A 546,697-nucleotide genomic window follows, 5' to 3' on the forward strand; every position below is an offset into this window, starting at 1 on the left:
CATGTTTTCAAACAATTACTATCCTCAATAAGGTGAGAATTGTAACAAGCTAGTTCTGTAAGTCATCATTACTCCCACCTTCACGAAGAAAAGCAAAACATTTACAACCTGATGATGAAAAGTATGCTTATCTGCTTAGAATGACATAGGAGCATTTTCAAACCAACATTTAACACGTCAGGTATACTGATCATTAGAACTGACACTTTCATGGTCTGCCAACAGGTGTAACAAAATAAACACAAAATATGTTTCAGGTATTAATTTACTAATGGCAGTATCATTCACAGTATGTGATGTGAATAAGTCACAAATCCTTTATAAGACTTAATCCTGTACCACTGGAAATGACATACAAATTTCATTATTTCTGTTAGATTGACAGAATTAAATTTTAAACAAGTTTTATTTTTTTTTACAGTGTAGTACAAAACCTAAAAGTAGCCTGTCAAACACGATAAAAAAATTCAATGACTTTTGTTTCAAAAGACTAGAAATATTTTGCACATGGCATGTACCATAAATCACTAGCAGCAGGAAGAATGCAGGTATGGCACAAATGGTGTCCACAGAATTTTTTCACAATGATTTCAATGAGGTGACAGTAAAAAGCCTCAAAAACATGATCTGATCACCAGCTGCTTTGTACATATTGAAGAGGAAACTTCTGGAGGACAAAGTTTTGTACAGAGAATATAATAATAACAGTAAATAATCATAATAATAGAGAGAACACACACTGTTTAATGAAATGCTAAAATTTGCACTAAATTTTGTGGGGAATGTTTTCTTTTTTGGGAGGGGGTAGGGACATGCACTCCAGAAATGCAAGGCAGATTTTTATTCTGTCGGCTAAGGACATAATGAAGGGAACAGAAGGATCTATTATTTAATTTTTGCAACTGGTAATTCAATAAACAAAAACCATATTGTTCGGACTGCCTGAGAACACTATCTCTGAATTTCTCATGCACACAATGTAATTGCACAAGACTGAGAGAAAACAAAAAATTCTCCACTTAAAATAAAATTACTTTCTCTTCATACAAAGAAAGCAAAAACTGTACAATGATGAACAACCTCACTCAGCATATAGTGTATAACATGAGAGGTGGAAACCCAAAAACAATTCAAAATTTAACTGTACAAAAAAATAAAAAAAATAAAAACTGATAACACTCTTCATATTAAAGGTTAAAAGTAACCTTAAAACTAGTTGTCCTTAAAACATGTATGTTACATTACTGGTGGTGACTCACTGTTGTTAAAGTAACAATAAAAATTTTCTACACACGTCAAAAAAACCAATGGTAACAGAATGGTGTAGAAGCCTATTCCTGATGAATAAAACATCCTTAATTCTGTACAGCAGCCCGTAAATGCAGTTCCAGCATATTACACGATTAAGAGGAACGAACGACTTTCGACAACAACTCTATTTCACTCAGGACTTCCTGCTTCCTCGCCACTTTGTCCAACTGGTCCTTTTCAAGTTGTTTGTCCTGCCCCTGGGAGATCTTCTCCTCGATAGCTTCGATCTCACGCAGCCTCTTCCTGAGGTTTTTCAACCTCTTGCCAGGATCTTTCATTGACGTGTCATTCTGCTGTGATGGTTCCCCCCCGCTTTTGGCTGTAGGACTATTCTGTGATGAATTCTTGGCAGTTTTAGCACTCTGAGATGGATTCTTACTACAAGAATTAGTCTGCGTCGTATTTTTAACTGGACTGTTGTTCTGTGTCACTTCTTTTCCTGGAGATAAGTGCATTTTCTCCATGCCTTCACTGACTTCATCTGTATTATCAGATTTCTTTTTTTTCTTTTTCTTCCTGGTAGATTTGGCTGCAACTAGAAAAAAAAGGAAGTGCTACAGTTATATTGCACAAAGAAAACTTGTAAGAGTAAAAAAAAAAAAAAAAAAACTGCAAACAGAATATCAAATAGGACAGAGAATGTAATAATACCCAAATTACACCATGATACAGGTGTAAGGAAAAAAGTAGATGCAAAGAAAACTGTTAAAGAAAACAGTATTAACAAGATAAATTTTGAAACTGCACACTGTTGTTAGGAGTGTGAGCAGGATTCGTGAATGCAATCTGTTCCACTCTCTAATTGTTTTATACAAATGAATACTTACCTATACTGTTTCCTTCACAATTAGTCCTAATATGTCAGTATAAACCAGAAATTTAACTCTCTTATAGTGCAATCCAATATGGTTCGCCTGTGTAGTATTTGTAAAGAACATGTGGCCAGAAATTTTCCCTCCTGTGCTGCAATGGTTCCCTGCCTAGTTCACCTGTCACGCCAATGGGACCACTTACCCACCTACAGTCACTGCACGAGTATCTAACAGCATATCATTGAAGCATTTATAATTAGTTCACTACTTCACTTAATACAGACCTCAACAACCTGCTCCACACTGTGGCATTAGTTTCAGTTGTAAATATTTGTCATGTATTATTGTTTTTCTGACATGTTCTACATCCTGGAGAACCTCCTCGCTAAGGATGAATTGGAATGAAAGTAAATCTAATCTAATCTAAACAATGGCATTAATGTGAATTCTCTTGTATCTTTGCAACTACTTTTCAATATTTGTCCATGAAACAGATATTTGTATGCTGAGCACACTGCATTTCTATCTCTTAGAGTAAAATTTATATTGTCGCCTGTGTTTTAAATCCAAATAAACTGATTTCACAAAACTGTGAACGTTAATTAAATAAAGTATTTTGTTCAGAATGAAATTTTCACTTGAAGCAGAGTGTATGCTGATATGAGGAAAGAAGGGGGTATGATGGGATGAAAATGGAGTTAGGGGAAGGAATGTAGCAGGATGGAAAGTAGGGGAATGGGCTGAGAACAATTGGTAGGTGGACAACGAAAAGTACTTAGATTTGTGACAGGTCTCCCGATTGGGAGACAGTCTGTGACTACGAAGCGGCCAATGTTGTACCTGGAAAGAGGCTCAAGTAAGATTTACTGAAAGCTTACTTGCTGGCTCATGTGACATTTGGCCAGTAGACAGTCGCGACAGCTGGCCTGACTGTCGCAGCTGGCACACAAAAGCACAATCTGTGGAAAATTGTTTGACGAAAGTATGCCTGTTTGGAGTGCAGATGTTAGTTGTAATCAATGGGAGCTTTTCAGCGTGAAGGCACAACTCCTTCCATTATGTAACAAAGGAGTTATGTTATCTGTCCTCCACTTTGGTGATGTCTGCTATAGAGAAAAGGCACTCTGTGATTAAGTTCCTAGCAAGTGCCTCCGTAGCACGGCTGAGCTTTCAGTGTGGCCCAGGCTGGTAGGCTGTAATTCCAGATCCTGATGGGAGACCTGACTGCCCAGCACCAGAGCTATAATATGAAAACATGTGGAGTTTCTTGCAGGTCACAGCCTACCTGTCAGGGTGCTGTTGCACAAACCATCATGCAATTTACAGCAAATGTCATTACTCCTGAAATGCTCTTTAGGAAATAAGCAATGTAGGAATTGTTGATGAGGTGGAAGAACAGAGTGTAGCCTATTAAGTTCTGTGCAGATGATGCAGTTGTTGTTCAGGGAGGTGACTTTGTTAGTAACTCTCAACAAAATGTTGGAAGACTCTCAGATCATCAGTGTTTGATGCAAAACACCTGCAGCTGACCCTCAATATAAATAAATGTGAAGTAACGTATGAAAACAGGTGAAAGAATCTGGCACCATACAGCTAAACAATCGGCATTTGGCAACTGGAATCAGTTACAACCTTCGAGTAACTACGAATAGTTTCTGTGTTGAGTAATATATGGTGGAATGACTGTATAAAACTAGCATCTGGTGAAGACAGATGCCAGACTGAGTTTTTTGGAAACATCATGTTTTTCTTGTGGTCTTCGGTTCAAAGAAAGGTCTGAGGCAGCCCTCCGCACTAGTCTATCCTGTGCAAGCCTCTTTGTCTCTGAGTAACTACTGCAACCTACATTCACTTGAGCCTGCTTATTGCAGTTAAGCCTATATCTCGTTCGCAATTTTTATTCTCCTCTTCTCATATTACCCTCCATTAACAAAGTGACAATTGTATATGACGGTAGTATCTGTTCCCGAAAGAACACATACCGTGGATGACCATGCAGCTTTGCTAGAAATGAAATGATAATTAAATAGACATCCTAGCTGCAAACAGGCGTTGATATACTTCACTGGGGACATGTTGAAAATGTGTGCCCCGACCGGGACTCGAACCCGGGATTCCTTCATTCCTCAGTATGTGTCCAATCAACCGATCATCTATGTAGGTGAATTTGTGCCATAAATTTCTTTTCTTCTCAATCTGATTCAGTACCATCTCATTAATAATTTGATCTGCCATTCCAATCTTCAGCATTCTCCTGTAGCACCACATTTCCAAAGTTTCTACCATTTTCTGTCTTACCTGCTAATCATTCATGTTTTACTTCCATTCAAGGCTACACTCCATACAAATACCTTCAAGAAAAGGTATCTTAACACATTTTTATTTGATATCAACAAATTTATCATATTCAGAAATGCTTTTCTTCCTGCTCCCAACATGCATTTTATATGCCCTCTATTTCAGCCACTGTCAGTTATTTTGCTGCCAAAATAGCAGAACTCTCATGCTACTATTAGTGATTCATTTCTGAATCTAATTGTCCTAGCATCCTCTGATTTAATTTCACTACTGCCCACTACCCTTGTTTTGCTTCTGTGGAAGCTCATCTTATAACCTCTTTATGAAGATAGTATCCAGTCTGTTCAACTGATCTTCCAAATGCTTTGCCATATATGACAGAATTTCAATGCCACAAGCGAAGTTTTTATTTCTTCACCTCGAATTTTATTTCTTTTTCAAACTTCTGAACAGTCATAAGGGAGAGTAATTTGCACACTATACAAATGGCATCCACAAACATTGTTCAAGCAGTGTGTGAGCATTGCACATCTGTTTCCGGCCCATATCAAACTTACATTAATGGATCAGACAAAACAGTTACAAAGAAGAGTTGGATGATTCATTACAGGTATGTACAGTCTGTAAGAGAAATCAAACTAAAGATATTGTGTGTTGCCGAGAGTATTTACTCACAAAAGTCTTATAGTCGGCATTCCAAAATGAGTTAAGAGACATGTTACTTCCTCCAACATGCATCTTACGTGATATTCACAATATTAAAAGATAGTCACAAACATGAAAGTCCTGAGACTGGTTTGATGCAGCTCTCCATGCTACTCTATCCTGTGCAAGCTGCTTCATCTCCCAGTACCTACTGCAACCTACATCCTTCTGAATCTGCTTAGTGTATTCATCTCTTGGTCTCCCTCTACGATTTTCACCCTCCACACTACCCTCCGCAGATAGTGTACCAGCTGTGAATGAAATAGAAAAGGAGGCATCATGATACTACAGGGAAACACCTATTTTACGTTTTCATGTGCTCCAAAGTTCAGAACCGCAAAATTGAGGAAAATTCTGAATCAAGAAAAATGTTACCCCCCCCCCCCCCAAAATAAGAGCAAAACCCTATTTAATTGGCATATATGGTTAAAAATCTTAATCCTCGTTAACAGATTGTATAAAATCTGTATAATTGGAGGAAATTAAATGTACAATACAATGTCTATACAATAATTTGTGCCCTAAGGAATTTCATCATTCCTTAAAAAAATCACATATGTGTAACAACAAGTAAAAACTTGGCAAAAAGTTGAAATTGATATCAGCGTACAAGGTAATTGAGATATTTTCCAACTTACTATGATCACACATTTTTGACATATCTTTCCTTTGTGTTCACAAAGAAAAAAGCACAAACTGGTGAACATGGTGAATTAAACTGAAAACCATGAAGTATGGTGAAAGGTGTCGGAATCTAATATGTGGTGAGATTGGTTCCTTCTTTTAGCCAATGGCACTTCAAGTGGATCGAGTAGAATTCGCACCACTTTTTGCAATGGTGATATCACTAGTCGGATTTTGACCATCAACGTTTGCGAGTGCTTGTCAATTACCAATGTGTGAACTGTGTGTATTTTGATTATTCATTTCCTTCTTAGGGTGTGACGTGTGCACAGTGTGCCGTTTCAAAGCAACAATGTACTGAAAGTACACTGGAGAGCCAAAGAAACTGGTACACCTGCCTAATATCGTGTAGGACTCCCACAACCATGCACAAATGTTGCAACATGACGTGGCATGGACTCGACTAATGTCTCAAGTAGTGCTGGAGGGAACTGACATCACGAATCCTGCAGGGCTGTCCATAAATCCAAAAGAGTATGAGGGAGTGGAGATTTCTTCTGAAATGCACGTTGCAAGGCATCCCAGATATGTGCAATAATGTTAATGTCTGGGGAGTTTGGTGGCCTGTGGAAGCGTTTAAACTCAGTAGTGCATTCCTGGAACCACTCTGTAGCAATTCTGGACGTGTGGGGCATTGCATTGTCCGACTAGAATCGCCCAAGTCTGTTGGAATGCACTATGGACATGAATGGGTGAAGGTGACCAGATAGGATTCTTATATATGTGTCACCTGTCAAGAGTCACACAGAGGCATCAGGGGTCCCATATCACCCTGCTGACATGCTGGGTCCATGGATTCACCTACATCTACATCTTCATCTACATCCATACTCCACAAGCCACCTGACAGTGTGTGGCGGAGGGTACCTTGAGTACCTCTATCGGTTCTCCCTTCTATTCCAGTCTCGTATTGTTCGTGGAAAGAAGGATTGACGGTATGCCTCTGTGTGGGCTCTAATCTCTCTGATTTTATCCTCATGGTCTCTTTGCGAGATATACGTAGGAGGGAGCAATATACTGCTTGACTCCTCGGTGAAGGTATGTTCTCGAAACTTCAACAAAAGCCCATACCGAGCTACTGAGCGTCTCTCCTGCAGAGTCTTCCACTGGAGTTTATCTGTCATCTCAGTAACGCTTTCGCGATTACTAAATGATCCTGTAATGAAGCGTGCTGCTCTCCGTTGGATCTTCTCTATCTCTTCTATCAACCCTACCTGGTACGGATCCCACACTGCTGAGCAGTAGTCAAGCAGTGGGCGAACAAGCGTACTGTAGCCTACTTCCTTTGTTTTCGGATTGCATTTGCTTAGGATTCTTCCAATGAATCTCAGTCTGGCATCTGCTTTACCGACAATCAACTTTATATGATCATTCCATTTTAAATCACTCCTAATGCGCACTCCCAGATAATTTATGGAATTAACTGCTTCCAGTTGCTGACCTGCTATACTGTAGCTAAATGATATGGGATCTTTCTTTCTGTGTATTCGCAGCACATTACACTTGTCTACATGGAGATTCAATTGCCATTCCCTGCACCATGTGTCAATTCGCTGCATATCCTCCTGCATTTCAGTAGAATTTTCCATTGTTACAACCTCTCGATATACCACAGCATCATCCGCAAAAAGCCTCAGTGAACTTCCAATGTCATCCACAAGGTCATTTATGTATATTGTTAATAGCAACAATCCTACGACACTCCCCTGGGGCACACCTGAAATCACTCTTACCTCGGAAGACTTCTCTCCATTGAGAATGATATGTGGTCGTCTCCATACATGTACATGTCCATCCGCTCGATACAATTTGAAACAAGACTCGTCTGACCAAGCAACATGTTTCCAGTCTCAACAGTCCAATGTCGGTGTTGATGGGCCCAGATGAGGTGTAAAGCTTTGTGTAGTGCAGTCATGAAGTGTGCATGAGTGGGCCTTTGGCTCTGAAAGCACATATTGATGATGTTTCATTAAATGGTTCATACATTGACACTTGATGATGACCCAGCTTTGAAATCTGCAGCAATTTGCAGAAGGGTTGCACTTCTGTCATGTTGAACACTACTCTCCAGTTGTAATTGGTCCCATTCTTGCAAGATCTTTTTCTGGCTGCAGTGATATCGGAGATTTGGTGTTCTACTGGATTCCTGATGTTCACAGTATACTTGTGCAATGGTCATATGGGAAAATCTCTACTTCTTCGCTACCTTGGAGATGCTGTCCATCATCGCTTGTGCGACGATTACAATACCACATTCAAACTCAGTTAAATCTTGATAGCCTACCATTGTAGCAGCAGTAACCTATTTAACAAGTGAGCCAGACACTTGTTGTCTTATAGAGGCATGCCAACTGCAGTGCTGTATTGTGCCTGTTTACATATCTCCGCATTTGAAAATGCATACCTATATCAGTTTCTTTGGCACTTAAGTGTACATTGCAAGTATGTCACACTTATCATAATGTCAATTAATAAAGCATCTACAATGTAAGACTTCACGAGATTTTATGATATCTTATCTACAATACAAAATTCAGATGAATAAGCTGTAACGTAATGGATAACATCATGGCTAACAAATACTAACAAAGAGATAGAGGGGCTGGCCAGTACTTACCTCAGCTCAGTACAGCCGATAGATACACATAAAACCGAACTGAAAATTTACATTCCTAGCTTTCAGAACTTTGTTCCCTCATCAGGGAGGAGAGAGGGGAAAAAAGGGAAGAAGGGAAAGTGGATTCAGTTACTCACAACCCAACCTCTGACAACCATGCCTCCATCCTTGCTACCCTCCCTGTTGCTTCATAACCTGGGTTGTGAGTAACTGAATCCACTTTCCCTTCTTCCCTTTTTTCCCCTCTCTCCTCCCTGATGAAGGAACAAAGTTCCAAAAGCTAGGAATGTAAATTTTCAGTTCGGTTTTATGTGTATCTATCGGCTGTACTGAGCTGAGGTAAGTACTGGCCAGCCCCTCTATCTCTTTGTTAGTATTTGTTTCACATCTTATATGAGATTTTCCATTAATCATTAACATCATGGCTAATTGAGTTAGAGCTGCTTGTCCACGATAAATGGACTACTGTTGCGGTGGCTGTTCGGAATGGCCATGCCCGTGCATTACGACTGCCGAGGGTAGAGGAGAGGTGTTTTGAGTCTTAACAGAAAACACTGGCGGCACTTGTGGAAGTATTGCCTGTTTAAGTAAAACTTTCGTCGGACTGGAAATCACCTAACTTGTTGACATATTAATGCTTGAGAGTTTGACCTATAACTTATGTATTATTTATATATCAAAACAATGAAAAATGAATGTACAGCTTACCACACTATGAATTGAAAGTTTCAAACTGATTTTTGGAATCTATTTGCACATTGCATTTATTAAACGCAGACAACAGTAATGTTTACAAACTGTAATAATTGTGCTTGAAAGAACTGTCAAAATGATGTTCACGAAAGATCACTGTCATCTGTGTTTATTTCAAGATCACCACCACCCCCTAAGGGCGTAGTAATGATGATAACTTCATCGATGGCCATTTCATTATTCCATCTCATGTTCAGTACTCTTGCTCCAGCTGCAGCTCTTTCTTGCAGTAAGCTTGCCAGTCCTGTGCAGCAACTGACAGGAAAGCAGTATTAAAAATATTCTGTTATCTTTCCTTCAACATGTCACCAGCACAACTGGTCTCCCTGAAACTGTGTTTCATTTTGGCCTATGCCACTTTTGTCGGAATCAGATCACAGTTGTAGGGTGGTAAATTCACTACATTGTGGCCTCTGCTCTCAGCGATCTTATACATGATGTACACTTTCATGGTTATTGTAGGTAACAGTTCAGCCTTCTTCATAGCATCAATGCAGTTTATTTGTCCATCTTGCAACTGCTTTAACATCATAAACCTGAAATCATATTTATTACACATTCTGTCAAACTTTCTGCTGTGGTATGGTGCCTGTGGTGTACGTACTGTAAGACCTTCGGTACACACACCATCAGATTATTTGACTTGTCGCTCTAACGAAGTAGGCGAGTGTCAGCAATATGTCCCGTGGTCTTAACGTGGCATGTTTATCTTCTGCTGTTAGGTAGGACGATAGAAATGCCACTTGCACGCTTAGAGTAGCAGATTGACGGTGACCAGCTTTAAACAGAACTTGATTAATTTTCACACACATTTATTAAAATAATAAAAAACATAGATATTACGTAACTTGATTCTGGATGCTGTTTACAATTGACAATTTGAAGTTCCTTTGGTCTTGGTACGTTAATCTTATTCTCACATATCTCTGATACTTGACAAAAGTGTCTATACATTTATCTTCATGGCTATGTACAGGAATATGGTAATCTTATTAGGCACAGACTGAAACTTGACTATAGACTGGTACAGACAAATGCAGACTAATGTAGACTTACTAATCGGAGGTCTGTACATTCGTTATAATACCTCGTGTGTTCAGGTATCACTGCGCGAGTGTGATCCGCGAGGAGAAAAGGTTCTACGTTAGCAGCAATCTCATTGGCTGCGTTACATATTAATACGCGGATCGGCGGAAGCAGAATTTGGTCTGTCTCTAAGACAGCGCCATCTTGTAGTGCGGAGACGGACGAGCGCTGCGCCTGTGCTGTTGTGCTTATAGCGGGGCGCGCTCTATTAGGAAAGTTGTGTACGCGCTGACTATGCGGAACTATGTACACAACATCGCCTTATACAAACAATCACAGATATGAGTGGAATATTATGAACGGCTGCATCTGCACCCTTTTCGTCAAATTCACGAAAATCACAAGCTAGAGGAAACAGTTTCTTGCATCAAACTTCCCGACAAATGAAACTGTGTGCCAGATCGGGTTCCCAGGTTTGTGTTGTTGCCCAGCACACTTCGCTGTGGTATGAAAATGCATTCTAGTTTCTTCCGTCATGCTGCAATTACTTGCGGAATATATTTTTTCGTGGGGGTTTTCTCAAACTTGCAGAAGCTGTGTGTGTTCGGTACCAGTGTGAAAGTATCTCTGTTGGAAAGGAGAAGGTACAAATACAGATGGGCTGAAACAAATGTACTATTGGAAACCCTAAACACACATAATTGGCATCATCAGTCAAGGAACTGTGAAAGGAGTTTATGTATCAATTTGTTTCACCAGAAGGCAAAGTACAAGGGCAGTACAGATGTCTCTGATTTTAGATGACTTTCTAATGTTACTGTAAACATATATGCTTTACACTTGTGATAAAAGTACTAGATACTGCTTGAAAAAAATTGAAGAGCAATTAAAAGCCAGTCTGTACGATATTGCAGTGCCTCTGTTGATCTGATTACAATGCTAAGTTCCTGTGGACGTACATGTATGCATGCCCAAAGGAACAGGCACTGTGCCAACCACAGCTGTTATGAAACACATCAAATGAATTCACAATTGCGAGTAAGGACTACCATCAGCTGTAGAATGGAATGATGACAATGAAAATTTGTGGTGGACGGGGACTAAAACCCAGATTTCCCGCTTACCATAAGTGGTCACCTTACCATTTATCTATCTGTGCTGGAAAGGAACTTTGCATCATAATCAGAATAACAGAGGTACTGCAATACTGTATTTATCTGCTGGTACGACGCAGGCAACTTTCAAGTACATCTGACATACATGGGAATACACATAATGGGTGTTCAAGTACAGGATGTAGATGAATTGATGATGACATATGGAAGTTTGCATCTGGCCGTGAGTTGTGCACGGGTTGCCAAATGGTAAGATAACCAGTTGCAGTAAGTGGTAAACCCGGGTTCGAGACCTGGTCCGGCACAAATTTTCACTGTTGCCATTCCAGTAACCGCTGATGGTAGTCCTTAATTCATTTGAAAATGCACACTCTTGGTTAGATACCGCCCCAAATTTTTGTTTCCTGTTATCGAACACTTGATTATACAATAAACAAAAGAGATGTTTGATATTTGCATACAACATCCTCACAGTTTTTAATCTAACTGAAGGCCTCAATTTTAGTCAACTAAATAGTGTTTCCCAGTAACATCAATATGTAATCCTCTAATATGTTTTTCTGTTTTTTTATTTTTGTGTTTTGCCATGATTTTTAGTCATTAATAATAATGCAATAACAGTGATGACTACTCTGATTTTTAAGAATAACTGCACTTCTGTAACAAATACCTGCTGTGAGTTTTGAAATAAACTTGCCCAGTGACTTGAAGAAGTAAATTTGAGTAAGTTTTCCTTCTAATATAAACACCTCAGCAACTGCTTACAGAAGTTATTTGCTAGTGGACTTGAACCTTTTGTAACACTTCACATCTAGAGGCAGCTTGACATTGGCAGCACTCTGAGACAAATGAATGCCTTTCAAGTAGTGCCAATTTCCTCCGCTTCTGATAGCACTAGCAAAATCGTCGTTATCATGGCCAAACAGCAGGTTCCCTCATGCATGCTAATAGATACATTTTTTCAACTTAGCACTGTTACCACATTTTGGAACTTTGTTATGATTGTAATACAATATGTTATGTAATATTTGATGTTATTAAACATAACAGTCTTATAAGAGAACAGAGGATTAAATACATATTTGCCTGTTTATTTGTAAATGTATGGTGATTTCCAAGTGTGTACGGTTAGGCAGGAACCTAAGAAGACAGCTTAAATTGCTTCAAGTGAAACAATGAGGAATAACATTCATATACTTCCTTGTCACAAATATTCGCACACTGCACAACCACTAACATAATGCCCTAAAGAGTTCTTGCTCCTGTCACCAACTCATCCATAAACATCAACTTGGCGCTACAGCAATCAACAAATCGATACCCTCATTCCTGGTCCCACAGTGCTACCTCATCATGATTGTTTAATTTCCTGCAAAACATTGTGTGAAATGTAGTCCACCCATCATCACTTCATGGTGAAGCCAGATGTTTTGTTGGCAATGCTGTTGTGTATTATGTCAGCATTTCCTCTCTCATGTCTCCCCTCTCTGCAATGGTCTAAAATATTCCCCTAACTCCCCCCCCCCCTCATGGTGTGACCCGTATGTCTTCTGTGCCACACATAACCCGTTCAGTCACATAAAATGCCAATAGGAAGAAAACGATGAAATCGAGCGAGACGACAAGTAAGAGCACAGACCTGAGTAAACCTTACTAGGAAGAAAAGAAAAATTAGGGAATTTTTAGCATTGATCTGAAGAGTTTTTCAGAGGGACTATGAATTTATGATGTAGAATCACGGAAAATGTGAACTCAGAGAATCTAAAATCAAAGTTCCTTGCAGTTGCTTCACTACAGCAGGGTTACCTATTTCTATGTCATCCATGTGGGAGTCTGTGCGACACTCAAATGATGCCACGTTTGTATGATCCTCCTGCATAAATGATTTCTTAAACATGAAATTTACAAGGGCTTCCTTCTACTGTCTTCTATTGCCACCCCAGACCGGTCGACAAGTGACTGGATACAAGCCTTCGACTTCCTTAGTGATTTTACGTATGACCACAATTTTCTCATGTTCGGCAAGACCTTTCACTAAGGTATTATGGTGGAAGTAGTTGTATGCTTTGTTCATTGTTCTTCTTATGGATGCACGGATTTCTAACTAACTTTTGCCTGTTGACATTTGTGTGTACTTTTTTAAACAGAGTCCAACAATCTCAGTTTCCTCATTATTTTCTAAACCTGATTGTTACACCATGGTGTGTCTTTTCCATCCTTAATCCATTTACCCACCACATACCAAGTTTTGGAATAGTAAACCTACTTCAGATCCAATAATGCAGCATTGTCAGTGTCACGAGCCCATTCACCAGCTCAGACATTTATACAAAATGTTTGTTCACGAGGAAAATTACACAAGGCAAACTGGATTAATTTTGTAGGCACAGTAAAGGAACACATGTACGACACCTACGCACCCATTCGTTAGATTATAAATGCTATACAGGGTGTTTGGAAATTCCTGTTCCTTTTAGGACTTGTAGAGAGGAACAAGTTCGTAACATTCTGAACAAGAATCCATGTCCGCAAATGTACTGTTTCGTTCTACAACAGTTTCCATTTATAAGTGTAACACATCCATGTCTGCTAAGGGAAAGAAAAAAGCCTCAGAGTTGCTCATCCTGGTGAGCAATAGGGTAGACAGGATGCTGAGAACTACATCATATGGTCACCTGATACCACTTAATGCCTGCCTTGCAAAGTTTTAAATTAAGAGACTCATATAGAGGCACAGGAAGATCTGCTGAATATCCAATGAAGAGTGACGTGTTTCTTCACGGGATTATTTAGTCAGTGTGAGAGTGTTTTGGAAATGATCAGCTGGTTGGTTGATTGGGGGGAGGGGGGATAAGGGACCAAATAATGAGTGTCACCAGTCCCTCAGTCCAAGAGTGGTGCATATGGAAGTAGAGATGTACACTGTGAATGTTTTCTGATCTAGTTAGTAAAAGTCAGAAGGCAAAAAATGCAATTGACATCTTTTGTATTATCAATAGTAAAAGCAAGATCAGGGAAAAACGTATGTCAGCAGGTGGGTGTCCCTGGGGCTCTGGATGCGACAGGAAAGCCACCCCCCTAACCCCCCCCTCCCCCCGAACCATTACAGTCAAGAGCACCGATACCCAGAAAAACCATTTCATGGAGAAAACTGAGAACCAGTTCAACCATCTGTGAATCATCACCCAATATTAGAGGCAGTCCTCATACTTAGCACGGAGCCAAATGGAGGGGTATTTCACCGAGATACCTGTAAGGCTTCACAACCACACTATGGGGATGGCTCATTGGACAAAAGGGAGCTATGGGTTAACCTAGTATGACCGATACAGACACAACACAGAACTTTGGGTTCCTTCCGGAAGAAGCAGAAGGAACAGACCCATGCTGCAATAGTCTCCTTGATTTTGTGGAGTTTGTTAGATGAGGCAGTACCCACCAGATGATATTTCCCAGGTCGGCAAAGTGAACAGGGAGTGAGTAAGTGCTCCTCTAGCCAAATGGTCAGCCAATTCATGCGCTGGGATATGCACGTGAGTTGGGACCCAGATACAAAGACAACTGAGCAGGCAGCATGACGAAGGTCACAAATAGCGGAGACCAAACGGTGGCAAGAATAGCTTTGGTCAGTAGCTTAGAGACTGCTCATTGAGTCAGTACATATTAAAACACAGTCAAGGGAGGCTTGTTTAATAAAATGGAGGGCTCTGTTAACAGCTGTCAGCTCTGCTATAAACACACCACATGTTCCCAGCAGTGAATGGCATTCCATACTGGAAGGAGACATAAAAGCATAACCTGCCTGATCCACGTTTTTAGAGCCATCAGTGTAAAAGATTGTAGCACCACGAAACTGTTGTAGAACTTGGCGTAACATGTGCAAAAAGATCATAGGGGCGATCGAGACTTTAGTACCTTGGCAGAGACCGGTCCTACTCTGTGGCCTGGGTACCATCCAATGAGGGAATGCATGAGAAAACCTGGGGTGCACAATCCAAGGAGGGGAGTTGGGGATCTTGGTAGAGGGAAGCGAGGCGCTTTCCATCTGGAAGTCCCACCCGAAGGTAGGTGTCAGGAAGGCATTCTGTGCGTAAAGATAATGGGGATGATTAGGGAACTGTCGAATGGTGATTGGATAGGAGACCAAGAGCTCATACAGTCGAATCTGAAGGGGGAAGATACCCACTTCAGCAAAGAGACTGTCTACAGGAGTGGTCTGAAAGGCACCAGTGGCCATACACACAATTTATTTACAGTCTCTGTGTGTCTACAGAGATGCTGTCAATAGCAGCACAACTAACTGCCACAAATCCTATAATAAATTGTATGAAGGAGATTAAGTTATATGAAATGACAAGGGACTTCAGTATAGCTGTATAATAGATATGTGCTGAACATATTAATTTAAATGTCCTCAGATTGAGCCCACTGTATCACAACTATTACAGTGAACTTCTCATCAACTCTCTTTCTATAGCAGAAATATCATAATGCTAATTGCTGCAAAAGTAGAGGATTTTTTTGTATTACCTATTAACATAATCAGCAATTCTGGTCTTCTCTTCGCTTCTCAGAGTAGTTCATGGTCTCTGAATAACTATAAATTGTAACAAATTTCTCATTCAATATGGGTAACACGAAAGGGAACAAAACTGCACAACCACGCTTAATAACTAGAAAATGAGAATCTTAGGTATACTGCCAAACATCACTGCTAACCGCCCAAGCACTCATATTGCAAGCACAAAACGCATGAGGTGCAGCAAACTGCTTGTTATTTCTAACCATTAGCAATCAATCACTGTGACTTGCTCACACATGAGCTATTGGTCACCCAAGGGAAGGATTGTGAGGGTGCCTTTACACACTTCAGTCTGTCAACATGCCTCATGGGGTCTTTTCAAACTAAGACTGAGCAGGTGCCCTGAGGAAAATGGAATAGTGATGTGTGGAGTCTGTTTGGAGACAAATGGGAGTCCATCCTGAACAAGGCAGAATGAAGTTGGCCACTATGCACCTATTATGGACAACAGTACAACCCCCCATCTCTGTGGGACATGGAGAATATGGGAGAACTAACACATGGAATGGTACCTCTATAAATGGCATCAGGTTCTCTTCACCAAAGAGTGCAGGATTTGTCTGATGCCCAATGGCACTTGTACAATGATATGGAGATGGCCGGGCACCAATTTGTGTCTCAGGTATACTGTTCCACAGGGCAAAAGGGAGTTGTAGCAGTCGTGTTTTGGGCCAGTAACATGAATGAACCTCAGATGCCTCCGCACCGCTATAGGTGGCTGTATAATATCGTTAACAGCATTGTTCAACATATTCCCAGCTCTATAGTTTTGGTGATGTCTTTCAAAACAATGATGCCTGAGCACTCTGTTCCCAATTTATGAAAACCTTCCTCCAGGAAGCAAGAATCCGCCTTATGGAATTGCCTGTGCTATCTGCTGACAAGAAACGTACTAAACAAGCTCAGAAACATTTGGAACTTGCAGAGGGTAGTTGCAGGACCCGTCCTCACACGTCAGATGATTTATGGAGGGACATCATCACACAATGGGTTGAGTCTGAGAAATAATGCCCAGAGCACCTCGTGGTCAGCATGCAAATCTGAGCATGTAACAATGATTTTGACTTCAGTGCTGTGCAAGGTTTTGCATACTGTTTTGTTTTTACTTTAAAGTAATTTTTTATGGAACTCTTATTACTTTCATTCTGTTTCCTTTGAATCTAACTTCTAACACATTTGCAGATATGCAAGCCATGCAAATTTCTTTAAGTAGTTTACAGCGTATGAGGTGCTACCCAAAATAGCCAAGAATTTCACTATACTAGTCAAACCAGAAGCAGCACAATAGTACACCACTAGACGTCTCAAGATACATGTCTTAGCTACTGCAGCACAAAGTTGCATCATCTTTGGTGCATACAGTTGTGAGTTGTTGTTGTTGGTTGTTGGTGTGTGTGTGTGTGTGTGTGTGGATAGTACAAAGGAGCGAAGGATACGCATCAAATTCTGTTTCAAGTTGAAACCCATCACATGCTGACAGAGGAATCTGATGAGAGTGCACTGAGTCAAGTAAGAACATTTCAATCATTCAGGCACTTTCATGAAGGCTGAGAATCTGTGGAAGACGACAAACTATGTGAAAGATGATGAAACTATTTAGTTGACTGTCAACATGCAAAACTCCGCAAATGATCATGAAAGTATATGATGTAATTCACGAAGACCGAAGGTAGACAAAGTTTGTAATAGACTTGGGCTGTTGTACCACAAGTATCAATGAATACTAGTAGATGAATTGAAAATGGGACAAACTGCAGTGAAGTCTGTCCCTCACCTTCTCAGCATCAATGAACATAGCCGCAGGTTTCAGACATGCACTGAGCTGCAAAGAAGAATTTGAGAGTGTCCAAAATTCTTATCCACGGTGTAACAGTGTATCTTGGGTCTGCAGTTATGACCCTGAAACAAAGCAGCGATCATCACAATGGGAAATTCCATCATTTCCGATGCCAAAAAAAGCTCAAAGTTCGCAGCAACATGAAGTCAATGCTGATTTTTTTTTTTTTTTTATGTTTGGGGAACAGTGCATAATGAGTTCGTTCCACCTGGTCAGACTTTCAATGGACAGTCTTACTGGGAGAGTTTCAGCTAACCGAGGGAAATGTTCAGTGCAAATGGCCACAGTTGTGGATAAAGAAAGGCTGGTTGGTACACCGTGGCAATGCACCCAAGTACACTTTGCTTACTGTGAAGGCATCACTGGCCAAAAACAACACTGTGATGGTCCTCCAGTCTCCCTACTTGCTAGATTTAGCTGCATGTGACTTGTACCTGTTCTCTAAGATGAAAATTGTGTTGAATGGGGCGCATTTTGACTTGACTGATGACATCCAAGTGAATTGCAACGGGTACTGAACACCCTTCACACTGCGGACTTCCAGAAGTGCTTCCAAAAATTGGAACAATGCTGAGACTGTTACAAACATGCCCGAGGTGACTATCTTGAAGCTGATGGAGAATTAGGATGTAAGTATAGTTTTCTGATTTTTACAATGAAATTCTCGTGTTTTGTGTAGGACGACATAATCTAAAAGTAATTTCCACAATAATCAGTGTGAGGAGATTGTCACTAGTTTAATTTGTTGTTCTTACGCTTAACAGGAACTGCCTGCAGAGACTGCTTCTATATGTTAAATAATTCTATCCATTTAATACCCCTAAATAAGGTTGCAGTGACAGAAAATGACAATGTCTAAGGCAGGAGTGATAATTTCTTGTAAAAGTATCAATCTCTTCAGTATAGAAACAGCTTTAGGCAAATTTTATATGAATCTCCAAAAGATATTATCTTGTCACAACTTTTTAAAGAGATTAATAGAAAGCTCATTGAACATATCACGGAAATTGCTGAAATATGCATGGTGACCACCTGTAAAGCCTAATGACATTTTGCAGTGTGGACCGCTATGAGCTGTGGAAGAAGAGGATCGGTAAGGTTCTGGAAGATACCAACAAGGATGTAGAGCCATGCCAACTCCAGTGACAGTGTACTGCACTAGGCTTCTCACATGAGCATCTATGGCAAGAAAAGATCGATGTGATCCCACAGATTCTCAGCTATGTATAAACTGGGGGAGTTTGGTGGTCAGGGGACTACAATAAACCCATCCTGCGCTCTTCGAAGCACGCATGTACACTGGGAGCTGTGTGACATGTGGCATTCTCCTGATGGTTGGTGCCATTGTGCTGAGAAAAAACGAACTGCATGTAGGAGTGGACATAGTTCCCAAAGAATAGATGCACGCTCAGGCTGACTTATAGTGCCTTCTAGAATGACGAGACAACCCAGGGAATGCCACGACAACATTGCCAGCCCATTAGGCTCCCTTCTCCGACCTGGTCCCTTCAGACGATTGTTGCATGATGTTTGCTTTCAGATATTTTGCAGCATAAAATGGGATTCATCTGTAAAGGCCACCTGTCACCACTCAGTTAACACCCAGTTGCAGTGTTGGCGTGCAAATTCCAGCCTCCTCCACCAGTGAGCAGCAGTTAACATGGAAGCACGAAGTAGGCACCCACTGCGGAGGCCCACTGCACTGTGTCTTTTCACCTATAAACATGCCCACACCTGTTATCTGTGCTCTAAGGTGCATCACAGTTGCCTTGGCACCAATTTTGCATAGTCCATTTTGTTGTGTACAGTTTACTTTAATCATGGCGGCATGCAAAGAGTTTTCTAACTTGGCTATTTGAGAAATGATTCCACACTTGGTCCAAAAGCCAATGATCACGCCCCTTTGGACATTAGGTCCCACATTACAACGACAACAACTGCACTGTTTTCTGTGCTGCTCTGAACTCCCCCCCCCCCCCCCCCCCCCCAACATACTTTTATACCCTCCAGTGGTAGTGCTGCCACCTGCCATCTGTGAGTGGTTACTGTTGGTTGATGTCAAACACATGCAGTGGTCGCATTAATGTGAGTGGACCACGTATATGCAAAAATTAAAAATAGGTAAACCTTTCTTGCATAAAGTGGAAATTCTCTCCAAATTTTCTTTGAAAGTACAGAAACTAAGAAGAGGTACAGTAACCAGAAGATTAGTATGAGAGATTTTAATCACATAACTGATTTGTAAAACTAATGGTATTATTTCATAAACAAAGGTTGAGAGAAAATTTCCTGTACAACAGTTACAAAAGCTGTGTTTAGAAATTGTGTAGAACATGACAGTTTGTAACAAAGCATAAATTCCTAGACAAGTCGAATGTTTGATACCACTCGTCTGCTTTGACCCATGACATAACTTTTGTGCTCCATCACAGTGACGTGGAGTATTTGAACTGTGCTGTGTTTGCAGAGGGCAAGTTGGAGTATGCAGAGGTGCCCTCCAGTGTGGAAGGTTTATGTTTCTAAATTAACTGTGTGCTGTTTCTGATACTAGACTCATCGAGTGCTGTTTGTGCAGTTGCAGCTGTAGCAATTCTGAAGTTAATTTCTGACAAAGTTGTTTGTGCACTGTTATACAGTTATTAAATTTAGTAACTTTCAGTGGTCTCTCATGCTGTTTCTGACGAAATAAAAGTTTACTACTCTTCTGGAAACATTCACCCAGCATGTTTTTTTTTACAGTTGTTTGTGCGTTGAAGTCATACAATAGCTTCCAGCTGACATTTCTTATTGTTTGTAGTGAAATATTTTGGTAAAACTTTCATTAATTGTGTTTAATTTTGTTGAGTGTTCCAGTGGTTGCTTGACTTTTTGATTTTAGATAAGAAATTGTGTGAAGTTTTTGTGGGACTGGTATTAGTTGTGGTTTAGTAGTATTAATAAAAGTAGTCGCTTTCTTAGTAGAGAGCGAAATTCAGTATCATTATTGTTAGTTCTTTAAATAGTTCTACTGTTGCAATTGAACTTAGGTAATGTGGACATTCAGTATTTTTTCAGTCACTGTTAAAATTCTACCACAAGTGAGAAGTGTGGGGTTTGTCATAGGCTTGCAAGTAATGGGCTATGGATCTGGAATTTGTTCAGAATATTTTCATTGGGGGGAATGTAGTGGGGAAGCCAGTGTGCATTCTAGTGAGATCCTTTCCTGGAAATGCAGAATTTGTAGCAGAAATAAGTTGACAGAGGAGCAGGAGTGTAAGACGTGTGCCCTTCAGGTGCCGTCACAAGACGCAAAGGAGGAACTAGGAGGATGAAGGGCACTGATGAAAGGGAACTTGTGGTTGGTAAGATGACAGCTAAGGAGGAGGAGATATTCAGGCAGTTGTACTTTGCATATGACCAATAGATTTGACCAACTGTCAGAGTTTAGTGGAGAGGAACCTCTTGTAGCTGTAGGTGCAGGAAACATGCAGCAGACCTCAGCAGTGAGGGGGCCTAAGTCAGCTGCAAATTCTAACAGACAGAAGAAGGTTCTGCTGCTAGGTAGGTCGCATGGTAGAGGTGTGGGCCAGTGGTTGCAGGAAGTGTTGAGTATCAGGTCACCAGCATTGTGATGTCTAGTGCAGGGTTGACTCAGGTGACTTAACATATGGGAGTTATGTAGTTGTGTGATGTAGGTGGTGACCTGGTAAAGATAGCAACTCAAACTGGTGGCACTAATGTGCACTTCACACAACTGTTTCAGCGTCATGATCGGCTTAACCTTAATGCTGCTATTAGGTGTGTTAACAAGGGGTTGGAGAAGGCAATGATGGTGGAGAGCCTGGGCTCACATTGCAGTGGTGGCAGCTGAGTGAGTCTATCAATAGATCATATTTCACTAGGTGTGGCCAGCACCTCAATAGGCATGGGCAGGTGAAGCTGGCAAAGCTTATAGGTATCCCCGCTTAAAAGAACAGATGAATCACGTTCAGAGGTGGTCAGGTATCGAAGTACTGAAAGAATTAGCATATTTCATCAAAATATAAGACATATTAGAGATCAAGTTAGTGAACTGCTTATAGACGTTGAGTCTGACATAACCGGTATATCAGAGCACCACTTAAATAATTTGACAATTCAGAGGCTTCCTTTACCAGGATACAGATTAGCTGGCTGTTTGTCAAGGAGTTCTTTGCAGATTGGGGGAGCGGCCATGTATGTAAAAAGCAGTATTTCATTTCAGTCCATAGACATAATGTGGCACTGCACTTAACAAGTATTTGAATGTTGTGCAGGGGCAGTTGAATTTAGTGAAACTAAACTTCTAATTGTTGTTGTTTGTAGGTCACCTAACTGACTTATGGCATTTCTGCTCAAGCTAAAGAGGGTTCTTGGATCACTTTGTAGGAAGTACCAAAAAACAGTTATATATGGTGACTTCAATATTAATTTTGTATGTGATTGTGCAAGAAAAAGGATGTTGGAAATCTCCTAAATTCATATGATCTGATGTAGACTGTTTTTTTTTTCAACCAATGTGCAGGGGGAATAGTCGCACAGCTATAGACAATATTTTTATTCATTCTTTATTAGTAGAGGAGCATTCTGATAGTAAAAGCGTGAATGGCTGTTCAGACCATGGATTTGGATAGTTTGGGGGAAGAGACCAAACAGCGAGGTCATCGGTCTCATCGGATTAGGAAAGGATGGGGAAGGACGTCGGCCGTGCCCTTTCAAAGGAACCATCCCAGCATTTGCCTGGAGTGATTTAGGGAAATCAGGATGGCCGGACGCGGGATTGAATCGTCGTCCACCCGAATGCGAGTCCAGTGTGCTACCACTGCGCCACCTCGCTCGGTGTTCAGACCATGATGCACAAATTTTAAAACTGACTGGTTTTAGTACTCAAACAAATGTTTTATATTATTGTAAACTATGTGGAAAAGCTAATACAACGGCAATAGAGAGTTTGTTTAAACCTTGTTAAGGAACAAGAGTGGCAGGAAAGTAAGTTCGTAGTAAAAATATTTCCAGTGAATGATATTTCTGTAACAAATATATGTACAGTATTTAACAATCACTTTGTGACCATTGATGATGCATTAAATAAAAACTTAGTTTCTACAGGGAATCATATAACTCTCTTGCAAAATGTCGTTCCGAGATAGATTGATGTCTGAAATACTACTCCATGATACTAACAGGGGGGAGGGGAGATTGAGTGCATAATTAAATCAGTGAAGACTAAGGACTCTCATGGATATGATGGACTGCCTAGCACAACATTAAAGTACTGTGCTGCACATGTTAGGCTTGTACGGAGACATATCTGTAAGTTTTAATTTAAGAATGGTCAGTTTCCTGAACATTTAAAGTACTCAGTAGTAAAGTCGCTTTATAAAAAGGGATAAAGTAGACAATTTTAGACCTATTTCTATGCCATCAGTGTTTGCAGAAGTTACTGAAAAGGCTGTATATGGAAGGATAATTGATCATTTTATTTCACATAATTTGCTATCAAATGTACAGTTTGGTTTTAGAAGTGGTTTAACAACCGAAAATGCTATATTCTATATCTACATGAGTACTCTGCTATTCATAATAAACTGCCTGGTAGAAGGTTCAATGAGCCACCTTCAAGCTATCTCTCTACCATTCCACTCTCACCTGACTGGTATACAATCTGGACCGGAGGCCTTGCCTTTATTAAGTGATTTTAGCTGCTTCGTTACACTGAGGATATCTACTTCTATGTTTCTCATCTTGGCAGTTGTTCTTGATTGGAATTCAGGAATATTTACTTTATCTTCTTTGGTGGAGGAGTTTCGGAAAACCATGTTTAATAACTCTGCCTTAGTGGCACTGTCATCAGTGACTTCACCGTTGTTATCGCGCAGTGAAGGTATTGACTGAGCCTTGCCACTGGTGTGCTTTATGTATGACCAGAATGTCTTTGGGTTTTCTGCCAGATTTTGAGACAGAATTTCGTTGTGGAAATTATTAAAAGCATCTCACATTCAAGCACGTGCTATATTTCGAACTTCTGCAAAACTTTGCCAATCTTGGGGATTTTGTGTTCTTTTTAAATTTGGCATGCTTTTTTTGTTGCTTCTGCAACAAAAATCTGACCTGTGTGTACCATGGGGGATCAGTACCATCACTTATTAATTTATGTGGTATATATTTCTCAATTGCTGTCCATATTATCTCTCTGAGAACATTCCCCAACTTTTCTACACTTACATGATCAGATCGGAAGGAGTGAAGACTGTCTCTTAAGAAGGCGTTAAGAGCATTTTTATCAGCTTTTTTAAAAAGATATACTATGCGTTTCTTTCTGATGGTTGTAGGCATTACGGTATTCAGCCTAGCAGCAACTGCCTTTTGTCACAATACTCACTACTTGTCCAGGATTATTTGTTGCTAAAAGGTCAAGTATGCTTTTGCAACCATTTTTCTTCGAGTGGGCTCATGAACCAATTGTTCAAAATAATTTTCTGAGAAAGCATTCAGTACAATTTCAGATGACATTTTATGCCTGCCGCTGGCTTTAAACGTATAATTTTTCCAGCACATCGAGGGTAGAATGAAGTCACCACCGACTATAATTGTATGAGCAGGGTACTTATTTAAAATGAGACTCAAGTTTTCTTTTAACTGTTCAGCAACTATACCTTCTGAGTCAGGGGTCAGTAAAACGATCCAATTAACACTTTAGTCTGATTGTCAGGTATAACCTCTACCCATACTATTTCACACGAACAATCTACTTCAATTTCGCTACAAGGCAAACTACCTCTGACAGCTATAAATACTCCACCACCAACTGTATTTAATGTACCCTTTCTGAACACTGTTAGATCGTTTGAAAAAAATTCGGCTGAATTTATTTCTGGCTTTAGCCAGTTCTGTGTACCTACAGCTGTGCTTTCTATAAGGGTTTGGAGCTCTGATTCTTTTCCAACACAGCTACGACAATTTACATGTACAATACCAATGATTTCTACAACTACCTTACTGTTTTTTTACCTGCCAACTTTTAGACGGACGTCCCTTCTGTGGTTCCCTGAGACCCTCTCTGTGAGATACCGGGTGGACTAAACAAAATGTTCCGAATGCTAGGCACATTTTTTGATTAAACTAAGGCATTTGATTGTGTTGATTACAAAATATTGCTCCAGAAGTTGGACCATTATGGAATACGGGGAGTAGCTCACAATTGGTTCACATCTTACTTTAACAACAGACAGCAAAAGGTCATTATCCACAGTGTTGAGAATGGCTATGATGTGTGGCCTGAGTGGGGCACAATCAAATGGGTGGGTCCCCAGGGATTAGTGATTGGGTAACTTCTGTTCCTTATTTACATAAATGATATGCCCCGTAGTATTAAAGGCGATTCTAAAATATTTTTGTTTGCGATGACACTAGTTGGTAGTGAAGGATGTTGTCTGCAACACTGGCACTGTTTCAAATAGTGCAGTTCAAAATGTAAGTTCATGGCCTGTAGAAAATAAAGTAACGCTACATCACAGTAAGACTCAGTTTTTACAGTTTCTAACACACAATTCGACAAAACCCAACGTTTTAATTTCACAAAATGGGCATATGATTAGTGAAACGGAACAGTTCACATTTCTAAGGGTTCAGATAGATAGTAAACCGACATGGAACCCCCACATTCAGGATCTCATTCAAAGACTTAATGATGCCATTTTTACTATTCCAACATTATCTGAAGTAAGTGATAGTTCATCACAAAAAGTAGTCTACTTTGCTTGTTATCATTCGCTTATGTTGTATGATATTTTGGTGTAACTCTTCCCATTCTCAAAGGATATTTTTCGCCCAGAGACAGGCAGTTCGGGCAATAAGGTGTGCAGTATACTGCTGCATCCATTTTCAAAAAGCTACTACAAGTATTCAAAAATCTTAGCAGTGATCCACACACTTTCAAATCAAAATTGAATTTTTCTCATGTGTCACTCCTATCCTGTCTAGGAGTTCCTTGAAAAATTTCGCCTAGTCCTGTGTTATAGTGCTGATTGGGTTTACATAAACTTATGGCTTTCTTTTTTTAGGGTTCATAAACATTTTACTTTATCTGTTATTACTTTTACGTTATAATTTCATGTACTGACACATTCCATGACCTTGGAGACTTGCTCCTCAATTTGGTCCTACGGAACTAGACATGTAAAATAAAAATAATATTGGAAGAGTTTGTGGTGGTTTGTTAGTGAGTTATTTTGATGCTGGTAGTTATGAACAACAGATTCAGTTTTGGGTTTGGAATTATTAGTGCAGTGAGTTGGGTAATGGTTGCAGATTCAATGTGATGGCGTATTAGCTACTGATGTGACAAAGTACGAGTCAGTCCCTGCATGTCACAAAGGGAGTGACATGTTGAGCATATTTAAATTCCTATAGTTATTTGGTTTAGTTGCTATGTATGTGAAATATTAAATCTGTGGAGGAAGTATGAGACTGACCAAAGGGCTAGGAACCAATACATGTGGCACTCTTGGCAGGACAACATATGGTGTTCTATCTGAGGAGTTCCTAGTTTAAGAACTCTAGGCTTGCTGTTTGAGAGGTTGTTTTGATGACATATTGTTTTGCAATTTCTGGATTTGTATGTAAGCTGAATTTGGTAAGTTTCCATATTTTACTTATTTTTTATTGTAGAATGTATGGTATGTGTGTTTACGTGCGTAACTGTGCACTTCTTGCATACTGAAACTGGTGTGTACAGGTCTTTGGTTGTGTTGTTAACTGCTGGCAATTAGCTTTCACTGTGAGTGGCAGATATTATGAACTTTATTTTACCTACATTAGTGAGGTTAGGTTGTCAATGTTAGTTATATGATGCAGTTTTGGTTTTGTGGTACTGTGGGCGGGTGGCAGTTGTGGATAATGCCTTTTGTTTGTTTTTGCAATTTTTTCCTATATGTATTGTCTTGCTTTGTGACTGTTTTGTATGATATGTCTTTCAGGTTGACATATATAACTCAACTGATGTTTTCATTACCACTTACAGTTTGTTAGCTTTCATTTTCCACCTTTTGCTTTTTGGAAACTGTTTTCTTGCTTACTGTGCTGTTGCAAATTGTATATTTTACTGTTCATGTGATTTAGCAGTTGTTATGTTAGATTTTAGTTTGACCGAAACCCCACTTTCCTGCAAGTGTCATGTTAGCTTAAATAGTTATTATTACGAATCTGTACAATCTGTATTGATGATCACATTTTTGCACCACGGAAACATTTGAGGTTACTTGACACCATCTTGAAATCATGTCTGTGTTGCATCTAAGTTCATGGTGGAGGGTACCCTGTGCCACTACCAGTCATTTCCTTTTCTGTTTCACTCGCAAACAGAGTGAGACAAAAATGACTATCTATATGCCTCTGTACGAGCCCAATCTCTCTTATCGCATCCTCGTAGTCCTTACACGAAATGTACATTGATAACAGTAGAATCACTTTGCAGTCAGCCCCAAATGCTGGTTCCCTATTTTTCTTAAGTAGTGAGTGCTCTTTGAAAAAAATGTCGCCTTTCCTCCAGTGAGTCCCATTTGAGTTCCTGAAGCATCTCCATAATACTTGCATGTTGTTCGGAACTAATGGTAACTACTCTAGCAGCCCGTTGCTGGGGGCAAGGAAGGAGTCTCCACGCGTGCACTATCTGAGATAAGAGACCGAGAATCATCTGTCAGATAATGCCGGCGTCCCCCGGAAACGTTGCAATAAAAGACAACGGCCAATCCTTCCAACATCGGAAAAGCAAAAAGAATGGGCTCTTCTCAGAGCCAACTCTGACAATGGCAAGCCTAAACGTAGAGGGTATCACCAAAAACAAACAACAAATCATATCACAACTTTGCTGCACGCACAAATGGGACATACTTTGTATACAAGAAACACACAAGAAAGAAGGGGCAATAAGACCAGAAGTAGAAGGAATGAAATTAGCCATAGAGAATCCACATCCTAAATATGGCAGCGCTGTCTTCACAAAACCTGAGATGGCCATAATATCAACTAACAGAACTACATACAATAACATAGAATTACTGACTGTTGAGTGTAGCACCTTCACTGTAACGTCAGTACACAAGCCGCCCGGAGAGAAGTTGCCGCCAAACTTCAACAACCAGAAAACACAGTTCATCTTAGGAGACTTCAACTGCCACAGCACATCATGGGGCTACAAACATACAGACGACAACGAACATAAATTAGAGCAGTGGGCGGAAATAAGTAACTTATTCCAGATCCCAAGCTACCATGCTCGTTCAGCAGCAAAATCTGGAAGCGCGAATACAACCCTGATATTTGTTTTGTAAGCGCAAACGTGGAAGACCGATGCTTAAAAACTGCATACGCACAACTTCCTAAAACACAACAACGACCTATCGGAATCCAAATATACGCTGCTTTGAGAACAACGAAAATACCATTCCACAGTCGCTTCAACTTTAAAAAAGCTAAATGGACAGAATATGCTGTGGAACTGGATGCAGAAATAAAAAATCTATACCCAATTCCAGAAAATTATCAAACTTTCGTAGAGACCCTCCAAAAGATTTCTCGAAGACACATAACCCGAGGCTGCAGAGAGCATTTCATCCCAGGTCTCTCTGACGAATCAAAGAACATCCTGAGGGAGTACGAAATGCTTTACGAACAGGACCCCTTTAGTGAAGAAGTAGTCCAATGTGGAGAAACACTAATGGAAATGATTAGTGAATCAAGACAAAGGAAATGGGTTGAAACTGGAAAGAATGGATATGACCCACAGTAGCAAAGTCGCTTGGAACTTAATAAAAAAATTTAATTGTGACTTCAGGACAGCTAAACAATGCTCTTCAGTAACACCCAATCAAATTGCCCATCAGCTCCTACTAAATGGAAAACCCAACAAGAAATGTCAGAAAATAAAAATCAGCAGAATTCAGAGTCAAGAGTCAAGCATGTTCGAAATACCATTTACCATGAAAGATCTTAATCATGGAATGAACTCAATGAAAAACGGGAAAGCAGTGGGAGTCGACGATATATGTGTGGAACAGATCAAACAGCTCGGACCTAGTGCCAAGCAATGGATCCTGCAGCTCTTTAATCATTGCTTAAAAACGTGGAAGATCCCAAAGATGTGGAGTAAATCAAAGGTAGTGGCGCTACTAAATCTGGGAAAGACGCAGGTAAACCGAAGAACTATCGCCCAATAACACTCCTGTGCCATATGTACAAACTGTACGAACGAATAATCCTAAACCGCATAGCAAATATCGCAGACCAAAAGCTCATTCCCCAACAGGCTGGATTCAGACCCGGGAAATCATGCACCAGTCAAATCCTAGCAGTCAAATCCTAGCAGTCAAATCCTAGCAGTCAAATCCTAGCACTCACATAACACATAGAGGAAGGGTTTGAAAACAAACAAATAACAGGTGTAGCATTGGTGGACTTAAGCTCTGCATATGACACCGTCAACCACAGAAAGCTCATGGAAAAACTGTACTGTAAATTTAAGGATCATCAGTTCACAAAAATCACTGAATCTCTGCTGCAAAACAGACAGTTCTATGTAATGCTGGACCAAAAAAAAAAAAAAAAAAGCCGATGGCGTCAACAAAAGAACGGTCTCGCCCAGGGCAGTGTGCTGGCCGCCCTACTATTTAACCTATACATCAATGATCAACCAACACCGGAACTTACTACCCATTTCTTGTATGCCGATGATCTGGCCATTACAGCGCAAGGAAATAGCTTCGAGGAAGTAGAAGGGAAATTAGAAAGCTCGCTGCTGGTAATGTCTGAATACTATAAAGAGAACTTCCTCAAACCAAATCCGTCTAAGACACATGTTAGCGCTTTCCACCTCCACACAAAACAGGCAAACAGGAAGCTGAAAGTCACCTGGAATGGCAACAAACTGGACCATATGGACAAACCAACATACCTTGGTGTCGTGCTGGATAGATCACTGACGTACAGATATCACTGTGGAAAAACCTGCCAAAAAGTTGCTGCCAGGAACAATATTTTAAGAAAACTGACAAATAGTAAATGGGGAGCTAGTCCGACTGTATTACGAACAACTGCTCAAGCACTTTGCTTATCCACATCAGAATATGCATGCTCTGTGTGGTTCCGATCCACACATGCCAAAAAAGGCACTACAGTACTTAATGAAACATGCAGGCTAACAACAGGATGCATGAAACCCACTCCACTTGGGAAAATATACAAAGCAGCTGGATTCTCATCTCCTGAATCCCGAAGAATTGCGCACGAACATACAGAAAAATTTAAACAGATTTTCGACGAGCGCCACCCGCTGCATGGTTCTTCATGTGGACGTAGCAGACTTCAATCCTGCAAGAGATTTCTCACTAGTGAATTGAACGAGCCTCCAAAGGACTACCCTACCTCACGAGAAATACCCAGCGGCAGTACATCAAGCTGGAAGATTTGGAGAACACTGAACCGCATCAGAGTAGGCTAGCACCAGTTAAAGCAAACCTAGTCAAATGGGGCTTCAAGGATGAAGGAGACAACAAATGCGACTGTGGTGAAGTTCAGGATATTGAACACCTTCTACAGTGTTCCATCCGCCCCACAAGGTGTACCCTTGATGAACTATGGCTTGAGAAGAGAGAAACATTGGACTTGGCCCGACATTGGGCTGAAAGGCTTTGAAACAAATCTCGGGACACGAAAAAGTAAAGTAAGTCTGAATTGCTTCAATGTCGTCCTTTAATCCAACTTTGTGCAGATCTCGAACACTGGAACAGTACTCAACAATGAGTTACACTAGTGTCCTATACAGATGAATCACCCTTTCCTAAAATTCTCCCAATAAATCGAAGTTGTCCACTCGTTTTCTCTACTACAATCCTTACATGCACATTCCATTTCATACTGCTTTATAATGTTATACCTAGATATTATGTGACTGAGTCAAGTGGCACACTACAAATACCACATTCAAACACTATGGATTTGTTTTCAGTACTCATCTGCATTAACTTAGAATTATTATTTTTTTTACATTTGGAGCTAACTGCCACTCATTACACCAAATAGAAATAATGCCAGAGTCATCCTCCTACTGTCACTCAATGATGACACCTGTCCATACTTCACAGCATCATCAGCAAACAGCCACAGACTGCTTCTTACTCTGTCCGTCAGATCACTTACGTACATAAAATATAACAGCAGTCCTGTCACACTTCCAAGGGAACTCCTGACGATACTCTTGTCATTGAGGACAACATACTAGGTTCCATTACGTAAGAAGACTTCAAGTTACTCATGTACCTGGGAACCTATTTTGTATGCTTGTACCTTCATTAACAGTCCACAGTGTGGCATTGTGTCAAATGCTGTACATAGGAGCCACCTGTTGCTCTGCATCCATGGTTTGCAGGTCCTGACGGGAGAAAAGGACACACTGAGTTTCGTGCGAGTGTTGCTTTTTAAAACAGTGTTGATTTGTGGGCAGAAGCCTTTCCCTCCCAAGGAAAGTCATTATATTTTAACCGGAAATATGTTCAAGGATTCTGCAGCAAACAGATATTAAATATACTGGTCTTTAATTATGTACTTACATTCTATCACTCTTTTTATACACTGGAATTACCTGCGCTGTTTTCCAGTCGCTTGAGACTTTGCGCCAGTTGAGAGATTTGCAATGAATGCAAGCTAGGTATGGGGCCAATACTTTAGAGTACTCTTTATACAACTAAAATAGGATTACATCAGGACTTGCTGACTAATTTGCTTTCAACCCCATCAGCTGTTTCTATACAACAGGAATGCTTATTTCTATATCCTCCATACAAGAGTGTGTGTGATGGTCAAATGATTGTATGTTTGTATGATTCTCCTGCGTGAACCATTTCTTCAATTCAAAAATATAAAATTTTGGTTTTACTTTTGTTATCTACACCACACTGGTCAACAAGTGACTGGATAGAAACCTTAGACCCACTTAATGATTTTACGAAGGACCGGAATATTCTCAGGTTCTTGCCATGATCTATTGGTAAGGTATGACAGTGGTAGTCGTAGTCAGCTTTGTGCATCGATCTTTTTACAGACTCAGGAATGTCTGTAAACTTTTGCCTGTCATCATTTGTGCATTCACATTTGAATTGAGAATACAAACACCCTTTGCTTCCTCAGCATTTTTCAAATGTTGTCATTAAACCACAGAGCATTTTTCCTGTCCTTAATTCACTTCCTCAGCACATACTTCTCCAATGTAGTCTGTTTAAACTTTGTTTACAATTTTTCTGCATCCACTGTACTGAAACAAAAATGATGTTAATTCATTATTCAAACTGTCAAACTGCTCTTTCTAGCAGAAATACTCTTGGCCTTTTTGGTTGTTTTATTAACTTTAGAACCCAAAATCACTGTGATGGCATCTTTGTCACCAATCTCCGCGTCTATAACAATGCCATTGATTAGGACAAACCTGTTTGTAGTTACGAAGTACAAAATATTTCACTGCCTGTGGGTTATCAAACTAGTTGCTGTGTTTATTTTTAGTTTGCCCCCACCCAAAAACCCCCGCTTGTCCCATTAGTTTCATTATATTTTTGGAGGAATACGTGTGTGAGGGTTTTCGATCTATTTTTGTGTTGTCATGTTTACGTAATGACGCCATAGTCGCGATATGGGAGTTGTCACGAATGGTCGTTTCTGTCATTGGTGACAACGCAGACGGGTAGAATCGGACGTTTCCGTTTAGCCCGACTTCCTGTCAATGACTAAAGCCATGACAGTGGAACTGGTTGGCTGATAAAAACATCCAACAATTAACTTGATTTCACCTAGACCTATTATAAGTGACCAAGTAACTTCACTGTCATACTCAAATTCGATCTCAGTAGAGAACGCCAGAAGTTTCCCAGGGGGGGCAGTAAATTCAGGAACAGATAAAAGAAATATGCTTTTCTTGCTGTTTCCAGTCATTCAACAAGCTTCTTATTAGTACCACATTGGGCAGGTCTAAAGAAAATACGTTCGTATGGGATATGTAAGCATGTTTGCAATCCATCAAAAATTCCCCAACAGGCAAGTCAAATTCTGGATGGAAAGTGATCTGTAGACATTAGAGCAAAACCTGGTGTGTCCCAGGGGACTAACAGCACTCCAGAAACAATCTTCCACCCCACAGAGGACTGCAGTGACTCAACCACCGCTAAGGGGCATGTTCTGAGAACAAATCTTTCATTCTATAGTGAAGTGTGTGCCACTTCTGAGCTTCCTGGCAAATGAAAAGTTTGGAAAGTCGAAGAGAGGTACCAGATGTAGTAAAGCTGTGAAGGCATGTTGCTAGGCACGCCTGGATAGCTCAGTAGGCACGATCAGGGAAGGTGGGGTTTCAGCTTTGAGGCCCAGTCCGACACAGTGTTTCAGTCTGCAAGGATGGTTAGTAGTACAGCTGGTGTTGTTCATGTTACATTTTAATGACTCAGCGGCAACCTCAGATTTTTTCCACAAGTGATGCACTTTATTGCGAATTCAATTCTGTAAAAATGGAAACTACATATAGTCACGTGTAGATCTGTAAAAGATATTAACCTGTTGCAGAGACTGACAATTAACCCTCAGTGAAAAGTTATGCTAGGCTCTGCACTCCATGACACATGTATATATGGTATTCTTTGGCTACAAGATTAGTGAGCCATAAGCAGAGTCAATAACGTCATACAAGTATCTAGGAGTAAAAATACACGGAGTTGTCAAATGGTATGAGAACATACATTTAGTTTTACGTAAAGTAAACGGAGACTAATAATGATTTGCAGAATACTGTATAAGTGTGTCTTTCTACAATAGCAACTGCATACAAAATACTTGTACAGTCCATACTCTAATCTACACATGTGTTTGAGACCCACATCAGATCAGACTAACGGGGGACATCAGAAAATCCAAAAGGTCATGTGATCGGTGACATGCTCGACTAGAAGAAATGTCAAAAATTTTTAACTGACAAGCACTAGAAGAAAGACACTACCTCTCTCTTATGGAGCTAGACGATAGGCCACTGTGTAATTGGAAGGTGACAATTTGGTAGTGAGTTGGTGAAATCAACAAATACGAATGCTAAATAAGGTGGCTGTAACAGAATGTTCTTTAGCATAGCATGATTTTATGTTCATGACATATTTAACTCACTTTTCCATATTTAATGCACTTTTTGACATAGAGACTAAATCTGCAAAGTAAATTCCAAAAACCTACATAAGAGGGCCTACTTAACTTCAACCGCCTTTCAGGACAGAAATAACAGCTTAACAGAAACTTTCAATAGCACTTCAAAAACTCATCTTTCAACCTAACCTAGACCTCAGACACTGCTACAGATCAGTATGCTAACACAAATAATACTCTGTACTTCGATCCACACTAAAGATTAGTCACTACAATGTGCACTTAAAAGAAAAGGTCAGTGTCTGTTCTCTTTCTGTCTGCCTGTGTCACATGCAAGAACACCATTATGCCACAGGGCAAAGCCAACATCTGGTACCAGCAGGTTCAGCTCACCCAAAATTAGAATATTTTACAGCGTTCCACATATCCAGAATTAGGCAAATAGCAACTTGTACAGAAGTGTAAATGCAGTCATTCTACCTATACTCCATCCATGAAGGAAACTAGAATGAACCTTCATATGTAGTATGACGAGGGGGAGGGGAGGGGGGCAGGAAATGTATCTCTCATAACACAGATGTAAATGTAATATTCAAATTCAATAACATCTTTGATGGACAAATTGTCCATATGTTTACAGGACTAACGAGAATCCACGACAGGTGAGGTGTTTAGCATATAATTTCTGATACGACAGTCTCCAAAAGCTACAAAAGAAATATCAAACAACGAAGTATGAAACATGGTAACACAAAAACGATGGTGAACTAAAACATTAAACATAAAAACAGCATGAAGAAGATAAATGAATACACGAAAGGTGAAAACAATAGAGATGCGGCTTATTCAGTGACCTGCATGGCAAGGAGCAACACAGCCAACATATTAAAGGAATCTGGGCAATTCTGTATATGTCGACAAGATTAAATACTTTTAAACTAAATTATATATACAAGAGTATTGCTGAAGGCTTAACTACATACAGTGTACCTGCAAATAAAAATGTCCATATATGAAATGAACATACCTTCACTAGGTTCCTCCACCATTATACCAGAAAAGGGTGACTTCTCAAAATTTTCCTTTTTGCCTTTGTGCGCATTGACAAATTCTTCTGACATGCCAACGGGATATTTGGGTTTTGATTTTGCGAACAACCGGCCCTTGCTCTCATATCTACAAACATTGTTTTTTTTGTATACATGTAAAAAAACAGGGTTGTACAACGATCGTACGTTTTTTCCATTAGTATGCTCATACGTTGTTATACATACATTGGAACTTCTTCCTGTGGTACATAGCCATCCCTCACTCTTCTCTGCTTTCTCCATGTGCCATCTGGCCTTTGGCTAGCGGCAATAAACGTCGCCCCTGAACATTTAAATAATATAAAACAATAAACGATAACATCATGAACGGGAATGAGATTTACTTATGCGTTATTTTCTCCATGACTTATTAAGTACGAAAATGTAAACACACACAACACAGCACTTATCCGGGTAACCTCACACACAAGCCCACAAGTAATTATTCGCTTATTCTTTCACTCAATCATTTACTATTTCAACGAAGTACACACATCTTTATCGTCGAATATATAAATCCACAACCAAAAATATTTCTCTCTACCTTGCTCATCTTTCACGTATGTTGGTGGACTCAGCGCCATTTAAAATGCTACCGCATCTGCAGAGCCATCTAGCAACCGACGCTTCAACTAATTTGTTGTATACTACATGACAAGTATCGACCGCAAACTGATTGCGCGAAAGTCGTTAACGAAGACATACACGCGTCAAAAACAGTTTTGCATCACATCGGTTCCGAGAGTTCCGGGACTTGTACAGCAAATTGGAATAGATATCAACATAAACATCATTTTCGACCTTTTTATTGCTTATGAAAATCAAACATTGCATGTTGTGCCACCATACAGCGAGACCCTCAGAGGAGGTGGACCAGATTGTTGTATACACCGGTACCTCTAATACCCAGTAGCACGTCCTCTTGCATTGATGCATGCCTGTATTCGTCGTGGCATACTGTGGCCACAACTTCGTCAAGGCACTGTTTGTCCAGATTGTCCCACTCCTCAACGACAATTCGGCGTAGATCCCTCGTCGTCCATAAACACCCCTTTTCAATCTACCCCAGGCATGTTCGATGAGGTTCATGTGTGGAGAACATGCTGGCCTTTCTAGTAGAGCGATGTCGTTATCCTAAAGGAAGTCATTCACAGGATGGGAACGATCAGGCGCGAAATGTCGTCCATGAAGACGAATGCCTCACCAATATGCAGCCGAGGTGGTTGCACCATCGGTCGGAGAATGGCATTCACGTATCGTACAGCCTTCGATGACCACCAGCGGCGTACGTCGGCCCCACATAATGCCACCTCTAAACAGCAGTGAACCTCAACCTTGTTGCACTCGCTGGACAGTGTGTCTAAGGCTGCACCTGTATTACATCCGGAAGTCGTCCGTTTCGATCCTGTCAGTCACCGGCTAACGCCGGAGTAAGGAACAAACACCAGGTGGCTAATGCACGTGCCTACATTGGACGGAGAAGCGCAGTACGGCGTCGTCCGGCACCGGACTGCCGGATTGGACGAACAAACATTTTTGTTTCCAGTCCGGCAGTGCAGTTCGGCGGTGCACCATGAACGGTATGATCGACAAGGAATTCCTAATTCATTTCGTGTTGAATGAGCCTCGCTTGTGAGATCAGCGGATTAAAGGCTGTCATAACTGGGATATAAGCGAGAACTGTGGGAATCTACTGGGGGCAACTATCAGTCAAAGGTAAATATCGAAATTCTGTTGTAAAAGTTTTGATGCTTGCTTTCAAATTACTAAATGTTACTACAAATCAGTAGTAATTTCAGTGATACACTTGCAACATATAATTTTTTATCAAACTATCAGAAATAAATAAGTTTTTAATAGCTAAAATACTACTCGATGCGTTCGTTTTGCCACGGAACGGCGCCAATTCCATTGAAGCATGACTTGAATTTGTCTCTGATAATTTGAGCCTGTTGTCACGGTCTGTTGAACGTTCTTGATGAACCACTTTGTTGACAGGGTGATGTACTTATGTCTTCTTCTAAATTTGCAGAGTTGAAGAAGTCACCACTTTCTCAGTCAGTAATTATGTTGTGCGGTAAGCAGATATATTTCACTATTCTCTTCACTTTGCCAGGTTCTGTTTCAATACATTTTCCCAGTAACCGCCACTTGGCAGTCAAGACACCGAAGGCACACTCCACACATCTTCTAACCCTCGATAGCCTGTAATTGAAAAGTTTTTCTTCGTGTGAGAGATGTCGTTTGGAATAAGGTTTCATGAGATAAGTTTTTAAAGGATATGTATCATCTCCAAGCAAGACAAACGACATATCTGTAGTAATTCCTTTGACAGGCAAAGGTTGCGGTGCATGACAGTTCTCCAAGATTGCAGACAAAGTAGAAGCGGAAAACGTTCCTCCATCATTCTCTTTTCCATAACCTCCAATAACTATAAAAATAAATTGGCAACGTTAGTCTGCCAGTGTCTGGCAAGTTCTAAAGAATTCTCCTGCAGATCTGTCTTCATTAAGACGATGCACCCAACTCCTTTTCCTACGTCTTTTAAGGCGAAACTTCTTGTCTAGCAACACCCAAACAAAAAAACAAAAAAAAAATCATCATCCAGATCACTCATGATAGCTTCTCAACAAATGCAACTGCTGACATACAGCGTGTAACTGAGTCCAGTGCGGAAACTCATGAATGACGACAGTACACTGGGCTGATGCTCAGCGTAATTTCTTCCATTGTTTATGTGAGGGCAGCTGGCCGCCAGCGTCCCACGTGCGTCAGTTGCGGGCCATTATCGGAACGGACCCAGTGTAGGCATTCACGTCGGACGACGCCAGGGCACGTTTATCGCCCTTCACTGGACAGGTTCGGATCAGACGACTTCCGGTTACAATGTAGGTGCAGCCTAAGGTGTCCAGCCTGAGTTGGTTGCCTCCAAACACGTCTCTGACGATTGTCCGGTTGAAGGCATATGCGACACTCATCGGTAAAGAGAACGTAAGGCCAATCATGAGCAGTCCATTCGGCATGTTGTTGGGCCCATCTGTACCGCGCTGCATGGTGTCGTGGTTACAAAGATGGACCTCGCCATGGATGTCGGGAGTGAAGTTGTGCATCATGCCAGCCTACTGCACACAGTTTAAGTCGTAACACGTCGTCTAGTGGCTGCACGAAAATCATTATTCAACATGGTGGCGTTGCTGTCAGGGTTCCTCCAAGCCATAATCCGTAGGTAGCGGTCATCCATTGCAGTAGTAGCCCTTGGGCGGACTGAGCGAGGCATGTCATCGACAGTTCCTGTCTCTCTGTATCTCCTCCATGTCTGAACAACATCACTTTGGTTCACTCCGCGGCGCATGGACACTTCCCTTGTTGAGAGCCCTTCTTGGCACAAGGTAACAATTCAGACACGATCGAACCGCGGCATTTACTGTCTAGGCATGACTGAACTACCGACAACACTAGTCGTGTACCTCCTTCCTGCTGGAATGACTGGAACTGATCGGCTGTCGGACCCCATCCATCTAACAGGCGCTGCTCATGCATGGTTGTTTACATCTCTGGGCGGGTTTAGTGACATCTCTGAACAGTTCAAAGGATCTTCAGGAGTTCTGGGAAATGGGGTGATGCAAAACTTTTTTGATGTTTGTAGTTTTATGGCCACTGAACTGTCATATATTTTAATAAGTGCTCTCAGATACAAAAGACAGAAATAATTCAGAAGTCTGCAAGATGCTTCAAAATACGCCAAGCACGCTGCGAAAAGCCATTTAAAAGTATCCAATTTTCTCCTAGAGCTACTTATTGACAGCAACACAAAAGGCCACCTATGTCATGTTTGTATGATAAAGGTTGTGCTGTTCATTTTCTGATTTCTCCAATGCAGATGCAGTGAAGTACACATCCTCAGAGAAGGGATCAGTTGCAAGATTAGTTGTGATGGATGTAGTGTTGGTACGTGGTAGTATATTTTTCTATAGCTGTGATAAATAACGTTTTCACATCTTTTTTGAAGCGCAATATAACGAAGTCCCTTGTTATGGTTATGTCGTTGCTTATACGTCTTTTGCATATTGTGATCTCCTTATGGACCATGTCTCTAAGTCTTAATCATGTACTGTAACGAGTGTAGTGGCTAAGCCAGTGTTGCATTGGACTCAACATTCAGGGGGAACAAGGTTCTAGTCTATTTAGTCATCCTGATCTAAGTATCGATTTTGCCCTAATTTGCCAAAGAAAATGTTTAGATGCTTTCATTAATAAGGCCATAGCCAGCACTATCCTCACCATATCATATCCCACTTTGTATATATATTACACAGAGATATATTTTTTGTGTAATGTATCTGAGATGTCCAAAACTATTGTGATGAATTAATTACACTATGTTCCTGTATTGATTTTATGGTTATGCTATTATTGTAAAGCATATTGTAACCTAGTTCTTAGCTACAATACGTTTTATGGTACTGTATCCATATTAATATCATAGTAATAAACAGAATTCATTTTATTGTTGTAATATTATTTTATCTTGGTGCTGTCTGTCCAGGCATGGGGTCTGAAAGACACAAAATTTGTAATAAATAGTAATAAATAAATTGGCAAAGTTCTAAGAATAAATAAATAAAATAATTTTATCTTTATAATGATCCAAAAACTTTATAGAGTCCATTTTTTATAAATTTGCTTCACTTTTGTTCATAGATTCAGCTTCACAGACTATTTCCTACGTGTTTGCCGTGTCTTTTGCTATCAACATGCTCAGGATGGAAGCACAGCCTGTTATCTCTCCTGTGGCGTCCATTTCAAAGTTTCCGAAGAATGGCCATAAACTCGCTAAAAGCCTCGTGCTTTCACAAATATGTTTTGAAACAGAGTCTGGACGTCTGGGCGTCAGTCCCCCTGTCCCACGGAAATTCACAGAACGTTCACAGTTCTTTTGTCAGCTTCCTCCCTAACATGGGCCCTTCATCTGCTTTTTTGGCGGTATACAATGTGCTGGCCAGTGCAGCGGCGAATTCTAGGCGCTAGTCTGTATACCTGGACGCGGCTGCCTCCTGTCCAGCGCCAACTGAATGTGTCTTCACAATGAGACGATCACACTCGTCCGTCTGGAAATGTTTCCAAACGTTCCGCACTAAATCGCGTTTTATTGGGTCCACCATCGCCGCAGCTTTTACTGCAGTCGTTTAAATCAGCACCCTATTCCTTTGAATGCAGGTAAAGCTTACCGTTATTCCTTCTCTAGAGCACGCAAACAAGACCATCAATTACTGCCTACCATTTCGTCATAATGTATGAAGTCAGATCGCAGCAAAGATCATATTCTGTAAGAACATGAAGCGGCGTAACACCGAATCAGAAGTGAGAGTGCCCTGCAATCTCTCACAACCTCCCTGTTCCTCTCAAATTTAGTCATGGGGAATGTCACACTTTAAAAGGTTAGTGTGACACAGATCAGACTAAATTGTGACACTTAAGTTGGGTCATTATCAAAGTCATAAACATAGATCAATCTTTGTACACCATAAATCCCAGCATAGTGTTATACCCCGTCTTAACCACATTCAATCAGGGGTCATCCATACCCTCTGTGTGCATGCCCACAAAATTAAACGAGGAAAAAAAATGTGGTGGGCGTACCGTGGGGTCATAGTCTTGAAGACCAAGATTTAAATAACAGTTACTAAACGGTTACAGGGCCATGCAGACATTTATCTACTACACATTCATCCTGAAATTGGGGCCAGAGGAGGTTATTCTCTAATCTGAACATAATACACATGGCTGCCTTCATTCCTTAACAGAACATTGATTAAATACACTCTCACATTTATGCAAAAAGAAATTATTATTAGGTTAAATTTTGCAAGTCTTCTGTCTAACTTATTACTCTAAAAATGTGTAAGACTGTCACTTAAATGAAAAGATATAAGTGACAACGCAACAAAACAACATATGATTGTCATAAAACAAGTGAATCTTTACACTAAACGCCAAAATACACTACTGGCCATTAAAAATGCTGCACCAAGAAGAAATGCAGATGATAAACGGGTATTCATTGGACAAATATATTGTACTAGAACTGACATGTGATTACATTTTCACGTAATTTGGGTGCATAGATCCTGAGAAATCAGTACCCATAACAACCACTTCTGGACGTAATAACGGCCTTGACACGCCTGGGCATTGAGTGAAACAGAGCTTGGGTGGGGTGTACAGGTACAGCTGCCCAAGCAGCTTCAACACGATACCACAGTTCATCAAGAATAGTGACTGGCGCATTGTGACGAGCCAGTTGCTGGGCCACCATTGACAAGACGTTTTCAGTTCTACATCTACATCTACATTGATACTCCGCAAGCCACCCAACGGTGTGTGGCGGAGGGCACCTTACGTGCCACTGTCATTACCTCCCTTTCCTGTTCCAGTCGCGTATGGTTCGCGGGAAGAACAACTGTCTGAAAGCCTCCGTGCGCGCTCTAATCTCTCTAATTTTACATTCGTGATCTCCTCGGGAAGTATAAGTAGGGGGAAGCAATATATTCGATACCTCATCCAGAAACGCATCCTCTCGAAACCTGGCGAGCAAGCTACACCGCGATGCAGAGCGCCTCTCTTGCAGAGTCTGCCACTTGAGTTTATTAAACATCTCCGTAACGCTATCACGGTTACCAAATAACCCAGTGACGAAACGCGCCGCTCTTCTTTGGATCTTCTCTATCTCCTCCGTCAGACCGATCTGGTACGGATCCCACACTGATGAGCAATACTCAAGTATAGGTCGAACGAGTGTTTTGTAAGCCACCTCCTTTGTTGATGGACTACATTTTCTAAGCACTCTCCCAATGAATCTCAACCTGGTACCCGCCTTACCAACAATTAGTTTTATATGATCATTCCACTTCAAATCGTTCCGTACGCATACTCCCAGATATTTTACTGAAGTAACTGCTACCAGTGTTTGTTCCGCTATCATATAATCATACAATAAAGGATCCTTCTTTCTATGTATTCGCAATACATTACATTTGTCTATGTTAAGGGTCAGTTGCCACTCCCTGCACCAAGTGCCTATCCGCTGCAGATCTTCCTGTATTTCGCTACAATTTTCTAATGCAGCAACTTCTCTGTATACTACAGCATCATCCGCGAAAAGCCGCATGGAACTTCCGACACTATCTACTAGGTCATTTATATATATTGTGAAAAGCAATGGTCCCATAACACTCCCCTGTGGCACGCCAGAGGTTACTTTAACGTCTGTAGACGTCTCTCCATTGATAACAACATGCTGTGTTCTGTTTGCCAAAAACTCCTCAATCCAGCCACACAGCTGGTCTGATATTCCGTAGGCTCTTACTTTGCTTATCAGGCGACAGTGCGGAACTGTATCGAACGCCTTCCGGAAGTCAAGAAAAATAGCATCTACCTGGGAGCCTGTATCTAATATTTTCTGGGTCTCATGAACAAATAAGGCGAGTTGGGTCTCACACGATCGCTGTTTCCGGAATCCATGTTGATTCCTACATAGTAGATTCTGGGTTTCCAGAAATGACATGATACGCGAGCAAAAAACATGTTCTAAAATTCTACAAGAGATCGACGTAAGAGATATAGGTCTATAGTTTTGCGCATCTGCTCGACGACCCTTCTTGAAGACTGGGACTATCTGTGCTCTTTTCCAATCATTTGGAACCCTCCGTTCCTCTAGAGACTTGCGGTACACGGCTGTTAGAAGGGGGGCAAGTTCTTTCGCGTACTCTGTGTAGAATCGAATTGGTATCCCGTCAGGTCCAGTGGACTTTCCTCTATTGAGTGATTCCAGTTGCTTTTCTATTCCTTGGACACTTATTTCGATGTCAGCCATTTTTTCGTTTGTGCGAGGATTTAGAGAAGGAACTGCAGTGCGGTCTTCCTCTGTGAAACAGCTTTGGAAAAAGGTGTTTAGTATTTCAGCTTTACGCGTGTCATCCTCTGTTTCAATGCCATCATCATCCCGTAGTGTCTGGATATGCTGTTTCGAGCCACTTACTGATTTAACGTAAGACCAGAACTTCCTAGGATTTTCTGTCAAGTCGGTACATAGAATTTTACTTTCGAATTCAATGAACGCTTCACGCATAGCCCTCCTTACGCTAACTTTGACATCGTTTAGCTTCTGTTTGTCTGAGAGGTTTTGGCTGCGTTTAAACTTGGAGTGAAGCTCTCTTTGCTTTCGCAGTAGTTTCCTAACTTTGTTGTTGTACCACGGTGGGTTTTTCCCGTCCCTCACAGTTTTACTCGGCACGTACCTGTCTAAAACGCATTTTACGATTGCCTTGAACTTTTTCCATAAACACTCAACATTGTCAGCGTCGGAACAGAAATTTTCGTTTTGATCTGTTAGGTAGTCTGAAATCTGCCTTCTATTACTCTTGCTAAACAGATAAACCTTCCTCCCTTTTTTTATATTCCTATTAACTTCCATATTCAGGGATGCTGCAACGGCCTTATGATCACTGATTCCCTGTTCTGTACATACAGATTCGAAAAGTTCGGGTCTGTTTGTTATCAGTAGGTCCAATATGTTATCTCCACGAGTCGGTTCTCTGTTTAATTGCTCGAGGTAATTTTCGGATAGTGCACTCAGTATAATGTCACTCGATGCTCTGTCCCTACCACCCGTGCTAAACATCTGAGTGTCCCAGTCTATATCTGGTAAATTGAAATCTCCACCTAAGACTATAACATGCTGAGAAAATTTATGTGAAATGTATTCCAAATTTTCTCTCAGTTGTTCTGCCACTAATGCTGCTGAGTCGGGAGGTCGGTAAAAGGAGCCAATTATTAACCTAGTTCGGTTGTTTAGTTGGTGAGAGATCTGGAGAATGTGCTGGCCAGGGCAGCAGTCGAACATTTTCTGTATTCAGAAAGGCCCGCACAGGACCTGCAACATGCGGTCGTGCATTATCCTGCTGAAATGTAGGGTTTCGCAGGGATCGAATGAAGGGTAGAGCTATGGGTTGTAACACATCTGAAATGTAATGTCCACTGTTCAAAGTGCTGTCAGTGCGAACGATAGGTGACTGAGACATGTAACCAATGGCACCCCATATCATCACCCCGAGTGATTCGCCAGTATGGCGATGATGAATACGTGCTTTCAATGTGCATTGACAGCGACGTCGCCAAACACGGATGCGACCATCATGATGCTGTAAGAAGAACCTGGATTCATCCGAAAAAATGACGTTTTGCCATTCGTGCGCCAGGTCCGTCGTTGAGTACACCATCGCAAGCACTCCTGTCCGTGATGCAGCGTCAAGGGTAACTGCAGCCATGGTCTCCGAGTTGATAGTCCATGCTGCTGCAAACGTCGTCGAACTGTTCGTGCAGATGGTTGTTGCCTTGCAAACGTTCCCATCTGTTGACTCAGGGATCGAAACGTGGCTGCACGATCCGTTACAGCCATGCGGATAAGATGCCTGTCATCTCGACTGCTAGTGAAATGAGGCCATTGGGATCCAGCACTGTGTTCCGTATCACCCTCCTGAACCCACCGATTCCATATTCTGCTAACAGTCATTGGATCTCGACCAACGCGAGCAGCAATGTCGCGATACGGTAAACCACAACCGCGATAGGCTACAATCCGACCTTTATCGAAGCCGGAAACGCGATGGTATGCATTTCTACTCCTTACAGGAGGCATCACAACAACGTTTCACCAGGCAACGCTGGTCAAATGCTGTTTGTGTATGAGAAATCGGTTGGAAACTTTCCTCATGTCAGCACGTTGTAGGTGTCGCCACCGGCGCCTACCTTGTGTGAATGCTCTGAAGAGCTAATCATTTGCATATCACAGCATCTTCTTCCTGTCGGTTAAATTTCACGTCTGGAGCATGTCATCTTCGTGGTGTAGCAATTTTAATGGCCAGTAGTGTAATACATGAGACCATTAAGAAAAATAAAACTTGATAATAAAACATAGAGAGTACATGTAATTGTGTAAGGTGAACACAGCAAGGCACACATCAGACACGTAAAAAAAGAAAAACACACATAAAGCAATAATCAGAAAATGCTTCCTACAGCTCCCTTCTCAAAGGTCCTCAGGAAGCCCAATTTTCTTTTTAAATTTACAATTGTCACACGAAAACACCGCACTACATACGTCAGGTAACAGGTTGGATGTGGCAGCTATGTGGGATGAGTTTGCCTAGGTAGGTTACAGTTTTTTCTTGGCATGTACAGGAAGCCCCGCTCTGTGGCAGGACCTTGTCTCTGGCAGCAATCATTGGCTTCTCGTTTACTGACCCTCTTGGATGACATGGCTGTCGGCAATGCATTGCCGCTGTCAAAGGCATTCATGGGAAGACACGTGTAGCATATGGACACAGGTTTGAAGTGATTCACCTCCCGCCGTCACTGCCGACCATGTCTCCAGACACATAATACCTCTATTCAGCAGTCCCCAAGTGCACCCCGCAGGCGCGGGCCTCGGACTTCCATTAAGGGGCAGGTCCCTCGGGATCCTGTAGTGGCAGTGGCAGTGGCAGTGAAGGTGCTTTGTTGTCGGCCACACCAACCCGCTGTTCACAGCTGGAAGCCCAAAGGGGCTCGCCCACTCTTGCCCTCATTCACGCAGCCATTGATGTCATGTCAACCAGCTGCCCTGCGGTCACTACATTGGCTGTCGCCTGCAGTGTGTCCTCTCCTTACAGGGCTGGCGTGTGGCCTTGACCATCTGGACTGAGTGGTGTCCCGTCTGTCCATCCGCTACATCCACTGCATTGTCAGCAACATCTCCCAAAACGTCTGACACGTCCCCATCAGCTCAGCAGCAAATAGTCTGCACAATCCTTATCAGGAGACTTAGTGCCATGTTTTTACAAATGTGTTTACAACATAAATAAAATGAATTATGATGAAAGATTATGCCAAGAATAAAACAGTTTACAATTCCTAAAATATAATCCTATTCTATAACATAAATAATTTGATATTATTTCAGCAATAATTTTAAATGATTAATTTTCTTTATAATCTTAAGTAGTGGTGAGGTGTTGTACTGTATGATAGTGTAGTGTTAATTTCCCACACCCTTACATGCAATCAAAATACTAAGCCGGCTTAGACTACACATTCACTTCAGTCATTCTCATTCCATCTAAGTCTACTACTTATTCATGCAGCCCAATTACTGTGAAAGATATGCAATTAATATAGTCCCATTTCGTTGTCACTAAGGTGGCACTAACGCTGGTGTATCGCGTGAATCTCGATGATTACCAACATCACCAATCTGCTCGCTGTCCTAAATAGGATTAAAGAAAAACGTGAAATGCTCTCCTTTTCTGGAACAGACACAAAATTTTCTCGGGTTGTTGTACAAATTTTCTTCACTCCAGTCCCTGAAACAAACAAAAAAGCACAAGGTATTAACACCAATTGACTACCAAGCTATGTATCTTCCGTCCTTCTCTTTCTCACTAATTGATGGTGTGCCTCGCTCATTCTACATCTACATCTACATCTACATTGATACTCCGCAAGCCACCCAACGGTGTGTGGCGGAGGGCACCTTACGTGCCACTGTCATTACCTCCCTTTCCTGTTCCAGTCGCGTATGGTTCGCGGGAAGAACGACTGTCTGAAAGCCTCCGTGCGCGCTCTAATCTCTCTAATTTTACATTCGTGATCTCCTCGGGAAGTATAAGTAGGGGGAAGCAATATATTCGATACCTCATCCAGAAACGCATCCTCTCGAAACCTGGCGAGCAAGCTACACCGCGATGCAGAGCGCCTCTCTTGCAGAGTCTGCCACTTGAGTTTATTAAACATCTCCGTAACGCTATCACGGTTACCAAATAACCCAGTGACGAAACGCGCCGCTCTTCTTTGGATCTTCTCTATCTCCTCCGTCAACCCGACCTGGTACGGATCCCACACTGATGAGCAATACTCAAGTATAGGTCGAACGAGTGTTTTGTAAGCCACCTCCTTTGTTGATGGACTACATTTTCTAAGCACTCTCCCAATGAATCTCAACCTGGTACCCGCCTTACCAACAATTAGTTTTATATGATCATTCCACTTCAAATCGTTCCGTACGCATACTCCCAGATATTTTACAGAAGTAACTGCTACCAGTGTTTGTTCCGCTATCATATAATCATACAATAAAGGATCCTTCTTTCTATGTATTCGCAATACATTACATTTGTCTATGTTAAGGGTCAGTTGCCACTCCCTGCACCAAGTGCCTATCCGCTGCAGATCTTCCTGTATTTCGCTACAATTTTCTAATGCAGCAACTTCTCTGTATACTACAGCATCATCCGCGAAAAGCCGCATGGAACTTCCGACACTATCTACATTCTGCAAAAACATACCAAAGTGACTTGCACATTCCATGCTCACGCCACATAGTACAAACTATCACCCAAGATCAACCACTCAGGTGCTCGCAAATTACTTGTGAACGCCCACACGAATATCATCACACAATAGTGCGGGAAAGCACATGTGAAAGCCACAAGCAAGTAACCACAGTGAACCACAACTGCGTTAGACACGATAGCTCATGTGTGTAACCCCACTCGAATCTATCTATATCCAAATCCCGCTCCAGCTACTGCTGGGTCTGGTTGCTGATGAGTCCTCTCCATTCGGCACGGTCCTCCCACCACTTTTCTTCCTCCACTTGCTGCCAGGTCACACCTCTCCTTTCTACAGATATTCTCACTCCCATTTTCCACCGTGTTCTTGGGCGCCCTCTAGGTCTTTTCCCATCCATCTTTAGTTCTTCCATAATTTTGGGGAGTCTCTGCCCATGCATCCTCTTAACATGCCCATACCATCTTAATCTCTTTCTTTCAATTTCTTCTCTCATACTTTCTTGTTTAAGGTCTTTTCTAATCTCTACATTCCTTACCCTGTCCATTCTTGTTTTTCCCTTAACTGCTCTGAGAAGTTTCATTTCCCCTGCTTGCAGTCTGCTCCAGTCCCTTTCTGTCATCGTCCATGTTTCTCCACCATAGGTGACAATAGGGATGTAATAATTCTTATACATAAGGAGTTTTGCTCTTTCTGAAACTTCATTATTCCAAATCAGGTGTTTTATTGTTTGGTAGAAATTCAGCTCTGAGATGACCAACCGTACATCTAAAAAACTTGCTATATGTTATGAAGAAATACTTGAGTTAAATTCTGACAATGCCAACTTTTACGGCTAGCAGTAATGGGAGAAGTTCCTATGCTAATTACAATGGTGAATCACAAGAAGATATGAATGTTATTTTTAAAATTATGATAGCTAAACAAACTTATGCTACAATGCTTATGTTTGGCTGTCATCGACCCTTAAACTATCTGTGGCTTGTTCAGGTCAGTGGCGCTGGTTAGCATTTCCTCGCGCCCCTCGACCTGGGTCGCCCACGAATCTCAATTTCCTCGATCTGAGCCCCATTTCCGTTTCCTCTGTTGTTCAATTGCGTCCATCTTCTGTTGTCATTGAAACTGGAGCCATGGCTTCGCCATCCATTGTTTTGTGGTCCATAGCCTTCATTCCTCCTTCCATTCCAGCCTCTGTTGCGTAGTACATAATTATTGCGGTTTCCATTCCAGTCTCTTCGATGTACAACTTTATTACTCCAGAGATTACCCGACCGTGAATGGTTTCCGTAAGGCGCTCCATTCCGCGCATTTCCGTTCCTATTATTGTAATGGTTATATTGTGGACGCGACATAGGGCCTGCGACGTATCTGTCACATTTTCCTCTGTATTTTCTGCTCTGAATGCGTGCTCTCGTAAAGTGTGTTACGAAAAGTACTGAGTTCCACTTCACACCTGCCAGCTAATACTTGTCGATATGCTGACGGAAGTTTGGTGTAACAATGACAAATAATTTCACCAGTAGAGCATGGTATGTCAAGATACTGGTTCTTGTCAATCATTGCATCAAGGAACTTAACTGGGCTTTTGTAGCCTGAACTCTCGAAATCTTTGCCAACAAACATCTCTTATTTATTACGCTCTTGCGTCTCCTTGGACCAGTAGATATTTAGGAAGCTGTCCTTGAACTCCTGGTAATTTCTACACGTTGCTGATATTCCGCGCATTTTCTCCACAACTGATTCTTGCGAGTGTCCGCAAATAAATTCCAGCTTGTATTTTAAAGGTCAATTTAGAGGTAAAGAACGTTCAAATTGTGATATCATTGTGGGATGAGTAAAATTACCCTCATCTCAGAAAATTTCGAATTTTCGGACTTGTAAGAAGTGTTGAAAATCAAATGTTGTTTCATCGACAACTTCAGTCCTTTGGAAAATATCTGACCTTTGGAGGTCCTCGTTCGACGTCTCCTCATTTGTGCTCCATCCTCGGCTTCGAGAAAATGCGACATTCATCTCATCATATCCTCTGCTTGCTGCTAATGGTATACAGTTGCCGTCCCGACTGAATTTGTTTCTGGTTCTGTTGGGTTCGCGCTTGGCCGCATTTGAATTTGTTTCCTTTGCGCCTCCTCCAATTTCTTCTCCATGCACGTGTTGATCGCTTCCTGTTGCGCTTTGGTCGAAAGGAGAGCCCGGACCTATTCAGTCTCGCTCACTGGAGTTGCAGTTGTTACCTCCGACCTAGTGGTGGTGGTTAGGTGGTGGTTAGTGTTTAACGTCCCGTCGACAACGAGGTCATTAGAGACGGAGCGCAAGCTCGGGTTAGGGAAGGATTGGGAAGGAAATCGGCCGTGCCCTTTCAAAGGAACCATCCCGGCATTTGCCTGAAACGATTTAGGGAAATCACGGAAAACCTAAATCAGGATGGCCGGAGACGGGATTGAACCGTCGTCCTCCCGAATGCGAGTCCAGTGTGCTAACCACTGCGCCACCTCGCTCGGTCCGACCTAGTCCCTAATTTGCGCAGCTCACATTCTAATTTGTCCATGGCCGCTGAGTCGTCATTTTGCCGCTTTTCCACGCATTCGACCTTCTTGCTCAAATTGATTACCGCCTCTCGTTCTTGCAATCCTATGCGTTTACTCATTTTCGATGCTTCAGCTGCTATTCGTCTGGCGTCTTCTTAGCATCATGTGCAATCTGTAAACCTTTCATTGCTTTGGTGTTTACTATCTTTATGTTTTCCTGGAGTTTATTTGCCCATGGCCTGAGTTCCTCTCGCAACTGTTTTTCCTGAGCACCAATATTTCCGATGTCCGCACTCGTCTCGTTATTATCTCGTACTAACTTATTATTTTTCTCCGCCATTCCTTCTAGTCTACTAATCTTTTCCTCCATACCTTTTAGTATATCTAGTTTCTTCTCCATTCCTATTAAAAATGCCACTAGATTGAAGTCTTCTTCGTTTTCCTCAGTATCGTGATCGACCGAACTCATACATCATTTCTGCATTGTAGTTTCCGCATTACTGCGTTCTGATATCGCCCTGTCTTCTCTGTCCGGATTTCTAATAAGCGCAGTGGCCGAGCGGTTCTAGGTGCTACAGTCTGGAGCCGCGCGACCGCTACGGTCGCAGGTTTGAATCCTGCCTCGGGCGTGGATGTGTGTGATGTCCTTAGGTTAGTTAGGTTTAAGTAGTTCTGAGTTCTAGGGGACTGATGACCACTGAAGTTAAGTCCCATAGTGCTCAGAGCCATTTGAAACATTTTTTTCTAATAAGCGCATCTGCCTCGATATGTTGTGGTTCACTCACATCTTCTATCACACGCGATCTGACACTGCCTGTCCCCTCAAGAAAAGCTATCTCGCTTTCGTCTCCCTGATTCCCTTTTGTGCGACCTCGTTGTTGCTAACACTGTTCAAAAGCAACGATTCCCTACTTCCAAACGGTGCCTCAGACGCTTCATTGCGTTCTTCCTCCATGACGTATGCTTTATTTTCCCGCTCCCAGTCTACTACTCTAGCCCTACTTCTCGTTATCATTCAATTCTCTATCAACAACAACGTAAATTATCCGTTAAAGACGTGGACAACGTATTATCTAACTCACACGATATACGCAGTATAATGCAATGACAGTAGTACACGAGATTCAAAATAAAAAACAACCAAATACCAAGCAAATACAATAGTAAACACCACAAAAATAACACGACAACGCCGTTAGCAACGACGGTAAATCGGTTGACAAATGACACAGAATTCGCTGACACAAATGCACTATAAATAAAACAAATAAACACAGTAACAACACAATCAGAGCATTAAGTATCTACATCATACTAATGAACCATATTTTTCTTAATAATGCGCGCCTGTTTAGCAAGTACGCAAACTAACAGCGTCACAGAAGTGCCAAGGTCCAAGATCCTGGCAGTGGTTCGCCAAATCCTGTGAGGAGACGCCAAATGAAAAGCTTCTACTTATGTTTCTAATCTAGACTGTAATAATAAAATGGGAAGGAACTGTTAAACAGAACTCAGGCAGAAGTTGTGATCTAAATCACAATAGATTTATTATTTCTTAACATTACAAGATAACAAAAACGGCGAAAGAAACATTACACAAACATTTTTTATTTAACAAACGCTTTCACTAACACGGGGTCTATGGTGTACAAAGTGATCACCTGGGGATCGACACACGACATTAACCAAAACACTAATCGGTTTATCTGACTTCATACACGTGAATCTGGGTTATGGCACAAAACTACGCCACCATCAAGCATCTATACTCTACTATTCAAAGAAGAAAAATATGGTTCGAAAGAACAGGGTGCTAAGAAATATATATTAGAGACCTACGCGGCAGCAGCGAATACTTTACCCTCCTGCTGGTCAAGGCGGCACACCACGATGTGTTCAGTGCCTGAAATCGTGGACGGTGGCAATGTGCTATTAATGGTGTGTTCCCGAAAAATGTAAGTACGTGGTGTCGCATTCGGTTAATTCGGAACACAGATACTTTCCTATGAGCCTCTGAAACCCCGGTGTATACCAGTATGCAGGTGGACATGTTTGCTTGTCTGCCAAACCAGTTTGATGACTCAGTGCCATGACTGTGCGTGACAGAATATGTCAAACGTTTAGACAGCCGACTAAAGACAAATACGTAAAACCACACTTCACTCGTTGTGAGTGCGATGATATAAGCAGTACCTCTGACGGCTCAGAAGGTGACTGGCACCGACTCTTAATTGGCACACTAGAAAAGGTCACCAGTCTCACCATTTAGGTAGAGACCTGCAGTTCTTTACTAGCAAAGCCAGTACAAGAGAGACTTCTCCCTTTCAGCTCGCTTCCTCCTCAGGTCGGTACCAAAAGCACAATTACATTTTAGACTCGCTCCACTTCCGCACAAGCCAATCACGAGCTGGAGCCCGGCATTCTTTGCTGGAACTGCGAGAAAAAGGAAAAAACATTCATCTTCGCAGCCTCTTTCCCACGCGTTTGCCATGTCTTATGCTAACAACATGCATAGGATGGAAGCACAGCTCTCCATAAACAGCTTGTTATCTCCATTTCAAAGTTTCCGAAGAACGGCCATGAACTTGCTAAAAGCCTCGTGATTTCACAATATGTTTTGAAACAGAGTCTGGACGTCTGGGCGCCAGTCCCACGGAAATTCGCAGAACGTTCACAGTTCTTTTGTCGGCTTCCTCCCTAACATGGGCCCATCCTCTGCTTTTTTTGGCCGTCTATCACGCGCTGGCCAGTGGAGCAGCGACTTCTTGGCGCTAGTCCGTATACCTCCCATTCGGTGCCAACTAAATGTCTTCTCAATGAGACGGCGAAACTCGACCGTCCGGAAATGTCTCCAAACGTTCCGCACAAGAAACGCCCTTTGCTGGGTCCACCATCGCCGCAGCTTTTACTGCAGTCGTTTAAATCGGCACCCTATTCCTTTGAATGCAGATAAAGCTTACTATAATTCCTTTCATAGAGCACGCAAACAAGATCATTAACTACTGATCACCATTTCATAATAATGTATGAAGTCAAGTCGCAGTAAAGATCATATTCTGTAAGAACATGAAGCGGCGTAACACCGAATCAGAAGTGAGAGTGCCCTGCAATCTTTCACATGTCCAGTCATCTTGACAATAGTGATTGTGATGAAAGTTAATTTATGCTGTACATACAACCAAATCACAGATGCACTGTCTCTGATAAAAAACATGGGTAATACAGTTAACTCACACAAAAGATAAATACACAATAAATTTTCATAAGATTGCAACTAAATTATGTAACTCTTATTCAGACCATATAATCCCAGTGCTCAACCACATATTCGATGAGTTATCATAGTGTGTATTTCCCAAAGACTAGGAGAAACTGAGAAATGATGTTGGTGAATTTCGTATGATACTAAAATCAAATCGGAATTGTCAAATTACTTCAGTATATTTATTTATTTTACTGAGCAGCTTTGGATGTACATGCAAGGATTAGCTCTAAGTAGATATTTGAATTGTCAGTTTCATAAAATAAAAATCACATACACTATTTAATTATCACAGGTGTATCATTTTTAAATACAGTAGCACCATACCTGATAACAGATTTTGCATCTACTGTACAATATATACATACACAGTTTAATTCTAACGTACTGTACATAAGTAGACACTTTGTGTGTATTGTCATACTGCCTATATAACTTTTAATTCTATTACACCACATGCCTATTTCCAGTTTCTTGCATGTAGCAAGATCTCACTGACTGAGGAGCAAGGAATTGCTACAAATACTAGTTTTATTTTTTGAATTTCTCATTCATGCTGTTGTTTGAATTATGAAGCTGTCAACAGCCGAACAGTTTTATTGCCGTACAAGCAGCGTTTCTTTCATGTGTAGCTGTGGTATGTTGAGGAAGACTTAGCTTTATACTGTTTCTGGTAGCATGACTAGATATGTCTTGAATTTTAAAGATTTTTTTTCTTATTTTCCCTTGCAAAAGACATATTTTGTATACATACGTATTGTAGAAGGTTAGAATTTTAAGATTTTTGAATAACAGCTTACAGCTGTCTGTTTGTCATGCATTTTCCATTATTCTGATTTGCTGTTTTTTGCAGTTCGAATATTTTAATTGTATCACTCAACCTACCATGCCATTAAAATACGAGAAATACACTATTTGCATAACAGCATCTCCTGTTTGTGGCTTAACATTGTGCGGAACAACTACAATGGAACTTAGTTTGCTAGTTATAGTGGCAAAGTGGTCTTTCAAGAGTAAACATTTATCTGCAATGAACTCTAAGAATTTTGTGTTTTGTACTAAATTATGTCCAGAGTCTGTAATTGTGAGGATTTCTCTACTTTTCTTTTGTTGTTGTTCCTGAACAATATTGCTTTAGTAGTCTGATTATTGAAAATTAGCCTTTCAGTTTAAAGTTACTGAGCCACAGACTAAAGTATCATTTTGCTTTTTGTTGTTGTGTCCTGTAAATATGTCAGTGGTATCATCTGCAGAAAGAATCATTTGACTCTCGGCTTTTAGAAGTAAATTGTTTATATATGACAGGAAAAACAAAGATCCTCATACTAAGAGTTGTTCCTCTAATTCCGTAGTGGTCAAGCTTATTAATTAAAATGTCATGTAGAAAGCTTCAGATAAATTATGAAGTATGCCAATAAGATTTAACCTGGATCTTATTCCACTGAGATTACATTTATACATTCAAATGCAGCAGAAACTGTCGATTTTTCTTTCTGGAACCCAAAGTATCCACCATTTATGATGCCATTTCGTTCAAATAAAATATAAATTTAAATATAAATTTATAAATATTTATTTATTATAAAATATTATAAATAAATAAATATCATAAAATTTATAAATTTATAAATATAAATTTAATATAGTTTTGTAAACAAAACCTGCCCTTTTTTTGCTGCACTGTGTTTTATTTCTCCCAGACGCATTTTATACTTTTCACTTTAAGGCCTCATTAGTGGGATCGAGAATGATATTGTTTTGTTTTGATATGTGCTACCTGTTGCCACATTATAGATCAGTTAATGTCTCGTTTTTTATCTAAATAACTGATTATTTACAGCTTTACGCATTTTTGTTTGGCATCTGCGTTTTCTCTCATCTAGTCACTGGCTGGAGGCTACACTACAGCTCTATTTACGAAACATAAACATATTTTTATGTTTCAAACTTTTTTTAACCTTTTCATCTTATTTACCCTTATTGTTGTGATGTGCTATTAGTCTTCTGTCACTAATTATAGATATTTGATCTAAAGCTTTGATTTCAAGACGTAACTGCTGTGAAACCACTGTCTGTCTCATCGTGTTTGGTTTTCTTATGTACATGTTGCCAATGTAACTGAGTATATGCTGAAAAGTAATGTCTATTCATTTCTGTCTTGTTTATGTTTATGTATATGTATGTGTGTGTCTGTGTGATACGTGTCTAGGGCAACAGCAATAGGGATGCTTAGCTGGTAACCAGTCTGATAGATGTCTCTGCAGTCAAGCTGCCGTGATCCTCCTAGGAATGCAGCAGCTGCAGCAAACCGGGATACATCGCTATCGCCTGCCACCGTAATGATGCATGATACCCACACTAACAAACCCAACCTTGCATGAACTATCGCAGCTAGTAAGCCACTACTGCTCTTACTACCCATCCCACTGTCGCAGAGGTTTCTTTCCGACGGCATGAGCCTTGGCACTTTTTTCCCTCTGCTCTTCAAATTGCTACCCTCATTCATGTTTCGTCCAATAACTATCACCTGATGGACCGTGTTAATGCATAGTCTTACCCAGATGCACATCACAGCCTAGCATCCTATGATCCACCTATTAGATAACTAACATTTTGACGGAGGTGGCAGTAGAACTTTTGGTTTGGTCACCACGTTAGTGCGGGCATGGAGGGGCCCCATCTCTATTATAATGCCATGATCCTCAGTGAGTCCAACATGCCCATTTATGACGTTTAGCTCGGGAGAAGCCAATTCAGGGCAACGGCCAGTCGAAGATTTATCGCGAACATGGCACTCTTTTTTATGACTTGTTACAATTAAATGTCAGGTAATGACATATTGGTGTTAAAAAGCCTACGGATCAGTGTTAACATAAAAATTGAAGTCTAACATTCTGTAATCGCAGCATAGCACAGTATAATGTGTGAAGCCTGTCAGAGGCAGAAAAAAGTACGTTGGAGCCTGACCATAAATAATTTGTATCATCAGTAAAGTGTTGTTCAAGTGATTTTATAGTGGAGAAAGGTGTTAGAGCAAGCTCACTAACGCATAAATGGTACCACACAAGTTGTTTTGTGAAATTAAAACTCTGATAGGATCTCTTGCGATTGTGGTCAACTGTGTAACGGTCTCCAAGTAGCAACGGAAATGTGCAGTGCCGGAATCGAACTAAATGTGTTACATGAGCTTTATTGTGATATAAATGCAGCTAGAAAATACGTAGAATTTCTGGAGAATTTAAAGCACGTATTGAGGAATCTTGAAAACAAAAACTGTGAATCAAAAGTGTTTACAGCAGGCCTAAGCCTCAAAAACTACAGAACAATTTCACCATTCTATACGGTGGAAAAGCAAACAAGGAAGACTTAAATGATACAGACTGTCATCTAACAGACTCTGCTGATATACGAAAATATAGCAATATCGTTGCGCCAAAAGGCAGTAATGGCAGAAATACATATCTTAGGAAATCCAAGTTAGTTGTTGACTCATACAGTCATGGTCACGATCTCGCAAAAATCTTGCAAAACGAACGCAATCTTAGAGCTACCAGCTATGTAAAACCTGGGGCCCCTATGCGCGAAGTTATAAGGAACATACAGTGTGATAACACTACACAAGAAAATCGGACTTTGATTATAATTGGTGGTGCAAACGATGTCTATTGCAATGAACTAAAAAGTGCCGTCCGTGACTTACGAAAAACCCTAGATACAGTGAAAAATGAAAGCGTACTAGTGACTGGAATACCACACAGATATGACCCAATCGAAACGTCATGTGTCAAACAGGAAATTATTAAGGCGAATAGGCAATTTCGCAAAATATGCCAAGCATACAGAAACACAAACTTCCTAGATGTGAAGTTCTTGGAAAGGAAACGCTTCACGAGACATGGTATGCATTTACATATTCATAAGAAGAAGTTCATAGGTTCTAGAATAAATGAGAGGGCTGAGATGATGTACACAAATAACAACATCATACCTATTATTGTATCAACTCTAAACGGAGAAGCCATCTCATCACAAATGATACCAACAACAAAAAGCAGCAAAACAAACACAACCAACAGCAGTTGCACAAAATGCAGAAGTACAAACAATAATTGGAGCAGAAATGCCAACAACAGCATCACCATCAACAGCAGCATCACAGACAACAGTAACAGCAGAAATCCCAGCAACAGCAGGATGAGCAGTACAAGCAATAATCAGAACAGAAATGCCAACAACGGGATCACTATCAACAGCAGCATCACAGACAACAGTAACAACAGAAATCCCAGAAATAGCAGGAGCAGCAGCAGACTGGAAACAACCATCCACAGGGCAGCAAGTAGATGGAAAAGGATACCTCCTTTCCATCTGAAGGATTTTTTAATTGCGGATATGACGAAAAAGAAGCCACCAAGATAAGTAACATTAAATGTCCAACAGTACTCCACCAAAATATTCAGTGTATAAAAAACAAAGTGCAACAGCTGGAAGTCGAGTTACAAATCTTAGACAGCACAGTTATCTGTATTATAGAACACTGATGTAAAGAAAGAGAAATCATATATATTAATTTACCTTCATATGTCCAAGCATGTTCTTATTGCAGAAATACAATGAAAGGTGGAGGATCATGCATTTATGTTAAGAATGGCATTGAATTTAAAGTCAGAAATGATATTATCATTCTAAGTGTAGACAAAGACTTTGAAGTGTCAGCAATAGAGATAGTTGCTATAAATATGTCCAAGAAACTAAGTATATTATGTGTATACCGTTCCCACAGTTGTAATTTAGTTGTATTGTTTTCAAAACTTATTTAAAGCCTAGAACTAGCATTGACGCTGAAACATAATATCCTTTTGTGTGGGGACTTTAACATAAATACAGCTAAAACAGATGACACCAGTAACACATTTATGAATATCCTACATAGTTTTGGCATTTCATCACTAGTCAACTGTGCAACAAGAATAACCACACATTCATCATCTACCATTGACCATGTAGCTACATATGTAGGCACAGAAAACTGTGACGTACTTGTCAAAAATCTGGGACTGTTTGGCCATCTATGTCAGATCATAAAAGTAAAAGCTTGTGTAAAAAAAATCAAAACTGCATGTATATAAAAGAGTCTACTCTCCATCAGCTTTTCAAGAGTTTTCCTTAAGTTAATCCATGAAAATTGGGAAGAAGTATATATAGAAACTAATGTGAATAGCAAATTCTGCAAATTTATGTCTCAGTTCAAATTAAAATTTGAAGAAACATACCCCAAGGCATTAATTCCTTTTGGATCACCCACCAACAATAAATGGATTACTACAGGAATTACAAAATGTGCTCAAACTTGTAAATACCTAAACTCCATTAAAAAGGACAATAGTGATCCAGTTTGTAGCACTACCACAAAAACTACAAAAGGATCTACAGGAAACTACTCAACACTGCAAAAAAAAAAAAAAAAAAAACAGCCGATGATAGCTTTATAAATTTAGCCAATAATAAAAGTAAAGCTACATGGGCTGTAGTGAAACAAGCAACAGAAACTGTGAAGCAGAGTGGTACAAACACACAAATCAAGAACAAGGAAAACTTAGAAAGTAACCTGAAAGAATTAGCAAATTATGTGAAAATCTACTTTAGCAGCATTGCAACGAAGCTTTAGAAAATTTTTCAAAAAAGTGCTGATCACCCAATACAGAAGCGTATGGCAAACTCAATGGTATTGCTTCCAACTACTGAGGAGGAAGTATGCAATGTTGTAAAGCAATTAACAAAAAACTCGGCAGGTTTAGATGAAATCCCAATGTGTATTCTGAAAAAATGCATAATTGGTATCAAAGCTCCACTAACAGAAATCATAAATGAATTCTTCAAAACTGGTTGATTCCCTGACTATCTGAAGCAGGCCAAAATTTTACCAGTTCACGAGAAAGGTGACACAGAAAACGTTGAGAACTGCAGACCAGTAGCCCTACTGTCATGCATTTCCAAAGCGATAGAAACAATAACGAAAAACAGGCTTATAAGCTAAGTAACTTCAACCTCCTCTGCAATGACCAGCATGGTTTCAGGTCTGGTAGAGGTACAGAATCTGCAACAGCACATTTTTGCAAAACCAGTTTTAGAAGCACTAGATGAGAACAGCCATGTAGCTGGCCTTTTCCTAGACCTGTCTAAGGCATTTGATACAGTTGACCACCAGAAGCTGTTGCATAAGTTAGAGGCACTAGGAGTAAGGGAAGTGGTTCTCAAATGGTTTCGTTCATATCTAGAAAACAGAGTACAGTCAGTAGAGATCGCACATGTCTCCAGAGGATTAAAGTACATTGAGAAACATGTATCTGATCCACAATATATAAATATTGGGATCCCTCAAGGAAGTGTACTGGGCCCAGTATTGTGTATATAAATGATTTCCCACAACATATCAGCCATAGAGAAAAGATATTGTTTGCTGATGACAGCAACCTAGTAATCACCAGTAAGACACCAGCACAAATGCTGGAAAATTCTACTGAAGTGCTGAGGGATGTTCACAGATGGTCTCAGGGAAACAAAGTAACTCTCAACATAAAGAAAACAAATACAATGTGCTTTAGAATGAACAGAAAACAGAGTCCCTTAAATTTAAAACTAGATAACATCTTCATAGATGATGTACCTACAACAAAATTCTTAGGGTTGCACATTGACAGCCAAATGAAGTGGAATGAAATGCTATGAAACTCTCGAAAAAGATATCCACAACATGTTATGTACTTAGAGTCCTTGTATCCAAATGCAGTAATGAATGTTTGAGAACTGTATATTTTAGTTATGTTCATTCAGTAATTAGTTATGGTATTATTTTCTTGGTAAACAGTGCTCAGAATTTACAAACAGTATTTCGAATGCAAAGGAAAGCAGTAAGAATTATAACGAAAAGCAGTAAGCTGGTCCACTGCAGAAAACTTTTCAAAATGTTAGAAATTCTAACTGTTCCTTGTGAACTTATATTCCAAACCATAGCGTACATCAAGAAAAACATAGAAAATTACAGCACAAATAGCAGTTTTCATAACTATAGAACAAGAACAAGACTCAAAACAGCTTCTTGTATGTATGTGTAAAACTGCATAATAAACTGCCACAGAAAATAAAAGAAACAGATAACATGTACCACTTTAGGGGAAATCTTAAACTGTTTTTGCAGGAACACTGCTTTTACGCTATAAGTGAACTCCTTTGTACAAAATGATTGTAAATAACTCTTGTTTCACAATATTTAACTATATGTAACGTTTTGATAAGGATTGTAAATAACTTATATTTAACTACATGTAACAGCAAACTGTATAAATATATGAATGTACACAAAGTGACAACATCCACACATTTTAAAATGTCCACGAATGGCTAAACAAATAAATAAAAGCCAGTCTGATTAAAAAAACAAGAGAATATGTTGTTTCAAGCGAGACAAGCAGGAAAGACGTTTATATTCTTCCTTGTCACAAATACTGGCTGTTTATTTGTGAATATATCGCCATTTCCAAGAGTGTATATATAAATAATATGCATGAAGACACTTCCTCAAACATGGCAACATGTGTTGACTATAGTACAAATGTAAACATTAATATTAAACTATAGTCAGTCTCTTATCACAACCTCTATTTAGGTTTCAAATTTTTGCCTTCACCAATTCTCAACCACAATATCACCTTCCAGCATAACCCAGAACTCAAGCTGTGCTGCACATCAGTCTTGTCACCACAACCAAGATTTCAGGTGGAGGGGTGGGGGGTAGGTGGTGTCAAATAGCAAATGTTTGCCCCTTTTCATTCCAACATGAAGATATCGGTTTTACAGATCAATTAGAACATCAGTTCATGAAAAAAAAGGATAGGCTCTTCAGGTTTCCGAAACCTGTCTTTTGTGTACAATATGCATACACAACACCAAATGAAAGCCATTGCTGAAAAGAATGTGTTAAAATGGAGTATGATGCATACACAATCAGTTGTCCCAATTTAAACAAATTTGTGCTGAAGGTTTTTTAAAGCCAATATGTCATTAAGTAACATTTAATTGAAACAAATGCAAAAAGAGTGACGTGGTTGTGATAAAACGTGGGTGTGCCATTGCCTTGAATTGGCATTTCCCAAGGTAAAGGCCAGAAATGGACGCCCTGGAGTTACAAAGGATCCTGATAGTGAGACCATAGAGACACGTATCAGATTGCTCTGTAGTCAAGCGTTCCCAGTTAGTGCTGTGTGTGTGTGTGTGTGTGTGTGTATGTGTGTGTGTGTGTGTGTGTGTGTGTGAGCAAGAGAGAGAGAGAGAGAGAGAGAGAGAGAGAGAGAGAGAGTATATATGAACGGATTTTTTCTTTTCTTTGGGCGTGGGCGAGTTGGTGGTTACTCAGTGCAAGCTGTAGAATGTGAAATATGAATGTAACAGCTGTCAGAGAATTGTTGAAAGTTTTGGTGTTTAGCTGATTTGAGTTTTGGTCTAAATTTTTTGTGGAGAGGTTCATGGACAAGTGAGAGAAAGTCGTTGAGTATTATTATTATTATTATTATTATTATTATTATCCTCTATTTTAGCTGTTAGTGCCAGCAGTGAGTTGTTTGGCATGTGTACTTGATCATTCAACAGGGTTTTCTTTTCTGCCTCAGTTTTCAATAAGTGGTTATTTTCCTGCTTGGTTAGAAGATATTATTTTATTGTTGATTATAGTTATTTTTATTTCATCATCTCTTGTGGTTGGTTTGTGATAATGTTCTCTTAGACGTTCTGCAAATGTGTAGTGGTTTGTCCCTTACTTCCACACTTTCATGTTTTCTTTGAAACTGATATCAAATGTTCTGCCTGTTCATTGTATGTATCTGCCACCGCAAGTGTTTCATGGTAAGGATATATACCTGCTTTCTGGTATATGTCTCCGTTTTTTGTCAGTTTTGAAATGTATTTTTCGATAGAACTGTTTGTTGTGTATTGTATGTTTATTCCCTGCCTTTGAAAACATTGGTGATTTTATGTGTGCATTAGTGTTTGTATGTCATTATATGCTATCTTGTGTTTTTGTTTACATTTTCTGATTATTCTGTGTAGTTGTTATGGTACTGTGTGTTTGTGATATTGCCAATGGTTTTATGGTTTCTACTTTTATTTTACTTTTAATTTAGTCATTTAGCTTTGTGACTATGTTACTATTGTAACGATTGTTTTGGGCTATCTGCATTACTATGTCAAGTTATACTTGGTAGTTTTCTTGCTTGAGTGACACTGTATTGAGTCTGTGGAGCGTGTGTTGAAATGCTACTTGCTTTTGTGAATGTGATTGGTTTGAGAAATGGGGAATGATAGTGTCAGTTGTTGTGGGTTTATGGTAAATTTCAAAAATATGCTTATTGTTGTGTTTTTTGATAGCTGTATCCACAAATATAATTCAGTTGTTCTGTTATTTTTTCCATTGTGAATTTTATATTTTTACCTACCTTATTGATCTTAGCATGTATTTTTTAAATTTTCGTTTGTAGTTCGTTGATTAAGCAAAGCATGTCATCCATATATACAAAAACAATACAGTATGTTACATTATTTTGCTGCTATTTTTGTGAAAATGGTCTGTTCAATGCTGCTCGTAAAAATATTTAGGGAGGCTCCCGACACTGGGGAGTCCATTGGTAATCAATTTTCTTATAAATATTATCCATTATCGAATTCGAACTAATTTTGTTCTGTTATAAGCTTTATTAATGCGAGTATTTCGTTAATCTGTTCATCAGGGAGTTGACTATGTGTTTTCAGGTTCTTATCTATGATTTCTATTGTTTCTGGTATTGGTATGTTGGAATGTGTGCTTTCTATATGAAATGAGAGTAGAGTTGCTGTGTCAGATTTTTTAATGTATTTTATTTGTTTATTAGCTGTTTAGTGTTTTTAATGGTTCTGTCTTCCTGTACTCTGAAATTTTGAGACAGTAATTTTAACATGTATCCAGTGAGCTTGTAAGTGGGGATTTTCTGAATCCAGTGTTGGCCTCAAGGGAGACTTAGTTTGTGGAGATGGCTTCAAGGACAGATGCAGTGGAATTAATCTGTGTCAGCTTCCTTATATGTGTGTAATCCTGTGTAAATTTTTCAGAGTGTTTTTTGCTTTTGTCTGGAATCTGTTTGTTGGGTCTGATTTTAATTTTGTAATGCTATTTTGTGGGATGAATTCCTTTTTTTCAATGTGTTGTTCTTTGTCTAGAAGCACTGCTGTGTTCCCATCATCTGCTTTTGAAATTATGATATTTTCCTGTTTAATTTTTTCCTGGTTTTTTTATGTGTTGCAGTTTGTTACTTGTGTTGCTGTGGTTTCTAATCGGTTCATATATTATGGTTGCTTTTTTTTCTAGTTCTTTAGTTAATCCAATGTCGACATTGTTGTTTTCTTTCCTATCTTCCCTTGTCAATACACTTTCTGCTTCTATAATTAGATTTTTCACATATTCTTCATCTATTTCTGAATTTACATTGTACTTTAATCCATTCTCTAACAATTCTCTTTCTGTACTGTGTGTCTGTAAGTTTCGCTAATCTTGAGTAGAATTTGTGTGTGAGTGTTTTCATTGATTGTGTGTAGAGTTATTCTGTTCTACACGAACTTGCAGCATCTTGAAGCTGAAGAATATGTCAGAAAGCTATTTTGTAATTTAAATAAATGCTTGTAGCTTGCATTGAGAAGTATCTGTTTATTTCTTGATGGTGACTATTTTTGGACACTTATGTCCATGTTCATACCATCTGTGCTGTAAGTATGACAATTACAGGCGATAGGCCATGTACAGAAACTGCCCCTGCAATGATCAAGGCAGTATAGCGTCACATGCTGTTTATGTTACTGGAGAGGCAGTTTCCATATATGGCCTACCGCTTGTATTTGTCGCACTTACAGTTTGCACAGTTTGAAAATGGACACAGGTTTCTGGAACTGGTCACCATCAAGAAATAAAAAGTAAATGCTTCTCAAAGCAGTTTATGACAAAGCTACAATCATTTGGCGTTTTCTGAGTTGACTAATCTTTCTTCTACGAACTGTTTCCTCTCTTTGTACAGCAGTTTCTGTGTGACTTTCAACTGTGTTAACCAGATGGGAGAAAATGGCCATATTCCAGAATCAGCTTTTCACTCTGCAGCGGGGTGTACACTGATATGAAACTTCCTAGCAGATTAAAAGTGTATGCCAGACCGATATGCGAACTTGCGACCATTGCCTTTCGCGAGCAAGTGCTCTACCATCTGAGCTACCCAAGCATGACTCACGACCTGTTCTCACAGCTTAAATTCTGCCAGTATACAGAGAGATTTAAATTCATATGTATCCTCAGTTCCATACAAAAACATTAACTATGTGACTCCTTTAAGCTACTTGTATTAGTTTTCAGGTTATTTACTAAAAACAAAATGTGAAATGAAAACACCCTTAGTCATAGTAGATTAAGTATTATTTGTATTTGTTGTAGAAAGCTCTACTTACATTACTCGATTACAATAATGCTATAATACAGCTGTGACAAATTTCAAGAATGTAATATAAATAACAACCACTAAGAGGAATCTTAAAGAGGCAGATCAGAGGTCATGTTCTACTCTCAGTTCCATTCTAAAAATTCTAGCCGCCAAAGGTTAAATGCAGTCGAGCTAAAACTTTTTCAGTGACTAAAGCCATATTAACTCCATTCATACAAAAATGAAGAAAATTTGAAATTGTTACATGCTAGAGATATTAATTAATATGTGCTTGGGAAATGGGCCATGTAGATGCTGCTACCTGTGTATAAGGTGGTTGATAGCAGATGTTTTGTTCGGTGGTCTGCTGAACCCATATATAAATACAGCCAGTGAGGCAGAGAGAAAGAGACACTTTGCACGAAGATATAAATTTATCTTCATCAGTCAAACGTCTACATATGCTGTGCTTGGATGACCGCCAGGCTACTACCAAAAGTGATTTTGATATAAGTAGGAAGAGAACTCTCAAGGGTTGTTCACCACACTGGATCACTTAGTTTTCATGGAAGTAACTGTTTGTGTGCTGCCCATAATGCTGACAAACCCGCATGGCAAGTGGTGAGATTATTTTCCACTTTTAAGGTGAGCAATTAATTTGATGATTAGAAGTGAGTGTGATAGACTGTTTTACTTGGAACTTACCGTAGAGGTCGTCTCTGAACTGATAATAGTGCTATTTCTGATAGGGACATTATTATTATCGTCAGGAATATTATTATGTTTATGCTTGTGAACTGACTATTTTAATCAGTTACAACTGAAAACTTTTATTTATAATCAGAGTTTCTGATGCCTCTGAGTAAATAGCAAGTAGGAATATTTTCTTCCAGTGAGTACGAGGCGTAATGTGCACTTGCAGACTGGAAACTGTGGTCAATATGTTCTCCATCGCTTTCTGAGTGACCGCATAAATAGTTTTCAGGCTCTTGTAAAGACTGATGGACTTCAGCCAGCGGAGAAATAGGCAATGGCGGAGCATTACTGGAGTTCATGGAGAGAGACATTTTTGAGTGGAGAGCATAAGGGAGCGATTCAGCACGCTTTATGTCGAATTCTGGAAGAAGGCACAACTGCCTGAGGTATAATGTGAATTTTGGACATATGGTTGTTGATTATGGGCAGTGAACGGCTGCTAGAAAGAATGAGATTTTCACTCTGCAACAGAGTGTGCACTGATATGAAACTTCCTGGTAGATTAAAACTGTGTGCCGGACCGAGACTCGAACTCAGCACCTTTGCCTTTTGCGGGCAAGTGCTCTACCAGCTGAGCTACCCAAGCACGACTCACGCCCCGTCCTCACAGCGTTAATTCTGCCGGTACCTCGTCTCCTACGTTCCAAACTTCACAGAAGCTCTCCTGCGAACGTTGCAGAATTAGCACTCCTGGAAGTAAGGAGGGTTAGTTCTGCAGGAGTGCTAGTTCTGAAAGGTTCGCAGGAGAGCTTCTGTGAAGTTTGGAACGTAGGAGACCAGGTACTGGCAGAACTAAAGCTGTGAGGACGGGGCGTGAACCGTGCTTGGGTAGCTCAGTTGGTAGAGCACTTTCCCGCAAAAGGCAAAGGTCCCGAGTTCGAGTCTCGGTCCGGTACACAGTTTTGAGGCTGCTAGAAAACTTCAACTTCTGAAGGGACTTAAGCTTTCACGGAAATTGCTCCAGGGCAGAAATTTAACTTTCCCATTTGCATTTTGGAATTGAGGCTAGACAGTATGAGTGTCTACTCGTCGTCTCCCATGTATTGATATGTAAATCATCAAACTAAATTCTGAATTATATCGAGATGATGAATATTTCATGTATTATGATCATGAAATGGACCTAGTTTTTTGTTAATCTTGGGTGACTATTTAGCTTGTGCATTCTGATGTCATTCTTGTAGTGAACTTATCATAACTTCGTTCCATTTTTATAAGGTTATCTTTCTTTCTGTATTATAGTTGGTAATCACTGAACCACTTTCCATTGATTGGAAATGGTTTACCTGAATGAACATTATTCAACATAGTTTCCTAGTGTTCTCTACATCAGTTTCAGGCGTTATAATATAACAATTTTTATTAATTATTCATTCATCTTTTATTTAATATTCTTGATTATTTTATTACTTCGCAGTTCCAGCCAGTACAGGGACTATTTAACCGCATTATCACAGCTGCAGGTTACGACTTGTAGCAAGTTAGCTGTTGGGATTGAAAGCAGATGTGTACAGCTCAACACTATGACTTCGACGTGGCATCCTTTTAAACACAGCCCTTAACAGCCCAGTTATGTAAGATACAAGTTGCCACAGGTAAAGTTACACCTATCTGAGTCCCCAATATGGCCGAAAACGCCATGAAGTTTGGACTGAGAATTGCAACAGTTGGGATCGAATAGTTTCATCCTGCATGCTTCTAGCCCATTCACACATAGATATAATAGTACTCAGGCTACATAAAAAAATAACACATCTTATAAGCATTGTTTGCAAATGCAAATCATTATTATTAAGACTCAATTAAAAACGGTTTCTAATAATAGACACATAGACTTGTTTAGATAAAAAAATGTGTACTTACATTCACATTCCTGTGAATCATTGATCATGAAAGCCACAGTTTCTTCATCAAAGAGCAATGATGGAATTATGATGATGATCATCATCATCATCACCTGACAAATGAGAGCATTTACTCCATCACCATTCGGGCTTTAAGACCAATGCTCCACATTGATGCAGTGGTAACCATTAACGATGAGCAAACTGAAGTAGACATGAGCCATTCAGCGTTGGTTAATTATAGCAAGTGCCAGAGTGTTTGTTGCAGCTTCTTGCTAGAATAATGCTGGTGATACAACTGCCACCTTGTGTATAGCCTTGTAATTAAAGTTGGTACAATGCTAAATAAGACACACACATACATATATAGATACAAATAAATATGTTTGTGTTCACATGACTAGTGATGTATGTGCTCATACTCTGGACATATCCATTAACTAACTCTTAAAGGAGAATGTGACTGCATGACATTAGTATATTCAAGAAGCCTGCTTAGCCCAAATGTCCTAAATATTCTGTAACCAACTATCTCAAAATTTGTAATGATTATGCCTCTGGAGAACTGTGATTTTGACAATAAAGAAGAAGAAGGGGATTGTATTAGTGCTTATTACAATTTTGAATGGCATAAATCCAGAAACATGCATAAAGTACTTTTAGACATTTGTAGGAAACTTACTGAAAGACATCATAGTGAAAATGTTATTGACTGGTCTATGTATCCTACAATGCTTTTACCTTTATATTTGATATTTCACACAAATATAACTGGCTTCATGAAGTGTTTTAGGGTGCTGCCCATTTTTCTATGCAAGTATGAATCCTACTAAAAATATTATGATGTGGATGCATGATGCCACATTTAAGACCCTCTTCCTATTAACCTGAACTTGAGGGTTATAAGAAGGAAGAGGAAACTAAAGAAAATGATTTTTTCCTCCATGCATTATTTTTCATTGAAAATAATAATATATGTAGTCATCACATCTTAGCAAACTGGTTGGAAACTATTTCTGTTAAGGAATCAAACACTTAACTCAATAAGCCAAAGTGGATATGCCTTCTTCTTTACCCATTGTTAACACTTGAATACTGATTGCATTGGAGGTGGCAGCAGGTGCATGAGCACTCACTCTTGATAAGTAGCAACAGTTTGTGTGCATTGCTTTCCAGAGCACTAGAAAGAATCTGACACATAGGATGGGGACAATGCAATTAAGAACAATTTTGCAATGAATATTTTGTTGTATTTACAAATGTTAGCAATATCATCATTGTGGTCTGCAATATTTAGATAATAATTGTCTTCTACACACCTTAAATTCGGTCTGTATAGCATTCAAACCTATAGATATAACAAGATACATAGGTATGCTGTCCATGAATTGAGCTTCTATGGACATTTGTACACTTCACACAGGGTGAATACACAATGTTTTAACTGCTTCGTATTTATACTATTCTCATGCAAATAGCACACAAAGTAATAGTACACACCACTGGCATAAGGATGTCAGTGACTCAGTCTGTCTGTAGCGATTATTAATGCACAATGTACACAGATCATTCAAACTCAAAATACTTGAATGTTTTATGTAAATGCATGTATACCCTGAAGTTAATTCAAGTACAAGTTCTCCATACATGTCGACCGTTGAAATCATCCTCCCAAACATAATGTTAATATGTATCTGAATAGGTCATACTCTATTGACATCCCCTGCTGTATTTACTTCTTCACGCTGCACAGATAGTTCTTTTGGCGCCACGAATAATGCCATGTAGACCGCTGAGTGCTAGGCCAACATTCACGCATCTGGACGCACTAGCAATCAAATTATACATATTGGTGAAAAGCGATATTCTATCGGCACTTACCGAGGCTCTGCGAGTTGATACAATTCTGCTGGCGGCTCCTGGGATAGCAGTACTAGGTTCGATGCATCGAGAGCAGCACCTGTGGATTGCTGCTACCTTGTTGCTGGTGGTGAAGGTAGTAGTATGTCGAACACCCTGTATCCTGCTCCTGCAGTTCTGCTTGTACTGCCTCAGGCACTGTAAAAAAATAACAAAAATAGAAAGATAAACAAATGTATTAATAAATGGATAATAACAATATTAATATTATTATTAATAAATGATGGACAAATACTCACTTTCAAACCTAGCAGTCTTCTTCATCCTTTTATTCTGGCCAGAGACAGTGGCTGGTCCTTGTTTAAGGTGCTTCATTGTGATCATTTTAGTATACCATTCGTATTTAGAATCAGAGGGAACTAGATTTTTACAATAAAATGGGAGGAGATGGGGAACATGATTCCTATTGGCTGAGAGCACATTGACTGAGAGGAGTGGGGTTTCAGGGCTACTGGCTGACAGCACCAATGATGTTGACATGCAACTGGACGAAAGCAAACTGAGGAGGAAGGGTAGAAGTGGGGATGGGGAGGGGATAGTGGAGGTCGATGACCCTGAAGATAACAAATGCCTCAGCTGTAGTTTGACACAGAAAATGCAGTTTCTGGAATGCTGACACCAGAAGAGCTAAATCTGCATTTTTTGAGGCAGAATGCCCAGTGTCCTTCAAGCGACAGCAACAACTTCATTAAATCAGTTTCTCTCACTTATTACGAAAATAAATATCCTTATTCAATTATGCAAATCAGTTCTGTGCTTCTAAGTCACAAACAATTACTTTCCTGTCTCTGGCTGCTAATATTCCATTACACATCAAAATAATGAAGTTATTTGGTTACAAAAGAGTTAAAACAATCACAAATGAAAAACTTATTTTTAATCATCACTCAGATACAGCAAAATTAAACAAGCATTGCATGTTGCGTTTCTGGTTAACGCATGGACACACACCATCTCAACCAGTACCATGCGTACCATATGTCTCTCATAAGATTTCTTCCATGCATGGCTCGACTGTACAGTCCTTTTTCTAGTAGACTGGAGTTGAAACCCTACGCCCCGCCTTCCCCCCCCCCCCCCCCCCTTCCCCCTGCCCCATCTCCTTTTGCTTTCCTGCTTGTACAGAGAAGGTTTAAGACTTAACAAACTGATTAGAGAGACAGAAATCGTAGATATTGAATGGCTACTGCTCCCTACATCCACACCTACATCTACATCTGCATCATTACTCTGCTATTCACAATTAAGTGCCTGGCAGAGGGTTCAATGAACCACCTTCAAGCTGTCTCTCTACCGTTCCACTATCGAATGGCGTGCGGGACAAACGAGCACTTAAATTTTTCTGTGAGAGCCGTGATTTCTCTTATTTTATGGTGATGATCATTTCCCCCTATGTAGGTGGGTGCCAACAGAATGTTTTTACAATTGGAGGAGAAAACAGGAGATTGAAATTTCATGAGAAACTCCTGTCACAACAAAAACGCCATTGTTTTAATGATTGCCAATCTAATTCGCATATCATGTCTGTGACACTGTCTCCCCTGATTCGCGATAATACAAAACGAGCTGCCCTTTTCTGTATTCTTTTGATGTCATCCATCAGTCCCACCTGATGTGGACCCCACACCGCTCAGCAATACTCCAGAACAGAGTAGACAAACATGATGTAAGCAGTCTCTTTAATAGACCTGTTGTACCTTTTAAGTGATCTGCCAATGAATCACAGCCCGTGCTTTGCTCTACCCACAACATTATCGATGTGATCGTTGCAATTTAGGTTCTTTGTAACTGTAAACCCTAAGCATTTAGTTGAATTTACAGCTTTCAGGTTTGTGTGACTTATCGCATAATCGAAATTTATCAGATTTCTTTTAGTGATCATGTGAATAACTTCACTCTTTCCTTCATTCAGAGTCAATTGCCAATTTTCACACCATACAGATATCTTATCTAAATGATTTTGCAATTCGTTTTGGTCATCTGATGACTTACAAGAGGGTAAATGACAGCAGCATCTGCAAACAATCAAAGAGGGCTACTCAGATTGACTCCTATGTCGTTATTGTAGATCAGGAACAATAGAGGGCCTATAACATTTTCTTGGGAAACGGTGGGTATTACTTCTGTATTACTCCATAACTTTCCCCATATTACTACGAAAAGTGACCTTTCTGACAGGAAATCACGAATCCAGTTGCACAACTTGTAACACTTATATCGATTAGGAGTAGTTTATTTTATGTAACTGTGTATCTGCAATTTGTGAAGTGTGTATTCTGTGATGTTTGAACTCCTTGATGTATGGCAAGAAAATAAGAGTTTTGTGATGTATATATGAAAAACGCAAAAGAATATGTTCAAATTTTAAATTATTATAATATGAATATGTTTATATAAAAGAATATGTTTGTTAAAAGCTGGTTCATGCTTGGGGCAATTGTATTTGTAACATGTAAACGCTGTAGGGAAGTCCCTCTGCAACGGATATGACATGGCAAACTCAGCGGTTCCTTTGTGTCAACGACACGCTGTATGTGACTAGCTGAGCATGGTAATCTTCGACAGTGTTAAGAGAGGTAGTTGGAAGCTGCATTATAAGGGATTTGCCTCGGATGTGGATCTGACTATTATTTGATATTCACGGCATAGTGGAATGGCTCTAATATGTTGAAAATCCGACGCCAAGAAGAGATTTTATACAGCATTCGTTCATCAAGAGCCTTGAGTACAGCAAGCTGCCATGTCACCTATCACAAAACTTCGCCACTGCTTCATAAAATTCATACATTCAGTTAAGTAATTTACATGGGCATGAACCAGTTAATTTGTGTCTTGTTTCATTAATAATCATGTTGTTGTTGTGGTCTTCAGTCCAGAGACTGGTTTGATGCAGCTCTCCATGCCACTCTATCCTGTGCAAGCTTCATCATCTCCCAGTACCTACTGGAAACTACATCCTTCTGAATCTGTTTAGTGTATTCATCTCTTGGTCTCCTTCTACTGCCCTTCAGTGCTAAATTTGTGATCCCTTGATACCACATAACATGTCCTACCAACCGGTCCCTTCTTCTTGTCAAGTTGTGCCACAAACTCCTCTTCTCCCCAATTCTATTCAATACCTCCTCATTAGTTATGTGATCTACCCAGCTAATCTTCAGCATTCTTCTACAGCACCACATTTCGAAAGCTTCTATTCTCTTCTTGTCCAAACTATTTATCGTCCATGTTTCACTTCCATACATGGCTACACTCCATACAAATACTTTCAGAAACGACTTCCTGACACTTAAATCTACACTCAATGTTAACAAATTTCTCTTCTTCAGAAACACTTTCCTTGCCATTGCCAGTCTACATTTTATATACTTTCTACTTCGACCATCATCAGTTATTTTGCTCCCCAAATAGCAAAATTCCTTTACTATTTTAAGTGACTCGTTTCCTAATCTAATTCCCTCAGCATCACCCGACTTAATTCGACTACATTCCATTACCCTCTTTTTGCTTTTGTTGATGTTCATCTTATATCCTCCTTTCAAGACACCATCCATTCCATTCAGCTGCTCTTCCAGGTCCTTTGCTGTCTCTGACAGAATTACAATGTCATTGGCGAACCTCAAAGTCTTTATTTCTTCTCCATGGATTTTAATACCTACTCCGAATTTTTATTTTGTTTCCCTTACTGCTTGCTCAATATACAGATTGAATAACATTGGGGATAGGCTACAACCCTGTCTCACTCCCTTCCCAACCACTGCTTCCCTTTCATGCCTCATGAGTGTTACAACTGCCATCTGGTTTCTGTACAAATTGTAAATAGCCTTTCGCTCCTTGTATTTTACCCCTGCACCTTCAGAATTTGAAGAGAGTATTCCAGTCAACATTGTCAAAAACTTTCTCTAACTCTACAAATGCTGGAAACGTAGGTTTGCCTTTCCTTAATCTTTCTTCTAAGATAAGTCGTAAGGTCAGTATTGCGTCACGTGTTCCAACATTTCTACGGAATTCAAACTGATCTTCCCTGAGGTCGGATTCTACCAGTTTTTCCATTCGTCTGTAACGAATTCTTGTTTGTATTTTGCAGCCATGGTTTATTAAACTGATAGTTCGGTAATTTTCACATCTGTCAACACCTGCTTTCTTTGGGATTGGAATTATTATATTCTCTTGAAGTCTGATGGTATTTCGCCTGTCTGATACATCTTGCTCACCAGATGGTAGAGTTTTGTCATGGCTGGCTCTCCCAAGACTATCAGTAGTTCTAATGGAATGTTGTCTACTCCTGGGGCCTTGTTTCGACTTAGGTCTTTCAGTGCTCTGTCAAACTCAACACGCAGTATCATATCTCCAATTTCATCTTCATCTACCTCCTCTTCCATTTCCATAATATTGTCCTTAAGAACATCGCCCTTGTATAGACCTACTATATACTCCTTCCACCATTCTGCTTGCTCTTCTTTGCTTAGAACTGTGTTTCCATCTGAGCTCTTGATATTCATACAAGTGGTTCTCTTTAATTTTCCTGTAGGCAGTATCTATCTTACCCCTAGTGATATACGCCTCTACATCCATTTGTCCTCCAGCCATCCCTGATTAGCCATTTTGCACTTCCTGTCGATAACATTTTTAGGACATTTGTATTCCTTTTTTTCCTGCTTCATTTACTTACTGCATTTTTGTATTTTCTCCTTTCATCAATTAAATTCAATATCTCTTCTGTTACCCTAGGATTTCTATTAGCCCTCATCTTTTTATCTACTTGATCCTCTACTGATTTCACTGTTTCATCTTTCAAAGCTACCCACTCTTCTTCTACTGTGTTTGTTTCTCTCATTCTTGTTAATCGTTCCCTAATGCTCTCCCTGAATCTCCATACCTCTGGTTCTTTCAATATATCCAGATCCCATCTCCCTAAATTCCCATATTTTTGCAGTTTCTTCAGTTTTAATCTACAGTTCATAGCCAATACATTGTGGTCAGAGTCCACATCTGCCCCTGGAAATATCTTTCAATTTAAAACCTTGTTCCTAAATCTCTGTCTTACCATTATATAATCTGCCACCTTCTAGTATATCCAGGCTTCTTCCATGTATACAACCTTCTTTCATGATTCTTGAACCAAGTGTTAGCTATGATTAAGTTATGTTCTGTGCAAAATTCTACCAGGCAGCTTCCTCTTTCATTCCTTACCCCCATTCCATATACACCTACTACGTTTCCTTCTCTTCCTTTTCCCACTATCGAATTCCAGTTACCCATAACTATTAAAGTTTCGTCTCCCTTCACTCTCTGAATAATTTCTTTTATCCCACCTTACATTTCATCTATCTCTTCGTCATCTGCGGAGCTACTTGGCATATAAACTTGTACTACTGTGGTAGCTGAGGGCTTCGTATCTATCTTGGCCTCAATAATGCGTTCAACATGCTGTTTGTAGTAGCTTACCCGCATTCCTACTTTTTTAAATTCATTATTAAACCCACTCCTGCATTACCCCTATTTGATTTTGTATTTATAACCCTGTATTCACCTGACCAGAAGTCTTGTTCCTCTTACTACAGAACTTCACTAATTCCCACTATATCTAACTTTAACCTATTCATTTCCCTTTTTAAATTTTCTAACCTACCTGCCTGATTAAGGGATCTGCCATTCCACACTCCGACCCGTAGAACGCCAGTTTTCTGTCTCCTGGTAACGACGTCCTCCTGAGTAGTCCCCGCCAAAGATCCGAATGGGGGACTATTTTAGCTCCAGAATATTTTACCCAAGAGGACGCCATCATCATTTAACCATACAGTAAAGCTGCATGCCCTCAGGGAAAATTACAGCTGTAGTTTCACCTTGTTTTCAGCCGTTCACAGTTCAGCACAGCAAGGCCGTTTTGGTTAGTGTTACAAGGCCATATCAGTCAATCATCCAGACTGTTGCCCCTGCAACTACTGAAAAGGCTGCTGCCCCTCTTCAGGAACCACACGTTTGTCTGGCCTCTCAACAGATACCCCTCCATTGTGGTTGCACCTAGGGTACGGCTGTCTGTATCTCTGAGGGTCGAAAGCCTCCCCACCAATGGCAAGGTCCATATAAAACCTAAATTGGTATCCAGAACCATATTTTCAATTCTGATCACGAACTTATGCAGGGTCTCTCCCCCTTGCTGCTTGCTTCCAGTACTTGGACACACACCACTATCAGAATTTAACACTCCCATCACTACACATGACATCATCCTCACACTCCACACTAAATGTAACGTTGCCCTGGCCGCATTACCTACCACAACCTCAAACACTGCCTTCCCTCCTTCCTTGCAGTCATTGCTGCCCTCTACAACATAATCCTACCCACCGGCTTCTACCCTGACCTGTGGGAAACCCCCCACATCCCGATGTTCCCCAAACCCAACAAGCCTCCATCTGAAGCCTCTTCCTATTGCCCTATATGTCTCAGCCTGGTGTTCACCAAGCTCTCAGAATCCATCCTTACCCAGTGCATCCGTCACCACCTCCACAAACACCACCTCCTCCCCATCACCCGATGTTGCTTCCAACGTTCCTTCTCTTCTGACAACCAACCCTCCAGTTTAACTCCTGTTGCTCCACCATTTTCGTATCTGTAGACCTCAAACAGGCATCCTAGTCTCCTGTTTAAACTCCAGACCTATGCCTTTCCCATCTACTTGATGACTGCCTCCTTCCTCTTCTGCCACTCCTTCTATGTTATCATCCACAACACCAATTCCAGCACCTCCTGCCCTCTGCAGGTGTGCCCCAGGGTTTTGTTCTCTCCCCTCTCCTCTCTATATAGCAGATATGCCTCAACCACCTCCAGTCCACCTCTTGCAGTATGCCAATGATACTGCCTTCCTTGCCCTTGCTCCTACCCCTCAACGGTCCCAACGCCATATCCAAAATCACCTTGACCTTTTTGCCACATGGTGTAACCAGTGACTCCTAAAAATCAATCCTTCCAAGACCCAGGCAATCAACATAGGTCATCCACTCGCTCCTTCTGGCTCCTTGATTTTTCCCTTACCATCTTCACTCATCCTGTACGCCTCTCCCCCACCCTCACCTGCCCTGGACTCACCATTGACCGACATCTTACCTGGATCCTTCATCCCCACTCTATCCAATCCAAAGCCCACAACCACCTTCATTTCCTTAAACTCCTCTCTGGCTGCACATGGGGGTTGAACCCCTCTACCATCCTCCACACCTACAATTCCTTGATCTGTCCCTTCCTCTGCTATGCCAGTCCCACCTGATCTCCACCCCCAAATTCTATAAGCTCCTCCAGATCCTCGAGTGCCATGCAGTCTGCCTCGCCTTCCATATATGCCTACCGTCCCCTACGTGGATCCTCTGTGACCTGATTCCTTTCTCCATCTGCTCCTTTCCCTCGAAATCTGAGTCCTCTACACCTCCTGTCAACTTGATCCCCCCACGCCCCATCTCTTGGTTGTTCCTTTCCTCTCCAACCCCCCACCTGCTGTCGCACCTTCACCATTGTGCCCCACTTATCCTCCACCTCTACACCCTTCATCTCCTTTCCCAAGGTAACTTCCATCAACTCCCCCTCCTGGATGATGCCCTCTCTCCCTCCATTTATCCTCCTATCAACTCTGATCCTCACCTCCCCCTCCCTACCTCTGCCCTTTTCCCAGGCTCCCTCTTCCCCTTCCTTCCATCCTGGTTTTCCCAACCTACTCTCTTTGACTCCTTTCTCTCCGCTTTTGCATTTCCCTCCTCTGCCTTCCTCACTCCTTCTCGCGTCTGCCTTGCCACCTACCCCCCTTTTATGTGTACTCTCCCTCCATTGGCTCTTCCCCCCTCTGCAAGCAGAAATCATACTGTCGCTAGGTGCGATTTTTTATCTCCTGCAAACAGAAATCTGTCGCCATGTTTTTAAATTGTCTGTCTACTATTGCAGCTGTCGACTTTATTTTTATATTTTAACTTCCTCAACTTTCCGCTATTTTACAGTTCTAAAAAGCTACAGTTTTTAGTGCCTGTTTTTATTTTTTTTATCTTATTATGTTTTTAACTATTGTGTAGGCTGAAGAGCGGCGTATTAAGCTGCTGCCAGCCCGCCCCCCCCCCCCTGGGGGGAATCGAAACTCAATAAAGGAAAGAAAATAGCCTTGGTCACACGAGTAACCAGGGTAGTAAAAGAGAGGCACTAGAACAGAAGACTAGAAAAGCCGTGACTTATGCACTTGTGTGATTAGCTTGCATGGAAATTGTATCTATCGAAGGACATTGATTATTTGCATGTCGCCAATTGATTGGCACCCACCTTGCACATACGCAAGTTAACTACTGTCAATTCAGTTACTGTAAAAAACTCCATTATTATGAATTGCTTATGTGTTGTCTAGCTATCCGAGAAAGCACCTTATAGGCACCCTGTAAGGCACGAGTGGGCAGGATTCCACAGGAGGAATCCTAAAGCAGTTTAGTTTGCCCACGAACGAGGCACATGAAATGATGTGCAGGGAGATTTCAAGTCCCGATGTGACACACAGACTTAGTTTCCCCGAATTTTAAAATCAGTGCACATTTCATAAACAAAACGAGATTGAAAATGATGAAGAATAACAGGAAGGAAAATAACGACTTGCTGAACACAAAAATTGGGAACGGCGAGATTGTAATGAAGAAATAAAAGAATTCTTCGATCTAGGAGGCAAAATGAAACACACTGGATAATACAAGGAAACCAGAATGAAATTTTCACTCTGCAGCGGAGTGTGCGCTGATATGAAACTTCCTGGCAGATTAAAACTGTGTGCCGCACCGAGAGTCGAACTCGGGACCTTTGCCTTTCGCTGGCAAGTGCTCTACCAACTGAGCTACCCAAGCACGACTCACGCCCCGTCCTCACAGCTTTACCGGTTCTCAGGAGAGCTTCTGGGGCGTGAGTCGTGATTGGGTAGCTCAGTTGGTAGAGCACTTGCCCGCGAAAGGCAAAGGTCCCGAGTTCGAGTCTCGGTCCGGCATACAGTTTTAATCTGCCAGAAAGTTTCATATCAGCGCACACTCCCTGCAGAGTGAAAATTTCATTCTGGAAACATCCCCTAAGCTGTGGCTAAGCCATGTCTCCACAATATCCTTTCTTTCAGGAGTGCTAGTTCTGCTTGGTTCGCAGGAGAGCTTCTGTTAAGTTTGGAAGGTAGGAGACGAGGTACTATCAGAAGTAAAGCTGTGAGGACGGGGCGTGAGTCGTGCTTGGGTTGCTCAGTTGGTAGAGCACTTGCCCGCGAAAGGCAAAGGTCCCGAGTTCGAGTCTCGGTCCGGCATACAGTTTTAATCTGCCAGAAAGTTTCATATCAGCGCACACTCCCTGCAGAGTGAAAATTTCATTCTGGAAACATCCCGTAGGCTGTGGCTAAGCCATGTCTTCACAATATCCTTTCTTTCAGGAGTGCTAGTTCTGCATGGTTCGCAGGAGAGCTTCTGTTATGTTTGGAAGGTAGGAGACGAGGTACTGGCAGAAGTAAAGCTGTGGGGACTGGGCGTGAGTCGTGCTTGGGTAGCTCAGTTGGTAGAGCACTTGCCCGCGAAAGGCAAAGGTCCCGAGTTCGAGTCTCGGTCCGGCACACAGTTTTAATCTGACAGGAAGTTTCATATCAGCGCACACTCCGCTGCAGAGTGAAAATTTCATTCTGGAAACATCCCGTAGGCTGTGGCTAAGCCGTGTCTCCACAATATCCTTTCTTTCAGGAGTGCTAGTTCTGCTTGGTTCGCAGGAGAGCTTCTGTTAAGTTTGGAAGGTAGGAGACGTGGTACTGGCAGAAGTAAAGCTGTGAGGACGGGGCGTGAGTCGTGCTTGAGTAGCTCAGTTGGTAGAGCACATGCCCGCGAAAGGCAAAGGTCCCGAGTTCGAGTCTCGGTCCGGCACACAGTTTTAATCTGACAGGAAATTTCAATGCAAGGAAGATTTCAGGAGTAGGATGGCACAGGGAAGAAAACTTTCTTCAATGAATGAGCTCTACTGGTATCTGATAATGGTATTGACACGAGGAACGAGTTTCTGAAAGCGAATACCTGAAGCACGGAACTACGTAAGACTGAAGCGTGAGAAGCGGAAATGTGGATGATGATGAGGAGGAAATGGAACCACTTGGCGTTATAGAGGAACGTTCTAAGCTTAGCGGGCAGGCCGAAGTAGGAAATAGAGAAGTACTAGAAGGGACAGACAAGGAGAGAAATCTCTGGAAGATCTTTACCAGAAAAAAGGGGTAGCTTAGTGGAGAATTTGCTAATCCATCTAGGAATTGTTAGGATGACGCTGGAGGAAGGAGTAGAATGGAAAATGGCATGGCAGACAACGGTTACAATACGAAAAAGGGATTGTTTGTCGCAGTAGTTATTTATCGTAGTAGTTAGATGTGACAAGATTAGCACGACAAGGTAAGAAAGTTTATACCACATGATATCATTCGAAAGACTAGTGATTTTAATAGCAGAAATGAAGATCGGAAGAAGAGGCAGCGTTTCTTCACTGAAGGCGAGAGCGTCATGGAGACGCTTATCCAGCTAAAGTGAGAGATGCTGCAAGAGAGACAGAGGACATCATGTTAACATCCGGGCAGCGTAGGTTGTAACAAGGGTCTGGCAACGAATTACTACCTTACACGAACAGGGGTTGTAGAAGAATATGGAAACTCCAAAAACACAACACATTTTCATGCTTAATACGATCTAGGAAACCCTTTGGTATTCATAACAGCTTCCAGTCGTCTCACAATGGTCACAGTGATGTTAAAGGGAATATTGTAGCACTTTTCCTGCAAAATATTGGCAAATTCAGGTAACAGTGATGGAGGTGAGTACCGATAACGCACCCGTCGCTACAAAGTAGGCTACAAAGATTCAATAATTTCCAGGTCTGATGAATGTGGTGCCCAGGAGAGATGCGACAGTCCACCCTTACACTCACAAAGCCTATTTCTGGACGATGCGAGCTCTGTGAACAAGAGTTCTGTAGTCTTCGAACAAAGCACCAACCTTGGGGAAGAAACAGTGTACCATGGGATGAACGTGAGCTGCCGAAATGGTCACAAATCCATTCACAGTATCGCGACGTTGCAGAGTTGGGTCACATGGAATATGACGATATGACAGCCCAAATGGTTACTGGGGGAGGGCGGGGGGAAGGGGGGCGCCATGTTTCAGTAATGGGACGTAAACACTGTCAGAAGTTGGAAACAGTGTGAAACAAGATTAATCCGACCAAATGTTTCTTCCATTGATCTATGGTCCACGTTTTATGGCTTCGGGCCATGTTTTCCTGTCACAGGCATTTACATCAGTGATAAGCGGTTTTGGAATTTCAGCTCGCCCACAACTACCTGGTTATGACCTCCCTTCATTTTGTTTTTGTGCTTTCAAGACCCGTGAGTGCGACATTCGGTTCTGCGCTGACTTTTGCAGCTGACCTCTTATATTTCATTACAACCTCTTCGATGATCTGTCGCGATCACTCAACATACACATTCGACTTTATTTATTTACCGTTTTCCTCAGACGCGGTATAATTCTTCGGCACTTTCACCCTTTAGGTGCCAAACACATCGGCTACCTTTCTTACGGAAGCATCCACTGTACGAGGACAACAATTTGCCCACGTTCGGGATTACTTAGCTGTGACGCAATGCTCTCACAACCACACGGAACACTGTTGTGGTCACGATAGATACTTGCAACGTACTGAGGATACTGTACAGGTTGCGAATCATGGTCAAATACAACAGCACAACGTGCAAGATTGGCTAGCATCTGCATTTATATTCAAGTGTGCAATTCTCCCTTGTTTCCATATTTTTTCTGGTCCCAGTACATCGCACGAAATTATGATGAAGGTGGAATCGGAGAAATTTGATGTATTACGTACGTGTGGTCTAAAGGTGATGCATTACGTTTAGTGGCGTCTGGATCATCAACGTCTGCGCGCCACCTGGTTCAGGTTGCCGCTGCGAACGTTCTGCTTTCTTCTCTGAGGCGGTCCTGCCTCTTTTCCTGGGTCAGTGGGAGGCATTAATCGTTTGCGTCTACTTCAACTCTACCCAGACGTTGAAAGTGCAGGTCACTACTTGTTAGATGACGACGATAAAAATGTCCTTGATTTTTCGCACTTGCTTAATGAACGATATTACACAGTTGTCTGCAATCCCCAAATGCAGAGAATTTTTCTCCAGTTTTCTTTTGTAGTGTCTCTCTTAACCCATCGGAGAGTTGGGGGTGTTACTGTAATGTGGAGTTGATCCACACCTTTTCCACTCTTAGTACCGGTTATCCTCTGGTCGCTCGAATCTTCTCCTCAAAAAATCTGTGTGTTGATAGTCCCACCGAGTGAGGCGACTTGCCGCTCCCTACTTCTCACTACGTCGGTTTCCTGCTACGCTCCATAGTATTACCAAACCAAACACACACACACACACACACACACACACACACACACACAAAAATCATTGGTGTACTTTGTACCTTTACTTCTCGTTCCCTACACTTTCCTTGGTTCCTGCGGGAGGGAACGGGGCGTGGTGGCCAGGCTTTGGCTTGCGAGCCCTGCCCAACGTTGCCCCCACTCCTCCCTTTGGGCACCAGGAAGGTTCCCTCGAAAAAAAAAAGTGTTTGTAACTGGTAATCAAAATGTTCTCGGTTCGGGATTCTTACCCTGTCGCCGCTTAAATTTTGTGTAAAAATCTTTAGCAATAGTGACCCAAGACTTCCGGCATAACAAGTCACCCTCTTACTACCAACAGCCTTTTCAAGGACGACGGAAGAGTGGACAAGGTTTAGAGCCCCCTCTTGCCCTTGGGGTGGGAAACTACACCTAAGGGGTGTAAGAATCAGACGATCAACACAATGAGGATGCAGAAAGCAATGGAAACCAATGAATTTAAGACACATTGTATGTATCTACAGGATACGATGAGCTCTCCATTGGCAAAAGATTCCGGACCAGTCCCCCATTAGGATCTTTTGGAGGGAACTTCTAAAGAAGAGGCAACCATGGGAAAAAGATTGAAGAACCAACGAAACGATAACGTTAGAATGTCTGAAGTCTGAACTTCGTAAGGAAGTTGGAAAACCAGAAGAGGGAAAAGCTAACGTCCGGTCTAGATTAGTGGGGCTAAGTGAATTGAAGCTGAAAGCAGACAGCGGTATAATGGGATTAGGATTCGTTATGAATAGGAAGGGAGGGCAGAGAGTGACTGACTGTGAACAGTCCAGTGGTGGGACTATTCTCATCAGAATCAACAGCAACCCAACACCGTCAACAATAGTTCACGTACATAAGCTGACGTCCCAAATGGAAGACGAAAAGTGTATGACCATAGTGAAAGGGTAATTAAGTACATAAAGGGATTCGAAAATGTAATAGTCATGGGGGAGTGGAACGCAGTTGTAGGAGAAGGAGTAGAAGAAAGGATTACGGGAGAGTATGGGCTTGGTAGTAGGAATGAGGGAGTAGAAAGACTAACTGAGTCCTGCAATAAATATCAGACGGTAATAGGGACTACTCTGTTCAAGAATCAGAAGAGGAGAAGGTATAGCTGGAAAAGGCTGTGAGGTAAAGGAAGATTTCAGTCAGATTATATCGTGGTCAGGCAGAGATTCCGATATCAGATATTGGATTGTAAGGCATACCCAGGAGCAGATATAGACTAAGATCACAATCTAGTAATGCTGAATAGTAGGCTAAACTTTAAGGGACTGGTAAGGAAAAATTAATGCACAAAGCAGTGGGACACAGAAGTACCAAAGACTGAAGAGACACACTTGAAGTTATCTGAGGTCATAGATACTGTGATAACCAATTGCTCAGCAGGCAATTCAGTTAAGTGCGAATGGACACCTCTAAAAAGGCCAATGACTCTAGTTAGAAAGAAAAAACATAGGTACAAGGAAGGTAACTGCAGAGAACCACAGGTAAAGTTGATCGACGAAAGAAGGAAGTACAAAAATGTCCCGGGAAATTCAGAAATACGGAACTACAGGTCACTTAGAAATGAAATAAACAGGGAGTGGAGGGAAGTAAGGCAAAATGACCATATAAAAATGTGGAAAAATCGAAAAAGGAATGATACTTCCAAGTTAGTGTACAGAAAAGTGAAAATAGGCTTAGTGAAATTAAATGGGAGGGCGGTAGCATTAAGAGTGCAATGGGAATTTCACTGTTAAACGCAAGGGAAGTTTGGATAGGTATAAAGAGCACATTACTCCATGGAGGGGGGGGGGGGAGGACTTAACTGACAAAGTGATAGAATAAGAAAGAGAAGTCGAGAGCAAAAAGATAGAGGAGCCAGTATTAGAATCAGAATGTAAGAGAGCTGTAGAAGACTTAAAATCGATTAAGATAGAAGGGATAAATAACCTTCCTCAGAATTTCAAAATAATTGGGGAAGTGGCAACAAAAAGATTATTCACTTTGGTGAGTATGAGACTGGCGATATGCCACCTGACTTTCGGAATAACATCATCCACAAATGCGAGTGCAGGCTTTCTCGGCGAATTTCATATATGAAGTCTTCACGGGTTGTCAGCCGAGTAGCATTGTCGTCTCGTAGCAACGTTTCGATGGAATGCGTCTCCATCGTCTTCAGGCGAAGTGTCGGGATATCGTCGGTCGCGGGCTTATATCTCTCCTGGACTGCTCTCCGCTTCCCACGGCCGGCCAATCACGCGCCCGCGGAATCGCCCGATGCGCCTGGATCGGCCGATGGCGATGGGGGGGGGGGGGGGGGGCGGGGGGCGTGCGTGGGGTTCGAGTCTCGGCGTCCGTCTCTGTCTTCTCCGTCCGCTGCCCTTGGTGGAACGGGACGTTCTTCTCTGATTTTCCTGATTGCAGGCTCCCAGGCTGTGCTGAGATGGTAGCCACTGTCGCGGTTGATTAGGTTGTCGTGTAATCGTATTTCTATGGACTCTTTGATTGCTGAGTCCCAAAATCCGTTTGTACTGCATATTTTCTTTGTGTCCTCGAAATCGAAGGTGTGCTTCTCGTTGATACTATGTTCCGCCACAGCAGATTTGTTGGTCTGACCCAAGCATACATGCCTAATGTGTTCACTGCAGCGCTGTGAGATACAACGCTGCGTCTGTCCTGTATACTGCATCCCACATTCGCATCCGATCTTGTACACATCTGGTGCCATCAGACCTAGTGGATCCTTGGTTGAACCGAGAAGGTCTTTGATTTTTCCTGCTGCGCGGAGAACGGTCTTCATTTTATGTTTTTTGAGAATTCTCGCGATCTTGGACGTCGGAGGACCCGTATATGGAAAGAACGCACAGCCCATATGATGACTTTTGAACACTATTAAGGGAAATACATTGTTTATTCTCTATCCAAATTTTTCATTTGCTAACTATGCCTATCCGTAGTTAGTGCCTTCAGTAGTTAGAATCTTTTATTTAGCTGGCAGTATTGGCGCTCGCTGTATTGCAGTAGTTCGAGTAACGAAGATTTTTGTGAGGTAAGTGTTTCATGAAAGGTACAGGTTATTGTTAGTCAGGGCCATTCTTTTGTAGGGATTATGGAAAGTCAGACTGCGTTGCGCTAAAAAATATCGTGTGTCAGTTTAGTGATGATCAGAATAAGTAAAGAGAAAACTGAGTATGCTGAGTTTTACTCAGCTGTTTCTATATCAAAGAATTTTTCCAGCACTGTCATTCATAATTCTTGTAAGGGGACGTTTCACAGTCACCTATACCGCAATAGGACGGCTACGCCAGCGTGGGTCTCTGATTACTTATTGAAATCTTACGTTATGTTCGTTCTGATACTTTTTATCATTTTCTGAATTTTATTACGAAATCTTTTTAGCTCTTTTAACCTGATTATGAGTACATTATTACTGTTATCTAAAATAACCCCCATGGCTTTTCAGCATCAATCGTCCGCAGCCATTACTTTTCAATAAATTAAAAGAAAGTCTTGTTTACCAATTTCAATGTGTTTCATTTTATTGCTGTAATAGTTTGTAACACACTTTACCTGCACAACAGTTGCTACTTAATTGTACGTATTTTGCATAACTGTAGATACATTTGTCAAATATGTGTGCAGTAGCAAACCCTGTCGTCTTTACACCGCAGATATGTTTTTCGTGTCATCTGTGAACAGCAAATCCGTTCACGTTATGTTTCTGCCGACACTGTGGCCTGGCCAGGACTTTAAGACGGCGCCAAACTAACTTTTCCCCTTTGGCTTAATCATTTCAGTATATTAGGCTTCTTCTGTTTCATGCAGGTATTGAAGCGAACAACTGCCAAGATGAAAAACATAAAAGTAGATACCCTCGGTGTAGCAAAGCAGCTTAAGTCACATAGTAAATGCAAGGTCTCCGGTCCAGATTGTATACCAGTCAGGTCACTTTCTGACAAGGGAACCTCCCCATCGCACACCCCTCAGATTTAGTTATAAGTTGGCACAGTGGATAGGCTTTGAAAAACTGAACACAGATCAATTGAGAAAACAGGAAGAAGTTGTGTGGAACTGTGAAAAAATAAGCAAAATATACAAACTGAGTAGTTCATGGTAAGATATGCAACATCAAGGACACTGCGAACGCAGGAGCGCCGTGGTCTCGTGGTAACATGAGCAGCTGCGGAACGAAAGGTCCTTAATTTAAATATTCCATCGAGTGAGAAGTTTAATTTTTTATTTTCAGTTTATGTGACAAACTCTTATGTTTTCATCACTTTTTTGGGAGTGATTATCACATCCACAAGAAAACCTAAATCGGGCAAGGTAGAAGAATCTTTTCACCCATTCGCCAAGTGTACAAGTTAGGTGGGTCGACAACATATTCCTGTCATGTGACGCACATGCCGTCACCAGTGTCGTATAGAATATATCAGATGTGTTTTCCTGTGGTGGAATCGGTTGACCTATGACCTTGCGATCAAATGTTTTCGGTTCCTATTGGAGAAGCACGTCCTTTCGTCTACTAATCGCACGGTTTTGCGATGCGGTCGCAAAACAAAGACACTAAACTTATTACAGTGAACAGAGACGTCAATGAACGAACGGACAGATAATAATAACTATCCAAAAATAAAGAAAGTAAAATTTTCACTCGAGGGAAGACTTGAACAAAGGACCTCTCATTCCGCAGCCGCTTACGCTACCACGGGACCACGGCGCCCATGAGCCCACATGGTCCATGATGTTGCCTATGTCACCCATTGACTTCTCAGTTTGTATATTTTGCTTATTTTTTCACAGTTCCACACAACTTCTTCCTGTTTTCTCAATTGATCTGTGTTCGGTTTATCAAGGCCTATCCACTGTGCCAACTTATAACTAAGTCTGAGGGGGGTGCGATGGGGAGGTTCCCTTGTGAGTATGCTGATAACAGCTCCATATTTAGCAATTATATGCAACCGCTCGGTCAAAGTAAGATACGTACCTAAAGACTGGAAAATTGCTCAAGTCACACCAATACCCAAAAGGGAAATAGGAGTAATCCGCTGAATTACAGGCCCATATCACTAACATCGATTTGCAGTGGGTTTTTGGAACTTCTACTGTTTTCGAACATATTGAATTCCCTGGAAGAAAACGATTTATTGACACACAGTCAACACGGTTTCAGAAAATATCGTTCTTGTGAAACACAACTAGCTCTTTATACTCATGAAGTAATGAGTGCTATCGACAGGCGATGTCAAATTGATTCCATAGTTTTAGATTTCCAGAAGGCTTTCGACACCGTTCCTCACAAACGTCTTCTAACCAAACTGCTTGCCTATGGAATATCGCCTCAGCTGTGCAACTGGATTCGTGATTTCCTGTCAGAAATGCTCAAGTAAATGTTCAAAACAAATGCTTGCCACACGGATTTGTAATTATCGCGGATGGCACACGAACAATCACTTTAGCGAAATCTAAGCGATTCAGGGCGCTGTACAGTCCTCGCGAGTTCTCTGTCAGTTACTGCGGAAAATATGCGTTTTGTCAGTGTCTGTCTCTGACGTCATCCGAGGCAGAGCGCAATCCAACGCTTAACAGGCGAGGATCTTACAGTGGCTGAGTGCGAAGTGAACCTACTTCCTGCCTCTCGGGCTGTATTTACATATGTGCCGCAGCGGACAGCCGAGGGAACATGTGTTGTTATTTGCCATACGTACACGGCAGCAGCCTCTGAACGACCGCTTTCTCAGACACATAATGGGTTGGGTTGTTTGGGGAAAGGAGGCCAGACAGCGAGGTCATCGGTCTCATCGGATTAGGGAAGGACGGGGAAGGAAGTCGGCCGTGCCCTTTCAAAGGAACCATCCCGGCATTTGCCTGGAGCGATTTAGGGAAATCACGGAAAACCTAAATAAGGATGGCAGGACGCGGGATTGAACCGTCGTCCTCCCGAATGCGAGTCCAGTGTTTAACCACTGCGCCACCTCGCTCGGTCAGACACATAATCTTTAATAACAAAAATTATGAATTAATTTAGAATCTTAATTTTTACCTGCATTCAGGTAAGTTGGTGGAAATCACAGAAAAAGTTTCTGCTTGCTTGATTAAAAACTTTGCCTTCTAGAATTTTTATAGTGGAACTAACGGTAGATGGTTACTTCTGAACTATAACTTTACTAGAAACTGTATTGGCTGTTATTAATACTACAATTCTAAAATTTGTCGTAGCTCTATTATTTGGTAGGTTTTATCATGTGCTGAACCAAAATTTTCTATCATTAAAATTACAAGTCCTTAACCTACTACAAATGGGTATATTTTAGTTACAAATTTGGCTTTCCTTAAATTACTCAGAAGCTATAAGAGGTAGCTTAACGTGGTCTCTTGGTTATTATTTTTAGGTTAGCCTGAAGCATCTTAGAAATCTTTACATTTTTAAGTCCAATATTTAGCGCCTTCAATTTTTCTTAAAAACGTGGATTTCGGTTGTAATTTTAATTCTTTTGTTTTGAAATTTGCACCACTTATTTTTGACTTTCATAGGTACATTCTGACCAAATTCTGCCTTTCTAGCTTTGTTATTTAGCGCCACTGGTTTTTTTCTTAAAACTTTTTTTTACGAAACCGATTGATTTATTTACTTTAACACTTGATATTTAAAACATTATTACAATAAAATATACGTTGACAAAGTGTGAATATAAAATTTTGACTTTTAATTTTATATTTAATTATGGTGTAATTAATACATGTGCGCTACACGCGGACGTGTTAAGGTGACGTGGGGCTACTATCACTGAACTGGGGTAGGTCATGGCACAATCGCTCGCCTCTGTATCTCACACACGATACAGCGCTTGTTTCGTTTCAGTAGATGTGGATGTCTCTATAAAGTCACTTCATTGTCTTTCAGGGTTGAGCTCCACTTATACGTCTTATAACAACATCGCTTATGTGTCGGCCCTACTATAAATTCAAACTATGAGAAAGATGATCAGTTGCGTGATATATCTGCCAACTATAGTGATATTTCTGTACTAAATTGCCACATCCGAACTGTATTTCCTATCTAAATTATTTTCCACGTTAGCTACATCGTTATTACGAATTTAATTTAATACGGTAAAGCAATCGTCATGTCTTTGTGTTGTCATATTATGTTCTTCCTTGTTCCATCCCTCTGGCCTCTGGTTGTCAGCAGCAGTGTCGATCTGTGTCATGGGCTCAAGGTAAGTTTTCTATGAATATTGCGGCAGTTTAGCTAATTTTCGCGTAACGCTAAGGAGAGCTTTTTTGGGTAAGACCTGCAAACTACGATCCGTCGCTTTATGCTGGAGGCTGCACAGGTAGATCGCACGTTGTCAGTACGCCGGTTTTCCTCTGGGAGAGTAGCGAGAAGCCTTAGTGCCCTGGAAATCGTCGGAGAGGTAACATACTGTTTTAGACGTTATTGTTGTAATTTTGTTTACATGAAAGTACAGCTTAACTGAATCCCTAATTCATTTCGTAGCAGGTTTCAGACATTATAGTCGAGTTTGGGATACTTCGGATATGTAGGAATTGAGAGTAATTTCGCAAGTTTTGAATCTGTATCAGTGTTTCTTTGTGCTCTAGAACTTTGCAGTTGAGGGACATAAGGCTACGTGGATCTGTGAGTGTGATGAGTTTCCTTAATAAATCGGGTATCTGGTCTGAACAGTGCATGTAGTTTCAACATTCTATAGTCATATTAAAAAAAGAGCAATTGCGTTTGTGGAAATCTGACAGATTTTTTGTCCACTGGGTGAATAGCCGTCACCGCGTGTTTGTTTGCGAGATCGTAATTTTAGTATTCCATATTCATCTACGAACCAGTTTTCCTTTCTTAAATAAATTCTCGTGCATTACAGTTTCATTTCGTGATCATTCCTTGTCGTGATTTTCGTATTTAGTAGGTATTTCTTTGTAGCAGAAAGCCACGTGGTTACTACTGACATACAGTGGGTCCCAACTTAGGAAGAAATTTTTCACAGGACGTAACTGGTTCTATTTGTTTCTTAATTGAAATTCTGCATAAATTTCGAAATAATTTTGTGTTACAATACGTGACGATCGAGACTAGTCTCTCCCTGACGCAATTTAGGTCTTGTTTCCTTGCTGATTTATTGAATAACTTAATTCTCCAGTCTGAATGTGTGCGCGTGTAATACCTTTCCCGTTGCACTCCCGGTATTCAAATGACCGTATTAGTCATATATCCATTTCTACGCATTTCATCAGTAATATTTCAGTTCTAACACTCCATAGTAGGTAGAGGTTTTTTTTGTTAATAACGCGGTTGGGGCAACCTATTAAATATCAGAAGCGTAAATATACACTACAACGCATTCCCGATGTTTTATAACTCACCCGGAATTATTCAGTTCTTATTGAGTCTTTTCTAACAGAGCTTAGATCACATGGGTATGATTGTTAGTGTATTTCAAGTGCGTTTTCCCAGAAACTGATTCTCCTCCAGAATTAATCAATACGTCATCAACGTATACCAAGATTTCATTATTTTTCCTGACTTGAGGTCTATTCACTGATCATATTGAAGCCAATGTCCAGTGTAATTAAGTGGTAGCTTCATTCAAGTGGCGGCGCAAGTTAAATTCACGTAATGTACCAAATTAAATTCACAAAACGATCTTCCACAGATAAGTCCAGCAACTGTTTTTCCAACAGATGAGTTACAGTATGTTACGTCACATGGTGAAGTTGGACGCCGTTCCAAAGATGTGGTAGCTGGCTTCTTTCCACTGCTACTGCCTGCTGCCACATCTTTGGAACGCCGTCCAACTTCACCATGGCAACCAGTGGTTCCAAATGGTTCACTAACAGGCCTTGAGAGGGCAACCCATGTACTGTCAAAACCAAGTTCATTTGTCCTACATGTTCAAATATTTTTAACGCTTCTTAATTGACAATAGCTGTTGAACAAGCTAAGTTTAGTGTGTGTTTATTTTCTTTTCTTGACAATGTTCTTTTAACTAAGAAATTTCACATTGTTATTCGACCTATATCGCATTGGTTCGTAATGATATCATTCCGTCGGATGTGGAAGGAGCCTCCATGATATATAGTAAGATGTGCACTGGTTTCTCCAGTAGTGATTTACCACCAGAAGGAGGTTCTTACTCATTGGTAATTCATCGTTTTATAGCTTAATAACTTTATGTATTTTCTTTAATGTATGTAGCCCTTTAATTAAAGCTTTGTATACGACTCATAGGTCTGAAGATGACCACAATAGTGGTCGAAAACTGTCACTATAATAAATAAATTGTGATCAAGATTCTTTTTGATAGTAAATATTTTGACAGAGTTGGTTGGGAGGGGCACCATGGTGTTGTTGTTGTTGTGGTCTTCAGTCCTGAGACTGGTTTGATGCAGCTCTCCATGCTACTCTATCCTGTGCAAGCTTCATCTCCCAGTACCTACTTCAACCTACATCCTTCTGAATCTGCTTAGTGTATTCATCTCTTGGTCTCCCTCTACGATTTTTACCCTCCATGCTGCCCTCCAATGCTAAATTTGTGATCCCTTGATGCCTCAAAACATGTCCTACCAACCGATCCCTTCTTCTAGTCAAGTTGTCCCAGAAACTTCTCTTCTCCCCAATCCTATTCAATACCTCCTCATTAGTCACGTGATCTACCCACCTTATCTTCAGCATTCTTCTGTAGCACCACATTTCAAAAGCTTCTATTCTCTTCTTGTCCAAACTAGTTATCGTCCATGTTTCACTTCCATACATGGCTACACTCCATACAAATACTTTCAGAAACGACTTCCTGACACTTAAATCTATACTCGATGTTAACAAATTTCTCTTCTTCAGAAAGGATTTCCTTGCCATTGCCAGTCTACATTTTATATCCTCTCTACTTCGACCATCATCAGTTATTTTACTCCCTAAATAGCAAAACTCCTTTACCACTTTAAGTGTCTCATTTCCTAATCTAATTCCCTCAGCATCACCCAATTTAATTTGACTACATTCCATTATCCTCGTTTTGCTTTTGTTGATGTTCATCTTATATCCTCCTTTCAAGACACTGTCCATTCCGTTCAACTGCTCTTCCAAGTCCTTTACTGTCTCTGACAGAATTACAATGTCATCGGCGAACCTCAAAGTTTTTACTTCTTCTCCATGAATTTTAATACCTACTTCGAATTTTTCTTTTGTTTCCTTTACTGCTTGCTCAATATACAGATTGAATAACATCGGGGAGAGGCTACAACCCTGTCTCACTCCCTTCACAACCACTGCTTCCCTTTCATGCCCCTCGACTCTTATAACTGCCATCTGATTTCTGTACAAATTGTAAATAGCCTTTCGCTCCCTGTATTTTATACCTGCCACCTTCAGAATTTGAAAGAGAGTATTCCAGTTAACATTGTCAAAAGCTTTCTCTAAGTCTACAAATGCTAGAAACGTAGGTTTGCCTTTTCTTAATCTTTCATCTAAGATAAGTCGTAAGGTTAGTATTGCCTCACGTGTTCCAACATTTCTACGGAATCCAAACTGATCTTCCCCGAGGTCCGCTTCTACCAGTTTTTCCATTCGTCTGTAAAGAATTCGCGTTAGTATTTTGCAGCTGTGACTTATTAAACTGATAGTTCGGTAATTTTCACATCTGTCAACACCTGCTTCTTTGGGATTGGAATTATTATATTCTTCTTGAAGTCTGAGGGTATTTCGCCTCTCTCATACATCTTGCTCACCAGATGGTAGAGTTTTGTCAGGACTGGCTCTCCGAAGGCCATCAGTAGTTCTAATGGAATGTTGTCTACTCCCGGGGCCTTGTTTCGACTCAGGTCTTTCAGTGCTCTGTCAAACTCTTCACGCAGTATCTTATCTCCCATTTCGTCTTCATCTACATCCTCTTCCATTTCCATAATATTGTCCTCAAGTACATCGCCCTTGTATTAACCCTCTATATACTCCTTCCACCTTTCTGCCTTCCCTTCTTTGGTTAGAACTGGGTTGCCATCTGAGCTCTTGATATTCATACAAGTGGTTCTCTTCTCTCCAAAGGTCTCTTTAATTTTCGTGTAGGCACTATCTATCTTACCCCTACTGAGACAAGCCTCTACATCCTTACATTTGTCCTCTAGCCATCCCTGCTTAGCCATTTTGCACTTCCTGTCGATCTCATTTTTGAGGCGTTTGTATTCCTTTTTGCCTGCTTCATTTACTGCATTTTTATATTTTCTCCTTTCATCAATTAAATTCAATATTTCTTCTGTTACCCAAGGATTTCTATTAGCTCTCGCCTTTTTACCTACTTGATCGTCTGCTGCCTTCACTACTTCATCTCTCAGAGCTACCCATTCTTCTTCTACTGTATTTCTTTCCCCCATTCCTGTCAATTGTTCCCTTATGCACTCCCTGAAACTCTGAACAACCTCTGGTTCATTCAGTTTATCCAGGTCCCATCTCCTTATATTCCCACCTTTTTGCAGTTTCTTCAGTTTTAATCTACAGTTCATAACCAATAGATTGTGGTCAGAGTCCACATCTGCCCCTGGAAATGTCTTACAATTTAAAACCTGGTTCCTAAATCTCTGTCTTACCAGTATATAATCTATCTGATACCTTTTAGTATCTCCAGGATTCTTCCAGGTATACAACCTTCTTTTAAGATTCTTGAACCAAGTGTTAGCTATGATTAAGTTATGCTCTGTGCAAAATTCTACAAGGCGGCTTCCTCTTTCATTTCTTCCCCCCAATCCATATTCACCTACTATGTTTCCTTCTCTCCCTTTTCCTACTGACGAATTCCAGTCACCCATGACTATTAAATTTTCGTCTCCCTTCACTACCTGAATAATTTCTTTTATCTCGTCATACATTTCATCTATTTCTTCATCATCTGCAGAGCTAGTTGGCATATAAACTTGTACTACTGTAGTAGGCATGGGCTTTGTGTCTATCTTGGCCACAATAATGCGTTCACTATGCTGTTTGTAGTAGCTAATCCGCACTCCTATTTTTTTATTCATTATTAAACCTACTCCTGCATTACCCCTATTTGATTTTGTATTTATAACCCTGTAATCACCTGACCAAAAGTCTTGTTCCTCCTGCCACCGAACCTCACTAATTCCCACTATATCTAACTTTAACCTATCCATTTCCCTTTTTAAATTTTCTAACCTACCTGCCCGATTAAGGGATCTGACATTCCACGCTCCGATCCGTAGAACGCCAGTTTTCTTTCTCCTGATAACGACGTCCTCTCGAGTAGTCCCCGCCCGGAGATCCGAATGGGGGACTATTTTACCTCCGGAATATTTTACCCAAGAGGACGCCATCATCATTTAATCATACAGTAAAGCTGCATGTCCATGGTATCTTGGATTATTGTAAGAGTCGTAGACAGACCCGGGCAACTTGAGCTGTGCTTCATGGGAGTGTGTTGCGACCCTTCCTTTTGGCGTTGAATGTTAATGATCATGCAGGCAATATTAATAGTCATCTTAGGCTTCTCACAGATGCTGCAGCTCTCTACAACGAAGTAGTGTCTGGAAAATGTTGCACAAATATTCAGCCAGATATTGGTAGATTTCAAAGCGGTGCAAGAACTGACAACTTCCTTTGAATGTTAAGAAGTCTGGAATTGTGCGCTTCACTTAACAACCAGAATGATGGTACCCTTTGAGTACAATATCAGTGAGTCAATGGGTTAGTTCATGCAAACACTTGGGTGTAACAGACTGTAGGAGCAAAAAATGGAACGATCGCGTAGGCGCAGTCCTAGATGAAGCAGGAGGTACTCTAGTCCTTAGAATACTAGGGAAATGAAATCTGTCCATAAAGGAAATTGCTTACTATGTCAAAAATCCGCCTCAGTTGCGAAATGTTACAGGTCTTTACCCAGGTTTCAGCTAGGGTAATCTAGCCTTCTTCAGAAGCATAAAATAAACTAAGAAATGCCAGAATAAGGCACGGTCAAACATATAAAGCTAAAGTATCGTGGTACCATGTCAAGCTACGTTACTTGGCTGAGGAACAGCCTCGCCCCCACTTCATGGAAAGCGGTCGGTTAGCCGCGGACGCTACGTTGGAATTGACTGTGGCCGGCGGATATGTACAGAGCAAGACGGCGGATCACGTGCATGCGCGCACGGAAGGTCAGAGGTGCCTGCCGTTGGCTGTCTTTGTTATGTACTGGGAAAATACCTATGATGTTAAACCGTAAATTTGTGAGAGAACAAGGCTCTAAGTAGACAGAATCCCGATGAGCGTTAACTGTAAACCGAGACCTTATTAACTGATGAGAAATTTACTTAGACGTTAACTTCAGCTTGTTAGATTAAAAACCACCTATGATCACCGCTTTGTTGCATGGTTCCGCATGATATCACGTGGGGGATGAACAAGGTTATATGTCCGTAACGCGAGAACTTCTCAGGGTTAGGAGAAGGTGGAAATAAAATAATTTCCATTATACATGGAGTAATACGCCAATATGTTAACGTTAAATTTGACTAACGTTGTTATGTTATGGCACTACATTACTACGCATTAATGATTGACTGGGTGTGTAAAGCTTAGGGCATAATTTATGACTTTATGCACAGTTGGTCAACTTTGTGTTTAGGAAACCTGTAATAACTTAACCAAATATACACTAACTATAAATATAATATGTATGACCGTCCGCTATATGTAGTCATAAGGGTGACGTGGAACAAAACTCTTAACGGGAAAGGATAATTATTAGTTAGTAGTGGGTTTAAGACGCCCTATGGATTTAAATAGGTTATGCCACCCTAATTTTTGGATACACACTCTAGTGTATCAGATGTTACCTGTTTAGGATATTGCCTGTAAGGCTATTAACTACTTAGGATAAGTATTACTGTGAGCGTGGTGGAATTCTCACACAGCCTACCAAGAAATAAGGAGCTAATATTTAGAGAGTGTCAGGACATACAACGCCACTGCCAACACACTTACATACTATTGACCAACAAAGGTAAAGCTAATAATATGAACATGAGCTGTATTCTTCCCTTTTGAACGGGAACATAAATTAAGGATATGATCTAATAGTGGGCAAAGTATAAGTGTCTCACGTAGGTTAATAGCATAAATCAGAACTAATAATTAAAGTAGGGTGAGACTGGGCGTACAATACCCCCGTCATCACACTTACGTACTATTCACCGACATAGGTCAAGCATTTACAAAATATAGTCTGCAAATTAACCTTTGACAGGAATAATCTCAAAGGTTACATTGTATGCAGCGTAACTAAGCGGGTAACGCTATAGTTTTCATTAAAAAAAAAAAAAAAAAAAAAGAATATCTTTAGAGCAACAAGGTCAAAGTTATCTGCTTACAAAACACTCGTGTGATCCATTCTTTAATATTACTGTGGTGCATGGGACCCGTATCAAATAAGACTACGAGGGCCGTTGAACGAATACAAAGAAAGGCACCACGAATGGTCACAGAATTGTTTGATAGATGACAGAGCGGCACCGACATGCTGAAGAAACTCGAGTAGCAGATGTTTGAAGACACACACAAGCGTTGGCTTCGGAGCCTACTTACAAAGTTTCAGGACGAAACTTTAAGTGATGAACATAGGAATATTCTACACTGAGGTGGCAAGAGTCATGGGGTACCAGCCAATGTTGTGTCCGAACTCCTTTTGCCCGGCATGATGCAGCAACTCGACATGGCATGGACTGTACTTCATCGGAAGTCCCCTGCAGGAATATTGAGCCATGCTGCCTCTATAGCCGGCCAAAATTGCGAAACTGTTGCCAGTACAGGAGTTTGTGCATGAACTGATCCGTCGATTATGTCCCATAAATGTTCGATGGGATTCGCGTCGGGCGATTTGGATGGCAAATTCATTCGCTCAAGTTCTCCAGAGTGTTCTTAAAGCAATCACGAACACTTGCGGCCTCGTTACATGGCGCATTGTCACCCATAAAAATTCCATCATTGTTTGGGGACAAGATTTCCATGAATGTCTGCAAATAGCCATGTACACTCGGTGATCGGTTCAGATGGACAAGAGGACGCAGTCCGTTCCATGTAAAGACAGTCCACAGCATTATGGAGCCAGCAACAGCTTGCACACTGCCTTGTTAACAGTTTGGGTCCATGACTTCGTGGGGTCTGTTCCACGCTCGAGCCCTACCATCTGCTGTTACCAACTGAGATCGGGACTCATCTGACCAGGATACGGTTTTCCGGTCGTCTAGGGTCCAACCGATACGGTTACGAGCCCAGGAGAGGCGCTGCAGGCGATGTCGTGCTGCTAGCAAAGGCACTCGAGTCGGTCGTCTGCTGCCATAGCCCATTAACGCCAAATTTCGTCGCACAGTCCTAAGGGATGCGTTCGTCGCACGTACCACATTGATTTCTGCCGTTATTTCACGCAGTATTGCTTGTCTGTTAGCACTGACAAGTCTAGGCAAACGCAGCTGCTCTCAGTCGTTAAGTGAAGGCCGTCGGCCACTACATTGTCCGTGGTGAGAAGCAATGCCAGAAATCTGGTATCCTTGGCACACTCTTGACACTAGGTACTTTGGAATATTGAAGACCCGACTATGAACTGAACAATCGAAGAGTGAATGGCATGTAATATTATGTAAAGTGAGTAACTGCAAAGTGCCCAACTCATGAAAACTGTGAACATAGAAAGCAGTATACACGGTGGTCCATTGATAGTGACTGGGCCAAATATCTCACAAAATAAGCATCAAACGAAAAAACTACAAAGAACGAAACTCGTCTAGCCTGAAGGGGGAACCAGATGGCGCTATGGTTGGCCCGCTAGATGGCGCTGCCATAGGCCAAAGGGATATCAATTGCTTTTAAAAAAATAAGAACCCCCATTTTTATTACATATTCGTGTAGTACGTAAAGAAATATTAATGTTTTAGTTGGACCACTTTTTTCGCTTTGTGATAGATGGCGCTGTAATAGTCACAACGTATAAGTACGTGGTATCACGTAACATTATGCCAGTGCGGACGGTATTTGCTTCGTGATACATTACCCGTGTTAAAATGGACCGTTTACCAATTGCGGAAAAGGTCGATATCGTGTTGATGTATGGCTATTGTGATCAAAATGCCCAACGGGCGTGTGCTATGTATGCTGCTCGGTATTCTGGACATCATCCAAGTGTCCGGACCGTTCGCAGGATAGTTACGTTATTGAAGGAAACAGGAAGTGTTCAGCTACATGTGAAACTTCAACCACGACCTGCAACAAATGATGATGCCCAAGTAGGTGTTTTAGTTGCTGTCGCGCCTAATCCGCACATCAGTAGCAGACAAATTGCGCGAGAATCGGGAATCTCATAAACGTCGGTGTTGAGAATGATACAACAACATCGATTGCACCCGTAACATATTTCTATGCACCAAGAATTGCATGGCGACGTCTGTGAACGTCGTGTACAGTTCTGCCACTGGACACAAGAGAAATTAGGAACGATGACAGATTTTTTGCACGCGTTCTATTTATCGACGAAGCGTCATTAACCAACAGCAGTAACGTAAACCGGCATAATATGCACTACTGAGCAACGGAAAATCCACGATGGCTTCCACAAGAGGAACATCAGCGACCTTGGCGGGTTAATGTATAGTGCGACATTATGGGAGGAAGGATAATTGGCCCCCATTTTATCAATGGCAATCTAAATTGTGCAATGTATGCTGATTTCCTACGTAATGTTCTACCGATATTGCTACAAGATGTTTCACTGCATGACAGAATGGCGATGTATTTCCAACATGATTGATGCCCGGCACATAGCTCGCGTGCGGTTGAAGCGATATTGAATACAATTTTTCATGACAGTTGGCTTGGTCGTCGAAGCACTATACAATGGCCAGCACGTTCATCGGATCTGACGTCGCCGGATTTCTTTCTGTGGGGAAAGTTAAAGGATATTTGCTATCGTGATCCACCGACAACGCCTGACAACATGCGTCAGCGCATTGTCAATGGATCTGCGAACATTACGGAAGGCGAACTACTCACTGTTGAGAGGAATGTCGTTACACGTATTACCAAATGCATTGAGGTTGACGGACATCATTTTGAGCATTTATTGCATTAATGTGGTATTTACAAGTAATCAAAATGTAACAGCATGCGTTCTCAGAAATGATAAGTTCACGAAGGTACATGTATCACATTGGAACAACCGAAATAAAACCGAAATAAAATGTTCAAACGTACCTACGTTGATTTAAAAAACCTACCTGTTACCAACTGTTCGTCTAAAATAGTGAGCCATATGTTTGTTACTATTACAGCGCCATCTATCACAGAGCGAAAAAAGTGGCCCAACTAAAACATTCATATTTCTTTACGTACTACACGAATATGTAATAAAAATGGGGTTTCCTATTTTAAAAAAACGCTGTTGATATCTGTTTGACCTGTGGCAGCGCCATCTAACGGGCCAGCGATAGCGCCATCTGGTTGCACCCTTCAAGCTAGACAAGTTTCGTTCTTTGTAGTTTTTTCGTTTGACGCTTATTTCGTGAGATATTTGGCCCGGTCACAATCAGTGGACCATCCTGTATAGTTTAGTTAATTAAGCTAGTGATAGTTGGTATTTATAGTTTAGAGAATAGTAGTATAAGTAGGATAGGTTAGTAAGAAATTGGAAGTCACGGACTTGAACCTTTTCCAAGACTCTCACTGCGCTCATGACCGGTGATGGGAGCCTCTTTCTCTTGTCCTTTCTTTCTTCTCCTCTCACTGCTGTACTACTTAGTTTCTGGTTTGTTTCATTGTTTTTCGTTCATTTGTAAAGTTTAAAAGAGTTGCAGAAAAAGAAAAGAAAAACAAAGTAACAAGATCTCGCCTCCAAGTGGCGGGACACGGGCAACGGCGTGAGTGGAGGCGGGAGCCGAGGTAGCACTACATACCGTAGCTACCTCGGACTCCGAGCCCAGTCACACATTCCCACCATGAAAAATTAGAGCGTGGGTCATTAAATAATTGGCAGCAAGTGAAAAAAAGTCGCTAACGATTTCCAAATAGGAATGTCACATGCGTCTAGTCCAACTACCATTCTGGGTGAAAAATGTGTTAGTTCCTGTCCTGAAGTCGTAATGACGTCGGGAACGTTTTCACATGAATGACCTGAGTACGAGTACAAATGACAGCTCCGTCAATGCACCGCCATTTTATGCCTTGTGTAAGAAATGGCTGTGAGCACTATGGGACTTAACATCTAAGGTCATCAGTCCCCTAGAACTTAGAACTACTTAAACCTAACTAACCTAAGGACATCACACAACACCCAGTCCCTTGTGTAAGAGATACTGCCACCATCTATATCGGTCCATATTGCTATGCCACGACTTTTGTAACCTCAGTGTACAACTCGCTACGTGTGGATCCTGTATAGACAGTGAAGGCAGTGTTGGACCAATTTCCACACGAATAGAGACGTTTAAGCAATCATCCTTCCGGCGTTCTATACGTTGTGGCAGAACCGGTTTATAGTATTTCGTGACTTTAATTACTTATAAATGATATTTCAGGTAGATAAAAAAATATAAAACCAGTTACCTATTGTCAGCGTAACAATTATCCCGGCTAATATTTGTCACTCTACTAAAGAAATCTCCACTTGACGTTGTGTGGTAATGTCTGTAAAATCGTGTGAGTGGCACTAAATTGCATATAATTTATCAGATGTTACAAAACTGTTACCTAAGATGGAAGCTCTTTTCTCTAGCAAAGGGAACATTTAGTCACAAAATAGTACCCGCGCACAACACTGACGTATGTCTATTAAAATATTTCATGTAAATCGTCCGAAATAATTAGGCTTCATACATTAGCAAATAAGAAATTGATATTACGTAACGTGCTGTGAGCACTGTATTTAAGGATTCAATCTGAGTTAAATTCTGTCTTTTAAAGTAGATTCGGGACCAACAGTGCACATTTACTTCCATTCATTTATATCTAACAACATTTATGTTTGTTAAAATTATCGATTCAAAACTGCCGCGAAGATATTTTTGCTAAGATGGCGGCAGAGAGACGATAGTCAATTTGTCTATTGTTATTCTCTATTTATTTTATATCAAGTTAAAATATTTAGATGAAAGTCTCTTGTTCTCTATTCTTTAGCATTAGCCGTGCGGGATTAGCCGAGCGGTCTCAAGCGCTACAGTCCTGGACTGTGCGGCTGATCCCGACGGAGGTTCGAGTCCTCCCTCGGGCATGGGTGTGTGTGTGTTAGGATAATTTAGCTTAAGTAGTGTGTAAGCTTAGGGACTGATGACCTTAGCAGTTAAGTCCCTTAAGAATTCACACGCGTTTGAACATTTGAACTTTAGCATTATAATTATGCTCAATCAAAATATTTCATATTTTTTATACCAGCCACTAGTATACTCCGCTGTAAGTTACTAGCGCTAATGGCTGCGCTCTTAATTACGGAGCAGAAAATTAACACTTACAAACATTAATTACATTGGATTACAATTGAAATAAATACAAATCCACGTGTAGACAATAGCGACTCTATTTTTCAAATAATAATTAAAAATATAGTTACAGATTTTCTCATTACAGACCACATGTCTCACGTCCGAATAGTTCATCCGTTAGCACAGGAAGCACAACTGAACAACAATTAACACGGACAACACAAAGCGATTAGAACTGTCGTTGTCCATGAATGTAGTTCTCTGATAGTAGCTTTAATTCACACATAAATTAAATTATTACAGAAATAATGAAATAATGATCGTCATTTTTACACGATACTGTCTTTTTATACATAGTATTCATAATACACTACTGGCTATTAAAATTGCTACACTACGAAGATGACGTGCAACAGACGCGAAATTTAACCGACAGGAAGAAGATGCAGTAATATGCAAATGATTAGCTTTTTAGAGCATTCACACAAGGTTGGCGCCGGTGGGGACACCTACAACGTGCTGACATGAGGAAAGTTTCCAACCGATTTCTCTTACACAAACAGCAGTTGACCGGCGTTGCCTGGTGAAACGTTGTGGTGATGCCTCTTGTAAGGAGAAGAAATGCGTACCATCACGTTTCCGATTTTGATAAAGGTCGGATTGTAGCCTATCGCGATTGCGGTTTATCGTACCGCGACATTGCTGCTCGCGTTGGTCGAGATCCAATGACTGTTAGCAGAATATGGAACCGGTGGGTTCAGGAGGGTAATACCGAACGCCGTGCTGGATCCCAACGGCCTCGTATCACTAGCAGTCGAGATGACAGGCATCTTAATTAAGCGCATGGCTGTAACGGATCGTGCAGACACGTCTCGATCCCCGAGTCAACAGATGGGGACGTTTGCAAGACAACAACCATCTGCACGAACAGTTTGACGACGTTTGCAGCAGCATGGACTATCAGCTCGGAGACCATGGCTGTGGTTACCCTTGACGCTGCATCACAGACATGAGCGCCTGCGATGGTGTACTCAACGACGAACCTGGGTGCACGAATGGCAAAACGTCATTTTTCCGGTTGAATCCAGGTTCTGTTTACAGCATCATGATGGTCGCATCCGTGTTTGGCGACGTCGCGGTGAACGCACATTGGAAGCGTGTATTCGTCGTCGCCATACTGGCGTATCACCCGGCGTGATGGTATGGGATGCCATTGGTTACACGTCTCGCTCACCTCTTGTTCGCATTGACGGCACTTTGAACAGTGGACGTTACTTTTCAGATGTGTTACGACCCGTGGCTCTACCCTTCATTCGATCCCTGCGAAACCCTACAGTTCAACAGGATAATACACGACCGTATGTTGCAGGACCTGTACGGGCCTTTCTGGATACAGAAAATGTTCGACTGCTGCCCTGGCCAGCATATTCTCCAGATCTCTGACCAATTGAAAACGTCTGCTCAATGGTGGTCGAGGAACTGGCTCGTCACAATACGGCAGTCATTATTCTTGATGAACTGTGGTATCGTGTTGAAGCTGCATGGGCAGCTGTACCATCCAAGCTCTGTTTGACTCAATGCCCAGGCGTTTCAAGGCCGTTATTACGGCCAGAGGTGATTGTTCTGGGTACTGATTTCTCAGGATCTAAGCACCCAAATTGCGTGAAAAGGTAATGACACGTCAGCTCTAGTATAATATATTTGACCAATGAATACCCGTTTATTATCTGCATTTCTTCTTGGTGTAGCAATTTTAATGGCCAGTAGTGTATTTGTTGAAGTTTGTACACTTAGTAACATCTCGTGGCTAGAACATGGTGTCGTGGATATTTCAACGTGAATGCAACGGGAAGAAGCCCTCGTAACTGGCACAGAGGGATGTCCCTTCTGCCTAGTGTTTGATGGTGGTTTGAAGAGCACGGATCCAGACGCATGTGTTAAATGCGTTGTCAGCGTCCCGGGTTCGATCCCCGCTCCGGCAGACGGCTCCAGTTATGCGGCGGCCAGCGGGGAGTGACGGGGCCGGGCGGCACCAACCCGTGACGTGGCGGAGATGTCACGGCGAGGTGAGGCGAGGCGAGGACCCACAGCACGCACGCCGCTCCACGCGTGATTTACACGCGTCACGAGCCGCCACACTGCGGCAGGCTGGCGGCAGTGGTGGGGGGCGGGGCTGGAGGCCCGGCGCATCCTGTGTCCCGCGTACCGTGGCGGGCGGCAGACGCGGTCAGAGTGGCTGAGCGAGTGCCCAGTTGGCCACCTCGGAGGCCGCAGCTCTTCGCTCACCTGTCAGCAGCGGACAGCCGACCCCGCGGTAAGCTCCCCCTGCCGCGCGCCTCTGCCTCGCGTTGCGGGAAGCCGCCAGCCGCGACCTCTATGTCCCTCCCTCCCTGAGACCGCTTCTGAACCCTGGCGCACGGCTTCGCAACTCCTGCGACAGGGACTTCCCGTCTGGGATGCGTGTGTCGTGTAAATCACTGTGCGCCACATTTTAACCCACCGCAATTTGTACAGTCACGAGAGGCCGAATCAGAGTGAAATGGCTATCTGCCCTGTATTTTGAATGGTGACCACACGAGTGTAGTGAAGCTTTTCAAATTCCTTACAGCGTCTGCGCTCGAGCCCGAGCTTCCAGGATGGAGACTTAAATGCTTTGCTGAGTGACCGGACCGCCCCTTTCCGGGTGGTTTATGAAGGTATGCTGTGCAACCAGTCGTTATTTGAGTTCGATACGATTTACTGTATCATTGTCTAGTTTCCGAGTCAGTGCAGGCTAACCGTCAGATGGAGGTGTTACAGGACTGTGTGCAGCTACACGTTAGGATTGTGCTACTGGCGAAAATAACGGAAATTTACCCGTAAGTGAACGAAATGTGTAAGAAACGAAAAGATCTGTAGGTTTTAGCAGACTTACGTTGGACTGCATCTTGATACCTACGACAAAACGTACATTTTACTGAGCCTGCGCGCGCGCGCACACGCACACACACACACACACACACACACACACACACACACACACTTTTAACGAAGAGTGATACAAAGAGCATGAGGATGTTAGATATTACATTTTGCTACATCGTGATCTTTGTTAAGAGATACATTACATTACAGAATAAAAGACTTACACGCAACGATAATGGCAAGTGAACATTGCAAGTTGTAGGTGCATTCATACCTTGGCAATGTACATGTAATGCGGATCAAAAAATTGCCGGTAAATAAACAGAATGAAATGTCTATCATTCCAGCGATTAGCAGCCCCGTATATCTACCGTACTACTTTCGTTTTTTCGACTTTTGTTTTCTTACTTTTTTGATGCAAGTTTTACAACTAGCGAAATACATGATGTTCATATTTCTTCCCCTGGTGTGCGTGTGTTCAAAAAATGGTTCAAATGGCTCAGAGCACTATGGGACTTAACCTCTGAGGTCATCAGTCCCCTAGAACTCAGAACTACTTAAACCTAGCTAACCTAAGGACATCACACACACCCATGCCCGAGGCAGGATTCAAACCTGCGACCGTAGCGTTCCAGACTGTAGCGCCTAGAACCGCTCTGCCACCCCAGCCGGTGGTGTGTGTGTGTGTGTGTGTGTGTGTGTGTGTGTGTGTGTGTGTGGTTTTATGGACTTTTTATACCTCAGTTGTTAATATTTTATTATTTTCCTACTTTTATTTACACTGCCTTCTTAAACCTGCCAGGGTAGCCGAGAGCACTAATGCGCTGCTTCCTGGACTCAGGTAGGCCTGCCGGTCCCAGATCGAATCCGCCCGGGGGATTAATGACGAGGGCCAGTATGCCAGCCAGCCTGGAAGTGGTTTTCAGGCGGTTTTCCACATCCTTCTAGGTGAATATCGGGCTGGTCCCCACGCTCCGTCTCAATTACACGACTCGCAGACATTTCAAAAACGTTCGCGCTATTCCATGGCTTACACTAGATGCAGACAGCTGGGATACACTAATTGCATCCTGGGGGGTTCGGGGTGGCGTCTGGCCACCCTCTAGAACTAACAATGCCAAACCCATAGTAACAAGGCCGACCCCGCATTGAAGTGGGACATTGGCCCCAAGGAAATGATGATTTACACTGCCTTCTTAAAACGCAAATGATAAATTTTGAATCCTGCCTAGTCATCGAATTTGGGGTGTCTAGGAAGCCTGCTTTCTCGGATCGCTAGACAACGTTCAAACAAATCGTATTAATGAGTTTTATTACGAAATGGAAGTGACAACACTTAACTTTGTGTTAAATAGATGTGTCGCCAGCAAAGAGCGACAGACAAAATAATAGAGTTTCGTCAGCATAACAATTCCAAGTTTGAGATACATAGAATATATGAGCAAAGTAACGAGCTTTGACGCTTCTGTTCAGATCGCTGGTCTTGAAGCTTCTCGTAGAACCGCGCCGTGGCTAGTCGGGCGCGGCGCTGATGTCTTCGCATAGAGGCCGCTGCTGTCACGTAGTCCTGGAGATGGGTCGGTCAGTGTGTAATTGGCTGTCGTCTTCTTCACAGCCCTCTCTGCTCTCTCGTTCCCAACTGGCATCCCAGCACGTGACTTTATGCCGTAACAATAAATACGTCCAGTGTCAGTAGAGAGATGTGAGGAATGAAGACCATAACTTAAATTTATTTCTTTTATATGGAACTCTAGAAAGTAGCAGATCTTCTTACAAATTTTATGAACAACGCCTTCTACCGTTTAGAAACGTCTATATATCGATATCTACTCTGATATTTCGATATACTCGTACACTGTTTTCTCGAATTGCATTTGCCGCAACTGCAGTTCTACTATTCCAGTACAAAGAAAACTCTGTGTAAGTGCAAAGCCTGCATTACATCGTCAAACACCTTTGACAAATTTTTATAAAATTTAGGCCTGTTTCTTAAGTTTCATAAAAGATATTGTGGACGTACCCAGTCATCAATGATCCCAGTACCCCGCCAAAGATTTTATGAAACATTTTTTTATAAAATATCACACGCAAAATTATTTTACACAGTACTACAGGCCTAGTAAGAGAAATATACTTCAGAACGTTTACTCTCAACAGACAACCAACGGAATTCTACCGTCTAACAGCACTGAAATCTCTACAGCAACAAAGACATCGGAGCTACGGCAAATGTTGTGAGACAAAATGATGCACACTTAATAGAAGTCCTAAAAAAGACGCCTTGGTGGCGAAACACGCCGGTCCATACTGAATATTAATGTAAAAACGCGACTAAGTGGAAAAGTGTGTACTGTATAGCATAAAAGGCCAGGACCGTGTCCTCTGTGCTCGTTGCATCCGGCAGCGAGAATACTGTACCTCGTGCTGCCCTGTTCCAGCGCGCTCTCCGGTATGGTGGTCAGTTTCTGCAAACTATACCTCTGGTTTGGTGCCAAAAGTTTTTCGCGGCGACTACCTTTTGTAAAATGTTACTGGAATTCTTGAAGTACCAAAATAGAATGAAAACGTGAATGGTTCAAATGGCTCTGAGCACTATGGGACTTAACATCTGAGGTCATCAGTCCCCTAGAACTCAGAACGACTTACACGTAACTAAGGATGTCACACACATCCATGCCCGAGGCAGGATTCGAACCTGCGACCATAGCAGTCGTGCGGTTCCGGAATGAAGCGCCTAGAACCGCTCGGCCACAGCGGCCGGCCGAAAACTTTAAGTTTCGACGATAATTCTTGTCATCCTCATGAGGAACAAGTGACTACTGTTGTGATGGCACACATCCTCTTGCGATGTTAGTGGAAACCCGTTGAGATGTAGACAGTTCTGCAAATTTCACTCTGGTAAATATTTTGGAAGACTCTCGCCTTGAGAAAACACTTTCTTGTTGTACTGAATTTTATTCACATACATTCGGTAGTGTTACCCCATCGTCAGTGGGTCTCGCTTTATTCTGCTTAACGGCACATTCTGCTGCCCACGTTGCTGTCTGCCATTTCTCTATACCTTGTATTTTAACACATTTTGTCATCTTTGATTATATCGTTAATGATAATGACATTCTCACTATCAAAACTCGAGGTGTCGTAAATATTAGAAGAGTACGTGTAGTGAATACAGTTTATAGAGTCGTGATAACCGGAAAAACACTTTCAGCCACAATGAAACTGCAGATGACAAGCTGTTTCAAGGTACCAGCTGTACAGAACAAGGCAGGCAGCAACACGGACAGCCAGATGTGCTGTTAAGAAGAAAAAAGTAAAGCCGCTGAGGATGGTGTAACGTCAGCGAAAAATGTACGTGCAAAAAGAAAATGAGTCTTCTCTAGGCGGGATCCTGGAAATACTGCATCAGCTGCTTTAACTGGTACAACGGCTATAACTTAGTGGTGCGTGGAAGCGAGCTCTTGAACCTCAAACACTACACGTATAGAAATTCGCCCAGTTGTCAATTACGTTCAGTGGGGCAGCACTAGAACCGCAGACATCGACAACTGCCTCTAGCAGCATGATGACAGAAAGTGGTTCCCGACAAAGACGATGGAGAGTATCGCCGAAAATTCAGGTTCCTATTCATCGGATGGCGAGAATATTCTGAATATTCTATACACACTGGTGGGTCAAAATATTACGACTGTTGTCCATTGTGAGGAAGCCGTCGAGGCACTGTGAGGGGAGTGAGTGAGGCAGGGCCGTTCCAGTTGCTGGCCGCTCTGCGGTGGAGCGGTGTGACTCCGTTCTCTAGCTTCAGCTCTCTTCGAGCGGGAGCGCGGAGCAGCACTTATACTATTCACTTGACAGTGGTATCCTAAAGGCGCTACGCGAAGCTAACTTGTTCTCCTCTTGTGGAAGATTGTGAGGTACGACTTCACAGCATTTGCAATTGGTTAGTCATAAGTAAATCAATACTCTGGAGAGCAATTGGGAATATGTGTTCTAAAGAAACCGTAAATGGGAACCACAACTGTAATGAAACAAGTTGTACATTTAATGAAGACGCTCAGTACAATAGTTTTAATGCCAAACAAAGTTTCGAATGCAAGAAAACATTGCCGGTAAATAAAGAAGGACAAAGTGAAAGTAAATACGTTCTAAATACGAAAGGAAATTGAATATGACTAACTGGAAGGCAAACCAAGGAAACTGAATAATAAAGAAAATATACGACATTAATCCACCTTAGATTTGCATTGCTGCTTTCTACATTTATTTACTTTCCTCTGCGTAAGAGCTTCAATACTGCGAATGACTGATGCAGTAAATCTCACTCTCAAAACGCATTTCAGATAGTAATCTGATATGTAGCATCTCAGTTGACTTTTAGTTTCATTTGAGAAAAGTACTACTCACAACTGTAAGCGAATCCGAGCAGAACATGCGTCTATGCTGCATGTCTACGAAGTTTCGAGTAACCCTTCTGTGACGACTGCTCGTTACAGTCTTTCTGCTCTGATATCTGTCTTTAGCTGGCCGTTGTGGCCGAGCTATTCTAGGCGCTTCTGTCTGGAACCGCGCGACCGCTACGGTCGCAGGTTCGAATCCTGCCTCGGGCATGGATGTGTGTGATGTCCTTAGGTTGGATAGGTTTAAGTAGTTCTAAGTTCTAGGGGACTCATGTCCTCAGATGTTAAGTCCCATAGTGCTCAGAGCCATTTGAACCACATCTGTCTTTCAGTTCTGCATCGCACTGAAGGTCTATGATTTTCATTCAGAAAGGTGGCTTACAGGATAATCGTCCACAGAGTATAGAGCAGCAAAAATTTCTAAATCTCTCTCCAAGCGCGAAATATCAGTAAATCTTGTTTCGAATTCAATGCACGGCTTCCTTGCAACACCTGTATGCTGCCCAAAATCAGTAGCAAAGCCAACGTTTGCTACTGCTGACAGTTTTCGACAGTAAGAGACGTTCTAATCTGCCCAGCTGCGTTTCGCAGAGCAACAGTTTCATCTTCAGTGCCTTCAGTTTGTCATAGAAATGGACGAAAAGATCCTTGCCTAGAAGTGACAAAGGGCTAAATCACAAATCAATCTACCATTCGACAGTCCAGGAACACTTTCTCTCTACATTTCCGCGAGTAACGAGCTCCAGAACTTTAGCACGACTGAGCCAGCGAACCTCACAGTGATATGGTAAATCTCCATATTCACAACCGAGCTGGCGCGCATCGCAAACACTCTAGCAGTGTCCAAGAACAGATTGGGGGCGCTGATGACCACGACGTTGAGCGCCCATAAGCCCCAACACACACAAGAACAGATTGCACTAGATTCTCATGTGCGGTCTCCTTTACAAATAAACCACCATTTCTTATAATTTTCCCAATAAACCGAAGTCGACCATTCGTCTTCCCTACCACAAACATCACATATACGTTCCATTTCACATCGCTTCATACTGTAACACCCAGATATTTAAACGACGTGACTTTATCAAGCAGGACACTACTAATTCTGTGTCCGAACATTGTGGGCTTATTTTTCCTACTCATCCACATAAACTTATCTTTTTCTACATTAGGAGCTGGCTGCCATTCATCACACCAACTAGAAATTTTGTCTAGGTCATGTTGTATCAATCTACAGTTACTTATCTTCGACATCTTCTTCTAAACCACAGCGAACAACCGCAGATTACTGCCAGGCTTATCTGCCAGATCATTTACGTATATAGAAAACAGCAACGGTCCTATCACACTTCCCTGGGGCACTCCTTATGTTACCCCTGTCTCCGATGGACACTCGCCGTTGAGGACAACATACTGTGTTCTATGACTTAAGAAGTTTTCGAGCCAGTCACATATCTGATAGCCTATTCCGTATGTACGTACCTTCGTTAACAATCTGCAGGGGGTACCGTGTCGAATGCTTTTAGAAATTCTAGAAATTTGGAATCTGTCAGTCGCTCTTCATCCATAGCTCACAGTATATTGTGAGGGTTTCGCACGAGCGATGCTTTCTAAAGCCGTGCTGATTCGTGAACACGAGTTTTTGGGTCCCTATGAAATTTTTTATATTCTAGCTCAGAATATGCTCTAGAATTCTGCATGAAACTGATGTTGTGGTTGGTTGATTTGGGGGACGAGACCAAAAGAGAGGTAATCGGTCCCATCGGATTAGGTAAGGACGGGGAAGGAAGTCGGCCGTGCTCTTTCAAAGGAACCATCCCGGCAGTTGCCTGAAGTGATTTAGCAAAATCACGGGAAAACCTAAATCAGGATGGCCGGACGCGGGGTTGAACCGTCGTCCTCCCGAATGCGACTCCAGTTGCTATCCACTGCGCCACCTCGCTCGGTCCGATTTTAAGGATATTGGTCTGTAATTTCGCGGCTCCGTTCTTTTATCCTTCTTATGTACAGGAGTCATCTGCGGTTTTTTCCAGTTGTTTGGCACTTTGCGCTGGTCGAGAGATTCGCGATAACTGAAATAAGGGGTCAATGACGTAGAGTATTCTATGGAAAACCGAACTGGGATTCCATGCGGACCTGAGAACTTATTTGTTTTCAGTTCTTTCAGTTGCTTCGCTACGCCAGGGAAGCTTATTACTACGTCATCCATACGTGACTCAGTGCGATGGTCAAGCGACGGTATGTTTGTACAATTCTCCTGCGTGAACGATTTATTAAACGTGGAATTTAAAACTTCGGCCTTCCTTTTGCTATCTTCTACCACAATACCAGACGGGTCAACGAATGACTGGATGGAAGCCTTAGAACCGCTTAGCGATTTTACATAGGACCAGAATTTTTTTGGGTTCTCCACCAGATCTTTAGCCAAAGTATGACGGTGGTAGGCGATGTATGCTTCGCGCATAGTTGTTTTCACACGAATCTCTACTATCTTTGCCTATCATCATTTGGGCCTCCTCTTTTGAACCGAGAGAGCATCAGCCGTTGCTTCCTCAGCATCTTACGAATTTCGTTATTAAACCACGGTGGTCTTTTCCGTCCTTAATCCACTTACTATGCACTCACTTTTCCAGAGCGCGATTTACAATCTGTTAAAACTTTGTGCATGATTCCTCTATGGACACCATTCTGAATCTGAGTGATTGCAGTTCATTGTATAACTGAGATGCTAACACCTGCTTGTCTGTTTCTTCTAGCAGGAACGCTCTCCTAGCCATCTCGAGTGATTTATTAACTTTCGCAACCATTGTCGCTATGATGTCGTGATCACTTGTCCCCATCTCTATACTGACGCCATCGATAAGGTTCAGCATGTTTGCAGCTACAAGATGTCATTGCGTGTGGGTTGCCGAACTAGCTGCTCAAGACAGTTTTGGTAAAACGTGTTCAGAAGTACTTCAGAAGATTGCCTATCTGTACCCCTGCAATGAATCCAAACACGTCTCAATCTGTACTCGGTAGGTTAAAGTCACCACCAACTAGTACTGCAAGATCTGGGTATTTATGTACAACTGACTACAGACTTGAATGACTCTATAACTGTTATAGCGGGGTTGGATTGTCGGTAAAAAATCTACTATTAACTTGGTTTCACTTAGACCTGCTATACACGGCCAGATAACTACACTATCACACTCAACTTCAACCTCAGTAGAGAAAATGTTTTTGTCGACTGCAGTGAACATTCCTCCTCCTACGGCGTGTCATCTGTCTTTCCGATAAACATTCCAAGAGTCATTAAATAGCTCAGAACCTTTTACTTCGGTTTTTAGACAGGTTTCAGTCCCAAGAATAATTTGAAGTTGAGAACGTTCCTAGGGGGCAGTAAATTTTGGACCTTCGTTACGAATAATTAAAAAATTTACTGATAAAATTTTATAGTCGAGCTGTCTTTACTTTGGGCGCGGTCTGATTTCCCTATATGCATATCGACTGGCGAGTGTTCATGAGAGAACTTCAAACTACCGCCTAGCCTAAAAAGCTCCCATATGCACTCCACAAGTACTCTGCCATCCGAATAGCTACATCCTTTGGGTACTGTACCCCTGACCTGTGAAGGGCAGTCCAAGAAAAATGCAGCCAAGACTGTCACAGACACGGCGAAGGCTTTTGTTGAGACCATCCACTCGGCTAAAAACGAAAGGATCCCCATCAACTCTAGGAACGAGGCTGCAGATTGAAAGTTCTGCTTGCTCCCCGCGTGCGAGGCCATTAGTCTTTACCCTCTCCGGCAGCCGCCTGTAAGAGCAGGATCGCCTCAGAACCCATGCGACAGGCGTTGTTGGCTCTGAGCACTATGGGACTTAACTTCTGTGGTCATCAGTCCGCTAGAACTTTGAATTACTTAAACCTAACTAACCTAAGGACATCACACACATCCATGCCCGAGGCAGGATTCGAACCTGCGACCGTAGCGGTCGCGCGGTTCCAGACTAAAGCGCCTAGAACCGCTCGGCCACCCGGTCGGCAGGCGTTGTTGGTGGCGACGTGACCCACAACTTGCAGACGACTTCACCCTGTACGCTCGATAGCCGCTGGCAAGGCCACCTCCACATCTCAGATGAGGCCCCCTGGCAGACCTAGAGAGCGCACGTTGGCTTTCTTTCCAGCCCTGAAGGGACTCCATAAGGCACCTAACATTGGAGCTCCCAGTAACTAGCAAACAGGTGCCCACGTGTTGGTGCTCGGACCATGCTGAAGGAGCGGCCATCTACTCACACAAAGGATGCATAGACGAGGCCAAACAGCGAGCCTCCGTATTGGCCCTCCGTATCGACCGACCCGAAAGTGTTGCCACCCGCCACTCACCCTGCGGCTCCACCGCGTTGGGTGCGCTAGAAGGTACCTTGGCAGTAGAGCCCTTGGGCGAAACAAGCGATACCTGAGGTGTCCCATGCGACGCTCCAGAATCTGACACCGCTACACCCTGATCGTATCCAAAAGCCCATTCAACTACTTGCGAATTGCGGCCGGCTCCTCCTGTGTCCACACACAGCAGGCACACATACTAACAAGGGAAACTAAAGATTGCTGAATGGCGAATTTATGATAAGATTAATTTAGGGTGAAGTGAAAGAAAAGAGTTAAGATAAAAAGATGTTGAGCCGAATGTCTTTGTAAATATAATACAATACAATATAATTTAGTAAACTTGCCAAGTGCTCTCAACGTGCCCACTTATTGCTCCACAATCGTAGTGCAGTAGTTTGAGGAGTGTGACAGCGAACTCGAGTTGGTACCATGGCCACCAGTGCCTCCCAACCTGAACCCACTGGAACACATGTGGGACATTATCGAGCACCATCTCCGAGCCCACAACCAAACGACCCGTAATATACAGGAACTGCGTAGTCTTTGCATGGGTATCTAGTGTAACGTACCTCAGAAAAGCTACCAGTGACTTGTCGAATCCATTGCCCGCAGAATCTCTGGTGTATCGCATTGCAAAGTTGGACCAACACGCAATTAAGTACGACGTCATAGTGTTCCGGTTCATCGGTTTTCGAGACAGTATGGATGCGTGTTGGCAAGGCTGCTGTCCATCTGGGCTGTCAAGTCGGCCGTGACCCAGACAACTCCTTCCCTCACACTGAGACAGGGTCCGCCATCTTGACTGTTTGATTGCTTTAAGCCGAAACTTTTTAACGATCGCGTTTTCGGATTTGAAACATGTCACTTGCACGTCCTCCTCGACCTCGCCTGTTTCTCGCTTCTTGGCTCGGCCACGGGGCGGGCGTCGTGCTGTGTCGGCATGCTGGGCAGCTGCCGTCGCTTCTCGTGATGCGGCCGCGCCGCCTGAGGCGCGCTTCTCTTGATTTGCTGGTGACTGCCGTCACCCTCGTTCGTTCGTTTACAAGTCTGTGTTTCAGTCGGCACAACGTTGTGGTAGCCAGAGCCAGCGTAACATTTCCATCACAGGTTTAGTTGTTACCGTCTAACGTTCTGAGCCGTATAGAGGCGCCGGTTAGATGATGGAGCTATAAACTTTGCCCTTGCGATGTTTCGCTACCTTCTTGTCGCACAGCACTGGTGATTAGTCGCCATTTCAGCCACTTTGCACCAGCTCGTACTTGACAGTCTGGAAACACCTCGTCGTCAGAAATTACGTGAGGGCCAAAGTGATAGCGGTGTGCCGTCTTCTGGGCGCTTTCCGTAACCTCTGCGTGTGGTAGGGGTGGACGTCTCCTGTGGAGAGCGAGATCAATGACTTTGCTGCGTCGTTGCATAAGGTGGTTAGTTTAGCAGCACCAGCTTTCTGCAGTTGTAGCTGGGTGCTTTCCTGTACGATACACACGTGCGATCTTTTGTGAAAGTGAAGCGAAAATTACAGTAATACTAAAATGTATCTTTACGGGCTGGTGGTCTTAAAATGGTTCAAATGGCTCTCAGCACTATGGGACTTAACATGTGAGGTCATCAGTCCCCTAAAACTTAGAACTACTTAAACCTAATTAACCCAAGGACATCACACACATCCATGCCCGAGGCAGGATTCGAACCTGCCACGGTAGAGGTCGCGTGGTTCTAGACTGAAGCGCCTAGAACCGCTCGGCCACAAGGGCTGGCTGGTGGTCTTATGATCGAGCAACTGGTGCATGTTGCGCCGAGTTTGTGGGTACACAGATGTGCACAACGGCGTTTTTGACATGCTGCCAACCACAAAGTTGATGAAACGTTTCCGAACATTTTATTTTTATTGTCGTTACGGAGCTAGAGCGTTTTGTGCATATTGAAACACATACTGTCGGCACGAGATCGGTATGTTCACTGTGCAGCTGCCTACTCTATGTTTTAGTTTGGTATGTCTGTCATTGTGCTGGCGTGAAAAAGGCTCACAACACTGTGATAAGCGTACTAACCCCATTACCGGCTCTACACGGAAAACGAAATTTACCGAAATAGATGGGACACTTCCATTGGCACCGTGACACCCAGAATATAGAACAAGTTCTGCAAACGTGTCGCAGGCACCTGGTAATGAACAGAAACTGTAATGGCAAGAAACAACAAAATGTTTAAAAAAAAATGGTTCAAATGGCTCTGAGCACTATGGGACTTAACTGCTACGGTCATCAGTCCCCTAGAACTTAGAACTACTTAAACCTAACTAACCTAAGGACAGCACACAACACCGGGCCATCACGAGGCAGAGAAAATCCCTGATCCCGCCGGGAATCGAACCCGGGAACCCGGGCGTGGGAAGCGAGAACGCTACCGCACGACCACGAGATGCGGGCTAACAAAATGTTTAAAAATGTCAGAAATTTAGTGGTGAGTATCTGTCAAAACAATGTCTTACTATACAACCACGGTATCCTCAAAATGTCATCTAATGGCAACATAGCTTCAAAACTTTGATTAATGAGACGCAGTGTATGTCGCAGTGATGTCCTATGTGGGAAGTTTGCCCAGAAAGTAATGCATCGCATTTTTTCCTTCAACAACTGTTTATTGAACATAACGTGAATTACACACACGAAAGAATGGTGTTTTATCTACACACCCTATTTTTCCTCATAATTTCCATTCCGTTCTATGGTCTTCTTACAGCGTGAAATAAGGGCGTGTATACGCTGTTGGTTTCTTGTCATGGAGGTGGAGCCAGTGATTCACTGTCTCAATCACATCTTGATCAAAATGTCCTCCACGAATGGCGTCCTGTAATGGCCCAAACAAGTGGAAGTCCGAGGTGGCTAGGTCAGGTGTGTCAGGTGTGACAGCCGTGGATGGTCTCCCCTACCGCTGCAAATCGTGGAGCTCAGCCGAACCGCCTTCTGATGGCCTCACCCTCCGTGCCCAGCGACTAACTGCACTTCTGTCAACAGGCGATGCTCCATAAACTTTGCACAAGCGTTTGTGAGTATTCAGCACAGTTTCTTTCTGTGTAGTGAGAAATTCAATGACGGCATGTTGCTTGTAATGTGCATCACCTACAGGCGACATTTTGAAACTGTCCTGCTGCTATGCTGTCTGTCGGAAGTGACAGAAACTTGGTGCGCTCTGGAGACTTCAAATAATACAAACGTAACGTTTCGAATTCGTAGCATTGTTTTCGGCTAAAAAAAAAAAACAAAACAAAAAAAAACGGCGCATTACTTTCCGGCAACTCTCGTAGTTTGCCAGCGAATTTGTTAATTTTGCTACAGGTAGCACATTTTTTGTATGTAGTATAAGTCATGTTGGATCAGCATACGTCCGTAAACAGAGAGCTTTGACTTGTGGTTTCCTACCTCGAAGTAGTTAATCTGAAGCTTTACCGTTATGGTCACACTGCGGACCGAAGAAGAACGGACGCTTTTAGTTCCTGAACGTACGGTTGCAGCTCGACGCCTGCAAGCTTGCATCGTGAAATGCATTCGAAACTCCTCTCCACTGTCATATGAATTTATGTTCCTTGCTTTCGGCGCTTGGTATTTGTACTGCTGCCACCAGTTCCTAAAAACAGCGGGCTTGTGTCTTTCAAGGACCGCTTTTATCTGCTGTTTGTACTGAAACCTAGCTAGCTTCATCTGCCATGCAGTCCTGCTATTATTACTATTATTAGTTTTGTTGATTCAGCTTTACATTCTACATTGTAGCAACTTGGGACTCCGATTCCGCACACGAGTGCACCACACGATCTATGCTGCGGGTGCATTGTGATTCAGACAAGGAATATGACTCGACCAGCAATAGACTGTCCACCCACAGTTATGTAGCCACAGCCCGTGTTTGACGTCAATGAGCCATAACCACTCACAGACGGACCTTATCACGGGCGCTGCGCTAAGCTGTAAGGCCCTGTCGGGTAAAGTTTCTAAGCTGTGTGTTGCTGCTCGCAGCAGTGGTCTGGGGAACATTCCCACACCCGTCGACCAGGTTCTGGACGTCCATTAAGCACAGATGCACATCAAGATCGACGCCTTGTGAGAGCAGCGGTGATCGACTGTACGTTGTTCAGGGAAGAAATCTGGGAACATGTTGCGCCCTCTGACTCAACAAGGAACATTGGGAACCATCTGGTAGCAGCTTGATTAATATCGCGCTTCCCTCTGGCCAGGCTACCACTGACGCCGCGACACAGCCGAGCGTGGCTACTCTGGTCTAGTGACAGAATCGACTGGTGAGTACGATGGAGCTCCTTTGTTTTCAGCGCTGAGAGCAGGGTCTGTCTGTAAGTGAGTGGCGGGCGTACACGTGTACGGAGTAGAGGTGGTGAGCGGCCTGTTCCGAGGTGCATTCGCCACTGATACACAGGCTCCACGCCAGGCTGGACCTTCAGTTAGCACTCGCGGTCACCCATTTCGTGCTTCTGCAGTGAAAAGTGACCAGTGCCCGCTGCATCGCACGGGATGGTTATCCCTGCGCTAGCGCCGTTACTTAGGAAGGTGAAAAGATTTTCAGTAGCGGCACAGTGCACGTCCACCTTCGGCTGCTGCGATGCTACGTGCTCTTCACGGTGCGCACCCTTTACTGTGACACATGCCTTTCATTTGGTCTGAATTTGTTATGATATAGTCCTACAATGATGAACTACCTGTTACATCACTTGTAGTGAAGTGCCATTGTCCTTCACGCTGTTGCTCTATTTTTTTGTTGACGGTGTATACACGCAATTACGTAATTATTTTTGAAAAGAGTAAAGAATATGACAAAATATGTAATACGACGTAAATATTTTGTTAAATATTATACATAAAATAATAATTTCTACTACAATTGTCTTCAAAGCCTCCTAAATTATCTTAATGCGCGCTTGAACGTACGAGAAACACGAGAAGTACCTAACCTAACCCTCGCAATACGAAGGGGAGGATGTGGGGGGCAGGGGAATCTTTATGCCCACCTTTTGAAAATATTCTAAGTAAGCAACGTACTATATATTTAAAACTGTAAAAAAAGTTTATTTTTAATGATTTCTTATACCATTTTCCGTAATTTTAAAATTTTCAGCAAAACCTGACCCAAAAATTTAAGTCTTAGTACTGAACCACAAATTTATTATTTCTGGATTCAGTACCTTTCTTAAACATCTCTGTCACATACACAAATTGTGTCTGATTAATAAATGTTTTAAAGCTGTATTGTCACTAGATGGCATTTTGAGGGTACCGTGTTTGTGTAGCAAGACACTATTGAACAGCTACTGACCACTAAATTTAGGACACGTTTTAAATATTTTGTTGTTGCTTGCCGTTATCTACTTCTGTTCATCACATGGCTGCAATGCGTTTGCAGGACGGACTATTAATCACTTGTTCTATAGCGTTACATCAGAGTGTTCACTGCACAGTTCCCCTGTCTATGTTTCAGTTTGGTACGTTTGTCAATGTACTGCCGTGAGAGAAGCTCATAATACAGTGATAAGTGTAATAACCCCATAACCTGGAACAGCATTCTGGATGGCGCCCCATGTATCACAGCCCGCGTGCTGGTAGAGTTGCGATACTAACACAAGTGGCTTCAATTCTCTATGGCTAGATATTTAAATGCTTTCGGACTGCGCTTTCTTGGGCTTCGCTATGCCTTCCGGAAGTATACTAAACACCTCCTCGGCTGTCGGCGTGGAAAGGCTTCCTCAATAGGCGCTCCTACGTCAGCTGTTCCCACATCTCTCGTCCTCGCGACGCTGCGACGGCTGTGTCACGTTTGCTGAGGCGCGACATCTGGGCTCGCCAGCGACTGGTGCTGCTACAGTCTGCTTCTTACTTTCCACGTTCTTGGCCGAATATGGTCTGTGCGCTACAGTGGAGTTTAGAGTCTTTGAATCCGCTTCAGTAGCATTTGCTCCTCAGACGATTGCGTCGCTTTGTTCTTTGCGTGTGCATCGAGACGTTTTTGTTACTGAAGTTGGGAGTTCATAGAGCACCCTATTTTCGCACTACACACTCGACATAGAAAAACCTCTTGATTAGTAGTGAAAGCGTCATCGATCGTTACAGAAGACCTCAATTTAAATGACAATTTTGATGCAGCTGGAGGCATCATGAATATAAACACTCGTGAACACTTAAAAAGTGGTATTTGGAACACTTTTCTTGGCGAATGCACTCCGTAATTCTAAACAGAGAAAAGTCGCTAGCTGACGCAAAACTTCGGGCCATTAGTCTTTTGTTTTCCCCACTGCCAATCTCGACAGCCCACAAATACATTTGCTACACTACTACAATGCTATACACAGCATTGTTTTTGTATATCCTTTGGTTTTGACAACTGAAATTCCGAATCTTAGAAAATTATGCAGCAGCAGCGCAATCCTATTCAAAATGTTATTAACCACATGTTATTGCACTGTAATGTGATATTTAGGTATAATTTGCTCATGGTAGATCGGATTCTGACATTTTTCCAACGTAGCGGTATATTCGGAGAAAGGAGAAATATAAAGGGTAAAGAAGCACTAACATCAAATTTTTTTGTGGCACAGAGTTGAATTATGTAAAACGCGTTATTATAGTGAAAGATGTGAAAATATGTAGTCATGAAATATATGATCGCTGGCAACATAATACGTGAATCTTTAGATTTTTCCACTGGAGCGAAGAAGGAGATGTAATTACGTAAAACACCAGGCTTTGCTGATGATCTATGGATGTATCGCTTTTGCGTACATCGTGCCATCCCTGATGCTCGAGTTAAGAATTCCACAATACTGTCGTTGCGGCAGGACTCCTCCTCGCCTCAGTGAGTAAACATACACGGATTTATGCCCAGCTAATCTCTCCACGCGGCTGCTACGGTCGCAGGTTTGAATCCTGCCTCGGGCATGGATGTGTATGATGTCCTTAGGTTAATTAGGTTTAAGCAGTTCTAAGTTCTAGGGGACTGATGACCTCAGATGTTAAGTCCCATAGTGCTTAGAGCCATTTGAACCATTTGAGCTAATGTCTCTAACAAGTTTTTGGCCGACGTACTCGCGGAACGTTGAGTTCGCTGGGGAAACCTGGAGAACAGCGAGTCGTGCCGACCTTGGGGATAACAGACATCCTCAAACGCCACAGGTAAAAAAAAAAGGTTAAAATGGCTCTAAGCAGTATGGGCCACAGCGGCCGGCCGCCACAGGTCACTCGTAACTTGGCGGGTGACTTGCTATGGCTCTGGATCTCCACACGGTAGGTGCAGGTTTCGAATCTTAGTCCGGTCGCACGGTTCCTGTGTCCCATAGTTTCATTCGCATTTTGGGCTACACTCCACAAGGTGCGTGGCGAAGGGCACTTCTGGTAGGACTATCACTTACCCTCTTTCCTGTTCCATTCGCAAATGTTGCGCGAGAAGCACGACTTTCCACTAGCCTATTTAAGAGATTTAATTTCTATAAATTGCCCACCAACGTTATTTCGCAAGCTGTACGGTGGAGGTTGTGATACGCTCCTCGAGTCTTATTGGAACGTACGCTCAGGGAATTTTAACTGTCAATCTCTCCGTGATGCAGGACGACTCTTTTTGTAGCTGCTGTTACTCGAGCTTGAAGAGCATCTTCTACTTTTTGTAGTATGTCTCTCCCCTCTCTCTATTTCTCTTCGTAATGTTCAGTAGGTCAGAACAAAGAATGTCTAAGTTAATTCGAATTCATTTGCTCCTTGTGTACTATTGTTCTTTTCTTAGGACAGATGTCATGAAGGAGTTACCAATACACTTCAACTATGGCATTTAATCTGTATCCATAATTATCATAAAAATGTATGTATACATGTTCGATGTCTCCTCCTGAGCCACTGAATCGACTTCAGTGCGGGGTAGCCGCGCGGCCTCTGGCGTCTTGTCACGGTTCGCGCCCCCCCCCCTCCCCCCGCCTTCCCCTCGCCACGCCCCCCCCTGCCCCCTTCGTCACAGGTACGAGTCCTCCCTCGGGCATGGGTGTGTGTGTTGTACTTAGCGTAGGTTAGTTTAAGTTAGATTAAATAGTCTGTAAGCTTAGGGACCGATGACATCAGCAGTTTGGTCCCATAAGACCTTACCACAATTTTCCAAATTTTCGACTTAAGCCAAACTTGGTACACATATCACTCACTATCTGGAAAGAAGAGCTGGAGAGTAAGAACATCCTATTTTCCGTAGGTATGGAAGTGGTCGTGAGAACAAGATGACATAGAAACATGACTCAGGAATTTATGGATGATTTTCAACCAAATTTTTTTTATAAAAAAGGCTCGTTACTATTATTGTTTGTATAATACTATTATTGTTTGTATAATAAGAGTGGACGACCAAGAACGAAGTGCTCGTATTAAGAAGGGTGTAAGACAAGGCTGTAGCCTTTCGCCCCTACTCTTCAATCTGTACATCAAGGAAGCAATGATGGAAATAAAAGAAAGGTTGCTATCCTGAGTGAAAGTGAAGAAGAATTAAATGATCTGCTGAACGGAATGAACAGTCTAATGAGTACACAGTATGGTTTGAGAGTAAATCGGAGAAAGACGAAGGTAATGAGAAGTAGTAGAAATGAGAACAGCGAGAAACTTAACATCAGGATTGATGGTCACGAAGTCAATGAAGTTAAGGAATTCTGCTACCTAGGCAGTAAAATAACCAATGACGGACGGAGCAAGGAGGACATCAAAAGCAGACTCGCTATGGCAAAAAAGGCATTTCTGGCCAAGAGAAGTCTACTAATATCAAATACCGGCCTTAATTTGAGGAAGAAATTTCTGAGGATGTACGTCTGGAGTACAGCATTGTATGGTAGTGAAACATGGACTGTGGGAAAACCGCAACAGAAGAGAATCGAAGTATTTGAGCGACGAATGTTGAAAATTAGGTGGATTGATAAGGTAAGGAATGAGGAGGTTCTACGCAGAATCGGAGAGGAAAGGAATATGTGGAAAACACTGATAAGGAGAAGGGACAGGATGATAGGACATCTGCTAAGACATGAGGGAATGACTTCCATGGTACTAGAGGGAGCTGTAGAGGGCAAAAACTGTAGAGGAAGACAGAGATTGGAATACGTCAAGCAAATAATTGAGGACGTAGGTTGCAAGTGATACTCTGAGATGAAGAGGTTAGCACAGGAAAGGAATTCGTGGCGGGCCGCATCAAACCAGTCAGTAGACTGATGACAAAAAAAAAAAACAAAAAAAAAAGACACTGTTTGGGTAATACGCCCCTATGTATCACCTGTAGGGGAGAAGTTTGGAATAAGAAGGCGAGAAATGTAAAAATATTCGGTAACGACCGATATTAGTATCGAAAATATAAACTAAACTACGTTGGATAGTATGCACTGATGTGGAAAAGACCTAACAAGCTGTCACAGATTCGCTGAAATAAAAACATAGATCACAGAATCGTAGACAACCATTTAATAAGCGGCAGTACAACACACCGATGTGATATGGAAGTCAAGAATGGCTTGACATAGCTTGGTAATTGCAATTGTAGCCGAAGTAGGACTATTGCAGTAAAGCAATTCAATTGAAGCAGCGGACTTGGACTCAAATATAACAATATATTCTCTCATTACAAGCCTTATATCGCGTTGTGGACCGAGAAGTACGAAACTTGCAGTCCAGAGATAAACAGTATTCGAAAAGATCCGTCCGAAAATTAGAGAAGTACATATGTCACAACTAATTTTAGAGCTGTAATGGCAAAAATAACGTCTCATAATTTACAGAAATAAATTCTGGTGTGCGCTCACAGTAATTAGTGTTTCACTGAAAACTACCTTTGTAAAGAGCGAGTGATTAAACAGATAAACTGCTGTTCTTTTCAATCGCTTCCATCGACCTGCGGAAAGCCGGTCTCCCTGTTATTTTTTCGTTAGTCGGCGGCTTTTCCCTTTCTCTGCTGCCTTAGTTATTGTCGTTTAGTTTGTTGGTTCAAGCTGTAGACTCACCAACTGATATTGGCCGTATCGACGGTTTTTTTTTTGTGGTTTTAGGGCGCACAACTACAGTGGTCAATAGGGCCCAGACTAAATTATGAATGTACTGCGAGGCACAATGTTAAAACAGCAACTAAAAAGAACAACACTATAAAAGGCACATTAACAGGCAAGTTATTAAAAGAAAAATATATAATCAAATGTCCCGGGGTGTTGGCAGCAGCCGGTCAGTGTGGCCGAGCGCTTCTAGGCGCTTGAGTCTGGAACCGCGCGACTGCTACCGTCGCAGGTTCGAATCCTGCCTCGGGCACGGATGTGTGTGCTGTCCTTAGGTTAGTTAGGTTTAAGTAGTTCTAAGTTCTAGGGGACTGATGACCTCAGAAGTTAAGTCCCATAGTGCTCAGAGCCATTTGAACCATTTTTTTTGTTGGCAGCAGACACGACCAGTGGCAGGCCCCCGCCCAAGCTACTGCCAAGTGTTCCGCACTGAACACAGCTTGTGATTTCTGCAGTTACTGGCCACTGTGGAGACTCTTAGTTTCAATCTTACTTTATTCCCGAAACTTAGTTCAGAAATCGGGAAACATATCAAGAACAATACACAAAATCTTATTCAGACCTTCTTTCGGGCGGGAGAGGGGGTTGTCATGATGACCGCCCTCACCCTCTCTGTCTTCCACCCACACCCGTACTCATCTAATTCTCGGCATTCACCTGCAGGACCACATTCAAAAAACTGGTATTCTTGTCACTGTTTGTCGTATACTTTTCAAATTCCTTACAAGGAAAGCACTAGAGAGATACCTTTAGAAATGACTAGCTAACGCCTAAATTTATATTCGATGTTAAAATGTTATTTAGAAAAACTTTTCTTGCTATTACGAATCTACGAGGGCATGCTGAAAAGTTAAGCCTTCTAATTTTTCATGTGAAAACTCTGAAAGCTTTCAAAATAAAACGAGCTTTATTAACATTCTACACCTTTATTCTTCATGGCTACTCCCAAAGAGTCCTCGTGGCAACGAACACTTCTCTCCCAACGAGACACTAGTTTGTTGATCTGCTTGAACCGCTTCAAAAAAATGGTGCAAATGGCTCTGAGCACTATGGGACTTCTGAGGTCATCAGTTCCCTAGAACTTAGAACTACTTAAACCTAACTAACCTAAGGACATCACACACATCCACGCCCGAGGCAGGATTCGAACCTGCGACCGTAGCGCTCGCGCGGTTCAAGACTGTAGCGCCTAGAACCGCTCGGCCACCCCGGCCGACTTGAACCGCTTCATAACTGCCAAACTGAAGTCCTCGAAAGTGTTTTTGATCTTCTTAACCTATGAAAATCGGAAGGAGCCGAGTTGGGACTATACGGGAGATGACTGATGACAGCGAACAAAAGGCGACGGAATGTTGCAGATCTCGCGGCGCTCGTGCGTGGCCCGGCGTTGTCATGCTGAAGGAGAGGGAGCTCCATGTGCAGACGAACTCATCAAATTCGAAACTCGGCTTCAGCACTCTGTTTCTTACGCACCGGCACAGCTACGTTACACATCGCCATGTTACACGGTAAAATTTGGAGTCCTGTAGCAGCAGACGGCTGAAAATATATATAAGTGAGTAATAAAGATGTAGAATGTTAATAAAATTTGTTACATTTAAAAAGCCTTAAAAATTTTCAAATAAAAAAATTTTTTTTTTCAGCTCGTACTCGAACATTTTATTTTTCACTGCTTCGTCCATGTTTAGTTATTTTGCTGCCCAAATAACAAAAGTCATCTACTACTGGTGACTTTCGTGTCGTGGACATTACATAGTGCTCAAAGCAGATTTCTGTGCCTAACGTCCCGTCCCCTAATGATGCAGACACCATCCGAGGCCACAGGGACTCACACTGTAGTTTCAGACTTAAGCGGCGATGTAGACGAAAATAGTAAAATTTATTTAAAAAGTCGTTGCAACAATAGTTATTAGCATACGAATCTAAAATTTTACAAAAGAAAAATTTGTAATAAAAGGTCCAGGATTAACATTTTGCGATAAACATTAATTTTAAATTTTTTATTGTCTTTTTATAAAAAGTCTAACTCAAATTCCAATCAGGTAATGAATTTGAAAATTTTGTTTTAGGTTCCTAAGTAGGTTATAAAACCATTAAACTATAATCATCAATTTTTGGTGATTTTTTTATTTAGAGATTTGAATTTTACACATTTGAAATTATTTTTTTCCGATACACGACCCTATAAATCAGAGTGTAATTGAAGGAAATTGTATTTTTTAGTTCCAATGAGAACAGAAATACGTTTCGAACGGCTCCCGCGAATTTCATTGTATTAGCACGTATACTTTTTGAGAAAATGCTTCTAAGAACGCAAAAAAAACATTTAAAACGGAGAAACTGCAGTTTAAAGATATTCTTCTCAAATTTCTACGTGTAATAAACTTACCTCAATTTTAAGATCCTCCATGCATGCTTGTACTCCTCATCCTCTAGTCTTTCCATCCTTCCCTTTCTAATCTGGCTGGTCCGGCCTGTATCTGTAGGCGAGACTGCGAGTGGTCTTCCGGGTTTCTCGACCCTGCTCTCATCAAGGCTTTTGTTGTAAACACTCCTGTATTTGCACCAAGTCACTTCAGCACTTGAGTTCTGCCATTATTTTTCTCAGCAAAACCATAAAACGACCTCATAGACAGCTATTTTGATATGTAAAGTCCACAGAACGTCATTTTCAACGTCTAATCCAAATAAAATTACATAGGATTTCATCTGCATTTTGTGTTTTGCCACGAAGACACTTCTTCAGTAAATCAGCGTTTGCAAGAAACCTGAATTTGGGCTTCATTTGATTCGTAACAAGTTGTGGCAGTGAGTCCTGATCTGACTAGTTTTCGTTTATTGTGTATTACTCAGAGCAATCGTCTTTCAGACACAGATTACGCGTTGGTCTTTGGTCGGTAGATACCTGTGAAAGGAAACTGCCAACACATCAAGCTTCATTGGCTGTAAATCGTTTGTATTTTTCTACTACCTCTCTCATAATATAAGTTAAGAGATTTTGAACGTGGTTATGCTTCGTCAACTGTGCCTCCAAGAGCTTGGAGCCAAATCCATTACCCCCGCCCCCCTCGAAACAAGCTCTGCTCGTGACGTAATCGTACCGCTGCCTGAGATAGCAAGGTCGCGCCGATGTGAGTTATGGAGCATGTGTTGCGGAAGAGGCAGCGCTGTTTGCTTTATTTAGCACTGAAGCCCAAAACTTGTCTAATTTCAGTCCTTATTTTCTGTTAAAGTTTTTTCTGTGCTTTGGAGTTTCTATGGTCCCTCCGTGCATCCTAGCGTACTAATTACTGGTGTCTGAGAAACTAGTTTTGTGGAGCCCTGTTCCCAGGATCTGATCCGCTACTGGTGATTTGCCCGTGTTTCCCTGACTATAATTCCCCTGTGTGTCGTAAGCTGGGTGTTAGTGCTTCTTTTTGTAGGCCCTATGTACACTTGGCTGCAGGTACAAGGGATTTTGTATACTGCTGCTGTGGCGAGCGGCGGACGTAGGTTCTTTACAGTGCAAATATTAATTCACTTTTCTTGTAGGTTTAAACATCGTGACAAAAATGTTTCTTCTTAACACCCTGCTGATGCAGTCTGTGACCGTTTTTATGACTGGGAAGAAAACTCCCACGTTAGTTGATTCTTTTTAAATGGAACTTCAGATCTGTTAGTATGAGGTGCTCTATTAGTAACTTTCTCAGAGTAGCCGTTTCTTAATTAATCGAACTCTTCTTTCAAGTACTGTCTTTCATAGATTCTTTTAGCCCGATCCACCAATATTTTATTCTATCACTCCTGCTTCCAACTTGGGATGGTGATTAGAATTTTTGTGAAGGTGTCTATTTGTGTGAGTGGGCCTGCTCAAAACTGTGCGCCTCAAAGTTCCTTCGAGATTTTAAGCACCTATTCATCCAAAAATGAAATTCGACCTTTTCTTTTTCCATAATATCAGAATTAATCATTCAGAAAATTTAGAAATTAGAAGATTTCTTTTTCTCTATGAGGGCATATAACGAAACTACCATCAATGTGCCCGCCCGGTTAGCCGCGCAATCTAATGAACGACTTTCCGGATTGGGAAGGAGCGCCTCCTGGTCCCCGGCACGAATCCGCCCGCCGGACTTGCGTCGAGGTCCGGTGGGCCGGCCAGTCTGTGGATGATTTTTAGGCGGTTTTCCATCTGCCTCGGCGAATGCGGGCTGGTTCCCCTTATTCCGCCTCACCTACACCATGTCGGCGATTGCTGCGCAGACAAGTTCTCCACGTACGCGTTCACCACCATTACTCCGCCAAGCATACATAGGGTTACACTAGTCTTGTGTGAGACGTTCCCTGGGGGGTCCACCGGGGGCCGAACAGCACAACCCTGAAAGAGTGGTTCGGCGTGGGGCATCGGAGGGGTGAAGTGGACTGCGGCAGTTAAAAAAAAACATGTTCAAATGTGTGTGCAATCTTATGGGACTTGACTGCTAAGGTCATCAGTCCCTAAGCTTATACACTATTTAACCTAAATTATCCTAAGGACAAACACACACACCCATGCCCGAGGGAGGACGCGAACCTCCGCCGGGACCAGCCGCATAGTCCATGACTGCAGCGCCTAAGACCGCTCGACTAATCCCGCACGGCGACTGCGGCAGTCGTCGTGGGGTTGTGGACCACTGCGGCTGCGGCGGGGACGGAGCCTCTCCGTCGTTAACATACAATACAATCCTCAGTGTGCCGAAACCAAAAAGCAATTTTCTTCTCGTCCATCTGAAGGACTATGTCTTCAAATTTGTCGGCACAGAAATTCGCTACAACTGCACTAAATGGATTTTCTATAGCCACCTCATATGTTTTCTCACAGGATGTGTAGTCCCATTGAAAATAACACGATATGACATAATGTTTAAAGAGATCTGCAATATCCTTTGCGCAAATACCTTCCAACTGCCACGTCATCTCATTAAGAGAAACAGTATTTAACGGTGACACAGCACAAAACTAGCCATCATATGTCTTGGACTCCACATGGACGGTATTAATTTTTCGATAAACTGACCAGAACCTCTAATAAAAGTGTCAGTTTTTCCTACAAATGGCTACAGGAGATAGGCGAATTATTTGGCAATCCCATAAATTGGACAAACAGTAGTCTTAACAATAGGTCTTCATGGAATGCTACATTCCTGATTTTTTCGTAAACCTTACAGTATTGGGGCAACGCAAGTGAGTTCATGAGACACTTCTTGTGAATGGGAGAAATACTCTACCACATTTAGTGTCTCATTTTATAATCTAATACCACCAGCATCGCCTGACTTCATTTCATTCCATTCCATTGCCCCTGTCCTGTTTTCATTTAAAGATATTGTCCCTTCCGTTCAAACTGCTTTTAAATGTGCTTTAGCGCGTCTGATAGTATTATGATTCCACTGGCAAAACTCCAAGATTTTGTTTCTTCTCCCTGAACTTAAATCCTCTTTCCAAACTTCTCTTTTTCCATTTATTTTGGAAGGATAAGAGATAGATAAATGTTGGGGGCAACAACTGGTTACCTTTTCTCAGCAGATGATCTTTTGACGCAACTGTTGCACTTTGAGATGGGAAGAAGCCAACGTGAGCCAGGAAAGGGAACCTCTTCAACTAGGCACTTGAATCTACACCCCCCCCCCCTCTCCATTCCACCAACGTGTCGGTGCATCAGCCCACACGAGTCTTTCTCCTCTTACAGTACGAAGGATATTCAGACTGCTGGAGCCATGTACTGTCCAAACACTCCTGAGACATTCCATTCCATTATTTTTGGTCGGGGTAGTTAAGTAGTTAGCAAGCGTGCAGAATAGTTCCAAGAACTTGGAACTAATCGCAGTGACAAGCAGTCAACAACTTTTTATTTTAGAGTTGCATATTTTCTCTTTGTTATGTATTACACAACGTGCAACATTCGTCCTTCCTAAATCTGTACTCGCCATACCGTGTGATCTTCAATGGATGACTTAGAGGCACAGAGGAGAGGCTGCATTTGAGAAAGAACTGCCGAAGTCATCCTCACTGAGTCGCTACACAGCCAGTTCTTTTCCACTTACCATCAGGTACCAAGTTCGTTACTCTTGGCGACCAGGCTAAGCATAAAAAATTGAAAAAGGTTGCTTTTGCTACATGCGTGAAAAACTTTCACGCATTGCTTCTTGTGCCAGTGTCGGTAAACACTTGGGTTAACACTCCAGTCCGCAGCTTGTGGCCGTGCGGTAGCGTTCTCGCTTCCCACGCCCGGGTTCCCGGGTTCGATTCCCAGCGGGATCACGGATTTTCTCTGCCTCGTGATGACTGGGTGTTGTGTGATGTCCTTAGGTTAGTTAGGTTTAAGTAGTTCTAAGTTCTAGGGGACTGATGACCATAGATGTTAAGTCCCGTAGTGCTCAGAGCCATTTAAACCATTTCGTTAACACTCCGCCCACAGAACGTTATTATCAAAGTCACTGTAAATAGTCTTCACGGGGTTGTGAAAATTCCACAATATTTCCTCGGAGCAACTGTTCGACATCTTCAGATGGTTCAAACCTTGCTGGTGGCTCGGTATCGAGGAATTTGCACATCGTCACGGCAAACCCGTGAAGACTATTTACAACATATGCGCCAGGAAAGCTTGAAGAGTGACATCAAAACCATTGCTAAGAAACTGTAAAGTGAGAGCTAACTCTGTTGTTTGACTTATTAGTGATCTGAGCACTGATTGTACTACAATAAATAGCAGCGTACCTGTATGTGATGCTCACCCTGGCACGAGTGAGTTGTCAAGACCACGTTGAGCATTGGTTGTCGCAGTTTGGTGAAACTTTTCAGTAGTTCATGCATCTCTGTATGCGTTTGGAGATGGTTGTCTAACGTCTGTCACTTTCGTTATCAGTGATGTATTAATGCCGACAGACTTCAGCGATATGCGAGTAAGCAGCGGTAGACTCAGATCCAAATGTTTAACAGTTACCAGTTTCAGGCACTATAGCGCCGTAACCGTCCGCGCTCTCCTCCCCACCCCCCCCTACCCCCACTCGTCAGCTGACCACAGGAAGCAGACGGGGCTGAACCGGTAGTGAGCCGTCCTACTGACGTTCTTTAAAAAGTCTGTTTCCACTGCGCCTAAGGCATCTCCTTGTGATTATTAATTGAATGTAATGATTGGAATAACCCATTAATAATGGAGATGTCACAACGGCACTGAAATCCAAGACATCTACATCTATATATATACTCCACTAGCCACCAAGCGGTGTGCGAAGATCGGATTTCGGAATTTAGTGAGCAGCCCCTTCCGTTTAGCGCGACGTCTTTTTGCAAATGTATCTTACTTCAAACTTTCTAAGAGATTTGTAACGCTCTCGCGATGGCTAAATGTACCAGTCACAAATCTTGCTGCTGCTCTTTGGACCTTCTCAATCTCTTGAATGAGACCCAACTGGTAAGGGTCCCATACAGACGAAAAATACTGGACGAACTAACGTATTGTAAGCAATTTCCTTTGTTGAATGGATCGCTTCAGGGTTCTATCAATAAACCGAAATCTAGAGTTCGCCTTGCGCGTTATTTGCGTAATCTGATCATTCCATTTGAGATCATTTCGAATAGTCACACCCAGTACTTGACGGATGATACGGGTTCCAAAGACTGGACATTTATTTTGTACTCTTACATTAATGGGAATTTTCAAATGGTTCAGATGGCTCTGAGCACTATGGGACTTAACATCTGAGGTCATCAGTCTACTAGAACTTAGAACTACTTAAACCTAAGTAACCTAAGGACATCACACACATCCATGCCGAGGCAGGATTCGAACCGTAGCGGTCGCGCGGCTCCAGACTGTAGCGCCTAGAACCGCTCGGGCACTCCGGTGGGCCCTGTTGTATATCATGCAAAGAGAGGGCCAGCTGTGTCTCGCATGACCACTGTTTCCTAAAACCGTGCTTGTTTCTGCAGATGAGCTTCTCAGAGTCTAGTAAGGTCATTATGTCTGAACCCAAAATATGTTCAATGATTCTACAACAAATCGATGTCAGTGAAACTGGCCGGTAATTATGTGCATCCGATTTTCTACCCTTTTTGTAGATTGCTATGACCTGGGCCTTCTTCCACTCCCGTGGAACTTTCCGCTATTCCAGTGATCTTTGATAGATGATGGATAAGAATGGTGCTATATTTGTAGCATAGCCATCTTCTACTCTAACAGTAACATAATTGATCCAATAAAGCAGTGTAAGAGAGTTGTCTAGAATTGAGTAGCTGATGCGGAAATGCCGTGAATGGAACAGTTTGTAGACAGCTTGTAAGTACAAATAACGAGGCCCCTCTGTCTCGTCATTCTGGTGTCGGAGCCGAAATGTAAATAAAAGTAAGAGATATAGGCGGTTCAGAGTTTCGTGATTGTGGTATGCAGCCAGTGGACAGTCCTGGTATCAAGCATCCACCAGGTGACTGTTTAAAAATATATCGTAACATACAGCTGTAGTGCTCTCAAAATGTGATCTACTGCCAAAATAAATTTGGGAAGCGGCACAACTCAGAACCTTTTTGCGCGACTGCTTTGCGCGGGGAGACGACGACAAAACTTGGAATGTCACCATTCTGCTGCGGACTCGGCAGCTAGCGGTCTGTACGTGAGTGTGTGTGTGAGCGCACTTCCGCCGCCGCCCCGCCGGCGCTGCTGGCGCGGACGTGGACGCGCCCGGAGCCCGGAAGTCGGCGTCACGTGACCGGAAGCGCAGCGCGCGGTCAGCTCCAGGAAGTCGCCACCTGCTGGCCGCTGGCGCTCTGCCTCTGCTGCCACTTGTTACACGAAGCTCCAGATTTTCCAACTCTTACTACCTTCCCTCCTCACCTCCACACCTCCTCGCCTCCCGCTGTCCAACTGACAAAGGAAGCGCTGCAGCTCGCCCGCTAAAACTCAAAGCCCCAATGTAACTGATTTTAAAATGCAGAGCCGCGTGTGTTTCAGTGGTCGTCAAGGTCATCTACCTGTAAAACTCTGCACTTTCGTGCGGCTGATGTTCGGAGGTTAACGACTATGAGGACTACAGGTGCACAACCCGCTGGAGAAACTATGCTGTGTGTGACAGACAAATTACGAATACTACCAGCAGATTCACGAGCGTCCAAGGTAAACATCTACTTGGAACAGTGCGGAGGGGAGGGTGGGTGATTAAGTGTTTAACGTGCCGTCGACAGCGGTGCCGTTAGAGACCGAGCACAGACTCGGATTACGGAAGGATGGGGAAGATAATCGGCCGTGCCATTTCAAAGCAACGATCCTGGCATTTGCCTGGTTCGATTTATGGAAATCACCAAAAACCTAAATGAGGATAGCCGGACGGGGATTTGACCTGTCATCCTCCCAAAAGCGAGCCCAGTGTGCTCTGACCAATGCGCAATCTCGCTCGGTTTGAAAAGCGTATGTTCACACTTGCAGTACATACAAAGTGATATTTCTCGGAATATAAGTACCTGTGTTGTTGAACCGTCTTCCTTTATCCGTCACTGAAGTGAACATGTGGAGTTTCTGTGGAGCAGTTAAGACGCAAGAGAATGGAACAGCTCGTGGCAAGTGCGGTTCTAGGCGCTACAGTCTGGATCCGAGCAACCGCTACGGTCGCAGGTTCGAATCCTGCCTCGGGCATGGATGTGTGTGATGTCCTTAGGTTGGTTAGGTTTAATTAGTTCCAAGTTCTAGGCGACTGATGACCTCAGAAGTTAAGTCGCATAGTGCTCAGAGCCATTTGAACCATTCTGTGCTCGTGGCAAATACCTGGATAGTGTGATCACTGTGACCTGCAGTACTGGAATGCTGCGGTGTGGATACAAGCGAAAAAATTTAGCATGTTCACGTGTTACCTTGTCAAACATGCTTACTGTTCCTCCGCTGCGTACGTCCTTAGTATTTTATTCATATTTGTCCCGTTCCTTTATAAGTTGTCATCTGGAACTGCTTTTAGAATCTGATTGTCTGACCGTAAAGATTACATCAGTGCTCGATATTTCTTGGTTTAAATCTAGAAACATGATAATGAGACATAGGAGCATGACGCTTCAGAATGAAAATAACACTGAAAACAACTGCAATCAAATAAACACATGCAGTTAGCATTTACTACTATCTATAAATTGTTAATACTGTACAGAAGAGGAGAAACTGTCCGTTTATTGGTGGCGACCATCCCGGCATTCACCTCATGTGCGAAAAACCAAAACCCAGAAGGCTGAATCATGTACACAAGCCAGTAATTCCGTTCCCCCATTAGACAAACAGCATCCACATTTCCACATTTTAGTGTCAATGAATCAGACCTTCAGGCATGCAACATCCACAAATGAACAGTACTGACCATATCGTCTACTACACCACGGATTTCAGTGGATTTCATCTGCATCTGTACTCCCTAAGGCAGCATATGGTGTGTGCCGGAGAGTACATTGTGAGCAAGAATATATACATGGTGATTCATTTCCCCCAACCGATCCGTTTTATGCAACCCGCACTACGTCTGCAACGGAAGCGGTATCCGAACAGGCGAAGCCGTGTAATCGATATAGTTTTCTCTAAGAGCTCTGGACGCAATCACACTGTAAAAACTACAAATGTGGACTGGCCATAAGTTACACGGATTTTTCGATCAAGATATACCTTGCTTCGGTCATACTTATCCAAGTGTCCCGAATCTAATTATGTAATTAGCAGTGTAGCCATATAGGCCTTCATTCCCTTTATAGCACTTAATATTTCGTAAAGTTGGCTTATTCAGTGCGTTTCACCATGTGAAACAACGAAATTAACAGCACATACCAAAACAGGAAGTGTGGAGGTAACAGCTTCCAGGTACATAACCCAGTGACAAGATTAATAAACATGATGACTCAGCTGCCCCTGTCTGTGTCGTTTCATATGTCCCCACATCAACGAAACAATGCCGGCCAGTGTGCGTTCTGGAGATGTGTAGCATATGGTCAAAATGTCGTAGGATAACTGGTAAAGTATACAAAGAGAAATTTTGTTTATGAAACTACTTCACCACTTTAATATATTAATCTTATCGCTTGGCCATGTACTGGAAAGTTGTTACTTCCACACTTACCATTTTGATATCTCTTGTTAATTTCGTTTCCTTCTGATGTAATACATTTTAAAAGCTGAAGTTTATGAACCATTCTCGAACGATTAAGTGCCATAAATGGAATAACCTTACGGATAAATCCAAAACCTCTAGGACTACACTGATAGTTACCCAAAGAAAGATTGGAGACACTTGGGAAGTATGGCAGAAGCAAGGTATACCTTAGTCTAAAAATACTGTGCAGTTGATGATCAATCCTCACTCGAATACTTTACAATATGATTCCGTTTGCTAACAGTCACCCAAAATTCTTAGAGGTAACGTATATCGATTACGCGACTATAGTCTGTCTGGATACCTTAGTGTGGTTTGCATAAAACGGATTGGTAGGGGAAGCTGACGTGCATTGTTTATTGGCTCTTTTTCGAGCATGACATTTCCTGGTGACAAAGCAAATCTGCAATGCAAAAAGTTCCCTTTGCAGCGTTTTCTTGCGCAGCAGTCCGTTATGCGTTCCTCATGATTGGTACGTCGCTGGTGTGCAGCCTAACATGAAAGACTAAGATGTTTTTGAGAAACCCGACACTAAAATTCATGACCCGCAGTCGACTCATAATAGACAGAATCGATAGATAATTGAAAATTGAGAATTTTCCATCATCTCATATGGGCTCCACAAACGTACAATTTCTCTAGAAATTCAGGAAATAAACTTTACGATTGCCGTTAATGTACCCGTAAGGTAAGCACCATTCAGCATAAGCGGCTCTGGCGTAGCTACCAAGGCATGTCTCTGGGGAGTGGAGAACCCGTGTTGGATTCCCACATGCAGTCTACAGTTTTTTTCCTCGGCACTTCTGTCCATTCGCAATTGCGGGTAACAGGAGGTTTAAAGAGGTAAGTAAATTAGTAACGAATAACAAAGAGATATGTTGTTGTTGTGGTCTTCAGTCCTGAGACTGGTTTGATGCAGCTCTCCATGCCACTCTATCCTGTGCAAGCTTTTTCATCTCCCAGTACCTACTGCAACCTACATCCTTCTGAATCTGCTTAGTGTATTCATCTCTTGGTCTCCCTCTACCATTTTTACCCTCCACGCTGCCCTCCAATACTAAATTGGTGATCCCTTGATGCCTCAGAACATGTCCTACCAACCGATCCCTTCTTCTGGTCAAGTTGTGCCACAAACTTCTCTTCTCCCCAATCCTATTCAATACTTCCTCATTAGTTATGTGATCTACCCATCTAATCTTCAGCATTGTTCTGTAGCACCACATTTCGAAAGCTTCTATTCTCTTCTTGTCCGAACTATTTATCGTCCATGTTTCACTTCCATACATGGCTACACTCCATACGAATACTTTCAGAAATGACTTCCTGACACTTAAATCAATACTGGATGTTAATAAATTTCTCTTCTTCAGAAACACTTTCCTTGCCATTGCCAGCCTACATTTTATATCCTCTCTACTTCGACCATCATCAGTTATTTTGCTCCCCAAATAGCAAAACTCCTTTACTACTTTAAGTGCCTCATTTCCTAATCTAACCGAGCGGGGTGGCGCAGTGGTTAGACATTGGACTCGCATTCGGGAGGACGACGGTTCAATCCCGCGTCCGGCCATCCTGATTTAGGTTTTCCGTGATTTCCCTAAATCGCTCCAGGCAAATGCCGGGATGGTTCCTCTGAAAGGGCACGGCCGACTTCCTTCCCCATCCTTCCCTAATCCGATGAGACCGATGACCACGCTGTCTGGTCTCCTTCCCCAAAACCAACCAACCAACCATCCTAATCTAATTCCCTCAGCATCACCCGACTTAATTAGACTACATTCCATTATCCTTGTTTTGCTTTTGTTGATGTTCATCTTATATCCTCCTTTCAAGACACTGTCCATTCCATTCAACTGCTCTTCCAAGTCCTTTGCTGTCTCTGACAGAATTACAATGTCATCGGCGAACCTCAAAGTTTTTATTTCTTCTCCATGAATTTTAATACCTACCCCGAATTTTTCTTTTGTTTCCTTTACTGCTTGCTCAATATACAGATTGAACAACATCGGGGAGAGGCTACAACCCTGTCTTACTCCCTTCCCAACCACTGCTTCCCTTTCATGTCCCTCGACTCTTATAACTGCCATCTGGTTTCTGTACAAATTGTAAATAGCCTTTCGCTCCCTGTATTTTACCCCTACCACCTTCAGATTTTGAAAGAGAGTATTCGAGTCAACATTGTCAAAAGCTTCCTCTAAGTCTACAAATGCTAGAAACGTAGGTTTGCCTTTCCTTAATCTTTCTTCTAAGATAAGTCGTAAGGTCAGTATTGCCTCACGTGTTCCAGTGTTTCTACGGAATCCAAACTGATCTTCCCCGAGGTTGGCTTCTACTAGTTTTTCCATTCGTCTGTAAAGAATTCGTGTTAGTATTTTGCAGCTGTGACTTATTAAGCTGATAGTTCGGTAATTTTCACATCTGTCAACACCTGCTTCCTTTGGGATTGGAATTATTATATTCTTCTTGAAGTCTGAGGGTATTTCGCCTGTTTCATACATCTTGCTCACCAGATGGTAGAGTTTTGTCAGGACTGGCTCTCCCACGGCCGTCAGAAGTTCCAATGGAATATTGTCTACTCCGGGGGCCTTGTTTCGACTCAGGTCTTTCAGTGCTCTGTCAAACTCTTCACGCAGTATCGTATCTCCCATTTCATCTTCATCTACATCCTCTTCCATTTCCATAATATTGTCCTCAAGTACATCGCCCTTGTATAGACCCTCTATATACTCCTTCCACCTTTCTGCTTTCCCTTCTTTGCTTAGAACTGGGTTTCCATCTGAGCTCTTGATATTCATACCAGTCGTTCTCTTATCTCCAAAGGTCTCTTTAATTTTCCTGTAGGCGGTATCTATCTTACCCCTAGTGAGATAGGCCTCTAAATCCTTGCATTTGTCCTCTAGCCATCCCTGCTTAGCCATTTTGCACTTCCTGTCGATCTCATTTTTGAGACGTTTGTATTCCTTTTTGCCTGTTTCACTTACTGCATTTTTATATTTTCTCCTTTCATCAATTAAATTCAATATTTCTTCTGTTACCCAAGGATTTCTACTAGCCCTCGTCTTTTTACCTACTTGATCCTCTGCTGCCTTCACTACTTCATTCCTCAAAGCTACCCATTCTTCTTCTACTGTATTTATTTCCCCCATTCCTGTCAATTGCTCCCTCATGCTCTCCCTGAATCTCTGTACAACCTCTGGTTCTTTCAGTTTATCCAGGTCCCATCTCCTTAAATTCCCACCTTTTTGCAGTTTCTTCAGTTTTAATCTACAGGTCATAACCAATAGATTGTGGTCAGAGTCCACATCTGCCCCTGGAAATGTCTTACAATTTAAAACCTGGTTCCTAAATCTCTGTCTTACCATTATATAATCTATCTGATACCTTTTAGTATCTCCAGGGTTCTTCCATGTATACAACCTTCTTTCATGATTCTTAAACCAAGTGTTTGTTATGATTATGTTGTGCTCTGTGCAAAATTCTACCAGGCGGCTTCCTCTTTCATTTCTGTCCCCCAATCCATATTCACCTACTATGTTTCCTTCTCTCCCTTTTCCTACACTCGAATTCCAGTCACCCGTGACTATTAAATTTTCGTCTCCCTTCACAATCTGAATAATTTCTTTTATTTCATCATACATTTCTTCAATTTCTTCGTCATCTGCAGAGCTAGTTGGCATATAAACTTGTACTACTGTAGTAGGTGTGGGCTTCGTATCTATCTTGGCCACAATAATGCGTTCACTATGCTGTTTGTAGTAGCTTACCCGCATTCCTATTTTCCTATTCATTATTAAACCTACTCCTGCATTCCCCCTATTTGATTTTGTGTTTATAAACCTGTAGTCACCTGACCAGAAGTCTTGTTCCTCCTGCCATCGAACTTCACTAATTCCCACTATATCTAACTTCAACCTATCCATTTCCCTTTTTAAATTTTCTAACCTACCTGCCCGATTAAGGGATCTGACATTCCACGCTCCGATCCGTAGAACGCCAGTTTTCTTTCTCCTGATAACGACATCCTCTTGAGTAGTCCCCGCCCGGAGATCCGAATGGGGGACTATTTTACATCCGGAATATTTTACCCAAGAGGACGCCATCATCATGTAATCATACAGTAAAGCTGCATGCCCTCGGGAAAAATTACGGCTGTAGTTTCCCCTTGCTTTCAGCCGTTCGCAGTACCAGCACAGCAAGGCCGTTTTGGTTATTGTTACAAGGCCAGATCAGTCAATCATCCAGACTGTTGCCCTTGCAACTACTGAAGAGGCTGCTGCCCCTCTTCAGGAACCACACGTTTGTCTGGCCTCTCAACAGATACCCCTCCGTTGTGGTTGCACCTACGGTACGGCTATCTGTATCGCTGAGGCACGCAAGCCTCCCCACCAACGGCAAGGTCCATGGTTCCTTCTCTCCCTTTTCCTACACTCGAATTCCAGTCACCCATGACTATTAAATTTCATGGAGATAAGTAAATGAATTTCTCAAATGACTTGAGTTAGTAAAGAATTAAAAATTTAGCACTGGTCGCTTTACAATGGCCCTTTCACTCACTCTGTAATAGGTCCCCATTTCCCTTCGAACAACATGATGGATAGTACGAGGTTTATTCGGAAAGTAAGGTCCGATCGGTTTTCAAAATGGAAACCACGGTGAAAATCAAAAATGTTTTATTTGCAAAAAGTTAGCTACACCTTCCAGCTACTTTCCTACATAGTAGCCGCTTACACGTAGACATTTGTCGTAGCGTTGTACCAACTTTCCAACACCCTCGTCATAGAAGGAAGCTGCCTATGCTTCATGCCAATTTTGTACGCTGGTCTGCAGCTCGTTGTGTGTGTCAGAACATAGTCTTCATAGGTAGCGGTTCATGTGAGCAGAGATGAAACTCAGGGAGAGTCAATTACGGGCTCTATTGTGGGTGACAAAACAGTTCCCATCGAAAACGCTGCAGGAGCATCTTCATTGCCCCTTCAGAGTGCGGCAGAGGATTGTCATGCAGAAGGAAACGCATGACAGTTATGTGGGCTGCATGACGCAATCTCGCAATGGGACCTCATACGTGGCAGGAGACACTGTTGTTGTAGGCATCTTTACGTGCTCACTTTGAGCTCATAACTGAAAACAGTGACGTGACGTAATCGACGGGCGTACTAGAGGCACTGCCCAACACATGCCTACAAAGCTTCATCGGATTTTCACTGTGGTTTCCATTTCGCACCCCATCGGACCTTACTTCCCGAATAGCCCTAGTATTTCTCATATAAACATTTAAATGAAATACACTCACAGCACCGAGAACAACTAAGGAATGCAGTCTTCGTGCAACTACATCGCTCCTTCCACAGTTTCAGCCGAAAACAGGTTTCGTTTACGTTTGAAGGTATTTCTTTTTCGAGAATTTTGATGCTTACCACTCAATTGCCTGAAAAGTCGTTGCTGAAAGTTTGTCACGAATTATTCTGTAAACCGTTGTTGCAACCGTACTGTTCTGCAATTCCCGCTGGGTTTCCAGAAGCAGATTGCAATTTTCAAGTGTTGATATAAATTTTGTAATTTGACGATGAAAATAAACATCACATGGCTGGAATACAGGTGCGCAGCTTGGCGCTGTTACTTCTACTGTGCAAGTCAGTTGACCCTCGGCATCTATGGACATGTTATAACACGTGGTAGTCTTACTGCGTCCACTTCAGGAATATAATATCCAATAAACCTTATTAACAGCAATACTTTTAAAATGTTCTGAAGACATGTTTTGTAAATTAAATTTCTCAATTTTGCGGATTTGGAATAAATTGTTGCAACATTTGTTAATGAATCAGTTACACGATTGACCACTTCTGTACAACAAGGGCCAAATTAATCTTCGTGAGGATAAAGTGATTTGCAGCACTGAGAGGTTTATTCAAACACCTTGACATACGTTCCATCGTCTTTAACAATGTGTTCATCACAACGATCAATGCTTACACTATTTACATAATGTTGCGGAGGCATGTTGAAATTGTAGCCATAAGGCACCAATTAAAGACAAAAATTCATGTCCATAGTAGTAAAACCATACATATTATGGAGCATGTGATGGTTTGCCTTCTTTATTTCTTCGTTTGTTGTCCTCAGTATCGATGTACTGGCTGAAAAAATAGGAGGTAGAAGTGCAGTAGTGTGTACTGTAAATGATGGAGCCGACAGGTGCACATTTGCGTTTCACAGATGTTTACTTTCACTTTTCACAACCCCCCGTATACACATTTAATAAGGCTAGTGGACTATTGTTTAACTTTCGAGAAGCCTCATTCATAGTTTTCAGGTGAACATCCACATGCTGCTACAATAGTTTTCTGTTGAGTATCTTTCTTTCTTTCCTTTTGCTTGTGCCGTGTTTCCCGCGGATACGCAGGGTCGGCATGGTTAATCGGATGTGGCAATGTTAGTTATAGGGGTGCCCTTCCTCCCGCCACCCTATACCCTCCGGGAAGGAATTAGTGTACCTCAACTGTCTGCGACTAGTGGAATCCATGGAATAGTGCGAAAGTGTTTAGATGTCTGCGAGCCGTGTAACAGAGGCGGGACGTGGGGACCATCCGAGTATTCGCCTAGGGGGATGTTGAAAACCACCTAAAAACCACATCCAGGCTGGGTGGCACACCGGCCCTCGTCGTTAATCCGCCGGGTGGATTTGATCTGGGAATGGCGCGCCTACCCGAGTCCAGAAAGCAGTGCGTTAACGTGCTCGGCTAATCTGGCGGGTCTTACTGTTGAATATCTATGAGCAGTAAAAACATAATCACATAATTCACAGTTATTTTGGAATAATCAGGTATGTATGGAACAGACACTGTCATTGTTTCAACACATGGTCCAATTGTGTAACACTTATTATACAGTTAAGTTGAAGTATTGTTTGTAAATAAGTTATATAAAACTGCAGCCAGTCACTTTTTTGAATAATTATGTTTTATTCCCTCAAAATAGTGACTGGTTGCAATTTAATATAACTTATTTACGTTCAATTAACAGTCATGGTTCTAAAATATCCATAACGGATAAGCATAATCTAAAGCATTGTTGTTGTTCTAACCAACACAGGTTTCTCATCTGAAACTCGGCCGTGGATTGACTGTCTCGGGACCAAAAATCAGGTCCTTATGTAATAGGTGCCGAAACTTCACGTTTTCGAAGTTAAATTTACAGAAATTACAGTTAAAACTTAACTCATTAAATTAACTGAATACATGGAAAAATTGGTTCTTTTTAACAGTTTCTTCTACTACGAGGGTTAAGCCGAATTATTTGTTTAAATCATGAAATTAACATATATAGTTACACAAACAGTACTTTTGACAAACTGTTAATTACTTTGGAATTTAATAAGGTCAGGCTTTGCTAACATGTTTTCGAATAGAGCGAAATAGATTCCTAAGGAATTGTATTGTTGTTCGTCCAAATGTTTATAATTAGTACAGAAATTAAATTTGCTTATAAGTCAACAATGGAATTTAAGTTACGAAAAAAATACTGATTTCACTCTATGATGAAAATATTAACCAGGAATAGTCAAACTGAATTATAAAATCAATTACATACATAAAACTAAGCACAAAATTAGATCTGGTGTCATATTCTTTAAAATTATGGACCAACCTTTATCTTTTATGAAAATGCAGATTATACTCGCGTATGTTCATGGTAATTAGTCAGGAGTGAAAAAATGAATTTTAAGGAGGCTGATGCCAAAACAAGAGGAAAGTAAAATTACCCCGGGTAGCTTCGTCACAAGCTGAATTTTATCTTTCATTGGTGCTTTATGACTACTATTTTATCGTAGTTCCACAATTTTATGGAACCGGTGGAACCGTTCATACTTCTGAAGAAGAAGTGAGAAGAGATGAAACCTAGGTTAAAGTGTTTGAATAAACATTCCATTTGTGCAAATTATTAGGTGTATTTCGCTTTATCTTCACGAAGATTCTATTCTACATCTTCTGCATCGAGTCATATTCAAGATTTTGAACCAGATTAGTTATTAGTTTCTTATAAGCACAGGAAAACTTTAAGCAACCGTTTTCCACGTGCTGTGGTGGAACACTGCCAAGTATACGAATGCGTATTTCATGTATGGCATCAACTGCAAAAAGAATTCCTTTTTTCTCCATTATGCGAAAACGTGCATCGAATGCTCGTCTTCGTAGCAGTCTTACTCGGATTTGTTATGATATAATGAGTTTTAAAATTTTAATTCTTCGGTAGTCCAATCTGTTTCAGACGTTTATTTGTTTGCTTTGTTATTATTCCTTACTGATTTACTTATTTTAATAACCTTCCTATTACTACCAATTTCGATGAGGAAAAAATGCGAATAAAAGTACCTGCTGAATACATCTGGGAATCGTAAACAGGTTCTCTCCTTCCGAGATAGATGCCTTGGTCGCTACGGCAACGGCGCTTTCTTTAAACAGCCTATACTTTATAGGCACATAAGCGACAGCCGCAATGGTTTCTTTCTTCGATTTCTAGGAAAAAAATGCGTTTGCAAACAATCACCAGAGACAGTCACGTCCAGCAAAATCTGGGAGTATGTGGGAGGAGTGATTAAAAGCGTTGTGACCACGTAACATTAATCGCGAGTAAGGCAGGTCCCAAATTGAGATTATTTGGAAGAATCCCCACGAAGTGTTGTCCATCCACAAAGGAGGTAGCTTAGAAGACCATCATTCGACCAGTACTTGAATACTGCTCGTCAGCCTGGGATCTGTACCAGATGAGACTCATGGAGGAAGCAGACATTATACAAAGAAGAGCAGCACTTTCACTATAAGTTCATTTAGTACGCGCGAAATTGCCATGGAGATGATCAACCAACTCCAAGAGAGGCAGTCTGCATCGCGATGTGGTTCAGTATTACCGCTCATCGAAGATGGTTGTTGTGGTCTTCAGTCCTGAGACTGGTTTGATGCAGCTCTCCATGCTACTCTATCCTATATCCTTCTGAATCTGCTTAGTGTATTCATCTCTTGGTCTCCCTCTATGATTTTTACCCTCCAGGCTGCCCTCCAACACTAAATTGGTGATCCCTTGATGCCTCAGAACATGTCCTACCAACCGATCCCTTCTTCTTGTCGTGCCACAAACTCCTCTTCTCCCCAATTCTATTCAGTACTTCCTCATTAGTTATGTGATCTACCCATCTAATCTTCAGCATTCTTCTGTAACATCACATTTCGAAAGCTTCTATTCTCTTCTTGTCCAATCTATTTATCGTCCACGTTTCACTCCCATACATGGCTACACTCCATACAAATACTTTCAGAAACGACTTCCCGACACTTAAATCTATACTCGATGTTAACAAATTTCGCTTCTTCAGAAACGCTTTCCTTGCCATTGCCAGTCGACATTTTATATCCTCTCTACTTCGACAATCATCAGTTATTTTGCTCCCCAAATAGCAAAATTCTTTTACTACTTTAAGTGTCTCATTTCCTAATCTAATTCCCTCAGCATCACCCGACTTAATTCGACCACATTCCATTATCCTCGTTTTGCTTTTGTTGATGTTCATATTATACCCTCCTTTCAAGACACTGTGCATTCCGTTTAACTGCTCTTCCAAGTCCTTTGCTGTCTCTGACAGAATTACAATGTCATCGGTGAACCTCAAAGTTTTTATTTCTTCTCCATGGATTATAATACCTACGCCGAATTTTTCTTTTGTTTTCTTTACTGCTTGCTCAATATACATATTGAATAACATCGGGGAGAGGCTACAACCCTGTCTCACTCCCTTCGCAACCATTGCTTCCCTTTCGTGCCCCTCTACTCTTATAACTGCCCTCTGGTTTCTGTACAAATTGTAAATAGCCTTTTACTCCCTGTATTTTACCCCTGCCAACTTTAGAATTAGGAAGAGAGTATTCCAGTCAACATTGTCAAAAGCTTTCTCTAAGTCTACAAATCCTAGAAACGTAGGTGTGCCTTTCCTTAATCTTTCTTCTAAGATAAGTCGTAGGGTCAGTATTGTCTCACGTGTTCTAATATTTCTACGGAATCCAAACTGATCTTGCCCGAGGTCGGCTTCTACCAGTTTTTCCATTCGTCTGTAAAGGATTCGCGTTAGTATTTTTCAGCTGTGACTTATTAAACCGATAGTTCGGTAATTTTCAGATCTGTCAACATCTGCTTTTTTTTGGGATTGGAATTATTATATTCTTCTTGAAGTCTGAGGGTATTTCGCCTGTCTCATACATTTTGCTCACCAGGTGGTAGAGTTTTGTCAGGACTGGGTCTCCCAAGCTGTCAGTAGTTCTAATGGAATGCTGTCTACTCCCGGAGCCTTGTTTCGACTCAGATCTTTCAATGCTCTGTCATAGAAGGTATATATCGCGAAAAGACCACGAAGGTAGAATTAGAGAGATTCGAAGCCACGCGGAGGCTGTCTCCGTTCACATCCGAAAATTCTGCAAAAGTTTCATTCATTTCGTATACCATTTTCGTTAAACATTGGCCGGTTTAGTTCGGGATAGCCCTGCTTGCCCATAAAGTGCAAAGTCTAACGTTTCACTCGCCACTCGAAGTTTTAATGCAGGCGGCACGCGAAAACTGGCAAATACCGAGATGTATGAGGCGGTAACACCCTTGAAAGTCGCAAGCTCTATCTCCTTATCTCGTGTTTTCTACTGAAAATATGGTGCTTGTACTCTTGCTAACTTTGCTGTTACAGAGATCGCCTAGACTTTACTTTTGGTCCTGTGCGCAGCAAATAACTTACTTGGTCTTTCTGCTGCCACTGCTTGATCTGCTGCATTCCATTATTTAACAAAAACATAAAAAAACCTATTATTTATGCTGAGTGCAATGCATGTTCTGTATGGCGGCTCCTGCTGTTGCTGTGGCTGCTGCTGCTTACTGCAACTACATATAATTCAAGAGAAAGGGTTTGGTCAAATCTAAACTCGATAAATGATAACCCAAACCCGTAATTCTTTTTTTTTTAACTCTATTCTGAAAGCGATTCTTTCTCATTCAATTAACAAAACGCTAGAATCGCTTCGTATGTAAATCTGCTCCCAGTGGCATTAAAGCAATATTACAAATTAATCAAACTCTTGAGACAAACTGAAATACTTCTCAATTCCCAGACATTTACAAAAGAAATAAATGTCAAAAATCAATACTTAATCTATTCGCATAACAATGGTTTCCCTTAAGAATTCAATTCGTATCATTATCAAAATGTCCGTCTGCTGCTACGCACATACACAAACCCTTTTCTTTAAATTAATAAGCGCGCTGCAAATTACAAAAAATATCAACTCATTACCAAATCCTGTGTCGCTGCTGGCGGACACAGCAGTACGGCAGCTCTGCGACGACCCCTCGCCCAACACACGCGCGTACTACAGCAGGCGGGCTCCTACACTGGCCTCCAAATTGTAGTTAACCCGTGCGCTGCGAAGCCCGACAACAATACCTTAGATTCCAGAGCTTGTGTATGCGCGCTGTAGCCAACCTTTACATCCTAAGAGAGTATTGCCAACTCTCACCCTTCAGTCTATCTGTATTTTTCATAATCTACAGACGAATCCTCAGTTTCATAGAACAGAATGGAATACCAATTTAGTCTCTTTTTCCCAGTGCAGTCACCTAATACTCCCGTTTACTGGCTACAGCACAGTTATGCGTCAGGTGCTCCGAGCTTCTGTCACCAACAGCTCAGGCCGATGGACTGCTGGAGCCTGGTCCCTCTGCCTAAAAAGACGTTGCTTTCGTCACTCGATGCAGATGGCGATGGGAACACCTTGTTTCTTACCGCTGGCGCAACAGACTGTCTGCTCAAAAAGCGTAGTTATGCAGCACCAAATCTCAAATACCGTTCCTATTTACGATGTAATTTCCATACAAAGTTTTTTCTATACTAGAGAACAGTTTCCAGAGTGCATTGTCGAAATTTGGAGTCTCTATTTAATTAATTACGTTCTCTACAAAACTAGCTACTTCCTCTCCTGCGTACGAAGCAAATTACATTCATTGGCCCGGAAACTGATACAGCTTCATTAATTCGTAACAGGAACACGATGGAATTTATTTCTATCTAACTTTTCTCTAAGGCCTTTAGGACACGAGACGAATTAGTTAACGCTGACGTGGAGCTGTACAAGTTTTGTAACGCCACTTCCTGTCATTTCACGTTGCGGAGCAATTATCTCTCATCAAACAAGATGTACGATAGATTGAACTAGTGACTAGTAAGAGATAAGAACGTTCACAACGTCACGAACAGAACGTGTGAGACCCATATTGTATCTGTCGTTGTTGAAGCCCATATTTAGTTGGTTCTCTACTAAAACTTATTCCTATGAATATTGGCTCTTTTTAAGCACCAAAACATTGAGGATAATTGGTAAATTTTGTTGTAATAAAATGAGGGGAATCATCATGATGGTGGTAAAAGAATGAAAGTACAGCGTTTTACTTCCTTATTAAATAAATGTCGTGTGACTAGGGCCTCCCGTCGGGTAGACCGCCGAGTGCAAGTGTTTCGATTTGACGCCACTTCGGCGACTTGCGCGTCGATGGGGATGAAATGATGATGAGCAGGACAACACAACACCCGTTCCCTGAGCGGAGAAAATCTCCGACCCAGCCAGGAATCGAACACGGGCCCTTAGGAATGACATTCTGTCGCGCTGACCGCTCAGCTACCGGGGGAGGACACTTCCTTATTAAATTAATTAAACTAATATTTTCTGTAATGTTCGACGTTACGTAAATATCTCTAAGACAAAAGAAAAAGTGACGCATCACGAAGGCATTATACGAATGGGACGGAAATAGGTAGGTGTGATGTACATGTGCGGATAAACAGATCATTAAAATTTCAGAAAAACTGGATGATTTATTCAACAGGAACATCTTCACAACTTGAGCAAAACAATAACGCTTAGGTCCTCTTCTGGCCATTACACAAGCAGTTATTCAGTTTGGCATTGACTGAGAGAGTTGGTGGATGTCTTCTGGAGGGATACCGTGCCAAATTCTGCTCAACTGGCGCGTTAGATCGTCAGAATTCCGAGCTGTTTGGAAGGTTCTGCCCATAATTCTCGAAACTTTCTCAACTGGGGAGAATTCCGGACACCTTGTTGGCCAAGGTAGAGTTTGCCAAGCACAAGGACAAGCAGTAGAGGCTCTCACCGGGTGCGGGCGGGAATTATATTGCTGAAATGTAAGCCCAGGATGGCTTGCCATGAAAGGCAACAAAATATCGAATATACACTACTGGCCATTAAAATTGCTACACCACGATGACGTGCTACAGACGCGAAATTTAACCGACAGGAAGAAGATGCTGTGATATGCAAATGATTAGCTTTTCAGAGCATTCACACAAGGTTGGCGCTGGTGGCGACACCTACAACGTGCTGAATGAGGAAAGTTTCCAACCGATTTCTCATACACAAACAGCAGTCGACCGGCGTTGCCTGGTGAAACGTTGTTGTGATGCCTCGTGTAAGGAGGAGAAATGCGTACCATCACGTTTCCGTCTTTGATAAAAGTCGGATTGTAGCCTATCGCGTTGGTCGAGATCCAATGACTGTTAGCAGAATATGGAATCGGTGGGTTCAGGAGGGTAATACGGAACGCCGTGCTGGATCCCAACGGCCTCGTATCACTAGCAGTCGAGATGACGGGCATCTTATCCGGATGGCTGTAACGGATCGTGCAGCCACGTCTCGATCCCTGAGTCAACAGATGGAGACGTTTGCAAGACAACAAGCATCTGCACGAACAGTTCGACGACGTTTGCAGCAGCATGGACTATGAGCTCGGAGACCATGGCTGCGGTTACCCTTGACGCTGCATCACAGACAGGAGCGCCTGCGATGGTGTACTCAACGACGAACCTGGGTGCACGAATAGCAAAACGTCATTTTTTCGGATGAATCCATGTTGTGTTTACAGCATCATGATAGTAGCATCCGTGTTTGGCGACATCGCGGTGAACGCACATTGGAAGCGTGTATTCGTCATCGCCATACTGGCGTATCACCCGGCGTGATGGTATGGGGTGCCATTGGTTACACGTCTCGGTCACCTCTTGTTCGTATTGACGGCACTTTGAACAGTGGACGTTACTTTTCAGATGTGTTACGACCCGTGGCTCTACCCTTCATTCAATCCCTGCGAAACCCTATATTTCAGCAGGATAATGCACGACCGCATGTTGCAGGTCGTGTACGGACCTTTCTGGATACAGAAAATGTTCGACTGCAGCCCTGGCCAGCACATTCTCCAGGTGTCTCACCAACTGAAAACGTCTGGTCAATGGTGGCCGAGCAACAGGCTCGTCGCAATACGCCAGTCAATACTCTTGACGAACTGTGGTATCGTGTTGAAGCTGCATGTGCAGCTGTACCTGTATACGCCATCCAAGCTCTGTTTGACTCAATGCCCAGGCGTTATCAAGGCCGGTATTACGGCCAGAGGTGGTTGTTCTGGGTACTGGTTTCTCAGGGTCTATGCACCCAAATTGCGTGAAAATGCAATCACGTGTCAGTTCTAGTATGATATATTTGTCAAATGAATACCCGTTAATCATCTGCACTTCTTCTTGGTGTAGCAATATCGTCGACGTACCGCTGTATTGTAAGGGTGCCGCTGATGACAACCAAAGGGGTCCTGCTATGAAGAGAAATGGTATCTAGACCATCACCCTTGGCTGTCGGGCTGTATGGCGGGCGATCGTCAGGATGGTACCCCAGCTCCGTCTTGGGTGTCTCCAGACACGTCTACGCTCGTGATTGGGGCTCAATTCGTAGCAGAACGCAACAGTGAATACAATTCTACTCCAGTCTAAGAGATTATATGCCAAATGTGCCAGAACCAACTGCAAAGGGATTGTTGGTGTACAGAGGTGAATGGTATATGGTGCAAGGGGAGCCGTGACCTCAGTCTCCTATCTGTGAGCCGCCTATTAATGGTCCTTCTGGTGGTCAATGAAGCACCAGTTGCACATCGGATCGATGAAGACGATGAATGTGGGGCTCTGAGCCTGTCTCTGACAATTGCTTGATCCTCACGTTCCATCGACTCTCTAGATCGACTTCTTCTTCTTGACGCTGTCTTGGGCCATCATTCATCCAATCCTGCCAACATCGTCGAATGGTGGAATCGGTCCTATTCAAATGTCAAGCTAGTCACAGATTACTTCAACTGGCCTCTTTGTGCCCAAACACAAGTGTCTCTGAGACGCTGCCATCTGAATCTCTTGTTCATGTGCTGAGCTGCAGTATCCCATAATCGTCCATCGGCAGCCAAAGCTTACAATTTTGCATTTTACGTCGAGACCTGTATGAATATCAATTTGTGACCAATTTGCATAGCTCCTTCGTGGTTCGTCGTTTTGTTGTGTTGGGCTGTGTATATGTACACTCTCTCTCAGGAGTGGTTTTGTCCAAGTTTGCGAAGATTTTTTAAGCTGGTGTCGTTACTGATTTGTGTTATAACATGCTCACGTGTACTGAAAATTTTATTTGTGTGTGCTGTAGACAGAACGACATGACTAGCTTAAGGAAGAGGGACGAGATGTGCCCTTAATAGAACTAACATGCGAGTTTTATGTGCCTATTATGGTAAACAAACTGTCTGGTTTAGGAGCGAGATGCAGCTGACTGTGGCTACCACTGCAGGGCCCTAGGGTCGCAGATCACGATAACTAATACGTCTCGAGGCGCACGAGAAGGACAGGCCTTGATGCAACGTCAGGACACGTGACACTGCAGGTCTTACCAGTGGCACCAGCTGTCTCCAGCAGGGAGCGAGTAACTGTTTCAGACAAGTTTAATAGCTGCTCACTTAAATGCATGCAAGTTCTCCATAACACACGAGAAAGTCAAGGCCTCTTGCGGGTAACTTTTCACTGACAAGTTGATTCCCCATCGGCCGTGCATGGAGCCAAGCATTCTCAAAGTATGGCAGAGAGGGCGACTAGTGTGACGTCCAAGCTCGTTGCGGGGTCCGTATTTCTCGTGGGCTCCAGTAAGTCTCACGTGATGTGGGCGCCGTGCCCTGCTAGGTTGGATTTCTCATTAGCCTCAGCTGGCTCGTCCTGTGTGAGGATGGCTTAAACAGTAGGTGATATACAGCACTTATGCTTAGTCTTTGGCCAAAATTTACATTTTCGTGGAAAACTCGAAAAGTAATAACATTAGCTCAACGGAAACTTTAGGGTGATTGTTTTTGATATAATACAAAATACTAACAAAATTGGAAGTTTTTTACTTTTAATATCTCATGCGCCTAACAATTACAAAAAACATCGATTTTTACAGAATCTATTACATTTATTACTACCAAACTCAGTAGTTATTTTTATATATGTCTGAACTCAGTAAGTTACAATTTCATTTATACAAATTATCGTCATCTATTGAACATTTTATTGTGCAATCTTTAGCTGCATGCACGTGTATGTGTATGTACACCGAAGCGCCAAAGAAGCTGGTATAGTCATGTATATTCAAATACAGAGATATGTAAACAGGCAGAATACGGCGCTACGGTCGGCAACGCCTGTATAAGATAAGTGTCTGGTGAAGTTGTTAGATCGCTTACGGCTGCTACACTATCAGGCTATCAAGATTTAAGTGAGTTTGAATGTGGTGTTATAGTTGGCGCACGAGCGATGGGACACAGCATTTCCGAGCTAGCGATGAAGTGGACATTTTCCCATATGACCATTTCGCGAGTGTACCCTGAATATTAGGAATCTGGTAAAACATCAAATCTCTGACATCACTGTGACCTGATAAAGATCCTGCAAGAATGGGACCAATAATGACTGGACAGAATCGTTAAACGTGGCAGAAGTGCTGCAGATTTCAAAGCTGGGTCATCAACAAGTATCAGCATGCGAACCATTTAACGAAACAACATCGATATGGGCTTTCGGAACCGAAGGCCCACTCGTGTACCCTTGATGACTGCACGACACAAACCTTTATGCCTCACCCGGGCCTGTCAACACCGACATTGGGCTGTTGATGACTGGAAACATGTTGCCTGGTTGGATGAAAAAAATGGCTCTGAGCACTATGGGACTCAACTGCTGAGGTCATTAGTCCCCTAGAACTTAGAACTAGTTAAACCTAACTAACCTAAGGACATCACAAACATCCATGCCCGAGGCAGGATTCGAACCTGCGACCGTAGCGGTCTTGCGGTTCCAGACTGCAGCGCCTTTAACCGCACGGCCACTTCGGCCGGCGCCTGGTTGGATGAGTCTTGTTTAAAATTGTTTGAGCGGATGGAAGTGTAGGGGTATGGAGACAACCTCATGAATGCACAGATTCTGCATGTCAGCAGAGGACTGTTCAAGCTGGTAGACGCTCTGTAATGCCTGGGGTGTGTGCAGTTGGAGTGATATGGGACCTCCGATAGGTCTAGATACGATTATGACCAGTGACATGTACGTTGGCATCCTGGATGATCACCTGCATCCATTCATCTCCATTGTGCATTCCGACGGACTTGGGTAATTCCAACAGGACAATGCGACGCCCCACACGTCTACAATTGCTACAGAGTGGCGCCAGGCACCCTCTTCTGAGTTTAAACACTTCCGCTGGCCACCAAACTCCCCTGACATGAGCATGTCTGGGATGCCTTACAATGTGCTCTTGCACTCTCTCTCACTCTTACGAATTTGTGGACAGAGGATTCATAAATTCCCTCCAGCACTACTTCAGACATTAATCTAGTCCATGCCACATCTTTCTGCTGCACTTATGGTTGCTCGTGGAGGCCTTACATGGTGTTGGGAAGGTGTACCAGTTTCTTTGGCTTATCAGTGTACATCTATGACCCATATAAAGTAAAGATGAGACAGTATGTTGTAGGGAAATATTTCAGACACTGGCATCTTCACTGTACCTTCAAGAAGCAATACAATAGGTATTACTGAAAAATGGGATGCAGAAATTAATTTGCTGCTGGCAGGACTGGAGCTGGGTGGACAGGGTTGGTGAGGGACGCTTCCCTGTGTGGAGAGAGAGGGAGGGAGAGCCCCCACGGCGAGTGCGGCGGCCCCGTCCTCTGCCCTCGCGCGTTCCACCTGCTGCCTGCTGGCTGCCAGCGCGGCAGACGTCAGACATGGCCGCCGTGGCCGCTGCCGTGGCTGCCCACGCGCCGCCTGGCCTCGCGGACGTTGCGCAACGCCAGCCCACCGCCCTTCCTCGTTAGGGCCCGCCGTTCGCGGCACCAATGCCCCTGCTGGACATCGCTATGCGTACTGCAGTTCATTACGCTAGTCGTACTGGATGTATCCCCCAGGGTGGGCCTCCTGGGATGTTCATTTTCTCGGCTGATCATTGTTATTTATGCGAAATATAATTAGACTGCTGGCCAATAAAACTGCAACACCAGGGACGTATGAAATGTATGATGAGAGAAAATAAATTATTCAGGTAGCGAAGGGAGCCGAAAATTTAACAGTCATGGGTGACTGGAATTCGAGAGCAGGAAAAGGGAGAGAAGGAAACATAGTAGGTGAATATGGATTGGGGGTAAGAAATGAAAGAGGAAGCCGTCTGGTAGAATTTGGCACAGAGCATAACTTAATTATAGCTAACACTTGGTTCATGAATCATAAAAGAAGGTTGTATACATGGAAGAATCCTGGAGATACTAGAAGGTTTCACATAGATTATGTAATGGTAAGACAGAGATTTAGGAACCAGGTTTTAAATTGTAAGACATTTCCAGGGGCAGATGTGGACTCCTTCCACAATCTATTGGTTATGAACAGTAGATTAAAACTGAAGAAACTGCAAAAATGTGGGAATTTAAGGAGATGGGACCTGGATAAACTGAAAGACCCAGAGGTTGTACAGAGTTTCAGGGAGACCATACGGAACAATTGACAGGAATGGGGGAAAGAAATACAGTAGAAGAAGAATGGGTAGCTCTGAGGGATTAAGTAGTGAAGGCAGCAGAGGATCAAGTAGGTAAAAAGACGAGGGCTAGTAGAAATCCTTGGGTAACAGAAGAAATATTGAATTTAGTTGATGAAAGGAGAAAATACAACAATAAAGTAAATGAAGCAGGCAAAAAGGAATACAAACTACTCACAAATGAGATCGACAGGAAGTGCAAAATGGCTAAGCAGGGATGGCTTAAGGACAAATGTAAGGACGTAGAGGCTTATCTCACGAGGCACGAGGGGTAAGATAGATACTGCCTACAGGAAAATTAAAGGGACCTTTGGATAAAAGAGAACCACTTGCATGAATATCAAGAGCTCAGATGGAAACCCAGTTCTAAGCAAAGAAGGGACAGCAGAAGGGTGGAATGAGTATATAGGGAGTCTATACAAGGGCGATGTACTTGAGGAGAATGTTATGGTAATGGAAGAGGATGTATATGAAGATCAAATGGGAGATATGATACTGCGTGAAGAGTTTGACAAAACACTGAAACACCCGAGTCGAAACAAGGCCCCGGGAGTAGACAACATTCCATTAGAACTACTGACGGCCTTGGGAGAGCCAGTCCTGACAAAACTCTACCAAATGGTGAGCAAGATGTATGAGACAGACGAAATACCCCCAGACTTCAAGAAGAATATAATAAATCCAATCCCAAAGAAAGCAGGTGTTGACAGATGTGAAAATTACGGAACTATCAGTTTAATAAGTCACAGCTGCAAAATACTTACGCGAATTCTTTACAGACGAATGGAAAAACTAGTAGAAGCCGAACTCGGGAAAGAGCAGTTTGAATTCCGTAGAAATGTTGGAACACGTGGGGTAATACTGACCTTACGACTTTTCTTAGAAGAATGATTAAGGAAAGGCAAACCTACGTTTCTAGCATTTGTAGAATTAGAAAAAGCTTTTGACAATGTTGACTGGAATACTCTCTTTCAAATTCTAAAGGTGGCAGGGGTGATATACAGGGAGCGAAAGGCTATTTACAATTTGTACAGAAACCAGATGGCAGTTATAAGAGTCGAGGGGCACGAAAGGGAAGCAGTGGTTGGGAAGGGAGTGAGACAGGGTTGTAGCCTCTCCCCGATGTTATTCAATCTGTATATTGAGCAAGCAGTAAATCAAACAAAAGAAAAATTCAGAGTAGGTATTAAAAGCCATGGAGAAGAAGTAAAACGTTTGAGGTTCGCCGATGACATTGTAATTCTGTCAGAGACAGCAAAGGACTTGGAAGAGCAGTTGAACGGAATGGACAGTGTCGTGAAAGGAGGATATAAGATGAACATCAACAAAAGCAAAACGAGGATAATGGAATGTAGTCGAATTAAGTCGGGTGATGCTGAGGGAATTAGATTAGGAGATGAGACACAAAGTAGTAAAGGAATTTTGCTATTTGGGGAGCAAAATAACTGATGATGGTCGAAGTAGAGAGGATATAAAATGTAGACTGGCAATGGGAAGGAAAGCGTTTCTGAAGAAGAGGAATTTGTTAACATCTAGTATAGATTTAAGTGTTAGACGTCGTTTCTGAAAGTGTTTGTATGGAGTGTAGCCATGTATGGAAGTGAAACATGGACGATAACCAGTTTGGACAAGAAGAGAATAGAAGCTTTTGAAATGTGGTGCTACAGAACAATGCTGAAGATTAGATGGGTAGATCACGTAACTAATGAGGAAGTATTGAATAGGATTGGGGAGAAGAGAAGTTTGTGGCACAACTTGACTCGAAGATGGGATCGGTTGGTAGGAAATGTTCTGAGGCATCAGGGGATCACAAATTTAGCATTGGAGGGCAGCGTGGAGGGTAAAAATCGTAGAGGGAGACCAAGAGATGAATACACTAAGCAGATTCAGAAGGATGTAAATTGCAGTAAGTACTGGTAGATGAAGAAGCTTGCACAGGATAGAGTAGCGTGGTGAGCTGCATCAAACCAGTCTCAGGACTGAAGACCACAACAACAACAACTAGGCAGGAACAGGATTAACAGGTAGAGTACTATTGGGTGAAGTTCGCCTCTTTACGGGTATTGTGTTACGTCTAGATCTACATCTACATGCATATTCTACACATCACACTTAGGTGCCTGGCAGAGGTTCAAAATGGCTCTGAGCACTATGGGACTTAACATCTGTGGTCATCAGTCCCCTAGAACTTAGAACTACTTAAACGTAACTAACCTAAGGACATCACACACAGCCATGCGCGAGGCAGGATCGAACCTGCGACCGTAGGGGCCACGCGGTTCCAGACTGAAGCCCCTAGAACCGCATGGCCACATCGGCCGGCGCCTGGCAAAGGGTTCATCGGACAATGTTCACAATAAGGGTCTATAATTCAAATCTCGAACAGCGCGTGGAATAAAAGAACACCTATATCTTTCCGTGCGAGCACCGATTTCCATTATTTTATTATGATAGTCGTTTCTCGCTATGTAGGTCGGCGTCAACAAAATATTTTCACATTCCGAGGAGAAAGTTGGCGATTGAAATTTCGTGAGAAGATTCAACCACAACGAAAAACGCCTTTGTGTTAGTGACGTCCACCCCAAATCCTGTATCATCTGAGTGATACTCTCCCTCCTATTTACAAAACTTGCTGCCCTTGTTTGAACGTTCTCTATGTATTGCGTCGATACTATCTGGTAAGGAGCCCACACCGGGCAGCAGCACTGTAGAAGAGGAGAGACAAGCGTAGTGGTGGCAGTCGCTTTAGTAGATCTGTTATATTTTGTAAGTGTCCTGCCAACAAAACGCACTTTTTGGGTTGCCTTCCCCACAACATTTTCTATATGTTCTTCCCAATTTAAGTTGTTCGTTAGGTATTTAGTTGAATTTTCGGCCTCTAGATTTGACTGATTTTTCATGTAACCGAAGTTTAACGGATTCCTTTTAGCACTCAGGTGGATGGCTTCACATTTCTCGCTATTTAGGATCAATTGCCAATTTTTACATCATACAGATATCTTTCCTAAATTGTTTTGCGATTTTGTTTTGATCTCATAATCACTTTACTAGACAGTAAACGACAGTGTCATCTGAAAACAACCTACGACGGCTGCTCAGATTGTTTGTGTTCAGAGACAGCAGGCACCGATCATGTGCAAGTGTCTCTGCACCTAACGACAAGTTTACGTCAGTGTCGTCCCTCTGGACGGAAATGCGTCGCGGGACTACACTCCGTTCATCATAAGAAAAAACGTGATGTAAACAAACACAAATACGATGATTTGTCACAAACCGTAGCACACGTCCACTGGTGGTGTTACGCTCTTGGAAGTAGGTCCTACTTATGCATTAGATATATTATTACTAACAAGGGAACCTCCCCATCGCACCCCCGTCAGATTTAGTTATAAGTTGGCACAGTGGATAGGCCTTGAAAAACTGAACACAGATCAATCGAGAAAACAGGAAGAAATTGTGTGGAACTGTGGAAAAAATAAGCAATATATACAAACTGAGTAGCCCATGCCAAAATAAGCAACTTTGAGGACAACGTGAGCTCAGGAGCGCCGTGATCACGTGGTTAGCGTGAGCAGCTGCGGAACGAGAGGTCCTTGGTTCGAGTCTTCCCTCGAGTAAAAAATTTACTTTTTTTTCGCAAAGTTATGATCTGTCCGTTCGTTCATTGACGTCTTTGTTCACTGTAATAAGTTTAGTGTCTGTATTTTGTGACCGCACCGCAAAACCGTGGGATTAGTAGACGAAAGGATGTGCCTCTCCAATGGGAACCGATAACATTTGATTGCAAAGTTATAGGTCAACCGATTCCTCCACAGGAAAACACGTCTGATATATTCAATACGACACTGGTGACGGCATGTACGTCACATAAATGTCTGAAAATAAAAAATTAAAATTTTCACTCGAGGGAAAATTGGAACCAAGGACCTTTCGTTCTGCAGCTGCTCACTGTAACCACGAGACCACGGCGCTCCTGTGGTGGGATTGTCCTTGATGTTGCATGTCTTGCACATGGACTACTCAGTTTGTATATATTGCTTATTTTTTTCATAGTTCCACACAACTTTCTCCTGTTTTCTCGATTGATCTGTGTTCAGTTTTTCAAGGCCTATCCACTGTGCCAACTTATAACTAAATCTGAGGGGGGTGCGATGGGGAGGTTCCCTTGTCAGTTGCGTTAAATGAAACTTTAAGATATTTAAATGTATTAACAGCCATCAACGTTTTTCTTAATTACGCTTTGGTTATGTAGTTTTTATTTCAAAAATCGTAAATACTCACAACCTGTGCACTGTTGTGCTCTGACTGTCGCGCTGTTAATACGCAGTATCAAAGTGGCTGAGGCTGCTTCCTGTTCCGTTGTGGAACACGCATGTGGAACACGGTTAAAAAGTACCGAGGATTAGGTTGTTCTTAATGTTTGTCATAAATTTAGAGAGATAACCGGCTTTAAAGTTTTCCGAGGGCCTGTATTAGATACAGTTGGAGTGCAAGTGCAAGTTAGTTCAAATGGTTCTGAGGACTATGGGACTTAACTTCTAAGGTCATCAGTCCCCTAGAACTTAGAACTACTTAAACCTAACTAACCTAAGGACATCACACACATCCATGCCCGAGGCAGGATTCGAACCTGCGACCGTAGCGGTCGCGCGGTTCCAGACTGAAGCGCCTAGAACCTCTCGGCCACTCCGGCCGGGTGCAAGTTAGTGTTTAGCGTAATCGGCTGCATAGTAGTTAAATGAAGTGTTGCAGGACGTGCTTTGCTGGTTCAGGTCATGCTAAGTCAATTTTTTTTCTCATTCAATTTGAATTACCTATATCTCGTAACTGTAAAATTCGTCATCATTTTTTATGAATAACGCAAGTCTTCTTGTTTTTAATTACATATTGCACGCGAAATTCCTGTTTTCACTTCAAATATAAAATTCTCAATTATCGATATTTTATGAAAGCCTGTTAACGAAGGTTGGTGAAATTATGAAAACGTAACTATTTAATTTTTTAAGGCTAAAATGAAAAAATACATTTAGACTATGTCCATTTTTTTATACCACAGATGTGTCGTAGGAACATGAAAAACAATCATTTTCAAAGCATCGAGCACACCATGGACATGCTGCATTTTTATATTTGCCACTGTACCATTACAATATGAACCGAACAGTAATGATCCGGAGCCAAGTTAAGATACTTGGTCTGAGAAATAACAAGACTGTTAAGCTGACAAACGTCCTGTATCTAATGCACGCTGCTTTTTCATGTCACTGCTGAACGTTGGCGGGATATAGAACGACACGTCATAAAAGAAGAGGAGAAAATGCAGTGCCTGTGTGGCTTCGTGCATTCTTCTGTTGTTCGTCAGATTATCAACGTAGCAGACGACAGTTCCAGTACTGAAGGGTATTTCTCGGATTCAGATAAGGAAGGAGGTAAGCAATCACCAGGCGACTGATTAATTAATACCTTCACTGGCTTCAGTATTCAATAGTGCGGTGAAATCACTGCAGTATACTTTTGCATCACACGTGGCTCGCTCAGAAAAATTACGCTGTCTTGAAGTTTCATCATTCTCGTTTGTAATTAGAATAAAACTGTTGTCCTGCACATTATCGATCAATCTATGCGCGTCTAACACAGCATAAAACGTATTCTTATGACCGTACTTGACTGTACGGGTCACAATTTGGCTTCCGCTCCACTTGAAACGAAATCTAATGAGATTCAAGCAAACGCTGAAGAATACATGGCGTAATGTAATAACATCAGATTCGTTCTTATAATGAACAAAATATACAGGAGCGTGTCCCCATGTCACACGTAAGTGCGGCCAAAGCATTACTACAGGCAAGAGAGGGTGTCTTCCGAGATACTAAAGAACGACGCAGCTTTGGTTCTGAAACCTGCAGTTGTCTCCGGCACCCTTCAAGTATTGTGGCAGCCTGCTGAAAATGTACGCTGCACAGTGATGCAAGTTGTTTGGGGATACACAGGGTGTGAAGTATACACTCGAGAGAATACCTGAGGACGAAAATAACATCAGCATGCTGTGTCACTGCCAGCTAACATAGCTCGATCAAACTTGTACTACACACAGAAAGAACTGCTGCGGAATAGTAAACGAGGTAACTGAAGGAAATACACAATGAGAGGAACAGAAATGATTGAGCCGTGCGTGGCTCGTGTCCGTGCCATTTCTTATTTTACACCCTGTTTTTACCGTGCTGCCACCTCGTTACGTTAATTTTCAGTTACTAGTGTCACTGAGTTGCTACTTTGCCTACCCGTGAGCGGCAGCAGCAGCGTTTATCGATATAGACCCTGCCGTATTATCTTTGCTGGACTGCTATTACTTCCCGGTCGTTGTGTCTTGGGAGTTAGATCCGACCTGGCAGTGTTGGAGTTGTCACGCGGCATCAGTTCAGTCGGGGCGCGGCAGCAGTGAGGTCCGGACCGCCATGATTCGCCCGACGGTTGCCGACAGAAATGACTGGAGTAGGGACGACCTTGGTTGGTCGGCGGTCCCTCGTCTTGCCGGACGACGTGTATTTGGCCGGCGGTCGCTTATGGGTTGGCTGTGTGTGCGGACTCGTGACTCGTCCCTGCTATTGTAAAGTCACTACCGTTAGCATTGTCTAGTTCCTCGTGCAAGTGTTCGTGAAACTGTGTGTAGTTGGTGTGATGATGACTGACAAGTTATTTTAAATGTTGTCGGCGTACTGGCTCTGAGGAGTCGGTCGGTTGGCGTGAAGCAAGGAGGTATTTTCGGCGGGGCGTAGTTTGGCCGGGCCCGCTGGCGGTCTCTATGCGGTGTCGGAGAGTGTGGCACTGTTTCAGTTGTTACTAGGTCCGTGGCTCACCGACCCTGGACACGGAAGTTGAGTTATGATTTAATCTACCAGCAAGTCAAGACTGTTCACATTGTGTCCTTTGGAGTTCGTTGTCGGCTGTTGGGATATTCCCGCGAGCAACAACGTGGTTTTCAAGTTGGAAAATTCTAGACACCCTCCGGTGGAGTTTCACTGTATTTGGTTATTTGAATTGAATTGCACCACCGGAATTTTCTGCCTTGTGGCCGTTAACGTTCCGGTTACCTGCCCTGGGTGTTGACGTAAATTTCAGGCAGTGTAGTTTCCTCATCGTGTTGTTGCTGTCAAGCGCGGTGTGTAGTTTGACAGCTTCGTGTATGATCGGTTGTGGGCGCCAATATCTTCTACGTTGTTCCGTTGAACTCCCTGTTGTGCCCTGCTCGGGTGAAGTGGAAGTTATCTTGTCGGTGGGTCCGCTGGCTGTCGGTCGGTAGGGTTGTCGTCGGATCATGAATGGTTGGTCGGACTGCCTGTCTCACCTAAGCGAGCGTTAGTGTTTGAATTACAGGCCGACCCCCGAACATCTGGGCGCCCTTGTTTGTACTGCCTGATTTTTTAAAAATTTGTTCTTGTTGTTGGTACTTGCATGGCTTCTAGCTGGTTTTGTGTTTTAAATTAGAATTTTTTTACTCTTAAGGCCTTCAGCGTAGTTTAAAGTACTGTTTCACGTAAGCCCTTTGACGTTTTAATTTTTTTTTGAGTTTTAAGCGTTCGGCCTTCAGCCGATTTGAATTTAACTTGTTTACTTCAGCCTAAGTAAAGAACTGTTTTAAGATAAGGCTTGCCTTTTTAAGTTTCTGATTATGCTTGCGTTTTAAGTTATTAACCTTCAGCCGTTTTTAAATTAAAGTGGCTTTCAGCTGGTAATTAAGTCTCAAAGATTAAAGCTGTGTGTTAAAAATTTTTTTTGGGGCTCTTGTAATGTTTGATCAAATAATGAAGTTGTATGTTCGAGTGTAACTTTTTCTTTTTTTTTTTTTTTTTTTTTTTTTTGGTGGTGTTTAAGGGCGCTCAACTACTGAGGTCATTAGCGCCCAGTCACTGTTGTTAGAGCACATGGAATCTAGTAAAACTCAAGGGGAGGGGGGGACACCAGAAAGACCTGACAAAGATGCAGATAAAATAAGTAAAAATGTTAGATGTCTTTGGACAAGCCAGTCAAAGTTATAAAACGGAGAACACGAGCAGCTGCTCGAGCTTCATCAGCTAAAATATCCGGTAAAGTAGATGGCAGGGACAGGACAACATGAGATTGACTAAAGCGGGGACACGACAATAAAACATGGCGCACTGTTAATGCCTGACCACAAGGGCACTGCGGGGCTGGGTCACCGGAGAGCAGGTAGCGGTGGGTAAACCGGCAATGCCCAATCCGCAACCTGGTCAGAAGGACCTCCTCTCGCCGAGTTGGTCGGGAGGAGGTTGTCCAAGCAGTTGGGAGCGGTTTTACTGCCCGGAGCTTGTTTCCTTGGAGGGATCACCAAGCATCCCACCACAACGACACAAGCCTCTTACAAACATCCCCGCGAACGTCAGACGACGGGACACAATGGGAGGCTGGCCGAGGCAGGAGGACTGCAGCCTTGGCTGCAGCATCCGCAGCCTCATTCCTGGGCACTCCTACATGTCTGGGAACCCACAGAAAGCTGACAGGAGAACCATTATCAGCGAAAGAATGGAGGGACTGCTGTATCCGTTGAACCAAGGGATGGACCGGATAGGGAGCTCCAAGGCTCTGAAGAGCACTGAGTGAGTCAGAGCAGAGTACATACGATGAATGGCGGTGGCGGCGGGCATACTGAACGGCCTGATGGAGAGCAAAAAGCTCGGCCATAAAGCTGGAACATTGGTCGAGGAGCCGGTATTTGAAGGTGGCGGCCCCAACGACAAAGGCACAGCCGACACCATCGTCAGTTTTGGAGCCATCGGTGTAAATAAAGGTGTGACCGGCAAGTCGAGCGCGAAGTTCGACAAACCATGAGCAATACACTGCAGCCGGAGTACCCTCCTTCGGGAGTGAGCTGAGGTCGAGATCAATATGAACCGGAGCCTGGAGCCAAGGTGGTGTCGGGCTCTCACCCTCTCTGAAGGTGGTAGGGAGGGCAAAATCCAATTGTCGAAGCAGGCGACGGAAGCGAACTCTGGGGGGCAGCAGGGCAGACACATACAACCCATAGTGACGGTCGAGAGAATCGGCGAAGAAGGACTGCTAAGAGGGGTGGTCGGGCATAGACAACACCCAGCAGGCATACCGACACAGCAGTACGTCGCGCCGGTACGTCAATGGTAATTCGGCAGCTTCAGCATAAAGACTCTCGATGGGACTAGTGTAGAAGGCTCCGGTCGCAAGACGTAACCCCCGATGGTGGATGGAGTTGAGACGGAGTAAGAGGGATGGCCGAGCAGACGAGTAGACGAAGCTCCCATAATCCAGCTTCGATCGGACCATGGACCGATACAAGCGAAGCAGGACAGTGCGATCCGCTCCCCAAGATGAACCACTAAGAACTCTGAGGACATTAAGGGAACATGTACAACGGGCCGCCAAATAAGAGACACGCGGAGACCAACACAGTTTCCTGTCCAACGTGAGCCCTAGAAACTTAGTTGTTTCCATGAATGGGAGAACAACGGGACCGAGATGTAAGGATGGCGGAAGGAACGCTTTATATCGCCAAAAGTTGATACAAACCGTCTTCTCTTCAGAGAACCGGAAGCCATTTGCCACGCTCCATGAGTATAGGATGTCTAGACAACGCTGAAGGCAGCGCTCCAGGAGGCATGTTCTCTGGGCACTGCAGTAGATCGCGAAGTCATCGACTAAGAGAGAGCCTGAGACAGTAGGTGGAATGCAATCCATAATTGGATTGATCGCGATGGCAAAAAGGGCTACGCTCAAGACGGAGCCCTGAGGCACTCCGTTCTCCTGGAGGAAGACGTCAGACAATACGGAACCCACATGCACCCTAAACTTTCGATCCGTTAAAAAGGAATCAATAAAAAGGGGCAGGCGACCGCGTAGGCCCCACCTGTGCATAGTGCGGAGGATACCTCCTCTCCAACAGGTATCATAAGCCTTCTCCAAATCGAAGAACGCGGCTACCGTTTGGCGCCTTCGCAAAAAGTTGTTCATGATGAATGTCGACAAGGTCACAAGGTGGTCAACAGCGCAGCGGCGGCGGTGAAAGCCGCATTGGACATTGGTAAGTAGCCGTCGAGATTCAAGAATCCAAACTAACCGAGCATGAACCATGCGCTCCATCACCTTACAGACACAGCTTGTAAGAGAAATGGGGCGGTAACTAGAAGGAAGGTGTCTATCCTTCCCGCGTTTGGGTATAGGAACAACGACGGCGTCACGCCAACGCATGGGGACCTGACCTTCGGTCCAGACGCGATTGTAGGTACGAAGAAGGAAGCTTTTGCCCGCCGGAGAAAGGTGTGCCAGCATCTAAACGTGAATGGCATCTGGCCCCAGAGCAGAGGACCGGGACAGTGCAAGCGCACGTTCGAGTTCCCGCATAGTAAAGGGGGCATTATAAGTTTCCAGATGCCGGCGAAAGGCGCGTAAAGCACGTCGTCAAGCACGGATAGCGTCTCTACAAGCCTCGTTCCACCAGGGGATGGAAACGCGACGTGAAGAAGAGGTAGTACGAGGAATGGAACGTTCGGCAGCATTGATGATAACAGCCATGAGGTATTCGACCTGACTGTCACAACTGAGAAAATCGTGGTTCGGAAAGGTCGCCAGGGAGGAGTAAAGTCCCCAGTCAGCTTTCGGTATGTTCCAGCTCGAAGGATGTGGGGATGGGGTGTGGTGCAGGAGACGAACGACACAGGGGAAGTGGTCGCTCGAATAGGTGTCAGAAAGGACATACCACTCGAACCGACGGGCAAGAGTGGTAGAACAGATCGAGAGGTCCCAGTGGGAGTAGGTATGAGTAGAGTCCGAGAGGAAAGTCGGGGCGCCAGTATTGAGGCAGACAAGATTGAGATGGTTGAAGAAATCCGCCAAGAGTGAGCCTCTTTGACAGGATGCAGGAGAGCCCCAAAGGGGATGATGGGCATTGAAGTCGCCAAACAATAAAAACGGCGGGGGAAGCTGAACAATCAGGTGCATCATGTCAGCCCGACTAACAGCGGATGACGATGGAGTGTAGATGGTACAAACTGAAAAAGTAAAAGCAGAAAGAGTAATACGGACAGCTATTGCTTGGAGTGGGGTGGTCAATGGGATGGGATGGTAATAGACATCGTCCCGAACGAGCAACATGACCCCACCATGAGCTGGGATACCGTCCACAGGGGTGAGGTCATACCGCTCCGAGGTATAGTGGGTAAAGGCAATACGGTCAGTCGGGCGCAACTTGGTTTCCTGGAGACCAAGGACGAGCGGACAGTGCAGGCGGAGGAGCAGTTGTAATTCCTCCCGATTAGATCAAATACCTCTTATGTTCCAATGTAACAAGGCCATCGCTAGTCAAAAAAGAGGGGGAACGAGACGGGGGAAGAGCTGGTCACCTCGACGGCCGCGGAGCGCCAGGTTTCGAGAGAACAACGCTACAACCGGTGGGAGGCGGATCCTGTTCCATCGAGTCGTCGCCAGCTGCGGCCGCTCTCCCTGGTGGTGTAGATGGGGCAGCATCATTTGCCGACGAGAGGCCAGCTGAGCACCTGGCAGCAGAGCGTCCCGGCGAAACTGAGGACGGCCGGGAGCAGCGACTCATGGATGGAGCGTCAGACGAAACGCGCCGGGGTGGAGAGGGGGATAGAGACTTTTCTTGGAGGCCTTCTAGAAACTCCGAGGAGGCACAGGGATGGTGGGCTGGACCCGAAGGTCCTCATGCGTGGGGTCCGTTTTGGAACGCCGGACCTCGAAAGCTGGGGTCCGGAACGTTTCACCGATGGACGCCTGAGAAGAGGATCGCTTCTCAGGCGGCGGGGGGGGGGAGGGGGAGGAGGAGGAGGAGGAGGAGGAGGAGGAGGAGGAGGAAGGGTGGCCCCTGGGTCAGATGGGGCGGGGGCCACGGGGGAGGAGGATTTGGAAGGGAGGGATTTGGGAGGCAGAGGCAGAGACCCCGGATGGGGGGAGGAGGCGGAGGGGGGACAGGATAGGGGTGAGGATACCGCGGAAGGAGTGGACACAACTGAGGCAAACGAAGTGGTCAACGGCACGGGATGGAGGTGGTCATACTTCTTCCTGGCCTCAGAATAAGAGAGACGATTCAAAATTTTGAGTTCTTGTATCTTCTTCTCCTTCTGATATGTGGGGCAGTCTGAGGATCTAGGCGAGTGGATGCCAGGACAATTAACACACCGAGGTGGTGGGGTGCATGTATGTTCCTCACGAAGAGGACGTCCACAGTCGCCACAAAGGGGCTCAGCCTCACACCGTGACGACATGTGCTCAAAGCGCAAACACCGAAAACAGCGCATAGGAGGCGGGACATAAGGTCGCACGTCGCACCGGTAGCACATCACCTTTACCTTCTCCGGGAGAACGTCCCCCTCGAAGGCGAGGATAAAGGCCCCAGTGTCGATGCGACGGTCTTTGGGGCCACGCTGGACTCGCCGGACGAAATGCGCGCCTCGGCGCTCCAGGTTGGCCCTGAGCTCCTCATCAGATTGCAGCAGGAGGTCCCGATGAAAAATAACCCCCTGCGTCCTATTTAGTGCCAGATGCGGGACAATGGACACTGGGATGTCCCCTAGGCGGTCGTACGCCTGGAGCGCCGCCGACTGTGTGGCGGAGGTGGTCTTTATAAGAACGGACCCCGAACGCATCTTACTGAGAGCCTCGATTTCCCCGAAGATGTCCTCAATGTGCTGAACAAAGAACATGGGCTCGGAGGTGGCGAACGTCCCCCCATCGGTTCGAGAACAGATCAAATAGCGAGGGAAGTACTTCGCCCCAAGCCGGCGGGCCTGTCCCTCCTCCCAGGGAGTGGCCAAGGGGGAAAGGGCAGAAGAACCAGAACTAGAGATAGTACCTTTCCTTTTGAAAGACTCGGCCGCAGAGCAACCTGATACGTGTTGACGTTTCATCTGCGAAACGTCCGCCCTGATACCACCCACTCCGACCAGGGGCTCTCCCCATGGGCGCCACCCAGCCTCAGCAAGGGCCACCTGGCAGGATGACCGTTGCCGGGAGTCCTGATGCCCCAAGGAGACGGGCATCTACTCCTTGGCCGACGTGGGGAGGGTGCAGCTCAGGTATCGGCAGTACGATCCATGTGTTGTCAGGGGGCTACAACCTAGAGGGTACATGACGACCCCACCACAACGGGCTGGCTACCGTGCTGGATTTCTGGTGCCATGGAAAGTCCATCATGATCGTAGGTGCAGATGGGGATGCACTATGGGCGTAACTTGTACATCCCATCAGGCGTTTAGGCCCAATTTGAGGAATAGTGGGTATGGTTACAACGCCGGTACAATGCTAAGTGCCAAGGTCTTAGTGCACTGAGGACCAGTGGTACATCACGTAAGGCGTCCTTCCCCAAAAGGCTCGTACTTCTGTAGAATTTTGAAAAATGGTGGTCAAACCCCAAGGGGGACCATCACATGGAAGGCCGAAACGGTTGGAACTCCTTTTAGTCGCCTCTTACGACAGGCAGGAATACCTCAGGGCTATTCTTACCTCGGACCCGCAGGGGGATTGAGTGTAACTGACAGCCCTTTGTTTTGGCCCCTTTCCACAATTTATTCTATCTGTCCTGTCCTGCGGGTTTACCAGGGCGTTTCAATGATATTTTTATTCAAAGACAGTAGGTACGCGAAGTCAGCGCGATTTGTGACGGGACATGGTTGTCAATAGTGTGTGTTTGATGACCACCACGGACAGCAATGCATGTTGCGCAACGTAGTCACATGCTGACCAAATGGCTGGTAACGAGTTCCTGAGGTATGACGTTCCATTCCTTCAATAGTGTGGGTGATAACTGCTGGACCATCGCTGGTGCACGCAGACGGGCTGCGATGCATCTGCCCACCGCGTCTCAAACGTGTTCGTTGGGATTTAAGGGGGGGGGACGGGCAGGTTTTCGGTTCGACTGATACACTCTCGTTCCAAGAACTGCTCCACCCGCACTGTTCGACGCGGTCACGCATTGTAATCCACAAAAAAGGTAAGACCCGAATGCAGCTCTGAAAAGACGTACTTGAGGAAGGATTAGAAGGAGTACAGTATCACATGAACGCTGACCAGTGAGTATACCGTGTTCAAACTTTAGATGTCAGTACGCCCATCCTGCCCCACATCATTAGCATCTGGACCAACAAAACGATCGACTTCGACAATGTTCTTGCGCCCAGCCTCTCTCCATATGAGACTCACTACTCAGACTGAACCTGCTCTCATCTGAGAACAGCACGTGACCCGACTACTCGTTGGTTCATCACATGGCACCATCGCAAACGGCGCCTCCAAGGTGCGGGTGTCGGTGGGACACAACCTGCTGGTCGTCGGACAAAAATACCGCCCTCACGTAGCCCCGTATCATTGTGGAGCGTGAAACTGCGTGCCTCGCAGTCATACTAAATGCGACTACTGTTCCACCCGCTGTTTGCCGTAGGCCCCTCCTTGACTGTTACACAGTGTGGCGGTGGTCATCTCCTACTGTAGTTGACTCTGGTCGATCGCCCTGTAACGTACCAAATTTTTACGGAGTTGCCGTCTTGCGTTGAAAATGAAGCTTGCCGTGGAGCCGGGAGGATAGGAGGTTCTCACGCTGGCGCAGCTGACGCTGGCTACTGGGCCCGGCGAGTCGTGTGCTGATTTAACACTGCGTGCAGTACGTTACATATGCTCTCTGTGAATCTGAAGAAGTACTATTCAGTATTAATCGGGCTTTTTCATACTTTGTATACGAAATTCTATGGATAACGCAACCATACTGACAATATTTCAAATCAATAACTTGCATACTTCCGGAGATATAAATTTTTCCCTACAACGCATAATACTTGGGATGACATTGTGAAACCGAGTTAGAGATTGTAATTTATTGAAACTACAAACAAGAGGATGGGTTCACATGATGTAATTTTCTGAAATTTTCTTTAGTTTCATTGCCACAGATTTCTGACGTAATTAATAATACATTGAGAAATTATTATTTCATTATATTATTTTGGTTGCGTGAGTGTTTTGGAGAGCCTGAGAGTGAATGGAGGACATACGTAAACTGAGAATGTGGTATTTTATGAAAACTGTGTAAATATAAGTGTGAGAAAGTTGTTGTGTAACAGCTGAATTTGTGACGCATGTTTCAGTGAGATTGATTTGGAAAGGGCAGCAAGAAGGGGCGTTGAGTATTAAATTTATTAGTAACTTATTTTGTGAAAAGGAATCGTATTTCGTTTTCGTTAAATTTTATTTAGTTTCAGAATTACGAAATTTCTAATGTAAGTTACGTGTGGTAATGTGATTTGATGACATTAGAAATGCCGCGAGCTTAGAAGTAGATCTGATTGCTTAACATATTAGCCAATAGGAATTCAGCATTGAGTAGGGCTTTGTGCCTCACATCTATGAGTCGTGATAGTCGCTTGGGAGCCGGTTTCTGGTAAACACCTATGTTAAATCGCGCTGATCAAATTTGTTCCAAAATGAAGAAATCCGCTCGTTTGATCAGTTCTCGTGTAATTGACGAAAAGCGACTACAGTGTTGAGTATTTTGGGAGAGATTGAGCTTTGTGAGTGTATTATTTTAGGAGATTTCGCGTGCAAACATTTCAAGTCGTACATAAGCTCCACGTGGCGTGTTTCATGCAAATTACGAGACGTTATGGCGAACACTTCTGTACAAGAGGACTACAGAACGACTGACTGTGTTAACTCGCAAGTAGTCGTCACTCAGTGACTGTTTAGGACGTTTAAAATATCGGGATGGATTAGATATCTTCTGGCTGCTTTTGGGTGTGAACTTTTTACAATCAGTAACATTGCGTAATCAGTTTCGTGATATTAAATACGGACTTAATAGTCATTTTCCTTACTTTAAAGACAATAAACAAACTAACAGGAAATTTTCGACTTTTTTCAAACGAGTCGTGTAAGAATCACAAACACTAGATAGTTTAACTTTCAGCTACTGCCATGGACTGGCGTTGAGAGGCCTTTGCGTGGTAGTTATTTAGACGATTTTTCGTCAACGCTGCTTTTGTCGGCTAAACCAGAATCTACCACCGCAGAGTGAAGTGGCAGACAACCTGAAGCCAACCAGGCAGGTGGACTGATTGTGTAAAGGACAGTGAGAGTACGACCCGCCCCGCAGCAGTCTCCTCTCCTTCGGGGAACCGTGCCTGAAGTTTTGAACGCTTCCCATGCATGTGAAACAACCCTGTCAGCGACACCAGATTTTTGGGCTACACTTGTCACACACATTCTTCTTCCAGCTCCCCGTTAACTCCTCGCTGATTGAACATACACTGCCTTTTCCCGTTCCTACAACTGCTGCGCCTTGTGAGGCCAACCCCTTTTGGTGCTCTAGTCACTCCGATCTCACGACGTGGGACGTCCAACGTTCGGTGCACACTGGGAAACCTCTAGAAACATGCTTCCGCATTTATATTTGCACCGAACAAGTAGTTAATATTTTACTTTATCTACCTCGTCCTTATATTTTGCAGAGCAGTGTATATAGGCTGTAAAAAACTAATATTCTGATAGTGGTAGTAAACACCAAAACAACAAAAAAGAGCAATAAGCGTGGGTCCAGAAACGGATATTTTCTGAGATCTGTACACTTGTTCTTTTTCAGTATTGTGAGAGACGGTAGTACCCATCACAACAGGAAAGTAGACCATAATGAAATTTTCACTTTGCGGTGGAGTGTGCGCTGATATGAAATTTCCTGGCAGATAAAAACTGTGTGCCAGACCGAGACTCTAAGTCGGTACCTTTGCCTTTCTCGGGCAAGTGCTCTACCGTCTGAGCTACCCAAGCACGACTCACAACACCCATCCTCACAGCTTTAGTTCGGCCAGTACTACGTCACCTGCCTTCCTTTCTTCCAGGAGTGCTAGTTCTGCGAGGTGTGCAGGAGAGCTTCTGTGAAGTCTGGAAGGTAGGGGACGAGACATTGGCGGAATTAAAGCTGTGAAGACGCGCCCTGAGTTGTTTGGGTAGCTCAGGTGGTAGAGCATTTGCCCACGAAAGGCAAAGGTCCCTAGTTCGAGTCTCAGGCCGGAACACACTTTTAATGTGACAGGAAGTTTCATGAAAATAGACCTTTACACGTGGGTTCGGAAACGCATTCTTCGATCTTTACTCTTGTTCATAGGTGAGGTTAAAGCTGACGTTCACCCATGACGTTTGTTAAAGGACGTGCTCGAAGTGACGTCCATCCATGTCGACGCTTGCCTCTGCGCTCCGGAGTAAGGAATCATTCACTATTTGAAATACATCCCGTTGTTGTTACAAGTGCTGGAAAGCACTGAAGACGCGATCCTATAGCGCTTGGAAATCATTGGCTGCGGTTGTGAAGACAAATTTGTTTAAGAGTCTCCATAAGCAAAATTCTGGGGGACTGAGGTCTCGGAATGGGAAGCGAAATGTGTGGAGCCACCCGAACCACTCCAGTAATATGTTCACGCACACCGCGGTGGAAAAGTGCTGGTGTGCCATCGTGCGTAAGCCACATCTGTAGTCTCTGCTCACGTGGCAAATCCTCCGAAAAGGTAGGTAATAAGTTAACAAGAAACTTATGATACTGAGCCCCATTTAATCGTCTTGGCAGGTTGTACGGCCCAAGTACTTTATCACCAAGAACGTCTAACCATTAGTTCATAGAGAAACGATGTTGATACCAATTGTCTGCAACTGCATAGGGGTTGACATCGCCCACACATGCTGGTTATGTAAGTTCACAATGCCATATTCTGTGAATCCCGCCTAGTTGGGAAATAAAATCTTCGACGAAACTCTGCAGCACACTTCTGCTAGAGCCACTGACAGAACTCCAGTCTGCTATAGTGGTCTTCTGGCTTAGTGCCTCGGCGTTCTGATGTAAGGAAATATTATTATTATGAAGCGTCAGATTGAGAAGGGGAAGCAACATATAGTTGCACGGCTCCCTTTCCCGTTTAGAAAGTGCCGCGTACCATTGTGGAACAGCGAGGCTTTGTGCTAGCGATGTGCGATTTGAGAAGTTAAGTTAAACTCCCGTACGTCACTCGCACTGAAAATGAACTTAATGGCCAGTTTAAAACTGAGTTTGAAGATTATTACAAGGGGGAGGGGGATATAAGTAGAATGTTAACGTCGGCCTCGACTGTTCTGTCCACACAATGACGCGACGGACACGGTTGACTGTGAAAAAACTTGGCACATAGAAAGTAAATGATTAAGGTTGTCCAACTAACAAAGCAAACACAAATTTAGAGTAATTGACACTATAATCACGAGCTTGAATTTACAACACATATAACATGTTTACACTTACGTCAATAACAGTGACAAGCCCTGAGTGGTTCGAACAGTCCACAGGTATACTGCCAGTTCATAGTGTGCAACGGGCACAATATTTCGGCGATCAGACATGTCGCCATCGTCAGGTGCGCTGACGAACTGAGCTCCTGAGGGCGGGCGGCCAATTTAAATCCCCTCTCCACTATGAACCGGCAGTATACACGTGGACTGTTCGAGCAACAAATACACCGGGAGAAACTGAAGAATCAGACCCTGAGTGGTTTGAAAAGTTTAGAAATCACGTAGGAATGTTCATTCATTCACCAATCTGCGTTTTTCACACATACCAGTCTCACATGCAACAAAATAACAGTATATCTCTGTAGATTTAAACAAATTACAGATTTTATAATACGCCTATGTAATAGTGCGTCCGTATTATACAGGAGATAAAAAGAGAGTGATATCGTCCGGCAGTGGACGATGGATTGCGCTCTTGTTTTTTGTAATATTCAAATGTCTTCACAGTCTGCCTTTAATATCTGTATTTTTTACATGCGCACTGAGTTAGTCTACAATTTCTTAGGTGGGTCAGTGGCGCTGGGTTCATTTCTCCTTGTAAATACATAATTACAATACGTAGTTCAATATTATACATTGGCAAATAAATGACTCTTGGCGTCTTTCATTACTCAAATCAGTGTTTTATGTGACGAGATGTGGCGGTGTGCAAATACAATATCTCAAAGTGCTGAAGATGGTACACATGCAGCAGCTGTTCGTGGTGGTACTGCCCAGACAAGAGGATGACTCACGCCTTCTGCTGCTGCCAATCACCGCACAGTCATGCCATATCTTTCATCCACTAAATGTAGGAGACCAGACAGCGTGGTTATCGGTCTCATCGGTTTAGGGAAGGATGGGGAAGGAAGTCGGCCGTGCCCTTTCAGAGGAACCATCCCGGCATTTGCCTGGAGTGATTTAGGGAAATCACGGAAACCTAAATCAGGATGGCCGGACGCGGGATTGAACCGTCGTCCTCCCGAATGCGAGTCCAGTGTTTAACCACTGCGCCACCTCGCTCGGTCCCTCCATCTGAGGAGTATGGACTGACCGAGGCGGTCCACCGTTCACCTTGTGGGTTGCTGGAGTACCCGTGTCCTTAAGGCGCTGAAAAAGTCGACCGGTCGCCTTATCGAACGGTACTCTGAGGGGTGGATACTTTTCTGCATAGAGGGCATGGGCTCGCAGGCTACTTCTAACTGTCAACCCGTAGCAGACTATCATATTCGCCATATCACTTTTCGTGCGGCACGCTTCTATTGTTAACAAATGGCAGAGACAAGAAAATGTACTGAACCACTCGTGTACAGGACAGGACAGACATCACAATGGCAGTAAACAACATTTTTGTAAGTAGATTCACACTGCATTGCATTATATTGTACTGCAAATATTTAATTGCACAATAACATGCACAAATACAGTACCTACAATACAACGCAAACACAAATGCCTGAATGAGATTTTCACTCTGAAGCGTAGTGTGAGCTGATATGAAACTTCCTGGCAGATTGAAACTGTGTACCAGACCGAGACTCGAACTCGGTACCTTTGCCTTTCGCGGGCAAATGCTCTACCAACTGAGCTACCCAGGCACGACTCACGCCCCGTCCTCACACCTTTAGAGCACTTGCCCGCGAAAGGCAAAGGTCCCGAGTTCGAGTCTCGGTCTGGCACACAATCTGCCAGGAAGTTTCAACACAACTGCCTGTAAACTAGCCAGTGCTGAGATCGATGTGTACACTAGAGTACGGCGGTACAGAGAGACGTGTGCAGTAGTGAACCCCCGTTGGCGGATCACCCAGGCAACGACTGCGGCCATACAGTATTTGTTTCGCCAATGTTTGTCTTGCCTCTCCAGAGGCGGACAAATGGTCCATATGGCTCTTAGCACTATGGGACTTAACATCGGAGATCATCAGTCCCCTAGAACTTAGAACTACTTAATCCTAGCTAACCTAAGGATATCACACACATCCGTGCCCGAGGCAGGATTCGAACCTGCAGCCGTTGCAGTCGCGCGGTTCCGGACTCAAGCGCCTAGAATCGCTCGGCCACCGCGGCCGGCAGAGGCGGACATATTCTCAACCAAATGCCTTCAGACACTGTGGACAAGTGTACAGCTCTCATAAAGTGTGCGCATCCGGACCCATGTTTACTGGACTTTTTCCTTGTTTTGATGCTTATTACACTTTTCTTTAACACCCTGTACACTCGTAGCGGTACGGTCAGTTCTCCCTCGACTCTGTTGCCCCACACCTTGGGATCGCAATGTTCGGAATTCACGTCAGGAAATATCGGCGACAGTGGAGGTCAGGCCTGGAGGTGCGTCCAGACAGTCCTGGTGGTTGCTGGGGCCGTTCTCGGTAAGCAAGAAACAGGGGCTCGAGTTCCTTCGGCCCCAGATTTTCATATGTAACAGATGCATAGCTGTTAGCAGTTTCCACGAAAAACGTCTGATACTACGCCAAAGAAAAGATGCACTTCTAGTAATAGCTGTCTCGGGCGTCTTCGCTGGTCATTGGGGCTCAGTTCTAAGCGGGACTCATCGCTGAAGACAATTCTGCTCCAGTCAAAGAGACTCCAGGCCGAAGTCGTGTCTGGAGACTCGCCCGGAGGGCGGTGAGGTGCCAGCCTAACCGTCGGTCGCCATACTGTTCGACAACCAGTAGTGACTCTCTGGGGTGTCATTTCCTTTCATAACAGCACCAGTTTGGTTGTCGTGCGCGGCACTCTTTCAGCACAGCGGTACGTCGACGACAATCTACGTCCCGTTTTGTTCCCTTCGTGTTGAGCCATCCTTGGCTTACATTTCATCGAGATAATGCCCTCTCGCTTGCCTAAAACTACCTGAGCCAGCAAGGTCGCCGATTCTCCCTCTCCTCCCCCCCCCCCCCCCTCCACAAATTGGGAACTTTAGGATCATTAGGAGTGGGGCCTTCTTACCAGCTTGGGATTCTGACTATCAAATGCGCCAGTTTGACAGAATTTGACACGTTATTTCTTAAGAGGACATCCAACAACTCTGCCAATCAGTGCCAAGTCGAACAACTGCTTGCATGAGGACCAGAGGGGGACCAACGCGTTACTGACTTGTGAAGCCCTTTCTCTCGCAATAATCATTCAATTTTTCTGAAATTATAATCATTTGTTCGTCTGTACACGTAAATCACACCTAACGGTTTCCTTCCTATTTGGATAATTCCTTCGTTGTGCATCTTTGTTTAACTTACAGTGTCCTTATACAATGTGATCTGTTTTAGAAGTCACTACTAATATTTAAACGGATACTATTCAGTTATCCCTGTTTCTCATAGGCTTTTTTTTGCACTTAGAAGCATTTAAATGGTGATGCCGCTTTACTCCACGTCCACCTTTGGCCAAGTCTTTCCATATTTCCTTACTACGACCCAACAACTATACGTTCATGCAGTCAACACCAAGTTCAGTGAATTAACTAGTAGTGCTGCTATTCCTATCTGATAAATCCTTTATTTATACTGAGAACGTTATATGCGATTTTATGGTTCCCTGAAGCATGCCCGATGTTACTTTAGATTTTGTTGAACAATCGCCGTATAACGTACTGGATTCTGTTACATCACGCTGAACTGGTGGAGTGTGACATTTATCGTCCATAATAGCTGACTCAAAGGAACAAGAAAATATAGTTACTTGTATGTGTAAACGTAAGCTTTCGCGGACATTGTCACTTCTATAAAATTCTTCTGGGCTTGAGGTCGCATTGTCAACTATAAAATTCCGACGTTTCGGCGACTATTGCAAGACGCCTTCCTCAGGTTGTACAGCAACAACAAAATAAAAGACGTTCAGGGCTCGACGAAAGATACAATTGACAAGTTTCATGGCGCCGGAGTTTATGAAATAGGGTGCGAATGTAGACTGGTGTAAGTAGGTAAGACTGGGCGTCCAATAAGCAGAAGGTTATCTGAACACGAGAGAGACATCCGTCTCAAACAATACAACAAATCAGGGGTGGCAGAACACCAGGAACAGCACAGGATGAAGATCGGATTTCGAGAGGCGCGCGTACTGGTGAAACAGCCATTTAGTTTGAGGGGGAAGATAAGAGGCTACAGAAATAGCCAAGCGACTCGACAACATGAGTAGAGATGACGGGTACCATTTCGCAGCGTCTTGGCTGCCAGCGGTGACAGCTTTGCGTAAGGACAGCTCTCGCAGAGCAACAGGCGCGCGGCAGGCCACAGCGGCAGAGGGCACACAGAGTGCTGGCGCGCCCTAGTCGATACTAGGCAGTCAGTAAACAGCGCTAAGCTGCAGTCGCCACTCAGTTACCTATTCGCCGATTTCCACCAACGGCAAATAATAAAGGAAACCCCAACGGAAAACGTCTTCCGCCAATGAGAACACGCAGTGCAGAGACCAATAAAAGAACACCTTATATCCTTCTTCCTCACCCTCATATCCAATGACAGCACTCCCCCATCTCATATAAGTAACCAAACTACATTCAGCAGTTAGCAGTATACTCTGAGGGGATTGATGACCTCAGATGTTAAGTCCCATACTGCTTAGAGCCAAGTACACCCTGAAGAAGGCGTCTAGCAATAGTCGCCGAAACGTCGGAATTTCATAGTTGACAATGCGGCCTTAAACTCAGAAGATTTTTATTGACTGATAGTTACTTGTAGCTTAGGATGAGGAATGAGCACCGGTATAAGGAGCGACCAAAACGTTTCCGTTTGAGGGCGTTACTGCAGCTTAGAAGCAAAGTAGCACACGACTCTGATGCAGGTATGTAAGCACTGACATACAGGCAAGGGATCAGGGTGGCTTTTGTTTCTTTTCGATGTTCGTATGGTAAATGCGGAAAGGTGACCTATGGATATGTTATTATCAAGTGCATCCAAACAGAACCAGCGTGCTGTTATTCTTTTCTCGGCTGCCCATCGGCATTCTCTGGTAGACATCCATCGGAGAATCAAGAAAGCGTATCGGGCAACATGTTTGCCAAAACAACCGTTCAGGAAAACTGCTACAGAGGGTGCTGCTACTTCATGATAACACACCTCCCCATGCCGCAAATGCTGTAACGCAAAAGTTATGCGGATTCAAGTGGGAGGTTATCAAGCACACGCCCTATAGTACTGACCTCTCCCTATGTGGCTATCATGCCTGCGGTCCCTTAAAAAGTCTTCGAAATATGGAGGATTACTGTGAACAAGGATGTGCAGCAGGCAGTTGCGGACTTCTTCACGCAGTAGGAAATGGTGTTTTACCAAACGGGTATCTTCAGTCTGATGCGTCGGGACACTGATGTCGCCAAAGTGGGGTCCAACTGGAAGACTTTCCCCAGGCGACTGAGCCACACGAAATTATCATTATTATTGTATTCAGATCTTATTTCAGATGATTCATTAAATCATGCCTCAATGCTCTCGGCGATTGTGCGCGACTGGCATACCGACTCTGGACTGTACACTCTTCGAACGGAAACTTTTTGATCGCTCGTTATACTACCTACAAAATTTATTTTCTCCTAGTGCTTCTGTTGCACACTAAGCATTGACGCCACTGAAGCAATAAACAGCGGTTTTCAGAGCAGAAAGGATCTTCGATCCTTGTAGCAGATTGGATACCATTACACTTAGCTTGTGCTTCAGCTAATGAGGAGATACTGAATGGAATTGGGGAGAAGAGGAATTTGTGGCACAACTTGACTAGACGAAGGGATCGTTCGGTAGGACACGTTATGAGGCATCGAGGGATCACCAATTTAGTAGTTGGAGGGAAGTGTGGGGGGTAAAAACAAAATGGCTCTGAGCACTATGGGACTTAACATCTGAAGTCATCAGTCCCCTAGAACTTAGAACTACTTAAACCTAACTAACCCAAGGACATCACACGCATCCATGCCCGAGGCAGGATTCGAACCTGCGACCGTAGCAGTCGCGCGGTTCCTGACTGAAGCGCCTAGAACCGCTCGGCCACCGCAGCCGGCGCGGGAGGTAAAAATCATAGAGGGAAACCAAGAGATGAATATACTGAGCAGATTCATACGGATGTACGTTGCAGTAGCTACTCGGAGATGAAGAGGCTTGCACAGGATGAGTAGCATAGAGAGCTGCATCAAACCAGTCTTTGGACTGAAGCCTCCAACAACAACATGCTTAGCATCTGCTTCGTTTCATGGAATATCTCACAGGAATAGTTACGTTCCGTACAAGTAATCTAAAGTTCTTGTTCATGCCTGGACGCACGTAATCACCCCAAATTTTCAGTTCTGTCGAGCCCCTTAGTGTAACAGTAAAGGGCGAGCCTGGAAACTGTAAAGTTACGGGGTTGAATCACTGTCAGACAATGGATTTTTCATCTATCAGTGATGTCGAGATTATCCAGAAACAACATGCAGTTATGATTCCATGTTAAGCTGTAGGTCTCCTTTACCTGGTTGGATAACTGGGATAGGTTATGGACACTGATGTCGCCAAAGTGGGGTCCAACTGGAAGACTTTCACCAGGCGACTGACCCACACGAAATTATTATTATTACACTCCATATCTTATTTCAGGTGATTCAATCATATATTGCCTAAACATAGACTCCCCCTAAGATACAGGTTTGGAAATGACTCAGTTTAATTTTTTTTATCTCCACCTTAAGATAACCAAGCTGTGTTTAACGAATAGGCCCTATGTTCTGAAAACAGGGACGCAGCGACCTGGCGTATGCCAGGCTTCCATTCGTCAGGATGGGCGAGGGAAATGGTGCAGGAGAGGACTGATGTAGACCGGACAGTGGTAGCGTCAGCAAGTGTTTTCTTCTAGCAGCAGCATACAGCGCGACGGGTCGCGGCATGTGGTGGCGTGCGCCACCCTGCGCTGTGGGCGGCTGCCCCCGCGGCGCTGTATGGCCCGCGAGCCAGTGAAGCGGCTGCCGTGTCGTGCTGTGGCCCTATCACAGGGCTCTGCAGACTGACTGGCTGCACAAATGCGTGCATACTTGTGGTTCCCCGTGTTGTGTGCTTGGGTGCGAAAGCTCACACTACGAGCGATTTTCAACATGAGAGTTTTGCTAACAACATACACTGATCATCCAGAACATTATGACCACCAACCTACTCTATTATCGACATAAACGCGTCCAAGCGATAACAGCGTCACCTGGCGAGGAACAACTGCTAGTCAGGTAGTCACGCGGTTCACGTAGTATCAGTGAGCGTCCTGTCAGTGTAGAATGGGGAAGGTGCACAGTCTATTTCAGTTTGAACAAGGACAGATTGTGACGGACCGGAGGCTTGGCACAATCATTTCAGAAACTGCACGACTCGTTGGATGTTCGAGGAGTGCTGCGGTGAGTGTCTTCAACAAGTGGCAAAACCGAGGTGAGACCACATGCAGACGTCGTGGCGTTGGGAGGCCACACCTCATTACACATGTCTTACACTGTAGGTTGGCCAGACTAGCAAAACAGGATGGGTGACGAATGTGGCGGAACTTACATCAGACTTTAACGCTTGGCAGGGTACAAGTGTGCCTGAGCACACAGTGCACCAAACACTCCTAGCGATGGGGTTTCACAGCCGACGACCCATGCATATGCCAGTCTTAACACCATAACATCGTCAACTATGACTAAAATGGGTAAATGACCATTGGCACTGGACGCTGGCACAGTGGCAGAGTTGCATGGTCTGATGAGTCCCTGATTCCTTCTTCACCATGCTGATTGGACGGGGGGTGGGGGCGAATCCATCGTCTTCTAGGGGAACAGCTCCTTGACACCTCTGCTGCGGCACGGAAACAAGCGTGCGGCGGCTCCATTATGCTCTGGGGAACACTCGTGTGAGCATCCGTGGGTACAGCGGATCTTGTGCAAGGCACCATGACGGCCAAGGCATATCGCACACTGCTTTCACACCACATACTCCCCTTCATAACAATCGTGTTTCCCTATGGCAGTGGCCAGCCGAAGTGGCCGTGCGGTTAAAGGCGCTGCAGTCTGGAACCGTAAGACCGCTACGGTCGCAGGTTCGAATCCTGCCTCGGGCATGGATGTTTGTGATGTCCTTAGGTTAGTTAGGTTTAACTAGTTCTAAGTTCTAGGGGACTAATGCCCTCAGCAGTTGAGTCCCATAGTGCTCAGAGCCATTTGAACCATTTGAGCCCTATAGCAGTGGCATTTTTCAACAAGGTAATGCATCATGTCACAAGGCCAGGAGTGTGACGGAGTGGTTTGAGGAATACAATGGCGAGTCCCAGTTGATGTGCTGGTCCCCACAACTTGCGAGATATGAACCCGGTCGAACACGTCTGGGATGTGATTGAACGTGGCGTGAGAGCTAGTCGCTCTCCTCCACGGAATTTACGCGAATTAGGTGACTTGTGTATGCAGATGTGGTGCCAATTCCCTCCAGAGACCTACCAACGCCTCACTGCTTCCACGCTGCGACGCGTCGCCGCTGATATCCGTGTCAAACGTGGGCACACCGGCTATTAGGTAGATGGCCATAATGTCCTGGCTGATCGGTGTATTCACTTTATGTATATATACCTGAAAGTTCTTCGACTATTGCTTCAAAATTATGACAGAGCGTTACATTCGAATATGTCAGAGCTTTTTACATACCGATTTTAATTTATTTTATATATAAGTAAATATGTAATATGTAAAGGGCAAAATCTCGAAAAGTTCATAACCGGTTTACTTTAAATTTTTACATAATACTCTAATGAACATTTGGACAGATATAGACTACAAATCTTTCTTATACAGTGTAATCTAAAATTTCCCTTACAAACATCTAGCACTTGTAGAGTCGACTGAGTAGACAATATTTTGAGTTGGAACCCACGTCTGGGAACGTACCGTTTCTCTGCTACAGCCGTTTGAAAACATGTTTGCCTGTTAGGTGTGCTACATAGTAGCCATGGTCGAAGTGCTTATGTTGGATCGGCTGATGTCATTTGACACCTGTCCTACTCCATGACCTGGTTCGAGCCTCATTCACGTGTCCGAGAGTGTTAAAGCAACATGGCTGAGTACACCGACCCGATCCTTCTGAATGGCGAAACTCACGGTAGTGGAAGAGCTGCTGTCGCCTGTATCAAGATCGTTCTCCACAATGTCGGATTCCATCGCAAACCCTTTTCGCCACAATTACACAACGGCTTCGAGAAAGGGTACCTTCACCGTCAGCAGGCGTGACTGTGTGCTCCAAGGAGACGCCGCATACCTCAATATCACCGAAAACTTGCACCGCAAATATTGCGGAAACGGAAAGTGTTATTGGCGTGCGCTTTTCACCGAATGGCAGTTAATGGGCTCGTATTGCTAGCCAATAAGTAGATCGCAATAATACTTACAAGGTCATTTTTTGTGAATACGTATACTTTTCTAAACGGAACAATGGATATTGATATAGCCTACAGACAGACCAAAAGTAGGATAAATTTAAATTTCAGTGGTGTTTGTAGCAGAGTCTAGTGCGAATCGTTTGTGAGACATCGTGCAGTTCAAAGTTTCCACGCCAACACATGTTTGTGCCATTCAACCTGTGTAGTTTCTAGGTAGGTTGTTATGTTCGCTTACCGAGTGCTTGTGTGTTCCTTGAGTGCACTGCGACTTGGTAATCAATTAGTGCGTGACTGTCCAAGCAGTACCTCGTGAGTGGAAGACGGGATGTACCAATGTAGAAAAAGTGCTCATGGTGTACGGAGAGCGTAAGAAGAATGCAGTTCGTTTTTGTGCGGTGTGTGAGGCAAGATATCCCAATAGACGTAAATCATCTCGACAATTATTTATCAACCTCTTCAACCAGTTACGTGAAAGTGTGACGACAAAAGAGGGGAAATTAATGTTCTTATCTCCCGCGCAGTTGCACGACGAAGTGGCATGAGTCAGACAAGTGTCCTACCAGTTCTCCATCAACATAGGTTCCATACCTATCACATCTTTCTCCAAGAGCTGCATGGGAACGATTATGAGAATCGTGTTAACTTCTGTACATGGGTATTAAGTCAGGATACTCCAGAAATTTCGTGTATCTTGTTTAGTAATGAAGCCACATTTACATCATAGCCAGGTAAACCGCAGAAATATGCACTACTGGTCTGTTGAAAACCCCCATTGAACATCAGCGTCTGTGCTGTGTAAACGTGTGGTGCGGGATAATGAACCATCAGCTCATAGGTTCGTTTTTCGTAGACGGAACACTGAATGCGCCAACTGCCTTGTCGCAGTGGTAACAGCGATCCCCGTCAGATCACCGACATTAAGCGCTGTTGGACTGGGCTAGCACTTGGATGGGTGACCATCCGTTCTGCCGAGCGCTGTTGGCAAGCGGGGTGCACTCAGCCCTTGTGAGGCAAATGAGGAGCTACTTGATTGAGAAGTAGTGGCTCCGGTCTCGGAAACTGACATACGGCCGGGATGTGCTGCCCACATTCCCCTCCATATCCGCATCCAGTGACGCCTGTGGGCTGAGGATGCCACGGCGGCCAGTAGGTACCCTTTGGCCTTTATGGCCTGCGCGGGAGGAGTTTTTTTAACACTGAATGCGCACTAGTATCGCAACTTCCTAATAGACCATCAAGACTAGGAGGAGCCTGTGGTACCAACACGATGGCTGTCCAACCCACAGCCGGCCGGAGTGGCCGAGCGGTTCTAGGCGCTACAGTCTGGAACCGCGCGACCGCTACGGTCGCAAGTTCGAATCCTGCCTCGGGCATGGATGTGTGTGGTGTCTTTAGGTTAGTTAGGTTTAAGTAATTCAAAGTTCTAGGGGACTGATGACCTCAGAAGTTTGACCTCAGAAGTTAAGTCCCATAGTTCTCAGAGCCATTTGAACCATTTTTTCCAACCCATACTGCACGAAGTATTACAGGATGTCTTCACGAATTGTTTCCAAATCGTTTGAATGGACGCAGGGGACCTGTGCCTTGACCCGCCCGTTCCCCGGATTTGACGCCTGTAGACTTTTTTCTGTGGGGAAAGCTGAAAGACTGTCTACAAGGGCACACTAACTGCACCCGATGTTTATGCAGCGACGTAATACTGCAGCCTGCTCGGGCATTCCCCCTGAAATTTGCTAGCACGTGCGCAGCAGTCGTTCCATACCAGACTGAAAGCGTGTATTGCCGCTACCAGTGGTTATTTTGAATGGAACCACTGATGGTCGCATCCACGTAACTGATATATGCACTTGTGTTGTTCTGTAGTGTGTGATATCTCAAGTATTGTACATGTGTCGGTGTGGCAACTTTTGAAACAACGGCGTCACGGAAACCATTCGCACTCTAATGCTGCAACAAACACCACTGACATTTTAATTTACACTATTTTTACTTTGTTAAAGTCAATAGGTATTGTTACTTGTAAAAAAGTGTATTTTTCACAAAAATACACTTTCGAAGTGCTATTATTAGAATACGTTTATTGACTAATAATACGACCTCCTGACTACCAATGCATTCTGCGAAAAACCCACATCAATAGCACTAACGATTTCCGCAATATCTGCGGTGCAAGTTTTAGGTGATTCATAGTGAAACATTGTTAGCAAACAGGAAAGTTGTATTTGTGGCTTATTGGCTTATGATTAGAATACTGCCCACGAATGTCAGTATGCAATAATAGTGAAGAAGGCTCAGGGTGAGAGAGAGAGATGGGGAACGGGAGATGAACAGAGGGTTGAGAAGAAATGGAGGTAGGAAACGGAAAGGGGTAGTTGGGGAGACGGAGGGGGCCGGAGATGGATGGAGGTGGAAGGAGAAGATGGTGGAGGATGTGATGGGCAGAGAGAGGGGGAGCGAGAGAGGCGGGAGGTGATGCACAGAGAGGAGGGAGGAGAATATGGACAGAGAATGGAGGAAGAAAGTAGTAGATTTATGAATATTTTCTAAGTTTGCGTCTGAAGTTTGACAGGGGACTGCACATTTACTGTAGCACCTTGCAGCCTCACAAATAAGCCGTTATTCAGCAGCAAGTATTCAATACATTTTACCTTTCACAGGTCCAGGTGACACACCGTAATCTACTGTTGAAAATGATTAATAATTAACGATAGAAGGACCAGGAAGAAAAATCAGAGCATGGCATTCCATAGTTACTTCACTAAACACAATGCGCATTTATTCCATGAACTTAAACAATTTTCAGAGCGGGAACAACTCAGGGAGTTATGTAAACATGTTTACTTGAAGCATCCATTAACTGAATCACAAACAGTTAGATTCATTTAAAAATGTAAATAATGGATCACTCTGGCAAGGTCTATACTTCAGGTAAAATAGTTGTCTCTCCGCTTTGAATTCTCGATGGTCAGTATGACAGTTTTCACCAGTTCTGGATTTCTCTGGACTTATATTCAAATGACTAAAAGATATGATCATTATCTAGTATTTATGGTGTCTCCTGTACAGTGTGTGACTTAATGCTGTTTTACCGCCCAGAAACTGTGCGCACAGTAAAAAGTTTTCAACCAAGCCTGAAACGTTTAGCTTCCATGCTAAAAAGTTCCTTCAACGGGAGATTTTTTTATTAGTCATGTATAACGTATTACCGACTGTGTCATTGACAAATCACTATTACACAATTTACATATTACGACTGCATAGTAAAGTATAAAGAAAATGCGTCCCACCGCCCTTGTAAAAAAACTCTTAATATTCTTCTAAATTAGTCACATTTTTATAAGACTGAAATATTACGAGGTCCTTCTTCTACTAGCCACGGACTATGGTTTGCAAACTTGATAGTAGCACATTCTAGTAGCAAAATAGTTAACTAACAGCGTTCATAAGCGTCTGAGAAATGTCGTGACTGCAAGGTTCTTACTGGGCGACCTCTTCCTAAAATACTTACGAATTCGTCTACCTCTCACAATCACACTACAATACAAAATGTTTTTCCGACGGATTCCTTCCTGCTGAAAAGTAATTACTCCGAATGTCTTATGTGGAAACTCGTAAAGGTTTCCGAATTGTAGCGTGTAACATGGTGGTGTGTAAGGTAATTATGTCGTTGCGTGAGAAATCGAGTTTCGAATTCGAAGAGTTGGTCCACCCGTGGAACACCCTCTCCTTCAGCATGACAATGCCGGACCACACACGAAGGCTGTGACATCCGCAACAATCCAGCGCCTTGGGTACTCTGCCAACAACCATCCTCCATGGCAGTGATGGAGCGGTACAAGCAGAGGTGAGGTTGTGGCTCCGTCGAAAAAGACAAATATTCTACAGTGACGGTATCAACAAACTGTTCTCTCGTTGGGAGAAATGTTTTCGTCGGCAGGGTGAGGAATAAATCTGTAGAGGTGAGGAATGAAGATATAAAATATCGATAGAGCTTGCTTTATTTAAAAAAGCTTTAAGAGCTTTCACATAAAGAATACAGAGGCATTACTTTTCAGCACACCCTCGTACATTTCAAAAAAAGCAAAAAAGTCACACCACGAAAGTATTATCGGAATGGGACGGAAATCGGTAAATGTGATGTACACGCACACGGATAGAAATGATTAAAATTTCAGAAAAGTTGGATGATTTATTCAAGAGAAAAAGCATCACAGATTGAGCAAGTCAATAACACATTGGATCACCTCTGGTCCTTATGCAACAGTTATTCTACTTGGCACTGATTGACAGCTTTTGGATGTCCTCTTAAGAAATATTGGGCCAAACCATGTCCAACTGGCGCGTTAGATCGTCAGAATATCGAGCTGGTTAGAAGCCCCTGCCTATAATTCTCCGAACGTTCTCAATTGCGGAGCGATCCGACGACCTTGCTGGCCAAGGTAGGGTTTGGAAAGCACGAACATGACCAGTAGAAATTCTCGACATGCGCGGGCGGGCATTATCTTGCTGAAATGTAAGCCTAGGATGGCTCGCCACGAAGGGCAACAAAACGGGGCATGGAGTATCGTCGATGTTCGGCTGTGCTGTAAGGATGTCGCGGTTGACAACCGAAGGAAAGAAAATGGCACACAAGGCCATCACTCCTGGTTGTCAGGCCGTATTGCGGCGTCTCCAGACACGTCTTCACATTGGAGAACGATGGACAGGGCCCTCCAACCATCTCGTTATTTTGCACCTCTAACGCGCCTGTTGGGCAGAATTCGGCACGATATCCGTCAGGAGGACATCCAATAAACCTGTCAGTCAGTGCCAGTACCTCACAAGCGCCAGAGGTGGATCAACGCATTATTGACTTGCCCAATTTGTGTTGCTCTTTGTCTTGAATAAATAATCCAATTTTTCTGAAATTTCAGTTATTTGTAATATCGTATTTATGAGTTACAACTGCAATGCATCGAAATAAATTAGCGGGTGGCATTACAATGAGGGCAGAGCGTGCTGCTTGAAGACTTCGTGAGATTCTATTTTCTGCTCTCGTGAAACAGAGCACGGGTGAAATTAGTATAGTATCGTTTCTTCGTTTGCCCTTTTTTTATCTGTTGTCAGTGTGTATTAGGTCCAGTTTGTTTCCTGCATTGCCTTTTATACAGTTCGCGCCTGTGTAATACGACCAAGGCACTTTATGCAGGGTGAACCAGAACTCCACCTATAAACTATCGGAGGTTTTTCAGGGATAGAGTATTTTGCTACAAGAAATCCATGGCCACCGGTGGCTCGCTGCAGATTTACAATTACTCTTCAATGAACCACTGGATACCACGGGCCCCTCATACCAAAATACTGAGAAAATATCCCTGAACAAATGGTTAAAATGGCTCTAAGCACTATGGGACTTAACTACTTAAACCTAACTAACCTAAGAACAACACACATCCATGCCCGAGGCAGGGATCGAACCTGCGACCGTAGCAGCAGCGCGGTTCCGGAATGAAGTGCTTAGAACCGCTCGGTCACAGCGGCGGGTTATCCCTGAACAACCTCGGAAATTTTGTCGGCAGTGTGTCAGCACGTTACATTGCAATTCGTCACTTGTATGACTGGGGGAGGGGGGAGGCGGTTGAGGCTACGTGCCAAATCATTGGCAGTTTTCAAGTTTTTACCTGGCCGCATTCCTGCGATTTATTCAACGAGTACTTCTTCTCCCAGTGTCTTGTACAGTGTTCGTGACAGGAGTTTATATTGGCATAACGCAATAGAGTGGCCAAGGCCTCTTTGTATGCTAAAACTCCTTAGTGACTGTACATGTGATCATTTATTAGTTTTCAGTCTATTAAGAAATACACTCCTGGAAATGGAAAAAAGAACACATTGACACCGGTGTGTCAGACCCACCATACTTGCTCCGGACACTGCGAGAGGGCTGTACAAGCAATGATCACACGCACGGCACAGCGGACACACCAGGAACCGCGGTGTTGGCCGTCGAATGGCGCTAGCTGCGCAGCATTTGTGCACCGCCGCCGTCAGTGTCAGCCAGTTTGCCGTGGCATACGGAGCTCCATCGCAGTCTTTAACACTGGTAGCATGCCGCGACAGCGTGGACGTGAACCGTGTGTGCAGTTGACGGACTTTGAGCGAGGGCGTATAGTGGGCATGCGGGAGGCCGGGTGGACGTACCGCCGAATTGCTCAACACGTGGGGCGTGAGGTCTCCACAGTACATCGATGTTGTCGCCAGTGGTCGGCGGAAGGTGCACGTGCCCGTCGACCTGGGACCGGACCGCAGCGATGCACGGATGCACGCCAAGACCGTAGGATCCTACGCAGTGCCGTAGGGGACAACACCGCCACTTCCCAGCAAATTAGGGACACTGTTGCTCCTGGGGTATCGGCGAGGACCATTCGCAACCGTCTCCATGAAGCTGGGCTACGGTCCCGCAAACCGTTAGGCTGTCTTCCGCTCACGCCCCAACATCGTGCAGCCCGCCTCCAGTGGTGTCGCGACAGGCGTGAATGGAGGGACGAATGGAGACGTGTCGTCTTCAGCGATGAGAGTCGCTTCTGCCTTGGTGCCAATGATGATCGTATGCGTGTTTGGCGCCGTGCAGGTGAGCGCCACAATCAGGACTGCATACGACCGAGGCACACAGGGCCAACACCCGGCATCATGGTGTGGGGAGCGATCTCCTACACTGGCCGTACACCACTGGTGATCGTCGAGGGGACACTGAATAGTGCACGGTACATCCAAACCGTCATCGAACCCATCGTTCTACCATTCCTAGAACGACAAGGGAACTTGCTGTTCCAACAGGACAATGCACGTCTGCATGTATCCCGTGCCACCAACGTGCTCTAGAAGGTGTAAGTCAACTACCCTGGCCAGCAAGATCTCCGGATCTGTCCCCCATTGAGCATGTTTGGTACTGGATGAAGCGTCGTCTAACGCGGTCTGCACGTCCAGCACGAACGCTGGTCCAACTGAGGCGCCAGGTGGAAATGGCATGGGAAGCCGTTCCACAGGACTACATCCAGCATCTCTACGATCGTCTCTATGGGAGAATAGCAGCCTGCATTGCTGCGAAAGGTGGATATACACTGTACTAGTGCCGACATTGTGCATGCTCTGTTGCCTGTGTCTATGTGCCTGTGGTTCTGTCAGTGTGATCATGTGATGTATCTGACCCTAGGAATGTGTCAATAAAGTTTCCCCTTCCTGGGACAATGAATTCACGGTGTTCTTATTTCAATTTCCAGGAGTGTATTTACTGCATCTTATGTACTGCTTCTGAAGCGATTGATAATGGTTAGTTAAGCAGAAGGCAAATTACATGTCCGAGCAAAAGCATTGGCTCCAGGATTGAGCCTTGTGGGTGGCTACTAACGATTCCGCTTCTCCCGCGCCTGCAGTTTGTTTGGTCGCCGCCACGTTGTGCCATGGGCACCGGCGCCAGCCGAGGCGAGGGTGGCGTTGGTGGCGTCTCCAGCAGCGGCGACCTGCGCCTGCCTGGAGTCCAGCTGCGCTTCTCCAGGCCACAGCTGCGGGCCGCCGGGTGCCTGCTGGAGGACATGCGCCGCCAGGACCCAGCGCACGGTGAGTGTTCAGCTCCAGCCCCAGCAGGTGGGGAGCTCGTAGCAGCAGATGCCGGTCGCCAGGTATGGTCCTCACCGCGAGAGGTGAGCAGTCCGTCAGCAGGGTTCGACTGGTAGGCTGAAGAGAGGCGGCGATCTGTCTAAAGTTCCTTTGGCAACTGTTAGAGCCCACCACCCAATAACGTAAATACACTGGCGGAAAAAATCGAAACAAAAAATAATTAGTGTAGAGTGATGAAATTTCGGGAAAACATTTGTCTAGGTAAAATATATGACTAATATTGCAAGATCACAGGTTCATGTAAGCGCGAGATGGCCCGTCCGGTTAGCTGTTCGGTCTAACGCACGGATTTCCGGATTGGGAAGGAGCGCCTGGTCCCCGGCACGAATCCGCCCGTCGGACTTGTGTCGAGGCGTGAGTCGGCCAGTCTGTGGATGATTTTTAGGCTGTTTTCCATCTGCTTCGGCAAATGCGGGCTGGTTCCCCTTATTCCGCTTCAGCTACACTATGTCGGCGATTGCTGCACAAACAAGTTGTCCACGCACGCGTACACCACAATTACTCTACCACGCAAACATAGGGGTTACACTCGTCTGGTGTGACACTTTACCTGGATGGGTGGGGGTGGGTGGAGGGGGAGGGGTCCACCAGGGGTCGGACCGCACAATAACCCTGAAAGAGTGGTTCGGTGTGAGGCGGCGGAGGGGTGAAGTGGACTGCGGTAGACGTCTTGGGGTTGTGGACCACTGCGGCTGTGGTGGGGTCGGAGCCCCCCCGTCGTTTCTAGGCCCCCATTAACATAGAATACAATACAAGCGCGAGAAGAGCCACTGTAAAAGTGAAATCACCAGACAGGCTTATAAATTTGCAGTAAGGGGGTGTGGGATAACCATGGTGGTGCTCATTAAACACTATAGAAAATATAAGTATATCTACAAAATAAACAATAGTGAAATGTTGTTAGCAAACAAGAAAGTCGTATTTATGGCTTTTTGGTTTATAATCAGAATCCGAATTTGCAATAACAATAAACAAGGCTCAAGTACAGACAGAAGGAGGAAGAGAAGATGGGCAGAGGGATGGGAGGAAACGGACATAGATAACGAGAAAGAGAAGATGGACAGAGAGAGGTGTCAGGAGGAGATGGAGAGACAGGGGGAGGGAGAAGATGGGCAGAGAAGGAAGAGGAGTTGATGGGCTGTGAGAGGGGCAGAGAGAGGGGGCAGGAGGGGATGGAGAGAGAGGCTGGAAGGAGAAGATGGACAGATAAAGGAGGAGGGGCTGATGGACTGAGGGTGAGAGAGAGAGGAGGCAGGAGAATATGGAGAGGGAGTTGTGAGAGGCAGTTGGACAGAGAGAGAGAGAGATGGGGAGGTTCAAAGGGACAGAGAGAGGTTGAGAGGAAGGGTGCAGGAGGAGACAGAAGGGAGAAAGAAAAGGTACACAAAGAAAGGGGGAGGAGTTCATGGACAGAGAGAGGAGGCAGGAGTATAAGCAGAGAATGAGAGTGAGCGTGAGAGTGAGCATGAGAGAGAGAGAGAGAGAGAGAGAGAGAGAGAGAGAGAGAGAGAGAAGGGTGAGAAGAAGATAGAGGAGGGAGTAGATGATGGCCAGAGAGAGGGGAAGGAGGAGGAAATGGACAGATGAAGAAGTACGGGGTGATGCACAGAAACAGGGGAGAGAAGGAGATCAGTACGTACAACCAGTTCCCATACATATTTTTTTTCTTTTTTATTGAAGCAGAGCGTTTCTGTGTACAGATAGTATCGCGTAAAAAATATTTAGTTGCCATTTGATCATACACTGCACTCATCAAAAGCAAAAATGTAAGTCATAGTCGATTTTTAATAAGTAAATAAAAATGCAGGCTTGTGGGAGGAACTACTGTAGAGATTTATCCTGGAATTCCAAGGACAACATAAAACTCTTACTGTTATCGTCAATTGTAGGCTTAAACTTACTTGTGTGCTTTTAAAATTTTTGAAAGCAATAGGCTAGCCTCGTTTAAAATAAACGTTCTCTAATTTTATTGTATAATTACCTGAGAAATACGTTATATTTTGGAATTTTCGGACCCCTACAGAACTATATTCTCGTAAGTTACAGATACGAATGTTTTGGATACGTAACGTATTTAGTAGTACATCAACATTTGTTGCTCACATTTACTACCAAAGAATGCATGACCCCTGAATTTCATTGTATATTAAAGCAAATAAACGTAAGTTTTTAATAATGTTAAAAAAAGGCTACATTGTGCTGCGCATAATCTTCGAGCAATCTGTAGTAAATCGGCGTTTGTGTTCTACATTTATCATAAATTAACTCTGTTTTCAAGTTTGCTAACATACATAATTAAGCTCAAAAAGTTTTACGAATCTGGTAATAAATTTTTACCGCCGGTTTCTGTGTTACATTGACAGAAATATCGTTTTGTATATTTCCTTCAATTCTTGTAGGGAATTAGCAGCTTTTTAGCTCAACAAATTAAAAGATCATGAGTGCGCTTGATTTAAAATTATTTGATCAATGTCGAGTAATAGACTGCACCAGCCAAAACGCAGCCCACTGTGAATGCTTCGTCTGCGGCTCATGGTCCAGCGGCTGGCGTTGCTGCCTCTGGATCACGGGGGCCCAGGTTCGATTTCCGGCCGGGTCGGGGATTTTCTCCGGCTGGGGACTGGGTGTTTGTGTTATCCTTTCATCATCATTCGGGAATTGTGGTGAGACGGGACAGTGAAAAGATTGGGAATTGGTACAGGAGCTGATAACCACGCAGTTGAACACCCCACAATCCACATATCAGCATCATCATTTGTGAATGATGTTTCCGAACGCGGAATGAGTTCGTTGACGTTCATAAGCAGCTGAGAAACGCCCTGGTTACTGTCAAAATACTGGCAGGTGCTGAAAATTGGCATTTTGGAAGAGCTCCTGAGAGTCGAGTACCTGTGATACCAGTATCAGAAATCCCTCAAGTACTATCCTGTCCTGTGGATCCTGTCTCCTCTGCAGAAGTACAGCATCTATCGTTACTTGTCTACTTCGCTGCTTTAGCATGCCGATGGTAGATTTAGGCGTCCTGTACAGGTTGGATGGGGACCAGGGAGGATTCATTGTGTTACATCGATCCCACTACTGACACTGAAACATAGCCCATGGGACCTACTTCACCTGATTTGGGGAAACCTTTTTTGTCCAATGTCAAGAGGCGTGCAAACGCAAAAGGGTAGGGGTTTTCTAGTCGTCAGCAGTTCAAACGTATGGTGAAAGATGGTGCCGTTAGGGAAAAGGCAACAAGGGTCAGGAAAGCAGGTGCACTCAGTGTGTAAGCCTGGGGGCTTAATCCAGCATGTTAAGGCTATTCTAGCAGCCATTGTGAGAGCAGGGTGCAACTACAGGTTGTGGCGTACGTTAGAACAAATGATGCCTGTTTGGGCTCTGACGCCATACTTGGGCCATTCCAGAGACTGACGGAAGGTTCAAAAGGCTAGCCTTGGGAATGGTGTTGCAACGAACCTCACAATTTGCAGCATCGTCCCCAGAGCTGACCATGGGTCTTTGGTTCTCAGTCGAGTGGAAGGACTGAACCAGAGACTTTAAAAGTTCTGTGACAAGCTAGGCTGCGACTTCCTGGATTTGAGCCCCAGGGTTGAGAACTGTAGGGTGCCCTAAATGGGGAAGTGTGCTCTGCACATCAGATGCTGCTACACAGGTAGCTGAGTGTGTGGGTGGGGTTCCCAAGATTTTTTTTCCTTGGATTAGGCCACTCTCCATCCAATACAGATAAGGACACATCTACGAAATCCAGACGTACCAGTGTAATATCTGATGAGTCAGCACAGCATGGAATTCAACCTTTACACAACGTCACAAGCTCAGCACAAAATGCTGTGGGGTGGTAGGACTGGACCAAGTGATACATCAGGCAATCACCATCGACAGTTGTACTGAACATATATTTGCCACATTTAAACAAGACAAATAACAAATAAAAGCACCAACACATTTTTAAAATTACCATTTAGGTGAGAGCAAGTTACTTCAAAATTTAAACATTCATAAACCACGGCACTTATGGCTTGTTATACATTTAGTGAAATGAGTTAAAAATTATTTACTCAAAAACTATGATCAACCTGAAGATCAATTTACTAAAATTTAACGAGGAAATGTAGTCTTTCGTTACTGCAGCGACTGGTATTACCAAAAGTAATTCAGAGTACAGGCAACAACAAATCAGATACCATGGCACACAACCACGTTACTTAAATGGCAGGGAACCTGCAATGTAAGGTATAAAATGTAACATTTCATGTGACCAAGCAACCTCGTGGGATTCAACGAACTACGCCCAGAAGCGGACGCCAGTCCACTCAGCTGTTTCCACTACAGGCTCGGCATGTACTGCCAAACTGCAGCAGCAACGGTCACGAATAGGCACAAAAAATCCCAGAACTAGTGGGTATTTACAACAGACTGACATCTGCCTTAAGTAACTAGAAACACATAATTCATCACAGCACATCATCTGTAGAATTAATCAGCCTATTAATGAACATCAGCCAAGCAATACAATGTATTCTCTTATGTGTGTAAGGGCAATTATACATGAAGCCGCAAGTGAACTAGATACACGGCCAGCCGGCACGCGCGGGCAAAGGGGGTAGAGCACAAGCAGGACGCAACACGGGACCCCGCACCCGCTACCAAGACAAACAGCGGAAGTCCTAATAAAACGAAATCAAATGCTAGTAACTAGCGTGCAGGCTAACGGTATATCGAGACACCCACCCCCACCCCGCCGCAAAAAACAAGGCGACTTACAGCAAATAGCGACACTTAAATTTGTGATTAAATCAGGATAATTATCATATCCACATACTGCCCTTGAAGGAATTCTTGTACTTTCATTAATAGAATCCGGTTCAAACTATTAAACCCGCAATAACAACTGGCCACTCAGTAACTTGCAAGAATTTATGAAATACTCATTTAGAATTAGACACATATCTCTCAGACACACTATCACTTCATATAGAAATGCGATAGTAATGTTATTGCAATTCGCAGCAAATATATCCAGGAAAAATTTTGTCCATGTATATCTACAGCAATTGGCCAGCTTATGTCCGTCGTGTGATAACAATACAATAACCAGGCGGCACTTAGACAAGGACCAGCCAAACTGTTTTCAGTGGCGGTTAACACTGACAGTATCAATCTACAAACAATGTCTCAGCACTCCAGGCCCCAGTAAATGTTAATCATCACATCACATACAGCTCTCACTAGAACCTTGCGTACTAAGCAAGTTGAAATTAACACATTCGAGGACAGACTTAGGAGTAGCAACGGCCGGCCAAGAAAATGAAGTCAACAGCACTGAACCCAGTAGTCGATTCCGGCCACAATTTACAAGACAAGCAAGGCACTTACCCTCATGCTTTTTCGACGAAGTTAGCTATGGCAGATTCCGGTGCCAGGAGGCATGCAAGAAGCGAAATACACCAACATCTTCCCAGTAACGTGACTGCTTCCACCCCGGCGATATTTGCTACGGTACCGTCACCAGGGTAAACAGCCCCTTTTAGATGTGCTCTTCCTGCTGCTTCGCACGACGCCTGTACTGTCCACCCGACGTTACTGCTAGGCGTGCCAAAAGCAAAAATCCTTGCTACTTGCTAGAGCTTACCCCTCGCATCCCGATTAGCCCTGTAGGTGGCGCTACCGCGTGTTCTGTGCACACCACCAGAAAGATGTCCCATACTGGCGGCGGGAATATCGCTGATCGAGCCACACGGCTCAGTATCGAAAGAAATGCCTGCCACAGGTGAGAGCATTGAAGTCCTAATGGTTAACTGCCGAAGCATTTGCAGCAAAGTGTCAGATTTTGAAGGACTCCTGGAAATCAGAGAAGCTCACATAATAGTAGGCACAGAAAGCTGGTTGAAACCTGAAATTGATAACAGTGAAGTTTTTGGGGAAAATTCAAGTGCATATCGAAAGGACAGGCAAATGGGAAATGGAAGTGGAGTATGTGTCTCAGGACAATAAACTCAAACCCACCGAGATACAAATTGAAGCTGCATGTGAGACTGTTTGGGGAAGACATGGTATCGGTGACAGGAATAAAATGATAATTGAATACTTCTATCACCAGAGTCATCTTGTGATGTAAACCAAAACAATCTCAGTTCTCTTCTACGTAAGTTCCCCAGTCATACTGTAATAATCGGTGGAGACTTAAATCATCCCAAACAATCAATTGGGAAAATTACTGTTTTGCTAGTGATAGGACTGATAAGACATCTTGTTAAATATTAACAAATGCCTTCACTGAAAACTACCCGAACAGATAGTTTGGAACCCCATTAATTATGGAAATGTACTGGGTCTAATGCCAACAAAGAGACCTAACCTCTTTGAAGATGTCCACATCGAAACTGATATCAGTTACTGTGACGCAGTTGTGCCAACAATGATTACCAAAGTAAAAAGGACAACTAAAACAAGCAGAAAGATATCTATGTTCAGCAATCTAGATAAAAAAATCAGTATGCCGTATCTCAATGAGGAACTTAATTACTTTCAACACAGAGCAAGTCATGTGAAGGAACTCTGACTCAAGTTTAAGAGAATAGTTTTCCATGAACTGGATAGATATATACCCAGTAGAACACAGGTGCCTCCTTCAGTTGTGCTTAATCTACTAAAAGACTTCCTACAGATATATAAACAAATATAGTTGGACACCTTCAACATCATGAAACTATTTGTCATACTACAGTAGAACAACACAATATAGTTACATAATAAAAGGACAGAAATTTAGATATTGCCCTGCTCTATTATACACAAATATAGGATAGAGGGAGTACAGGAAAATGGGGAGATAAGAGGAGGAGGGGGAGAAAAGCACAGGTGAAGTGCATCTACTAATGATTACTGTGATCAGTTTAGTAAAACTGGTCTTTTTAAAACACAGACAAGAAGGCAGATAATTGAAGTTATAAAACTTTAAAAAAGTAAACAATGAAACAAAAATAGTTCCTGTAAATAACAAAAAATGGTTCAAATGGCTCTGAGCACTATGCGACTTAACTTCTGAGGTTATCAGTCGCCTAGACCTTAGAAATAATTAAACGTAACTAACCTAAGGACATCACACACATCCATGCCCGAGGCAGGATTCGAACCTGCGACCGGAGCGATCGCTCGGCTCCAGAATGTAGCGCCTAGAACCGCACGGCCACTCCGACCGGCTGTAAATAACATAAAAATAAAAACATATGTACACATCAGTGATGGCTGTATCTTCAAATTACGAAAAAAATATATAGGTTTTTTTATGCCTAATTTATCTGAAAATTTAATAGTCATAGGTGACTGAAATTCGACAGTAGGAAAAGGAAGAGAAGGAAACGTTGTAGGTGAATATGGATTGGGACTAAGAAATGAAAGAGGAAGCTGCCTGGTAGAATTTTGCACAGAGCATAACTTAATCATAGCTAACACTTGGTTCAAGAACCATGAAATGTGGTTGTATACATGGAAGACCCCTGGAGATACTAAAAGGTTTCAGATAGATTATATAATGCTACGACAGATATTTAGGAACCAGGTTTTAAATTGTAAGACATTTCCAGGGGCAGATGTGGACTCTGACCACAATCTATTGGTTATGAACTGTAGAGTAAAACTGAAGAAACTGCAAATCGTTGGGAATTTAAGGAGATGGGACCTGGATAAACTGAAAGAACCAGAGGTTGTACAGAGTTTCAGGGAGAGCATAAGTGAACAATTGACAGGAATGGGGGAAAGAAATACAGTAGAAGAAGAATGGGTAGCTTTGAGGAATGAAATAGCGAAGGCAGCAGAGGATCAAGTAGGTAAAAAGACGAGGGCTGGTAGAAACCCTTGGGTAATAGAAGAGATACTGAATTTAATTGACGAAAGGAGAAAATACAAAAATGCAGCAAGTAAAGCAGGCAAAAAGTAATACAAACGTCTCAAAAATGAGATCGACAGAAAGTGCAAAATGGCTAAGCAGGGATGGCTAGAGGACAAATGTAAGGATGTAGAGGCTTATCTCATGAGGGGTAAGATAGATACTGCCTACAGGAAAATTAAAGAGACCTTTGGAGAAAAGAGAACCACTTGCATGAATATTAAGAGCTCAGATGGAAACCCAGTTGTAAGCAAAGAAGGGAAAACAGAAAGGTGGAAGGAGTATATAGAGGGTCTATACGGGGGCGATGTTCTTGAGGACAATATTATGGAAATGGAAGAGGAGGTAGATGAAGATGAAATGGGAGATGTGATACTGCGTGAAGAGTTTGACAGAGCACTGAAAGACGAAACAAGGCCCCGGGAGTAGACAACATTACATTAGAACCACTGACAGCCTTGGGAGAGCCAGTCCTGACAAAACTCTACCATCTGGTGAGCAAGATGTATGAGACAGGCGAAATTCCCTCAGACTTCAAGAAGGATATAATAATTCCAATCCCAAAGAAAGCAGGTGTTGATAGATGTGAAAATTACCGAACTATCAGTTTAATAAGTCACAGCTGCAAAATACTAACGCGAATACTTTACAGATGAGTGGAAAAACTAGTAGAAGCCGACCTCAGGGAAGATCACTTTGGATTCCGTACAAATGTTGGAACACGTGAGGCAATAGTGACCCTACGACTTATCTTACAAGAAAGATTAAGGAAAGGCAAACCTACGTTTCTAGCATTTGTCGACTTCGAGAAAGCTTTTGACAATGTTGATTGGAATACTTTCTTTCAAATTCTGAAGGTGGCTGGGGTAAAATACAGGGAGCGAAAGGTTATTTACAATTTGTACAGAAAGCAGATGGCAGTTATAAGAGTCGAGGGACATGAAAGGGAAGCAGTGGTTGGGAAGGGAGTGAGACTGGGTTGTAGCCTCTCTCCGATGCTATTCAATCTGTATATTGAGCAAGCAGTAAAGGAAACGAAAAAAAAGTTCGGAGTAGGTATTAAAATCCATGGAGAAGAAATGAAAACATTGAGGTTCGCCGATGACACTGTAATTTTGTGAGACAGCAAAGGACTTGGAAGAGCAGTTGAACGGAATGGACAGTGTCTTGAAAGGAGGATATAAGATGAACATCAACAAAAGCAAAACAAGGATGATGGAATGTAGTCGAATTAAGTCGGGTGATGCTGAGGGAATTAGATTAGGAAATGAGACACTTAAAGTAGTAAATGAGTTTTGCTATTTGGGGAGCAAAATAACTGATGATGGTCGAAGTAGAGAGGATATAAAATGTAGACTGGCAATGGCAAGGAAAGCGTTTCTGAAGAAGAGAAATTTGTTAACACCGAGTATTGATTTAAATCTCAGGAAGTCGTTTCTGAAAATATTTGTATGGAGTGTAGTCATGTACGGAAGTGAAATATGGACGATAAATAGTTTGAACAGGAAGAGAATAGAAGCTTTCGAAATGTGGTGCTACAGAAGAATGGTGAAGATTAGATGGGTAGATTACATAACTAATGAGGAGATACTGAATATAATAGGGGAGAAGAAGAGTTTGTGGCACAACTTGACTAGAAGAAGGGATCAGCAATTTAGTACTGGAGGGCAGCGTGGAGGGAAAAAATCGTAGAGGGAGACCAAGAGATGAATACACTAAGGAGATTCAGATGGATGTAGGCTGCAGTAGGTACTGGGAGATGAAGAGGCTTGCACAGGATAGAGTAGCATGGAGAGCTGGATCAAACCAGTCTCAGGACTGGAGACCACAACAACAACAATTTAACACTGGAAATAAATTTTCTATTGATGGTTGTATCATCAAATTTGAGAAAGATATATAGGATTTTTATGCCTAATTTAACATTCATAAGAAATTACCTATAAATGTATTGTGTTGAACCAAGTGCTCATATTAAATCACTTGCATGTGTATAACCAAATGATTGAGAGAATAATGATGAAGTTGCTTTTTATAAGAACATATGTAATTGAGGGGAGTTTGCAGGGGCTATGTGGTCAATCTTAAATTAACCTACTTTATTTACCTTTATCTGTGGAACCATTGAAGAAAACACTCTAAAATTTTTAAAGTATGTTAGTATCTTATCCATGTAATTTATATTTACTGAACCATAATTAAGAGATGAGGTACAAAAGAATTATATATGTATATATATATACTCCTGGAAATGGAAAAAAGAACACATTGACACCGGTGTGTCAGACCCACCATATTTGCTCCGGACACTGCGAGAGGGCTGTACAAGCAACGACCACACGCACGGCACAGCGGACACACCAGGAACCGCGGTGTTGGCCGTCGAATGGCGCTAGCTGCGCAGCATTTGTGCACCGCCGGCGTCAGTGTCAGCCAGTTTGCCGTGGCATACGGAGCTCCATCGCAGTCTTTAACACTGGTAGCATGCCGCGACAGCTTGGACGTGAACCGTATGTGCAGTTGACGGACTTTGAGCGAGGGCGTATAGTGGGCATGCGGGAGGCCGGGTGGACGTACCGCCGAATTGCTCAACACGTGGGGCGTGAGGTCTCCACAGTACATCGATGTTGTCGCCAGTGGTCGGCGGAAGGTGCACGTGCCCGTCGACCTGGGACCGGACCGCAGCGACGCACGGATGCACGCCAAGACCGTAGGATCCTACGCAGTGCCGTAGGGGACCGCACCGCCACTTCCCAGCAAATTAGGGACACTGTTGCTCCTGGGGTATCGGCGAGGACCATTCGCAACCGTCTCCATGAAGCTGGGCTACGGTCCCGCACACCGTTAGGCCGTCTTCCGCTCACGCCCCAACATCGTGCAGCCCGCCTCCAGTGGTGTCGCGACAGGCGTGAATGGAGGGACGAATGGAGACGTGTCGTCTTCAGCGATGAGAGTCGCTTCTGCCTTGGTGCCAATGATGGTCGTATGCGTGTTTAGCGCCGTGCAGGTGAGCGCCACAATCAGGACTGCATACGACCGAGGCACACAGGGCCAACACCCGGCATCATGGTGTGGGGAGCGATCTCCTACACTGGCCGTACACCACTGGTGATCGTCGAGGGGACACTGAATAGTGCACGGTACATCCAAACCGTCATCGTACCCATCGTTCTACCATTCCTAGACCGGCAAGGGAACTTGCTGTTCCAACAGGACAATGCACGTCCGCATGTATCCCGTGCCACCCAACGTGCTCTAGAAGGTGTAAGTCAACTACCCTGGCCAGCAAGATCTCCGGATCTGTCCCCCATTGAGCATGTTTGGGACTGGATGAAGCGTCGTCTCACGCGGTCTGCACGTCCAGCACGAACGCTGGTCCAACTGAGGCGCCAGGTGGAAATGGCATGGCAAGCCGTTCCACAGGACTACATCCAGCATCTCTACGATCGTCTCCATGGGAGAATAGCAGCCTGCATTGCTGCGAAAGGTGGATATACACTGTACTAGTGCCGACATTGTGCATGCTCTGTTGCCTGTGTCTATGTGCCTGTGGTTCTGTCAGTGTGATCATGTGATGTATCTGAGCCCAGGAATGTGTCAATAAAGTTTCCCCTTCCTGGGACAATGAATTCATGGTGTTCTTATTTCAATTTCCAGGAGTGTATATATATTCAATTATACTATTTTTTTATTACACATTATTGTACATATAATACCCAAGATGTATATCTATTCTTATTATTTCTATTGTTTTGCCTCAGCAGGTGCTGTATGTTATAATGAAATAGGTACCGAAGTTTCATATAGCTATCACGAGTAGTTTTTGATATAAAGGAACATAAAACATAAAAAACGTCATTTTGAGAAAATCACATTTGAAGTTGAAAATGATAAAACTTGACTTGTAATTTTAAATTAAGTCTTAAAAACATCTAGCAGCACAGTCAGCGTCATCATCTTTGCCAGCTTTCTTCTCTAAAAGCTTCTTTCTTCTGACCAACCTTGCGTCTTTGGTGGTGAATTCAGCTGCACGCTGAGCCTCGGCGAGTCTCAGCGTGTCGAATAACTTCAATCAGTCTACAGTATGGTAGCCTGGAGTGATGTTAAGATGTTTTACAGCTCTTATTCTTCCCATGTTTCCAACATTAAAATTTAATACAGCATCACTAACTCCCCATTTTAGTGTATTGAGCACTACAAAAAGATTTTAGGGAACTCGTCTTCAGATAATGTTATTGAATGATTCGTTAGGATTCTGTGTTCACCCGTATAGACACTTTCGGAGGAGGTCTGGGTGAGATAGGTCCCTATAAATTGGTTTGATTGCTTCCATAACAGCTTCAGGAATAAAGTTCTTGTGTTCAGAAGACACTCCTGAAACTTCAGCCTTCCGGAATTTACAACTCGATTCAGGTCCAGGTGGGCAGAGTGAATGTGTCGGTTATCTGTCAAATTCAAATGGTTCAAATGGCTCTGAGCACTATGGGAGTTAACATCTGTGGTCATCAGTCCCCTAGAACTTAGAACTACTTAAACCTAACTAACCTAAGGACATCACACATATCCATGCCCGAGGCAGGATTCGAACCTGCGACCGTAGCAGTCGCGCGGTTCCAGACTGAGCGCCAAGAGCCGCTAGACCACCGCGGCCGGCGGTTATTTGTCGGTTGAAAGTTTGTGGAAGTATGAGACTCAGACTGCTGTCCTCATACTTTGTTAATAATTTCCGTTGACTTCGATGGCCATTCCATAATACTGCAGAAGCTGATTTATTGTTTTATCAGTCAGCCGACCTCTTAGTGGCTGGCCATCAGACAGTGCAGTGGTGCGAAGAGTTTGTTTTAATTTTCTGAGACGTGTGCCCATGCGCTTTTGCACATGCCCAACGCATTACAATTTCCTTATCATAATATTTTAATATTGATTTGCTTCAACAACACACTTACACGCTTTAGAATCACCATCCCCAAGGTACGGTGTGTATCGGACACACCTTTCTTGCAGTGATCGGCTAAACATTTTCATTGCGGCATCAGCTTCCATTCCTCCGCTGGTTCCTACATAATTTTTCTGATAGTTTTCATGTTCATTTTTTCCATTTTTCTCACAGGAGCCATAACAATGTTTTGTAAGTGCCTCAAAGTCAATTACTTTCCCTGTGTTTATACTTGTGATTGTGGCAAGAGAGTTTTTCGATGTGCGGCCATGGTTTTGTAATGTTCCGTCAAACGGAACTGGTACATAAATGCTGCCATCGTTCATTTCAGGAGCTTCTTTTATTGCAGCCTTCATCGACAGGGAAGCGACAGATTCAACCGCTTCTCCTATAACTTCAGTGTACCTCTGAATTTTCGTAAATGGTGGTGGTAGATTCATAAGCGAACAGAAACACGGAGCTGCATTAAGACCTTTTCTGATAGTTCCCATGGCATAGAAAAGTCTTACATTTACCGCATACAGATTATTCCTGCGTTCATTTGATGTTACAAATGACTTTCTGTTGTCACAGCATGTGAAAATAACTGCTATTGTCGCAAAAAGTCCAATTCTCGCAGAAAAATCTTCTTCAATAATTACAGCACAATGAATCCCACAACACCTAAATTAAAATGTTCATGCCACACGACACCTAACTCAGATCAGAAGTGGTATTTTCTAAATTATCCTGCAGTAACCGTAGTTCCTCATATTGTTTATCTATTTTAGTTTTACTTGCACTGGGTGATGTCGCAGCTGCCTTGTTCTCTGGTGACACATCGAGGTTATTTGATTTTACACTGCTTGTAGGTTTCAACTCTTGAACAACACTCGGTTTTACATTTCTAGTGTGTTGGTTACCTCCAAACACTTACGTTCATTGAAGAGACTAACACTTCTGGGCATGGGCATCTTTATATTACGTCAAACTGCACCAGATTTAACCAAAAGTCACTTTTCCACTCAAACAAACAATAGCCAAGCGACAGACAATACAACGTGTGACTGACATCGAGCGCCACGAATTTTCTGTCCATAGATGAAAATCACAGCCTTCTATAAAGTGTAGTTTCTGAGATATTCACATATAAACAGATGCACGTCCGAAATTTGGTGGTTTCAGAGATACGCATGTAAGACCAGAAAATTAAAAATAAAATATTTCCAAATGTCACACACAGATGATTAAGGACCATTTTGTGCAGGAAAGAATAAATAAATTCTAGGGCTTTTTTGCAAAATGTCAAAATTTTCCAATTTTTGCCTGCAAACTCCCCTTAATGAAAAAAAAGCACGAGAAAGTTATTACTAAGAAATTGAGAACGTCGTCTGTATGATAAAGAGAGTGCAAACAGTTGTCGTTAAAAATTCTTAAAATGAAATTGCAGTAAAACGAAATGACATCAGGACAGCGACGTCCCCTGCTGAACTGTTCGGTTGTGTCGCGCGGCTGCTGGCGACTCCATCTGTGTGTGTGTTTACTTCTAGTGTTTCCAGTGCGGCAGGTAGGCAGTGTGCTCTCGCCTCGTCCCACATAGTAGCCCCGACCGGCTGACGCTTCCCTCCAAGTCAGTACTTGTGCGTTGCACTAGAGTAACAAGTCGTCGAAAACACTGAAAAAGCAACTCCGGGAGGAACCTTTCTGATCGCTCGGCACCCAATATATCGTGTGCGTAAATTTATAATTCTTCCAGTATACACAGCGGGCGCACCATCTTACCTGCGCTACGGAAAATTTTAAAATTACAGTATTTAGGTACATTCAGCCAAGTGTGTACTGGAAGCTCTCTAACTGCTGTGGTGACGTGAGTATTCTTTAAATCTAATCTCAACATCTCGTCCTGTCTGCCCTATGCATATTTCTTCGCAGCTATTACGTTTGATTTGGCATTTTCGCGAAGTTGCAAAAAGATTTTTGTTATTATCAATGTTGTGGCACAGTTGAATTTTAAGCGACTTAGCTATTCAGAAACATATGTTAAATTTAAATGCAAACATTTTAGCTTAGTCTTTACTGTGACTATTATCGACATCGAATGAAACAACATGTTTACTGTTACTAGTCACTATTTATTTATACTCACATTGCGTTTGAAAGGTTCAGCCTCCATCATCAGGTGGATTTACGAGATATGTATTATCATGACATGTTTGTGTTGTGTTGCAACTTTAGGGTAACGCGTGACACTATCTGCAGTGGTCACAGGCTCCTTTCTCTATCGTAATACATGACATACGAACTGTAAGCAAAAATTGCGTCTCGAAACTACCTAGATACCATCTTTGGTTACAAAATGTAACAGTTTATATCTCATGTATTACGACAGAGAACGGAGCCTGCGACCACTGGAGACAGTGCCACACGTTACTGCAAAGTTGTAACACGACACACACCCGTCGTATTAACACATGTAAATCCACCTGATGATGGAGGTTTAAAACTTTGAAACGCGTTGTGGCTATAAATAAACATTGACCGGTTACAGTATACTTGTTGCTTCATACGATAAGTTGCAAGGTTATCGGACACGTGATTTTACAAGGGAACATCCCCATCGCACCCCCCTCAGATTTAGTTATAAGTTGGCACAGTGGATAGGCCTTGAAAAACTGAACACAGATCAATCGAGAAAACAGGAAGAACTTCTGTGGAACTATGAAAAAATAAACAAAATATACATACTGAGTAGTTCATGCTTAAGATAGGCAATATTAAGGAGAGCGTGAGCTGAGGATTACCGTGGTCCCGTGGTTAGCGTGAGCAGCTGCGGAACGGGATGTCTTTGGTTCAAATCTTCCCTCGACTGAAAATTTTACTTTCTTTATTTTCGCAAAGTTATGATCTGTCCGTTCGTTCACTGACGTCTCTGTTCACTGTAATAAGTTTAGTGTCTGTATTTTGCGACCGCACCGCAAAACCGTGCGATTAGTTGACGAAAGGACGTGCCTTTCCAATGGGAACCGAAAACATTTGATCGCAAGGTCATAGGTCAACCGATTCTTCCACAGGAAAACACGTCTGATATATTCTATACGACACTGGTGACAGCATGTGCGTCACATGACAGGAATATGTTGTCGACCCACCTAACTAGTACACTTGGCGAATGGGTAAAATGATTCTTCTACCTTGGCCGATTTAGGTTTTCTTGTGGATGTGATAATCACTCCCAAAAAAGTGATGAAAACATAAGAGTTTGTCACATAAACTGAAAACAAAAAGTTAAAGTTTTCACTCGTGGGAAGACTTGAACCACGGACCTTTCATTCCGCAGCTCGTTACGCTAACCTTGGGACCACGGCGCTCCTGAGCTCGTATTGTCCTTGATATTGCATATCTTGCACATGGAGTACTCAGTTTGTATATTTTGCTTATTTTTTCATAGTTCCACACAACTTCTTCCTGTTTTCTCGATCGATCAGTGTTCAGTTGTTCAACGCCTATCCACTGTGCCAACTCATAACTAAATCTGAGGGGGGTGCGATGGGGAGGTTCCCTTGTTAGTAAGTCCTTGGTTCATTTGTCACTTACTGACGCTTAAAGCAGTTCCCTCTATTTACCAATGGGTGGTGTTTAAAATGTGCTGTAATTTTTCTTTTTCTTGTTTCTTCTTGTACAGTAATGCGACATGACTGCTTCTGTATACGCTGTTTATTGCTATTTGTTTTACGTTACTAAGTCGCTTATTTACTTCCTCTTCAGGCACCGGTAGTTTGAGTATTTTCGTAACAGCAAAGTTAACATGCATTTACATCCAAAGAAACCACGTAGACCAGCGTTTTCCTTGGTAATCACACTCAAGGCTGTCCGCTCATGTAATGCTTCAAATGGTTCATATGGCTCTGAGCACTATGGGACTTAACATCTGAGGTCATCAGTCCCCAAGAACTTAGAACTACTTAAACCTAACTAACCTAAGGACATCACACATATCCGTGCCCGAGGCAGGATTCGAACCTGCAACCGTAGCAGTCGCGCGGTTCCGGACTGAAGCGCCTAGAACCGCTCGGCCACTTCGGCCGGCGCTCACGTAACGACACCAGTTGGGAAACTACGCTGTACTGTGCACGGATTACACTTGTGAGTGGTTGTCCTGCCACCTGCGGCTACAACAATGTGTCACATGCTTGAAACTGTAAAGATGAGTCAAACGGTGGACCATGAATGACGAAAAAAAAAACAAAGTGTACGTCTACATGCAATGGCCTTCGTACAATCTCTCACGCATGGTTCGTGTGTAAATCACAAAGACAACACTAATTACAGTGCGTACAGATGCATTTAAGCTGTCATTCTATACGGACTCTAATCCCGAATGCAGAAGGAGGAAGTTACATTTCGGTATATAGTTTCACTGGCACACCCAGAAAATAACTCCCATCACACTCCAGATTAATGTACGTATAACAGTAACACATCTGATGATGACAGAATGCTGCCTAAAAGGCTGGTGCTAATAAATATTAGTAAAAAGTGACTGAAGTAGTAAAATGATTTCATAAAAATATAATGCAAGGGGATGGTCAGTAACAGACAGAGAAAAGTCGGGGTAACTTCGAAACCTTTTTGTACGGCCAGCAGTTATGCATTTTCCTTCACAGGGACGGTGAAATCGTGACTAAATATTTTAAGACTGTTATTAACGAACGCAGAAGATGATGTGTCGACAGAAGTGCCGACACAATGTTATTTTGAGGGGGCCGATAGGCACGCTATAAGCTCACGCAGAATATCTTGAAGTCTGAAACAGGACGCTCAATGAATTGCTATAAAGAAAAGTACGTTGCTTTGGGAATACTTAACTTTTAATCCGTCATTGGTTTACAACGTTCTTGATGAGACATTTCATACGATAACTATCAAACTATGTAAGGCTAATGGCGCCTTGCTAGGTCGTAGCCATTGACTAAGCTGAAGGCTATTCTAACTGTCTCTCGGCAAATGAGAGAAAGGCTTCGTCAGTATAGTCGCTAGCAATGTCGTCCGTACAACTGGGGGGAGTGCTCGTCCGTGTCTCGAGACCTGCCTTGTGGTTGCGCTCGGTCTGCGACCACACTGTGGCGACACGCGGGTCCGACATGTACTAAATGGACCGCGGCCGATTTAAAGCTACCACCTAGCAAGTGTGGTGTCTGGCGGTGACACCACAGAAGACACGTAAGAGGTGAGGGATCCAGAGCGCGATGGAGCAGGGTCCACGAAACCTTTCCAGTATTCCAGTACGCTCGTGCGAAGCATCGACCCTGCGGCTATGGAGGCGGACGCGAAGCCACATCAAATCATCCCTGGCAGCCATATTAAATCGAGAACTCATAAACAGAAATTTAATAATAAAATATCGGTGCCGCACATCCCTGCTGACGTCATTCGCTTGCTAGCGTACCTTTCATCTCGTATGCGGTCTCACAAAGGCTACGCTTTAACCTTTCCATTGTTAAAAAAATATATATGGTTATCCTCGCTTTACAGCTTGAAACATTCAGCAACATCAAATCAGAGCACTTGTTGCAACTATACACACGTCGTGAGCCTTGTTAAGGTGTACCAAGTTGTACTACCCCTTTCATCTCGCTGACCGTTCGAGGTACCCAAACGAGGTTTTCGGCAAATGATGATACGCAGAGGATACGTACTTGTGTGGTTGATACTCTTATCTCTCGTAACAACTGAAATATAGAAGCAAGTATTTTTAAACTCGAACTATATATTTCTTTTTAATAGCCTTCCAAATATCTTGAAGAGATGATTTCAGTGATATAACACTTTTTGAGATTAACGTTGAGCTTTCCACAATTGTATTCGAGAAATCTAGTGAAGCTGATCGACAAAGTTGCCGAAATGGGCTACTGTTGTGTAAGCGTTGATAGCCTGGACTCTCATACCAAACTCCGTCGTTAATAGGCAGCAATCAGATAAACGCGTCTCCTCTTGGCCCTACTTCATTTGATGTAGACACGGATCTACTACGATTGCTGTAAATTCAACTGTGCGCTAACTATTAGCATATGAGGAGGAGCTTGGGAACACAGAACTCAACACGTCGCTCTTAGCGGAACTAATTCGACAGATGTAAAGCTACTATCCGGACTACCACAGGGAAGTGTGATGGGACAGTTGCTGGTTACAATATACATAAATGACCTAGTAGGAAGCGTCGGATGCTCTTTAAGGCTATTCACAGATGATGCAGTTGTCTATACCAAAGTAGCAAGGCAGAAGATAGTAAGAATTTGCGGAACGACCTGCAGAGAATTGATGAATGGTGCAGGCTCTGGTGGTTGAGCCTGAACGTAAATAAATGTAATATATTGGGCATATACAGGAAAATAAATTCACTTCTGTACAGCTTCACTATTGATGACAAACAGCTGGAGACAGCGTCTGCCGTAAAATATCTAGGCGTAGCTATCCAGCGTGACCTTAAGTAGAATGACCACATAAAAAAGATAGTGAGAAAAGCAGATAACAGACTCAGATTCATAGAAAGAATCTTAAGGAAATGTAACTCATCCACGAAAGAAGTGGCTTATAAGGCGCTTGTTCGCCCGATTCTTGAGTATTGTTCATCTATCAGGGATCCCTATTAGGTAGGACTGTTAAAGGAGATAGAGAAGATCCAACGAAGAGCGGCGCGTTTCGTTACGAGTTCGTTTAGCTGCCAAGAGAGCGTTACGGAGATGCTAAACTATCTCCATTGGCAGACGTTACAAGAGAGGTGTTGTGCTTCACGGAAAGATTTACTATTGAAATTTCGTGACAGCACTTTTCAGGAGGAGTCGGACAAAATATTACTTCCTCCCACGTACATCTCGCGTATTGACCACCAGGAGGAAGTTCGAGAAATTAGAGCCAATACAGAGACTTACTGTCAATCATTCTTCCCGCGCACTATTCGCGAGTGGAACAGGGTTGGAGGGATCAGATAGTGGTACCGAAAGTAGCCTCCGCCACACACCATTAGGTGGCTTGCGGAGTATGAGGTAGATATAGATGTAAATGTAGATAGCTTCAGATGTGTGTAATTACTCGTGTTTAGGTGAACACTTTTTATGCAACCAGTTAAACAGTGGAATGTCTAGAGAGCGGAGGAGCAGTGTATACGCAGCAGTGGCCGATTCCAAGGGCCTTGCCTTTTTTTTAAAGCATTTCTCGGATACTTTATTATACAGGTTTCAACAACAACTTTAAACGGCGTTGTATCATTGTACTCTTCTTTTCAAGAGTTTTCGAATGACATTAAAATGTTCACTGTTTCATTAAAAAGTAGCACTCGTTTCGACACCTCGATTGATACAAGAACTGAGAATATTTACACCTGCTACCATTCGCCGAAAACTTCGTTTCGCTGCCAGCCAGGAAATAAGGCTGATATAAGGTCTTACACCACTAACATCTCTCTCTCTCTCTCTCTCGCTCTCTCTCTCTCTCTCTCTCTCTCTCTCTCTCTCTCTCTCTCTCTCTCTCTCTGCGGTGCGTGTGCGTGTGTGTGTGTGTGTGTGTGTGTGTGTGTGTGTGTGTGTGTGTGCGTGTGTGTGTGTTTGTTTTGCAACAATGGTGTTCTGGAATGTCTGGAGCAGTTTGAACTATGCAGTGACTTTCCATCTGGAAAAATGTGCTGTTGAAGTAAACTAACGCAAGCACCCTGATAAGTGGGATGTGGGTAAAAAGTATCGAACACTAACTACAATACTGTCACGTCCATACTCTTACGTGGTTACCTGGCTGACTGATGGCAGTCCCAGTTACAATGAAATGAAACCCTACGGTTGGGGGTGACTATAGTAGGGGATTAATGGCAAAAACCATGACAGACTCGGAGCAGTTTGGATGAAACATTGTACGCACATGGGAATACTATCTGAGAGAGAAAAGTAAACAGTCGACATTGGTTCGTCAGCTAACAGACGAATGAACACGCTCCACAGTGAGATGAGGTAGACAGAGAGGTCACCTTCACATGAGGAAATTAACAGAAAAAATAAATAAAGCAGCGTTGATGAATATTTTGACTTGGCTTGAACAGTGACTTCTTTCTTTAGTGTTGCAAACTTACTTGTACGTACTATATGGTTAGCCTTTTCAATGCCTGGTCATAAACTACGTTTATCGTGATCCATGAACAACAAAGTGGATGTAATGTTTTTCTGTTCCCACCGGGACGCTTGGGATCGGTGAGTCCCCTTGCCTCTCAAGATTAGGGTACTTGATTTCGCTTAGTCCCCTTGTCTCTCACCATAACTATAATTCGCAACAAATGTTCAAACTGATGACGTTCCATTTCGATACATTTATTAATTCGTTTGTTGAAAGACTGTACACAGCTTAAAAGCGTTGTGAATTACAGTTATGGTGAGAGGCAAGGGAACCGGCAACGAGCATCCCGATAGGAACAGGAAACTGTTACAGCCACGTCGTTCTTCATGGATCACGCTAAACGTGAGTAGACAGTGAAAAGGCCAACCACATTGCACTGTACAATCAAATTTGCAACACCAAAATCAATTTCGATCCGTTAGAACATGAGCGTTTACACTTACATAATAATTGAAATGCAGAATGAAAATGGTTCAAATGGCTCTGAGCACTATGGGACTTAACATCTGAGGTCATCAGTCCCCTAGAACCTAGAACTACTTAAACCTAACCAACCTAAGTACATCACACACATCCATGCCCGAGGCAAGATTTGAACCTGCGACCGTAGCGGTCGCGTGGTTCCAAGCTGAAGCGCCTAGAACAGGTCGGCCACAGTGCGGAATCAATTGCGTCCGTTCTTAAGTGCAAAAAAAAAAAAAAGGCACACTTGATTTTTGTCGATTAGGGTGCCATCTACCACGAATGGAAAACAATGGTTTGAGTAAACAGTACGTATTTTTTTGCGTAGAGTCCGAATGTGCAATAAAAATTAGGGGTTCCCATTTGATAGTACAAAGTTGACGCTGCCCACGCAGGAAAGGGGGTCAGGATGAGGACGGCTGTAACTCAGGCAGATGTCCCCTTCACTGATATTTACTTTTCGCCTACAATAATTTTTCCGTATGATATTTTATGATATGTCTGTATGAGCCATACGCTAAATAAATACTATATAAATTCCGTATGACGCGTCGTTTTCGAGATATTTAGTTGTTTCCCTTGTGCCTTGTGTGTGTGTGTGTATGTGCGTGTGTATGTGTGTGTGTGTGTGTGTGTGTGTGTTTGTGTGTGTGTGTGTGTATGTATGTGTCTGTGTGTGTGTGTGTATGTGTGTAGAGTAACTGAGCTACGGTCTTCAGCTCGAGTATTTCCGTAACCGTTTAACGTATAGTAATTCTGTTTCCACCCAGATGAACTGTGAGAAAATTCCTCATTCAACGGCGTGTAGTCTTTTTTCATAGTTACATTAATTTCAGCGACACCGGCATCATCATCGCTCATTCGAATGAAACGTCGTAATTTCTGCCGCTGCTATAGCAGTTCCACAAGAGACAAATTCAGCGGCGTTTAACTCTTCAGACTCCCATTACTAGCTTTGGAGTAATTACATTATTTATAATTTCAGATACATGTGTTTTGAATATGAAAGCGTTTACCGTCTTACGCAATGGTTCGTGTTTCACCCCCAATGAGGAAATACATCGCTTCGGATTAAGGCGGTAACAGAGCGGTAAGTGTCAGGAAGTCGTTTCTGAAAGTATTTGTATGGAGTGTAGCCATGTATGGAAGTGAAACATGGACGATAACCAGTTTGGACAAGAAGAGAATAGAAGCTTTCGAAATGTGGTGCCACAGAAGAATGCTGAAGATAAGGTGGGTAGATCACGTAACTAATGAGGAGGTATTGAATAGGATTGGGGAGAAGAGAAGTTTGTGGCACAACTTGACTAGAAGAAGGGATCGGTTGGTAGGACATGTTCTGAGGCATCAAGGGATCACAAATTTAGCATTGGAGGGCAGCGTGGAGGGTAAAAATCGTAGAGGGAGACCAAGAGATCAATACGCTAAGCAGATTCAGAAGGATGTAGGCTGCAGTGGGTACTGGGAGATGAAGAAGCTTGCACAGGATAGAGTAGCATGGAGAGCTGCATCAAACCAGTCTCAGGACTGAAGACCACAACAACAACAACAGAGCATTGCACAATAGTTGACTGAAAGGGGCACAAAGGAAATGTAGCGTTTTTGACGAGTGTCGATTACTGACTAGTTTGAAAAAATAATAAATATCTTTCACAAACAAAGAGAAACTAGGTAGGCTATGTGTTTACGGAGAACGCACAAAGAACGTGAAGAAAGCAAGCAACTGGCTTGGACACTCGAAGACATCCCGACAGACGGTGTCCAACAAGAGCGACAATTCAGCGGATGTGCAGGACATCAGTGCTGGAAGTGCACTGGAAAGAGCTACGTACAGGCTAAGCAGCAAGCCTGGATCGAGCTGAGCGAATGAAGCAGGTGTAGTGGCAGCTGCTGCTCGTAATACACGTGCTGGCCCGAGAGCAGTGGCGGCTGCCTCCGGAATTCGTAATCCCGCCGTCGTTCGTCGTGCAAACGGCTCCCATCCGTACATGTGCCACTTCACCTGAAGATTGACCAGCGCTGCTGAAGAGGGTGCTTGGAATTCCGTCTCTCGGTTCTGCTACTGCGTAAGGAAGGCAGGTTTTGTACTCGCCTGGTGCTAGGAAAGTCTTCGCTCACCTCCCCACCTATGTTCTGGACGCTGTATAGGATGTGAGGGCGTTACAAGCTGGCCTGTACCTTCACCTGATTTGACATCAATGGACTCTCTTGTCTGGAGTAAACTTAAAGGTGAAGTCTACGAACAAACCGCGACGACTCAGGAGGATTTAAACATCACATTGTTGCAGCGTGTTCAGTGATATCGATGGAATCTATTGCTGCTGATGAACTTTTCGATTGAAGCTTGTTTCTTGACATTAAACTCGTAACTCACAGTTATTCTTTAACAATCTCTGTACCACAATTACTCTTTTTTACAACTTCATTAAATTTTTTGACGTGCATCTTTCTTTCAAGGATCTGGCAGAACTGTTACCATAGTTAACTGGTGATTTGCCTTGTCATTTCCCTTCCAGCTGCTGTGTCGGTCCAGCCACGTGTAGTCAAGTGTAAGTAACAAAGCTTTTAAATCAAACTTGTCTCAACTATTGCGCTTATGTAAGCAGACTCTCTTAGCTGCGTCAGGCTGAAGCGCCCCATCAACTTGATGTGACAGTTCCGTGTAACAACACGAACTTCTGCGTAAGACAGCCATACGTATCATGTTAAAATCTGTTAAATACCCATTTCTAAATATCGTTCTTACTCTTAAACTTCTAGTCCGAGTTTGAAGAGTGAAACGCCGTCGTCTTTTTCTATTCTAGGACTACGATACTATTAGCAGAAACTACCAGTGTAATCAATACAGCTATGACAACAGACTTTGTCTTTTAGTGTGGACTTTTCACAATTCATCTTGGTGAAACCGGAACTACGATGATGCAGCTATACATACAGGGTCAAGAAAAAAAGCGATTCTTCATTCCAGTTCAATACAAAAGTGTATCTAGTAAAACCTAGTCCTGCCATTAGGTAAAACAGAAATGCGATTTAGAAAGGAGGGTCTGGTGACGCTGTAACCGCAGGCAGTGTGGCCAGGAACAGGTAGCACGGTCTCTGCGCTGCACCGGAGCTGTCCCGTTGGCTCAGTGAGACGGGGCAATTGCTAGAGTCGCATTCGCGGCAAACTTTTTTTTTCGGTTAATGCGCAAATTTCTTTTCAGTTTACACCTCCATAATGTGGTATCTTACGTATTCTTTCTGTTACTGTTATCTTTATTCAAACATTAAGCCATAACACGGACTTCTTATACACACTTGTTTCGTCCATGACACAGATAATGCCAAAATAGAATAACACTGGACACAGTAAGAAGTACAAGAAACATAAGATACAGGCTACACTAGACTGAACGTTATGCAACGCACAATAATTCAATTCTGTAGTCTGACGTCCAGGATTATCTTGACACAGCCGGTACGTACACGCACGAGCAACGTTCACTTTAGAGAAAATGTTTAAAGCGACCACCTTGCATTCACAAACACCTCGTCATTCGCTGGTTCATATTTTGCTGAACCGTACGCGACACACCTGCATCCTCTGTTGCCGAAGTGGCATGCACGCGAGTCATTAGGTCGTGTACATCCACGAGTACTATAAACTCGTTCCTGTAAGCGTCCCCACAATCAAAAATCTGTTGGATTAAGGTCCAGGGAACGTGGAGGCCAGAACATTGCACCTTCATGACCAATCAAGTTCCCTGGAATCGCTTCACTTAAACAGTTACACACATTTGTTCCTAAGTGTGGCGGTGCATCATCACGCTGAGACCATAGCTGTCGCCAAACATTTACTGGAACGTTTCCTAATGCGTCACGCAAAGTATTGCAAAGAAACGTACGAGACCAGGACACATTCAACCTATCTGGCATTAGGCAAGGGCCCAAAAGCACTCTTCCCACCGTCCCAGCCCCCAGGTTTATGCCAAGGCGTGCCTGAAAGCCACGTTCACAGGTGAAATGTGGATTGCATTCTGACCGATAATGGGTGCTGTGGAGGTTGAACCTAGAGTCTTCAGCCCATACCCCGTTATTTGCAATATGTCCGTTATCTTCCACTTGGTACAAAAATCATCTATAAAACTGTACTCGTCGACTGTGGTTGGTTGGTTGGTTTGAGGGATAAAGGGACAAAACTACAAGGTCATCAGTCCCTTGCTCCTGACGCAAACAAGGATCAGGGTAAAACAACTCCCAAAGTACCGTTGGGAAAGTAAAAGGGGGAATGGCATGAAGAAAAAATGGGGAAAACATACACCATAAGGAAAAGTATAAAAAGGCATTAAAACTATAGCGCAGATGGTCTGGGCTGGCTGACCACAAGAATAAAAGAGGATGAGCCAGCCACTATGCAACACTTTAAAATGTTCACCACAAAACGTACGGCGAGATTAAAACATGTAGGGAAAAGACGAACACAAATAAAAATACAAAGACGAACGAATGCAAACAAAGGGTGACAGAGTTAAAAGAGAGGGAGTGTGGAGGCCCCAGAAAAAAGGCCAAACGCCCGCCCTTGGATGGTATTACGAAAACCTCCCTCATGAATAAAACGTAAGGCTAAATCTGCCGTTGAGGCATCGTCACCCAACAACGAAGGTAGGGTGGTGGGAAGATTAAAAGTCCGCCGTAGAGCAGCTAAAAGTAGGCAGTCAAGCAAGATGTGCACGACAGTCAGAAGGGAGCCACAGCGACACCGAGGTGGGTCCTCACGACGGAGAAGGTAGCCATGTGTTAGCCACGTATGGCCAATGCGGAGCCGACAAAGGACAACTGATTCCCTGCGAGTGGCTCGCATGGAGGGCCGCCACACATTCGTCGTCTCCTTGATGGCACGGAGTTTATGTGGTGTGCTCAGCGTGCGCCATTAAGTGTCCAAAATCGCAAAAACTTTGCGGCGGAAGACTGCTCGCAAGTCGGTCTCCGGGAGGCCAGTCTCCAGAGATGGTTTACTGGTGGCCTGTTTTGCCAGGCGGTCAACATGTGTGTTGCCCGGTATCCCGACATGGCCTGGGGTCCAAATAAAGGTCACTGAGCGGCCACTAGTGCAGGGGCCATAAACAGACTCCTAGTATACAGTACCAAAGGATGCCTAGGGAAGCACTGGCCGAGAGCTTGTAGGCTGCGTAAGGACTCACTACAGATGACAATGGACTCACCAGAGCAAGAGCGGATATGTTCAAGAGCGCGATAGATGGCAACCAGCTCTGCAATGAATACGCTGCAGCCATCCAGCAAGGAGCATTGTTCCTTACGGCCAACGTGAGCGTTAGCAAAGCCAACAAGACGGTCGACCAGTGATCCTTCTGTGAAGATTATTTCTGAGTCCACAAACTCGACAAGAAGAGAAAGAAAATTGCGGTGGAGGACCTCAGGTGGAACTGAGCCTTTGGGGCCAAGCAATAGGTCCAGCCGAAGCTGTGGCCGAGGTATGGACCATGGAGGTTTACGGAAACGAGTCTGCAGTCGACTGTGGTCTTCTTGCTGCTGGTGTTCAGTTAACGTGTAATGGTACAGATGCAGTTGTTCATCGTGCAACACTTCAACAACCAGTCTTTGAGATATCTGCAATTAACTTAGAAGATATAGGGGTACTTTGCCGAGGTGACTGGCGAACGGTGCTCTGTTTGTGGAGTACGTCTAGCCCTTGGACGACCTCTGTCCATTACTTGTGGCCTCGGTCCATCCGACGATAACATTTTTATGGGGATGGCGCCTTTGACGGTACCGTGCAGCATACACATGAACGGCAGCAACAGCAGCAGCAGCAGCTTGGTTATCGGATGCATCCAGCACCAAATGCATTCACCAACTGCGTACTCCATCTGGAAGCTGCCTTACATGAACTTGACGTGACCAGTTATCGTTGTGCACTGCACGGTTAGCAGAAACGTGCATGCAGTTTAATGGATCCCATCATCATGTGATAGGCTGTGGTCATGTGACAAAATGATATCCTGCTTACAAACAACGAGAGCTGGGGAACGGATATCTAAAAAATAAGAAAGGAATTTGATGGGGATTCGAACCATAGCTCCGTGGTGGATGTGAGTTTGATGTCCCAGCAATCTATTCAGAGAGCTGTGACAATTGGTAATGTAGTGTGAGGTGATACACATTCCACTGTGCACTCCGAAGCAATACACGATGTGACAGTGTAGCCAGCTCCTCGTTTTCACACACGTGTTTTCAAAACACACTCGATCTGATTTTGCTAGATAAACATTTCTCTTGGATGTGGATGAGGGACACCATGCCGCTCTCCAAGTGTGGTGTTCTTCCTTCATCCCATATACTGCCTAACAAGAATATGAGGCACCCAGGAGGGCACGACACTGTTGCACGCAGGGTGTCCCTTCTCTGGCTATGGCTATTATCCCTTACGGTGGTCAGATGTGGTTGACTGGAACCGTGACAATGAGTGTTACCCCGGAGAAGAACACCTGGCCACTTCTACGTCTGAAATCCCCACAAGTACAGACAACTCAGGATTCTACCGAGCGGCCAAATGGGGGCCCACTGTGAGGCTGCTTTCGAACTCTCTCAGGTGCTGATGAAGCTGTCTCACACATGTACACGGAATCTCCGTTTCTTCACAGTGATCACTTCAGATCTTACGTTGTTTACGCCTTTTACGTGCGCTACCGTCCTGGTAATGATAACGACATAATGTTGAAACAGTCTCGAAAGCTTGTAAGCGTGCTGCAGGTTAGGGTGTGCTGTTAAGTCTTCGTATTTCTTCTTTCGCTAGTGCCTTGTCCCGCGGTTTCGCAGGGTCGACATGTTTTGAACGGATTTGGCAAGGTTAATTTTTGTGGGTGACTGGATGCCCTCCCTGCTGCCACCCCGTATCCCCCGGAATGGAATTAGTGCACCCCAGCTGTTTGCGTCTCGTGCAAGCCATGGAATAGTGCGAACGTGTGCCGATGCCTGTGAGTCGTGTAACTGAGGCGGGGGAACCAACCCGGTATTCACCTAGCGGGATGTGGAAAACCGCCTAAAACCACATCCAGGCTGGCCAAACGAACTGGCCGACGTCGGTAATCCGCCGGGCGGTTTAGATCCGGGAGTGGAGCGCCTATCCGAGTCCAGGAAGCAGCGCATAGCGCTGTCGACTAACAAGCATATGCTGATAAGTAATTCACAAGAAAGAAAAATTCTATACGCTGCGCCTTTCCTGATTTGATTAGTATTGAAAATATACAGTCATGTCGTTGCGTGCGCAAATTCAAGCAGCCTGCCAGAGACAGAGTCGCCAAACGTGTTCTTCGTTCCGTTTTCTCTAACCGAAAAAAACGTTGCTTTTGTGCACCTAGTTTCTATTTATCATTTCCGATAAAAGCACGATGAGCATCTGGTAACTGTGCACGAAATGACGTATTTGGCTAACGTCAATGATGATTAAATCGGAAGTGGCACGAGGTCTAGAATTTTGCTCTTGGTATACGCATTTCCAGGTACTACCCAAGTTAAACACATATGACTTGTAACAGCTGTAATTATTAATCAACAAATGACATAAATACTGATGTAATGTTGTTCAGTATACCAATACAAGTAACTGCACTGATACCCGATACAGCCTGTGTGTACATTGACGGAAAAAAATCGCAAAACCAAAAAAAAATTAATGTAGAGTAACGTAATTACGGGAACACATTTGCCTAGGTACCATATTTAAGTGATTAACATTCAAGATCATAGGTTAATATAAGCACGAGATAAGCTATTGCAAATGTGAAATTCTGGTACACTAATAACCGGTGTAACCGTCAGAATGTTGAACGCAAGCGTACAAACGTGCATACATTGTGTTGTACAGGTGGCGGACGACAGTTTGTGGGATGGAGTTCCATTCCTGTTGCACTTGGTCGGTTACTATAGGGACGAGTAACGTTGTTTGTGGATGACGCTGGAGTTGTGGACCGATGATGTCCCACATGTGCTCGATTGGAGACAGATCTAGTCATCGAGCAGGCCAAGACAACACATCGAAACTCTGTAGAGCACGTTAGGTTACAACAGCTGTATGTAGGTGAGCGTTATCCTGTTGGAAAACGCTCCTGGAATGCTGTTCATGAATGGAAGCGCCCGCATCTCGTGGTCGTGCGGTAGCGTTCTCGCTTCCCACGCTCGGGTTCCCGGGTTCGATTCCCGGCGGGGTCAGGAATTTTCTCTGCCTCGTGATGGCTGGGTGTTGTGTAATGTCCTTAGGTTAGTTAAGTTTAAGTAGTTCTAAGTTCTAGGGGACTGATGACCATAGATGTTAAGTCCCATAGTGCTCAGAGCCATTTGAACCATGAACAACAGGTCTAATCACAAGATTGACGTACAATTTTGCAATCAGGCTGCATAGAATAATCACGATAGTGCTCCTGCTGTCAAACGAAATCGCACCCCAGACCATAACTCAAGGTGTAGGTCCAGTGTGTGTAGCACGCAGGCAGGTCAGGTGGAGGTCCTCAGCTGTTCTCCTCCTCACCAACACACGGCCACCATTGGCACTGAGGCAGAACCAGCTTTCATCAGAAAACACAACAGACCTCCAACATGCCCTCCATTGAGCTCTCACTTGACACCACGAATGGTGGTCGTTTGGGCCAGCAGAGTGCCCGATACAAGACGTTTGGCTTCTAGGTGTCTTTGATGTAGCCGATTTGTAACAGTTCGTTTTGTCACTGTGGTGCCAACCGCTACTCAGACTGCTGCTGGAGATATGGTACGGTGCCATAGGCCGAACATGATGTTCTTTCCTCTCGGGAGTGTCACGTGGCCGTCCGGAGCCCGGTCTTTTTGCGACTGTACATCCTCGTGACCACCACTGCCAGCAATCATGTACAGTGGCTACATTCCTGTCAAGTGTTTCTGCCGTATCGCAGAAGGAACATCCAACTTCTCGTAACTCTATTAGACGTCCTCGTTCAAACTCAGTGAGGTGATGATAATGACGTCCTTGTCGCCTGAAAGGCATTCTTGACTAACATCACCTCACCACGTCCAATCTCAAAGGTAACTAACGCTCACTACCTTCACAGCGTGCATTTCAAGTAAATGTGACTTGCAACCTTACATTGGCGCTACTAACCCCACTCTTACGCGACTGGCGCGAAATTTGAATAGACATGATCTTTCATGTGTAGAAACACGTCTACAGCTTTCGTTTGTGTCGCATAACTTCTTCTTGATGTTGCATTTTTTTCCTTGTATATATATATATGCCGGCTCGTAATTTTTGCTTGGCGCAATGAACTGTTGCTTGCTTTGAATGAGGAAAATTCAAAGTTATTACGGCTGGGTATGAGAAACATTCCTGTAATATATCCGTAATGTTCGAATACAGTATGATGCTTGACTCTGTCATGTCGATGAAGTACTTTAGGGAATCGACATAAAATGGAGCAAGGGATGATGTCAGCTGCAAGTAAAGGCAAATTTCCGACTGCTGTTTAGTGGTAAAGTTCTGGGAAACGGTGGATCACGTAGACAGGAAAATGCGAACATAACGCTTGTGCGATCCATTCTATTCGAGTGTTTCTAATACTCAAGAGATCGGATTAAAGGGACCATCGAGACATTTCAGAGGCGTTCTGGTAGATTTGTTACTGCTCACTTCGGTCAGTACGAGAATGTTACATGAATGCTACGTGAGTTTAGGTGGAACTCACTAGATGGAAGAACACGGTCTGCTCACTAAGCGCTGTTGCAGGGTTTTAGAGAACAAGCATTTGTAACAGACTACAGAACGATTTTAGCGCCCCAAACGTTTATCTTGAGCAAAGGTAACAAAAAGGAGATTACGGGTTGAACATGAGTACAGAGGAATGTTTCGTCGCTTTGTTTGAGAGTAGAGCAGAAGAGGGAACTGTTAGCGGTGCGTTACAGCCCCTTACACCGTTTCCTTTAAAGAAAAGGTAACACTTTTGTCAGAAGAGCAGCTCTTGTGGAATTACAAATGCTCGCTGCGTCTGGTTAATTAAAGATAACTTTCCTCGGTGTCCGTCAAATACACATAGGTGTTCAGTCTCACTGCAGCCTCGAAATCTTTGGATTCAAAAGAGGAGGTTTCCCAATACGGTGTTTCTGTAGCTGCCATCAAACAACGTAAGTACTCATGTTCGTTTTATCAAACAAAATATCGACGAAATTATTTTTTACATCTCTTACATGAAGGTGTGTCTCGAAATCCAGCGATTGTACTGAACATTTAATGGCAATAACTCTTCTAAATCTCACGGAGTAGCTTACAGAGAATTATTTTAGCTGTATTACGTCTCTGTGGGAATGTGGGAATATAAAACATGGTACAAAATAGCTTCCGCAATGCCATGTGTGGCTGATTTGGCGACAGTGCTGGTGGAGGCGCAAGTGTTTCGGAGCGCACCGTTCAGCGGACATTGCTGAACATCGGCTGCTCAGAAGACGACCACTACCTGTCCCCACGTTGACCCAACGTCTTCAACTGCGACTGCAGTAGGCAATAACGGAATCATCGTGATTGGGCCGTAGACCAATGGAAACGTGTCACCCGGTCGGATGGATCACGTTCCTTATTATACCAAGTCGACGGTCTCTGGCTGTGGAACGGCTCCGCAATACACGCTCTCTGTCACAGACTGAGGCCGCTGGCGGCGGCTGTAGTGACGAAGGCACCACTACAACTGTGCACCTGCGCCACCCGCGTCCCCTCGTGTTGAATGTCTCCCCCTACTGCATGGCATTTCCCAGCAGCGTAACCGTCCGTGTCAGAAGTCCAGTACAGCGTTACACTAGTTTTAGGGGCTCTGTAGTGTACTTACGTTGGTATTTTGGGCACCAGATTCAGGCCCTAAGGCATCTGGAACTGTACCGGGCGCCAACTGGGCGACCACAAACCCTCGGCTCATATTTTACAGAAACAGGGTGGCCCGTGCGCAGGTATGGGCTGCCACCACATAGCTGCCGTCCAGAAACCAGCTAAAGACCTGTTCATTCGGACCACTCAAAATCGCTGCTGTATTGAGGCCCAGACACACGCCGTTGAACAGGTTGACATAATTTTTTGGATCATCACTGTAAAATAATTACGGATATTTCTTTTTATAGCTACTCTGCAAACCACTGTGAAGTTCATGGCAGAGGGCACCTGTCACTGAGCCACATGTTAGGGCTACATCCCGTTCCAGTCACATATGGAGCGCGGGTAGAATGACTACTGAAATGCCTCTTATCTTGTCTTCGCGGTCACAGACAGAGATGAACGGCTAGAGCTGATCTCCAGCTTTCTTACTTGGCACTGGCTCTTGAAAGTTCTTAAGTTGCCTTTCGTGGGATACTTTGAGTCTATCCTCTAGCATCTATCACTTCAGGATTTTGGTACATACATTCTATCTACAGTAGTAAGCTAGTTTGAATCGAAGTACCAAAAGTTGCGTCACACACATTACAGTAAACTATTATTCCTGCTCAGTTCTTAATGAAATAAATGCATAAAAGGTATGTCATTTCCCTGCAAGAAGTGGCGCAACACCTCAAGGTGCACTTCACTCCCTCCCACCTACAATGACCGAAAACTTCCTCTCCTTCCCCAAAACCCACTGATGGCGAGAGAACCACCGACGGAAGCTGTTTTCAAGTTTCGAGTGCTGTTCATTTAGGACGTTGTGTATAAGGTTATAAACACTTCTGGCACTCTTTACATTTCTATGATGTAGTAATAATGTAAAGTTCTACTCACAGATTTCGTGGATGCTGATCTACATGTGATATGCTTTCTTTGTTGCATCAGTTCTTCATCTGCTTACCGCTATTTGAAAACAACAACTGAATGTGTCTTTGTGATATCGTGTGTATGTGTGTGAATATGTATTTGTTTTAATATGGTTGCGTGGACAAATATATTTTTTTTAGTTTCATCTTATAGTTTCTTTTATTAAGTTTGGTAGATAGCATGTATTGATGTGTGTTGGCTGTTTATCACATGTTTGTGTTACAGCAATGGCCTGCTGGACGTTGTAGTTTATCTGCATTGGTGTAAGGTTTCTGTAGTGGTTGTTTATTCCGATTATTTTCATATATTGTTCATGTGGAATGTTTTCTTTCATACTTTCAAGAGCTAATGTGTTCTTTGTATCTTGTTTTACAATTTATACATGTGATGCCCATGTGTACTACACCAAATCTTTGATATTAAAGTTTTGTGTGTATTTGATCCTTGGAAATTGTCTGTCTTGACTGTTGGTTGGATTATGTTTGTTTGGAGGCGTTGCACAGTTTCATATGTTGTTTGGAGGCCCTGTTTGTTTAGTATGTTTCCCAATTTGTGTGTTAACTTATTTATGGAAGTCTAGTGTATCATGGGCTTATTTTCTGTGTGGCATTGCTATTGTGCAACATTGTTGAGTGTATTTGTGGGTCTGAGGCTTGTGATTGTTCCTGCATTCTGTATTTATTGGATGCATTGTGTTTATTTCATATTTGTGTTTGACTTTCTTGTTGCGTCTATGTATTACAGGTGAGCCATACCCATTGTTTCTAGCTTTTTGTTTGATTGCACTCATTTATTTTTCGTAGTTTCTTTTGTTGAGTGGAATCCTTTTTATTCTTTATAGTATGTGTCTTATTGCCGCAAGCTTCTGATTTTGGGGGATGATGGCACAAAGATGTGTTTTGTTCAGTTGTGATTAGACAGTCCCAAAATAATGATTGGTAACATACCACAATATTATACGCAACAGAGGACGACATGACTGCGAACGTTGAACATCGCCTACAAAAATTTACTCACTGTAATTGTGACTAGAACAGTTACATCTGGTTCTTTTGTCAAACTTTGGTTCCACAGTAAATTCAGTGATCGTGTCTAAGAGGGTAGAACACACTGCAATTGAAGTGCCCAAGTAACAGGGAAGAATACTATATTAAGTCCAATGAACATAATACAATAACACTATTTCTTGGGACGTGACTTGCACTACTTGGTTCAGGTTGACAGTACAGGAATGAGAACTAGATGACTGCAGGGTGCTCAATGAACGACAAAGGCTGAAGTTTATGAGGCAGTCAGCGATGGTGAGTGTCAGGTGCTCGAGGATGGACGAAGTCTGTGGAGGCCTTAGGTAGTGGTGAGCATTCGGTGTTCAAGAATGGATCTACTGCATGGAGACCGTACAGGGCAGTGGGCACTGGGAGCTCGAGGATGGATGTACTCCATGGAGACTGTTGGTGAAGGTAAGAATTGGGTGCTTGACGGTGGACGTAGTCCATGGAGGCAGGCGGCACTGAGCACTTGGTGCTCAATGATGGATGTAGTTCATGGAGGCCACAGGCTGCACTGCGTGTCAAGTGCTTGATGATGGATGCAGTCAGTAGCGGCTGTAGGTGGCAGTAGAGTGTCAGGTGCTTAAGGACAGACGTAATTCATGGAGGCCAAAGGTAGTGGTGAGTGTCAGCTCTCGGGGATGGACTTGGTCTGTGAGGAGCGTAGGCAGTGCTGAGCATCGGGTGCTTGAGGATCCATGTAGTCCATGGAGGCTGTGACCAGTGGTGGTCATTAGGTGCTCTAAAATGAGCATAGTCTGTGGACACTGTGGTGAGAGACTCCTTGTTTATTCAGCAATGAGAACTCCGAGTGATCAGTTGTGCAGCTGGATTAAGCCCAGAGTTCGAAGACTACTCAGGGAAGGAATTCCAATAGAGGAGCCACTAGGTGTGATCGGTGTATGCCTGAGTGTAAAGACTGGCTGCATAGTGGTGGGACGGCGACCTAACTACCCACATGAGGGAAGGATACTGTGGAGGCACATGACTCGCAGAAGCGAGTTAGTGGCGTGATGGCATTGCAGTTTATGGCGGAACTTCAATGCTTACACCTCCAGTGGAGAGCCTGGGACCACGGGGTACTGTGGCTCCTACCACTGGTTCGGCTGGAAACAATCTGTTGATGTATTGTTTTCGTGTGATCTCCAGAGGAAGAGTCGCAAGCAGGCAGGATTGTAACAACCCATGCTACGTGGCTATATGGTTGTGACCATGTTGCAAGGTGGGAGGCTGGAGACTAACGACACTCCTGTTAGTGTAGTGTTTACAAACAACAATCTATTAAACGAAAGGGGGTATAAAATTACTAACAATTTTTAAGGAAAAAAATTGCCTTTGTTTCCATTTTACCGATCCATAGAAAATCTCCTTACAAAGCTCGCTTTAACATTTACATATGGTGTTCTATCCTGTGCAAGCCTCATCTCCAAGTAACTACTGCAACCTACATCCTTCTGAATCTGCTTACTGAATTTATCTCTTGGTCTCCCTCTACAATTTTTACCCCCACGCCTCCCTCCAGTACTACACTGGTGGTCCCTTGATGTCTCAGAATGTGTCCTACCAACTGATCCCTTCTACTAGTCAGGTTGTGTCATAAATTTCTTTTCTCGCCAAATCTATTCAGTACGTCCTAATCAGTTACGTGATCTACCCATCTAATCTTTAGCATTCTTCTGTAGCACCCCATTTCGAAAGTTCATATTCTTTTCTTGTCTAAAGCGTTTATCGCCCATGTTTCACTTCCATATGTGGCAACAATCCATACAAATACTTCCAGAAAAGACCTCCTGACACTTAAATCTATACTTGATGTTAGCAAATTTCTTTTCTTCAGAAACGCTTTTCTTGCCATTTCAAGTCTGCATATTATACCACTTCTACTTCGGCCATCATCAGATACATGGCTTCACAAACAGCAAAACTCATCTACTACTTTCAGTGTATCATGTCCTAATCTAATCCCCTCAACAACACCTGATTTAATTGTACTACATTCCATTACCTCGTTTTGCTTTTGTTGATGTTCGTCTTGCATCCTCCTTTCAAGGCACTGTCCATTCCGTTGAAATGCTCTTCTAAGTCCTTTGCTGTCTTTGACAGAATTACAATGTCATCAGCAGACCTGAAAGTTTTTACTTCTTCTCTTTTGATTTTAATTCCTGTTCCAAATTTTTCTTTGGTTTCCTTTACTGATTGCTCGGTGAAGGGATTGAGTAACATTGGGGTATTCTAAAACCCTGTCTCACTCCCTTCTCAACCACTGTTTCCCTTTCACGCCCATCTATTCTTATAACTGCCGTCTTGTTTCTGTTCAACTTGTAAATAACATTTTGCTCCTGCTACCTTCAGAATTTCAGAGTATTCCAGTCAACATTGTCAAAAGCTTTCTCTTAGTCTATAAATGCTATAAATGCAGGTTTTCCTTTCCTTAACCTATCTTCCAAGATAAGACGTAATGTCAGTATGGCCTCATCTGTCCCTACATTTTCCAGAATCTTCTGTAAGGAAATAGTGTTAGTATTTGACTTGTTAAACTGATAACTCGGCGGTTTTCACACATCTCAGCACCTGCTTTCTTTGAAATTGGAACTATTATATTCTTCTTGAAGTCTAACGCTATTGCGCCTGTCTCATACGTTTTGCTCACCAGATGGAAGAGCTTTGTCATGGGTGGCTTTCCCAAGGATATCAGTAATTCTGACGTAATATCGTCTACTACCGGGGCGTTGTTTCGACTTAAATCTTCCACAGGTGCGTCAAATTCTTCATGCAGTACTGTATTTCCCATATTATCTTCCTCTATGTCCACTTCCCTTTCTATAAAATAGCGTTCAAGATCATCTCCCTCGTATTGACCGTCTGTACACTCGTTCCATCTTTCAGGTTTCCCTTCTTTGCTTAGGAGTGGGTTTTCCATCTCAGCTCTTGATATTGCTATAGCTGATTACCTTTTCTCCAAAGGTCTCTTTAATTTCCCTGTAGTGTCAACTACTTAATTGTGACCAAATAAATACACGTGTAATCTCTGCCCATTAGCGTCCTAAGTTTTCGCGCGCTCGCGGGCGCGCCCGCGCGCGCGCGCGCGCGCGCACACACACACACACACACACAAACACAATATTAATGTCTGTTTGTTTTTTATTATTGAAATAGTCTCAGTCCCACGCTGTGATGAAGGTATTTGGGAGATTTTCCTTGGTCGCTCCTGGCACGCACTGAAGCCCGTGGCGTAAGCTCCTCACCGGGACTGTAGGCAGAGTGCAGCACTTCTTCGTCCTCGCACTAGGAGGGAGAAGGTAGCGGGCACTTCACCTCCGCCACGTGTTACCCTACATTCCATCCCAGCCCTGGAGAGGATGCCTGGTACTCATCTGACAGTGGGCTGAGTGGACTTGCGGCAATCCTGGATGGACTGGAACGAGGGAAAGTCCCCGACCTTCTCCATGACTAAACCCATGACCACCAGAGCCGGATTCTAAGTGACAGGTCTGTTAGTGGGCGGGGAGGGGAGGGGGGAAGGGGGGGTGGCTTATCCAGTTGCAATATGGAGGCAAAAGTGAGGAGCCTTGAGCTGGTTTGTACAAGCTGGTGGTGCTTGTGGGGCAGCACATGATCTAACACAGTACTGGTGGTGCAGGTGACTGGTTGGTTCAGCAGCCGATGATGAGTGTGGGAAGAGATGCAGGGGGACTGGCTGGTGTGGCAGCTGGTAATGAGTGTCAGGAGAGATGTGTGCAGTGTGTGCTGGTGTGTGCAGTGGAGATTGTCCTCTATGGTGATGGTGTTGGAGGAGTGATTGGTGATTGGCGATGCAGGTGGACTGACTGATGTGGTGTCTGGCAGTCTGTGTGGTTACAGACGTGGGCAGTGGTGTGCTGGTGTGTGCAGGGGAGAGGCTGTCCTCCGGGGTGACGGTGCTGGTGGAGCGGCTGGTGCAGCGGCTGGTGGCGGGCGCCGGCAGTCTGGATCCGCGGTTCGCCGCTCGCTTCCTCGCCACCTTCGACACGGCCACGCAGCGAGCTCAGGTCAGTCACCGCATGTCCTAGCCACAACACACTTTCATTGCTCCACACCATATAGCTGCGGGACACCTTTGATTCTCACTGACGGACAACTGAGTTACAGGCCTACTTTGCCTATTTTCATTCACTGCTTTCATATGGCATCATATTTTGGGGAAATTCCTCATTAAGAGAGAAATTATTCATTGCACAAAAGCGTGTGATCAGAATAATAGCTGGAGCTCACCCAAGATCACCTTGCAGACATTTATTTAAGGATGTCGGGATATTCACAGTACCATCGCAATACATATATTCACTTATGAAATTTGTCATCCATAACCCATCCCAATTAAAAAATAACAGCGAAGTGCATAGCTGCAACACTAGAAGAATGGATGATATTCACTATTCTGGATTAAATCTCACTTTGGCACAGAAAGGGGTGAATTATGCTGCCGCAAAAATCGTTGGTCACTTGGCAAATAGTATTAAAAGTCTGACAGATAGCCAACCAACATTTAAAAGCAAATTAAAAGAATTTCTGAATGACAACTCCTACTCAATAGATGAATTATTAGATATTAAGTAGTAAAAAGTTAATTAATTAATTTGTGTAAAGAAACCTTATGTTAAAGTGACATGTTCCACGTCATTACAAAATGTCATATTCATGATCTATGGAACAAGGATGTATGTATGAATGTATACGGGGACGATCTGCTCACGCTCCTGATGGCAGCAGATACTCATCCTTTCGTGGGTGCAATAGGAGACAGGAAGCGTTAGATAATTATTCTGATTCATGACTGCTCGACAGCCACTTAAAACTAATCGATATTGGATGATGCAGTCTTCACTGCAGACATGTCCCTCTCAGAAGTAGATTAGATTAGATTAGATTTACTTTCATTCCAATTGATCCATAGTGAGGAGGTCCTCCAGGATGTGGAACATGTCAGAAAAACAACAATACATGACAAATATTTACAACTAAAACAAATAAGCTAATGTACCTTTCCACAGGTCCCAAGTGGAACGATCGTCATTTTTTAATGAACACTAAGAGTCATTTTACAAATACTAATGCACTGAATTTAAAATAAAAATGTTTTTTATTTATTTATAAGGTAATAAACATGTAATACAACTACTGTAATACTTATTTACAATGAACACATTACTGCACTGAAATGGTGCAGAAGTTAGATTATACTTACACACACACACACACACACACACACACACACACACACACACACACACACACATACACACATACACACATACACACACACCCACACACACACACACACACACACACACACAAATTTTCAATGAACACATTACTGCACTGAAACTGTGCAGAAGTTATGTTGTACTTATATACAAATCAGTTGGTTTTACTAAGAAATTCATCAATGGAGTAGAAGGAGTTGGCCACCAATAAATCCTTTAGGCTTCTCTTAAACTGAATTTCATTGGTTGTTAAGCTTTTTATGGCTGCTGGCAAGTTATTGAAAATGTGTGTTTCTGAATAATGCACACCTTTTTGTACAAGACTAAGTGACTTAAAATCCTTGTGAAGATTATTCTTATTTCTAGTATTGATTCCATGAATTGAGCTGTTGGTTTGAAAAAGTGATATATTTTTAATGACAAATTTCATTAAGGAATAAATATATTGGGAAGCAGTAGTTAGTATCCCTAGTTCCCTAAACAGGCTTCTGCAGGAGGTTCTTGAGTTCACACCACATATAACTCTTACTGCACGTTTTTGTGCCCGGAAAACTTTAGCTTGGCTTGATGAATTACCCCAAAAAATAATCCCATATGACATTATGGAATGAAAGTAAGCATAGTATGCCAGCTTTTTCATTTTTATATCCCCTATGTCTGACAAAATTCGCATTGCAAACAGAGATTTGTTAAGACGCTTCAGCAGTTCTGTGGTGTGCTCCTCCCAGTTGAATTTATTATCAAGCTCTAATACCAAGAATTTAACACTGTCCACTTCTTCTATCTTCTTGTCATCATATGTTAGACATATACTCTTGGCACACCTCTTACAAGTTCTGAACTGCATGTAGTGTGTTTTTTCAAAGTTTAGTGACAAAGAATTGGCAAGGAACCAGTGATTAATGTCCACAAATATTTTATTGCCTGATCTTTCTAAGACTGCACTTGATTTGCTATTTATTGCAATGTTTGTATCATTGGCAAACAAAACAAACTTGGCATCTGATAATGTTACTGATGAAAGGTCATTGATATACACAAGAAAAAGTAAGGGCCCCAAAATGGAACCTTGTGGGACCCCACATGTAATTAGTTCCCAGTTGGATGATGCCTGCTAGCTTGATAAATGTTTCTTTCCTAATAACACCATTTGTTTCCTGCCAGAGATATAAGATTTGAACCATTTTGCAGCATTTCCTGTTACACTATAATATTCTAGTTTACTTAAAAGGATATTGTGATTTACACGGTCAAATGCCTTTGACAGATCACAAAGTATACCAATTGCCTGCAATTTTTTGTCTAATGAATTAAGCACATTTTCACTGTAAGTGTAGATAGCCTTCTCAATATCAGAACCTTTTATAAATCCAAACTGTGACTTTGACAGTATGTTATTTGAGATAAGATGGTTATAAAGATGACTGTACATTACTTTTTCGAAAATTTTTGAGAGAACTGGCAACAGTGAAATTGGACAGAAATTTTATGCTATTTCTTCATCTCCCTTCTTAAACAGTCGCTTAACTTCAGCATATTTCAGCCATTCAGGAAATATTCCACTGATAAACGACTGGTTACACAGATAGCTTAATATGTTACTTAGCTCAGAATCACATTCTTTAATTAACTTTGTTGATATTTCATCATACCCACTAGATGTTTTTGATTTTAAAGATTTTATGATGGACATTATTTCTGTTGGGGTAGTGAGGGTCAAATTCATATTATGGAAGTTACTTGAAAAGTCTGGTCTAAGGTAATCCATAACAGCATCTACTGAACCTGACAACCCCATCTTTTCAGTAACAGTTATAAAATGTTTGTTAAAAAGTTCTGCAACACTATACACATCTGTCACCAATGTATCATTTACTCTTAATGCTATTTGATCCTCTTCATGTCTGGTTCTACCAGTCTCCTCCTTCACTATATCCCATATTGTCTTTATTTTGTTATCTGATATGACTATCTTTTCCTTGTAATATATTTGCTTTGACATCTGTATTACAGTCTTTAATATTTTGCAGTATTTCTTATAAAGTGCTATAGCATCAACATTGGAAATGTTTCGGATCGACAGATACAGTTTTCTTTTTGTTTTACAAGATACCCCTATTCCTCGAGTAATCCATGGCTTCTTTGTAGACTTTGCTCTAACCTTGGTAAGTTTTGGGGGAAAGCAGTGTTCGAATAAGGTAAGCACTTTATTAGCAAAAATGTTATATCTTTCATTCATGCCATGAGCACTGTAAACATCAGTCCAGTGAATTCTCTGAGGAGTGTCCTAAAATAATCAATTTTGGCTTACTGATCACCCTCTTGAGCTCAGATTTAACAGATTTTATATTCTGTCCAGTATTGACATTTAACAGAAGGAACTGCATGTCATGGTCTGAGAGGTCATTGACTATTGGTTTTGTGATATAATTTTGTTCATTGGACTTTTCTATAAAGATATTATCAATGGCTGTTTGTGAGCAAGTGGCTATCCTAGTGGGGTACTTTACAGTGGGAATTAAGTTGAATGATAGTGTTACTAACTCAAATAAGTTCTTATTGGGAGAGTCTTTAAGGAAATCTACATTGAAATCACCAGCAACCACTATTTCTTTGTTTTTGGTTGTTAAATGGGCCAGTAGAGCTTCAAGGTGGTTTACAAACAGATTAAAGTTACCTGCAGGTGCTCGATATACACTTAATATTATGAAGGATTTTTTGTGAAATTCTAATTCTGTTGCACATGCTTCCATATGCTGTTCTAGGCAAAATTGATGAATATCTATGTTCTTAAATTTATGACAGTTCCTGATGAATGTGGCAACTCCTCCTTTCTCCATTTCTGATCTACAAAAGTGAGATGCTAACCTAAACCCTGTAACACTTAAAAGTTCTATACCAGTGGTCACATGATGTTCAGAGAGGCAGATTATGTCAGCTGGGTTTGAAGACTCTAATTCATCTATGCAGATAGTTAATTCATTAACTTTATTTCTCAGTCCTCGAATATTTTGATGCAATAAAGATAGCTGACATTTCACATTGACTGAGTTAAAATTGGGTGGAGTTAAAAAATCTGCTGACAGTTGAAAATTCTTAACCAATGGCTGTTTATGCTGATGTAATAAGCTGGAATTAAGTTTTTTGATTTCTTTCTCAAACTGAAGGTTTGTCTCAGTTCTAACCTCTCTTAAAATTTGCTTTCTTTCTGTCCTCCCTACCCTAAAAAAGGGTCTTTTCTGAACCCTATAACCACTGGTATTTTACTACTCATGACAGTGCCTCCCCCCTTTAACTTTCCTGCTATTTCCCCAGCCAACTTACCCTTCCAGTTGAGGTGAAGGCCATGGCTAGTATAATCCCACCTACTGAGAGAATCAACAGGAACCACACCAATGTGTGACCCCGCACCCGACAGGAGCAGCCGTTCCAGCTCCAAATTAACTCTCTTGACAGAAGAGTTCAAATGAGGTCGGTCATGGCGCCCAAGAACAGATACAAACAACACTAGTATGCTTCGATGCTGATGCAATCTTCGCCAGGTCACACTCTATACTGTACCCAGGATCTCTGTCAATACTGTTACCTGCCCCACCCACTATAACCACGGTGTCTTCCTTAGTGAAATCTTTGCAAAGTGATCCTAAATCCTCTGTCACCTGCTCCAGACCAGCACTAGGTTTAAAAAAATTGGTGACCTGGTATTCTGATCCTAGTTCATCCTGCAAAAGATGGCCAACACCTCTTCCATGGGAACTACCTAACAACAACACTTTCTTTCTCTTTAGTGATTTCCCTACATTCTTACTTTTCAGTTTGCTGCTGAAAGTTTGTTGTGCCCTGCCTACACCTGCAACTGCTTGAGGCTTACCAGCTTCTAACTGAAGCAACAGGTTAAATCTATTTTCCACATTCACCACGAAGCAATCAGACAAAGTTGTAGGCCTGTTCCTCCTGTTGCCTGTTGCCACTTCCCACCTCTCTTTACCCTTCTCCCTCCTTAACCTGTCAAGATCTCCCCTGGCCTTGTCTAACTCAGCCTGAAGGGCGGCAATTTTCCCCTCCTGTTCTAGTATCTTCCTATCTCTACTACAAATCCTACAAAACCACTGATGAGTCTCATTTACTTCTCCTATTCCCACGCCACTACAGTCACCCACATGGAAAAAACTACAGCACCCATCACACCAAAGCCCCGACCTAACAATTCTACAGCAAGTCAAGCACTTTTCACTCATGATAAACGTAATAGTTTATTAAGAATAAGTCAGTTAAATTACAGATAAACACGAAAATATGGTTACACAAATTTGGCCTAAACGCAACTGTGTGTAAACAAAAACAAAAGTGCAAAGTTTCTGAAACAACAACTTAAACTTTACGCTACTTTCCGGAAATGCTACTTACATAATGAAGAGGTACGCTACGTTAAATTTCTGGAGAGAGCAAGGAACAACTAAACAAAATTCTATAGATTTGCTGCAGCAGAACGTAAACAGAAAATACGACTGTACGGTCTTTTCGCGTTTTCTGCTATATTACGCAAAGAAAAATGAAACCTTTAATGGTACACTTAAACGGCACACTAATACACTTATTTACCACGTAATCAGTACTAATCTATATGTTTTATAATCTAAAATGACTTATCTTTAAGAGAACACCAAAACTCGCGCTAGTCGCCTGGCTGCAGGGCTGCCAACATGTAGCCCGGATGTATTCAGGGAAAATGTCAGACGATAAAAATTTAAAAGAGTACTGTTGTTTTCATGGAGCCGTCATAGAAGCCATCCTAGTCCAGTCTTAGAACAATCAGTGGCACCTTGTATAATACATTCCTGTAGGCGGACTAACGTGTTTGTAGAAGCTTCCAGCAGGTCAATAGAAAGTTTCGGACAATGGCGTTCTTATGAAGGCAACGCATAGTTGTCACTGAGGCGATACGATATGTGATACAATATTCGATGTACCTCATGATATGATACAGAAGCAGTGCGCATCCGTGGAGTGCGTAGAGATATAGTTGAAGCAACTGTATCACATGATACACCAAGAGGGTAATTTCAGTTCATGTGTCATGTGTCTAAAAAAAATTGTTTTGTGTAGATGAAGCAATTATACATCCGTGTCTGTACTTCGTTTCTCAGTAAAACTTTTGCTTTTCGCGTAAAAAATTTAAAATCAGTGTTCTGCGATTCACCAGTGTTCTCGGCTATGCTATTTTTCTCATTCAGGTTTGATGAAACTACTCGGAAGAAAATTGATATTTTTGCATTTTCATAATGAACTGGTTTTCTTTTCGCTGTTGCCTACACTAATTGTGATACTTCGAAATTAAATAAAACACAAAGCAAAATTTTGAAAAGGTTGCTGTAAAAAAATGTAGTCGCTGGCCGATTTGTGTTGGGTGCATTTTGGGTAGTACAATTCTGTGTACTAAAGGTAACTGACATATCGAAATGGTTTTTAAGGCTGAAGGACAGTCAAACACCTCTTTGCAGACTCGAGTAATTACGTGGCCCACACGGGGAGCTACTCGTACTGGTGGCCGCCCTCCTGCCGCGTCTTGTCCTGTCTTGTCTTGTCTTGTGTTGTCGCGGCGCTGCAATGGGAACGCCGAGCGCTGTGCGGACAGCCGGACTCCACAGCGACGTGTCGTGTAACGTGTCGTGTCGCCTCAGCCAGAATCGCACCTGACGGTCTCATCCCATCTGAACAGCGCTCATACGGGGGTACTGCCAACATCTTCAAGATGTGGGCGCTACGTTGTTGCAACTTGGAACAGTTTTTCGCATTTGGAAAACGTAATTTCAGAAAAAGACTGCAGCACATTAAAAGCGAATACTATAAAAAAATATTGAACACTACTACAAAACAAGCTCGAAGCGAAACTGTGAAAAGTGTTTCCAGGCACTGTTGTACCGTGTGTAAACGTACGCCCAGAAAAAAGTACTCGTTGAGATGTGGGATTTCTTTCCTATAATAGCTATACTTATGCTGGCACCATCTAACGTAGGTAGCACTCATTTTTACACACCTTTCAGTATTTCTTTTAAAATATCACGAACTTGTGTGAACACACCTGGTGAAACGTGGCAATGTGCTGTCCACGAGTGACCACGCTTCAGATAAGCAATAGCTAAGAAGGGAAAGAAAAGAAGGGAAAGCAGAGAGGTGGAAGGAGTATATAGAGGGTCTATACAAGGGCGATGTACTCGAGGACAATATTATGCAAATGGAAGAGGATGTAGATGAAGATGAAATGGGAGATACGATACTGCGTGAAGAGTTTGACAGAGCGCTGAAAGACATTCATTTGGTTCACTTTTATGTAAGTTGCTTTTTCAACATACTGCTGTAATTTTGGTCTTGAACTATTTGTCCTCGTACTTTATACTATAAGTAAGAAATGATTGTTCAATATATTTTCTTCCTGTGACTCGTCATTTATAGCCCTTCTGTTCAGTTCAATAGTGATGTCTAGTTCTGTGGCTTGTTGTCCTGTCTCTCGTTTCACTACATTCCATATAGCCTTAAGTATGTTGTTCGGATGACCGATTTCTGACATATTGTGAATAACCCTTGCTTTTTTTGTACCCTTTCTTAGTAATTTTGAGTAGTTTTTATAGTGGCGATTACTGCAGGATCTCCTCTTGTCGTTGCCAGCAGATATATTTCCTTTCAAAAGATACTTTAATCACTCTAGTGACCCATGGTTCTTTTACATGGCTCTCTGATGCCCTTTCTGATTAACTTTTGTGGAAAACTATTTTTAAACAATGATATGAATTTATCATGGAATAGATTATATTTTATCTTAGCATTTAGCTCATTATGAATTTCATCCCAGCTCATCTCTTGTGAACTGTCCTTAAAAACGTTTGTCCTGGATTCATTAATTATTCTGGTTTCTACTGAGAAAATCCCCACTATAAGGCACTATTTTATTTATGCTAACTAACTGTGCATCACGATCAGAGGTAGTATTTGTCACTGGGTAAGCAGTTACTCAGCTTATGAATTAGGATCCTACTGCTTTTATCCATCCGTTTTGAAAATGAATTAAAGCGATCAAATTGTAATATCCAAATACTTTTTCCAGATAATTTTGCCTTTCGGAATCTTTTAGAAATCTACCGCACTACACTCAATGCAAATGTGCACGTCTTAAGTGGGGTACACTGTTAGAACAGTGCAGGTAGTTCGTACAAGTACACGTCACTACCAGGCATGTAAAGGAAAATAACTGCAGTTCTCGGTGATGGAAAGGTGCGTCAGTGTTGTACGAATTTAGTGCTCTAGCAGGGCGTGTGCGGTACAGAAGGCGTGGGAACAACGCCAGATGTTGAGCGATCACAGTGTGAGACAGCGTTACGAGCATCCGACTGAGTTTGAAAGAGGAAGCATTGTGTGTCTCCATTTGACTGGATGGTTGGCTCGTGCAATATCCAGATTTCTTGGGGCGTTAGAATGTCATAGTGGTCCGACGTTGGTCTACATGGGAAAATGAAGACAGGCAACGTTTTAGTGACCACGTTTGAGCGCCGCAGTGGAGGACCGTCCTTCTATGCACCAGCTACATCGCAGCCACTTCATATCTGCGCCTTCCATCTGAAAACAAGTAATAGACTTCCTGCAACATTTTTTGTCAATCCGCAGCCGGACGACTAAGTGTCGTCTCACGTGTGGCTACCACAAACAACACACGGTTTGGTACCGTGACCTGGACGCATGGACATCAATCCAGACAAGAAAAAGTAAGGGTCGGAAGATAAACCTTGAGAGTCACCACATGTAATTAGTTTCCATCTTAGTGATGACTAATAACTGAATAAAAGACTCTCTCCTATTGGCACACTTTGTGATACTATTTGTGCTATTTTGCGTCACTTCCTATTACACCATAATAGTCTAATTTACTTAAATAGAAGTCGTGAATTTCACAGTCAAACAACTTGAACAGGTCACGGAATATACCAGTAGCTTGTAATTAATTGAATAATGAATGAACGGTTCAAACCCGCGCCCCACCATTCTAATTTATTTTTTCCGTGATTTCCCTAAATCGCTTCAGTTAAATGCCGGGATGGTTCCTGTGAAAGGGCAGGGCCGACTTCCTTCCCCATCCTTCCCTAATCCGATGGAACCGATGACCTCGCTGTTTAGTCCCCACCTCCGAGTCAACTAATCAACCTGCCATAATGAGTAATAAACTTTCCCGTAATGAACATTTATTGTTAAAGGTCAGATGGCCAGGAAGTCGCTTGTACTCGTATATTACGTTCTCTACGAAAAGTTGTTACACAGTCACTTAGACACAACTAAACCATGGCAGTCTAGCTATTTACGGCACTAATAACGCGAAGTGCACAGGTTCCGTATCACTAATTATTCTGGATTAATTATTCTTGTCACAGCTTGCTGTACACACAGCAAACAAATCCTATTTGTTTGTCATGAAGTTTCTCGCTCGCCGAGAGCAAACGGATTTAACAGTGACCGGTGAGCAGCAAGGAACTGGTTGTGTGCAGAATCAGTTGCCTGTGTTATCAAAGTAACCCGGCACTGTACAAATATATTACTTAAGAAATACTTCGTAACAGAATCTTTAAATGAGTTTGTTTCAACAGTCTCGTTAATATCCTTAGGTAGTGTATTTTACAGTTTCATTCCTTAGCAGAGAATGTTTAATGCTGTTTTGAGTTTTGCTTCGATTCTCTCTTGCTAAATATAAGTTCAGTCCCGAAATTGTTCTGCGCTCATGGACAGGGTATTTATGTGGTACTCATAAAGTATTTTGTTGATGTGTATGATTGATTGATAATTAATGTACTTACATGGTGTACTTGACATTTCCAACTCTTTACTGCGAAGATAAGCTATTTTAATTGTTAAAATGCCATAAATAACGAAAATACAATTTTGTTATATAACCGTGTTTATGCCATGGGAAATATTATACGTGCGATTATTTGGTGTCCCTTGATTGTTCAGTAATGTTAAGACAGTGTGTTTTTTCAGTTAACGCTTTGTATTAATGAAATAAGCATTCCGCATAAGAGAAATGTTTGAAGAAATTTACATTGTAACTTTCTAGCTTATCAGTTACTAAGCTGTTACTGTGTAAGTAAATTCATTAATGAAGTTATCCAGTCATGCAACTCACTTAGGGTATAGGCTATACTAAAATAAATGAATCTTCCTGTGCAAGGTTAAATACTGTTACATAACCTCACTGGCACGCCCAGCAAATAATCCTCATCACTCTTACATCAATGTAAGTCACCTGATGAAAGCAGCATGGTGCCGAAACACATCCTGCTAATGAATATTAGTGAAAAGTGATCAAAGCAGTGAAAATATATAATACAATCGCTAGCCTCAAGGAATTCCGTACAACACGGACAAATTTAAGTCTAGAATATTTTGTTCCCGATAAGTGCTTAACTGTAAGCTTAGCTTCTTTGAGGTTTGTGTTATGCCTACTCTTTATATGCTAAGTAGTAGGCACGATCGCATTCAGTCGTTAGCTACGCATCTTATTTCTCATGGTGCTTATAGTAGGAGACGTAGAAAGCTGTAAACTATGACTGACTGGGTGGTGCCACTTTGCCTCGCTACCGGAGCGCTGTTGTAAAGGTAACACATTCCGCCTTTGCCGGCCGCGGTGGTCTAGCGGTTCTAGGCGCTCAGTCCGGAATCGCGCGACTGCTATGGTCGCAGGTTCGAATCCTGCCTCGGGCATGGATGTGTGTGATGTCCTTAGGTTAGTTAGGTTTAAGTAGTTCTAAGTTCTAGGGGACTGATGACCACAGATGTTAAGTCCCATAGTGCTCAGAGCCATTTGAACCATTCCGCCTTTAACCTGCCATGGTTGCCTGTTAATCAGGCAGGCAAGCTGATGCCCGTTATCATTGGAACGGGCAGACTGCTTTAGCTACAATGAAGCCAAGCTGTGCCCAGCCCAAGCAGGCTATAAAGAAGTCCTGCTTACCTGCCCGTCTGTCCGCTGTGTTACGCTACTTAGTTTATTCTGCTCGCTATCATTACGCTGTTATGAGTGCGATTCAGAAGTGGTTGGCAATACCCGAGTACCTCAAGACGAAGCTCAAAGACGTACATATTCATTTTGGGTCATTGTAGGCCAGGAAATAGTGGATGTTATTTTTTCTTTTTTTTCCTCTATCGGCGTATTTCTGGCTCATTTACTTATTTCTTTACGAACAGTTCTCTGTGCAACTTCATTCTCTTTCTACTAGTACTGGCTATTCTCATTTCCAACCATCATCAGGTCACTTCTAACACATGTTTTGTGAAGTAATGAGAACCATATGCGGAAGTCGAGATACTTTGCCCCTAAGAACCTTAAGATGTCTATTATATGGCAACGCCAACCAAAGTAAGGTCTAGGAAGTCCAGTTTCTGTAACCTTAGACTGCTCCAGCCAAATACGGTCACAGGTATACCAGTTTTAATTATTCTTCCAGAGTGTGTTTGTCAGGTTCGCTGAATTCATTGTAAGTAGCCAAAATCGTTCATTCTATAGTTTCCAAATGTATACTACTGAACACGAAGCTCGGTGTCCATATTATGTTAATCTAAAAATACATAGCTGAAAGAAGAAGCTTTTGTTTCATACTAAGGTGTCTTTGCACTACGTTGCATACCACGGGAATGTGGTATTTAATACCCGCTGAGCCATATTTTATTCCCATTTCAGTCAATGCTTGCTCTAGATTTACAAAACCCATATGCTGATAAATGGCCTCAAGTCCTAAACACACATATCCTCGAACTTGTCACCTGCTTTGTACTCTCTTAAAATATTTATTGAGTGATGGAACTGCATGTCAAATTTGCAAACATGTCGTAACGTACTCGGGGTTCCCGAATGAATGTTTAGTAACTTTTTGCACAATTTGCATCGCGTGACACCAACTGACTTAAATGAAGCTGCTACATACACGCACAGGAACTTTTCTCCTGATGGACGTGGGCTCTGTTTCGTGACTGGTGCACATTACTCAATTCTTAATTTAAGGAGTTTTGCTATTTGGGGAGCAAAATAACTGATGATGGTCGAAGTAGAGATGATATAAAATGTAGACTGGCAATGGCATGGGAAGCGTTTCTGAAGAAGAGAAATTTGTTAACATCGAGTATAGATTTAAGTGTCAGGAAGTCGTTTCGAAAGTATTTGTATGGAGTGTAGCCATGTATGGGAGTGAAACATGGACGATAAATAATTTGGACAAGAAGAGAATAGAAGAGTTCGACATGTGGTGCTACAGAAGAATGCTGAAGATTAGATGGGTAGATCACATAACTAATAAGGAGGTATTGAACAGAATTGGGGAGAAGAGGAGTTTGTGGCACAACTTGACAAGAAGGAGGGATCGGTTGGTAGGACACGTTCTGAGACATCAAGGAATCACCAATTTAGTATTGGAGGGCAGCGTGGAGGGTAAAAATCGTAGAGGGAGACCAAGAGATGAACACACTAAGGAGATTCAGAAGGATGTAGGTTGCAGTAGGTACTGGGAGATGAAGTTTGCACAGGATAGAATAGCATGGAGAGCTGCATAAAACCAGTCTCAGGACTGAAGACCACAACAACAACAACAACAACAACAACAATTTGTCCTCAATCTCCTTTAAGTTTCATTTGATCATTTAGGTGCTCCCGCTGTTATGATAAACTTGCACTAAATCTCTCTCCATATACCTGCCTAGTTTGGTTGGATTGACAGCGCATCCTGTTGTCAGGTGCATCAGGCTGAAAGGGTCCCGTGAAGCTTTCCAGTCTAGCGGAAACCCAAGTCGGCCTGCTTTAGCCACTGTGCTTCTATACGCGTGTAGTCCAGCGTTCTGTTACAGCAGGTTGAGCTGCTTTAATGGTTGCGGCAGAGATAGGGTCAGGCAGGCTGGAAGGAGAATTTTTACACCTCTGCAATGTTCTTCCCTGTGTGATCACAGTTGGTGGCCAGACGTGAGGTTGTCCAGAGACCGTAGAGTGGGGATCCCGAGTTGGCTGCCCGCCAGTGACCTGCGCCTCGCCGTGTTGCAGGGCGCGGGCCGCGGCCGCTGCGAGTACCTGGTGCGCCTGGACGCGCTGTCGTGGCCGCCGCCGTACCCGCCGCGCGAAGAGGAGGAGGGGGAGGGAGAGGCGGAGGGGGAGGCGCAGGCGACGCCGCCGTGCCGGCCGGAGGCGGGCGCCGCGACGCCCGCGGGCTTCGTGCGGCTGCGGCTGCAGGGCTCCGCGCGGCGCCGCTGGGCCGACCTCGCCAGCGCCGACGGCTTCCTGAGGAGGTGCGTACCGTCTGAAACGCCGCCCATCTTCTCTCCCGCCCCGTGCTCCTCGCTTGTGTCGTTCAGTACACACAATGCAGATTCTGTATTGGGATCACCAATCTCATATACAGGGTGGTCCATTGATAGTGACTGGGCCAAATATCTCAAGAAATAAGCATCAAACGAAAAAACTACAAAGAACTAAACTCGTCTAGCTTTAAGGGGGAAACCAAATGGCGCTATGGTTGGCCCGTTAGATTGCGCTGCCATAGGTCAAACGGATATCAACTGCGTTTTTTTAAAATGGGAACCCCCGTTTTTTAATACAAACTCGTGTAGTACGTAAAGAAATATGAATGTTTTAGTTGACCACTTTTTTCGCTTTGTGATAGATGGCGCTGTAATAGCCACAAACGTGTAAGTACGTGGTATCACGCCAGTGCAGACGGTATTTGCTTCGTGATATATTACCCGTGTTAAAATGGACCGTTTACCAATTGTGATCAAAATGCCCAACGGGCGTGTGCTATGTCTGCTGCTCGGTATCCTGGACGGCATCATCCAAGTGTCCGGACCGTTCGCCGGATAGTTACGTTGTTTAAGGAAATAGGAAGTGTTCAGCCACATGTAAAACGTCAACCACGACCTGCAACAAATGATGATGCCCAAGTAAGTGTTTTAGCTGTTGTCGCGACCAATCCGCACATCAGTAGCAGACAAATTGCGCGAGAATCGGGAATGTCAAAAACGTCGGTGTTGAGAATGCTACACCATCGATTGCACCCGTACCATATTTCTATGCACCAGGAATTGCATGGCGACGACTTTGAACGTTGTGTACAGTTCTGCCACTGGGCGCAAGAGAAATAACGGGACGATGACAGATTTTTTACTCGCGTTCTATTTAGCGACGAAGCGTCATTCACCAACAGCGGTAACGTAAACCGGCATAATATCCACTGTTGGGCAACGGAAAATCCACGATGGCTGTGACAAGTGGAACATCAGTGACCTTGGCGGGTTAATGTATGGTGCGGCATTATGGGAGGATGGATAATTGGCCCCATTTTATCGATGGCAATGTAAATGGTGCAATGTATGCTGATTTCCTACGTAATGTTCTACCGATGTTACTACAAGATGTTTCACTGCATGACAGAATGGCGATGTACTTCCAACATGACGGATGTCCGGCACATAGCTCGTGTGCGGTTGAAGCGGTATTGAATAGCATATTTCGTGACAGGTGGATTGGTCGTCGAAGCACCATACCATGGCCCGCACTTTCACCGGATCTGACATCCCCGGATTTCTTTCTGTGGGGGAAACTGAAGGATATTTGCTAGCGTGATTCACCGACAACGCCTGACAACATGTGTCAGCGCATTGTCAATGCATGTGTGTACATTAGGAAAGGCGAACTACTCGCTGTTGAGAGGAATGTCGTTACACGTATTGCCAAATGCATTGAGGTTGACGGACATCATTTTGAGAATTTATTGCATTAATGTGGTATTTACAGGTAATTACGCTGTAACAGCGTGTGTTCTCAGAAATGATAAGTTCACAAAGGTGCATGTATCACATTGGAACAACCGAAATAAAATGTTCAAACGTGACTACGTTCAGTATTTTAATTTAAAAAACCTACCTGTTACCAACTCTGAGCCATATGCTTGTGACTATAACAGCGCCATTTATCACAAAGCGAAAAAAGTGGTCCAACTAAAACATTCATATTTCTGTACGTACTACACGAATAAGTAATAAAAAATGGGGGTTCCTATTTAGAAAAACGCAGTTGATATCCGTTTTACTTATGGCAGCTAGACAAGTTTGTTCTTTGTAGTTTTTTCGTTTGACGTTTATTTCGTGAGGTATTTGGCCCGGTAACGATCAATGGACCACTCGGTATAAAGATACACTCCATACTTACGGTGTGTGGCAGAGGTTACGTCTGGCACCATCCACATCTACATCTATATCTACATGGATATTCTGCAAATCACATTTAAGTGTCTCGCAGACGGTTCATCGAACTACCTTCACAATTCTCTATTATTCCAATCTCGTATAGCGCGCGGAACGAACGAACACCTATATCTTTCCGTAAGAGCTCTGATTTCCCTTATTTTATCGTGGTGATCGTTTCTTCCCACGTAGATCGATGTCAACAAAATATTTTCGCATTAGGAGGAGAAAGTTGGCGATTGGAATTTCGTGAGAAGATTCTGTCGCAATGAAAAACGTCTCTCTTTTAATGATGTCCAGCCCAAATCCTGTAACATTTCTGTAACACTCTCTCCCATATTTCGCGATAGTACAAAACGTACTGCCTTTCTTTGAACTTTTCGATGTACTCCGTCAGTCCTATCTGGTAAGGATCCCACACCGCGCAGCAGTATTCTAAAAGAGGACGGACAAGCGTAGGGTAGGCAGTATTTTTAGTAGATTTGTTACATTTTCTAAGTGTCCCGCCAGTAAAACGCAATCTTTGGTTGGCCTTCCCCACAACATTTTCTAAGTGTTCTTTACAATTTAAGTTGTTCGTAATTGTAATACCTAGGTATTTAGCTGAATTTACGGCTTTTAGATTAGACTGATTTATCGTGTAGCCGAAGTTTAACGGATTCCTTTTAGCACTCATGTGGATGACCTCATACTTTTCGTTATTTAGGGTCAACTGCTAATTTTCACACCATTCAGATATCTTTTCTAAATCGTTTTGCAGTTTGTTTTGATCTTCTGATGACTTTATTAGTCGATAAACGACAGCGTCATCTGCAATAAACCTAACACTGCTGCTCAGATTGTCTCCCAAATCGTTTATATAGCTAAGAAACAGAAAAGGCCCTGTAACACTACCTTTGGGAACGCCAGAAATCATGTCTGTTTTATTCGATTATTTTCCGTCAATTACTACGAACTGTGACCTCTCTGACAGGAAATCACTATTATAGTCACATAACGGAGACGATATTCCATAAGCACGCAATTTCACTACAAGCCGCTTGTGTGGTACAGTGTCAAAAGCCTTCCGGAAATCCAGAAATACGGAATCGATCTGAAATACCTTATCAATAGCACTCAATACTTCATGTGAATAAAGAGCTAGTTGTGTTTCCCAAGAACGATGTTTTCTAAACCCATACTGACTGTGTGTCAGTAGACCGTTATCTTCGAGGTAATTCATAATGTTCGAACAAAATATATCTTCCAAAAACCTGCTGCATATCGACGTTAACTATATGGGCCTGTAATTAAGTGGATTACTCCTACTACCTATCTTGAATATTGGTGTGACCTGTGCAACTTTCCAGTCTTTGGGTACGGTTCTTTCGTCGAACGAACGGTTGTATATGATTGTTAACTATGGAGCTAATGCATCAGCATACTCCGAAAGGAACCTAATTGGTATACAGTCTGGACCAAAAGACTTGCTTTTATTAAGTGATTTGAGTTGCTTCACTACTCCGAGGATATTTACTTCTACGTTACTCAGCAGCTGTTCTCGATTCGAATTCCGGAATATTTACTACGCCTTCTTTTGTGAAGGCATTTCGAAAGGCTGTGTTTAGTAACTCTGCTTTGGCAGCAGTGTCACCACTGTATTCGATAGTATCTCCATTGATATCGCGCAGAGAAGGCATTGATTGTTTCTTGCCACTAACATACTGCACATACGACCGGATCGCTTTGGATTTTCTGTCAGGTTTCGAGACAAAGTTTCGTTGTGGATACTGTTATAGGCATCTCGCACTGAAGTCCGCGCTAAATTTCGAGCTACTGTAAAAGGTCGCCAATCATGGCGATACTCTAACGTCAACTAACCTGACCTAGCTTGTCGTTTCCATCCTGACTGTTCGTGAACCTCGCTAAGAGTTTCAGGAGCCCCGCCGAGCAACACTCAAGAATTGGCTGAAAGAATGTTTTGTGAGACTCCTCTTTCGTGAGCGCGGTACATTTTGCTGTTTTATGGTCTGTTGTAGGGCACACTATAGCAACGAGGTTTTGCATGCCTCAGCGTACTATATCACTTACTGTCGAAGAAGCTGCGATTAATGCAACCTCTGAGCGTCTTCTCGGGGTCAACGTTCAGTTATTACAGAAGCTTGCTTACTTTTGGAAGAGATCCAACATTGGTTACAATATTTGACAAGTGTCACTCTGAATCAAATTTGAACAAGTTTATCAAACGCTTCCAAGAAATTTCAAGTCGAATCGCGAGGCGATGGACTGATGGACGAGCAGCGACCGTCCAAGACTCGTTTCAGGCTGTTTTCCGCTGGCTGTCGTCGTGAGGGACTGGCCGTCGTTTCTGGAAGTGGAGCCACCAGTTGAGTCCACAGTCGACTTTGTAGCGCCTTGCAGCCGACTTAAGCACCCGCTAGGCGGAATGACACCGAGCACCGTTCCACTTGCAGCCACCTGACAGGCGATGCAGAGTAGGAAGGGAAAGGCGTCGACTTCTGTAGCCCTGTCCTGTGCTACGGCTTTAGCCGTACGCCGTCTCACGGCTAACGCCTGCTAGGCAAGCAACCCAAATTACACTGGTGTAGCGCGTGGAGCCTCTGTTTCCCGTGGTATACGCTGCGGTACATTTCCTTAGGCTTCTAAAATGTGTTACAGCCTAGAATATGCTTTCCCTACAACTTGTTTCACATTACCAATAATAATATACCAACACCCGTTATTTTGGCTTTCTTTGTTAGGCAACCGGTTTCGACATTACATTGTGTCATCTTCAGGCCTATACCGTGATGGTTACAAAAGACGAACGAGTACATAATAAAAACCCAGAGAGCATTGTCAAAATAAAGCAACTGCTACATATTAATTTACATAAGTAAAAGAAAATTAATCAAAATCTACATGATACAACGTAATATGTACCATCAGAAATTAACTAGTTATTCATGCATCCTGCGAAAACGTCAGTGATCTAATGGAAGTAATAATAAAACAGAAGCATCAAAGTAACGTAACCATCATACCTGTATACCCATTGTCTGCAAATATGTATGGCGATAAGTGGTAAGACTCTGCCGGTTTTTGTCAAAATGTAAAAGAGGCGGGCAAAGTGACCGACACATCATATGTGAAGTAAGCGAACAAGATCGTATATCATGTACAGTAAAGGGGTTCAGTATAAGTAATGGTAATCCGTGTAATAAGTATTCAAAAAGGAACGGGAAATTAAAAGAGGAATTACAGCTATTGAAATACCATTGCTGAACTCAATGGTTATTAGACACTACTTTATAAGGAGGAAAAAAGAGAACACTGTAGGAGGATGACTGTAAAATGCCCGATCCGCACTCCAGACATAGGATGGAGTTACATTTAATTTCACATTACGTCACTCCGTACGGTATTGTGTGTGTGTTAATATTTCGAGCCATTTATGGTTCAAATGGTTCAAATGGCTCTGAACGCTATGGGACTTAACTGCTGTGGTCATCAGTCCCTAGAACTTAGAACTACTTAAACCTAACTAACCTAAGGACATCACACACATCCATCCCCGAGGCAGGATTCTAACCTGCGACCGTAGCAGTCGCTTGGTTCCAGACTGTAGCGCCTAGAACCGCTCGGCTACTTCGGCCAGTTGAGTAACAGGTCCTGTACTGCCGTTACTACTCTCAGTTACACAACCTGTCCCAGTCATACGGGGCCCGGGAAAGAGCTTTATATAAATATTGATGAAAGAGGATGTGAAACCAAATTTGTACATGACATACCTTCTTGGTTGAGAAATCAAGGTACTGAAAGTACACCACAAGGGGTGCTGGAAATGACCTCCCTCTGCCTGTGTGCACAGGTCAACGCGGCGCTGCATGTTCGTGAATGTTGCTGGCACTGAGTACTGGATTTCACGGCTGAGTGCCTCAAGTAACTCGTCTGTGAAATATCGCAACAGCGAAGTTCCCTGAGCTGTCTGTGTTTCTCGTGTTTCAGTGTAGCATGGCTGAGTGTTGATCGTGTTGCGTCCGACATGTTTTCCAATGCTGTTGATTCTGGCGTTGTGTTGATATTCTGTGCAAGAGCGTGTGTTTCTTGTGAAACAGTATTGATAGCTAGTTCCTTTAAGAAAAGTCAGCGATTGTTTTTATAACGTTTCGGTGGTCGGCGCAAATCACCCAAACACCGCATTCAAGGCTTGGCGACGAAGATGGAAACAAAGGAAACACTGTTACGCCTCTGAGGCATGTGGTGCCGGCAGTTATCGGCAGAATGTATAGCTGAGGTACAGATACGGTTATTGGCGTCGCCTAGAAAGTCTCTTCGCCTTTTATCGCAGGAATATGGGCTATTGCGTCGCACGTTAGAGACAATGTGTGCAAGAGCAAATGACGCAGCAACAACGAGTGACGTGGGAACATTGGCCGTCCAGTACCGTGGCAGCAACATTCACAAACATACAGCGCCATGTCCAACTGTATGTAAAGGTGCGGGGAGGCCACTTCCTTCATTTCTCAACTATAAACGTATGTCATGCACAAATTTGGCTTCATATCATTTTTTATTATGATTTTTGTGACACTTTTCCAGGGGTCCCTTGCGATTAGGACATCCGTTATATCGCCGATAGGAAAATCGCTCCTAAAAATCATGTACCTTACGGAAGTGGGGTCACTTTGATGCCTTAATGATACGTATGGCCATACCGTGGGTGCAACTACGTCAGAAGGGTATCTGCAGGGGGACCACACCAAAATATGGTACCAGTAGAGGAGCAGCCAACTTTTCAGTAGCTGCAGTAACTAGCCTGCATGATGTGGTATCCTAACAATAGCCAACGTGGCCTCGCTACGTAGATATTGCGAAAAGCGAAAGACATAACGACTGTACAAAATTAAATGTAATGAAGCAAAAGTCATTTTATGCCAACCCGCCACGAGGTAACTAGAGAGAGAGTATACACGACCCTTGGTAAGTGGTGTAGGCAGTCAGATATCCGCCGTGTTCTTGCGAGTACCTGGTGCGCCTGGACGCGCTGTCGTGGCCGCCGCCTTACACGTCGGGCGAAGAGGAGGAGGGGGAGGGAGAGGCGGAGGCGCAGGCGACGCCGCCGTGCCGGCCGGAGGCGGGCGCCGCGACGCCCGCGGGCTTCGTGCGGCTGCGGCTGCAGGGCTCCGCGCGGCGCCGCTGGGCCGACCTCGCCAGCGCCGACGGCTTCCTGAGGAGGTGCGTACCGTCTGAAACGCCGCCCGACTTCTCTCCCGCCCCGTGCTCCTCGCTTGTAAGCAAGCAGACGTAGTGTCGTTCAGTACACACAATGCAGATTCTGTATTGGGATCACCAATCTCATATACAGGGTGGTCCATTGATAGTGACTGGGCCAAATATCTCAAGAAATAAGCATCAAACGAAAAAACTACAAAGAACTAAACTCGTCTAGCTTTAAGGGGGGACGTACACGAAACTGCAGTAATTTTAAAAGTATTTTATAAAACTCTAATTTTTTAAGATAATCAATCCAAATTTGGTACAGTTATTAAGAAATGTTATGCGCATATGAACCTAAATTTTCATTTTTATTGACCTTTTACATCTTTAATTATTAACAATTAATTTTTTTTCAACAATGTAATTACAAATGTTCCTTTTTTGAGAAAACTGTGAGAGCAATGTTAATGAATTTTTGTACACACTTTCATACCAAATAATTACAAAACTCTGTGGAGCAGAATTTTTATATCTTCTTTTGTTCAGTTTTTACGGGTCTCCCAATTTCCCTGAAAAATAATATATCAAATTTAAGGAATATTTTCTACCATAAATACCTTACTATTTTATTAAATGAAAATTCCTTCCACAGAATTTTTCACTATAGTACTGACTAGTCATATACCAAATTTCACTTCTCTACCTTTTGTGGTTTTTGAGAAAAAGGTACATAAAGTTATAAAAATGTAAGTTACGGGAAAACTGAATCAATGATTTGATAGTGTTTGTATTAGGTCTTACCGTCTCTGTGTGAACTAGTGCAAGCCATATGCATACTCCTCTTCATCTGCAAGCAGTCTCTTCTTTGCTTGTCTTCTTTGGTTAACCTGCTGTTCAATTTTATTGGCTGTAATATCAGCCGCAGCAACTCTTTTGTCATCGATGTCCTTCAATATTGAATAGGTGAAAGCTCCTGGATGAAATCCTAGCCTCTGTAGAGTTTTTATTCTTCCAAGATTACCATTGTTAAAAACTAAACAAGCATCATATGCAGCAATTTCAACAATAATTGTTGAAACAAATGTTGTTTTTGGGCAACGTTTCCAAATCAGTGAGTTGTAACTTTCATTAGGGTTTTGTGTCTTTCCATGCACACACTTTCGTAGGAGGTCTGGCTCTGCTAAACACCTAAATGTTGGTTTTATAGCACTTAAAACAGCCACAGGTAAACTGTGCTTGTGTGAATAGTTCATGCCATCACGCTCAGCCTGCTTGAATTTGCACCACGATATGTCACACAAATTATGTACAGGTTTGTCATCTGTGGATAGTTTATGAAAATAAATAGACCACACAGCCTTCTGCATGTTATTCAAATTTCCACTGTTGTCCCTTATTGCCTTGCCATAGTACACTTGTAAAGAATGAATTTCTTTGTCTGTGAGTCTGTTGGGACCACCTAAAAGTTTTCCATCCTCAAGTTTCCTGCCCTTCAATTCACGTTTCAATTTTAAAAGTCTGCCTCCCATTCGTTTTTGCACATGTCCAACACATTCCAACTTTTCTATAGCACAATGGGGACCATAAGGTTCACTTTCCAAAACAGTTTTGAAGGAGCTGGAGTCACCATCACCAAGGTATTTTGTGTATCTAACACCGTACTTTTCCACACTTCGATGGAACATAAGTTTCATAGCTGCAGGTTCCATTCCACCACTAGAACCAGAATAATTTCTACAGCACACTTTCTTGTGTTCAACCTGCCACTTATTTTCTTCCACTTCACCAGCTCTCTTTCCGAGTACACAGCTATAGCAATATTTGCTCATTACCTGAACGTCAAGAATTTTTCCAGTATCAACACTAATGACAGATGATACTCCATACAGTGATGTATGTCCACGCTTCATCCACGTTCCATCACATGACACACACAAATCGGTGTCTGGCGTGTTATCTGCTTCTGTCTTTAGTTCACTATTCATCTTCACAGCTTCCTTTGCAGAGGACTTCAAGTTTTCTTCCACTTCCTCTTGAAGAGCACTTAGCAGTGTTTTATTTCCAGTGGTGTACCTAGCACTTGGTTGTGGCATGTTCATGATCCCACAAAACAGTCTGGTACCTTCCCTGCCTATGCCCAAACATCTCATGCCATATATTAAACGCATATTTGCTTCATATATCCGGTTACTTGATGCCGAAGTTCTAAAAGCAGTGTCTGAATGACAGCTTTCACAAGTAAGATGCAACATACACACTATTCCAATTCTGTTTTCTTCGTCATATAATCTCAAACTTTTTGCACCACAGTCAGCACATACACAAGCAGATGATATAATATCAGATAGTATTTTCAAATCAATAAGCCTAAAACCACTAGTAGCTTGAGTGTCTGAGCCACAATCATCAAGTGATTGACAGCTGTCAATTTTCCTTCTCGAAGCACTCGCTTTCTTGGTTGAAGTATCGTTTCCATTTGTTATTATGGGGCTGGTTTTCAAGTTGTCTTTACTACATCGAGAAGCTTGACACTTTCTAACCTTTTTAAACACCTTACTAGAACGCGGCATGCTGCAAAATATAATAACAAGTCTACTTACAACTTTCGTAAAAATGTATTCCAAACAAACACTCGTAAACAAACGCTATAAATCAAAGAATATAAAACCAGCGGCAGAGATATTATTCCACAGCCTTCTTGATGTAGTGCACAAACGTTCCCTGCATTGTGACTGCACAAAACTGGAAAAAAACGCAGTATAAATAGATATACGAGAGGATGAAGACCAAGATGGGGGGGCGTCGCCCTGTGCAAGCTATTACAAATTATTATTTTTTTCCCCCTTAGAAGCGGAATTGGAACGTAATATTTGGTAATTGAAATTTCAATACCATGTAGTAAATGAAGAGCCAATAAAATTTTTTTCACAAATTTGGTCATTTTCATGTACGTCCCCCCTTAAGGGGGAAACCAAATGGCGCTATGGTTGGCCCGTTAGATTGCGCTGCCATAGGTCAAACGGATATCAACTGCGTTTTTTTAAAATGGGAACTCCCGTTTTTTAATACAAACTCGTGTAGTACGTAAAGAAATATGAATGTTTTAGTTGACCACTTTTTTCGCTTTGTGATAGATGGCGCTGTAATAGCCACAAACGTGTAAGTACGTGGTATCACGCCAGTGCAGACGGTATTTGCTTCGTGATATATTACCCGTGTTAAAATGGACCGTTTACCAATTGTGATCAAAATGCCCAACGGGCGTGTGCTATGTCTGCTGCTCGGTATCCTGGACGGCATCATCCAAGTGTCCGGACCGTTCGCCGGACAGTTACGTTGTTTAAGGAAATAGGAAGTGTTCAGCCACATGTAAAACGTCAACCACGACCTGCAACAAATGATGATGCCCAAGTAAGTGTTTTAGCTGTTGTCGCGACCAATCCACACATCAGTAGCAGACAAATTGCGCGAGAATCTGGAATGTCAAAAACGTCGCTGTTGAGAATGCTACACCATCGATTGCACCCGTACCATATTTCTATGCACCAGGAATTGCATGGCGACGACTTTGAACGTCGTGTACAGTTCTGCCACTGGGCACAAGAGAAATAACGGAACGATGACAGATTTTTTGCACGCGTTCTATTTAGCGACGAAGCGTCATTCACCAACAGCGGTAATGTAAACCGGCATAATATCCACTGTTGGGCAACGGAAAATCCACGATGGCTGTGACAAGTGGAACATCAGTGACCTTGGCTGGTTGATGTGTGGTGCGGCATTATGGGAGGAAGGATAATTGGCCCCCATTTTATCGATGGCAATCTAAATGGAGCAATGTATGATGATTTCCTACGTAATGTTCTACCGATGTTACTACAAGAGGTTTCACTGCATGACGGAATGGCGATGTACTTCCAACATGACGGATGTCCGGCACATAGCTCGTGTGCGGTTGAAGCGGTATTGAATAGCATATTTTGTGACTGGTGGATTGGTCGTCGAAGCACCATGGCCCGCACGTTCACCGGATCTGACGTCCCCGGATTTCTTTCTGTGGGGGAAACTGAAGGATATTTGCTATCGTGATCCACCGACAACGCCTGACAACATGTGTCAGCGCATTGTCAATGCATGTGTGTACATTAGGAAAGGCGAACTACTCGCTGTTGAGAGGAATGCATTGAGGCTGACGGACATCATTTTGAGAATTTATTGCATTAATTTCAAACGTACCTACGTTCTGTATTTTAATTTAAAAAACCTACATGTTACCAACTCTGAGCCATATGCTTGTGACTATTACAGCGCCATCTATCACAAAGCGAAAAAAGTGGTCCAACTAAAACATTCATATTTCTTTACGTACTACACGAATATGTAATAAAAAATGGGGGTTCCTATTTAGAAAAACGCAGTTGATATCCGTTTCACTTATGGCAGCTAGATAAGTTTCGTTCTTTGTAGTTTTTTCGTTTGACGCTTATTTCGGGAGGTATTTGGCCCGGTAACGATCAATGGACCACTCTGTATAAAGGTACACTCCATACTTACGGTGTGTGGCAGAGGTTACGTCTGGCACCATCCACATCTACATCTACATGGATATTCAGCAAATCAGATATCCGCCGTGTTCTTCCCAGAAAGCAATTTCTCGCTAAGCGATGCAGCGAAGTCAAGGCGAAAGACAAACTTTGTTGGACGCGACCGGATTTTTATCGCGCTCCTTCAGAATGCGAGTCCGTAACGTGTCTCGAATTTGCAAACGTTATGTCACTGTAGATGGAACACGACCAAACGGTTTCGAGGGCGCGTGTAGGGGCTAGCCGAATTTTCATGCAAACTGTTGCGTTTACGGCTCAAACTAATTGAATTGAGTAGTTGAATTTTTACCAGTTAGACAATTCTGTTAGAAAACGAGTAGCTGAGTATGCATTTAAAGAAGCAAGTAGCAGTATCACAAAACCAATCTAGACGCATCTTCATCAGTTCAATTATCTTCTGTCAGCTATCTTTCCCTGCACGGCCTCTGCAATTCCCGCATTCGAATCCTGTGTGCATCTCCCTCTTTACCACCTTCCTGGACCTTTGGATGCCTTGGCTTTCTGAGGGATTCTGTTATCATCGATACGTGATACCATTATCGATGTACCAATGTTGAATCTATAGTCATCATTCATTTCATGAGTTCATTTCCTACCTGGTCCATTATCGTGGGGTTTGCAAAACGTTCCTGCAGTTCATCATTTCCACTGGGAGAAGTTTTTCTGTCATTCCCTATGCAAGTGTCTATAGTTCTTCCCGATACGACGCAGCGCTTTCCACAAAACGTTTGTACAGTAAATTCATTGTAGCTATGGAGATATTGTACTTCCATACTGATGAATGCTTAGTTGTGGCCTTTGCTTTCCACACTTTGAACATTCCATCTATCCGCTGTCAGCGTGATCAAAAATGTTCAAATGTGTGTGAAATCTTATGGGACTTAACTGTTAAGGTCATGAGTCCCTAAGCTGACACACTACTTAAGCTAAATTATTCTAAGGACGAACACACACACCCATGCCCGAGGGAGGACTCGAACCTCCGCCGGGACCAGCCGCACAGTCCATGACTGCACCGCCTTAGAACGCTCGTCAGCGTGATCACCAGACCGTTTTTAGCGTTCCGTACCTGAATCGCTAAAAACGGAACGCTTGCAGGATGACTCTGTTGTCCGTCTGTCTGTGTGTCTGTCCGATGGTTAAGGCTCCGAGTTCTCTGGAACGCTAGAAGTACCAAGTTGAAATTTATGTCACGTATGAGGGGCAGTCAAATGAAAACAGAACACCCGCCACGAAGGGATAGTGGAGTGATTCCATTCAAAAGTAGTCACCACACCTGTTAAGACATGTATCCGACAAAACAATCAATTGCAGTTTCGTAGAACCCGATCGGCCGCTGATGTATCCACAACCGCACACGTTCCTGCACTTCCTTGCCCGACTGAAACACATGTCTTTATTAAGGTCGCCAAAGATGTGAAAAACACACAGAGTGAAAGTTCCGGGCTGTACGGAAGATGTTGCAGCGTTTCTCAACCAGAAGCCTTTGTCCAATTGGCAGCGCGGGGACGGGCGTTACTGTGCAACTGCGTGATTCAGTCCAAGAGCACGCCCGGGCGTATTGACTTTACGGCGCGTCGCAATTTCTGCAGTCTCCTTACCGCTGCGTACTGACTGTTGTTTCACGAGCGAGGAAGTCGATGAGAGAGCGCCCCTGCAGTCGAAGAAGGAGGTCATCGTGACCCTACGGGATTTGTGTGAACAGCTTTGTATTTCTTCGGCTGGGGAGATGTGGGATGTTTCCACTGTTGGATTCGGCGTTTTCCCGCGTGCTGTCGCAACGGAATCGTCCTGTTGCACAATGACACCTGCCCCAACGCTGTCAATTCGACGAAGAAAACAGGAATCTCCTCTCCTAGTGGGATAAATGCCTTAACAGGTATCGTGACTACTTTTGATTGGAACTATTCCATTTTTCTGTGGTGACAGATGTTCGCTTTTCATTTGATGGCCCGTTATACTAAAGTCAACGATCCACTGGCACTGTCAAAAATTTAAGCTCCAAAGTCACTGTAGTCAAAAGATACGGCCGTCTGTAAAGATCGATTTTTCGCAGGAGAGGGGTAGAGATGTGAAGCTGAAATTTGCGTCCATTGCTAAGGTCTATTGTTCCTTAACGGTGTAAATGATGTAAGCTTCTAGGACAATGCAAATGAAAAGTTACAACCACATATGACACATATTTTGTTACTCAGAAGCTCACTCACAAAACCTATGGGTGAACAGATAAGTCGCGGGATCGTATGTTGATCGGATCACGAATTTTTCAGTCTTCATTTTAACCTAGCCTTCATCTGTCGACGCTAGACACAATAGGTGCTTCGGATTCCACATTAAGCTGTAGGTTCCCTTTCCCCGGTAAAATAAAAATGTCATGTGACTAGGGCCTCCCGTAGGGTAGACCGCTTGCCGGGTACAAGTCTTTCGATTTGACGCCACTTCGGCGACTTGCGCGACGATGGAGTTGAAATGATGATGATTAGGACAACACAACACCCAGTTCCTGAGCGGAGAAAATCTCCGAGCCAGCCGGGAATCGAACCCGGTCTCTTAGGATTGACATTTTGTCGCACTGACCACTCAGCTACCGGCTTTCCCAGGTTGGACAACTAGGGTAGCTTAGGAGACGCAGCTCCACGAAGACTTGCTCATGCCCTTCTCCTCCTGTGACCATACACTCCATTCTCCAACATTTATCTCCATACACCACTCCTGCCATTCCTCCACTAACTTTTTAAACATTTAATACGTATCTTCCTCATCCTCAGTTACAGTTCAGCGATAAGTACTGAACTGAAACCTTGAAACGTTCGGCGGCGCCGCGCTGTCTGCCACCGGAACTCACAGCTGGTGTGGCGCTGAGCGCGTAAAGTTCCGCTGCGCTGACGTGTGTAGCGGCTCCCGCTGACGTGACGTGACGTGACGTGACGGGCGTTGGCCGGCTTAACACGCGGCGCGTCACAGCGCCGCCGGCGGACACAGAAAACAGGGAGGCCGCAGGGGGCTCTGGACAGCGCAAGGCCGGCAGCGTGGGCGAGCCGACTCCGCAACACTTCCAGTGTGCTGCGACAAACGCGTCCACCATTCTGGTCACTGCCGGCGGTGGTAATAAAGAAACACGGATGTGTTCAAGACTCAGTCTTCTGCGTATGACGTCACGCTGCCTAAACCTGACGCCAGCTCGATGGTCGCCTTTTAAAGTTTTACAAACATACGTTAGATGGCAGTGTTGAGACACTGCAGTACTGTTGTATTTGTCATTTCTTGTGGTTAAAACAATGCTAGCTAGGCAACTGGGCTAGTAGTTTGCTAACAATGACCGTTCAAACGGGGCTACACGTGCAACTCCAAGTCTGACACAGACGCACAGGCATCAGCACTGTAGAAGATGCTTGATGCTTCATCGAACTTCAACTATACAAGCTTGTGCAACAATGCATGCAGGTAGGTGCTTGCGTGTTGCCACCCATAATTGGGAGGGTTGTACCGACCATGTCGAACGATCTGAAACACGTCAACTGTGAATTGTTGGAATATTTGTGAAATTCAGGTCCTCGTATAGTATATTAAATCAAAGGTATATCGTGATAAGGCAAAGTGCGTCGCTGCGTGTGATCTCCATATTGTCACATACACTAAAGCGCCGAAGAAACTGGTATAGGGATGCGTGTTCAAATACAGAGATATGTAAACAGGCAGAATACGGCACTGCGGCCGTCAAAGCCTATATAAGACAGGAAGTTTCTGGCGCAGTTGTTACATCGGTTACTGCTGCTACGATGGCAGGTTATCAAGATTTAAGTGAGTTTGAATGTGGTGTTATAGTAGGCGCACGAGCGATGGAACACAGCATCTACGCAGTAGCGATGAAGTGGGGATTTTCCCGTACGACCATTTCATGAGTGTATCGTGAATGTCAGGAATCCTGTGAAACATCAAATGTCCTACATGGGTGCAGCAAGAAAAAGATCCTGCAACAACGGGACCAACAACGACTGAAGAGAATCGTTGAACGTGACAGAAGTGCAACCCTTCGCAAATTGCTGCAGATTTCAATGCTGGGCCATCAACAAGTGTGAGGATACGACCCCTCAGCGAAACATCATCTTGCAGTGAACACATGGTGTGTAGTGGGGTGATCACTCTCTTGTAGAAGTAATACAAAAGCCAAGATCGCTTAAATAATGTTTACTGGATACTGGATAACTGGTTTCAACACACTAAAGTTGCCATCATCGGGCCTGAATGTAGATTAACATTTATAAACCATTTGGATATAACGATACATGAGGCAGACCAGATGATATACAACCATTGTCACAAAAATTAAGAAACAACTTCTTTCCTGGTCACTCTTTTCCATGAGATATGTAAAACGGAAGTCACAAGATAAAACTATTTGGTACATGAGCAGCGGTCAAATTAAGAAACAACTTCTCTTTTCCATGAGATATGTAGAACTGAAGTCACAAGATAAAACTATTTGGTACATGAGCAGCGGTCATGTACCAAATAGTTTTATCTTGTGATCCGTTGCACCAGTTCCGGTTGAAGATGACGAGCAGATGTCGCTTGTAGTCAGGCGAGAGATATTATTTAATCATCACACTGTGGATCCGATCAGGTCCAGGAGCTGTATTGGGGCAATATGCCAGGGCACTGAGGAGCTCCCACTCTGTAAATGTAATGCTGTAGGGTTCACTGTGGCGTGTAGTGTACGAGAGGACCTTCCTTTCCATCCTCCGTTTGAGGGTCCGAAAGGCTGGGGGTCAATTTTCCGACGCTGAGATTCGTGCATAGTGCTCAGCAAACTGCTCAGCAATCGCGTTGGCGTCGTTAGATAATACGCCATTCATGCTAACGCCAGGAATATTTGCTGGGGTCTGGTACCCAAAAACTCGTCATCTTCGCCCAGACTTGGGAAGGTGATGTATGGCACCCAGTGGACGAGACGTACCTCTCCCAACACTCCTATTTTCGTCTTTTTATAAGCTGGCGAACGCGGGCACGGAGCCGTTTAGAAGCTATTAGGTGCTCCAAACAAGGGTGCCGCTTATGTCGCTGTAGAGACCGCCTACGCTCTTTAATGGCCTGTCTTCCGCTGGGGACACCTTAAGGAACAAGGGATCGCGTTTTCCGCCGCTGAAACGATCGTCCTGTTGACGCAATCACCACCACATCGATGTTACCCTGTTGGGGACATTCAACGGTGACAGCAGAGGTGAAAGCCTTCCAGTCTGCCTTGTTTAAAGCCTATCTGGATAGGCATCCGTGGGCATGTCGCCAGGGTAGTGACAGGAAAATAGGGAAGTGGTCACTAACCCACAAATGATCGTGGGCTCTCCAGTGGACAGATGGGACAAGTCCTGGGCTGCTAAGTGATAAATCAATGGCCAAATAACTACCAAGAACCACACTGAAATGTGTGAGGGCCCCAGTATTTAGGAGGCAAAGTTCTAATTGAGACATTAAAGTTTTGACATCTCCACCTCAGCCATTAAGCACGGTGCCTCCCCACAAGTGGTTATGGGCATTAAGAACTTCCAAAAGTAGGAAAGGTTTAGGGAACTGATGAATCAGTGCAGCCAATACGTTCAGGGGTACTGCAACATCTGAAGGAAGATATACGTTGCAGACAGTTATTTCCTGCGTCATCCTTATCCTAGCAGCCACAGCTTCAAGAGGGCTTTGAAGGGGCACAGTTTCGCTACATATTGAGTTCAGGACATAAATGCAAACTTCACCTGACACTCTATTATAGTCGCTATAGTTCCTGTAGTATCCCTTATAGCCGTGGAGGGCAGTGGTCCGCATTGCCCGGAACCAGGTTTCCTGGAAGACAATGCAGAAAGCAGGTGTAAAGCATAACAGCTGCCGTAGCTCAGCCAGGTGGCAGAAAAAACCACGGCAATTCCAATGGAGGATGTCATTATCGTGAGGCTGGGAAGACATGAAGTGTGAAAGGAGGCAGACTACATCTCAGGGTCACCTGCTGCCACCAATGGAGTAATTATATCCATTCCTATTGCTGATGAGGCATCAGTGAGAGCCAGGTCCTCAGGGGACACTAAGATCTCCACCTCATCTTCAGATGCAGAACTGGTAGGGAGTGGTAGTGTTGGCGCCACCATAGGATTCTGTTTCTTAGCAGTCTTCTTCTCTGTTTGCCTGCCCTCTCGCTTCTCTTTAGGGGCTTGCTGTGAAGACTTTTACAAAGTAGCTTCAGGCATGGAGGAAGACCATGACTCTTCATCCAGCAGCTTTTGGCTCCTTTAGCCACTGGCAAGTGTCTGCTGTGGCATTAGTGGAGACCTTGGGAGAGAGGTTCCCAAGGGCCTCTTCCACACAAGAGGTGCTCGAGGAGGCTGTTGCTTCTCTGGCTGAGGGGACGGGACCGACGTTCCCTACATTTGGGGGGCCTTACTCCCAAAGTAGGTATGTATTCAGGCCCATTGTTCGTGGCACAGAGTGTGGGACGACTGGTACTTGCGGGGGCGATGGTAATGAAGCTGCAGCATATGTGAACGTCTATCGAATGGGGTGTAATCATTTAAATTTACATTTAGCCTTTTGGTAAGTCAACCAGTCCAGGGTATTGTACTCCATGATTTTCCGCTCCTTTTGGAGTATTGGGCAGTCTGGTGAGCTGGGGGGAGTGGTGCTCTCCATAGTTGATACAAGTGGGAGGAGGAGTACATGGAGTATCTGTGCACAGTGGACGTCCGTGGTCTCGACATGTGACGCTGGATGTGCAGTGGGAAGACATGCACCCGAATTTCCAGCACTTAAAGCACTACATAGGGGGAGAAATGTATGGTTTAACGTCACAGCGGTAAACCATCACCTTCTACATCTACATCTATACTCCGCGAGCCACCTTACGGTGTGTGGCGGAGGGTACTTATTGTACCACTATCTGATCCCCCCTTCCCTGTTCCATTCACGAATTGTGCGTGGGAAGAACGACTGCTTGTAAGTCTCCGTATTTGCTCTAATTTCTCGGATCTTTTCGTTGTGATCATTACGCGAGATATATGTGGGCGGTAGTAATATGTTGCCCATCTCTTCCCGGAATGTGCTCTCTCGTATTGCGTAACGCCTTTCTTGAAGTGTCCGCCACTGGAGCTTGTTCAGCATCTCCGTAACGCTCTCGCGCTGACTAAATGTCCCCATGACGAATCGCGCTGCTTTTCGCTGGATCATGTCTATCTCTTCTATTAATCCAACCTGGTAAGGGTCCCATACTGATGAGCAATACTCAAGAATCGGACGAACAAGCGTTTTGTAAGCTACTTCTTTCGTCGATGAGTCACATTTTCTTAGAATTCTTCCTATGAATCTCAACCTGGCGCCTGCTTTTCCCACTATTTGTTTTATGTGATCATTCCACTTCAGATCGCTCCGGATAGTAACTCCTAAGTATTTTACGGTCGTTACCGCTTCCAATGATTTACCACCTATGGCATAATCGTACTGGAATGGATTTCTGCCCCTATGTATGCGCATTATATTACATTTATCTACGTTTAGGGAAAGCTGCCAGCTGTCGCACCATGCATTAATCCTCTGCAGGTCCTTCTGGAGTACGTACGAGTCTTCTGATGTTGCTACTTTCTTGTAGACAACCGTGTCATCTGCAAATAGCCTCACGGAGCTACCGATGTTGTCAACTAAGTCATTTATGTATATTGTAAACAATAAAGGTCCTATCACGCTTCCCTGCGGTACTCCCGAAATTACCTCTACATCTGCAGATTTTGAACCGTTAAGAATGACATGTTGTGTTCTTTCTTCTAGGAAATCCTGAATCCAATCACAAACCTGGTCCGATATTCCGTAAGCTCGTATTTTTTTCACTAAACGTAAGTGCGGAACCGTATCAAATGCCTTCCTGAAGTCCAGGAATACGGCATCAATCTGCTCGCCAGTGTCTACGGCACTGTGAATTTCTTGGGCAAATAGGGCGAGCTGAGTTTCACATGATCTCTGTTTGCGGAATCCATGTTGGTTATGATGAAGGAGATTTGTATTATCTAAGAACGTCATAATACGAGAACACAAAACATGCTCCATTATTCTACAACAGATTGACGTAAGCGAAATAGGCCTATAATTATTCGCATCTGATTTATGACCCTTCTTGAAAATGGGAACGACCTGCGCTTTCTTCCAGTCGCTAGGTACTTTACGTTCTTCCAGCGATCTACGATAAATTGCTGATAGAAAGGGGGCAAGTTCTTTAGCATAATCACTGTAGAATCTCAAGGGTATCTCGTCTGGTCCGGATGCTTTTCCGCTACTAAGTGATAGCAGTTGTTTTTCAATTCCGATATCGTTTATTTCAATATTTTCCATTTTGGCGTCCGTGCGACGGCTGAAGTCAGGGACCGTGTTACGATTTTCCGCAGTGAAACAGTTTCGGAACACTGAATTCAGTATTTCTGCCTTTCTTCGGTCGTCCTCTGTTTCGGTGCCATCGTGGTCAACGAGTGACTGAATAGGGGATTTAGATCCGCTTACCGATCTTTCCATGCAATGAATCACCCTCAAATACCAAGGTGAAGGCACTGGTAGCAACCCTGTTGTCTTTTGGTCCGCTGTAAATGCATCAGATGAAATAAACAGCCCCCCCCCCCTCCCGGTCTAGATTAGCCCGGAGCTCGTTATCAGACTGCAAGGGAGGTTGTGATGGAAAATAATCATCTGGACCATGTTGAGGCTGTTATGGGGAGTGACAGAAACAGGAATATCATCCAGCCTGTCACAGGTGAGTAACGCCTGGGATTGGGCTGGGGATGCCGTCTGGATCAAGACTGCATTATTTCGCATCTTGGACAGAGCTGTCACTTCCCCGAACGTATTCTCAAGATGTCCAACAAAAAATTGAGGCTTCGTAGGTAGAAAGGAGTCCCCATCCATTCCACTGCGGACTAAATACCGAAGCGAATATGGCTCTCTTCTTTCTGTACCCATACGTTCCTCTCATGGTGTAGCGAGGGATGGAAACGATTGAAAATCGTACCTATCAGCATTATACTCGATCTTGCCCTTCTTAGAGACTGCTGGCACTGAACGGTCACCAGAGAGAAATGACGTAGTCCGCTTCTTTGTGGGTCATCCGCCCTGATGCCACCCACTACGATCAGGGGCTCTCCCCATGGGTGCCACCCAGCCACAGCAAAAACCACCTGGCATAATGGCCGTTGCTGGGAGTCCTGATGCCCCAGGAAGACATGCATCTACTCCTTGGCATATGTAGTGAGTTTACAGCTCAGGCATCAGCAGTGCGATCTCTGTGTTGTCAGGGGCCTACCACCAAATGAGTACATGACGATCCCATCACAACGGACTGGTTACCATGCTGGATATTAGGGGCAGAGTAATCCAATGTTTTCATGGGGGCGAAAGAAGACAGGAGACAACGGAAGAAGATGTCCTCGCCCAAATAGTTTAACTGCAGGTGGAGATGCAAAGCCGTGACGACAAGAGGTGCACAGAAGGGCAGCTCATTTCATGTTATCGCGCAATAGGGGTGAGAGTGTCATTGATATGATACGCAAGTTGGGGTGGCTGTCACTGAAACAAAGGCGGTTTTCTTTGCAGTGAGATCTATTTACGAAATTTCAATTGCCAACTTTCTCTTCCGAATGCATAAATATTTTGTTGAGGGCCCCTACGTAGGGAGGGATGATCATCATAATAAAGTAAGAGAAATCAGAGCTCGAACAGAAAGATTTAGGTGTTCACTTTTTCGAGAGCGAAATGGTAGAGAAGTAGTATGACAATGGTTTGATGAACCCTCCGTGAACCACTTAAGTGTGAATTGCAGAGTAACCACGTAGATGTAGATGTTTAGGAGATAGAATCTAAGCGCACTATCGATAAATCATGCACCACATAAGGCGTCCTTCCCCACATGGCCTGCACTTCCGTAGAATTTGGAAAGTGGCATGCCAAACCGTAAAATTGGACCTGAACTTATAGGGCCGGAAAGTGTGAGACTCCTTTTCGTCGCCTGTTACGACAGGCAGGAATACCTCTGACCTATTCTAAACCCCGGACCCACAGGGGACTTTTTATGTGCCCACACCTCAAATGCTCTCTACGTAACAAAATTGGTGCTAAGAGTTCATGATGACGCTGCATCTTGTACGGATAGCATTGGAGGGTAAGCCCTAGTGCTCATCAAACAGCAGTGCTTGGAACGACGGTGCGATGTGTGATTCCCGGAGCGCTGACTTCACGATGCGGAAAATGAACCCACTTGCACGGTTCGCTCCAGGAAGCTGAGAGACAACAACAACGGCGCGCTGTGGTGTCAACACTTGCCACCCGATTGGCGCTCGCGGAGTGTATACAGAGGTAGTTCGTTTCGATATTTGTTCTCCTTCCATTTTTTTTTTGTTTTTGGTCGTCAGTCTACTGACTGGTTTGATGCGGTCCGCCACGAATTCGTTTCCTGTGCTAACCTCTTCATCTCAGAGTAGCACTTGCAACCTACGTCCTCAATTATTTGCTTGACGTATTCCAATCTCTGTCTTCCTCTACAATTTTTGCCCTCTACAGCTCTTTCTAGTATCATGGAAGTCATTCCCTCATTTCTTAGCAGATGTCCTATCATCCTGTCCCTTCTCCTTATCAGTGTTTTCCACATATTCCTTTCCTCTCCGATTCTGCGTAGAACCTCCTCACTCCTTACCTTATCAGTCCACCTAATTTTCAACATTCGTCTATAGCACCACATCTCAAATGCTTCGATTCTCTTCTGTTCCGGTTTTCCCACAGTCCATGTTTCACTACCATACAATGCTGTACTCCAGACGTACATCCTCAGGAATTTCTTCCTCAAATTAAGGCCGATATTTGATATTAGTGGACTTCTCTTGGCCAGAAATGTCTTTTTTGCCGTAACGAGTCTGCTTTTGATGTCCTCCTTGCTCCGTCCGTCATTGGTTATTTTACTGCCTAGGTAGCAGAATTCCTTAACTTCATTGACTTCATGACCATCAATCCTGATGTTAAGTTTCTCGCTGTTCCCATTTCTACTACTTCTCATCACCTTCGTCTTTCTCCGATTTACTCTCAAACCATACTGTGTACTCATTAGACTGTTCATTCCGTTCAGCAGATCATTTAAGTCTTCTTCACTTTCACTCAGGATAGCGATGTCATCAGCGAATCGTATCATTGATATGCTTTCACCTTGTATTTTAATTCCACTCCTGAACCTTTCTTTTATTTCCATTATTGCTTCCCTCGATGTACAGACTGAAGAGTAGGGGCGAAAGGCTACAGTCTTGTCTTAGACCCTTCTTAATATGAGCACTTCGTTCTTGATCGTCCACTCTTATTATTCCCTCTTGGTTGTTGTACATATTGTATATGACCCGTCTCTCCCTATAGCTTACCCCTACTTTTTTCAGAATCTCGAACAGCTTGCACCATTTTATACTGTCGAACGCTTTTTCCAGGTCGTCAAATCCTATGAAAGTGTCTTGATTTTTCTTTAGCCTTGCTTCCATTATTAGCCGTAACGTCAGAATTGCCTCTCTCGTCGCTTTACTTTTCCTAAAGCCAAACTGATCGTCACCTAGCGCATTCTCAATTTTCTTTTCCATTCTTCTGTATATTATTCTTGTAAGCAGCTTCGATGCATGAGCTGTTAAGCTGATTGTGCGATAATTCTCGCACTTGTCAGCTCTTGCCGTCTTCGGAATTGTGTGGATGATGCTTTTCCGAAAGTCAGATGGTATATCGCCAGACTCATATATTCTACACACCAACGTGAATAGTCGTTTTGTTGCCACTTCCCCCAATGATTTTAGAAATTCTGATGGAATGTTATCTATCCCTTCTGCCTTATTTGACCGTAAGTCCTCCAAAGCTCTTTTAAATTCCGATTCTAATACTGGATCCCCTATCTCTTCTAAATCGACTCCTGTTTCTTCTTCTATCACATCAGACAAATCTTCACCCTCATAAAGGCTTTCAATGTATTCTTTACACCTATCTGCTCTCTCCTCTGCATTTAACAGTGCACTCTTAATGTTATCACTGTTGCTTTTAATGTCACGAAAGGTTGTTTTGACTTTCCTGTATGCTGAGTCTGTCCCTCCGACAATCATATCTTTTTCGATGTCTTCACATTTTTCCTGCAGCCATTTCTTCTCAGCTTCCCTGCACTTCTTATTTATTTCATTCCTCAGCGACTTGTATTTCTGTATTCCTGATTTTCCCGGAACATGTTTGTACTTCCTCCTTTCATCAATCAACTGAAGTATTTCTTCTGTTACCCATGGTTTCTTCGCAGCTACCTTCTTTGTACCTATGTTTTCCTTCCCAACTTCTGTGATGGCCCTTTTTAGAGATGTCCATTCCTCTTCAACTGTACTGCCTACTGTGCTATTCCTTATTGCTGTATCTATAGCGTTAGAGAACTTCAAACGTATCTCGTCATTCCTTAGTACTTCCGTATCCCACTTCTTTGCGTATTGATTCTTCCTGACTAATGTCTTGAACTTCAGCCTACTCTTCATCACTACTATATTGTGATCTGAGTCTATATCTGTTCCTGGGTACGCCTTACAATCCAGTATCTGATTTCGGAATCTCTGTCTGTCCATGATGAAATCTAATTGAAATCTTCCCGTATGTCCCGGCCTTTTCCAAGTATACCTCCTCATCTTGTGATTCTTGAACAGGGTATTTGCTATTACTAGCTGAAACTTGTTACAGAACTCAATTAGTCTTTCTCCTCTTTCATTCCTTGTCCCAAGCCCATATTCTCCTGTAACCTTTTCTTTTACTCCTTCCCCTACAACTGCATTCCAGTCGCCCATGACTATTAGATTTTCGTCCCCCTTTACATGCTGCATTACCCGTTCAATATCCTCATACACTTTCTCTATCTGTTCATCTTCAGCTTGCGACGTCGGCATGTATACCTGAACTATCGTTGTCGGTGTTGGTCTGCTGTCGATTCTGATTAGAACAACCCGGTCACAGAACTATTCACAGTGACACACCCTCTGCCCTACCTTCCTATTCATAACGAATCCTACACCTGTTATACCATTTTCTGCTGCTGTTGATATTACCCGATACTCATCTGACCAGAAATCCTTGTCTTCCTTCCACTTCACTTCACTGACCCCTACTATATCTAGATTGAGCCTTTGCATTTTCCTTTTCAGATTTTCTAATTTCCCTACCACGTTCAAGCTTCTGACATTCCACGCCCCAACTCGTAGAACGTTATCCTTTCGTTGATTATTCAATCTTTTTCTCATGGTAACCTCCCCCTTGGCAGTCCCCTCCTGGAGATCCGAATGGGGGACTATTCCGGAATCTTTTGCCAATGGAGAGATCATCATGACACTTCTTCAAATACAGGCCACATGTCCTATGGATCCACGTTACGTGTCTTTAATGCAGTGGTCTCCATTGCCTTCTGCATCCTCGTGTCGTTGATCCGCCTTTAGGGGCAATTTCCCACCCCTAGGACAAGAGAGTGCCCTGAACCTCTATCCGCTCCTCCGCCCTCTTTGACAAGGCCGTTGGCAGAATGAGGCTGACTTCTTATGCCGGAAGTCTTCGGCCGCGAATGCTGATTATTTATCAAAATTTAGGCAGTGGCGGGAATCGAACCCGGGATCGAAGACGTTTTGATTATGAATCAAAGACGCTAACGCTAGACCACGGATACTAGCTCGTACTCTTGCGGACTTAAGGAATGTCCTGCGGAATTCATGGTGTCATTTCCCTCCAGCATTACTTCAGACGTTTGTTGAGTCCATGGCACGTCGTGTTCGGCACTTCTGCGTGCTCACGGGGGCCCTGCACGACATTAGGTAGGTTTACCAGTTTTTTTGGCTTGTCAGTGACTAAGCGAATTTATCCTACAACAGAGAAAGATGTGGTAATAAAACAGATAAATTCACCGAGTTGAAATTATGCAGGGAAAAGGAAAAAATGGAAATTAATTGTAAATTAATGACTGCTGCGCGTAATATACACAAAGCATTGCCTTAGTATTTTCATTTTTGTAACTTTCTGAATGAGCAGCAGATACCAAGAAGTTCTGCAACCAGTTTAGAAGAAGGGAATTAAATGGCCTAGGTTTTTCGGTAGTTACAGCAGCGACGTTAAATAAAGCTATTTGCCTTTCTTTGTTTATATAAGCCTTACCCCAGTCACATGTAGTTTTACTTTACATCTTCTGTTTTTATTTTGTTAATGCAAAATTTTTGTGGCCAAGGAACTTGTCCATTTACGAAGTATTTTATGAAATTTTCATTAACACCTCTAGCATTGAGCAAAATGTTTCCAGTGATAGACCGTTAAAGTGGTGAAACTGTCGAATCAGCTGATGTTATGCCAGCATGAACTTCACCCTATTCTATGTCGTCACATTCTAGAGAATCAAATGGAGCACATGTATGACTTATAGTGATCACTAAATAAATATGTAAACAGTTGCTTTCACTACTTTATCTATGAGGCCTATTTGCTATATTGTACCGAGGACTAAAATCATGAAGAAAGCAGTCAGGATCCCGAAAACGTGCTCAATAATCGACAGTTGCAATTCTATTTTTTGATGAAGCTCAAATCAGTCTGAATGATTTTAGCATTCAGTATTCAAAAGAAAAGCATCTTATGTGAATAGTCTTGCAGTTTTCCTCAACTGTTAGACACTTAGTCTCAAATGTTGAATGAACTGCAAAAGTATCCTAAAAAATTCTGTATTCTGAAGCACACTTCCATCTGATATTCTGCCATTCGTGCTGAAATACACACATCAAAAAAAGTCTTGCATCATCTTGGTTCCGAGAGATCCGGAACCTGTACAGAAAACTGGAATAGAGATTAACATAAACATTATTTCCACCCTTCTATTGCTCCTGAAAACCACACATTGCATGTTGTACCACTATACAGCGAGACCTTGAGAGGTGGTGGTCCAGCTTTCTGTGCACACCGGTACCTCTAATACCCAGTAGCACGTCATCTTGCATTGATGCATGCCTATATTCGTCGTGGCATACTATCCACAAGTTCATCAAGGCACTGTTGGTCCAGATTGTCCCACTCCTCAACGGCTATTCGGCGTAGATCCCTCAGAGTAGTTGATGGGTCACGTCCTCCATAAACAGCCCTTTTCAAACTGTCCCATCCGTGTTCGATAGGGTTCATGTTTGGGGAACATGCTGGCCACTCTAGTCGAGCGATGTCGTTATCCTGAAAGAAGTCATTCACAAGATGTGCACTATGGGGGCGCGAATTGTCGTCCATTAAGACGAGTGCCTCGCCAATATACTGCTGATATGGTTGCACTATCGGTCGGAGGATGGCATTCACGTCTCCTACAGCCGTTACGACTCCTTCCATGACCACCAGCGGCGTCCGTCTGCCCCATATAATGCCACTTCAAAACAGCAGGGAACCTTCACCTTTTTGTACTCGCTGAACAGGATGTCTAAGTCGTTCAGCGGAACCGAGTTGCCTCCAGACACGTCTCTGACGATTGTCTGGTTGAAGGCATATGCGATACTCATCGGTGAAGAGAACGTGATGCCAATCCTGAGCGGTCCATTCGGCATGTTGTTGGGCCCATCTGTACCGCGCTGCATGGTGTCGTGTTTGCAATGATGGACCATGCCATGGACGCCGGGAGTGAATTTGCCCATCATGCAGATTACTGCGCACAGTTTGAGTCGTAATACGACGTCCTGTGGCTGCACGAAAAGCATTATTCAACATGGTGGCGTTGCTGTCAGGGTGCCTCTGAGCCATAATCCGTAGGTAGCGGCCATCCAATGCAATAGTAGCCCTTGGGCGACCTGAGCGAGGCATGTCATCGACAGTTCCTGTCTCTCTCTATCTGTTCCATGTCCGAACAACATCGCTTTGGTTCACTCCGACACGCCTGGACACTTCCCTTATAGAGAGCCGGCCGGGGTGGCCGAGGGGTTCTAGGCGCTACAGTCTGGAACAGCGCGACCGCTACGGTCGCAGGTTCGAATCGCGCAACGGGCATGTTGTGTGTGATGTCCTTAGGTTAGTTAGGTTTAACTAGTTCTAAGTTCTAGGGGACTGATGACCTCAGAAGTTAAGCCCCATAGTGCTCAGAGCCATTTGAACCATTTGAACCATATAGAGAGCCTTTCCTGGCACAAAGTAACAATGCAGACTCGAACCATCTAGGCATGGTTGAACTACAGACAACACGAGCCGTGTACCTCCTTACTGGTGGAGTGATTGGAACTGATCGGCTGTCGGACCGCGTCCGTCTAATAGGCGCTGCTCATGCATGGCGGGTTTAGTTACATCTCTGAACAGTGAAAGTGTAAGGGATTCGTGATCCCACGAACATAGATATTAGTATCCGACGTCCAGGTTTGTAGCAGAGGAATCGACTGTCGAGCGCTGCTGGAGGCAGTGAGATTAGTGTCGAGTGAGCAGCAGTACTAGGGAGACGGGCAAGAATGGTGGTCGAGCTGAGTACGATGTCAATGGTGGATGTGCCTAGTGAGGAGTAAATTGTAAATTCACCGGAGTGTAACAAGCAAGCGCGTCCCCCTTGTGGTCGTGGGGTTGACCCTCATCAATACCGATTCGCGAGTGATATAAAAGCAAAAGTGACAATTACGTGTTTCGCGTCGACCAGCAACAACCATGGATTGCAGTGAGTATTGTGAATGTTAACCATCATCATTGCGTGTGACGAAGTACTTAAAATCAGCAACCAATCAAAGATATAACCGTAATTAAACGTGTAAGGCGAAGGTAGCAACTGCCTCAGAATTGGTGGGTGGATGGATGGATGGATGGATATGGTGTTATGGGAGCTCTCAGAATTGGTGTGTTAGTAGAAAATACATATCAGTTTGTATATCGCAAACTTTATGGTCTTTGATAATAGACTAACTTTCAATTACTAACTATTCCGTCTCGGAACAGCCGCACTCGGTTGAAATACCCCCGAAACCACAGCAGAAAAACCGATGGTCTTTCATCCATTAAGCACACGGTAATATAATCGTAATAATTAACTGTTTGGCGGCTTCGGTAAATCACACACAACCCAATAAACGGCATAATGGGGGTGTTTCAAAAGGGACAGTGTCTGTGATACAATATCCACAGTCAACGTCTATCATCAGCAGTTCTGGGAACCGGGGTGATGCAAAACTTTTTTTGATGTGTACAGAACCCGATATATCTATAATTAGCATTTGATATGGCAACTAGAATAATACTGCGGATATTTTCGTAGTTCGGAATTCCGAGACACGACCATATGACCGGAACGTGTACACCACTGACAGTTCTCATACATCCTCCAATCGGCTCCTAACAACTACTGTCGATAATCTCGAGGTAATATCAGCGAGGGAACGGATCTAAAAAAGTATCAGTCTTAAATTTCCGCGGAAAGGAATATTATTTAATGGCTTCCACTAAGCATCACCAAGGCCGTCTCGTTCACTGTAACACGACTGTCCGGGTACCTGTGGGACTTCCCCACCTCAGGTTGCCTTGTTGAGTACTTTCACGCCCAGTAGAAGGCAACACTTTCTAATCTTTTAGTAAACGGTCGTGTAAACACATTTGACCTCTTAGCAACAAATAACCCTGAGTTAATAACCAGCATCAAAACCGATATAGGGATTAGTGAACACGGGGTTGTCGTAGCGAGATCGAATATTGTAATCCCCAAATGCTTGAAAAATAAGCGAAAAATATACCTATTCAAAAAAGCACTCATTCCAAATTAATAATATAAGTATAGACCAGGTGTGGCTTAAATTATAAGAAATAGTATCGGTAGCAATTGAGAGATTTATACCAAATAAACTAACAAACGACGGAGCTGAACCTCCTTGGTACACAAAACGGGTTAGAACACCGTAGCAGAAACAACGAAACAAACATGCCAAATTTAAACAGACGCAAAATCCCCAAGATTGGTGATCCTTTACAGAAGCTCGAAATTTAGCGCGGAGTTCAATGCGAGACGCTTATAACAGTTTCCACAACGAAACTTTGTCTCGAAACCTGGCAGAAAATCCAAAGAGATTCTGGTCGTATGTACCTGCCAGGGTAAACGAGAGCAGCCGGCTGGAGTGGCCGTGCGGTTCTAGGCGCTACAGTCTGGAACCGAGCGACCGCTCCGGTCGCAGGTTCGAATCCTGCCTCGGGCATGGATGTGTGTGATGTCCTTAGGTTAGTTAGGTTTAATTAGTTCTAAGTTCTAGGCGACTGATGACCTCAGAAGTTAAGTCGCATAGTGCTCAGAGCCATTGGAACCATTGGTAAACGAGAGCGCTAACGGGCTGCTTCTTTGACTCGGGTAGGCGCGCCGGCCCCGCATCGAATCCGCCCGGCGGATTTACGACGACGCCCGGTGTGCCCGCCAGACTGCATGTGATTTTTAGACGGTTTTCCACATCCCACTAGGTGAATACCGGGCCGGTCCCCACGTCCCGCCTCAGTTAGACGACTAGCAGCCATTTGAAACACATTCACACTATTTCATGATTTACACTAGTCACCGACAGCTGAGGTACACTACTTCCGACCTGGGGGGTATGGGGGTGGCGGCAGGAAGGGCATCCGGCCACCCCCTAAAATTAACCATGCCAATTCCGTACTAACGACAGTAGCAAAAGAAAGAGAGAAAGAAAGAAAGATTCTGCCCGTATGTGAAATATGTTAGCAGCAAGAAACAACCAAAGCCTTCTCTGAGCGATAACAATGGAGATACTATCGAAGATAGTGCTGCCAAAGCAGATTTACTAAACACAGTCTTCCGAAATGCCTTCACAAAAGAAGACGAAGTAAATATTCCAGAATTCTAATCGAGAATAACTGCCAACATGAGTAACGTAGAAGTAAATATCCTCGGAGTAGTGAAGCAACTCAAATCACTTAGTAAAAGCAAGTCTTTTGGTCCAGACTGTATACCAGTTAGGTTTCTTTCGGAGTATGGTGATGCATTAGCTCCATACTTAACAATCATATACAACCGTTCGGTCGACGAAACATCCGTACCCAACGAATGGAAAGTTGCACAGGTCACACCAGTATTCAAGAAAGGTAGTAGGAGTAATCCATTAAATTACAGGTCCATATCGTTAACGTCGATATGCAGCAGGATTTTAGAACATATATTGTGTTCGAACATTATGAATTACCTCGAAGATAACGGTCTATTGACACACATTCAATATGGGTTTGGAAAACATCGTTCTTGTGAAACACAACTAGCTCTTTGAAACTTCCTGGCAGATTAAAACTGTGTGCCCGACCGAGACTCGAACTCGGGACCTTTGCCTTTCGCGGGCAAGTGCTCTACCAACTGAGCTACCGAAGCACGACTCACGCCCGGGCGCTGCAGAGTGAAAATCTCATTCTGGAAACTAGCTCTTTATTCACATGAAGTGTTGAGTGCTATTGATGAGGGATTTCAGATCGATTCCGTATTTCTTGATTTCCGGAAGGCTTTTGACATTGTACCACACAAGCGGCTCGTTGTGAAATTGCGTGCTTATGGAACATCGTCTCAGTAATGTGACGGGATTTGCGATTTCCTGTCAGAGAGGTCACAGTTGGTAGTAATTGACGGATAGTCATCGAGTAAAACAGAAGTGATTTCAGGTGTTCCCCAAGGTAGTATTATAGGCTCTTTGCTGTTCCTTATCTATATAAACGATTTGGGAGACAATCTGAGCAGCCGTCTTCGGTTGTTTACAGATGACGCTGTCGTTTATCGACTAATGAAGTCATCAGAAGATCAAAACAAACTGCAAAAAGATTTATAAGAAATATCTGAATAGTGCGAAAAGTGGCAGTTGACTCTAAAAAACGAAAAGTGTGAGGTCATCCACATCAGTGCTAAAAGGAACTCGTTAAACTTCGGTTACACGATAAATAAGTCTAATCTAAAATCCGTAAATTCAACTAAATGCCTAGGTATTACAATCACGAACAACTTAAATTGTAAAGAACACATAGAAAATGTTGTGGGGAAGGCTATCCAAAGGCTTGGTTTTGTTGGCAGGACGCTCAGGAAATGTAACAGACCTACTAAGGAGACTGCCAACACTACGCTTGTCCGTCCTCTTTTAGAATACTGCTGCGCGGTGTGGGATCCTTACCAGATAGGACTGACGATGTACATCGAAAAAGTTCAAAGAAAGGCAGCACGTTTAGTACTATCGCGAAATATGGGAGACAGTGTCACAGAAATGATACCGGATTTGGGCTGGAAATCATTAAAAGAAAAGCGTTTTTCGTTGCGACGGAATCTTCTCACGAAATTACAGTCACCAACTTTCTCCTCCGAATGCGATAATGCTTTGTTGACACCGACCTACATAGGGTGGAGCGATCACCACGATAAAATAAGGGAAATCAGAGCTCATACGGAAAGATATAGGTGTTCATTCTTTCCACGCGCTATACGAGATTGGAATAATAGAGAATTGTGAAGGTGGTGCAATGAACCCTCTGCCAGGCACTTAAATGTGATTTGCAGAGTATCCATGTAGATGTAGATGTAGAAACTGGCACGTCAGGGGCGCCATTGGACATCATCTTCGTGCCCACGAACAACGGCAGGTATTTTACTGGAACTGTGTTACTCGTGTAGAGATATCTCGTGCCACATACCTCCGGAAACCTACCAAGGACTTGTTGAGTCTGAACTAGACCTATGTTTGTAATACACTGACAGAAAAAAAATCGGAATTAAAAAAAATTAATGTAGGGTAATGAAATTTCGAGAATATATTTGTCTGGGTAACATGTTTAAGTGATCACAGGTTAATGTAAGCACTAGATAAGCCATTGCAAGTGTGAAATATTGGTACATTAATAACCGATGTAACCGTCATAATGTAAAATGCAAGCATGCAAACATGCATACACTCTGTTGTACAGGTCCCAGACGTCAATTTGTGGAGTGAAGTTCTATGCCTGTTGCACTTGATCGGTCAATACAAGGACGGGAAATATGCTCGACTGGAGACTAATCTGGTGATCGAACAGGTCAAGACAACATGTCGACATTCTGTAGAGCAAGTTGGTTACAACAGCGGTGTGAGGGCGAAAGTCATCCTGGCGGAAAACACACCCTGGGATGTTGAACACCTCGAATCATCAGCTTGACGTAAAAACTTGCAGACAAGGTGTGTGTGATAACCACGACAGAGCTTCTGCTATTGTATGAAATTGCACCCCAGACAATAATTAGAGATGAAGGTGCAGCGTGTCTATCACACATATAGGTTGGTTACAGGCCCTCACCTGGTCTCCTTACCAGCACACTGCCATCCCTGACACCGAGGCAGAACCAGTTTTCATCAGAAAACACAACGCACCTCCCCTCCGTCCTCCAGTAAGCTCTCGCTTGACGCTACTGAAGTCGCAAATGGTGGTGGTTTGGGGTCAGTGGAATGCACGCTACAGGGCCTCTTGCTCGGAGGTGTCCTTCAAGTAACCGATTTATTACTGTTAATAATTTTTTCATAATGAAGGGCCACAGTCATAATATATTTCTTTAAAGTCATTACCGCCGTTAGACTGTTGTTTATGTACAGTGTTTACACTTACACAGTCACGATTTCGGCTTCAAAATTCCATTATCAAGTGTTTTAAGTGTTATAAATTGCCTGGGATGGCATACTGTCGTATTAAAACACGATAATAGAACTTTGAAGCCGAAATCATGATTGTGCAACTGTAAATGTAATAATGTAAATAAACAACAGTCTAATGGCGGTACTGACTTTAAAGAAATTATTACTGTTAGTTGTGTCACAATAGTGCCAGATCCTGCTCAAATTGCTGCTGCAGATGCAATACGGTGTTTCAGAGCCATACGCCGAAGACGACGGCTTCTCCCTCTCGGTAGTTCCACTCGCCCCCCCCCCCCCTAGCCCCCCCCCCCTCACCGCGGGGCTGAGTCTTCTTGCGACCGTACATTCTCGTGACCACCACTACCATCAGTCATGTACAGTCGCAGAAGAAACATTCAGCTTCTCGTAGCGCTATTACGCGGCCTCCTTCAAACTCAGTGAGGTGTTAAAAATGGCATCCTTGTAGCCTTAAAGGAATTCTTTTCTAACATCAACTCAGTACGTTCAGTCCCAAAGGTAACTAACGCTCACACCCGTTACAGCGTGTGTTTAAAGCAAACATGATATGCATCCTCATAGTGGCGCAGCTGGCGCCACGCTTATGCGACTGGCGCAAAATTTGAATAGACATCACCCTTCAGATGGAAAAACAACCTACCATCTTTCGTTTATGTCGCACCAATCCTTCTTGGTGTTACGATTTTTTTCCGCCAGTGTTTGTTCTCGATCCTTTTTCACTTCGGTTTATGAAAGTCATTTTATGTGATGTTAATTAATTGTGATGCTGGTTTCCATTAAGGGTATAGGCTTAGGAATAATCTATGAGTTTCGTGCAAATGCTGGACGCTAACCACGCTCTGTACTGCTAAAGGTAACTTCAGTTTTGTGGCACATTCAAAGTTTGCTCAGATAATTCAGTGTCACCACATGGAGATGTGATAGATGAAGCTATAGATGCCAGGCGTGCTCATCACATTCAAGATGGGGCTTGGCGTACGCCACTGGTTGGCTGGAACCGTCCCCTCTTTCCCAGTCACGAGGGACTGAGAGAGTCCTGCCGTAGGTCAATGTAGGGTGGCCTTCAGTAGTGGTGGGATGACTCTGTTCTTTTGTAATTTTAATGAGAAAGATTATTTTACATCTACAGCTTGTTATAGCCTCTAGATTTTCAATTAATTAAAACTCATTGTGAAATAAATAAAAGAAGGGTTTGCTACTGATAAAAGCGTTTCGAAGAAGGTAGTAAAGACGTTGAAAATGGCGAGTGCCCTGCACGCCTGAGTAGATAAGAAAATTATTATTTTGACTAATATAATTTTGGGTATTGCTTTGCGTCATTATAAACTACTGAAGCTAGTAAATTGCCGCCGTTTCGACCAACTTACTGTGGTCCTAATCAAGGCTGTTCACTGCTGGATACACGTAAATATCCCCCGTTATAGTCTGTCCATTTCAGTTCTTTCGTAGCTTCCGCGGCCACATATCTGAGATGTTATTGGATAATTTGAAGAGAGATTGTTATGAAGGGAGCGGCTGTACAGTAGGCTATTACCTGTGCTACCCTGGTGGCTGACTGGAATCCAACTCTGTTAAGTAACTGGTAGGAAGTAGCGTATGGACTGGCTTTTGCCTGTGCCACTCTGCTAAGCGAATGCTAGGCAGTCTCTCGCTAGTCATTGGAAGCCGATAGCACCTAGGCGGCTTGTATCCAGGTGGTAGTGTTTCTCTGCAGTGAAGCGTTAAGACCACACGGCAGTTGTTTCGCAATGCAAATGCAATGCATCAGTGGCACAGAGAATTTTCCCAGAGAGCTTAAAATGAGCAATTGTTAACGTACTTCATAAGAAAAGTGACAAAACAAACTTCAACTGTTATTGTCCACTTTTCTTACTAACATCTTTTTTCAAAATATTCGAAAAATTGATGTACTTAAGAGTAGTCGCACACTTAAATGGAAACGATTTACTTAGCATATCATAGACTGGATTCCAGAAAGGTTGCTCGACTGAGCATGCGATTTATACACCCACTCATCAAATAGTGCAACACATCGCCAGGCGATATTTTTGTGTTATCTCCAAGGTCTACGAGTGTGTAGATCATGACAATTTCTTAGAAAAAATCAAGTTTATGACATTGATGGCTCTACACATAGCTGGTTTGAATCATACTTCAGAAACAGAACGCAAAAGGTTGAGATGAACAATTTAGAAAGTGTCGGAGAGGTAGAAAATTTTAGTGACTGGGGTAAAAATCACAGAGGGAGTCCAAAAGGGTTCAATTTTGGGTCCACTCCTATTCTTTATATGTGTGAATGATCTTCCACTTAATATTCAACAAGCAAAGTTGGTACTTTTTGCATACGATACTAGTGTTATAACAAATCTCATTAGACTGAAAGCAACAGAAGAGTTAGCAAACGATATTTTCGATAGAATTCTTAAGTAGTTATCTGAAAATGGACTCTATGTAAATTTTGAAAAAATACGCTACATTGAATTCAGTACATCAAATAGACATACCAACAATTGATGTAGCATGCGAGCAGCAGTCACTAAGTAGGATATAATGCTTCAAATTTTTGGGTGTACATACTGAACTGGAATAGGCATATTGCTGAGCTTCTCAAACAATTAAGTTGAGCTGGTTTTGCTCTTCTTATAATTGCTGATCTTGGAAACAACTGTATCAACCTCTTGACAAGTTTTATATATTTCCACTGAGTGATGTCGTACGGAATACTTTTCCGGGGTAACTAACCATTTATAAAGAAAGCACTGATTGCACAAAAGCGAGCAGTAAGAAAGATATGTGATAGTCACCCAGGGATGTCATGTACTCGTAGATACTTCTTCTTCAAAGAGCTAGGCATTCTCATTGTGACGTCACAATACATATTTTCGCTAGTGAAATTCATCATAAATAATCCATCACAATTTTATAAAAACAGTGACAACCTTTATTATCCACTGTTAAAGCTGGCAGTGGTTCAGAGAGGAGTTCAATGTGCAACAATAAAAATTTATGATCATTTGTTCAAAATACCTGACGTTTAACGAAGCAAACTTTAAATGTAATTTAAAATCATTTCTCCTGGACATCTCCTTCTGTTCCTTTGACGAATTTCTATTGAACAACTGGTAAAGCAAAACTTATTTTTAAGAGAAGTTCCGTGAGCAGGAATAAAATGATAATCTGTTCCTCAATGTTAACAATAATGAAGTATATATATTCTGTAAGCTGAATCGTTCCAAGCCGTTTTAGTAAATGAATCGTTCGAATGATTTATGGAACGTGCAACTAACTAATTAACTAAGCCGCTATTTATAGTGTGAAACCCAGATCAAGTGGTGCCGCTAGCTGGCGAACACACGCGGACTCCCGGGCTGGAAATACCAATTTACATCAGACGTCATTATTTGTTTGGTAAATAAAAGTCGCCTTTTCTTGCTGCACTGTATGTTATTTCTCCCAGACACTTTTTACATTTTTTCGATTTAAGGGCTAATCAGCGGGATCCAGAATCATACAGTTTTGTTTTGATGTGTGTTACTTGTAGATTATAAAACATTTCAATTCTCGTTTTTTATGTAAATAATTGATTACCCAAACTTCTTCGCGTTTTTAGTTGGCGTCTGCATTTCCTCTCATGTTGTCTCACGCTGGAGGACGCACTATAACTTCATTTACGAAGCATATGAGGACAAACAATATGAAAAGTGGGAAGGAAGAAGTTAGGAAAATAAAAACATGCTTATGTTTCCGAAAATGCCGTATCGCAATCTCTACCATGTGACTAAATGGGAGGAAACGCGGATGCCAACCAAAAACGTGAAGAACTGTAAGTAATCAATTATTTACATAAAAAACGAGATGTCAACTCCTTTATAACCTACAAGTAACACATATCAAAACAAAACAGCATCATTCTGATTTCCGCTGACAATGCCTTAAAGTTAAAATGGCGAAATGCGTCCGGGAGAAATAAAATACAGTGCAGCAAGAAAAAGCGGTTTTTATTTACAAAACAAGTATTTCTATGCTTGCTCCGGAGGAAGGCCACACAAACAAACTCGTTATAAATGATTATGTTGTTGATGACGCTTGCACGTCAGCTGACTCATGCCATTAATTTTTTGCGATGGTTTGGTAAGAAACAAGATACAGTAAAATTTATTCAAAAAATACTGAATTTCAAACAAAAACAGTAGTAAAAGCCAGATGCTCAGGACTGGCTGGATGAAGTCAACAACGATGCATAACAGCTGAAACGCGTCACAGCAGGCGATGCAACATGGGTTCGCGGATATGACGCTGCCTGGATCGCCACGACTGGAGAAAGGTCAACAAGTACGATCAAACGTGAAGCTCGCGCTCACTGTGTTCTTCGATTCTTGGCGGTACAGTTCATCACGACTTCTTGTCACAAAGTCGCACGATCAACAAGGAGTGCTACACACTAATTGAAGCCAGTCTGTCTTAAGCAATCAGGAAAATACTCATAAATAATTACATACGTTAGCATCACGATAATACAACTGCTCGCACTTCATTGCTTATTATTGAATGTCTGACCAAAAAAAATACTGTAATGAGGCGCCCCACGGTCAATATTCGTCAGAAGTTCTTCAAGCGCCAATTTTATGTTCCCACCAATAAAGAAAACCACAAGGGTCTTCTTCTTTTCTTTTTCTGCTGACTGGGGATGCCCCTGTTTGCCTCACTCCGTGGGTGTAGTGGACCAGCTGCTTTACCATCTATTGGGTGGTTGTCCGGGTAGTCGTTTCCCTTCCAGCCGTCCATGTCCATGTTTATAAATTGTAGCAAGTCTTGAAGCGTCCCTCCTTCCCACACGATCTTTCCAATTCTTTTTTCTTGTCTTCATCCATTTATTTCTATTTTGTGTTGCACGTTATTCCCTTATCGACCCAATTGTCCTTTTGTCCCACATCGTTACTCCTTGGATCCGTCTTAGTACCTTCATTTTCACTGCCGTTAAATTTTGTTTTATCTTTTTCGTTTCTGCTCTAACTTCTGCTGCATGTCAAAGGAAGACGCAACATGTTTTATATTATGTGTAAATAAAAGTGAAGGGGGAGGGGCCCGCAGCTCGTGGTCGTGCGGTAGCGTTCTCGCTTCCCACGCCCGGGTTCCCGGGTTCGATTCCCGGCGGGGTCAGGGATTTTCTCTGTCTCGTGATGGCTGGGTGTTGTGTGATGTCCTTCGGTTAGTTAGGTTTAAATAGTTCTAAGTTCTATGGGACTGATGACCATAGATGTTAAGTCCCATAGTGCCCAGAGCCATTTGAACCATTTGAAGGGGGAGGGGAGAAAGAAGGAACGGAAAGGGAAGGATTACTGATGTCAGCTTCATCGGGATATTACGCGAAATCAGCGGCGACGAGTGAAAATGTGTGCCGGAGCGGGATTCGAACCGGGGATCTCCTGCTTACTAGGCAGATGTGTTGACCACTGCGCCATCTGTGACACAGTGTTATCACATATAACTGCGTGGAGTATCTCAGCATGCCTCCCTGTCCATTATACATCTTTTCGCTACTCTTAGATTCTCCCCCAAGGTTGGACATACTTGTGTATCTGCACTGAAGAAGGTGGATCCATTGTCCATCTAGGAGAATCAATTATATGAATGCATTGTGTCTGTTCTTTCAGACACGTCTGAAAGAACAGGTATCATGCATAGACATTTATTATATTTTAATATTACCTTCGGTTGTCATAAGTTTGTTCCTCCACACAGTATTCTGGAGGCATCCGGCTATCCTTACTGCCTTTGTGACTTTATTTTTCACTTCCATGGTTAAGTCTTTGTAGCTGGATACAACAGTCCCTATATAATTAAAGCTCATCTATTGTTCAATTGCCGGCCGAAGTGGCCGTGCGGTTAAAGGCGCTGCCGTCTGGAACCGCAAGACCGCTACGGTCGCATGTTCGAATCCTGCCTCAGGCATGGATGTTTGTGATGTCTTTAGGTTAGTTAGGTTTAACTAGTTCTAAGTTCTAGGGGACTAATGACCTCAGCAGTTGAGTCCCATAGTGCTCAGAGCCATTTGAACCATTTTTTTGTTCAATTGACACATCATTTAGTTCTAATTTGCACTGTACAGATGGTTGGGTATCACCATACTCTTAGTTTTTAAAATTGAGATTTCCATATTATATTGTTAGCTGTTTTCTTAAATGGCGAATTAACCTATGTAAATTATCTACATTATTTGTTATCAGCACATCATCATTAGCATAACGCATTATCAGTGATGTTGTCCATTGTGAAGCTGAACAGGAGTGGGCTTCATGAGTCCCCTCTTCTAATTCCTTTATCTGGTATAATTTCATCTGTGAATCCTTTCCGTGTTTTAATTCTCGTTTTATTACCTCTGTATATGTATCTTCTATGATTTTCATTAAACCAATTCGTACTTTTTTGTCAATTAAGGATTGAATTATAGCCCTTTTTCTAATCGTATCAAAGACTTTTGTCAAGTCAACGAAGCACAGGTAGCCTGTGTTATGAAACTCTATGGATGTCTCCACAATCAGCCTTAAAACAAAAGTAGCACCTATTGTGCTCCAGTTTTTCCTGAACCCTTGCTGTTCTCCTGCTATTTCTGTATAATTCTCCATTCTGTCTCTAATTACTGATGTTAACATTTTTAAGGTACTATCAAGCAGTGTAATTTCCTGATAATTATGTAATACTTGCTTATCTCCTTTTTTAAACACTGGAATTGTAATACATACGTTCTTTCCACTCTCTTGGTATCCTCCCTTTCTTCATGATACTATCAAACAAAGTATGAAGTTGTTGATATAACACCTGCTCCATGTACTTTATTAATTCATTGTTTACGCCATTGGAATTCTCTGTTTTAAGTCTTTTTATTGGAATGCATATTTCCTCCAATAAGAAGTCTTTTTGGTTGTCATTTTCTGTGCTTTGGCGACTAGTTTCAATTTCTACCTTTACTATCTCCCTATACTGTAATTTAAAATAATTTTTGCACTGAATTTTGCTGAATTGTGTATCTGAATATGTTCATTAATATCCTTTTGGAGTATCCAGCATACTTTTTTTTTTTTTTTTTGTAATCCATAAATGTCTCGTTCCATACCTTTCGTATAACTCTCGCCATTGTAGTCCTTTTATTTTCTGACTATCCGAGTTCACCCTATTACAAATGATCTTATACTCCATGTAATCGTCTCGACTTTGACTGGCTATATGTTTTGAAATGATTTCTTCTTCTGAACAGGTAATTCTTTAACATCTTGGTTAAACCATGGTGTTCTGTACGTAGTTCTACCTCCTGTCACATTCACCCTTTCATGCGTAAAGCTTTTCTTGTCGTCTCGTCGTTTTAGGATAATGCTGAATACGCATCACTGAGAGATATGTAAGCTGTCCTACAGGCGGAGGTCCGGAAGTATTTCGGGTTTTAGAGAAAGCAGTGGATATCTACTGGAATACATTTTGAAGGGGATAACATTGGCATAGAGGAATAAGCTACGTCACTGCCGTCACGTGTGGGACACGCCTGCCATGGCCTGCCGCAGGGACCGCGTGCAGGAGCGTTTCGTGGGGTTGCTGGCGCGCGCCGCTGCCAGGGGGCCGGAGCCGTCGCGGCCCGCCGCCGTCGACGAGTCTCGCCTCTGCGGCTGCCCTGGCAAGCTGGTGGACGTGGGCGCGCTGCACGCCCTGGCTCACACGCCGCCCCGCCAGCAGCTGTACTACGGCGCAGGTGAGGTGGCGATCACTGCGCGTGTGTCTGTGGAGGGCGTGGGCTAGCCGCTCAAACTTCCTGCCGCCTCAGTCTTGTTGCCGCCACTCAACGGCTTAGCTAGGGTGGCAACAACAGGTGATAAGTCACTCGATTGTGACAAAAGCGGAATAGTCGTTGCAAAATGGCGGCACTCTCAGCATGGTTAGAGACAATTTATATTTCGGGACTCATTACATGAAAGATGTATCGATTTAAACCTCATTTGTGCATAAATAATAATAAAAAACGTAGTTCAGTAGCAGCATCATAGCTCATCTTATTGTGTAAATCCCAGAGACATTAAGAGATATAATGAATTTTCAATTTATATCAAAAGTGGCCACCATCCAGACAGAATTTAATATTTTCAAATGTTAATAATTTAAAAAAATGAATTTTTTTTCATAAATTAAAATAAACCTTCTTTATATTTTTAAAATTAGATTTGAGAAATGTTATGCTAATTGCTTAAAGGAACTTTGATATACATTGTACACAACTTTTAAATGGTTATTTTATAACGATAAATAATTTGCTACTTGTGGAAAAGTATTGCTAGTTTATTAAGAATCTAAAATTACAGTGACTACAAAATTAAAACTCACAATTTTGTTAATGCCCAAGATAAATGCATAAAATATTTCTTTCTCCAAATATAATGTGTTGACCCCTAATTTATACTATTATATTCCATACTGGAAATTTATTTCCATCCTTATACTCTTTATCACATTTCAATCACTTTTATCAAACATATATAATATTCCCCAATATTTTCAAGCAGGTTTTCTGTTTTAGGCTTCCTCCAAGTGTGTGTGAATGTTTTCTTTTCTGGTGGTCTTTATATTTTCTATACTTTTTACAAAAATGTGGCAGTTCATGAGTGTGAAGAAATCTGTTACACCCCTATTTTACCTTTTATTTTTATCTTGGTGTGCAAGTGAGTGGATTTATTTATCAAGATTACTCGATAAGGCTTGATAGTTCAATTTTTTTCAGTTTTATTGCTAGTGCTAACTTTGCTTCAAATTCTTTAGTAAACTGGATATTTCATTGCCTTCAATAATGATTTTACAAGGGATGATTTTGGTGTTAAGTGGTAGATTCTTATGTGCATCATGCAATTATTTTTGATATCACAAATGTATTTCTCAAATCTATGCACATTTAATCCCTCCTTAACAAAGCATTTTTCACTGATATACTCTTTGGATATTCATATAGGTACATTTTTCAAATTTTTGGAACTGTGTTAAAACATTCCTTTAATTTGCTTTATTCACTAATTTCATTTAATATTCTAATTTACCAAAATAATCCTTTAGAGTCTTTGTCTGAATAAATTTATTGACACTAATAAATCTATATAAGCTGCAGATTCAATAAATTACTGTTAATCACAATGTAAATAATTATCACTCTCAGCAAAATTCGGTATTAGAATTTCCTCATAGTGTAAATAGAGAATGTAGGCTACTGAAAGATTTGAAAGAATATACACATGGAATTGTTTTAGAAGTCACTATAATGTGCCACTATACATATAGGTAGATCTAGAAATATTAATAAATCACAGATCTTTTAGGGGATACTGATTATTAGACTAGGATAAACTTACATATCATATGTAGTTTAAAAATTTAGAGAAGCTCAAATTTCAAGAATTTGTAAAGAAGTCTCCAAACTTTGAAATGAAGATAAGAATGTGTACAAAAATGCATATTGCAGGTAATGAAAATATTATCCTTTTAGGTAAATATCAAAATAGTTCAGAAGTTCGTTCTATCATTCTGTGCTCGAAAAACTATGTGTTTTTGGAGAATATTTACCAAAAGGAAGACCTACAAAGGTTCATTGTTACAGTTTTATTCAAACTTATTTAAAACTTCAAAAGCATCTAGTAAGAAATAATCTAAATACTTTTAGATGTCATTTTTGTTGTACATTTCTCGGTGGAGAGTTAGAATTTGATCAATTGAAACGAGTATGTTGTAAATGTAGGAAGGAAGAATTCTATTTTGTAACTGTCAGAATGTGCTGTACCAGTCTTTATAACTTTGCTCCTAAGCACGTGGGACAGCCTGTACATACAGGGCTATCACACCAAAGTTGCTGCCACCTGACTGGTGGTGTGGTGCTACATAACGAGTGACGTGTGACCCTATGTGTTGCAGAGGACTGCAGTCAGAGTCGTTTCCCGGAGCCACGTGACTTCCGGATCGCAATCGTAGAGGGCGCGCCGGAGGTGCGGCTGCGCGTCGGCCTGGAGCAGCTGGGCCACGGCGCATGCGCGGCCGATGTGGAGGTACGGTTGCTGCTCGCCGTGGGATTCCCTGGCTGGCCGGCCACGGCGGCGGCCGACGGCCGGGACTTCCCCCATCGGGTCTCGCTGGCCCATCCCGACTGCTTGGTCTACCTGGAGGCCGCCACCACGGTGCGTAACCTGCTGCTTACAGGAAAACTTACCGCACGGTAACGAGCGAGGCTGTGGAGGCTGTTCTCAGCTGAAAGCGACAGTCTGAGCCAACTGCTTCACCACATATACACCTCGGCGTTCTTATAGGTTAAAACTACTCTGTTGATGACGCAATTTTTTCAAAACGTGGCTCTGTAGAAGACGAAATGAGCACAATGCGTTGTGGCTGCATTATAAACTTTTTCTTCTCACCTTCAAAACATTTCAGACAAAAGTCCATTTTCAGCACTTGAAAAGCTACAGTGTGAACCAAAAGTCCGTCAACACTTGAAAATGAACTAATTCACGGAATAATTTAGGTAGAGAGGTAAAACTTGATACACATGTCTGAAATAACATGGTGTTTTATTGAAACCAAAAACGAATGCAAAAACCGGCCTACAGAGGGCGCTGGACAGCAAGATGTCAGTAACACCGTTTCAGAATCGGGTATGACATGAGCTGTAGTGAGAGAGCGATTCATCTGCACCAGCAATTGTAGTGTGTTTACTTTACCGGAAAAAGTACTGTTAATGAAACTTCACGATTAGAATGGAGAATCCGTTACTGTAGCTTTACTTTCGTATCACCATAATAAGGATATACGAATGTGTGAAGATTCTGTGACAAATGTCGCTGTAAAGAAAATGATCACAAACTTCGAAGCCAAGGCTGTTTAGACAATCAGATCTGTAATCGGCCACCAGACACAAATGCTACTGCTGCTCAGACAGTTCAGAAAGAAATGGAGACTTTAGAGGATTAGTTTTTTTTTTATTTTTTATTTTTTTTTAAATTTATCTGCACAACCAGCAAATTCTTGGAAACGTCATATTGCAAATGGTTTTGACAATTCATGGGATCGACATTATTTAAGTTGTATCCAGGTTTGATGTAACATAGGATTAACAAAGGACTGAGTCGACATAACAGTGAGAGTGTAAGATAACTGGTAAACAAGATCAACACGGAATACAGGATACACACTAGTAGCATACCATAAAAATCCTACTATTAACACAATAAGAAATGATAATTCGCTGTTGGTACACATTTGGGATATTCCTAATTCAGTTCACATAATGACTATACATTCAAATTAACAATAAAATGTTCTTCATACATTCTGTGAGAATTATTTCAATAGTAGCGGATACAGTACGGAATATTTGTGCAGGTTTATAAGTACCACCTAGACAAAACAAGAGAAAAGTTTACAAATAGCATAGTTGTGTATTACTTCCACATATATAGTTACACCAGTATTCAGACTCGTATACATAGGAGTTACATAGTGACACACATTTAAAAGCTGAGTATTCCGTGTTCAGCGAATAGCAACTAGGGATTTAGTCACTTAATTGATCTTTGGTCTCCCCCTGACATTCTGAGCACCAGGAGAATTAGACTAGCAGTGCAGGAAGCTATAACTTGATGTTGGCACTGTTGACGAACTCGTACCTGTATAGTATCTTATATACTGCAACATCGTTGGATGCTAGTAAGGTTTGGAGGTTGATTGGGAATTTGTGACCAACAGCCTGAAGATTATTAGAAAGGACCTTTATATGGTGCGTATACGGAGGACAATGTAGAAATATGTGGTTTGGTTCTTCTTCCTTTCGGGAAACACATAGAGGATGACACTTTTGTTGAGCCGATAGAAGTGTTTGTTGAACTTGCCTTGATTAAACTTCAGCCATGCTATAACTGGCGTGACGCTCCTTGGTGTTTGTGCCTTATTATACCATGCCACTCTTGAAATAATCGGACGAATAGATGTCTAGTCACTGTCCTTAATTTTACATGTCCGTGATCATTCCTCTTGCCAGTACGATCACAACAAATTTCCGAGCGTAGGTATCATATCTGTGAGAGGGAGTTTATCATATTTGCATAGCCCATGCAGAGATGCCTGCTTTTCTAGGGCATCAACCTGTTCATTTACAGGCATCCCAGAATGACCTTTCGTTCATACCATCACGATGTTGCGACACTTCCTCTGCGCCCGAAACGCAACGTCGATATTTACTGCAACCATGGGTTTGATACAAATATTATGATGATTTCTAATCATTTATATGGCTGACATACTGTCAGAGATGTGTGCTGCAGACATCTGTGGGAATGCCAGGACTTCCAAAATGGCAATCAGCTCGGCTGTCGTAATAAAGGAGCGTGGATCCAGCTTGTGTAGGCTTTGTTGTTTGCATCAGGGTACCCAATAAGCACTATCAGCGCCTTCACCAGACTTGGACCAATATGTATGAACCACACATGCATCAGGATAAAAAAAAATGGCTCTAAGGACTATGGGAGTTAACATCTGAGGTCATCAGTCCCCTAGAGTTAGAACTGCTTAAACCTAATTAACCTAAGGACGTCACACACATCCATGCCCGAGGAAGGATTCGAACCTCCGGCCGTAGCAGCAGTGCGGTGCCGGAGTAAAGCGCCTAGAACCGCTCAGCCACAGCGGCCGGCCTGCATCGGGATAGTGAGACAGGAATTTCAGTGCTACTGCGTTAGTCGAATTCTGATTTTGACACGTTAAACTGGCCTTGGCATCGACCTGCAGAGTCGACGTTACGTACGGCCTGTTGTAGTGCGGTAAAAGAGGACTTTTCCACGCCTTGTGCCTTAGTGTCTGCATCTTTTTTATTCACCAGCGACGGGTGAATATTGCTTATTGATCCCGTATCTTCTGCACACACAGCGGGATGTTAATTAATTGTCGTCAAGGGGCTCATATACGTCGAAATAGTGAGCAGGATTAATTTATTGCAGAGGGACTTACGTCGCTACTTTAACGGTGGTTCATTCACTTCAGCCAGTAAAGTATTGGTTGGGATTGACGTGTCCGTCCCAGTAACGACACGCAAGGCTGTGTACTGCATAGTGTCGAGTCTTTGGAGCGTGCTGTCTGATGCTGATAGGTGTAGCTGTGCAATCATTCTTTAGTAGTGACCTGTATAAACACATCGCTGTCAGTCGATCACTGGCCTACCATATTCGTAGCTGTGATGAGATTGCAGGCCTTTCCACATCTGGTAATGATATGTCGGTATGAGGAGTCTATCTTACCTTATCGTCGATAGTCATCCCAAGATATTTAGATGTTTTCGCAACTGGAAAAGTAAGTTTTCCGAGGCATATCGAATATGAGGAGCCTATCTTAGCTTATCGTCGATAATCGTCCCCAAGACATTTAAATGTTTTTGCAGCTGGAAAAGTAAGTTGTCCCAGATATACAGTTTGAGGAAGTGGAATCCTGTGGCGGGTAAAGATAATAAGGGTAGACTTTCTGTCAGAGACTTCGAAGCTACATTTTGTACACCACTCATGAAGACGTATGAGCTCGGTGTGCATTTTAAGATGACAGGACTGAAGAGTACTGGCTTGGAAATATATCTATATGACGTTGCGAATTCTAATATTTGGATGTCATTGGCAAATAGGTTCAAAAATATGTGTGTGAAATCTTATGGGACTTAATTACTGAGGTCATCAGTCCCTAAGCTTACACACTTAAATTATCCTAGGGACAAACACACACACCCATGCCCGAGGGAGGACTCGAACCTCCGCCGGGACCAGCCGCACAGTCCATGACTGCAGCGCCTTAGACTGCTCGGCTAATCCCTCGCGGCGGCAAAGAGGTGATTGAGGTCTGCAGTAGAGAGACTGAATGAATAGTTAGGGAGCCAAGACTGATCCCTGCAGGAGTCCTCTGGTCTTTCTATGGGTCCCAGCATAGCTCTGTGTTGCAAAATGATTGTCTTCCTATTGCTCAGAAAGCTTATAGCGCTATGCATGAGTGGTTTTGGAATCTAGTTTCTTCAAGTTTTTTCCTAAAACTGTCAAGGCGACGTTGTACTGAACGCAGCTATCAAGTAATTGTTCTGAGAGTAGGATTTCAGATGTCTCTTTCCCTTTCCGAAATCCAAATTGTTTTTCCGTAATAGTTTCTAGTTTTCACACCATCCTTCTAAGCATCGCTTAATAATCTTTTCCTTACCTTCGCTTAACAGGGTAGTAAGGTGATTGGCCGACATGACTTAAGTTTATCACATATTTTACCGAATTTGTGGAGCGGGACGTCACGACATGTTTTTAGTGAGTCGATTTTGATTTTTTATGTCCATACGCTATCGTAAATTTTGAGCAGCAGCAACTTCCTTTTATGTGGGACCTGTCGTACCTTGAGAAGTCAGTATAATCCGGGCCAGCTGCACTACCTGTCCCTCGGGAGAGCGCAATTTGGAGTTGTTCCAGCGAAAAGGTTTGTGTGATGACAATCTTGTCCTCTTCATATTCCGCCTTGTCTTCCTTGTCCATTATGTCAGGTGGAGCTATCATACACAAGAATGAGAGTAAAAGTTCGTTGGTTGGTGGAGATGTATACATATCCATTAATAGACTGACTTTAAGGTTCCGTATTACATTCCAGATCCCAGTTAATGGAGTTTCTTTGCAGACTGTAGTGCAGGAATTGTGCCAAGATTTTCCTCTTTTGTGCTTGAATATCGTCTTGGTTGCAGCTTATAATTTCTTAAGGACAAGAAAGTTTGTATCATTAGAGAGAGTTTTGTATTTTCTTAATGCCTCCCTTCGTTCCTAGAGGACAGCGGCACATTCTGAATCCACCAACAGGGTGATAGCCTGTGAGCAGTCCGCTTATGTCCTTTCTGAGATACTGAGGCCTCCGCTGCTTCTTTGATAAGCGATGCCAAGATCTCATAGTCTCTTCCGGGATTCCCATTCCAGTTTACCTCCAAGTAGTGTTTCGTATAGGTTCCAGTTAGCTTTGTTTGTGTTCCATTGCCGCTTCATTGCATGTTTAACGATCTCTCGAGGTTATACTTTTATTATAATTTGAATTGACACGTGATTTGAACCCAAAGTATCCGGTATCACTTCCCATGTTGTTCCGATAGACAATGCACGGTATTGTATGCTTAAGTCCGCTGCCATCGGGTCTTCATTTGCTCGGACTATTCGTGTCGATGAGCCATCATTTAATACTATAAGGTTTTTGAGATCTATATGTAATACATCGACTAGTATTTTTCCCATTGCATTGGCATTTCTGCAGCCCCGCGGTGCACAGTCACCTAGAAGCAGAAAGGGTTTTCTGGGATAGGCAATGAGTGTAGATAACTGTTGTTTGGAAAGCCTCTCGTTAATTGCTTTTTATGCTAAGATCAAAGTTGGATGGATGTCCTTGATCCGCAGGCGAATAGCTACCATTTGCAATGGATCATGCTGAGTGCCAGTACAGACAACGGAAAAGTGGAAATCTTGTTTCATCAACAACGCTGCACCATCGTAGCTATCATCTCTAATGCCAGAGAAGTCAGGGAATGCAAACAGTTCGTTTACTTTCAACCATGTTTCGGTGATGGCACAAGTGTCTACTTGAGTTTAAAGACTAAAACGTCGAAGTCTATCTTTGTTTACCTTTAGCGATCTTGAGTTCCATTGGATGATTTTAGAGGAGATTTTCGCGTGTAAGGAGTGGGCTCAACGTGTTTTGGGATGACATCTGGATCGAATCTGTTTGTAGTCCTGGAGTAAACCCATTAGTGGCCTGCTGGTACGATATATCATTTACCACTGACATATATTTAAAACTTTGTCAATGAGGTAGTTCCCAACATCACTCTGTTAGCTGAGCCTTTAAAATTGTGGTGGGCGGGGGACCCATTGGAGCAAAAGGAAGGCAGCGTTCTGGTTGCTGCAATTGGTCCCACAGGAGCATGTGTTAGTGGGTTCATCTATGTTCTACAGAATCTACACGTTACTGTTGGAATAGTAGCGCATGTTGCATTAGAGGAGCGGGTGGTGCTATCGAAGGTGAATCAAATGGAGCCACAGTTCCTGCCGTCTGCGCCATCGTCGTCTTGACACGGGTTGGTTGCTGCAGACCGCAGGTGGCGATGCTGACAGTTGCATTCAGCCGTTGTAGAGTCGGAAGGGGCGGGAATGTTATACCCTGTCTTGTAATGTTTGGGTGAGAAGTAACTGCATTCGCGTAACGCCTCTTTTCAAACATAGCTGCTGCTTGTCAGTAGGTCATTCAAGATACACTAGGCATGTTCGATATAGTGTACTGTGACCACCGGCACAATGAGTATAGGTTGGCTGGTAGGCCCTCCCACGACATCATTTCTGTGTCGTCCTGCACAGTACGCACACCTTGTCTTATTTCTGCAGTGTTTGCTGCCATGTCCATATCGCAAACAATTATAACATTGTAAGACGCAGGGTACGTACACGTCCACTGGACGGCAAAATCGAATATAAACAAACTGTGGCAGCCACTAAATGTCACAACACAAACTGGAGACGGATTTTTACCTTTTGGCCGTTCAGAATTACAATTTTACTAAATATCCTGATGACAATAACTTCACAACAACACGACATTTACGTGAATAGTTCGTCTTTCATAAGGGAGATTTCAACGTTACTGGTGACGCCTTGTTTAGTAGTGGAGAACTTCGGAATGTGGGCCTCCAACTTTGTCTAAGAAAGGACGTTGAACAAGTGCACTGGCAGTTAGTCCTGACACAGACTCAATTTTTACACGGTTTTTCTTTGCCTCCGTAATAATGATTGCATGCTTGAATAATGAGTGGCAGTACCACCTAATAAAGACAGTGCCATAGTGCCATAGGGTGGATCAGTCTGTCTATGTTTCTGTATCTGCTTTCAACAAATAAGACACAAAGCCCGTTGTCGGCAGACGCTTACAAATAAGTAGTCCAACTTACATGTTGATGGGTGGATGGTACCTTGGTACCTTCATGGGTGGCATCGACACGTAGCACTTTCTCGATTTTGTCTCGTCGGTCGTCCTCTCCTTGCTCCTCCGTGCGGTCCCGCTGGCGTTTCTGAGAGGGCTGCTGGTCTTTTGCTGCAGTTGCATCGACAGGTGGAAGATGTTGGTGTCTGCGTTGTGGGACATGACGATTACGTCTCTAATCGCTTCACTGATAGGTGCATGAAGTGCTTCAGTGTCCACTGCGACACAGCGCGTCTGGTTTTGTGAAGCTCTGTGGAGCAGGAGGGCTGGAATAACCGCCATCCATGGTGGTCATCACAGCGGAACAAAAGTTTTTACGATTCGGCAGAGGCTATGGATGGAGAACAGATATCGAAACGAACTACCTGTGTATACACTCCGAGAGCTAACTGCGCAAGTGGATTCATTCCCGCATTGTGATGTCAGCCCTCCTGAAATCACACTTCGCACCAGCGTTCCATGCACTGCTTTTGAAGAGCACCGGGGCTTACCCTCCAATGCTATCCATACAAGCACCAGTTTTGTGATGCGGGGAGCTTTGAGGTGTGGGCACATAAAAAGTCCCCTGAGGGTCCAGGGGTTTTAATAGGGCCGAGGTATTCCTGCCTCTCGTAAGAGGCGACCAAAAGGAGTCTCATACTTTCTGGCCCTATAAGTTCAGGTCCCATTTTATGGTTTAACGTGCCACTTTCCAAGTGCAGGCCATGTGGGGATGGATGCCTTATGTGTTGCATGAGTTATCCATAGTGCGCGTAGATTCGATCTCCTAAACCTCTTGTCATCATGCTTTGCATCTCCACCTGCAGTTCAACTATTTGGGCGAGGACACCTTCTGGGGTATATCATCTTCTTCCACTGTCTCATGTCCTCTTTCGCCCTATGACAATATTGAATTTTTCTGCGTCCAATATCCAAAACCGTAGCCAGCCTGTTGTGGTAGAGCCATCGTCTACCCATTTGGTGGTAGCCCCCTGACAACACAGGGATCGCACTCCTGATGCCTGAGCTGTCAACTCCCCACATATGCCAAGGAGTAGATGCCTGTCTTCCTGGGACATCTGGACTCCCGGCAATGGCCATAATGTCAGGTGGCCTTTGATGTGACTGGGTGGCACCCATGCAGAGAGCCCCTGATCGGAGTGGGTGGCATCAGGACGGATGATCCACAATGAAGCAGACTAAGTCATCTCTTTCTGGTGACAGTTTGGCGCCAGCAGTCTCTAAGAAGGGCAAGATCGAGTAAAATGCTGACAGGTATGACCCTTAATCGTTTCCCTCCAGTGCTACACCCTGGGAGGAATGTAGGGCTACAGTAAGAGGACAGTCTGTAGCAGAATGGATGAGAACTCCTTTCTACCTACGACGCCTCAATTTCTTGTTGAACATCTTCAGGATATGTTTGGGGAAGTGACAACACTGTTCAAGATGCGAAACGGCGCAGTCTTGATACAGACGGCATCCCCAGCCCAATCCCAGGTGTTACTCACCTGTGACTGGCTGGTTGATATTCCTGTTTCCGTCACTCCCCATAAAAGCCCCAACATGTTCCAGGGGATTATTTTCCATTGCGACCTCGTCTTGCAGTCTGACGACGAGCTCCGTGCTAGTCTAGAATGGTGGGGTGTTCATTTCAACTGGCGCATTTACAGGGGACCCAAAGACAACAGGGTTGCTACTGGTGCCTTCACCTTGGTTTTTGAGGGTGATTCATTGCATGAAAAGGTCAAGGTGGCATTGCATGAGAAGGTCAAGGTGATGGTTTACTGTTGTGATGTTAAACCAAACATCCCTCCCCCTATGCGGTGCTTTAAGTGCTGGAAATTCATGCACATGTCTTCTCGCTGCACATCCAGCGCCACATGTCGAGACTGTGGACGTCCACTGCATCCAGATAATCCATGTTCGCCTCCTCCCACTTGTATCAACTGCTCGCCAGACTGTCCAATAATACAAAAGGAGCGGAAAATCATGGAGTATAAGACCCTTGACCGGTTGACTTACCAAGAGGCTAAACGTAACTTTGAACGATAATACCCCATTCGATTGACGTCCACATATGCTGCAGCTTTGTTACCATCGCCGCCGCCAGTCTTCCCACACTCTGTGAAACGAACAGTGGGCCCTCCGCGCCGCCAGAATACATCCACTCCCTTGGCGGTAGGGGGAAAATCTCCTTCTGTTGCTCCCAAAGTACCTACTTCAGGAGCAAGCCCCCACAAATGCAGGGGACATCAGTCCCCTCCCCTCAGCCAGAGAAGCAACAGCCTCCTCCAGCTCCTCTTATGTGGAAGGGGCCCTTGAGAATCTCTCTCCCAAGGTCTCCACTAATGCCACAGCAGACACTTGCCTGTCACTAAAGGAGCCAAAAGCTGCTGGACGAAGAGCTTCACGGTCTTTCTCCTTGCCTAAAGAAAAGCGAGAGAGCAAGCAAACAAAGAATAAGACTGCTAAGAAGCAGGACCCTCTGGTGGCCTCAACACCACTACTCAATACCAGTTCTGCATCTGAGGATGAAGTGGAAACCTTAACGTCCCCTGAGGACCTCGATCTCACTGATGCCTCATCAGCAATGGGAATGGATATAAATACTCCTTTGGTGGCAGCAGGTGACCCTGAGGTGTAGCCTGCCTCTGTGCACATTTCATGCCTTCCCAGACTCACGATAATTTCATCTTCCAGTGGAATTGCTGCGGTTTTATCTGACACCTGGTTGAGCTACAGTAGCTGTTAAGCTTTACACCTGCTTTCTGCGTTGCCTTCCAGGAAACCCAGTCCCCGGCAATGCGGACCCCTGCCCTCCATGGCTACAAGGAATATTACAGGAACTGTAGCGACTACAATAGTGTCAGGTGGAGTTTGCGTCTATGTCCTGAACTCAATATGTAGTGAAACTGAGCCCCTTCAAACCTCTCTTGAAGCTGTGGCTATCAGGATAAGGATGATGCAGGAAATAACTGTCTGCAACGTATATCTTCCTCCAGATGTTGCAGCATCCCTGAATGTATTGGCTGCTCTGATTCAGCAACTCCCTAAAACTTTCCTATTTTTGGAAGATTTTAACGCTCACAACCCCTTGAGGGGTGGCACCGTGCTTACAGGCCAAGGTAGACATGTCGAAACTTTAATGTCTCATTTCGACCTCTGCCTCCTAAATATTGGGGCCATCACACATTTCAGTGTGGCTCATGGTAGTTACTCGGCCATTGATTTATCACTTTGCCATCCAGGACTTGTCCCATCCGTCCACTGGAGAACCCATGATGACTTGTGGGGCAGTGACCACTTCCCCATCTTCCTGTCACTACCCTGGCGACATGCCCACCAATGCCTACCCAGATGGGCTTTAAACAAGGCAGACTGGGAGGCTTTCACCTCTGCTGTCAGCGATGAATGTCCCTCCCCACGGTAACATCGATATGGTGGTTGATTGTGTCACCAGGACGATCGTTTCAGCGGCGGAAAACGCGATCCCTTGTTCCTTAGGGCTCCCCCAGCGAAAGACAGTACCTTAGTGGTCGCCGGAAATTGCTGAGGCCATTAAAGAGAGTAGACGGGCTCTATAGCGACAGAAGTGGCACCCTTCCCTGGAGCACCTAGTAGCTTTTAAGCGGCTCCGTGCCCGCGTTCCCCAGCTTATAAAAAGACGTAAACAGTAGCGTTGGGAGAGGTGCAAGTCGACCATTGGGTGCCATACTTCACCTTCTCAAGTCTGGACAAAGATCAGACGAGTTTGTGGGTACCAGACTCCAGCAGATGTTTCTGGCGTTAACATAACTGGCGTTATCTAGCGACGCGAACGCTATTGCCGAGCACATTGATGAGCACTATGCTCGAGCCTCATCGTCGGAAAATTTCCTCCAGCCTTTTCACCCTCAAACGGGGTGTGGAAGGGAAGGTCCTCTCGTATACTAAACGCCACAGTGAACCCTGTAACACCCCATTTACAGAGTGGGACCTCATCAGCGCCCCGACACAGCTCTTGGATCTGATCGGATCCACGGTCTGATGATTTAATATCTCTCGTCCGACTATGAGTGACATCTGTTCGTCATTGTCAACCGTATCTGGTGCTACGGCCTTTCCATTGCAATGGCGGGAGAGCACCATCATTCCTGTGCTCAGGCCAGGTAAAAACCCGATTGATGTAGATAGCTATCGGACTATCAGCCTCACCAACGTTGTGACTCTTGAGTTTCTCCCGGCGTATTTGATAATCAAAATATCCACGGGTGTGCTGCCTGATGATGGCGACATGTATGATCGCCGAAATATTGTGCCCTTTGGACACTATAGACCGGCAGCACACCCGTGGATATTTTGCTCACCAACGTTCTTTGTAAGCTGCTAGAACGTATGGTGAGCTGGCGGTTGTGATGGGTCCTGGAGTCACGTAGCCTACTGGCTCCAAGTCAGGGCGGTTTCCACCATGGTCGCTCTACCACTGATAATTTTGTGTCCCTCGAGTCTGCCATCTGAATAGCCTTTTCCAGTCGCCAACACCTGGTTCCCGTCTTTTGTAATTTATGAAAAGCTTACAGCACGACCACGCAACATCATATCCTTGCCACGTTATATGAGTGGAGTCTCCAGGGCCCACTCCAGATTTTTTTCCAAAATTTCCTGTCGCTCCATACATTCCGTGTCCAAGTTGGTGCCTCCCACAGTGCCACCCATATCCAGGAGAATGGGGTCTTACAGGGCTCTGTATTGAGTGTGTATTTTTAGCGGAAATTAACGGTCTAGCAAAGAGCTGCAGGGCTGTCTGTCTCACCACTTTATACAGACGACTTCTGTATTTCGTACTGCTTCTCCAGTACTGGTGTTGCTGAGCGCTGCCTACAGGGAGCCACCCACAAGGTGCAATCATGGGTTGTCGCCCACAGCTTCCAGTTTTCAGCCGCGAAGTCGTGTGTCATGCAATTCATCCGGAACCAGAACTTTACCTTAATGATGATCCACACACTGTAGTGGAGATATATCGATTCTTAGGACTGGTTTTCGACGCTCGATTGAATGGGCTTCCTCACCTTCATCAGCTTAAGTGGAAGTGCTGGCAGCACTTCAACGCCATCTGATGCTTGAGCAACACCAACTGGGGCGCCGATGGCTCTACGCTTCTGCGTCTCTACAGAGCCCTTGTTAAATCCCGCCTTGATTATGGGAGTGTGGTTAATGGTTCGGCGGCGCCCTCAGCATTGCGTTTACTCGACTCAGTGCACCACTGTGGCGTTCGCCTAGCGATGGGAGCTTTTAGGACGAGTCCGGTGACCAGCGTTCTGGTGGAGGCCGGAGTCTCTCCATTGAAGGTTAGGCATGGACAGCTGCTTGCCAGTTACGTTGCATACATTCATAGCTATCCTGCACATTCGCATTACCGTCTCGTTTTCCCAACCACTGTGGTTCATCTCACGCAGCAGCTTACGATTGCGGTTCACGTCTGATCGCTTCTGTCTGAACTGGAGTCCTTCCCTTTACCACCTCTACTCGGGGTCCATTCACGTACATCTCCATGGTGTGTGGACCTTTCACATGTCCCTAAGGACTCAGCTAACCCGCGGCTCTTTTCTCTCACTTCCTCTCGATTCTTCACATGTTCCAGGGCTCTGAAGTGGTTTACACCGACGGCTGGATGGCTGTTGGCCACGGTGGCTTCGCCTACATTCATGGAGGCCATATTTAACAGCACTTCTTGGAAGATGGCTGCAGTGTTTTCACAGCAGAGCTGGCGGCCACATTTCGTGCTCTTGAGCACATCCACTGATGCCCTGGCGAGTCATTTCTTGTCTGTACTGACTCCTTGAGCAGCCTCCATGCTATCGACCAACGCTACCCTCGTCATCCTGTGGTAGTGACCATCCAGGAGTCCATCTATGCCTTGGGACGGTCCCGTCGTTCAGTGGTGTTTGTCTGGACCCCGGGAAGTGCCGGAATCCCAGGCAACGAACTTGCTGACAGGCTAGCGAAAGAGGATATGTGGAAACAGCTTCTGGAGATGGACATCTCTGAAACTGACCTACGTTCATTATTACACCGCCTGGTTTTTCGGTTTTGGGAAACAGAGTGACATAACCTCAGCATGCACAAAAAACTGCGTGTTATTAAGGAGACTATGAATGTGTGGAGTCCTTTATGTGGGTCTCTCGCAGGGTCTCTGTGGTTCTCTGCCAGCTCCATATTGTTCATATGTGGCTAACACATGGTTACCTCCTCCGCCGCGAGAACCCACCTTGGTGTCGCTGTGGCTTACCTATGACTGTCGTCGGCATCTTGCTGCACTGCCCAGTTTTAGCCGCTCTGCTTCGGACTTTTAACCTTCCCAGCACCCTACCTTCAGTGGTGCGTGGCAATGCCTCAACAGCAGATTCAGTTTTACGTTTTATTCGTGAGGGGGTTTTCTATCACACCATCTAAGGATGGGCATATGGCCTTCTCTCTGGGCCTCCACCCTCCCTCCATTTTCACGTTCTGTCTATGGTTTTAATACCTTCTTCTACTTTTATTTGTGCTGTACATTTTCCCCGTTTTCTGTTCGTTCCATTCGTTTTATTTTTAAGTGTGGTTCTGCATTCCTTTCTTCCCTTTTATTTTACCAAACGTACTGTGGGTGTTGTTTTACCCTAAGCCTTGTTCGTGTCAGTACAAGGGACTGATGACCCTGTAGTTTTCTCCTTTTATACCTCAAACCAACCAGCCAACATAAAAAGTGCCAGGTGATGTCGATTGGTTGTCTAACATGTTGTGGACCAATGAAGCCCGTTTTACGCTCCGAGGGTCTGTCAATACCCACAGTTTCAGAATTTGGGATGCCAAAAATCCTAGAATTGCCATGGAAACCCCAATGCGTGACGAGAAAGTCACGGTTTGGTGAGGATTTACCGTATCAATCTTGAACGAACTCTCTGACGTCGGTCAAATGTGGGGTACTGTCTTTCAAACCGCCAGCGTGACAGGTGCGAGGTACGCCTATATGTTACAGAATCGCATCGTCGCTAGCGTGGCTGAAAAGCGCCTGCTGGATGGCATGACTTTTATGCAGCGTAGTGCTCCACCCCGCGTTGCCAAAAACGTGAAAGATTTCATGACCAAATCGTTTGGTGAGGATCGCGTGCTGAGCCGCAACTTCCGTCATGCTTTGCCTCGCAGGTCCCCAGACCTCAGTCCATGTGGTTATTGGCTGTGGACCTACCTGAAGTCGCAAGTCTATTCCGATTGTCCGACCTCATTACGGATGACATGTCGAATAATCGGGTCTTCCGCTGATTGCTCACGTCGTCCTCGCGAGAACAACGAGAACAACCAGCAGAAGACCCCAGTGTTCAACATGTTAAGAAATCGCCAGGAAAGTCTGAAAAATCGCATTAGGGTTGCCTACTAATATGATGTACAGTGCTGTTCACAACATTGTCCATCGCCTACTGGTTTTCTTGACGAATAATGGCCTGACATCTTGAACATTAATTGTAAAGAACATCATATTTCCTAAAAATCAATTTTTATTCCAATTATTGTTTTGTGTCATATGAAGCGCCATCTCTGTTGGTCAATGTGTGCATTTTTGTTTAGTTTCAATAAACACCCCTCTGATTTTAACCCGCGCAACATCAAGGACGGGGGGAGGAACTTGCGTCAATATCATAACCTAGTCTGGTAAATTTAAAATTTTAAAAACAATATTTATTGTCTTCAATGCTCTCTTACATCAGATTCGGTAACTGTTTTAAATTTTTTAGTAAAACTTACACAAAATTTTAAATCTTAGCCGTGAATTTGACTTTTCGCAACAAATGTCATATTCATTTTTTCAGATTCAGGACACTTCTTAGACATACATAAAACTTTAAAAAGTATGTTGTGAATGAAAATCAACGACAACGAAATTTATATTTTAAAAAATTTTTTCGATCATATAGTACCCCTCCACTTGGTGTAAACATTACAGAACATGCGTTGGTGTTGATAGGATCTGCTAAAAGATATTTTCATCTTCTCTACCCTACTTAAACATCAGTTAATATTAAAAATTATGTTGTCAATAAAAGTTCAACACATTTAACAACATTTCTTACGTTTTTAGTTTTTTTTTTGTCGGTGGGCTCAAAGTACCCCCCCCCCCCCCTCCCCACATGGCATCACATATTGTGGATAATCAGTTGGTATTGCTAGGGTCAGGCTAGTGTATCAGTTTTTAGCTTTCTGCCTACATTATTCCGAGAAGTAGTGAATTTTCAAATGTTAACATACTTTTGGTTCACCCTGTACATTATCTTGGTGACCACATACTGTCAGTACATGCATGTAACATTCTGATGGTGTAAAAAGCACACCACATCATATGAACTGTTGTTTTCATTGCGAACACAAACTACAATGAAATAAATTTGAAGCTGTGAGTTGTTGAAACGACAGGTATCTGAAGATGGTGTAACTGAAGCAATTCCTGTTGCTTCCAAGGCTTTAAGCCTAAATAAAGTTGTTAAAGTACTAGGTAATTATTAAATATGTTTATCATAAAATAAGTTATTACCATAATAATGTTGGATTATTATATACTAAATATTGAGTAACTAAATAAATTATACACAAGAACCTCAGAAACAGAAACCTATTTCACACTCATGAATCAGGATTTATAAACCCTCATAATACCACAAAAACCACCCCAAGTGAGGGATGGGTTGCATATGAGCAGCCTTTCTCGAAATTATTGAGATCAACATTTGGGAGAAGCCTGAAAATGCTGGCCTCTGTCAGCATCTAACTCTTGTATACCTAATAAGCTAACAGAGTCCTTTTCAGTGCCTGCGAAGATCTCAATTAAAATTAAGGGACTATCTAGAAATTTTAATAGCTGAGATGTACAAGGCAGGCGAATGTAATATCCTCATAATGCAGGAGATCATTCACTACAAGTACAGTGTAAGTAGCAAGCAATACTATACGATTTGTGCGCACGAATTTCGTCGCTAGCAGCCGGTTGTAGCAAACATTTGATAACTGTACGCACAACAATCAGTAGCTTTTATTGTTGGCATAACTGTCGAACACTGTACACTGTTTCTTTACTTTGAGCATGACGCTGTTCACTGGCTTCAGTTGCAAGCAGTTAACTAAATGCGCGACCAACTATGTTAAAATGAAAATAGTATAAACAGGGCTCGCAAACATGAGTGTAGTCATGAGGAATAGCAACGTTACTAACAGCTGTTCTCAAAATGTTATTAATGTAGCAGAAATGATAACTTTTCCTGCTTTTAGCGATTATCGATGCTTCTCATGTCTTTGTAGCTTCAAGAAACACAATGGAACTACTTTTAATTCTCGTTTTCCTCCCATAACCATCCACTTGTCCCCATAATAGTAAAATAAATATCATGCACATTAACAGATATATGTACGTTGTATTGCGGTGGTGGTGGTGGTGGGAGGATGGATAAGAGGGAGTGGAAAGCTGAGAGAAGTAAGGAAGTAAGGGGATAAGTTTAAGAGCAAGGGTAAAATTTGGCCCAGATTTCCCATGGGGTTCCTACTACCATATGTAACCTGAATATAATCATATTTTTGATTTTGATGTTCTAAAAGCTAACACATTGACAGAACAAATTATAAGATTAAAACCTACCTGTTTTAGGAAAACTTACGTTCTTCTTCCATTATTTTCCCCTCCGCAATACATATTGAGTTATGTATGTCATCATGAGTGTTTTTGAGTTTGAAAATACAAGATGTTTTTTATTATCAGGCTGAATGGAAGTTGTCCTACAACATTTTATTATGTCTATTTTAATTTTTTACATTACTTACTAGCTGGATTAGCGTTTGTAGAACATTCATGAGCTTGTTGGATAACTTTTCGCGTAAAACACAACAAAACTGTCGTGAGTGCAGTCATGAAAGTTGTTAAATGTACTTTATAGTGTGAAAAAATTTAAGTAAACACTTACATTATGTCTTAACGTTTTTATCGTCTCTCACACAAACTGTACACATATTAGGTTAGTGAATGCTTTAGTACAGCCAGTATTTGACTATTTTCCTATTTGATCACGTACATCATTAGGACTTCCTTTCATATTTTTTGGGGTCAGGTTTCCTCTCTTTCTAGTCTCTCTCTCTCTCTCTCTCTCTCTCTCCCTCCCTCCCTCCCTCCCTCCCTCCCTCCCACCCCCCTCTCCATAAGTTTGCGTTCATACGTATGTATGTTGCGACAGAGATACAGAGAGGTGGGAGAGAAGAGAAGGACATGAGAAAACAATAGAAACACAATTCAAATGACAAAGAGGAAGAAAGGAAGAAAGATCAATGATGTTGCCACTATAACACTTGTTTGGACTGTGTGTGAAATATGTAGAAATTTTAACATATGATGCTTAATTAGCGGAAACTGCAGAGTGAATATGAAGATGTGGATGTAGGCAAAAATGTAACCTCAAAGAAAAAAGAATTTGTTTCTGAGCACCTTGCAACGAATTATTTTGTGATTTGTTTTGAGGTGGGCTGAGTGGTCAGTTGTTTGGTTGTTGCACTCCGGCAGGGCTTCTATGCGGTGCCAGGCCCGCCGCACCCGTCACTGCGCTGCGAGGAGCGCTCCACCGTGTGGCAGCTGCGGGTGCCAGCTGCGGAGCTGTCGCTCAGCTGCCACTACGCCCCACGCAGCGCCCCTGGCTGCGCCCTCGCAGCTGCAGAGGCCGTGCTGCGACACCTCAGGGCCAGGCTGCCGCACGTGAGTACAGGCTCGCCACACTATGTGCCAGCTGCAGACCTGTCGTTCAGTTGCCGCTATACCGTGTGCAGCAAACCTGGTGGAACTCTTGCAGCCACTGAGGCCGTGCTGCTACACTTCAGAGCCAGGCTGCAGCATGGAAGAGCAGGCTAAGCACGATATGCAGCAGCTGCGCGGGCCAGCTGTGGAGCTGTCGCTCGGCAGCCACTATGTCGTTTGCAGCACTCCTGATGTGTCCTCGCAGCTGCTGGGGATGTGATGCAGCAACTCAGGGCCAGGCTGACACATGTTAGTATGGGCTCAGCATGCTATATGGCAGCTTCAGGTGCCAGCTGCACAAGGAGGTTAGAATAGAGGGCATGGGCTGAAGCCAGAGGATGTGGTAGTTCGCTGTCTTGGCGAACCCAAGAGGAGAGTTTCTTCATTAAAACTTCTTGTAGAGCTTGCCCTCTCTACTTGAAGTCATCAAATTGACAGTCATATCAGGGTATGTACACAGATAAGAACTACTTTCGTGGAGGAATACCCATCATCAAATGGTCGAGAACCTAATTTATTGATGGAATTTTTCATTCATCAATTTATTCAAGTCGAACAACAGTATTGTCTGGATTAGTTCATAGTACAAATGACACAAACCGCTTCGATCACTTCACTTCTAAAATACTCAATTCGTAAAGTGAAAAGTCGCATTTAGTCACAGTAAGACAAAATTGTATTAATATTATTTGGTGAGCTTACGACAGTTAAACATTGCCACTACAGTGAAACGCTTACAATTAAAGTAAGGTAGAGCTTATCTCTTCTCTCACACAAATTTTTTGCTCTTCACGCTATCACTTTCATTTGACAGTTTTTTGCGAACAGGACTATCTATTTGAGTCATTATACTAACTTGCCACTGCGATTAATAACGCACATATATTCAGATATATTGTATCTAACAAGAAATTTCAAATACAGAGGGTTTAAATACTTACACACTTATATGAACATTTTATATGGAACAGAACAATGGTTTAATGTTTGGTGAAATTAAATCTTCAGTTTTGTTTCATAAGCAAAACAATCTTGCAACTTTTCAGCCAGTGTCCTTTATCACAAATTTTGTTCGCTGTCATTAAATGATAATTACGCTACAGTATTTGCATTTAGTTTTCATTGCTGCAGTCGCACTGTATGAGCCATACTAGACTGTAATACTAATGATTATCAAGCGACCATTGATGTGGCATGTGAGCACTCAAGTTTTGAAGTAAAGTCTTGTTTTCACACTTACTCATAACTTCACGAACCATTAAATCAATGGAATTTTGGCATACATGGAGCGTCACTTGTGAAACCAGATGCCCCAACCACACTTTGCTACTGCTTACTTACTGCTGTAGGATGTGGGAAGCAAGGATCAAATATAACGCTGACATAATAATATGTTCTTGTAGAATAAAAGTTACTCGTTAATGCAGGAGACCTCCAAACTAAGCCACAATTTGTAAGAACAACAGAGTCTGTTTTCTTGAAAACTGATATGACTAGCCTTCGTTTACAATGGATAAACTGTTAAGCATTGACATACATTCTTCATTTACGTCGTAATTCTTCTGTAAGACCTCGTACCACATCATTCAAGTGATTATTTCGCTGCTTGAGTTGACAGTTTGGCTGCTGAAGAAGCATAATTTTCTTCTTGTATTGCACATGTGGTTCACACGCAGTGTACAACCTTTTCTTGTGGTGAACGACAGTGTCATGAGGTTGTGTGTTCAGATTTAGGGGAACATCTTTTCCCAACAATGGAAAAAAATGCCTGAAGTAACAAAATTAGGATTTTGTGTCAAGTTTTTCATTCACAGAAGTTATTATTACTTTCTGCAGCAAGAGATCATGAAAGATAGAAAAATCTACCAACACCACAATTGGCACAGAGCAAAATAATCACATATGCACAAAAAAGAATTAATATGTTGAAAATTTTAAACGAATAATTTGTTGTCTTGCTACAACATTCAATCTCTGGCTTATGTCAGATGTAAACATTGAAGTACAATATATCTTGCATGTACAGAAGCTGTAACATCAGTTGTCAACAGAAAAGGAAAACTTGTTTAACAAGAAATTCTGTCAAATTAATAGATATTATACCTAGAAATGCTAGAATCATTTATGAAAAGTCTAGTACACTTTACATTCCGTATATGTAAGAAAAGTGACGAAAAAGTGGAAGGCTCTGAAATGAACACATTTCTTGTGCTGACTTTTATGAACATGCATATTTCAAACCTAAATGTTTGAAGACTGCGACTGAAAACAGGGAAACGAGTGTTCATATTTAAACAAAAAGTATTATTTTTAGCTAATGAAGTTGGCTGAATAAAGTTACTGCAAACTATACGCTTCTGTTTGTGCATCCGTGGGTAACACAAGTAATCATTTTTACACAAATTCACGTTTGTGTTTAGACGAATAGCACAACAGTACTCACACTACATCAACAGCTTTTAGAAATCTCTAATGTGGTGTAGCGCGTAAGTCATGATCGTTTCTTTAGTTCATCTTCATAGATAATAACGTCCTCGCAGCTGGAAAGCTCTTACTCAGCTGCTGTTACACTCCATACATAACCCTGAATATGCTCTGGCACTGGAGCAGCAGGGGCTGTTTTGCTACAGATAGAGAGGGCATGTAACTAGATGTTTGTGTCTGTTGATTACCTGATGTTGGACTGCTCCTTTGAGTACCAGCATTAAAAAAATGATTTTAAAATTTTGCACAAAATTGACCTTTATCATTATAGTAAGCAACGAATACGAGAAGAAATTGGCAAAGAGTAAACAATAAAGTTTTTACACTTGTGGTTCCACTTTGGAACCACCCATCATTTCGTGGAATGCATTTGAAAGCAATTTCGCATTTATCCTAGAATGAGTTCCAACTTGTAATGCCGAAAACAAATTACAGTGCTAAACAATAAGGAAAAATAGACCTAAAATTCAATAATTAGTGTTAAAAGTTCGTGCTGCTGTACTGGTTTAATTTCAAAACTACTCATAACTAGAGTAGTGCGAACTCAAATTTACGTTACAATAACTTCCGATACACTTGCTTTCACTGTCAATGAACTCCTCAGTATGTTCACATATATAAGGTCAACTCTCCTAGAATCATATAGCATAGTCTCAGCACCGACTGTTTCTTTGAAAGCTATAAGTGACTGCTACAACGCACTACATTCGCAGAAGTGCCTCAGTATAGCAGTAGGTGTCTCTGTTTTGCAATGGCGTAGGCTAAAGGCACTGGTACTTCAAGGAAAAATTAATAAATTTGTTTTTTTATACAGCAACCCCTGATACACAAAGGGTCAATAGAAAATATATGGTCATGCTGTCTTTCATACAGATATAATTTCAATACCCGAACACTTTTCTTGTTTACAGGCAACAATAGTTTTCTGTCCTATTCTACTAGAACATAGTTTAGGATCAATCGTACTGGCTGTAAGGCAGAGACCCGTGGAACAAGCAGGCGGTTACTGAGGTCGATGTTTACGATGTGAACAGGTAACTAGAACAAGTCCAGGGTGTAGCAAAGTCGTCTTAAGCCTATACCAGCAGCCCAGGGAGCAGTCCGAATCAGAGCTGTAATACAGGCAAGGTCAGAACTCTACTGATCAATGTCGCATGCTTAACACATTAAGAACAGGACATTTTTGTTCCAGCTTACCGCAATGGCCAGATATTCCATGCTGCCCGAGTTTTATGCATCCCAAACAACGTAACTGTCTTGCAGGTCCTCTAATCTCCTTTTGTCACAGTCGTTTGACTGTACAAAAGGGTATCTTTTCGGCAACCTATTTTGTGTTTACAGGTAACCATAAACAAATTTACATATCATCAACTTTACATAATTTTTATTTTGAACTTTCTGTGTTCTAACATAAAACGTTTCCCAAATTATGAATCAATAAATTTAATGCATGCAGAAGAGCACCACTTTTCGTTACTTATAATCGTGATATAATTGTAAACTAAATTTAAAAATAATGATTTAAACGACTATATTATTGTGCACAAAAGTAAATGCATTACATCGCACAAACGAACTATACGCTTATTTCTGCTGTGCTCCTTGGTTATAAAATTTACTCTCTTTACTGTACACGAAGCACTGCATTGACACACGTAAACAATTTGCAAATTACTGTCATTGAGCAGTTTGGTTTGATTTTCAAGGAGACATTTATCATTTACGGCTGCTATTATTTCATTTATTTTATTTAAGGTCCAAGTACTTTTTTAATGTATGGTACCGCGTCAAACATTTTTCTCTATCAAGCGGGACCGTAAAAAATTTGCAAATGTACCTTGTTTCACTTCTTTCCCCACTGGCAGCAAAAACCCTGCAGACTGGCAGAAAATTTCTTCTTTCTGCATCAGGACACAGGTTCATGCTGCTGCATGCCTCGCAGTAGCGATCCAGGTAGATCTTTACGTGCTGCTCTCCTTGTTCCACTAGAAATGGAGTGGGCACACCTGTTCTGGCTAGGGAGAGCCTTCATTATCATCGTCGATGATGCAGTATTTCGCCACCGAAAGGACACACTGCTCATACTTTATTTCTATGGATTCAGTGCACTGTGAACTCTAAACGAATTGACAGTCCAAAGTCTATTAAATAAAGGAGGACTTTTTTGTCAGTTTCATCGATCTCCTTAGAGCGGGACAATACGAAAGGTAATGATCCACACGATAGGCTCTTTTCATTTGGACATTGTACTGATTTACACTCACAGGCTTCAATGCATCCTCCCCGATTTTTCTATTGTTCATTCTTGTTATCATCATTATTCGTTGCCCTCATTCTGCCATACTGCTTGTCTTTCCATATGAGGCGAGGAGCAACACATTTTCTAAAGGAAACTGTGTCATGTCGTATCACTCTTGAGGCTCTGGGTTTCAGAATTGTCGGTGGTTTTCTGTTGACCCTAATAACACCACAGTCTCTTGCTCGCTTTTCAATAGTAACGGCGCAGTAGAGATGCTGTGGTAACAATTGTCCTGGAAGATATGGTGCCGCAAACCAAGACGGGAGCCAAGGACTGAGATAACGGATTCTTCGTATTTCTTCTCTTCACCATTATAATCTCCAGATTGGAGATACAGCTTGTCTCACTCACGCACATCTCCTAATGGAATCATCCCCTCATATAAGGACAACTGCATCTTTGGTGTGTAAAGTGTCATGAATTTATTGAGAAAATAATCCAGTACATCGAAACTTCGAAAAGTTGTTCAGTTTCGTGCTAGAATGTCAAAACCTGTACAAATCTATTGCGACTCATAGTTTGTGAAATTATTGGAGCAACTGTTAGAGAAATGATCATCCAATCTGCAGGGTGACCATTATTGAACTACATGAAATAAAATCGTCGTAGCTTCTGAACGGTTAGCGTTAGGATATTCAAACTGCACAGTTGGCTGCGGGGCATGATAGGAATTAGTACGCGCATGGATTGTTTGGTTTAGCGATGAAGCCCAGTTTCATTTGGATGGGTTCGTCAATAAGCAAAATTGGCACATTTGGGGGACTGAGAATTCGCCTTTCGAGATCGAGAAGTCTCTTCACCTTCAACTGGTGACTGTGTGGTGTGCAATGTCCAGTAACGGGATGATCAGTGCGATATTCCTGATTTCGACAAGACGTTGTTCATGTTGGACGGAGCTCGACCCCAACGAGCGAAAAGAGTGATTTCCTAGAGGAGCACCTTGGTGACCGCTTTCTGGCTCTGGGGTACCCGGAGGGCACTGGCATGGGCCTCGATTGGCCGCCATATTCTCCGGATATGAACACATGCGGCTTCTATTCGTAGGGCTATACTAAAGAAAAGGTGTACAACAATAACCCCAAAGCCATTTCTGAGCTGAAAACCACCATTCACATCATCGACACTTTAGCGGGTCATGTAGAATTTCGCTATTCGCCTGCGGCACATCATCGCCAATGATGGCAAGCATATGGCAAACGTCATAAGCTAAATTTGAATATCTGTAGTGACGTCTATAAGTTTAATAAAGTGTGTGCACGCCGTAGTTTTGTAACTAATTTACGTGTTTTTCATGTAGTTCAATAATTGTCGCCCTGTATCTTTTCTTGTTCGTCACATTATCAGTTCACTTCAGTGCTGTAAGCGACGTTTTATGTTTCCCTGGGATTTGATGGTGATGGATGCACAGCTCCTTGCAAAACAGTTCGAACAAGGCGTCGCCAAACATCAGGACAACCACAGAGGATGCAGTGTCACATTGCTTAGGAAATGTAGTCACCGCAGAACAACCTTCTAACTGTGTCTGAATGTCACTTTGGTTCAAATGGTTCCAAGCACTATGGGGCTTAACATCTGAGGTCATCAGTCCACTAGACTTAGAACTACTTAAACCTAAGCAACCTGAGGACATCACACACATCCATGCCCGAGGCAGGATTCAAACCTGCGACCGTAGCAGCCGCGTGGTTCCGGACTGAAGTGCCTAGAACCGATCGGCCACAGCGGCCGGCTGGAAGTCAGTTTCATTCATATTATTGTTGTTACCATTATGAAGAAATAAACCACTGTCACGAACAACCTTCATCGTTGTTGTCGAAATCACTTGCCATCACTGCCGACTTACGCTTGTTTAGAGATAAAAAAAAAAAAATGGCTCTGAGCACTATGGGACTCAACTGCTGAGGTCATTAGTCCCCTAGAACTTAGAACTAGTTAAACCTAACTAACCTAAGGACATCACAAACATCCATCCCCGAGGCAGGATTCGAACCTGCGACCGTAGCGGTCTTGCGGTTCCAGACTGCAGCGCCTTTAACCGCACGGCCACTTCGGCCGACCCATTTAAAAATGTCACTGTTACTGGAATCGACCGCAGATCCATATAAACATTTCTTCAAGCAGTCATGCGGATCTTTAGCCTCGCAAGGAACGGCTGAATATGAATCGGGAAAAACCACATACAGTATTCCAGAGTGGTTCATTTCCTTTCGTTCTTTAAATGGGGCCATCTGTAAAAGCAGGAGGAACTTCAAGATGAACATGGTAACTACTTGAAATCCCAAAATCCACTCACAATGCTAAATAAGCAAAAAGTACACGAAGAGAATAACATTTGCTGCTTAACTGTGGGTGTAAACGACAAACTGGACGAAGTCTATACGCATCGTGTAGTAAACACGAGTTGTCTCGCAATTAGGATGCAGCAGGTGGCACGTGAGTCATGAGAAAACTCTGCATCCGTCCGCAGTGTGTTTGTACTCCGGTGACTAGCGAGAGACCGACCGGCAGGTGTCTGGATGTGGTGTTTACAGACATCCTCGCGTCACTGGACGACTCCATGTGGCGCACTTGCTGCGGCGGCAAGCTGTGGCTCGAGCACAAAGCCCAAGTATCGCTGACCTATTCTCCAATCGATGCTAGGGCTAGGTCTAAAACCCAATCACTGTTTGATACTAAAAATAACTAATCGCAATCACTGTTGGATACTAAAAATAGCTTGTCCTAAATAGAAAAAAATTTTCCGACAACACTGTGACTATATTAGGTGTAATCTGTATCTATGCCGGCCCCTGGTGGCCGAGCGGTTCTAGGCGCTTCAGTCTGGAACCGCACGACCACTACGGTCGCAGGTTCGAATCCTGCCTCGGGCATGGATGTGTGTGATGTCCTTAGGTTAGTCAGGTTTAAGTAGTTCTAAGTGCTAGGGGACTGATGACCCGAGAGGTTAAGTCCCATAGTGCTCAGAGCCATTTGAACCAACCATCTGTATCCATGTTGTGTACAGTACAAATGATCAACCGTCTGTGGAATATGGCTTTCACATGGCAACTGTTACTACAGCCGTTTCATCATGTTACAGGGATTACTTTTTGTCAACGTCTGATAACAGCCCTCAAATGTGGCGACAGATGCAACATGGCAGACATCCTGTCAGCCATTGCCACTTCTCCCAGTGAAGCAGCTCTACAACTGGGGCTTGATGGCGAGCCTATGAACAGTGCTCTGCTATGTGTTATCCATCAAGTGCGAGTTAATGTTCCCTCATTTTTGCATTATTTAAAGAATAGCTCGATGTAGTCACGGTTTCGAACCGCGCACGTCTGCTGTCATACGCCGCAGCTAATTCGCTGCAAATAGTAACCTGTAGCTATGATCCTGCAGTCAAATAGTCTATGTACTGGCTAGAATTGCGAGTTGATAAAATGTACAGAAATACGACGTAAAAGTTGAATGAATAATTTAACAAAATGGCTGTGAGCACTATGGGACTTAACTTCTGAGGTCATCAGTCCCCTAGAACTTCGAACTACTTAAACGCAACTAACCTAAGGACATCACACACATCCATGCCCGAGGCAGGATTCGAACCTGCGACCGTAGCGGTCGCGCGGTTCCAGACTGTAGCGCCTAGAACCGCTCGGTCACATCGGCCGGCAATAATTTAACAACAAGGGCTATACTCTAAATTGTGTAATTGATGCAGACGACAGAAAACCGTGTCAATTTAATTCCTTAATCACAATAAACGAAATATATACCAGCTCAAAACAGTTCAGAGTTCAACATGACGATTTACAAATTAACATTTCTGAGATGACGAACAGAAACTCATTGTCTGTCTATCCTTAATGAGATATTAACTTCTATAGTTTTAAAGACATAGAAAATATTGTTTTGTCATTGGATGCAGCTCTTTTTCTGAGACTGAAAATGTATTCATATTTGCATTAATACTTGGCTGTAAGTTATTGCAGATTCCCAAAGACCTGTAAGAAGCGAACTTTCTGCTTCTCTGGCACTCCACCATTTTTGGTGTATCTCCTGCACGAAGGCCATGCGAGTAACAGCCGTTGCCGATTCCTAGCCTTGGGATTCATCCATTTCTGGCGACGCTGCTCGTCTTTGTACCTGCATCCTCCTGTACCAGGCACCTTGGCGGACCTGCCGCGGAACACCACAAGCCCTGCCTCTGCTAGCGTTCAGCTCTACAGTTTCATCTCACCTCGTATCCAACTCTGCCTTTTGCGGCAGTTCTGGAAGAACCGCCCTGGAACGTTACTTTGCCGTGCACTGGCGCATGTTAACGACCAGTTTCACCTGGCACGTGTATCCCTGTCTGAGAAGTGTTCATTCCTACAAAGACTTGGTTTTTAAAAAATGCAACCAGGTATCAAGTCGGAAAAATCAGGCAAAATACCTGTATACCTACGTATCGTATCCCAGCTGCAGGCGCGTAAAATGATATCCAGATTTATACACTCATTAATTACTGAAGTTTCTGGACATTGTTTACAGTCCAGTGCTTCAATTACTTTAATCGAAGTAATCAAGAAATTATTTCTTCCTTGGTGATGTGGCATCACATCTGCATTCACAACAATTTGAGAAAGTGCACTTAGTCTCCAACTACAATCTTAATATTTATTATTTGAGGTCTTAATATTAGCGTGCAACCAGATGTTTAATTGTTTGCTCATCGAAAACCAGAAATCTTCCCTAAACATCTGAGCCTTCAAAATACCCAGTAACACTGTTACTACATGACACCTACACTGTAGGTCCTAGTGGTCCAGCCTAAGAAATCAGGGAAGGATACTTCACTACTTACATCTCACACCTCAGACTCTAAGTTTTGAAACTGGATTACATGAAATCCAAAATATTCCATGGACTGAAATGCGCTATGTATACAAAGCTAAGACTCGTGAATTTATGTAGTAACGTGAACTGATTGCAATATTAAGAAAATATGGCCTAGAACAGGAACGACTTATTAGTGCAACGTACCTACAATGACCGTAGCAAACAGTTAATTGCTTTACACGAATCGTTGTCTAACAACATCTTAATGTACATGAGGAACGTATAAAAAGCGGTGCTTGTAGCTCCGTTGTATACAACAGGCATGCTGCATACAGCTGGTTGGCATAACAGACAAACACAAGACAAAACGTAGCCATACTTTGTATAAAATGATACAGTGCAACTCCGTCTAACCTTCCGTTCAGAAAAGCATGCATAGAAAGAATGGGGAGTATTGCCTACCGTGTTCAACAAAGAATGTAAAGCTGATCTTCGACAGAACTCCACAACATGGCACAGAAAAAGTGCACTTGACATGGAACGGACTATTGCCGCATACCAAACGTAACTCGGCGTAAAACCGAAAAAAAACTGAGAAACGAAGGGAAGGAAATTCTAATAGTTTTGAAAATACCTGAATAGAAACGCATATATTTGCACCGAAATCGCATTGAAGCCACGATGGCGCACACACACTCATTATGTATAAAGCAAGTGGTTCACAAGAGTGCAACACATGAAATATGGGAACAAAAGGAAAATCTTAACATCTCGAAAAATACTGAAAGAAAATCATTGAATAGGTGGTGATGACTTTAACTGCTCTACTATTCGAATAGTTTAGTAGCAAACCGATTTTGTACCGTGTGAGATGACTTACTTCTATAATGCTATGAGCATATTTTCTCAGCGTGGAGAACATTTCCTAAGATTGTGGAAGTATCGGGAAATTCAACAATCCTGGTCTTGAAATATGAACATGAAGACAGCCACGCATAATCCGAACAATGCACGCGAATGACGAGCAGTCCCTGTTTTTGACTATATTCAAATTTTATGTAGCCAGACATCATCTTAGCACACAACAGCTACCTTCTCAACACCTCCACTGACTCTAGCAGGCAGAACTCACTCTACCAGCCTGGCCAACTTTCATCTTTCAAAGGCACTGACCACCGTGTGACCGCCTTCTGTACTTGAACCTCATTTGCTCATGGAAAAGTAATTATAGAACGCGTTGCGACCCCTTACTGATGTTCCAAAGACAGTTACACCGACAGATATCGATAACTTGGTACAGAACCTACCCCTACAGTGTCCCTGCGACTTAGTAACACGTGAAATAATTTCAGTAGCCAAAGTTGAGAATGTGACGAACAACTTTCAGTCTGCAGTCATATTAGGAATAAAATTGATATCTAGTTTTGCACATTCACTACTTCCAGAAGTTTATGAATTGATTCAACTTTCTTGCTTCTATGTGTACTTACACTTCTCGATGTATTTGACACTTTTACTGGATGACGGTGTTTCGAGCGCTGCAGCGCGGGGTGTATACACCGCAGGAGGCTGAAACATCGTAGGTAATTAGGATCATTAATCAATGCGCTCGTTGATTATGCTGAAAAATAATTGATCCACTTTCTGCCACCAGATGAAGGTGCTGGAGACAGCCAGACTGTGATGGGGGTGCAGGAAAAGGTGAGGACCGATAGGACAAGAAATGGTTCAAATGGCTCTGAGCACTATGGGACTTAACATCTGAGGTCATCAGTCCCCTAGAACTTAGAACTACTTAAACCTAACTAACCTAAGGACATCACACACATCCATGCCCGAGGCAGGATTCGAACCTGCGACCGTAGCGGTCGCGCGGTTCCAGACTGAAGCGCCTAGAACCACTCGGCCACACCGGCCGGCGAACGATAGGACACATGGTAATGATGGTTGAGGAACATTTATTAGGATATGGTCACACATGTTAAGTATTGTGTCCTGACTCAGCAACTTGCTGCATCTATAACGCGGCAGGGTCGACGGTTGCTCGCAGCATATCTGGTGTAATCAGAGCGTTATGTCGTTGTATACCGTCCTTCAGATCAGAAATAGTCGGGATCCATCCCCGATGGGCACTATCTATTAGATATTTAAACAACTAGAAATCACATGAATTTAGTGTTATAGCCGCGAGCGACCGGCGAGCGGTGCACGGCAGAGAACAGAGATGCGAAGCCGTCAGGTGGGGGAGGCACTGAAGGTATCGCTAACTACGAACAGACAGGACAGATCAACAAGAAATGGTTGAAATGGCTCTGAGCACTATGGGACTCAACGGCTGAGGTCATTAGTCCCCTAGAACTTAGAACTAGTGAAACCTAACTAACCTAAGGACATCACAAACATCCATGCCCGAGGCAGGATTCGAACCTGCGACCGTAGTGGTCTCGCGGTTCCAGACTGCAGCGTCTTTAACCGCACGGCCACTTCGGCCGGCCACAGACCAACAAGTAGGAGACGAGAGACACTACGACCGACCAGGACACAACGTGAGGCAACCAAGCAAGAACTGAGGTGATAAACACGGCGAGACAACAACAACGCAGGAACACTCCAAACAACGACAGTAGGTATCTCAACACACGGAACTGGAACGCAGTACGGCCGAGATGCACACGCAAACTACGGCGAGTACCAGACAGCCGGGGTAGCTCCGCGCGGTCGCCTAAATACCTGGCTGCGGGGCATGCGATTGGCTGCAGACTTCACATGGTACGAAGAGTGGGGCACACGCACGGCGAGGCTTCGGTGGAGGCGCGCCTTGGAGCACGGAGACCCCTACTAGGTATCCAGGTCCATACCCTCTGGCGCGCATTCAACCTTCGCGCCTTCTGACACTAGATTTGGGTCAGAGATCTGGAAGGCTTCTGTGTGTGACAGGCGGGGATACTAACCACTATACTACCGAGGATCGAAGGCTTCTCATCTTAAAATTGCCTAGAGATGATTTGGTCGTTACCGAAGGTTTCTTGAAGAAAATCTGACAAGAGACCTGTGGTGTAGCCCCATCCTGCATGAAAATAGTGGTGTGAACATAGCAGGAATCACATGTTGCACGAGAATGGTCAACATGTGAATGCCACTGTACACTGGGCAGACCTGCGAGGCTTCATCTCCTCGAAGAAAAACGGACCAAGAATGACGGAGATTGTGGATCCACGCCACATAGTCATTTAAGCTGAGTGCAGTGGATGTTTCTGCACAACATGTGGTGGAGTAGAAGCCCATACGCGACAGTTCTGTGCATTCACGGTACAACATAGAGAGAAATGCGCCTTGTCCGTCCAAAGAATGTTCTGTGGCCACTTGTCATCCACTTCCATGTGCGCCAAAAAGCGAACACACAGTTGCGGTGTTGTAGCCTCTCTCGTGCCTTCATCTGGTGCACAATCTGAACCCTTGCAACGATACATATGTAAAATGCGCAGCAGAATCTTTTGAACTGTTGACTAAAAGAGAGAGACTTCCCAGCCCACATCGCGAGCACTGGCTGCAGAATTTGAGATACGTGATGCACGATCGGCTATGGCTACAGCAACTTCTTCGACAGCTGCCGTGGAAAATGCCGCCATCTTTCGCTGCTGCGCCACCCAATTCACCTGCTCCTTCAAATTTCTTGATCGTACTCCTCAGCCCATTATTTGACACAGAAACTCTTCTCAGCTGCTTCTGTTGGCGATTTTACCAGCAGTGCAAGGTCTTTGTTCTCTGTGCTTCGTACGGGAAACTTCAACCTTCACATCCCTTTACCCTAACAATCACTTCACAAAAGAAATCTACATCTTCATCATCTACTTATACTCCGAAAGACACCTAATAGTGTATGGTGGAGGGTACTTTTGGTACTGGTCACTCCAACTCTGTTCCACTTTCGAATGATGCGTGGGAAGAATGATTGTCGGTAAGCCTCTCTATTGGCTCTAATTTCTCGAATTTTCTCCTCGTGGTCAATACGCGAGATGTCTGTGGCGGGGGTGGGGGGGAGTAACATGTTGTTCGACTTCTCCTGAAAAGTGCTGTACCGAAATTTCAATAGCAAGTCTCTCCGTGATGCACAACGCCTCTCTTGTAACGTCTGCCAGTGGAGTTTGTTTAGCATCTCTGTAACGCTCTCTCGCCAGCTAAACGATCCCGTGACGATACGCGCCGCTCATTGTTGGATATTTTCCATCTCCTCTGTCAGTCCTACGTGACAGGGATCCCAGATATATGAACAATACTCAAGAATCGGGCGAACAAGCGTCTTATAAGCCACTTCTTTCGTGGATGAGTTACATTTTCTTAAGATTCTTCCAATGAATCTGACTATGGTATCTGCTTTTCCCACTATCTGTTTTGTGTGGTTTTTCCACTTGAGGTCGATTTGGTTAGTTACGCCTAGATATTTTACGGCAGACGCTGTCTCCAGCGATTTGTCATCGATAGTGTAGCTGTAGAGTAGTGGATTTCTTTTCCTATGTATGTGCAATATGTTACATTTATTTTGTTAAGGGTGAACTGCCAGAGCCTGCTCCAGTCATCAATTCTCTGCAGATCGTTCTGTAAATTCTCACTGTCTTCTGGCGTTGCTACTTTTGTATAGAAAACTGCATCATCTGCGAATAGCCTTAAGGAGCATACGACTCTTTCTACTAGATCATTTAGATATATTATAAACAGCAGCGATCCTATCACAATACCGTGTGATACTCTGGATGTTACCCTTACATCTGTCGATTTTGTTCCGTTAAGAGCGACGTGGTGAGTTTTGTCTGCAAGAATGACTTGTATCCAATCGGCAGTCTGCTCCGATACTCCGTAAGCTCGTATTTTTTTTTTCATTAAACGGCAATGCGGAACGGTGTCAATTGCCTTTGAAGTGTACTGAACTGGGGGCCTAGAAACGACGGAGAGGCTTCGTCCCCGCCGTAAACCTCGGTGGTTGACAACCCCACAACAGGCTACATCAGTCCACTCATCCCATCGCCGCCCCATACCGAATTCAGGGTTATTGTGCGGTTCGGACCCCAGTGGAGCGTCACAAGCCCGGAAGGTCTTGCATCTGCGACTTTAGAATTTCAGAGACCACTTCATAGTGTGCCTATAAATTCCACAAATCTTTGAGAATATTTGGACATATCATTTAGCACAATATTTATTTTATATCTACGGCCACTAACGCCACGATCACACACTTTAAAGCCTCGCTACTTCTCCTTGCCACAAGTGCTGCTCACATTACCACAGAACATGCCAGGCCAATCGTCCAATGAAAGGGGTTGGCTTTCATGGCAACATATTTAATTTTAATTCATTCAATGTTTAAGCCCTTGAAGTGCTGAAGTCACTTACAATCATGCAAATTATTGTCACAGCTCTTTGACTTTCGAAAGTAATACATGTACTAAAATCTTCAATTCATAATTTATAAGATGTCTACATTTCCAGCATACCGACATTGATATTAAACGACCGACATTTGCGTGTAAAATTATATTGAACAAATTTATTATTTAATGTGTTTGGTGTAGTTCTGTCATAAGTTGTAATTGTCAGAAGATGTATCCACAGTTATCAATGAGACAACCACAATCTTCATCATCATAATGATGACCATTTCATTATCACTATCCTGTCAGGTAGATACTGACACACGTATGTAGCATTTCTTTTAAAATGAATGAAGACTACAACCGCCAACCAGGCAGGATCCTCTGGATTGTGGTGGCTCTGCAACCACAACGTGCGCCACCATTAGCAGATGTTGTCACGTGTCGCCAGTCGCCCCACACTGTGCTGTGCTGCCTGCAGACCCAGATGACTGCACACTGTGCCAGGATTCCTGGACACACAGACTGCTGTGTTATGTCTTGAGACCCACAGGTACACCTCACACCCCAGCTCGCAGATGTCACTGAGTGCGGCCAGCTCCCCTTGCTTCATTGCCTGCTGCTGCAGCTCCTGCAGGTGGATGTGGACCATTGCCCATTGGGCCAGTAACTACTCATTCTACTGTGCTTGCTGGACATGCAGAATGCCCTGCTTTGTCATGGGACCCACATGTACAGCTCGCACCCTTGACCGCAGGTGTTGATGTGCGTTGTAAGCTGTCCTATGCTGCTGCATCTGTAGGAGGTGAACATGGACAACTGCCCACTGGACCAGTGGCTGCGCATTCAGCAGTGCTTGTCTGACATGCACAGTGGTGTTTTGTCATGTGACACAAATGTACAGCTCGCACCCCCACTTGCAGATGTCGCTGCGCGTGGCCAGCCGGCCCATGCTGCGCTGCCTGCTGCTGCGGCTGCTGGAGGCGGACGCCGGCGACTGGCCCCTGGGCGAGTGGCCGCGCGCGGCGCTGCGCCTGCTGGACGCGCTGGCCGGCGCGCTGTCGTCGCGGCGCCTGCCCTGCTTCTTCCTGCCCGGCCTGGACCTGCTGCTGCACGCGCCCTGGGCGGGGGGCGGCGCCGCCGCGGCCGCCCTGTGCGAGGAGGACTGCCAGCAGGACGCCGACGTGCTGCGCGCCTTCCTGCACCAGCTGCACGCCGAGGCGCGGCTGGCGGCTGCAGCCGACGACGACGCGGACGACGACTGCTCGTGAGTAGCCGCGGTCGCCTCGTGTGTGCGTGTACAAGGTTCAAATGGCTCAAATGGCTCTGAGCACTATGGGACATAAACAGCTGAGATCATCACTCCCCTAGAACTTAGAACTACACTACTGGCCATTAAAATCGCTACACCACGAAGATGACGTGCTACAGACCCGAAATTTGACCAACAGGAAGAAGGTGCTGTGATATGCAAATGATTAGGTTTTCAGAGCATTCACACAAGGCTGGCGCCGGTGGCGACACCTACAACGTGCTGACATGAGGAAAGTTTCCAACCGATTTCTCATACACAAACAGCAGTTGACCGGCGATGCCTGGTGAAACGTTGTTGTGATGACTCATGTAAGGAGAAGAAACGCGTACCATCACGTTTCCGACTTTAATAAAGGTCGGATTGTAGCCTATCGCGATTGCGGTTTATCGAGTCGCGACATTGCTGCTTGCGTTGGTCGAGATCCAATGACTGTTAGCAAAATATGCAATTGGAGGGTTCAGGAAGGTAATACGGAACGGCGTGCTGGATCCCAACGGCCTCGTATAAAAAAAAAATGGCTCTGAGCACTATGGGACTCAACTGCTGAGGTCATTAGTCCCCTAGAACTTAGAACTAGTTAAACCTAACTAACCTAAGGCCATCACAAACATCCATGCCCGAGGCAGGATTCGAACCTGCGACCGTAGCGGTCTTGCGGTTCCAGACTGCAGCGCCTGTAACCGCACGGCCACTTCGGCCGGCTGGCCTCGTATCACAAGCAGTCGAGATGACAGGCATCTTATCCGCATGGCTGGAACGGATCGTGCGGCCACGTCTCGATCCCTGAGTCAACAGATGGGGACGTTTGCAAGACAACAGCCATCTGCATGAACAGTTTGACGACTTTTGCAGCAGCATGGACTATTATCTCGGAGACCGTGGCTGCGGTTACCCTTGACGCTGCATAACAGACAGGAGAGCCTGCGATGGTGTACTCAACGACGAACCTGGGTGCACGAATGGCAAAACGACAATTTTTTGGATGAATCAAGGTTCTGTTTACAGCATCGTGATGGTCGCATCCGTGTTTGGCGACATGGCGGTGAACGCACATTGGAACCGTGTATTCCTCGTCGCCATACTGGTGTATCACCCGGCGTGATGGTATCGGGTGCCATAGGTTACACGTTTCGGTCACCTCTTGTTCGCATTGACGGCACTTTGAACAGTGGACGTTACATTTCAGATGTGTTACGACCCGTGGCTCTACCCTTCATTCGATCTCTGCGAAACCCTACATTTCAGCAGGATAATGCACGACCGCATGTTGCAGGTCCTGTACGGGACTTCCTGGATTCGACTGCTGCCCTGACCAGCACATTCTCCAGATCTGTCACCAACTGAAAACGTCTGGTCAACAGAGGCCGAGCAACTGGCTCGTCACAATACGGAAGTCACTACTCTTGATGAACTGTGGTATCGTGTTGAAGCTACATGGGCAGCTTTACCTGTACACACCATCCAAGCTCTGTTTGACTCAATGCCCAGGCGTATCAAGGCCGTTAATACGGCCAGAGGTGGTTGTTCTGGGTACTGATTTCTCAGGATCTATGCACCCAAATTGCTTGAAAATATAATCACATTTCAGTTCTAATATAATATATTTGTCCAATGAATACCCGTTTATCATCTGCATTTCTTCTTGGTGTAGCAATTTTAATGGCCAGTAGTGTACTTAAACGTAACTGGCCTAAGGACATCACACACATCCATGCCCGAGGTAGTTTGAAAATGGCTCTGAGCACTATGAGACTTAACGTCTGAGGTCATCAGTTCCATAGAACTTAGAACTACTTAAAACTAACTAACCTAATGACATCACACACATCCATACCCGAGTCAGGATTCGAACCTGCGACCGTAGTGGCCTCGCGGTTCCAGACTGTAGCGCCTAGAACCGCTCGGCCATCCCAGCCGGTCCCGAGGCAGGATTTGAACCTGTGACCGTAGCGGTCGCGTAGTTCCAGACTGGAGCGCCTAGAACCACTCGGCCACAACGGCCGGCGCGTCTACAATGGCGATGCGCCACGCAGGTCGCGTAGACGTCCCGTATGTTATATTACGTCTGTGTGCATTGTGCAATACGTAAGTCAAGAAGGAAAAGAACTATAACTCATCTTTAGACATAATATTTTGTTGTGTGAAGACTTTGTATCCACATTTCCATCCATAATCTGCAATCCATTTCGAAGTGTGTGGCAGATGGTACTTCCTATTGTACCATTTTTTATGGTTCCTTCTTGTTCCATTCACGTATGGCGCCCGGGAAGAATGCTTAAACGCTTCTCTGCAGGCTGTAGTTAGTCTGATCTTACGTTCAATGTCTCAACACGAACGATATATTGGGTAATTTCCAAGAATGTTTGCCTATTGAGGCCGCGGGCTCCAAACGGTAAATATCGAACTGGCGATTGTAAATCGATCACAGGACTGTCGTAGCGGGCGTTATGATAAATTATTTGTGGGTTACTAGAGAGACCCGGACGATTTATGTCGGAAGTGAGTGGGATGTCTGGTGTTGTTGACGTTTCTTCGGCCTTTTGCCTCACGTGGAGGAATCTAATTCCATGTTTATGCAGTGTAGAAAATTGTTTGACTTTTTGTCGGAAATATGGGCTAATACCGGAAGAGGAAAGGAGGGAGTGTGTAGACTGCGGTGGGGCGAAGTGTGTAAAACTCCGTAAGAATAGTTCTCATACTGTAATACCGTTACAATTTCATTGTGGAAAGTGTGGAAAACGAACGGCTGTCAGTAAGAATACATGCTTTGACTATTCCAATGTATCCATCCAGACCAGCATTAATTCTTCTATCTTGTTTGATTCGAGACTACACCCTGCAAGCAACAGCATCGGGAACTGACTTATCTACTAATACCATGTGCGACTATTTCGGGTTTTGCGGAGAAGTGTGTTACGTAATAGTGACGAACGACACTGGACCGAGTAAAGTTGTTGAAGTGGATGAATCACACATAGCAAGAAGGAAGAAACAGGGAGGACGACCTTCAAAGAATGAAATAAATATATTTGGGTATTTGGTGGTATAGAACGAGAGTCCCGGAAGCGTTTTGTTGTGAGAGTGTTGTCCAGAGACAAGGCAACGTTAGTCGGTTTGATAAAGCACTTTATACTGCCCGGTAGTAAAGTCATTACAGACGGTTTTCAGCCCTACAAGACACGAGTTCGTCAACCAATCTGTAGAGTTCGTGTCTTCGGATGATCGGATGAAACTGGAACACGCAGAACATCGAGCGGCTGTGGAAATCTGTTAAACCTTCCATTAAAACAGAAGAACGTCCAGGAGAAAGAGACGAATTCTACATGTTTCACTACCTCTATTTCCATAAATTGCGTTTGCAAGGAAAAGTTAACTCATTTGACACTCTACCCATATTTTTGTGTGACATTGGCAGAGTTTACTCAGGTTACGGCAAAAAGGAAATGCTTCCCGTAGCATCCACATTAAATGGACTTTCTCATGACGGCAACATCGACGACGAGTAAGGTAAGTCGTTTCCTTTGTAATTTCAAGTATTTTAGTAACGCTCTTCTTTTGTGTTTGCTGTATTGACCACTATTAACATGCTCATAACGCCCGCCACCACAGTCATTTGATCGATATACAATCGTACGTTCGATAGCTATAGTTTGGAGCCCGCGGCTTCCGTAGGCAAACATTCTTGGAAATTACCGGGATTTGTACATTCCTTGACATCAGCTGTCAGTCGTGGCTGTCACCCTTCAGTAGCAGCAGTGTGGAGCGATGAAGTCCTGCTACAGTTGGCAAGCTGCAGTCTTGTAGCTGAAGTTTTCAAGCAGGCAGCAAGCAGCACATCACGGTTTGCTACCAGTGTTAACCTATAACTAGCGAGACTGTCATTCAGCCTGGATCGGTGATGCAGACGGAATAACCAGTCACTGAGGACGAGATTTGTGAAACAGCGGTATTTAATCCCAGACATTACGTCACTGTAGCAGGTTAGGCCGCCATATACCCTCGTTTAACCAGAGGTGACGGTGGTCCTGTCCACACCGTGGTGTCTCAGTTACAGACCATTGTCCCCACCACTGCGTTTCTCGTCAGTACTGGAATGCCTTGGAAAGCTGGAACACGGATGCTGCATGTCATTACTCTGTACTGTAGAGTCTGCAGAGCTTCATCCCGGATGTTGTCATACTGCGCTGTTCACACTGCTTGTTATGGCTCTGCTTGCTGTATGTTGATATGCTTCTGCGGTACTGTCACATGCTCTAGACCGTGACTAGCACTTAGTGTGAGCTTCGATAGTTTATTAGTGCACCCGGCAAAAGGATTTCTGTAAAATATACACTGAAGCTCAAAGAAACTGGTATAGGCAGGCCTATTCACATACAGAGGTATATAAACAGAAAGAATACGGCGCTGCGGTCGGCAATACCTATACAAGACAACAAGTGTCTGGCGCAGTTGTTAGATCGGCTACTCCTGCTATAATGGCAGGTTATCAGGATTTAAGTGACTTTGAACGCAGTGTTATTATAGTCGGGGTACGAGCTATGGGACACAGCATTTCCGAGGTAGCGATGAAGTGGGGATTTTCTCGTTCGACCATTTCACAAGTGTACCGTGAATATCAGGAATCCGGTAAAACATAAAATCTCCGATATCACTGTGGCCGGAAAAAGATTCTGCAAGAATGGTACCAACGACGTCTGAACAGAATCGTTCAACGTGACAGAAGTGCATAAATTGCGCAAATTGCTACAGATTTCAATGCTGGGCCATCAACAAGTCTCAGCGTGCGAACTATTCAACGAAGCTTTATCGTTATGGCCTTTCGCAGCTGAAGCTCCACTCGCGTACGCCTGATGACTGCACGACACGAAGCTTTACGCCTCGCCTGGGGCCGTCACCACCGACATTGGACTGCTGATGACTACAAACATGTTGCCTGGTCGGCCGAGTCTCGTTTAAACTTGTAACGAGTGGATCGACATGTACGGGTATGAAGACAACCTCGTGAATTCATGGGCCCTGCATGTCAGCAGGGGATTGTTCAAGCTGATGGACGCTCTGTAATGGTGTGGAGTGATATGGGACCCCTGATACGACTAGATTCGACTCTGACAGGTGACACGTACGTAAGCATCCTGTCTGATCACCTGCATCCATTCATGTTCATTGGTTATTCCGACGGACTTGGGCAATTCCAGCAGGACAATGCGGCACACCACAAGTTCAGAATTGCTACAGAGTGGCTCCAGGAAAACTCTTCTGAGTTTAAACAATTCCGCTAGCCACCAAACTCCCCAGATATGAACAGTATTGAGCATATCTGGGATGCCTTGCACGGTGGTTTTCAGAAGAGATCTTCAACCCCTCGTACTCTTACGGATTTATGGATAGCCCTATGCAGGATTCATGGTGTCAGTTCCCTCCAGCACTACATCAGACATTAGTCGAGTCCATGCCGCGTCATGTTGTGGCACTTCTGTGAGTTCGCGGGAGCCCCTACATAATATTAGGCAGGGGTACCAGTTTCTTTGGTTCTTCAATGTAACTTACAGGCACTATGCACAAAGCGCCTAAAACACAGTTATTGGCACTCATGTTAAGTGTCACAATGCTATTTCCATGTCTAAATTGTCTGTATTACAGTTCTATAGCAGTAGAGAACAAATGGGACTAAAACAATATCCAAACCAGGCAAGGCGTTAATACTCCAAATGGCTCTGAGCACTATGGGACTCAACTGCTGAGGTCATTAGTCCCCTAGAACTTAGAACTAGTTAAGCCTAACTAACCTAAGGACATCACAAACATCCATGCCCGAGGCAGGATTCGAACCTGCGACCGTAGCGGTCTCGCGGTTCCAGACTGTAGCGCCTAGAACCGCTCGGCCACTCCGGCCGGCTCAGTATTATGTATCAAAGAATGTGAAGATACTGACACTATTCATGTCACTTACAGGTGAAGATGCGCTTGGCACATATAATGGGACTATAAAATCGCAGATTATGTGCCACAATGCTAATACTATGTCAGTGCAAAACACATCTGGCTAAAATAAAATGCTGAATAGGCAAGGCTGTAATATCTGACAGTTCCTCTTAGGCCTACTTGAGGCTATTTTACTGGTGGTACAGGAACAAACATTCATAACGTGGCCAATCACCTGTAAGATAGTAGTTGTCTGCACAAAGTTACTGCAACATCCCAAAAAGTTCATCCTGGAGAATCTACCTCAGAGATAACGGCTAAATGCACCACACATTTCCTTCTTTGACATTTCAAACCATCCATTGTCTAACTATTCTTGGCAGTCCACTAGTACGCAACTTCCCATTCTGACAGTGATCTGACACATATGTAGCCTGCATCTCTTGTATATCAGAGATAGGACACGCACAGGTTTGAGCACATCAACGTGTCTTGACTTGTTGGAGACCTTGGCTGTCTATGTGCATGAAACCACCCTGTCGTAACCATACCTCCTCCCTTACATAATCATGGCATGACTACTGGTTATACATCCTACGTTTAGAATAAGTTTCAATTCGTCTGAGAGCTTGTTTAATAAGCACATGTACACATCTTAGCACTGTCTCCCTGAGACTACACATATGTGGCTGTATCTCAACACTCGCCCTTCCTCCTCACCCACTGTCAGATTATCGCAAACACACACACACTGCGATCTGCAAGCCTATTTGTTTGTAGGAACAGTCAGCTATCAATAATACCTTGATGCCTAGTTCATTTTAAGCCTCATGTGATTAGAACAATAATATACACAACTTAGAGTGGATATAACATCGTGGCACTTAGCTGGAGCATTTATAGTTATATTTTAGGCATAATGACTATATTAAACTGTAAGTTAGATCATTAGCGCCATGTGTATTTTGTGCTGTTCTACAACAATAATACAAACAACTGAGATGTGGGAATAACATTTTGACACTTAATTTGAAGGTCTGTTGTGCCTTGAACCAAATGGGGTACAAAGCTCCAACTATAGTCTTGGCTAAATGGATAGTAGAGAACAAGCTGGTCAACACTTGAATACAAACTGACGCGATGTTACGTTTTAAATACTGGACTGTGATTAGGAAAGCAAAGGATGTGTATTTTGGTTTCGAAGCTCTTTGATTGACTTATTTCCAAGAAAGTGGTGTGGCTTAAGGAAGAGTTGAAAAATGTGATTGGACAGTTAAGTACTGACCCGCGGATTAGGAGGTATAAAATGTGTACGTATGCTGGCTAAGAAACTCTCTGACTGGCTTGTATCCAATAACGTGGTGTGGTTTAAAAATTAATTGAAAAATACGATTTGATGGTAAAATGAGGTGAGATCTAAATACGTGTGTGTGTTGACTTAGAAGCTCTCTTATTGGGTATTCCATAGAAAGGGGCGTGGCTTAGGAGATGGGACAAGGGTGACGATCTCGTCCTGCTGCCACTGTCGCAGCTCAGCCCCTACATGTAGGCAACCTGGGATGGCCCTCTCAGATGCTAGTCACGTGGATTATATCCAGAAAGCCAACTGACAGAGAAGGGAATAATTTTATTGGATCACAGTCTACGTCCTACTACATCAGTGACCATATAAAATTCTGCTTAATTTAGGATTTTAGATATTTATAGTTAATTTATTTTGATATAAAAGCGAGTGTAAAAACAGATTGACACAAGCTAGTAATGGATATTAATGAATGCTTTGTTACTGATTTGTAGTTAATATTTCATCAGCTGAGTGAATTTAATGTGAGGATTGAAGTATATCTACCTCTTGCTTCAACACACAATTAAAAAAAAACAGGGAATTCATTTTGTACAATATTTTGGTTTTTAATGTTTCACAAAATTAACTCACTGTAGCTATCCCCAGCGAATCTGTTATCTATCTGACAATAAAAGGTTTGTCTGAATATCAATATATCTTAGCACATTAGAAGTAATCTGAAATACGAAGAAAAATGAAAAGTTAATTCACACATTGATACCTACTGTGCTAAATATGTGTGAAGCGGTTGTCATCAGAAGAAAGAAAAGTACAGGCAATCACATGTTGAATCGACTTATAGAAGTATGTGACCGCATGAGAGCTGTTTTGTAAATGTCGTCTTAGTGATATTATGTATAGCCCTGTATGAAGATATGAACCGAGGGTTTGTATAGAACGTTAAGTCGTATCAGAAAACCAGACACCTTGAAGTCTCAGATGCGTTAAAGAGAAGTGAGGGATGTTGAGTTTGGAAGGCACTCAACGTGATGATTATCTGGTCTGTGTTCGTTAAGCTCTTATAGCATAAGAAGTGACGATGGCAACATACACTCCTGGAAATTGAAATAAGAACATCGTGAATTCATTGTCCCAGGAAGGGGAAACTTTATTGACACATTCCTGGGGTCAGATACATCACATGATCACACTGACAGAACCACAGGCACATAGACACAGGCAACAGAGCATGCACAATGTCGGCACTAGTACAGTGTAGTCGTGTGAAGTTAGCACCCCTTTTTCGAGAAATATACATTTTTTTCAGAGTTCTTGATAGATATGGCATAGTTCTAGAGTTCTTTGTACAAAATTTCAATAGTTCTGCAGAATTTAGCGAAGAAAACAACAAAATTCGAAAAAATTTTCGTATCGAAAACGTTCTTTGGCAATTTCCGCAAAATGTAAGAGTTCTGAGCACAGTTCTGAACAGAGCTCCAAGAGTTCTTTCGAAAATCCAAGTAACATTTTTTTGTGCAGCTAATAGTTTACGAGATAATTGCATTTTAATGAGAAAATATTTTCACTTACTGTGAAGTTGGCACCCTTTTTTTTAGAAATATATATTTTTTTCAGAGTTCTTGATAGATGTGGCATAGTTCTGGAGTTCTTTGTACAAAATTTCAATAGTTCTGCAGAATTTAGCGAAGAAAACAACAAAATTCGAAAAAATCTTCGTATCGAAAACATTTTTTGTCAATTTTCGTAAAAATTAAACTTGTACAAGAGTTCTGAGGACAGTTCTGAACAGAACCCCAAGAGCTCTACCGAAAATCCCAACAACATTTTTCTATGGCGATAATGGTTTGAGATAAATTGATTTAATATGGGACACACTTTCTTTACGGAAAATATAAATATATTCGTACAACAGTTCTGATGACAGTTCTGGACACCACGTGAAGAGTTCTATCGAAAATCCTAGTGAAATTTGTTTGTGCAGGTAATAGTTTAAGAGGTTATTGCAACTTAATTAAGAATTCCATAAGAGCTCCTACTGTGAAGCTGGCACCCTTTTTTTCACAAATGTATACTTTTTTCAGATTTCTTGATAGATATGCCATAGTTCTAGAGTTCTTTGTACAAAATTTCAATAGTTCTGCAGAATTTAGCGACGAAAACAACAATACTCGAAAAAATTTTCGTATCAAAAATATTCTTTGTCAATTTTCGCAAATTGTAAATAAGTACAACAGTTCTGAGCACAGTTCTGAACAGAACTCCAAGAGTTCTATCGAAAACCCAAGTAACATTTTTTTGCGCAGCTAATAGTTTACGAGATAATTGCAATTTAAGGAGAAAATCTTTTCACTTACTGTGAAGTTGGCACCCTTTTTTCACAAATGTATACTTTTTTCAGATTTCTTGATAGATATGCCATAGTTCTAGAGTTCTTTGTACAAAATTTCAATAGTTCTACAGAATTTAGCGACGAAAACAATATTCGAAAAAATTTTCGTATCGAAAACATTCTTCGTCAATTTTCGCAAATTGTAAATAAGTACAACAGTTCTGAGCACAGTTCTGAACAGAACTCCAAGAGTTCTATCGAAAACCCTATTAACATTTTTTTGTGCAGCTAATAGTTTACGAGATAATTGCATTTTAATGAGAAAATCTTTTCACTTACTGTGAAGTTGGCACCCTTTTTTTTAGAAATATATATTTTTTTCAGAGTTCTTGATAGATATGGCATAGTTCTAGAGTTCTTTGTACAAAATTTCAATAGTTCTGCAGAATTTAGCGAAGAAAACAACAAAATTCGAAAAAATCTTCGTATCGAAAACATTTTTTGTCAATTTTCGTAAAAATTAAACTTGTACAACAGTTCTGAGGACAGTTCTGAACAGAACCCCAAGAGCTCTATCGAAAATCCCAACAACATTTTTCTATGGCGATAATGGTTTGAGATAAATTGATTTAATATGGGACACACTTTCTTTACGGAAAATATAAATATATTCGTACAATAGTTCTGATGACAGTTCTGGACACCACGTAAAGAGTTCTATCGAAAATCCTAGTGAAATTTTTTTGTGCAGGTAATAGTTTAAGAGGTAATTGCAACTTAATTAAGAATTCCATAAGAGCTCCAACTGTGAAGCTGGCACCCTTTTTTTCAGAAATGTATATTATTTTCAGAGTTCTTGATAGATATGGCATAGTTCTAGAGTTCTTTGTACAAAATTTCAATAGTTCTGCAGAATTTAACGAAGAAAACAACAATACTCGAAAAAAATTTCGTATAGCAAACATTCGTTATTAATTTTCGCAAAAAGTAAATTCGGACAACAGTTCTGAGGGCAGTTCTGAACAGAACCCCAATAGTTCTATAGAATATCCTAATTACAATTTTTTGTGCAGCTAACACGTTACGATATAATTGCAATTTAATTAGGGGACCTCTTCACTTACTGTGAAGTTGGAATCCTTTTCTTCAGAAATATATATATATTTTCAGAGTTCTTGATAGAAATGTCATAGTTCTAGAGTTATTTGTACAAAATTTGAATAGTCATGCATAATTTAGCGAAAAAAACAACAATACTCGAAAAATTTTTCGTATCGAATACATTCTTTGTCAATTTTCGCAAGAAGTAAATTCGTAGAACAGTTCTGAACAGAACACCAAGAGCTCTATCGAAAATGCTAATAACATCTTTTTGTGGCGATGATAGTTTATACGGTAACTGCTTTGATGTTAGACCCACTTTCTCCACAGAAAAAGTAAATTCGTTCAACAGTTTTGATGAACAGTTCTGGTTAACACGTCAAGACTTCTATCTATAATCATAATAACATTTTTTGTGGTTGTAATAGTTTGTATGGTAATTGATTAATTGTGGGGCACTCTTACTCAAAAAAAAAAAAATTATGTCTGTTCGTATGCTCTGATGCCAGCTCTGGATAGCATTATAAGAGTTCTATCGAAAAAACTAGTAACATATTCTGTGCAGGTAATTGTTTACGTAGTAACTGCCATTATTAAGGAATGCTTATGAGCATTTCCCGTGAAGTTTGAACCCCTTTTACGATAAATATAAATTTTTTTCACAGTTCTTGATATATATGCAATAGTTCTAGATTTCCCTGCTCAAAACACGAATAGTTCTACAGAATTTCGGGAAGAAAACAATAACACGGCAAAATTTTGGTGTGGTAAAAAATTATTTGTCAGTTTGGAAAAAATAAATTTGTATAACAGTTCTGTTGGCAGTTCAGGATAGCACCGGAAGAGTTGCACTGAAAATGATAAGAACATTTTTGTGGCGATAATAGTTTATACAATAATTGTTTTAATCTGATACTCACTTTATCTAATATAGCAAAATTCGTAGAATAGTTCTGATGACAGTTCTGAATATCACCCACAGAGTTCTACCAAAAACTATAATAACATTATTTGTGACGATGACATTATATGAGATAATTAATGTGGGACTCACTTTTGTCATGTAAAAGTAATAAATTCGTACAAAAGATCTGACGGCATTTCTTAATACGACCCTAAGAGTTCTACCGACAACTGTAATAACATTTTTTGTGGGGATAACAGTTAATGAGATAATAGCATTTTCGAGAGACCCACTTGGTCTACATTATAATAAATTGGCACAACCCTTTTGCTGCCAGTTTTGGATAGCACCGAAAGAGTTCTTTTAAAAACCCTCATAACATTTTTATGGTGCCAGTAGATTATGAAATAGATTGTGTGTTCTCTCTGCAGTGGGTGTGCGCCGATGTGAAACTTACTGGCAGATAAAAACTGTGTGCCGGACCGGGTCTCTAACCCCAGGCTGTGACCAAAGAATATCGTCACAATATCCTTTCGTCCAGGAGCGCTTCTTCTGCAATTTTCGTAGGACAACTTCTACGAAATTGGGAACGCAGGAGATGAAGTACTGCTGGAAGTACAGCTATGAATACGATCGTAAATTCTCACTTTTATTTTGGAAAACCGAAAATCGAAAACCGGATGTATATTCTACTAAATACAAAAAGTCTAAATGTTCAGCACTATACAAATGCCAGTACACCTTCTTAAGACTGACTGTAGTAACTGTAGGTGGAAGCGTGGGATGTGCACGCTTAGATGATTCAAGGTGAGAAGGCTCGTCAGTGCAAAACAAACAGATGGCTGAGAGAGCAGATACATTCACACGCGCCACTAACCAGATGGTGTCACACCTGTCGAGAATCGCACCAGAGGTACAATGAGCTGTGGTGGAGTGCTGTTGGCGTGGTTACTATGCAACTTACTTGATGGGCATCAATACACCGTTATATTAATGTACAATACTTGAGAAACAATGTCATTCACACACTCCGAGTTCCTTATCACTCAGTACTAGACTAAATTACCGGCCTGGTGATAAGCAGCCTATGTACCTCACCGACTACACATCTTCGTGTCATAAGAAAAAAAAGAGAAAAATACCAAGGGACACAAAATATGAATCCAGATAAACCGGAAAACCGGATTATTGAGGACCAAATAAACGAGGTTCTTATTTACAAATTTCGAACTTCTTATTAACTTTAATACTGTATCCCCTCAACATTATAACACCTCTATCAGTCATGTATTGAATTAGGATTTAAACATACTACTTAGTTCGTTTGTACGATATATTCAGTAAATATACTTACATTTCTATACATTGTAAAGACTTTTAACTCTCGCTGTAGTGTAACTCATCAAACTTCCACACTTCCTTTCTAACTAGAACAAATGTTTGCAACAATATTAACGACATCAATTTCAAATTTATTCGTTACACACAGCACATGTTTTTGTGTATCCTAGCGACTGGTGATGTTGCAATATAACTTTCATCCATGAGGGTCCTGGGCATATTTTTAGCTGTTAGTGGGTCCTGGATGTCATGAGAGTTCAAAACAATTACTGTTTTACGTCATAAAATTCATCTGGTTCTTCCTGATTCTAAAATTATACACTTCATGTGTGCCTTTCATTGTTGTATGTATGATTCAGTATCGACGCTAATGCTCTCTTGATGAGATATGAGCCGATTGCTCGTTTTTATCCACTGTGCCCTTTCGTATTTCATTTCAGCGATTAGTTTATTTCTTTATCAACGTAGTAAGTAGTACAAAGCTAATCCAGAATGTAAACTGCACTTAAATTCTGTTTGAGCTGTTTAATAGTCAGTGTCCGGTGTCTGAACGTCAAATATCAGATTAATACACTGCGCCTGGTTGCGTTATTTTATAGGAATTTTATTATTTTAAGTGGGAAGTACTAGATAATGTTGAAGAAATTCGAAGCATATTGTTCGAAGAGCATAATATTATTCGAAATTTACCTGTACCAATAGGTGCAGCCAAAGCAGCATTTGTGATGCTGTAATTACCTCATAGATAACGATATTTGTCTACTGTAGTTTTCTATTCCAATCAGAATTTTGAGAGCATCAAAGCCTCATTTCAGCGTGAGAGAGGGGTAAAATCAATAGATGATATTGAATTGAAAGCCTTCATCAGTCTCTTGTTTTTAATTGTTGTTAACAAAAGTAACAGATAAAGCCTGGAAGATCTGTGTGGAACTGATGGTGATGGCATTGAAAAATTTCACCTCGCAAACGAACATAAAACGTTTCAAATGTATTCTGGAGAGCCTTAGATTTTACAGTCGCGCTATTCGTGATGAAAGGAGACAATTAGACAAGCTAACAGCTATTCGGGAAATATTTACTGTGTTTGTACGCAACTACCACAAATCTTACACCCTTGGAGAAAATGTTACAGTAGGCAAGAAGCTGGAAGGATTCTGTGGAAGGTACAGTTTTCGCCAATATGTATCAATCAAAACAAACGAGTATGGATTCTTAAGTGTGGATTCTTAAGTATTTTACCTGTACAATTTGGAAATATACGCTGTGTTGCAACCAGAAGGATTTACCAACTGAGCAATAAACAATTTGATGTTGTTCTGTGACTGTGTAAACCTATATATCAGTCAGGTCGAAATGTGAAAGCGGACAACTGGTTTACTAGTACTGGAATGATAATAGAGCTATGAAGGGAGAGTTTTACTTTTGTTGGCATGATGAAGAAAAACAAGTGTGGAGATTTCTCTAGAGTTTGCTATCAGTAAAAGAAGGGCTGCCCACATTTCCTTTTTTGACTTCCACAAGACTGAACTCTAGTTTCCTCCGTACCTAAAAGGGGAAGTGAGTGATCCAGGCATCACGTTTGCATGAAGATAATTCGATAGATGCTGACATTGTAGATAAACGGAAGCCATCCACCGTAAATTTTAAAATAGCGTTAAGTGTAGTATTTTCACAGCGGATAAGCCGAATGCTTTGTACAACGCTGCAAGAAATGTGCGCCGCTGGTCAATGGTTGTATTTTTGTAATGATCAGTATAGTTGGAATCTATGCACAAGTGATTTATTGTGGCAACAGGAAGAATTGTATCAAAAGGAAAGGGTTCCTGAATCAGCTTTGTTATACAATGTTGTTTTCTTCGCTAAATTCTGCATAACTATTGAAATTTTGTACCGAGAACTCTATAACTATGACTTATCTATCAAGAACTCTGAAAAAAAATATATATATTTCTGAAAAAAAAGGGTGCCAGCTTCACAGTAGGAGCTCTTATGGGGTTGTTAATTAAGTTGCAATTACCTCTTAAACTATTACCTGCACTAAAAAATTCTACTAGGAATTTCGATAGAACTCTTCACGTGGTGTCCAGAACTGTCATCAGAACTGTTGTACGAATATATTTATATTTTCTGTAGAGAAAGTGTGTCCCACATTAAATCAATTTATCACAAACTATTATCGCCATAGAAAAATGTTATTAGGATTTTCGATAGAGCTCTTGGGGTTCTGTTCAGAACTGTCCTCAGAACTGTTGTACCAGTTTAATTTTTGCGAAAATTGACAAAAAATGATTTCGATAGAAAAATGTTTTCGAGTATTGTTGTTTTCTTCCCTAAATTCTGCAGAACTATTGAAATTTTGTACAAAGAACTCTAGAACTATGGCATACCTGTCAAGAACTGTGAAAGAAATATACATTTCTGAAGAAAAGGGTGCCAACTTCACAGTAAATGAAAAGATTTTCTCCTTAAATTGCAATTAGTTCGTAAACTATTAGCTGCACAAAAAAATGTTAATTGGGTTTTCGATAGAACTCTTGGAGTTCTGTTCAGAACTGTGCTCAGAACTGTTGAACTTATTTACAATTTGCGAAAATTGACGAAGAATGTCTTCGATACGAAAATTTTTTCGAATATTGTTTTCGTCGCTAAATTTTGCAGAACTATTGAAATTTTGTACAACGAACTCTAGAACTATGGCATATCTATCAAGAAATCTGAAAAAAGTATACATTTGTGAAAAAAAGGGTGCCAACTTCACAGTAAGTGAAAAGATTTTCTCCTTAAATTGCAATTATCTCGTAAACTATTAGCTGCACAAAAAAATGTTAATAGGGTTTTCGATAGAACTCTTGGAGCTCTGTTCAGAACTGTGCTCAGAACTCTTGTACTTATTTACATTTTGCGGAAATTGCCAAAGAACGTTTTCGATACGAAAATTTTTTCGAATATTGTTGTTTTCTTCGCTAAATTCTGCAGAACTATTGAAATTTTGTACAAAGAACTCTAGAACTATTCCATATCTATCAAGAACTCTGAAAAAAATGTATATTTCTCGGAAAAGGGGTGCTAACTTCACACGACTGTACAGTGTATATCCACCTTTCGCAGCAATGCAGGCTGCTATTCTCCCATGGAGACGATCGTAGAGATGCTGGATGTAGTCCTGTGGAACGGCTTGCCATGCCATTTCCACCTGGCGCCTCAGTTGGACCAGCGTTCGTGCTGGACGTGCAGACCGCGTGAGACGACGCTTCATCCAGTCCCAAACATGCTCAATGGGGGACAGATCCGGAGATCTTGCTGGCCAGGGTAGTTGACTTACACCTTCTAGAGCACGTTGGGTGGCACGGGATACATGCGGATGTGCATTGTCCTGTTGGAACAGCAAGTTCCCTTGCCGGTCTAGGAATGGTAGAACGATGGGTTCGATGACGGCTTGGATGTACCGTGCACTATTCAGTGTCCCCTCGACGATCACCAGTGGTGTACGGCCAGTGTGGGAGATCGCTCCCCACACCATGATGCCGGGTGTTGGCCCTGTGTGCCTCGGTCGTATGCAGTCCTGATTGTGGCGCTCACCTGCACGGCGCCAAACACGCATACGACCATCATTGGCACCAAGGCAGAAGCGACTCTCATCGCTGAAGACGACACGTCTCCATTCGTCCCTCCATTCACGCCTGTCGCGACACCACTGGAGGCGGGCTGCACGATGTTGGGGCGTGAGCGGAAGACGGCCTAACGGTGTGCGGGACCGTAGCCCAGCTTCATGGAGACGGTTGTGAATGGTCCTCGCCGATACCCCAGGAGCAACAGTGTCCCTAATTTGCTGGGAAGTGGCGGTGCGGTCCCCTACGGCACTGCGTAGGATCCTACGGTCTTGGCGTGCATCCGTGCGTCGCTGCGGTCCGGTCCCAGGTCGACGGGCACGTGCACCTTCCGCCGACCACTGGCGACAACATCGATGTACTGTGGAGACCTCACGCCCCACGTGTTGAGCAATTCGGCGGTACGTCCACCCGGCGTCCCGCATGCCCACTATACGCCCTCGCTCAAAGTCCGTCAACTGCACATACGGTTCACGTCCACGCTGTCGCGGCATGCTACCAGTGTTAAAGACTGCGATGGAGCTCCTATGCCACGGCAAACTGGCTGACACTGACGGCGGCGGTGCACAAATGCTGCGCAGCTAGCGCCATTCGACGGCCAACACCGCGGTTCCTGGTGTGTCCGCTGTGCCGTGCGTGTGATCATTGCTTGTACAGCCCTCTCGCAGTGTCCGGAGCAAGTATGGTGGGTCTGACACACCGGTGTCAATGTGTTCATTTTTCCATTTCCAGGAGTGTATTGTCCTTTGGTATATCTCTTGGCTCTGAGCACTATGCGACTTAACTGCTGAGGTCATCAGTCGCCTAGAACTTAGAACTAATTAAACCTAACTAACCTAAGGACAGCACACACATCCATGCCCGAGGCAGGATTCGAACCTACGACCGGAGCGGTCGCTCGGCTCCAGACTGTAGCGCCCAGAACCGCACGGCCACTCCGGCCGGCCTTTGGTATATACTAGTACCATTTGGCAACCCGGTATACAGAGAGATCACAGTAGGGCATCTAGTGGTACACTGTCGTATATACAGTGAAAGTCCCTTTTTGTCACTTAAAGCCTTTCCTCCTTTTCCCTCTGGTCGCCGTGCACAGTTTTTATCTACTGCTTCATGTAGTTTACATAAGCATGCACATGATACCTCGGAACAAAACGTTTTTACAGTTGTCGACTCTCTTGTCGGCTTCATGTCACTGCAAGGTAGGATATTTCACTGGCGCAGCGTTAGCTACAACTGTTGTGTGTGTTTTCAGACTGATCAACCAACGAATCAGCTGCTTTCCTCTACTATCAATATTTTGCGTCCTTTCACAGCATATCCAAATTGCTAAATTTCAGGTAAAATCTTTTATTAGCCGTAAATCTGTAACTAAAAATTTGCGGACCTACATTTATATGAACTTTTTTTTTTAGTTTTGCTTGTAGAATAACATATTAAACTATTTGCATATCTTCGTGTATCACCCTTACTCCAAGGTGAATTGCAATTCATCCGTGAAGAAAACTTGGTTTGTATCCATTATTGACAGCTGTTGGCTGAAGTTATAGGAGGCAGAACCTAGGAACTTGAAATATTACCCAACTTTTCACAGGTACTGAGCAGCAGAAGGCAATAATAAACGAACTGGAGACATGTCTATACATTCGATTTGCGTCAGCCTGCCTACAAATTTCCAAAGCCTGTGCTATTTCCTTTAAGTTTTCCAAGTCACTGTTTTTCGTATTATTTCCATAACTTAGAGACTTGAACTCCTTGTGTGAGAAGATGTTATTTTATTTTAAACGAAATATGCTCGTCTTACAGGATTCATGGCCCTCAGTTTCACCTATGCTTAGTCCTTCCATGAAAGCAGATGTGCTGATTTTATGCTATGGTGGCATACTCAAGTTAAAAGCGAAGGAAACCGATAAGTGAGTTGTACCTGTCTGCACCCTGTGAGGTTGGTCGACTAGCAAGTCAAAGTATTTGCATTGTCTGTTAACATTTTGCGTCACTCCACGGAATTTTTTCTGGTTTGATGATGGGGGCTGAGGGGTGAGACTCTGTATTTGCCATTTTTTATAGAAATGTGTTGGTCAGTTCCAAGATGTGACGTGCTACAGGAACAAAATTGTATAAATGGCACAATACCTTATTATATCACAGAGAATTGATGATTGCCTGCTCAATATTCGTTATAGGCAGATTCCCCGTAAACTTAAGATTGTTAACTGGGCTTGCTTGCTGACTGACGTACTACGGAGGTGCTAACCAGGGCTGTACTGAGAGTTTGTCGAGGTAGAACATCCCCAAGGGCAGAGATTCAGAGGTGACACAAATCTGACTGGTAAAAAAAGCGGGAAAGAAAGATAGTTTAGGCATTAACTGGGAGAGATATGTAAACTCTACAGCCATTAATGTAGCTATCTTCTGCCTACGAGAAATGCCTTTCTCTCAGATTACCACTGCAACCGCATTCTAGTTTGTCCATGTAGAATGATGAAGAAACGAACCGTCCATCGCTAACATAACGTTTGGTTCACACATCTGCTACCTACAATGTTGGTCATGTTCAACATTGGAGTTCTTGATATTTTGCTACGGTATTTTATGATCTGAAAGGTCAGTGAGCGGGTGTTGAAGCTAATATGCTCATCGCCGAAGGCTTCCATTTTTGTCGATTTCTATCAGCTAACGAGTGGTAGCAGTATAGACGGAGCAAGTAAAATCTTTGGTTTATTGTACGCAATATTACCACCATTGTACAATAGATGCCTTAAACAATAAGTTATTTGCGCAGCTTCAGGTTTTGGCGGCGCAAAGAGTGTTCCATTAAGTTTCGGGTGTGCAGCCGCAAGAAATCTTGCGGCTCACTCTGAAGATGGCTGAACGTTATACAGCCGAAATATTAGAAGAAGAAGGAGATTTCTTGCGGCTGCACACCCGAAACTTAATGGAACAATGAGTTATTTATTTTGTTTTCTCTATTTCGGAATCTGCAATTTATTTACAATGATGCTTCTAATTTTTGTGTGCAATATTTTAAATCACATTGTTCATTTAAATAATATTTTACAATAATGCCACATTTCTATCAAACCTAATTAAAAACATATGAAATTTGGTAAAACTACGTAGTAAAATAGCAAAAATGTAGTTTTACAGGAGGTAGAGGTGGAGAGGGTGGGGGGCGGGAGCTGCGACGATTTTGCCAGAGCTACAGAACTGCCTTGACATGGTTCCTATGCCAACAGTTTGTGATCGCAGGGCAATGACAGTTTCACCACGGAGCGTGACTTGACCTGACAGGCACTTCGATACATGTACGATTTGCACCCAACCTGCAGGGCAGCCCTCCAAATGCTGTGCTGTTACCTGTACGGTTTTCCTACTTAGTGTTATCTGTGTGACGCCTCCCTGCAGTGCAGACACATTTGGTGGTGGGGAGTGTGTGTTGGCCTCACTGTCTCGCCGCCTGCTGCAGGTGGGAGGAGCGCGTGGAGGCGGTGCTGGCGCGCGGCTGGCTGTGGGTGCAGCGCTCTCTGGGGCCCCCGCCGCCCCGGCGCCGCCACGCCGCCGACCACTACTCGGCGCGCCAGCTGGACTACATCGCGCTGCTGCTCAGGCACCTGCTGCGCGCCCACCAGCTGCTCGTCCACGTGAGTCCCACCCAGCTCCACAACTACAGAGCCACACACACACAGCCAAGCTGGCCTGCTGACTCGCTAGCCCACCTGATAGTTGACTCGTCCTGCTATATGTGGATACCGGCGACTGCGTGGCGGACCCTACCTGCCCGCAGTGGTGGAGTGTGCGCTGACAGGTAGCAGTTGGGGCTAGCAGGTAGAGGTTCACCAGTTGGGGCTAGCAGGTAGAGGTTCACCACTCGAACTGACGCACCCAGACCGCGTACCCAGCTGCGAGCCCGTCGCCTGCACCCAGCAGGACGAGACAGGGCATATCCACCCAGTGAACGAGTCAGCTGACTGGTCCGCCTTTGTATAGGGGCCTTAAGACGACTGACTGCAAGGGGACTGGCACACATACTGTGTACAACCACTACTTGAGCACTAGCTGTGCTCCTACTGATGCCACACCAACGTCCACATATATGTCAGTAACCATTTCACAAGGCTTTTCAATAAGTACATTTTTTTCTCAGAACATATTTATTATTAAGAGTCAGAATTTGGTGACAATATACATAAACATGTCTTGTCCATGTCCTATTTTCTACGTAGTCTCCATCACGTTCTACGGCTGTACGCCAACGTTGTGGAGGAGCATGTATTCCATGCTGGTAAAAGCTCTTATCCTGTAGGCGTTGCCACGTTTTCACTGAATGAGTGACACTCTTGTCATCTTCGAAGTCCGTTCCCCGTAGAGAATCTTCAAGCAGCCCAAAGATATGGAAGAACGAGGGTGCCAGGTCTGGACTATAGGGTGGATGAGGCTGTGACGTCCAGCGCAATTTGGCGATGTGTTCGCGTGCTCTCAGACTAAAGTGTGGCGTGCATGATGCCACTCCGTGAACCACCTTTTTGTTTCCGGGGCTAAGTGATGCATCCAACTTTGGTTCAAATGGCTCTGAGCACTATGGGACTTAACAACTGTGGTCATCAGTCCCCTAGAACTTAGAACTACTTAAACCTAACTAACCTAAGGCCATCACACACATCCATGCCCAAGGCAGGATTCGAACCTGCGACCGTAGCGGTCGCGCGGTTCCAGACTGAAGCGCCTAGGACCACTCGGCCACACCAGCCGGCGCCATTATTCGTACCGACTGGCGCATCACAACTCGACATTGGCTTTACAGTTGTCGGTCAACATTGGAAGTGCGTCTGCAATGATCGAGATTCTCGGATATTCAAAGAGGTGCACACCATGGGTTCCACGAATGCTCACAGCGGACAACAAGATTCAAAGAATGGCCATTTCATGTGAACTGTTGGAGCGTTTTCAGACCGATGAAGAGGCCATTCTGTCACGGATCGTTAAGGGGGATGAAAGTTGGGTGCGCTGGCCGCGGTGGTCTCGCGGTTCTAGGCGCGCAGTCCGGAACCGTGCGACCGCTACGGTCGCAGGTTCGAATCCTGCCTCGGGCATGGATGTGTGTGATGTCCTTAGGTTAGTTAGGTTTAAGTAGTTCTAAGTTCCATGGGACTGATGACCTCAGATGTTAAGTCCCATAGTGCTCAGAGCCGTTTGAACATTTTTCTAAATGGCATCCGCACGATTCAGCACGTCTGGAGCAGTGACTGTGACAGGACGTCCCGAGCGTGGCTGATCGTGGAGCTCTGGTTCTGCATTTCCTGAGGCTATAACTTTCTTTGCCCATAGCCGAACTGTACTCCTATCAACCGCAGCATCGCAATACACTGCACGCAAACGTTTGTGGATATTCACCACGGTTTCATTTTCCACACACAAGAATTCAATAACAGCACTGGGCTCGTAACGTGAGTCGTATGTAGACGCCATTTTGATGCTGTACTACGGCTCTGCCATCTGCCAGAACGTTTCGAAACTTCACCGGTGCACGGAACAAATATAAATTGTGAACCGTCAACAAGGACGTTTGTCCATGTATATTAATGGTTTTTTAAAAATAATGTCGGGCATTACTTATTGAACGACCCTCGTACAACCCATGTCGGTGATACTCTGGACGATAGGAAGTCATTCCTGTTCCACTCGTAAATGGAGTGAATAAAATATGTGCCTATACACCTCTGTCCCTTCTTCGCCTTCATCAATTCAGGTATTAGCCGAATTTCCTGTTATTGTACTTCATCTGTTGTATCGTCTTCTTACATATCTTCTTGCAGTTACTTATAACTGACACGCTTTACCGCGAGTATTTTTTCGCGTAGATGATGTACTTGGTTTTTATGTTTTCTCCTAGTTTTGTTTATTTTTTCGCTCAGCTTATGTATTCCAAAATCTTACGCCATATCCTCCTTTATTTTACGACCCTCTCTTCCACATCCTTCCATTCTTTATAGAAAACTCATTTCTTCAGCTGTGTTCGAAGTGTTCCACCTCTACTTTTAGCTTAAGTTTTAGTTTACCTCTATAATTTCTCTGGGAGGTCAACACATCAACGTGAAACATGTAATAATTAAAACTTGGTGTCTAATATGGGCAAAGACTATAACAGCATCATAGTTCACAGAAAAATGACTGAATCATTTCGAAGAGCTTTTGCATGGAATGGTTGCAAGCTACCCTAAAATGATCAACCTTTGATCGCGGGGTAACTGATTGCTGTGAACAAGAAAAATGTGGTGACTGAGCGCATACATGTTCGGTCACTACGTTTTCTCACAATGACGTGCCGACTTTGCTGGGTCAAGCCTCTCACGAATTACACAAAAGCAAAAGAATCATGGGTCTGCGCGCTTCACCAGACTACGAGATAAAGTAATAGTGAATGAACTCACGCACTTACGCAAAAAGAGAGAGAAAATTTTCGTTACCGTATTCTGTTTAAGCAAGAGGCCATTTCAGTGTCGCTGGGCACAGATAAATCTCTACTATGTTGTCGAATACAATTATTATTATTATTATAAAGAGAGACTTTTACAGAAGGAAAAACATATGTACAGGAGAATGTCTGTTTACGAACACTAATGAAAATATAAGGTTTCTTCAATAAGAAAAGCTTTGTTATGCTTACTTGGTGTCTTGTTGTCACTCATGCTTCACTTCTGTAAGTAAGGGTTGCTACTGCCATGGCTTTGTCGAACTTCAGCTGGGTGTCTTTCCTGGCTTTATTCTGCAAAGTTTTTACAATCGTTTCACGTGTAGAAGTAAATACACTCCTGGAAATTGAAATAAGAACACCGTGAATTCATTGTCCCAGGAAGGGGAAACTTTATTGACACATTCCTGGGGTCAGATACATCACATGATCACACTGACAGAACCACAGGCACATAGACACAGGCAACAGAGCATGCACACTGTTGGCACTAGTACAGTGTATATCCACCTTTCGCAGCAATGCAGGCTGCTATTCTCCCATGGAGACGATCGTAGAGATGCTGGATGTAGTCCTGTGGAACGGCTTGCCATGCCATTTCCACCTGGCGCCTCAGTTGGACCAGCGTTCGTGCTGGACGTGCAGACCGCGTGAGACGACGCTTCATCCAGTCCCAAACACGCTCAATGGGGGACAGATCCGGAGATCTTGCTGGCCAGGATAGTTGACTTACACCTTCCAGAGCACGTTGGGTGGCACGGGATACATGCGGACGTGCATTGTCCTGTTGGAACAGCAAGTTCCCTTGCCGGTCTAGGAATGGTAGAACGATGGGTTCGATGACGGCTTGGATGTACCGTGCACTATTCAGTGTCCCCTCGACGATCACCAGTGGCGTACGGCCAGTGTAGGAGATCGCTCCCCACACCATGATGCCGGGTGTTGGCACTGTGTGCCTCGGTCGTATGCAGTCCTGATTGTGGCGCTCACCTGCACGGCGCCAAACACGCATACGACCATCATTGGCACCAAGGCAGAAGCGACTCTCATCGCTGAAGACGACACGTCTCCATTCGTCCCTCCATTCACGCCTGTCGCGACACCACTGGAGGCGGGCTGCACGATGTTGGGGCGTGAGCGGAAGACGGGCTAACGGTGTGCGGGACCGTAGCCCAGCTTCATGGAGACGGTTGCGAATGGTCCTCGCCGATACCCCAGGAGCAACAGTGTCCCTAATTTGCTGGGAAGTGACGGTGCGGTCCCCTACGGCACTGCGTAGGATCCTACGGTCTTGGCGTGCATCCGTGCGTCGCTGCGGTCCGGTCCCAGGTCGACGGGCACGTGCACCTTCCGCCGACCACTGGCGACAACATCGATGTACTGTGGAGACCTCACGCCCCACGTGTTGAGCAATTCGGCGGTACGTCCACCCGGCGTCCCGCATGCCCAGTATACGCCCTCGCTCAAAGTCCGTCAACTGCACATACGGTTCACGTCCACGCTGTCGCGGCATGCTACCAGTGTTAAAGACTGCGATGGAGCTCCGTATGCCACGGCAAACTGGCTGACACTGACGGCGGCGGTGCACAAATGCTGCGCAGCTAGCGCCATTCGACGGCCAACACCGCGGTTCCTGGTGTGTCCGCTGTGCCGTGCGTGTGATCATTGCTTGTACAGCCCTCTCGCAGTGTCCGGAGCAAGTATGGTGGGTCTGAGACACCGGTGTCAATGTGTTCTTTTTTCCATTTCCAGGAGTGTATATTCAATTTTTAGACCATGTTGTGAGTTAACGAGCATTTCGCTCTCATTTAAGTAAATGGCCGAAAGAGACAGTCTTGCAGGAATTGTGAAACGAATCCTGTCGTCCAGAACCGTGTCCCGCTCAGAGCACAGATTCGCCATTTGATGGGGAAATTCACAGGCGTCTATTGTGCTGAATGAGGCCATGATGATCAGGCCTAAGCGGTGTAGTGTGCAAGTGAGACAGGCGAGCACCTACGTCATAGGGTAACCCCGTAGGAGCTGTTTGTGCCGAGGGAGGCGTAGCAGTGTGAAATATGTCGGACCTAAGATCGGCCATAAAGGGAAAAATTTTCGATAACTATTTAATTCTGTAGTAATTCAGGGAATAAAGACACAGTAATTTTAATGTACCATCTTTCTTAAATTTTCCTGGTGATCCCAATAAAAATTTGAATATTGATCATATTATAATAGTTTAGGATTTACTATTAAAGTGAAATTAACAAGTTTTGTAACTAAGACCTGAATGCTAAAATCTAAACGCTGTGGTCGATCTTAACGGGCGACATTTCATATAAAAGCACATGATTAAAATGATTAATGCTATAAATACCAAATCTGTAACTTTATTTCTTTAAAAGATATAGTAAATTTAAATTATCAATATTTTCAGTTGAGTATCAGATCATCATTTCCTCCACACGTAACACATTGAACGATGATCATGACACCTTATTGAATCATTAGGTAATAGAATATTTGTTATAAAGTTTAGTGCATAATAGTTACTTTTGTTCTTAATTTATTTATCAGAAAGCACATTGGTGCAAGGCTACTGGCCGTGACATTCTAAGTTAAGAAGGAAACTGTATTGGTCTTATGTAAAAGAATTTAACGTTTATTATGTAAGGGATATTATTGTTACTTTATTTAGAAGGTGAAAGTGGCCAAGCTACGATTATTTAAATATGTGAAAGTGTAAAATAATGTAGAATAAACTGTAGCCAATCAGATGAACGGCTTCAGGGAAGGGAACTGCACTAGCCGGTTGAGCAACGATGTTCGGCACACGGGAGACGCGGAGGGACACTTCTGGTGCAGGCGCAAAAGCGGATGGTCGGTCTTTATGTAGGTGGGAAGTGAAACGACTTAAAATTTTCGCGTTGTGTGGTGTCGCGGGATTTAGTCTCTGAGCGGCGAGCAGCCGCGCGCCTGGTGTGAACTCTAACTTTTCGTATAAATGACGAGGTGGAGTATTGGACTTGTATTTCACGACGATATTGTGAATGATCGAACTGTGTCACATGGATATGCACTCGAGTGTAACAGTAACTCTAAATACGACCACTTTCGCTGTTAGTTTGCTTTCTGAATAAACATTTTTCTAACCAAATCGCAACTGTGTGGCCCACATCATTTATGGGTCGTTAATTTAGTTCCTGATATTATTGTTACTGTTATTATATATTATATTAACTTTGAATGTTTCATATAATTTCGCTAACTTGCCATCAGCCAGACAATTTAACCAAAGGGTCACAAGTGTCAAATTAGGGCGTGTAATGCGACACGTGCGGTTCAACCCCTAGATGAGTTTGAGCCAAGACATTTCGACGAAGAGGAACCGCATGTGAGCCCGAATATCTTTGGGACGTTAGCTTGCAATGTGATGGTCCTATTCATATGTGATGTCACATCTAAGATAGTAAAATATTTAAATTTCTCCATGATTTTACTATTTCAAACCATTTCTTAGCTTACTCGTTGTATGCCCTGAAATGTCATCACATTGTCCTTTTATCTACAGACAATTTCAGGTCGTAATCTAATTTTTCAAAAATAAAATAAAGTTGGGCCCCTCCATGCCAACACCTACGTGGTGACCATTCCAGAAGTTCTAGTGTTACCTCCGTATTGTTAGTTTCAATCGAGGAAATCAAGGGATGTGAGCCGTGATGATGTCTGTACGTCTGGGTAGGATTACTCACTAATATGTGTCCATATAGGAGACAGGAGTTTTAGATAATGCGAAAGAAGGATAAGAAGTCTAAGGGTAGAGGGGGAAAAGTGCCAAGGCAAGCGTCAAGGCAAAAAAAAAAAAAAAAAAAAAAAAAAAAAAAGTAGTCTGTGCAATAGTCAGGATGGGCAGTAAGAGCAACAGAGGATTTTGGATTTTTTGCTATCTGTGACAGATCATGCAAGGATAGGTTTTGTCTGTAGAACCTTATCGTATGAGTCTGTAGTGACTGGGCACAACAACGGACTTAGGTTGCCTGTTGGTGGCTTCTCCTTTGGAAATCATTTTTTAGGTTTCGTCTACTTGTCTTCTTCTTCTTCTTTACCGCATGGTGCGGTTTTCAAAGCTGGTTATCGAATCTGTCCCCTTGCGATCTGAGTTATGATTCAGCCTGTTTATCAAGATGCACGCCGGCATGTTTCGCTCGCGCGTTAAGTGCTGCTGCGGTGTTCTCATCAGGAGTCGTCCCAGTGGCTTTGGGCGTTGCCGCCGTAGCCAACGGAGAGCTGCCTGTCTCCTCGGCGGTGCCCTTCTCCCGTAGTGCTGCTGGAGCTCTTGCAGAGGCAGGCACTCTTCCGTCACATGTCTTCTTAGCAAATCCCTCCTCCTGCGATGCTGCTGGAATGGCAGATCATATGCCGTGAGCAAGCCCTGTATGCAGTTGTCCTAGGGTCTCCTTCTTTTCTGCAGCGAGAACAGGCCTTAAGGGTTGCAATTGCTCCCCCGACAACGTCGTGCATTGCGGAGGTGCACATGGCGTTGGTCGTCTGCTACTGTTGCGTCTTCTTGGGTCCCGGCTTTTGCTTACCCCCAATCTCCGTTTGCGGTCAGTCCTCCCCAGCACTGGTGGGACGTTCAGACTGGTCACAGTCAGAGAGAACCACCGCCGTCTCGCCACTCCACTGCTCTGGGTTCGTCGTATTTGCCGCCGTCCGTTTCTTCTCTGGCAGCGCGTCTTTGTGCAAGGGGGCGCTATCACGCTGCTGATCTGGCTGGAGGTTGCGAGAGCTGGGCAGCTTCACCAATTGGCCAAATGGGGCTCGCCGGGCAGCTCCACCAATTGACGACATGGGGCTCGCTGGGCAGCTTCACCAGTTGCCCACACGGGGCTTGCCGCAGCCAGAGTGTGTTGGTCTGTTTCCTATGCGCACCTGCCGCCGTTGAAACTTCGCGGGAGCACTTTACGCACTTGGCGGCTTTATGACAGTACTTGGCGACGTGTCCTTCTCGATGGCATCTGAAGCGCTGTGGCTTAGGTTTCAGGACAGGAGGGAGGGCTTCCGCAGCTCAATGATGCCACCTGTACTATCTGTCGAGGACGATACCAAGCGGCGGCTTCCTTCTGTTGGTTCGGTTGTGCAGCTTTACGGTCGCGTCTCCGAACCCAGCTCGTCGAAGTCCTTCCTCGACTGCTTGTTCGTACAAGACCCAAAGGAGTGACTTGGCCTTTCTTGGTTGCTTGGTTGGTTTGGGATATAAAAGGACCAACTAAAGGGTTATCAGTCCCTTTTTCCTAAAGCAAACAAGTAGCAAGGTAAAATTATTAAAAACAAAGGAGTTGGTGGAAGTAAAAATAGCGGGTAACCACACCGAAAGAGAAAACAAATGAAGCGAACCGAAGGGGGAAACGTACACTAAAATGAAAGGTAGAGGAAGGTATTAAAATCATATACCAGATCTCTGGGGCTAGCTGATTACAACAATAAAAAAGGATGAGCCAAGCACTCTGGGACATACTAAAACCGTCAACCTAAAAGACAAGGCGACAAGGACACACATAGGAAAAAGACAAACACCAAGGCAAACAAAAGCAATGCGAGAGTGATGAAGAGGTAAAAGGGAGGGAGGGTGGAGGCGTGGGAGAGAAGGCCAGACACCCATCCTTATATGGTACGAGAAAAACTCCCCTCACGACTGAAACGTAAAACTAAACCGGCCATGAGGCATTGTAGCCCAGCACCATAGGTAGGGTGCTGGGAAGGTTAAAAGTCCGCAGCAGAGCTGCTAAAATTCCGCAGTACAACAAGAGGTGGCCGACAGTTATACGAGAGCCATAGCGACACCGAGGTGGGTCCTCGTGACGGAGGAGGTGTTAGCCAACTATTTTGTACGTCCATCCTTTTAGCAGGAGGTCACTGGGACGACGGCCGTTTACTATCACGACAAAAATAAAAACATCTACAGCCGTCCTTATGATTTTGATTTATTTTATCGCGTTGAAACTGGTAGCGACAAAATAAATCAATCATAAGGACGGCTATAGGTGTTTTTATTTTTTGTCACGTATGGCCGATGCGGGGCCGGCAAGGGACAACAGACCATACGAGTGGCTCGCATGGATGACAGCCACACATTCTTCGTCTCCCTGATAACACGGAGTTTGTTTGGGGTACTGACGGTGCGCCATTCAGAATCCCAGATCGCGAAAACTTTGCTGCGGAAGACCGATCTGAGATGAGGCTCCGGCAGGACGATCTCCAGAGTTGGTTTACCGGTAGCCTGTTTGGCCAGGCGGTCAACAAGTTCATTTGATCTTGCTTGTCCTGCTGCATTGGCTGCGGCGTCTCCTCAGGCTCTGTGACTTGCCAAACTCGCTGCCGGCAGCTCGACAGTGGTGTTGGAGTCAGCAGACTTAGCACCCACTCCGTGCTCGCAGCAGCCGGCGGTAGTATCGTACAGCACCGTCTGTGGTGTACCTCTGCAGTGGATATGCAGAGGCGGGACAGGTGTATGACTTTCCTCTTTCTTCTCGCGTTCTGGATCGGCGCGTTTGGTAATCCGACCGACCGATTTTCACTTCGCTGCGTCGGCTTTCGTACGGGCTGCACGATCTTCCTTGGCCACGCTGCGGCACGAAAAACATCACAAAATTTGCTTCGTGCTGTTATAACACAACGCGACAATTTGCGTTCCGCCCTCGCTACAGCACAGCCAATCCTCTACAACCCTCCGTCAGAACAAGTCCCGAAGCGCGCAGCTCCAACGGAGCCTACCTGATACTTCAGTCTGAAGGTCATCTTCATTCTTTGAAGTTAGAGTAAAATCATCTGCTTATAAAATTGCATTTACATCTACATCTACACCAGCATCTACATCTACATAAGAGACTACGCAAGCCATCGTACAGTGCGTCGCGGTGGGTACCCTGTACCACTATTAGTCATTTCCGTTCCCGTTCCACTCGCAAATAGAGCCAGGGAAAAACGGCCGTTTATCCGTTTATATGCCTGTTCATGAGCCCCAATTTATCGTATCTTACATTCGTGGTAATGTATGTTGGCGGCAGCAGAATTGTTCGATAGTCTGTTTCAAATGCCGGGTCTCTAAATTTTCTCTGTAGTGTTTCTCGGAAAAAAAAGTCGCCACCCCTCCAGGGATTCCCATTTGAGTTCCCGAAGCCTTTAGATAACACTTACGTGTTGTTCGAACCTACCGGTAGCAAATCTATTAGCTTGCGTCTGAACTGCTTCAATGTCGGCCTTCAATCCGACCTGGTACGGATCTCAAATACTCGAGCAGTACTCAAGAATAGGTCGCACCAGCGTCCTATATGCGGTCTTCTCTACAAGTGAACTATAATTTCCTAGAATTCCCCCAATAAACCGAAGTCGACCATTCCCCTTTTCTAACACAATCATTAGAAGATCGTTCCATTTCCTATCGCTTTACAACGTTACCTCAGATATTTAAACGACCTGACTGTGTGAGACAGGACACTAGTAATGCTGTAACAGAACATTACAGGTTTGTTCTTCCTACTCATCCGCATTAGCTTACATTTTTCCACATTTAGAGCTAGCTGCCATCCATCACACCAACTAGAAGTTTTGTCTGTCTTGTATCTTCCTACAGTCACACAACTTAGGCACCTTACCATACACCACAGCATCGTAAGCAAAAAACCGCAGATTGGTGCCAACCCTGTCTCGCAAGTCATTTATGTACATAGAGAACAACAGCGGTCCTATCACACACCCCTGGGGCACTCCTGACGGTACCCTTGTCTCTGATGAACACCCGCCGTCGAGGACAACATACTGGGTTCTGTTCTTTAAGAAGTCTTCGAGTCACTCACATATATGTGAACTTATTCCATATGCTCGTACCTTCGTTAACAGCTTGCAATACAGTACCATGTCAAATGCTATCCGAAAATCTATAAATACGGCATCTGCCTGTTGCCCTTCATCCACAGTTCGCAGTATATCATGTGAGAAAAGGGCAAGCTGAGTTTCGCACGAGCGATGCTTTCTTGAACCATGCTGATTCGTGGACATAAGCTTCTCAGTCTCAAGAAAGTTATTATATTCGAAGTGAGAAAACGTTCAAGGATTATGCAGCCAACAGAAGTTAGGGATATTGGTCTGTAATTTTGTGTCCGGCTTTTTTACCCATTCTATATACAGGACTCAGCTGCGCTTTCTTCCAGTTGCTTGGGATTTTGTGCTGCCAGGGAGATTCAAAATAAAGCCATGGTAGGTAAGGAGACAATTCCGAATTACGATTCCATCCGGACCTGGTGATTTACTTGCCTACAAACCTTTCAGCAGTTTCTCTACACCAGGGATGCTTATTACTATGTCGTCCATACGGGAGTCTTCCGATGGTCAAATGACGGTATTTTTGTACGATTTTCCTGTGGAAAAGATTTATTGAAAGTGCAATTTAAAACTTAGTTTAGTACCACAATCTAAATGTACATCTTCTTTATTAAATACTTCCCATTTACTGTTCAGTTCATCTACTTCGGCGTTGTGGAGAATTATAACATCTTTTATTTTACCCCTTTCTTTGTCTTCACTGTCTTTGTGATTATATTTTCCATAGCTATAATAATTTTGATATCTGTGTATAGGCGATATATAGGATTTGTGAAATGAAATGGATAACCTTCCTCAGTCACTGTATTCCATAGCCCTTCTGTGTTCACGTTATCAAATGCCTTTTATAACTCTGTAAACCCAAGATGTGTTTTCCTGTATATTTCTTGTCTCTCTTCTGTGGCTTGTCGTAGGGTAAAAACATTGTCAGTAATTGATTGTACCTTTATAAAATGTGATTCTTCTTCAGATATTAGTTTTCCATGAGACTTATTTTTGTCTTTCATATTATATTTGGAATATAATTTGGAGACTGAATCGAGGAGGCTTTCATCTGTACAGCTAATGTATTTATTTTTATCACCGTTTTGAAAGACAGATATTACTTTGGCTATTAGTTTCCTGGTACCTTCTTACTACCCTAGCGTTGCTTAAAGATGTGAAGAAGCCTTAAATATCAGAATAACCCTTCATATGTCCACAGTTCCATATTAATATCAACTAACCGGTGGCTTGCCTATTCTTTGTAGCTTTTAGAGCTTCCGTCATTTTCTCACTTATTGTTGTCATCCAGGCGTTTTGTGTTATTTGATTCAGGTCGTCTGTGAATTAGAATCTCATATTACCTTACCTTTTTATAATAAGCTATTTATTCTTTCTCTCCTGTACTGTTGACATGTATACGAGCCTTTTCCCACCTATTGAGTCTTTTATCGCTTTACAAGCGATTTTTGCCTTCCATGTAAATCATGATCTACATTGCTAATAAAGCGTTCCCATGATTCTGCGTATGCTTTCCGTGTCACGTATTTAAATGTTTCACATTATTACCTTTCTTTTCATCTTTGTTATAGTTTTCATTTGTAGGTTTATTTCTGTAAGTTTTGAAAACTTCCTGTTCTTCTTTAGTTGCTATTTCAATTTCTTGTGCGCAACTCCTTAATCCACCACGTTTCCTCTATCTCCTTTTCCTCCTGTGGGTCCGGGGGGTTAGAAAGACCCGAGGTATTCCTGCCTGTCACAACAGGCGACTAAAAGGAGCCTCCAACCTTTCGGTTTACTCAGTTATGGTCCTCTTTCCGGGTTTGACCTCTGTCAATGCACCTAGAACCTGAACCAGACCATTATAAAATCATACACCACAAAAGCGAATGTGTCGTGGCAGGCCGGCTTAGCAAGCGGGGGGGGGTTGGCCGACTAGTCAACCTGTGAATGAATGGCTTAACTGCTCGTTTTCCAAGACCTCTTCTCACCCAGGCGAAAAATGTGATATTAAATGCTCAGAAACCCAATTATAATATAAAGAAGAAGATTAAAAGATGGCTCGACTTTCCTGTTACTGTTATTAATCTTGTAATTGGAATAATAATGAATCTAAGGTGATAGGTCTAAACAAGAGTTTCATCGATGGTTAACTGAATTTTCTCATTATAAATGAGAAGTGTCAAATCAAAAACAGCTTGAACCTTCTCACCACTACCGTTCTTATGTTGAAGGAAGCATTCTTGACATTTGCCAGTCTACTTCTGAAATCTTTGATACTCGACCAATTATTTGTAGTATTACGTCCAATTTAGGAGAGTATTTTCACGTTTTGTACTACTGTCATTTCGTGTTTTTATTTTCAGTGAATCATTCTCGTCCTTCAGTCGCTATGTCTTTGGTTCTTTTAACAATTAAGTCATGTTCTGCAATATGTGTTTCTCAGTTCCTTTCAACAGGTTTCCCAATTTTTTGGTATATATGGCAAGAACTAACATTCATTTTCGAGCTTTAGCAAAGTTATGTGTTCCCTCTTCTGAAACTATCTTTGGCCTCCTTTATTATCTATTCAACACACACGAAACCAGGACAAGTTGGCTATCTTGACAGTCAACCAAAATATTCCAGAATGAGATTTTCGCTCTGCAGCGGAGTGTGCGCTGATATGAAACTTCCTGGCAGATTAAAACTGTGTGACCGACCGACACTCGAACTCGGGACCTTTGCCTTCCAAACTTTACAGAAGCTCTCCTGCGAACCTTGCAGGAGAGCTTCTGTAAAGTTTGGAAGGTAGGAGACGAGATACTGGCAGAAGTAAAGCTGTGAGTACCGGGCGTGAGTCTTGCTTCGGTAGCTCAGATGGTAGAGCACTTGCCCGCGAAAGGCAAAGGTACCGAGTTCGAGTCTCGGTCGCTCACACAGTTTTAATCTGCCAGGAAGTTCCATATCAGCGCACACTCCGCTGCAGAGTGAAAATCTCATTATGGAAACATCCCCCAGGCTGTGGCTAAGCCATGTCTCCGCAATATCCTTTCTTTTAGGAGTGCTAGTTCTGCAAGGTTCGCAGGAGAGCTTCTGTAAAGTTTGGAAGGTAGGAGATGAGATACTGGCAGAAGTAAAGCTGTGAGTACCGGGTGTGAGTCGTGCTTCGGTAGCTCAGATGGTAGAGCACTTGCCCGCGAAAGGCAAAGGTCCCGAGTTCGAGTCTCGGTCGGTCACACAGTTTTAATCTGCCAGGAAGTTTCAACCAAAATATTCATTTTTATCTTTTGACATCTGTCATAATCTCCATGATTTTGCCAATTTTAGGAACATAATAATGTTTTGGTTCATCATCGTATTTATCTCGGGAAGATTAAGCGCAAAAAGCCACAAGATGGCATTAATTGTCATCTTATGTCTTTACGCAGTTGATCTTCCCAGGCTAAATGCGGTGATGAGCCAAAACATTGTTTCTGCCTCGTGGCGTTGTTGGCATGATACGTGGTAAGGAAAGTATATAACCGAAGCAGAGACACATAGGGACTCTTTCTAGCTGCGACACAGGCAACACATGGGAAAATACACAGACATAGGCACCTTTGACAGCAGGGCTCTCTGTTATGGTCCAGCACGTGGGATGTAGCATCTCAGAAACGGCAAAAAAGGTCAGCTTTTCTATATTCTCGTCAGCAGGCATGGAAAATGGCTGGAGAGTGGGTGAAACGATGAGTAGGTGACGACATGTCGCTGTTCCAAGCCTATTCAGGGGACGTGGAATTCAGTGGTGTGCCCACTGTGTAAAGTGGGAGAGGAGGCTTTCTGTGGCAGATCTTACCACAGATTGCAGTACTGGGGCAGGTGTTCTGGAGCGGACTGCTGGCGCACATCGTTGAAGATGGGGACCCACAGCAAACGAGCCGTATGTGTTGATGTAACAACATCATCAGTTACTTTGGAGCGGGTATGGTATCATCGAGATTGGACCGTGGATCAGTGAAAACAATTCACTTGATCGAGCGACCCATTTTCTTGTTACGCAAGGTCGTTGAACGACTCCATAGATGCAGGCTGGTTGAGATAGTATTGTGTTATGATGACATTTACCTGGATTTCCATGGGACCTGTGGTAGTAATCGATGACCCTATGTGACTTGTGGAGCACACAAATTTTACTAAGGATGTCCAGGGTCCCTTGAAGTTTCATGTTTTCCCCAAAAATGGTGGCATCCTCCAGCAGGGAACAAATGCATCTGTGTTGGAAAATGCCTTGCCGAGATTGATGTCTGAAATGCTCCTCTGTGATACTGATAAGCGGGAAATTGAGTAAATAATTAAATCACTGTAGACTAAAGACTCTCATGGATATGATATAGCGACTAGCAAAATATTAAAGTCCTGTGCTGCATATGTTAGTCCTGTACTTAGCCATATTAGTAATACTTCCTTTAAGAATAGTCAATTTCCTGAACGATTGAAGTACTCAGTAGTAAAGCCGCTTTATAAAAAGGTAAAAAGGGACAGTGCAGACAATTTTAAACCTATTTCTATGGCATCAGTGTTTGCTAAAGTTATTGAAAAGGCTGTGTATGTAAGGATAATTGATCATTTTACATCACATAATTTGCTATCAAATGTACAGTTCGGCTTTAGAAGTCATTTAAGAACTGTAAACGCTGTAATCTCTCTTCTGTGTGAGGTACTGGATGGATTAAACAAAAGATTTCGAACGCTAGGCGTATTTTTTTATTTAACTAAGTCGTTAGCGTTGATCACAAAATATTGCTCCAGAAGCTGGACCATTATGGAATATTGCTTCACCTCTTACTTTAACAACAGGCAGTAAGAGGTCACTATTCAAAGTATTTAGAATGGCTGTAATGTGCGGTCTGATTGGGGTATGGTCAAACGGGGGCTGCCCCAGGGATCAGTGTTGGGGCCACTTCTGCTCCTTATTTATATAAATGATATGACCTCTACTATTATATGTAATTCGAAAATATTTCTGTTTGGTGATGACACTTGCTTGGTAGTAAAGGATGTTGTGTGCTACGTTGCCTCTGTTTCAAATAGTGTAGTTCATGACATAAGTTCATGGTTTGTCGAAAATAAACTAATGCTAAGTCACAGTAAGACTCCGTTTTTACAGTTTGTAACACACACTTCAACAAAACTCGACGTTTTAATTGCACACAATGGGCATATGATTACTGAAACTGAACAGTTCAAATCTGTAAGTGTTCAGATAGATAGTAAACTGTCATGGAAAGGCTACGTTTAGGATATTGTTCAAAAACTTAATGCCGCCTTTTTACTATTATAATGGTATCTGAAGTAAATGACCGTGATCGTTCAACACGAAAATTAGTCTACTTTGCTTATTTTCATTCGGTTATGTCGTATGGTATTATAATTTGGGGATAACTCTTCCTATTCTCAAACGATATTTTTGGCTCAGAACCGGGCAGTTCGTGCAAAAAGTGGTATAAGTACGCGAACCTCTTGTCGACCCCTGTTCACTCTCTGTTTTGACATTGACCTCTCAATACACATATTCTTTAGTGTGTTTCTGGTTAACAATATCAGCTTATTCCCAAGAATTAGCCACTTTCACTCAGTCAATACTCTGTAGAAATCCAGTCTGCATTTGGATCGTACTTCCTTAACTCTTGTGCAGAAACGTGTGCAGTATACTGCTGCATCCATTTTCAATAAGCTACAACAAGAACCCAAAAGTCTGAGCAGCAATACCAGCGCTTTCAAATCGAAATTGGAAATTTGTGGTAAGGTTTTACGGGACCAAACTACTGAGAACATCGGTCCCTAGGCTTACACACTAATTAAACTAACTTAAACTAACTTACGCTAAGGACAACACATACACCCATGACCGAGGGAGGACTCGAACCTCCGGCGGTGTAGCCGTGCGAACCGTGACAAGGCGCCAGAGACCACACGGCTACCCCGCGCGGCCTTTCAAATCGAAACCGAAGAGTTTCGTCGTAGGTCACTCCTTCTATTTTGTCGAGGATTCCTTGAAAAATTAAGCTGATTCTTTGTTATATTGTGGATTGCGTTTATGTAAACTAATGGCTTGACTTTTTTGGGTTCATAAACATTTTATTTTATCTGTTATTACTTTTATGTTGTATTTACATGTACTGACACATTCCATCTTGCAGATTTGCTCCTCAAATTGGTCCTACGGAGCTAGACGTGTAAATAGATAAATAAAAATAAACGATACCAGTATCGTCCTACTATGATTTGAAGCGCTTGACAGTGAACTCGTGTTGACGACTTGAGCACCACATTCGCCTGATCTGAATCTGAGGAAAATATCTGTGATGGTAATATGCGTCGGTGCTGTACCCACAAAGCACAGGCCCGTGTATGGGTAGACAACTGCTGCTACATACCTCTATAAAGCTAGTGAGCAATTGTGTAATCCGTGCCATGCTGAATGGCCTTATTGTTTTGACTCCTCAGTGTAAGTAGGGTAGAATAATTCACTAGTGCCGGCCGTGGTGGCCAAGCGGTTAAAGGCGCTACAGTCTGGAACCGCGCAGCCGCTACGGTCGCAGGTTCGAATCCTGCCTCGGGCATGGATGTGTGTGATGTCCTTAGGTTAGTTAGTTTTAAGTAGTTCTAAGTCTAGGGGACTGACGATCTCAAATGTTAAGTCCCGTAGTGCTCAGAGCGATTTGAATTCAAAAAATGGCTCTGAGCACTATGGGACTTAACTTCTGAGGTCATCAGTCCCCTAGACTTAGAACTACTTAAAACTAAATAACCTAAGGACATCACACAAATCGATGCCCGACGCAGGATTCGAAACTACGACCGTAGCAGCAGCGCGGTTCCGGACTGTAGTGCCTAGAACCGCTCGGCCACCCTGGCGGCCCATTTGAATTCACTGGTACTGAAACTGCATTTTTGCAGAGGATTTACGTCAAGGGTGGCGTTCTCGGGTGTTGTGCAGGCGGATGGCCGGCTGCCCGGAGAGCAGCGAGACTGCGGGGGGCGGGAGAGCGTGGCGGCGGGTGCCTCCGACCCGCGCGAGGAGCTGTCCTTCCTGGTGTGCACCGTGGCGCGGCAGGCCCGCCGGCTGGCCGGCGGCGCAGCGGACGAGGCGAGTCTGGCGGCGCTGGCGGAGCAGGTGCGCCGTCGCGACGCCGCGGGCGACCTGCGCGACGACGCCGTCATGGTGAGCGCCGGCCTCTGCACCAGGCGTCCTGTTCCGACTGCCCCCGCCCCTCTGCACTCACTGCGCCTGTGTCCCTGAACAGATACTGAGGGCTCTGTATGTCCATCTTTTTAGAGACGGTTGCGGCACACGGCTGCTCGATAGAGAATGTTAAATTAAACACCTTTCCGCTCTCAAATTTCCTACCTTATTTTATTTTGCAACCAGTTTCATCGTTTTACTACGCCAACTTCACGCCCCTGACCAACATGTGGGAAGAAGCTACCTCGGTTGTGATCAAAACAGGAGCCAGAAATACTGGTATTACACCACTGACCATTAAAATTGCTACACTACGAAGATGACGTTCTACAGACGCGAAATTTAACCGACTGGAAGAGGATGCTGTGATGTGCAAATGATTATCTTTTCAGAGCATTCACACAAGGTAGGCGCCGTTGGCGAATGTGTACCATCACGTTTCCGACTTTGATAAAGGTCGGATTGTAGCCTATTGCGATTGCGGTTTATCGTATCGCGTCATTGCTGCTCGCGTTGGTCGAAATCCAATGGCTGTTAGCAGAATATGGAATCGGTGGGTTCAGGAGGGTAATACGGAACGCCGTGCTGGATCCCAACAGCCTCGTATCACTAGCAGTCGAGATGACGGGCATCTTATCCGCATGGCTGTAACGGATCGTGCACCCACGTCTCGATCCCTGAGTCAAGAGATGGGGACGTTTGCAAGACAACAACCATCTGCACGAACAGTTCGACGACGTTTGCAGCAGCATGGACTATCACCTTGGAGACCGTGGCTGCGATTACCCTTGACGCTGCATCACAGACAGGAGCGCCTGCAATGGTGTACTCAACGACGAACCTGGGTGCACGAATGGCAAAACGTCATTCTTTCGGATGAATCTAGGTTTCGTTTACAGCATCATGATGGTCGCATCCGTATTTGGCGATATCGTGATGGACGCACATTGGAAGCGTGTATTCGTTATCGCCAAACTGGCGTATCACCCAGCGTTATGGTATGGGGTGTCATTGGTTACACGTCTCGCTCACCTCTTGTTCGCATTGACGGCACTTTGAACAGCGAACGTTACATTTCAGTTGTGTTACGACCCGTGGCTCTACCCTTCATTCGATTCCTGCGAAACCCTACATTTCAGCTGGAGAATGCAAGACCGCATGTTGCAGGTCATGTACGGGCCTTCCTGGATACAGAAAATGTTCGATTGCTGCACTGGCCAGCTCATTCTCCAGATCTCTCACCAATTGGAAACGTCTGGCCAATGGTGGCCGAGCAACTGGCTCGTCATAATACGCCAGTCACTACTCTTGATGAACTGTGGTATCGTGTTGGCGCTGCGTGGATAGCTGTACCTGTACACGCCATCCAAGCTCTGTTAGACTCAATGCCCAGGCGTATCAAGGCCGTTATTACGGCCAGAGGTGGTTGTTCTGGGTACTGATTTCTCAGGATGTATGCACCCAAACTGCGTGAAAATGTAATCACATGTCAGTCCAATGAATACCCGTTTATCATCTGCATTTCTTCTTGGTGTAGCAGTTTTAATGGCCAGTAGTGTATATATGAAGATAGTAACTGCTCTCGAAAGAACAGGTACTATTGATTACCGTATACCTTCTCTAGAATAAATGATAATTAATTGAAACCCCCAGCTGCCGACGGGAGTTGTTGATATACCTCGATGGGGGAATCGTCACCTTAGTGTGCGCGAGTAATGAGTAAATGGGCAAATATCTATTAGGTACATTACGTATGTAGTTTGTGGACAGTTGGGAATGTGAGTCTCACGGCAAGCGTGCAAGGGATAAGTCCTTGCAGTCGCGTTATTCATCTGTGTCCTCGGTCGCTCAGATGGACAGAGCGGTTGCCATGTAAGTAGGAGATCCCGTTTTCGAGTCCCGGTCGGGGCACACATTTTCAGCTGTCCCCATCGAGGTATATCAGCAACACCTGTCGGCAGTTGAGGGTTTCAATGAACTATCATTTATTTTATTTGACAACCAGTTTCAGCGTTTTATTCCGCCTACTTCAGGCCCCTGACCGCAGTCGGCAGGCGATGGTTGAAGGGTTCACTGTAGTAAATACCTACTAATATCAGTATTGCTGGCCCCTGTTTTGATCACAACCTAGGTAGATTTATCCTACACGTCGGTCCCCTGACCGACCCTGGCATAGTAAAACGCTGAAAATGGTTGGCAAAGAAAATAAGGTCGGAATTTTTTTCGGCTGAAAGGTGTTTAATTTAACATCCTCGTAGGTAGTGAAGGCGTTCAGTTGTAGAGAAGGGCGGACAGCAGTTTCTGATGTATGCTTTCAGTTGGAGATAACAGCGGTCGTGATATCGTACGCGTTAAGCAGTAGTTATTAACTGAAATGAGTAGAGCTTCATTTGTTTTTAGTGACACTTTTCCTGGTGGGTAAACAAATGGTTTACAGATTATAATTGAAGTGGCTGACTAAAACTGAATGAACGAGTACAATAATGACCGTTTAATATTCAATATGCGAAGCAGCAGCCATCATAAGTATCTGGACTGTTCGAGCACTTTTCAGGAGAATACAAGTTGTTTAATAATTTTAATTTTGGATTCATAATACATTAACAATTTTTATTCTCTTGCCTCAGGCAGAAACTAGTGCAGTATGAGCCATAGTTGGTGGATTTCCCTTAATTGTTGTCGTAATTCTGTTCGAACTGTAATGTGCAAATACATCTATCACCCTGAATCTAACGTGTACGATAATAATTGCTGCACATGACGCTGTAATTTTCCTATACCCACACTTGCTGAAGTCTAAAGGATTTCTGTTTAGTAAAGACAATCCAGGTAATTATTTTTTACGTCATCTACAGATTGCTGTTGAGTACAAGACGATAATTATTTATACGATACGATACGACACGACGTACGGTACGATATTGCAGAGCCTGCAAAGTTCGTTTGGACATGCGCTCATATCCAAAAAAAGAAGCCGGCCGGCGTGGCAGAGCGGTTCTAGGCGGTACAATCTGGAACCGCGCGACCGTTACAGTCACAGGTTCGAATCCTGCCTCGGGCATGGATGTGTGTGATGTCCTTATGTTCGTTAGGTTTAAGTAGTTCTAAGTTCTGGGGGACTGCTGACCTTATAAGTTAAGTCCCATAGTGCTCAGAGCCATTTGAACCGTTTTGAACCAAAAAAAGAACAGGCACTGCGGCGACATCAGCAGTTACTAAACACATCAAATGTATTCGCATTTGCGAATAAGGACTAGCACCAGCTTTAGAATGGAATTACGGATTTCCCGCTTATCGCTTATTTGACTATCCGTGCACGACTCACGGCTTGACTGAAACTTCCATGCATGCATCTCCAAAGGAACTTTGCGTCGTTATCAGAATAACACAGCCACTGCGATATCGTGTTCATCTGCTGATACTTGGCAAGCGAATTTCAAGTACAGTGCCTGACCTGTATGGGAATATACATAATGGCTGTACGAGAACAGGTCGTAGACGCATGGTTGACGACATATGGAAGTTTGGGTTCGGCCGTGAGTTGTGCATGGAGAGCCAATTGGTAAGGCGGCCGCTCGCGATAAGCGGGAAATGGGGGTTCGGCTCCCGGTCTGGGAGAAATTTTCATTGTTGTCATTCTACTCTGTATCTGATGGTAGTCCTTACTGGCAATTGCAAATTCATTTGATATGTATACAATTATCTATCTTCTCCATGGTAGGTTCAGTTAACGATTTTTGATACTGCAGTTATTAAACAGTATCTATCGCCTTGTTTAGGAGAACAAGTTTGAGTGTATTTTTTTTTTGCTGAAACTGCTACTATTTCAACAAAGGTGTTGCACAAGTTATTTTGTATTTCATTTCCATGCACTCATCTGTGTAATTATAGCTTACTATTTATTGTGCGTGATGATTCATTTTTGTGTACTGATATTGTTGTTGTTGGTATTCTTGTGCTCTTCAGTACAAAGACTGATTTGGTGCAGAACTTCATGCTACGCTGTCCTTTGCAATCCTCTTCACCTCCAAAGACATACTGGAATTTGGTCTCCCTCTACAACTTTTGTCCCCCACACTTACCTCCAATAGTAAACTTATGCTCACTTGATGTCTCAGAATGTGTGCTAAAACTAACCCCATCTTTTACTCAACCTGTACCACAAATTTTTTTTCTCATCAGTTCTGATCAGTACCTCCTCATTGGTTACATGATCTGTCCATTTAGACTTCAGCATCCTTCCATAGCACAACATTTCAAAACATTCTATCCTCTCCTCGTCCGAATTGTGTATCATCCACGTCTGACTTCTATATAAACTTACACTCCACTCAAATGCGCTCAGAAAAGGCTACCTAACACTTAAATCTATAAGCAGTGTCAATAAATTTCTCTTCTTTAAAAAGATTTTCTCGCCATTGCCAATTAACACTCTAATTTGGCCATCATTAGTTGTTTTGGTGCCCAAATAGCAAAACTCGCATATTACTTTTAGTATCTCGTTTCCTATTGTAATTCTCTCAGCATCGCCTGATTTAATTCGACTACATTCCATTACCCTTGTTCTGGTTTTGTTAATGTTCGTCTTATATTCTCCTTTCAAGAAACTGTCAATCCCAATTAACTGTCCTTAGAAGTCCTTTGCTGCCTATGACAGAACTGAAATGTAATCAGGAAAACTCAAAGTTTATATTCCTTCTCCCTGGACTTTAATTCCTTCACCAAAATTTTCGTTGCTTGCCTCATGTGCATATTGAACAAGAGTGGGGATAGGCTACAACCCTGACTCACTTTCTTCTCAAGCTTGTTAAACAGCATCCCATACGAGCAAACCAGTTAGTTCTTTACCTTCCGTTACTCGGACCTTAGGTACTTGGGCTATGCACGGCTCTGTTTAAAAAGAATAATAGCTCGGTATATTCATAGGATCGATACGCGCACGTCTGCTTTCATGTCCCACAGCTAATTTGCTGCAAACAACAAACTGTAGCTGTTGGTTGGTTGTTTTGGGGAAGGAGACCAGACAGCGAGGTCATCGGTCTCATCGGATTAGGGAAGGACGGGGAAGGAAGTCGGCCGTGCCCTTTGAAAGGAACCATCCCGGCATTTGCCTGGAGCGATTTAGGGAAATCACGGAAAACCTAAATCAGGACGGCCGGACGCGGGATGGAACCGTCGTCCTCCCGAATGCGAGTCCAGTGTCTAACCACTGCGCCACCTCGCTCGGTAACTGTAGCTGTGATCCTGCAGTCAAATAGTCTACACATTGGCTAGAATTGCGAACTAATAAAGGACACATAAATATAAAATAAAAGATGAAAGAATAATTTAATAAAAAGGACTGTATTCTAACATCTGTATTTGATGTAGATGACAGAGAATTATGTTGAATAATGTTTATTCAAGAAAGGGCATCTCAAATAAACGGAAGTGGTCCTACGAGATTCAGTTGCAATACCAAGAGAAAATATCCTCTTCAAATGCAGTTAAAGTTACGGTGGGAGCGTTACGAGAATGGTAACAAAGTCCTCAAACTAAATAATCATCAAAGATAAGCGAAATCTAGGTCCATGTCGCAGTCACAGTACACGAAATATCCTCCAGCTCAAAACTGTTGAGAATTCAACGCGATGATTTACAGATTATCGCGCGCAATACAAAGAATAGCAACTAATAATCTTCTATCCTCAGCTCTGTAATTCAAGTGGAAAAACTTAGTGTTCTACTCTCGGGCACATTCAAACCTATCGATATGTAAAGTTACCTCAAAAGTATTGTAGCACCCGTTTACCACGCATAACCAGCCACCTATACGACTGAATCACGCACGTTACGTCAGGCAGGTCTGCCTTCTTCAAGCACTCGACATAAAGTGTCCAGGATCGCTTCGTTGAGCTCCTCACTCGATAAGTCCCAGTCCCCACTTAACATCGTAGTGTTCGGCCATTGTCCAAATCTCATTGGCCGAAGGCCATACAAAAATGGATCTGAGCACTATGGGACTTAACTTCTGAGGTCATCAGTCCCCTAGAACTTAGAACTACTTAAACCTAACTAACCTAAGGACATCACACACATCCATGCCCGAGGCAGGATTCGAACCTGCGACCGTAGCGGTCGCGTGGTTCCAGACTGTAGCGCCTAGAACCGTTCGGCCACTCCGGCCGGCGAAGGCCCCACCAGAAATACATCGCTTTCAAGCTCTATAGACACGATTTGACTCACTTGACCACTTTCCTGCACTAGACTGGTTTATTATAAAAATATTGAAATGAAAGAAATGTTGTAAATATTCGGCTACGTTCAGACAATTTACAATAAATATCAGTACCACTTGGTTCATAAATAAATAAACCAGTATTCTTGCGCTAGTGCGCTCACGTTAAGTGACTGCAGATTATTGCTAAATGTTACTGAAACAATTATTTATGCCTTCTTGGCAGAGGGGACTTTTGGTTCTCAGTTCAGTTGAGGTGCCCCTAACACATGCGATTGACCACTTTTAAATTAGCATAACTTTTCAGTAGACACTTGCATCAACATTTAAATGAAGTTACTGGGAAAATACCAAATCGTTCAGTAATTAAATACACAAGTATGACAAAATATGAGGTAATGATGCTGTATTCATTTGCTGTGAAGTGTGGAGAATAGGATGTTCTCACAAACATTTGATAATGTAAGCGATAAAAAAGATGTCGTGAATCAATAAATAAAATGGATACAGATACATAGCTTTTAAGGATGACAGCTGTAGTGCAATGGTATCGCCTGGGATATTGTTTGTAGAGGTCGCATGAAGCGATTGAAAGTTGTTAATTCAGAGGGTCATTGTGAAAATGTATATTCGCTGTGAGATAATAACTTCTGTAGTAACGTCTTCAACTTTTGCAGTCCTATCTTCCTCAGTTGCGTGTAATATTACGGTATACTGTTCCTCTTTTGCATTTATAAGAAGAGGAACAACACCAAAAATGCAGCAGGAGCGTAATATGTAGAAAATCGTCCACGCAGCCTGTAAGTACAGTTCAAAATATTAATACATAATAGCAAAAACCAACCACCAGAACTGTCTGTAACCTATAGGTACATTGATCAAAATGTAAATAACAAAAATATGTACATATTCCAGGCCACTGAAGATATCTTGCAGAAAATAAAAGCGAAACGCGTATGGCACGAAATTTGTGTTTCATTCAGTTGTAGTCAGACGGTCCATAAAGTAAAAATTATCAGTGTGCCGTAACTTCTGTACATTTCAAGACATTGAAATATTGCTATGTCATTGGACGCGCCTTATTTTTCTGACATCGCAAATGAATTCAGATTTGCTTTAATGTTTGATGTGGGTTATTGACGAAACTCAAAGAGTTGTGAATTGGTCGTCTATGAGATGGTCTGAGCGTCCGCCATTTCCTAGAGCATCTCCTGCACAAAGGACTTGCGAGTAACAGCCGTCCAGATTCCCAGCTTCGGTATTTTCCCGCATTTCCGGTCCTTGGCTGACGCACGTGGCTCGTTTGGAGCAGTCGTGGCGAGCGGCCCGACCGCGTCGTTCTATTGGCTTCGCACCCTGTACCAGTTCTAGGCGGCCGACCAAATAGTCAACGCACGCTAACGTTACAAACAAGTGCTCTCCTCTCATGTCCCTCAACTTTTCTAACTGTCATCTGTTCTCTGTATTGGTTCTAAATAGCCTTTCACTCACTGTATTTTACTCCTGCTACCTTCTGTAGGATTGCCTTTCTTTAAACTACATTCTAAGATAACTCGTCGGGTTAGTACTCCCTCAGATGTTGCTACAGCCGCGCGGTGTAGTCACGTGGTCTTAAGTGACTTGTCACGGTTCGTGCGGCTCCCCAAGTCGGACGTTCGAGTCCTCCCTTGGGCATGGGTGAGTGTGTTGTCCTTAGCGTAAGATAGTTTAAGTTAGATTAAGTAGTGTGTAAACCTAGGGACCGTTGACCTCAGCAGCTTGGTCCCGTAGGAATTTACCACCAAATGTTCCTACATTTCACTCGAACCCTAACTGATTTTCCTTGAAGTCGGCTTCTGCCATTTGTTTCGTTCTTCTGTGAATAATTTTTGTTCACATTTCGCAACCATGACTTACTGAACTAATAGTTCGGTTATATTCATACGTGTCATACCAGATTTCTTTCAGGTGGGAATTATTTCATTCTTATTGATGTCTGAAGGTACTTCGACAGTATCATACGTCTTGCGCACCAGGTGAAATAGTTTTGCTATTACTAGCTCTCCTAAGAACGTCAATAAATCCTAGGAAATATAGCGGAGAGCCTCCTCGTTCCTTACCTAATCCGTCCACCTAATTTTCAACATTCTTCTGTAGCACCACATCTCAGATACTTCGATTCTCTTTTGTTCCGGTTTTTCTACAGTCAATGTTTCATTAGCATACAATGCTGTGCTCAAAACGTACATTTTCAGGAGTGTTTTGGTCAAATGAAGACTTATGTTTGATACTAGTAAACTTCTCTTAGCCAGGTATGCGGTTTATGTCATTGATAGTCCGCTTTTCATTTCTTCTTGCTTTGGCTGTCATGGGTTATTTTGCTGCTTAGGTAGCAGAATGCCTTAACTTCATCTACGTAGTGATTACCAATCCTAATGTTAAGTTTCTCGCTATCCTCATTTCTCCTACGTCTCATTACTTTCGTCTTTCTTCGATTTACCCTCAACACATAACACATACACATTAGACAGTTCATTGAATTCAGTAGATCCTGTTTTTCTACTTCAGCTTCACTAAGGAGAGCAATGGTTTTGTGGCGGTGTTCGCAGCGACAAGCAATTCGCTGTAGAAACGGCTTACGAAGTCACCGCCACACTTTTAATAGCGGGCCGACCGGTCCGCTGGAACAGTGAACAGAAAGATGAAAACCCAAACACTCTGATTAAACAAAAGTCGGTACTTATCTTTATTAACGAAGATACAGAAACAGTAGTGAACTCGGTGTCTACAGAAATCTGTCTAGTTCGAGTCGGAGCGGCTAGGTCAGCGTCGGCTGACGACAAACAACAACTCTGCTGCGATGAACACACAACTGACTAGCAAGTACCCAATTCGGTGGCGAGTATACAACTGAGCGGCGAATACAGAACTGTCCTAGCGCTCGCGACTCCAGCGCTTAAGAAGCCAGAAGCCAGCGGTGGCGCGCGCAGACTTACGGCGATTTCCTGTATCGCTGGCGCTGCTTATGCGGACGGCGTCCGAACTTTGATGCTGCCAACCTTTTGGCAGCGGGCTCGGGTGGCATTACTGGCTAGGATATAACAAATGTCATCAACGGATCTTATCATTGATATGCTTTCATCTTACACCCTTCTTAATCCGAACAGTTCGGTCTTGGTCTTCCGATCTTATTGCTCGCTCTTGGCTCTAGTACATAATGTATAATACCCGTCTTCCCCTACAGGTTGTTCCTATTTTTCTCAGAATTTCGAACATCTTGCACCATTTGACATTGTCGAACGCGTTTCGCAGGTCGACAAATGCTATGTACGTTTCTGGATTTTTTTAGTCTTGGTTCCGTTATCAACCGCAACGTCAGAACCTAACTGATCGGCGTTTAATACATCTTCAATTTTCTTTCCTTCTGTATATTATTCTTCTGAGCAACTTGGATGCATGAGCCGTTAAGGTGACTGTGCAATAATTCTCCCTCATGTAAGGTCTTGCAGTCTTCGAAATTGTGTGGATGACGGTATATCGCCAGTTTCAACTATTCTACACACTGACGTGAATAGTGGTTTTGTTGCCACTTCCCTCAACGATTTTAGGAATTGCAATGGAATGTCACCTATTCCTTTTGCCTTATTTGATCTTAAATCTTTCAGAGCTATTTCAGATTCTGATTCTAAGACTGGTCGCCTGTCACTTCTGTATCTATTCCTGTCTCCTGGTCTGTCACATGCTCACATCATCAAACAAGACTTCCACCTCATAGAGCTCCTCAATGTACTCTTTCCGTCTACCAGATCTCTCCTCTGCATTTAGTAGTGAAATTCCTATTGCAGTCCTAATATTACCACCCTTACTTAAAATTCACCGAAGGTTGTTTTGACTTTTCTATATGCTGAGTCTGTCGTCCCGACAATCACTTCCTTCCCGATTTCTTCATATCCTTCATGCAGCCATTTCGCCTTATCTTCCCTACATTTTTTATTCATTTCATTCCCAAAATGCTCGTATCTTTGTATTTCTGATGTTCAATGAATCTGTACTTCCTCATTTCATCGATCAACTGGAGTATTTCTTCTGTTATCCATGCTTTCTTTGCAGTTACCTTCTTTGTAATGTTCCTCTTTCCAGCTTCTGTGACTGCTCTTTTCAGAGATGTCCATTCCTGTTCAAGTAAACTGCCTGCTGAAATGTTCCTTATGGCAGTATCTATAGCCTTGGAGAACTTCATGCTTTATCTCCTCATTTCTTAGTACCTACATATCCCACTTCCTTGTAGTTACTGACCAGTCTCTTAAACTTCAGCTTACTCTTCATCACTACTAAATTGTGATCTGAGTCTATATCTGCTCTTGGGTAAGCCTTACAGTCCAGCATCTGATTTCGGAATGTATACCTGACCATGATATGACCTAACTGAAATCTTTCCGTATCTCCCGGCCTTTTCCAAGTGTACCTCCTCCTCTTGTGATTCTTGCACAGCGTTTTCCCTATTATTAGCTGAAAGTTATTTCAGAACTCAATCAGGCCTTCTCCTCTCTATTCCTAGTACGAAGTCCATATTTTCCAGTAAACCTTTATTCCACTCCTTCCCCTACAACCGCATTTCAATCCGTCACGACAATTAGATTTTCGTCTCCTTTTGCGTACTGAATTACACGTCCATATCCTCATGTAGTTTCACTCTCTCTTCATCATCTGATTGTTTTCGATGTTGGTTTGCTGCCTATTCTGATGAGAACGACCCTATCACTGAACTGATCATAGGAACTCACTCTCTGCCCTACCTTCCGAATTTCACTCCTTTTTATCATTTTCTGCTGCTGTTGATACTACTCTGTATTCATCCGATGGGAAATCATTGTCTTCTTTCCATTTAGCTTCACTGACGTAAACAGAATCTAGACTGAGCCTTAGCATTTTCCTTTTCAGATTTTCCATCTTCCCTATCACGATTAAACGTCTGACGTTCTATGCCTTGACTCGTAGAAAGCTATCCTTTCGTTGCTTGTTCAATCTTTTCCGATTGTTACCTCCCCATTGGCAGTCCCCTCCCGAAGATACGAATGGGGGACTATTCCAGAATCTTTTGCAATGGAGATATCATCATGACAGTTTTTCAGTAACAGGCGCATACAGTGGTTTTCATTGCCTTTTGAATCCCCATGTCTTTGATCGTTGCTGATTCTTCCGCCTTTAGGGGGAGTTTCCCACCCTAAGGGCAAAAGACAACCCTGAACCGCTGTCCTCTCTTTCGCCCGCTTTGACAAGGCTGTTGGCTGAAGTAGGGTGAATCTTATGCCAGAAGTCTTCAACCGCCATTACTGACAATTTTTATTCAAAATTTTAGCAGTGACGGGGTTCGAACCCTGAACCGAGGAAGTTTTGATTACTAATCAATGACGTTACTCCCAGATCACGTGTGCTGAACGTTACTTTGTAATAACAGTATAGTAGTGTTTGATATGGGGTAAAATTGTGACGATACATAAAGACTTTTGGAAAAACCAATTAGAGGGCAGATGGATGTGAGTGATATAACTTAACTTGTGACCACGATGGTTTTATGGATGAAGTGGGAGACATGGAGATTATAAAGAAGGTTGAAAGTGTAATGGCCAAGGGAAGGAAGTATCCAGTAAACGCAACAGAGAAGAATTTGGAAGAAAAAGTTATTAAAAAGATTTTGGAGATGGAGCCACCGCAGAATCAGAAGAAATACTGAAATAGGGATGTGTAAAGGAAGAGAAATAGGGGTAGCTGGGATTAAGTGCCAAGGTAGGAAAAGTGGCCGTTGCATGTGTTCGACCGTGAAGAATGTTGGTGCCTGTCGAGCTGTGGTAAAATCTAGTTTCAATGAACACCACCAAACTTCTCAGAGAGTATGACAGAGAAAACTTGTCCTGTAACTTTTCGGTAAACGTTGATTGGTTTTCTGTTGTCTGATGTAAGGTAAGTCGTTGACATTATTCTTGCTTTCTCACATATATTTGGCGTAATAATTTTTACACTATCAATGCTTGGAATCTTTGGTTCTCCAAATGCAGTTCCTTGATGTTCCTTTCGGTTCGATGGTTCGATCTGTGATATAATGAAGTTGACATGGTGGCCAATCAGTAAAGGTTACCTAGTGTCCACACCACTCGTCAGAAAGCGTGTCCGCAGCTCGTGGTCGTGCGGTAGCGTTCTCGCTTCCCACGCCCGGGTTCCCGCGTTCGATTCCCGGCGGGGTCAGGGACTTTCTCTGCCTCGTGATGACTGGGTGTTGTGTGCTGTCCTTAGGTTAGTTAGGTTTAAGTAGTTCTAGGGGACTGATGACCTTAGCTGTTAAGTCTCATACTGCTCAGAGCCATTTGAACCATTTTTTTTTTTTTTTTTTTTTTTTTTTTAGAAAGCGTGATCAAGGTATTTAACTCAATAAGAGTTAATTTCTGACATACATCAGAGATAAAACTACTGACCACATTCACTTTCATACCATTTAATACGCAAAGGTACCATCTGTCACTCTATTTATCTATGTTGGTTTTGTATTAATTAATTTACACTATCTCTGTTCTGAATTATTGAAGCCTTCGTGGTGACTTGTTGACAGACTGTATCTTGAGAATCCAGGATCCGTTCACCCTGAGTCTTCCCTGTTTCTTGTTGTGTATTTTTAAGTCTTGCCTAAAAGTAGGCGTGGTAGCTTTTCTACACAGCAAGAACTACCGTTTTAATGAATTTTATTACGTGGTCGGTCTCACGCAGTGCACGCTCTGGCAGGGCCGATATCTCTACCTGTCCCATCCCGCAATTTTGTTTGGTGATCATGGTGTTGATTGATCATCCACCTGTTTCAGCATAGACTTTTCCACACGTTCTGGTATTGTGGTATATCCCTTACACTGCAAGTGGGTTCCCTTTGTCCTTTGCCTATATGAGACACAATGACAGCCACTCGTGCTGGTGAAACATCAGAAAAAAACATCAAAGAAACCTTGGCCGAAGAACCCATGGCAGAAGCCAAGAAGTAGTTTATCAAGAAATGGCCACAAAAGCCTCGATAATTTTGTATTACACATCTACGAGGAGGAGATTTCAAGACTGCACCAACGCCATGACCAGTGATGGAAGAAGGAAACCAACTTTCTGGCTTCCCACGCCTTTCAGTCATGATGCTGGGATGAAGGGGCCACACCAATGTTTATGAAACGTAAGCGCTTAATCACCAATGGCCAGGCAAGTCGTATCTAAGACAGCATGCAAGGAGCTTTTCTTCATGATCGAATTCATGTATAATGTAGAGATTTGTTAGAACCGACCAGCAACTTTTCGACATTTTCTATCAGCTAAGTGGCAACATGCATCCAGATGGCTAGGATAACATCGACTGCTTCACTCATACGAGCATGCGAAACGAATGTGATTGCTGCACCAAGAAATGTGACACTTTTAATGAATACTGAAGATTTCGAGGAGAACATTCAGCCACTGTTAGATGTGATGATGTATCAAAAGCTAAGCACAGATCCATTTCAGTAGATCACAGGGAATACTAATTGGTTAACCAAGGTATCTTCTCACTTGGCGGACGTATAGCGGAACCTGAACGTCACTGAAGCCCTACTTGCTCAACTGTTTGGGTTACCAAAAATTCTTTAACATAATATTCCCCTAAGACCAACTGTGAGTACTCATGGCTCACCGATGTATGAGGGGCATTCAATAAGTAATACTACACATTTCTTTTCTGAAAGCAGGTTGGTTTCATTCAGGATTCCAATACACCATAATATTCCCCACTCTTTTGGCTAGAAAACCCCATTTTTCATCTGATACCTGTTCAGTATGAAGGCTTTATGCCATCTTGTTGGGAGGGCCTGTATGCCCGCATGGTACCAATCTACTGGTCGACGTTGGAGCCAAAATTTTGCTTCATCGGTAACCTCCCCCTTAATCAACATACTGTTTCCCACAGAATAATCCCTTCAAAGTCCCAGAAGACTGTCATCATGACGTTACCAGCTGAGAGAGTGGCTTTGAACTTTCTCTTCAGATGAGAGGCAGTGTGGTCCCACTCCATACACTACCGTTTCCTTTCTGGTTCTAATTGATGAACCCATGTTTAATCGCCTGTGACAGTCTTCGACAAGAAATTGTCACTTTCAGCACCGTAACAGGCAAGCACTTCCCCCCAGGTGGTCCTTCCTTGCCCTTTATGATCTTCTGTTATGTGGCGAGGAACCCAGCGGGCACATACCTTTGAGTACCCAAAAAGATTGACTTGTGTGTCAACAGTATTAACCGAGACATCCAGTTGTGCATTGATATGTGTGACTGTGATCTGTTGATCATCTCAAATGAGAGTCTCCACATGTTCCACCATTGAAGGACTCACAATAGTGTGCAGTCAACTGGCACATGGGATATCAACCTTGTTCTCCCAACGACTCACCTCGCTTTTATTCATTGTCATTCTACAAGCACCTACGAATATCTCCGATGCTGTGCTTTCCTTCCAAAAGAAACTAAATGACAGCTCACTGCTTGGAACGCACTTCTGTTACTGACGCCTTTTTAAGGCTATGTATGGCACCACCTTCTGCCGGAACTTTATGAGACTATAGCGGCTGAAGTGGGAATGTTCTACGATGTCTCACAACTCCTGCAGTTTCTCAGCCGAAACTGGCAGAGATGAAAATTTGTTGTATTAGCTACTGAACTCTTTTCCTATAAAATGGGGAAACATGTGGCCACCCTGCTACAGCCACATGCGGGAGAGACCGACGCATACATAAAAGACACTGGGCATTTAATTAAGAAGCTGAAGAAACTAAAACTTGTGCCAAACGACATCTTGGTCAGTTTTGATGTTGCTCTTTATTATCAAACACTCTTTCAGTGATTCTTTGGAGTATGTTGGCTCCACTTTCCCGATAACGTCAGCAGGCTCTTTCACGAAAGTCTTACCTTCGGCTATTTCTGTGGAATGGCGATTTTTACGACCATCTGTAAGTCACCTCCATGGGCATTTCAGTCAGCCCAGTGATGGCTAATGTTTCCTCGGAACGTTTCAAAATTTAGGCTCTGGATTTCGCATATAGTAAACCAAAGGGGCGGTGCAGGCATGTTGACGACACCTTTGTTGTGTTGAACCATAGTGAGGAACGGCTCAGTGGCTTCTTAAGACATTTCAACAGTCTCCAAGGCAACATAAAATTTACAACGGAAGCAGAAAAGGACCAACAGCTACCCTTCGTAGATGTGAAGGTTATGAGGGATGTCGAGAATCTGGGATGCAGTATCAGAACTCGGCACACATGGTGATGATGCTGATACAAGAAGAGGGATTACTATCTCAAAAGTATATCCTTGTGATGAAAATTTTATAAGAGCAAGAGAATTTAATTAAGGACGACAGTGCAAGTATTAAAAATATAGCAGAAGATAATATTGTTGATATACGGCGTACGTGAATTAAAAGAAAGTAAGAACCTGATTACTGTAAACAGACTAATTGAAAGTATATTATACGCATGGGATGAGGAAGATAGAGCCCAGACAAATTAGAGGCTATTGCTTCCTATGTAAACAAATGGTAAGTAATTACTGCAAGGCAATGGGGAATAGGAATCGAGTGAACTATGAAGAAATCTTAGAAGATGAAAATCTGAAAAACATAAATGAAGAATTAAGTATTATAGAGGAAGGAACATGAGACAAAAATAAAAATTGGCGTAATAAGTGGTATATTATTCATGAAGGAGAATAAAAGTCCGATTGTGTTGCTAATATAAAAAGGGATAGAGATTTAGAGGAAGACAATAACGAAAATTATGAAAATGGTTTTGTGAGGTTTAAGGTTCAAGACACTCAGTTACGGGAGCCATTACCTGAGGAGGGTGAAGTTCAAATTTTTATGTTAGTAATTACCCAGCACACTTAGGTAGGAAAGAATATCAGGGTTTAACGTCTCATCGACGTCAGGGTCATTGGGGATGGAACACAAGCTCGGTATGATTCAAAGGTGACGAAGGAAATCTGTCTTTCCCTCCAAAAGGAACAATCCCTGTATGCGCCTTGAACAATTTGGGGAAGTAACGGAAACCCTAAATCAGGACACTAAGGAGCTAATGAAAAGGAAGATAGCCTAAAATATACAGCTGAAGGGGTGTGAAAAAGCTGGAACAAGGAATCCCAAATAGTAAAAGGAAGAAACAGGAGGGATTAACTTGACACGAAGACGAAACGGGAGATGAAATTGTTGCAGACAACCAGGGATGATTTTATACTCCCAGAATGCTTTGTCTTCTTCAACACCTTTACCCTGCCACCATTCCCCCTCCCCAACGTCTCTACATTACGAAGTCAACTGTTCCATGGTAACTCAGGATGTGTCCCATTGAGTCGTTATTTTAGTCAAGCCGAGCCATAAATTTCTTTTCTCCCCAATTCATTTCAGTGCCTCCTCATCCGTGATTCGATATATCTAAGTAACTTTCAACATCATTCTGCAGCACCATATTTCAAAAGCTTCTATACCATTCTTGTCTGGGCTGCATATAAGATTGCACTCTATGCAAATACCTTCAGGCAAGACTTCCTTACGTTTAAATTTATATATGATATTAAGGAATTTCTCATCTTCGAAAATGCTTTTTTTGTTACTGCCAGTCTGCATTTTTATCCCCTCGCCTTTGACCATCGTCAATTATTTTACTGCCCAAATAACAAAAACTGGCCTTATTTTCATGTCTCATTTACTCATCTAACTCCATCAGCACCACCATATTTTATCTGATTACATCCTATTGCCTTGTTTTACCTTGGTCGATATTCGTTTTGTAACCTGTCTTCAAAACAGAATCCATTCTGCTCAGCTTCTCTTGCAAGTCATTTACTGTCTCTGACAAATCACCATGTCATTGGCCAATCTCAAAATTTTTATTTCTTCTCCCTCAAATTTAACACCCTTTCCAAATTTTTGCACAGTTTCCTATACTGCTTGCTCTATGTAAGACTGAATAACATCAGGGAGAGGCTGCAATCCTATTTCACACCCTTGTCAGATATTGCTTGTCTTTGAAGAACAATGAGTCTCATAAGTGCAGGATGCTTTCTGTAGAGTAGATAACTTTTCGCTTCCTGCATTTTACCCTTGCAAGCTCAGATTTTGAAAAAGTGTAGTCCAGTAACACTGTCATAGTTGACGAGATGGCCAACGACGTTTTCAGGCTTCTCAGGACCTCCACATATTTTCTGTTTAATGTACAATACTATGAACAAACCGAAGGAGTCGCAATGGGCAGCCCACTCTCGTCTGTGGTCGCGAATTTGTATTCGGTGGAGTATGAGGAAGAAGTCCTGGGGTCATCTACCTCCATTTTTCTCTTCGTCACTCTTTCTTTGCATTTTGTTTGTCTTGGCATTCGTCTTTTCCTTACATGTGTCCATCTCGGCTTGTCTTTTAGGTTGGACATTTTAGTGTGTTGCAGAGTGGTTGGCTCATCCTTTTTTATTCTTGTGCTTAGCCAGCCCAGGCCATCTGCTCTATGATTTCAATATCTTCCTCTACTTTTCCTTGTGGTATACGTTTTCCCCTTTTTTGATAGCTACGTGCGTTTTCTCGTTTGGTGTGGTTCCCTATTACGTTTACGCCCTATTACTTTCCCAAACTAATTTTGAGAGCTGTTTTATCTTGAGAATGTTTGCGTGAGGAGAAAGGGACTGATGCCCCTGTTGTTTGGTCCCTTTATTCCCCAAACCAAACAACCAGCCTGGCGTCATCCAAAGGGAAACCCATGTATTTTTTTCTGCTATGTGTATGACACGATTGTCATCGGACCTCATGGAGGGGGCATACTCTCTGCCTTCCTTACACTTTTGAACTCCATACCAAAATCAAATTCACTATGGAGATCGAAGCAAAAGGAAGACTGCCATTGAGGGACGTCATGGTCAAGAGAACAGCTCATGGCACCATGGACCACGGTGTGTACAGGACGAAAACGCACACTGACCCGTACTTGCATGGAGACTGCTGCAGCTACCTTTCGCAGAAGAATAGGGTAAAAAAACGTTAGTACACAGGGCACGCGCCATTTCAGATGCAGAGAGTCTTTTCCAGGAGCTGGAACACCTCAGAACTGTATTCCGAAAAAAACGCTTACCCACATCAATAGTACAGCCTGTGGAGACTGGAAGAAGTCACGGAGGAACAGGCAGACATTGCCTTTATGCTGTACACTGGCACACTATCGGGAAAAATGGGACACATATTGAAGAAGGACTGGGTAAAAACTGTCTTTTGTCCACCTAATGAGCGCCAAAGATGATCTCGGTTTGCGGAAGGCCGGCATATACGATGTCATGTCAATATGGAAAGATATAAATGGAAATAAAATGATCGTATGACATCGTTGGCTGGGAGGCCTCTATTCGGGGGAAGTTCGGCCGCCAAGTGCAAGTCTTATTTAATTCGACGCCACACTGGATGACTTGCGCGCTGGTGATAAGGATTAAATGATGATGAGGACAACACAACACCAAGTTCCTCAGCGGAGAAAATCTGCAACCCAGCAGGGAATCGAACCTGGGCTCGCTTGCATGGGAGGCCATCGCATTACCACCCAGGTGGACATGGAAAAATATATATTTTGCACAGTCTGAGCGCACCGTCGAAGATCGTTGACAAGACTTCAGAAGCACGGTCGACTAATGTACCCAACAAGTCGGCGGTCTAGGAGCACTGTTTGCCCGAGAATCACGCGATGGAGTACGAACGCACCAGGATATGGGTACGACTTGCAAATAGTGGGACAATGTCGTTAGAGAGGTCATAGAAATTCACACCAGGGACGATCTCATCAATCTAGATTACGGTTATAATCTTAGCAAGGTTTGGGAACGAGCACTGAGTTTAGTTAAGAAAGCTCTAAAGGAACGAAACGATCTGGCGACGAGGGTGGACAGAGGCCTTACTTCAACGTTATCGCAGACGCCGACGCTAGCATCTCCGCGACCGCCGGTGTGCGGCCGCGGGGGTGCACCGCGGACGGTACACCTCGCGGGGATGGGGGACATCAGTCGGCCGCGCGTCCCCTGGAGCTCACTTCATAAACGCACCTGACTATGGCGGAATGTCTGATCGCCGAAACATTGTGGCTTTCAGACGCTATGAACCGGCGATGCACCGATGCACCGATCAATCGATTTCCTTAAATCTGTAAATACTGTAATTGAATGTTTACCTTTTCAACTACGGTTATGAACAGCCGATTAAAACAGTAAAAACTTCTGAGAGGAGGGAAATTAGGCACCTGAATGAGTCGTGAGATCCAATGGTTTCAGAGAGTTTCAAAGGGAGTATTATGCGAAGGTTGACTAAACAGGGGATAGCAGTACAATAGAAATGACTGGTACTTTGAGAGGTGAATTAGTGAAGGGAGCAGAGGATCAAGTGCACAAAACGGAGATATCCTTGGATAACAACCGAGCATGGTGACGCAATAGTTTACGCACTGGATTCGCATTTGGAGGATGAAGCTTCAGACCCCTGTACGGCCACCCAGATTTTGGTTTTCCGTTATTTCCCTACATTTATCGAGAATCTGTCACCCAGCACAAAGTTCCAAGCGACTGGAAAAAGACACAGGTGATTCCTGTACGCCGGCCGGAGTGGCCGAGCGGTTCTAGGCGCTACAGTCATTCAGATTTAGCTTCAATTCATACAGGGAATTAGCCACCTTTTAGCACAAAAAATTAATAAAATATTATCAGCAACTTAATTTAAAGTTACACTTTACTTGCGTTGTAATACTTTGCGCCAGCCAAAATACAGCCCCACTGTGGATGCTGTTCTCAAACACGGGATGAGTTAGTTGATGTTCGCAAGCAGCTGGGAATAGTCATGACTACTGTCAAACGATTGATAGCTTCTGCTAATCGCTCTGTTAGAAGAGCTCCAGAAAGTCGTGTACCTATGATACCAGTACCGGAGGTACATCAAGTAATATCCTCTCCTGTGGATCCCTCCTACTCTGCAGAAAGTACAGGACCTGTCATTACCCGTCCACTTGACTGCGAGTGGCACGCCAATGGAAGACATAGGCGTCCTGTATAGGATGGACGGGGACCAGGGAGGACTCAGGGTGTTGTACCGTTCCCCCTAGGTGCGGTTTTTCAGTGAAATTGAAACAGAGCGTGTGGGACTCACTTCATCTGTTTTGGGGAAATTTGTTTTGTTCGGAGTCAGGAAGAGGCAAACGCAAAATGGGTGGGGTCTATTAATCGTCGGCAGTTCAAATGTACGGCGAATGATGGTACCCCCTAGGGTAATTGCAGCAAGGTGTAGGAAGGACACCAAGTGCACTCTGTGTGTATGCCTCATTCAGCATGGTGAAGAGGCTATTACGGCAGCCATTGAGGGAACAGCGTGCAACTAACTGCAGATTGTGGCAAAAGCTGGAACAAATGATGCCCGTCGTCTGTGTGCCTAGGTCATTCTTGAGTCATTACAGCGGTCGGTATAAAAGATTGAGAAGACCAGCCTTGTACGTGGAGTTTCAACGAAGCTCACAACTTGTAGCAATGTCCTCAGAACTGATCATGGCCCTTTGATTCTGAATCGAGTGGAAGGACTGAACCAGAGACTTCGAAGGTTCTGTGACAACTTAGGCTGCGACCTCCTGAACTTGCGCCATACGGTTGAGAACTGTACGGTCCCCCTAAATAGTTCAGGTGTGCACTACACATCAGAGATTGATACTCAGCTAGCTGACTGTGTGTGGGGTGCACACAAGGTTTTTTTTTAGTTTAGGCGACTCTCCATCCAGTCCAGATAACGACAACTGTAGGAAACCGGAAGTATCAATGTAAGATCGAAAGAAACGCCTCCCACAAGTTAGAGTATTGAAATCCTAATGGTAAACTGCCGAAACATTCCCAACGAAATGCCAGAGCTTGAAGCACCCATAAAAAACAGTGAAGCTCACATAACACTAGGTACAGAAACCTGATTGAAACCTGAAATTGACAGCAATTAGATTTCTGGGGAAAATTTAAGTGTATATAGAAAGCATCTGGGCATTAATAACTGCTTCAGTTGTATTTTGTCTTTTATTAATAAATCACTACCGGTTTCGTGGCGCTAAAGGCCACATCTTCAGGTGAACATTTGATTAAAACATTAAGCTCCGAAACTTTTTTCCCGACGTTCATTGTCCGCTCTAATGTTTTAATCATATGTTCACCGGAAGATGTGGCTTTTAGTGCCACAAAACCGGTAGTGATACAGTAATGAAGGACCAAATACAGCTGCAGCGGTTACTAATATCCAAAATGAATACTCCACCTACAAGGTTGTCTGCAGTATATGGAAAGGTTAGGCAAATGGGAAATGGAGGAGGTGTATCTGTCCCAGTAGACAAACAATTCAAATCCACTGAGACAGAAATTGAAGCTGTATGTGAGATTGTCTGGGCAAGACTATATCAGGGATGGACATAAAATGATAATTGGATCCTTCTATGCCCACCAGACCCATTATGTGACCCAAAACTTAAGAGAATACCCCGGTTCACTAGTACGTAAGTATCCAAGTCGTACTGTAATCATCGGTGGAGACCTAATTTATCCAACAATTAATTGGGAAAATTACAGTTTTGTTAGTGGTGGACGTGGTACGACATCCTGTGAAACGTCACTAAATGCCTTTTCTGAAAACTACCTAGAACAGATGGTTAGGAACCCCACTCATGATAAATAAAATAAAATAAATGATGGAAATGGTTGGTTGGTTTGTGGGATTGAAGGGACCAGACTGCTATGGTCATCGGTCCCCTTTTCCAAAACTTCAAACGCCGACACAGAATAAAAACGAACAATGGAGATGACAACAGACGACACAGGACAAGAAAGACTCAGACAGAGACCAGACAAAAGGAAGTAAAATCACAGAGTGTGACAGTGGTTGGCCGACCATAGAGAAAAAAAAAGGAAAACCCAACCACCTAGAAACACACGAAAAAAATAGCCCAGTCTAAAATCGTATGCCAAAGACCAGACTCAAAACAAAAAAATGACAAACACTCAGATTAAATGATAAAAGCCCCCTGCCCGAATAAAACGCAAGACTAAGCCTGCCATGGCAGTGTCATCTGTTAAAAGGGCAGGGAGCGTATCAGGCAGTGCAAACGTCTAAGTGAGCACAGCTAAAAGGGGACAGGCCAACAAAATGTGGACCACCGTTAAAGTGGATCCGCAGCGACATAGAGGTGGGTCCTCACGGCGCAATAAGTGGCTGTGCGTCATCCGGGTGTGCCCAATGCGCAGCTGGCAGAGGACAACAGACTTCTTGTGAGAGACCCGCAAGGAGGAGCGCCACGCACTGGTTGCCTCCTTGATGGCCCAAAGTTTGTTTGGTGAAGCCATGGTGCACCATTATTCACCCCAGGTGCGAAGTACATTCTGCCGCAAAACTGCCCTGACATCACTCTCCAAAAGCCCAATCGATAAGGCTGGTGCACCGACAGCCTGTTTGGCCAGCATATCAACACATTCATTGCCCGGGATGCCAACATGGCCAGCGGCCGCAATGGGCAAGAGTATGGAGGGACTCCTGGATAGCCATCACCAGATGAGAGCGAGGATGACACTGGTCGATAGCTCGTAAGCCGCTCAGGGAGTCGCTACAGATAACGAAGGACTCACCTGAACAGGAGCAGATATACTCTAGGGCACGAGAGATGGCGACCAGCTCAGCAGTGAAAACGCTGCAGCCAGCCGGCAATGAGTGTTGTTCGTAATGGTCCTCCAAAGTGAGAGTGTAACCGACATGACCAGCAACCATCAAACCGTCAGTGTAGACAACGCCAGAACCCTGATACGTGGCAAGGATGGAAAGAAAGCGGCGGCGGGAGGCCCTCAGGAGGGACTGAGTCCTTCGGGCCCTGTGCCAAATCGAGCCGAAGGCATGGGCGGATCACACACCACGGGGTGTACGCAGAGGGGCCCGGAAAAGAGGTGGAAGAGGGAAAACCTCAAGCCCGGAGAGAAGCTGTCTGACGCGAACTGCGATCGTACAACCCGACTGGGGCCAACGTTCTGGGAGATGGACAACAGACTGAGGGAACAGGAGGTGATAATTGGGATGCCCAGGCAAGCTACAAACGTGTGTAGCATAAGCAGCCAGTAAATATTGACGCCATAAGCGCAGTGGAGGGACACCTGTCTCCACAAGTATGCTGTTCACAGGGCTTGTCCGGAAAGCTCCAGTGGTAAGTCGGATCCCGCTGTGAAGGATGGGGTCCAGCACCCACAACGCAGAAGGGGATGCTAAACCATAAGCTAGGATCCCATAATCCAGATGGGACTGAATTAACGCCTGGTAGAGCTGTAAGAGGATAGACCGATTGGCTGCCCAGATGATGTGGCTTGAGCAACGCAGAGCATTAAGATGCCGCCAACACATCTATTTAAGCTGCTGAATATGAGGGAGCCAAGTCAACTAGGCATCAAGAGCCACACCAAAAAACTGATGCGTCTCCACCATAGCAAGAGGTTCGCCGTCAAGATAAAGCCATGGTCAGAGAGAAGAGTGCGTCGCCGGCAGAAATGCATAATGCAGGTCTTGGCAGCCGAAAACTGGAAGCCATGTGCTACAGCCCAAGACTGCGCCTTGCGGATATCGCCCTGCAGCTAACGTTCAGCAGCTGCAATGCCAATGGAGCTACAGTAGAGGCAGAAGTCGTCAGAATACAAGGAAGCTGAGACAGACGTTCCCACCACCGCGGCGAGCCCATTAATTGCAATTAAAAACAGGCATACACTTAAGACAGATCCCTGCGGTACCCCATTCTCTTGAACTCGGGGGGAACTGTGGGAGGCCGCAACTTGCACGCGGAAGGTACAATGGGACAGAAAATTTCGTATCAAAATTGGCAGCGGACCCCGAAGACCCCAACCATGAAGCGCAGAGAGGATGTGATGGCGCCATGTCGTATCGTACGCCTTCCACATGTCAAAAAAGACAGCGACGAGGCGCTAACGGCGGGCAAAGGCCGTACAGATGGCAGACTCCAGGCTCACCAGATTATCGGCGGCAGGGCGGCCCTTACGAAACCCATCCTGAGACGGAGCCAGAAGGCCCCGAGATTCGAGTACCCAACTCAACCGCCGGCTCACCATGCGTTCGAGCAACTTGCAAAGAACGTTGGTGAGGCTAATGGGGTGGTAGCTGTCCACCTCCAGTGGGTTCTTGCCAGTTTTCAAAACGGGGATTACGATGCTTTCTCGCCACTGCGACAGGAACTCACCCTCGACCCAGGTCTAGAAGGCGTCGCTGGCAGTCCGCCGAGAGGTGTTTGAGCATCTGACAGTGGATGCAATCTGGCCCGGGAACTGTATCAGGGCAAGTGGCTAGGGCACTTTGGAATTCCCACTCACTGAACAGAACATTGTAGGATTCAGGGTGGTGTGTGTGAAATGAAAGGCTCCGACGTTCCAACCGCTCTTTCAGGGAGCGGAAGGCCAGTGAGTAATATGCAGAAGCGGAACTCAGAGCAAAATGCTCTGCTAAGCGGTTTGCAATTATCTCAGAGTCAGTACAAACTGACGCTGAGAAGGGTCCGATAGCCATAGTGTCGCCTAATCTTGGCCCAAACCTATGATGGAGAGATATGGAGGCCAATGGTGGAGACATACCTTTCCCAGCACTCTTGCTTGTGTTGGGGAATGATGCGGTGGGCCCGCGCACGGAGCCATTTAAAGGCGATGAGGTGCTCTAATCAGGGGTGTCGCTTGTGATGCTGGAGCGCCTGCCGGCGATCTTTAATCGCCTCAGCGATCTCAGGCGACCACCAAGGTACAGTCCTCCGCCGAGGGGACCCAGAAGAACAGGGAATGGCAGATTCTGCGGCAGTAAGATGCCGGTGGTGACCAAGTGAACCACTGCATCAAGGGCGTCACTGGAAAGAGAACAAGTCCCAGTCAGCCCTATTCATAGACCATCTGCAAGGGCACCCAGAAGAGTGATGCTGTCGCAGTGACAGAAAGATCGGAAAGTGGTCTTACCACACAAGTCGTCATGCACACTCCATTGGGCAGACGGTAAGAGGCTAGGGCTGCAGATCGAATGGTCGATGGCTGAGTATGTGCCATGCTCCACACTTAAATGCGTGAAGGCACCATCATTTAAAAGGGAAAGGTCGAGCTGTGCCAATACATGCTCAACGGTGGTGCCTCGGCCTGTTGCCACTGTTCCACCCCACAGAGGGTTATGGGTGTTGAAGTCGCCCAGTAACAGAAAAGGTGGTGGCAGTTGGTCTGTCAGCGCAGCCAGGACATGCTGCAGGACATCACTATCTGCAGGCTGTTACTGCAGACAGTAACAGCCTGTGGCGTCCACACCTGAACAGCGACAGCCTCTAAAGCTGTTTGCAGAGGGACAGACTCGCTGTGAAGGGAGTGAAGGACATGGATGTAGACGCCACCAGCTGCCCGGTTCCTATAATAACCCCAATAGCCATGGAGGGCAGGGCTGTACATTGCTGGAACCCAAGTTTCTTGAAGAGCAATGCGGAGGAAAGGGTGAAGGTTGAGAAGTTGTCGGAGCTCAGCAAGATGATGGAAAAAACCACTGTAGTTCCACTGGAGGATGACATTATCCATGGCAGAGGAAGGAGTGAAGGGACCGGGGATGCGGATTACGCCACTTGGTCACCTGCCGCCACAAATTGAGTACCTGTGAAAGTGCTATCCATTGCATCGGAGGAACCGGCAGAGCTTGGAGGTTGCGGTGGGGTGGGTGCCACCGCCAGTTCCTTGGTCTTAGACGTCTTCTTCTTAGATTTCTCATGCTGCCCCTTGGGTTTCACTGGCTGGGAGGGCTTCACTGATTCAGTCTCCAGGATGGAGGAGGATTGCGAAGCTCTACAACCAGCTGGTTGTGGTCACTTATGCCACTGTCGGGCGTCAGCCTTCCCGCTTCCGGAAACCTGGGAAGGGAGGGACCCAAGGGACCCTTCGCAAGCAAGAGGAGCTGAAGAAGTTGGGCGCTTCTCCGGTTTAGAAGCAGGGACGGACGTCCCCGATAGATGGGAGGGGGGGGGGGAGGGTTGTTGCTCCCAAGGGAGATGGCGTAGGAGCAACAGGGGGGATAGTGCCCCCTACGGGAAAGGGGGCATGTGTTGTACGGTTCGGCGATCCGACTGGAATTCGCAGAACAGATTGGGCTAACATGGTTGTCGTTGCAGCGGCATATGAGGAAGTCATTTGCACAGGATGTAGCCTTTCATGTTTTCTCTTAGTTCAGTATAGGTCAGTCGGTCCAGGGTCTTATATTCCATGATTTTGCGCTCTTTCTGTAAGATCCTGCAGTCTGGCGAGCAAGGTGAATGATACTCTCCGCAGTTGACACAGATGGGAGGCGGGGCACATGGAGTATTGGGATGTGATGAGCGTCTGCAATCTCGACATGTGAGGCTGTAAGTACAGCGAGAAGATATATGGCCAAACTTCCAGCACTTAAAGCACCACATCGGGGGAGGGATATAGGGCTTGACATCACAGCGGTATCCCATCACCTTGACCTTCTCCGGTAATGTATCACCCTCGAAGGCCAAGTTGAAGGCACCGGTAGCAACCTGATTATCCTTCGGACCCCGATGAAAGCGCCGGACGAAATGAACACCTCGACGCTCTAAATTGGCGCGCAGCTCGTCATCAGACAGCAAAAGCAGGTCCCTATGGAAAATAATAGCTGGACCATACTTAAACTCTTATGTGGTGTGATGGTAACGTTAACATCCCCCAACTTGTCACTAGCAACTAACCTTCGTGACTGGGCAGAGGATGCCATTTTTATCACAACTGACCCAGAGCGCATTTTGGACAAGCCCTCCACCTCCCCAAACTTGTCCTCTAAATGCTCTACGAAGAATTCAGGGTTGTCGACATGAATGACACCCCATCAGCTCTCATACAAACTAGGAACAGGGCGAATAAGTGACACTGTCATCCTGAGACTTACGCTCCTCCCACGGTGTGGCCAGCGAGGGTAACGTTTTGGGAGCCCGAGCGTTAAATTGAGCCCGAGAACGCTTAGAGACTGCTGGCGGCTGGCCACCAGCGAGAGATGATGTACCACGCTTCATTGTGGGACATTCGCATTGATGCCACCTACTCCAACCAAGGGCCCTCCCCACAGGCACCACCCAGCCTCAACAAGGGCCACCTGGCAGGATGGCCATTGCCTAGAGTCCTGATACTGGGGAGTTAACGGCGCAGACATCAGCAGAGCGATCCCTGTGTTGTCAGGGGGCTACAACCAACGGGGTACATGGCGGCCCCACCAAAACGGACAACAATTCATTGAACTGTGGATGAAGCCCGACCAACAGGCACTATATGCATTGATCGAAAATGGTAGTGCATTTAGAATGGCTAGTTTCTAGCTGAAATCTAGATCTGCCAATAAAAAATTGAAGAAGGACGACTGATAGCTGAAATATATTATTTGCAAGTCAATATAACAATTGTTGAGTGCAGCAGCCTTCCGAATGGAAGGTAACCTGATGAAAATTTTCTTGAGACTGAGAAGCTTATGTCCAAGAATCAGCATTATTTTAGGAAGCATCGCTTGTTAGAGACTCAGTTTGTCCTTTTCTCACATGATATACTGCGAACTATAAATGAAGGACAACAGGAAGCTTCCACATTTTTAAATTTTCATTTCAGCATTTGATACGGTGCCCATTGGACGCTGCTAACGAAGCTATGAGCATATGGAATAAGCTTATAGATATGAGAGCGGCTATAAGACTTCTTAAGTAACAGATGTCAGTATGTTGTCCTCGACGCTGAGTGTTCATCAGAGACAAGGGTATCGTGAGCAGTGCCCCAGGGAAGTCTGATAGGACCGCTGTTGTTCTCTATATACATAAATGATTTGTGAGACACGGCGGGCAGCAGTCTGCGTTTTTTTACTGATGTTGCTGAGGTGTACGGTAAGGTGTCGACGCTGAGTGAGTGTAGGAAAATATAAGACGACTTAGACAAAATTTCTAGCTGTAAATGTGGAAAAATGTAAGTTAATGCGGATGAGTAGGAGGAACAGACCTGAAATATTCGGTTACAGCATTACTAGTGTCCTGTCTCACACAGTCAAGTCGTTTAAATATCTGGAGTAACGTTGTAAAGCGATATGAAATGGAACGATCTTGTAAGGATTGTGTTAGAAAAGGCGAATGGTGGACTTCGGTTTATTTGCAGAATTTTAGGAAATTGTTGTTCACTTTTAGAGGAGAGAGCATATGGGACGCTCGTGCGACCTATTCTCGAGTACTGCTAGAGTATGTGGGATACGTTTCAGGTCGGATTGAAGGAGGACATCGAAGTAATTCAGAGGCAGGCTGCCAGATTTGATACAGGTAGGTTCGAACAACACGTAAGTGTTACAGAAATGCTTCGGAAACACAAATGGGAATCCCTGAAAGGAATTCTTGGACAACCCATGAGACATTGCATTTCACTGACGACAGGGTGAAACATAAATATGCAGCAATTGAAGCAGCCATAAATGACTATTGAAGTCTAAAAAAAGAGCAAGTGGAAACTGGCAAGGAAGCGAAGTCTATAGGAGAAGTGCAAAACTGTGGAAACAAAGTTTGATTATGAGAAGGATAGATGCAGCCTATAAGAAATTTAAAGAGGCCTTTGAAGAGAAGAGGAGTAGTTGCACGATTATTAAGTTTCCAGATCATAGCGAGCACTTAGAAAAAAGGTAATTTTGAAACTTGAAGAAATACATAGAAGAGCTACAAAAAGCAAACAAACTTGAAGACAAGTTGCAGAAAAAGAAGAAGTAAATGAGGATGAGCTGGGAGATATGGTACAGTGAGAAAAATTTGACAAAGGACCTAACTCGATACAAGGCGCATGGAGTAGCCCCCGTTCCCTCTGAATTAGTGAGATACTTTGGAGAAAATACCATAAGAAACCTACTCCATCTGAAATGGAAGGAATATGAGAGAATGTTAACGAACCATCTTTTTAATGTCTCACTGGGTGTACGCTACAACCCTGTTTCACTCCCTTCACAAACGCAGCATACCTTTCATGTCCTTCTCCTTACATAACTGCAGGCTGATTGATGTACAACTTGTGGGACACTTTCGCGCCATCTTTTTTATGCCTGTTAACTTCTCAGTACCAATCAGTGTATTCTAAACAACTTTGTGAGATACAAGCCCTAAAACCATCTTCTAAGATATAGCATAGTATGGTCCTTTGTGTTCACACACTTCTGCAGAACAGAAATTGATCTTCCCCAAAGTTGACTTCTAGTAGTTTCTCCATCTGTGAATAATTCCTGACAGCATTTTTCAACTATGACACATTAAACTTTCAAGATTTTAAACATGGCTGCAACAGCAACTGTTGAATTTCTTCACGATAAAGGATGACAGCCAAAAACAGTTGCAGGATATAAAAATTTATTAAAATTTCTTGACCAAGGTTTCGGTACATATAAATATACCTTCATCAGAAGTAAAAAATCTGAAATTACATCATGCGATGGAGATTAATAAAACAATTATGCCAAAGGCGTCGTCAATAATTGAGACATCTTCTCCATTTGTACAACATGACTATGGGCACTCTTGTCTCGATAGTTCATAGGCGAAGTAATGGTGCTAAACTGTTCGCTTTGACCCTGTGCCCATAGTCATGTTGTACAAATGGAGAAGATGTCTCAATTATTGACGACGCCATTGGCATAATTGTTTTATTAATCTCCATTACATGATGTAATTTCAGATTTTTTACTTCTGATGAAGGTATATTTATATGTACCGAAACCTTGGTCAAGATATTTTAATAAATTTTTATCCTGCAACTGTTTTTGGCTGTCATCCTTTATAGTGCACACATTAAACTGGCGGCTCGGTTGTATTTACACCTATCAGCATCTATTTCTTTGGAACAGAGGTTACTAAAACCTTCTTGAAGTCTGAGGGTATTTCGACTGTTGCATTTGTCTTTCATACAAAGTGGAATAGTTTTGTCACTGATAGCTCTCCCAAAAATTTCAATGATTCTGAGCGAATATCATCTACCCCAGTGGATTCTTTCGACAAAGGTCTTCCACAGCACTTTCAAATACTTCTCACACTATCATATCAAACTTCTCATCCTCATTAACTTCTTCTCTTGCTGTAATATTGTCTTCAAGTTCGTTTTCCTTATATGTGTATTCATTCCACCTTCCAACCCTCTCTTCATAGCTTAGTACAGCCTAGCCATATGGGCCCATTACACTTACACATGTGTTTCTGTTTTCTCCAAAAATCTCTATTTATCTACACAATGAAAAGTCGTGCATCCTTCTACAGTCTTGAATGTCTTGTCCAGCAATTGCTGCTTTTTTTTAGAGGTTTGTTTTTCCTGTTGTCTACTTCACTCACTGCATGTTTATGTTTTCCTCTTCGTCAATTAGATTCAGTATGTAATGAGTTATCGAAGGATTTTTGTTGGTCCTGTTTCTCTGCCTATTTGATTCTCTGCTGCCTTCAATATTTCATTGTTCAAAATTCATTTTTGATTCAATATGTGCTCAAAATTCGCTTTCAGCGACACAGTTAATTACGCAAACACACAAAAAGAAACGTTTGCAACGTTTGTAATAATAATAATGAATTTATGTTTCGTAGTTTCTAGTGCACGGGTTCGACTTCCTTCGTATTGACGTGATGTGTTGCTGGGTCTCATTCATAGCTGCGTCCAAAGGGCTGCTTGAGTTGGTTTCGGAATCTTTGTGTTACCATTGTTTATCCTACCTGAAATCTTCTGGTGTCTCCACGTAAGCAATGCAATTTTATGATGTTTAAACCAAGTATTAGCGACGATTATATTGTATACATGATTACACCAGTAGACTGTCCCTCTCATTTCTCGACCACAGCGCCGTACAGTATGCGTTTGAGCAGCTAATTCCCTCTTCAGGTGCGCGAGGTGCTGCGCTGGCTGCACCGGGCGCAGCCAGAGTCCTCACTGCGGCCCTACTTGCAGCGGCTCTTCCTCACCTCCAGCCGCAACGCCTGGCTGCTGCCACAGTGGCGCCGCCGGTGTGCTGAGCTGGAACGACGCTCGCTCCGCACCTTCTGTGCACAGGTATGTCGTCTCACCTAGGGTCATTGGTCGGCTGTCTTTAGTCCTTCTGTGCTGTGATGTGTTATTGAAGAGCTTTGTTGTAGCTATGACAGCACCATCATGTGACATCCAAAAAGTTATTGACTTGTTGAATCATTGTTACTAACACCTGCAACCTTTCAAACCTCTATCCTCTCCACTAGCACTCTCCGAAACACCACAAGTTACACTCCAAAACTGCTGAAAATCTCCAAAACGTTATTATTCTTAAAGGAAAACAAATTCCACATCGACAATTCCTCTTATTGCCCCAACAGTGTTTAACAAAGTCTTTGACTCTGCCCTGTCCCAATTCTCCCAGTGTATCCATTAACTTCTGAACCAGAGGCTACGTCTTACTGATGACCAATGCAGTGTCTGTCCCCGACTTCTCCTCTCATGACCATCTCATGTATGCCACTCGCCTCCTATCCCACCACCTTAACAACAAAAATTCAACGATTGTTGGACCCCTATACCTTGAGAAAATCAATGTGTGTGGCATTATGGTCTCTCTTTCAAAAACTCCAAAACTACACAGCACCAATTAACTATATCTATTTTATTACAGTATTTCTGCTCAGTCAACCATTCATTGTGGCTATCAAATACACCAGTGCCCGTATTTTCCACCCTATTGCAGAAAAGTGCCAAGGTGCAGCATTCATTCCGCTCCTACATATCTATTGTACTTCTGATATTCCAGTTTCACTTCCTCTAGTACACTGATGACATCGCTTTTTCTAGCCCTCTGCCTTACTTTACAGAGTCCCAACTGTCCATCCAGGTCCATTACAACCAGTTCAGCTGCAGGTGCAATCAATAGCTTCTGATGATCATTCATTACGAATCCCAGCAATATTTACAATTTGAGCCATCAGTAGCTTTCACATTATTAATTTTACTTAACTATTTACAACTGTCCAATCCAGTTCACTAACAAACTAAAACCCTTGCCCTAATACTCGACCAGCAACTAACATGGAAACCCCATCTACTAAGCAACCAAGAAAGAGCTTCGAATAAAGACAACTACCGAGGGGCCAGATGTGAGCACCGAACCCATCCACTATCTTAAACAACCATGATTTTGTATCATTCCATGTAGGCTTTCACGGCCGGCGTCTTTATCAGTAAACTCTTCCGGGCTAAGTTGCCGTGGTCGATCTGTAGAACTTCTTCTCCCTGACGTTTCGTTCTCAACTACGGAGAGCATCTTCCGAGGTGAGTCGACGACTCAGTAGTCTGAACTATCTTCACCTACCACAGTACGCGGACAGCTTATTTGTTCCGCTAACGTTCTATCATTCTTTCCAAGTCCTTGAGCACTGTACATTCCATCGCGCATTCTGCATCTGCTTAACTTCCCCCATATGCAACCTTTACCGTATCACAATAGTCACACCCCTCCTCGCTGAGATCGAACACTTGCACATACCCCAGGCTATCCAGCTGTATCTAGAGTCAAACAACACAACTGTTTTTCTCTTTAGCATCCGAAGTTAGTGTGCTGCTGCGCCTAAACAAATGTATTGTTCCAATCCTACTCGTGTGGTTACTCCCTGCTCCATTTCCAAACTCCTCTCATACTCCACACCCTCTCTTCAGACAATGAAGTCCATTACAAAATTTCCTTCTGTTACCACCAATTTCTCATGCAAAACCTTGTCTCCCAACAACAACATTCGATTACACCCACACACTATCATCCTACTGAAATTGTAACCTCCCCTCTCCTTACTGTGACTGTAGATCAATTATTACATGGGGGAGCCTCAAATCTGTTGCATCTATACATAACAAATATTCACCAAAGTGTTGAGAGTGGTCTCATCCCATGTAAAAATGCGATATACTGACCACTGTGGGTCCCAAGGCTGTTAGTGGTTGGTGGGTGGCACAAGATAGAGGGGCGGCTGTCTTGGGGGTCTGTGTAGCCCACAATGTCAGACCCACTGGAGCTGGCCGTTGTGAAGCACTTAGCAGCCTCAGTAGAGTGTGTATGTGCAGCCGTTTTTTATATTGTGCTGGAATCTGCTGGAATACCACTTGGCATTTGTTTTATACAGCTGGTCTGAACCAGCATGTTATTCCATCAGTGTTGGAAGCAGTTACTGCCCATGCTTACTTCCTCTCAGACTATCGCCAATATTCGTCTAACCCCTCAACCCACACTGACAGTTCATTGTATATTACCTGGATTTGAAACAAACATCCACAGATGATACTCATCGGTCCCAACACATGCTCTCGTATCCGTTTTTACTAAAAGCGTTGTAGTGATTAGGAGGAAATCTGATGATGCCACAACTGTCTTTTAGTCCTAAAGTCATGGAATGAAACCTGTACACTTTCCAATCAAATGTATCCAAACGTCACTAAGTAATGTGGAGCTGACTGCTAGATGTCACGAGAGACGAACCCAGCAGTATGCGCTATAGCTGGAAGGAAAATGCATTTGTCAGTGGAGAAGTACTAACAGCAGAATGGTTCAGTCAGCAGAGCTCAGTGACTTCGAACATGGGCTAGTGGTTGGATGTCACCTGAGCGATATTTCAGCCCTTAAAATAATGATAAACCAAACTAAACTAAACTCCTCCCGAACAGGCCATGAAGGCCCAAAGGTACCGACAGGCTGTCGTGTCATCTTCATCTCACAGGCGTCACTAGATGCGGATATAAAGGGACATGTGGTCAACACACCACTCTCCCGGCCGTATGTCAGTTTCCGAGACCGGAGCAGCTACTTCTCAATCAAGTAGCTCCTCAGTTTGCCTCACAAGGGCTGAGTGCACCCCCTTGCCAACAGCGCTCAGCAGACCAGATGGTCACCCATCCAAGTGCTAGCCCAGCCCGACAGCGCTTAACGTCGTTGATCTGACAGGAACTGGTGGTACCACTGCGGCAAGGCCGCTACCCAAGTCAAATGTTAGTGACATGATGGTGAAGTGGGAACAGGAAGGGAGAACCAGGACTAAGTCAAGAGCAGGCAGACGTTACATACTGATAGACAGGGACCACCGAGCGTTGTGGGGGTGGTTGCACAAACTATCACGAGAGGAATCATTCATTCGTTCCAAAGTGCTACATGCAGCCCTGCTAGCACGATGACTGCGCACAGCGAGTTAAAAGGAGTGGGGCACAGCCATCAAACAGTTCCTTATAAACCAAACATTTCTGTAACTGATGCTAAGCTACACTTGTGGTCGTGTAAAGAGCGATGCCTCTGTACATTAAATGAGTAGAAACGACTGATTTATTGCACTTAAAAAGTGTTAAATGCAGGATATCGACACATTTTGTAACATTGTGTAGTGCATACAGCAGCGGAATAATTAGGAGAGGATGTTTGTATAAGCATGACAATGTACCTTCTCATAAGTGGACATCTGTGAGGCAGTGATTTGTGGACAGTAACATTCCTAAAGTGGACTAGCCTGCCCAGAGTCGAGACCTGAACGAACGGAACACCTTTGGGGTGAGCTAGAACGTCTTCTTTGCTTCAGTCACCTGTGTCACCAGTGTCCAAAAAACTCTGGTTTGGGCTCCTGAGGAACAATGGGCTACTATCTGCTGTGTCTCTCCTAGAAGTCAGCAACCTGCAAACATGCAACAGACTCGCATCCCGCGGATGGTCATATTTCAGGTATCGTCTACCGTAACGGGCACTACTGCATGCGAGCCGAGCATCCGTCTGCCCTCGTGTCGTAAGTTGGTACTCTCCAGCAACGATGTTATTGCGCTTGGCCTTTATCGGAAACACGCAACAGCGTTATGGTAAACGAGTAGAGTGGTGGCTAAGAAAAACACACTGTCCTGTCAATGCTTTCACGTCAGTTGTACATTCACTATCTATCCCAATTACTCGCTCACTCACGATAAGGGGATCGAATCGTTGTCATTCCTTGGTGGATCAGTATTGTGGTCGACTGGACAAGAACATTTTATAAACTCCCTAAACGAAGACTTTATACTTGGAAATCACCAAGAGACTGTAATGAAGAAGTTTGCAGAAATCAAATTGATTTCATACTTATAAACAAGAGGTACAAAAATTCTATTCATGGTGTGAAAACATATCCAGGAGCTGATATATTTTCTGATCATAACCTTTTAGTAGCAAAGTTCCATGTGAAACTGAAAGCCATACAAAAGAAACAAAAGAAGGACTATATAAATACAACTATTCTAAGAGACCCCTTGACTAAACAAAAGACTTCCGAAGAGATTAATAAGGAATTAGTTAGGATAAAGAATAATCAAACAGAAGACATTGATGGCAAATGGGAACTTATAAAAGACACATTAAATAATGCATGTAAAAACACAATGGCGACCAAACACGACAACATGAAAAAGAAGTGGATGACAGAGAAGATATTACAATTGATGGAACAAAGAAGAATACTTAAAAATAGAGATGAAAGTGAGTATAAAAGATTACATGCAGAAATACGAAAAGAAACACGGCGAGCAAAAGAAGAATGGTACAAGGAACAATGCTCTGAAATTGAGAGTTATGAAACAAGACATGATAGTTTCAACTTACACAAAAAGTTAAAGATTCAGCTGGACTTAATAAAAAGAAAAGTACAAGTTTATTGTTAGATAAAAATGACAAAATAATTCCTGATGTTAAACGTAAACTGGACAGGTGGACAGAATATGTCAAAGAACTATTTGAAGATACAAGAAAAGATCAAAAATTTTATGATAACATGATCGGAGAACGAGGACCAAGCATATCGAAAGAAGAAATATTACATGTTATCAACAAATCAAAGACAGGAAAAGCCCCTGGACCGGATAAGATACCAAATGACATCCTGAAACTTATAGGAATAGACCATATAGATATATTTGTACAATTGTTTAATGATATTTATAATTCGGGAATTATTCCTAGGGATTGGTTGACATCTACCTTTGTTACATTACCCAAAAAGGCTAATGCCAAAACTTGTAATGATCACCGTACAATAAGCTTAATGAGTCACACCCTAAAGATATTTCTAAAAGTTATACACCAACGAATATACAAAAAAGTAGAAGAAGGTATAAGTGAAACACAATTCGGTTTTAGAAGTTCCCTCGGTACAAGAGAAGCATTGTTTGCTTTTAACATATTAGCGCAACGATGTATGGAGGTTAACCAGCCACTATATGTGTGCTTCCTGGATTATAATAAAGCATTTGACAAAGTTCGTCATGATCATCTCATAGAATTGTTAGAAAAGAAAACACTTGATAAGAAAGACATCCGCATTGTATATAACCTCTACTACAATCAAACCGCAACCGTGAAGGTAGAAAATGAGTTATCGAATGATATAGAAATAAAGAGGGGTGTGAGACAAGGTTGCGTTCTCTCACCCTTATTGTTTAATATGTATTCAGAAGACATAATCCAGGCAGCTCTATCAGATGAAATAGCTGGCATTAAAGTGAATGGGCTAAACATTAACAATGTTAGGTTCGCTGATGACACTGCACTACTAGCTGGAAACCTCAAAGATCTACAATTACTTCTTGACAAAGTCGCAGAAAAAAGTGAAGAATTTGGCTTGACTCTTAACGTAAGCAAGACTAAGTTCATGGTGATATCTAAAACACACCAACAAGAAAATCTTACAATCAATAGGGAAAGAGTCGATCAAGTACGTAAATTTAAATATCTCGGAACAATTGTAAATGAGGAGATTGAAAGCTCAGAAGAAATTAAATCGAGAATAGGACAGGCCAGAAGTATCTTTAATAAGATGAAAAATGCATTCTGTTCGAGAGACATTTGTTTGAACACAAAAATGAGGTTGCTAAGATGCTATGTATTCTCAAAATTATTATACGGAATGGAAGCGTGGGCATTGAAAAAGAAGGGCATGAACAGTTTAGAAGCTTTTGAAATGTGGGCATATAGAAGAATACTTAGAATTAGTTGGGTGTCGAGGATTACTAATCAAGATGTCCTAAGAAGAATGGGAAAGGAAAAAGAATTAATTAAAATTATTAAAGTAAGGAAGCTACAATATTTAGGCCATGTTATTAGGGGAGTAAATTACAAAATATTGCAAATAATACTAGAAGGGAAAATTTGTGGGAAGAGAACTAGGGATAGAAGACGGACATCCTGGATTGACAATTTAAAAAATTGGTACAACTGTTCAACGTCAGAACTCCTTAGATCAGCCAAATCAAGATCAGAAATTGCCATGATGACAGCCAACCTTCTTAGAGGAGACGGCACATGAAGAAGAAGGACAAGAACATCAACCACAACAGTAACACGTTGAGCTGTTGCCCCGAAGTTTCTGACAGCAGTCAGCAGAGTGCGCTTCCAAGAACACAGTACTGCAAAGATCGTTTTCCCACGACACATCACGTGCTCAATAGTAGCTCGCGACATATTGTGTGTCGGTGCTCTACCACATCTCCGTAGTTCGGCCTCAGCTATAAAACTAGTTATCCCATTGAGCCCTCAGAGGGACGTGCCGGCTGCATCCACAGCTGGTCAATCAGAGTCTCACTACGGAATCACCGCTGGACAGTCACCATATAGCGTTTATCTTCTAATCACTATTGAGCTTAAGGGGAGGCGGAGGTGGTCAAATCCAAAAAATTACGATTTTTTTTGCTACCGAAAATTAATTGGAACATTCCTCTTTAATGTAAACTTTGAATTATTGTTCTACTCGCCCTAGAAGTGGAGTTATTACCATTTTCCCCCACGCCTGCAGAGGAAATGGGCGGCCGCTGAATGCATCTAACACCCTCTCGTGACTTCCTGGCGAACTGCTTGAGATTTTCTCGGCCTGTTGCGCATACAGCGCCTTATGTTACGCATACAGCGAGTGTGCAAGGGTTGACTACATTGTTTTCTGTGACAAATATTACCCGTATTTCCTTACAGCTTACTCCTATTTTCCTCAGAATTTCCAACATCTTGCTCCATTTAATATTGTCGTACACTTTTGTTCTGGTTACGATGCCACGTTTTAGTAACCGTGTATATAAGAAGAGGAAGAACGTAGGGAAAAGAAAATTAACACTAATACCAAGTTGCGATACTACAATGAATAAGAGCGCGGAACATCGTCTCTTTGCTGTTTACCGTTTCGCATTAGTTCATTGTTGCGCCTGTTGTTGGCAGTATTATACTTCTTGTGTAAAGCGGGTAATATGCAGTATGTACAAGAATCAGGAGGGAACAATAAAACCAATTTTTCATGACTTAACACAGCCAGAATTGTTACACAAATGTCTGCACGGAAAGACGCAGCATCCTAATGAAAGCATAAACAATTTGATTTGGAAAGTGATTCCTAAAAGGGTGTTTGTAAGCATAAAAACACTGCACTTTGGCATTTATGATGCAATAGCAACCTACAACCAAGGGAACAGTGTGAAGTGTGAAGTTCTGAAGGCATTAGGATTTACAGCTGGGGTGAGCACTGTACGAGCACTAAGAAATATTGTCAGAGAAAGGATAAGAGGAGCAGAAAGAAGAGAAAGGCATATGACGTATGATGGAACAACAGGCCAGAAAAAAAGACAGAAGAGGAAGCTTTTGGAGGATGAAGAAGAAGACCCTGATAATCCATCCTATAGTGCAGGAATGTATTGAGGAACTTTGATAGCCATTTCCCGTAAATTAGAATTTTTCGAATATAAGGAACATTTTCTCAAAATCCACTCAAGCTAGAGAGATGAAATTTTTATACAGCACTCGTAGTGGTCAAACTTACATTGTAACACAGCCATTTGGCAATATGTTCAGTAGTTTCATTTCAGTTTAATTATAAAGCAATTATTTGTAAAAAAATTTGGGTCATTAATAAAAAAATAATTGGAAGGAAACTAGAAAAGATGCTCCAAAATCCCTCTGTCATAACTGAAATACTAAACCACTCTTTATGTAAAAAAAGTTCAAATTTTTCTATTTGGTAGTTTATTCATAAATGTTCCTCAAACTTAGTGATTTTAACATGGGCAGCATAGGCACCTCCTGCTCCCCTTAAGGCAGTGATTTTACTTCTTCAGACTTTCCGGACTTTGGCTTTATGCCAACTACATACTGCTATACGTGAACCTTTGTTACTGAATTTGTCCCAAGGTTGTTAAATCCTTACTTGCTTTCCTTGTACGTAACTCAGTACTCCACAATTGTACTTACATTCTTTTATGTTCAAATAAAAATATTCCACACTGTTTACCTGGGGCAGTGTTCTCGTTGAACCTCCACCAGCGCAGTGCGCATCACTACTGCTCTACAGACATCCAGATACCTCTGTGAAAGTGGCCACAGCAGCGTTAAAGCCATCAAACGGCGAAGGCTGAACACAGCCCACATCAGTGTTCACTAAATAGTGTCCAGCTACTTCTGATCAGATAGTGAACGCGTAGATCATGATATCAGGGCTCTCTTGTCGAAGGATTAAAGGGAATGTGTTTACGGTTGCTCTGTTACAATCAAGCCTCACCACAAGAAGACAGACCTCTCGCAAAAGGACAGGTGTGACTCTTTCCTCTTCTCTGGGCTGTCCCCACTCCCTGCCATCCACCCCCTGGCTGCTGATGGGTCCTGTCGTTTGCACTGCTGAGGTCCGGGTTGGGCTGTGGGCTGCGTCCCTATCAGACGTGAGCGACCGCCGCCGGCTAATGCAGAATCAATGGGGCCCCCCTCCCCGCACCCACCTGCACCCAGGCGCCGCGTCTGTCCCTGGGGGCGGCTTCTGCGTGTTCCAGTCACCGACCGCGGCATCACCACAGACTGCGCTCACCACTGGAGTGAGAGTCAAGGCGGAGAAGGGAGGCGTCTCTGTCCGTAAATGAGAGAAGTTCCTGACACCAAAACACAGATGAAAAATATGATTCCTTCGGTAAGAACCACAATGTTTATCCAAGAACTCAGAGGCAACTCAGATAAAATCATTAGATTGCGATGTAGTTCGACGTTGAAAGACATCTCTTTCTGCTCTCCCACCCTTACACACTCAGCTCAGTTGGAAACAACTAATGACCTTCATCCAGTGAGCACTTCCCATTCTGGATCCATTTACTGTTAATACTATACCAAACTGGATTCGGCTGACGATAGCCTACAGTTTATCGAATGTAGTAACTGTTCGCTGCCTGACAGTGTGCACTCAAGCTTCTATATTTGCTTACGGTCTCGTTAACTTCTTTGATCCAGTGCTTCCTGATAATTGACAGGGGGTCGCCTGAACACTTATTTAATCGATTAGTTACTTTAATCTGGAATTAAATGACATAGCATAACAGATAATGCAAACAGGGGGGAGCAGGCAACCAAAGGAGATAACTGCATGAGTCAGTATGGAACACAGTATGACAAGATAAATATCACTGTGCTATTCTGATTTAAATACTGGCTCAATCAGTGTTATTTCACGGGGTAAATCTGGTCGGTGTTGCATAATCAAACTATAAGCGTGAATGTTGTGAGGGAAATTCTCGTTTGTCAAAGGCGCTGCAGTCATGGACTGTGCTGCTGGTCCCGGTGGAGGTTCGAGTCCTCCCTCGGGCATGGGTGTGTGTGTGTTTGTCCTTAGGATAATTTAGGTTAAATAGTGTGTAAGCTTAGGGAGTGATACACTTAGCAGTTAAGTCCCATAAGATTTCACACACATTTGAACATTTAAATTCTCGTTTAAAGATGCAGGTTATTATAGAACTCTGTCTGATTCTCAGGGATGAAAAAAACATATACAACACATTTCGTGTGCTGAGGATCGTCAACATCTACACATAATCGATCTTGTAACTTAAAGTGCATGAGATTTGGAGGAAAGTATGTTTCTGCTGGGATTAAGGAGCTTCTCATATGTAACTATCGTGCTCATGCCTCTCACACATTTTTCAGTGGCTACTATTTCATATAATTACGCAGACAAAAATATACGACAAAAGACACCTCTATATAATAAATACATACATTAATCCTTGTTCCATAGATCACGAATACGACATTTTGTAATGATGTGGAACGTGTCACTTTAATATAAGTTTTCTTTACGCAAAATAATATTTTTTTTTTTTACAGTTACTACTTCATATCTAAAAATTCATCTATTGAGTAGAAGGAGCTGTCATTGAGAAATTATTTTAATTTGCTTTGCATTGAACGAAAATGATGTGTTTCTTCCATTCAATTTCTCATCAATGCACACACCCATAATTTTTGAATATTCTGCCTTAGCAATAGACTTTAGTTCATAGTCTATATTTATCAGTGGCGTTATCCCATTTACTGTACAGTATTGTATGAACCGTGTTTTCTCAAAGTTTAATGAGAGTTCATTTGCGGAAAACTACGTAATAATTTTCAAAAAGACATTATTTACAATTTCTTCAGCTGATTATTGCTTGTTGGGCGTGATTACTATACTTGTATCACCAGCAAAAATAACTAGCTTTTCAGCTTCATGAATATAGAGTGGCAAGTCATTAATATACATTAAGGGACCAATGACTGAACTCTGTGGGATACCATTCGTGATATTTCCCCAGTTAGAGGATTCTGCTGATTTTAGCAGACTATCTGTTCTGCATTCTTCCAGTTAAATATGAATTAAACCATTCATATCACAATACTTAAGTTTATCTAAAAGAACTATTCACTCAGTCATAAACCTTTGAGAAATCACAAAATATCCCATAGGTGATGTTCGGTTATTCATTACAGTTAATATTTGATCAGTGGAAGCATATATAGCATTTTCTGTTGAAAGGCATTTCTGAAATCCAAATTGACGTTTTGTTAATACTACACTTTTATAAATATGTGATGCTACTCTTGAACACATTACTTTTTCAAGACTTTTGGATAAAGCTGTCAGAAGTGAGATTGGGTGATAGTTGTTAGCATAAGACCTATCCCCTCTTTTATGTAATGGTTTAACAATAGCGTATTTCTGTCTGTCTGGAAAAATGCCCTGTTTCAGTGAAGTACTACTTATGTGGATGAGAATCCTACTTATTTGTTGGGAACAATCTTTTGGTACTCTGTTGGAAATGCCATCAGTTCCATATGAGCTCCTACTTTTGAGTGAATTTATTATTTTTAGTAGGAATTTTATCAAATTGCACAGTTATTGCCTCTTCCATATACTGCCTTGCATTTTCTAATGAATAACTGGATCCTATTTTCGCTACAATACTTAAAACATGATTATTAAAAATGTTTTCTACTTCTGACTTCGTGTTAACAAACTATTCATTGAGTTTGATAGAAATACAGTCTTCCTGCGTTCTCGGTTGCCCTGTTCCCCTTCTAAAATTGTTTCAATTTTATTATTAGATGTCTTAATCTCAGGCATTATGCACATACGTGTGGACTTTTTAATAACTTTTCTTCATACAGTGCAGCAGTACAAGTGTCTGCCGCAGTTGTCACGTAGGTTACTGCTGCTACCATGGCAGGTTATCAAGATTTAAGTGAGTTTGAACTTGGTGTTACTCTGTAGCAGTTGTGAATGGGTCCCATATCACTCCAACTGCACACGCCCCACACCATTACAGACCCTCCACCAGCTTGAGCAAGCCCCTGTTGACATGCAGGGACCATGGAGTCATGAGGTTGTCTCCATAGTCGTACACGTTCATCCGCTCGACACAATTAGAAACGAGACTCGTCTGACCAGGCAACATGTTTCCAGTCATCAACAGTCCAATGTCGGTGATGACGGGCCCAGACGATGCGTAAGGCTTTGTGTCGTGATATCATCGAAGGTACACGAGTGGGCTTTCGGCTCCAGAAGCCCGTATCGATGACGTTTCTTTCAATGGTTCGCAAGCTGACACTTGTTGAAGGCACGGCATTGAAATATGTAGCAATTTGTTGAGGTGTTGCTCTTCTATCATGTTAAACGATTCTCTTCAGTCGTCGTTGGTTCCATTCTTGCAGGATACTTTTCCGGACACGGTAACGTCGGACATTTGATCTTATACCGGATTCCTGATATTCACGGTACATTCGTAAGGTAGTCGTACAGGAGAATCCCCACTTGACCGCTACCTCGGAGCTACTGTGTCCCATAGTTCGTGCGCCGACCATAGCACCACGTTCAAACTCCCTTAAATCTTAGTAAACCTCCAATGTAGTAACAGTAACGGTTCTAACAACTGCGCCACACACTTGTTGTCTTATATATGCGTTCCCCACTGCAGCGCGGTATTCTGCCTGTTTACATCTCTCTGTATTTGAATACGCATGCCTATACCAGTTTCTTTGACGCTTCGGTGTACATGTGAATATAAATGAACATATATAGAAAATACATACGTGCACGTGAGGACGGTACTTCCTTAATTGAAGACGTATTTTGTTTGAATTTCTGGACTGCAGACCTGCGTTTGCACTGAACATTTGGGAAGTTGCGCTGCAGCGGCCAGAAGGGGTCACGTGACACCGGCTGCCCCATCGATACGTAATAGGCGACTCCGTCACCGACATGTCCTGGCGCAAACGTTCAACACGTCTGTCGCTGACCGAATATCGGTTCTAAGACAGCAAATGAAGATAAGTCAGACTGTGAGATTCATGCAGGAAACCTGCTGTCTGTGCTCTATTACCGACAGTCGAATCTACGTAACAGCTGGGATTGTTATCCTAGTGGATACCGGCGGGGTCAGGGATTTTCTCTGTCTCGTGATGACTGGGTGTTGTGTGCTGTCCTTAGGTTAATTAGGTTTAAGTAGTTCTAAGTTCTAGGAGACTGATGACCATCGATGTTAAGTCCCACAGTGCTCAGAGCCATTTGGACCATTTGAACCTAGTGGATAGATACACTCGAGTTGACGGTAACTAAACTTTAATGCAAGATTAGAAAGATCGCCCGATTTATAATTTTCATGCAAATTAGCTGCTACTGAATTAAATACCACATACACATGTCTTGCAACATCTCTGACTGAATCTTGGAACTGGCTGTCAGCAATAATCTCCCTTACGTGTGCAAAATGCGAGAACATTTTTTCCCTGCGCCTTCGGGTGCTACGAGAGGACTGAGGGAGTAAAGAACTTATCTAACTGCTTTTAAGACCACAGCCATCGTGGGGCCACTATCATACTTCAGTTTCGCATCGCTCAATGAAAACAGTTTTTCACAGGTACCGAAAAGTGCCTAAACCTTTGTCTAGCGTCTTTATATAATTCTTCACGGGACGCAGCGTTATACGAAGCGTAGGCTTGATTAGGCTGTCACACACGGTCCAGGCACACGACGGGCGGCTGTGCTTCTGGGATGCAACCTTCATCACAGAGACGCAAACGATATACTCAAGAACGAACTGCTCGAGACAAGAAGAAAGCAATCGGAAGAACACGTAGCAATACAACTACAAACTGGCTCCTGTGGTCAACCATACAAGAAATGGCTGAAAGGATAAAATCTCCCTTAGTTCCGGCTACGTTAAGGGAGGCCGACGGTACTATGACCCAAGTGTGGGGAAGCACGACACGATTTCTGCTTAGCAAAAGTCTCGTAGATGATGATCCCAAGGCAGATACAGTACCACAATAAAGACTCAGAGACGAACTATACAGGGAATAGATAATTGAAAACGTTACATATAGATCTCTAGGTCGCATTGGCAATTGCCAGCCTCACAGCCCAGACAACATCCGTGTAGAATCGTTACAACAGGCAGCACCACTAATAACACTGTATCTGACAGACTTATTAACTGACGCTATGCGACCGGGCAGGGTTCCTAAATCATGGAAAACCGCCAACACCGCTATCATAAAAAATCTACAGAACCTAAGACCTAGAGACCTCTATGCCTCATCAGCTCCCTAGCTAAGGTATAGGAACCACTCCCATGTAACCGCGTACAGGAACATAGAGAACTCTACGGCCTTAGCCTCCATCAGTATGGATTCAGATTAAGAGAATAAATAGACGATGCAGTAAAAACAAACATTATACGGCATACTCAACTTAACTATGTTATCGCTATCTAAATCGACATTGCAGGCACACTCGATCGTTTCCAGTATTATAGCATTAGCAGAGTCGCAAACTGGACGGCGGAAAACTTGAATGTAATGAAAAAGATCATAAAGCTGTGGCCGCAAGGCTCGATTTACGGACTCGTGTTTTGGGACATCGCAATCTTGCATCTCGTAGGCAATGACTCACGCACTAACAGTGTCATTGGATACGCCGATGACCTCTTTGTAGTGGTTTTCGCCGAAAACCGATGGTCACTAGAGAGCAAAACCGGTGGTATTCTGAACACCAAACAACATTGGTGTAACAAAAACAACGTAATAATCGCAGCACACGCAACAGTATACATTTTACTGAAAGACACATTACAATGACACCAATCAATAAAAATACAGAACATAAACATTAAAAAACAAATAACAGCAGGCTCCCTGTGAGTATACGTTGAGGAAAAACACTACTTCACCTAGCACGAGTACTGGTAAAACGTACTGGTAAAACAAAGAAAACACACTACACATAAACTCTACACAGCCATAAACACATCATAGTACAGACTACCAATCACACACATCAGATGAGACCACTGCTTCCTTCCCTTATCGGTGGTAAGCTTAGCAGCAAGCGTATGAACATGTAGGCTTGCTCTAGTGACGAACAGGGCAGCAGCGAGGCGTGGACAAAGGAGTTAACTTCGGAGGGTGTCGGGGGCATAGCGTACTACCTCAACACATGTGCTATGTGGGATGTTGGGTGTTTTTTCCTTCGACGTAATGATGAGATATCAGGATGCCTGCTACTGGCTTAAGAGGGGAAGACACGATAAGATCAAGGAAGTAAGAGGGGAAGACATCGAACGCAATCGTCAAGATGACTTGGGCGCCTACGTAATTGTTGGTAGTAATAGAAATGTTGTCTATTGCTTTAAAAACTTTAAGAGGCAAACGCCTACTCCTAAAATAACGCGGCATAACTAATGTATCTCGATGCTGCTGCACGTGCGGCTCCTCGACGACTGACGCTGTCTTTCCAGATTCATTACTTATACAGCTGCCAGTTATCAAACCACTATTCCGTGCTGCAGCGCAGTGGTGCGGAAGGGCGCTGACCAGAAATTTTGATTTTTCGTGGCCGGCCGCCTTGTTAAAAGTAGAGGTGGCCTGGCGTGGCAGATAGGCAACCAGCTAAAACACTTTCGAAACGAGATTTTCGCCCATATGAAGAAATATTAATCAGCATTTAGCATGCCAGGATGACGCAGAGAGCAACCCAGGGCGCCCCAGAGAGCATACCAGGGTGCCCCAGAGAGCTACAACACCAAGAAGAATCGCTTCTCGGCTTTTGGCAAGATCAATGTGTAGTTTTTTAAATAGATAAGGATTAAGGATATGGAAGGGAACCCACACTGAGACAGATTCCGATTCATTTATTTCACGATGATTCCTGGTCCTGAGAACCTTGGCAATAGGACATCTGGCAACGGGAGTGTAACCAAAATGACAAAGGCCTTAAGGTGTAGAACGTTTTCCCGAACGTCAGGGTATGGTTTTTCGTGAGTCGTGGCACGGTTAATTTCCTGACTGGTCATGGCCATATCCAGCTCACCTACAGTGCTTTTCACTTTCTGCGAACGGGAACTGAACTGAGGTCAACGTGGATCCCCTGAACACATCGTGCTGTGCTGTGAGCGGTACTCACACGCCCGCAGAAACATAGCTGGAGTCACAACAGAAACACTAGAAGAGACACACACACAAATGACAAGTCGATGAGCTAACAGACTACATCTCCAAGACAGTACACATGATCCATGCTCCGGGTCTTGTATTCCTGACGCAGGGCAAAAATGGTTCAAATGGCTCTGAGCACTATGGGACTTAACATCTGTGGTCATCAGTCCCCTAGAACTTAGAACTACTTAAACCTAACTAACCTAAGGACATCACACACATCCATGCCCGAGGCGGGATTCGAACCTGCGACCGTAGCAGTCGCGCAGTTCCGGACTGAGCGCCTTAACCGCAAGACCACCGCGGCCGGTTGACGCAGGGCCACTCTGGATACGTAGAAAAATGTTGAACACGTGCTAACCTACTTAGTTGTGCACTCCCATACTGCTAATAACACTTCGGCTTAGACGCCATGAATAGTTTTGGGTTGACAGTAGAGGGCGATATAAATTTAATATATGCCACACTGCCTTTTTCTGATTTGACGCACTGCGCACGACGTATAAGGAAATTTTTGAATCAACTCTCGGGTGGTGCTAGTAATGTTACGCGTCACATTACTCTGAAGCCTTCTGTACTACCAAGATCTTGCCGAGCTCGCCTACTTCCTTCCAGACATAACTCGCATAGCTCCAGGACCAATGTGCAGTATCCACAGTTTCCACTAGCCAATGGGCAAAGCCTGTGGTGATTAACATCTAACGTTGATCTAAACCCACTGCTTCACGTCGAAGAGTTGTTGTCTAATCAAGTTGGGAGCTACCTTTTTTCGGAAACTGATTTAAAGCATTCATACCTCCAACCTTGATGAGATCTCATGTCTGCTACTAGTTTTAAATACGCCGTGCGTAGTGTTCAGTTACAATCGCTTACTGTTTGGGGTTGAGAGTGCACCCGTCATTTCCTAAAAGTATTTAGAATAACCTAGAGAGGTTACACAAAGGAAATGGGAGGTTAGCGATAAAAAGGCTTATGAAACTGTTAATGGAGAAGAGATACAGCGAGGTCTGAGCAGACTGAAACTGTCAAACGGAATGCAATGAGAAAAAGAAATATATACAAAAATGTCTGAATTGTGTTATAATAGACGTCAAAAAATCTGAATGGTTTATTACAGGTAGAGGGGTTTGGCAAGGAAGTGTGCTCTCACCAGTGCATTTTACTATAGTCATGGACATCACAAGAAAAGTTCAACACTGGTAGATGATATGAAAATCATAATATATGAAGATAATATCATGATTTGTGAAGAATAGAACAGACACAGGAAGAACAATTAAATACTTGACGGAGAGTGATTGAAGAAGCAGGCATGGAAATAAGTTTAACAAAAAGTGAAGAATGAAAGTGAACAGAAAAAATGAAAAAATAATGCATGCAGATTGCAATGGAAAAAATATTAAATAACAGTATTCCTAATTGGGGCAACGGAGGGAAGCTTGTTTTAAATGCAGATACATTAAGGTAATGTGTAGCGAAACAAATGCTGTATTAATAATACGCCTCGTCGATTTAACATGTATGTCCAGCTTTGGAACGAGCGCAAAAGCGCAGTTACAGAGAAGGTGAATAAGCGAATGCTGCTTGCTGGAGAAGTTCTGTGTGGCACACTTACGAAGCAGACAGCGTGCAGAATACTTGTGATCCTCAGAAGTGCTACAATATTTGATATCCATACCAGGCTGGATTAAAGATATTGTTGCAGTTCATAGGCGTTCTCCAACATTGATTACCTATCGCTTCAGTCAGCATCAGAATCTAATGGAAATACTTCTTGAACTTGGATGGGAATCGTTGAAGGGAAAAATGCAAATTTTTGGCTCAAGTTGATCAAATTTAGAAAACCATCATTTACGATACACTGCAGAACAATTCTACTACCTTCGACACTCGTCTTGCATAAGTACTACAATGCAAAAATAAGGATGTTAGGACTTGCACAGATGGAAAAAGGTTATTACCCTTAGGCATGCACTGTAGAGCAGGCGCGAACCCCGAGTACGCTATGGGGGAGGGGGAGTCATAGGTTCCTGCCAATTCCCCCCCCCCTCCCCATCCGTCAGATAGCAGTTCACTAAAAATACTTATGTCTTTACGTATCTCAATTTCGAAATTTTGCAGGAGTTTCAGAGAGGAAACGCTAAAACTAAAAGCATCGCATTTCTTTTTGGTTCAAATGAATGTGACATCTTATGGGACTTAACTGCTAAGGTCATCAGTCCCTAAGTTTACACCCTAATTAACCTAAATTATCCTAAGGACAAACACACACACCCATGCCCGATGGAGGACTCGAACCTCCGCCGGGACCAGCCGCTCAGTCCATGACTGCAGCGCCCTAGACCGCTCGGCTAATCCCGCGCGGCTTTCTTTTTGGTGATTGATACGTTAGTGATCTGAGAATCTGATGTTTCATCGTTGGAGGATGCTCTCTATTGTCTCCAGGTATGCTATCAGATCGTCTTCTTGTTTTGCAGTGAACACATTTTTAAATTTTCCATCTCATATATGAACTCTGTAGTTGGGATTAGCCTTAGCTTTACGATCGGATCTTTCCAAAGTTGATTTCGTTACCTTAAATTACTTAGATACTTTTAAAACTCCCATTTCAGAAGACAGAATGGCTGAAACTGCCATTTCCATTGGTCCCACTGCTATTTTTCAATGTAAATTCACGCCAACTGGAAAAGAAAGAAGAAAAAAATACACAGTTTGAAATTTGCCTGCATCAAAAAATGAAGGGGCAGAGTGGGACACTAGCCCGTTCTTCCCCGTCCCGTTCCGCCCCAAGAGCAGGTGTCATGTTAACAACTTCTTCTGGAGCATAACAGGTGACAGACTTAAGCGTATTATGCAACTAATGTATAGCGAGCGGCATACACTTTAAGATTATATGCTATTTAATGACGTATTATTAACAATTAATAGGCACCATGCGTTGAAATTCATCAAAAGTTATAAAAACAGAACTGGAAACGTGAAGGACGACTGTTCACTTACAAGTCTCGCTCCAAACCAAATGAAATCGGCTGCCGTGCCTTCCTTCCGGTTGAGACATGGTCATATGTCATCTGTAGGATAAGCCGCAGCACTCTCCCGTTCAGAACACGGTGCAGCCGCGTCGTGCGCCGCTAGCCCGTTTTGTCCCGAGTTCCCTAATACTAAGATCTTAAAGAAAGCACAGAGATTTTAACTGGATCTAATCGTGAACTAAAAAAAGTGCTATAAACGACATTTGGATAATAACAAATGTAAGTGCGTTGTCTGACTCAAGGTAATGTCGAAAATCAAGGAATTATGAAGATTCAGCCGACTTCTCTAGTCTTTGAGTCATATGCGCGCGCCCTCTATAAGACGATCGTTACGTTCTTTCTTTTGCTTGTGCCGTTTTTCCCGCAGATACGCAGGATCGGCATGGTTAATCGGATGTGGCAATGTTAGTTGAAGGGGTGGTCGGATGCCCTTCCTGCCGCCACCCCGTAGCCCCCTGGGAAGGAATTAGTGTAACCCAACTGTCTGCAACTAGTGGAATCCATGGAATAGTGCGAAAGTGTTCAGATGTCTGCGAGCCGTGTAACTGGGACGAGACGTGGGGACCAGCCCGGTATTCACCTAGGGGGATGTGGAAAACCGCCTAAAAACCACATCCAGGCTGGCCGGCAGACCGGCCCTCCTCGATAATCAGCTGGGCGGATTCGATCCGGGGCCGGTGTGCCTACCTGAGGGCAGGAAACAGCGCGCTAGCGCGCTCGGCTAACCTGGCGTGTCATAAGGCGATCGTTACGTATTCTGCACTACATGAAGGCTGCCGTTGTGGCCGCAATTAGTTATGACTGTATAATAAAAAAAATGAATGCGTTGGAAAATAAACGAAACAGCTTTATCGCTATTACATTTCTTAAATCAATTACATGACAAAAGGAATCCTTACATTTTCGAAAAATTGTTTTTCTAATAATGTCTTTTTCTCATATGCAACATCTTGCAGTTATGTACTAAGCACTGATATAAGCAAATTTTTATTGTTGTATTAAAAATATTTTATATATTTTACAGATAATATTATTAAACTATCAAACTAATCATCTGCAGCAGACAGTGTGGTGGTGATGCGAAACTGTATTTGGCTGGGGGCTGCGAGCAGCGCGGGGGAGGGGAGGGTAACAAATTACAACCAGACCCTCCCCCAGAACCGAACCATAGACCCACACCTACTGTACTTTCGCTTATGGAATGTAAATGTAGGCCGGCCGAAGTGGCCGTGCGGTTAAAGGCGCTGCAGTCTGGAACCGTAAGACCGCTACGGTCGCAGGTTCGAATCCTGCCTCGGGCATGGATGTTTGTGATGTCCTTAGGTTAGTTAGGTTTAACTAGTTCTAAGTTCTAGGGGACTAATGACCTCAGCAGTTGAGTCCCATAGTGCTCAGAGCCATTTGAACCATTTTTTTGTAAATGTAGCTGCAGATTTGTGTGACACCTTGTATACAGGTCTCCTATCTGACTGAGAACACATTAAACTATGGGTCCAGTACACAGTTACTGTCAAACGCGTTCCCTTTCACAGTCACTGTACCCTGATAAGTGAATGAATAAACTTTTGCTATTTTCTGTACCCTGCTCGCTTTTTTTCTCATTGTTCTCGGATATCTCGTAAACTTCTTGGTAATGAGTGTAGTGCCTACTGAATAACGTTGGAAGAGTAATTTGGGTACGGAACAACTACTGAGTGTGCATTGTACGGAGAAAGACTTCATGAGAAGTAATGTTTCTGAATCACTACTTCGTCTAAGCGTCCATGCAACACAGTCAAATTCCTTTGTTCTCGTAGCATTTGTTGGAAGAATTGAGTGTATGTATTTATGCATCGGCAGGTGTGCACGGAGCCGGCAGCGGATGCCGGGGCGGTGCTGCGGCTGGAGGCGAGCCGGGGGCGGCGGTGGGCGGCCGAAGCGGCGGGGGCGGCGCGCGCGCTCTCCGCCGGCGTCACGGCGGGGCTTCCCCTGGTACTGGCGCCGACGCCCGGCCGCGTTCTGCGCCTGCGCGTCGCACTGCCGCCCTGCACGGTCGACGTCGCCACCGTGGGCCGGACCGGACGCGCCTCATCCGCCGCCACAGCCTCCACAGCAGGTGAGGCGACTTAACAGCAGCGAGTGGCAAGTAGTGTGGGCAGGGGATGAGGGAAAACCGACTGGTTAAAAACGATACTGGTATTTTATTTCTGAACAAGCAGTATTCTTCGGTATTTTACTGAGACCCGTAAGAGTTCGGGTAATGCATGTGCATCCACACAGAAGAAGGTCAATGGCCAGTTAGCGTTAACTGTATGAAGATGGTATCTGTTCTTTCGGACATGTCCGAAAGAACTGATACCATCGGTGACAGTGCACACGCATTGCACAAACTCTTACGGGACTCGTAAGATTGTCTGACGCGTTTGATGAGTGTAATGGACAGGGACACTACGAATATATTGTGTGGACATTAAGGTGGGAATGTGGGTCTCACGGGGAGCGTGCAAGGGGTAAATCCCTGCAGTCGCATTATCCTCTGTGCCCGCAGTGGCTCAGATGGATAAAGTGTATGCCACGTAAGCAGGAGATACCGGGTTCGAGTCCCGGTATGGGCACACATTTTCAGCTGTCCCCCTTCATGCACCGGGTGATCAAAAAGTCAGTAAAAATTTGAAAACTTAATAAATCATGGAATAACGTAGATAGAGAGGTAAAAACTGACACACATGTGTGGAATGACATTGGGTTTTATTAGAACAAGAAAAAAAAGTATTTCTAGACGCGTGAAAGATCTCTTGCGCGCGTCGTTTGGTGATGATTGTGTGCTCAGCAGCCACTTTCGTCATGCTTGGCCTCCCAGGTCCCCAGACCTTAGTCTGTGCGATTATTGGCTTTGGGGTTACCTAAAGTCGCAAGTGTATCGTGATCGACCGAAATCTCTAGGGTTGCTGAAAGACAACATCTGACGCCAATGCCTCACCATAGCTCCGGGCATGCTTTACAGTGCTGTCCACAACATTACTCCTCGACTACATCTATTGTTGAGGAGTGATGGTGGACATATTGAGCATTTCCTGTAAAGAACATCATCTTTGCTTTGTCTTACTTTGTTATGCTAATTATTGCTATTCTGATCAGATGAAGCTCCACCTGTTGGACATTTTTGAACTTTTGTATTTTTTTGGTTCTAATAAAGCCCCATGTCACTCCAAGCATGTGTGTCAATTTGTACCTCTCTATCTACATTATTCAGTGATTTATTCAGTTTCCAAATTTATACTGACTTTTTGATCACCCGGTATATCAACGCCTGTCCGCACTTTAGGGTCTTGATTTAATTATCATTTGAGTAAAATAAACTTCCTGAACCTTACTTTTCATCCTTTAGCAGTGACTATCTGTAATGTCCAAACAGTGGTATGATCCACGATTATATGAATTTTTAGCAGAGTTTCAAGGAATTAGAATCAACAGGAGAATACTGGTGTTCTTTTGTAGTATTCAATCTCTTATCACTTTTAGAGAAAAGCAGCAAATGGTGGACAGACTAAGTTTTCCTTTATTTACCTACCGAATTTAATATTGTGATCCTATGTGTCTTGAAACTGATTGAATCAAATCTTTTTAATGTTCCTTCCATTTCTACATTTTGCAACGATATTTAAGAAAAAACAAAATCGGCTATTTCAGACACCAGTTATTTTGATCTGTTTTAATAGCAATGTTAAACTGGTGTGGAATAAAATCGATGTAACCAAAAGCCGGTTGTTTCAGCGATAACCACCATCCCTAGTGCGGTCTGCGCACACCCTGTCACCATCTGTGCTGCAGCCGAGTAATGTGGACTGTGGCTGGGTGGGTGGATGCTTGGGTGGACTCAAGGATATGTGCATCTAATTTTGAGGGCCTGTTCTCTATACATTGGTACGAGTAGTCATTGTTAAAATTAAAAAAAGAAAATACTTTCTATCTATGAAGTCAGCCATTGAAATATCGCAGATACGTTCGTTCACCAGTACCTCTCCGGTCATTGTCTTATCACAAATACAAGGTGCGTCTAAAAAATATGGTGAATGGTCTTAGAAAATGAACAACAAAGAAAATACCTTAACTGGCTTTCGGAAATTTACCATTAGCTACAACAAACTTTTGACATCTGCTGTGGATCTGTCAGCAAACGCTTCTAATGGAATCCCTCAAAACATCGTGGTCACGCGTTGTTGGATATGCAAGTCATCACACGAGATTAGACTTAGTAGTACCAACACTATCCAGAGACCAAGCGACAGTCAATGGCATGGTCTTCATTGTCTTCCAAAAAAAATTCAGCTCACAAATTCAAGATTAAGACGATGTTGATCGCTTTTTTCGACAGTAACGACATGGTCAATCATCAATGCATGGAGCACCATGCCACTGGCTGTCGCTTTATATCTGGATAGTGCTGGCAGCGGCCGGTCTCATCTCCTGCCACGATGCGGATGTCCAACAACACGTGACCATGGTGCTGCGAGTGATTACCCCACTAACAGCGTTTGCTGACAGTTTCCTGCAGCTTCACAACCGATGTCAGAAGTGTATTGTTGCTAATGGTGATTACTCTGAAGGCCAATTAAGGTACTTTTTCGTAACTATTCTTTCCTTTATTGTCTAAGAATAATAACTGAACTTTTCAGACGAACTTTCTGTAGAGCATTAGCAAAACAGTTTATTGCATTAATAAGGCTGCACAATCGTGCAATAAAAGTGCTGTACCAACCATCCTGAAACACATGAAAATCTTCGTCCAATGAAACTGGCTGGGAGTTCTGACGCCACACACAACTGTTGGCAGTAATTTAACTGCTGTCTCATCATCACCTAAAATGGAGGTTAGGCCTCTCAATATACCAAATGTCATGTAATATGCTACTTCACAAACACTGCATTCTAGTGGATCTTAGAGCCGTAAAAGATACAGCAGTTGGACAAAAATACGAAACACCACGAAGAATGCAGATGTTAGCAAAGCTCGCAGGTTTTGCAGTGTCGTATCTGACTACAAACTGCATCTGTGCAGTGTCTTCAATTAGTTACTAGTGTCGGTAGCAGTAAAAAACGTGTTTTGTGTTGTTATGAGTTCATTATGTCAGAGCTATGTCAATTCAAACGTGACAAATTGTTGGTGTTAGTATGGTGGGTGCTTCTGCATGCGAGGTAGCAGAAGTGTTTGGTGTTTCCAGAAGCACTGTATGGGAGGTTTACATTGCACACACCAGCCACTGAGTGCAAACGGAAGTGTGTGTCGGGTGATCGTGACTGCAGAGGAGTGTGACGAAAAATAAGAAGGCGCCAGCTGCTACAGCCACTACAGAACTAAATATCGCACTCGCGAAAACTGCCAGCACCAAAACAACCTGAAAGGAGTTCCAGAAGAAGGGAACTGCAGGGCGAGATGGAATTCCAAAACCACTCATCAGGTAACGAAAATGCCCGTGTTACGAAAATATAGTGCCAAAGGCATAAAAACTGAACTATGTAACAGTGGAGGAATGTCATTTCGTAGGATAAATCTTTTTTTACATGCTTTCAAACTTCTTACAGAGTTTACGTTCCAGGAGTGAAACATGTTCGGGATTTGGTGATGATTTTGGCAGTCATAGAAAGGTATTCTATGGAGCCTCGTGCTTACTCTGCAAGACCACCTTACTGCTGTCATAGTGGCCCCTTATCAGTTAGAGGGCCCACACAACAGACAGGCTAGGTGGGTTGCCGACCTCCCTTCAAGAGCTCAGACCGAAACATCAACAGTGGGTGTAAACATCAACAGACTTTCCGCATAAACATGGGACTACTTCGTGAAAAGTCATGTGACAGAGATGCACTAATTAAAACTAATGTGACTATATGTAGTACACCCTCCCCCCATGAACCATGGACCTTGCCGTTGGTGGGGAGGCTTGCGTGCCTCAACGATACGGATAGCCGTACCATAGGTGCAACCACAATGGAGGGGTATCTGTTGAGAGGCCAGACAAACGTGTGGTTCCTGAAGAGGGGCAGCAGCCTTTTCAGTAGTTGCAGGGGCAACAGTCTGGATGATTGACTGATCTGGCATTGTAACACTAACCAAAATGGCCTTGCTGTTCTGATACTGCAAACGAGGGCATGCAGCTTTACCGTATGATTAAATGATGATGGCGTCCTCTTGGGTAAAATATTCCGGAGGTAAAATAGTCCCCCATTCGGATCTCCTGGCGGGGACTACTCAAGAGGATGTCGTTATCAGGAGAAAGATAACTGGCGTTCTACAGATCGGAGCGTGGAATGTCAGATCCCTTAATAAGGCAGGTAGGTTAGAAAAATTAAAAAGGGAAATGGATAGGTTAAAGTTAGATATAGTGGGAATTAGTGAAGTTCGGTGGCAGGACGAACAAGACTTCTGGTCAGGTGAATACAGGGTTATAAATACAAAATAAAATAGGAGTAATGCAGGAGTAGGTTTAATAATGAATAAAAAAATAGGTGTACGGGTAAGCTACTACAAACAGCATAGTGAACGCATTATTGTGGCCAAGATACATACGAAGCCCACCCCTACTACAGTAGTACAAGTTTATATGCCAACTGGCTCTGCAGATGACAAAGAAATTGATGAAATGTATGATGAGATAAAAGAAATTATTCACGTAGTGAAGGGAGACGAAAATTTAATAGTCATGGGTGACTGGAATTCGTCAGTAGGAAAAGGAAGAGAAGGAAACATAGTAGGTGAATATGGATTGGGGCTAAGAAATGAAAGAGGAAGCCGCCTGGTAGAATTTTGCGCAGAGCATAACTTAATCATAGCTAATACTTGGTTTAAGAATCATGAAAGAAGATTGTATACATGGAAGAACCCTGGAGATACTAAAAGGTATCAGATAGATTATATAATGGTAAGACAGAGATTTAGGAACCAGGTTTTAAATTGTAGGACATTTCCAGGGGCAGATGTGGACTCTGACCACAATCTATTAGTTATGAACTGTAGATTAAAACTGAAGAAACAGCAAAAAGTGGGAATTTAAGGAGATGGGACCTGGATAAATTGAAAGAACCAGAGATTGTACAGAGTTTCAGGGAGAGCATGAGGGAACAATTGACAGGAATGAGGGAAAGAAATACAGTAGAAGAAGAATGGGTAGCTTTGAGGGATGAAATATTGAAGGCAGCAGAGGATCAAATAGGTAAAAAGACGAGGGCTAGTAGAAACCCTTGGGTAACAGAATAAATATTGAATTTAATTGATGAAAGGAGAAAATATAAAAATGCAGTAAATGAAGCAGGCAAAAAGGTATACAAACGTCTCAAAAATGAGATCGACAGGAAGTGCAAAATGGCTAAGCAGGGATGGCTAGAGGACAAATGTAAGGATGTAGAGGCTTATCTCACTAGGGGTAAGATAGATACTGCCTACAGGAAAATTAAAGAGACCTTTGGAGAAAGGAGAACCACTTGCATGAATATCAAGAGCTCAGATGGAAACCCAGTTCTAAGCAAAGAAGGGAAAGCAGGAAGGTGGAAGGAGTATATAGAGGGTCTATACAAGGACGATGTACTTGAGGACAATATTATGCAAATCGAAGAGGATGTAGATGAAGATGAAATGGGAGATACGATATTGCGTGAAGAGTTTGACAGAGCACTGAAAGACCTGAGTCGAAACAAGGCCCCCGGAGTAGACAACATTCCATTAGAACTACTGATGGCCTTGGGAGAGCCAGTCCTGACAAAACTCTACCATCTAGTGAGCAAGATGTATGAGACAGGCGAAATACCCTCAGACTTCAAGTAGAATATAATAATTCCAATCCCAATGAAAGCAGGTGCTGACAGACGTGAAAATTACCGAACTATCAGTTTAATAAGTCACAGCTGCAAAATACTAACGCGAATTCTGTACAGACGAATGGAAAAACTGATAGAAGCCGACAACGGGGAAGATCAGTTTGGATTCCGTAGAAATGTTGGAGCACGTGAGGCAATACTGACCCTACCACTTATCTTAGAAGAAAGATTAAGGAAAGGTAAACCTACGTTTCTAGCATTTGTAGACTTAGAGAAAGCTTTTGATAATGTTGATTGGAATACTCTCTTTCAAATTCTGAAGGTGGCAGGGGTAAAATACAGAGATCGAAAGGCTATTTACAATTTGTACAGAAACCAGATGGCAGTTATAAGAGTCGAGGGGTACGAAAGGGAAGCAGTGGTTGGGAAGGGAGTGAGACAGGGTTGTAGTCTATCCCCGATGTTATTCAATCTGTATATTGAGCAAGCAATAAAGGAAACAAAAGAAAAGTTCGGAGTAGGTATTAAAATCCATGGAGAAGAAATAAAAACATTGAGGTTCGCCGATGACATTGTAATTCTGTCAGAGACAGCAAAGGACTTGGAAGAGCAGTTGAATGGAATGGACAGTGTCTTGAGAGGAGGGTATAAGATGAACAACAACAAAAGCAAAACGATGATAATGGAATCTAGTCGAACTAAGTCGGGTGATGCTGAGGGAATTAGATTAGGAAATGACACACTTAACGTAGTAAAGGAGTTTTGCTATTTGGGGAGCAAAATAACTGATGGTGGTCGAAGTAGAGAGGGTATGAAATGTAGACTGGCAACGGCAAGGAAAGCGTTTCTTAAGAAGAGAAAATTGTTAACATCGAGTATTGATTTAAGCGTCATGAAGTCGTTTCTCAAAGTATTTGTATGGAGTGTAGCCATGTATGGAAGTGAAACGTGGACGATAAATAGCTTAGACAAGAAGAGAATAGAAGCTTTCGAAATGTGGTGCTACAGAAGAATGCTGAAGATTAGATGGGTTGATCACATAAGTAATGAGGAGGTATTGAATAGAATTGGGGAGAAGAGGAGCTTGTGGCACAACTTGACTAGAAGAAGGGATCGGTTGGTAGGACATGTTCTGAGACATCGAGGGATCACCAATTTAGTATTGGAGGGCAGCGTGGAGGGTAAAAATCGTAGAGGGAGACCAAGAGATGAATACACTAAGCAGATTCAGAAGGATGTAGGTTGCAGTAGGTACTGGGAGATGAAGAAGCTTGCACAGGATAGAGTAGCATGGAGAGCTGCATCAAACCAGTCTCAGGACTGAAGACCACAACAACAACAACATGTAGTACACCGCCAAATCGGCGTTATAAGCACGCCAACAGAGTGAGACTGGCAGTGTGTACCTTCAGCAAGGACAGCTCTGGCCAATGCCTACGCTGTCTCTAGCGTAGTAGACACTCACTGTAGCCTTCAGTAGAAAGCTGTACCTTTGTAGTTGTGTAGAGTAGTATTTCGGTTGTTATTTTCTTTTAATTGTCTTGTAGTCTTATCTGGTTTGATCACCACAAGAATTTTTGTTCTGCTTGTTGTTTTTGAAGGCGTTGTAGTTACAATAAAGTGTAATCAAACTTGATCGTTAGTTCTTTCCTGCCGACTGCAGGACACTACAACTGCCATCGATAAAGTGACGATCTGGGCTGAACAGCTCCTTCCCATGATACAGTGTCTGCTCCTCAGTGCAGATGCTGTGTTGCAAGACTTTCAGGACTCCTGGTTGCACAGATGCATTGTCTGGGACTAGTTGTGTGAGAGGCAGGATGAGCTGTCGCATCTGCCCTGGCCACCATAACCACCACATCTCAGTGTTGTATAGCCTTTGTGGCCCACTTTCGAGGGAAGGCTGCATGACCATTATCCACTTTCATCATCGTTATCTGGACCTGCAACAATTCTCCAGGAAGCATGGTATAAGATTACCTTCAAATCAAATGGTTCAAATGGCTCTGAGCACTATGGGACTTAACATCTGTGGTCATCAGTCCCCTAGAACTTAGAACTACTTAAACCTAACTAACCGAAGGACATCACACACATCCATGCCCGAGGCAGGATTCGAACCTGCGACCGTAGCAGTCCCGCGGTTCCGGACTGAGCGCCTGAACCGCTAGACCACCGCGGCCGGCAAGATTACCTTAAAACACTTAATTTTGTCATAGATAGACGAGGTTGGAGACCGTGGCTGATATAGTAAAATAAATTGTTGATGATGAACAACAACCAGCCACAAATTCGTCTTAGGTAACATTATTCAAAAAGTATCATTACTGGTTTCGGGAATTTTACAAGTCATCATCAGGCGGTTTTTTCATGCTTTCAACAATACAGTTTATACCCTGTTTTCCTGTGAGTTGCCCTAGGATAAACAATAATGTACCCATTACAAACGAATGATTTCTTGTAGCCTTCAGCTGCCATTTTCTTTATTTGCTGTACGGTTGTACAATTTCGGCCTTAGGCCATTTTCAAGTATCTAAAACGGAAGATTCATACGTTGGATACGTTAGTGTCACTTGTGATTTTGATGTAGGAACAAGTCATATCTGTAGATACACTAAACGCATTATACCTTACTTTATGGATGATTTTTTGGTAACAGATTATGTCATATACATGGTTGCTCCTATGACATCATGTTGTGCTCATAAATGAGTTTGAGGTGTTCACACTATTTTAGGAGCACGTTACTTTCGAGCAGATGTTGCAAAGCTCTTATATATAACGTATTTATCACTAGGAATATTATAATTATTTTACACAATTTTGCTACTTAATCTGCTTATGCTTTTGTTCTCAATTATATTTAATGTATCCAATGTATGAAACTTCTGTTTTAGATACTTGACAATGGCCTAGGGCTGAAATTGTATAATCGTACAGGAAATAAAGAAAATGGCAGCTGAAGACTTCAACAAATCATTCAAAAAAATTCATAGCAGCTGCAGACCCTGTCACATTCAAAATTACATATTTGTGTTGGAAAGCAACTTAGGTGAAATGTCCGTCTTCGGCATTTGTATGAGTAGTTTTCTTGCAATGAAATACGTTCTCATGAATGTTTGTGTTTTCACAGTCACAAACATTGCGCTGCATTTTAATCCACTTTCGTTCAGTCACAAAACGACTTTTCAATGTGCACCACATATTTAGATTTTTAGCACACAAAAGCAAATACATTGCTTGCAAGATACATGAGTGTTAAAGATGCTACAATGCAGTGATATAAAGATATGGCACTTTTGTGTGTTGGGGGGGGGGGGGGGGGGAGGGGGGGGGAGGGCGGGGAGGGGGGGAGGGAAGGAAACGTAAATCACTGTTTTTTTTTTATTGAAATAGTGCTTTACATTAAATTTAGGGCATTAAATGCAGACAGAAACGATAAATACATGGGATTTGTAAACCATAGCACTACAAACATATTTTACACAACGATAGAGATACAAATATGGGCAAGAAGTATATCAATTCTTATGTGCTATTTGAGCATCGATGATGATAATATATTAGAGTTTATTAGTATATAGTGTCATAAATGATACTGATGTTGTAGGTACATACAATATTATAAGATATTTTACTCGATCTGGAGATAGATGTACAAATATTATTTATATTGGAGTACAGGCAGTGCTTTCAGAAAGTTTTTCATTAAAGGAATATTAGGCAACAGCGTCTGCTCATTAAGGATATTATCAGGGTAAGTGTTTTGTGTGTATGTATTTCTATTTCCTGTAATATATTCGTAGTGGCTTATTTTCTGCTACATTTAAGATTTTCATATTGCTTTCAGTGTTTGTCACTGAATGGTTTTCTTCTGCAGCGTGGACGGCAAATGTAGACTTATTCATGTTTCCAAGCCTTAAGGCATAGAGGTGTTCTTTGTACCTAATCTCAAAACTTCTGCCTGTTTGACAAATGTAGAATTTTGGACGTGAATCACATTGGAGCTTGTATGTTCCTGATTTACAGTAGGGGGCCTTGGAAAAATTTACATCATGCATAACTTTATCCTTTAATTTATTGCTAGTTGAAAAGCGGATATTAATATTCTTCCTTTTAAATAAGTTTGCATTTTAGTATGATATTGGGCCTATGTATGCGATAACAGTATATTTGGGTTCGGCTTCTGCAGATGGATAATTCGTATCGGATTAAATGCTGTGTGAGCTGCTGTTTTGTGGAGCCTTGGCTTTTATTTTTATTTTGTTGTGGAGTATGTTTATTATTATAGGATCATATCCATTATCGTGGGCAGTTGTTTTAATTAAACTGATTTCATTTTGTTGATCTGTGTGAGTCATAAGTACTTTTTGCATTCGGTGTACACTGTCTCTGAAACATGACAGATTGTATTGGCTGTGATGACATGATGATGCTGACATCTATTCTGATGGGTTTCCTGTAGATGCTAAACTGATGTTTATGGTTAACGTGACAGATTTTAAGATCAAGAACATTTATGCTCCTATTAGTTTCGTTTTAATATTTTTAATCATTTTACTGAGGTCTGTTGCCAATGTATCAGTTTTACTGTTTTTACCACCAAAAAGCAGGATTGTATCATCAACATACCTCTTGTAGTATATTATTTTGTTTGTTATTTGAGGATTAGTTGAGAAGTATTTTTGTTTTATGTGGTTGTTGTAATCTCTGCTAATATCACAGCTAACGTACTTTGTATTGCCAAACCATGATGATGATGATGATGTCCTCCTCGCCGTGTCCGGCGACAGCGACTCCGTCAGTCTTCTCTGTCCTTGTTGTGGTAGGCTCGGATGTGGCTCGCGAATCCGAATTTCGCTTTGAATATCCTGTTGCATGAAGCACAGTGAAGTTGACCAGTAGAGTTGTAAGTATACGTGTAGACAGGCTTGAGCTGAGATTTTCGGAGCTCTCTTTTAGCATCCAGGTTCATTAGACGCTTTTGCTTGAATTGTTCGCCACTCCGATCGGCGCAATGCTAGCTCCTCCCAACGGTTGCTTGGAATGCCACAGGCTGCAAGGTGGCGTTTAATGGTGTCTTTATATCGCAGGTGTTGACCACCTTTCCTCCTCTTCCCGCACGAGAGCTGCGAGTAGAACACCGCTTTAGGTAGCCTACTGTCATCCATGCGTACTATGTGACCACTCCATCTCAGTTGATGTTTCATTATTAAAGCTTCAATACCAGCCAGTTTCACGCGGCGCAAAATCTCCGTGTTTGGGACACGGTCTTCCCATTTGATGCGCAGAATTGATCTCAGACATCGAAGATGAAATTTATCTAGCTTCTTAATGTCAGCTTTGTAACAGCACCAGGTTTCCGAGGCATAGAGTAAGGTGGATAATACTACTGCTTTGTAGACTGCAATTTTTGTTTGTAGTTTGAGATCATGTGATTTCCATACTCGGTCATTAAGCTTACCGAAGGCTGAGGCTGCGCTGGCTATACGCGCTGCGATTTCCGTTGTCAGGCTGTTGTCACTTCTAATTTGGCGTCCCAGGTATTTGAAATTTGACACATTTTGCAAGGGTTTGTTATTTATTTCAATACTCGAGTCATCTGCATTAAGACCTCTAAGTGGCTGTTTGAGAACTTGCGTCTTAGTGATGGTAATGGCTAAGCCAAATCTTCTGCAGGAGGCATTTAGCAGATTTATGTAAGTCTGAAGAGTTTCGCAAGAATTTGCCATCATGCATACATCATCCGCGTAGAGAATCTCTAAGATGGATAGTTTGGTTACGCGACTTTTTGTTCTGAGGCGAGAGATGTTGAAGACATTTTTGTCTGTCCTTGTGTCGAGACTAATTTGATTACTACAGGCTTTGGTCGCGTCTCTCATAACAACTGCGAAGTAAAGTGAGAAGTGTGTGGGAGCCAGAACACAGCCTTGTTTTACACCACATGTCACGGGAAACTGTTCTGAGAGCTTGTCCTCATGGCGGATTTTTGCCATCATGTTTTCATGAAACTGCCGAATCAAACTGACAATTTTGTCAGGGCACCCAGTTTTCTTTAGTATGATCCAGAGAGCTTCCCGTGGGACACGATCAAAAGCTTTTTCTAGGTCTACAAAGCACATGAACAAAGGCCGATGTTGCTCTAAGCTTTTCTCTTGCATTTGTTTGACAACAAATATGGCATCCACTGTGCCTCTGTTTGGGCGAAAGCCACACTGGGTCTCTGGTAGCAGTTTTTCTGCAAAGTGTGTTAACCGGGTGTTAATTATGTGGGCAAGGACTTTTCCCGCTGCTGAGAGAAGAGAAATGCCCCTGTGGGAGCTGCAGTCTGATATGTCACCCTTGCCTTTATAGATCTTGGAAATACAAGCATCTTTCCAGTCTTGTGGAATCATTTCATACTCCCAAATCCTTAAGATCAGAGCAAACAATGGTTTCTTGATGTTTGGCCTCCCATATTTATATAGCTCTGATGGCAAGTTATCTAATCCTGCTGTTTTGTCATTTTTCAGCTTAGCCAGCGCTGAAATGAATTCATCGTAGGAAGGGGCATCCGCAAGTTGTTCCTCAACTGGCAGGTCTTCAAGTGCTTCTATGTATGGAATATCGGTTGTCTGATGGTCGGGATTAAGAACGTCATTAAAATGTTCTGCCCACCGAGACAGGATGTCACTCTGTTGCGTCAGCCGACAACTTTTATCTTTGTTATAGACTGGTGCTATCTTCCCAACTCTTGGACCAAAGATAGTTTTCAGGGACTCAAACCAAATCACCATGTTGTTGGTAAAACGTACTGTTGAAGGTAAAATAATTGTGATACAGGATGAGTGTATTTCTATGAGTTAATAGGTCTCTGCTATAGTTAATTTTCTTACACATAAACAGATTTTTTTCTTATAATGGTAATAGCTTCTTTCACAACGACATTTGTGTAGAGATCGACTATGTCAAGTGATGCACATTTAGCTGTGGGTGAGATGTGAATGTCTTCACTAATTTTGATATAAAAGTCTGAATCAGTCCTTGAAAAGGAAACACATTTAACTATCTCATGACTGATGAATAACATTGGTCAACGAATGAAAACTTCTTGACAGGTTCTTGGATAAAACAAACTCTGTTCAATGCGTTGCACTTCACTGAACACGAAAATAGTACCAAAACTATTTAGCTGTTTCTTAGTTTTTGATGTAGGCTTTTTCTTTTAACTGAGTACACATATTGTATATATGTAATACTAACTATTCTATTTGCTTGTTTCCTGTGTGCGCCATTTCCATCTATCTATGTATGTATATACACGTATAAAGTATATTTATTTCAAATATCATTTCCGCATAAACTCCCAAATTTTCCTCTTTTGGTTTGTAGGTAGTTTCTGCAGTCTTGCTGTTGATTTTCCGGCAGTAGACTGCTAATATATTAGGATACCATTTTCCCTGATGACTCTTCTACACCATAGTGATCTCCTGATGGAACTTCTCCCCATGTTAATCAGTATCAAAATGTAGAGACTCTGGAAATAAGTTTAAGTGGGAGTGTAAATAGAGCAACTTAAGAGACATTTGACACCTCATGTTTTGGGAACATGTCACCACATTCTCCGCCAACTCCACATAATTTTCTGCTTTCTTGTTTCCAAGGAAATTGATGGTCACATCTTTAAAAGAGTACTACTCTGTTTTTTCCCTTTTAGTACACTAGTTAAGAGAAATAATCGCTCTTTATGACTGTCCCAATTTGTGAGTCGATAAATATGCCCTCCTTGAGCTTAACGATCTGCCATGTGAGGAACTTTCTAAAAGCCACTCATAGGCTTCTCTATCCCTATTCAGCACCTTTACGAAAATCTTCAGAAGACCACGTCTGATGTGGAGTGGAGACAGCCGAATCTGTTCCCTATCGACAAGAGGATTACGCAATACATTCTTCTTCCCTGGTTCTAGGTTACTTCGGTTTGTTCGCTGTTTCTCAACGTTAAGTTTGTCAGTTGCACAGCTGTCCCACTCGCAAATCAAACAAGACAACTTGGTACATCTTCATCGCATACTTAGGAGGAGCACTACAACCTCCAGATCAGCACAGATTTTCCAAATGTAGATAGGGAATTGTAGAATATGTTTCAGTGAGTTGTATGTCTCTTTCATTTGTGCAGCATGCACAACAGAAATAGAGGTTTTCTCATTCTCATTATGGGAAAGCACACATTTCAGCCACACGTTTGAGGCATCTATGAAAGGCCTCTATTCCTGTGGGTTGTGTTCATTTCCCAATGTTGTCAATAACCCATGTGCCGCTGTCGATGTGAGATGGTAAGTCAGTAGGAATTACATTTCACTCTTCAGCTGGGAACCCGAAAGTTCTGCTTTGGCCTTGCTAAGCTCAAGATCTCGAATGAGGTCATCGAGTTCTGTCTGTGTGGAACGAAGAATCTTTGACTCATTAATTGCAAAATCTAGGCCTTATAGCTCTTGTTCATCAGGAGATAATAAATGTTCCTCTTCATCGATAGACCAGTGTACAAGGGGTTGAGGTACAGGCAACTCTGGGCTGCGGGGAACAGGCCGAGGTGCTGATGGTATGTTTGGATACACAATACTCCGTTTCTTTGGCGTTGCAATGCCGTTTTTTGATGAAATTGCACAAATATAACAGTCGTCAGTATGGTTCTTTGGTTCTCGCCAAACCACGGGCACTGCAAATCGCGTAGATGTTCGCTTCCCATTCAGCCACTCCCTTAGAAGCACAAATTCCAGCAGAAATGAGGAGTTTATCCTTTCTGCCGGTCACCCACCTTACACCCAAAGCACAGCTCATGAGGTTTGGAATCAACAGGCATGAGCTTCCTCTTCTGTGTAGTAAATACGAACGCGACACAAATATAAGAGAAAATGTCACTATTGTCCACACAAGAGCGTGACATTTTAATGCAGAGCTAATGACTGGTTCACAGGGAATGATGCAAACCTGAAATTAAAAAAAAAAATTTTTTCTTATGTAATATAAAAGAACATTGATGCCTCATTATACCAGTTACTGACCTAACATAACATGATACCTCAGAAGCTAGAAGGACTTAGTGAATTTTATTGATGTTTTTAAAATCAGCATCTCAAATTTAGTCAACAGCTGTTACTTCCATTTAGAAACCAAATCCTTTGTTGAGCAGTGTAGTTAATGCTGATGAGAGTGAAAGAGCGTGGCACCAGCCTGATGCGTTTCATCACATTACTACCTGCGAGGAAATTTGTGCATATAATAGCGCACTTACATGGATCTTGGTGCAGCAGTCATCAATCAGATTTCATAACGAAAGTCTCCTACGTCAAACAAACAGGGGGAACATGAAGGGAGGTAGGGAAAACGGTTCTTTGCCGAATAACTCTTTTTTTTTTTTAAATTTAGAAATGTTAAAATCAAAACCAGCTCATATATCATACACTCGCATAATATCAATATTCTGTTAGAAAGGTCCGTACCTTAAATCCCTGTCACTCTGGTGAAGCTACAAATCATTACCTTTTTGTGTCACAAACACTCATTTTCTATTGATGGCTCATCTGCAATTTACAATTACTTCTTGACTTTTACAATATTTAAAATTCATTCCTTCATACATAGTTTCATCACAAAATAACACACACACACACACACACACACACACACACACACACACACACACACACACACACACGCGCGCACACTGTTCACCAGAACATTATGACCATCTAGGCATGTTTCTGGACGGAGTTGGCACCACATCAGCATACACAATTATCTAATTCCCGTAAATTCCAGGGAGGAGGGTGATGAGCTCTGATGCCATGTTGAATCATAACCCAGATGTATTAGATCTGGTTAAAATCTGGCGAACCGGGGGGTCAACACATCAACTGTGTTCCTCGAACCATTCCATCACACTCTTGGCCATGTGAGATGGGGCATTATCTTGTTGAAAAATGTCACTACCATCGAGAAACATGATCGTCAAGAAGGGGTGTACGTGGTTTGCAACCAGCACATAATAATCCTTGGCCATCGTGGTGCTTTGGAGGAGCTCCACTGGATCCATGGATGCCCACATGAATATTTCCTGGAGCTTAATGGAAACGCCACCAGCTAGTCTCCTTCCCACAGTACAGGTGTAAAAGAGCTGTTACCCTGAAAGACGACGGATTCGCCCTCCCCCTCCCCCGTCGGCATGATGAAGAAGGTATGGGGATTCATCAGACCACGCAACGCTTTGCCACTGCGCCAACGTCCAGTGCTGATGACCATGTGCCCATTTCAGTCGTTGTTGCCGATGTCGCGGTGTTAACATTGGCATTTGCATGGGTTGTTGGCTGTAAATACCCATCTTTAGGAGTGTTTGGAGCACTGTGTACTCAGATACACCTTTACTCTGCCCAACATTAAAGTCTGATGTTAGTGCCGCCACAGTTCGTCGCCTGTCCTGTCTTTCCAGTCTACCCAGCCTACGACAACTGACATCTGTAACGAGCGTTGGCCATCCAACCCCATAATGTCTACAAATGGGTTCACCTACGTTTGGCCACATATTGAAGATACTCAGCACAGCACTCCTCGATCACTCGACAAGATGAACAATTTTCGAAACTCTCGTGCCGAGGCTTTAGGCCTTCACAATCTGCTCTCGGCACGTCTTCCCCGCTCTACACACGGACACCACGCTCACTGATACTACATGCACCGCACGTGTCTCTGACTAACAATCATTTCTCTCTAAATGACGCTGCTATCGTCTGGATGGGTTTATGTCGGTAGTAGGTCGATGAACGTAATGTTCTGTCTGACCAGTGTAAATCTGGAAGTAGTACACAGATTGGTAGAGTAATAGTGAGCAATCGGCGGAATGGATTTATATCAATAGTTGGCCGACGGTCATAATGTTCTGGCTGATTATATATGTATACATGTATTTAAACTTGATATTTAGATTATGCATTAACACATATGACATAACACATAAAAAAGCCTTAACTTTTCGATGTTTTAGCGTATAGCATAACAAATCATAATCTTTAAGTAAATATAATTATTTACACAGATAAAAATCTTAGCATTGACTGTAAAACTGAGAAAAACGGAATAAGCGACAGATTTAGTTGATTATCCCGCCTAATTCGAAACAGCTCCCCACATTAAGTACCTCAATGCATTGAGCAATACCCATTTGATTGGCAAGATAACCTTCAATATAAAAATAACAAGTAATTTCTTAACAACATGAAAACAGATAATTAATAAAACACATTTGATTAGCATATGACAAAGTCAGTCGATCTCATGTCTTTATTTAATAGGTCGTTACAGAAAAAATAATAACAGAAGAAGACAACAAAACGAACTCTGTGTTACACATTGACAGAAAAAAAATACATTGTAATTTTGCTATTTTGACCTCTGTTCGTCACATCATAGCACATTTTCGTTTGGTACATGCCTAACACGGACAGAGACACGTGGGGTATGTAGTGGATCAGTTTGTAAGCTACAGTTGATGGTCTTCATTCACCGCTGACGACTGCTTCCATTACCTTGGGAAATTTCTGCCGGATAGTCCATTATGTCTTGTTCTGTCCTCTCTCTGACATGTGGTTGTGGAGCCAGGGAACTTCTTATTGTCTCTGAAGATCTTGGGAAGGTCACTATGGCAGGGTTATAGACATGATTCATGCAGGATGCAAGTCTCTATTTTGTGGCATTCCTTTTATTCTTTCCCGGAAGTTAGTTGTCTCTCCACAGAGAGAACGTTTGCTCGTCAGGACCCTACTTTGGTGAGGTAGGCCGGCTGCTGACATCAGTCGGCATGGTGCTCCTTCTCGAACTGATCTGTCAATAGTGAGGTGCTAGTCTCATTTTCATCAGGCATAGGAAGGATTTGACAGGATTACCAGGCGTGGTATTCTGTCCACAGGTTATGGCAAAAGACATCAGGATTTCAGCTCTAGTTGAGAACATAGGTGCTTCTCATACAGAGAAGAAAACTGATATTGCCATCTCCAGCACTTAGCTACCAAATGTAGCAGATGCCAAATTATCCTTGTCGAAAAAATCGTGTAGTGCAGTAAAGGCTGACAGCTCACAGTTGTCGCAGCGTTGCGTGCAGAGATATCCTTACAGTTCATATTGAGCATTTTCCAGAGATTACAAACAGCTGCCCTTCATGTTGCTGCTCTATTCATTGGTGGAGTTCCTCTACTCTCTACTATATGTTACATAGCTGAGGTGTGACAAGGTACTTCCAGGACACCACATGTGACTCCCTCCAGTCTAGAGGTCAGCCATCGCGAAACACTAGACGCCTCCATGTGCAGCCCAGTCGTAGAAGGCGGAAGGGTGGGCTCACAGTCCATTCGGCGCACTCCCGCTCCCTACACCTGTAATCAGCGCAGCTGTACGGCCCCCTCGGCGAGGCTGCCCGTTCACCTCCTCTGTCGTCTGGTTGTCTGCGGCTCCAGGGTTACCATCCCATCCCATCTGAATACGTTTCGGTAACAACATATTTGGAAAATTTTCCATCTCTTCAATTTTAACAAGGATGGTGACAGTGTGCTTCACGCAATTTGTTTATGGCTCAAATGACTCTGAGCACTATGGGACTTAACATCTGTGGTCATCAGTCCCCTAGAACTTAGAACTACTTAAACCTAACTAACCTAAGGACATCACACACATCCATGCCCGAGGCAGGATTCGAACCTGTGACCGTAGCAGTCGCGCGGTTCCGGACTGAGCCCCTAGAACCGCTAGACCACCGCGGCCGGCATTTGTTTATGTACAAGAGTAGCAGAGTCTAACTAGTCAATCAATTTTTCCAGTACTCAAGACAAAAACTTGAATGTTTACAGTCTCTTAATCTAACCTTCATATCCGCAATATGTTTTCCATACTTACATTTAAAAAAAAATGAGTATTCACGTTGTTTTCTACAAGTTCCCTCGTGCACTATTACACCACTGGCCATTAAAATTGCTACACCAAGAAGAAACGCAGATGATAAACGAGTATTCAGTGGACAAATATATTATACAAGAACTGACATGTGATTACATTTTCACGCTGTTTGGGTTCATAGATCCTGAGAAATCAGTACCCAGAACAACCATCTCTGGCCGTAATAACGGCCTTGATACGCCTGGGCATTGAGTCAATCAGAGCTTGGATGGCGTGTACAGGTACAGATGCCCATGCAGCTTCAACAGGATACCACAGTTCATCAAGACTAGTGACTGGCGTATTGTGACGAGCCAGTTGCTCGGTCACCATTGACCACACGTTTTCAATTGGTGAGAGATCTGGAGACTGTGCTGGCCAGGGCAGCAGTCGAACATTTTCTGTATCCAGAAAGGCCCGTACAGGACCTGCAACATGCGGTCGTGCATTATCCTGCTGAAATGTAGAGTTTCGCAGGGAACGAATGAATGGTAGAGGCCGGCCGAAGTGGCCGTGCGGTTAAAGGCGCTGCAGTCTGGAACGGCAAGACCGCTACGGTCGCGGGTTCGAATCGTGCCTCGGGCATGGATGTTTGTGATGTCCTTAGGTTAGTTAGGTTTAACTAGTTCTAAGTTCTAGGGGACTAATGACCTCAGCAGTTGAGTCCCATAGTGCTCAGAGCCATTTGAACCATTTTGAAGGGTAGAACCACGGGTCGTAACACAACTGTTCAAAGTACCGGTAATGCGAACAAGAGGTGACCGAGACGTGTAACCAACGGCACCCCATATCATCACGCCGGGTTATACGCCAGTATGGCGATGACAAATACACGCTTCCAATGTGCGTTCACCCCGGTGTCGCCAAACACGGATGCGACCATCATGATGCTGTAAACAGAACCTGGATTCATCTTAAAAATGACGTTTTGCCAGTCGTGCACCCAGTTTCGTCGTTGAGTACACCATCGCAGGCTCTCCTGTCTGTGATGCAGCGTCAGGGGTAACCGCAGCCATGGTCTCCGAGCTGATAGTCCGTGCTACTGCAAACGTCATCGAACTGTTCGTGCACATGGTTGTTGTCTTGCAAACGTCCCCATCTGTTGACTCAGGGATCCAGATGTGGCTGCACGATCCTTTACAGCCATGCGGGTAAGATGCCTGTCATCTCAACTGCTAGTGATACGAGGCCATTGGGACCAGCACGGCGTTCCGTATTACCCTCCTGAACCTACCGATTCCATATTCTGCTAACAGTCATTGGATCTCGATCAACGCGTGCAGCAATGTTGCGATACGATAAACCGCAATCGCGATAGGCTACAATCCGACGTTTATCAAAGTCGGAAACGTGATGGTACGCATTTCTCCTCCTTACACGAGGCATCAAAACAACGTTTCACCAGGCAACGCCGGTCAACTGCTGTTTGTGTATGAGAAATCGGTTGGAAACTTTCCTCATGTCAGCACGATGTAGATGTCGCCACCGGCGCCAACCTTGTGTGAATGCTCTGAAAAGCCAATCAGTTGCACATCACAGCGTCTTCTTCCACTCGGTTAAGTTTCGCGTCGGTAGCACTTCATCTTCGTGGTGTAGCAATTTTAATGGCCAGTATTGTAGTATTAAGCTTGTGCTAAAAAATGTCTATTCTACTCCAGAGTTGAAAATGATATTATTATTCACCATTAGTGGTTAGTAAGTCATGTAAGCTCCTCACCCTTTGTTTGCATTACTTCTCTAATGAACTCATGTTGTTTAATCTACTACATGCACTAGCACAACAAAAGTTTCTTCTAAGACCTGTGGATACCCAGAAAACTACACACTACAGTTAGTCTTCACATCATCTGTGAGAGGATCTATTCAATCATTCCTCATTTAGCATGTATCTCGCATAATCACAACTTCATCCATTGTATTTACTACCTTTCAGCGACTAATCCACCATCTATACTCTCAAAGAGAGTGTAACACCCCAAAAAACGTTATGATACTCTATTAGAGGGAATAGAGGGAAACAGGAACACAGAACAATCCAATAAACACTGAACTACGACAGAGAATACTAACAGAGATCAAATATTCCCCAAGACTGTTTACCTTCAACTTAAACTGTTTCCTCAGACTTACAAATAAACTTAGCTTCTAATGCCCTGTTACTAACCTTACTGTTTTCTTTTATACTTATTGTCTCACATTCCAGATGTACATTTCATTTAGGGTTTAATGTTGCAAATGTGAAGTGTCCCACTAGATTTCTGGGATTTAATCATCTCCATCTCAACGATATTTAGATGTCTATTATTCGTATACAGAGTGTACCAAAATACAGTGGGACAACCTTGAGACAAAGTATGTTTTATTTGTTTGATAATCTGTGTGACGTGGTGAAGACCTCCTGGTCTATTGTGTATCGTTACAACTTGGCCTTCATGTCGGCCTGTTCATTTCTTTTTTCAGCAGGTTCTGTAATGCGTTGAACAGCCATAGAAATACTTTCTTGTGTCCCAAATGTTGGCTGCCTGATAAATCTACCAGTTACCCTGCCGGCCATTAAAATTGCTAGACCACGAAGATGACGTGCTACAGACGCGAAATTTAACCGACAGGAAGAAGATGCTGTGATATGCAAATGATTAGCTTTTCAGAGCATTCACACAAGGTTGGCGCCGATGGCGCATCAAGGCCGTTATTACGGCCAGAGGTGGTTGTTCTGGGTACTGATTTCTCAAGATCTATGCACCCAAATTGCGTGAAAATGTAATCACATGTCAATTCTAGTATAATATATTTGTCCAATAAATACCCGTTTATCATCTGCATTTCTTCTTGGTGTAGCAATTTTAATGGCCAGTAGTGTATTTAACTCTGTCCCCTGCTGCTTGTTTCTTCAGTGTGGTGATTGGCGGGAACACATAGCGCTATGCTTGAGGTTATTCATGCCGTCCTGGAAGTCCAGAAAGTAAACGTTCTACGATGCATGTTATTTATCACAGTACAATCTACACAGACTCTCCACCTTATTCATGAATCTCTCGGCCAGATTTGAAGACAGCTGGTATGTAGAAATGATAATGGGTTTAATGTCGTACTTCCTTAATATTGCCTTCCACTCCCTGGATTACGGTCCAGGATGTCAAATCAAACACCTTTCAGCCGTCTAATTTTCAACTCATTTGATTTCGCTACCAGTTTCGGCGATTTACTACGTCGTCTTCGGGCCCCTGATGGACGTATAGGAAGATTCCACCTCGGTTCTAGTCAAAACAGGGGCCAGCATACGTATACTGGTATTAGTCGATATCGGCTTGCTATAGCGGTCACTTCAACCATTATATACCGACGCGGCAGATGGTTACAGTGATCGCTATAGCAAGCAGAAAAGTAAGAAGTGCTGTTCTAGAGATAAAATAACATGTGAAAAAGAAGCATCTTGCCAGAGTAAACAAGTACTTACACGAAATGACAGCATGGGCGGAATCCATCAGCCGACAGATGTGCAGATCGTTTTAAGGCTGCTTGCGATATGCGCCCTCCAGCTGTTGGCCGAGCGCTGATCGTACGAATGGGCGACGCCACAGCAGGCCCTGCGCCTTGGTGGTAGTCGCCCCCCCCCCCCCCCCCCCCAGCTAGCTCGTGTGCGTGGCGGACCACCCTGCAGTGATCCCTGGAGAGCGCCGACGAAGATGAGTGCAGTGCGTGAACGGCGATTAATGGTAAGCAGTTATGCAGTAGTTGGTGTGCTGCAACGGGTTATCTAGAGGGAAAATTATCAACACCGTTGTTTGTAGTGGAGGGACGTACTTATACAATTAACACAGAAATTTATTGGTTGTTAAATAAGTAACATTGCAGAATTTATTGTAATGGCACTCGGGATATAGCGGCATTTATTAAAATATCATTCCCTGCTACTTGTTTAAAGTGGGGCATCAATGTAAATTGGTTCAATATCCAAACGCCTCAAAAATGAGATCGACAGGAAGTGCAAAATGGCTAAACAGGGATGGCTAGAGGACAAATGTAAGGATGTAGAGGCTTATCTCACCAGGGGTAAGATAGATACTGCCTACAGGAAAATTAAAGAGACCTTTGGAGAAAAGAGAACCACTTGTATGGATATCAGATAGAAACCCAGTTCTAAGCAACGAAGGGAAAGCAGAAAGGTGGAAGGAGTATATAGAGGGTCTATACAAGGGCGATGTACTTGAGGACAATATTATGCAAATGGAAGAGGATGTAGATGAAGATGAAATGGGAGATACGATATTGCGTGAAGAGTTTGACAGAGCACTGAAAGACCTGAGTCGAAACAAGGCCCCCGGAGTAGACAACATTCCATTAGAACTACTGACAACCTTGGGAGAGCCAGTCCTGACAAAACTCTACCATCTAGTGAGCAAGATGTATGAGACAGGCGAAATACCCTCAGACTTCAAGTAGAATATAATAATTCCAATCCCAACGAAAGCAGGTGCTGACAGACGTGAAAATTACCGAACTATCAGTTTAATAAGTCACAGCTGCAAAATACTAACGCGAATTCTTTACAGACGAATGGAAAAACTGATAGAAGCCGACCTCGGGGAAGATCAGTTTGGATTCCATAGAAATATTGGAACACGTGAGGCAATACTGACCCTACGACTTATCTTAGAAGAGAGATTAAGGAAAGGCAAACCTACGTTTCTAGCATTTGGAGACTTAGAGAAAGCTTTTGACAATGTTGACTGGAATACTCTCTTTCAAATTCTGAAGGTGGCAGGGGTAAAACACAGGGAGCGAAAGGCTATTTACAATTTGTACAGAAACCAGATGGCAGTTATAAGAGTCGAGGGACACGAAAGGAAAGCAGTGGTTGGGAAGGGAGTGAGACAGGGTTGTAGCCTCTCCCCGATGTTATTCAATCTGTATATTGAGCAAGCAGTGAAGGAAACAGAAGAAAAATTCGGAGTAGGTATTAAAATCCATGGAGAAGAAATAAAAACATTGAGGTTCGCCGATGACATCGTAATTCTGTCAGAGACAGCAAAGGACTTGGAGGAGCCGTTGTACGGAATGGACGGTGTCTTGAAAGGAGGATATAAGATGAACATCAACGAAAGCAAAAGGAGGATAATGGAATGTAGGCGAATTACGTCGGGTGATGCTGAGGGAATTAGATTAGGAAATGAGACACTTAAAGTAGTAAAGGAGTTTTGCTATTTGGGGAGCAAAGTAACTGATGATGGTCGAAGTAGAGAGGATATAAAATGTAGACTGGCAATGGCAAGGAAAGCGTTTCTGAAGAAGAGAAATTTGTTAACTTCGAGTATAGATTTAAGTGTCAGGAAGTCGTTTCTGAAAGTATTTGTATGGAGTGTAGCCATGTATGGAAGAGAAACGTGGACGATAAATACTTTGGACAAGAAGAGAATAGAAGCTTTCGAAATGTGGTGCTACAGAAGAATGCTGAAGATTAGATGGGTAGATCACATAAGTAATGAGGAGGTATTGAATAGAATTGGGGAGGAGTTTGTAGCACAACTTGACAAGAAGAAGGGTTCGGATGGTAGGACATGTTCTGAGGCATCAGGGGATCACAAATTTAGCATTGGAGGGCAGCGTGGAGGGTAAAAATCGTAGAGGGAGACCAAGAGATGAATACACTAAGCAGATTCAGAAAGATGTAGGTTGCAGTAGTTACTGGGAGAAGAAGAAGCTTGCGCAGGGAAGAGTAAGATGGAGAGCTGCATCAAACCAGTCTCAGGGCTGAAGACCACAACAACAACAATATCCACTGCTCAGATTTTTTATGTCTTTATCTTTAGAGACATCATCTATCAGAGATCATTGGAACAGCGGAAAGTTCTACGGGACTGGAAGAAGGCCCAGATCATAGCAATCTATAAAAAAGGTAGAAAATCGGATGCACATAATTACCGGACAATTCCACTGACATCGATTAGTTGTAGAATCATGGAACGTATTTGGACATAACGTCTTTTGACATAATGACCTTTCTAGACTCTGAGAAGCTCATCTGCAGAAACCAGCAAGGTTTTAGGAAACAGCGTTCATACGAGACGCAGCTGTCCCTCTCTGTGCATGATATACAGCAGGCTCTAGATACTGGCTCCCAGGTTTATGCCATATTTCTCGACTTTAGAAAGGCGTTCGACTCAGTTCCGCTCTGTCGCTTGCTCCAAAAAGTACGCGCTTACGGTCTATCCGATGCGGTTGGATGGAAAGTTTTCTAACAGACAGGGAACAGTATGTCGTCCTAAACGGAATGGCTTCCACAGAAACGAACGTAACTTCAGGTGTGCCCCAGGGCAGCGTAATAGGTCCGCTGTTTTTTACGATTTACGTAAACGATAAGGCTGATGATATTGACAGCAGCATTTGACTGTTTGCCGATGATGCTGTAGTCTACAGGAAAGTAGTATCACACGAAAGTTGTGAACAAATCAATGAGTATTTGCAGAAAATAAATGCGTGGTGTAATGGCTGGCGGTTATCTCTAATTATTAGTAAGTGTAACCTACTGCGTATAACAAGGCGAAAATCCCCATTAATGTACGAGTACAAAATAAATGCCCAGTCTCTGGAAGCGGCAACATCCGTCAAGTACCTGGGTGTGACTATTGGAAATGATCTCAAATGGAATGATCAGATTACACAAGTAACGGGCAGGGCGAACTCTCGATTGCGGTTTATTGGTAGAATCCTGAAGCTATGCATTCAACAAAGGAAATTGCTTACAATACGTTAGTTCGTCCAGTCTTAGAGTATTGTTGGTCTGTGTGGGACACTTGCCAGTTGGGTCTGATTCAAGCGATTGAGATGGTCAAGAGAAGAGAGGCAAGATTCGTGACTGGTACATTTAGCCATCGCGAGAGCGTTACAAATCTCATAGAAAGTTTGAAGTGGGACACACTTGCAGATAGACGGCGCGCTAAACGGAAGGGGCTCCTCACTAAATTCCGAAATCCGATCTTCACCGAGGATGTAGAGCAGATATTGTTACCTCCAACTTTCAAATAGCACAATGATCACCATTCAAAGATAAGGGAAATTAGAGCTCGTATTGAGCGTTCAGACAGTCATTTTCCCTCGCGCGGTCCGTAAGTGGAACAGAGGGTGGGGGGTGGGTGGGTGGGGGGGGGGAGGGGAATATGACTTTGGCGTGATCGTGCCGGAGTGGCCGAGCGGTTCCAGGCGCTACAGTCTGGAACCGCGCGACCGCTACGGTCTCATGTCGAATCCTGCCTCGGGCATGGATGTGTGTGATGTCCTGAGGTTAGTTAGGTTTAAGTAGTTCTAAGTTCTAGGGGACTGATGACCACAGCGATTAAGTACCATAGTGCTCAGAACCATTTGAACCATTTTTTTTTTTTTTTTTTTTTTTGTGGCTGCCGATCGCGTGGGTGACGATTTCTCTGAGCCGGATGCAGTTCCAGAGGAAGCTTCTCGGCCCGCGAGGTCTGGGGATTCATAGGGTGGGTTTGCTGGTAGTTGTGAGCTCCAACGTTAGACGTGTAATGGGGCCCCTTAGGAACATGGCTGCCAAGGAGGGGAAGAAAACCAGTGTGCACTTCCTGTGCATTGCGGGGGGAGTCATACCGGATGTGGGAAGTGTGCTTCCGGATGCCACGAAGAGTACAGGGTGCAGCCAACTTCAGGTGGTGGCTCTTGTCGGTAACAAGTCTTTCGCTTTGGATCGGAACAGATTCTGTCTGGTTTCGGGCGGCTAGTGGAAATGGTAAAGACTGCCAGTCTTGCTTCCGAGATTAAGGCGGAGCTCACTATCTGCAGCATAGTTGAAAGAACCGACTGTGGTCCTTTGGTGCAGAGCCGAGTGGAGGGTCTCAATCAGAGGCTCCGACGGTTCTGTGACCGTGTAGACTGCAGATTCCTTGAGTTGCGCCATCGGGTAGTGGGTTTCCGGGTTCCTCTTAATAGCTCAGGAGTCCAATACACACAGAAGATGGCTACACAGGTAGCGGGGGCTGTGTGGAGGGGACTGGTTTTTTTTAGGTTAGAGGGTTTTAGGGAACCACAGAAGGGACGTCCGTCTAAAAGTGGCCAGGTAAAACACAGTACGGTAGTTGTAGAAACGATTGGTATTGTAGTTGTAAATTGTCGTAGCTGTGTTGAGAAAGAACCAGAGCTCCAAGCCCTAATAGAAAGGACTGAAGCTCAAATAGTTGTAGGTACAGAGAGCTGGCTAAAGCCGGAAATAAGTTCAGCAGAAATTTTTTCAAACGATCTAGCAGTGTTCAGAATGGATAGATTAAATACAGTTGGTGGTGGAGTATTTATTGTTGTCAGAAGTAGTCTGCCTTGTAGCGAAATTGAAGCAGATAGTTCGTGTGAAATAGTATGGGTAGAGGTTATACCTGACAATCGGCTTAAACTATTAATTGGATCGTCTTACCGACCCCCCCCCCCCCCCCCGACTCAGAAGATATAGTTGCTGTTGCTGAACAGTTCAAAGAAAACTTGAGTCTCATTTCAAATTAGTATCCCGCTCATACAATTATAGTCGGTGGTGACTTCAATCTACCCTCAATATGCTGGAAAAATTATACGTTTAAAGCCGGCAGCAGGCATAAAACGTCCTCCGAAATTGTACTGATTGCTTTTTCAGAAAATTATTTTGAACAAGTAGTTCATCAGGCCACTCGAAGCGTAAATGGTTGCGAAAGCATACTTGACCTTCTAGCAACAAATAATCATGGACAAATGGTGAGTATTGTGACGAATACAGGGATTAGCGACCACAAGGCAGTTTCTGCTAGGTTGAATACCGTAACACCTACAATAAGAAACGCAAAGTATATCTATTTAAAAAAAGTTGATGAAAATGCTCTTAAAGCCTTTTTAAAAGACAGTCTTCACTCCTTCCGATCTGATCATATAAGTGTAGAAAACTTGTGGAATGTTTTCAAAGAGATAGTATCGACAGCAATTGAGAGATATATACCACCTAAATTAATAATTGATGGTACTGATCCCCCATGGTACACAAAACGGGTCAGATCGTTGTTGCAGAAGCAACGAAAAAAGCATGCCAAATTTAAAAGAACGCAAAATCTCCAAGATTGGCAAAGTTTTACAGAAGTTCGAAACATGGCGCGTACTTCAATGCGATATGCTTTTAATAAGTTCCACAAAATCTGACAGAAAACCCAAAGAGATTCTTCTCATACATAAAGCACACCAGTGGCAAGACGCAATCAATATCTTCACTGCGCGATTACAACGGTGAAGTCACTGATGACAGTGCCACTAAAGCAGAGCTATTAAACACGGTTTTCCGAAACTCCTGCACCAAAGAAGACAAAGCATATATTCCTGAATCCAAATGATGAACAACTGCCAAGATGAGAAACATAGAAGCAGATATCCTCGGTATAACAAAGCAGCTTAAATCGCTTCATAAAGGCAAGGCCTCCCGTCCAGATTGGATACCAGGCTGATAAAGTAGCTCCATATTTAGCAATTATATACAACCACTCGCTCACAGAAAGATCCGTACCTAAAGACTGGAAAATTGCTCAAGTCACAGCAATACCCAAAAAGAGAAGTAGGAGTAATCCGCTGAATTACAGCCCTATATCACTAACGCCGATTTGCAGTAGCGTTTTGGAACATATACTGTATTCGAACATTATGAAGTACCTCGAAGAAAACGATTTATTGACACGTAGTCAGCACGGTTTCAGAAAATATCGTTCTTGTGAAACACAACCAGCCCTTTATACTCATGAAGTAATACGTGCTATCGACAGGGGATGTCAAATTGATTCCATATTTTTAGATTTCCAGAAGGCTTTCGACACCGTTGCTGACAAGCGTCGTCTAACCAAACTGAATGCCTACGGAGTATCGCCTCAGTTGTGCGACTGGATTCGTGATTTTCTGTCAGAAAGGTCACAGTTCGTAGTAATAGATGGAAAGTCATCGAGTAAAATAGAAGTAATTTCCGGCGTTCCCCAAGGAAGTGTTATAGGCTCTCTCTTGTTCCTGATCTATATTAACGACATAGGAGACAATCTGAGTAGCCGTCTTAGATTGTTTGCAGATGATGCTGTCGTTTACCGTCTTGTAAAGTCATCAGATGATAAAAACGACTTGCAGAATGATTTAGATGAGATACCTGTATGGTGCGGAAAGAGGGAATTAACCCTGAATAAGGAAAAGTGTGAAGTTATCCACATGAGTACTAAAAGAAATCAGCTAAATTTCAATTACGCGATAAGTCGCACAAATCTAAAGGCTGTAAATTCATCTAAATACTTAGTGATTACAATTAAAAATAACCTAAATTGGAACGATCACATAGATAATATTGTGGGTAGACTAAACCAAAGACTGCGATTCATTGGCAGAACACTTAGAAGGTGCAACAGGTCTACTAAAGAGACTGGTTACACCACGCTTGTCCGCCATATTCTGGAGTATTGCTGTGCGGTGTGCGATCCGCATCAGGTGGGATTGACGGATGACATCGAAAAAGTACAAAGAAGAGCAGCTCGTTTTGTATTATCGCGAAATAGGGGAGATAGTGTCACAGACATGATACGTGAATTGGAGTCGCAATCATTAAGACAAAGGCGTTTTACGTTGTGACGGGACCTTGTCATGAAATTTCAATCACCAGTTTTCTCCTCCGATTGCGAAAATAATCTGTTGGCACCCACCTACATAGGGAGAAGTAATCATCACGATAAAATAGGAGAAATCAGGGCTCGCGCAGAAAAAGTGTAAGTGCTCGTTTTTCCCGCGTGCCGCTCGAGAGTGGAACGGTAGAGAGACAGCTTGAAGGTGGTTCATTGAACCCTCTGCCAGGCACTTTATTGTGAATAGTAGAGTAATCACGTAGATGTAGATGAATCAGTTTCAGGTAGGTGAATAGCCGGGCATCCGCTCATAAGACTCCTACCTCTCCAGTTAACTACGGTTTTCTATATGACCGTGTACCTAAAGTCCCTAATCTGTTCGGTAAAGGCATCTACTCCGAAGATTGGTTGGGTTGTTTGGGGGAGGAGACCAGACAGCGAGGTTATCGGTCTCATCGGATATGGGAAGGATGGGGAGGAAGTCGGCCGTGCCCTTTCAAGGGAACCATTTCGGCTTTTGCCTGGAGGGATTTAGGGAAATCACGGAAAACATAAATCGGGATGGCCGGACGCTGGATTGAACCGTCGCCCTTCCGAATGCGAGTCCAGTGTGCTAGCCACTGCGCCACCTCGCTCGGTACTCCGAAGAATAATGCAAAACCGAGAGAAGTAGATGAAGTTATAACAGAATCGCCACTGCTCAGTATTTTAGTAATGACGATTAGAAACAAAGTTCGGGTAACTTTATATACTTTTAATTATGTAAAATAGTTTTTTAATTAACAGTAGTTAGTGGAAAATTTGGAAGAAACATTTCCAAAGTATGTCATTAATGAAATAACCAATGGTCACCAGCTCCTCACCGGAACAAGAATAATTAAATTGAAACTGAACTTTATACTCGTAAGCAATCTTACTTAAGGATAGTTATTGGTGTCATGACGCAGGAACAGTACCTAACACACACTTTCAAGTACTTCATGTCACACATGTCACAGTAGTCAGATAAAAATCAAATAGCAAACACATAAAGCATATACACTCCTGGAAATGGAAAAAAGAACACATTGACACCGGTGTGTCAGACCCACCATACTTGCTCCGGACACTGCGAGAGGGCTGTACAAGCAATGATCACACGCACGGCACAGCGGACACACCAGGAACCGCGGTGTTGGCCGTCGAATGGCGCTAGCTGCGCAGCATTTGTGCACCGCCGCCGTCAGTGTCAGCCAGTTTGCCGTGGCATACGGAGCTCCATCGCAGTCTTTAACACTGGTAGCATGCCGCGACAGCGTGAACGTGAACTGTATGTGCAGTTGACGGACTTTGAGCGAGGGCGTATAGTGGGCATGCGGGAGGCCGGGTGGAAGTACCGCCGAATTGCTCAACACGTGGGGCGTGAGGTCTCCACAGTACATCGATGTTGTCGCCAGTGGTCGGCGGAAGGTGCACGTGCCCGTCGACTTGGGACCGGACCGCAGCGACGCACGGATGCACGCCAAGACCGTAGGATCCTACGCAGTGCCGTAGGGGACCGCACCGCCACTTCCCAGCAAATTAGGGACACTGTTGCTCCTGGGGTATCGGCGAGGACCATTCGCAACCGTCTCCATGAAGCTGGGCTACGGTCCCGCACACCGTTAGGCCGTCTTCCGCTCACGCCCCAACATCGTGCAGCCCGCCTCCAGTGGTGTCGCTACAGGCGTGAATGGAGGGACGAATGGAGACGTGTCGTCTTCAGCGATGAGAGTCGCTTCTGCCTTGGTGCCAATGATGGTCGTATGCGTGTTTGGCGCCGTGCAGGTGAGCGCCACAATCAGGACTGCATACGACCGAGGCACACAGGGCCAACACCCGGCATCATGGTGTGGGGACCGATCTCCTACACTGGCCGTACACCACTGGTGATCGTTGAGGGGACACTGAATAGTGCACGGTACATCCAAACCGTCATCGAACCCGTCGTTCTACCATTCCTAGACCGGCAAGGGAACTTGCTGTTCCAACAGGACAATGCACGTCCGCATGTATCCCGTGCCACCCAACGTGCTCTAGAAGGTGTAAGTCAACTACCCTGGCCAGCAAGATCTCCGGATCTGTCCCCCATTGAGCATGTTTGGGACTGGATGAAGCGTCGCCTCACGCGGTCTGCACGTCCAGCACGAACGCTGGTCCAACTGAGGCGCCAGGTGGAAATGGCATGGCAAGCCGTTCCACAGGACTACATCCAGCATCTCTACGATCGTCTCCATGGGAGAATAGCAGCCTGCATTGCTGCGAAAGGTGGATATACACTGTACTAGTGCCGACATTGTGCATGCTCTGTTGCCTGTGTCTATGTGCCTGTGGTTCTGTCAGTGTGATCATGTGATGTATCTGACCCCAGGAATGTGTCAATAAAGTTTCCCCTTCCTGGGACAATGAATTCACGGTGTTCTTATTTCAATTTCCAGGAGTGTATTAATTTTCGAAGATCATTTAAAATAAGATTGTTTACTGGCTGTGGACAGAAACTTTTTGTTACGTTACTCACCGTAATACTGACTGTCGTAATTGTAACAAGCAGAAAGATTGAATTTACTCACTCTTAAGGACTGTCATTCACCTAGCAGTTACTTTGATATTTCGTTGTAATAGAAGTTATAAATTATGCCACAAGCTATAAATTGGAACTGTGCTTTGACAATGTAATTCAGTGTCGAAGTTACATAAAGTTTTACTTCCAATATTTTATTATGAAAATTACTCTATTTTTAGCAAATGAATTAATACTGGTTTTTGCGTCATTCTATTTCTGACATTATTCATACTACAACCAAAGATTTCATTATTACGGAAAAAACCATGTTTTGATAATATAATAAATTAATGTTCACTTCATTTTCAGTTCATTTTCTCGGTATATGGGATGGATACTATTTGGATCATGACTTAGGAAAATTATTTACATGACAATATGCACGAAAACAATTTTATTTAAACAATAAAATTCCAACTACGCTTGTCAGTCTATTACACTTCTAGTTATAAAAGGCTAGACTTTACTTCGCTTCATGATGCCTTTGGTTTGTCCATTAGCTTCATTTATCGGTAAATGGGGCACAGATTGATCTTCTTGCCATACCATAGCCAATAAAAAGGGCCCACAATATTCTTGATGTTATGTGAATTACTCTTGCTCCATTCTTACTGTGCCAAATAAATGCCATAGCTTGCCCGCATTAAACATCCGCCAAAACAACGATTTCAGTTTTCGCTGCTCCGCACGTCGGAAACAGACTTTTTGTCTCCACACTTTTGCATAGGCACACCGGCGAATACACATAACCAAAGACACCAACCGTCTCCTCTCGACTACGAATTAGTAGTTTTTTGACGCGCTCTCACGCTCAGCGATAAGGCATTTACAACATATTACACTCTTTGACAGTAGCTTTTCCCTGTTGAGGCCAGCGTGTCTACTTATAAAATCTTAACATTCCATCCGTATTCTCTTTCTTAAATAAGAAATAGCATTTGTAATTTGAAAACATATTTGCAAGATAATATTCAGCACAACTAATAACGCAGTCTTCGAAAAACACGTAGAAAATGTATGATCACCCAGATAGTTGTGGTGTTACATATAACCCACGTTTCACTGATTTTCATCACCAAATGAAGAAACAAGGAAACGTCCAAACCAACAACACTGAGGATACCATGACCCACATGTTACACGAATAATAAAAATAGCTTCACACACAGTATCACATCTTAAGAATATCTCATTGCATTCCACACTTGAAAAGTAATACCAGAAACGTTTAATATTCACAGAAAATAATGTATATACATGGCATAACAACAATCACTCCATCCTTTAAACACTAGCACATAGAAAGTAACCATTAGTTAAACATTACAAAGTCAATATTTTCTATCACACAGCATGGCATTAATCTGTGTCAATCTTCTATATTTTAAATTTTATTTCCTGTAAAAGAATATGAAATTTTCTATGCACAATATTGCACTTCCTCCACAAGAATATGGAATTTCATGTGTGCACAACAGTGTACTTCTTGTGATACATCATGACATTTTGTGCACACAACAGCACATCTTTACACCACACTCTGTCTTCTTTGTGGTGCTTACATGGCAAGCACATCCATATGCACTCTGTTTCTCTTTCACCCCACTTACAATATGGATCCTTCGTCATGAAATTAAACTGTTTGACATTTTTTACCTGCAAATTAAATGGCAAGTCTTAGTTTATTTGCTATTACATCATTATTGTAAACAGCAAATTTTCTCAATACTAATAACACTAAATCTTGTTTATTTCTTCATGCTTTCCCTGCGATCTGTTGACATCTTGTATATTCGGGAATCCAGCCGGATATTCACGTCGTTCTCGCACGATATTTCAACAGCGTGCCTCGCTGTCTTCTTCAGGTGCTACCTGAGACTGGTCCTTAGGTCAATCGAATCCAGTATTTATGCCTGGAAGGAGCTGAGCCTTCCGTCTTCGGTCCGCGCCCAGTCGAGTGTTCCCTCTGTGTTCCGCGCCCGCCAGACTCAGCTTCAATGGACCCCTCCAGCAGCGGAGTTTCGACTGCTGTCCGCGCCCGTTTTGGCCGTCCCCAACGGTTGTGGACGTCATCTGAGGTGTGTCAGACCAGATCTGAGATGTTGGGTACTCTGTCTCATGACTGTTACTATGATTTCCACTTCCGTTTCGTGCTGGGCGCTCCATAATCGGTCCTCGCTGTGTCGAGTGTTCCGTCTGTGGTCCTCGTCCGCCGGACACTGCTACATTGTCCCTCTCTGGTTGCCGGTGTTCAGACCGCCGTCCGCAGCCGGCCTGGCCGTCTTCTGAAGTCGAGCTCATGATCTGGGGTGTGTCAAATCTGGTCTCTAATGTCCGACACCTTGTCTCACGGCTGTTCTCTCGGTCTCCGCTTCTATTTCTTGTAGGATCCCGGAGTGTCCTACGTTGAGTTTTCACAAGCTCAAGTGGTGGATTCCACGCACATGAGCGCGATAGGGGGGAGGGGGTAACTGCCTCCAAGCAGCAGGGCCTTTTGTGGCGTCGCCCATTCGTACGATCGCCGCTCGGCCAACAGCTGGCTGAAGCTGATAGCAGGCAGCACGTCTATCGGATGATGCATTCCGCCCATGCTGTCATCCCGTGAAAGTACTTGTTTACTCCTGCAAGGCGTTTATTTCTCACATGTTATTTCACCTCGACAAGAGTACTGCGCCACCCCTGTCCCCGTTTCACTGAAACGTGTTTCCTGCAGGCCAACCTGACTGAGGTGACGAACTGACGTTTACAACCATATTTCGTGATGTCATTAATTTAATCACACATTACATTGTCATAATGCCTTACACCATAGATTACTGTAACATTTACCGCCATGCTGTATAATACTGGGTGTAACTGGTAGAAGTGCATCGAACGGCCTTACCACAAACATATCACAGACTTTACGACGTGATGTTTTTTGCACAGTCGTTACTGCACCACTAAATGGACTATGCCTCTTACTATAGACTAACCTTTTATCCTTTTATCCACATTCCAACACCTGACTTGCTTCTCATGGGAAAATAAGCAATAATAGCTTGCTCTTGCCACATGTACTTGGAGGTACTAACCAACCTCAAAGCATACGACTTGTAATAACTATAATTATTAGTCTGAAAATGAAGTAAATACTCATTTAGTGTTGTTCAGTACACCGACCTCAGTCAGCATTATAAATAAGTGCATAACATGTCATCAATTTAACCACAGACTGCATTGTTACAATTTTTCACACCTTTAATTACGTTTATCTTAACAACTATTTTGCATAATACAGTACTATGCCAGTAATTTAGTCACACACTGCATTGTCATAGTATCTTGCACCATAAATTACGTTAGTATTTACCGAGGTTTTCCCGAACGTGAAGTGGAGCTTGTTTCTTACTGGTCCAGAGAGGAAGGGAGAAAGGGGGAATGCTTGGTGCTTAAAATTGTTAGCAGTGCTTATCTGCAAAGCCGACCACAGATTTCCGCCGGCCAGCGTATAGACATCGACGCCTTATGACTGGTCTGTAGTTTTTAACATGGGCTTCAAGCTACTTGTTCAATGCCTGATTTAGTAGCACTGTTTTTTCTGCGAGCAATCAGATTGGTCGCGTCTGAAGCGTTTATACATCCATTCTTTAAATAATACAAATTTCCCCCTATTGCTTGGTTGGTGGGAGGGGGGGGGGGGGGGGGGGAAGGGGAAGGGGTTGAGGGCGAGGGCGCTACCACAGTATGAGCTGCTCGACTTGGCTCAAGCGCTGTGGCCTGAATTAACATGGTTAAGTGAAGTTTAGTCTGTGATACAAGCATGTCACTTTTCGCTGGAAACACCAGTATGTATTTCAGCTCTATACTAATTTTTGCGCATCTTTGCGCATCTTTGGCTGGCAGTTTTGGAAATAGAATGAGTGTAATGCTTACAGAAATTTGCTATGACATCACACACTAGGATCTTACGTCATAAATGTGTATGCTATTTACCGTAACATTCTCTGACGTCATTATTTCTTGCAATGGAAGAATGTATCGTTTTAATACATACAATATTACATCAAACACGTTAGTAATGCATGAGTTGTTTATATAACGTACTGTGGTTTCTATTTAACATTTAAAGACTTTGCAAGTGCGTTAAATTATTCTCTGCTGTTAATCTGTTAACATCGCATTTAGGATAGAGATGTCGGTATTTGGAGAAAAATCTATAGACATTACAACAAAGTAACTCAAAATTGATTATCAGATTACGTACATAAAATCCAAGATGAAATGTAATAACATTATGAAATGAATGTTGCTACTCACCATATAGCGGAAATGCTGAGTCGCAGATAGGCACAACAAAAACTGTCACAAATAAGCTTTCGGCAAACAAGGAATTTATCAAAAACAGACGACAGGCGCACACACACAGGCACGCACACACACACACACACACACACACACACACACACACACACACACACACACACGCAAACGCAACTCACACACACATATAATAATAATAATAATAATAATAAAATTAGTTTGTTATTTACAACAATTACCCACATCCTCGTCCTATCCGTGAGCAGCCCAGACCTAAAATGACGAACCTCGCATAGTTCTAATAATAATATAAGTAATTTGTTAGCATTAGTTTATAACAAATACCCATATCCTAACCCCAAACGAACCTGAACCTCTCCCTGTGATGTACAAACATCGAATGGAGAGGTGTACGCAACTGAGCTAGTTATAAAGCGAGTGGAGAATAAGGGTATCCCGAATCTTATTGGTTCAACAGGAACAGGAGGAAAGGGAACATGAAGGTGTGGGTCAGATTGGGGTACACCTGGTTGACTTTCAGTCGCTGGTGATTCCCCAGAAGGGGAGTAGGGATGGGGCAACCTTGAATATGACCAACCCAAGTGTGTAAAGTGACACTAGCAGTGTTTATCAATGACCCTGATGTAAGACAGTTATCTTGTGCAGGACTGTTACTAGATAATACCGCATCCTCTGTGCGGGCACCAACTGCACCAGCAACGACTGAAGTCAAGGAGGAGTTCCCTAAGAACACTGACAGACTTGGAACCACCACTGAAAACGTGAGGTTGCAAATACGGAGGGATTCGACCGGTCTTCCCCCTGGCTAGAATACAGTTTCAGGAACTCTATCTCCTGGGTATGATAAGAAATTGACGGCTTATAACCCTTTAAAAGACTGAGTGCTGGAGTTGGCAGATCGGAGGTTAATTTGGCAAGATGGGGCTACATCCATCAAGATAATATTAAGTGCGCCTGTGGAGAAGACCGAACTGTTCATCATATGCTTCAATGCCGATTGTGTCCAGCCTCCTGCAAAGAAGATGAACTTCGTCAAGGAGCAGTAAATGCATTGGAGGTGGGGAAGCTTTACGGAAAAGTGATGTAGTCATCGACATCATCATCATGAGGCTTTCCTCCCAGCGAGGTGGATTCGAGCTTTTTGAACGATATGCCTCCAATGATTTCAATATAGTCATAACTGTGTGTATAGTATGCATGTTTCTGATACGAGACTAAATAAATAAACTGGACGACTCCTGGTTATTTAAGTGCTACCGTCGCCAGCATCTATTAAAAGGAGTTGAAGAACGCTGAAACACAAGTAGGCTACAAGGTGTTGGAGGTTCACGTCTCAGAATCAGGAATTTGGAGGCTTGCCAGCTCTGTGTACCAGGATAGACTGCAATCATTGGTAGTTCTGACAACAGAGTACAATGTTTGTGCAGGCGCAAGTTCAAATGGTTCAAATGGCTCTGAGCCCTATGGGACTTAACATCTGAGGTCATCAGTCCCATAGAACTTAGAACTACTTAAACCTAACTAATCTAAGGACATCACACACATCCATGCCCAAGACAGGATTCGAATCCGCGACCGCAGCGGTCGCGCGGTTCCGGACTGAAGCGCAGGCGCAAGTATTTCAGAACACACCATTTTGTGCACATTGTCGAACATGTAGCTGCACAGTAGACGAACGATGGGTGTTTCCATGTTGAACCAATGACACCGTCAGTTTCGACTGCAGTGGGCATGGGATCATCTAGACTGAACTGTGCACCAGTGTAAACTTGCCACCTGTTCGGATGACTGACTTTTCTTGTTACCCCAGGCCGATAGTCCTGTCGTTCAGGGAATGGTTGATCGAAACATGGGTGCATGCTGGTGCTGTCAGTATTATGCTATAATGGACTTTCACCTGAGCATCTGTGGCAGTAATCGAATGCACCACGACCATTGTGGGCTATGTAAACATTTTTAAAGTCCACTGCATTCCTTCCTGTATGATGTCTTCCCCAATGGCAAAGGCATCTTCCAGCAAGTCTCAAGGTCAGAATCGTGGTATGGTGATAGTGCAACATGAAAATGAAATCAAATTGATGTCTTGGCCACAAAATTTGCCGCCTGCAGTTCGTGGTCTAGTGGCTAGCGTTGCTGTCTCTGGATCACAGGGTCTGTGGTTCGATTCCCGACCGGGTCGGGGATTTTTTTCCACCTGGGGAATCTTATCATCATTTGGGCACTGCCGAGACTGGAAGTGGAAATATATGAAACTTGCACGGACGCTGATGAAGAAGATATTGAACGCCCCACAAACCATCATCATCATCACCAAATTCCCGAGACCTGAACGCAGTCGAACACATTTAGGCCGCTATCAGGAGCGGGCTACGCCCAACAAACGACTGATCCATAAATAACGGGAATTTGTGACCTGCGCATAGAAGCTGGTAGTACATATCTCTGGAAACATACGAAGGACCTGTCGAATCCGCAGCAAACAGAATCACTGTTGTGTTTCGTTCCAACGTTGGCGCAGCACGGTGTTACGGAGTCGGCTGTAGTCTGTGGCTCATCAGTGTTAATTATGTGGTGGATGGTGTCTGAGGCTCTCTGAATATATTTGCGGACGATGCTCTCGTCCACACGAAGGTTGCAACGGCCGAAAATCGTACCGATGTGTAGGAACATCTGAAGAACGTCGGCACTTGGTTTAGAGACCGAAACATTATCTGCAATAAAATAGATGTCTCTGAAATAGGAGAAAAGGCACACTTCTGTTCGATAACAGTACTGTTTTAAATCACAGAAAACCGTACCAGCTACTAATGATGTGTACAGGCCATGAGTCATCCATTGCCAGTGGCACCACACTGACGTGGTGCATAAGAGCATCGAGACAGCACAACACTGACATTAAGTACCAACCCTCTGTTATCGGCTGCCAGTGGCACCACACTGACGTGGTACGGAAGGGCGCTGGGACAGCACAACACTGACATTCAGTACTAACCCTCTGTCATCAGCTGTCAGTGGCACCACACTGACATGGTACGGAAGGGCGTCGGGACAGCACAACACTGACATTCAATACCGACCCTCTGTCATTGGCTGTCAGTGGCACCAAATTGACATGGTGCATAAGGGCGTCGGGACAGCACAACACTGACATTCAGTACCGACCCTCTGTCATCCGCTGCCAGTGGTGCCACACTGATGTGGTGTGGAAGGACGTCGGGACAGCACAACACTGCCACCACTGTCATCAGCTTATCAGAGCTTGCAACCGATGCTTCTCACGCAAGCAGCTCCTCAATTGAGATCACCACACTGTGGTGCAATCCCACCCCCCTCACCGTCGTCCCTTCCAGTCGATTCTCCCAACCAGAGAAAAATTACTTGCAGAACTGGGGACTGAATCCAGGTCCCCTGTGTAGCAGTCAGAAGACATGCTGTGCGGAAAACAATGTCAGCTGTAAAGTCCCTAGGACCAAGCGGTCGGACCAACCTAAAGAGGAACGACTACGTAAAAGTAGTGGCATGAAAGAGAAATGCAAGGACGAGATTTATTAAAAAAATCTTAAGGAAATGTAAACAGTACGCGCAAGAAATGGCTCGCAAAAGATTGTTTCAGCAGACTTTTGAGTATTGGAGACGTGGTAGAAATATCTTAAATGACTATAACAGGAAAAGAACTCGTAAGGTGTCGTTTTTCCCACGCACCAGTCACGGCTGGAACAGGAGAGGTGGGAATATGATAGGCGTAACAGGTGAGTCTTTCGCACCATATGCTGAAAGGAATGTAGATATAGAGGTATATCTCGCGTAAGGACCGCTACGATTTCATTTTATGTACTAGCTGTGGAAGGGAGAGGAAATTTGAAATTACCGTCTCCTTACCGTCGTCACAGTTGTGATTACTTGGTTGTACCTAGCAAAACCGTCTTTAGATCTGTGTAGCCGCCTATGAACTATTCAGTTCGTTATTGAGGACAGATACGCCACAATTTTAAGCAGTGGTGCTGGTTCTTACATTCACCTCTTGTAGGTAGTGCTCGGACAGCAGTGAGTGACCGCGTGGCGTAGGGAGCAGGGGAAGGGTTGTGGCAGAGTACGGGGAGGCCCGCCTCGCCACGCACCTCGCCGCAGCGCGCCCGCCTGGAGGCTCCGCGTGACGTCACGACGAGTGGCTGGAGCGGGCGGCATCGACCCGGCGCTGGAGCCGCAAAATTTCATTACGGGCTGCCCGGCCGCACCGCGCCATTGTGCGGTGCGGCAGTCAGCGGGTCGGTGGGCCAGCGGGCGCCGCCCCTGGGGGGTCGGCTGCCCGCCGAGGTCCCACCTGGCGTGGGCGCACCCCGCCCGCGAAACCACCGGCCACTCGCCAGCCGGCGTTCCGACTTTCTCTGCCCTCCAGTTAATACACAGTGCTAATCAGGACGGGTAGCCGATCCCTACTGATCCAACACAGTAGAGTAGCACTATGTTACCTCAAGCGTCTATACTAGGTCCACTCTTTGTTTCTGATAAAAAGTAAGTGGTCACTGTCAATTACCAAAAACAGTTGCTACAGTCTATTACTGAAGGACACAAGAGGAACAGTTAGGATGATATAAATTATTAGAATAGACGCACTCCCATGCTTTTCGCTGGTGATGCTGTTATCTAAGACAGCGTACCATTGTGGCACAATCGTGTGGAAATGCGAAAAGCTATTTTCAATAGATGTAAAGAATAACAGCTCATTTCAGATTTTGACAAATGAAGGATAATACCTGCATCAAACAGAAATAACCCTATAGTACCAGATTACTAGGTTAATGATGAATACCTGAAGTACATCACAGCGTACGAGACTTCGGGGTAGTTACACCGTTCAGTCTCATAAAAGTGACCACCTGTTAAAGCCTGAATAACCACCCTTGGCAGTGCACACTAGAGATGGGCAAAGCCGTTCGTCCTTCGGAACTAGTTCACTGTGATCGCTCTTTTTTGGGAACCGTTCATTTTTACTCGTTCACCGTTCATTGTGCTTGGGATATGGTTCTTATGCAAAACTGAAAATTATTAGCATAGGTGACTGAAGATGGAGGGTGCCAAAGGGGGGCACTTGCCTCCACCGCAGAGTAAAGTGCTTTTATTTCGTGATTCTGCGAAACATCTCGTTTAGTCAACTGCAGCGTTATGTGGCTGATCGCAGTGAAATAATATAAGGTGGCGCATGAAAAACCGGCCGCGAGTACAGACTGCTCGCCAATTACGCACGATTTGTTGACCGCTACGAGCAGAGTAGATAAATGTGTAATAATTAGGCAGTGAAGCAGTAAGTTAATGGAAACAACTTCGGAACAATAGATGACGACTGGTAAGTGATAATGAACAGTCTAGTACTCGGGGCCGATTTTCGTGCGCCACCCTGTACCACTGAAATAATATTGTAGAAGTTATCATATTCTCTTTACAAAGTGTGACACCATACACTCGAGACCGAGACAGACGGAAACGGGACCGACGCTTGAACGAGACCGGCCGACGTTCCGTTCGGGAACGAGACCGACAGTTTCCTGTTCCCGGGAACTATAAGTAGAAAACCGAGCTCGAAGTGAACTATGAAAGACCGCTCCTTAGAATTCGGTCCTCGCTCGTTCCGTTCATCTTGGTGAACCGTTCCATCGGACCCGTTAGTTCGCGAACGACCCATCTCTAGTGCAGACCGCTGCGAGACTTGCAGCAAGAGAGTGAGATTCTCGAAGGTACCAACAGGAATGTGGAGCCATGCTGACTCCATTACCATGGCCAGCTCAGCTAGATTTCTCGGCTGAAGATCCACGGTGCAAACAGCCCGATCGAGACTGTCCAACAGACTCTCGAATGGATTTAAATCAAGGGATTTTGGTGGTCAGGGGAGTGTGTTTTCAAAACAAGCACGTGCGCTGTACAATGTGTGTTGAGGATATATAAATTGCCGGTCGGAGTGGCCGAGCGGTTCTAGGCGCTACAGTCTGGAACCGTGCGACCACTACGGTCGCGGGTTCGAATCCTGCCTCGGGCATGGATGTGTGTGATGCCCTTAGGTTAGTTAGGTTTAAGTAGTTCTAAGTTCTAGGTTACTGATGACCTCAGAACTTAAGTCCCATAGTGCTCAGAGCCATTTGAACCATTTGATATATAAATTGCATGCAGGGGTGAACATGGTTTCCAAGGTTAGAAGCAGACTCGTGTTGATCCATTGTTCCTTCCATTATCACGAGATCATCCAGAGAATGTCACGGAAACGTTCTCCAGACCTTACCGCATGCACGGTGTTTGCTTTCAAACATTTAACGCCGTGCAGGCCAACGGGCTACTGTCCGATGAAGCACAACACGTGATTCAGCTGAAAAGGCCACCTATCGCCACGGAAGGGACGTTCAGTTACGGTAGTGATGTGCAAGTGGCAGCCTTGTTCGCCGATGATCAGGAGTCAGAGTGAGTTCCTGAACGAGGCACCTGCTGTGGCGGCCCGTACGCAGCAACGTTCGCTGAACGGTGGTTTAGGAGACACTGTTGGAAGTGACGTGGTTCAACTGGGCGGTCAGTTGCTCAAGAGATGCACTTCTGTTCGCCTGTACCCATTTCTGCCCCTGTCATCTATAGCCGTGGTGCTCCACTGTTGCCTCGGGCCGGTTTTCGGTAGCGCCATTTTGCTATGCAAGGTCACTTTAACCACGGCGGCACGTGGACAGTTAACAAACTTAACTGTTTCGGAAACGCTTCCTCCGTTGGTCCGAAAGTCAATGATGAAGTCCTTTTGGACGTCAGATAGATCGCTCCGTTTCCGCATTACGAGAACGAGTCCACTGTTTTAGGCCCAGGAGAAACGATAGAGAGTGAAACCAGGGGCGGACGGCCTTTAAACAAGTGAGGAGCTGTCTGGTGGGCAGAACAGCCCGTGTAGAGGGGGTAGGCAGCCGCAGACGCTCTCAGTAGAGCGACGGAGTGTAAGTCACGTGATCTCTTGCCCGCACGCCTCCTGACCGGTTTCCGAAAGGCTGCTGCGCTATGCTGCGTCTTCCTACAGGCTCTGTACTACCTTTGGAATTTACTCCACCACTTGCGCACTCACATCAAGGGACGTAAACCTGACTGGAAGAGCAGGATACAGAATGTAAAATTTTAAGGAAAAAAAATCGATAATAGCTTATTAACTTGGGCATGAATAGCAGCTTCTGTGATTGTTACGTATTCTTCAAAGACAGCAGATGCAGCAGTTCTTGAGAATGCCACGTTTTCTTCAAAGGCAGCATATAAACAGTTCTAGAAAGTACTGAATGGTCTTCACCATTCTTTCTGTTGGTCACTGTAGGGCGGAACCGAACTTCAGCGATAACATTTCGGATGATGTATTGCTTTATCACCTCATTTACATTTGTATTTGATAAACTAGCTTCGCAACTGTGAAGAAGCCTGTAACATGTAATCTCAGAAATGCATGACACAAAAGAAAGGGTCCTGTGACAACCGGTGAACGGTGGAAAAGCAACGACATGCGGTTGTCGTCGCTGCAGGTACGTCCAGCACAGACAAGGAAACACTTCAGTGTGAGTTCGCAGAAGGGCAACGATGTTTACGGCATTCGTTCGACGCCCCCACATGTTGACTACCACGTAACCACAATATTGGCTGCTAATGGCAAAGGGAACGGGACTGGTGAGCACAGCATGGGGCTATGGAGTGTAGTTGAACTGCTTAGTCGACGGGTAGCCCGGAACAGTGCTACAATGTTAGTGGTGTTGATGCAAAGCAGAGCAATGCCAACGATAAACAAAGCAAACATTGCATTATATCTACAACTCTACAACAACAGTTGCCGAAGTTGACATTTCCTCAGAAAGAAACCCAAGGAATTTCGCAGAGCGAGGAAGAAGTGGCAGATGAAATTTAGCGACTCTACTCAATGAGCCAGTGGAATGTGCGGTGTTCTACACGCTCGACCGTGTGGACAATTCACTTCAGGAGTACAATGACGACGATACGTGCTTAACAAGTGAAAGTGATTCTGAAGCAGGTGTGGAGGCGTGTGTTCATCACCCTTGTCGGACTGGGAGCCACAAACTCCGTCTCCAGTGAAACTTAGTAAAGGACAATCGTTCTCCAAGCAGCAGGTACTAAACATAATTACGTACATGGAAGATCATCCGCAGCGTTGTGGAAAAAAATTTGTGAACGGATTTGTTACCAAAACTGGTAACTGCGAGTTTCAACGGTTCTTCACACAATTTCGAGGATGTGCATGATAGTGACCTTCTACGTTATGAATATCAAATTGCGCGGGACATAGATTACAGTGATTTCAATGTAAGCAGTGGTTGGCTGAACAAACAGCGCAACAAAATTGCAAGACGTAAGATAACGAAATTTCAAACAAAGCGCCGAGATGACGGTGCACAGAAATCTGCGCTATCGGCGCGAAAATTTTCAGATGAGGTAAGCAAACTTATCCTGTCCTTCAATAAGGACTTTCTTTTCAATTCTGACCAATCGGGATTTGATTAGAAAATGCATATGAAATCTCTGGAAATTAGAGGTGTCAAGATCAACGAACATCATTGCCTTAGTGCTTTCGTATCCAATTATGCCGACTGTTAATTTGGATGGTAAATTGGCTGGACAGTTATTTATTGTGCCGCAATAAGTTGTAAGTGCTCTATCCCCTACGATTCTTTCTCGTGTGGGTGATGTTGCAAGAACAATAGGGAATATTTACGTCACAGCAAGCAAGTGTGGGAAAACGGGCGTAAGAGAACCACGTCTATGGTATGAGCATTGCTTTTCGCCAATACCTAGTCAAAATAACTTTCTATTGCTTGTTTCATGATCTGTGTATAAAAATTATACTCCTTTAGAGCAAATTATCGCTACTGAAAAGTGTGTGCACTGGAATTCATACCCCCTGGACGAACTTGACAAATTCAGTCTCTGGATGTTTGTTTTTTTCCGTGCCTATAAAATATATCACCGCAGTGTGTGCAGCTATGCCTTAAAGGATAGCCAGCTGCATGATTAGTTCCACTACAGACTGTTTCGCATTCGGTTGCATGCCATCACATTCCATCAGTTCTCATTACCCCGTTAAACCAGAATTATTCTGTATGTATTCTTTAAGAGTGGATACGCAGCTAAACGTCCATCACGGTTTGTGACTCGGAAGGAGCTCGCCTTCGATCTTGATGGTGCAAACCTCTGTGGTCACTGTGGTGTTTGTGGTGCAAGTTAATGATTTATTTTAAAGATTTCTCGAATGTCGACGATGTACATTTTGTGAAGTGTAGTACATACACCATATAGAAAGTTGATTTCTGCACCTCCTGGACACTCATTTCCTGTCGTGCTCCTGATGCTCATGGTGGTTCCTTAGCAGCTAATATTTTTCATGTTGTATTCGTTAACACATCACTTGCGAATGAGCCTTGCTGGAGACTGAACTTGAGACCTCGCACCCGTGGGGTCCCTCGTGAGTCGGCGTGCCGCTCTTCCACTGTATTCAGCGAACCCACAGCCGAGATGCATATCGAACAACTGTTCGGCAGTAAACCCCGCTCATACTGCGGGTCGCTTACACAAAAATACCCAGACAAAACCCGTCAACAGCCTCAGGACATCTGTCGGTGCGTTCGCCATGTGCAAAAAGCGCTGTACGTCACAACATTCTTTGAATGTTTCTCAATGGTTTCCCCACTAAGGGCACTATCATCGAATGAAAGTAGGTGGTCGGAAACGGTCTGGAAAGCTGGTAAGGGAGGCTGTGCGGAGAATTGATTCTTGAGAATGCAATTCGATACGTTGCGCCGTTCCCGAGTTATTTAGCACTGAAGTCAGCTAGCCAGGTCGTGGCGCGTGCAAATTCGAGCAGCCTGCCGGATACAATGTCACAGACTTGTCCTTCGTTTGAGGATGTCAGATTAAACACCTTTCAGCCGTCAATTTTCAACTTTATTTTATTAGCAAACCAGTTTCGGCGCGTTATTACGCCATCTTCAGGCCCCTAACCGACGTGTAGGAATAATATACCTCGCTTGTGATCGAAGCAGGGAGCAGGGGCCAGCAATACTCACGTCGGAATGTGGAAAGAGTCAAAGTCTCTTTTTTTTTTTTTTTTTTTTTTTTGCTGGTATACCATTCTGTATTGTACAATTCTAATGCAGACAGAATTATGATCTATAATCCTTGTGAAGATATTCATCGATTGAGTAGAAGGTGTTGGCCAACAGGAAATTCTTTAATTCACTCTGAAACCGATCTTTATCACTTACAAGACCCTTGATATGTTATGTAAGTTACTGAATATATGAGTACCCATGTATTTGACTCCTAATACACATTGCTTTTGGTTCTGGTATTATAATCATGTTTTGCACTATTTTGTATAAAAAGGGGGCCTCAAAACGGCGTAATAAAGGGCCGAAAGTGATTGCTTAGTAAAATAAGATTAAATATTGACGACTGAAAGGTGTTTAATTTGACATCCTCAATCGAACAGCCGAGTCCCGCAACCATCGGTAAAAAGATGGACATACAGAGACTTGTCCTTCGTTTGGTTTCCTCAAACTGAACAAACGTAGCTTTTGCTTAGCTTGAATTATCACGTCAGAAAAAGGCACATCTTAACTGGTAACGACCATTTCAACAATTGGTAACTGACGGGCCCACAGTGGCCAGTGCATTACCGCATTTTGGAGCGTGTAAGTGCTGGAATTTGCGTGCGCAACGATCTGGTCCGTAACTTCAGTGCTTAATAACTCGTAAATGGCGCAACGTAGCGAATATTTTTCTTAATAATTATTTCGCAGCACATCCTCCCTTCCAACATCGTTACAATCTTTTAACACCGTTTCTGACCATCGTGTTTATTGTAAGTGCTACTACTATCGATAGAAGTACAGTACTGTATAGTAAAAGCTGAACAATTTGCCATTTTGAATCCCACGTTGAAGGCTCGCGTTAAAACACTAGGGAACGCTTCCACTTTTTAATATGCTCTTAAGGCCATCAAATGTACATTCGTCGCGCAGATAATATTACGGCATAGTAAACGTATTGGCTTACATCTGACTTTAATAGGCAAGCAAATTGAAAGAGGTGATTAGACGACTATTTTGAGATGTGGTACATTCACGTACGTTCCATTTAAGTCATATCTTGCTGTTCTAAATATCTACCAAATAAAGTTAAAATGTGTGGTGTCATCGCCAGACACCACACTTGCTAGGTGGTAGCTTAAATCGGCCGCGGTCCATTTAGTACATGTCGGACCCGCGTGTCGCCACTGTGTGATCGCAGACCTAGCGCCACCACAAGGCAGGTCTCGATATACGATAGAGCACTCGCCCCAGTTGTACGGACGACATTGCTAGCGACAATACGGACGAAGCCTTCCTCTCATTTGCCGAGAGACAGTTAGAATAGCCTTCTGCTAAGTCCATGGCTACGACCTAGCAAGGCGCCAATTGTAACAGTGCATGTATCTTACGAGTCTCATTTGTATAGTCAAGAGAGATGTATCACAAGGAGTAAATAAAGTTAAGTATATTCCAAAGCTACGTATTTTCTTGATTGCAGTCATAACGTATCTTGTTCCAGACTCGACGCCAGTCGGCGTGTGTGTACGCGTGCCTTTCTTTCGGCTACTTCAGTGTGGCGTAACAGTCTTGTTACGTCACAACAAAATGCTTTACCAATATCGCATTTTCTGATTTGTGTACGACACATCCACATAATTTTATCGGTAGGTAAGAGCTACATTCATAAAAAAATTGCGAGATAATGTTAAAATGGAACATAGCAGACATAAATATTTCATGTCAGAAAAATAGGGAATTGTATGAGTCCCGCATCTCGTGGTCGTGCGGTAGCGTTCTCGCTTCCCACGCCCGGGTTCCCGGGTTCGATTCCCGGCGGGGTCAGGGATTTTCTCTACCTCGTGATGGCTGGGTGTTGTGTGCTGTCCTTAGGTTAGTTAGGTTTAAGTAGTTCTAAGTTCTAGGGGACTTATGACCACAGCAGTTGAGTCCCATAGTGCTCAGGGCCATTTGAACCAATTGTATGAGTACTGAAAGTACAATTATGATCCCAATTGTATTGACTGTTTCTACCTCTTTAAAAGAAACCTGTCAGAAGTTATTTAAAGAGCAAAGAACCGGAAAGTGCAAAGTATTTTGTAAATCTAGGAATAAAACTAAAGCACCCTCGCAAGTTATTAAAACAGTATCCTGTGTTAGGTCGGATAATCACAGTACTATCAAACTGATTGAAAAAAGCGTTAAACTGACCCCTCACTGGTGGCTAATACTTTTAACCGTTCAACAGAACATGAAGTGGAAGATTCACAGCAGCAGTTTCAATAAACTGCACTCACTCACATAGACTACTAGAATTTTTACACAAAGTACAAGCTGCCCTTTGTACTCACAATGTACCATGGTGGTACAAAATTGCTACTGTGGGATGATTTTTTGAGGGAATTCCAGTAAGCACAAAAATATTTTCCATACAGAGAAAGAATTCTAGTGATAAAGCAGGTTAAAATCAAGGATTCATGCAGAACATTATTTAAAAGTTTAATATTTCTACCTCTGCCATGTTTATATATTTATAAAAAAGAAGCATCTTAAAAGGAGAAAGTATCTTCAGACATAAATGTGATTAACTCATACAAAAATATGCAAACACCGAACTTACATTTAAAAGCAGCAAATACTAGTGTATGAAAGGAAGGTGTGTATTATGCTGTAGTTCTGTTGTATAACGAAATGTGTTTGCATTCAAATATGCCCTCATCAAATACATTTAAGATTTAGTTGAAACTGATGTGTCGACAGAAGTGCCGACACAGTGTTAATTTGAGGGGGCCGATAGGCACGATATCTAACGCAGACGGGCGTGAATTCTGGAACAGGATAACTATTGAATGGTAGCAAGAAAAGTACGTAGCTGGAATATACTTAACTTTATTCACTCCTTGTGATACATCTCTCTTGACTATACAAATGAGACTCGTAAGATCCATGCACTGTTACAATTGGCGCCTTGCTAGGTCGTAGCCATGGCCTTAGCAGAAGGCTATTCTAACTGACTCTCGGCAAATGAGAGGAAGGCTTCGTCCGTATTGTCGCTAGCAATGTCGTCGTACAACTGGGGCGAGTGCTCTATCGTATATCGAGACCTGCCTTGTGGTGGCGCTAGGTCTGCGATCACACAGTGGCGACACGCGGGTCCGACATGTACTAAATGGACCGCGGCCGATTTAAGCTACCACCTAGCAAGTGTGGTGTCTGGCGGTGACACCACAGAAACAATTGTTGCTTGGCCACTGCTTTTATTGTCTCTTAATTTATGGAATGCCTTAATGTGTGAACTTCACTTACAGTAACATATATGCTAGTAATACAACTCCTCTGTATTATGTTCTACCTATATTTAGTTTGTATTTTTTTATGTTAACTTACTCTGAGGTTTATAAAGATGCAATAAGAGGAGCTGAAAGTAGCAAACTGTAACTAAACTCCGACCCAGTGTACTCTGGCCTCCTACAAGCTAATTTCAATGAACATGCACATTAACAAACATCGTACACAGAAAGATTTACATTTACAATAACAATGTTTCTTCTAATCTGTTAACTGCATACTACGTTTACAAATGACGCTTTGCACCCATGGAAAGGGCTCTCAACAAGCCGGGTCCAATGAACTGGCCCATTAACAAAGGTACATATAATGATAAACATTTCGAATAACATTATTTATTGTGATCCAATAGTTACATATTACATTCACAAATGATAAAACAGTTTCTGTATAAATGAGTCACAAGCTGCAATGACAGGGAAAGGAATTTTGGTAAATTACAACTTGTAATTTGCAAGGATAATGTGCAACCCAGAAAGTAATGTCAGGTGAACCAACATTCAGATAAATTTATATGAAAGTTATATACATTTCAAGTAAACGGTTATTATTGTTAAAAATCACGATATGTTACCTCTGTTTCTTCATGCTGCTACAATATGTGGTTTATAATTTTCCTTTTGTCACATGGAAAACAGATAAACCAAAACCTTGAACATCTGCATAATCGGTGAGTAATTCCTTAATCACACCACAGCAAAGTGGTACTTCCCTATGTAAGTCGCACACATAATTTACAATACTTTTATATACTGATATTCACTGACAACAAATCTTCTCTTCATTTTCTGTGAGCCTTTCTGCAGTTCTTAAAATGTCCAACTCAACTGGTAAAATGTACTTTCAGCCCACAAAGTCTGAAAATTCACTTCGTCTTGCGAATGTTTCTAGGAGAGCATGTCCATTTTTTGTCAAAAAATCTGTGCATTCATCACAAAACTCTTCTTCAAAACAGCATGTACTGAAGTATCTGCTACATAATGCGCATTATTTATGTCTAGGTCTGTTAAGTAATTAGTGCAAGTGCTTGGGCCAGTCAAATTACTTGGAACGTCTGGTTTAAGGCTATTCTGAATAGTGTCAGAGAAAAGGAGCAGAGCACTCTCACTATAAGAGCAGTAGTCTGTATTACTGAATGGTGTCATGAAATGTGTCACAGTAATAAATCTGAGGGCTTTCCTTGTATTTAATACAGATGGATTCGTACCAGCTTTTTTGCATATTTGGGCACAATTTTTTTCCAAATATTGATAAAATCTGTTTTCCATGAGGAACGTGTGGCAGCTTTCGCCAGACATATAAATGAAAGTGTGCTCATAAGAGAACCTGTATACAATGGCTTCCACCCAAAATCTCCTATCTTGGTTTCATCAACAATTTTCACAAAATTTTCTAGAAACTGCAACCTGTTTTCAAAATTATTTTTTATCAGTGAAGTCTTAACACCCATGTACATCAACAAAGTGAACCATTTATTTAGGAGTCTAATACATGCTATGGTAAGAGCTTCAGGTGGCAAAATTTTTAGAGTTAGTGACATTTTCAGTGCACTAGCTGTTTTCAAGGACAAGTATCTTAATGCAAGGCCAACATTCACTTTTTCATAATGTGATGGAGTTAAACAGATATTTGAAAGATGATGCGGCGATATCAGTTCACTCTCATTGGTTAACTCTGCAGTCCACAATTTTGGAATATAGGCAGATGTGACCACTACTGACCGTAACCTTTCTTTAGCTGCTACACGTTGAGAAATAACAGTGTAACTGCTCAGGATAACAGAACCCCAGTTTTTTTTATGAAGAACATCTGCAACAACACAGATATCGGAAGTAGTATGCTGGAAAGAAAATCTACATTCTGAGCGTGATTTCTGTTCATTTCTCCCATATTAAAGACGGAACAGACATTTCAATCAGTTTCTGTTGGTTATTAGTAAGGGAAAGAGTGAGAGTCCTAGTTACATTTCTTGCAGTGCTAGGTGCAGTAACATGAGCTGCGACCTCTTGCTTCCATTTAGATGTAATGCCTCTCCAAATTACAACTGTCAGATGGCACTCTGTTGCTGAACTGTTTCCCAAAGTAACAGAACCACAAAATGTCTTCCTCTGATTGTCATGCCAGATATTTCCATCTCGCCAAACATTAGAACAAATTCCTTTTCAAAGTCTTTTATAACGTCTACCTTTGATTTGAAAAACAAAAAATAGAAATTACAAAATATAATTTCACACAACTTATATGATTGTTCAGGTTTCTATATGAAGAACATGGATAACCATTTTTACGAATCTAATTATAACATTGTATTGCTAACACAAATCTTAACTTCACACCTTTCACAATGTTGTCTTTTGACCACTTTCGAATTGTATTGCTAGCAAGTCAGCTGATCTGTTCTGAGGAGAGAAAATTACTTGTTGCCCTATCAAATCTTGTCGGTCTGTTTTTAAGTGAAGAATTCTCATGTCCCAGAAGAGCAATTCTCTTCTGAAGTTCTGCTGTATCTGGATCAGGTGTCTGCTCCAACTTGTGTACCACCTGCGTGTCATGATTGTTTGTGGGCATGATGGGCTCTGAGGAACCATGTTGCACCTAGATACTTAGACAAAAATTAGTCTTACAAAATGCAGTATGTAATCACATGATTATATTATTAATCACAATGATTTTCTTTAGTTTCTAACAAAAACCAGAGTGATCTGAAATGGTGGATAAAACAGAAAGATCAAGTTGGGTTTCACATTTTGCAGGCTGGTCATATCACTAAACATTGTGACAGGGCTGTGAATGGCCAAGTCTGAGCACAATGTCTGTCAGAAAATTTATTGGAGCTTGTCACTGGTGTATATTATTCTTATGTATATTTTTATTTTGTGGCATACTTTTGGTTACAGGAGGAGAAGGTCTCAGGAAAGGTGGACATTTAGTTTCCTTGTGGAGAACACTGTGGACAAAATGAATACTTGACAGGTTAAGAGAGCTTTGGACTTGTTGATGGCTTCTGACACGGTAAACTGTAGAATGGTCATAACCATACTACCAGAAGTTGAATGAGACCACAGACTAAACAATACTGCGAAAGACTTTTACAGAAATAGGACGTTGGTGATGAGGGGAAATACACTTTTAGGCGATGTGAAATTAGTTTGGGCACACTACAGAGCAGTGTGCTTGAGGAACTACTGTTTGTAATCGTTATAAACAACATAGAACAGGTTTTAATAATACTTATTATGTTTGTTTATAGTTTCATAACACCTAATGAAATTATATGTGCTGAGAATTTCAATAAACTTAAGAACAATGAAAACTAGGTGTAAAAATTAGGTAATTATCTACAGAGTGAAAGTCAGCTTGTGTGTTTCTCAGACAGGGCACAGAAATTGGACCTGTTGGGGGATGACTGTGGTGTCACAGAAGTGTTGACAGTAAGCAGTGAGAAGAAAATACGTCCAGCAATTAATATACTGAGGAAATCAATGGAGGTAATGGAAATGGCATCAGTAGCAGGCACTCATCAGAACTAACTCATTAAGATAAAGGCGTTCGAAGAAAGCTGCCGAATATGCGTATAGTGGCCACATAGGAATTAGCAGTTGATGGAATACTTTGTCACAATGCAATAAATGCAAAATGCTTGTAGGAATGTACACAGAGGAATTAAAACCTTCTGATATTTGGAAGCGGGTAATACCATTAGAATGGAAAAAGGAGGATATTCTAGAATTTAAACTAAGACCTGACCATAAAAGACATATAAGGAGATATCCATTTTTAACAAAGGGTTAGAAGACGGAATAATTTAACAAAGGGTTAGAAGACGGAATAATGTGTCAAGATAATTTGTAGAAGTGTAAGTGAAGTAGTAAGTCCCCCCCCCCCCCCCTCCTCACAAATAAAAATCCTCCAATGGTACTGAGTTCACCGAGTCACTACAAACTTTTCACTGTCACAACTGGGGGCGAGAACGAAATAACTAGAAATAGTGAATAGTAATTCATACTGGGGTGTACTAATGCAAGACCACGTTCACCCATTTCGCGTAATGCGCCTCCTTCACAAGCAGGGAGAATTTTCCACGGTGCATGGATCTGGTGTGAATATCAGGCGTTCTTGGAGCGATATTATGCCAAAGGTAACTGGATGAAAATTTGTACGACTTAGCTGGTTTGGGAAAATGAAAGTTTGTGACCGGACCAGGAGTCGAACTCGGATTCTGCGACCGGTCGTCGAACACGCTTCTGGTCTGACTTAGATTCCCGAGGCATGTTGTGGCCCGAGTCCATTTTCCCCGTCGCACGCAGCCGCACTGTATTCCCGCAACGGTAAGAACGATGTATGGTATGCATCCGCACTGAAATAGATGTACTGGCCGTCAACGCATATGTGTGGACTCTGTTGTTTTGGATATGTCCGAAAGAACAGACACCACACTTATAAATGAAAAGGTGTTCTTTGCATTGGACAGCAAGCATAGTGCTCTAATGAGCAGTTAAACACCGAGGATCCCTTCTACTGAAATGCACAGTATCCAAAACTGAGGAACCTCTGGAAAATAGCCTCTCCTGTTATCAACATAACTGTATACATTTTTTTCGTATAACCAGCTGACATGACGAGAGCGCTCGCGTTGTGTCGTGCAGGAGAGCAGGGCTACGAGGAGGTGTGGCGCCTTCTGCAGCCGGGGGCCGGCCCAGTGGAGGCGGCGTGGTGGACGGCGGGGGCGATGGGTGCAGCGGGGGCGGCGCCGCTGCACTGCCGGCTGCGCGATGCCAGCGCCTTCTCGCGGCTGGAGGAGCGGCGCCGGCGCTACGGCTTCCAGCGCGGCCTCGGGGACCTGCTGCCCGCCCTGCTCGACCTGCGCAAGTTCTCGGTGAGTCATCAGTGACGCAACAACCGTGACGTGGCGCCTCGGCATTACCGATCTTACACTACCTTCAGCAGCGTCCGAACAACAGAAATTCTTTAATTTGTTTGTGAGTGTTTTCAGATGCCCGTATCATATGCAGTGAAGCCGAACCGAAACCAGTCGCAATAAATACAGCAACATATAAGGGGCAGTCTAATGGAAACCGAACACGCGCCATAACACTAAGTACGCGCCACAGGTAGCCCCGCTATTGTCACGTTTCGATACTGTCACCACTGTGGCAGGGGAAGGGCACAGTGCCACATCACAGAGGCACGCAGTTGTTAGCTTTTGATTTAGGTCGCCGGCATATTGGTCTAATGTGGTGGTCCAGCTGTCACAGTGCGGTGCGGCTGGCGCCTGCGATCAGACTACCCTCCAGACGGCTGTGTAGCAGACGTGGCCTGCATTCCTCACCTGTTCGCTATACGGGCTCTCGCAATCACACGGAAATAAGTTCCTCGGGCGCGATACCACACGCTTCAGCGATGTGATTGGGAAACCCTGCAACATCATTGGGCAGTGCAGATATTTCGTCGCGTGATTTTATTGTGTTTGATCACCTGAAGAAAGACGTGCGTGGACGTCGGCTTCTGTCGGACGAGGAAGTGGAAGAGTGGGAGCGGTTGTGGATCCATCAGCGGCCGACTGCGTCCTACGAAACAGGAACTTATCGTCTCATCTCGCAGTGAGATAAGCCTCTTAACGCGTGTGGTGATTACTTTCGAATGGAACCTTTCCACGGTCCCGTTGTAGCGTGAGTTCGGTTTCCGTTTGACTGCACGTCATAAACTATACAGTACGGTTTCCTCAGTGGTGAGGTTGAACCACAGCATGTGTTTTGTGATCTGAGAATGGACGACGCCGGCTAAAAGCAGCGATTCCGTCTGAAATTACGCTGGCTGTACCAGAGAAATTATTTTCGAAACAATCCATCACTCTGCGTCTTCAGCTTGACCATAATGTCGTTTTTTCCAAAATAAAAGAACGTTTGTCATCCAGAGACTGAAAAGAGAAGCAAACAAACCGGTGTAAACTCAAGTTCCCCAATGCCATACCGAGCAAGGTGGCGCAGTGGTTAGACACTGGACTCGCATTCGGGAGGACGACGGTTCAATCCCGCGTCCGGCCATCCTGATTTAGGTTTTCCGTGATTTCCCTAAATCACTCCAGGCAAATGCCGGGATGGTTCCTCTGAAAGGGCACGGCCGACTTCCTTCCCCATCCTTCCCTAATCCGATGAGACCGATGACCACGCTGTCTGGTCTCCTTCCCCAACAACAACCAACCAACCCAATGCCATAATTACGCCAGTGTTGCAAAGAACTTGGGGCACCACTTCAGCGAAATGGGGTGTGTCTTGTAAACGGGCTAAAGATGGATAGCAGTAATACTAAGACACGGGTAACGGAGCATAGCATAACTAACTCAGCTGGTTCTGGTGTGTTTGTAGTGTACTACGGAATGAAACGGAATACATAGGATACCACATTTGTTACTTGGACAGTAAAATAGCTGAATGTGACTGACGTTATGATGAAATGAAAAGCACAGTGGCAACGGCAGAAACAGCTTCTTTGGTAAAGAGAAATATGATAACACTGAACATAAATTTAGGTATTTGGAAGATTCTTCTGAAAGTATTTCTTTCGGGTGTAACATTAATAGAGAAAACACTGTAGACTAGAAAAGAACAAGGCCATTGGAAATGTGATGCCAGATACGAATGTTGAAGGTTACATGTTTAGATTCAGTAAATAACGAAGAGGTGCTGAATACAAATAAAATGAAAAGTCCTTTGTCACAGAAACTGACAAAAAGAAGGGACGTGTTCAGTATTCTCCTTATACATCAAGAACAATTGATGGTGAGTGCCATTGTTGTTGTCTTAACGTCAGCATAACTACAGCAATGAGCATCCATTTGAACCTTTTTACTGCACACAAGCCTTGCTGTATCCCAACAGTTTTTATCATCCACATATCCCTCCTCTGCTAAATTAACGCCTCAGCATGTGTCCTAAATCTCACTCAAGTTGTTCCTTCGTTTCCCTTACTGCACGTTCAGTACAGGAATTAAATAACACTGGAGATCGGCTACAGCTCTGTCTCATGCCCTTTTCAACCACTGATTATCTTTCATGTCCTTCGACTCTCATTACTGCAGTCTGGTTACCGTACAAATTGTAAATAGCCTTTCGTTCCCTGTATTTTATCCCTATAGATACAGCCGGCCGGGGTGACCGAGCGGTTCTAGGCGCTACAGTTCGGAACCGCGCGACCGCTACGGTCGCAGGTTCGAGTCCTGCCTCGGGCATGGATGTGCGTGATGCCCTTAGGTTAGTTAGGTTTAAGTAGTTCTAAGTTCTAGGGGACTGGTGACCTCAGAAGTTAAGTCCTATAGTGCTCAGAGCCATTTTGAACCTCTATATACACGTGAGTTCAGTACTTTCTTGGTGCGATGGCATAGTGGGGCTGAGCTCCATCCTGCTGTATCTACATGTTTGCTCTTTCTTCCAGATTAACATCTTGTAGTAGCTGATCATGCTCAAAAATGGTTCAAATGGCTCTGAGCACTATGGGACTTAACATCTGAGGTCATAATTCCCCTAGACAGAGAAACTACTTAATCCTAACTAACCTAAGGACATCACACACATCCATACCGGAGGCAGGATTTGAACCTGCGACCGTAGCAGCAGCGCGGTTCCGGACTGAAGCGCCTAGAACCGCTCTGTCACGGCGGCCGGCTAAGGAATTTGGGAGGTCAGCTGAACAGAATGGACGATGTATTGGAAAGGGGATTCAGGATGTACGTTAATAAAAGTGAAAGAAGGGCAACGGAATACAGGCGATTAAACAGGGCAGTTCTCTTGGAATCAGACAACAAAGTGAGCCACTAAAAGTAACAGATGTGTTTTGCTATTTAGGCAGTAGGATACTAACGGTGCCAGGTTTAAAGTGAATACTAAATTTAGACCGGAAATAGCAAGAGAAATGTTTCCGAAAAAGATACAGGTATTAACATATAATAACAATCAGAGTGATTTCAGAAAGTATTTGCCTAGATTGTAGCCATGTATGGACATGAATTGTCGATGATGTACAGTTCGCGTAAGAAGAGAATATAACCTTACGATTCACTTTTCGTGTCCCAGGTTCACAGTCATGTAGAATTTTTTGAGCGATATATTCGCCGCTGGCGGCAGGAGCCTTTATTTCGCAATTGCAATCTCTGCCTTTTGTCCATTTTCAAGTGGTAGTGAAAAATGCTTCAGCACATGTCAGACTTTAAAACTGGTTTATGGCGATGAATGTGAAGGATGGTGACGTTACTAACAGTTCACGTAATATACATCAGTTCACGATGTATAGAGCACCGTACTGGTTGTTGTTACTGTGATGCTACATTGAAAATGCTTGATTTTGTCGCTGACGTGCATACATGGCTGGAGATTTTAGAGCCTGGCATGTGGTGAAGCAAAATCACTTGCAGTAAAACACGAAAATGGTCCAAAGGCCAAAATTGCAAGTGTGGAATAAATAACCTCTATAGTCAATGGCGAATATGATGCCCTTGAAGAAATTGCCTTCTGAAATGTGGAACTGCAGAAGACAATTGAAGATTAGATAAGTAGATCGGATAGCTGAAGTTCTGCATGAAATCGAGAAGAAAATAAATTTATGTACAAATGGTGGAGCACAGCAATCAGTCGTTCTTCTTTGCAAGTTTTATCTGGCAAACCTAGATTTCGGCTTGTGCCTAGCCACTATTAATGCACTATTTCATACTATCAGTGGATGTCAGTTCCCTGCTGCTCGGGCGTCTGTCACAGTTCTCCCAAGACTTTAAAGACTTGAGAGAACTGTTACAGACTCCCTAATAACAGGGAACTGACATGCATTGATACAATGAAATAGTGCATTGATAGTGGCTAGCACTCACTCCGTCTTCAGGCCACAAGTGGCCCATCGGGCCATCCGACCGCCGTGTCATCCTCAGGTGAGGATGCGGATACAAGGGGCGTGTGGTCAGCACACCGCTCTCCCGGTCGTTATGATGGTTGTCTGTGACCAGAGCCGCTACTGTTCGGTCAAGTAGCTCTTCAATTGGGATCACGAGGCTGAGCGCACCCCGGAAAATGGCAACAGCGCATGGTGGCCCCGATGGTCACCCACCCAAGTGCCGGCCTCACCCGAAAGCGCTTAACTTCGGTGGTCTGACGGGAAGCGGTGTATCCACTGCGGCAAGGCCGTTGCCCTGATAGTGGCTAGGCACTAGCCGAAATCTAGGTTTGCCGGATAAAACTTGTTGTTGTGGTCTTCAGTCCTGAGACTGGTTTGATGCAGCTCTCCATGATTAAAGCTGCATGCCCTCGGGAAAAATACGGCTGTAGTTTCCCCTTGCTTTCAGTTTATCATTTGTAACTAATATCTCAGTCACTCAGTGCACCCACGTTCCTAATGGAAGGTAACCAGAGAAATTTGTGTCGTAACGCGAGTGAAATAAACTGACAGGGCGCATCCTGAGGCATCACAGACTCGTCAGTTGGGTAATGTTGGAAAGTACAGGGTGCGAAACTGGCAGATGAAGACCGTGGCTTGGCCACAGAGAGCAGCGTCATTTGGCGCAGGTTGCAGAGGCGAAGAGGCTCACACGGGGCGGAGGACCGTGCAGAGCTGCGTCATACCAGTCTCCGGTACGGTGAGTCGGACAGCATCGCCAACTCGCCTCGAGTTTCTCGATCTTTATTTGATCGACCATTTTCTGTTAACTCGAGGCAAACGATCGATGTTTTACTCCAAGTACGCTGTCGTAAATCACAAATCACGCAGTCACAGTGTTTCAACGTGACAAACTATATGGAAAACGCGTTATTTAAAATACGAGTGGCTTAAAGTTGATGTAAAGGGTTTCAACCTCTGAAGATTGCCCCTAGGAAGACGGATTTAAGTGGATGTAAAAGATACAGTTTAGCCTGGGAAGCTGTCCACTGCTGGTGCGTTAGCCCGTTCCGCCCGCCAGCCTCGCGTTCCCGTGACGCCTTCGCTGCCCGCGGCCTCTGGTTGTGGCGCTGTTACCTCACCGTACAGGCAGGCAGCGACCTCGCTCCCCGCGCGTGACCTTCTGACCGCAATTTCCGGGCGCGCCCTGTGCCTACAGGTGAGCTTCCCCCCCTTTCCGTCCTGTGCGCCAAAGGGCAGCCTCCGCCCTTGCACCGGTCAAAGGTCGCGGCCATTTGTCAGCGTCTCTGGCGACGGCGCCGCGCAGCAAACAGCGCAGCCCGACCAGCCACCGCGGCTTGCACGCCGCGTCCGGCACGGCGGCGCGCCCTCGCCACGGCTCGTGCAGCCGCTGCTGTCGCGAACACGTCTGCTTTCCTGAAGCTCATTTGTCCGCCTTCCTATTCCACTCGCGCTGCGTGCGGATGAAGAAAGACAATGGTTAGTCTCTACTTTTAGCGTCGAGGTATTACACGAGGCGTGTGCTGGAGCGCAGTCTCTCGCAATTTAGTGTGTAAGGCTCTGCGCAGTGCACTGCAGTTCGTTGAGCATACCTGTCCATTACTGTGCTATGTCAACAAAAGCGGACGAATCGTGCAACTCTTCTTTCAATAATTTTTGCCCCTACCGTTATCCAATTTGGTTAAAGAACAAAACTGACGAACACGACTCAATAAATGGCTTAAAGAGACTTTACTGAGCGAGTTCATTTGTATACGAACGTTCTCAGGATTCTTTGTTCTTTGGGGCCCGCAGTGCAAAATATATCTTCTAATGACATGATTGTAATGAATAATACCCAGCTACACTGCTATATAAACTATTTATATTTCTTATCATTCACGATGAGCCCATTTCATCAAATTGCCATCGTCATGTGCTCTGTAAATACGAGGGCTATCCACAAAGTACATTACGTTTTGGAATTAAAAATAAATAGAGTGTTGGAAATTTTTTTTATTATATACTGATGAAAGCCACACTTAAATACTACTTTTCTACATAGTTGCCATTTAAATTAAGGCACTTATCGTAGCGATGGACGAGCTTGGAAATTCCTTCGTCGTATAATTCGGCCGCCTGCGCCTTCAACCACGTGGTTACCTCTTCTTGAAGCTGTGCGTCGTCATCAAAGCGCTGCATAGCCAACCACTTCTTCATTGCTGGGAATAAGTGGAAGTCGCTCGGTGCCAGGTCGGGACTGTACGGCGGATGAGGAAACAACTCCCACTTAAAAGATTCGAGAACTTCACGAGTGGCATTTGCCGTGTGGGCCCTGGCGTTGTCGTGAATCAGCAAGATCTTTGAGCCCAACTTTCTCCTGCGCTTTTTTTGTATTGCTCTTCTGAGGTTGTGCAGAATTTGGCAATACCTTTGAGAGTTTATTGTAGTGCCTCTTTCCAGGAAATCCACAAAAATCACACCTTTTCTGTCCCAAAAGAAGAGGTAACCACGTGGTTGAAGGTGCAGGCGACCGAATTTTACGACGAAGGAATTTCCAGGCTCGTCCATTGCTACGATAAGTGCCTTAATTTAAATGGCAACTATGTAGAAATATAGTATTTAAGTGTGGCTTTCATCTGTATATAATAAAAAAAATTTCCAATACTTTATTTATTTTTAATTCCAAAACGTAATTTACTTTGTCGATAGCCCTCGTACATAAAGTTAATGAACAAAGTAAGAGCATATGGACTATCAGACCAATTGTGTGATTGGATTGAAGAGTTCCTAGATAACAGAACGCAGCATGTCATTCTCAATGGAGAGAAGTCTTCCAAAGTAAGAGTGATTTTAGGTGTGCCGCAGGGGAGTGTCGTAGGACCGTTGCTATTCACAATATACACAAATGACCTTGTGGATGACATCGGAAGTTCACTTAGGCTTTTTGCGGATGATGCTGTGGTATATCGAGAGGTTGTAACAATGGAAAGTTGTACTGAAATGCAGGAGGATCTGCAGCGAATTGACACATGGTGTAGGGAATGGCAATTGAATCTCAATGTAGACAAGTGTAATGTACTGCGAATACATAGAAAGAAAGATCCCTTATCATGTAGCTACAATATAGAGGGTCAGCAACTGGAAGCAGTTAATTCCATAAATTATCTGGCAGTACGCATTAGGAGTGATTTAAAATGGAATGATCATATAAAGTTGATCGTCGGTAAAGCAGATGCCAGACTGAGATTCATTGGAAGAATCCTAAGAAAATGCAATCCGAAAACAAAGGAAGTAGGTTACAGTACGCTTGTTCGCCCACTGCTTGAATACTGCTCAGCAGTGTGGGAACCGTACCAGATAGGGTTGATAGAAGAGATAGAGAAGATCCAACGGAGAGCAGCGCGCTTCGTTACAGGATCATTTAGTAATCGCGAAAGCGTTACGGAGATGATTGATAAATTCCAATGGAAGACTCTGCAGGAGAGAGGCTCAGTAGCTCGGTACGGGCTTTTGTTAAAGTTTCGAGAACATACCTTCACCGAAGAGTCAAGCAGTATATTGCTCCCTCCTACGTATATCTCGTGAAGAGACCATGAGGATATAATCAGAGAGATTAGAACCCACACAGAGGCATACCGATAATCCTTCTTTCCACGAACAATACGTGACTGGAATAGAAGGGAGAACCGATAGAGGTACTCAAGGTACCCTCCGCCACACACCGTCAGGTGGCTTGCAAAGTATGGATGTAGATGTAGATGTACAAATAAGCGAAGGTCTTAATATAATGGTGCTGTAGCTATGATCTGAAAAGCTGTAATACATCATTAGGTGTGTTTACCTTACATTGAACATCGTTGTTGTCATGTCCTGTCTATTTTAGATTTATTACTTTCTCGCAGATGTACACTGGAGATGAGCATCGGATCAGTCTAAGACTGACAAAAAGATGATCCAGTTCAACATGACTTAATACACTTTGCATATCAGTCGTTAATTCAATCTTTTCACTACATCTGAATGTTAGCTAACTCATGATTAATATGCAGTGAATAACATTAATAATCAGACACTGATGTTTTTATTTTGTAGCATCATAACTTGATTCTTATCAAAACAAGCAAAACGAAAACAAAGTATAATCTGAACTTGTATGTCTTGCAAATAATAACATAAGTTTACTAACATAACTTTCAAAACTTCTTCAATGATACCATTGAAATAAAATTCGGTCCTATTTCCACGTTACTTTAGTCGTCGGACTCTTCTCAGAACTACTCGTTTCAAGACAATTTTTTGTGAAAAATAGGTGTTTTAATATCTCGTCGGGTTGTCATTCTGTTGTATCACTTCTTTGATACGTTGCGCCACGCAGTTAATGATAGTCAGTACACAGACCGTCTCATCCTTCTTTTAATCGACGCTTAAATGTGTCTTTCGAAGTTACTGGTGTTTTTCTGATACGTCGCCCCAGTTCTCCCTACAAATTCAGAACAGGATCTGGCTATCGGGGTGCTGATTATAAGACTTTCAGGCCACTGAACAACAGATGTTCGTGCACAACGCAAGCCTTATGTTTTGGGTCGTTGTCCTGGTAAACTTGAAAATGACTGATATATCCATTTTTCACTACTTCTACGTAAAAATTATTTCATTACGTTCCGATAGACGTATTTGTCGATAGTACTCTCGATGAAAATTAATTCGCCCCGTCCAAATGTGGATGAACAGCTTCAGACAAGCACCTCCCCGCTTTACAGTCGGCTTAACATAATGCGTGTTTAAAGTCTTCATGTGGAGATGGTATCTGTTCTTTCGGACATACATCAGCGGGGGCAGGTGAAAATGTGTGCCCCGACCGGGACTCGAACCCGGAATCTCCTGCTTAGATAGAAGACGCTCTATCCATTTAACCACCGAGGGCACGTACGACAGTGCGGCTGCAGGGATTTACCACTTGCACGTTCGCCGTGAGACCCATATTCCCGACCTAAAGTCCACACACTACATTAGTAGTGCCCCTGCCCACTACACTCGTTACTAGCGGCAGTCAATCTTACCGGGTCCTGTAAGAGTTCGGGCAATGCGTGTGGATCCGCACAGAAGAAGGAGGTCAATGGCCGGTTAGCTAAAACTATATGGAGATGAGTGTAGTGGGCAGGGGCACTAAGAATGTAGTGTGTGGACATTAGGTTACGAATGTGGGTCTCACGGGGAGCGTGCAAGGGATAAATCCCTGAAGCCGCACTGTCCTATGTGCCCTCAGTGGCTTAGATGGATAGAGCGTCTGGCATGTAAGCAGGAGATCCCGGGTTCGAGTCCCGGTCGGGGCACACATTTTCACTTGTCCCCGTTGTGTATATCAACGTCTGTCGACAGCTTAAGGTATTGATTTAACTATCATTAAATTCTTCACTCTTCTTCCGCCGTACCATCGTTCGACCATCCTACCCATAAATGTTAAATCTACTTTCGCCGGTAAAAATGACGTCGTTCCATCACGTTTCTTCCTTCGTAATAAACTCTGAACCAAAGTACAGTCTCGTCTTTCATTTATGTTAATTCACATACGGTTTTTTCCTGGGCACTCTTCCATTGTAGCAACTATTTTTCATTGGTACGGGAATCGTTTGAGGAGGTACCTTCTTTCCAGTCTCGTATAGAAGCTCACTTGTTGATTTGGGTACACTGAGTGTAGAATCCTTCTTTATTTTCCTATTAGATTCCTCTTGTCACGTACACCCAGCTTCTTTGGTTGACCCTTTTGAGATATATTTTATTTATCGTATGAGATATATCACTATTTTTATACACTTTATATACAATTTAATCACAGATTGACATCTACGCATTGAATGTAATCGATATAGTCATCTGTTGCAGCTAGGAAGTCGATGAAGGTTCCCTTGTAAGCTCGAACTGGGCATTCTTCTACTAAGTGCTGCATTGTTCGCATCCGTCGCCTACCTAAGCTACACGTGTCCCCTGGGGGAGGGGGGGGGGAGGGGGGGGGTGCTAAGGCAGTCACTTTCAGGCAGCCAAACAATCCTCGATGTTGACCGTTGATCTCCTGGCTTAATGTACACTGGCTATCACAAGTATGAGACACACAAACTTGCCTGACTTTGTGGTATAGAGACTATACGGTGCTCGCTTTTGAGTCGCTGACTGTATCTACTACAATTCTTTTACTCATGATGAAATTCGCAGGGATTTTTCTATAAGATTTGGCTTTCCTGTTATGAAATATCGGCAGTTGTCTTATATGAAACATATTAGTTTTGCGCCGCAGTGTACTGTCTGGACAATCGATCACTCTTGTAAACAAACACTACTTTCTACACTGAAGTGCCAAATAAACTGGTATGGCCATGTGTACTCAAATACAGAGATATGTAAACACGCAGAATACGGCGTTGCGATCGACAACGCCTATATAAGACAACAAATGTCTGGTGAAGTTGTTATATCTGTTACCGCTGTTACAGTCGCAATTTATCAATATTTAAGTGAGTTTGAACGTGGTATTGTAGTCGGTGCACGAGCGATGGGACACAACATCTCCGAGGTAGCGATGAAGTGGGGATTTTCCCGTACGACTATTTCACGAGTGTACTGTGATTATCAGGAATCCAATGAAACATCAAATCTCCGACATCGCTGTTGCCAGAAAAAGATCCTGCAAGAAAGGGACCAACGGCGACTGAAGAGACTCATTCAAAGTGACACAAGTGTAATCCTTCCGCAATTTCCTGCAGATTTCAATGCTGGGCCAGCAACAAGAGTCAGCGTGCGAACCATACAACAAAGCATCATCGATATGGGCTTTCGAAGACGAAGGCTCACACATGTACGCTTGATGACTGCACGACACAAAGCTTTGCGCCTCGCCTGGGCCCGTCAACACACAGACAGTGGACTGTCGATGACTGGAAACATATTGCCTGGTCAGACGAGTTCTATTTCAAATTGTATCGAGCGGGTGGACGTGTGTGGGTATGGAGACAACCTCATGAACCCGTGGACCCTGGATGTCAGCAGGCGACTGCTCAAGCTGATGGACGCTCTGTAATTGCGTTGGGCGAGTGAAGACGGAGTTATATGGAGCCCATGATTCGCCTACATACGAATTTGACAGGTCAACACGTACGTAAGAATCCTGCCTGATCACCTGCATCTATTCATGTCGTTTGTGCATTCCGACGGACTTGGCGAATTCCAGCAGGACAATGCTACTCGTCACACATCCACAATCGCTACAGAGCGGCTCGAGGAACATTCTTTTGAGTTTAAACACTCCCCAGACGTGGACATTATTGAGCATATCTGTGATGCCTTTCAACATGCCTTTCAGAAGAGATCTCCACCCCCTCGTACTCTTACGGATTTATAAATAGTCCTGTGAGATTCATGGTGACAATTCCCTCCTTTTCTACTTCAGACATTAATCGAGTCCATGCCACGTGGTGTTGCGGCACTCCCGCATGCTCGCAAGGGTCATACACGATATTAGGCAGCTGTACAGATTCTTTGGATCTTCAGTGTAGCTCAGAGTATAGAAGATGGCGTGAAATTCAAAACAAGTGCTACACTGCCAACTGTTCAAATATTAAAGTAACGTAAAACTCTAACAGTGTCTTATTTAATTCGTTTTACTTAACAACCGTTATAAGTTGTGTAAAAAAAATTCATATTACTATTTACTGGACATCCAACTTAATATAATACTTGATTATTTTTTATTTTTGTTTTGTTATGAATAAAGTTAAGATGCTACAAATAGAATATCTTATTGTGCCCGAAAATCGACGTTACTCGCTCTTACACTGATCGACGGGATCCTGTCGCGGTCGCTGTCTGCCGCAGCATAACGAATAAATAAAATTTACTACTGCACATTATATTACTTCAGTGTATTAAACAGTATTATTAAGTCTTCTCGCTTCTAATCCATTGGGTGGGGCGTGCATTAGCGCGAAAGCTCCAACATCTTGTGACCCTGAAAGGTCCGCCGACCAATGGAAGCAGATGGAGTAAATACAAGTCCTTGCACTAAGCAGATTGATTAAAGTTTTCGACGTTGCGATTTTTGAGCAGTAAATGTTTCACAGTTATCTCTCTAATATAATGTACTATCACGCACTGGCTTCATCATGCCGAGTATGAATGTACACGTTATCACTACCTATATGGATATCGTTGCCTTGGTTCATTTAACAAATCAAGGTAGTTGAAAGTACCAGCGAATCGCATATGAAAAATCGATTTCTAAATTGCGTAGGAGGCACAAAAGGTAGAAATTATAGTAGCATGTTCTATGACAATGAGAAGTATTATTGTGTTCTTCTATAATATTTTAGTCATAGACGTAGCACCAATGCTGAAGAATCTAATGAAGGTATTTTGAGACAAAGTAACTTACGAATGTGGAACTTGTATTTAAAAAAGTTAAAGAAATGCACTACGTACTGCCATAAGTCACTTTGGAGTCGAAGCTTAGAACTTTAGACCGTTCCATCATAGGTGTGTTGACAAGTGGGAAATGTCTATACAATTATGCTTCCAGAAAAAATGTTTGTTGAACTCGCGTTTTGGACAGTGAATAAATGGAGACTACTGAGGAAGGATCCGCGAATGGATGGACAGCGCGGCCGGTTTCCACACGGAGAAACTGGGTTCGATTCCCGGTATAGCCAGGGACCTCTGCTTGGTGGGACGGCTGGAGTGGAACGTGCTCTACTTCGTGGTGTCTGCTGAGGCAGTAGCGGCCCCACGGTCTGGAGAGCGACATGCTGTCCACGCGCCCCTCTGTTCCGCAGCCTGTGACGCCACTGTCTGAGGATGACATGGCGGTCGGTCGGTGCCGATGGGACTGCCAGGACGTCCGGACAGAGTTTTCGCATAAGTTCACGTTCACAGAGGAAGGAAACAGAAACATCCGTCGATGCAGCTAATCATATAGTTAGCTAGTTTTACCTACTACATAATACAGAGTGATTACAATTAAAGTCAAATTTTCAGACCACTGTAGAAATAACACCACTCGTCAGAATGTCGTCAAATTGCAACGGAACATGATCGGAGAAGGGGGAAAACGTATGGCAGAAGAGAAATAAATAGTTACAAACTGTAGCAATAGATGGCGCTGTAAGCATCAGAATTTGATAGTGGTCGACTACAAATGACAAATGAATCATACAACAATGCCTAAGGTGTACGTTTGACGTTAAAGAAGCTTTACTACTCAGAGTGCATGGGGGTACAAGTGTGATACTGTTAGTTACGTAAGCCCATCCACCATGGCAAGGTCATATCACATGGGACATGAAAAATCGGTTTTAATTGTCCCGTATAAAAAGCATCACTCACATCGGTTTTTAATTGTCCTGGGGCCGAAAATCGCATAAAAAGCACCAATCAAATCGGTTTCTAATTGTCCTGAGGCCAAAAACCGCATAAAAAACAGCAATCAAAACCAAATCGGAATATTAATTTTCGTGTGGCTGGCGCAAATCCTGTTCAATATGCTGTCCACCGTTTTCTGCAACAAGTTAAAATCGAGAAAAAGCATGCAGCTAAGTTTGCAATCGGAACACTGAACACAACATATTTCAGATAGCCCCATAGCCAGAAGTCACACGGATTAGGATCAGGTGATCGGGACGGCCAGGCTGTAGGGAACTGGCGGCTAATAATTTTAGCATTTCCGAAATGGCGCTTCAGCAGCTGCTTAACTGGATTTGCAAAGTGCGGAGGTGCGCCATCTTGCATAAAAATGATCCTATCCACACATCCGCGCTTTTGGAGAGCTAGAGTGACGTGGTTGCGCAAAAGACACTCAGAGCTCTTACCAGTCACAGTACGAAAAAATATGGCCCTATGATAAATGATGCCGTAAATTCGCACCACACACTGACGTTCTCAGGGTGAAGTGGTACTGGTTGATTTGCGTGTGGATTTTCCGCTGCCCATATTCGACAATTATGTGTATTGACATATCCTGTCTGATGGAAGTGGGCTTCGTCTGTCCACAAAATCTTTCACGGCCATTCATTGTCCGCCTCGATGAGAACAAGAAATTATAATGCAGAGGTCTCTCTTGCTGGCAGGTCAACAAAAGGCTCTAAGCACTAAATATCTGAGGTCATCAGTCACCTAGACTTAGAACTACGTAAACCTAACTAACCTAAGGGCATCACACACATCCATGCCCGCTGCAGGATTCGAAACTGTGGCCGTAGCAGCCGCATAGTTCCGGACTGAAGCACCTAAAACCGCTCGATCACAGCGGCCGGCGCAGGTCAACAGGAAGCAACTCGTACACATGGGTAGTTTTGAATGGATAGCAAAGAAGGATGCTTCGTAGGATTTTATGCACTATGCTCACGGGTATGTCCTATGTTCGGCAATGCTCCGTGCACTACACGTTTGCACACCACCACTCGTCTCCTCCTGCATTGCTTTGGCCACTGCTTCCACTGACGTGGAATCAATTCGTTTCCTCCCTCTATCAGGTTGCACACCAAAAGAATCCGTCTTCTCGAATTTCCGAATCATTTTCTTCAGACCCACGATAGTCATCGGACCAACGCCTTTTTTCAGACCCTTCAGTGTCCGGAACTACTACAGTGCGACGTGCGCACGGTCTTAATTCTTGTAATACAGCTTTACAAGCAGAGCGCGAACCTGTATTGAGACAGTCATGGCGAACGTCGCAGACGCGGAAGGAACAACAGCCGTATACTCGGAGTGCTAATACCAACTTCAATGGGTCGTACGCATGATAGGTGTTTTCATTTACGTATTCTGACACATACAGCGCCATCTATTGATCAATTTTCACATTATTTTTTTCTTCTGCCAAATTTTTTCCTCTTTCTGCGATAATATTCCGTTGCAATTTGACATTCTGACCAGTGGTGTTATTTCTGCAGCGTTTTGAGAGTTTAGCTTTAATTATAATCACCCTGTTTTTCCATCAACAGAAAAAGATGAACTGTCTCAGCAGAACAGTTTTGTAACCAACTTGATACGCGAACTCCTATTACGACATTCAAAAGGAGTAAGACATTAGATTCGAGGAGAGAAATTCTGTTGTCTAGTATTTAGTCACAGATACGACATAAATAATGTCGACAATGTTTCTAGACCAGCTTCAAAATTCTAAAAAGTGGGTATTTACCTTTACCGTTCTCGCACTTCAGTTAAACCGACGTAAAACAATGTGGAGTTTGATATCAGCTAATTTATATTCATGTTATCATTTATCGTCACTACATTCCATAATCTGAAAATTTATTCACAAGCAATGGCTTGTAGACTTGGTGTATTTGCTGTTAATTCTCTCACCTGCTAACCATCCATTCCCTGGATGCGGCCCATGGAGATATCAGACTACGTTACCAACAACAGGGACATAAACGACTTGATTAACGAAGGAAACAGGAGGAGAGCTACAAACCAGTAACAGACAGAGAACTGTAATTAAAGCAGTTATATACTGGATAAAAATATCTAAATGAGCAGCAGTCTTGTCACAAAGAATGAGATATAGCCAGGCCACAATTCAGAGTTATGTGGCGACCCGCCACCTTGCTGTCGGTCAAGCTACAAGTACATAAAACATGTGAAGAATCAAAGAGAGTGATAATCGGAAAAATATAAATGAATCACGGGAACTGAGCGGTCTTAACGGAAGCAGTTAGTCACAGGGAGTCAAGTAGCAGGGAGTCAACTAATACGAACACGTAGACGTGGGCAACAGGCCAAAGCTCACTGCTCTAACGCCGGTGGAACTGTAACGCTGGTGGCTTGCATTGCAGATCGCGTATTTGCAATTTTATCACGGACAAAGTTGCTACAAACGTTCCGCCGTGAATCGTCTTGACCGGAAGTAGCGAAGAATTCGGCTCGCCAGCTGTGCCCTCGTTCGTGTGCCGTAGTACTCGGCCTGGCCGCACGCTTCCCCCACTGCCTGAGCGTGAGGGAGGGGAAGGGAGGAGAACAGTGAATGCCCCAAGACTTGGTTTCATGTTGCGTATTTCCTAACAACATATATCACAAACGAAACAGATTTTCAGTGTTATGTTACTTATTTTGGTACATTGAAGATATTATACAATTTTTACCTGGTACAAACTGTCGGCACAGGGACAGAAGCAGATAATTTCACATATTTTCGAACTCGGGCTGCCATGTGATCGTGACTTGACTTATTTATTTTCATAATCGAAAATAGATCCTTCACACGCACATATTGTACCATTTTTGCAACCTCATTGTGGAGGCATGGCAACTTATCTGAGGAAAACAATGTAGACATCCTGGACAGTTTTGACGTAACAAGATTCGGCTTTAAGACGACGATTCATTGGGAGAGTCCTTAGAAAATGTAGTCCATCAACAAAGGAGATGGCTTACAAAACACTCGTTCGACCTATACTTGAGTATTGCTCATCAGTGTGGGATCTGTATCAGGTCGGGTTGACAGAGGAGATAGAGAAGATCCAAAGAAGAGCGGCGCGTTTCGTCACAGGGTTATTTGGTAATCGTGAAAGCGTTACGGAGACGTTTAGCAAACTCAAGTGGCAGACTCTGCAAGAGAGGCGCTCTGCATCGCGGTGTAGCTTGCTGTCCAGGTTTCGAGAGGGTGCGTTTCTGGATGAGGTATAGAATATATTGCTTTCCCCTACTTATACCTCCCGAGGAGATCACGAATGTAAAATTAGAGAGATTCGAGAGTGCACGGAGGCTTTCCGGCAGTCGTTCTTCCCGCGAACCATACGCGACTGGAACAGGAAAGGGAGGTAATGCAGTGGCACGTAAAGTGCCCTCCACCACACACCGTTGGGTGGCTTGCGGAGTATAAATCTAGATGTTCAGGTAAGTAGCAAATTAATCAATTACGTCTACACATGCACATGGATGCTTTAAACTGAAATAGTGAACGGTCTCGAAAATGCCTCGAAAACATATGTAAGTTTCAGAGTGTCCTCAAAACAAACTGTCTCCTTGAAATTATTACTAACTGAAACGTCGCCTTTCCGAGAAGTACAAAGAAAAGACGGGACAGGCTGAGCCTCACCGCGCCTGCGGCCTGCAAGTCTGGCTCACTTGTTAACTGGCAGACCGTGGTCACTCTCATCCTTACTGACGCTGGCTGAATATCCACTTGTTAGCTTCCAAGATATGAAATGAAATGTGTGTGTGGTAGCTGGGGCCTCCCGTCGTGTAGAGTGGTTACCTGGTGCAAGTCTTTTTGGATGACGTCGTGACTTGCGTGTCGATGAGGATGAAATGACGATGAAGCCAACCCAACAACCAGCCCCTGGGCGGAGAAAATCTCCGATACGACCGGAAATACAATATGGGCCCCTCACATTGCATTTCTGACCACTCGCCGCGCGGTCTAGGGGCGCCTTGTCAAGGTCCGCGTGGCTCCCGCCGTCGGAGGTTCGAGTCCTCCGTCGGGCATGGGTGTGTGTTGTACTTAGCGTAAGTTAGTTTGATTTAGATTAAGTAGTGTGTAAGATTAGGGACAGATGACCTCAGCAGTTTGGTCCCATAAGGTCCTACCACAAATTTCCATTTTTTTTCTGACCACTTATCTGTGGAGGCAGACGCTTCCAAGACGATGGAAACTAAGACATCTGTCCTGAAATTGCGGCAGCTGCAGCACCACTGTTAGCCACGACGTGAATCCGACTAAAAACTACAGCGAAATGAGGCTTACACACGCGTCTCTCAGAGGTTTCTTAATCTTGGATGCAACGCAGCAGTTTCCTTTACCCGACATAAAATGGACTTTGTAGCCGAATTGATTGAGAGATGGCAACGCTAACCGTGCACACTGCTATGGACAGATGCCAGACTGAGATTCATTGGAAGAATCCTAAGAAAATGCAGTCAGAAAACAAAGGAAGTGGCTTACAGTACACTTGTTCGCCCACCGCTTGAATACTGCTCACCAGTGTTGGATCCATAGCAGATAGCGTTGATAGAAGAGATAGAGAAGATCCAACGGAGAGCAGCGCGACTCGTTACAGGATCATTTAGTAATCGTGAAAGCGGTACGGAGATGATAGATAGACTCTAGTGGAAGACTCTGCAAGAGAGACGCTCAGTAGCTCGGTACGGGCTTTTGCTGAAATTTTTAGAACACACCTTCACCGCTGGCCGGTATGGCCGTGCGGTTCTAGGCGCTTCAGTTTGGAACCGCGTGACCGCTACGGTCGCAGGTTCGAATCCTGCCTCGGGCATGGATGTGTGTGATGTCCTTAGGTTAGTTCTAAGTTCTAGGGGACTGATGACCTCAGAAGTTAAGTCCCATAGTGCTCAGAGCCATTTGAGCCATACCTTCACCGAGGAGTCAAGCAGTATGTCGCTCTCTCCTACGTATATCTCGCGAAGAGACCATGAGCATAAAATCAGAGAGATTGGAGACCACACAGAGGCATACCGACAACCTTTCTTTCCACGCACAATACGAGACTGGAATAGAAGGGAGAACCGATAGAGGTACTCAAGATACCCTCCGCCACACACCGTCAGGTGGATTTCAGAGTATAGATGTAGATGTAGATGCAGATGTAGAAGGGGGGTCTACCCTGTGGCGCCAGTTCCTGGAACGTTGGTGAGGTCAGTGATTATATACGCTAGCGTTACTTTGTCTTGAATTCGAAATTAATGGGCCCTGGTACTTCTCCCGATTTTCGCCACCTTCTGTATTTTATGAATTAAATAGATGGTGATCATGAAAACTGCTCCTCTCCTACAATTCGATAATCCCCTACTCAGGAAAGATATCCGTTGTTTCAGTTGGACAGGTAAAATTTATTTTAATGCATAATTTGACAGATTAATCTGACATTTTAATTAATTGATGTACAGGTCCATTCTTGCTCTTGCTGAACTCATGATTACTTACGCAATATGAATCTATGATTGCAAACTACTGAGCTGGTGATTACTTTCGCAGTATGAATCTATGGCTGTGAAAGCGATTACAGTTATATTCAACTCTCTTTCTTTGTAAGTATGCTGAACTTTCCGACATACAATATATATCTTGGAAAAGTGTCCTGGTTAGAAGCTGCTACTTAACTACCACTTTTTGCTATCTGATCGCATTTCTGTTTGACGAGGGACAGACACACACATACACACATTTGCGTAACTGTTTCAAACTACTGGGACGAGATTTGCGACGTATGATAGCGTATAAAGAAGATAGGACTTTGTCCTTTTTTTAAATGTAAATAAAGCAGTAACGAAGTTTCCTAGAGACATTGAAGAGGTTTTGATGGAACGAAGCAGTGATGTAAGGCTTATTAATATTTTCAGTGAATCTTTTGATAGAAACAAATGGGAGAGGTGTGACATGTTTACTCCAAAAACCCAATTGGGTATCAGTAGGCCTCTGCAGAAGATATGAGGGGGGAATGAGGGGGGAATGAGGGGGGAAGGGGGGGGGGATGCGTCATTGCATACTGTGACTCACGCAGGGCTCAACACGTTCACAAACGTTAACAGCTGGAGGTAGCTCAGTGTGTAAAGGCAGACTACACACAAAACCCAGTTGAAGCTGCGCGTTTCATCTCATCACTCGACTCCTAAACATTAAAATAAGTTCTTCTGAACTGAATAAATAATTATTTATTATTAGAATTGAGAAATTGGCACTATCCATACTTGGAATCGACTTTATATATAGATAACATCTGATGCTGAGCAGCTTGTTTGAGTTATTTTGCGTTATGTTTAGAGGTAGAAATGCCTGTGAATGTGCTGATACATTTCAGTGAGAGAATGTGCTCCTTCTCTAAATCTGCTGCATTCAAGGCGTTAACATTATTTATCTGTGCTGCATGAACAGACTGTATCGCATTTCAGTTTCGTATCTAAGTTTTCAGTACTTAATTATTTGTGTGTACAGTGTTCCACTGTGTACACTTGAGTAGCGTGCTGGCTAAAGATTTGGCAGGGTATACAGTTCCATCGAACATTTCAGTTGTGTAGTTGATTCCTAAATGGGATCTGCAGTAGTTATTTTGTGGAGGCAGTAGTGGCATAAACGGCTTGATGCAGATTGAATTCGTTGTAGTGTGAAGTTTACAGTTAGTTTCCAGGACGCGTTTGCTGCAAGAGTTTCTACCCTCCTGAGAGAAACATAGGTGGCAGCAAAGAGGAGACGAGGCGGTGCTGTGGCGCACAGGGGAGAGACTGTGCTGGTCTCGGCGGGCAGTGGAAGTAGGGCCAGGCTGACGCAGACGCCGAACTGGCAGCAGGGAAAGCTGGCGCCATCTATATAGAAATGTGGCGCAGCAGAGGCGTCGCTTTGAGCCGGGGGGGGGGGGGGGGGGGGGCAGAGCGTCGTGTGGCTGTGGGTGCGGTACTAGTTCCAGTGGCAACAGGAGTCGGCTGGATTGGGAGTGGCGGGGGCTGTGGTGATTGGTGATGTGGCAGGTGGCGGCAGACGCATGACTGTGGGCGGTGGGGTTCTGTGGTGGGTACTGTGGAGATGGGACAGTAGATTGTAGCAAATGAGGGTGACTGGGCTGTGGCGGCGATGATGGAGTTAGATGATTGAAGGTGGCTGGTGTGATGAGTAACGGATCGTTGGCTGAAGGAGACTAAGATTGGTGGGAGAAGGGATAGGGCTCGTGGGAAGGCTTGGCTGTGGGAGACAGGGATGTGGGGCAGTGGTGGATGTTTATGGTGGAGGTGAGGCCCACTGTTTCTGTGCCAGCATGGCAGGGGTGGTGGATGTGATGGATGGTGAGGGTAGTAGGAATTGAAAGGTGGGGTGGTGAGGGTGTGTGTGGCCACTGCCCACTGCAATATTGAATAATGTCTGGGAGCTTTGTGGGTACTACGTGTACTGAAAGTATTGTGTCTACAGCATGTGCCAGTAGTGGCAAGTGATAGTGCAGGTGGAAGTTTGTAAGTCTCACACAATAATCTTAATAGGCGTCTGGATGCTCTGAGGGGTTGACAACACTGTGGGTAGGATGGTGGTTCGATAGTGGTGCCACAAGGCAGGAGTGAAATGTCAGCAGGCTGGATAACTTGTGGACATGGTGTTTGGAATTTTCTTCTAGGTGTTGGAGTGTCAGAATTTCAATTTGAGTGATGAGGTTGAGGTAATGAGGATTGAATAGTAAAAGTATTTTTCTGAGGGAGTATAGGTGGTTCAAGGATGCGTGTGCCATGGAGATGTTCTCCCCACCAGCACAGATGGACCTGCTCAACGGAATGGTTTCAACTGTCATCAAGGAATGTAAACACTGAAGATGATCTTTTAGAAGATTGAAACTGGCCATCTAAAAATAGAAATAAACAACCATCTTGCTTAACTATAAATATTTTGCTTTGAGATGTGCAGTGTTCCACTGCAGCACTTTGCCATAGCTTAGTATTCTCATTAGTTACTAGTAAATAATATAAACTAAGCACTCTAGTGTGCTTTCAGTAATCCATTTCCTGTTGTCCCAGCCCAGACTCCATGCTTGTTTAGCGCTTCCTCTATGCCATTTATCAATCTGTTTTTAGGTCGCTCATGAATCTTTACCATCTGGTGCCATAGAAATAGCAATCTTTGGTTGCTGTTTCTTATTGATTATAACCATATGGCCTACCCATTATGGGATCAGCCCTAAAGAGCACTGTACAGGACCTCACGACTCCATAGATTCGCTACTTCTAATTGGACACGAGATTTGCTGAGGACCATCGTCTCAGAACTGTGGTTGTTTTACTTCTCGTGCTGCAAGGCTGACGCCAACACGGAACAACAGGAAGTACTGGGGTAGTAATTTGTGTTCTCTTGACTTCAGCCTACGAGAATCAGTAGCTTGTCGAGAGCACCTGCTTGGATTGTGGCTTTAAACTCTGTTGTACTTGACTTAGTTTCTGTAAGAATGGTATGATAAATAGTAGTGAAAGTGATTTAAGACGTACTGTTGACGACCAAGATATGATACTGACAAATTCAAACACTCACACAGGTATCGTCTAATTCACCCAGAAAAACATTCTGGCTCAATTGTATGGAATCACCCCTGTAAAGCTCTTGACGCATATCACACTAGAGTGGGTGAATTTTATGGCGCAAAAACAATCTGGAAGAGGGGATGACTACATTAATTATTAAAAGATGTGGATAATGAGGATATGTCAAAGTGGTTATGGAACTGACCTGATTAGCCCGCATCTCGTGGTCGTGCGGTAGCGTTCTCGCTTCCCACGCCCGGGTTCCCGGGTTCGATTCCCGGCAGGGTCCGGGATTTTCTCTGCCTCGTGATGGCTGGGTGTTGTGTGCTGTCCTTAGGTTAGTTAGGTTTAAGTAGTTCTAAGTTCTAGGGGACTTATGACCACAGCAGTTGAGTCCCATAGTGCTCAGAGCCATTTGAACCAATTTTTGAACTGACCTGATTCACTGCTGTCAGGAATTACTCCACCTCCCGCCCCCCCCCCCCCCCCCCCCCCACACACACACACTGTTCTGACCCCAAGGTGTCCCAGAGGCAGGAGCGAGGATCACACACCACAATGCATAAACCCACCTATCCGCCCACTCATCCCCCCACTCCCACACACATACACACACACACACACACACACACACACACACACACACACTTCAGAACATGTTGTGGTCAATGAAATCATAATATCAATGAATCTGACACCCGTTTTGGCGTAAGTTGAGCTATGTATTATCAATATCCCTGTTATGAAACGATGTAGTTAAAATATTCACACAATTTTGCCTAAATAACACTGGGTTAGAGTCTTAATCTGGCAGTAAGTTCAACAACAGCCACAGACATTTTTTCCTGCATTTAAGAGGTGTTCACATACACAGAATGGCAGGAGCTAACCAGAGGGGTACAATTAAAACCCCACTGTTTCGTATGCTGTAGACCCTCTGCAGTGCTGTGTGGTCTGGAGTGATACTAGTGGCTGCTTGTATTCTTGGTACAAGAAGACATACAACGTCTGAGAACTTATAGGAACCATCAGTATATGAGTAGTGGGACAAAGCCGCTACCATCCCACTTTTGCATTGTTTCATCATTCAAGACGGCGGATACAAGACGGCGGCGATAGATATGGCAATGTCGCAATGATGTCATGGCCGGAAGTTCAAATTTTGGCGGGAAAATAGGTCAATTGGGCTACTTCCACTAACATAACCCCTCTCCTCCCATCCCCCAGCACTCCCCTATTCCCCCCCCCCCTCCCCAACAAACTGGCTGGGAGTTCAAATTTTGGCGGACAGAGGTCAACTGGGCTACCTCCATCAACCTAAGTCATCCAACCGCCACCTCTTCCTTGGCATTGACAGGAAAAGGAGTCAGCCTGTGCTGGACTGCTGGATAGGATGGACATAAGTCTTCACTTTGCATGCAGTGTTTATTTTAACAGTTTTGAGTTGTCATAGGCAGTAGCTCCATCCAATGTGTTCACCATGAGGACTGGAGTCCAAAATGGTTCAAATGGCTCTGAGCACTGTGTGACTTAACATCTGAGGTCATCAGTCCCCTAGAACTTAGAACTACTTAAACCTAACTAACCTAAGGACATCACACACATCCATGCCTGAGGCAGGATTCGAACCTGCGACCGTAGCGAGTCAATCTGACCTAGTACACATTACTGCCATGAGTGGGTGCTGTCGTCCCATGGCAGTTCAGGGACAAATCGTGGGAAAAGGACTCAGTGTCTGCCCAGCTGTTGGAGAGAGGAAGGAGTGTACTTGATTTGTTTTGGAACAGTTTCCACTGATATGAAACACTCACCTTGTCGTGCTTGGGCTCACAATAAATAGCCTACAGACCTGCAAACTACTTGTAAATCACCAAAATAATGCAGTACACTGATGCAAACTGTCAATATAATACATATATGACACTCTGCAAACATGCTCACTAATGGTAAACTTTCGAAATAATACATAGCACAGCCTACAGACCTGCAAAATACTCGTAGATCACCGAAATAATGTAAAACGCTCTGCAGATATGCTCACTAATTGTTAACTGTCGAAATAATGCATTGCACAGCGTATAGATCTGAAAACTACTCACAAATCACCGAAATAATAATACATTTCACAGTCTACAGACACACAAACGACTCATAAAATGTCAAAATAACACTTGTAAAGCACTATGCAAACACACTCACTAACTATAAACTGTCGCAATAATGCACTGCACAGCCCACAGATATGTTCACAAAATAATGCAACAGACACGTTCATTACGCGTAAAATTGGGAAAATAATGCTGTATAACGCTCTGTCAACAGACTCACAACCCTTAAATAGCCGAAAAAGATGCAGTGCAAAAACACTCGTTGCATGGAAAAAGCGCTTGCGAACTTTCATTAACAAGTTCGATGGTGACGTATCAGAGGTCCAACGTGCCCACACGCTGGCGCTGCTGACTCCACACATGCGGTTTGCAGGGGTAGCAAGACGTGAGCAAATGTCGGAGAGACGAATTTTGGGGTGCGAGCCACCACTCTCACACCGTTGCCATCTGTAGACAGCAGGTTAAGATCGCATCTATTTTCGGGTATACAGTTAGAATTCTTTGAGTGTTATACTGACGTCTCATGTCTGCCCAGTCTCCCTCTGGATGCGCTATAGAAATCTTATGCAGTGCTTCCCAGAATAGCACAAGATACGTTGTTCCTAGCGATCCTAACATTACATGAAAGTTGGCCGTGTTTACTGTGGCTGACACAAACCTTTCAGAGCTGTGGGTCAAGTACCGAGTGAGAGACGATTGCATGGCGGCTCACCCGTGCAGGTCCAGCTAAAATGCTGTAAGTGTTGTACTGGCGTCACATGTCTATGTAAGTAAGAGCCAAGTCTACCTCTCGAAAATCAGGAACTTAAAAATAGGGAACGGTCGCTTTTGTTGTTGTTGTAGGAGCTTCCGTGATGTCTCAGCTTGCTGCATGGAAATTCCCGCCCCATCAGGACCTCTTTACGAAAATAGCTCAGAATATCACCGAATGCATTCTTCCTGATAGTCCTAACGAGGCATCATGTGCTACCATTTCTGGAAATAGTGTCACCCTGCTTTCACTATACGTCTCAGAAGTGACAAACGTTCTCACCGCTAAAAGACTTCAAAATGTATGTCCACGGTTGCGGAAACATCGTTAATCACAAAAGTATTCATGTTGGTTGGAAAGAGAGTACTGTTAAAATACATACGGGAAAATCAGAGCAATTACACAAAAAGGGTTCGAAGCACTGTCCTACAGAAGGGAGAAATGGCTGAAATTTTCGGTGTCCTACAGCTGCTGGAGATGTCCCAATGTCGCAATGGAAGATGAGGGACTGCATCCCACCACAGATACCTCGCCCCTATCTTGCTAGAACCACTCTGTAGAGGCTCCTATGTACCAGCATGAAACATATCTTGTGAATGAATGTAGCATTCTGATTGGCTCTTATGGAATTAACCGCCAAATTGCTGATGCTACCGGTGTCTGCAGACGAGACTTTCAGTGGCAAAACTATTTTGTACAGATCCCCATATTGCACTGACAGTTTAACCTTGCAAAAGTGGTCTACAGATCGTCAAATATTGGAAGACACTTGCTCAGTTACACTGCTCTGCCAGTGACGATGGAAGCTTGAATATTTCAGCATCAGACGGATCTCCAACCCAGCTATATATCACCACATACCAAATCAATGTAGTAAACACACAGTTCGTATACTGTGCCTTACAAAATCATCACTTCTGCTCCCTGAATATAGTTAGCGACCACCAGACACTCGTACATATACCGCGAAGGCGGGATCGGTTCCACTCAGCACAAAGACATCACTGTTCCCGGCCCCGACCTGCTTGCTTGCTTACTTGCTTCCTACACCAATCTCCAGACTCTGGAATTTCAACAACATATGTATATGAATATGATGGCGTCCTCTTGGGTAAAATATTCCGGAGGTAAAATAGTCCCCCATTCGGATCTCCGGGCGGGGACTACTCAAGAGGACGTCGTTATCAGGAGAAAGAAAACTGGCATTCTACGGATCGGAGCGAGGAATGTCAGATCCCTTAATCGGGCAGGTAGGTTAGAAAATTTAAAAAGGGAAATGGATAGGTTAAAGTTAGATATAGTGGGAATTAGTGAAGTTCGGTGGCAGGAGGAACAAGACTTTTGGTCAGGTGATTACAGGGTTATAAATACAAAATCAAATAGGGGTAATGCAGGAGTAGGTTTAATAATGAATAAAAAAATAGGAGTGCGGGTTAGCTACTACAAACAGCATAGTGAACGCATTATTGTGGCCAAGATAGACACAAAGCCCATGCTTACTACAGTAGTACAAGTTTATATGCCAACTAGCTCTGCAGATGATGAAGAAATTGATGAAATGTATGACGAGATAAAAGAAATTATTCAGGTAGTGAAGGGAGACGAAAATTTAATAGTCATGGGTGACTGGAATTCGTCAGTAGGAAAAGGGAGAGAAGGAAACATAGTAGATGAATATGGATTGGGGGAAAGAAATGAAAGAGGAAGCCGCCTGGTAGAATTTTGCACAGAGCATAACTTAATCATAACTTGGTTCAAGAATCATGAAAGAAGGTTGTATACCTGGAAGAATCCTGGAGATACTAAAAGGTATCAGATAGATTACATAATGGTAAGACAGAGATTTAGGAACCAGGTTTTAAATTGTAAGACATTTCCAGGGGCAGATGTGAATTCTGACCACAATCTATTGGTTATGAGCTGCAGATTGAAACTGAAGAAACTGCAAAAAGGCGGGAATTTAAGGAGATGGGACCTGGATAAACTGAATGAACCAGAGGTTGTACAGAGTTTCAGGGAGAGCATAAGGGAACAATTGACAGGAATGGGGGAAAGAAATACAGTAGAAAAAGAATGGGTAGCTCTGAGGGATGAAGTAGTGAAGGCAGCAGACGATCAAGTAGGTAAAAAGACGAGGGCTAATAGAAATCCTTGGGTAACAGAAGAAATATTGAATTTAATTGATGAAAGGAGAAAATATAAAAATGCAGTAAATGAAGGAGGCAAAAAGGAATACAAACGTCTCAAAAATGAGATCGACAGGAAGTGCAAAATGGCTAAGCAGGGATGGCTAGAGGACAAATGTAAGGATGTAGAGGCTTGTCTCACTAGGGGTAAGATAGATACTGCCTACAGGAAAATTAAAGAGACCTTTGGAGAGAAGAGAACCACTTGTATGAATATCAAGAGCTCAGATGCAAACCCAGTTCTAAGCAAAGAAGGGAAGGCAGAAAGGTGGAAGGAGTATATAGAGGGTTTATACAAGGGCGATGTACTTGAGGACAATATTATGGAAATGGAAGAGGATGTAGATGAAGATGAAATGGGAAATAAGATACTGCGTAAAGAGTTTGACAGAGCACTGAAAGACCTGAGTCGAAACAAGGCCCCGGGAGTAGACAACATTCCATTAGAACTACTGATGGCCTTGGGAGAGCCAGTCATGACAAAACTCTACCATCTGGTGAGCAAGATGTACGAGACAGGCGAAATACCCACAGACTTCAAGAAGAATATAATAATTCCAATCCCAAAGAAAGCAGGTGTTGACAGATGTGAAAATTACCGAACTATCAGTTTAATAAGTCACAGCTGCAAAATACTAACGCGAATTCTTTACAGACGAATGTAAAAACTGGTAGAAGCGGACCTCGGGGAAGATCAGTTTCGATTACGTTGAAATGTTGGAACACGTGAGGCAATACTAACCTTACGACTTATCTTAGAAGAAAGATTAAGAAAAGGCAAACCTACGTTTCTAGCATTTGTAGACTTAGAGAAAGCTTTTGACAACGTTAACTGGAATACTCTCTTTCAAATTCTGAAGGTGGCAGGGGTAAAATACAGGGAGTGAAAGGCTATTTACAATTTGTACAGAAACCAGATGGCAGTTAGAAGAGTCGAGGAGCATGAAAGGGAAGCAGTGGTTGGGAAAGGAGTAAGACAGGGTTGTAGCCTCTCCCCGATGTTATTCAATCTGTATATTGAGCAAGCAGTAAAGGAAACAAAAGAAAAATTCGGAGTAGGTATTAAAATTCATGGAGAAGAAGTAAAAACTTTGAGGTTCGCTGATGACATTGTAATTCTGTCAGAGACAGCAAAGGACTTGGAAGAGCAGTTGAACGGAATGGACAGTGTCTTGAAAGGAGGATATAAGATGAACATCAACATAAGCAAAACGAGGATAATGGAATGTAGTCAAATTAAATCGGGTGATGCTGAGGGGATTAGATTAGGAAATGAGACACTTAAAGTAGTAAAGGAGTTTTGCTATTTAGGGAGTAAAATAACTGATGATGGTCGAAGTAGAGAGGATATAAAATGTAGACTGACAATGGCAAGGAAATCGTTTCTGAAGAAGAGAAATTTGTTAACATCGAGTATAGATTTAAGTGTCAGGAAGTCGTTTCTGAAAGTATTTGTATGGAGTGTAGCCATGTATGAAAGTGAAACATGGACGATAACCAGTTTGGACAAGAAGAGAATGGAAGTTTTCGAAATGTGGTGCTGCAGAAGAATGCTGAAGATAAGGTGGGTAGATCACGTAACTAATGAGGAGGTATTGAATAGGATTGGGGAGAAGAGAAGTTTGTGGCACAACTTGACTAGAAGAAGGGATCGGTTGGTAGGACATGTTTTGAGGCATCAAGGAATCACAAATTTAGCATTGGAGGGCAGCGTGGAGGGTAAAAATCGTAGAGGGAGACCAAGAGATGAATACACTAAGCAGATTCAGAAGGATGTAGGTTGCAGTAGGTACTGGGAGATGAAGAAGCTTGCACAGGATAGAGTAGCATGGAGAGCTGCATCAAACCAGTCTCAGGACTGAAGACCACAACAACAACATGTATTTTCACATGGTTTGCCAGAATATTATACCACTTGCACGATACATCTCGATATATAGTACGTATCAATGTCGCTTGCAAAGCAGTATCGTATGCACAGTATAATTTCGAAGACATAGTCTGGAAATTATTTCTCTAGAAACACACACCTTAAGCGAGGTGCAGCGTGTTGTAAACCACTGAAAAACTAGAAACTTATCCCGCCTGTGGAGATCTTTACGTGAAAACGTGAAAAAATAGGAGAAACCGATATTTCCACTCGCGAATACTGACACAACAGATTCCAAATCATCCTTTTAATTTACAAAGTCAACTAAGGTGTTTCCTCATTTCTATAGAACCAGCAAACGTATCTTCCACACGTTTTTCACCCGCTAGATACACACAACACACACCACAGTCGATGTTCTCTCAACCAAATAAAGACAGGAAATGTGCAGAAGCAGTCAACCTGACAATTTAAATGGGAGGTAATAGTGGTCCAGCACAAACACCAATCCATATTGAATCTTCTCAAATTTTCACCAAGAACACATGTGATCACGAAGGCCGACCAACACATAGCATTAGGTCGCTATTCAGCCATCTAGAAGACGAGACGGTTAAGTCAGCTACATTCCTGCATCCCAACAGGCCTTTCCATTCAGACAGCTTCTGGCATTGCCGGCCGGGGTGGCCGAGCGGTTCTAGGCGCTACAGTCTGGAACCGCGCGACTGCTCCGGTCGCAGGTTCGAATCCTGCCTCCGGCATGGGTGTGTGTGATGTCCTTAGGTTGGTTAGGTTTAAGTAGTTCTAAGTTCTAGGGGACTGATGACCTCAGAAGTTAAGTCCCATTGTGCTCAGAGCCATTTGGACCAGCTTCTGGCATTAGTAGGAAATGTGAATCAATTTCGCCACAGGCCATTGCCACCGTGCGCAACACAATTCCAGACAGATTCGTCTAGGGAAACTGGCTACACATATATTTTATCACTGTACTTACAATTAATTGTTATGATTGCGATCTCAACTGAACGACAATCGACAATGAGTGAAGTATCGGAAATACCCCCTGCTGATGAGTCTGGAAATAGAAATATCTGTACCATTCTTATGACTTGACATATTTTTCCCTTTGCGGCTATCGCAATATTCCATGTCAGATCCGTACCTTCCTTTACGACAGAACATAGTCATATTCTTTGCACATGTCGGAACACACATACACACTTTATAAGCCTGATGCTCAAGGGGAACCTGTCGCGCATCCCGTACTACTAAGTATAATACTTCGCTAGTAACTGATTGCTGGCAATACGAAACAATACTGAGCGAAAATTAGGGATGGGTGGACGTATCTCATAAGTTTCCCTTGCGAGTAGTACCACTGTGTCTTATGGAGAGAGATGTAATAATGTAATAAGTGAGTCGGTTGAGGAACACGGTGGGAAGCAAATATTGCAGCTCCCTCAAGCCGCATCTAGATATTCCTTCAGTATTTGTAACACATTCTGTCTTGATGCCACACCAGAGGTTCTGCGGTATATCCACTTGGTTATAGGCGATGGTTGATTGAGAATGACCACAAACAGCAGATGGTGTACTGATTGAGGTCATAAGAAATGTACACGGGCCTTTCAGATCGCTAGTGCTATGCTTTTGGTAGAAATGCCATCTGTGATTTGGAATCAAGTCTCTCCATTCAACTACATACCTGCGTTGGACCCTATGGAGAAGTCTTTTAATGATTACAGCCACTAGTGCGTCATATTTCTGGCACTCTCATATCTCGAAACGAGTGACCTTTCTCGCACCTATCTGCTACAGTAAAATTCCAACGTGGTTTCAGGTGGTCGATATGCATCTCTCACCTACCCCCCCCCCCCTCCACCCCCCCCCCCCCCCCCAGACTCCACACTAGCGCAGCTTTGCACATGTGATACTTCCAATTTAAGTCGAAGCTGAGCAGAAGTTGGAGAAAGCTATATGTACCACATTCTGCAGTCCGTGGAGAAACAGGCTAAGCTGAGTTATTTATTTATTTATACGTAAAGTTCCTTTGGACCAAACTGAGGAGCAAATCTCCAAGGTCATGGAACATGGAAGTACATAAAATTTCAACATAAAAGTAATAACAGATAAAAATAAAATGTTTATGAACCCAAAAAATTTCAATCATAAGTTTAAGTAAACGCAGTCAACAATACAACAAGAATGAGCTTAACTTTTCAAGGAACTCCTCGACAGAATAGAAGGAGTGACCCATGAGGAAGCTCTTCAGTTTAGATATGAAAGCGAGTGGATTACTGGCAATATTTTTTTAAATTCGAGCGGTAGCTTACTGAAAATGGATGCAGCAGTATACTGCACATCTTTCTGCACAAGAGTTAAGGTTCCTTGACAAGGTTTAAAAAACTCTGTATTGCTGTTGGATTAACTTTTCTACATAGTTTGTAATTATATGTGACATTTGTTTGAGTACAAAAGCCTTTAGTCTGAAAGGCCGTTCACCGTTTTATTAACTGAATGCCCAACTAGTAATGAAGAATAAATAAAAATATTGTCTATGGCTGGGCTACTGTTCCCCTGCACCCTAGTCAGATCATATGAATTTAGATCTACCAACATCCTTTTTGTTGCTCCATCATAGACAAAACTTATATTGAAGTCACCACATATAATTAATTTCTGGTACTTCATGCAAAGAGAATCAAGAACCGTCTTTACCTTGGAGCGGAAATGCTCTGAAGTCAGAGTTATGGGACCTATAAACAACAACAATTATAAGTTTAGTATCGCTAAATTCACCTGCCCCTGCACAACATTTAAATATCTGTTCAGTGCAGTGCCGTGATACGTCTATGGACTCAAATGGAATACTGTTTTTTACGAACATAGCCACTCCCCCACACTGCAAAGAACTCCTTGAAAAACAGCCAGCTAATCTGTATCCTGGTAAAGGAAGCCTCTGAATTGTCAAATTATTTTAGTGGCACTCTGATATACCAATAATTTCAGAGGTAACATTTATAAGCAATTCACTAACTTTATCTCTACTACCTCTTATATTTTGACGATATATGCTAATTCCTTCTCTACTTGGAAACATGACATCGTCTGAAGCTGAGCCCTTAGTTAGAGGGACTTCCCTTAAGCAGGTATACCCATAAGCTGACTTCAATCTAAAAAAAGGTGCTGCTCTAACACCAACTACTACAGGACTTTTTCTATGAGTGCGACTGGATCGTATTTTGACCATTCGAAGGAAATGGGAACATGTTGTCATTGTTCTGCCAAATGTGCATGTTGTGTAAGGTCAGTGTGAAACGAAGCCTAATCCTGCAACACGAGGTAGTATAAAAGACAGTACGGGAACTGGTAGAAGGACGAGGACTTTGCTACTGCATTATGGTGCATTTCCAAACTACATACAGGTACTGCAGTCCGAAGCAGATCCGCGTCCCTCAGGGCCCACTCACATGTATCACCCTAACATCGTATAGTCGTTATTTTGTCTAACAGAGAAAAATTACGAACTATGAAAGCTCCACTACCTTCATCCGATAGAGAGCTCAAACGTTATTTTGTACAGCAGAGAAAAATTACGAACTATGAAAGCTCCACTAATTTCATCCGATAGAGAACTCAATAAGATTTTTTCCCTATCTCTCTCCTCCCATATATCAAAAACAAATACCATCTGTGAGCCAGCACCGAGAAAATTTGGCCACCCTATTAAATATACAGCTATTGATCCACTGCACAGAGCTGTGTAAAGTTTCATCGCCTGTACTGTAGGAGGATGAGTGTATCCCACAGACTATGCTGTAAGTCGCAAGAGACGCTCCCTGTGACACTATGTCGTTGTTTGAAACATTGCTTTTTTTCTACTGTAACACGCTTTGTACACTGCCATAAATTTTGTTTTTTCCGCCATCACTTCGAGGTCTGTGTCAGGTCCTAAACTGACATTAACATGTTCTGATCCATTGCCTCTCACAGAAAACTACACATCACATGTTTTTGCTGCTGCTACCATAAAATGCACACACACACACACACACACACACACACACACACACACACACACACACACACACACAAAGACACACACACTGGATGACTTTAAATAAAAGACAGTCACAACATAACAAAACAAAACAGGAAGAGTTTTGCGTTGTTGTGGAGCGTTTCCAAACTGCTGTCTGAAGGTGACACGACCTCTACATAACTTATCTGTCACATTGACAGGCTACCTGATGATTCTGTGTTCCATTACGACTGATTCCTCATATTGCAGTTATGTATGCAATCATTCAAAAATGGCTCTGAGCACTATGGGACTGAACATCTATGGTCATCAGTCCCCTAGAACTTAGAACTACTTAAACCTAACTAACCTAAGGACAGCACACAACACCCAGCCATCACGAGGCAGAGAAAATCCCTGACCCCGCCGGGAATCGAACCCGGGAACCCGGGCGTGGGAAGCGAGAACGCTACCGCACGACCACGAGATGCGGGCTATGCAATCATTGTTTCGGTGCTAGCCGCCTCAGAAGGTGTTGTCCCTCCACCAAGATTCTTTCTCCATCTCAAACAAGCGATGTCAGTCAATCACTATGTGGCAACCAACAGATGGAAGAATGTGGGATGGTAGAGGCACCGTCGATGTACTGCCATAATAAGCGTCACAGTTGATAGTGTGAACAATTTTAGCAATTTTACAGTAATTTGAACACCGATCAATGATGTGACAGCATGCCTCCCAATATCAGTATCATCTCTAAACTGCCCCTTCTCTTCTTTGCGAGTACCATAGCGAATGTAGATAGATGACTCTGCGGTGCGTCCATTCATTGTCAATTCGCGAACATATACAACATCAAAGTATATCAGACAGTGATCTACGTATTTCTAACACCTCGGGCACAGTGCGTAATTTGCGACTTGTCTCTATGCAGATGGGAGTCGCACGACATTCTCGCAGTCTTAGAGACTGAAAGATCCCTTTGTACTGTCTTTGAACGATCTGCCCTGCGGCACCGTTACCGGTTTAATTTGCATCTGACCAGGAGTAGATCGCTACATTCCACGTCTCGTGAATGATTCGAGCTTGCCGAGTCTGCACCCATCCAAGTGCACAAGATTTCTCCAGATGCGCGCATGTCAAGGAGGTTAGCACCCCTCATCGGTGTATATTAGCAGATTTGAAAGTGTTGTGACGTAATAGCAGACGGTTAAGAAGAACATGAAACCGGCGGCTTTTATGCATGCTGGAGCTCTAGATGGATGGAGTTCGAAGCATTTTACATAAATCAACTACACTCTCAATTCTAAAGTATTGTTCAAGTGACCAGGAGGATACTGGTAAGAAAGAACATAAACAGACTCACTCTTAAGGCTACACAGGTTATAATGTTAGATCGCTTCAGTTTCCAACATATTAGTCATGTGGAATGCAGTGCTCTTAATATTCCAATGTAAGAAATATATTTACCGTGCATGACATACATCCTTCTTGCAGGTTTCTCTACGATAAACTATGGTAACAAACTGTAAAATGAAAAAAAAAAACTACTTCCTTAAAACATTGGCTCTGTGTGATACATGCACACTATAGCTTTCCAGAGATGTATAGCGATCACTGTCCACATCCGATCACGGTTCAGGAATTATACTATACCCACATCAGCGCTATATAAAATGATCGTTAGTAATGGAGAATACCTATTACAAGGAAACAGATAAGCGCATAGCACCGGCGTCCGACACGTGAAATTATGCATCTTGCCGCCACTAACTCTGTAAACAGGACATCTGTCAAGCAGAAGTATACACGGGGATTGCAGCGCCTCGCAAAAACCTATCCCTAACTTAGAATATTCTTAGTTATGAAACTGAAGTCTCGATTTTATACCCAAGATGCAACAGAGAAATGGAATACATCGCATAAATCTTCGTTCATTGAGAGAAATGTGTCGAAACAGGATAGTCACACTTCGTCACACATAAGATGGAAGTCCTTGGTAATTTGTAACACATATATCGATTAGAAGTGGGTTTATCTTATATAACAGTGTATCTGCAAATATGGATTGTGTATAATGATTTATTTAAAATCCTTGATATGTGACAAGAAGGTTAGAGTTTTATAATGTATACATGAAAAAAGCAAAAGGATATTTTAAAATGATGTTGTTGTTGTGGTCTTCAGTCCTGAGACTGGTTTGATGCAGCTCTCCATGCTACTCTATTCTGTGCAAGCCTCTTCATCTCCCAGTACCTACTGCAACCTACATCCTTCTGAATCTGCTTAGTGTATTCACCTCTTGGTCTCCCCCTACGATTTTTACCCTCCACGCTGCCCTCCAATACTAAATTGGTGATCCCTTGATGCCTCAGAACATGTCCTACCAACCGATCTACACATCTACATCTACATTGATACTCCGCAAGCCACCCAACGGTGTGTGGCGGAGGGCACTTTACGTGCCACTGTCATTACCTCCCTTTCCTGTTCCAGTCGCGTATGGTTCGCGGGAAGAACGACTGTCTGAAAGCCTCCGTGCGCGCTCTAATCTCTCTAATTTTACATTCGTGATCTCCTCGGGAGGTATAAGTAGGGGGAAGCAATATATTCGATACCTCATCCAGAAACGCACCCTCTCGAAACCTGGACAGCAAGCTACACCGCGATGCAGAGCGCCTCAATTGCAGAGTCTGCCACTTGAGTTTATTAAACATCTCCGTAACGCTATCACGGTTACCAAATAACCCGGTGACGAAACGCGCCGCTCTTCTTTGGATCTTTTCTATCTCCTCCGTCAACCCGACCTGGTACGGATCCCACACTGATGAGCAATACTCAAGTATAGGTCGAACGAGTGTTTTGTAAGCCACCTCCTTTGTTGATGGACTACATTTTCTAAGCACTCTCCCAATGAATCTCAACCTGGTACCCGCCTTACCAACAATTAATTTTATATGATCATTCCACTTCAAATCGTTCCGTACGCATACTCCCAGATATTTTACAGAAGTAACTGCTACCAGTGTTTGTTCCGCTATCATATAATCATACAATAAAGGATCCTTCTTTCTATGTATTCGCAATACATTACATTTGTCTATGTTAAGGGTCAGTTGCCACTCCCTGCACCAAGTGCCTATCCGCTGCAGATCTTCCTGTATTTCGCTACAATTTTCTAATGCAGCAACTTCTCTGTATACTACAGCATCATCCGCGAAAAGCCGCATGGAACTTCCGACACTATCTACTAAGTCATTTATATATATTGTGAAAAGCAATGGTCCCATAACACTCGCCTGTGGCACGGCAGAGGTTACTTTAACGTCTGTAGACGTCTCTCCATTGATAACAACATGCTGTGTTCTGTTTGCTAAAAACTCTTCAATCCAGCCACACAGCTGGTCTGATATTCCGTAGGCTCTTACTTTGTTTATCAGGCGACAGTGCGGAACTGTATCGAACGCCTTCCGGAAGTCAAGAAAAATAGCATCTACCTGGGAGCCTGTATCTAATATTTTCTGGGTCTCATGAACAAATAAGGCGAGTTGGGTCTCACACGATCGCTGTTTCCGGAATCCATGTTGATTCCTACATAGTAGATTCTGGGTTTCCAGAAATGACATGATACGCGAGCAAAAAACATGTTCTAAAATTCTACAAGAGATCGACGTAAGAGATATAGGTTTATAGTTTTGCGCATCTGCTCGACGACCCTTCTTGAAGACTGGGACTATCTGTGCTCTTTTCCAATCATTTGGAACCCTCCGTTCCTCTAGAGACTTGCGGTACACGGCTGTTAGAAGGGGGGCAAGTTCTTTCGCGTACTCTGTGTAGAATCGAATTGGTATCCCGTCAGGTCCAGTGGACTTTCCTCTATTGAGTGATTCCAGTTGCTTTTCTATTCCTTGGACACTTATTTCGATGTCAGCCATTTTTTCGTTTGTGCGAGGATTTAGAGAAGGAACTGCAGTGCGGTCTTCCTCTGTTAAACAGCTTTGGAAAAAGGTGTTTAGTATTTCAGCTTTACGCGTGTCATCCTCTGTTTCAATGCCATCATCATCCCGTAGTGTCTGGATATGCTGTTTCGAGCCACTTACTGATTTAACGTAAGACCAGAACTTCCTAGGATTTTCTGTCAAGTCGGTACATAGAATTTTACTTTCGAATTCAATGAACGCTTCACGCATAGCCCTCCTTACGCTAACTTTGACATCGTTTAGCTTCTGTTTGTCTGAGAGGTTTTGGCTGCGTTTAAACTTGGAGTGGAGCTCTCTTTGCTTTCGCAGTAGTTTCCTAACTTTGTTGTTGTACCACGGTGGGTTTTTCCCGTCCCTCACAGTTTTACTCGGCACGTACCTGTCTAAAACGCATTTTACGATTGCCTTGAGCTTTTTCCATAAACACTCAACATTGTCAGTGTCGGAACAGAAATTTTCGTTTTGATCTGTTAGGTAGTCTGAAATCTGCCTTCTATTACTCTTGCTAAACAGATAAACCTTCCTCCCTTTTTTTATATTCTTATTAACTTCCATATTCAGGGATGCTGCAACGGCCTTATGATCACTGATTCCCTGTTCTGTACATACAGAGTCGAAAAGTTCGGGTCTGTTTGTTATCAGTAGGTCCAAGATGTTATCTCCACGAGTCGGTTCTCTGTTTAATTGCTCGAGGTAATTTTCGGATAGTGCACTCAGTATAATGTCACTCGATGCTCTGTCCCTACCACCCGTCCTAAACATCTGAGTGTCCCAGTCTATATCTGGTAAATTGAAATCTCCACCTAAGACTATAACATGCTGAGAAAATTTATGTGAAATGTATTCCAAATTTTCTCTCAGTTGTTCTGCCACTAATGCTGCTGAGTCGGGAGGTCGGTAAAAGGAGCCAATTATTAACCTAGTTCGGTTGTTTAGTGTAACCTCCACCCATAACAATTCACAGGAACTATCCACTTCTACTTCAATACAGGATAAACTACTACTAACAGCGACGAACACTCCACCACCGGTTGCATGCAATCTATCCTTTCTAAACACCGTCTGTACCTTTGTAAAAATTTCGGCAGAATTTATCTCTGGCTTAAGCCAGCTTTCTGTACCTATAACGATTTCAGCTTCGGTGCTTTCTATCAGCGCTTGAAGTTCCGGTACTTTACCAACGCAGCTTCGACAGTTGACAATTTAGAATACCGATTGCTGCTTGGTCCCCGCATGTCCTGACTTTGCCCCACACCCGTTGAGGCTGTTGCCCTTTCTGTACTTGCCCAAGGCCATCTAACCTAAAAAACCGCCCAGCCCACGCCACACAACCCCTGCTACCCGTGTAGCCGCTTGTTGCGTGTAGTGGACTCCTGACCTATCCAGCAGAACCCGAAACCCCACCACCCTATGGCGCAAGTCGAGGAATCTGCAGCCCACACGGTCGCAGAACCGTCTCAGCCTCTGATTCAGACCCTCCACTCGGCTCTGTACCAAAGGTCCGCAGTCAGTCCTGTCGACGATGCTGCAGATGGTGAGCTCTGCTTTCATCCCGCTAGCGAGACTGGCAGTCTTCACCAAATCAGATAGCCGCCGGAAGCCAGAGAGGATTTCCTCCGATCCATAGCGACACACATCATTGGTGCCGACATGAGCGACCACCTGCAGATGGGTGCACCCTGTACCCTCCATGGCATCCGGAAGGACCCTTTCCACATCTGGAATGACTCCCCCCGGTATGCACACGGAGTGCACATTGGTTTTCTTCCCCTCTCTTGCTGCCATTTCCCTAAGGGGCCCCATTACGCGCCTGACGTTGGAGCTCCCAACTACCAGTAAGCCCACCCTCTGCGACTGCCCGGATCTTGCAGACTGAGGGGCAACCTCTGGAACAGGACAAGCAGCCATGTCAGGCCGAAGATCAGTATCAGCCTGAGACAGAGCCTGAAACCGGTTCGTCAGACAAACTGGAGAGGCTTTCCGTTCAGCCCTCCGGAATGTCTTTCGCCCCCTGCCACACCTTGAAACGACCTCCCACTCTACCACAGGTGAGGGATCAGCCTCAATGCGGGCAGTATCCCGGGCAACCACAGTCTTAGTCCGATCAGGGGATGCGTGGGACGAGCTGGCCGTCCCCGACAAACCCCCATCCGGACCCCCACAGTGATGCCCATTGGCAACAGCCTCAAGCTGTGTGACCGAAGCCAACACTGCCTGAAGCTGGGAGCGAAGGGATGCCAACTCAGCCTGCATCCGAACACAGCAGTTGCAGTCCCTATCCATGCTAAAAACTGTTTTGCAAAGAACGTCTGAACTAATCTACAGAGAGCGCAAACAAATCGACAAAATTTAAACGGTTATTAAAATACAAGATTGCCTAGTAAATGCAGTAATGCTGCTACTTGCGCACTGCTGACACTGCTCGGCGGCGGAAGGAGACTAAGCGAAATTACACTATTCAGGTACTAAAACACGATGCTACACTCTCAAATACTATAATACCCCCGAAATTTATGAATTAAACAATGCAAGTACCAAAAACACGCAAAGAAATTAAGAATTAAACTATGTAGCAAATGAGTGAGCTAGGAGTATACGACTTGCTGCTGCAGCTGCTTATCCAACGGCGGCAAGTTGTGCCACAAACTTCTCTTCTCCCCAATCCTATTCAATACTTCCTCATTAGTTATGTGATCTACCCATCTAATCTTCAGCATTCTTCTGTAGCACCACATTTCGAAAGCTTTAAAATGATAAATTATTGTATTATGTATAAGTTCATAAAAAGAAATTTTCTATTGAAAGCTAGTTCATAGGTCACTTGTATTTATAACATGTAAAAGCTGTAGGGAAGTCCCTCAGCAACGGAAGTGGAATGGCGCGATGGAAACGGTGGTTTTGACGGTCGAACTGAGCGGCTCGTATGTGTGAACGGTATGCAGTATGTGGCTAGCCATAGCACGGTACACTTTGACAGTACTAAGAGAGGCAATTGTAAGCAGCTATACAAAGGATTTGCCTCGTATGTGGATCCTGTTATTATTTGGTATTCTTGGCATAAAGGAATGGCTCTAATATTTTGAAAATCCAACGCCAAGAAGAGACTTTTATAGAGCATTCGAACATCAAGAGTACAGTTTGCTGCCATGTCGCTTGCCACCAGTCTTCTCTACTGCTTCACTAACTTCATACATTCAGTAATGTATATGGGCGTGGACCAGTTAATTTGTGTGTGGTTTTAATAATAATCACAACACTATAAATCCGTGTCTGGAACCATATTTTCTATCCTGATCATGAACCTATGCAGCGTCCTCAAGTAAGTGCTACTAAGACCGAGTATCTGATTTAAATGAACAATATTTGCATTCAAGTGTTTAAAAGTGATTTTTTTCTAATATAAAAGGAGCTGTAAAAGTTGAAGTTAAAACCACAAAAGTGAAGTTGGATAGGATTTTGCTAAAGTATCCTTAGTTTATTACAAAATATAGTTTTCTAGGATTATAGTGCAAGATTTTGTAAATATTATTGTCTAGAATACCTGCTTCACAGGTGACTAAAGGGCAAACAAGTTAAGCTCATTTTAAAACATAGTGTGGTTTTGATTTCTATCATGAATGGTCCCTTTTTTGAAGTTAATTAAGCCAGTGTTGTGTTTTATTGTCTTGCAAAGTAAATTATGAACTACTCCAAGTGAAACAAATGATTAGCTTTTTGAATTAGTCTTTTCTACTGTAATAATCAGAGAGCTTGACTAGTGAAACTTTACTAGTTTGTGGGTCCCCATCACATTCTTCTCCTGTTAGAAAAGGAAATTTAACTATTACTGTTGCTAAGGAAAACAGACATATATAGAGGAGCATAAACAGTGTATATATGAAATTATTCATCTTTATTGACTTTTTATATGTCAGCTAAGATAAAAGCCCCTCACGCAGGAACATTTCAGTATTTGATTAAGTAATGATCTTGAGTGTACCTGTCATTAGTATGAGCTTGGTGCAAATTTGCTTCCTATAATTCACTGGTGTGTGCATTATTGGTAACTGCTGATACACACAGTTCTGAGTGCACTGTGTCAGTTTGTATACTGTGTGTTATCAAAAGGGAAATATCAACGAAAGGAATGTCAATAACCAATACTCAATTTTCTAAAATATATGTCTCCAAATTAATGTATCTAACTGGACTGACGACTTTTCATTTTCTCTCATTTACTTATGATTTTACCACTTTCAGTAACTACCGAGGTTAAAGTCTATTTAACTTTTCTGTTAATTTCACCATATTCAAAATTATATTCCAATACCTTTGTCCATTAGACACACACGTGTGGTCAAAATTCGAAATCTTGTCACAGTATAACATTAGTTTGTTTCAAGGCACAATAGTGTTATAGACTGAGAGGCTTCTTTTTACCGATCACAAGCAGCCAGTGCTCTAAGTCACACACAGAACACGTGGCTGTATGCGAGACGAACACAGGCTATGTAAACGACTGATGCATCCTGAAAGAATAGCGGTGAAAATGGTCAAATGACCTGCAGCAACATCTCCCCTCCCTCTCTAGAATGCATCATCAGACTGCCATTAAATCATACCTCGTTACAGCTCCATCTCAACCGATCACTCATCCAGTCTCTGTTGTCCTTCACAGCAGATACGTATAAGTTTAGAAGCAGATGGTTCTCTGTTTTGTTTTCCTGGAAAGTGTCAAATACAGTAGTCAAGTCACATGTATCACTGACATACAATAGAACGCTGCCTCGATGGAAAAAAAAAAAAAAAAAAAAAAAAAAACGTGACGGTTTGCCTGGTTCCCTTCGCTTCCATGTCGACGTTTCCTCGGATTCCTCTTGCTGTCACATACTTGTTCCCATGTACAAGAATTTTACATGGGAACCAGAAGACGCGCAAGTACTTTCTCAATGTCCCCACATTTCGATGTATTTTCCCTCAATTTTTACATATTTTCCGTAATTTTTCGTAATTCTAGCGTTTTATGCCAGTTCTACCCATGTGACCATTACATTACTTCTCGTCCCATGTTGTAAAATGGCTTGTAAATGTAGTACAGCTGCCAAAACCTAGTGCTAATGCACTATTTTTCTGATTGGGTGGCATAGTATAGCACTGTTTTGAATTGCATCCAGTCGCCTCCACCCACATGCTCTACAATTGCAATTATACGCGTAATGAATGTGTCTATTGCATTATTTTGTGAACATGGTTCAAATGGCTCTGAGCACTATGGGACTCAACTGCTGTGGTCATAAGTCCCCTAGAACTTAGAACTACTTAAACCTAACTAACCTAAGGACAGCACACAACACCCAGCCATCACGAGGCAGAGAAAATCCCTGACCCCGCCGGGAATCGAACCCGGGAACCCGGGCGTGGGAAACGCGAACGCTACCGCACGACCACGAGATGCGGGCTTTGTGAACATGTCTGTGGGCTATGCAATGAGATTTATCGGTGACTTACGAGTAGTTTGCAGGTGTATAGGCTATTTATTGTGACCCAAAACATGCCAGAGTGAGGTTTTGTATCAGTCTAATAAATAAACTATGTGAAATCCGTCCCTAAATAAATTGTTCCAAAATAAATGAAGTACGCTCCTTCCTCTCTCCAGCAGCTGGACAGAGACTGAGTCCTTTTCCCACCATTATTCCCTGGACCACCACGGGATGACAGTGACCTCTGGTGGCAGTATTCTGTACTAGGTCAGTTGGACTCCAGACCTCATGGTGAACACGCTGGATGGAGCTACTGCCTACGACAATTCAAACTGTTTAAATAAACACTGCATGCAAAATAAAGACTTACGTCCATCCTGTCCAGCAGCCCACCACAGACTGATTCTTTTCCTGTCAATTTGAAGAAAGAGGTGGCAGTTGGATGACGTAGGTTACTGGAGTTAGCCCAACTTCCCGCCATGACGTCATTGCGACGTTGCTGTATCTATCGCCCCCATCTTGGATACGCCATTGTTAACAATGTAATATGGGGTGGTGGTGGCTTTTTTCCCACTACTTATATGTAGAAAACATTCACCAATAAACTGAGAGTAAGTACGAGGTTACAGTAGTTACCAATTACAAAGAATAACATGTTACTTCTGACGAATAGGCAGACTGGATCAGATGCCTGAATCTCTGTGGCGAGAGCCATGGGGCTGCGATTATCAGCTGCATAACGTATTTTGTCGACGAAGAGCTGCCTTTTGTTGTGTCGCTGGAGAGAATATACAGATGACAACAACGATGTCAGATACAGTACAGCAAATTCCTGATTTTCTGGTTTCATGTTGGCACATTACTCTACGGATAGCCGAAAACCACATATGTATTTCAAAACACCCTACATGTCACTTTGAAAACGCACTTTTTTACTTGCGCATTAGTCGCCAGTTTACGAAACTAGGCATAAAACACACTGTATTTCGTATCATTTATTTGAATTTACTTTCAGGAAATGATAATTGAATTATTTGTGGTTCTCTTTTTTATTCACTTTTTCTGGTAGTTCTCATTTTTTGGAGAGGCAAAACATCGGCATGGAGAAACAAAAAAGTTATTTCTATCATGCACTGGAATCAGCTGTGAATACATCAATTTAAATTACATTCCTATCACTTTTTGTTTGGGAGCTACAACCCTTCAAAGTTTCAGGAACAGATACCACACGCTGTATGTAATACATGGCTGTGTGGTGAGTGATTGATGTTCTGGCGATGGGAAGTTGATTTAAGTGAGATGTTGAACATCGCCGGCGTCACAGAGCAACATACGTCTTTGATGAGCCGTTTTAGATCATCTGGGGATTTAGGCTCGGTGACTTAATCACGACCCTTTAGATATCCACAAAAAAAGAAATTTAATGGTGTTAAATCGGGAGACATTGCGGGCCATGAATGAGGACCATGCTGTCCCAACCACCTTCCTGCAAACCTGTTGTTTAGTTCTTCCGCAACAGCACGCGCAGAATGGGCTGGGTGACCATCGCGCTGCATCCACATATGAACTCTCGTGTGTAGACACACATGTTCAAGGGGACCACCCAAACTGTCGACTATAAATGCGCGATATAACTCACCTGTCAGTGTACCTGGGAAGTAGTGTGGACTGATGATTTCATCTCCAAGGATTCCACACCACACATTAATAGACCACCTACGTTGACGATCGACAGGTCGAACCCACCGAGCATTGTCTGTGGCCCAGTAGTGCACATTATGGCGATTCACTGCACCATAATTTGTGAACATGGACTCATCAGAGAATATAATACCTTGTAAAGACTCCAGCATGAAATTATGCATGGCAAATTCACAGAATGTAACTCTCGCATGGAAATCGTTCCCATGCATATCCTGGGTCAGTGACAGGTAGTATAAGTGAAACCTGTGGCCGTGTACCATACGTCACACAGATGTGAGACTGACACCAGCGACTGCAGCAACGGCTCGTAAGCTGACATGAGGATCGTGGTGTACTGCAGCTAAAACAAACACCTCCGTCTCCTCACTTCTTGCAGTTATTTTGTCTGTTATAGCGGCGCATTACCAAGCTGCCTGTCTCCCGAAGTCGTTGTTCTGCATGTAAGAACGTAATGGCTGCCGCACCACATTTAGAAGGCGCATTGCGTTATGCGCAGCGTGTGTGGTATCTGCCCCTGAAATTTTGAAGGGTTGTAGCTCCCAAACTAAAAGTGATAGGAATGTAATTTAAATTGATGAATACACAGCTGGTGTTACCGATTCCAGTGCATGATAGAAACAACTATTGTTCGATTTAAAAATTTTTATCTTTTTGCTGAAACTCTGGATAATAACACTAAACTATGTTCATAACTCCGCAGACAGTGTAACGTTTCCTATGGTGACTTACCGCAATGAATATTTCCGTCGCCTATTACTTCGTAACTTACAGAGGCAAACACATTTGGTGAAACACCATACACACACACACACACACACACACACACACACACACACACGCGCGCGCGCGCGCGCGTTCGCAGACAATCCATAGTCATGAATCAATCTATCTGATAGTGAAAGCAGTATCAAAACTCATACAATAGTTCCTGAGATTAGCATTCAGATACAGAGAAAAGAACACAGTAATTTGTATAGATGAGTCAAGCATAATAGTGTATTGTAAATGACAATATTCTTTGTAATTATAACACGACAACTATGGGTTTGCTTTTTATTTCTTTAAAATTGTGTAACTATGCACAGATAATAACCAAAGGGATAACTTACACGTAGGTGCTTGCTGTGTTGGATCATCAGTTCCAAACAACTCATAGAAAACAGGGACATCCTCTTTACAATGAATGAACAGTTACAACGAAATTCATCAAAATTTGTCTGCTGCTTTAGGACGGCAGTCGGATATAGAAAACATTGTTCTTGTCGAACATAACTAGCTCTTTACTCACACAAAGTGTTGAGTGCTATCGAGAAGAGATTTCAAATTTATTAGGTATTTCTGGATTTCTGGAAGGCTTTTGACACTGTATCACACAACATGCTTGTAGTGAAAATGCGTGCCTATAGAATATCGTCTCAGTTATGTGACTAGATTCGTGATTTCCTAACAGAGAGGTTACAGTTCGTAGTAACTGACGGAAAGTCATGGAGTAAAACAGAAGCGATTTCTGGCGTTCCTTAAGTTAGTGTTATAGGTCCTTTGCTATGCCTTAACTGTACAAACGTTGTGGGAGACAATGTGAGCAGCTGTCTTATGTAATTTGCAGATGCCGCTGTCATTTATCGACTGGTAAAGTCACCAGGAGATCGAAACAAATTCCAAAACCATTTAGAAAATTTATATGTATGGTGCGAAAATTGCCAATTGGTCCTAAATAACGAAAAGTGTTAGGTAATCGACATGAGTGCTAAAAGGAATCCGTAAAACTTGGGTTACACGATAAATCAGTCAAATCTGAAGCCCGTAAATTGAACTAAGTACCTGGGAATTATAATTAAGAACTACTTAAATTGGAAGGAACACATAGAAAATGTTGTGGGGATGGCTAATGAAAGGCTGCGTTTTATTGGCAGAACACTTAGATTCTACTAAAGAGACTGCCTACACTGCGCTTTTCCGTCCTCTTTTAGAATACTGCTGTGCTTTGTGGGATCCTTACCACGTAGGATTGACGGGGTACATCGAAAAAGTTCATAGAAGAGCAGCACGTTTTGTATTATCGCGAAATAGGGGAGAGGGTGTCACTAAAATGACACAGGACTTGGGATAGACATCATTAAAACAAAGGCGTTTTTCACTGTGGAGGAATCTATTCACGGATTTCCAATCATCAACTTTCTCCTCTGAGTGCGATAAAATTTTATTGGCGCCGACATACATAGAGAGAAACGATCACCATAATAAAATAAGGGAAATCAGGGCTATACGAGATTGAAATAATAGAGAATTGTGAAGGTAGTTTGATGAACCCTCGGCAAGGCAGTTAAATGTGATTTGCAGAGTATCCATGTAGATGTAGATGCAGATGAGGAATGTGTAGGTTTTTAGGTACTTTCTACTAAGTATTAGGATTTTCGATTTTATTGCTAGAATCCTTCAATTGCAGAATAGCAAACCGTAGGGAGAAACTGTGTTTCAGTATTGAAGAGATCTACATCGAAGGTCATTCTGCTCCACGAAAGAATAAACAACATAGCAAGGGCGCACTGTCATCAGTCGGATGTGCAACAACAACACGTAGAAATGGACCTGGGCCTAGGGGGCCAGCAACCGCCTACGGGCAGCTGCGCACCCCTCGAGTCAGTGCGTGGTCTCACCGACCAGCAGGCGGGTCCAAGTGGCGACCCGCCCGTCAATGCGAAACCGCGGCCTAGACCTACCTGGAGCTGACCACTGGCGTGAAGGCAGCCCGCGGCGCTTCCACGCCTGCGATCCGTGTGAGGCAGCCGTCATGGCAAACCCTGTGACGTCATTGGCAGGCGTGTGGGCTCACGCCTCGTTGCAGTCCTGTCCAATTTTCTGCCCACACATATCGACAGCGGGCCGGCAGATAAAATTCCAGGGCTGCGAAACTCTGTGGCTTTGGAAATTATGTGGAGGTGAGCCAATGCTGTACAGCGCGGAACACCACAGAGGCAGAGGCGTAAGAACGGCAGCGACGGAGAGAATTTGCGGTGCTTTCGCAGTGTCTGACGTCAGACAAGAAGAGTTGATATCAGCATCTAAAAATTTGTTAAGGCTTTTGTGGACACGTGTTGACAAATTGCCTGTTGGCTTCTGTCTCGGGTTCTTCGACCGACGTCCTTCTAGTGATTTTTCTGATCTTTCGACAGCACGAGGAGCTGGCATTGTTAAATCTTCGCCCTCCATTGCCTGGCGCGCCAACGTCCAAGGACTCAGCGGTCATTTCCCATGCGGATCTCTTGCTACCTGCGACGGCCATTCGCTGCAGCACGGGAAGCCGGGATCCATTTACCTTGAAAGGCGAAGAAAAGGCGAAGTGACAAATCAGATAAAGATATGTCGGGTACGGTCTTTCTGCCATACATTCCCAGAGTAACGGACAGAATCGGCCTATATTGCTCGAACAGGGCGTAAAGACTATTTACAAACCGACAAAGAAGATCAAAGAGTGTGAAACGTCCCCTTAGAAAAATTATACATGACTGTCCTTAAACTGATACACAATATTTTTTAGCGCAACGCAGTCTGACTTTCAAAAATCCCTACAAAAGAATGGCCCTGATTAACATTAACCTATACGTTTCACAAATCACTTACCTCACAAAAATCTTCGTTACTCGAACTACTGCAGTACAGCGAGCGCCACTACTGCCAGCTAAATAAAAGATTCAAACTACGGAAGGCACTAACTACTGATAGGCTACGCGCTGTTAATATCCATCTGCCGCTGCCTAACACTACAATGGCAGACAACAATGCAAACTAGCCACAGACTGCACGCAGCACAGCCAGTGATTTTCATACAGAGCGCTACGTGGCGTTACCAATATAAATACTTAAACAGCCTACCTACAAGTGTTTCAGATCGGCAAAGGAGAAACGGGATCCACTTGCAACGTCGGGAATATACCGCATACCATGCACGTGCGGAATAGTTTATGTTGGAATGACTGGACAATTATTCAATACAGGATAACAGAACATTGCAGGTTGGGGCTGGTGGAGGAATCGGCTGTGGCAGAGCACACGCTGTGTGAGACCGACGTAGTAAAACTGTCTACGCATATGTTCTGACTGTAGAGAACAACTATCACACCCGCTTGTTCAGAGAAGGTATAGAAATACACAAACACGAGAATAGATTCAACAAGAAAGTAGAAAGCCTCAAGGTAAACGGGTCCTGGCTCCCCGTTCTGCAGCGAACGACAGTCGCAGGTAGCAGGAGGAGAACCGCACCGGAAATGGCCGCGGAGAAGCGCTCGGACATTGGCGTGCCAGGTACATACAGTCTGCGGCCGCGAGCTCGGCTCCAGTTCACCACCAGCAATGGAGGGGGAAACTATAGCAATGCTAGCCGCTCGTGCTGGGGATCGTCAGAAAAATCATCAGAGGAATGCCGCTCGAAGAAGCCGAAACAGAAGCCAAGAGATAATTTGTCAACATCTAGGAACTTGAGTAGTTATTTCAATTAGTAAAGCGTAGAGGAATCAGATGAAAAATATGTTTAACGCAAATCTAGATTTCGGTTACTGTACGGCCGTCTTCAGTGCTGAAAAACATGTAAAGAAATTCACACTAAGGTAATATGCACGCCTTATGAAGTGTACGATTGTATACACTTCAAATGTAGGTCAATAACTGATTCACACTTAAGGTTTCTGCAACTGTAAATTTAATAAAGCGGGCATTTCACCTTATTGTAACTGTTTTTTTACTTGTTTTTTACCACTGAAGATGGCCACACAGTGACCGGAATCTAGATAAGCAACAACCATCGTTTGCAACTGATTGCTGCACGCTTTACTACATCAAATGAATACAGCCGGTGGGAGCAGTTGTTTCCCTGTGGAATCAAATCTCACTGAGTAGTCATTGTAAGGTGTTCATCAAGGTATGCACAGTGAGCGGTCAAGCTGCTTCCCTAGTGAAACTTTCACCAAACTATTCGTTTCATTCGCCAGTCTGATCAGAAATCGAATTTGGTGAGTATAAAGTTGCGCACGTGTAAATGAATTTTTTAAGTGGCTACTGGGTGGCTTCACAGGTATCGTGTATGAATTTACTAGCTGTACGTTTTGGAAAACAAAGCAAAAGTTCTGGACTCTTCAAAGAATCTTCTGAGGCTGAACAGCGTCCCTTACAACTTCTGTTTTTACACTTATTTCTTGCCTCATACTAGCATCTAACTTGGAAAATTGTGGTGAAATGTGTTCCACAATGCATCCATGTCTTCAGACACTCACAATACCGTCTTGAAATCATTTCGGTACTTAATACTGCCTTCTGCGTCAGACAAATTACATCCTCCTAATATTACACACATCAAAAAAGTTTTGCCTCACCCTCGTTCCCAGAACTCCTGAAGATAAACGTCACATACACAGTCCCTTTGACCGTTCAGAGATGTCACTAAACCCGCCCAAAGATGCAAACAATCATACATGAGCAGCGCCTATTAGACGGAGAGTGTCCTACAGCCGATCAGTTCCAGTCATTCCACAAAGAAGGAGGTACAAGGCTCGTGTTGTCTGTAGTTCAACCATGTCGAGACGTCAATACCGCGGTTCGATCGCGTCCGCATTGTTACTCTGTGACAGGAAGGGCTCTCAACAACGAAAGTGTCCAGACGTCTCGGAGTGAACCAAAGTGATGTTGTTCGGACTTGGAGGAGATACAGAGAGGCAGGAACTGTCGATGACATGGCTCGCGCAGGCCGCCTAAGAGCCACTACTGCAGTGGATGACCGCTACGTACGGATTATGGCTCGGAGGAAACCTGGCAGTAACGCTATCATGTTGAATAAAGCTTTTCGTGCAGCCACAGGACGTCGTGTTACGACTCAAACTGTGCGCAAAAGGCTGCATAATGAGCAACTTCACACCTGACGTCCATGGTGAGGTCTATCTTTACAACCACCACACCATGCAGGACGGTACAGACGGGCCCAACAACATGCCGAATGGACCGCTCAGGATTGGCATCACGTTCTCTTGACCGATGAGTGTCGCATAGGCCTTCAACCAGACAATCGTCGTAGACGTGTTTGGAGGCAACCAGGTCAGGCTGAACGCCTTAGGCACACTGTCCAGCAAGTGCAACGAGGTGGAGGTTCCCTGCTGTTTAGGGGTGGCATTACGTGGGGCCGACGTGCGCTGCTGGTGGAATGGAAGGCACCGCACCGGCTACACGATACGTGAATGCCATCCTCCGACCGATAGTGCAACCGTATCGGCAGCATATTGGCGAGGCATTCGTATTCATGGACGACAGTTCGCGCTCCCATCGTGCACATCTTGTGAATGACTTACTTCAGGAAAACAACATCGCTCGACTAGAGTGGCCAGCATGTTCTCCAGACATGAAACCTATCGAAAATGCCTGGGATAGATTGAAAAGGGCTGTTTGTGGACGACGTAACCCACCAACCATTCTAAGGGATCTACGCCGAATCGCCGTTGAGGAGTGGGACAATCTGGACCAAAAGTGTCTTGATGAACTTGTGGATAGTATGCCACGACGAATACGAGTACAGGCATGCATCAATGCAAGAAGACGTGCTATTGGATATTGGAGGTACTGGTGTGTACTGCAGTCTGGAGCACCACCTCTGAAGGTTTAGCTGTACGGCGGTACAACATACAATGTGTTGTTTTCATGAGCAATAAAAAGGGCGGAAATGATATTTACGTTGATCTCTACTCTAGATTTCTGTACAGGCTCGGGAACTCTCGGAACCGAGGTGATGCAAAACTTTTTTTGATGTGTGTGTATTTAGAATCTACTACCCAACCCACTGTCATCTTTTATTTCGTAATTCTTTTAGTTAACAATTCATCTCATACACTAAAAGCAGGACCGTAAGCCGATCTCGATACAGCATTACTCTCAGTGAGAAGCTCTTTCATAGTCGGCTTTCTGCTGTAAACTAAATTATGTATTCGTAGGTTCTTTGCTCCTTGTGAATTACTCACGATCCTCAGCTGGTGGGTTCACAACTGGAAATGCACAGAACCTAGTGCGAAAGCGTGATACGTTTTCACGGCCACGTCTTACGAGGACGTACACATCCTGCGTTGCACAGGGATTCTCTGAGAAAGGACGCATTTGATATTGGTGTTGTTCCTTCAGTTTCAATTGCGACGGCGGCTCTCCGTGGGGTAAGCAGAACTGACGCGCGTCCCACTGCATTGCTCCAGCTGTTGATAATAATGTTGTTGTTATTGTTGTTGGTAGGTGGTGCAGGAGGCGTGCCTGGAGCTGCCGCCGGCGGCCCGCCGCGCCGCGCTGGAGGCGGTGCGCCGCGCGTCGCGCGAGGCCTCCAGGGCGGCGGCCCCCCGCGCGCGCACGCTGCCGCCCCCCGCCTCCGCCCCCCGCTACCGCTGCACGCTGCACCCGGGCCTGCACGATGACGACGACGTCGACGAGCAGCAGCGGCGCCAGCGGCAGCGGTACGCGCGGAGTCTCACAGGTGAGTCGAGTCCTGTCCCGGGCAAAGTTACCTGGTAGAAATTCAAACTGTGCTACTACTGTGCCCTACAGCGATTACGCTTGGCTGAGCGAACTGTGTTTCTTCGAGGTCAGGCAGAAACCACCTGCTGCATTTATGGTATCAAGCGCAGTGTGCTATAAGCACTGTCGTTTACAATGTTTTTTTCTGTCGGCAGACTCTGATTCTAACATGTTTTCCTGTATCTCTGCCTAAGCTTCACTAATATTCCTAAAAAAGTTATGCACTTAAAAGGAAGTTACTTTCATGAACTCAGAATTCCCAGACGTCATATATCCCAAGGGTACCTAACACCTTTATAAAGCTTGCAAGGAAGACGTGAATACATTTACAGAGACCACAGACGAAGCCTGTGCACTGTTGGGCCACATGTGCACCCTAAAGACTGCGCGCCAATACAGACTTCACCTGAGTACCCCAAATTCTTTAAAATGTACTCCCAAGACGAAATGTCATTGGCACTGCCCACCGCGATACTAAATACCGTCTGGTAGCTTTGAGGGCACCAACGCGGTAATGAAAGTACTGGGTCATCAACTTTTGCAGTACGAGGCAGTAGCGGCCAGTGGTGATTTGTAAATCTCATACAATAAGCTCAAAAGGAGTTTGTAAACATAACGTCATCAATACATTAGTCGACTGGCGGTTGGTTCATGAAGTTATTCTCGATTGAATATGTCAACTTACAAGCCCAGTTCTGTTTATTTGCGGGAAGGTTTAATTTTCTGATATAAAATGAAGAATCCCCGCGGCTGAGGCTTGAACGATGCTGGGTAAGCCCTAGGCGAGGCACCTGTTAGTGAAAGAACGCTTCAAGAACGGTGACTCTGACGTCAAAGACCGGAAAGGCATAGGCAGACAAGAAGTCTTCGAAGCTACTGAACAATCACAGAAGATCGTTATCGAAAGCAACTGACGTGTTTGAACTGAGCACTGAAATACACAAAACGGCGACAGACAACAAAACGTGATTTCGCAACATGACAGTGCTTGACCCCATGTCACTAAACACGCCAAACCGTACTTAGAAACGTTGAAATGGGAAGTGTTATCCCACCTGCCGTATTCTCCAGATATTCCTCCGACTACCACCTTTTTCGATCAGTGGTACACGGCCAGGCTGACCAGCACTTCCGCTCATATGACCAAGTGCAAATTTGTATCGATTCAATGATATCCTCGAAAGACGCCAAGTTATTCCACAACGAGATTCGTACGCCGCCCGAAAGATGGGAGGAAGTAGTGGACAGTGATGGCCAGTAATTTGACTTCCAAGTTTTTCACAATCAAGTCCCGAACTTCGGGAAAAAACAGCCGAAGGAAAGTCGTAGACCTAGTGAAATGCCTGAGCTAGCAGGACAGAGCGGATTAGGTTGTGAAAAGGGACCAAAATAATTTGCTGTCAGTTTCACTCAGCATACAAACTTTATTCATCAACACGCAATATTACAAAAAGGATGTAAAATATTCAAAACTTTAATCGATATCCTTTGATTAACCTTAGATCGGCTGAAGTCCACACTCAAAATCCAAGACACAAGGCCTACACAAGAAATTGAAATACAAGATTCTTCTGGATGTTTCACCCAAGAATATTTTCTAAATCTTCAATCTAAACAGGCTGAAGACCTTAGCAATTTAATTTTAATGGAACTTGACTGGAGGCCACATATTAAGCAATAAGAAGTGTTTCAAGCAAAAGGCAGAAGGCCTTATCTTAAAACAAAAGCATAATAATCTTATGCCTTAAGGGCAACACAAGGACATTAATTTAAGATACATTAAAACTCGGCTGGCGGTCGCACATAAACAATAATTTAACGGCTTAAGCAATAGAAAGAAGAGTTTCAATTTTAAAAGGCATAAGGCCGTATCTTAAAACATATCACATGAAATTCGGTATGCTTTATCGTAACAATCTCATGCCTTAACGGCAAGACAAGAATATTAATTTAAGAGATATTAACACTCGGCTGAAGGCCACATATCGACAAAATATGTTTAACGGCTTAAGGCCTAGAAAAAGAGTTTCAATTTAAAAGGAAGAAAGCCTTATCTTAAAACATCTCGTGTAAAATTGGACTAAAGGTTCCATATGAAAGAATAACAATCTGATGCCTTAAGGGCAAGACAAGAACATTAATTTAAGAGATATTGATACTCGGCTGAAGGCCACACATCAACCAAGTAACTAAATCCCGAACAGGGAAATTACTATGTAACACACAAGGAACGGCGTTCAGAAGTTTCCAAGAGTTGGCCTGAGATTGTAACACTAACGCCCGTTTAGGTGAGACAGTCAGCCTGTGCAACGACTTCTTAATCTGAAGGCAACCCAACCGACAGACAGCCGACCGACCAATGAACAAGATCAGTTCGACTCAACGCAACCAGCAAAACGATCACAAGTTTTCAATACAACGACACACAGAATATTGGCGCCCACAACGACCAACAACACCTGAGCTGTTGAACTACACGCGCGCTGGACAGCAACAACACGACGAGGAAAATACACTGCGTAAATTATGTCAACGACCGGGGCAAGTAACTGGAACGTCAACGGCTACAAGGCAGAAGATATCGCTGGTCAACTTCAATAACAGGGAATAATTAAGTTAAGTTAAACTGCACAGGAAGACGGCTGGAATCTTAGCCGACTTGAAAACATACACATTGTTGCTCGCGGGAATGTCCCAAAAGCGACAACCAGGATCAAACGAACAAATGTAAATAGCTGAGGCTAGATAGTAGGTTCAGTGAGGACTCAACTCTCATGTCCAAGATCGGTGGGCGACAAGCTTCGTAGCACTCGCAAGCAGCATATCACACTCCAACGGCGCGTGCACGCCGCCAGCGGCTCAGGCCCAACTCCACGCGACGGAGACTTCCTTCCTGCTCGACGCCAACCGACAGACTGGTCACAAACCGCCGAGTCGGAAACTATATCCGCCACACCAAAGATAGTACAGCAGTACTAGTATCGATACACGCTGCTGCTGCCGCCACTGACGGAGAGGACAGCAACATTATAGCGATAACCGCATGAGATATAAAACCACAGGACTGGAACCAAGGTTTAACCGATGACAAGCATAACTCGAGACAGCCACGGCTCACCTAGAAGTGGAACAGAGACGATACGGACGGCGAATAACATCTACTGACGAAAGAGATTTCGACAAAGGGCAGATTGTTATGGTCCAGCGCCTGGGAACGAACATCTCGGAAGCGGCGAAGTGGGTTGGCTGGTCACGTCCTACTGTCGTGGTCACGCGAGGAAAGTGGTTAAACAACGATGGAACCACGAGTAGACAACAGGGTGTTGGCGTCCTCGCCTCACCACGGAAAGTGCAAGTCGGAGACGTGCCCGCTCTGTAAAGCGGCGCAGACAGCGACCTGTGCTACCAGACATCTGGCGGCGCAGTACAGTGCCTATGTAGGCACAGGAGTTTCAGAACGCAACGTTCAGCACACACGGAGCTCCACAAACGTCGACCTTAGTGTCATGTTATTTACGTCCAAGAAAATCGTCAGTTACGATTGCTTTGGGAATAGGATCACCGACATAGGACCATGGATCAATGGAGACGAGTCACGCCGTCGGATTAATCACGTTTCTTACTCCACTAGTCGACGGTCGTGTCCTCAGACGCCGTCGTCCATGTGAACGACTACTCGTGACGCATACCAGTCTGGCCGATATTATGCTATGGCGGAGGTTCACGTGGACTTTCACAGGACGTATGGTGGTAATCGAAGGCCCAGTGACATCTGTCGAGCATGTGAACATTAATGTGGACCACCTACCTCTCTCAACGCTTGATGTCTTTCCCGACGTTGAAGCGATCTTAGAGCACGGAAAGTGTCCGTGTCAAAAGGCCAAAATCGTTCTACAGTGGTCTGAGAAGCTTGCTAGTGACCTCGCGTTGAGGTCTTGGGGCCACCAAATTCACCTTATCTGAACCCGATGGAAGATACAGGGCGACAATTATTGAACTGTATGAAATGAAATCGTCATAACTTCTGAACGGTTTGCGTTAGGACGTTCGAACTGCACGGTTGGCTGCGGGGCACGATGGGAATTAGTGTGCTCATACGTTGTTTTGTTTAGCGACGAAGCCCACTTTCAGTTTGGTGGGTTCGTCAATAAGCTAAATTGGTGCGTTTCGGCTACTGAGAATCGGCATTTCGCGATCGAGAAGTCTTTTCACCCTCAACGGGTGACTGGGTGGTGTGAAATGTCCAGTCGCAGAATAATCGGTGCAATGTTTCTTGATGGCACCATGACTACCGAACGATATTTGAGGGTGTTGGAAGATGATTTCATCCCCCTTATCCAAAGTGACCGTGATTTCAACAAGATGTGGTTCATGCAAGACGAAGCTCGACGCAATCGAAACAGGAGAGTGATGTCCTCGAAAAGCATTCTGGTTGTGGGGTACCCAGAGGCCGCTGGATTGGGCCTCGATTGGCCGCCATATTCTCCGACGACGACGCCTTTTTGTGGGGCTACATTAACAACAGGCGTACAGCAATAACCCCAAAGCCATTTCTGAGCTGAAAACAGCTATTCAGGGGATCATCGACAGCATCGATGTTCCGAAACTTCAGTGGGTCATGCAGAATTTCGCTATTCGTCTGCTGCACATCATCGCCAATGATGGCAGGCATATCGAACATGTCATAACGTAAATCTGAATATCTGTAGTGGCGTTTAAAAGCTGAATAAAGTGTTTGCACGCCGTAGTGTGTAGCTAATTTACGTTTTTTTTCATATAGTTCAATAATTGTCACGCCCTATCTGGGACGCTGCTGGGTGCCAGTTCCGCTTTCACAAACACATGATGCATAATTTACAATAATTGTGTAACCTGTGCGTATACGTGTGGTGCCAAATACACATGGGAGCCCACCGAGGCCTTGTGCGATCCTCGCCACCCAGAATCGCAGCCGTACTGCGTCTCAAAGGAGGACCAACATGCTAATAAGAGGCTGGTTAAAATGTTTCGGCTTACGAGTGTTTCTTCAACATGACTCCATCACCAACTGTAAGTTTACAATCAATGAAATACACAGAGAAACAGCTGCTGGAATGTTTAGTTCGACGTCTGACTGTTCAATAGTCACATCTGTTTCAACCTTACGGTTTTAATGGATCCTTTATTCATATTGTATCTATATGACTTGAGCGCCTCAACTCGTGATGGTTGTAACATATTTACGTAACCTCAACCAAGTAACTTCTTGCTCTTCTGAGAAAGACACCGTTAACGAGATCTAGACCTTGCTCAAGTCCAAAAATAAATTCCGACAATTGATTCGTGGCGTACTTAATTGTTCATCAGTGTCTGTGAAATAGTGTAGCTGCATGATGCCATCCAGGAGAGGACCAATTGTTCAGAAGGCAACCAGTGTGGCTTCCATTCGGTTATCATTAACAAAAAGGAGTGGAAGTGGACTCTCGTCCTTGTTCATTATTCGTAAGGCGTAGATATAATGTAAGAAATCTATTCTCTGCACCATATTACGAATGTGGCACTGATGTTACACGCAGCTATGAACTAAAGAAACCCTCCTAATATTATAGAACTCAAACAACAATAAAAGAAAATGATTTATCCTCATTTAAACTAACAAATTATTCACTGTTGCTTTTGAATACGATCCACGTACACAAACTTTAGACAAAGACATTGTGAACAATTTTGCGAACGTACCACGTGGAAAAATACGTTACGTCCTGAAAGATGTAGCCTGCAAAGAATCCTATTAACTAACACTTATTTGGAAATGGCTATTTACGGAAGAATATTGTTGGCTGTAATCTCCCAAGTACACGACCTACTCAAATCAAATCTACGAAATTGGCGTACCGTAATCATATACAATATCTTAATTACTGTGAAACACAGCCCTACAAATTTACATAAGTGTAAACTATCGGCCTCCTTTTTAGATGTGGAGAAGTAAAAATCTCAGCATTATAATAGTATTCTACACGTTAAGGAAAGGAGTGATACACCAACATCTACTTTGGCGAAACCTTCGTGAAGAGTTTCTTTTCACCTCGGAACGCCACGTGCCGGAATCAAGCACGTATTGCCGGGTTCACACATATACTATCACACCAAGAAGACGAAACTGTCGCCCGCCAACTTAGTGGCTCGTAGATACCGTACCGGAGCCATCGAGCCAGAGACTCGCTTTCCCTCTTTGGTGTCGCCCGTTGAGATAGATGTGTGTGACAAACATCAACGGAGATGTGAAATGAGGTATCCGCGCTTCAGACTGACGTCTGCAACAGATTTAGCGCAGTAAAAGCCGTGTTCACAACCCACAATGTGAGGAAGTATACTCGAAGAGTGTCTGGAGGCAGGGGAAGATACCAGCTGGGTTACATCATGGTTTGAGAGCGACTTCTGAATTGGATATTCGATTGTACCCAAGAGGAGATATAGACTGAGAGCACAGTTTAACAAAGATATCGAATAGGTTGCTTGTCGAAAGACTGGATTCATGATATGGAAATGTCAAGATAAATTGGGGAAACTCAAAAATAAAAACTTCAGCATTACAGTCAAACGGGAACTCTAATCGAGCCGGCCTCGGAGGCCGTGTGGTTCTAGGCGCTTCAGTCCGGAACCGCACGACTGCTACGGTCGCAGGTTCGAATCCTGCCTCGGGCATAGACGTGTGTGATGTCCTTAGGTTAGTTAGGTTTAAGCAGATCTAAGTTCTTGGAGACTGATGACCTCAGATGTTAAGTCCCATAGTGCTCAGACCCATTTGAACCATTTTTTTGAACTCTACTCGTTAAACGTATAAGAAAGCGCAGATAAGTGGACAGATTACATGGAAGGTCTCTACGAGGGGGACACACTATCTGCTGACGTGACGGACGTAGAAATGAGTGTCGCTTTTGTGTTACATTATCAGAGTTGGAGTCTCACTGAGCTTTGTAAGATTTGTGATAAAATAAGGCAGAAGAGATAGGAAGCGTTTAAGAGGGATATACAAAATTATTAGGGCATTTGGAAGAAGGTCATGCATAGAATACCGAAGATAGCAGAGGTAGATAAGTACGAAAACTGTCTTACAATAAGTTGACATTTCACACACTGAAATTTCAGAAGAGGAAAATATGTAGAAAAACGAATAGTAAAACTGAGATTATGTTAGATTATGATTAGTTTAGTTTTATGAAAAGTAGAGACATCGGAGAGGGTTCAGTATGGTAGCAAGATTTATAAAGAATCAATATAATTTCACAGGATTTCTCACTCTAAAATAAGCGATGGACGATGTAGGGTGCTGCTTGATGAATAAAATCCTAAAACGAAAAATGATACACAAAGCACCGAGAGGGAAAAATGAGAATGGAAGACAAATAAAAGACTGTTCGGATTAAATACAGCGTACGCCCTCCACGCCTAATGTTAAATCTGTTGTGCAAGAACCAGAATGAAACGAAACAACGTTTGAATGATGCTATAAAAATCAAACGTCAAAGATATCAACAACAAGATAAGCTGATGTCGATGCTTTATTCTTCTAAGGCGTGGAAGAGTTACTGGAACGGTTCAGTGCGATGTACGGTCTATCGAGCAGTCTACTGCACTACACAAAGGAAGCGGCTACTCGGGTAGCAGAGTATTTGCGGCGTGCACATGGGGGTATTTTAGGCTAGGCAGTAGTGCGAGGTGTCCTGATGAACACTCACCAGTCGAGGTGCAGGCAGGGAAATCAGGACGCGCTCAGTGTAAAGACACTTCAGCTATCAAGATATTAGCAATAAATTTTCAGAGTGTTCGGAATAAAGTTCCTGAATTTACTGCCCTCCAGGAAGCGTGTGGCGCGCAAATTATTCTCGGACTGAGACCTGGCTTAAGCCTGAGATAGGAAGTTCTGAAATATTTAGTGAGTGTTGGAACATGTATCGGAAAGACAGATTAGACACCGTAGGAGGTGGTGTCTTCATTGCAGTTGACAAAAATATTGTGTCTACTGAGGTCGAAGTAGAGTGTGATTGTGAAGTTATCTGGACACGTTTAACAGGGCTTGGGGGAATAAAATTAATTATGGGGTGTTATTACCGGCCACCAGGTCCCACCGTGACAGTTCTAAAATCATTCAAAGGGAGTCTACATTCTGTATCACATAAGTACCCGGATCAATCTATATTAGTCGGAGGCAACTTCAACCCACCTAGTATAGACTGGGATGTCTATGCATTCGTTACAGGTGGTACAGACATGCCGTCGTGTGAATTATTTTTGAACACATTATCCGAAAACTGTCCTGAGCAGCTAAATCGACAGCCAACGCGTAATGGAAATATTTTAGATCTGGTAGCCACGAAGAGACCAGACCTCATCGACGGTGTCAGTGTTGAGACAGGGATTAGTGATCATGACGTTGTCATTACGACTATGGTTACGAAAGTTAAAAAGTCGGTCAAGAAGGCTAGGAGAGTATTCTTACTAGAAAGAGCAGATAAGCAGTTGTTAGCATCCCACTTAGTAATTAAATCGACTTCATTTACTTCCGGTACGATGGACGTGGAAGAATTATGGGCAAATTTTAAACACATTGTAAATCACGCATTGGACAAGTATGCGCCGAAAAAGTGGGTTAAGGACGGAAAATACCCATCGTGGTTTAACAGCGCAATTCGGAGAATGCTCAGGAAACAAAGGCAGTTGCACTCGCGGTACAAGAAAGATCGGGAGAATGAGGACAGGCAAAAGTTAATAGAGATTCGTGCTGCTGTAAAAAGAGCGATGCGCGAACCATTCAACCACTACCACCGTCATACCTTAGCAAAAGATCTTGCTGAAAACCCAAGGAAATTCTGGTCTTACGTAAAATCGGTAAACGGGTCGAAGGCTTCCATCCAGTCACTCACTGATCAGTCTGGCCTGGCAACGGAAGACAGCAAAACGAAAGCCGAAATTTTAAAATTAGCATTTGAGAAATCTTTCACGCAGGAGGATCGTACAAACGTACCGCCGTTTGAGTCTCGTACAGATTCCCGTATGGAGGACATAGACATCCCTGGGGTTGTGAAGCAGCTGAATGGGTTGAAAATAAATAAATCGCCAGGTCCTGATGGGATTCCAATTCGATTTTACAGAGAGTACTCAACTGCATTGGCTCCTTACTTAGCTTCCATTTATCGCGAATCCCTTGCCCAACGTTAAGTCCCGAGCGACTGGAAAAAAGCGCAGGTGATGCCTCTATATAAGAAGGGTAGAAGGGCCGATCCTCAAAATTACAGACCAATATCCTTAACGTCGGTTTGTTGCAGGATTCTCGAACATATTCTCAGTTCGAATATAATGAATTTCCTTGAGACAGAGAAGTTGCTGTCCATGCATCAGCACGGCTTTAGAAAGCATCGCTCCTGCGAAACGCAACTCGCCCTTTTTTTCACATTATATCTTGCGAACCATGGATGAAGGGTATCAGATGGATGCCATATTCCTTGACTTCCGGAAAGCGTTTGACTCGGTGCCCCTCTGCAGACTCCTAACTAAGGTACGAGCATATGGGATTGGCTCCCAAGTATGTGAGTGACTCGAAGACTTCTTAAGTAATAGAACCCAGTACGTTGTCCTCGATGGTGAGTGTTCATCGGAGGTGAGGGTATCATCTGGAGTGCGCTAGGGAAGTGTGGTAGGTCCGCTGTTGTTTTCGATCTACATAAATGATCTTTTGGATAGGGTAGATAGCAATGTGCGGCTGTTTGCTGATGATGCTGTGGTGTGCCTTTAGGAGGATACAAGATGACGTGGACAGGATTTGTGATTGGTGTAAAGAATCGAACCAAAGGAAGGTGGAATTAATAAGAAGTACCAGAAATCAGATAAGCGATTAATTTAACATAGATCTTGGCGATCAATGGTAGACGACCAGAAGGAATTCTGCTACCTTGGGAGCAACGATTGGCTAACGAAGCGAGGAGGACGTGAGAAGCAAATGAGTAGAAGCAAAGAGACGATTCTCTCCTGGAAGACGATGACTCGTAATAGACATTATCCTTGAGAAAGAAATTTCTGAGACAGTATTTATAGGCTACGGCATAGTATGGAAGTGAATCACAGACTGAACTACAACTAGGACAGAAGAGAATCTAAGCATTTAAGATGTGGTGTTTAGCGGACTCATAAGAAAAGAACTGGAAATATCCTTCGCAGAACCGGACACGAAAGAAATACTTGAAAATCACGAACTAGAATTATTGAAGAATAATTGAAGGTATTGGATGTGATTGCTACTCCAAGATGAAAAAATTTGCATACAGAGAATATCGCGGTGGACTGTTTGAAACTGGTTGGAATTCCGGTGATACACAGGAGAGGCTGCTCAGTATATCACTCTGCTCGTAAAGAGTTGTTCAATAATATGCAAAAGAATGACGTAATCTAACCGGTCCATAAATCCTGCTGTTAGTGCATCTGTTGACACCGTCAGGTGCTGGATGGTTACCAGTCCCTAAATCGAGTGGCAAGTGCAGGACTCACTAGGATGCGTACCTATCTTTTCTCCAGGTTCAGGTTCAGTAGACCAGAAAATGTTGCTGGAGTCAGCGTCTTTCCTGGCAAGACCGTCCAGCTGAGCAATGAGAGTGTACCAATCTACGTTTTGATGCTTTCCTCACGGTTTTTCCGCTTGTAGGTTGCTGCAACAGCTCTCTGAACGCCTCCACGAATTTTGGAGTACAAATAGGCCGCCGCAGAGGTTGTGGTCCACTTTCCGAGGAACACCAGGCTGCTGGAGACCGTGTGCGAAGAAGGGTGCTGGCACCTCCTTCCCCCGCCTACACCAGCAGACCTGATCCGGACACGGCCCCCTTCGTTCGGAATGCCGCAGTCTGCCCCCTCCACGGAGATATTTTATTGCGCTTTGTCGGCTCACCTGAGAAACGTCGGTCATCCCTGGAGACATAACGCTAGTACCGAGCAACACTGCTTCGAAACCCGTACAATGGACTCAATTTGTCGAAGAAGGTAGTTCACGAGTCTCGTTAGAGATGCTATATTATTCTGAAGTCACTGATTGATAATTAGATCTCATACAGCTATCAAATTGTGCGAATGTCGACAGTTAAGTGCCACCTGCTTTTCCCAATAGTCCCAGATATCGTCTATGGGTTTAAGACCGTTTGATTTAGCTGGCTAGCCAATGTGAGTTAGGGTGTCTGGATGTACACTATGTGATCAAAAGTATCCGGACACCGCCAAAAACATACGTTTTTCATAGTAGGTGAACTGTGCTGCCACCTGCTGCCAGGTACTCCACATCATCGACCTCAGTAGTCATTAGACATCGTAAGAGAGCAGAAAGGGGCGCTCCGCTGAACTCACGGACTTCGAACGTGGTCAGGTGATTGGGTGTCACTTGTGTCATACGTCTGTATGCGAGATTTCCACACTCCTAAACATCTCTAGGTCCACTGTTTCCGATTTGATAGTGAAGTGGAAATGTGAAGGGACACGTACAGCACAGAAGCGTACAGGCCGACCTCATCGCCGGCCGGAGTGGCCGAGCGGTTCTAGGCGCTACAGTCAGGAACTGCACGACCGCTACGGTCGCTAGTTCTAGGTTCTAAGTTCTAGGGGACTGGTGACCTCAGAAGTTAAGTCCCATAGTGCTCAGAGCTATTTGAGCCGACCTCGTCTGTTGACTGACAGAGAACGCCGACAGTTGAAGAGGCTCGTAGTGTGTAATAGACAGACATCTGTGGAGACCATCACACAGGAAATCCAAACTGCATCAGGATCCCCTGCAAGTATTATGACAGTTAGGCGGGAGGTGAGAAAACTTGGATTTCATGGTCTAGTGATTGCTCATAAGCCACGCAACACGCCGGTAAATGCCAAACGACTCCTCGCTTGGTGTAAGGAGTGTAAACATTGGACGATTGAACAGTGGGAAAACGTTGTGTGGAGTGACGAATCACGGTACAAAATGTGGCGATCCGATGGCAGGGTGTGAGTATGGCGAATGCCCTGTGAACATCATCTGCCAGCATGTGTAGTGCCAACAGTAAAATTCGGAGGCGGGTAGTGTTATGGTGTGGTCGTGTTTTTCATGGAGGGGCCTTGCACCCCTTGTTGTTTTGCGTGGCACTATCATAGCGCAGGCCTACATTGATGTTTTAGCACCTTCTTGCTTCCCACTGTTGAAGAGCAATTCGGGGATGGCGATTGCATCTTTTAACACGATCGAGCACCTGTCCATAATGCACGGTGTGGCGGAGTGGTTACACGAAAATAACATCCCTGTAATTGTCTGGCCTGCACAGAGTCCTGACCTAAATCTTACAAAACACCTTTGGGATGCTTTGGAACGTCGACTTAGTGCCAGGCCTCACCGATAGACATCGATACCTCTCCTCAGTGCAGCACTTCGTGAAGAATGGGGTGCTATTCCCCAAGAAACCTTCCAACACTTGACTGAACATATGCCTGCGAGAGTGGAAGCTGTCATCAAGACTAAGGGTGGGCCAACGCCATATTGAATTCCAGCATTACCGTTGAGAGTGCCACGAAATGGTACGCCGTTTTCAAACAGGTGTCTAGATACGTTTGATCACACAGTGTGTATAAAACAAGAGACTTACGTGCGCAGTTCTGTAAATATGGTTGCTGTCATCTTGAAAGACGGGGGCGTCGGCGCTTATGTCATCCTGAAGATACAGGAGACAGGGCAGTGTCAGAACTTCAAGTAAATATTGCCACGAGTAACTTTTTTAATTTATAATTTGTTATGTCTATATGTCTAAAGGCATTGCGGCTGCATTGAAGCGTTTTTGAGATTGAATATGTAACTTCTCTCTATATCTGTTGCATTCGAAGTGGAGATATTATTTAATTGCTCTGTGTGACATAACTGCATTGCCATTTAGCATTATGCCACAGTGCTCAGTAGCTTACATACATTCATTGAGTTTCACTGAATCTGCCTGAATGATATCCTAACTAGTGATTACACAGATTATTTGGAACACAATCAGGTAAATGATACGTTCCATACTGAATTACATGCCTGCTTACAGGTAGGGTTCGTTTCAAAGCGTGTTTCGCCTCTACAGGGAACATATTTTGTAAACATACTTGTAGTGTAGACCGATCTTTGTAGGCAGAGTACGCTACTGGATGTGTTGGAGTAACCTACCAAGAACCGTTCTCCTACATCCCAGCACTTACCCACCAGAAGGAGAGTACTTTGCTTGCATCGAGTGTGCCCCGCAGTGTGTCATATCGGGACGTGTTGTTGTTGTGTCGCAGGGCCGGACACGCTGCTGGGCACATGTAGAGCGGCGAGGCGCCGCCCCCGGCCGGACCTGCTGCCCGACGCCGCCCCCGCCACCCCCACCGCCCCCGCGACGCTGGCGGTGGGCCCGGTGCTGCACCAGACGCCAGACCGCCGCCTCGAGCTGCGGCCGCGCCACCTGGCCGGCGGCCGCGCCAAGCTGACCAGCCTCTGACGTCACGCACAGACTTGGTGCTCCCCCCACCTGCCACTCAGTGCCGTGCTGTACACTGACTGTTACACAACGCCAAAGGTGTAAACTTGTAACAAATAAATTGCACTGTTACCCCACAACACGTTTTTTTCAACAACCTCTCAATCGTCATCCCGACATGGTAAAGGCGCTCTCTTCACTCTGCGCCAATGTTTCGGTCCCCACAGGAAAGGAGCTGCATAGTGTCACCAGTTGGGCGAGCAAGAGAAGGACTGTCGGGTCCTGACAGAAGGAAGGAAAGTCTGGGTGTAACGTACCATCAATAACACGGCCATGGACCAGTGAAGGAATTGTCAAATAGTTTATCCCTGCATTCGCATTATGGAATTAGATAAGCAACAGGAGACCTAAATTTGGAAGAGCAGGCAGGGTTGCAAAGCCTGAGCTTAGTATTAACCACCTGGCTGAACCTCTCAGTGCAGATGCTGAAAGGGCACGACAGGTATTTGGTGTATCGTGACATCTACGGTGCTTTCTGCTGGTATTCGAGGGCGCTTTGGTCAGAGTGTGGACAGTGGACATGAAGATCGGGCTAATCTGACACATGATCAAGATTACACGATATAATGTCCTCTTGTTCATAACGTATATCGACACACATTTCCTTCCTGAAAGATTTTGGAGTGTGGGAGGGCCGCGAGGAGTGGCCGCCCGGTTTAGGGCGTCATGTCATGGACTGCGCGCCCCTCCCGACGGAGGTTCGAATCCTCCCTCGGGCATGGGTAAGTGTGTTGTTCTTAACATAAGTTAGTTTAAGTAGTTTGTAAGTGTAAGGACCGATGGTTCAAAATGGTTCAAATGGCTCTGAGCACTATGCGACTTAACTTCTGAGGTCATCAGTCGCCTAGAACTTATAACTAATTAAACCTAACTAACCTAAGGACATCACACACATCCATGCCCGAGGCAGGATTCGAACCTGCGACCGTAGCGGTCACTCGGCTCCAGACTGTAGCGCCTAGAACCGCACGGCCACTCCAGCCGGCAGGGACCGATGACTTAAGCAGTTTGGTCCCTTAGGAATTCGCATACATTTGAACAGTGTGGGAGGGGAGGAGGTCTATGGCGCTGCAGTCATGGACTGTGCGGCTGATCCCGGTGGAGGTTCGAGTCCTCCTTCGGGCATGGGTAAGTGTGTTTGTCCTTAGGATAATTTAGGTTAAGTAGTGTGTAAGATTAGGAACTGATGACCATAGCAGCTAAGTCCCATTTGATTTCACACACATTTGAACACTTTTTTGGGGAGGAGGTACGCTAACAGTTTGGGGGAGGGAAGAGACAGTTTATTGTTATGAGTCTGTTGCCGATTTCTCTTGACTGAGCGTGCAGTGGTACAGAGAGGGAAGGCCAAACATTGTGTGATATGGGATGGGATGGGTGATCTCATGGCGTTCCTTCTGTTATGGCCGTCGTTCAGACCATGTCGTTAGCATACAAAGTTCACCAGCGCTGGACGTTTCAGGAATGTGAATTTGGATGTAACATTACAGACTTTGTGCATCTGTTACAGTATCATAATTTACTTTCGACTATTCACTGCGTCTATGAAATCAGATCAAAAGTTAGCGAAATGAAGTCAATGAAAATCGAGCCAAAATATTCTGTGAAACTGCTCTCAGACAGTAGTGCAATCTCAGAATGCTGTCAGTAGTATTCAGTGGAGGAGGACGAGCAGAGTTATTGTAAAAGGCGTCTCTCGGACACTCTGAGTGTACAGTCGGTCCGATGTGTCACCCATAGATTGTAGCAGCATCTTGGTTATCGATGTTAAAGTGCCGTGTGTATTATTTGAGTAGATGCAGAAAGTTTCGCGCAGGCCATACTATTTGCCGAATATCTTCTTGTTCAAAGAGCTCTTTCAGCTGCGCTGTTCGATATGGTTGCACGTTGTCGTCCATAAAAGTTCGGAAAAACGTAGGGAAGGAATGCACTCTCATAATAACGTTAACTGGTAACTATACTGTGTTAGAAAATTTGGAGGTCAGTACACCCGTACACTATGCTTCTCCACACCATAACAGCTGCACCACCACAACGATTACTTTCGATGATGCTGAAGGTGCCCTCATATGACGAGAGGTGTAAACACCTAATGGAACCAGGAACATAGCCGAACATAGTTGTTACGGTGTGGGAAGAAACAGTATTGCATAGGCATACTGACATAAAATTTTTGAACAAGTACACACACTGGTGAACGTTATTATCACACTACACTCCTTCCTTATGTGAGTAATTTAATACGTGCATTCGGTCCTGACTTCCTTTTTATGGATGACAATGCGCGACTGCATTGAACAGCGCAGGTGGAGCAGCTCTTGCAAGGAGATGATATTTGGCGAATGGCCTGGCTTGCCCACTCCCCTGACTTAAATCCCATTGAAAATGTGTAGGATGCGTTGGGAGGAAGTATTGTAGAATGTCCACATGCGCCATCGACTATCCAACAGTTGTCAGCCGTGCTGGTGGAGCAATGGAACTCCTCACTACAGGCCCTCCCTCTCAACCTTGTGTCCAGCATGAGAGAATGTTGCGGAGCGCCCATTGCTAACTGTCGTGATCACACTCCCCGTTAAGAGCCATGTCCTACCTTTTGTAATGCCTAGGGGACTATCAAAAATGGCAGTGACTTCTTTATATTTTTTGCCTTTAAATAAAAGAGTCATTTCTGTTCGTCTCATTGTGTGTTTCTTTCAGTTGCCTTCCGTACTATTCTTTCTATCTGTGATCCAAGTTTCATCGAATTACGTTAATTGCCAGTGACACACAAGACGGTTAGCTTCGTCTTTTCGTTTTTCACATGTTTGTGTACTTTATACAAAGAAACTCTGTCTAGAAATCTGGTATAAAATCTAGAGAGGTTCTGGTTGCATGTAAACTATACTAGCGGCAAGGCCCAGGCAATATCTTCCCTGCGTAACAGCAATAGAAATCAAAAAATCTGACGTTTTATCTGCTTTCTGTCGTTGCTTAGTTGCATAAAATCTTTTGAAAGTGTGAGAAAGTTCTTGTGATCAGGTGAAACTAAACCCAAGCGCAAAAGAAACTGGTATAGGCATGCGTATTCAAATACAGAGATACGTAAACAGCCAAAATACGGCGCTGCGGTCGCCAACGCCTATATTAGCCAACAAATCTTTGGCAAAGTTGTTAGATCGTTTACTGCTGCTACAATGGCAATTTACCAAGATTTAATTGAGTTTGAACGTGGTGTTATAGTCGGCGCACGAGCGATGGGACACAGCATCTCCGACGTAGCCATGAAGTGGGGATTTTTGAGTACGAGCATTTCACGAGTGTACCGTGAATATCAGGAATCTTGTAAAGAATCAAATCTCCGACATCGCTGCGGCCGACAAAAGATCCTGCTATAACGGGACCAACGGCGACTGAAGAGAATCGTTCAACGTGACAGAAGTGCAACCTTTCCGCAAATTGGTGCAGATTTTAATGCTGGCCTATCAACAAGACTCAGCCTGCGAACCATTCAACAAAACGTCATCGATATGGGCTTTCGGAGCCGAAGGCCCACTCGTATGCCCTTGATGACTGCATAACACAAAGCTTTCCACCTCGCCTGGGCCCATCAGAACCGACACTTGACTGTTGATGACTGGAAACATGTTGCCTGGTCGGAAGAGTCTCGTTTCAAATTGTATCGAGCGGATGGACGTGTACGAGTATGGAGACAACCTCATGAATCCATGGACCCTCCATGTCAGCAGTGGAATTTTAAAGCTGGTGGAGGCTCCAACCACGCTGCTGCTACAGTCGCAGGTTCGAATCCTGCCACGGGCATGGATGTGTTTGATGTCCTTAGGTTAGTTAGGTTTAAGTAGTTCTAAGCCTAGGGGACTGATGACCTCAGATGTTAAGTCCCATAGTGCTTAGAGCCATTTGAACCATTTGGAGGCTCCATTGTGGTGTGGCGCGATGGTGGCTGAAGTGATACGGGACCCCTGATACGTCTAGATACGACTCTGATAGGTGACATGTACTTAAGTATCCTGTCTGATCACCAGCATCCGTTCATGTCCATTGTGCATTCCGACGGACTTGGGCAATTCCAGCAAGATAATGCGACACCCCGCGCGTCCATAATTGCTACAGAGTGGCTTCAGGAACACTATTCTGAGTTTAAACACTTTTACTGGCCACCAAACTCCCCAGATATGAACATTATCTAGCATATGTGGGATGCCTTGCAACATGCTGTACAGAAGAGATCTTCACCCCCTCGTACTGTTACGGTTTTATGGACAGTCCTGCAGGGTTCATGGTGTTAGTTGCCTCCAGCACTACTTCACGTATTAGTCGAGTCCATGCCACGTTGTGTTGCCGGACTTCTGCGTGCTCTCGAGGGCCCTTCACGATGTTGGCAAGGTGTACCAGTTTCTTTGGCTCTTCAGTGCATTTTCGTGTCCCACAACTGTGGGTTCTTCAATTGCTCTGGGAGAAGACTCATCACACTATAACACAACAATTATTAGTTTATTACATAAGCGAATAAAAGATTTTCTTAACTTTGACACATTCCTTTGCCACAGGAGTAACTTATAATTTTCAGCTGTCATTGACTATCAAGGCATAACATGATGGATTAATTAAACTGCTCTCAAGTGGTTTGACTTTTCAATTACCAAGTCCGTCAGAAACTTTAACTGTCACATTGGTCCTGTAGATCGATGTTGTCTCCTTCAGATGAGGTCACCAGCTAGGCAGAGCTGTTGCTAGCATGGCACTATAGTGACAACAGCGTGATGGCGCTGCTGCCCTTCCGTGCTGAGAGGATAGACGTGGTCTTCGGTAGTGCCTCCCGTACGTCACTGCGGACTGAAGCGAGCCCTCGCTGATGTCTCTCGCATTGTTTCGCGTTGCCAACGTTGTTGTGGCACCGCGATTTCTAGACGACACCCCAAAAGTAATCCACTGAATTATGTAAATACGTCTCACTGCCATCTAATCGTTGCAAAGTTTTGGAACATACACTGCGTTCCAAGATCATTAAAAATATCTAAGAATTGACGAACAACCAGTACGGGTTTAAAATATATCGTTCTTATAAAACACGACTGGCTCTTTATTCAGACGAAGTAGCAAGTGATATCGCCGTATAATATGAAGTTCATTCCATGGAACAAAATTCGCAAAAGGCATTTGACACCGTTCCTCACAAGTGGCTTCCAATCAAGCTGCATGTCTCTTGAGATTCACCTTAGCTATGCTACTGGACATGTAGTTTACTGTCAGAAAACAGTTCTTAGTAATTGACGGGAAGTTATGCCTGGGGTTTCTCAAGGAACTGTGGTACTTCCCCTGCTGATGTTAATCTAGAGATACCATTTAGAAGACAATATGAGCAGCCCTGTTAGATGTTTGCAGCTGATGCTTTCGGTTAGTGTCTAGTAAGCTTGTCAGAAGGTCGAAACGAACTGCAAAATTGTTCAAGCAAGGCATCTGCATGATGCGAAAAGTAACAGTGGACCCCGAACACTACACAGTATGAGGCCTGCCACAGGAATACTAAAACAAATTTCTTTAAATTTCGGCTACAGAATAAATTGTAGGACGATAAAAGTGTTATAAATCGTTGGGCTGCCTCTATTCCTCTTCACACTTATTCAGTTCTCGACGTTTCGTTCACTTGGCTGGGTTATCTTCAAAACTGCGCTGGTGTCAAGCCATTCAAGGACACCAACAGAATACTGAAGATGACTCAGGCAAGGGATCCAAACGTCGAGCACTGAATAAGTTTGAAGAGGATGTAAGACGTCGTCGTCTCCTGACCTTCATTGCTTACATATTCCGCCCTCACAATCATATTCCGCACATCAAGACGCTTCATTCGAACCCAAACTCTAAAAGATAAAGTCAATGTTGTATGAATTCACGCAAACGATGCGCAAATAACTAATAAATCACAAATGCGCACCCGAGATTGAAATACTCGAGGCTGGCATACACACACACACACACACACACACACACATTCAAGACACAACGGTCGCAGGAGCTTTTAGTTCAGGAGACGCAAACTGCACGCCAGGGAGCCAGTCCTTTCAGAGGACGACTCAGCCTATCTATGTCGGCCGGTGACCGCCCATAGAGCAGACAGCATTTGCCCGAGTGAAAGGAAGAACGACCACGTGTTTGGCTTAAAAGCAAATTCCGCTACATTGTGTGGGACTACCCAGCCTACCGCATTCTTTACAAATATAGCACGCAGTTTCAGAGGCTTTCACAGGGAGACAGCAAACACCAAACGCCGATGCTATCGGATTGGTAGCCTTAAACGAAACGTCATTCTCCCGTTTTAGAAGAGAAATGCTGATTGGCAGAAGATATTTCTGACGCCTTGAGCTGAAGGAGCAATGGAAGAGACCGAAAGATGTACCCCTTCACGTCTGGTGTGGAGAGGGGCCGCACCGTTGTCGCTCTTGGAGTGAGAACACATAACGAGTGCGTGCGTGCTCGTGTGTGTACTCAAAGAGTGAGGATCAAGTCTCTCCTCAGTACTTCACTGGGAGAGCACCTTTGTTGAGAGCGAATTGGAGTGCGACTCTATATTGAGTCCTTGCGATTAAGCGTTGTTCACTGTGTTGGCCGCCACACTTATTGTGCGGTGTGAATGGTCAGAGTTATAGTTAAACGCCTGCGAGCGAATTTTTGAGTGGCATCGCGGAGGACTGGTTATATAACCGGTGTACCACGCTAATAGTTAGACTAGGGGCGAATAGGAGTCCTTGACTTTAGGTGTTCGTTTTTCCCACGCGCGGTTCGGGAGTGGAATGGTAGAGAGATGGTATGATTGTGGTTCGATGAACCCTCTGCCAAGCACTTAAATGTGAATTGCAGAGTAGTCATGTAGATGTAGATGTAGATGTAGAAGGGGTAGGGAGAGTTTGGTTGGCGAAGGTCAATCCAGATAGTACGAGAGTTATCTTATTTGTCAGCAGCGAGCGGCGCAGACAGCAGTCATCGCAGCTTACAGTATTGTGCGCTACAGCTCTTGCGAGCCCCATATTTCCTCCACAACAGTACACTTCACTGCATTTCACACGCGACAGCCTCGACTGTACCTAGCAACATTCTAACGGATAATTATTCAAGTTGAGTAGGCGCGGCTCTCAGCCATTCTGCCAAGTCAATAACGATTTTAATCTTTGTATAGAAATTTTATTAGCGAATCCTATCCTTAAGAGGTAACCTCACATTCCGAAAAGAACCCGGAAATAACTTGTTCAGTTCATAACTAAAAGTGCCATTGTGATTTCTCAGAATTTTTGCAAAATAAACAATAATTTCCGTTAGTTTAATGTTTTTCTTACACTAACTAGCACTACTCCAGTACCTAAGTATCAACCAGATACGTAAGAAATGTTGTGAATTTTTGTGTCATTTCCTTACAGCGGACGACTCCAGAAGATATTTATTGCTGAAAGTTTTCCAATCATTTCTCTTTAGAACGTTAGGAGCGTCTGTCTGACTTCTGTAGTAGTGTGGGGTGGAAATTGCATCTTACAGGAGCCACAGGGAAAAGGGTACATCTCAGATTAATCCGTTGCGCAGAATGACAGAATAGCAACCCCACACCCTCACAAGGAATATGAAGCGATCCATCGTCTGAAGATGACCCAGGCGAGGGATTCAAACGTCGAGCATTGAACAAGTTTGAAGAAGAATATGAAGCTATCCAACGTCTCTACTCGGACATTCCTGAACAGCGTGCCGGCGCTTGACTTCACGCTGGAACAAATACATAAAACATTCACTGGATCGCCATTAGAATCATGCATTCATGGATGTAAAATTTTAATGAAACCCAAGAAACTCGGTCTTTATTTAACATTTTGTAGCAGTACGAATTTTGATACGCTTGAAGCCATCATAATATATATTTTCGTTTAGGATTAAATCATTAAGGGTAACAAATCATGAATTAATCCACGGCGTGTGTGGGCGAGGACTGTTGCCTTAGTGCCGGCCGAAGTGGCCGCGCGGTTCTGGCGCTGCAGTCTGGAACCGCGAGACCGCTACGGTCGCGGGTTCGAATCCTGCCTCGGGCATGGATGTGTGTGATGTCCTTAGGTTAGTTAGGTTTAACTAGTTCTAAGTTCTAGGGGACTAATGACCTCAGCAGTTGAGCCCCATAGTGCTCAGAGCCATTTTTTTGTTGCCTTAGTGTCCCTCCATATTAGCACAACTCGTGATATGAAGAATCATCTGAGGGGGTGATGGAAAGTAATTACTCCGAATTTTTATGTGAAAACTCTTAAAAGTTTTTAAGGAAAACAAACTCTGTTACCGTCCTACGTCTTTAATCGCGAACGCCCCGCTCTCTAGCAGAGCGCTACACTACTCGTGTCTGTGGGGGTGCTCTCAGTACCGGAGTCAGGCCAGCACGCCGCGACGTCACGTGTTGGTTGCTCCGGCAAACTAATAGAAGGCGATGCAAGGGAACAGTGTACTGTCGTGCTAGGCACCATTTCCCACTGTCATCTGAAACGGACGTTTCTGCCTTTAACTTGGTCACTTTGGAAAACGAGAGACGAGGAAAGTCTCCAGATCTGACAGTTTGCCTAACTTCCAACTACCTAACTACCTCCAAGCAGAGGTATACTTTCACTCGTCAAGTTCTCTTTCATGTAAAGGAACCTATCCTAGCACCGCCACTTTGGTCAGTGCAAAAATTAAGAATTCAAAAGAATTAATCGAAATTAAAGTCATGCTAAAATGCTTCGGAGCCTGTCAAATTACGTTCTCGACATTCACTCTCACCTCACGTACACATCACACCTCTATATATGCATCTAGGTGACTACCCCACAATTCACGCTTCAGTGGCTGACCGAGGGCTCATCTCATCCAAACACCTTCAGCCTATCTCTCTACCTTTCCAGTCTCGAACAGTGTGCAGGAAAAAGGAATACTTTTCCGTAATAGCTCCGATTTCTCTTAGTTTTAGAGTATTCATTTCCCTTTACGTAGTTGTCTATCAACAAAATACACTGCTGGCCACCGTAAATGCAACACCCTGAAGGAAGCATCCGAATCAAGTGAAATTTACACCATGGGTTTACAGCGGTGAGATATGCAACTGATTAGAATTTCAGCGCAGACGCACATCACACGCGCCTGTGGCGCCACCTCATAGCGCCATTTACGGCTTGGCGATTTCGACGAGTGTACGTTCGGCACGTGTCTTTACCTTGTGGTTGTTTCACAAGACGATCAGTTATGCCTCGTAGACAACAGCGAACATCGTTTGATCAAGTATTCGAGTTCGACAGAGGAAGGATAGTGGCTTACCGAGATTGTGGATTATCATACAGAGAAATCGCTAGTCGTGTTGGACGAAACCAAACAACTGTAATGCGGATATGTGACCGTTGGATGCAGGAGGGTACGACGGACCGACGTGGTCGATCGCATTCACCTCGGTGCACCACTGCAAGTGCTGATAGGCAAATTGTGCGCATGGCAGTGACGGATCGCTCAGTGACATCCCGAACCATAGCACAGCACATTGCGTCTGTAACGCATCATACAGTGTCTGCGCGTACCATTCGACGCCGTTTACAGCAGAGTGGTCTGTCCGCAAGACGTCCATTGCTTCGTCTACCATTGACGCAGAACCACAGACGTCTCCGTCGCCAATGGTGTGATGACAGACGGATGTGGACGGCAGAATGGAATGACGTTGTCTTTACTGACGAGGCACGCTTCTGTCTGCAGCACCACGATGGTCGGATTCGAGTGTGGAGACACAGTGGAGAGAGGATTCTGGACAGCTGCATTATGCACCGCCACACTGGTCTTGCACCGGGTATTATGGTATGGGCGATATTGGATATTACTCTCGCACGCCTCTAGTACGCATTGCCGGTACTTTAAATAGCCGGCGCTACATATCCGAGGTGCTGGAGCCAGTTGTCCTTCCTTACCTTCAGGGCTCGGCCACAGCCATATTTCAACAGGATAATGCGCGACCACACGTGGCACGCATTGTCCAAAGGTTCTTCGTCAATAACCAGATAGAAGTGCTTTCCTGGCCGGCTCGCTCTCCGGATCTTTCGCCGATAGAAAACATGTGGTCCATGGTTGCTGAACAAGTGACCCAGATTACATCCCCAGCTGCCACACCAGATGATCTTTGGCAACGTGTGGAAGCTGCTTGGGCTGCTGTACCCCAGGAACACATCCAACGTCTCTTTGACTCAATGCCGAGACGTGTGGCAGCGGTGATCTCCAACAATGGCGGCTACTCTGGCTACTGATTCTGGCAGGAACCACATGTCACAGACGTCTGTAAACGTAATCATTTGATACTTGGTCAACATGTTATCTACAAAATAAATTTTGTTGTGCTACCTCTTGTCTTTCTTGGTGTTGCATTTACGGTGGCCAGCAGTGTATGTCGTACTGGAATTAGGAAGTTGGTGACTGAAATTTTGTGAAAACGTCACAACGAAATACGCTTTCCATTTAATGAGTACACTCCAAGTCTCATATCGTATCTCTGACATTCTCTCACCTATTTTATGACAGTAGAAAACGAGCTGCTTTCCTTCGAACTTTTTCAATATCGTCCTGCAAGATACGTGCACAGCAATGCACCAGAAGAAGACGGACAAGCGTAATGCGGGCAGTCATTTCAGTGGATCTGTTGCGTCTTCTAAGTGTACTGTCAATAAAATGCATTCTTTCATTCGCTTTCCCCTCAAAATTTTCTATGCTTTCCTTCCAATGTAAGTTTTTCGTAATTTTAGTCCTTAGGTATTTAGTTGAACTGACAGTCTTTAGATTTGAATGATTTATCGTATAACCGAAATGTAACGGATTACTTTTAGAACTCACATGGATGACCTCACACCTTTTGTTATTTAGGGTCAATTGCCTCTTTAAATCCCATGCTGATATTATTTCCAAATCATTTTGGAATAAGTTTTGATTTTCCAATGACTCTGGGTCCTTATTGACTGCAGTAAAATTCCTCTTCCGCGTGCTCCAGCGCACAGGCGTCACTCCACACGTTTGGAAAACGCGAGGACAAACGACTGCCATCGGCTGTGTCGTCCGTTACCGTCGCCACCCCAAGGAGGAAGACGGATACACATCTTCTTCAACACCGGTAGCGTTTAGTTTGACACCCTCCTCCTTCAGATTAACATTGTTAGTAATGTCTAAGACATCTCTGTACAGCCTTCTTGGTAGCGTCTTTGATGCCGCGCGGGGTAGTCGTGCGGTCTCAGACGTTTTTTCACGGTTCGCGCGGCTGCCTCCGTCAGAAGTTCGAGCTCTCCCTCGGGCACGGGTGTGTGTGTTGTCCTTCGTGTAAGTTAGTTTAAGTTATATTAAGTGGTTCGTAAGGCTAGGGATCGATGATCTCAGCAGTTTGGTCCCATAGTCCTTACCACAAATTCCCAAATTTTTACAGACTTTCGTAATATCCGATTGTGGCTGGATGTACCTGAAGCTAATCAAATCGAATCTGGTGGCTTCGTGGTTACAAAGCATGTTCCACAGCTGCTGGTCTGACTGCTTCTACCGTTCTAAAGTTGCGCTTTTGTTCTAATAGTTGGTTTTCCAAGTTCTTTTAGTAGTGCTCACGTACACGTCTCCTCAATTTCCTTTGAGATGTCCTAAGCAGGTGGGACGAAACATTGGGTTTCAACAAGAAATTCGTCTGGCCATGGCATAATATCCTGGAAGATTTTAGTAACTGAGACGTTTCTGGAGGTAAAAATTTACATTCTACACTTCAGTAATACTCAACAAAACTGCCCACCAAGCAGCGATGTGCGGTCTCACGGTGTGAGAATTACTCCTTTATTGGTAACACGACATTTCTGCTTTACAGTGATCTGAACTGCAAAGCTATCAGCAACTGGTCAGTATGTTGATAAGGTGCATATCTATACATACCATGGCAATATGTCAGCTGGCGAATGGCTATCACTAACTGATGATGTGTGGAACAACCTCAGGCGACTCTACAGATGAACCATGAGTGACATCACATGTGTAGCTGAAAACGGTAAAATATTTAATAAGTCATCCACTCCTCTTTCGCGTTACTGCAGCCCATTTCAACTAGTCTTCTCTCTTCAACACCTTCTAGGATAGCAGTTTTATTCCAGTTGTGTACGCTGGCCACAATTAATTTGTTACTCTGTTAAAATGTTTGTACTATAAGCTAGGCGTTTGTATGTTACTGCTGGTACTTGACTGGACCGACGTATGTTGAGTACAAGTCTGCAGGCACACTTAACATCTGTGTACAAACAGTGGCTAAGGCACCTACAAGGAACAAACACTCAATTAAATCACACGGTCGCCACCAGCCCTAAACTCTTCTGATAAACGAGAAACGACTGGACTGGAAATTTTTAGGCCCCTTTTTCAAAAGTAAAGGTAAAAAAATGTCAACTGTAGTGAATCAGACGAAAAATTAGAGTGCATAAACTCAAAAATTAACCAACAGCTTGTATTTGGGAAATATATAAAACCAGGCTATCATTTTAAAGAACAATGCCACTGAAAGCATTACCTTGTAAATTAAGCAGTTATTTGCTGTGCTATAAAGGAGGTAACAGGACATACGATACGAGATTTTATCAAACTCATTTATTCACAGATAGTCACAAAGAATCATGGGTGAACATCCTATCAATATTCTTAAATGGTGCCTGAACATGAAATAAAGTAATCTAATTTGGTAAAATGAATTTAGATTGCACGATTCAACTAGGCTTGCATGGGACAAAGAGGACAGGAAACACACGACTTCATCCGCCCACTCTGAATACACAAGAAAAAAGACGAAGTTCAGAGGAACAAACCGCCACCATTACTTCCATGCACTAACCGCAATGAGATTTATACTAATTGAGACATCTTATTTTCATAAATACTCGAAGCGAGAATTCACGCACACAACATGCAATGAATGAAATTAGCCATATGATGGACTAAGTCACAAGTCTATAACAGTTCCAAACAGAAATAAAAGAAAATTACGGAATGTGTGGAATCGATGAGGGAACTCGACTACAAGAACGAATAGATCATGAGTCACAACGAATGGATATCGAAATCAGCAAAGCAGAAGACCCCTATGTTTCAAGGAACACATGGTCCCCAGTAAACAAAGGTAGATACCAAAAGATCCCACGAAACACGAAAATGCGAAACTCAATTAATTCACCTGGCACTAGTCATTTAATCTACACTGGGCAACATATAGAGATGGAATAATGGAGCTGAACGCACACAAAACAGTGAATACAGACATTATAACGTGTGAAGGAAAAGTACAATAAATGAAAAAAATTATCTAACACGGAAAAGAAGTCACAATTGCTCTCACATTCACAAAGGATTAAAGCACTCTAGCTCAGCATAACCATATCAGTGGGGCGCGTTCCACATCCCTGTGTTCCAAATGAACAGGGCAAACTACGACTGCTGATAATATCACAAACTCAAGCATTGCCTATCATCAGCAATTCGTAGCACATCCCGAAGAATTAACCGGAACACTTCAGTTAGGCTGAAGAATTTAAGTATCCGCAACGACTTGACACATGAAGACCACGGTTAAAGCTACGACCTATCTCATGGCTGGCAGCATGAGGCTCACTTGAGAGGTGCGAACCACACCCACCAACAACTTCCAGCGGCAAAGTCCAGCTCTGCTCAGACCACCCAGAATGTCCACGCGTCAAACGGAAGCGACCAGAGTTGTCGTTTCCGCCACCAACCTAACTGGCAGGCAACTCTCGAACTAAAGGGATAGACCCCTTTGCCTAGGTAAGAGATCAAGGTTGGTTAACTTGTGTTCCCAGCAGACGAGAAGCAGCTCAAATACTAAACACAAAACAAACCCGAAAAGACACACGGAAACATCCATTCACTCACATTGTAGCACAGACTAGGTAACGTAAAGGAAGGATATGATAAATATTGGTGTGGACTACACATGGAAAATAAATGGATCACGTAACGTATTGAGACACTGATGCAAAGCACAAGTTGGTCACACTTAACGTCGATTAAACATCGAATTTTCATCAACTACACTACTCAGTCCTCATGGGAGGGTCTTTCCACAGGCAATGCCCCACATGTCTTAAAGAAAGCCATTAATATACACAGACAACCGTACATATTGGTGCTTCATATTTGATGTTCGTTCTGTGCGCTGGTGAAGTTTCGAACCGTTCTGGCAAATGGCAGAGCTGTAGTACAGCGTCAAAGTGGCGTCTACATACGACTCACTTAACAAGCAGCGTGCTGATATTGAATTCTTGTGTGCAGAAAACAAACGTTTGTGTGCAGTGTATGGCGATGCTTCAGTTGATAGAAGTACAGTTGGGCACTTGGTAAAGAAAGTTACAGCCTCAGGAAATTCAGAAACAGAACTCCAATTTCAGCCACACTCGGACCTCCAGTCACAGCACCTGCTCCAAACATGCTGAATCGTGCGTATAACCATTATTCGTGACGACCGGCGCATCACAACTCGACAATTGGCTCTACAGTTGTCGGGCAGCATCGGAAGTGTGTCTGCAATGATCGAGACTGTCGGATATTCAAAGAGGTGCTCACAATGGGTTCCACGAATGTTCACAGTGAACTAGAAGATTCAAAGAAAGGTCATTTCATCTGAATTGTTGGAGCGTTTTGAGACTGACGGAGAGGCCTTTCTGTCAAGGATCGTTACGGGGGACAAAAGCTGGGTGCACCTCTTTGCGCCGGAAACAAAAAGGCGGTCCATGGAGTGGCATGATCTCATTCACCACAAAAGAAGAAATTCAAGACAACCCCGGGCGCCGGAAAAGTCGTGGTGACAGTCTTCTGGGATTGTGATGGCGTTATTCTCGTGGATGTGATGACAAGAGGGTTAACCATCAACTGTGAGGCATACGTGAAGACTCTGAATAAACTCAAGAACCGTTTCCGACGTGTCCGATCGGACAAGAATCCAGCAGAAATCTTGCTACATCACGATAATGCACTGGCACACACACTTCTGAGAACCCGGGAACACATCGCCAGATTGGGTTGGACATCGCTGCCTCAGCCACCCTACAGTCCAGACCTGGCACCCTCGGAGTTCCATCTCTTTAGGCCGCTTGAAGATTCTCTACGGGGACCACACTTTGAAGATGACGAGAGTGTCAGTCATGCAGTGAAAACATGGCTACGCCTACAGAACAAGAGCTTTTACCAGCAGGAATACATGCTCCTCCACAACGTTGGCGTAAGGCCGTAAAATGTGATGGAGACTACGTAGAAAAATAGGACATGAACAAGACTTGTTGATGTATATTGTCACCAAACTCTGACTCTTAACAATAAATATGTTCTGAGGCAAGAAATGTGGGGCATTACTCATTAAACGATCCTCGTAGAAGTATACTGCAGACAGACGATGGAGATAATGACGTAATCAGAACCTAATGGGACGACAAGTATCATGAAACGACTCTAAAGAGACGCTTCAGTACTCGCTGAAACTTCTTCCTGTCACCCAGATTACTGCCGATTGTCTTCCGCCCTCAGACTTTCACTAAAGCACCTCAGGCGCTTTCCGTCGTTTCTCAGCGGTCAGTTAGCTCCTAGTTTCTATGTCTTGATCATCTACATCAATTATCCGCAAGCCAACTGACAGTGTGTGACAGAGGGCACTTCTGGCAGCACCAACTGGTCTCCCTTTCTCCTTCCATTCGCGAATGGAGCGCGGGAAGAATTATTGTCGGTAAGCCTCTGTGTTGACTCCAATTTCAAGAATTTTTTCGTAGTGGGCATTTGGCGATATATGTTGGGAGGAATCTTCCTGGAATGTACTGTCTCGTAATTTCAAAAGTAAATCTGTCCGTGATGCACAGTGCCTCTGGTGAAGCATCTGCCACCGGAATTTGTTGAGCATCTCTGTAACGCTCTCGAGCCAATTAAACGGTCCCGTGACTAAACACGCTGCTCTTCGTTGGATCTTCTTTATCTCTTCATAAGTGTCCCAGACTGATGAACAATACCCAAGAACCGGTTGTTCAAGAGCCTTGTAGGTCACTTCTTTCGTAGATGAGTTACATTTCCTAAGGATTCTCCCCATTAATCTAAGTGTGGCGTCTGCTTTTCTTACTATTTTTCACTCTATTTAAGGTCACTCTGGATAGTTACAGCGCCGGCCGCGGTGGCCGAGCGGTTCTAGGCACTTCAGTCCGGGACCACGCGGCTGCTACGGTCGCAGGTTTGAATCCTGCCTTGGGCATGGATGTGTGTGATGTCCTTAGGTTAGTAGTTCTAAATCTAGGGGACTGATGACCTCAGCTGTTAAGTCCCATAGTGCTTAGAGCCATTTGAACCATTTTGATAGTTACTGGTAGATGTTTTACGGTATACACTGCTTCCTGCAATTTGTTACCAATAGTGTAATTGTACAGCAGTGAATTTCTTTTTCTACGTATGGTCATATGTTTACCAGGGAAGATCTGAAAATAATGCACAATAATTTTATTTCAAAAATGTTTAATACGTAACAAAAAAAAAAAATGAAGTTACATCTTTTATGTACTTTTATTTATAGTCGCCATCGTTCTCAACACATTTCTCGCAGCGTGGTACCAGTTTCAGTATGGCATGACCGTAGAAGTCCGTCTGGTTGGATTATACCCATTTGTGTACTGCTGATTTCACTTCAGCATCTGTCGTAAAACCTTGGCCGGCCAGGAATTTCTTCGTGGGACCAAACAAATGAAAGTACTACGGTGCAAGGTCTGGATTTCATTGTGGTTGCTGGAACATCACAAATCTGGCGATTTTCTCATGAACAGGAGCAGCATCACGGGGGCGAGCGTTGTCATGAAGAAGTTTGACAGCGTCGGCATTAATGTTGTGGCGTTTGTCACGAAAGGACGACGCAGTTTATCCGAAGTTTTAATGTAGGCTGCAGCATTCACAGTGGCCTCGCGTTCAGCAAAGTGCACCAATAACACAAAAGGCACAACCCAGAACACTATCACAAGCACTTTCCTAGGAGATTACTAACAAAGTCACTTTGAATTTTTTTGTTTCTGGGTAACCAGCATGTTTCCACTCCATAGAGGGCTGCTTGGTTACGGGCGTGCACTGGTGCGACCCTGACAACACCAGTGCCGATTCCTTTCAGAAAGTCGCGCCCTTCGGCAGCGTAAATCTTTAGATGATCCAAGCTTGTCATCATTCCGTTGCCTTTGCGGGTGTCTGTCAGGTTCTTAGGTACCTAACGAGCACTAACTATAAGAAATTACAATTTCTCATGAACAATATCGTACACTGCACCATAGGAAATGTTGAACTGCTGCGATAACGGTAGCAGTTGCACACACCAGTCGTTCAAAATTGCTGCCTCAATGGTTGCAACATTCTGCGGCGTTGCAGCTGTTACCGGCTGCCCGGAGCGTGGGGAAGCAATACAGTTCACCCGGCACTCTCGGAAGAATGCACACCACGTGGAGGCGTTGCTACGGTCGACGCAGTCGTCCCCATACACGCCATGCATGTCCCTGTTAATTTCACTAGGTTTATACCCTTTAGCTCACAAATATCGAACTACACTTCTCCACTCTTCCCACGTCGACTACAGTAACAAGCGCGCCCGGTTTGTTTCGTAGTTCTGGCTTCTCTCGCTAGAGCTGCACTTGAAAACAAAATACCCTCTGAAGCGCAAACTTCAAACTATATCCTCGTGAAATTTCAACATTGTAGTCACAATACCACGGGAAAAAAGATTATTGTGCGTTACTCTTCAATTCTCCGTCGTACATTATAAACAGTAATGGTCCTATCAGACTTCCTTGGGGTAACCCGGATATTTTCCTTATATCTGTTCAGTGAATATGGTGTCCAGTACTGGTTGAGATAACACAACACGAAATAAGCGTATAGGTAAGGAAAGACGATACCAAGCTGTTGTTAAGCTCCACACTGTGTGGTTTTTCTGATATGCATTCAGGCTAAAGGTAATTGCTCGTGGTCCGCAGCTCGTGGTCGCGCGGTAGCGTTCTCGCTTCCCACGCCCGAGTTCCCGGGTTCGATTCCCGGCGGGGTCAGGGATTTTCTCTGCCTCGTGATGACTGGGTGTTGTGTGATGTCCTTAGGTTAGTTAGGTTTAAATAGTTCTAAGTTCTAGGGGACTGATAACCATAGATGTTAAGTCCCATAGTGCTGAGAGCCAATTGCTCGTGCGACGAGGAATGTGGGACATACGAGGGTCGTTCAATAAGTAATTCCCCATTGTTTTTCCTCACAACACATTTATTGTTAAGAGTCAGAGTTTGGGTACAATATACATCAACAAGTCTCCTATTTTTCTACGTAGTCTCCATCACGTTCTATGACCGTACGCCAACGTTTTGGAAGAGCAAGTACTCCCCGCTGGTAAAAGCTCTTGTGGTGTAGGCGTAGGCCATGTTTTCACTGCATGACTGACACTCTCGTCATCTTCAAAGTGTGTTCCCCGTAGAGAATCTTTAAGCGGCCTAAAGATATGGAACTCCGAGGGTGCCAGGTCTGGACTGAAGGGTGGATGAGGCAGTGATGTCCAACCCAATCTGCCAATGTGTTCCCGGGTTCTCTGATTTGTGTGTGCCAGTGCATTAACGTGTTGTAGCAAGATTTCTGCTGGATTCTTGTCCGATCGAACACGTCGGAAACGGTTGTTGAGTTTATTCAGAGTCTTCACGTATGCATCTGAATTGGTGTTTGACCCTTTCGTCACCACATCCACGAGAATGGGGTCATCGCATTCCCAGAAGACTGTCGTCACGACTTTTCCGGCGCCAGGGGTTATCTTGAATTTCTTCTTTTGTGGTGAATGAGGATAATGCCACTCCACGGACTACCTTCTTGTTCCCAACGCAGAGTGGTGCACCCAGCTTTCGTTCCCTGTAACGATCCGTGACAGGAATGTCTCTCTCTGTCGGTCTCAAAACGCTCCAACAACTCAGATGAGATGGCCTTTCTTTGAATCTTGTGGTCCACTGTGAGCGTTCTTGGAACCCATTGTGAGCACCTCATTGAATATCCGAGTGTTTCGATCACTGTAGAAGCACTTGCAATGCTGACCGACAACTGTAGAACCAGCTGTTTAGTTGTGATGCTCCGGTCGGCACGAATAATGGCATCCACACGATTCAGCATGTCTCAGCAGTGGCTGAGACAGGCTGTCCCGAGCGTGGCTGATCGTGGAGCTATGTTTCTGCATTTCTTGAGGCTGTAACTTTCTTTAACCATTGTCCAACTGTACTCCTCTCGACTGCAGCATCGCCATACACTGAACACAAACGTTTATGGATGTTCACCACGTTTTCCTTTCCTGTACACAAGAATTTAATAACAGCACGCAGCTTGCAATGTGAGTC

The 546,697-nt window shown here is 43.5% G+C and overlaps 3 protein-coding genes across 3 annotated transcripts; 1 reads left to right on the forward strand and 2 right to left on the reverse strand.

Annotated features, from left to right (window-relative positions):
• Positions 1 to 247: 247 nt before the first annotated feature.
• Positions 248 to 35,628, reverse strand: LOC124605515 (partner of Y14 and mago). The gene is made up of 4 exons (XM_047137257.1): positions 35,534 to 35,628; positions 35,176 to 35,272; positions 34,929 to 35,077; positions 248 to 1,846 (listed from the first exon to the last, which is right to left on the reverse strand). Exons 1-4 carry the CDS (start codon positions 35,571 to 35,573, stop codon positions 1,404 to 1,406), a joined length of 729 nt encoding a protein of 242 aa, XP_046993213.1. The 5' UTR covers positions 35,574 to 35,628; the 3' UTR covers positions 248 to 1,403.
• A 67,662-nt stretch (positions 35,629 to 103,290) lies between these two features.
• On the forward strand, positions 103,291 to 462,188 carry LOC124606480. Its single transcript, XM_047138463.1, has 14 exons — positions 103,291 to 103,376; positions 187,955 to 188,138; positions 226,352 to 226,488; positions 239,771 to 240,012; positions 280,987 to 281,171; positions 283,367 to 283,626; positions 300,987 to 301,175; positions 317,090 to 317,433; positions 337,456 to 337,630; positions 355,262 to 355,486; positions 386,697 to 386,864; positions 407,457 to 407,588; positions 447,939 to 448,170; positions 461,908 to 462,188. The coding sequence occupies exons 2-14, from the start codon at positions 187,982 to 187,984 to the stop codon at positions 462,186 to 462,188; spliced, it is 2,727 nt and encodes a 908-aa protein (XP_046994419.1). The 5' UTR covers positions 103,291 to 103,376; positions 187,955 to 187,981.
• Positions 247,671 to 249,802, reverse strand: LOC124606709. The gene is made up of 2 exons (XM_047138739.1): positions 247,966 to 249,802; positions 247,671 to 247,733 (listed from the first exon to the last, which is right to left on the reverse strand). Exon 1 carries the CDS (start codon positions 249,732 to 249,734, stop codon positions 247,980 to 247,982), a length of 1,755 nt encoding a protein of 584 aa, XP_046994695.1. The 5' UTR covers positions 249,735 to 249,802; the 3' UTR covers positions 247,671 to 247,733; positions 247,966 to 247,979.
• Positions 462,189 to 546,697: the final 84,509 nt, after the last annotated feature.

The sequence above is a fragment of the Schistocerca americana genome, chromosome 3 (genome assembly GCF_021461395.2).
Source record: "Schistocerca americana isolate TAMUIC-IGC-003095 chromosome 3, iqSchAmer2.1, whole genome shotgun sequence".
Lineage (NCBI taxonomy): Eukaryota > Metazoa > Arthropoda > Insecta > Orthoptera > Acrididae > Schistocerca > Schistocerca americana.

Coding starts and splice junctions, on each gene's coding strand:
- LOC124605515 (XM_047137257.1), bottom strand. CDS start 35,573: ATGGCGCTGAGTCCACCAACATACGTGAAAGATGAGCAAG. Junction 35,273..35,533: donor ATACGTGAAAGATGAGCAAG/GTAGAGAGAAAT, acceptor TTAAATGTTCAG/GGGCGACGTTTATTGCCGCT. Junction 1,847..34,928: donor GGTGGAGGAACCTAGTGAAG/GTATGTTCATTT, acceptor TTTTTTTTCTAG/TTGCAGCCAAATCTACCAGG.
- LOC124606709 (XM_047138739.1), bottom strand. CDS start 249,734: ATGCCGCGTTCTAGTAAGGTGTTTAAAAAGGTTAGAAAGTGTCAAGCT.
- LOC124606480 (XM_047138463.1), top strand. CDS start 187,982: ATGGGCACCGGCGCCAGCCGAGGCGAGGGTGGCGTTGGTGGCGTCTCC. Junction 317,434..337,455: donor GACGCGGACGACGACTGCTC/GTGAGTAGCCGC, acceptor CGCCTGCTGCAG/GTGGGAGGAGCGCGTGGAGG. Junction 355,487..386,696: donor TGCGCGACGACGCCGTCATG/GTGAGCGCCGGC, acceptor TTCCCTCTTCAG/GTGCGCGAGGTGCTGCGCTG.